Source organism: Prionailurus viverrinus, chromosome B3, assembly GCF_022837055.1.
Source record: "Prionailurus viverrinus isolate Anna chromosome B3, UM_Priviv_1.0, whole genome shotgun sequence".
NCBI lineage: Eukaryota > Metazoa > Chordata > Mammalia > Carnivora > Felidae > Prionailurus > Prionailurus viverrinus.
The window spans coordinates 114,707,585-115,259,606 of record NC_062566.1 but is presented as its reverse complement, the minus strand read 5'-3'; the positions used below and the strand labels follow the sequence as shown (position 1 = coordinate 115,259,606).

Sequence of the window (552,022 nt, the reverse complement as noted above, 5' to 3'; positions counted from 1 at the left end):
ATTTCATAAACTACAGTTGGGCGTCGGGGGGGGGGGGGATGGTCAGTATGAGGACGAGGTCATGGCACATAGGAAAAGCACGGACACAGAGGAGAGGGTTATGTGTGAGATATGTCACCCCGGCGAGAGTCCTCTTGAACAAGTGTTTTTCCCAAGGGCCCTCTGGGAAGGACACAGCACTGAAAACAGCTTAGAGGATTTAAAAGCCTGGGGTACTGTGTGTGTGTGTGTGTGTGTGTGTGTGTGTGTCTGTGGTGGGAATGGGAGGGGCATTGTTATGCGACCTGAGGTGGAAGGCGGCACTGGCTCTCCACAGATACTGCCTGAAAGAGTCCTGTGTCCTCTGGGGTGATTGTGTCTTTTTCCATGAAGAGAATCCCCTGGCCAATCGCTCAGATTCCCAACTGAAACCTATTCACTTACAGCTGTCAGTTGACTAGCAACTAAATGGTCTGGGTGTTGGTTGCCATGGAAACAGCTAAAAGGCCCATTGCTATGGGAACCTGCCATGCTCTCCAAACCAGGGGTTTGGTTCCGAAAAAGGAGTGGAGGGCAGGGTGGAGGGTGGAGCCCAGATGGGCTGCCCAGGTGCCGAGAGTCCTGCCAGAGGACGAGCGGCGGGGTGAGCGAGCCCGGCGAGCCCCTCACCACCGGGACAGAAAGAGCAGCGACTTCTTCCGCTTTCTGCGGGCACTCCCCACCTGTCCTCTGTGCGCTGTCCCGTGGGTAGCCACCGGGCACAGGTGTTTGCTCTCCCAAGTGGAGAGGAAGAACGTGAGGTTTTGGATAGACCTGACATGCCAGTCATCTGCCTGGGGCTCTGAGAGGGAAAGTCTCGGCTCCTCTGTGCATGGGGGGCCGTGCTCCCCTCCTCCCGTGTCCCAGATAAACAGCCAGCAGGTGGAAGGAGCTCAGCTCTGGCTGCCAGTGGGGCAGGCCAGTAAGGAGCCTGGCAGACAGAACGGACGGCTGCTGGCCTCGAGCGTGGCAGAGATGGGGAGGGCCCCAGGTGAGGAAGCAGAAGCCTGCCCAGGAACAGCGGTCTCTGTTGTGGGCAGTAGAGACACGTGCTGCCCCGCTCTCTGCCCGCCCACCACCTGCATGCCTCTACCACAGAAGGGGACTGCAGATGGAACAAAGTATGAAAGACGAGGTTTGACAGGGGGTCTCGGCGGACGCGCCCAATGGTTGTGAGATTCCTTCTTGAGTTTTGCGAGCGAGGCAAACAACCGACGTCGGTGTTTGGTGGGAAGATGACCTTTCATTGAAACAAAGAAAAAGCATCCTAGTGGCTCCGCCAATAACAACTGTTAACGGGTGGTGTATAAATCGAAGGGATTGGGCTAGTTAATCTCTAAAATCTCGGCCACGCCAACAGTTTACCGTTCATCGAGACACTGAAGGGAAGTTTCGACACCACAGGCAAGAGGACGCAGACGAATCATACCTATGAGAGTGCGGAACATCCCTGGGGGCCCGGGGGGCTTTGGACTGAGACTAAGACGAAGGCATTTGATTTAGAGGCCATCTCAGACATGTTTGGCCCAGGGGACTTTCACCTGATTCTCCCAGAATTCTGAGATGCCTGGCCTGGATTTTTTTTTTTTTTCCTCCTAATCTTGCCATCTGCCTGGAGTTATTGGTCTCAGCCCCTCCCAGGGAGTTTTAGAGTCTAGGAGCCTGGCACCAGAGAAAGAGAGCGATGCCACCCAGCATTCGCACGGCTCCACGGGACAACTGAGCATTTCCCCAGGATCTGTGGGGAGATTTTCACTTTTGGAACATAGTTATCTATAGATTTCTGTAACATTTAAAATCTTAAATACAAGCCGTGTTTCTATCCCACCTCCAACTCTTTCCCGTTGATTGACTTTGGGAAGTTATTTAACCTCCGAAGGCCTCGATTTCCTCAGCTGTCAAACAGGATAAGAATACCCACCTCGGGGCGGTTCTAACCATGACCTGAGGTGGTTTATGCAAAGTGCTCAGTGCAGCGCCCAACTCTAATAAGTACCTGGTGATTATTATCCTCCCGGATAAGAAGGTTGCAGCCATGGAAACTGCTCAATGGCCTAGAATCTTAGGCATTTGCCGTGGATTTGTCTTCCACATTTAATTCCAGGTGCCATTCAAGACTTATGTTCCCTCCGATGGTCTTCCCTGTGGTTTGCCTTCGTTAAGGCAAATCCGAATCCTCCCTTTAGGACGCTTAACCACATTCTTTTTTTATGTGTAATTTTTGCGTGTCAGCTTACCTTCCTACTGCCCTTTCATATTTAAGCAAATGCCCCAAACTCAGCACTCAGCAGTGATTTAATGAATTTTTTTAATACAGAAAAATGTCATGACTCTTTAGGTTTTGAATCTGACCATTTAGTTCTATAGCAGCTTTGGTCTCCAAAGGGACGGGAAGAGTGATGGTTGATTTGGTTTCATTCTCCTGAAGAAGGCACAGTAGTGCCCTGTCCTGGGTGGGTGGCTCCAGAGCAGGACTCGGCTCACATCTTGGAGAAGCCAGCTGTCATCTGTGTCCAAGACTCATTGACAACACTAGCTTGTCTCGAGCCTGACTCTGGGCTCAGGAGGAAATGGCTCCCCCTCCCTCCCCTCCTGGATGCTGTCTGTCTTCAATGCAGTTCAGCAAACCTCCTGACTTCTCCTGGCTTCTGTCTGGGTCATGATGATGGCTCTGTAGCCGCACATCCTATCAGCTCGCCTCTGGAAAGGCGAGAGAAAGCAGATCTGGTTTATCCAAATCTCTCCCTTCTCTGGTAGGCTAAATCCCTGCAGCCCCTGACACATCCTCCACCCCCACACACCCCCAGCGCCCCCCCCCCCCACACACACACCCCTCAGCTTCCCACCAGAGCTTGCCTGTGCTTGCTCAGCAGAAACAAGGCCCAAAGAGCTACCAGAGCCTCTCCCAGACTGTGGCTGCTGAGAACTGTCTCCTCACAAGGTAGGTAAAGCAAAGTGCTGGGGTAGGGAATAAGGCAGCAGAATGAACGTAGGAGAAAATCCTCCCGGCCTGACTTGCCATGTGACCTTGGATGAATCATTTAGCCTTTTTTAGTTGAATATCTCATAGAGGTGGTGCATGAACAAAAGGAAATGATGGGTGTGCACATGGTAGCTGGGAAATACAAAAGCTACTCACGCTCAGGATAATATCACAGGCTAGTGTGGAGGGCTGGCAATTCATCCTTTGGATTTTCCTGCTTAGTTCCTATTGACTTGATGAGCTGGACACACATAGGAAAACCCACAGGAAAAACCAAGGTCCTGGATTTGATCGCTCTAAGAACAAGTTTAAGATTTGGCCACAAAGCAGATGTTTAATGCAGCCGGCTCTCCAGCAATGTTTGCTTAGTCCCGAGGGTATAGAAGGCTAGGCAACCTCTCCCTCTGTCATCCTGATCACTACTCAGTCTAGTTGACTCCGTATGGGCAAGACAGCATGTTTTCCTTCAACTCACACTTACTGAGGCCCTATTTTGTGCCTGGCGTGGTAAGAATGAGTAAGACAAGGTCCCTGCCTTCAGGAAGCTCAGAGTCCAGGGAGAGAGGCACGCAGCAAGCCATCGCTGTGATACGGTGTGACAATACCAGTCACAGGTGGGACAAATGCCAGTCACAGGCAACCAGAAGGAAGAACGACTTGGTCTGGAAGAGGCAGAGCCAGGTCAGGCTTCTGTTAGGAGCCAGACTGGAAACGGAGTTGTCTAACACTGCACTCTCGATCTTTATTCATCCCTCACTCGCCCTTCTCTCATTCAGCCAGCAAACACGTCCCTGCCCTTTGTCTTCTGAGACTTTTTGAAATATTTATTGCAACGAATTGACCTCCTCCTGAACTGCTGGCTAACTTGTTTTTACCTAAAGTTCCTCTCACTTAATTGACTCTGAAACTAAGTAAGCATATTTGGTTATGCCCTGACCGGGCACCCAGTGTATATACACACCCGGCTAAAATGATCTGTTTGGACTTTAGAATCTTGGCCACCACTTCCCAACCTATCTGACCTACTTCTTCTCTGCCTACCGTCTATGCTCCAGCCATTCTGGTCTCCTTTCAGTTCCTCATATTGGCTGAGTTCCCCTCCCTCAGCCACGGGACTCTTACACATGGCTGTTCCCTCTGCGCAGAAAGCTCCTCTCACTTCGTCCACGTTCATTTAGTTAACCCCGACTCATCCTTCACATTTCTGCCGCAGGGAAGCCCTCCACCTGCCCCGACCACCTGCCCCTGATCAGATCAAGTGCTTTGGTCTACATCCTCAGAGCCCCCTGTCCTCTCCCCTCATGGCACAGTTCAGAGTTACATACTGTAACGATTCTTTGATTAAATGTCCGTCCCTCTGGGGGAGGGAACATTTTCCATTTTGCTCATCACTGTATTCCCAGTGTCTAAAACAGCTCTCAGTCCAAGGAGCAGGCGGCCAATAAATATTTTTTATATGAATTAGCTAACGGGACGGTAAATGATTTTTTTTGGGCCACTCTGTGTTTGCCTTGGGCCTAAATTTGGTTGTGTGTCCAAAACCAAAAACAAATAGCAAATACCGGGGCCAGAACCAAATGGAGAGCCTCCCCTGAGAAAGACGTAAAAAGAAGGGATGTCCCAGAACTAAGAGGCTCTCCAAGCTTGTAGAAGTGGGGAGCCAAGGGAGGAAAAATGGAAAGATTGGAGCCACCTGGCAAGGTCAGACCTAGCAGGTGGCCTGGGAAGGAGGGAGAATTAAATATCTACTACCTTGATTCTCAGTACTTGTGTACTTTGGGTGCTGGGCTACGAAAGACAGGATTACTGTCTCATTTTCCTACTTCTTCAGTTATAACTAGACTTTGATAATTGCGGGATTGGGGGAGAAGAGGATCATTTTATATTGAAACCAATACTGATATAGAGTAGAATATAAATTTCATATGATTATAAAAACACATGAGATTTGAAAGACATTAATGCCTTTAGTGATCTTTCCGTGAAAGAGTCTGAGAAGCGTTACTACCGCAAAGAACTATATTCCACAGGATTCTGTATGATTGAAGTTTGATAAATCCGATATCACAAATGCACGGAGGGTATACTCTTTAGAAGATTTTTGTCGTGCTTTTGTACGGCTTACCACTCCTGCAAAGCACCAAGCACAGTGCCCTACAGTTGTACATTAAGTGTTGAACTGGGGGGCCCCTGGGTGGCTCAGTCGGTTAAGCTTCAGCTCAGGTCATGATCTCACGGTCTGTGACTCTGAGCCCCACATCGGGCTCTCTGCTGTCAGCACAGAGCCTGCTTCAGGCCCTCTGCCCCCCTCTCCCTCTGCCCCTCCCCTGCTCACCCCGCTCACCGCTCACTCTCAAACATAAATAGACGTTAAGTGTTGAACTGCATCCATAGCAAACAACTTACTCTCAGTGCAGTCTGTAAATTGGCCATTGGATTTTATTATCAAGCTTGCTCTGCCTACCCACTCCTCCAGAGAGAGTTGGGGCCACTTCTGTGTCTCTCTGGAGAGGATCTAGATAAAGGGGCTCCGTGGGGTGTTGTGTCTAAGCTCTTCCACGATGGAATAGTGGGGGAGCCGATGGGGAGGTAGCAAGACAGAGATGAAAAGCAGAAAGTACAAAGAGAATTTAACTTCCTGCATTGCTCATAAAGAAATTAGTCTGCGTGTTTCCATTATCATCTGTGTTTGCTTTGACTCCAGCAGAAACCGGGAGCTCCTTGAAGACAGGGCTGTGCCTGTTTTTAACACTTGGCATCTTGAAACCATGCATGGTGAATACTTGCCCAGTGTCCGGCCCAGGGAATCTTTGGGACGAGAGTAGATGGAAAACCCTGAAGAACAAAATTCTCAAAGGTAGGCGGTAGGAAACAGGAAGTGGGAAGAGCCTGTGTCTGAAGAAGGCTGGTGGGTCCTTTCTCTTCCCTCCTAATCTACCTAACAAAGGAGTGCGCTGAGCCTGGGGAACAACCACTGGTGATCCTAGCGGGGCGATTATTGGGATTGGTTCTCAGCAGGGGCTGAGATGAAGGAGACAGTGTTCTCAGACTTAATCACTGCTTTTTAACTCCCCCGACATCATTTCTAATGGTCCCTGGCTGGTGCCACTCAGAGCCTCCACCCCCAAACCCCTGACTCTGCCTACCTGAGCAAATTCTTCCCAGCTGCTCAGGAGCTCTGACTCTCTCGGATCCGTGGCTGCCCCCACGCTTTCTAATGCATCTGAGCCTATTCATTTGGTTTTCAGGGAAGGGGAAAGAGCGAGGTTGCATCTCTGCACTCTGGATACTGTTTCTAGAACGTATCAGATCAACTAGCCCAGAACCAGCAGTCTAATGAAAGGACCAGACCCACTGGCAAAAGGTAGCAAGACAAGAGTCCTGATTGAGGAAGGCTTGGAGGTGCCAGCAGGCAGTGATGCGGTTTGGAAGGAGCAGGCCAGGCTGCAACCTTGTCAGGAAAGGGCTGGAAATAAGCCAAATAGGACAGAATGGAAAAACAAGAATCATCTGTGGTTTAAAAAAAAAAAAAAAAAGTAGGGTGGGGGGGAGAGTCAAGGGCGTGAGACTTGTTGCCAGAGAAGTTAGAGATGAGGACAAGAACAGGGCAACACTCTTCTCCACTCCCTCTTGACTGCATTTTCTCCTTTTCTCATAACCTCCATGATAAATCACCTGCAAACTGTAACCGCTCTGGCTGTACCCACTTGAAATTGCAATCCGGAGGCCCTAACATTGCCATTCAGGGACTGTCTTTGTCACGAAAAACAGAATTCTTGTTTATTTTGGTAAATGAATTGCTGGCAGAGAGGGATTTTAATTTTCCAACCAGAACAATTGCAGGCTTGGAAAGAAATTACAGGGTTGGAAAGCACCTAAAGGTTCCCCTGGGTTAAATTGCCAGATCTAGGGGCGCCTGGGTGGCTCAGTCGGTTAAGTGGCTGACTCTTGATATCAACTCAGGTGGTGATCTCACAGTCATAAGATTGAGCCCCGCGTCAGGTTCCACACTGAGTGTGGAGTGTGCTTGGGATTCTCTCTCTCTCCCTCTTTCTGCCCTCTTTCTGCCCTTCCCCTGCTCATACTCTCTCTCTCTCTCTCTCTCAAAATAAATAAACTTAAAAAAAAAAGAAGAAGAAGAACAAGAATAGGAAAAGGATGCCCTGTGGCCACATTTCGGTGAAAAGGCTCTGGGAAGTCTCACTGTCATAAAACTAACCTTGGCCTCTGCACCTGATGCTGTCCTGCCATCTTCCCCAACACCGAACCTGACCTGGTCGTGTTCCTACATAACGAGTCTGCCAGTCAGTCAGTGACCTGTACTCATCCCGCCACGGGGAACCAATGGCTATAGTCCCTCTGGGAAGGATGGCTCTCAGGGGACTTACCGGAACCCACAGACACACACCTCACATGTACACATGCTACAGGGATTCCAATCCTGTTTTAGTCTAGACATAGAAGGGAGGTCAAGATTTCAGTGAAGCTATTTGGGGAAGGTTCCCTGGCAGGGGGATATCCGGCCAAGTATTCAGAGGATATTTTCTGATTTAGAAGAGAGAAAGGAGAGTGCGTTTCGGGTGGAGGGGAGGGGTAGCTTGGAGGCCGTGGAGGCCAGAGGAAGTAGAAAGCCGATTGCTTACAGAGGGGCCCTGGCAGGGTTGGTGCCTGGGGTGGCCGGGTCAGTGAGAAGCAGGCGGGCCTGTGCCAGTCCTTGATGAGTAACTTGGGCTCGATGTGGGACGCACACCTCAACACACAGCAGGCCTCCAAGCAGAGAGGGATGAAGATTCCAGCCGAAGTGTGTGGGATGAGCTGGAGCTGGGAGACTGGAGCAAGGAATTCAATCAGGAATTTCTCCTTATTGGGAGCTCAGCACCAGAAGCTGGACTGGGGTAAAGGCTGGGAAAGATAGGGTGTGGGAGGAGGTTGCCTTTGGGAAGGAAGGAAGCTCGAAGGAGGCTTCACTGGCAAGAGCAGGAGGAAGAAGAACCCAGAAGAAGCAGGGACCTGTTAGCTAGACCCCAGCCCTCTGGCCGTGGAAGAATACCTCTAAAGCGGTTTTCATAATTAAAAAGGAAGACTTTCACATCTGTAATCTGGTTTGATCACAACACCTCTGTGGTGTAGGCGGGGCCAAAGGTTATCTCCATATAATAAGTAAGGGAATGGAGGTCCATAATGGTTAAAGTAACTTGTCCAAGGTCCCAGTCATACCCTCTTCCTCTCATAAGACAGGCCAAGAGGAAGAATGAGAAGTTCGGTGGGCCGGACTTCCCTCTCCACAGAGGGCCTTCCTGACTTGCCAATGACCTTGTTCCCTGGGCTCCACTGGGTGAGCACCCCACGCTGGCATCCAGGTCCCAGGACGCTAGGCTCCTAGATCTCCCTTAGGACCTCCAACAAAGGCCTGCTGTGCCCTCCTACCTGAGGACAGACAGGACAGAGGGATCCTGACTCCACTTCGTCTCTGAGCTCTCCCTGCCTCAAGGCTCCTTACCAGCTGCACATCACCTTGCTTCTCCGCTAGGCCCACCTGGGGGTTGGATCATCTTCTGGTCAGCCCCTCCCGATCTACCTCCTACAGCCCTGCAAGGGCCTCCCCTCGACCCCTCCCCGTCCTTTGTTGGGCACTTCACTTTCTCCTATTGGAAAAGACAACTGGCTGGATGGGCGCTTGCCCGGTGTTTTATTGCTCAGATAGGGGATTTTTATATCAGTCCTGATAAGAGACTGTTGAGGGGCTATTCTTGCCACCTGCTGCAAGAAGCGATTTCATTCCGGCTCCTCAAGTCTGCATGCGCTTGGGGAACTGAGCTGCCCTTTGTCTGAGAGGCGTCCTTTCAGGAAGTTCAATATCCAGAATTGATAAAAACGACTCAACCCTGATAGAAGGGGTCGGAGAGCTCTGTCAATCCGTCACTTCCCTTCCTTCCAAATCAAGCCCGGTGGCAGCACCTTCTTTATGGGGGTGGGATGGAGGGGTGCGAAGCGGTGGTCGACGTAGTAGTGGGGGTCCATGAAGGTGGCTGAAAACTGCTTCTCTGGTCCCTTTTTCCAAATGAAGAAACTGAGACTAGGAAGGGAAGTGCCTTTTCCAAGATCATGCAGAGTTCCTGCGGGGCCCGTGACTTGATCTATGGACCGAGTGGACCCGCTCGCATCCTCTCCTCTGGGGGCCTCTGCTTCATCCGTGCTTGGGTGCATTCGCCACCACCCCCCATTCTGCCACTATCGGTGGAGCTCCGTGCCCACCGCCGTGCTGGCCACAGACGCAGCACGCCGTGGGCCCTGCTCCTTACCGTCAGTGCCACCTTCTCAGCAAACCTGAGCAAATTTTTCCCACCCCAGCACAAGCCCCCACCCTGCCTGTCACTCAGGCTCCCAGCAGCCAGAGCTAAAGATAGAATTGAGGGCAGCGTTTTAAGTCAGCAGTGAGCAGACCTGGCTGGCCGAGTGGGGAGGGGTAGCCAAGCAGAGTTAGGAGACCTCCTCGAGCAGCCGGAGTGTGTTTTCTCTGACAGTGGCCCATTCCCATGAGACTGGCAATGAGTGTTGCTGGCCTTCCTCCTCCTGCGGACTGAACCCTGGACAGGGCAGGTGGGGCCTGAGCCTCACATCTCGCTCCAGATGCCAGCCTTCCCTGGGCCTCACGTATATTCTCCTGGCTCTCTCTCCTCGGGCCCCACTGCTTTGCTGACCCTGGGGCTTTGGTTATTGCCACATCCAGTGAAGCCCCCACTTCCACAGCTCTGTTCTGTCCTCGTGCCGTGTTCACAGGTTAGCACTGGGGTCAGGGGAAATGGAGAGATGAGGCCCAAGGTTGGGGAGGTCAGGCCCTCTGCTGAGAGCCCACGGGGCTTCCGTCCCGAGGGATTCTGCCGGCCGGCAGAACCTGGATATGGCCTCCAGAACTTTGTGGAGGGTGAGGTCACCAGCAGACCCCACCCATCTGGATTGCCTCTGCCTGTCTTCAGGCCACCTGCTTCTCTGCTGCTCCCTAGTACTAGGCCAGCTGATGTGCACAAGCATCACGCTGGCAGGGCAGGGAAGGGAGTGGTGTGGGGGAGGAGAGAAACCTGGATTTGTCCCCACTCCCAGCTGAAGCTCTCCACTCTCCAGGCACGGTGCGCTGTAGGCGGTGGAGGACCCATGGGGAGAAAAGCAGGAAGACAGATAGGATGAGCCACCTTGAGTCACTCACCCTTCCCCGGAAGTGCGGAAGGAGAATGAAACTGCCTCCCCTTGCACCTGAGCCTGAGTGGGGTGTTACCTCGGCACCTCACCAACACCACCACAGCATCAAATGAAGTGACAGAGACGCCACCCACAACCCTCCAGATGGCTGGTGTGCCAGTGTCAGCCATACTCTCTAAATCAAAGGGTTTGGCAACGCCCAAGGAGGGTCAGGCTGGAGAGCTGGGGCGGAAGGGGGACAGCCCTGCCTGACATTCACCTCCTTCCGCCCACAGTGGCAAAGCGGGGACTACCACTCCAAGAACCTGCTTTCCAGGGACAGAAATAGTCTGGGAGGGTGGGGTGCGGGGGCTGGGACTGCCACATGCTGCTTTTCCATGGGCATTCTGGGTAAGAATAATAATGAGGCTATTAATAACTTCTTACCTCTGTATAAGTCTTAAAGACCTTTCTCTAGATGTTTTTACCGCCTGCACACCCATGATCTCATTTGATTTTCAAGTCACCTCTGTGAATCTGTGGGGTCATCACCCCCATCTGACAGATAAGGAAACTGAGGCATGGGGAAAGGATAGTCATGTGATAATCAGTCATACATGTGACTGAACAGGACAAGAACCCAGATCTCTCTGGGTCATCTCTTCAATTGTCCCATTGGAATAGGGTTCCAAAAAGACAGGGTTTTCTCCTGAGCCATATTGAAGTCACCTTTGGGGGGAACACATTTGGATGTAGTTCAAAGTCCCCCAAGGCCTTTGTCCCCTAGATCAATAAGTCAAGACTGATCTACCCAGCGCTTCTCTATCTATTCTCTGTGCCAGGTCCCAGAGAGAGACAGCAACAAAACAATTCTTGCCATCAAGGAGCTCACAGTTTGATGAAGAAAGAGAGACAAATGCTTAGGCCATCTCAGTACCACAGGGTTCATTTAAGGACCAAGGCAGCACAGGGCATTGTGGAGCACAGAAGAGGAACCCTAAGCCAGCCTGGGGGTAGCAGAGAGGGCTTCCTGAAGGAGGCGATGCTCCAACCAGCTCCTTAGCCGAGGTTACTCTCCCTGATGGTGCTCCTCTCCTAAATACCAACCCATACCCATCCTTACTCCACTCCTGCCTGCCTAGAACGCCAGCCTCTGGCCTCTTTCAAGGACTGCTACAACGAAGTGGCAGTATCTAGTCTGCAGGCCAGAACGAACCTGTCCTGTAGCCCAGGGGCTGCCGCAATCATACTCCACTGCTGGAAATGGACAGGATATGGGCTCTGCGCTCAGCTCCACTTGGACTTGCCTCTCATTCAGCCACGGAAAGTAGAGATCCTGGGGTGTGGCAGGTTACCCAGTCCACCACCTGCCCACCCTCAGCTTGGTCTATGCAGGAATCATCCTGGATGTGCAAAATCCTAACCTACTTAAAAAAAAAATCTGCTGATCAGACTCCACGTTGCTCTAGCTAATTCCTGGCATTTAACGTTTCTCTGTCTCCAACCTGGATCTGTCATTTCTGTCATTATGAAAACTGAGCCTGTTCTTATTTGGTCCATGGGGAAGACAGAGCTATTGGTCATATTTCTCAAGACAAGAGGCCTCTGCAGACTTAAAAACAGTAATCGAATCACCCCTCACGCTTCTCCATCTGTGGTTGGTGAATTTCACTTGCCCCCCCATGTTAATTTATGGCTTTACCCTTTACCCTTCAGGCCTCTCCCCACTTCCTTTGGTTGAGGGATCCAAAACTGGACAAAGAGTAGCCCAGATGTGCTGATCTAAATCGATGGGAGTGGGAAGTGGGCAGGGACCATGGGACTTTCTGTAGGGTTGGCAAGGAGAATGCAGGGGTACAGGGAGTGTGGGAGATGAGGCTGACAGAGGCCAGATGATATTCAAAGCAGGGATCCCCAGCAGAGCCCTGAGGTGAAGCAACCCTAAGGGATGGGTGGATAGGTGAAGAGAAGTATGTGAATACAACCAAGGAGAAGCCAAAAGGTAAAGGGAATCAGGACCTTATGATATGACAGGAGCCAAAAAAGAAAGTGTGAAGGAAGGAGGGCTCAACATGGTGCAATGTTCCAGAGCCTTCCTAAGATAAGGGCTGAGAAGAAGCCATTAGATTTCAGACTAAGGAAGTCACTGGGGACTCAGTAAGAACAGTCTAAGTGAAGAGGTGAGAGCACAGGGTGGACACAACCAATAGGCACAACTCTTTGAATTGGTCTGCTGTGAAGTGGGGTGTGGTAGCCAGCCTCCAGGATGGCCTCCAGTGACCCCACCTCCTAGTAGTTTCACCCTTGTCAGTCCCCTCCCACACGATACCAGGGTGGTCTGTGGGACCAATAGAATACAGCAGAAGTGATAGAATGTCACTTCCAAGAGTAGAGTACAAAATACTTTGTAGCTTCCTGTTCAGCTGCTTCCTCTCAGAGCACTCGCTTTGGGGAAGCTAGCTGCCTTGTCATGAGGAGTGGAAGCCACCTGCCAACAGCCATATGACTGAAGCATGGTGGAAGCAGATCCTCTAGCCCAGGTCAGACCTTCAGATAATTGCTGCGCCATCTTGACTACGGCCTCATGAGAGACGTGAGCCATCTTGCTTAGCTGATCCCATTCCTGACCCTCAGAAACTGTGTATCAGAAATGATAAATGTTTATTACTTTATGTTTGTTATTCTAAGCTTCCAAATGTTGGGGGAAATTTGTTGCATGAGCAATAGATAATGAATACAGGGATTGAAATAAGGATATGGGGTTAAGGGAGAGGATTTGTTTTGTTTTGTTTTGTTTTTAAAGAGTGAATCCCAAACATGTTTAAATGCTAATGAGAAGCGAGTAGAGAGGAGGAACTGTAAACTTAGGGAGAAATGCATGGAAAATCAATTAAATGAGGTTTTCTAGGAGGTGGTCAGGGAGAGGGTCCAAAGCACTTGAAGGGATTAGCCTAAATTCTTAGGAGAGACATCTGGACCCCTATCTCTCCTCTTGTGACCAGAGAGCGAAAAAGGAAAGGATAAAATCTGTTTGAAGGCAGGATGTTGACAGGATTTCTGCCAAATGACTCTTACTTTCTCCTAAAGTTATCTATGGAGAATGTGTGTGTTTGGGGAGGTGGGGGGGACATGTTGGGAAAGGTGGTATCTTGAGAATGAGAAGGTCTGAAATAGCTGATGTTGGGCTCTAGGGAGAGAGCAGACAAAGGCAGGGAAGAAAATTCTGGGCCACTTTGAAGGCACACTTGTGATGGAGGCTATAATTGTATAGTCCCCTCAGTCTGCAGCTGTGTGATTTTTTTTTTTCCCCACAACACCCAGTACCCTAGATAGTGCAGAGAAAGTGCAGAGAAGGCAAATAATTGAATTAACTTTGGGCTGGGGCTTTGCCAAAAGAGTGTCATGAAAAGATAAGGGGGCAATGGACGTGAGGCTGTTAGAAGAAATAGAATAGGGATTCCAGGCTGGAGGGATAAATGCATGGGGTTGATACAGGGAGAAAATTAAAGACCAAGGAATCAGAGGAGCAATGATATCACAAGACAGTTGCAGGAAAGGCTATGGAGAGCACAAAGGGAATGGGATCATGGCCAGCCCGTAGGACATTGATATTTAACATTACAGCGGTAGGGGCAGTTCCAAGATGACTAGTTTCAGGAGGTGGCTCTGGAGTTGGGGGAGGGGGGACTACAATGGAAAAACCAAGGTCTTGAGGAGGTAGTCCATGTAAATGTGATGTCATTCCATGAATGAGGTGGAGCCATGATAGCATCAAAGCCGAGGAAAGCAGGTGGCAGGAACCCACCGGAGCTGGTTTTCAGGAGAGAGGGTGGTGTGTAGTGGTTTGTTGAACTCAGGCCACCATCCCATCTCCTGAGCCCAAGCGCTGAGAGAGAACGGTAGTTTCCACCTAAGATGGCCCAAAGGGAAGCTGTGCCCCTTAGGGAAGAGTCATAGTGCATCAGGCCATGGAGGTGAGGGGGAGGGAGAACCCAGGGGCCCAGGGGAAATTTTGGAGGGAGAGGGGCTATGGGAGGTCAGAAGGGGAAGCTCAGAGTGCAGTGGGGCTAAGAGTAATGAAGAGTCTAGCTGGCAGAAGGAGCTATATATCCTGGGGCCTGGTAGATTTCCCTGGCTGTAGTTTTCAAAGGAATCTGCCCATGCAGTGAGCTATTGGGGATGGGGGGACTGGAGCCTTTCTGAAGGGGTCAGCAACAACCCTGATCGCTCTTCGTACTTCTGAGGGAGCCCTGGTCCATGTGCACAGGCTGGCACCATGACTTCAGCCCGTGTAGGAATGAGCAGTGGCCTTTGGTGGCTGGAGGCAAAGAGTTAGCTGAGGCTTGGATAATTACGCTAGCTCCCTGGAAGGGGCTACAGGGTCACACACAGGCTCCCGGACAGAGTCTGGCCCTGTGGCCTGAGGATACCAGGTGTGGTTTGGTTTGGAAGGTGATCTGGCCTGGAGTTAGCAGAGAGTAAGAACAAATCCTTGCTAGGCTCTCAGGCTTAGACCCCGTGTTCGAAAGTTCGTTCATGTGACACACCATGCCTTTTCTTAGGTGGCCCCATTTCCTGCTGGCTTATGTCCAGTATCAGCCTGCTTGCCAACACTCTGATCCTGAGGCCTCTCCCCACCAAGCCCCTTTCCCTGTGGAGACCCCCCCAGCCAGCTGGGAAAACTCTTCTGCTCTCAGAGCTCCACTGGGACTGTTTCAGATAACTTCCCCACCTGGCCTTCCATTCCGTCTTTCAAGATGCTGCCTATGCCGCACGCACGCTCCCACACTGCCCAGCCGTCCGACCATCAGGTGAGGTGGAACAGGTGTACTTCCCAGCACTGAGGCAAGTGGAGAAAACAGGCAGAGCTGTCTGGGCTCCGATTTCTGAGTCTGGGAGTCCTTATCCATAGACCGGGGCTAATCACATCTGCTTACCTACTTCAGAGTAGTCACGTGAACGTCAATGAGATGATGTATGTATAAAATTTTTGTTAACAGAACTGTTCGAAAGTGCCCATGTAATCACTTTCTGGGTACAAAGGAGAGCCAGCATTATGGCTTTCTGGTTTCCTGATAGTAACTGGCATTCACATAGCACTTTCTAATGCACAAAGCACTTCCAGAAACATACTGAAATGCAAGCATATTCGCAAGTGCCTAACGTGGAGCCAAACATACAAAATACACTCAGCAAATGATAGCTGTTATTTTCTCGCTTGGCCACCACAGCTCCATGTCATAAATGAGAGGACTGAGGCTTAGAGAGGGTAATGAACCTGTCCAAAACTCCCGGAATTAGTTCTGACACTGAGTCTTCTGGTTCCAAATCTTGGACCCTTTAAGCAGCATCACTGCAGGAGGCTGTAGCCCTGTTTCCCCAAAGATCAAAGGGTGCATTGCTTTGGACCTCTCTTCTGCCCCATTCTGCAGGACAACCCTGATAAGGAACCTACAGAAAACCCAAATCCAGGAACGAGGGGAGGAAGAGGGTGTAGGAAGATGAGAAAGGAAGAAAATAAACAACCCAGCTGAAGACAGCCAGAGAAGGAACTGTGACCAGTGAGGCAGAGAGCTGATGGATGACAATGTCTCTGGAGGAGGAAAGGCAGGGCCCAAAGGATGGAGAGAACGTGCCAGAGGCCCAGGGAGGGGCTGGAAGAGCAGTTCTTGGTGAATCAGGCGTGCAAAGAGCTCTGTGTTCCTTCTCAGTACAGGGTATTGATGGTTTATTGACCCAAGGCATGGGAGAGGGTGGCTAGGGAGAACGCCACTTGGGGGTGGCTGGGGGCAGGGGGGAGGCAGGGGCTATGGGCAAAGGTGAGAAGGGAGGCCCTGCGGAGAAAGGTGAGGGAGAGCCAATGTGAAATGGGGAGGCGGGGAGGAGGGAGGCAGGGATGACACCTTGTGGGGCAGCAGAGGGCACTGACCCAACACCCAGCCTGATGACCTGAGGTCACCTGGGATCTTTCAGGCAACTAGGAATGACCAGCCATTCCACACTGCCCTCCCTGTGCCACATATCTCTGAAGGCCTTGGACACCTTGGCCCTACTCACAAGCCCACGCTGGCCCTAGATACTTAGCATGCATCGGGCAACATCCAGACGATTGCAACAAAATTAGCCAATTTCCAAAACCCATTAAATACGCCTCCTGATAGCATCTCTCTCAGGGCCATTTTCAAAAGCGTGAAACGCCTGGGGAGGCTTCACAGTGACTAGTTCTGGGCCATCCTCTCCTCCCCTCAGCCTGATTTCATGGACTAAGTGGTGGCTGTTGGTGGCTCACGCAGGGGCATAGCCTTGGCTCCTGGAATCCTGCAGGCAGGACTCTCAGTGCCTCCCGGGGGAGTCTAATTGCACTCACCCAGCCCTGACTGATGAACACTGCAGTGTACCAGCTGCTGGACTGTGGGTTCCAGCTCCAACCCAGCAAGAAATTGATGGCATGACCCCCAACCCCCACCCCCGAGCTCCAGTGACCCTTCTTATAAGATGGAAGCAAAATGAATACATAACTGATTGGGGAAAGGAAATGGAATCAAGAAAAGCATAGAGTTGAAAAAGATCCTCTAAATTACCTAGTCTACCTCCCTCACTTTATGTGTAAGAAACCCAAGGCCCAGAGAGGAGATGTGACTGTCCAATGTCACACAGCTAGTTAGCAGCAGAGCCAGGACAAGAAGCCAGGCCTCTAACTCTGAGGTTTCTGCTGTCCCCAGGGTTCAGTCTGGTGAAGGGTGCTGGGATCGGGTATGGTATAATCATCAGACTTCTAGAAAACAGTGGAACTGAAGTCTAATGATGTAGGTCCAAACCCTGATCTTGGCCCTTAATAGCTGTGTAAGCTTGGCAAGTTGTTTAACCTTGTTTGCCACAATTGCCTCATCTATATAATGGGGGGGGGGGGGGGGGGGGGGAATGGCATCTTCTACATGGAATTTTGTGATCATATAAGAAGATCGTATTTTCCTGGCACGTGATAGGTACTAAAATTTTCTTTTCCCACACCACACTTTCACCCTCCTTTCTCCCCTGAGCAAAAAAAAATTCTACCTTTTACTTGACTATAAATTCCTTGAGGGAGGGGCGCCTGGGTGGCGCAGTCGGTTAAGCGTCCGACTTCAGCCAGGTCACGATCTCGCGGTCCGTGAGTTCGAGCCCCGCGTCAGGCTCTGGGCTGATGGCTCGGAGCCTGGAGCCTGTTTCCGATTCTGTGTCTCCCTCTCTCTGCCCCTCCCCTGTTCATGCTCTGTCTCTCTCTGTCCCAAAATAAATAAAAAATGTTGAAAAAAATTAAAATAAAATAAAATAAAATAAAATAAAAAATTCCTTGAGGGAAAGGACAGCTTTATTCATCTCTGTAGTCTTAATGTCTGGCACATAGTAGGGCCTCAAGAGAAGATTCTGTCCTTTGTGGGGCTATCACTGCAGTTTTCTCATCAGGAATTTTCTCAGGCAGGGTAGAGAAGGAAGAGAAAAGGGGACATGGGCTGTATTATAGGGTGAGAGGTGGCCACGCCTCCTCTCTTGACATCTGAAGTCAGTGACACTGGCAGTGACCGACATCTGGGGAGCTGCTCCCTGCTGGCGTGGGGTTGGGGCAGCCAGGTCATCTACTGAAAAGAATCACGTCCCCTTCCTCAAGAAAAGCACCAGAGAGCAACTCAATTCAGCCACTGATGCAGGAGGGAGAACTGCATGCAGGGAAGGGAACCAAGAAAAGAGCTTGGAACTTCTGATAAAGAAAGACTGAGAAAGGAAGGGCGTCGGGGGTTGGAGGTGTAGAGAAGGGATGAGAGGCTAAAGAGGCAGGAAGTCTTAGAAGACAGGTCAGACTGGGGGAAAGGGAGGGCACCAGCATTTTCTGCTTCAATGGGGCACCAGCTCCACATGGGAAGGCGTCGAGAAGGGTGAGCTGTGCCCGACTCCAGGGCAAGTGCAGGGACAGAGCAGGTGTTCTTGGCCAGGCTAGCCTCCCTGGCTCTTTCATCCTAGGCAGAGCACAAAGAATGACAAGAAAGGACAGCCCTGAGTCAGGATGGGGGCGGGGAGTAAAATGTGACGGGAAAATGTGACGTGAAGCTGCAGCTGGGCAATCCCTGGGCTGCCTAGCCAGTAGCTCACAGCCCAGCTGCACATTAGAATCACCGAGGGGACCTTTCAGCCAGTACTGACACTCAGGCCCCGTTCCCCAGAGATCCTGATAGAATTGGTCTGGGGTAGGCTTCAGATATTGGAATTTTGAAAAAGCTCCCTGGGGGATTCTAAGGTGCAGCCAGTCCTTTGTGTCTCTCATTCCCTGGTATGGCCATCCCTAGAGACCACAAGAAGGGTGGGAGTGTGTCACTGTGGGCAGCTCCAAGATTCCTAATTAGAGAACAGAGGAGATTGAGTCACAGCTAGGCTGGGAGTCACGTGGCTCAGCCCCTTGCTTGCTGTGGGCCCTTGGGCACGTGACTTCGTTGCTCAGGCATTGTCCACTTATTTTTATTGAAGAATAATTGACATACAAAATTGTATTAGTTTCAGATGTACAACATAGTGATGTGATATCTACATACATTACAAAACTGTCACCGCAGACAAGTCGAGTTACTATCTGTGTTAGTTGTTGCAATATTATTGACCGTATTCCCTATTCTGTACATTACATCCCCATGTCTTATTTATTTTATAACTGGAAGATGATTGTGCCTCTTACTCCCCTTCACCTATTTCATCCATCCCCCCACCTCTCTCCCCTCTGGCAGCCACCACGGTGTGAGGTGTCATCTCTTTAAAGAGAGAGTGAACTAGGGGGGATGATCTCTAAATGCCTTGGACCACTCTCGGGCTCTGATTCTAAGAATGATCTACCTCATGGGGACTGATATGCTTCCCTTTCTTGTCCGCATCCCTCCAAGTTAATAGCTGAGGCTCAGAGAGACGGAGAGGCTTGCTCACTCTGCTTCCTGCCTTTCCATTCCTCACACCACAGAGGGAGGATTCTTCATTTGGCCCCACTTGACCCACCACCTCTCATTCCCCTTCTCTCCAAACACTTGTTTCCTTCTTGCCCTACTTGAAGAGCAGAAGAAATGGGTAATAGGTGAGTGTAGAGGCCAGAGTCCTCCAGGGAAAAAGAACAGGGGGATGTGTATATATTAACACTTATTTTTTAAAATTGGCTCATGGTGGGTGCGTCTGGGTGGCTCAGTTGGTGAAGTGTCCAGCTTTGGCTCAGGTCATGATCTCATGGTTTGTGAGTGTGACCCCCACGTCAGGCTCTGTGCTGACAGCTCAGAGCCTGTTATGCTCTCTTTCTCTCTCTCTCAAAAATAAATAAATAAACATTTTTAAAAAATTGGCTCAGGGGGCAACTGGGTGGTTCAGTCAGTTAAGCGTCCAACTCTTGATGTTAACTTATGTTCATGAGGTCAAGCCCTGCGTTGGGCTCTGTGCTCACTGCTGACAGTGCAAAGCCTTCTTGGGATTCTCTCTCTCTCTGCCCCTCCGCTCCTCTCTCTCTCTCAAAATAAATAAGTAAACTTATAAAATAAAATAGGGGATCCTGGGTGGCTCAGTTGGTTAAGCACCCGACCTCAGCTCATAGTTCGTGAGTTCGAGCCCTGCATCAGGCCCTGGGCTGACAACTCAGAGCCTGGAGCCTGCTTTGGATTCTGTATCTCTCTCTCTCTCTCTTTCTCTGTGCTCCTCTCCTGCTCATGCTCAGTCTGTCTCTCTCTCAAAACTAAACAAACATAAAAAAATTTTTTTAAAGAAAATCTTATGGGTTTTCTTTATTAGACTTTTTAATACGATGAATTACACTGATGGATTTTTGAAAGTGAAATCAACTTTGCATTCCTAGGATAAACTTCACTTTGGCCATCATGTATCATCCTACTAATGTACTGTTGGATTTGATTTGCTAAAATTTTATTTAGAATTTTTGCATCTGTATTCATGGGGGATATTGGTCTTTGGTTTTCTCTTCTTATAATGTCTTTGTCTGATTTTGTTATCAGGATAATGCTGGTCCTATAAAATGAATAGGTAAATGTTTCTTTCTCTTCCATGTTCTGAGAGCCCATGTAGAATAAGTAGTGTTTCTTCATTAAATGTTTGATAAAATTTACCAGTGAAGCTGTCTGGGCCTGGAGTTTCCTTTATGGAAAGGTTTTTGTTTTTGTTTTTAAATATAATTTATTGTCAGTTGGCTTACATACAACACCCAGTGCTCATCCCAACAACAGCCCTCCTCAACGCCCATCACCCACTTTCCCCTCTCCCCCACCCCTCCATCAACCCTCAGTTTGTTCTCTGTATTTAAGAGTCTCTTATGGTTGGCCTCCCTCCCTCTCTGTTTGTAATTATTTTCCCCCCTTCCCTTCCCCCATGATCTTCTGTTAAGCTTCACAAGATCCACATATGAGCGAAAACATATGATATCTGTCTTTCTCTGCCTGACTTATTTCACTTAGCATAATACCCTCCAGTTCCATCCACGTTGTTGCAAATGGCAGAATTTCATTCTTTCTCTTTGCCAAGTAGTATTCCATCGTATATATAAACCACATCTTCTTTATCTATTCATCAGTTGATGGACATTTAGGCTCTTTCCATAATTTGGCTATTGTTGAAAGTGCTACTATAAACATAGGGGTACCTGTGCCCCTATGCATCAGCACTCCTGTATCCCTTGGGTAAATTCCTAGCAGTGCTATTACTGGGTCATAGGGTAGTTCTATTTTTAATTTTTTGAGGAAAGTCCACACTGTGTGGGAATGTTTTTAACTACAAATTCAACTTCTCTAATAGATACAAGGATATTCATGTTATATGCTTTTCTCATGTTAGTTTTGGTACTTGTGTCTTTTAAGGAAATTCCCCATTTCATGTAAGTTGTCAAATTTATCGGCATAATTATTCATAATATTTCCTTTTTATCCTTTTGATATCTGTAGAATTTGTAGTGATGTTATCTTTTACATTCCTAATGTTGGTAACTTGTGTCTTTACTCTTTTTTCCCAGTCTGGCCAGAGGTTTATCAATTTTATTGGCGTTCTCAAAGAACCAGCATTTGGTTTCACTGGTTTTCTCTTTTATTGTTTTCTATTTTAGTGGTTTTTGTTCTAATCTTTATTATTTCCTTTCTTCTGCTTATTTTGGATTTAATTTGTCTTCTTTTTCTAGGTGGAATCTGAGGTCATCATTTTGAGACCTTTGTTCATTTCTAATATAGGTGGTTAGTGCTATAAATTTTCTTCTAAGTATTGCTTTAGTGGCCTTCCACAGGTTTTGATATGTTGTGTTGTCATTTTTATTCAGTTCAAAATACTTTCTACTTTGAATTATTAATACACGTATTATTTTTGACTCGTGGATTATTTATAAGTGTGTTGTTTAGTTTTCAAATACTTGATGATTTTCCAGATATATTTCTGTTGCTGATTTCCAACATTGCACTCCATACTAAATCTATTATGGCCAGAAAGCATACTTTATTTTTTAAATATTTTATCATTTTGAGAGAGGGGAAGGGCAAAGAGAGAGAGAGAGAGAGAGAGAGAGAGAGAGAGAGAGAGAGAATCCCAAGCAGGCTTCACACTGTCGGTACAGAGCCCAATGCATGGCTCAATCCCACCAACCATGAGATCATGACCTGAGCCAAGATAGAGTTCGAAGCTTAACCAACTGGGCCACACAGGTGTCCCCCAAAACATACTTTATATGATTTGAATCCTTTTAAATTTATTGAAGTCACTTTATGATCCAGAATTTGGTCTTTCATGGTAAATGGTCTGTGTGCACGTAAAAGGAATGGATATAGAAAAGGGTATTAAAGTTTCCAACTATGATTATGGGTTTTTCTATTTCTCCTTGCAATTCCATCAGTTTTTGCTTCAGGTGTTTTGAAGCTCTATGATTAAGGTATATAAATGTCTAAGACTTTTATGTCCTCCTGATGAATTAACCCCTTTCTTATTATGAAATAACCTTCATCTCTGTTAATATTCTTTGCTCTGAAATCTGCTCAATATGGCCACTCCAGCATTCTCTTGATTAATGGTAGCACAGTATGTCTTTTTCCATCCTTTTGCTCTTACCTCATATGTGCATTTATCTGTTAAGTGTATTTCTTTAAGCATCATTTAGTTGAGTCGTGTTTTTTTTTTAATCCAATATGATGTTCTCTGCCTTTTAATTGGAGTATTTACATCATTTACATTTAATATGGTTATTAATATAATTAGGCTTAAACTATTATTTTAGTGTTTATTTCCTCTTTGCCCCATCTCTTCTGTGTTTCCTTTTTCCTCATTCCTGTCTTGTTTTGGATTATTGGAATATTTTTCTGCTTCTATTTTGTCTCTGTTGGCAGTAACTCTTCTTTGTTACTTTAGTGCTTGCTTTAAGGTGTATAGTTTACATCTTTAACTTATAACAATCTATTTCCAACTGATATTATACCACTTCACATAGAGTATAAGAACCTTACAATAGTATACTTGTATTTCCCAACTGTTGGCCTTTATATTATTAGTGTCATACATTTTACTTATATATATGTTATAAATCACACAATATATTTTTATTATGGTTGTATTCTGTACTTTTAGGTACAATTGTCTATATTTTACCATCAGACCAAGCTCATTACTTGTGTTTTTCAAATTTCTTATACTCTCCTAATCTTTCATCTGCTTAATTTTTTAATTGTTGTGCTAAAACTTCCCACTATGATAGTGGATTTTCTGGTTTTTCCTTATAACTTTGTAACTTTTTTGAGGGCTATGTCATTAGGAATATTTTCTCTTTGCTATTATTGTTTGACTAATGGATTAAACTTTCTTTTTAATTTATTTATTTAAATTCAAGTTAGTTAACATACAGTGTAGAACCCAGTGATTCATCGCTTACATATAATACCTAGTGTTTATCCCAACAAATGTCCTCCTTGGTGCCCATCACCCATTTATCCCATCCCCCCACCCACCTCCCCTCCAGCAACCCTCACTTTGTTTTCTGTTTTTGAGTCATTATGCAGTGACTCCCTTTATCTATAATCATACTGTGGGTTTGGGGTTTTTTTTTTGCCTTAGATTTCATTTTGACTATTACTATAGCTACAACAGAGTTTTTTATTTAGTGCCTATCTAGCATATTATTTTCCACTTGGTTTGTATTTTTATGTTTGGGTGTGTCTCTTTTATTTTTTTTAAGTTTATTTATTTATTTTGGTGGGGGAGGGACAGAGAGAGTGAGAGAGAGAGAATCCCAAGGAGGCTCTGCACTGTTAGTGCAGAGCCCAGTGTAGGAATCTGTCCCACAAACTGTGAGATCTTAACCTGGGCCAAAATCAAAGAGTCAGTTGTTCAACTGACTGAGCCACCCAGGTGTAACCCCCTTTTTTTAAAAAAAATAAAATCTTTATATATAAATAAATAAATAAATAAATAAATAATAAATGACATATAACTGGGTTATTTTTTTAATCTAGTTTGATAATCCTAACAGATACCATATGTATTTACTCATATGTGGATCCTGAGAAACTTAACAGAAGACCAGGGGGGAGGGGAAGGGAGGACAAAAAGTTACAGAGAGGGAAGGAGGCAAACCATAAGAGACTGTTCAATACTGAGAACAAACTGAGTGTGGATGGGGGTGGGGGAAAGGGTAAAGTGGGTGATGGGCATTGAGGAGGGCACCTGTTGGGATGAGCACTGGGTGTTATATGGAAACTAATTTGATAATAAATTATATATATATATATATATATATATATATATATAAAAGAATCCTTTACTGTAGTACTTAATCCATTTATATTTATTGTAATTGCAATAAACAATACTTGGATTAATTTCTACATTGTAATTTGTACACTACATTTGTCTCATTCTTTCTATCTCTCCTTCCCCCCCTGCCCCCTGCCTTTCTTGACTTCTTTTGCATTATTTGAAGTTTTTTTCATTCCATTTGTTTCTGGCACTGGTTTGGAAGACATGTTCTCTATCATTATTCTTTTAATGATTATCTTCAAAAACGTCCACATGCTTAAATGACTGAAATCTATGATAAATCAATATTTTTACCCTCTTCTCAAATCATACAAGAACCTTGGAACAATTAGGCTTTGTCTCCTGAGCCCCGGAAGTCTGTAAAATCTCAAACTTAAGTTTACTAAGATGAGAAGACATCCTCAGGGTGACAGTGAGCTTCAATAGTCTGCTTAATTACTTAGTTCCTTCTTTTACTCTGTAGATTCTTTACTTTCTTGCCAGATCATTGATGGCTTACAATTATTTTACCCCAAAGTTTTAGTTGTTTTCAGTAAATGGGTTTTTTAGTGTACCTAGACTTTCACGTCTCCAGAAATGAAATCTCTCTGAGCCTTAATTTTCTTGTACAGTCAATGGGGATGATAATAATAATTACTTTATAGGGTTGTTTTAAGGAATAAAAATATATAATCAAGCAGATAATATAGTATTCATAAAATATTTGAGCTGGTGTATATATTTGCACGCACATGCGCACACACACACACACACACACACACACAGGAAGCCAGCTTGTTCTCTGGACTAGCTCATTTTTGTGCAGGTCTTAGAATAAATGTTCTTTCTTCTTTCCTCTTTGATTAATTAAAGAATATCCCATCATTGCAAGCTAAAACTGTTATTATTTCCAACTACTGAATCAGTTAGTATTTTGGAGTTCTTTTATAGTCAAAACAAAATAAAGAAACAAGTTGGTTTCCGAGGCCAACAGAACTCCTGATTTCCTCCCTCCCTCCCTCTCTTTCTTCCTTCCTTCTTTCCTTCCTTCCTCTTTCTTTCTTTCTTTCTTTCTTTCTTTCCTTCTTCCTTTCACATTATTAGAACAGCCTCATTTTTCTCATTTACTGATCTTAAAATAAGTAAAAATTGAACTTATAAATTCCTTCTAATAAATTCTATTTTATCTGTTTGTTTTATTGGAACCTTAATCAGCAATTGATAAATTATATAGGGCCCTAAATGGTATAGGAGTTGAGAGAAGTCAGTGAATTGAAATAGTTCATGAAAACTTCATGGATTTTGACCGAGATATGCTGAAGGAGAGATGCCCTAGAGGTTGGGACCTTCGCAGGGAAATCATCTCTCCCTACCCCTCTCCCCTAACCACAGTTACTAACTTTGTCTGACCCTGACTCTGGGAGCATGTGACTCCTAAAGAAAGTAGCTGTAATCTCTTCCCTTCCCAGCTCTCCTCCAGGTCTCCCTTTCAAGAGGGTTGAGTCCACTTTGTAGTTCTAGAATGTAAGCTTCACTAATGTCATGTGGAAGCTCTAAAATCAAATACCTCGGTCTTTCAAAGAAGTCATATCTTTTTCTCTTCACTCTTAAGTGCTCAATGCAAACATCCCCTTCCCAAGAAAACCTTACCTGAAATTCATTATCACAAAAGATCCCTGTGTTATAGAGTCTTACAACACCATTTTGCAAATCTTAGCCACACTTGTCACAGTTGCGATTTTATATTTTCTAGCTTAGATTGTGTCATTGTCTGTGTTCCATGCTAGACTATAAGTCCATCTGTTATTTCTCATAATTGTATTCCAGTACCTAGCACAGCGTCTGGCTCACAGTGAACGCTCAACAAATATTTGCAAAATGAAGGATCAAAAAGCGTAAGTATTACTTTTAAGGTAAGTACTATTATTAACCCCATATTTACATAATAAGGAAATTAAGGCTCAGATAAGTTAAGTAATATGCCTAAGTAAGAAGTGGCTGAGTCAAAATTTGAACCTGCCTTTCTGATCCAGAACCTGCAATGCTTAAACAGCACTCTGCTTTCCCAAGCAGAGCAAACACCAAAACCAGACTAACCAGCAGCTTTCTAAGGACATAAGTTCCCCGTAGCCACATCTGTTTAATCCTGGAAATCAAAACCAGAATCCTAGATATCAGAAAAGGATCCTGGAATCCTAAAGCTGGATGGGACTTAGAAATTCTCGGGTGAGAAGAATCAATCTGTTCAAAGTCACACAGCAAGATGATGGCAGATTTAGGGTAAGAAGTTCAAACTCCAAACTCAGTGCTTTATATACTGAATTCCATATAGACACCCTGGGCAGCAGCTTAGTGTCCAAGGTCCAAGGTTCAATCTGCCATAAGCAATGACCTTCAAATTTTTTACTGTGGTCAATTTGTGATAGGAGAAAGGGGAATGGAGAGCAAGAGATCCCTGGACCTATCTATTCTCACTTTCCAGGATAAAAGAATTCAGTGCTATCAGTTCAGGGCTATCCTATAAGCACATATAGGGAGATCCCTATACATCTATTCTAGCCTTAGGAATGGGGCTACACCTTGTTGTTGTTGTTTTTTTTTTTAAGTAGGCTCTATATCCAATGTGGGGCTTGAACTCGTGACCCTGAGATCAAGAGTCTCTGCTGACCAGGCCAGCCAGGAGCCCAGAATGTGGCTGCTTCAGATTTGAACTATGTACATAACTTGTTCTGTCCCAGGGACTGTACTAAACCACTAAACTCATTAACTGCATTTCTCTTCTAGTATATACAAATCCACAAGAGAGGTGCCATGATTAAACCCACTCTACAGATTTAAAAAATTGAGGCTTGAGTAATTGAGATTGAGTAATTTATCGAGTTGCAGAGTTTATGAGGACAGAGTGGGAACTTGAATCCAAAATGCTCTAGGTCTAGGCTCTTAACCACTATACTAAGCTCCCTCAAAAACAAGCAGTCATGCATACTTGTATTAGTCTAGTAATTGGAAATCCATTCCTTTCACTTCTATTTGCCTAGTATATTTATCATTTCATTTTTAAAACTAGTTTAATGGAGTGCCTGGGTGGCTCAGTCAGTTAAGCGTCCGACCTCAGCTCAGGTCATGATCTCACGGTTCGTGAGTTCGAGTCCCGCGTCGGGCTCTGGGCTGACAGCTCAGAGCCTGGAGCCTGCTTCAGATTCTGTGTCTCCCTCTATCTGTGCCCCTCCCCTGCTCATACTCTGTCTCTCTCAAAAAATAAATAAAAACATTTTTAAAAAATTTAAAAAAATAAAACTAGTTTAATAAGGGGCACCTGGCTGGCTCAGTCAGTAGAGCGTGTAACTCTTGATCTTGAGGTTGTGAATTCAAGCCCCATGTTGGGTGTAAAGATTACTTTAAAAAATAAAATATTTTTTTTAAAAAAAGAAACAGCGTGTATGAGGAGGGCACTCTGGAGGAGGGGGGACTAGTTTAATAACAATAAACATGAGATACTCTGTATGTTCAGATATAGAAAGATATATTTTTTAATTTATTTTTTTAAGTAACCTCCACACCCAACATAGGGCTCAAACTCACAACCTGGAGATTAAGACTTGCACACTCTACTGACTGAACCAGCAGGCACCCCTGGAAAGATATATTATTAAGGCAGGAAAAAAAAAAAGCCATGGTGGCCTATGTATGATCTCCTATGTACTAAAAAGTACATATATACTTCTGGAAGGATACACAGCAAACCATAATTTCTTGGGAGTGGGCCTGGGGAGAACATAGCCAAAAGCAGCCTTTTATACTTCACTCCCCCACTCCAAGAACAATTATTATTTGTAAAATTTTTTTAAACTTGAAACATACTATTAATGTAAATATAAGTCATTTCACAGGACAGTTAACTAAAATCCTACCACAAACTGGGGTGCCTGGCTGATTCAGTCTGACTGACTCCTGATTTTGGCTCAGATTATGATTTCAAGGTTCATGGGTTTGATCCCCCGTCGGCCGCTGTGCTGATGGTGCAGAGCCTGCTTCGGATTCTCTCTCTCTCCCTCTTTGTTTCTCTGTCCCTACCCAGCTCGTGCTCTCCCTCTCTCAAAAATAAATAACCAAACTTAAAAAAAAACAAACACCCTACCACAAGCTGAACTGATTCAATACTAGCAGCAATTTAATCCCCTTGTTCACACTCAAACCAACGCCTATGACAATGAAGACAAAGGAAAAGAGGTAAAGTAATGCAGTCATAGTAGAATTTAGTCAGGGTTAAAATCCTTGATTCCACCATTTACCAGCTTGTGATTTCAGGGGGGTGCTATTTAACCTTTATGAGCCCCAGTTTCCTCATCTGTGAAATGGAGAAAATCCTGTCTCCACAGGACAGGGTAAGGAGAGGAGAGATAATGCATATCAAGCAGTTAGTACAGAGCTTAGCGGCTAGTAGACAGTCCACAAGACTAATAATCATCATTATGTACTGACGACAAAATATTCTTCCCCCGTCACAGTCATGCCAAGTATGCTCATGCTTATGTGATAGGAGATGTGAGCTTGTCCAGAATCAAGGGGTAGTCAGGCTTGTGGGTAGAAAAAAAAGGCTAATGGCCTCTTCCCCCACCCCTCAATCTGTGTGCCATCTATGGGGTTCCCAGGATATCCAGCTATATGCTTTCAGAGTTATCAGCTATTTGTCCTAAAGAGAAAATTATACTTGTGCATCTTTGGGGGTGGGGAGGTCTGAGGACTAGATGGGTCAAGCTGATTTTCTTTGGTTTAGTTTCATTCTTCATCCATCCCCTGCCTGCAACCCCCAGTCAGGAAATTTACAAGCTTAGAAAGTTTGATCAACCATAGGAATTTTGGCAGGTCTATTTGACCCGAGGTTAGAATCCACGGGCTGGTACTACTGTGGGACTGCCATCCCTTAGCCAAAATTTTGGATCCAAAACACTTTAGGACCAGAAGTTTTCTCACAAGACTAATGCAAATGAACTCATTTGGAGGAAGACCCTGAACTGCCATGAGGCTACTTAATGTCTTTATTGATCATATTTGGGATGACTAGTCACACATTTTTCTGAGGAAATATCGATGCGTTTGATTATGTGGTGCTGCCCTGGACTTCACTAAGGATTTTACATAATATTCAATAGGCACATTATATTACCTTGTTAAAAACATGAAAAATTCAGAATTCTGAAAAACATCTGACCCCAGGGATTTCAGATAATACATTGTAGATCTGCATTTCCAAACAAGCTCTCAAGTCTTCTTTGTCCACAGCCCAGCTTCTTCCTGTCATTCATTAGCTGGGTCATCTGTGGGGGCAGAAGAACCTGGCTAAGACTCAGATGCCTCAGGGCCCCAGGGGGGACTCAGAACCATGGACAGCGGCACATCCCAATGTTGCTGCCAAATAAATTTGCTAACCTCTTAGACTCAGTTTTCCTACGTATAGAGAGAGATTGGCACAATGCAGCTCGCCTGAGAAATGTGGCCATTTTTTTTCTAACAGTAAAACAGAAGGTATGGGGTTGGGGGACAGTTGATAGGGTCTGGGCAGAGAAAATAAATGTGTTTCTTATCTTTTTCCTCCAGCTGGTTCCAGGCTCTTTTCCTTTGACATTATTAAAAGCCTGGCAGGTACTTTGAATGTTTGTTTCCATCAAGTTTTCCTTGCCTTTCTAGTCTGCAAATATTTCTGGCTGTTTTCCTTTCCTGAGTGTTCTGTGTTGCCTAGCCACTGGATTTTCCCAACCTTACCTGCCCAGCAACTAGGTAACTAGGCAGAGACTTTGCTAGGAGCGGACAGAAAGTTCCCAGTGGACTTTGCCAGGTCCCGTAATTCTAATAAAAAGGAAGTGAATAAGCCACATGTTCCCATTGTTACTCATGCTCAGATTATCGTTAGGTCCTTTAGGACAAAAGGAGGGGAGCAGTGAGGTGGCTTCCATTACTGCTAAATGAGGTCATATCTAGCCTCAATGAAATTGAGACCACTGTGACTAAAAAACAATGCCTCAAATGGTGACATAAAGTCACACTATGGTAGAGCTGCAAGGGACGTTAGAGCTTATCTGCTGGAGGCAGCAGAAGCAGAATGGTCGCTTTTCTTTATTCAGCACATATTTATTAAGTGCTGGCTTGTGTCAGACGCAAACTAGGAAGAGGGATGGAAATACACCCCATCCTCTTCCCCAAAGCTTAGAGTTAGAGATGGGAGTGAGAGGCAGGTAAGATTTTTTTTTTAATTTTTTTTTTTAACGTGTATTTATTTTTGAGACAGAGAGAGACAGAGCATGAACGGGGGAGGGTCAGAGAGAGAAGGAGACACAGAATCTGAAAGAGGCTCCAGGCTCTGAGCCGTCAGCACGGAGCCCGACGCGGGGCTCGAACTCCCGGACCGCGAGATCATGACCTGAGCCGAAGTCGGCTGCTTAACCGACTGAGCCACCCAGACGCCCCGAGGCAGGTAAGATTTAAAAGTATGGTTGGTATGTTAGGTGCTGCAGTAGAGAGACATACAGGATAGTATAGGAAGCCAGTAGAGGGGAATCCAATCCAGGCTGAGGAGTAGAGGAAAAGATGCCCAAAGAGGAAAACACCTGAGTTGTGCGGGTGGGTGCGGTAGGGGATTTCAAAGAAGCAAAACAGTACGTGTGAAGACAGGCCACCGTGAGAGACCTCAGACTTGTCATCTTGTTGCATTTGTACGTATTTGGCCTTATTCCAAAGCTAAAATAATCTTGTCTCTGATAACCAGGGCCATGTCTTATATTTCTGTGTATGCCCAGAACCTACTCTGTTCCCTGTATATAGTTAGTGCTTGACCAGTGGTTGTCAGCGATAATGGGCTTAAGGCCTCACATCAGAACTATAGCCATGCAGATGATTTCATGGTAGAAACGGAATATCACAGCAGAAACTGGGACACGCTCACTCCACCTCTAATACTTCCGAGGCCACCCCAAGGAGGAATTTTGGCCTGAGGACGCCAGAAAACTGCAGAAACTAAAGTTGCTCCTGACTTCCCATGGCCGAAAGTTCCTCAGGAAAGTGTATGGCCCAGCACTCATGTTCTTGAGATTTAGTCTGAGCCCCAGCACATCATCCATCAGCCCACTGATAACTGGGATAATTCCATGGCCTCTCTGAGCTGTACATTTTCTACCCACAAAACAAGAGCTGGCTCCCTACCTACCTCAGGGACATATTATAAAGGTAAATGAAGGGTAGGGTCCCAACAAGCCCTTTGAAAACAGACAAAAACTATAACTCATAAAGGACTGGTCTACTGGGTAAGAATCAGAAAGCCCAGTCTCCCCCCCCCCCGCCAGCCAGCTTTTGGCCTTGGTCAGCTCTTTTCTCTCTCTGGGCCTTACTTCTTTCCCTCTGGCAGATTCCTCAGGTGACCATCACAGATCTCACATTGCCCCATGGTTTTTGTTCTGTTCTTTAGTACCTTAATTTACAAACTAGAAGCCTTAGGCAGCCTTTGCAAACTGTGTTCTGGGTGCTAATCCTGTGTTTATGTCATGATTCCTATCCACCGGTACCAAAGCTCCCAACATTGATTGAATGGTTGCAGCAGGGATAGGTCTAATTGTCCCTGGCAAATTGCAGTGGCTACAGTGCATATAGGTCCTTCTTGGCGAGGGCCTTGAGGACTGGGGAGTAGCCAGGCAGCTAGAAGAGATTCAAGTTGCAAGCCCGGGAAAAGGCTTCCCCTAAATGGAAGCATCATTTCACTGTAGAAAATGGTTTCTGTAACACTGGGGCAATCCATTGCAGTTCAGCAGGAACATTGGTGGGTCAAGAGAATTTATATCTCTTACCAGGTGGCTGTGTTGTGTGTGTATATGTGTGTCTGTGTCTGTCTGTCTGTCTGTCTGTCTGTCAGTCTGCCCCCCTAGGCTTTTTCAGCCCTCACGGCTCCCCAACCCTTCTCTGGGCTCCTGCTTTCTTTTATCTCTTCCCCTTTTGCCCCCAAGCTGTCTCCCCCACGTCCTCCTTCTCCGCTGCCATTGTGTCTCACACTCCGTGCATTCTTCCTGCTGTTCTCTTCTTTGCCTTCCTTTTCTGATGAGAATCACTAGGGCTTCAGTCCACCCAGCTGTAAGGGGAACATAACCCTTTAGAAATGTGACCTCATTTACTATAATTCTCACACTGTGCAGGCCAGGGGTAGAGGTCACCCCCCAACCCCACCATTGTTCCTGCTGCCAGTGCTGAGATTAAAAGAGATGAGTCCTCGAAAGGCACCCAACAGACCAATCATTTATTCAGCAAATACTTGTTTTTATGTAAGTTTTAAAATAATTTTAAGGTAATGCATGTATATTGCAGAGAATTTAGAAAGTACAGGAAAAAAAGAGAAATATTTAAAGGAACCATGGTTGCCTCTCTCCAGAGATAACCCTTAGCAGATCTTACTTTAATCCATGCTAGGATGTTTTTCTGGGCTTTTCTGCATACTTGTGGTTATATTGCATGTATAATTTTGTAGCCTGCATTTTTTCTACTTCGTATTATAACATAAGCATTTCCCTCATGGTATTATAAACTCTTTAAAGACATTAGTTAAATTTGCTTTCTCTTTGCCCAGTTTTTTTGGACTTTTACAGGAGTGTTCCAAATTTCCTATAATGATAATTATACTGTAAGGGGCAGTTTTATGTGCAAAGCTTATACAGTCAGCATGGTGTAGGGTTGATGAGTGGTTGTCTTGATTGAAATCTGGGCTTTACCCTTACAAGGGTTGGGTAAGTTATGTGCCTTGGTTTTCGCTTCTGTACAGTAGGGATGACAATAGTACCTTCCTCCTGGGTTTGCTGTTAGAATTAAATAAGATGATTCATCTAAAGCAGTTAGAACAGTTCTTGGCATCTAGTAATTACTCAGTAAATATTTACCTGTTAGTATGCCTTAAGACAGATTACCAGTAGTGGATTTACTTTGGTCCTTGATACATAGTGCCAAATTGCTTTCCGAAACAAGAACAAACCTGTACTGACAAACCTATCCTGATTTGAACTCCAGCCTGACCGATGCCAAGGCTCCCAGTCTTTCTACTAGCCCCTCTACAATACCTCTTCAGGCGACTGCTAGGAATCCCTGCAGTAATCGTTCTCTTAATGCCGAAGGAATGGATTAGCATTACGACTGTAGAAAGCACCTTGCACGATGCCTGGCACTTATTAAATTATTTGAGAATAAATCTGAATTATATTATGGAGTGAATGCCTCTTTCACATATTTATTAGATGGTCATTGAGATAATGCACATAAAGCTCTTAGCCCAGTTCCTGGCACATGGTAGGCACTTAGATAATCTATTATCGGTGTACCATCCATCTGCCCGTCCAGCTCTCTTTCTGTCATCTATCGTACTACGCTCTTGCTAGCTCTCCAGTGCCCAACCTGGCGCAGTGTGCCTTCACCATCATCACTCTTAACATTCTCATTGACACAGCAGAGCCCTGCCAGTTTGATGGAGTCAGTACCCAAGGTCTGTGCTGGAATAACAGGCTTGGGAGCTGAAGGGAGAGGATTGAATATCGAGATGTGCGTGACAGATGGGGCACAGGCTGCAGTGAAACCAAATGTGGGCTCACTGTGAGGCAGGGCCTTATGTGGATGCCCCAAGCGTACTGAGACTGTGGGGGACCAGGGATCAAGAAGCTGGTAACTGCAAATAACTTGGCCTTTGAGGACCTATCTCTTGTCCCTTTCACACACACACACACACACACACACACACACACACACACCTTCCAGGGCAGGAGAAAAGAAGAGATCTTGGGAGGGGTGTTCTGGAAGAGAAAAACAGCAAGCTGAGTGTTTCACGTCCCCTCCCCCCAATTTGTCATTTTCCTTTCTGCTGGCACACCCTGCCGGCCCCTAAGGCTACATTGCCACGGCTCCTTCCTCCCCCACCCATTCACTCTTGGGTCCCCTTAACCAGCTGAGTCAGGCCATGACTTTCAAAAGGAACATCAGAAAAATTAAGGGAGAACAAAAGGGAAATAAACAAAGAAAGCACAGGAAAATTCTCAGCCTTAGAGTTTGGCAAGTATAGGCTCCTGACCCAGCAGAGAATTCAGGGCCCTGCGCCATTCCCATTCCACTGGAGGGGAAAGGGACATTCAGAGAGGCTCTTTTTACACTTTGAGGTTATTTCCTCAGGTTTCTTTTTCTGCTCCCTCATGAAATGTCCCAATCCCTTGGACAATGATGGGAGTGAGCAGGGTTGCTGGGGAAGAGAGTAGAGAGTGCTCAGTTTGGCATCAGACAGACCTGGCTTCAAATCTTGCCTGTATCTGCTGGATGTATGCATCTGGCACATTAACTTAACTTCCGCGGGCCTCGATTAAAAACAGCCTAATTGAATTGTTTTGAGGATTAAAAGGTACGCGTTTGACACAGAGTAGGCATCCAGAATGGGTCTCTCTCTCCTACTTATCCTGAGCTGAAGAATATAAAAAGTACTCCAGCTTCTGTAGGAAAGTGCCTTCCTACACACAGAGGGAGAAAAGTCTTTCCTTTCCTGGCTCAGAAAGTTACCCCTGGGGTCGAGGCGCCTGGCTAGCTCAGTTGGAGGAGAATGCAACTCTCGAGGTCATGAGTTCAAACCCCACATTGGGTGGGGCTTATTTAAGTAACACAAATAAGTGAATAAGCTTAAAGAGAAAGAAAGTTACCCCTGGAGCAAGTATATACCAACCTACACACACACCACCACCACCACCCTCTCTCAAAAATGGGACCTGCCCTAGGTCTTGGACCATAGCTCTTCGGAGGGCTCCAGGGCAGGGCCTCATGAGAATTTGGGACCCACTCCTCGCGGTCTCAGTTCAAGGTGAAGGCAAAGAAGGCCTCCCCTTGCAGACCTCACCTGGCTGGCTGTAGCTTCAAGCGCAGAAAAAAGGCAGAATCATGCATCAGTTTCCTTTCTTTTTCATTTGGCTGATCTCTGACTTTTTTTTCCCCCGAGTTGGAAGTTACTTAACTTCTCTGGGACTCCTTTTCCTCATCTCTTGCCTGGGAAGGAGACACATTTATGAGAGTCAAGTGAGATAAGAGCTGAACAAATGCTTCAAAAAGTGTAGAGGAAGGCAGATATAAAGCATTCTTGGTCTTCCATTCGTTTTCATTTTCATTATTGCATCGGAGGAAAGACCTGGTGGAGTTGCCACCTGCTGATAAATCTCACCCCCCCCCCCCGGCCCCTCCCCCACCCCTCACACATATGCAGTCACACATCCTGCTCTGGGAAAGTGGGAAAGTGCCAGCAGCGCAGGTTCCTCTGCCAGTGAGCAAGCGCTCACATGCCCCCAAGGCAGCCTGTGGATGCCAGAGTTAACGTGGATGGAGTTCTGAGCTGTGCAGTCTGTGGTTGCCTTATTCCGCCTCCTCATGCTCTGGCTTTGGGTCTCAAAACGGCAGGAACGGCCATGCACGTTCCCAGGCTTGAGTGAACCTATGCTCCGTAGGAGAGCAAGAAGTTGGGCAGGACTGGCGCTGAGAACTCTCCTGGCTTCTTTCCCTGCATGAATCGGTGTGCTGCTAAAGAAATTGCCTCATCTGAAGTTTTGCAATCCCCTATGGAGAGAAGTGGGTAGTTGTGGTACTTCCAAAGCCGCCCAAAGTTTAAGAGACAGACTACTACAGACCTCATTGTTGGAGGGGTGGGGGTCTGCCTCTAACCAAAGAGCCTGACTCAGAAGCAGTGAGGATCTCCAGGGTTCTCTCCAGTACAGAGTCAAGAATTTATTCCCATTACCTACTTATATCCAGAAATGAACCCCTTCTTGGAGCCATGTCATTCTGGAGCCATGTCCACGGGGGTAGGATTTGGCTGATGGACAGCCCAAAGGCCCACTTGACCTTGCATTCTATACCAGTCTGCTTCCCTCCCACCCCGTTACCTAGGGCTTTGTAGGTCCCAGCTATGTGGCTTTGACCACGAGTTTGACTCAGAGGTACTGAGCCCACTGGGCTGGGAGTGAGACCCGCCTTCTCTTTTATGGGGAGAGTCTCTTCTACTGTGTGGTCTATTGATGTAGCGAGTAAAGAAGATCTCCCCACACTTCGTGCTGATTTACATTCCCTAGGGAATTCTGTGAGCAAATCAACCTCTTGTATAAAGAGCTAAGAGTTTGTGCATAAAAGAGCTTATGAAGAGAAATCCCCAGGTGGAAAGAAATTAGCAACCAGAGCTAATACCAACATAAACAGAGTCCACTGTGTTGGATTCTGCTTGGAGGATATCAGAGGTGGGTGCAGAACAAGACATGAAGGCATTTCCTCCCAAGCTTTCACCCAATGCCTTACTCCTTCCCTTCTCTATACACCTTGCTTTAGTTCCAGCTAGGATACCTGCTACCTCCTCCAGGAAGACTTCCAGGGTTTTTCTGTCCACTGAGCTCTCCCAGCCCAAGCCTGGGCCGTTCCCTTTTCTACTAAGACAATCAAGGTAAAATGGGAGATTTTTTTTGGCTTAAGAAAATTTCCTAGAGGGGCGCCTGGGTGGCTCAATTGGTTAAGCGTCCAACTTTAGCTCAGGTCATGATCTCACAGTTCATGAGTTCGAGCCCCACATGGGGCTGTCTGCTGTCAGCACAGAGACCACTTTGGATCTTCAGTCTCCCTCTCTCTCTGCCCCTCCCTCATGGAAATGCACACACTCTCTCTCTCTCTCTCAAAAATAAACATTTTTTTAAAAAAGAAAAATAAAAACTAAAAAAAGAAAAATGTCTAGGAACTAAAGGGAGAATAAAATTGAAAGTGTAAAGGCCTAGAAACTGAGGAGTTTATGGCAGTCAGCAGCAGTACCCGGGTAATCAAAGTGCGCTCCCCTCCCAACGCCCAACTTAGATAGCATCAGATACCCAGAAACAGGAGGCCCCAGTTTTACCCTTGATGTCTCTTCCCTTTCCTCACAACCAATCTCTCCTCTCTGTTCTCCCCAGAAGTGTCTCAAACCCATCCTGTGCTCCCCATCCCTCTGACTCTGCCTTATTCAAGTTCTCACTGTCTCTTTCCTGGACTCTGCTGTAGTTTCCTCACCAGTCCTCCAGCCTCGTCTCTTCTCTCCAGCCTTTCTTACCAAAATGTCCTCCTCTCCTGGCCTTCCTGGTGAATGTCTCATTGTTTAATGAAACTCAGCTCAAATGTCACCTCCTCCAGGAAGCCTGCTGGCACTTCTTCAAGCAAGGCTAGTTGTTTCCTTCTCTGTGTGCTTTTCGATTACCCTATGATAACATTTATTTCAATGTTTCGGAATGGCTGGTTAACGTGTTTATCTACCTCATCACCCTTCGTGGCAGCTCCTTCAAGGACCCAGACTATGGCTTATACCTCTATTCTCAGGGTCTAGCAGGGAAGCAGACCTTCATTACATAGCAGGACATGCCTGATGGAGAAAAGAGGGGGGAAGAAAAGGGAGAAGAACATGGAATGGAAATTTTGCATAGTTGTAGAGTCTACAGTTCCTGAACCACCCCTTAGATCCTGTGAGGGAAATTCCCTCAAAGAAACACTTACCACTGCATCAGCCCGTGTTCTCTGTCACAATTTCGCATGGCGCTGATTGCCCCTACAGTGTCTTCAAAGCTGCTGAGGAGGCTCAGAATCCTGAGGAAGCAAAAGTCCATGGAGATTAGGCTGTGCCAATTCAGGACGAAAACCAGTCTGAAACCCAGGTCTTTCGGTGCCCAGGCCAGGGTCCTTGACACAACATCAGGGGCCGCTCCACAAGTTTTCCCTCCAGGCAACAGCATATAATTATCAACATTAGTATTTGCAATTTATATGCAGCTTTTGCTTCACTGGCTTTTTTATTATCCTTTTGATTAGTAATTCGGTATGCAGCCCAGGCATGGAGCAAAGCCAGGGTAGGGAGGGAAGGAGCAGAGGGGAGCCAAGGCCAAGTAGAAGGCCAGGAGACCCTGTGAGAGGAAGGCCACGGGGAAGCAAAGGTGCAAGAGGGTGCATAGACTCAAGGGACAGGGTCTTGGGTGTGTGTGTGTGGGGGGGGGATGGTAAGGAAGGGAGAAATGCCTCTGCAGATGCTCTATAGGCTCCAGATGAGTGGTCCAAGAACCTTCCTAGCCTCAGGGCCTCCACTCTAATGGGGCAGGGGCAAGAAGAACAAGACTATATTTAGCACCCAATAGGTTAAACACCAATATCATCAGCCCAGCCCAGACACCTCACAAGGCTTGGGGAGTTTTCTGTCCAGTGGAGAGGAGGAGACCCAAACTCCATGACAAGAGCTCCTGGCTCCTACAGTGCATGCTGGGAACTAAAGTGAACTTCCCCAGATGCTTCATGTTATGTGGGAGTAAGGGGTTCCTGGAGCTCACTATTCAGTGTGCTATGACACCCTTGGATGGGAGGAGAGAGGACTCCCACTGCCAGAGCCTGGTCCCCAGGGCCTCCTTCCACCCCCAGCCCCTGCTTCATTCTGCTCTGGGGTTTACTTTGCCCCTATTTGCCTTCAGAAAATGGGAACACTCTCCCCTCCCAAGCCCCTGGTACTGTGGTGAGACTCAAGACCTGGCACGGAACTTGAAAAATAGCCCCACCTATGCCGTAATCCTGAAGATGAGGGTATCCCCCATGATTTAAAAAAAAAAAAAAAAAAGGAAAGGAAAGGAAACCAGGAGGCAGGATGCAGGGGGACAGATAAAGAGCAGCACAGTAGGGGAGACAAAGCAGACCGAAGCCCTGGGCTCAGATCTCAGATCTCCCTCTGGGAGAACTGAGGAGAATGTGTACCCACTGAGGGCCTATTTGAGACCAATATGTCACATCCGTCATCTCACTTTGTCCTCATATCACCCCTATGAAGTGGATACAGCTCCCCCATTTTGCAGATGAGAAACCCAAGTCTTTGAGAGGTTAACTCGCTCAAGGTTATACAGTTAATGAGACACTAAGACCAAACCTTAGGCCCATGGTCTTTAAAGCCTGTGCCCTTGCCAGCATAGCACTGTTGTCTCCCAATCAAGAGATTTAATCTCTGAGCACAGCGTCTTCCTGTGTAAAATGGAGGGGGAAGGGCAGGGGGAGGGGAGGATTACATTGCCTCATAGAGTTGTTAAGAAAATTAAATGAGATTATATTGGTTACAAACATAAAAACCTGGTATGGTGTCTGGTATATAGTAGGCGCTCAATAAATGCTTTCTGCTTGCTTGCTTTTCTTCTCTTTAGGTTGATATTAAAACTCAGAGCTTGGGAACCTAAGACCTCCAAAATACTTCAAGAAACCCGAGGGCCGCCCATCGCTCCTGGGGGAATGGGGAAGTAGGGTAAGGAGAAGGACTGAGAAAGGGAGCTCGGCTCCAGGAATCAGAGAGACCTTTCCAGCTGTGCGCCCCTCGCTCCGCCGCCTCTTTTGGGCTCCCCTGACTTCCCGCCCCGCCCCGCCCCGCCCCGCCCCGGAGCTGGGTCCGGAGTGCCTGGTGGGCTGATTCCCGAGCGTGGAAGGGAGACGGAGGGGAGAAAGAGGCGGCGGCGGCGGCGGCGGCGGCAGCGGCGGCGGGAGGCAGGGAGGAGGGGAATCCTCCTCTCTGCTCTCCCAAGTCGGCGCGGAGCCGCCTCGGGCCGGGCTAAGGGCTGCGTGGCGGCGGCGGGGCCGGACCAGGATGCGGGGCTCCCGGGACCGCGCCGGGCGGGGCGGGCGGCGGCGCCGGGCGGCGGGCGGGAGCTGTCCGCGGTGCTGAAGCGGCGGCTGCGGCGGCGGCGGCGGCGGAGGCAGGGACCCGGGGCCGGGAGCAGAGGCGCCCTCCTGGGAGCTCCACCGCGGCCGCAAGGCGGGGGCGCCGTCGTTCACCGGCCCATGCTGGGCCCCCGAGCCCCGCGGAGGAGGCGGGACCGTCCTCGGCGGGACAGGTAAGGGGCCGTCTGGGGGCACGGCGGGAACCCAGAGCGAGACGCCGAGGCCCGATCGAGCTGGGGAGTGCAGTGGGACCCCTCTCAGGGATGGGGGATCTTCCTCCCTGCTGACTGCACCTTGCGCTCCGCAAGAGATCACTGCCAAGTCTATCCCTACCCCTCACCCTACAGACTGGGGATGCTGGGAGGAGCCTGTGGGACTGGGGCCCAGGTAGTCACCTGGACACTCTGACCCCACACCACCAGGCCTTAACCCCAACCTGAGACAGCTCTTAGACACCCTGCCCACAAAGAACGGTAAGGAGAGTATCCCGGACTCCTGTACCCCAGTGCCCACCATGGTTTTGCTCATGAGGGAAATCTGAGCCAGCTTCACTAAGCATCCCTCTCCTCCCCAAGCCTGCTCATCAGGGTGACTGGAGTGGCTGTGGTCTTCCCCTCACCCCACGCTTCAAGATTTCTTTGCCCGGTAATGGCCCTTGGGCCGAGGATGGGCCAGGCCCCTTAGGACTGATTAACCCATTTCTCCAGGGAAGGAAGGAGGTAGCAGAATATACCTTCATTTTGTCCTATGGCCCTCTTGACTCTAATGGAAGAAGGCTGGTTTTGCCTCATACTGCTTGGTACATAAGGGCAGAGAGTGGAGATACCTGAGCCTTGTTTTCTATTATGTGCCCAAATGCTGGTCACCCTAGACAGAGCCTCCATTTGGAGTCTGCCCTCTTTCTGGCAAGAGTGTGCCGAATGAGCTCATTCAGGCCTGCAAAGTGCTTCCAATTCTTCAGAGCAGAGTTCTCTGAGTGGCAGAATGTAGTGATCAAAATAAAACTGCGTAGAGGAAGATTGGCCTATCACTGTGGCTGACCACTGCTTTGTCCCTATCATTTCAACCCAGCACAAATTCTCCACCCCCACCGAGAGAAAGAGCACTAGACTAGGAGTTCTTGGCTGAGCGCTGGCATTTCTCAGCTTAAGGCCAGTTACCTGAACTCTCTGAACCTCAGTTTCCTCATCCCTAAAGTGGGGATAAGGTAGCTGTTGTGCCCACCTCAGGGAACTGCCTTGAACTCAGTGAAACAATGTGCCTGATTGAAGGCTTGTCATCTGTGGGTCATCATACCAGGATGAGCTGCTGTCACCGTTTCCATCCACTAGCCAGTCTGGCTGGAAGTAATCTGATCGTTGTTACCCCTACCCCCTTTCTCCCAGCCTGACCATGGTTTGCTTTGTCTTTGGCCTCCCTGGGGTCCGTGAAACCCAACTTATAAATCTTGAGGAGCCAAAAGAGTTCCCTCCCCCCTTCTCTTTCATCATCACCTATAGAAGATAATATAGAGTGAGAGTCTGACTCACAGTTTTCGTTGTTTTTTTCCCCCCCAAGAGTCACAGATCTAAGGAAACAGCTCCTTGAAGGCAAGGATTGTGTTGTTTTCATCTCTTTGCCTCCCTGCACACTTCCCCTCCCCCATAGCACCTGGAAGATAGTAAGGACTCGGTAATTGGGTGTAAAATAAGAGAATGGAGTGTTAAAATATCTCAGAATAAAAGCATTTGATTGGACGTCTGGGAGCCCCATGTTTGGTCCCAGATCTGCCACTGACTCAAGCAAGTTCTTTTCCCTCTGTAGGCTTCATTTTTCTTTTCTGTAAAAGAGGGTTGGACTAGATAAGTTCTACCATTCCTGATGTTCTGGGAGGCTCTCTAATGGCCATCTTGAGACCACAAATCCCTCAGTTCTTGAACACAGCATACCAGCTTCATTAACCTGGTTTTAAGACTAAGTTAATATCCTTTCAGCAAAGAACTGGATTTTATGAATGGAGTGGAAGGGAGCAATAAGAACCTGAAAAAGCCATTTATGTTTCTGATGTTTCCTTAAGCTCCCCCTCTCTTCTTTATTTTCCCGGAAGGCCTTGAGTGTGTACAGAGTGGCAGAGCTGGGAGGGCCCCTGCCTCCAGGACAAGATTCTAGAAAAGCACCCCCCTCACAACATTCCTTGTGAGTAGCCAAGAGCCAGGAACCCAGTTCTTAGCCATGTCCTCCTAGGGACCTTGCCTGGCTGGATCCCCTCTCCTAAGAAGACTGGAAGAGGGGACAGTCGGGAGAGATCCATCCCTGGGGAGAGCTTTTTTTATATAAAAACAAAATGAGCTCCTCTGACAATAATTTTCCTCAACTGTGGCAGGCCCAGCCAATATCCAGAAAAACCTCAGCTAATTGGCACTTCTTTAGAGCTGAGTAAGCCATGCCAGTGACCCCCCTGACTTACCCTTTAAGCGCCCCGCCAGGGTGGGGGATCAACCACCACCCCCCACCCCATGTCAGCACTTTCTGGCTCCCAGATGTTGGTGCAGCACTGGCAAAAATCAGCTCTCCAGAATAACCCTCATGACAAAGTAATGGCAATCACGCAGCACAGCAAGCATAGAGAGGGGCTTTATTATCTACAAGACTAGTCTGTGGGGGTGCTGGCCTCCTGCTGGGGCTAGAACAACTCACCACCACCACCCCCACCGTCTGCAGCTGTTTGGGTAGATACCCCACCCCCAGAGTTGTCAGAGTGCAGGGCATCTCTGGTCACCAAGGTAGACACATCTGGCTCCTCTCTCAACCAGGGAGAACTACCCACTGGCTACTCCTTGTGTTCCCCACCTGCCAACTTCCTGCTGGGGGTCCTACTTGACCCCTTCTGCAACACCTCAAAAGGAAGAAGAGATTAGGTGATCCTGGTTATCTGGAGTCAGGGCGGGGTGGGGAGAATCTAAAGAAGAGGAATAGATAAATGTAACATGGTCATTAAGAAATGAAGTGTGTATGTGTGTGTGAGAGAGAGAAAGAAAGAAAGAAAGAAAGAAAGAAGAGAGAGATTGAAACATTGAAATATACCCATGCAGGTCCCTTCTGCTGGGCGGCACACATATGACAGAAGCAGAGAATAAAATATCTAGAGACATCTGCACGTTATTAATTATCATCAAGTTCAAAGGCCAATTCATCCATGAATCCTAGAGGGACTTCCAGTCCCAAAGTACACCCCACTCCAGGGAGAAAGTAGAAGAAGCATCCGATTTCTTTAAACCTTTGCCATTTTCTAACCCCCTTTTCTTCTCAGGGGCTTGGTGGGCATCCCGCTGGAATAAGGTCCCCCCTGCTGCAAGGTGGGGGGACAATAAAGACTAATCTCATCCCTAATCTCAACCCTGCTCTTTGTATTCAGTTTCTCTCTTCTCTTTGCTCCTCCTTTATTCTCTCTTCTCCCTCCTTCCTGCAGCTGCCACCAGCACCCACCACCCCCTTCCCTCAAGCAAACCAAGCAGGGAGTGAGGACCTGACGCTCTACCTCTCCTCTCTGTTAGGTGTGTTATCTTCTGCCATTAGATGTACTATTTGCTTCTAAGTGGTTGGGAACAAGCTGCTTCAGTGAGGAGACAGGATGTTTCAGCAAGAATAAAGATTTGATTCCTGCTTGAAAATGGACTAATTTGAGTAGTGGTGCCGCTGTCCCAATCCTCCCGGTAATTTTCATCTTTGTTAGCCACAAATCCATCCCCAAGCCAATGAATTATGCTCTGAGGGGGAGCCCAGGTTGGCAGCGGATAGAAAATAAGGTAGACCGATGTCTCTGGAAGTGCCTAGGAAGCCTCCCCTGGGAACTGAGAAGTGTTCCAGCCATCCTATCTCTCTTTCCTGGGTTCCCTCCTTCACCCTCTCCTCTCCTCTGCCCTGCTCTTCTTTATAGCTCCATTGATAATTCTCAAGTCTCTGTCTAGCCCTGACCATGACCCAGGGATTCAACTGCATACATCTAACTGTCAGGTGGATTTTCTACCCTAGCATCCCAAGACCCAACTCATCCACTTCTCCTTCCTATCCTGCTCTTCCTTGTTGTGTTAGTGTGTGTGTGTGTGTGTGTGTGTGTGTGTGTGTGTTTCATTTTACTGGATTGGTACTTCGTGGGCCTTTTTAATATAAATATTCTTTTTTTTTGTTTTTTCAGCTCAGGAACCACTTCCTGTTTCTGTTCCTTTCCTCGTCATTCCCATTCAGTCTCTGCTGTGTCTTTCTGAAATTTCTATTAGATGGATGTTGAACCTCTGGGACTCTCCTCCATGTCTCTTACCTTTCTTTCATATGTTCCATCTTCTTGTCTTTTTGCTCTATGTCTTGGGATATTTCATTAACTTGTTCTTTCACATTAAAAAGTTAGTCTTTAACTGTGTCCATTCTGTTATCCAGTCTCTCCATTAAATTTTTAACGTTGTATTTATTTAAGTAATCTCTACACCTAACAAGGGGGTCGAACTCACAACCCCAATATCAAGAGTCACATGCTCTTCTGACTGAGCCAGCCAGACACCCCACTTTATTAAATTTTTTGAAAATTTAGACAGTTATTTTCATTTTTCAAAACACTTTCATATTCTTTGTTCTTTTTTCATAGCAGGCTGCTCTCATTTTATGGATACAATGTCCTCTTTTTTTTTCTCCCAGGGGATATGAATTGAAAAAAATTTAGAGAGCTCTTCTATAAGTTGAATGATTTCAATCTTACTGGGTCAATTGTTCTATTTGTGTATTTTTTTTTAAATTTTTTTTTCAACGTTTTATTTTATTTTTGGGACAGAGAGAGACAGAGCATGAACGGGGGAGGGGCAGAGAGAGAGGGAGACACAGAATCCGAAACAGGCTCCAGGCTCCGAGCCATCAGCCCACAGCCTGACGCGGGGCTCGAACTCACGGACCGTGAGATTGTTACCTGGCTGAAGACGGACGCTTAACCGACTGCGCCACCCAGGCGCCCCTCTATTTGTGTATTTAATCCTTCTCTTTTATTTTCATAGAGTTGTTCTTCATTATCCTTTGGTGTCCACTCAGACTTATGAATAAAGGAAGGTATTGACTAGCATAGGCAACTGGTACGGATTTCCTCTGAACTTGGGTAAGTTTGTTTCCCTAACAGACGTCCCCCTTGAATGAAACTTATTCTTACTTCTTATTCTGTTTGGGGCTGCAGGTTTCTCAACACTGATTTCCTCACCAAAGAATTTCATTTGCTCTTTATCTTCCAGAAATTCCTCAGTGTTTCTGTTCCACTGATACCATTTTTTGTTGTTTTCCAATTTTGTTATGATTTCATTCTTTTAGAAATATATGCTTTATCACTTCAATAGAATCTGAAGGAGAAGAGGTCATCACTAGTGCTCAGGCTGCCTTCTTTTTTAAAAAATTTTTAATGTCTATTTATTTTTGAGAGAGAGACAGAGCTCGAGCAGAGGAGAGGCAGAGAGAGAGAGAGAAAGAGACAGACAGAATCCAAAGCAGGCTCCAAGCTGTTAGCACAGAGCTGGATGTGGGGCTCAAATTCACCAGCCATGAGATCACAACCTGAGCTGAAGTCGGACGCTTAACCGACTAAGCCACCCAGGCACCCCTCAGGCTGCCTTCTTGAACCAGCCATCTTTCCCCTGGATTTTCTGTCTCAGTTGGTGGCCTCACCTTCTACTTAATTGACAAAACCAGAAGGCTGGGAGTCATTCTAGGCTCCTCCCTCTCCCTCACTTCTAGTTAGCCACAAAGTTCCGTTCATTCAGCCTCCTGACTCCTTCTTGGTTATGACTCTTCATTTCCATCCATTTTGCCACAGGTCAGGGTTAGGTCCCCATCCTCTCCTGCCTGCATTTTTGTACTCATCTCTTCATGGGACTCTTAGCCGCCATTCTCATTCATCTCCAGTGCTTTGTATCCACTGCAGCCAGCCAGAGAGCTCTAAAACTGGGTACGACCATGTCACTTTCTTGCTACCACTTTCATTGGCTCCCCACTTCCCACAGAAGAGAGCTTTTCTGCATGGAATTCAAGGCCTTCCCACCTCTCCTGTCTTATTCCACCAACACCAAACCTCCCTGGCTTCCCCTCCTTTCCGCTACCTCACGCTTTTATGCTGGTTCCTCAGCTGGAAATGCCTTTCTCTCATTGTCTCACCTGGATGACTCAGATTCTTCCTTGAAGATTCAACTCAGGGGTACCTGGGGGGCTTAGTCTGTTAAGCGTCTGTCTCTTGATTTTGGTTCAGGTCATGATCTCACGGTTTGTGGGTTTGAGCCCCGCATCGAGCTCTGTGCCGACGGTGCAGAGCCTGCTTGGGATTCTCTATCTCCCTCTCTCTGCCCCTCCCCTGCTCGCTCACTTTCTTTCTCTCTCTCTCAAAAAATAAATAAACTAAAAAAAAAAAAAAAAGATTCAATTCATATGTCACATGCTTTGAAAGCCTCTTCTTAATTTCTGACATTGCCTCTTCTCCCATCCCAGGATAGGAGTCCCTTATCAGTGTACCTCTAGCACTTGGTCGTATTTAGCACAACTCACTCCATCGTACTGAAATTTCGTATTTGCTAGTTGTATTCCCCCTCAAAGCTGGTACCATTTGTTTATTCTTGCATCCCAAGAACTGGTCTGAATTAACTGCTCAAGAAATTATGCAGATATGCTCCACCCGCCCCAGATCCTAGAAAGTCCTTTCTTATGGGGGAGCCTTAGCACACCTAGCTCACTCATTCACTGATTCACTCATTTATTCATGAGATCAACTGTTTACTGAGTGCCTAGTATACGCCAGGCAAGGTGCTGCACGGATGAGGAAGATACAGTCCCCACCCTCTTGAAGTTCACAATCTGGTGAGAGAGAAAGACGCTAATCAACAAATCACACATATAGAAAAAGACTGTGCTAAGCTCTTTGAGAGGAGGAATTGGAGCCTGGAGAGCAGATAAACAAGGAGCCTAAATCTAGACTGAGGATGTAGGGACATCTCCCTGAGGAAGGGACTTTTGAGCTGAGAGCTGAAGGATTCTGATGTGAGTAGAGACAATGCTCCTGAGAAACGCGACTGTGAAGTGAAAGAGAGGACAGGGGCTGTCGGAGGGAAATGGCACTGAGGAAAGGCATTCCAGTTATCTGTTACTGCCTAAGCACCCCCAAAACTTAGTGGCTACAACTAAAGACATTTTACTCTACCTCATGACCTTGAGGGTCAGAAATCCATGCAGGGTTGAGCTGTGTGATTACTCCACTCCACATGGCAGGGACAGAGGTCACGCAGTGGTATTTGGCTGACAGATGGGCTGGTTTGAGGCATCCAAGATGGCTTCACTCACATGTCTAACATCTTGGCAAGACTGGAAGGCTTGGCTCAGCAGGTTCCATCCACCAGAGCTCCTACACACATGACCTTCCAGCAGGGCAACCTCAGAGTAGTCCAGCTACAGACAGGGTGGCTCAGGGTTGGGGGAGTGAGTCTTTCAGTGAGCAAGGTAAAGGATGCATGGCCTTTTATAACCTGGCCTCTGAAGTCACACAGCATCACCTTTGCTGTGCTCTGTGGTTGAAGCAGTCACAAGCCCACTCAGATTAGAGAGGGGGTCTGTATCCCTCCTCTCGAAGGGAGGAGTATCAAAGTATTTACAGCTGGGTTTTGCAATCATCGCAATTGATTTCTTTTTTAAGCGAGAGAGACTACAATATGTTTAAGTGCCATTAGGAAGGATCAGGAGTGAGGAGCAGCTGAAAACAGGGAAAAAAGGATAATCAATTGTGTTAGCTCCCTGAAGAGGCAAACTGAAGCAAAGAAAGCCAAGTTCTCATTTTCCCTCGATTCTGATTCCGCTGGCCTCGCCCTCCTCCCCACCCAGACCCCTGGCTTTCTCTCTCTAGTGTCAGATGCAGCAAGCTGCAGCCAAGACTCTAGACCAGAGATCATCAAATCCAGCCTCAAGCCATCTGCAAACAACCACCGTAGCCACAGCACTTCACAGTTTGCAGTATGGTTTACACATTATCTGACAAGGGGATGATCTAGCACCCAATCGTCAAGATTTCACCTTTTCCCTGGATTTTAATCATTTATATTTAATCCTCTGCCTTACCAAGAAGATCTTGCTTTTATCTTTCGGTTTAGAAGCAATCACTCTTGCTGTGCCGAGAGATAGTGGCCAACAGCTGAACGTCCTCACAATGAGTCTGTATCTATATGAACCCAGACCTTAAGGTTATCTAGGGAGCCACCCTGGGCTGCTAAGTCACCCCCCATCTCCTAATCTTTTCACAAAGTTCCCATTTCCCATTCCCTTCACTGAAGCCCTCAGTTTTAACCTATTGGAGACCAAGTCTTCGACACTGTCACACCCACACTATTTATCATGGCCCTTGGCACACAAGTAGGCTCTGAAAGGCGCAGTTAAGTGAGAGCCCAGGCTTTGGATTCAATGAAACTTGGGTTCAATTCCAGTCTCCATCACTGTTTAATCTTGGACAAGTTACTTGACCTGTCTGAGCTTCAGTTTATCTGAAAAATGGGACATAATCACAACCAGCCCCGCTGGTGGTTGTATGGTTTTGAGATGAAGCATAGGAAACACCTAGCTCATGTGGGGTTGCTGTAAATCGTAGCTGTTATTTTTTTGTGTATTTATTTATCTTGAGAGAGAATCTCAAGCAGGCCCCGTGCTATCAGCGCAGAGCCTGATGCGGGGCTCGAACTCACAAACCGTGAGATCACGCCCTGAGCCGAAACCAAGAGTCGGGCGCTTAACCAAATGAGCCACCCAGGCGCCCCTACTAGTCTTATAGTGACTATTAGAGCAGCGGTTCTTAAAGTGTGATCCCTGGACCAGCAGCTACGACACCACCTGGGAACTTGTTAGAGATGCAAATTCTCAGGCCTATTTCGGAATCATAAATGGTGAGGGTGGAGCCCAGCAGCCTGGGCCAAGTCGTGCAGGTGATGTCAGTGCACACCGATGACCGGAACCGCTGCCCTGGGCAACTTCTGCTTCAGAGGCTGCATGTAGATCACTTTAATCCAGTTAGGCGGGAGCAGATTCAAAGCCTGGTTTCTGTGCCTGTAAAGGCTGCTCTGTTTTTGGTTTGCTCCTGCTCCTTGGGGTTACCCCATAAGAAGTCCCAGTTGAAAACCAGGGGTGTTTCCTGGGGCCCCTCCTTAACAGGCCCTGAACTCCCATCCCCTCCCCGCCTCGGCCTCTGATACTGCTGGAGGGAGAAAGTGGCACCAAGGGTCACACTCACCTCCCCGTGTTTCTTTTTCCTCTAGGATCTTGGCAACTTGACCCCTCAAGTTCTTGCTCCCTTGGTGATTCTTTGATGCCTTCATATCTTTCCCTAGTTTTTCTAACTGTTCTTGGCAATTGGGTGTGACATAGGTTAGTCTGCCACTTCTTTCCTAGAAGAGGAAGCCCCCTGTCCAGCTGTGACTCTCCCACTAGAAATGATAGGGTCAGATGAGCTTTTAGAGCAGTTTGGTTCCTGGCACGTGATGAAAAGCTCAATAAATGTTAAGTTATTGTTCTTCCTCTCCCAATAGAATCTCAGGGCTGTATTGAGCTGAGCTATTAAAAATGAACCCCTTGTACCCTTCCACACATTTTATAGATAAGCAAACTGATGTTACACCATGTAATTGGACTCCAGAACAATCAGACTCTAGTGGAGGCTGTAATTGGATCCCAGTGGATTCCCGTATGGTGTCCTGTCCCCAGTCTGGAGGTGGCGTTGTGCTCTCGGTCTCTAAATCAGGAAGTGGAAAACATTAGGGCCCAGCTCAGTTCTCAGCTCCAAAGGAAACAAACCGGGGGCTGTGGCCTCCCAGGTCCCCCCCTCCCTCTCCTTTTGTGGGGCCCGGACCTCTTGCCCAACTGTACAATCGAGAGCAATCTCCTTAGCTTCAGAATTGCAGACATCTCGAGGCGCGTGGGTGGCTCAGTTAAGCGTCCAACTTCAGCTCAGGTCATGATCTCACAGTCCACGGGTTCGAGCGTCGCGTCGGTCTCTGTGCTGACAGCTCGGAGCCTGGAGCCCGCTTCGGATGCTGTGTCTCCCTCTCTCTCTCTCTCTCTGCCCCTTCCTTGCTCATGATCTGTCTCTCTCGCTCTCTCTCTCAAAAAAACCATTAAAAATCATTAAAAAAAAAAGAAAAGAATTGCAGACATCTCATGTCTTCCCTCTGGAGCAGAATGCACACACGTGTGCACATGTGTGCACATGTCACACACACACGCAGAGGCACGCTCACCAGCAAGTAAGCAGACATACAGTACTGTCTATACAGCAGGCACACACAGCCCACATGAGCCCCAGGCAGAAGTGGAGATGAAAATTATCCTCTGAATACTGGTCCTTTACTCCAAAGAACAGGGAGAGGTAGCCCTCAGCAACAGGCCAAAATGTCAGGCAAGGCTAAGGATAGAGAAGCCTGGGCCTGGAGACCTGCCACCTCCTCCTTCTGGCCAGGGCTCAGTGCTGGGTCCCCAGGATCAGTTTAGTGGACTCCCGTGTGGCCCGAGCAGGTTTCGGGGGTGAACATGACCTGCTAAAGAACTGTGACCCTTGGCTGGACTGTGAGTAGGTGCTGTAGCCCATAACCTGGTTGCTTTATGGAGGCGGAGGGTGTGTGTGTGTGTGTGTGTCTGTCTGTCTATCTGTGTCAGGGCAGGCTTTGACACTGTGCTCAGCCTTTACACCCAGACGGAACCCCCAAACCTGGCAAGGCTTAAAACCACTTTTAGATAATTCGGCCCGGAAGAAATCTGCGCACTCAATTTTTTTCTGATTTAAAAGAAGTACATGCTCAGTGTAAAAAATAAATATGGGAAACAGGAAAAAATGGTGTAAAAAGGCAAATGAAAAGCACCTGTGCTCCCACCCCTGGCGATAATCACTGTTGACGTTTTGGCAGAGTTAAGATTGCAGGCACATAGCATTTTCTTTTCTTCCCTCTCACTGAATCCGCAATGAGCATTTTCTCATGTCATTCCTCTTTGTAAACCTGTTCGAAGGCCTTGTACCACTGGATTGTTGTACCACAATTTATTTAACTTGTGCCCGATTGTTGGACATTCAGGTGGCTTTCAGTTTGTCCCTGTTGTGCAAACCCAGGATCATACATCTTTGTACATGAAGCCGAGAAGCCCCTGCCCAGAGGCACAGTGTGGTGGAGGAGAGTGTAATCCAGGAAAGGCTTCGTGGCTTGGGTTTCAGTAGCTCAGCTGGGTGCACTTTGACCAAGAGAGGATGGCTGGCAAGAACAGGGGAATGAGCTGGGACCCAGCTGCCCCTTCCTGTCCTGGACACGTGCCCTGCAAGTGCCCCTACAGTCTCCAGAGCTCTGGGGCCTGATTCCTGGCCACAAGGATCCTTCCTTTTCTTCTGGGGGGATCGGACAGGTGACTGCCAAGGTCTCCTATGCCTCCTTCAGGACATAGGGCAGGGTGACTTTGATGTATTAGTCTGCTGTGAGGGCCCTGGGGCCGGTCCTCCCCACCACACCCTGCCAAAAGGCGCCCACATACCTCTGCCTACGCAGATGACAACAGGGACCCTTGAGGCTGTAAGCAGAGGGGGCGTTAAGACCAGCTAGAGGAGAGGCTGGGGACCTTTGGGAGCCATGTCCTAGAATCCCATAGGGTGGGCAAGATGGAGGGCAGGACCAGGGGGAGTTGGGAAGCCACGGGATGGTGCTACGGCTCCACTGTGCATCTGACAAGGAGATGCCTTGCCTTCCCTTTGCTTCCTTCAATGTGCTCGAGGCGCCATGATAGGGAAGGTGGTACGTCACTGGATTCTGAGCGTGCTCATCTATCCCTGAGTCTTGACAGAGGACAGGGAGTGGGGGAGCTGACTTCTGCAGGGCTCCTTGAGGCTATGGGCCCACGGAGAGCTAGTGCCACCATCAGCGATCATTTAATCCAGCCCCTCTTGTTGCAGATAGGGAAACCGAGGTGCCAGATCAAGAAGCTAATGGGGGCGAATCAGAATGGAATCCCAGTGTACCTGACTCCCAAACCCATGAGCCTTATGCTCCCGTGCCCTTCAATTGTACATCTGCACGTCACATCTGCTGGTGTGGGGGAGGCTCCGACAAGGACTCAAACACTGCCCTCAGGGGTCAGAAGAGACCAGTCCCGCTGGGAATCCGCCCAGAGGAGCCCAGGCACAAGCCTAGTCCAGCAAGCTTGGGTACTCCAAGCTCCCCACCTGCAGGAAGGAACCCGTCCACATATTATAGTCCCAGGGGCTCCCTGCATTTTGATCCATAGAGAGGAAAGAAGAGGGAGAAGTAGTGAGACCCTGGCATTTATGAGCTCCGCCCCTCCCAAGAACTGCTGTCCCATCTCTGCATGCGGAGAAACTCCTTCCACAGCTGGGTGACAGCCCAAATGGAACTTGTAACTGCTTAATGTGCCAACAGAGCCCCCAGGTGTAGGGCAGCCCAGCACCATCCGTGCCCTCCCTGGGTGATGAGTTGGGCACTCGGGCCACACGCCGTTCTTTGGGTCCTTCCAGGATTCTGTTAGACATTCTGGGAGCCCCAGCCCCAGAGGTCACACTTCTCCGGGCTCAGAGCCTCTGAGACATGGCCAGGATAGCCTTCTCTTGCTCCTTTGCCTCCAGGCAGGCAACAGCCCTCACTCCTCCCTCATAGCAGGCCAGCCAAGGGACCCTGGCCCCCCATGGACCCACCCTCAATGCCTCCCCCTGGTCTTGCCTGGGCCTCCCCTGCCCCTCACTCTGTCCCATTCCCCATTATTCCTGGGGCCATGCTCTGTCTTCAGGTTTCCCAAAAACCAACTTTCTAGAATCGAACCACTTCTCTGGGGGAAGAAAGAGAAATGGCCAGGCTCTGGCTGTGAATTCTTTTTTATTTTTATTTTTTTAACGTTTATTCATTTTTTGATAGAGAGAGACAGAGTGTGAGTGGGCAAGGGGCAGAGAGAGAGGGAGACACAGAATCCGAACTGACAGCACAGAGCCCGACGCGGGGCTTGAACTCACAGACCGTGAGATCATGCATGACCTGAGCCAAAGTCAGACACCCAACCGACCGAGCCACCCGGGCACCCCTCTGGCTGTGAATTCTTGATAGGAGGTGGGAGTGGAGAAGGGGCCTAGACAAACCTTCCCTGGGGGCAGAATTCCCTCTCCACACTTGTCCCTTTACCATCAGGCCAGAAATGACGTAGGGTGGCACAGAAGCCCCTCGTTACAATGTACAATGACGCATCAGCCATCTCTTTGGATCCTCAGAACAACCTTGTGGGTTGGGGAGGAATTATCATCTGCACTTTACAGATGAAGAAACCCAGAAGGGCATGATTATTTGCCCAAAGTATCAAGGCCAAGACTGACTCTCCGATCTTCAGATTATAAATCCAGGGCAAGACATGACCCTCTCACCCTTCAGCATCATGATGGGGCTGGGAGGGAGAGAGAGGGTCCCTGGGGGGGCCTGCCCCCTTTCTCCATACCCCACTTCTACATGCCACACCCGGCATGTGTGTAGGCTTTGCTGTAAACACATTTATAGGCTGCCTTTCCCTCCTTCAATCAACCCTGAGCACCTACTATGTGTCCTTCCCAGGTGGGCATCTACACTCTAGCCCATGAGTGTGTCTACACTTCAAGCTGGGATGTGCAAGTCCAGACTCTAGTGCTCCAGAGGCCCTGCCTTAGATCCCACAGGACTTCCCAAAGCCACAACTAACCTTAGAGGGGAGATTAGTCTAAGGAGCGTCCCCTTAAGACCATAACTGGAGAGAAGCATCCTCCTCTGCGAAGAATCGACAGCAATTAGCACATGGCCTATGCTGAGCTCTGAGCTAAGCGTGGTCCCATCCAACCCTACAACAAATCTTCCTCAACCCAGTATCCCACCGGCCACCAAGTCCTGCCATTATCTATCTCCCAAGGCCCCTCCCCTTCTCTGCATCTCCTCACCATTGAGTCCCAGCTGTCCTCAGCTTACCTGAAGCCATGGCAAAGCCTCCTATCGGTGTCACAATCAGCTCAGCCCTCTCCAAGACACTCTCCCCACACAGCCATGGGAAGCTTCTGGACCCAAACCCTATCCTATCGCTCCTGCCAAGACCCCTGAAGCCCCCTTAGACCTAAACAGGGCTGCGTGGTCTGGCCACACACCCCATCTCACCCCTCCCTCTCTACCCTGAGAGGCACCAGCCTTCTCCCAGGCTCTCAGAGCGAACATCCCTTATCGAGGCCTCTGCATGAAATGTGTTCCCCTCCCCTTGCCTTGCCAACTGGTCCCCTTCCTTCTTTCTCAGCTCCCAAGCCTTCCCTGTACCTTTGTGTCCGTTCCGTGCCTTGCACGTTCTTACGCCCCTTGCTGTCCTTCCCCTTCAGGGCAGGTGTCTTCTCCGCCACCGTGAGCTCCGTGAAGACAGTGCATCCTCCTCCCTCTCTCTGCTCCCTGCCTTTCTCACCTTCGCGTCCCCAGTATCTGTACAGTGCCTGGTGGGGAGCTGATGCTCAACCGATAAGTGTTGACAGGATAAATGAATGAACCAACTCTATGAGGTGAGTACTGTGGCTACACCCAATTTGTAGACTACGAAAAGGAAACTCTGAGAAGCTCAGTGGCCATCTCAAGGTCCCACAGCTGGCCAATGGTAAAGGCAGGGTCCGAGGGCCTGAGTTCTTAAACATTTCCCGTCCAGCATCCAGCGCCCCGGACTCAGCATCTATCTGTCTTGCTCGCCCATCAGGCCCTCTGAGGACAGCTCAGCTGGCCCAGGCTCCCCTCCCTGGAGCTGCCCCCAGAACCATGGAGAGTCTGAGTGAACTGCAGAACCCTTTGCTGCCTCGGAGCCCCGCCCCCCTCCATGGCCCTTACCCCTACCCCGAGGCTTCGCCCAGCTGGTCATGCCAGGAGAAGCTCTACTCCTACCTCCTGGGTGGTGCTGGCTCTGCTCGCACCCATCAGCTCCTGGACCCAGGATCCCTGCAGCTGGCCGTGGAGGCCTGGTACAGGCCCACCTGCCTCCTGGGGAGGGACAAGGTCAAGGAAGCCAGGGCAAACAGCTGTGAGACCAGCTTCACAGAGAACAGGGAGCCCCAGGCGGGGCCTACGCTGCGGTCCACAGAACCTGGCCAAGCAGAAGAGGATGTCACCATCCAGACTGTGTCCTACGGGGTTCAAGAGGAGCAGCAGGGCCAGGAGAATGACCAGGAGGAGGAGGAGGAGGTGAGTGGCTGTGTTTGAAATGCAGATTCCCAGGCCAGCCTCTAGGTGTCGAGATTCAGTGGGCCTGGCTTGGGGCCCAGGAATCTATGTTTCTGGCACAGATTCTGTCCATACTTTGAGAAACACAAACTTGGGTTGATGACTTGATTTTTTTACGTTTATTTATTTATTGTGAGAGAGAGAGACAGCGTGAGTGGGGGCGGGGCAGAGGGGAGAGAGAGAGAGAGAGAGAGAGAGAGAGAACGAACCCCAAGCAGGCTCCATACTGTCAGTGCAGAGCCCAGCGTGGGGCCCAAACCCACAAACTGCAAGATGTTGACCTGAGCTAAAGTCAGACACAACCAACTAAGCTACCCAGGTGCTCCAATGGCTTAATTTTGTAATAGCATTTATCATTCTTGTTTTCTTTTTTTTTTTTTTTTTTTTTTTTTCTTTAATTTAACGTTTATTTATTTTTGAGACAGAGAGAGACAAAGCATGAACGGGGGAGGGTCAGAGAGAGGGAGACACAGAATCTGAAACAGGCTCCAGGCTCTGAGCTGTCAGCACAGAGCCCGACGCGGGGCTCGAACTCCCGGCCCTCGAGACCATGACCCGAGCCGAAGTCGGCCGCTTAACTGACTGAGCCACCCAGGCGCCCCTATCATTCTTGTTTTCTTAATTACATAAGTAATTTAAAAATACAGAAAACCGCTGGAAGAGAACATTATTATTTTAGTCGATGATGTTCTAGTCTTTTTTTGTTCAATCTTTTTCTCCCACCCTACTCCCCCCAGGAAGATCTTGCTGCACATAGTTTTATAACCAGATTTTCCCCTCCAAGCACCATATCTCAGTATAGCTGCACGTAATTTAATATTTGTCTACGAGGTGATCTTTAAGGGTTTCCTGGTATCCCATTGTATGTTCTTCCTCCACTTATTAACTCAATCTCCTGACCACTGGGCATTGAGACTTTCTCCTCTTTCCCAATTACTGTCCGACGATACACAAGCCTGCACACTGACACTTGTATTCTTTCTTTGTATGCTTGTGCTAATTCCAAAGGAGGGAATCAGTGGGCCACCGTTCAGGCTTTGGGTAGAGCGGGCCGAGCCCAACCTACACTCCCCCCCCCCGCAGCAGATGACACTACCTGTGGCCCCACATCGTTGCCACTGGTGATCCTGGGCCCGGTGGCAAAAGCCCACCCGTGTTTTGCAGAGTGATGTGACGTCGACGGACAGTGAAAGTGAAGACAACTTCGTGGCGCTGCCGCCCAGGGATCACCTGGGCCTTACTATCTTCTCCATGCTCTGCTGTTTCTGGCCCCTGGGCATCGCTGCCTTCTACTTCTCCCAGGGGGTAAGAGCACAAGGGGCCCAGGGCATCTGCTCCTGCTCCCTCCCTCCACTGGAGGGCTTGACCCTCCATGCGCAGGACCGGGTCAGAGCCCCCGCAGGCTGGGGCTGGGTTCCCAACCGTGGGGACACCCCCTTTCACCAGCACCTCTCTCTCCCTAGACCAGCAAGGCCATCTCCAAGGGAGACTTCCGCCTGGCCAGCACCACCTCCCGCAGGGCCCTCTTCTTGGCCACACTCTCCATCGCCGTGGGCGCCGGTCTCTATGTGGCCGTGGTGGTGGCTCTGGCAGCTTACATGTCCCAGAATGGCCATGGCTAGTAGCCAGCAGGGCCTGGCATCCTGGCTCCCCTGCTCCGCCTGAGGAGGCAGTGAGGCTTGGGGTTGCAGGCTCTCTGGAGAGCCCCGGCCCCTGAAGACAACCCACAATCCTGGCTTGTTGTGGCCTCCCAGGCTGCAGCCTGCAGGGCTCCACTGTCACTTCTTCTTGTCCACAGCCCCCAGCCCCAGAGCAGAGTCTGGGACACCACCCTCTAGCCCAGGCTATGTCAGGAAGCAAGAGAGAATAGGGCTGCCCATCAAGCCATCTAGGCAGGACCTACCTCTGGCTTGAGGCCGGCCGGGAGCTCAGCCTATTCTGCCCCCCGCCCCCCACCCCTGCGACAAAGGGTTGCCTGCTCTGCCAGAAGCCCACTCCCCAACTCTGCCAGCCTCTCCACAGAGAAAAAGCAGGAGGTTACTGGGAGATAAAAGGACACCTGGGGGTAGGGGACCTGACCCAGTTCTTTTGGCTAATCGGAGTCTCCACACTGGGGACAACCTGAGCTTCCCCAACTCCACTCTCTGGCCCCATGAGGCCAAGACCCCCAGCCAACCAGGAGCGAAATACATAGAGACACAGGGACCCCTTGCTCTTTCCGGCTCTCTCCTGCGGGCTTGTAAGACACCATAGAGTCTAGATAGAGAAGAAGAGTCTCGGGCATGTAAGCTCTGCACCCAAGGCAGGGTCTTAGAGCTTCCTTGCGCAGGAACAAAAGACAGATGTAATGACAGAGGTCCTGCAGTATTGCCAGACTACTTAGGCCTCCCTGCTCCACCCCTGGTCCTCACCTCCATCACCCTTTTCTGGGCTCCTCCTGGGAGGTCTTGAGCTAATAAGAGTGTCCTTAGCGCACCAGTCACTGAGCACAGGGCCCTAGATCCAACCCTGTGGGAAAGCAGCAAGGAGAGACCCTGGGGAGTCATGAGTGTAAATGAGGGGCAGGATAGAGGACTGGCATGGCTGCTGGGCAGCCCAGCAGTGTTCAGAAGGCTTCCTAGAGGAGGTGTTCCTTGAGCAAGGTCTAGAGGGATGAGGAGAATTTATCTAGATTTGTTTCCCCATAACCCTTCGTATTCATGAACAGGGACATGGCAGGAGTCTCCCAAACTATTTGGATTATGCCTAGAGCATCTGGGCTGGAGCCAAACTACAGCCATTTTTGAGGACCCCACCACCTCGGAGAAGAAGGTTAGGCAACATGTCTCTCAAAGACCAGTGATGTTTTCCCACCTCTGAATGCAGGGGGTCAGCCGTCTTCACTGACATCCCTAACCAGGGCTGCTCTCAACACCTCCAGCCACTAGGGAACATCCAGAATTTTAGAGGCAGCCAGACAGCTGGGGGGGGGGGGGCAGTATATTGGGAGGGCAGGCCTGTCCAGGCTCAAGCAAAGGACCCAACTGTGCAGGATCTGGGGACTTGGTCATTCCCAGGCTGCATCCAGAGCCCAGGGCTGTGGATCGACCACTGACCCACCTTGTCCCATCACCCTCCCCAACCAGGCATTGCCTCACCCTCCACTCCCCGCATCCCCTGAAGTCCCACAGGCCCAGGATCAGTGGTTTTAATATCCCCCTATTGTATATATTTATCCTTGTAATAAACATTTCTGTAACACTGGTGCCCTCTGGGCCTCTTCGTGTCCTTGCCTGCCTCCATCTTTGCCTGCAGCCCACCGTCCTCCAAGACTGACCTCCAGCTGCGTGTGTGCTGCCCTGGGCCCCCATCAGTCTTCTCAAGAAGGTCTCGGGAGGAGGGGTGGCCAGAGTACCCACCCACCCCACCACTGCTCTGCTCAGGGTAGCCTGGATGTAGGGTGATGGCGTGCACTTGACTCCAAGCAGGACAAGACAAGGTCCGTGCCTGAAGAAAAATCCCTTCTAGGTCAAGAGCTTGCAGGTGATTGAGGCTCCACTGAGCTGCCTGTAGCTATTGCCCCCGCCCGAGACCCCCAGGAGCCCGCCGGGGCCAGCAAAGGGACCAGCCTGGCGTCTAGATCACCTTGCGTGGAGGGCCCTGGGGGAGGTGGGACAGGCGCACCACACCTGTATGTCCTCCCGGCAAGACACAGCTATGCTCTCTTGCACACACACATGCTGCGTGGGCTGGATGCCCTGGAGACAGAGATTAGCACCAGATGTATATTAGGGGCTGCTCTTGGGATATCATTTGAGGAAGGGAGGAGGAGGCAGATCTGGGCAGGGGGAGGTGAGACTGTGAGGCAGGCCTGAACGTAGTGGGGTCTGGAGCCAGGATACCCTTCAGAGTTGACCCAAGTTGGGACAAAGAGCCAGGCCTTTATACCCCACCCACCCCCCGCCCCCCGCAGCAGTCATTGGGTGTGGGCCATCCAGAAAAGGAGAGAGGCCTAGGGTGAGGAGGCTTTCTCCAGCTGGGGCAGCCCCCCACTGTTTGCCACGCACCTGCAATGGCTAGAGGACCAAGCCTGTCCTTCCTGCAGCTCCCCCAACCTCTGCGGCGCCCCCCCCCCCCCCCCCCCCCCCCCCCCGCCACACCGGCCACACCCACCACAAGGCAACAGACCCGGCGGTGTCACCTAGCACCACTCAGCATTTACCTCCACACATCGAAGGCTGCTCCCTGAGAACTCTGCAGCTCCAGGCCAAGGACGGGCCAAAGTGCCAGAGAGCCAACAGCCCTGTCAGGAGGCTTCAATCAGTGACGATGGGAGCTGGTGGACAGATAACCCCGACTCTCTGCCCTCTGGCTGGGAGAAACCAAGCCATGTCCTACACTTGCCCACGGCAGCATTTTACTGGAGATCACGGCCCTCACTGGCCGCCTTCCTCCCCCCACCTTCTTCCTCACTCCCCTGCTTTGCTATCTGCGGCCATCTATGTGCAATTGAATCCTTGTGTCTGGGTCGGCTTATGGGGGGGACACAAACCAAAGCACATGTATGCATGTGTGTGGTACATACATGTAGCACACGCGGGCACATGCATGTGCACACACATACAGATAGGCACAGGCGTGCAGCCATGCACACACACACACAGGTACAGCCCACGTGTGCACAAATATGCAGGCCCACACTCACAGGTGCACACACACAGGTAAGGGGTAAAGGAGACGTGGCGGCCAAGGAGTCTCATCTGGCCCTGCCCGCTGTGCAGTCTCACCCCGTCGCCAGCCTGGCCAGGCCCCAGAATGGGCAGTGGGCAGCACACACGGGCAGTCCAGGCCCCTGTCTCACAGCCCAGATGATCCCCACCTCCTTCCTAGCCCCCCAGAATGCTGTCTTCAGGCCTTGAGACAGGGGAGAAGAAGCCAGATGATATCTTATGATCACCTGCTCCCCCTCCTTTTTACGCCCTCCCTTACCCCAGAAGCAAATTCAGGCTCTGCAGGAGAAAATGGAATCAGAAACGGAGCCCCCAGGGGCTCCCCTCCCACACAGTCCCTTAGAAAGGGCACATCCTGCGGAGCCTGGGCTCCTTCTGATCAGTCCCTGCAGCAGGGGCAGGAACTCCTCCCAGGTCAAGCTGAAGCCTGCCTCTGGGTGCGCCTAGGGCGCTTTCTGGGCCTGAGCCTCAGCGCCTGAGGCTCCTGGGAGAGGGGGGAGCTTGCTGTTGCCGTTACCCCCTGCAGGCTGGCTCCTCAGGCTAGCAGAGAGAGGCTGGGGGCAGGGAGGGTCCCCCGGGTAAAGGTGCCCGTGATGAGCTGCCGCGCTAGCACATCTGTGCAAATATTACCAATTACTTTCCTCACTATAAACACCCAGCAGGAAGGCAGGGAAGCAGCCAACCCAAACTGTTTAAAATAGAAAGCGAAATTGCCGCACGGGGAAGTCAGGGCAGCAGGCAGAGAAGGGGCCCTGCACCAAGAATCGGGGGTCTCCCTCCCCACCAGCTGCCCTTCAGCTGCACCTGCTCCTGCCGCCCCCACCCTGCAACTCCACCTCAACTTTCTCCTCTGCCAGACAGGCAGAACCAAGGGGAAAGGTCCCTGTCTGGGGGATGGGGGGGTATGAGTGAGGACGGGGGCCACAGGGGGAGGGAAGAGGGCTGAGGGAGGCAGCCACAGAGGACCCAGCGCTGCCTGGCTGTGGAGCCACAGTGCTGTGTGGAAAGAGCGGGGAGGGGTGGGGGGGTGGTGCGGAGGAGAGGAAGCCTCCCTTGTGACCACGGGCCTTGGGAGGCTGGGCCAAGTGGAAGCAGTGACCTGCCACCCACTCTGAGTGAAAGGAATTTTTCTGACGGCGGAAATGGCCAGAAAGCCGCTCCTGGGCCCCAGCAGCCTTTCCCGTCCCTCCCTCCACACACAGGGCTGACAGAGAGCAGGTCTCTCGTGCAGTCACACGGTGGCCAAAATGCTGAACCGTTTCCGTGCCGGTTGATACATATGCCCTGCCCCGAGCCTCCCACATGGTTCCCTTTTCTGACTCCCTGAGCCCTCCCCCAGGACCCCGCAGCTGGTTCCCCAGGAATAAAGGGTTAACAGCTGACACAGCAGCCCCCTCCCCCAAATGCATTGGTCCATGCCTGGGCTCCCCTGACTGTTAAATGTCTCTGAATGTGCCCCTGCGCCCCTCTTGCCCCTGCCCACCTCCCAGGGAGGGGGCTAGGCAAACCCACCACCCCTCAGCGTTAACACTTCTGTCCCTGCTGCTTTCCAGAGTCTCCGGGCCACCCAGGTGATAGGAGGGGGTATGCTGAGGCAGGGATGGGCCACCAAGTTGTCAAGGATACAAATGTCACAACAGGAAAGGACCTAGTCACAGTCCCTCAGGCTACCAATGAGACAACTGAGGCCTAGAGAGGGAGGTGAGTTGCCCAGTCACCCAGCAATTTGTAAGCCGAGCCCAGGCCTTGCCTCCCAGGCCCTGAGATCGCTGAGCTGAGCGAGGCCGGTGATTGTCTGCTTGCCGTGGAAACACAGAAAACCCAGGGATGACCGCTGCTGCCCTGTGAATATTAACACACTTGCTTCCTTCAGCCTTCCCTCCCAGGCTGTTTCCTGCTTCAAAGGCTTCCCTCCCTAGGGCTGACACCTCCGTCCTTCTATTTTGGTGGAATGGCAGGGGTAGGGCGGGAAGATGACAGTCTTGTCCAGCCCTGCCTGCCCCAGGCTCACAGCAGACACCCCGCCCCCCCCCCCACCCCGTGCTTTCACATCCGCTCTGCAACAACGGGAGGCCACACTCTCAGGGGTGGGGAGTGCCCCACGGAGACACTCAGATGTTCTGAACCAAAATAAAAGATGGGCTCCTGCCACCCATCTGCATTTCCAACCTACATCCCTTGAACCTCTCTCCCTCTAAAGAGCCAGCCTTCAAAGCCACTTCTAGCTCCGTGAGGAAACAAGAAAGAAATTCCCAGTGCATGGGGTGCCAGAGAGGCGGCCAGGAAGGGGACAGAGGGGACAGCAGACATGTGTGTAACGGCGGGCAGGGCCCAGATGAAGCGGCAACGGGCAGGCTACGGTGTTTGCTCGCGGCCATGGTGTTTCTGTTCCCATTTTGCATACAGAAGAACTGAGGCCAGGAAAGCCCTCTTTTGTCCTGGTTCCACAGCTCAGTGAATGGTACCAGGACCTCTGGGAGACTTGTGTCTCCACCCTCACCCTCGTCAACCCCCAGCCCCTCCCCTTCTTCCACATCCCAACTCCTGAGGCCGACTCCTGGACGGGTTTCCTTCCTAATCCCCTCCAGCCCTGGGAAACAGCAGGTGACGGTGGTCGATCTGGAGCCAGACTGCCCAGTTCAAATCCTACCTTGCTCTTCTGTGCAACCTTGGGTGTCCTCCCATTTGGAAAATTGGGAACCCTCAAGGCGAATAGTGCCTAAGGCTGCTGGGACTCTTACATGAATACTCGTATGGCTCCCACAACGGCCTTGGACACCTACTAAGTGTCCAAGTAAGCGTCCTAGTAAGTGTCCAAAAGCAGGAAATGCGTTTAGTTATCACCACCCTAAACGGCTTCCCTGCGGTAAGTTCCTCACCCACCCACCCCGCCCCCACCCTTACCCAGCCAGAGAGATTAATGCCAAAGTCCTGGTATACCTCGACCTTGTGGACCTCTCAGCAGATCCCAGCTGGTAGCAAGCTGAAGACCGGGACCTGTTTCTTGTGTTCCCTCTGCCTGTAATTCCCTTATCGGCCTCGACTCCCTGACCTTTTCCTCCAAACTGATAAAAATCCTCCCAGACGCAGGTCCAGAAAATCCCACCTTCTCTGTAGCCCTTTTTTTTTGACAACTCCCTCCCACAGACACACCCCCACCCACAAACCAAATAGAGCTCACGGCCCCTTTTCATGAGCCACCATTGCATCCATTCAAATCGCCACATCGATGTGCTGTTTGCTCCTCCAAGGGTGGGCTCGCGTCTGATCCCAGCATCCCTAGGTGTGCTGCGGGGCCTGCTCCCAGCAGATGCCACACAGCTGGAGGGGGTCCGGGTCGGGACTCTCTCCTCTGCAATTTCTCTCTCAGAGGGGAGAACCCACAACTTCTTGGAGGAGATAGGAGTGGGGGTGGGGGGGTGGGGAGATAAAACAGACCCGAGGCAACAGAGGAGACCCCCGGGGTGTCCAGTCTGGTGGTATGTGAATAGGGACAGAGGACAGGACTCTCACACACCTCCCCCTGCCTTTGGTCTGGGATGCCCGGAAGTACGGGAGTGAGGTCCGTACTCTGTAGGAAGACATAACCAAAGGGGTAAGGATGCCAGAGTGGCTGCTTGCCCTTTGTGCCTTCTGGTCTCCTCAAAAGAAGAGGTTCTTTCTCAACTTCCTTTGCTCCTAACTCAGCCCCCGGCTCGCCTCCACCCACATCCTCCAAAGGAGCCCACAAGTCAGAGTGCCACTGACCTGTCCACTGCCCCCTCTGGAGGTCAAGGCTGAAAACAGGAGCACTGCTTCACCCCGTCTCACCACCTCCCCCAAGCCTCCCTGATTTGTCTACTTCTCCCCATCTGTGTTGCCAAGCCCCAGTCCAAGCCCCCATCGGCTCCCACTCAGGCTCCTACAAAAGCCTCCTGGATGTTGTGACACGTGCTACAACAGGAATGAAACCTGAGGACCTTGTGCTCAGTGCGATCAGCCAGTCACAAAAAAAGACAAACACTGTAGGATACCACTTGTACGGGGCACCTAGTGTAGTCAAATTCACAGAGACAGAAAGTAGAATTTGTTTGCCGAGGGCTGCAGGGAGAGGGAAATGGGGAGTTGTCCTCGAATGGGTAGGGAGTTTCGGTTGCGCAAGATGAAAAAGTTCTGGAGATCAGTTGCACAACGTTGTGAACAGACTTAACGCTAACGAACTGTATGCTTAAAAATGGACAAAGTGGGGGCGCCTGGGTGGCGCAGTCGGTTAAGCGTCCGACTTCAGCCAGGTCACGATCTCGCAGTCTGTGAGTTCGAGCCCCGCGTCGGGCTCTGGGCTGATGGCTCGGAGCCTGGAGCCTGTTTCCGATTCTGTGTCTCCCTCTCTCTCTGCCCCTCCCCCGTTCATGCTCTGTCTCTCTCTGTCCCAAAAATAAATTAAAAAAAAAAAAAAAAGTTGAAAAAAAAAAAAATTAAAAAAAAAAATGGACAAAGTGATAGATTTAAATTACGTGTTTTGCACCATAGTTTTTTAAAAGACTGGGGCAGGTAATAATTACTATTGTAAAGGAATACTTGAATACTATTATAAACCTGTTCTGTCTCTTTTCAAAGATTATTATTGCTTTTTTAAATTTTTTAATGTTTATTTATTTTTGAGAGAGAGTGAGAGCCAGAGCATGCGCAGGGGAAGGGCAGAGAGAGAGAGGGAGACACAGAATCTGAAGCAGACTCCAGGCTCTGAGCTGTCAGCGCAGAGCCTGATGTGGGGCTCGAACTCAGGAATGGCGAGCCGAGGTAGGACCCTTAACCGACTGAGCCACCCAGGCGCCCCGAAGATTATTATTTAAGTTGAAAAATTCTACAGGGTTTATTATGAAAATTAGCAATTCCCTGAAGCCCCTCCCCGACCCTACCTGCCCCCCTGCCGGCCTGCCCCCCTCCCGTTCTCAGTCCCAGAGATGCTGTTTTCAGTCCTTTTGGTATTTACTATATATTTTTTTTAATTTTTTTTTCAACGTTTATTTATTTTTGGGACAGAGAGAGACAGAGTTTGAACGGGGGAGGGGCAGAGAGAGAGGGAGACACAGAATCGGAAACAGGCTCCAGGCTCTGAGCCATCAGCCCAGAGCCTGACGCGGGGCTCGAACTCCCGGACCGCGAGATCGTGACCTGGCTGAAGTCGGACGCTTAACCGACTGCGCCACCCAGGCGTCCCTACTATATTTTTTTTAAAGAACAAGTTTATTTGCTACTTCTTGAGTTTTCAGGTGTTGGCATTACGTAAAGATTTCTCATCATGGAAAGGGACGATTTGGTCGCTCTCCAACCCCCTGCCCTTACACACACATCCCACAAAACATGTACATACCTCTCCCTGCCTCCATCATCAGCCTCCCAATACAGTTATTTATAATTCTGATTCGGTCAATATTCATTATTTGCCTCATTATGACTACGAATCTATTGTCAAACGAGCTGTATAGGATACTATCTTTTTTATTCTTTTTTTTTCCTGTATAACATTTTGTTTTCCCTGGAGTTAATAATTAACGTGTTCTTCTCATTGATTTAGTTTGCTAATATTTATCACCAATTTAACCACAAACTCTTTCTTTCAAAATGTCGAACATATCACTACTCCATCGTGTTGTGGTTTCCGCTGAGGCTATTTGAAAAATCCAATGACATTTTGAGCCATAATCCTTTGCATAAAATCTACTTTTTGTCTGCAAACTTGTAGGAGCTTTCCTTTGTCCCCCCCACCCCCACTAACCCAAGTCCCCAGCTCCAATATAACTGGCATGCCTGGTTCCAGGGCCTCTTAATGGTTTTGTGGTATAAGCTTCTTTTTCAAGTTTGCAATTTGGTTTTTCTCGGGCCTGTTAAATCCATCTACTTTCCAACTTTCAAAATGCTGTGGCTAATGATTCTTCTATACGGTTCTTCTCTTTATGGTTTTTTTCTTTTTTCTTTTCTAATCATTCTACTATAGTTTGGGGAGAAAGCAAAATTGCACCAAGGTTAGGCCTTTAGAGTCCTGCTTCATGTGGAGGGTCCCCACCCCACAGTTCCCTCAAAACCAGTTGTGGTTCAGCTGAGTTCAGCTATGAGGCAAATACCCTCGAGAACAGATTGATGACCTAAGCATCCAATCTAAGAAAAAAAATTTTTTTAACATTTATTTATTTTTGGGACACAGAGAGACAGAGCATGAACGGGGGAGGGGCAGAGAGAAAGGAAGACACAGAATCAGAAGCAGGCTCCAGGCTCTGAGCCATCAGCCCAGAGCCTGACGCGGGGCTCGAACTCACGGACCGCGAGATCGTGACCTGGCTGAAGTCGGACACTTAACCGACTGAGCCACCCAGGTGCCCCTCTAAGAAATTTTTTGAAAGTACAGTAAACCCTGGGGCACCTGGCTGGCTCAGTCGGTTGAGCATCTTGATTTCTGCTCAGGTCATGATCTCACAGTTGCGAGATCGAGCCTTGCATGGGGCTCTGTGCTGACAGCGTGGAACCTGCTTGGGATTCTTCTCTCCCTCTCTCTCTACCCCTCTGCTACTCACATGTGCGTGCACGCACTCTCTCTTTCTCCCAAAACAAATATTTTTAAAAAATACAATAAACCCCAAAACAATCCAAGGAAGGAGATGATAAGAAACCAAATGGAATCAACAAAATAAAAAAAAAAATGCAATGGAGACCAACAAAGCCAAGAGTTGATTCTCTGAATAGATAAATTAGATGCATCTTAGAAAAGACTGGCCAAGGAAAAGAAACAATATGTAACATCATAAATGAAAAGGATAATGTGACTATAGTTAAAACAGAGGTTTAGGGGCGCCTGGGTGGCGCAGTCGGTTAAGCGTCCGACTTCAGCCAGGTCACGATCTCGCGGTCCGTGAGTTCGAGCCCCGCGTCGGGCTCTGGGCTGATGGCTCAGAGCCTGGAGCCTGTTTCCGATTCTTGTCTCCCTCTCTCTCTGCCCCTCCCCTGTTCATGCTCTGTCTCTCTCTGTCCCAAAAATAAATAAACGTTGAAAAAATAAAAAAAATAAAAAATAAAAAACAGAGGTTTAAAAGATAAAGACAGCCGGGGCACCTGAGTGGCTCAGTCGGTTAAATCACCGACTTCAGCTCAGGTCATGATCTCACCGTTTCTGAGTTCCAGCCCCGTGTCGGGCTCTCTGCTGAAAGCTCAGAGCCTGGGTCCGGTTTAGATTCGGTGCCTCCCTCTCTCTCTCTGCCCCTTCCCCACTCATGCTCTGTCTTTGTCTCTCAAAAATAAATAAACACTAAAAAAAAATTTAAAAGATAAAGACAGCCAAATATCTGAAGATTTTGTCTTTTCGTGTAGCTATATTCACGAATAAGATTATTACTAAAATTAAAAAAGAGAATACTTTATGCCAACAAATTTGAAGTCTTCATAGAAATAGGTAAATTCCCACCAAAACTGGAAAAAAAATATTCTTTTTTTTTTTTTACATTTAGATTCAGGTTAGTTAACGTATAGTGTAATATTGGTTTCAGGAGTAGAATTTAGTGATTCATCACGTACATACAACATCCAGTGTTCATCCCAACAAGTGCCCTCTTTAATGCCCAAAGATTATTTTAATGACCAAAACAAAAAAAATATAGGCCCCCAAAATGGCCGTTCTGCCTCCTCCCTGGCCTCCCCTCAATTAAAGTGAACTTTTCTAAGAGCAAATCTAGTCAAATAAACTTCCCCGATTAAAGCCTTCAAAGGATCTCTCTCTTAGATAACAACCAAACTCCTACACCTGCTTACATGCCCTGCCTGCCTCCAGCTACATCTCACAACACACTCCCTCACACTCTATGCACCCCATCATGTGGGCCTGCCCTTCACACTTGTAAGGTCTTTGCATATGCTATTCCCTCTGCCTGAAATACTTTTCCTTCCTTTCTTGGACTAATTAATCCCTTGTCACCCTTCATATCTTTGTCCTAAAGTTACTTCCTCCGGGAAGCCCTCCATCACCAGCCTGGCTGGGTCCATTGTCACCATTGAGCATTCTCTGAGCCCCGCGTGCCCCTTTTTCAAAGCCCAGATCCCAGTTGCAACTTTCCATTTAATTCTCTGAGTATGGGATTAATGTCTGTCTCCCCTCATTGTAATTCCAATGCCCAGATAGATAACAATTTAAGCAAACAAAAACAAATTCCTGGTCAAAGATATATACAATTAACTACAAAAATTAAAACGTAATAATAAAAAGATATTAAGGGGGTGCCTGAGTGGCTCCGTCCGTTAAGCGTCTGTCTGACTCTTGATCTCGGCTCAGGTCTTGATCTCAGGGTCTTGAGTTCAAGCTCCATGTGGGCTCCACGCTGGGCACGAAGCCTACTTAAAAAAAAAAAAAAAGATATTAAGTACTTACTCTGTGCCAAGCCTTATCTTAAGCACTTTTCTGCCCCCCTCCATTCTCCCATTGCTTCTTTCCTTTTTCCTCTCCCTAAATGACACTAAGCAGGGCTTAGGGTAGCAGAGAGAGAACCATGTGTTTTACCCACAATGCATTTTAAGGAATATTTACTCTCTGTAACTCCAGAAGGCCAATAAGCCTGCCCAGCACCTGTCAAGCCGCCTGGTGGATGGTGAAAACCAAGAACAGCCTCTGGCCCTTTCTGAATGGTCAATGAGAGGCAAGGAAGACAGAGCCATAGGAGCCTGCAGCCCATTTAGGTAGGATCCGGAAGAGATTTCTAGAAAGGGATCAGGAATCTTGGGCAACAAAACCACCAGGACGTGGGGGTGGGGTGGGGGTCATGGACAGGGGTGGTGGTGGCAGATCCTTGTTTCCATTCCATTTCCCAAAATGCTGTCCCATGCCCAGGGGACAGACAGGTCAGCTGCTACCCTGCCCATGCAGCAGTCCTGTGTGCTACCCAGGAAAGCTGGGAGAAATGGTGCTTGACTCAGACGTCCCCGTGAAGAGCTGTCTGCTCAGGAAGGAGGAAGTAGGGAATCTTCTCAACCATGGACAAGAAAGGAAAGGCAACCTCGGGTTTTAGATTTGGATTATTGAGTGCCACCATATGCCAACTACTGGGCTCATTCCCTTTTGTATTAATCCATATTTTATAGACAGGAAAAGTAAGTCTCAGAGAGATAAGGCAAATCACCCAACCAGCCGGGAAGTTGGGGAGCCTTACAATTAATCGCTGAGTCTTCAGTCTTTAACCCTCTGTGCCTAAAATCCCATCAACCCAGCAAGGGTGAGTAGGAAAGTGAAATAAATATTCAGGAGCAGAAATCAGCTTCCACCCTTGCCTGAAACAATTCTCCATTTTCTTCTTTACCCAAATCGGGGCAGGAGCTGCATCTGGTTATTTGAGCAGAGAAACATCTCAGAGCTCACCGCCTCTGCCCAGCACCCCCTACCAGCTCCAGACCTCCTCTTTCCCCACCGCCCCCCCCCCACCCCCAGCATACAGGTGGAGAAGTGATGAGCGGCTTTTTCCAGCTGCACCGTCTCCCTGGGGTGGCATATGGAGGATTCCATACTCAGAGAAGCCAATTAAAGACAAGCATCGGGGTGGCGCTGCTGGACTCAGTACTGCTTAAAGCACCCCCCACCCTAGCAGTCTGCCCAGGAAGCCTCAGGGAGCTGCTTGCCAGAAGCTCCCCACTCAGGGGCCAGGGAGCAGGCTGGGGAGCTGGGAGCTGCGCCAGGAAGCCCGGGTAGCTCCAACCCCCACCCCAGACGCTGTTCAGCCTCCCAACCTCCTTCCGTCAGTGAGCATCGGTTAAATATTGACTCAGCATATATTAAGCGCGGAGCAGCCTACTATGTTCTCCGGGACAGAATGAGTCCCTTTTCTTCAGAAATGGCACAGATTGAGACCGCCTTCCTACCGGTCCTTTAACACACCAAGTGTGCTCCTGCCTCGCTTTACCTTTGCATTTGCTGGTCCTGGTCCTTCCAGGACCAGAAACACCCTTCTCCTGATATCTGCTCTGCATTGCTTGCTCAAAGTCACCTCCTCTTGGAGGCCCTCCCCAGCCACCTCATCCCTAACCATTTACCTGCTTTGTTGTTCTTCACAGCTCTATCCCTGCGTGACATCTGATTCCCTGTGTTTGTCAGCCTTCTTCTACGGGCATGCAAACTCCATGAGAAAGGACTCATGGGTCTTACTCATGGCTGGCTGAATCCTCAGTGCTTAGCACAGGGATTGGTTCTCAGTATTCTCGCTGGGACTGCTCTCTGTCCCCAAGAGAGCCTCTCCCCTCCATTTCCCAAGGCTCCCCTTAATAATGTTAAAGGATTTGTGGTTTCCAGTCGAGTCTTAACTGGAATCCCTAAGGGTCATCAAAGAGAGAATGGGGAAGGAGGGCCCATAGACCCATAAGCTTTTTTTTTCTTTTCTTTTCTTTTCTTTTCTTTTCTTTTCTTTTCTTTCTTTTCTTTTCTTTTCTTTCTTTTTTCTTTTCTTTCTTTTCTTTTCTTTCCTTTTCTTTTCTTTTCTTTTCATTGAGATGAAATTCTCATAACATGAAATTAACTGTTTTAAAGTCAACAATTTGCAGGGCACCTGGGTGCTTCAGTTGGTTAAGCCTCTGATTCTTGATGTTGGCTCATGTCACGATCTCATGGCTTGTGAGTTCGAGCCCTGCATCAGGCTCTGCGCTGAGTGTGGAGCCTGTTTGGGATTCTCTCTCTCTGTCTCTCTCTGTCTCTGTCTCTCTCCCCCTGCCCCACTCATTCTCTCGCTCCCTCTCTCCCTCTCTCCCTCTCTCTCAAAATAAATAAATACACTTAAAAAAAAAAAAAACTTTTCCAAATCTGTGGTAAGACCATGCCAACTGACTGAAATATGTTTGGTAGACGAAAGCTTTATAAAACATGGACAATATAACAAAAATGCGGTTTCCAGGGCCTGGTTCTGCGATTTTGTAGCCAGCCCCACAGACACAGCCGCCATCTCTGGGCGCTTACAGCAGGCCAGCCCCTAATCTAGGCAAGGTGTGCACTTTAACTTTTCACTCCCCACCCTCAAGCTTTCTGAAGCAGACTATCATCATGATGCATTCGGGAGAGGCAACGGACACAAAATATGCTGCTCAAGGGCATGCAGGCAAGAGCGGTGGAGTTGGCATCTGAGCCTGGATTCTGGATCCGAAGGATGAACCTTAACCACCTGGCATGCTGGCTGCCTGGGGCACTCAGACTGGCTTCTCAGCCACACCTCACCAAGAGGTACCTCCAGCCAGGGGCTAGATGAGTGGAGCGGACATGGGCTCTGAGGGGAGGCAGGAGGCCTCAGTGTGTGTGTGGAGAGGTGGGTGGAGGGGACGCTGATGTCAGGTAGCAACAGCCTACCTCACGGGCTGTTGGGATATTTAGATGAGATCAGGTACGAAAATGCACATCTTGGTGCCGATTAGATTCATAATGACTAATATATATTGACTCAGAGGAAGGAGAGCTCATGCTCACAACAGATGCAAAACACCTCAGATCTTGATTCCCAAAAGCTTATACTCTAAAGGGGAAAAGAAGACATCCATTCCAGTGACCCTGGCAAATTCACTTTGGTATATGGGCTTCAGTTTCACCATCTATCAAATACTCCCACTGCATTTCACACGCACCCTCATTAAAGCACCTGACTTTAATCACGTGTTTGCACGCATCCGTCTCCTTATTCTATGAGCTCCTCAAGGTAGAGACCCCATCTGCTCGTCTGTGGGCTCACCATTGCCCCCAAATGAACTCAGAAAGTGTTGGTAAAATTAACGAATAAATAGCGAACTCTGAGGCCTCTTCCAGCTCAGAACTCCACGTCTGAGATTTCTGTTCAACAAATAATCCACAGTGGACGGGTCGGGGGCCTGCAGGACTCAAAGAGATGAAGCCATCCACAGTACTCCAAGAATACCCACTTCTGGCGAATCGATTTTTAACAATTCATGCTACGGGTATCCTTGCCCACATGCCCAAAGATGTAAGTTCACAGATACTCACAGACTCACTATGCTATGGTAGCATTCAAAGATAACAGCCTGAATGCCCATTAACAGAGAGCTGACGACATAAACACTGGTACAGTCATCTAATGGAATGCTATGCAGACATTATAAAAATGTTGCAGGCTGAGACAAACTAATATATAGTCTCTGAGAAAGGTGGTTGAGTGCAAAAAGAAATTTACAGCAGTCTATGTGCTCTGCTATTTGTGTATTGTGTCTTTAAAGAAATGCATACATGCTTACAAGTGCAAAGCCTAGCTCTAGAACATTACAGTCTGATAAATTACGTCAGCCACAAATGTAAGCAACGTACGTAATTTAAATGTTCTCAACACCCCGTTCAAAGATACAAAGAAACAGGTGAAATTCATTTTAACCTATTTTAGTCAACCCAGTATGTATCCAAAATGGTATCATTTTAACATTCAGTCAATATTTTTAAATTATTTTCCCCAGCTTTATTGAGTTACAATTGTGTATTTTAAAATCATTAATGAGGTATTATATTTTCCTTTCTTTTTATACTAAATCCTGAAATCTGGCCCGTGTCTTACATTTAAAATATATTTCAATTCAAATTAGCCACATTTTAAGTGCTCAATAATCACAAATAGCTAGTGGCTATCATATGGGACGTCAAAGGGTTGTAATAACAGTTGCCCCCAGGAAGAGATTTTGAGGAATTTTTTTTTTTAATTTTTTTTTCAACGTTTTTAATTTATTTTTGGGACAGAGCGAGACAGAGCATGAACGGGGGAGGGGCAGAGAGAGAGGGAGACACAGAATCGGAAACAGGCTCCAGGCTCTGAGCCATCAGCCCAGAGCCTGACGCGGGGCTCGAACTCACGGACCGCGAGATCGTGACCTGGCTGAAGTCGGACGCTTAACCGACTGCGCCACCCAGGTGCCCCGATTTTGAGGAATTGAAGATCACGGAAGGAAGAAGTAACTTTCACTATATGTTCTTTTGTTCCGTTTGACTTTTTTCCCATATGCATGCATTACCTTTCTTTCTTTTTTTAACGCACAATTTTAAAGGTAAAGAAAAACACAGAAAAGTCGGAAAGAAAAACAGAACAGCAACGATCTCGGGGGCAGGAAGAGATTCCAAACATGCAGGTGCAATGTCGAGGAGGTCAAAAGAGGGGAGCTTTTCAGAAGCGGAGGAGGAGGAGGTGGAAGAAGAGGCAGTACCCTGAGGTGACTTCAGATTTGGCAGCTGGGACATGGCTCATCACTCATCCGTGACATTTGAGAGCTGTGTCAGGAGAGGACAGGGCTGGAACCAGACTGTAGCAGGTTTGGGGGGGAGGCAAGTAGGTGTGGCCCTCTAGGCAGAGAAGACAGACAGACTCAAACAGGGGAGCCAAACGGTGGTGACTCAGAGGTGGCTCAGGGGGTAAGGGCTGCTGGGGACTGTTCTGTGAGTGGGGAGGGCGTGACAGGAGGCTAGCAGAGACAGGTGGTTCAGGCAGTAAACCTGGGCCTGGCACCAGCACCGTGCTGGGGAGTGGAGAGGAGCCCAGCCTGGCTGGAACCAAGAGTGCTAGGGAAGAGCAACAATAATCAGCTTGGCTAACAATCAACTTCTTAGCCTCTTTGGGGACAGTCCCCTTTGAGAATGTGATGACGGCTGAGGACCCTGCCCAGAAAATGCACATGTGCACACAATTTTATACACAGCTTCAAGACACGCCCAGGGCCCCTGAAAGCTACCCCAGATCACAAAACCTGCTGCAACATAACCCACTGTGGCCTCCAAGGTGTGGCCCAGATTCCTCACCTGCCATGCACAATCTGTCTCCACCAACTGCTCTGGCCTTAACCTCTGCCCACCTCACCCCCATTTCCCAGAGCCACAGGCAGCAGCCCTTTGCTCCGGGAGTTCCTGACCCCAGGATACCCTCTCCTTCTCAGGAAGTCTTCCTCCTCCTCCTCACCATTCAGAGGCTGCCTCTCTCCCCAGGCACACTTAATTATATCTTTCACTTTGCACAGACATCCCGGGCAAGTGTTGCATATCATTATAGTTTGTTTGTGTATCAGATCTGTTCCCATCTCCTCACCCGTGTGGGTTTTGTGCAACCTGAGGGCCAGGACCCAATCTGATCCATAGCAGGTACCTGATAAATGAATGAACTCAAATATCACTGAATTAAGGAAGAGCCCCTCTAAGCCCCTGAGGATCAAGGGAAGGGTTTTTAGAGGCTGTAGTTAGATCTAGAGCCATATGTTTTCAAGGTTTATCCATGCTGTAGCAAGTATCAGAACTTCATTCCTTTTTATGGGTGAGAAATATTCCACTGTGTGGAATATACATTTCGTTTATCCATTCATCTGTTGTTGGTACACATTTGGGTCGTTTCCACCTTTTGGCTACTGGGAATAATACTGCTCTGAACACTTGAATACAAGTATCTGTTTGAGTGTGTTTTCCAATTGTTTGGAAATATATACCTAGGAGTGGATTTTCTGAGCCTTATGGTGCTATGGACTGAATTACGTCTCCCAAAATTCTTATGTTGAAGTCCTTACCCCCACTGTGATGGCGTTTGGACATAGGACATTTGGGAATAGTAGGGCTTGGGAGCAGAGCCCTCATGATGGGATTAGTGGCCCCATAAGAACACAAGGGTGCCCTCTCCTCTCTCTGCCACATCAGCAAACAGCACAAAGGCAGCCGTCTACAAACCGGAAAAAACGGTTCTCACCAGAACCCAACCATTTTGGCACCCTGATCTCAGAATTCCCAGCCCCCAGAACTATGAGACATAAGTGTTTGTTAAGCCAGCCAATCTATAGTAAATTGTGACAGCAGCTTAAACTAAGATATGGCGATTCTATGTTCACTTTTTGAGGAAGCACCAAACTGTTTTCCACAGTGGCTGCACCACTTTACATTCCTACCAGCAATGTACAAGGGTTCCGATTTCTTCGCATCCTCAAAAACACATTATTTTCTGTGCGTTTTCTTTTTATGATAGGCATCCTGGTGAATGTAAATGATATCTCATTGTGACTCTGATCTGCATTTCCTTAATGACCAATGAGGGTGAGCATGTCTTCATGTGCTTATTGGCCATTTTTAGCTCTTCTTCGGAGAAGTGTCTATTCAAATGCTCATTTTTATTTATTTAGAGAGAGAGAGAGAGCATGTGTGCATGCACGTGAGCACATGCGAGCAGAGGAGGGGCCAGGAGAGAGGGAGAGACAGAATCACAAGCAGGCTCCATGCTGTCAGCCAAGCGCCCCCATGACACAGAGCTCAAACGCACCAATTGTGAGATCATAACCTGAGCCGAGATCAAGAATCGGATGCTTATGGGGGGGGGGCGGGGTGAGGGAGAGGGGAAAGTGGGTGATGGGCATTGAGGAGGGCACTTGTTGGGACGAGCACTGGGTGTTATATGGAAACCAATTTGACAATAAATTATGTTTACTATAAAAAGGAAGAAAGAAAGAAAGAAAGAAAGAAAGAAAGAAAGAAAGAAAGAAAGAAAGAAAGAAAGAAAAGAGAAGAAAAGAAAAGAGAAGAAAAGAAAAGAGAAGAAAAGAAAAGAAAAGAAAAGGAAAAGAAAAGAAAAGAAAAATAAACTGTTATTTGTTTAAACCCCAGAAAAAAAAAAAAAAAGAAGAATTGGATGCTTAACTGATTGAGCCACCCAGGTGCCCATCAAGTGCTCATTTTTAAAAATTAAGTTCTCAGGGCACCTGGGTGGCTCAGTTGGTTAAGTGACTGACTTCAACTCAGATCATGATCTCCTGGTTTATGAGTTCGAGCCCTGCAGTGAGCTCTGTGCTGACAGCTCAGAGCCTGGAGCCTGCTTCAGATTCTGTGTGTGTCTCTCTCTCTGCCCCTCCCCCATTCGTGTTCTGTCTCTCTCTCAAAAATAAATAAACATTAAAAAAAATTTTTTTAATTAAGTTGTGTCTTTGTTGTTGAAAGTTTTTTTAACATATATCTTGGATATTAAACTCTTATGAGATATATGATTTGAAAATATGTTTCTCAGGGATACCTGGGTGGCTCAGTCAGTTAAACATCCAACTCTTGATCTCAGGGTCCTGAGTTCAAGCCCTGAATTGGGGTCCCCACTGAGCATGAAGCCTACTTAAAAAAATAATAAAATAATAAATTATACACACACACACACACACACGTGTGTGTGTGTGTGTGTGTGTGTGTGTGTGTATTCCCATTCTATACTTTTCACTTTCATGATAATGTCCTTTGATGCACAAGTTTTTAATTTTTACAAAGTCCAATGTTTCTTTTGTTGCTTGTTCCCAATGTTAAATTTAAGAATCCACTGCCAAATCTGAAGTCATAAAGATTTGCCCATATGTTTTCTTCTAATAGTTTTATGGTTCTAGGTCATATATTTAGGTTATTGATCAATTATAAGTTAATTTCTTACATGGAATAAAGACAGCATTTGTTGAAGAGACTACTCTTTCCCCAATGAATGGTCTTAGCAGCCCTGTTGAAAGTCAACTGGCCATGGATATTTCAGATTTATTTCTGGAATATTAATTCTATTCCATTGGTCTATAGGTCTATCCTTATCCCAGTACCATATAAATCCAAAAATGTAAGTCTTCCAACTTTGTTTTTCTTTCTCAATTATTTTTTTGGCTGTTCAGCTTCCCTTGAAATTCCATGAGTGTAAGAATCAGCTTTTCCATTTCTGCATGGGAAAAAAAAGGCTTTTGGGGGTTTGATAGGCACTGAATTTGTAGATCACTTTGGGGAGTATTGCCATCTTAACAGTCCTAAGTTTTTTAATCCATGAATACAGGATATCTTTCCATTTATTTTGGTCTTCTTTAATTTCTTCCAGCAATATTTTATAGTTTCCAGTGTGCTAGCCTTTCACTCTGTGTTATTCTTTAAGATGCTACTGTAAATGGAATTGTTTTCTTAATTTCCTTTTCAGATTGTTTGTTGCTGGTACATAGAAACACGACTGATTTTTGTGCCCTGCAACTTCGCTGAGTTTGTCATGAGCTGGAGTCTGTTGGATTCTTTACCATTTTCTATATATAAAATGTCATCTGCAAATATAGTTTTATTTCTTCCTTTCTAATTTGGGTGGCTTTTATTTCACCCAACTTTCCCAAAGATTAACAACTCACACGAGTATGTACAGTTATCCCAGCCAGGAAAATAACATGGGTACCATGCTACTTACTAGAGTGCGTTTCGAATTCCACTCAGTTTCCCCTAAAATCCTTTTTCTGTTCCAGGCTCCAGCCCAGGGTCCACACTGCATGTTTACTGTGTCTCCTTAGTCTCCTCCAGCTTCTAACAGTCCCTTAGTTTTATTCTTCGTGACCTTCAGACTTTTGAAGAGCACTGCTCATTTATTACACAGAATGTACATAGCATGCCTCTCGATTTTAGCTTGTCAGATGTTTTCTCGGGATTGGATTGAGGTTATAAATTGCTGGCAAGGATTCCACAGAAGTTATATGCCTTGTTACTGGTATTGTTAAGCTCTACCTCTTGATTTCATTGGTGCCTGTCAGGTTTCTCCACTGTAAAAAGTTACTATTTTGATCTTTTTCCTAAGAAGGGATGGCATTGAAGGATTTTAAGCAAGTGGCTCATTTGAATTTGTGTTTCAAAAAAATGCCCCTGTTGGTTGCAGCATGAATGTGGGGAAGATTGGTTCAGTGTATATTGCAGCCCAGTATGTGATGATGGAAGTGAGAAGTGGACAGATTTGAGAGATTTAGAAGGTAAAATCATAGGGCAGGTTAATGAGATCATGCAGCGTTTCTGATTTAATTGGGCTTGGGACAACCTAGTTTTAAAAGCACTCAGATGGTGGGGCGCCTGGGTGGCTCAGTCAGTTAAGCATTGGACTCTTGGTTTCAGCTCAGGTCATGATCTCACAGTTTGTGGGTTCGAATCCCACATCGGGCTCTGCACTGGCAGTGAGTGCTTCCTGCTTGGGATTCTCTCCCTCTCTCTCTGCCCCTCGCCTGCTCTGTCTCTTTCAAATTAAATAAAAACTTAAAAAAAAAAAAGCATCCAGGTGATTGTAATGTTTAGCCACGCTGAGGTGACCACACTGAGGTGACAACAGATAACGGCCTAAAGTCAGGGAGCCTAGAAGCTGAGCGTGGCTGGCAACATGCAAAAGTCACCAAACTGCACTGGCACCCCTTCTGAGCAAAGCTTCTCAGGTGCTCTCCCTCCAAATACCTCCCAACAGCCTGTACTTCTCTTCTCCCAGACTCTGGCCTCCCACCAGCCTGCACCGTGGGGGCCACGGTCTGTAATAGGTGAGGCCCGCGGTCTGTAATAGGTGAGGCCCCGAGGAGGATCCGCCGCAGCCCATCTGCCCTCCACTGTCCCCTGGTCTCCTCAGGCAGGCGATATGTGAGCAGCTGCCTGCCCAGTCTCCTCCTGGCTGCCCTCCTGTCAGGTCCGCCTGCCCCCTTCCAGCTCTTTCTGCCTGGCAGAGAAGAGCCGCTAGAGTTAAGCGGATTTCGTGCTATTTTCAAAGTCATTTTCCATGGAAATTTTTTCATACTATTAAACCTACTTTCTGCTGCTCTTCTCATCTCCCTGAAAGCTTCCTCCTCCTCTTCCATGAGATAAACCAATAATGGGAACGTTTCGGAACCTGCTAGTGATACTCCACAGGTGTCCTCGTGTATCACTAACCAAGGTTGGGAAGGTGAAATCACACTGAAACCTCCCTGTTGGAAGTCAGGCCAGTGAGAAGGGCAGACAGCACCGAAGGCTGGAGCAGGTCCCCGCTGCACGCACTCCTGAGCTTGGCCTCTCAGACTGCCATCTCCATCCTATTAACTTCCTTGTCAGGACACCTGTCCCTCATCCTCCCATGACAGCCATCACACTGGGACAAGTGCTTTACAACCAAAGACTGAGGTCATCTGAGGAGCAATCCAGGCATTTCCCAGAGACCCCCCAGGCAGCTAGTATTTCTGAGAAAAGCTGGCTCTGGGAAGCTACAAGTTGGCGGGGTGGGGGGGGGGGGTGGATCAGGAGAAGCTACGAGATGCCAAAGCCAGGCATGTGCCTCCTTGTGAACCCACCACACTTTGTTGTGCGTTCCATATGGAAGCTTCTATCATATTGCTGCCAGTAAACGGAGGCCTTTGTGAGGACAAGAGTTGAGGCCAAATGGCTCTGTACCCTCAGCTCACAGCACAGGGCTCAGCCTGTCATGGGTTGCTGGACAGGAGCCTATCATATCTGCCAGACCCTGTGTGAGCAAGTCTATTCTAGCACCTCAGCCAGACAACTGGACCAGACTTGGGTGGTGAGTGGCCTCAGACGTGACCTGGCACGAGAGCTCTGCACATTCCTACTAGGAACGGAGGAGGGCAGCCTGGACCAGTCCAATTCTCTTCCCTGCGATAATCTAGCAGTGCGGAACCACGTGAAGCCTGCAATGTTCCGAGGGCCCTGCCAAGATGGATGTGGGAGAGAAAACTATAGGATTATGCCCAGCTTTCTGGCCAGTTCAACTGCTAACCCGATGCTGGCAGCAACCAGCATCTAAAAACTACTCAGAGAAGAGCAGGTTGGTGGGGAATGAGCCCAGACTGGCAGTTGGCGAGACCAAGGTGCTGGTGGAACATTCAGGAGGGGCAAGTGAGGTATGAGTTGGTTGCTCGGGGCCCAAGAGCCTCCCAAAGGTCTGGGTGCTGGCCTCCAGGAAAATACTTGAGGAGCAACCTCATGCATCAAGGTAGACAAGATAATCTCCACCAAAATATAGGACGCCTGCCCCCAGGGGATAAATACATAAATTTATTTTTACTTATTCACAGCTGATTGATTTTCAGGGTGAAGCTTTTATGTTCAAATTTTGCAGAACCAACCATTAGTCTACAATGGCACAGAATGTTGTAAGCTATAGAGCCAGCCTCACGTATTCTGTTTTCTTCCTTTATTCACATTGTTCATTTCACTGGAATTTCTTTCTACATCTGCATTTGACGAAGCGGTGCAGAAACATACAAATAATTTCAACAAACGTCAACTTTGCAATCAGCATAAAGTATTCTTAGCAAACACAGTCACTGTTTAGGTATAATCTGCCTTTCTAAGCAATTACAAAGGAAATGGTTTTTCTACACCAGAATAATTTAACCATACTAATAAAATATTTTCCAAATCAATAAATACTGACATATCTTTTTTTTTTATCTTATTTTTGTTCCCAACAGAAGCTAAAGTATCTCCCTGTGGGTTTGGGACTCAGAAGAGCTGGCCTTGAACAAAAGGACCTTTCGGTTTGGGGGATGGAGGATCTTTAATTTACAGGGCAATCCTGAGCAACAATCTCCCTGGACATTAGCTTCCCAGGGGCTCTCAAACTCGGTATCATTGTTACCAACAGCAAATGCTCATCTAGTGCTTACTGTGTAAACCCCATTTCACAGATGGAGAAAGTGAAGTACAAGGTTTAACTCACCCATGTGCATATGCTGCCTCTTCAATGTCTAAGACCATCATTGGATCTGGGTGGGGCCCTGGAATCCACATTCCTAATAAGCTCCCCCAGGTACTGAGATCCAGGTGGTTTTTAGACCCCTTTGAGATACTGCTAGGGACATCAGATCTGCTCTGGTTCTGAGAGCTCATGGAAAGGACAAATAGAATCTAGAGCCCCAACCAGGTCACTTCTCAGGAGGGAGGTTGGTACCACCCTCTGACAGCTAAGGCAGTAAGAGGAGTTAGGCTGAGGTTGGAAACAGCCAGACAGGGTTGTACCTACTAGGAACCCAGAGACTTGCCTCTTGCTGCACCAGATCGCCACCTGCTGGCTATAGGTGGCCATCGCAGGCCAGATTTAGCAAGATCATTCCCGCATTGGTCAGGATGGAATGGGATAGTTTGAATGGAGGTAGTCAGCATCAGAGATGACAGCACCCACTGACCTAGATTATGGGGTTGCTGTAGGATGGAGAACAATGGCCAATGAGAGATACTTAGGAAGTAGGATTGATTACATTTGAGTACCAATCCCAAAGGACAACAGCAGGAAAAGCATAGTGTCCCCATTTCATTCATCCCCCCCCCCCCCCATGTTTCTTGGAGAGAGAGAGATAGAGAGAATCCCAAGCAGGCTCCACACTGTCAGTGCAGAGCCCAACGCAGAGCTCAATCTCACGAACCGTGAGATTAGTACCTGAGCCAAAACCAAGGGTCTGATGTTTAACCGACTGAACCACCCAGGCGCCCTTCATTGCATCTTTAAACAGATTGTAGCACCTACTATGTGCCAAGAACTAATCTTCCTGCTGGGAATACAGTGTGTAAGCAAGTCAGGAAAAAGCCCTGCTTTACATGGAGCTTATACTCTAATGGCATGGGGGGTGGGGTGCTCAAATAACCAAATAAACAAGAAATATCATCATAAGCACCAGAGAATTTAAAAGAATAATGCAACAGTGACTCAAACCTGAATAGTAAGGAGCCTGCCATGTAAAGATGTTCCAATGGAACAAATGGGAAGGCCCTTAAACCAAGGGTAGCATGTTCAAGACCTGAGGCAGCCAGTGTGGCTGGAGGGTGGCGGGTGAGGGCGTGAGGACAAGAGGCAGGGAGAGCTAGCCAGGGGCTGGATTACGAAGGCTTTTTGTCAGGCTGTGCAAGGAATTCTAAGAGTGAAGGGAAGCCATGGATACATCTTAGGAAAGTGAAAAGAATACAATTTCACTTGAAGCGCTCTCTGGCTGCTCTACGGAGCATGGATTGTATGGGGCAAGAGCAGAAGGGAGATGGAGAGGAGGGGGGATGTGGCAGCAGCATGAGGGGGAGGGTTCTGGGCACAGTTGGGAGTCAGTCAACAAGACCAGCTGATAGACTGGATGTGGGGGTGAAAAAAACAGAACCAAGAATGACTCCCCAAGACCATGAGGAAAGCAGCCACTGATGCCACATCCTAACAAGCTGAGGCCTGGCCTTCAAGCTCAGCCCGCCGCAGGGGGTTAGCAAAGTTAGCCACTCTGAGGCTCGAGGTGTCCTGACCCGAGCCTGGGTACATGACAAGCACTAAAGAGAATGCCTGACACAGACCTGACTTGACCCTTGTGCTGGCTGCCGGGGCACTTAGTGGGCCAGGTTTTCCCCCATGGGTAGGAGCATCTTTCCAGGCCCCAGCTCCAGCTGAAGAGCACCCAAGGTCACCTCTAGATCCGATTCTAAACAGAATCCCCAGAGTAAATCCCCTCCATCCGCCAACCAAAGGGAATGTGGGAATAAGCAGTCACATCCTGGCAAAACAAATACCAGAGACCAAGGGCTATGGGCACCACATCACTTTATTTCTTTGGTTTTCCAACTCGACTCTTGGACAATGCAAATTCAGTTACTCGCCTGTCTGGCCACCGTATGGTCTCTCACTGATGGGGCACAGGCTCTGAGGAGGGACTCGACAGAAAGACAAGGGTCCCCAAGAGCCAACCAGGCTGGCAGAGGACTGAAGCGTCCACAGCAGACGGGCCAAGCACCAGGAGAGACTCGAAGGCACCTCCCCCAGCCCCTTACCACACTCCTTGCAAGGGATAGGCCAGCACCTCCGTGATCCAGTTCAGGGCCTTCCCCTAGAGGTTCTTCCTGTATGCCCTCACGTCTCATGCTGAGCCCGGCACCCTCTCCTTTGGGGGCACCAGAGAGAAGCCACTGACCTGCTCCACGTTTGATTTCTAATGTTCCTTTGGGAAATGGCTTTGAGTAAGGAGGGTGCCAACCCCCAAAAGAAACTGAAGACCTACATTCTGCTTAATGGGACAGATCGCCATGTTACAATACTTCTTCCGTCCCCAGGAAGAGCTGAAAGCAACTTTAGCTAACAAAACCCCCACCCCAAACATACAGTTTCCAACACCAGCCAGGGGGCCCAGCCAATCCACTTAAATCAAAACAAAAAAAACCTAAAACCAAGACAACAATAAAAAGCAAGAACGGCAAACAACTGAAATGGAGAACGTTTCTGGTCTTGTAGCTCTCCACGGGAGACCAGAGGGCTGATTTCGGGCTCTGTCTGCCGGAGAGCCAAGAAGCAACGCAAAGCTGCCCTTGGAGTCAAGGCAGACACTGTGGGAGCCAGAGCAAAGGGCATCCTGGCCAAGCCGGGCGTCAACTTAGGTCCCTGACCCTCTGCAAACGGGTCCCCTCTCCTCCCAGGCCCCTTCACACCTCCTTGTCAGCCATCAACCAGCGTGAGGCCATCATAGAGTGCCCGCTTCCACATGTAGTAGGTAGAGCGGGCAGTGAGGGGAAAGAGGGCGCTGAACTCCTTGAAGGAGGGGAAACTCTTAGACTGGAAGCGTTTCTGCAAGAACAGCTTGGCCTGGGCCTTGAACTTTGTGGTGGCAAGCATGTCCATCACCAGCACTTGGCCGTCCCTGCCACCCACTGCCGCCTCGGTCACAGGGAGGCTGCTGTGGGGCCGGCCCTGGGCCGTGGCCCCCTCTCTGGAAGGCCCTCCCTGGGCTTTCCCCGGATCCTCTCCTGGAGAAGACCCCACCCGCGGGGGGTCTCCCACAGGAGGGGCCGTCACAGCGGTCACATCCCTGCAGGCTTCTTTCTCCTGCTTCTCTTCAGCTTCCATCCCTTCTTTGCCCAAGCCGGGGGCCTGCATCTGGAATTTGGACAGGCTTCTGGGCCAACTCCGGGCAAGACTCTTCCAGACCCAGAAGGTAGAGGGCGACAGGCTGGGGTAGCGGAGGCGGAAGCGACAGAAAGGGAGGTGCCCGCTCAGCACCTGCTTGCGGGCAGCCCTGCGCAGACGCCTCTGCCAACGGGACAGGGGCACCTTTGGGGGCAGGAGCTCACGGGGGGCAGGCGGTCCCCCCGCAGTCGCTTGGCCCGGCCCCTCTCCCACCTCACCCTTCCAAGGGAGCAGGGCCTCCTCCGGAACAGACGCTGGCTGGGGAGCCCCGGCCGTGGAGAGGGCCGGCGCCGGCTTGAAGCCGGGGTTCCTTCGGAGGGCCTTCCGGCGCCAGTTGTAGTAGGTGGACCGCGAGATGCCGGGGAACCTGCGTTTGAAGCAGCGATAGGGTACCAGTGTGTTCAGGGAGATGCAGTGCTCCAGGTACAACTTGGCCCGCTGCATTAAGATCATGCCAGGGCTCGACACGGCCAGCGACGAGCATCCCAGCCCCTTGGCGATCTGCTCGTCCGGCAGCTTCTCCAGCTCCTCCAGCACCTGCACCTCCTTGGGGGCCAGGGCCTGGCAAGTGCCAGAGCCCAGGAGCTCTTGCTTCCAGGCGTAATAGGTGGAGCGGGAGATCTCGGGGAACCTCTGGAGGAACTGCTGCAGCGGCACGACGCCCCCGCGGTGGAAGCTGTCCTGCAGGAAGTGCTTGGCGGAGAAGCGCGTGGCCACCTTCTGCCGGTGCTCCTGGGACTGCCGCCGCCAGCGGTAGAAGGTGCTCTTGGTGACGCTATAGCGCTCACAGAGGTGGGAGTAGCTGAGGCCGGGCTCCTGGTTGAGCAGCGCCAGGGTCTTGGCGGGTGGCGGCAGCGGGGCCAGGGCTGGAGGCGCTGGGGGCAGGCCGGGGTCACTTTCGGCCTCCACCTCCTCCAGCCCCACCACGGGGGCAAAGTACTGGTGGCGGAAGAGGTGGCTGGTGAGGGGCTGGCCGGCCCACATGATGTGCAGCGTGGCGGGCACGTGGTCGCAGCGGCGGGGCCGGATGACGCGGTTAAAGTAGGGCCGGATCTTGAGGTTTCGCATGGGGTAGATGGAGTAGATGTTGCGCCGCAGGACGGAGGCGAGGGCGTACAAGTGCCACACGTTGGAGAAGCTGTTGGGGAAGCAGGTGGCCTTGACATCCGCGTCGAAGATGGCCTCCAGCGTGGCGGATGGCAGGCTGGTCATCTCGGGGGATTCCTCAGAGCGCAGGGAGTAGCGCACGGCTTGCAGCATCACCTTGGAGTCGATCATGCCCTGGAGGTAGTAATGCCGGTGCAGCAGCATCTCCACCACCGTGCGGGCCCGCAGCTCCAGGCTGAAGCCGGCATCGCCCCACAGCAGCACGCTGGCGGCCTCGAACAGCAGGCTGCCCTCGCCTCTGCACACCAGCGGCAGCATGTTCCGGGGAGCGTCCTCCGGGTACAGGCTCAGGGCCACGGAGTCCACCTCCAGCACCTGGGGGCCGGAACCCCCCTCTCGGCAGGTGGGGAGGGTGAAGGACGACAGGACTTGCTTGGCCTCCAGAGCAGCACCCACGAGACCCTCCAGGCCCTCGGACTCCACGGCCTCCTGCAGCTCCTGAAGCACCTGCTGTACCAGCTGCTCCCGAGACGTCATCCTGCCAGGACAGAGGGCAGAGGGCAGGGTCAGGACAAGGTGCCCAGAGACCCAGCGATGGTGTCCTGCACCTTCTCCCTAAGGAGAGTGCCCACCCACTCCCATTCCCCCAGAGGGTGGGTGTAACAGCTAAGGGCCTCCCGGGGGTTAGTCACTCCCCAGCCAGCGTCTGTTCCGGAGGAGACCCTGCTCCCTGGGAAGGGTGAGGTGGGAGAGCGGCCAGGAAAAGCAACTGGTCTCTGCAGCCTGGCTTTTGATAGTAGCTTGAGCAAGTCACTTAAGCTCTCCATTTTTCTGGTTCCTTTTCTGGTAAAACAGGATGGTAAGAGTATCCACCTTATACAGTTAGTGTGGGCATAAAAGAGACAATGAAAGTAAGGAGATATGTAGGTATACACACACACACACACACACACACACACACACACACACACACACACACTCATCTTTAGACAGTGCCTGGCACACAGGGAAGCACTACAGAAGCATTAGTTAACTATTACACAGTACATATTTTACAGTACAGCCATAAAGGTTGTACCTCTGTACCTGTTCAAAGACTTACAGTCTCAAAGAGCTACAATTGGTCTGCCTTTCCCTAGATCAGTGCTTCTCAAAGTATGGTCCATGGACCCTTGGGGTTCCCGGAGACTTCAGGGCGTCTGCAAGGTTTTTTTTTTTTTTTCTAAGTTTATTTATTTTGAGAGAGAGAGAGTGCACCATCGTGGAAGGAATAGAAAGAGGGAGAATCCCAAGCAGGTTCCGTGCCATGAGCGCAGAGCCCGACGTGGGGCTCGAACTCACGAACGGAGATCATAACCTGAGCCAAAATCAAGAGTGGGACACTTACCTGAGCCATCCAGGTGCCCCATGGGGTCTGCAAGCTAAATTATTTTCAGAACACGAAGATATATTAAGATAACTTAACACGAAGATATTATTTGCCTTTTTCATTGTGTTAATGTTGGAGTAAAACTGTGGTAACAGCATGAATCATGCTATGCTAGCAGTCATGTTCTTCACCACCATGTACTCAGGGAGGAAAAAACCAAAAGGCTGGTGTCACTCAAGAATGTCCTTGATGGGGGCGCCTGGGTGGCTCAGTTGATTGACTTTGGCTCAGGGTATTATCTGATGGTTGAGGGCATGATCTGATGGCCCGTGGTTCGAGCCCTGCTTCAGGGTATGTGCTGACAGCTCAGAGCCTGGAGCCTGCTTCTGTGTCTCCCTCGCTCTCTGCCCCTCCCCCTGCTCGTTCTCATTCTGTGTGTCTCTCTCTCTCTCTCAAAAATAAACATTAAAAAAAAAAAGTCCTCGACGAAGCAGTAAAGATTTTTATTTGTATTTAATCACAACCCTTAAATACATGACTTTTCAATTTGGGGAGTGGCAAAGTGGGGAATATTCATTTCTGAGGCACACTGAATGTCTCACATGACAATTGTTTGGTTTATAGGATCAACCAGCCGCTTTTATCATGGAATATCACTTTTACTTGAAAGAAAAATTGAGACATTACTCATTTAGATTTGGGTATATTGGGCAGACATCTTCTCAAAAATGAATAAGGTGAGCCTGTCACTTCAAAGAAAACTGTTGACAATTTGCTGCCAGTGAAATTTGGGGCTTTCATTTGGAAACTAGAATTTTGGGAAAACCTGTTTCCACTACAGTGAGCTTGACAGCTTCCCAATACCTAAAGACTTTACTGATGAAATCAGTAGTGACACTAACAAATGTAACTTTTCATCCTATATAATGCAATTGTCAACATTTGAAGATCTACATCAATCAATGAACTGTATTTCCCCAAAAAACAAAGGGTGATGTTACAAAGTCACATACAAGTAAAAGATCCAGTCAAAGCATAAAAGAAAACAATGGACTTCAACGTACAAAAACTTCACGGATATTGTTTCAGTTTCTACATCATAACTAAGCTTTAAGGAACTGCTACTTGTCAAGTGTTGGTGTAGTTATCAAAGAATATCCACTGAACAAGCTATCGAAATACTCTTCCCTTTTCCATCCACATATCTGGCCAAAGTTGGATTTTCTTCAAAAACTACCAAAACAATTTATCACAAGAGATCAAACAGAGATGGATAGGAGAATATCTTTGAAACTGGATAGTATGTGGGTGCCTGGGTGGCTCAGTCAGTTAAGCATCCGAGACTTCAGCTCAGGTCACAATCTCGCCATTCATGGGTTCAAGCCCCGCGTCGGGCGCTGTGCTGACGGCCCAGACCCTGGAGCCGGCTTCGGATTTTGTGTCTCCCTCTCTCCCTCTGGCCCTCCCCTGCTCCCACTCTCTCTCTCTTTCAAAAATAAATAAACATTAAAAAAATTTTAATTAAAAAAATAAACTAGATAATACAGAGATTTAAAAGCATGTCAAAGAATATGCACCCTTCTCACTACATCTTTTCTATTCTGGAAAAGTCATTTTTCACAAAAATGTGTTATCCATTGCTGGGTCACGGGGTTGTTTCAGAAATATTTTCTAAATTCCCCAGTTTTAATTTGGAATGCAATACACTTGGTAGATATAACCTACATACATAAAAGGTCTTCAGGGTCCTCAAGTTTAAAATTTTTTTTTCAACGTTTAATCTATTTTTGGGACAGAGCATGAACGGGGGAGGGGCAGAGAGAGAGAGGGAGACACAGAGTCGGAAACAGGTTCCAGGCTCTGAGCCATCAGCCCAGAGCCCGACGCAGGGCTCGAACTCACAGACCGCGAGATCGTGACCTGGCTGAAGTCGGACGCTTAACCAACTGCGCCACCCAGGCGCCCCGGGTCCTCAAGTTTTAAAGAGCACACATGGGTCCTGAGACCGAAAAACCTGCAAACTACTACCCTAGAGAAAAGAGCTTCCTCAAAGGGATGGAAGCCTACTCACTGTGCTAACACAGTTCTAATAATTAGGATCTATCAAGCATTTAGTATTTTCCAGGCACTGTCCTCAGCCTGACAGCCATGTTTTAGAGTAGGCACTACCCTCACCCCCAACTCAGAGGAGAGACACCTGAGAAAATCCAACTCAGGCTCATGTGCCATAGGTCATACAAATGGTGTGGCCACTACCCTGCTTGAGCCCCAGATGCCTTAGGGTCTGTGATTCATCTCCATTTTAAACTACCAGCCACCTTTTCCACACAAACATCATCCTAATTACTGGTACATTTTCAGCGTTGCCTTGCAAAGCAAAGTAATATTCCTGTTCCCACACTGCTTTTAAATTAAAAAGGAGACCATTGTCCGCTCTCAGATCTTTGCTCTCAGAGACTGATAAATTGCTTTAGGTTAGCCTTAGGTCTAAACACTGCGTTTGGGTCTATACATCTGTCAGCTCATCAAACTGCACACTCAAAGGGGGTGTGGTTGAGTGTAAATGATGGTTCAGTGAAGTTTTGAAAAGAAGTCTGTAAAGCACCAAAGGAGTGCCACCAGAATTTTACCGGACAATCATAAAAAAGCAAGCTTTTCAAAAATTAGTAATCAGGCACGCCTGGCTGGCTCTGTTGGGAGAGAATGGGACTCTTGATCTCGGGGTTGTGAGTTTGAGCCCCATGTTGGGCAGAGAGTCCTTTCAAAAAATAAATATTTTGGGGGGCGCCTGGGTGGCGCAGTCGGTTAAGCGTCCGACTTCAGCCAGGTCGCGATCTGTGAGTTCGAGCCCCGCGTCAGGCTCTGGGCTGATGGCTCAGAGCCTGGAGCCTGTTTCTGATTCTGTGTCTCCCTCTCTCTCTGTCCCTCCCCCGTTCATGCTCTCTCTCTGTCCCAAAAATAAATAAACATTGAAAAAAAATTTTACAAAAAATAAATAATTTTTTAAAAAGTTAAAAATTAGAATCCCCTTTGGGTAAAATTTCTTGGCTGTAGATTTTTTTTTTTTTTAACGTGTATGCTGTGACAGATCTGGTCTAACCTCTCACCAAATTTCAATTTTTACCATACCATTTGACCCCGGAGTTGTGCTTTTAATCCATTCGTCTTGCGTGTACTTTATGTTTACCTTTCAGGGGCGCCTGGGTGGCTCAGTCGGTTAGGTGTCCGACTCTCGATTTTGGCTCAAGTCATGATCTCGCGTATCTTGAGATGAAGACCCCAGTCAGGCTCGGCTGACAGCGCAGAGCCTGCTTGGGACATTCTTGCTGTCCACCAACCCCACCCCCCCCAACCCCCCCCCAACCCCTGCCCTGCCCGCTTGCTCTCTCTCTCTCTCAAAATAAATAAATCCTTAAAAAATAAAAAAACCATTAGTTTTCATTCAACTCAGGAAATAATGTCATATCAATCCTTGGTAACATACGCGAGAAAAAGCTGAGCCCTGAAAAATAAACTGTCTACACAGAAGAGCTTTTTCATTCTGGCAGACAACAAAGATGCTTGAGTTTTTTTTTTTTTCTTACAGGTCACGGGAAGAACGCGCTGTACAGCTGCCTAGACATGAGCACTCTGCTAGATGCTTCGCCAACAAAATCATGCAAACAGCCACCGCTTACTTACGCTTACTATGTGCATCTAATTAGGTAATGCAACCAAAATCTCAGAAAAAATAAGGGGACAATTAATTTAAACTGCGTGGGTGATTCTTCCTGCCCTTCCTCTCAAGTTCCTTTTCCTGAGCAACACCACGTTCCCTCTGGTGATTACAAGCTTCTGTGGGCTTCACGAGGGGTGAGCGTTTTTAGAAGTCATTTTGTTTCTGTGTGGGTCTCACCTTCCCCCCACGTGAACCACGATTCCACCACACCTGTACCATTGCTAGGATGGCTAGCCTTAGTTCACACCTGGGGAAATGGAGGCTTGGGGGTTAAATAACTTTCCCAAGACCACACAGCTATTAAAGCTATAAAACTTAAGCCATCTGACTCCAGAGCGCCCCTCCTAACCACTGTAATTTCACCACCCAGGGGAATATATCACCCAAAATGCTTATGAGCCGAAGGATCCAGGAACCCATGGATTCTTGGAGCTCTGAGACAAATCTGGCCATTTTACAGATAAGGGAACTGAGGTCCAGAAAGGTGAAGACAACTGGCCTGCATTCAAGCAGCAGTATCCGGATCTCTCCCAACAAAATGTCCAGATATACCACACTTCCTTCTGCACAAACCCCACTCCTCCTCCTACCCACTCTTCCCCACCTCAGTCTCAGTCCCACCCAGCTCCACTCCGCCCAACCTCATTCGCCCAATCTCATCCGTTCCTCTTCCCCAAAGAGGTACGAGGAGATATGAGTAGGGACTACCCCACTTCTGTTTTCCTCAAAAGCTTACTGAGAAAAAGCAGCTCCCTGGAGAGGCTCCGCACCCCACATCCATTCAGGAAGGTCTGGACTACCAGGAGCGGACAGTGCGGAAAGGCCAGAGGCCCTACGGGAAAGCCAATCATCCTTAAGTAGACAATTGGTTGATGGGGTTCAGGTGCAACAGTCTCTTCCACCATGGCTCTCTGGGAGTGCAACGCAAGGCAGAGCTGGCAAACGCCAGGTGCGTTCGTGGAATGAGGTGCGCAGAGAGTGAGAGCTAATCTATGGGCTTGGCTCAACTGGCCTCCCTGACCCCACAACTCTGGGAAGGGATCAGAGAAGGTATGAAACCGAGGAGGCTTACAGGGGCTCCCCTGGCCTGAAGTTGGAAGGAGATAAAACAGGGTATCCAGAAAGCATCCCGCCGGCATCGTAGTGCTTACGAAGGGCTCTGGGGCCAAGGAATAAATGAAGGGACACTGTCAACTCTGCAAGAGACCTAAAGCCTCACCTGCACCAAAGGCAGCTTTCCTCCTCCCTCCATCTCCTTATTTCAAGCATACGGGGTCTCAGAGCCCAGGTCTGGCCTCTGTCCCTCCCATTTTAGGAGGAGTCGGCCAGGGTTCTAGGCAGGGTAAGGGAACGAAGGGCCAGGAATTTGCGAACACAATACTGGCTTAAGTCTCCTCTGGCCTCTAGAGCAATCTCCTTCCCTGCCAGCCTCATCCTAGGCTGTGTTTGCTCACCAAGGACCCCGTGTTCTCCCCATCCCCTCTTTTCTCCCCATGCCTCATAAAGTTGGCTCTGCAGTCTCTACAGTCAACCAGGCCCAACAAGCAGCAGACACGGCCATGCAGGCCTCAACACTCAGCAAGACCGGATAAGACCATAGTAAACCAGCTGGCATCTCACCTGGCCTGGCTCCGCGCCTCTCTGGCCTGCCCTCCCAGCTGGCCAGGATATGTCCCTGGCTGGAGGGAGCGCCAGCCATCTTGGCTCCTTCCCTGGTGGTCAGAAGGCCCAGCAGGGCACGGGCGGCCACGGGGGCTGGCTGGGGTCAAGCAAGTCCATCAGCTGTGACTTCCCAAGGAACCTCCCACAACCAAGGGTAACGGGAGTGCCTTCGGGCACCGGGGTGGGCCTGAAGCCACCAAGCCAACCGAGTCTGGGGAGTTCGGGAGTTCCCAAATTTAGTAGCTCCAGTGGACCACGTGTCTGGAGAGGTAGAGAGGGAGTGTGGCCCACCAGGGGAAGCAGTGCAGGCCAATAGTCGCCCCTCAGGATGCCAGGAGGCGATGGGTGGCTGGGGAGCAAGCTGGCTGGCCCCAGGCTTCTGAAACAAGGGATCCGACCCGGGAAGCTCTGAGAGCCTGGGGAGGGGCCGAGGACGGACGATAGTGTAGGGTGGGGAGGGGAGATAGGCCGGCGGGTGGGGGTGGGGATGGGGCTGGAGGTGGGGGTGGGGAGAAAGAACTTGAAACAATGCCTCACTTCCCCCCTCCACACACACACACACACACACACACACGCACACACACACAAACACACAAGCTTGCAGCATCTTCCCAGAGTCACTCTTTGACCCTTGGGTCCTTTTTTTGGCCCAAGGCCAGCCCTCACTCCCCTGGGGCCTCCAAGCCGCGCCGGGCACCCACTCTTCCTCATTTTGAGGAAACTTCCTAGTTTACTGACCTCGAGGGTGGCCCAGAGCCCTGGGGGCGTCCACTTCTTTCTCCAGCTTCCAGCTTGGGACATTTAAGTCACCCTGCGGCAGCGTCCCCAGCCGAGCGCTACTCTCACTCCAGAACTGGCTTCGTATCTGTAGTGGACCATTGAGCATGGACCGTCTACAGCCAACTGGCCGGTGGAGAAGAGGCTTAAGCCACTCCCCCCAGGAAATCGCCCACCCTCAAGTGCTCTGGTCCCAAGATGAAAGAAGTGCAAATTCGGGGGTCACTTCCAATGGTAAAGTGATAGCAGCTATTGTCTCCTCCGCTCTACCCAGCTGGGCGCGTTAAAGCGCCCAGACCTAGTTCTGAAACAGACCCCAATCTGCCCAGGGAAAACTTGAAAGAAAGTTGAAAGATTTCCAAAGAGTTTGAGGCGGGGGAGGGGCTGGGGAGGTTTAGATAGAAAGACCTAAGGAAGAAAGTCTATGGCCAGGCTTGAGGAGAGGGGTAGGGGAGCATAGCTGGAGCCGAGAAACTGGCCTTGGATGAGTGCGTAGACTTTGGGGCTTTCTGAACCTGCAAGATGTTTCTCTTCCTGAGGCAGTCCCCCCATCCCTGGCGGTGCTGGATGGGGAGGTTGGAGAGCTCACTGCCCCCACCTCGGTGCAGGCCCCACTTTCTGCACGGGCTCCGTTCCCACCTTTCTCCGAGCATCCCCCAGGCGTGGGGCTCAACACCTCTCACTCCCAAAGCGTGCCTGGGCCAGAATCGCTTCTGTCAGGGGCCAGAGCGCTGATCCCCACGACACCTAGTTTCCTGAGCCCCACAGGAAGGCGGGGGCGTGCGGTACCTGGGCTTCCGTCCCTCCCGGCGGCTCATCTCGGCCCAGGGGCCTCAGATAATCCCAGAGGAACCAGTCCAATCCGCCCGTCTAGTCCCCGCTGGTGGGGGAGGTGAAGGCCGCCGGATTGCAGCCTTTGGTGGTAGCTCCCCCCAGGGGCTTTCCTGCCCGGCTTTAACCCTTTGGAGTGCCGGGGCTAGCCGCTCTCCGCCCGGAGTTCATTCCACCCACCTTCTCTTTATCGCCTGACCCCTGGCTACCGGTGTAAAATGCCTCCCCAGGGTCGGTTATGCCCCAGCTCCACAATGATCATTTGCTCTTGTGCCAATCATGAGCCCTACACTTACCACCTAGATCAAAAATCCTTTATCGAACGCCCGTGCCCAGGAGCACGGGAGAAGGGGACCACCAGATGTGAGCTCAAGTCCAGTCCCTGGATCATAATCACATCAGCCCCACCCACCATGATGGCAGCCGCCCGAGGCAAGCTGCTTAGACGGGTCCTGGACTTGGATTTGAATGCCAGCCCTGCCCCTCACTAGAGTGTGGCCTTAGGCGAATTGTTCAACCCTTGGAGCCCTGACTTCAAGGTTACCGGGGCACAAGCTTTCCCGCAGAGTTGCGGCATAGATTCTACAAGATGATCGATTTAAAAGCCTTCAGAACCGTGCCTGGCACCGATCAAGCCTGTTCCAGTCCTCAGCCTCTCCAGTTAATTTGAATTTTAAAAGTTTCAGAGAATAGTGGTTATCTTGTAGAAGAAAGAGTTGAATACTTTTCCTTTCCAAATTATCCTTCTGTGTTGACATTTTATAAGGAGTCTACGTTACTTGCTATCATTTTAAAAAGCGATGAAGATCATTTTAAATTATTTAAAAGGCTAATGGAATCTTTAAAAAGTATTTTTTAAAAAGAAACCAAAGGTTTGTTGATGCTTCCACCACCAAAGTAAGAGTCTTTTTTGTAGACTAATTGGGAAAATTTAGGATAATTGGAAACTTTTTTAAAGTAGAAAGAAGAAAAAGTTACCTATAATTTCATTATTTAAAGACAGCGATTGTGAACATCTTGGTATATTTCTTTCTAATCTGGATTTTTTTTTTCCTCTTAGACTTACACAAATTAAGCATTCTCTTTCCAAAAGATCCAAATGGTACAGAGTAAAAAATAGAGTAAATTGAGCAAGTCTTCTCTTTCAGTCCCTAACACATTCTCTTCACTATGCTTATCTGCCAGTTCTATTTCTGTGCATTTACAACACGTATAAATTTCTGGTCTTTCTCTGCATATTTTTGTTCTAACAACATTTTTAAAAGTACTTTTGATTATATTATATGCATAAAAAATCATGTATTATTCAAAACGCATGTAAATTTTGGTTCAGAAATTTACGAAAGGATTCAGGATTCAAATTTCAGCCCCTTCTACAGTTTCTCTCTCCAGAAGCAGCCAATGTTGTTTCTAGGGTTTCATTCCAGAAAACAAGCAAATCTCTGAGAGAGTGCTTTTTTTCTTTCTTTAAAGCACAAATGGTAGTACGCTAAACACTCCGATGCACCTTGCTTTTCTCACTTTATTTTTTTATCCAGTCACCGTCGTCCAACGAAATGTAATGAGAGCCACACGTACCTTTCCATTTTCTAGTAGCCACAATAAAAATATTTAGAAGTGGGGCGCCTGGGTGGCGCAGTCGGTTAAGCGTCCGACTTCAGCCAGGTCACGATCTCACAGTCCATGAGTTCGAGCCCCGCGTCAGGCTCTGGGCTGATGGCTCAGAGCCTGGAGCCTGTTTCCGATTCTGTGTCTCCCTCTCTCTCTGCCCCTCCCCCGTTCGTGCTCTGTCTCTCTCTGTCCCAAAAATAAATAAACATTGAAAAAAAAATTTTTTTTTTAATATTTAGAAGACAAAAAAAAACAAAGACTTTAATTGAATGGACAGAGGGGTGATTGAATTGGACAGGTGAAATTAATATTTTGTAAGTAGGTTCCACGCCCAATGTGGGGCTTGAACTCACGACCCTGAGATCAAAAGTCAGCTGGGTGCCTCAATGGGTTAAATGTCCAACTCTTGGTTTTGGCTCAGGTCGTGACCTCATGGTTCTAAGATTGAGCACCGTGTCGGACTCCACACTGGATTCTCTCTCCCTCTCCCTCTCCTCCATGCAAGTGCGCTCTCTCTCTCTCAATCAAATAAATTAATTAATTAAATAAAATAAAGAGTAGGATGCTCTACCAACTGAGCCACCCAGGGACCCCAATTAATATAGTTTATTTAAACCAATATATCTGCAATATTATCATTTTGACAAGAAATCAATATAAAAATTATTGATGAGAGGAGCGCCTGGGTGGCTCAGTTGGTTAAGCATCCAACGTCAGCTCAGGTCACGATCTCATGGTTCATGAGTTCACTGCTGTCAGCACAGAGCCCACTTGGGATCCTTTGTTTCTCTCTCTCTCTCTGCTCCTCCCCCCCTCACGCACACACTGTCTCTCAAAAATAAACATTAAAAAAGAAGAAAAAAATTTACTGAGATATTTTACTTTTTTTTTTTGTACCAAGTCTTCAAAATTCAATGTATATTTTCCACTTAAAGCAAATCTCATGTAGAACCAGCCACATTTCAAATGTTCTGCAGTCACAAGGGGCTGGTAGCAAACGTATTAGCACACATCTAGATGCAGCAGGAGCCCCATTTTCTGAATTAACATAAAGTACTATCCGGGCCTCTATTGATGAACATTAAGGTCATTTCCATCTTTTGCTCTTAAACCAAGCTACAACGGATGACCTTGCACATATGTAGGAATAGCTATACTTCCAAAGTGTGTTTCAGTAGTAATTTGTATGGATTTTGCAAATTTCTCTCCCTTGAAGTTGTACTGATTTATTTCCCCGAAAACAAAGTAGGAGAGTGCAGTCTCCCTCCCCCTAGTAATGTGTTACCATGTTTTTTTTCTCTTTGCAAATCTAGTAGGTGAAAAACTAGTCCCTCAGGATGGTTTTAATTTACATTTTGTTAATTATGAATAAGGGAGAGCATTTTTCATATATTTTTGAACCATTTATGTTTTATTTCCTGTACATATTCTTTGCCCATTTTGCTATTGATTATACACCTTTTTCACGTTGTTTAATGAGAGTTTTGTATAAAGATAGCCCTTGGGGGTGCCTGGGTGGCTCAGTCAGTTAAGCATCTGACTCTTGGTATCAACCTAGGTCATGATCTCACAGTCATAAGATGGAGCCCGACCTCGGGCTCCACACTGAGTGTGGAGTATGCTTGGGACTCTCTCTTTCCCTCTCTCTCTGCCCCTCCCCTGCTTGCATGCACACCATCTCTCCCTCTCTCAAAATAAATTAATTAATTAAAAAAAAAAAGATAGCCCTTGGTCTATAATAGGAATTAGAAATGATTTTTTTTTCTGATTTTGTGGTTTATAAGTGGACTTTGCTTATGGAAGTTTTTATCCTGAAGAAATCTTTTTATTTTTACATATATCGACCATATCTGCTTTTCTTTAATGGATTCCAGATTTGGTAAATTTTAATTTAGCTTTATTTACACTGTTAAGATTAAGTGTTACAAAATCAAGGTCTTGGCCATCAGGTGTCCAAACACCAAAATCCCAGATTCCCAGCAATAACTAAATCAAATCCTACAAGGAGACATCTTTAGTTAATATGTACCTTGCTTTGAACAAAATTCAGATTTAGGAAGCAGATGAGTTGGAGGTAATCCTTCACTTCTAAAGGGACATACAATAGAAAAGCTTCCTTTAAATAATGAGCTGAGCTAAGTAATTAACTGGGTTTAAATTTATAACTTTCCAGGGCTTGCATAAGTGGGGGGGGGGGGTCACCTGTATTTGCAACACCTACAAAAAACAAGTTCTGAATTGAGTGACGCATCTACTGAGCACTGACTGGGTAGTGACAAGTCTGAGAGCCCGAGCTGTGGGGTGTGATGGCAGGGCCGAAATTTCCAGCTCTGCCCTTGTGTGCCGCTGAACAAGTTTTCTCATGTCTCCAGACCTACTTCCTCACCTAAAAAATGATGAGAATAATACTGGAGAGGTTGCTATGAGGATTAAATGAAAAGGGCTTATGAAATTCTCGGCACAGGCCTAATGATAAAGGCTCAGCAAATGACGCTTCTATTCGATTAAGCTGTGCAACTCATTCTCTATGGAGATTTTGAAGAACTCATCCCTCTGTCCATTAAATCAACTTATCCACTCAGTGCCTTATTAAATAACTTCTATATTAGTCCATCATTTCCTATTCAGTTATTCATTTATTCATACCACTCATACATCCGCTCATGCACTGGCAGATATATATGAGCTCCTACTATATGCCAGGTCCTGGGCTAGCCCTGAGGACACACTGATGTCTACAGACCTGATTCCAGATTCTAGAGTCTGAAGGTTAAGGCGCAAAAGTCTTCTCGTTCATTCCACACATAATACCACAAACACCTATTGTGTTTACTGTACCCAAAGGCCCTAAATCCAATGGCTGACAGTTACCCCATGACGTCATAAGCTCCTGGTTTCCTTTCTTTATTCTTTGTTCCTTTTCTTCTCCCTCCATCACCTCCTCCCCACCACCCTTTCCTGCTACCCTCTCTCTGCCTCTGCCCAGGCCTCTTCTACCTTTGCCAGAGTCCCTTGGCGATTCCCAAAACACAGATAACAATTCGGACTCCGGAGTCTGACCAGCCTGATTCGACTCTCGGCTCTTCTACTTCCCAGTTAAGGGAACTGAAACAAATCTGACCCCCAGTTTCCTCATCCCCTTTTTCAAATGATTAAATTAAATGGTGATGTCACTCTTTGGCTGTGAAGAAAATATTTAAAATACCAGGGAGATAAGGGCACCTGGGTGGCTCAGTCAAAGAGCCCAACTTCAGCTCAGGTCGTGATCTCATGGTTCGTGGGTTCATGGGTTCTTGGGTTCAAGGCCCGCATCCGGCTCTGCACCGCCCTCTGTGTGTGTGTGTCTCTCTCTCTGACTCTCCTCCTTGTGCTCAACATAGACACTAAAAAATAATAATAAACATCAAAAATAAACATTAAAAAAAATAATAAAATACCAGGGAGATATGATTATCAAGTCAAATCACACTGGGTAGAGCTTCTACCCTATGTAGCCATTATTCTCAGTGCTGTGGAAGACACACGAAGAGCTGTGTCGTCTCTTCCAATCAGAAGCCATAGCCCAGGGGGAAGGAGGGAGTGCTCCAGAAGGGCTACCATTACTAGCTGTTGCCAAGGGAAGAAACAAGCTATTTCTTGAGCCCCTCGCTCCTGGACACTGGCCTTCCTCAGAGACCCGTCCGTGCTCAGCGGGCTGTCAGGCTGTTGCTGGCTTCTCTGGTTTCATTTGCAACTCCAATCTGGAATTATCTATAGCTTTAAAGACATTTAATTCGGTGGTAAGTTTGAATATAGACTGTGTCTTAGCATATACTAAGGATTAATGTTAATTTGTTAGAAGTGATAATAGTAAAATATGTCCTACATTTTCAGATATATGTGTAAGAACTTAGGCATGAAATAATAAGACCTCGGGTATTGGCTTTTTTTTTTTTAAGTTTATTTATTTTGAGAGAGACAGAGACAGTGTGAGTGGGGGAGGGGCAGAGAGAATCCCAAGCAGGCTCTGCACTGTGAGGACAGAGCCCAACGCAGGGTTCCATCTCACGGAAATCGTGAGCTCGTGACCTGCGCAGAAACCAAGGGTCAGACGCTTAACCAACCGAGGCACCCAGGCACCCCGGTATTCACTTTTTAAAAACCAGAGGAGAAGAAAAGAGTAAGCTATATATATCACAGTGTTGATAATTATTATTCTAATCAGGGACTCATTTTGCCATTCATTCAGGGCGATTCATTATGTTATTCTCCACATTTTGGTGTATTTCATAAGTTTAATAATAGAAAGGTTAAATATTTATTTTTGAAGAGTGGGAGCATCACTTCATGGAAGCAAGGGAGAAGGAAACTTGCCCACAGGCAGCATTCCCGCCTAGGTGGAGGTGCGCAGGTGCCTGGTGGGCAAAGTCATTGGACACAGGGATTGACACTTTTTCCTGAAGGCCTTTGCTAGGCGCCCTTTGAGCTACAGGCTTCATTCACACAGCAGTTGTCCTTAGGGAATTTACCTGGCGAGGGATGAAGGCTTGTGGATAACTAGCTCCTCCCCTGGCCCCTAGGCAACAATCACAGGTACACAACCAGAACAGCCAGACCTCAAACAAGGTTTCCAGGGCTCATAGTCCTCTCCCCATAAGGTCCATGCATTTCTTCTGTCACCTCTGTTTCAACCATAAAGAGGAGGCACCACCGGAGGAGGCCACACCCAAGTTCACCCAATCATTCTGGTCTTAACCTCAGGCCCAGTGCCCTTGATCTTGGTTAACTAATTCCCAATTTCCTCTCCTCACACCACCACACTCAGGTAACCACCTTAGCTACCTTCCAGAGTTTCTTTTTATAAGTATAAGCAAATACAAATATACATCCTCCGAGTATGTTTTAAATAGGCTTAAAACTAACAACAAAGCAAACTGAAAACAGGGAAAATTGCCAAGTGTTCCAGGTTAAGAGCCAAGTCTGGGAGTTGTTGGCCTGTAGATAAGATCTAAAGCCAAGGGGGTAGAAGTGATAACAGATATTGGAGGAAGACAGGGGGAACAAGAGGAAAGAAAAAAAAAAAAAAGGGACCAACCCCTAGAGTCTGAGCTGAAGGAAAAAAAAAACCAAAGAAACGAAAAATCACAGGAGAATATTCGAAGAAGAATGGAGTAAGTCATCAATTGTGTTACTTGCTTCTAATGGGTAAGTAGATCTGCACAAACCCGCCTGGAAAGATGGCCAACTTAAGAGGGAGTTCGAGTAAAATGTATTTTCCGATCCAGTTTTTGCAAAAATGCATCTAATCAATATGTATCTACACATGTTCAGTGAGAAGAAAGAAGTCTGCAAAACATTAAAGAGAGCAAACGACCAGGGGAAAATCCTGGTGAGCGTTATTTGTAGGAAGAGGTGGCTTTTTTACTTTGCACACTTCAATTTGGTTAGTACAATTTTTTACCATAAGAACACATTCTTTTTGTAAATAAAACAGATTTGGAAAAGAGAGCAGGCTACTGGTTACAGCCATCTATATTCAGAATATTTTAAAAAATATTTTATTTATCTTAAGTAAGCTCTACGTCCACTGTGGGGCTCTGAAGTCAAGACCTAAGGTCAAGCGTCTCGTGCTCTACGGACTCCACCAAGTGCCCAGTATTCCGAATTTACGAGCTGTAGAGATTAAGATTAAAAGCCCTGGCTTCAGAACCTAATAAACAAGAGTTTAAACCCAACTCTACCCCACAAACGAATTAACCTCTCTAAAGATCAGTTTCCTCATCTATAAAACGGTAATTATAATGATAATTACCTCATAGATTGTGATAAAGATTAAATGAGGAAATGTAGATAAAGCACTTAGTACAGTGACTCACACAGAAAAGGCTCAGTTAATAGTAGCTAGCTTTTAGGAGTTCTTGGGTGGCTTAGTCGGTAGGGGGTGTGTGTGACTCTTGATCTCGGGGTTGTGGGTTCAAGACCCACTTGGGGTGTAGAGATTGCTGAAAAATAGAATCTTAAAAAGGTTTATTAAAAAATATTAGTTGGCATTTAAAATAGTTATTACCAGATCTCGGGGTTCCTGGGTGGCTCAGTCAGTTAAGCATCTGACTTTGGCTCAGGTCCTGATCTCTCAGTTCATGGGTTCAAGCCCCACATCAAGCTCTGTGCTGACAGCTCAGAGCCTGGAGCCTGCTTCATATTATATGTCTCCCTCTCTCTCTGACCCTCCCCTGCTTGCACTCTGTCTCTCTCTCTCTCTCAAAAATAAATAAACATACAAAAATTTTTTAATAGTTATTACTAGATCAAACCAGCCAATCAGAGAGGTACAAACTTGGACCACATTATTTTGGTCCCTCTAGAATTGCTGTCACTCCAATGCTTGTTCTGTGTCATGCTTTGGACCTTCACAGGTCATGCCAGGGAACTCAGGAGGGACTCTGTGTCCACTGGAGGGAATGTGCAAGACGATCTTCAGAATTTCCTTGTCTATCTACATTTTCTCTCATTCTTTTTACTTTTTATTTTTGTGTTTTATAATGCACATAATATTGCATTAGTTCATCGGTGCATATGTATAGTTTATAAGCAAATACACCTATACTGGGGAGTTTAACAGTTTTTAGCCATGGGATGTTACCCTATAAAGTTTAGAAAGCAATGTCTTCCTTAGGAGTTCTCTCAGACTCAAGGTCACAAAAAGCTTCCTTTCTCCCAAGCAATTGGTTTATTATTTCTAATGAATAAGATCACTCCTATCATTGAATGCCTTGCTTTTGGCTTCGGCTGCTAGGCACCTCAGAGCCAAGTTCATAACCCAGCCCTGTGTACAGAATGCCTGTGGTTGGCATCCTGAGATTTGTAGTTACGAGTACAGATTCTGGAACCACACTCCCTGTGTGCAAATCCTACTAGTGTGAATTTAGGCAAGTTGCTTAATCTCTCTGTGCCTCTATTTCCTTAAAATGTGAAATGATAATTATAGTAGTAATTACCTCATAGGATTATTACAAAGATTATTACAAAGAGATGATGCATATAAAGCAATTAGCACGGGGCACCTGGCTGGGTCAGTCAGTAGAGTATGCAACTGTTAATCTCAGGGTCATGAGTTTGAGCCCCATGTTGGGGGAAGAGTTTACTTAAAAATTTGTTTTCTAATATTAAAACAATAATACAGCAATCAGAACAGTACTCAGCATATACTAAGCACTCAAATATTATTCATATTGTTATTCTTGGCTCTCATTCTGTGATTTCCTACTCTTGCTTTTCTTCAGCCCCATTTCTGCTACTCTTTATGTATTTTAGTAAGATATTTCCAACCTTCTTTTGGAAAGAGCATAAGCAAGCACCTATATAAATACGTTTTTAATACGCCAGTCATTGTGTCCAGTGCTTGAAGAATACAAAGATAAACAAAGATCGTTTCTGTCTTCAAGGAAATGCTCGGTCTAGTCGGGGAGACATATCCACAAATAGTTATAACCAAGTACAGAATGTGGTAAGACACGCAGTTAAGGTGCCCATGAGGACACAGAGCAGCTGAGATATGTGAAGTGTTCCTTGGGAGGGTGGCATGGGAGCCACGCTGCCCAGGAGACAAGGATGATGGAACAGGGATTCCAGGTGAAGGGAACAACAGATGATCCAAGACGGACTCTCCAGAACTGATGTGCTATCCATGCTGGACATGGTGGGAGTGCTCCATAAAGCCTTGCTTTTTGACTATTCGATTCAAGTGGTGGGAAATGGGGTAGGAAGAGACAACAGGACAATGCCCAAGGGCACCTTCCTTTTTCAAGACAGTGAAAAAAATAAGATTGGAACCAAATCCTCTGAGGTGGGAAGATCAACTTGGCTGCCAAGAAACAGGTGTAGACACCAAAGTAAGCAATTGCTTTGAGGGAGGAGGAAACGGAAGGCTTGGGGGTAAGAAATAGGAGGGGTCCTCTGCCCAGATCCATCTGCCATGCAGAACGAATGCCCAAAGCTCCTAACATTTCCCCTTGGACTCAGAGATAGAAGTCTCCTTTTTTCTCATGGTGCCTTCAACTTTAGGTCGTCCAGAACCACATTTTGGCCCAATCTTTTAAAGTGTTCTATCACTTCTAAGCAAGGTGACCCCAGATGACTTTGGTCACACACTCCCTTTCTCTGGAGGTATATGGAGAGTGCATCTGAAAGTGAGGGGTCCAATCACAGTTATTTTTCAGGCCCAAATGTCCCTAAGAAGTGACAACATGAGGGCATTTGACTGGCTCAGTCAGTACAGCGTGTGACTCTTGATCTTGGGATCATGAGTTTGAGCCCCACGTTGGGGGTAGAGATTACTTAAAAAAATTTTTTTTTAATGTTTTTATTTATTTTTGAGACAGAGAAAGACAGAGCATGAGCAGGGGACGGGCGGAGAGAGAGGGAGACACAGAATCTGAAGCAGGCTTCAGGCTCCGAACTGTCAGCACAGAGCCCGACGTGGGGCTCGAACTCACGAACTGTGAGATCGTGACCTGAGCCGAAGTCGGATGCTTAACCGATTGAGCCACCCAGGCGCCCCCAGAAATTACTTTTAAAATAATAATGATAAATAAATAAAATCTTTAAAAGAAGTGACAGAGTGTGGTAAGCAAAGTATAAAATTTGGAGTTGGGCAGAGCTGCTTGAGTTCTAGCTTCTGACAAGGTGCTAACCCAGCTAAGCCATAAATTCTGCATCTGTAAAATGGAGATCTCAAGGGACACCTGGCTGGCTCAGTTGGTGGAGTGGCCGACTCTTGATCTCCAGATCTTGAGTTCGAGCCGCCCGTCAGGTGGAGAGGTTACTTAAAGAAAGAAATGGAGATGTCAATGTTTGCCTCAAGGGCTTGTCTAGGAGGATTATGCAATACAGTATACAAGTGCCTGGTACTCAGAGATCTCTGAGCTCCCTCCATTCCTGAAAAGGAATAAGCTACTGCCTACTGAGCACCTCTACTGTGTCAGGCACTGTCATCTGTGTTCCCAGTTTGCCAATGAGCTGGTGGCACAGGTCTTTCAGAATGCAGTGAACTCTTTCCTTTATTTCTGTCTTGAAGACTTGATGTCTTAAAATCAAGTGATCAACTTCTAGAATACAGGTGTCATCAGTAAGTTTGGTACTACTAAGGGCTATGCTTACATAAGTCTAGAGATAATTCGAGGTGACCCCAGGCCCTTTCTTTTCCCAGAAGGAGAAGAGCAGGTAATATCTGTTCACATTTCATGTAAAGATGGGGTGCCTGGGTGGCTCAGTCAGTTGAGCGTCTGACTCTTGATATCGGCTCAGGTCATGATTTCATGATTCGTGAGTTCAAGCCCCACACCCAGCTCTGTGCTGACAGTGCAGAACCTGCCTGGGATTCTGTCTCACCCTCTCTCTCTCTGCTCCTCCCCCATGCACACGCACTCTCTCAGAAATAAATTTTTAAAAATTAAATTCAAAAAATTTTTCATGAGAAGGTTTACAACTTCTTTTTCCCTTCTTCTGTTTCTTTAAGTTGCTATTTCCCAAGTTGGCCGCTCAGAGGAATCACCTGAAAAGGTTAAAAAAGAGGTGCCTCCTTCCTGCCCCAAGAAATTGTGATGTAATTGTCTGGTGTGCAACCTGCGCCTCTGGATTTTTTTAAATTCCCAGGTGTTCTAAAGATTTTTTTTTTAAGTTTTTATTTATATATTTATTCTTTTAATGCCCCTCACCCCTTTAGCCCTTCCCCCCACCCAACACCCTACCAGCAACCCTCAGTTTGTTCTCTGTATTTAAGAGTCTCCCTCTCTGTTTTTATATTATTTTTGCTTCCCTTCCCTTATGTTTACACACCCCTAGATTTTTTTTAATGTTTATTTATTTTTGAGAGAGAAAGAGCACGTGCCTGTGGGGGAGGGAAAGAGACAGAGGGAGAGGATCCCAAGCGTAGAGTCCAATGCGGGCCTTGAACTCACAAACCATGAGATCACGACCTGAGCAGAAAGCCAACTTTTAACCGGCGGAGCTGCCCGGGCACCCCACTTTGTGTTGTCTTTTGCTCAGTACATACATGGAATTACTGTGATTGAAGTGGCCTCTGAGGATGGGATCTTTGGCCCTTTGAGGTTGAGGGCTGACAGGGCTGCTGACCATGACCACATCCGTAGTTATATTGCAGCTTGTCTCTCCAAGGCAAGAGGTGGCCAGGGTGCAGAGTTTTCCTTCCTCTCCCTGCAGGGTGCCTTTTGGTGTGTTGGCCCATAGCCTAGGAAGTTGGAGGCACTTTGGGAGGCTATCAGGAGAAGTGGCCCATGTCACTGTGAATCAGCCACACTCATTTTGACTGAAGCTAGGTCCTGTCCACAGGGGCAGGGCCTGCAAGAAATGGAGGAGGGTCGGGGAGCAGCAAATCCCAGCCATGCTCGAATGTGGACAGGGCTTCTCACAGAGGGGGGCAAAAGAACTGTCCCTTTTCCTAGCCTGTCCTGCCGAACTGGTATTTGAAACAAAATGTGGGCTCTTCCGGAGGCCATCTAGGAGGGCAAGGGGAACTCAGGTGGAGCCAGCCCAAGACCCTGGAAGGGTCAGGATGATGGCCTGTCTGATTTTGGAGCCAGTTGGTAAACACGCAAACAGCAGAGACTGAGGACTTGTGCAAGAGAATTTGAGGAAGGGGTTACCCAATGGTCCTCAGATTCACACTCAAGGTTGGGGGTGGCGGGGCGGTGGGGGGGGGGGGGGAGACCAGGGCTCACACCCTGAAGTGTTGTTGACAGCTGATTGCCAGCTGACTGTGTAGAGGCCTGGGGCCAGCCTCTCCTCTCTGGGCCTCTTTCCTTGTCTGAAAAATGGGGTCCATACGCATTTCACCTTGGGTTGCTGTGAGAATTAAGCGAGGAAACAGATGTAAAGGCATATAGCACTGTCCCCAGCACACAGGAGTAGCTGGGCTGGGAAGCCATGCAAAAAGACAAGGACCAATATCCTACAGGGCAGCCCCCATGGGGGGCCTGGAATCAGGACCACAAGGACCAGGGAAGCCACTTTCACGTGCTGTCGCTGGGTGGGATGTCTTGTCCTGGACAAAAGGCTCGAGCCCTCAGCCCAGGATTCTAGCATGGGGACCTGAGCACGGAACTCCTGTCAGTATTTCTGCTGCCCTGGCTATGCTCCACGGGCAACTACCTTCCACCTCCAGGGAACTATGAGGAGAGTCTCAGGGTCTAGTGGCCCCGTGGCCCAGGCTGTGGCCAGGAGGGAGAGAGGTAGTGGTAGCGGTGGTGGGGAAGCTGTAAAAAAATGTAAATAGTGCAGTGTGGAGCATGGCTCCAGCTGTCTGGCACTCACCGGAGCTGGCAAGAGCCCGAGGAAGGAGCCCCAGACCCCGGGCGCCTTTTGTCCCTGGGTCTTGGCTATGTAAAAGGTGGGGGAAGGGACAAGAATTCTTGGAACTTGTCCATTCATTGGAGCCCCCCTGCTGCCAGCAGGTGCGAGAATGGGGGAGGGAGATGCGGACTCTGGCCTGGAAGGTTTAGAAATAAGAATTGCAACTCAGCATGCAGTGAACTGACAAACAGATTCCTCAGGTTCCAGCCTCCTAGGCTGTGAACCTTCAGGCCAGCCAGACTCCATCCTGCTTTGAATGCGGCCATGAACCGGTTCCCCGCGCTCCAACCGGCTTTCCCAACTCCCCTCTCGCCAGTTCCCAAATCCCAGCTTTGTGTACCCTACCAAAGAACACTGCTTCGCCGGGCCTACTCCCAGGGTTGTTTGATTTTCTGAGGTTTTGGTTTGTTTTCATTTTGCAGCTCCTCTGTGGCTGCCAGGGCCTTCTCCAAAGCATCACATTCAAGCATTAGACATTACTTGGACTGAGGTCTTAGAAAAAGCAGTGTGGGGAGAGGAAGGAGTTGTAACCACGCAAACCTGAATCCCAACCCTGCTCTGCCCTTCCCAGTTGAGTGCAAGTTGCTAACCTAAAGCCGTGGTTTTCTGTAGGTACATGGGAATTTCTTTTGTTCCTACTTCTCAAGGTTTTTGTGCAAGTTAAATGCTGAGTTTAAGGTTTAGAAAGCTTGGGGCGCCTGGGTGGCGCAGTCGGTTAAGCATCCGACTTCAGCCAGGTCATGATCTCATGGTCCGTGAGTTCGAGCCCCGCGTCAGGCTCTGGGCTGATGGCTCAGAGCCTGGAGCCTGCTTCCGATTCTGTGTCTCCCTCTCTCTCTGCCCCTCCCCCGTTCATGCTCTGTCTCTCTCTGTCTCAAAAATAAATAAACGTTGAAAAAAAAAAATTAAAAAAAAAAAAAGAAAGCTCTTAGCACAATACGTGGCACAGAATACTTGCTCAATGACTATGAAATTATTCCCCTTAATAATCATAGGAACATGAGGCAGAACCTCCCTACAGTCTTGTTTCAATTTGTATTTGTATTTCCCTCTTGCCAGAGAGAGTAATCTTTTTTTTCTTTTTTTCTTGTGTTTACTGGCTCTTTGTGTTTCTTATGTGAATCGTCTGTTTCCATCATCGGTTCTTTTAGGGGCTTATTTTTCATTTATTTTATTTTTTGTCTTTGGTTTAATGATGGGTAGGACATCTTGGTACATTCTGAAATTCTTTGTTAATATAATTTGCAGAATTTTTTCTTTTGGTCTGTCACTTGCTTTTCGGCTTTTTGACGTCTTCCAACATACAAAGCCTGTTTTTCTTTCTACACAGTGTATGCCCAAATCTGCCCATAAGAGCTGGTCCTCTATAAACTGATTTACTTGGCAGTTTGCGGGCCTCAGTGACTCTCCCCTTGACCAGCGCACTGCCCAGGGCTCTCTTAGACCTTCCATTGTTCTCTAAATGAACGTGAAAACCTGCTATAGTGCTGTTTGACCTATCCTGCAGTATTCTAGTTCTGTCCCCAAATGCACACACTCCCACCTACTGGTTTCTGGAAGGATCACAGCCTTCTTTTACTGGTTGGCTGATTTGGGGAAACTCCAAGATCTGACTGAGAAATTAGCAGCTGAATGAGAATTTGGATGTCCTCCATTAACCCTCTCTTTGGGGCCCAGGACTGACTAGATCTCTCTATGCCTCACCAGCCCAGCCAGCTGCCCAGACTCACATTGACTGACCATTTACCTGATGCATTTCTGAGAAGCTGTGTGTAAATCTAATTTGATGGATTATATTTTAATGCTCTAGGAGAGAAGGAAATTAAAATAAATGTTATAAATTCTACAAGCTCATTAATTGGGCACTTATCATGTGCCATCTGCTGATGAAGCACTCTACCTAAAGACCTTATTTAATCCTCACGATAATAAAGAAATTCAAATTTCTCCATTTTATAGACAAGGAGCCTGAAGCTCAAAGGGATGGTTATGCAGCTCGGCCAAGGTCACCTAGCTGGGAGGTTGCCAGATAGGGCAAATAAACATGGCCCAAATTTGAATTTCATATAAATAACAAGTAATTTTTTTTTTACTATAGCATATCTCAAGTACGCATGCAATATTTTATCCGGCAACTGTGGGAAATGTGAACTGGAGTCTAAGTCTTCTGATTCCCTGGCCTTCCAGGGGTGAGACCATGGAATTCTTTTGCGGGGAATTCTTTGAAAAGGGAAGAACACGCTTGTACTCACTTTTGGGCTCCACCTCAGACACGCTGAATAAAACTTCTGGTGGTGACATGTCCTAACAAGCACCGTGACCTCAAAGCCCTACTCCTCGGGGAGCCCTCTGCACTCTGGATTTTGAGAGCACTTTTGTGTGTATCCAGCTCCTGCTCACTGCAGAGACTGATAGGTAGACAGACACATTATGGGGCATGCTGGGTGCTCGATGCTGGGTTGGGCAGCAGCATAGTAGAGACCATGATAGAAGGGGTAGGGGTGGGAGCAGTCAGAAATTTCAGGAGATTTAAAAAAAAAAAAGGGGGGGGTGCCTGGGTGGCTCAGTCGGTTGGGTGTTCAACTTCAGCTCAGGTCACGATCTCGCGGTTCGTGAGTTCAAGCCCCGTGTGGGGCTCTGGGCTGATGGCTCAGAGCCTGGAGCCTGCTTCCGATTCTGTGTGTGTGTGTCTCTCTCTCTGCCCCTCCCCCGTTCATGCTCTGTCTCTCTCTGTCCCAAAAATAAATAAACGTTAAAAAAAAAAATTTAAAAAAAAAAAAAGAAATTTCAGGAGATATGCTTCAGCCAAGTCTCCAAAAGTCCATAGTTTTGTTTTTCTCCGAAGGGTCATAACGCAGGATAATGGATATAACTTTTAGCCAGTAGTTATGTTTTGCAATAAGAGATCAATTCAGATGAAGAAGAAAGTGAACACATGGGCTCCAGAGCCAGACATCTTGGTCACAACCACCTTCCACCACTTACTGGATATATGATCATGGCCATGGGACCAGTCGACCTTCTCCATGCTTCAATTTGTCTTCCGTGAAATGGACATAACAATATTATCTACCTCATTGGTTTGGCTTACAATTAACTAATCCTTATAAAATGCCTACCACAGCTCCTGAAATGTACTAGGCATGCATGGAGGTTCACATTGACGATTTCCCTTCTCTAGCAGATTTTTGCTTCAGCCTGCAGATGGGTTGTACTATCTCCATCCTTGACCTCGTGTCCTCCTCTAACTACTGGGTCATTATCTGTTCCTTTCCTATGGCACAACTCAGAGAGAATTGCATATTCCTAATTGCCTATTTCCGCTTCCTCACCTCCTTCTCTCTCCTGAACCCACTCCATGGAATCTGCTCTTGGCAAGGTTGCTGATAAGCTTCACAGTGCAACGCCAGCAAGCAATTCTGGTTTTGTCTTTGTAACCCCATAGCAGCATTCAACACGGTTGGTCTGGCCATGCCTCTTGAAGTTTTGCTCCCTTGGCCCCCAGAACACCACATTCACCTGGTTTCCTCCTCCTCCCTCCCTGTTGTTTCTTCTCCGTCTCCTTTACTGGCTCCTCCTCCTCCTGTCCTGGTCCTACTGCTAGATGTGAGAGTCCTGCAGGGCTCAGGCCTCTGACATCTTCTCCTCTCTGTCTACATACATACTACCTACCTTCCTATATACCTACCTACCTACTCCTTAGGTGATCTCTTGTAATCTACGGATTTAAAATCCCACCTTTCTTCTGATGATTCCCACATTTATAGCACCAGCTCAGATATGTCTCCTGAACTCAAGACTAATAGCCAGTTGCCTATGGAATATCGCCCCTGGGTGTCCAGTAGGCAACTTAGATTCAACCTGCCCATAAACAAACTCATGACTTACCAACTGCCCCCACCTAGAATCTGTTCTTCCTTCAGAGTTTCCCACGTCAGTACTATGGTACTATGGTACTATCATTCACTGTTGTTTAGGCCAAAGCCTTAGAATCACTCTTGATTCCTCTTGCTCTCATTCCCCACATGCAAACTCAAATCCTGTTGGCGCTCGTTTCAAAATACATCCCAAATCCAATACTTCTCACTTCCTCCGAAGCAAGATTTCTTAGCTTTGGTGCTTTGGACATTCTGGACTAGGTAATTCTTTGTTGTGAGTCCTATGCATTATTATACAATGCTCAGCAGCATCCCTGGCCTCTACCCACTAGACGCTAGTAGCATCTTCCTGGTTGTGACAACCAAAGATGTCTCCAGATATTGCCAAATGTCCCTAGCCTCGGTAATAGGGGATGGACAGGGTGGGGCAAAATCATCTTGGTTGAGAACCACATCTCCACAGCCACCATTCCATCTCAACCATTGTTATCTCTTACCAAATAGCTTCCTAACTGGTTTCCCTGTCTCTATTCTACTTCTCCCTTCTCCACAGAGCAGCAACCAGAGAAATCCTTTTTTTTTTCCCTTTCAATTTATTTATTTAAAGTAGGCTCCACACCCAATGTGGGGCTTGAACTCTTGACTCTGAGATCAAGAGTCGCATGCTCTACCAACTGAGCCAGCCAGACACTCCTAGAGTAGTCTTTATAAATCGTAAGGCAACTCTTGTCACTCTTCTGTTTTCAACCCTCCAATGGTTTCCTGTAACAATAACCGTAAAACCCAGCGTCCTTATGATGGTGTGCAACACCCTACATGGTCTGGCCCTTACTCGTTTCCCAACACTCTCCCCTTGCTCACTGCACTCCAGCAATGACTTCAAAGAAGCTGACTTCTTTGCTGCACCTTGAACACATCAAGAATATTCTTCCCTCAGGACATTTGTATGTGCTGCTCCCTTTATTCAGGATGCTATCTCTCAAAATCTGCCCCTTCCATCACTTTATTCAGGTTTGCTATTTAAACCTCCTCAGAGAGGGCTTCCCTGATCACTCTATCTCGAGGAGCACTGGGATTGCCATCCCTGTCTCCCCACATCCTGCATGATGGACACGAAGGTGTGCGGCCAGATCCCCTTCCTTGAGGAGGGACTTGTTGCCCAGCTGTTGGGAGTGTAGTCAGCAGACAGCTTTCAGCTCTCAGTCCCTTCAAGGATTGCCTCAGAGCAGAGTTGCCCAAGGTCGTGACCTTCCCTAGGTAGCCCACATCCAAGGACTGATTGGGGCCGAGTAGAAAGGAGGAAACTCAGAGGGACCATTTTAGATCTGGAGTTCCCCATGGAGTTGACTGAGGCTATCATTAGATCTGCCTCTCAGCTTGATTTCTCCCTCTTGCCCCATCTTGCTTCCTTCCCATCACTTGCACAGATGTGATCTGAGAGCATTCAGGGTGCTAAACATTCAGGATGTGTGTCCCAGGGGACGGTACCTATGACGCCCTCTATAGTGTTCTTGGACTTATATTTAATATCATTTTATTTGTTCATTGTATTATTTGCTTAAGGGCTGTGAAGGCAGGGACTTCGTTTTGAAACTGCTGTATCTCTGACACCTAGAACAATGCTGGGCACACACAGAATATGTGCTCAGTGAACACTTACTTGAATGTTGAATGAATTATTCTTTAACATTTAAAAAAAATGTTTTTAATGTTTATTTATTTTTGAGAGAGAGAGCGAATGAGCAGGGAAGGGGCAGAGAGAGAGGGAGACACAGAATCCAAAGCAGGCTCCAGGCTCTGAGCTGTCAGCACAGAACCCGATGCGGGGCTCAAACCCGCAAACTGTGAGATCATGACCTGAACTGAAGTCAGATGTTTAACCGACTGAGCCACCCAGGCGCCCCTAACATTTTTTTTAGGTAAACTCTGTACCCAAAGAATTCATGACCTGAATATCAAGAGTTTCATGCTCTAGGGGTGCCTGGGTGGTTCAGTAGGTTAAACATCTGCTTCTTGATCTCAGCTCAGGTCTTGATCTCAGGGTAGGATGCTTATAACAGCATCAAATGCCCCCATTGCATCCAGTGTTGGGCCCCGCATTGGGCATAGAGCCTACTTAAAAAAAGAAAGAAAGAAAAAAAAAAAGGAAAGAGAGTTTCATGCTCTACTACTGAGCCAGCCAGGTGCCCCTGAATGAATTATTCTTGTCCCCAGTCTCAGCTCCTCATTACTCTAAGATTACTCTGGAATCCTTGAGTGACTTCTAATATGAAGGCTCCAACTTTTTAACAGACGTGCAGCTCAGGGGGCATAATCTTTCCAAAATGATTTACTTCTGGAGCGGGGACAGGCCCACGTGTTTTCAAATCTAGAAGTCTGGACAGCAGAGCTCTGCTCAGCTAACAACTTTGTTCCTCCTGCTGTGTCCCCCTTTTGTCTGGAGACAAATTTAGCATTCTAGTCTCATACTGGAAAGCTGCCTTGGGCCTTTGAACCAGCTACACTGCAGGTAGTTTGACCTTGTCAGCCTGTAGGATAAGTTTCAGATTAAGTGATTATTCTTGAGTGTTTTTACACACTGTTTCATCTTTTTCAAGAACATTCACATCACTCAGTAATGTCTCATGATGGCTGTGAGCTGCAGATTCATTTTATCATCCTAATTTTATGTACAGGAAGACTGGGGGTTAGGGGGCTAGCTTCATCATTCCAAAAGTGTTTGCTGAACACTTTTGTTTTAATGTTTATTTATTTTTTGAGAGAGAGAGAGAGAGCACGAGCAGGGGAAGGGAGGGAAGGGGCAGAGAGACAGCGAGACAGAATCCGAAGCAGGCTCCAGGCTCTGAGCTGTCAGCACAGAGCCCGACGCGGGGCTTGAACCCACAAATGGTGAGATCATGACCTGAGCTGAAGTCAGATGCTTAACTGACTGAGCCACCCAGGCGCCCCTTGCTTAACACTTCTGTGTGCCAAGCACTGGGCTGGATGTTGCAGGATATAAGGATCACTAGGCAAGACAGGGGAGATAGGCAGAAACAACTTTGTCTGCAACAGGTGTAAATCAAGAGCTGGGGAGCCAGAAGGTGACTGAATTGTTTCTATACTGGGAGACAACTTTTGAGAAGGTTGCATTATGTGGGTAACATTTTTTTTTAACCCACTTTAGAGGCGCCTGGGTGGCTCAGTCGGTTAGGCGTCCCACTTTAGCTCAGGTCCTGATCTCATGATTTGTGGGTTCCAGCCCCGCGTCGAGCCCTGTGCTGACAGCTCAGAGTCTGGAGACTACTTCGGATTCAGTGTCTCGCTCTCTCTCTGCCCCTCCCCCTCTCACGTTCTGTCTCTCTCTCTCTCTCTCTCTCTCTCTCAAAAATAAATAATAAAAACATTTTTTTTTAATTTTTAAATAAAAAAACAACCACTTTAGAGGTGTCTGCGTGGCTCAGTTGGTTGAGTGTCCAACTCTTCTTTTTTTTTTCTCTCTCTCACTTTTTGCATTCTATTGGCCACAGGGGAGGAGGCCTCCTCCAAGTTACCAGAGGTGCTCATAGTTTCTTTAGCCACTCCAAGCTTGGAACCTTGGGGTCCTGGGACTGGCTGGGCACATCGGGCATGTTCCCATCATCTTGGAGGGGCACTGGATAGTTTTTGGGCGTGGCCTGGTTGATCATGGTGGCATATTTGGTGAAGGGCCTAACGGTGGGCAGAATTATACCGAGGCCCCCAGTGGTGAAGGATGCGACCAGCACCTTGACCCAGACATCCTTAAGGAAGGCTGCGAGTCTCCTGGCCATCCATCTTGGTCCTTGAGTGTCCAATTCTTGATTTTTTTGGCTCAAGTCATGATCTCATTGTACGTGGGTTTGAGCCCCACATCGGGCTCCATTCCGAGAGTATGGAGCCTGCTTAGGATTCTATCTCTCTCCCTCTCTCTCTGCCCCTCCCCAACTTGTGCGCGCGCACACACACTCTCTCTCTCAAAATAAATAAATAAATAAACCTAAAAAAAGCACCACTTTAAGTATACAAACTGTTTTGTTCAAACTGTCCTCTTTTTTAAATTTTATTTTTATTTATTCAAATTTTTAAAAATGTCTTTTATTTTTAAGAGAAAGAGCAAGCAGGGGGGCAGAGAGAGAGGGAGAGAGAATCCCAAGCAGGGTTCGAACTCACGAACTGTGAGATCATGACCTGAGCTGAAACTCAGAGTAGGATTTTCAACTGACTAAGCCACCCAGGCACCCCTTATTTTTTTATTTGAGACAGAGAAAGAGAGAGAGACCCCACGAGTGGAGGGAAAGGGGCAGAGGAAGAGAGAGAGACGGAATCTTAAGCAGGCTCCACACCCAGTGTAGAGCCCGACTTGGGGCTCGATCCCATGACCCTGGGATCATGACCTAGGCCAAAACCAAGAGTCAGACTCTCAACCAACTGAGCCACCCAGGTGTCCTCAAACTGTCCTCTTTCTATTCTTTTCATTCCTAATTCTTACAGATTCCTATCATTTCCAATGGGTGCATCCTCACACACACACACACATTGCATTGTAAAAGCAAAATACGGAGTATGGCTTCTTTTACGCATAACCATATTTTGGCTATATCCAAGGATATTCACTGCAGTATTCTATGTATTAGCAACATCCATCAGTAGGGAAGTGGATAAATAACGGTTCTTTTTTGGGTGATGTATTTTATAGCAGGAAAAAAATGAGGTAGGTATATATGGTATGGAACAATCGCTCCAAGATATGCTCCAAAGCATAAAAACCAAGTTGCAAGGTGGAGTGTTTAAAAGGAAAAGATGGGGGGCGCCTGGGTGGCTCGGTCGGTTAAGCGGTCAACTTCAGCTCAGGTCATGATCTCGCGGTTTGTGAGTTCGAGCCCCGCGTCGGGCTCTGTGCTGACAGCTCAGAGCCTGCAGCCTGCTTCAGATTCTGTGTCTCCCTCTCTCTGACCCTCCCCCGTTCATACTCAGTCTCTCTCTGTCTCAAAAATAAATAAACGTTAAAAAAAAATAATAATAAATAAATAAATAAATAAATAAATGGAAAAGATGGGTGTGTGAGTGTGTGTATATGTGTGTGTGTGTGTGTGTGTGTGTGTGTGTGTGAGAGAGAGAGAGAGAGAGAGAGAGAGAGAGAGAGAAGAATCACACACAGAAATCTGCATATACATAAAATATTTCTGGAAAGATTCCTAAGAAACCATGAATGGTAGGGGTCTCTGGGATATGAGACAGACTTGTTTTTCATTATATGCCTTATTATCCGTGTGAATTTTTTTTATCATGTGTTTTTAACTCTTTCTTTTTACTCTTTCTTTCTTTCTTTCTTTCTTTCTTTCTTCCCTCTTTCTTTCTTTCCTTCTTTCTTTCTTTCTTAGTACTCTCTACCCCCAACGTGGGGTTCGAACTCATGACCCCGAGATCAAGAGCCGCATGCTCCAGTGACTAAGCCAGCCAGATGGCTGCATTTTTAAATTTCTCCATTAAAATCAGTTAACTGGTACTAAAAGAATAATAAACTTAAAAAATAGTTAACTAAAACCAAACTAAACAGTATAGCACGGGCATTTTTTCCATGTTACTATATAATACATTTAGCTCTCCTCATTGCCAGGCTGTTCAGGTATTTCACATGTATTAACTTACTATTTCCCACAACAACCCTCAGTTATTATTCTCTTTCACAGATAAGGAAACTGAGGTACCTTGCCCAAGATCACACAGGAATTTGAACCCATGTAACCTGACTCTGAAGTCCATGCCCTTAACCATCTTGGTGATGACACTGTTCTCTTGTTAAGGCCTGCAAAGCATGTTCTACAAAGTGATTGTGTCACACTTTATCTAACTGCTCCTCCTTTGATATGCATTCTGGTTGCTTCCAGGATTTTGCTATTATCTACCATGCTGCAGAAACAGCCCTGTGATTAACTCTTTGTGCTCTCGGGTCAATATATTCATAAGAGTGCCGTGAAAGTTATTGCCGCATCACTTCCCTTTGTTTTCCTTAACCGATTTGGTCTTTGCTCTGCTCGTCTGTGTATAAGAATGAGGAAGTAGCCCAGAGGTCCAGTAGCTAGAAAAAGGGGACGCTCAGTCCTAGTGGAAAAAAGTATGAACAGAGACACTGACCTGTGTGTTTTGTGAGGTTAGGGGTTGTCTAACTGATCTTTGTTCAACAAGTATTTCTTGTGCCCGTACTGAGTGCTTTTACACAAAGGAAGCAGAGGCAGGGCGGACACAACAGGCCCGTGGTCCGTGCCTTCATGGAGCTGACAGTCTGTGGAGAGAGAGGCATTAATGAAGCAAACACACAGGGTGAAAAAAACAACAACAATGCACAAGTGCTATAAGGAGAAAAAATGGGGTACTGGGGGAGGGAATAATGGAGTCTTTCTTTAGAGGGGGCAGTTAGGAGAGGAACTTCCGGGGAAGAGACATTACAGTGGGGACAGAAGGAAGAATAGAAATTAACAGAAGAGTTAAGGGGAACAGGGTTGTTTCCTGGCCCCTAAAGAAGTTGGTGTGGTAGGTGGGGCCAAGGCCCTAGAGCCCTTTGAAGCACTGAGGTCTGAGTGAGGTGTTGATGTAAAGGAGTTTACATTTTTGCAGATTCCCTTTGCTGCTGTGTAGGAACTGGATTAGGGCAGCAACAAGAATTTAAGCAGAGAAACCAGTTAGACGGTTGGCCTAAGGTGGTGGAGGAGGAATCTATAAGTTAAAAGAGTTTCAAAAGATGCATCTATCAACTGCTATGTGTGGGCCTTATTTGCATCCCGATTATTCTTTAACTATAAAAAAAAATCACAGCTATAAGACAATTAGACAAGTGATCATAGTATATTTGATAGGAAGGAAATATTTTTAAAATTTTTACGTGCTCTGTCAGATTTCCCACTGTCCCCACTTCAGGATTTAAGAGTTGGAAATTATCTAGTAGATAATTTAGAAATGTAAACTAATATATTAATTTTTAAAATTTTTATTTATTTTTGAGAGAGAGAGACAAAATATGAGTGGAGAAGGGGCAGAGACGCAGGGAGACACAGAATCTGAAGCAGGATCCAGGATCTGAGCTGTCACCACAGAGCCCAACATGGGGCTTGAACCCACAGACTGCAAGATCATGACCTGAGCTGAAGTCAGACGCTTAACTGACCGAGCCACCCAGATGCCCCTAAACTAATATATTATTAAATCCAGTTGATACTGGAACAATCGATCCCACAACCCTGGGATCATGACCTGAGATGAAATCAAGAGTCAGATGCTCAACCAACTGAGCCACCCAGGCACCCTCCCTTGTTATGAGGCCCAAGAAGTCAATACTGTCCTGTTTGAGAAACCTTGCTGCTGTAGGTCTTTGTCACCACACTTCATGAAGACACTGTAATTGTCAACAGGTGGGCCTTCCAGGTTGAGCACCAGCTCAGTGAAGACAGGTGATGCATGTGTCTTGCTGAGTGATTGGCATATAGTTTACACTTAATAAGGATTGAAGGAAGACGAGGAGGTTCATCCAGATTCAAACTTAGGGCCCTGTGAGATCAAGCTGCTAGGTTTATTTCTCTCTCTCTCTCTCTCTCTCTCTCTCTCTCTCTCTCTCTTTTAAGTGTTATAGTTCCAGGTGTACAATGTAGTGATTCAACAATTTCACACATCACCTACTGCTCATCAGGACAAGTGTACTGTTTAATCCCTATCATCTATTTAACCCAACCTCCCATCCCCCCTCCCCTGTTAACCATCAGTTTGTACTCTACTGTTAAGGGCCTGTTTCTTGGTTTGCCTCCCCCCCCGCCCCCCCCCCCCCCCGCTCTTTTGTTTTGTTTCTTAAATTCCACATCGAGTGAAATCATATGGTGTTTGTCTTTCTCTGCACGCTGCTTGTTTTCTTGATATATTTCCAACCTCCCTTTGGGCACAGTAGTAATAAGACGACAAGCATTTGGTTCTCCAACATTTCACAAATATTTATTAAGTACTTACTAAGTATTGTCAGCGTTCCAGATACTAGGTATACGGAAAGGAGCAAGGCAGAGTCCCTGATCAAATAAAGTTTATTCTTATAGGTGAAGACAAACAATAAAAGCAAGGAAACAAGATGGCTTCAGTGATAATTATAATGAAGAAAATAAAAGTGGGGCACCTGGCTGGCTTAGTCGGTAGAAGATTCCACTCTTGATCTTGGGATTATGAGTTTTACCCATAAAGATTACTTTAAAATCAGTGAATGAATGAATGAATGAATGAATACGTGTAATGGCAATAGGGAATGATGGGGCAGGGTAGGGTGAGAAGGTGACATTTGAACTAATTTTGAGAGTGAGCCATCCATGGAAAAGGTCGGGGCCAGGGCAATTGCACTTGGAAAGACGGTGAGATGGAAACAGTGGCCACTCCATGAAGGCTTAAGGGAAAAGCCCGATCACTTACACCACCGCAACGTTGGATTTCGTTACAACTGCAATCCGGAATCCTGATTTACTGTTAAAATACCACCGCGGTTTCTTTGGGAGAATGTACGACACATCTATATTCTGAGTCAAAAATACTTGTCACAAAACAGTCGCACTTCTTGGCTACTTCTTGTCAAAAGGGAAATCTTCCGGATCCAGCAGGGGGCGCTGTAAAGCGCCTGCTCCACAGAATGTACCTCTCAGCACTCTTTGGTTCTTTTCGAGGAGCGGGTCGCTTCCGGGAGCGGCCGCAGCGCCCGGCTCCTTCCTCTCTATCCGCCCGTCTCTGTGGTCGCCATGGCCCCTCCCCTCTTCGGCTAACCGCGTGCTGTTTGCACTCTTCCCGAAGCCCACTCGGGGGCCGCGGGGCTCCGGCGGAGGGCGGAATCCGGCTTATGGCGGTACCGGGGCCGGCGGCCGGGGCTGGCGCCAGGTGAGCAGGGCGGCCCGGGAGGAGGGCCGGGCCTCAGGGTGCCCTCCCCGGGGGTAGGTGAGGAAGGGGCCCCGCTGCCTTCCGCCCTCGGCCCGGTCCAGGCAAAAGAGGAGCTTGCGTGGGGGCGCCCCACCCTCCCGCGATCCGAGGCCTCCTCCAGCACTCTGTGGGATCCTCTCCTCGGAACTGGCTCCTCCTCCCCCCCCCCCCCCCGGCCCCCCTAAGAACTTCAAGTGCACAGAATTGAATTAATCGTCATTCTCCGTTCTTAGCACACTGTGGTCCAGTGTAAGCCCCTCTTGTGTTCTGCTTTTGTATCTTCCTTCGTTCCTTATTCTCAGTCGCATTTCACCCCCCTTCTCAGACGCCCCACTCTGGTGTATTAAAAGAGTGTTTGTACAGCCCAGTGTATACAAGTTTGCGCATTTGTTACCTTGAAAGATATATAGTGGTTTTGAATTCCATAAGTTATAATATGCTGTGATTTGTTTTTAAACTTTTTGACTTAACGTAATGCTTTTGAGATCCTATGTTCAGTAGTAATCTAGTTTTCATTTTCTGGGGCTGCATGAAATGCTACTCTACATACTTTATTAAAATTTTTTTTTCAACGTTTATTTATTTTTGGGACAGAGAGAGACAGAGCATGAACGGGGGAGGGGCAGAGAGAGAGGGAGACACAGAATCGGAAACAGGCTCCAGGCTCTGAGCCATCAGCCCAGAGCCCGACCCGGGGCTGGAACTCCCGGACCGCGAGATCGTGACCTGGCTGAAGTCGGACGCTTAACCGACTGCGCCACCCAGGCGCCCCTCTACATACTTTAGACACCGCATTTTACTTACATATTCCCCTAATGACGGACACTTAGATTGCATCCAGTTTTTAACCACCGCAAACATACTGGCGTTTGTCTCCTTGTGGATATGGGTGATATTTTTCTGGATTATCCACCCACCCCCCCCCCACCCCCCCCCCACCCCCCCCCACCCCCCCCACCCCCCCCCCCCCCCCCCCCCCCCCGGGTAGGATGCTAGGTCATACCTACATCTGCAAAATTATTCTCTGGAATGGTCACATCAGTTTTTACTTCCCAGCAGCATTGCATAAAGGTTCTGACTTCTTCATATCCCCCCAACGTTTGGTATTTTTTGATTTTCTAATGTTTATCCATCTGATGGGTTGTAAGGTGGCATCCCCTTGTGTTAATTTTCATGTATTAAGCATTTGGGTTTCCCCTTTTCTGAATTGCCTGTTTGTATCCTTTTCTCACTTTTTCTTTTTTTTTTTAATGTTTATTTTTGAGACAGAGAGAGTGCGAGCATGAGCTGGGGAGGGGCAGAGAGAGTGGGAGATACAGAATCTCAAGCAGGCTCCAGGCTCCGAGCTGTCAGCACAGAGCCCGCCCAGTGCGAGGGCCGAACTCAGGAACCGTGAGATCATGACCTGAGCCAAAGTGGATGCTTAACCGACTGAACCACCCGGGCGTCCCCTTTTCTCACTTTTCTATGGATTTCCTGTTGTCCTGACTTGTAGGAATTCATTGTATGCTCTAGATTTTGATTCCTTGTTGGTTTTACACTCCGCACACACCTTCTCCAAGTCTTTTAATTTAACCCATGGCACGGTGTTGAGCAAAAATAAGTCCGTGGGGTGCCTGAGTGGCTCATGGTTAAGCATCCAACTTCAGCCCAGGTTCAAACCCCGTTTCAGGTGATCTCAAGCCCCGATTCGGGACTCTGGCTCTACCTCTGTCTCTGCCCCTCATGGAATTCTCTCTTCCTCTCACTCTCTGCTTCTCTCTCTCTCTCTCTCTCTCTCTCTCTCTCTCTCTCTCTCACACACACACACACACACACACACACACACACACAAAAGTAATAAGTGCATTCGTTTTCCCCTTTATGAAGATTTGTGGGTCTGGGGTCTTATTTGAGGAGTATCTTCCCACTGTATCTTCATTAAGATGTTCTTCTGCAGTTCCTTCTATTAACTAAATAGAATTGCTTTTCACCTTTAGACTTTCAATCCATTTGGAGTTTTTAAATTTTATCTTTCTAAATGATGTGAGGTAATGACCTAAATTTTCCTCTGCCTTTTTCAGTTATAGCTAATGAATTAATAATTAGAAGTTAGAGAGCCTTTGGAGCATAGTTAAGAGCTCACTTTCTTGGACCTAGGTGGCCTGTATCCAAACCCTAAGGCTGCCACTTACCAGGTGGGTGACAGGGCAAGTTACTTACCCTCTTTGGCTTTAGTTCCTCATCCATAAAATAGGATGTAGTTTCCATCTCTTAGAGTTGTGGCAACCAAATGAATTAATACATGTAAAATACATGGAGAACAGTACTGGGCATATAGTGTTGCTTACTGAGTGTAAGCAGGTGTTAGTATCAATATGTCATTTCTTGTGACACAGCCTCTATTATGTGCCCATGTAAACATAGGCCTGTTTTTTCTTTTTGGTCTCTGTCCCATTGGTCTTTTTGTTCCTGTATTAAAACCACAGCTCTGCAATATGATTTGTTTTAATAACTGATGGTTTGAGTCTCTTCCTCCTCCTTTTCTGTTCTTCACAATTGCCCTCAGCTATTCACGGGCCTTTATATTTCCTTGTAAAGTTCCTCGGAGAAGTTCTGCTTGTGATTGGTATTATGCAGAATTAATAGGCTACTTCTGTTAGAAATTAGGTCTTTATAGGGGCACCCGGGTGGCTCAGTGGTTAAGCATCCCGCTTCGGCTCCGGTCATGATCTCATGGTTTGTGAGTTTCAGCCCTGGCATCAGGCTCTGTGCTGACAGCTTGGAGTCTGGAGCCTGGTTCAGATTCTGTGTCATTCTCTCTGTGCCCCTCCCCTGCTCACGCTCTGTCTCTCTGTCTTTCAAAAATAAATAAACGTTAAAAAAAAAAAAAAAAAAAAGAAATGAGGTCTTTATATAATTAAAAAAATTTTTTTTTAATGTTTATTTTTGAGAGAGAGAGCACGAGCAGGGGAGGGGCAGAGAGCTAGGGAGACACAGAATCTGAAGCTGGCTCCAGGCTCTGAGCTATCAGCACAGAGCCTGACACGGGGCTTGAACTCACAAACCACAAGATCGTGACCTGAGCCGAAGTCAGATGCTTAACTGAGCCACCCAGGCACCCTGTCTTTATAGAATGTTAAGTCATCCCAACTCTATCTAAGTCTTCTTTCACATCCTATGACAGAGCTTTCTGTTTTCTTTCAAAATGTATTTTTTTTTAATGTTTATTATTTTTGAGAGCGTGTGCTTGCACACACAAGCAGGGGAGGGACAGAGAGAGAAGGAGAGAGAATCCCAACGGGCTCCTCACTGTCAGCACAGAGCCTGACCAGGGACTCCCATCTCATGAATGTTGAGATCATGACCCGAGCCGAAATCGAGAGTCGGATGCCTAAGCAACTGAGCCACCCAGGCGCCCCTCTTCCAAAATGTCTTATACACTCCTTTTAAAAGTTAATTTCTGGATATTTTGTAGTTGTTTTTAAGGCTTTTCTTTTGTAAATGACATCTTATTTTCTTTATATTTTCCAGTTGGTAATTGTTGGTATAGAACACTATTGAGATTTGTATGTTAACCCTATATCTAGCTGAACTCCTTTTATTTCCATCATTTGCCTATTGATTTGCTGTTTGTTGGGTAATTGATCGCATTATCTGCAAATAAAGACCATTTAATCTCTTCCCTTTTAATTCTTTTACCTCATGTATTTTTCTTGCTTTATTGATCTAACCAGAACCTTAAAATCCTTGATGGGCTTTCTTGTCATGTTTGGGACTGTATAGAGGATGTGGCTAGAGTTTCTTCATTAACTGTTTTTTAGCTGTAGATTTTTGGTAAATAACCGTTTATAGCATTTACCAGCTTACAGAAATTCCTTTCTCTCCCATCTATTCCTCACATTCTTGCTGCCTGGCCTGGACCCCTCCATAGAACAATGTAGAGAAATTTGGTAACTGCTCTCTGAGGCTTAATGGCTATCTTAGGTTTCTCTCTGCTTCTCTTCTTCAGGCCCAAATTAGATCTGCAATTTCTCCAGCGGTTCCTGCAGATACAGAAGGTTTTGTTTCCCTCTTGGTCATCACAGAATGCTTTGATGTTCCTGACCCTTTTGTGTGTGGCCCTACTGGGTGAGTGAGTGAGCCCAGGTTGGAGGGGGCTTTGGGGTTCCTTCTCTCTGGAGAGTTGATGAGGCAGGTGTTCAAGGGGAAGCCTCCCTTCTCGTTTTCTCATCCTTCATCATTGATTTCTGACTCCTTTCCCCACCCCAGAACAACTGGTGATCTACCAGGTTGGCTTGATCCCAAGTCAGTACTATGGGGTCCTGGGAAACAAAGACTTGGATGGGTTCAAGACCCTGACATTCCTGGCTGTCGTGCTCATCATTCTCAACTCCATGGTAAGGTGTTCTCCGTGTGTTTCTCTTCTTCTCCAGCCTAGTGTAAGCAGAATGCCCAGTGGGACTTAGCCACCAGGAAGCAGGAATCAGGCTGTGAGAGGGGTGTTCCCTCCCTTTTCTGGGAACTGGAGTTCAGAGCCCTGTTCAGGGCATTGATCTTGCTGTTTGGCCTAATTCCTCAGGTGTTTCAAGCTTCCAGGACTAGGCTGGGAGGTTCTGGTTAAATCGGTATTTAGCAGAAATGATCTTGTCCCTTCCATTCCCAGGACTCTTGCTTCAGGGAGCTCAGAGCACTTGAAATTGGGGATCAGCAGCTAGGGGGCTGCTGCTTCTCTGTGGGGCTGAGGCCATGGTTCAGCCTGGCACCATGTCACCTCCCAGCCCTTGCACCTGCGGCTTTCCTGCAGGATGGCCTCCTTCCCTACCCTTGTTCCCTCGGTTAATGCCTGCTCACTTTTCAAGGTTCTGCTGTTGTCACCTCCTTCAAGTCCTCCTTAGCATTCTCCTTCATGTTTTGTCCACCAAACCCTGCCCTCTTCTCTGCTTAACTAATACTTTGAGTTAACCTCTGCTGTAATACTCCTCACAGCCTTGTCATTGTTTTCTTGCTAGACTGAGCTCATTGTCATTGCCTCAGGCTTAGCGTGTAAGTGCTCCATCAGTGGTGAACAGGGAGAGTCAGGCCTCCGCTAGGACTCAAGCCTGATGCTCTGTCTGCCTTACTACCTGCTTTCTTGGGGAAGTCACTTCTCATCACACTTGGGGCACTTTTGATGGGTCTTCTGGAAGGAAACACCTGTGTGTACATAACCCTGTTCTAAGCTTTGGGGGACAGAAAAGTAAGAACATAAATGGCATAGAAATACCCTCCCAGTCTCCAGAAGTTCACCTGCTCTCAGCAGAAGACAGAACAATTACTGTCTTGGCTTTGATAAGCCCTTTAGTGCTTCGTGAAGGAATGCGCACGGGAGGGAGGGAAGAATCCCCTGACTTGACACTTGAAACAAGCAGAAGTGCTGAGTGGACAGAGAATAATCAGAGTGGGCTGGGACTGGTCAGCAGAGGCCTTCTGCCGGCCCTGAGCTTCTGGCTGAGGCTTGCAGTAAGCCATCTGTCCCTCTCGCTCCCTTCCTCTTGCTTCCCCCGCTGCACAGCTGAAGAGCTTTGACCAGTTCACCTGCAACCTGCTGTATGTGAGCTGGAGAAAGGACCTCACCGAGCACCTTCACCGCTTCTACTTCCAGGGCCGCGTGTACTACACCCTCAACGTGCTGCGGGATGACGTCGATAACCCGTAGGCGCCCGCTCTCGGTCCTCCCTACCGTCTGCAGGGTCCTGTCGGGCTGGCTCAGCCCTGGAGAGTCCCTGCTGCACGCCCCTGAGAGCTCATCCACAGTTAGGTGCAAGTGTTGATAAGCACCCTACGGGAAGGAGACCCTGGAGGCTCCCTGGAGGGGCTGCAGGGCTGAGAATAGGGAGCTAAAAGATAGGAGCAGCTCGCTTTTGTCCGTTTTATATCCTGCATTTCCAAACCAGGCACCATCCGAAGAAAGTGTCCTCGGGAGCAGAACAGCTCTTGGATTTTCAGCAGTAGAAAATGACTGCTGCCTAGGATTCCGTGTGAGATTTAGATCTTCATCCTGTCCCCTCCCAGTTTATAGGCCTTAGTTCACTGAGCCCCAGGTCCCCTTTCTGGGAAATGAGGATGACAGTTCCTACCTGAAGAATATCTCAGATGATTTTCATGGAGAGCACATATGTGGTACCTGGCACATGACCAGGGTTCCAGTGTGAGTTCGCTCTTGTTATTTTACAGGTGAGGAAACTGAGGCCCAGAGAATGCCAGTGACTTGCCCAGGGTCGTGTCTCTCACTGGAAATAGGAGTCAGTGTGGCCCCCGGCGGTGCCGTGGGACCTGAGGAGTCCCTCCTCATACTCATTCCCTGTCCACCCACCACCCTCAGGCACTTTCTTGCTTTCCTCAGCCTAAGCTGAGCTTTGCAGCAGAGATTCTTCGGATGCCTGTTGCCTCTTTCTCTTCTAGGCTTCTCCATGGCTCACCCCATATGAAGCTTCTGCAGCCAGATAGTTAAAATGGGGGAGGCTCGGGCTTGCAGAAGGGATTGGGAGGAGCTAGATAGACAGGATAGCTTTTCTGCTCATCCAGAAACTCGGCTTATCTACCCTCGTGTCTTTCTCTGGTGCTGCTCAGGACCCTTGGGTACTGGACCTTTCAGTTGCCACTTTTCCTGAGGGGTAAACTGAGGTACCCTAAGAAGCCACTCTTCAGAACCCCATTTAAAGGTCCTGAGGGTCTCGGTGCCTCTAGGAAAACCGGTGCTTATCTGGGTCCATCTTTCCCTGGGATCGTAGCTGACAGTGCCGAAAGGCAAGGTCAGGGTGAGAGGTAACCGGAATCAGTCTCCACTCTCTCCACCCTCTGCCCTGCTCCCTGGTCCAGTTGCTCTGTGTTGTTGGTTCCAGGGACCAGCGCATCAGCCAGGACGTGGAACGGTTCTGCCGGCAGCTCAGCAGCATGGCTAGCAAACTGATCATCTCGCCCTTCACCCTCCTCTACTACACCTACCAGTGCTTCCAAAGGTGACACCTCTCCTCCCCCCCCCAGCCAGTGTTTCCCCCGAGGTCCCTCGCTCACACAAACTCTCCCAAGTCAGGGCCTTCCTTCCCTCCTACCTGTAGCCCAGGAAGCCTTCCTCTGTCCTGTGCTCGCCCCCCTGTCCTCCCTTGAGACATGGGGCATTTCAGTGTCACGGGGATCCTGGTACTCTGACCTCCTAGATCAGGTAGCAAATGCCCCCCCACACAGGAGCAGAGGTCCCACAGGACTGCTGGCTGAAATTGGACAACTGGTGCCTGAAAGTGAGCAAGAATCAGGGCTGAGCCCTGCAGACATACGTGTCACACACACACACACACACACACACGCACTCCCCACCCCCACCCCTCTGCTTTTCAGCACAGGCTGGCTTGGGCCTATGAGCATCTTCGGGTATTTCATTCTGGGAACCGTGGTGAACAAAATGTTGATGGGGCCCATCGTGGCAAAGCTGGTGCAGCAGGAGAAGCTGGAGGGGGATTTCAGGTATGTCTCTCTTGCTTGAGGCTCCTGGGCTGAGCATAGTGGCTAAAGAATGAGACCTAGAGTAAGACAGCCTCATTCAAATCCCAGCCTGTGCTAGTTACTAGCCACGTGCTCTTGGGTGAGGTCTTGAACCTCCCTAAACTTCAGTGATCCCATCTCTGAAAGGGGTGATACCGTTGCCTGCAGAGAGGGTGGTGAGGAAGATTACTGAGATTATACATGAGAAGGACCGAGAACAGTGTCCGATTGGCCATCATCATCCCTTGGCCTTCTCATGTGCTTCTGTTCCAACCTCCCTGGTTTGGCTCAGCCGATGGATCCAGCCCCTGTTCTTGCTTCCCGGGCCCCCCTCCTTCAAGTTGGGCCCTGGGAGGCGGTGGTGTGGGCAGGAATGCACCTGTCCTCTGGGGAGCTGAGGAACTGCCCTGTCTGCAGGGCGTCTGTCACCCCACACAGGTCCTGGGATTCCCGCCTTATGACAGCTCAGGGAAGGGCTACGCCAAGACGGCCACAGTTTTGAGGGAGCTGGGTTCCTCTTGGGAGGTCTTAGTCCAGGCCTCCGAAAGGAGAGGGGCCAGTACTGGCCACTGTCAGCACACGTTTCCCTTTGGTCTGCGCAGGTTCAAGCACATGCAGATCCGGGTCAATGCTGAGCCTGCTGCTTTCTTCAGGTGAGTCGGGTGGGGATAGTTCCCTTCTGCCTCATCAGAGCTGATAGAAGAGATGGCAGAGAAGGGAAGACGAATTGTACAGCCCTCCTACCATCACTGAGCCTAGGGGCCGAGTATTTCCATTTGGCTATGACCCTGTCCCCGTATCGCTCACTGACCTTGTCGGCCTCATCCTTATGTCCAGGGATTTTTGCTTCTGAAGCTGGTCCCTTCTAGTGGCCTAACATGGGGCCTAAATTTTTTCTAAGAATGAAATGAGTGAATGCTTCACGTCTTGGTGAGGATTGTAAGGCATTGCCTCTGCCTTTGTCTTACCCTCTTTAAAATGGCTTTCTGCCACTGCCTGATGGCTGATCAAAGAGTCAAAGTCCAATCCTTTGTCTCTGTAGCATAAAGAAGGAAAGGGAGCCTCAGGAGATCAGGAGACCTGGTTCTTACACTGTTCAAGTGGAACAAAGAGTCACCTGGTCTCCTGACAGCAGCATTGTGAAATTTCATTCCTTCCCTCAGAGTCAGGGCAAGTCCCTGGGCCTTGCCTCCTGGAGGCCTGTGGAATCGTTGTTTGGACTAATAGCTCAGGGCCCAGAGGTGTTCGTGGAAGCTGCCATTGAATTATCTGGATCTCATTGCCCAGGGACTTTTGCACTTGTCCAGCTCTGCTGAAGTTTGTAGCAGCCACCACTTGGGGGCGCCCAGGATACTAGGAATCTGCAAGGTGGGGTTGGGTTGTGTGGTGGGTAGGGCTGGGCCTGTGCTAAGTTGTTTTTGGATTCTGCAGCCTCTCAAGAGGAAAGCAGGTTGGTTGTTGGAGCTCTGGGTGGCTTCCAATGGCTTCTCTGTCCCTCTGACACTTTCCACGTGCCAGGTGGAGAATGCAGTGTCTGCCTGTCCCCCCTGAACTGGGAGCTCAAGGACAGGGACTATTTTATCCACTTCTTTATCTCACTGGCTAAGTAGCACAGGGCCTGCCACATAGCGACTACGTGTATATTTGTTTAGCAATAACAGCTGTTATTTATCGAGGGCCCCTCTTATGCCTGGCGCTTTATGTTTAGAAATTCTCACTTTGACTTGTTATGTAGGTGCTATTAGCTCCATTTTATAGAAGAAGAAACTGAGATTCTGAGGCTTAAGTAACTTATCAGCGTCACCCAGCTAGTAATTGGCCAGAGCCAAGATTTGAACCAGCTCTGCCCAATCTAGAGTTCATGTTCTTTCTGCAGACAACACTGTGTTGAGAAAACAAGGCAATGAATGGGTGCGAGTAGCAGGAAGGGTCTGAGGTGAAGACTATTTGAACGGGCCTGGTCCCTAAAGGAGCATGTGATATGTGATGAGGGATGGAGGGGTCCCCTGGCCTGGAATAAGGCTCTCCAGGCCCCATGGACACCCCAGCCTTTCTCGCCAGAGCTGGGCACGTGGAGCACATGAGGACAGACCGCAGGCTGCAGAGACTCCTTCAGACCCAGAGGGAGCTGATGTCCAAGGAGCTGTGGCTGTACAGTAGGTGGAGGGAGCCCCTGGAGGCAGGAGCCACAGGATTGGGATAGTCCCCTTCCCTTCCCACACCTCCCTGCTTTCTCTGCACGAATCACTTTGCTCTGATGAAGGAATTAACCACAAGGAGCCACTCCCTTTGCCATGAGTACCTTCGGGAGAATGAGGATCCAGGGAATAGCTTGGCCCTGCTTGGCTCTTCCTCCCTCAGAGCGCATGAATGGTTCCTGCGTCTCTCATCCTGGGTGTTTCTGTCTTATACAGTCGGCATCAACACATTTGACTATCTGGGCAGCATCCTGAGTTACATTGTGATCGCAATCCCTATTTTCAGGGGTGTCTATGGAGACCTGAGCCCCACAGAGCTCAGCACCGTGGTCAGCAAGGTGAGAATCCCGCCCCCCCTGCTGACCCCTCATGCCGTCCCCTTCAGCCAAGTGCCCAGGACCTCAGAGTCCAGGCCTTTGATCAGTGCTCCCTGTCCTGTGCAGAATGCCTTTGTGTGCATTTACCTCATCAGCTGCTTCACCCGGCTCATCGACCTCTCCAGCACCCTCTCAGACGTGGCTGGTTACACACACAGGTGAGGCCGCGTCAGGCCCCTCCCCACGTCCTGAGCAGAGCATGTGCCACTTGGAGAAGTAGCTGCATGAAAAAAAGGAACAGAAAAACCTTATGCTAGTGGGTGTGAGAGAGGGAGACTAACACCTTCACCTGGGCCTTCAGACCCTCCTCAGATTTTCATTTCTTGCCCAGGATCGGGGAACTTGAGGAGACCCTTCTGGACATGTCCCCGAAGTCACACGGTGGTGAGATCCTGGATGAGAGCGAGTGGGACATGGATAGGTGGGTGCCGGCCTGGCAGGGTGGCACAGCGGTTGAGGAGGCAGCTCTGGGGGTGCCCAGTTCGGGTTCGCCCTGGAGCCGTGCTCTTGCTCAGCCGTGCAGCAGAACTGTGCGGAGCAAATGAAGGAGATCACTGCCTCATGCCCGACACGTTACACATGTTCACAGTTAGTGTTGCTGTTCTGGCATCTGTTGTGTTCATTCACAACTTCCTCAGCTGCCGGAAGCAAATGCGCACACCCGCTTGGGCCTGTGAGAACAAGACGAATCTGAGTGGTACCCCTCCCACTGAGCCCCGCCACCTACCCCTTTCCTCAGGGCATGCTTGTTTACCTTGCCTCGCTCACACCCACACATCTTTATTCGTGTCTCCTTGCATGCTCGGTGATGTTTGTGACCTTTCTGTGCAACTGAGGATTTGTTTCATGTCCTCGCTTTTCCTGATCTAATTACTTAACTGTTCTTCTGTGTCTCAGTTTCTTCATCTCTGTAAGGGGAACAGTAACTGAACCTTCCTCTCAGGGTGCTTGCGAGGATTAGAATCACAGTTCACAGAAAGTACTTGAACAGTGGCCACAGAGAAAGCTTTCAGAAATGGAAACAGCCTGAATTCCAGGGACTACACACAACTCTCTCCTTAGGGACTAAAGCCTGGACTGTTGCCCTGTTCAGAATTCAGGCTTCGTGCACCTCTGGGCCTCGGGCTGGGGAGATGGGCAGTGACCACAGGAGACCAGAGGTGCTGTTGTCCGGGGGAGGTGGGTGTCTGCGCAGACCCAGCAACTCCAGATCCCTTTATGACCACCATGCCCATCCTGTCATAGCTCCTGGTTACACGCGCTATGAAAACCCACTCGTCTTCTAGTTAGACAGCTTCAGCCCTGTGACCCCGAGGGAGTTACTTAGCCACCTGACTTGGTTTCCTCATCTACCAAGTGGGGTAAGGAGTCACGTGCGGGGCTTTGTGAAGCCTGGAATAAAGGAGGTGCCCCCAGCCCTACCTCTGTTAGTCTGCTAGGGCTGCCCTAACGATACCATAGACCAGGTGACTTATCCAGCATTTATTTCCTCACAGTTCTGGAGACTGGAAGTCCCAGATCAGGTTATTGCCTGGGTTGGTTTCTTCTGAGGCTTCTCTCCTTGGCTTGCAGATCTGTCTTCTGCCTGTGCCCTTTCCTGGCCTCTTCCCTGTGTGTGAGCCTCTCCCTTTTCTTTTTGTTTTTTGTTTTAAATGTTTATTTTTGAGAGAGAGTGAGCGAGCACGCAGGAGAAGGGCAAAAAGAGAGGGGGACAGAGGATCCAAAGCAGGCTGCGAGCTGTCTGCACAGAGCCCAACATGGGGCTCGAACTCACAAACCATGAGTTCCTGGAAACCTGAGCCAAAGTTGGACGCTTAACCGACTGAGCCACCCGGGTGACCCTCTCCTTCTTGAAATGACCTCAACTGTATTAGATCAGAGCCCTATCCTAATGGCCTCATTTTAATGCAGTCATTTCTTTAAATACCTTATCTTCAAGTGCAGTTACACTCTGAGGCACTAGGGGTTGAGACTTCAGCATGTTATTTTGAGGACGTAGTTTAGCCCATAACCACCCCTCTATTCAGAGGTAAGACCCCCCCAAGGACAAGACCCTCCCCGCTGGCAAAACACACTACTTATCTTCCCCACACTCCCCTCCTCTTAATCACAGGGCCCCAGACTGGCCAGCTGCAGAACCAGCGGACACAGCTTTTCTCCTCGAGCGGGTCTCCATCTCTGCCCCCTTCTCTAACAAACCCTTGATCAAGGATCTGAGCCTGAAGATCTCTGAAGGTCAGAGTCTGCTCATCACGGGCAACACGGGCACCGGCAAGACCTCCTTGCTCCGGGTTCTAGGCGGCCTCTGGACAAGCACACGGGGTGAGAACCAGCCCTCCCTGCCTCTGAGCCAGCTGGTGGTGTGTGTGTGTGTGTGTGTGTGTGTGTGTGTATAAAAATCCGGGTGTTTTTGTCAGGAAAGGAAGTGAGAGGCAGTTACTCTGTCTGGGAGATCTCAAAATGGAGGTTTCTGTGGGCTCTGCAGGCTCAGTGCAGATGCTGACGGACTTTGGGCCCCATGGGGTGCTGTTCTTGCCACAAAAGCCATTCTTCACTGATGGGACCCTTCGGGAGCAGGTCAGTGTGGAGCCCACTCCTACCCCTGCCCTCACTGAGGCTTCTGGCAGTGTGACGGGTCTCAGCGCTAGAGAGTTCTGGGGCAGCAGGTGGGGTAATAAAATGGCCCCTGCCTAGCAGTGCCCTGGCCCTAAGAACTTTCTATTCACATCCGTGGATTGGGCCATTAGAGTGGCTCCTGGGGGCAGGTTGGATTCTGGGGGCCCTGCCCCACCATCTGCCGGCTCAACCTCTCCCACTGGACTCTTGGCCCGGGTGTTCCTTGCCGTCCTCAGGTGGAGAGGAGCCTGGCCTTGGCGGTTCCTGGGGCTGTTTCTGAGGGAGGATGGGCTGTGTGCCGCCCCACCTCTCTTTGGCCCTCATCTCAGGCCTGTGTGGTTTTGTTTTGTCAGGTGATATATCCCCTAAAGGAGATCTACCCCGACTCAGGTGAGCTGAGCCTCGCTGAGACACGTCCTTCCATGTCAGTTGTCCCCACTCTGCCTGGCTGTGGCCTCACCAGTGCCTTTTGGCAGAGGCTCCAGCAAGGCTGCTGGTTTCGGGTTGGTTTTCTTCTTCAACGGCTTATGATTTTGCAAACTCCTCTTGCTCTGTCTTCCTCTCCTTGAGGAGACATGCCCACTGGAGGAAGGGAAGAGATTACTTCCTTCACCTGGCCCTTCCCTTCTGTGTTAAGTGCCATAACCTGTCCCTGTAGAGCCTTAGCCCAGATTCTGATGCCCCCCCCCCGATTCTGCCCCCTTCCATGATGTACCCCATCTCTTCTGGCCACCCAGAAGGAGCTGACTTCTGGAAGAAAGCTTCTCTGTGTTGCAGGCTCTACTGACGATGAGAGGATCGTGAGGTTCTTGGAGTTGGCAGGCCTGGTGAGTGCGGGCAGGGACCCTGAGGTCCAGGCCCACCTGGTAGCACCGACCGCAAGTGCTGGTCCGGCAGAGCCAGCCGACTGGCCTGGGCCTGGGACTGGAAGTCGGAGCCTGGATCAGGGGGGTGGAGTATAAAGTGGCGACAGGAGCTGTGGTTATGTACGGGCAATAAGGGGGTGCGTTCTCTGGAGCGAATTTTAAAATGATAACAAAACACCAAGTAAGTCTGCTTTTTCTTGTCATCATGCTCCAGCAAATCTAAACCGTGCAGTTAACGAGGTATTCCTCTCTGTCTGCGGCAGATTGCTCTCACGGCGTCCTGCCATGGTGCATCGCAAGGCTGGAGCTCTGTCTCAGAGATGGGTGGGGTGGGGTGACAGGAAGCAGGGATGGGCCCTTTCACGGACGGTGTTCCCTCTGGGTGTGTTACAGTCCAGTTTGGTGGCGAGGACAGAGGGTCTGGACCAGCAGGTCGATTGGAACTGGTAAGAAGGGAGTTGGGGTGCTCCAGAGCCAGCTCCCCCAAAGACTGGGCTCCAGGTACTTGCTGGCCCATCAAGGGCATGTTCATGGCCTCGGGAGCAGAGTTGGGACCTCAGCTCGTGGGCAGCAGGGCTGCAGTGTGGTTGAAGGGAGGAGGGTGCTGTCCATCTGTCTCGGCGCTGGCTCCTGCCATGGGAACCTCTTCTTGCCTTGACCTTCTGTGCAACAGCCAGGCTATATCCTCCTTCCTCTAGTGGTGCTCTCGTTCCCACTCCTCAGGTACGACGTTCTGTCCCCAGGAGAGATGCAGAGGCTCTCCTTTGCCCGGCTCTTCTACCTGCAGCCAAAGTACGCAGGTGAGGCCTGCCCCACAGGTGTGCGTGCCAGGTGCCGTGTGCTCACAGAGGTGTCTGTGCATGTGTGTTCATGTGTAATTGAGGAGGCGTTCACGTGGGTAGGAGAGCACCCCTGTGCATGACTGGGCATCTCTGTCCCTGCAGGACAGGATGGCCGGGCTCTGCCCATGAGGCAGCAGGGTGCTCTTGGAATCCTCAGGGCGGCTCTGGATGTGCCACCAGTTCCTAAGCATTCTGCCATTGCAGCAGCCGGAGCCAGCCTTGAAAGAGCGTGTGATTTTATGCCCCCGGGCTCTGCGGTCCATAAGGGGGCCACACTCCTCCCCCCAGCTCTGCCTGGAGAGGGACGGCAGTTGTGAACTTCTTCAGGGACTGACATCCTGGGGGGAACTAAGAATCCCTGCTTTGAGCGGTTCTAGGCGGAGCTGGTGCTTATTACAGGAAGAGGGGGGATTTTGTCCTGCCGCTGGTAGAAGGCTTCCCAGGTAGAGCCTCGCCCTCTGCTCTTTTGGCCATGCTCTCCCTATGGCAGGGCTCCTGTAAGCCAGAGCAGCCGTTAGCCTTCCCCTGGTCCCAGCCAGAGGTAAGTGCGGTTTGGAGAAGCAGAGGTGGGCAGGGGCAGGACCCTATCTCTTCCCTCCGGCTTCTGCCCTCAGTGCTTGATGAAGCCACCAGCGCCCTGACTGAGGAGGTGGAGAGTGAGCTCTACCGCATTGGCCAGCAGCTGGGCATGACGTTCATCAGTGTGGGACATCGGCACAGCCTTGAGAAGGTACCCAAGCTCACAGAGATGGCTTAAGGAGGAGGAAGAGCCCAAAGGCTGGGCCTGGCCAGGGGCCCTTCAAAATGGGGAGCGGGGGCAGCAGAGAGGGCAGGGAATGGATGGCCTCCTCTTGTTGTGGCTGGGCCAGCCTGATCCATGCGTGGTGGCGGTCTCTTGCAGTTTCACTCGTTGGTTCTGAAACTCTGTGGAGAAGGAAGATGGGAACTGACCAGAATCAAAGTGGAATGAAGCCAAGGGTGTGGCTGGCCACTGGAGGAAGTGCCAAGCTCAGGGCAGATCGGCATCCCCCTGGAGAGACCAGGAGGCCTGCAGGGCAAGGGAGACCCCTGGCCCGCCTCACAGGTCCTGAGCAGGGAGCGCTGGCAGCGAGGGTGTGGCTCCCAATGGGGCACCCAGTCCTGCCAGGCCCCCCACCTGCCTCAGCCAGAGCTCCCTGCACTCCCAAGTGCTGATCGCTTACAAATGACCTCAGATTGTGTTTTCTAAAGAAAAACCTGAAAGTGTGAGATCTATGAGAAATGTAGGATCAATGTGGAGAGAATATTGGGCTTAAAGTCCAGAGATCCGGAAATCTTTTAAATCCATTAAATTTTGTGGCAATAGATTTTTAACTTTAATCAACCACTTGAATTTTATAACTTTTTTAAAAAGAAAAGATAAACATTTCTTAAAAATTGGAGCTTTCTCCCTTCTCTTTCCTCTGCATTGTAAGATGACCTTTAAATTGAATCCACAGACTTGTATTTGGGAGCTGGGTGGGAAGGAAGTAGCACTCTCCACAGTACTGGAACCTTCTGTGCCTGGTTTTTCACTTCACCCCGTATCTCCACTTTCCCTTTGCTGGTTGTACCTATAACCTCTAGGGCCCTTCTGTTCTTGTCTTAACCCAAGTACAACTAAATCTCTTTCCCCTCAGTCAGCTAAAATAAGGCGGAGATTTTTCAAAAATAGTCTTTGGTAGGAAACAGCAACAGCCAGGGAGAACAGACAAAACCCAGAGAGCGCAAAATTTTGATATGGAAAATGATTGAGCCCAAAGTCCTTATTCTAGAACAGTGTTCCTTCCCCAATGTTGAGTTGTCAGGGCAGCACATTCATAATTTTTGTCAGATCTCTCTATTTCTTGTAGTGTTCATCACTTAATTTTTTAAAAATGTTTATTTATTTATTTTGAGAGGCAGAGAGAGAGAGAGAATCCCAGGCAGGCTCTGCTAACAGCGCAGAGGGCTCCATCTCACAAACTGAGATCATGACCTTGAGCTGAAACCAAGAGTCAGATGCTTAACTGACTGAGCCACCCAGGCACTGCAGACGCTTAATATTTTCTGAAATAAGTCACTTTTTGTTTTTGTTCTTTGGGTTTTTTTGTTTTTTTGCTTTTGTATGTGTAAGTTTATTCATTTATTTTGAGAGAGAGAGAGAGAGAGAGAGAGAGAGAGAGAATCCCAAGCAGGCTCTACACCAGCAGTGTGGAGACCCACGTGGGGCTCAGGCTCACAAACCATGAGATCATGACCTGAGCAGAAACCAAGAGTTGGACACTTAACCTACTGAGCCAACCAGGCACCCCAGAATTAACTCCCTTTTTAAACCTAATTGCGTTTTTTAAAGTTTACATTTGGGGGCGCCTGGGTGGCTCAGTCGGTTAAGCGTCCGACTTCGGCTCAGGTCATGATCTCATGGTCCGTGAGTTCGAGCCCCACATCGGGCTCTGTGCTTATGGCTCAGAGCCTGGAGCCTGTTTCAGATTCTGTGTCTCCCTCTCTCTCTGCCCCTCCCCCATTCATGCTCTGTCTCTCTCTGTCTCAAAAATAAACAAACATTAAAAAAATTTTTTTAAAAATAAAGTTTACATTTGATATAAATAGAAATAACTGTGGGGCGCACGGGTGGCTCAGTCAGTTAAACGGCTGGCTCTTGTTTCTGTTTAGGTCACAATCTCATGGTCTGTGAGTTTCAACTCTGAGTCAGGCTCCTGGATGACAGTGCAGAGCCTGCTTGGAATTCTCTCTCTCTTGGTCCCTCTCTTGCCCCTCCCCTGCTCACACTCCCTTTCAAAATAAATGAAAAGAACCTTAAAAAGGTAACTGAAAATGACTGTAAACAATGTTCCGAGATTGCAGTTTGGTACTGTGCCTGCAAAGACTCTGAGGCTTGCTCTCTTTTTTTTTTTTTAATTTTTTTTTTTTTCAACGTTTATTTCTTTTTGGGACAGAGAGAGACAGAGCATGAACGGGGGAGGGGCAGAGAGAGAGGGAGACACAGAATCAGAAACAAGCTCCAGGCTCTGAGCCATCAGCCCAGAGCCCGACGCGGGGCTCGAACTCACGGACCGCGAGATCGTGACCTGGCTGAAGTCGGACGCTTAACCGACTGCTCCACCCAGGCGCCCCGCTCTCTTTGTACAAAGGGAGGTTAGGAGATTGTTGCAAGGGAGTTAGACGTACTGGCATCCAAGTGAGAATTTTCGCCTTAATAAAGTTAAAAACCTGGAATGGGAACTGCAAGGGGAATGACTTTCTCACTGTAAGACTTGAGGTTATTTACTGCCTTGTTGCTTATCACGGAAGGTGATCCCAGATGTGGGGCAGGAAATGGTAGAAATGGAAATTGGGAAAGCGCTGCCTGGGTAGCCGAAGTCTCCCCAACCCGGCCTGGCTAGAACCTTTTCTTAGCTCCAGCTCCACCCTTTGCGCCCAGGTGCCGGGCCGAGAGAGCGCAGGTGGCTACCTGGCCAGGTCTGATGGAAGTTCTGGTCCCCGGTGAAGCCTTCTTAGGGCTGTAGGATACCAGCACTGCCAAGGCCGGTGGCAGGCCTTCGGCCAGTGTCAGACTCTCTCGGGGGCTCAGAGGGACCATCAAGGTGGGCATCTGCTTCAGAAGCCTTCCCATACTTGAATCTCCTAACTATATCCTGCCAAGTGGTCTTCTGGCCTCTGTTCAAACACACTTAGCATTGGGGACCACCCATCCTTGGGCCCCTCTAATTGAACAAAGCTCTTCCTTAGGTTGAGGGAAAACTCTCCCTAAGGATTAAGGATTGCCCTCTCACCCCTTGGGCATGTGTCTGTTAAGCTGTGGGGGCCAGGAATAGAAAGACCCTCTCGATATAATTTCTGTACTTTTTCAATGTAGCTGAAACTTCCCCAGCCTGTTTGGTGACCTTTCCTTCCTGACTTGCTTCCTTCCTTACTGGATCCTTCAGCTCCCAAGCCTTCGTACAGGTGTTGCTCTAGCAGATTACTCAAGAGACCAATTTGGTGCCTGACTCAGGGTCTTGGCATTTGCCGTTTCTTCCGCCTCAGACATGTTCTCAGTGCTGTTTGTGTTTTTAAAGCCCAGTGTTCTCCCTTGCAGAAACTCTGCCAGGAGAAAGCTGTTAGGGGCAGACTCCCTTTACCCATCATTCATCTCTGATGGAGGGTACTGAGTTTTGGATAAATCGATACACACCAGCACGATGAAGTCAGCTTATATGTCCTTAGTGCAGAACAAAGACAAAATGTTTGTTTTAAATGTTTTCAAATCAGCCAGGCAAATAATTTCCCCAGCTTCATTCTACCACTCAGGGAATTCCACAGACCCAGTGGATGATACATAGAAACATGACTGTTCCTCTCCTAGGGCTGTGGGCCATGGCAGAAACACAGTCTTTTTGTCATCCCTATCATGCACCTGCCTACCCTAGCGATACTTCGTAATGTGATCTACAGGCTAAATGCAATCCCTATGTTAAAATCCCAAAGGCCTGGGGCGCCTGGGTGGCGCAGTCGGTTAAGCGTCCGACTTCAGCCAGGTCACGATCTCGCGGTCCCGGAGTTCGAGCTCCGCGTCAGGCTCTGGGCTGATGGCTCAGAGCCTGGAGCCTGTTTCCGATTCTGTGTCTCCCTCTGTCTCTCTGCCCCTCCCCCGTTCATGCTCTGTCTCTCTCTGTCCCCAAAATAAATAAACGTTGAAAAAAAAAATTTTTTTTTAAATAAAAAAAAATAAAATCCCAAAGGCCTGTTTTTGCAGAAATGGAAAAGCTGATCCTAAAATTCATATGGTATTGCAAATGATCACAAATAGGCAAGACAATCTTGAAAAAGAACAAAGTTGGAGTACTCAGGTTTCGAGATTTCAAAAATTACTTCAAAGCTACGGTAATCGAAACATCATAGTACTAGGATGGAGAGAGGTCATTCACTGGGATAGAATTCAAAATCCAGGAATAAACCCTTACATCTACGGTCAAGTGACTTTGGTCAAGAGTGCCAAGACTATTCAATGGGGAAGAGCAGTCTCTTCAACAGATGGGGCTACAAAACTAGATATCCACATGCCAACGAATGAAAGTGAACCCTTTTACACCAGATGCAAAAGTTAAAATGAATGAAAATTTTAGGAGCGAAGACTGAACAACTCTTAGAGGTGTGGGGAAATCTTCATGACCTTGGATCTGACAATGGTTTCTTAAACATGCCCAAAGCACAGGCAACAAAAGAAAGACACACGGGACTTTTTAAAAATTACAGCTTTGGTGCATCAGAGGACACCATCGAGAGAGAGCAAAATAGTTGAGTAGGCAGCTCCAAACACCCATCCCTCCAAAGAAACGAAAAACAAGCTGAAACTGTCAGAACCAGAAAACAGTCCAAGGTTTACAGCGACCAAGCAAACACCGAATCGTGAAAAAGATAACCTAGAAGCGGTAGGCAAGTTTTGCAGTGTTTTTCCTCGCCCTGCCCTCATCTCCCGGGTTTGATGGCAGTTTTGAAGAGGGTAGCCTGTGTTCCCTGTGTGAGACCCTCGTCCTTGGTTCCAGAGAAAGCAGAGCAGACCTTATTCCCAAATTCTAACCTGTCTGGGGCTAGAAAGACTGGCACAAGGTGCTGGTCTCTCTTTTGCCTGACCCAGAACTCACTGGGCAGAAAAGTAGCGTTGCTCCAAAACTTTGTAAGGTGCACAAAGCCTGCAGCCAGCTGAAGCGAAAAGTTATGGTTAAGACCTACAACAGGTCACCTAAAGCCTGCAGAGAATGCTGGGGAGAGAAATTAGGGTGTTCTAAAGCGACCTTGTGTAGGAGGGAATTTAGAAAGCCACATGCCCGGCCAGGACAGGATGCGTGCTCAGAAAAGACTGGAGGAGACCCTGAGCTTTCGCCTCTGGCCGGTCTCTGGGCTCAGTCCAAGCAGGAAGTAAAGACTAAGGCAGAGTTAAAGGAGCTAAATTGGCCCAGTGTTGAGTGGCCCAGCACAGAGCTGGTCTGTAAAGACTGGGAGACACGTAGGTTTTGTTTGGGCTCCTGGTATTCAAGGACATCTCTGTCAAATGCTAGCAGAACAGAGACTTCAAGTGACCACACATGACAAGGATGACAGTCTTTGCGAGACTAGCTTGAGAAGGTCCCCGAAAAGATGGCTGCGGCCTTTAGTTATCAAAAACAGCAAACTCTAGGGAAAGGAACTGGTTCCCAGTTACCGTATTACAACATTGAAATACCCAATTTCCAACAGAAACAGGTTCTCCGAAGAAACAGAACTATGGCCCATTCAAAATGGGGAGAATGACAGAAACCATGCGTGAGGAAGCCCAGGTATTGGTCTTCCTACACAAAGGCTTTAACCCATCTGTCTTAAATATGCCCAAATGGCCAAAGGAAACCCTAGAGCTGGTTCCAGCTCTGGCTCTGATGTCAGAGCTACTAGCTCTGGACCTAGCACTGACTCCAGCACCGGGTTTGGTGCCGCGGCACCTTCTAGCTCGAGCGGGCACCGGCTCCGGGTTTGTAAGTGGCGGTGGTGTTGGAGCTCCAGCCGGATACGGTCCTGCGGCTGACGCTAGAGCTGGTCCAGCGACTGGCTCCACCTCTGAAGCTGGCTCCAGCCCTACAACGGGCCCCTGCTCTGGCTCTGGTTGGTAGAGCGGGAGCTGGTGGCAGCTCCGTCTAGTCAATGGCTCGCCTGCTGGAGCTGGCTCTAGGTCGAGACTGGTTGTGGCTGTGGTGCTGAAGCTTTACTCTAGCTCTGAAGCTGACACTCAATGTGGCTGTCGCTTGAAAGTAGGTTCTGGAGCTGGTGCCGGTTTTAGCTATAGCTCTAGAGCTGGTGTTGGAGTAGGGGGCAGAGCTGTTTTTAGCTCTGGAACCAGGCCTGGTGCCGGTGCTAGGACTGGTGCTGGCAACGGAGCTGGCGTAGGGTCTAGCCTTGGAGCCGACACTAGTTTGGCAGATGGCACTGGATCTGGATCCGACCAACTCTAGCGCTGGCACTGAGGCGGATTGTAGCTCTGGAGCTGGTGGTAGAACTACCGCTGGATCTGGCCTTGAAGCCAGGGCTAGCTCCGGAGCTGGTACTGGAGTTCGTTCTAGCTCCAGAGTTGGCTCTGACTGTTGCTTCCCAGCGGGACGTGGTGCCGAAGCCATCTCTCGCTCTGGATCTGGCGTGACAGCCGGCACTGGAGCCGGTTCTGGAAAATTCCTACACGGCACTCCAGGTCCAAGCCAGGCAGGTTGAGATGCAGAAAGGCCACCAGCTGCTTCTGTCAGGGCAAGTCTGGAGGCTGTACCCACCCAGCAGCCAGGCAGGACGGAGGAGGCTGGAGGGGTGGGAGGGCAGGCGGTGGAGGCTGAAGCCTGGCCTTTCCTTCCACGCTGCCTCCTAAAGCACCTGTCCAGGGGGCTTAGCCCCCTACGCCTGGCCTTGCCCATCCAGACGCCAGCCCCAAACCACCCCTAACCCCACCCTAGCTGTCCTGGCAGAAGCAGGCCTGGTCATCAAGAAGGGAGCTGACAAAGAGCTTCGGTCGTGGGATGCTCTCCGTAAAGGTCTAACCAACTGAGCCCCCTTCTTCAGGGAAGCCTGACCTTCTCTGTCTTTCCTGTTCCCCGCCCACTGGAATATAAAGTCCACCAGGGCCGGGAGGGGCTGTGTCCGCTCTGTTCGTTAACATCACCGGCACACGGTAAATGTATGTGCTCCATAAAAATAAATTAGTGCTCCACAGAGGTCTACCGGATAAGGGGACAGTCCATCCTGCCAAGCCTTCCCAGGGCCCTCGTGGCACCTCAACCTGTAGCTTGTGCCCCGAGGCGCTGCCTTACTCTGCGTACTGTGCGTGGTCACATCTGAAGGGCAGGACGCCAGGCCCATGTACAGCCGAGCATGCGTGACTGAGGTTCAGGGCGGACTTGTAAGCAGGCTGCTCACCACCCCGCCCGTTCTGGGCCCCCAGGTGGAGGTTGGCAGGACAAGCCGAGCTGGGAAGGGGCTGTGGTGAATCTGAGACTGATGATTCCTTGTGATTAGATTCAGGTTATGCAACCTAATTGTGAGGAAATACGAGACAAACTCAAACTGAGGGTCTGCCATAAAGAAACTCGCCTGAAATCTTCAAAAATGTCAAGGTCAGAGAAATCAAGGAAAGACTGAGAACTGTTCCCGACGGAAGGAAACTACAGGCTTGGCGACTAAATCCAATGTGTGGTCCTGGACACAATCCACCACTTATAAAGGGCATTCATTATTGGAAAATCAGCATTCTGTGGATTAGATGAAGTATTGAGTCATTGTCAATTTCTTGATTTTATTGGTTGTGTAGTGGTTAGGTGGGAGGGTATCTTCACTTTAAGGAAACATAATGGCGCATCACATCCTCGATTTGCTCTCGAATGGTTTAGGAAAAAATTGCAAAAATATGTATATAGAGAATAAGGGGCACCTGGGTGGGTCAGTCGGTTAGGTGTCTGACTTTGGCTCAGGTCACGATCTCATGGTTCGCGAGTTCAAGCCCCGCATGGGGCTCTGCTCTGCCGGTATGGAGCCTGACTGGGATTCTCTCTCTCCCTCTCTCTCTCTGCCCCTCCCTCACTCGCTCTCAAAATGAATAAATAAACTTTAAAAAAAGACTAATAAGGCAGTGTAGTAAACTGTCCATTTTAAAATTTAGAAATCTGGGGTGCCTGGGTGGCTGTCACCCAGTTTGGTGGCCAACTTCCATTCAGGTCATGATCTCCCGGTTCATGGGTTTGAGCCCCGTGTCGGGCTCTGTGCTGACAGCTCAGAGCCTGGAGCCTGCTTTGGATTCTGTGTCTTCCTCTCCTGCTGCCCCTCTCCTGCTCCCACTCTGTCTCTCTGTCTCTCTTTCTCAAAAATAAATACACATGAAAAAAAAATGTTAACAAAAATGAAAAAATATTTTAAGTAAATAATTTTTTTATTTTTAATTTTTTTTACATTTTTATTTATTTTTGAGAGACAGAGCACAAGTGGGGGAGGGGCAGAGAGAGAATGAGACAGAATCCGAAGCAGGCTCCAGGCTCTGAGCTGTCAGCACAGAGCCCGATGCAGCTCGAACTCACAAACTGTGAGATCATGACCTGAGGCAAAGTCGGACGCTTAACTGACTGAGCCACCCAGGTGCCCCTTAAATAAATAACATTTAAAAATCAAAATTAGCATTCAAAATTCAGTGAAAAACAACTACTAAAAGAGGAAGTCCTCCCTCACTGCTACCCAACTACCTATCATACCAGATATACGGCCTGTGTGCCCTTAGGAGAATAAGCATGTTTCCACCATAACTGCAAACAGTCAGGACTGAAGCCTGGAAGAAAATACATTTCATGGTCTCAGGGTTGCTCTGCCTAAGCAAACACCACATATCACTTGCTCCTCCAATGCTTACTTGACGTGTCTGAATAAAGACAGAGATGGAGAGAAAGATGTCAGTGGTAGGCGGAGGCTGACAAGAACTGAGTGAAACAAACCCAAGCAGGTAGCTCAGTGTTGGGGTTGGGGAAAGTATCCCACCGGAGACCTGGGTGGGGCAGTGACCACCAGCAGTGGGGAAGGATATGCACAAAAGCCACAGGCTTCAGAGGTAACCACATTATTCACACTGTACTTCCCTTGACAGTTTACGAAGGAAAATGGTGGACTAGACTGGTGGGGAACTGTCTGATTAGGAACACCTAGACATGACTATATCCATCAAAAACAAGTCTGATGCACGAATGAAGTGGGAAGCCAGAAAGGGAAATCCCAGGTGTGAGAGCCAGAACAGCGATGGGGGTGTGGGGTCAGCAGGTGACAGGAGAGAGCAACTTGCATTTTAAATATGCAGGGACAGGAGACCAGACCCAAGGTGAGGGCTGGAAAGACGGAAAGAACACTTAAACAATCCAAGTATTGTCACAGAAAAAGAGAGAAAAGCTGTCACATTAACTTACAGAACGCACAAGCAAAATACCATGAGTCAGCAAATGCAACAAACAGAATTGCAAGGAGAAATTGGCAAAGCCACAGAATGGAAGGTTTTTAATGCCTTTCTCTCCATAATCAAAACAGAAAACAAATCGCGATATATAATATTTGAGCAGCTCAACTAACAGTTATACCAAACACTGCACTTCGAAGTTGGAGAAAACATTGTTCAATCACACATGGAGTATTTACAAAAATTAGCCACATATTAACCTAAACCTAGTCTCAACATATGCCAAAATATCCAGAGGATGAAAATAATGATCTCTGATCACAATATAATAAAATTAGAAGTCAATAACAGGGATAATGTCTTCCCCCAGAAAAATCCCATATGCTTGGAAAATTTTTAAACATTTAAAATACCCAGAAGTGAAAAAAAATCAATTTGGTAAATACGTAAAACTGAAAATAATGAAAGCTCTACAGTCTTTTGGGGTGCAACTACAATAAAACTTGGAAATGTATCATTTTAAGTGTCTATTAATAAAGAAGATTAAAAATGAATAGGTGTTCAACTCAAGAAGCTAGTCAAAGTCCCCCACGCCCAAAAAAGGGTAGCAGGTGGGAAATTTTTTTTAACGTTTATTTTTGAGAGAGAGACAGAGCATGAGTGGGGGAGGGGCAGAGAGAGAGGGCGACACAGAATCGGAAGCAGGCTCCAGGCTCTGAGCTGTCAGCACAGAGCCCAATGTGGGGCTCGAACTCACAAACTGCGAGATCATGACCTGAGACGAAGTCGGATGCTTTACCAACTGAGGCACCCAGGTGCCCTGGGAAAAAAATTTTTTTAAATAGAAAATAAGAGAAGAAATAAGAGTTTAGTGCACACCATTTTGAAACCAGTAACTAACAGGTAAACGGGACTACCCCCCCAAATGCAACTTTTTACCCAGACCTTTCTCATTTGCCTGTAAATTTCCCTGAATTTCCTCCTTTGGAGGAGGGGCCTGCCTTGGAAATGGATACTTTGCTTGCTGCACGTTCCAGGCTGGGGGATGGTCTCGGCTGCGCATCAGGCAGAGGAACTTGGGTTGTATTACAATCTCACCACCTCCTTGGCCCTTCACACCATCCCGGCGAGGTCCTGATCTGACTGCAGGTTTGTAGACGAGCGTGCTAGTGTTGAAGAAGTTAAGAGAATAGCAGAGGCTGCACTTCAACTCGGGTGTCCTGGATCCACCTTGGTGTTCTTCCTGTCTTTAGCTGGCACTCTGCTCCAGGGGCTGTCTCCCTGGGCGGTGGGCCTGGCAGACAGACAGCAGTGATCCCCGCGAGGAGGAGGGCTGTCGGCCCGGCTCCAGCAAGAGTCAGTTCCTGCCTTTTGTGCTACTCTGCTCCTCTCTTCCTGGGCTCTTGCTCCTGGAATCCTCAGCTGGACGGCTCACAGGACATCACGGAAGACAGGAGCGTGTGAGAAGGAGAAAGTGGCACCCGTGTCAGAGGGCCTGCTTGTCCTCGAACATTCTCCTGTACCTATTGCCGTTCGGCTCAGCACTTGTCTTAACATCTTGTTCATAAACGTGCGCATCGAGCAGATTCCTGGGTCGTCATCTCACCGGCGAAGTTCTGTTGGCGGAGCCCAGATTTGGCTTTTAACCCTTTGTTTCTACTTCCGGGCAGGTAAGCGCCGCTCTGGTTCTGCTTCACGGGAGCTGTGAGGAGGAAATAGGTGAACTTCTCCTCTTCTTGCCTCTCCCATCTGAGTTCACCCTGGTCAACCTTTTTTTTCTCTGGCCTCCTGAGCACCAAGCGAGGCTGCGAGGTGAATACCAACCTGTGTGGGCACACAGGACACCTTGTGCCATTCTGCAGCTCAACAGGAGGCCACCTCATCACTCCCCGTCCCCTTCCCGGGTCAAACTCCCTGAGATCCAAATTGGGAGCGGAGCCTTGCAGGTAAAGCGGAGGGGGCCTTGCCTCAGAGGCTGGGCGTAGGCCAGGGAGGAGGAGGCTGAGGCCCACTGAGAAGAGTCAACCTTGGAGGGGATTGATCTGAGTGAGAAGTGAGCAGATCACTGCTGGGCCCGCTCAGCTGTGACAACCCAGAGATGTCATTGCTGCCTGAGTTGAGGAAGCAACAGGAGACAGGACGATTTGGGGCTAGTGGCTCTTGACTCAGTTTCAGCTCCCCAGAGGGTGGGTCTTGGGTGTCTGAGTGATCTTGGGGAGATCAGGGATGGGGACAACTCGGCAAGCAGAACCCTGGGGCAGAGAGAGGGAAAGGGGCACTCCTGTACCTGTTCTAACCCAAAGGAGCCATCTGTTGTTTTCCCTCTAGAAAACAAGCTAGTTGGTCTTTAAAAAATTTCATTTTTCGTGTTCATTTATTTACTTTGAGAGACAGAGTGAAAGAGTCAAGCACAAGTGAGGGGCAGAGAGAGAGAGGGAGAGAGAGAGAATCCCAAGCAGGCTCTGTGCTGTCAGCGCAGAGCTGGGCTCCGGGCTCAATCTCATGACTGTGAGATCATGACCTGAACCGAAATCAAGAGTTGGATGTTCAACTGACTGAGCCACCCCGGTGCCCCATAGTTTTTATTTTGTTTGTTGGTTTGTTTGTTTGTTAATAAACTTAATTTTTTTTGCAATAATTTTAGATTTATAGAAAAATGGTGACGACAGCACAGAGAGTTCCCATAAACCCGTCGCCAGGTTCCCCGATGATTCACATCTGCCATTTGTATGCGTACCTTTGCTACAGCTGATGACCCAGGTGCCATGCCCCCAGGTCCCCAGGACAGTCGGGGAGGAGAGGGCCCTGCAGCTCTGGTGGGAGCAGAAGGAAGACTCCAAGGCCCCTGGTGATCTGGGGGTTCAGGAGACAGAGGAAGCTGAATGGACCAGGCCCCAGAGGTCCGTCCGACCTCCTGCCACCAGCCAGACTCCTCATCTATCCCTGCCAGGCTCTTCCTGGCACATGCAGCCCTCTGTGGGTAGCCTGTTGGGCCTGGGAAGCCTGCAAAAAAGCCTTTCTTCCAGGTGCTGGGTTGCAGGATCTTTGGGGAAAAGTCCTTCCCAGAATCGCAGTCAGCACTGAGCAGGATTTCCCTTCATTCAGCCCCTAGCTGTCCAAGCCCTTCCTTTCCTGGTCCTAGCTTTCTCTCCGCAGTGTCCCCACCTCTCCCTTCACTGATTGCCTGTGGGTTTGTCTACGGGTCCCTCTGCAGAAAGCAGCATGCCTCTTCCTAAGGCAACCCCCTGGGGCAGTTGTCATCTCCCAAATCTCTGAGCATCCCAGTTGTCCCCCGGATCTAACCGAGTGGGGGCGGGGGGCAGCTGCCAAGGTTGGCCCCTGGGCTTAAGAAGACTATGTGGGTGTGCCCCCCCTCCCCCGCTTCCCCTGTGCTCGTGTGGCACCTTTGCCAGTTTCCTTGCTGCTTCCTCACAACACTATGACATTGGAGGGACAGACATTATCAGTCCCAGGAGAGAGGCACAGAGGTCAACACCTTGACTCAAGTCCCACAGATATGCTTTCATGGCCCCCTATCTCACGCCTCCAAGGCCTTAGAACCTTGGCAATTCTGTGTTCGACTTATTACTGTGATTCCTTGAATTCTATCTCTCTTTCCCTCCAAATAAGACCGCTCTGGCCGCCACCATATCCCTACTGCCTTGCCCCACTGCCTGGTGCTCAGGAGATTCTCAATAAATGTTTTTAAATGATTGACTAAATGGATGAGTTAGAGGGAGAACATTCATCTGTGCATTCAACGATAGATTGTCAGGCCCTTTGATGGTTCCTGGGGTTAAAAAATGAACAGGATATAATCCCCACCCTTGAAGAAATCAGTCTTGTGAGGAAAATAGACTTGAAAACAAAAGATTACACGAAATTACACACGATACCGTAATGGAGGGATGTCTAGGCGTCTTCAAGTGCTAGAAAAGAACTCTCCTATAAACTCTCCCTGGAGGATCAGGAAGGCTCTGGTCCGAAGGAGGAGGCTTGTAGGGTAAGTAGCAGTGCCTCTCCTGGAGTGGTGGGGGCGGGCAGGGTGGAGGAAGGGCATTCCTAGGCCAAGGGGCCACAGTGAGCCCGACAGGGACCTGACTTTCTCAGAAAAGGCCCAGGGGAGCCTGTGCGGGCAGGGCTTGAAGCCAGGCTCTTGGATCTTTCCCTTCACCACATCGCAGTTGGAGATTTCCCACATGTGCCCTCAAGGATCGGGGTCTGGGACGATTATACCCACTCCCAAAACAGGGTGCGGGGACTACTGGCTCCCTGTCATTCTCCTTTGACGACGGCCTGCCAGGAAAATCTCTTCTGGGAGGGAGTTCCACATCTGAGGCAATTTGAAACAGTCTTATGAGATTTCTGAAGCCGAAAGCTCAAAGAGAAGCTATCCGGCCAGCTCCCTCCTCTCCCGCAGCTTGCAATTCCAGCCAGCACATCGTGGAGCCACCGGGTCGCAGCTGTCTGTGGACAATTTCATGCAGTCCTTTCCCACGTTTACTTCCTGTCTCTTTAACAGGATTTAGCTCAGGTTTGTTTGACTTTTACTTCCAGAGACCGCGGCCTTTCCCACATGTTGCCGTTGCGTTTGGGTTGTAGGCAAGATCTTAAGAGTGCACACATGTACACAAAAGGAGGGAGTCGGTACTCCGGTGGGGGTGGGGGGCAAGGCGGGATTGGGATATTTCAGGTGTGTCTGCAGTGGAGGAGGGTCCCAAATCACGGTGACAAGTGCCCCTGGAAGGGGGCGTCCGCTCAGTGGAGAAAGGCAGGCCACGGTGCCAGTGCGGCTGGAGTACTTTCAAAAGAGGAATCTGGTAATTTTGATTTAAAAATGCCTTCATGGATTTACTTTTTATGCTACCCATACGTACACCATCCTCACCCACGGAGGATTCCTGGATCCCTCCTCCCCTGACGTTTTTACATCAATTTTATTCTTACTTGTGTCTTTACAGAAAATGGCACAGAAATCACAGGTTTGGAAGAGCTAGAAGTTATTACAGTTCCGTATTTCGAACACCTCAATATCAAGTTTCTTTCTTCCCACTCTATGTACAGTATTTACACGGCAGGGGCTACAGTCTAACACTTCAAACCAACTGGGGACAAAGACAAGAAGAAGAAGAGGGGGGAGTTCCATGAACGGGATGAGGAAGAAATCAACTGTTGATACGGAATTAAAACCCCAACTCACTGTCTCAGACCTTCCTCTTGCGAGGTATTCCCTGCAAGGTGGGTGGCATGGCAGAGGGAAATGTCAGGGGGGTGAGGGAGACCTGCGTCTGGCCCCGGGGGCAGCTGCAGGGAGGCCACCCGTACGGACAGTTCCTCTCATCCGCAGACAGGAAGAAGCACCCTGTCACCTATTCCTACACGGTCACTATGTCCCTCCTATTCTAGCGGGCAGACAACACGCATACACCGGGCATGGTTTGAGTTGAACACCGGCTCCTGCTTTGCTCTCCTTTGAGCCCTTTCTCTTTCTCACCCTTCTGGTGACCACTCCTTGATGCCTATAATAGCCCCAGGCCCCCTCCAAGCTTGGCCTCCCGAGGATGGTCTGGATCAAGTGGAGTCGAGATCTGTGGCTTCTTATGGGTTCATTTTACAGCTGGATTGGGGTGCTCCAAGGCAGGACACATGCGAACCGATAAATTGCAAGAAGCTCTAGAAGGGTGTCTTGCATGGCAAGTCAGGGTCACAGACATCACACCAGGGGGGTCAGGATGCTTCAGAACGCAGGCCCCAGGGCTCCGGATAAGAGTTCGGCCTCCCCAACAGTGCCATGACCACAGCACTTGTGACGTGTACCCCCTGGCTGCAGGGCCCAGGCCCAGGACTCTACAGATATTGTACATGGCCCCATGCGGTGCTGGGACCCATGCTGGGGGGAACGGTGGGGCGGGCTGGGTGTGGAGAGGGCCGGCAGGTTCCTAAGGGTGACCGTGGAGGGCATGAGACAGAGGGTGGCTGAGGGGCTCAGGCTGAGACCTTCCAAGTTCAACCTGGACCGTGGGCAGAGGTTGTAGCTGGGCCTGCGGGGCAGCACATCCACACCGCAGAGGCCCAGGCCCGGGCCCTCAGGAAGGAATAGGCTGGCCTGGCGAGCGCAGTTTTACTGAAGACTGGGGGGCTCAGGACGTTGGTGTCAGAGTGCGGGTCCTCAATCCCCGTCACCGCTGTGGCAGGCAATGAGTCTGCAGCAGTGGGCTTTGGACCGGCCAGAGCAGAATCCGTAGCGGGTGTAGAGCTGGGAAGGGGAGGCTCTTGCAAGCGAGAGAACAGAGAGTAAGGGGTGGATTTGGACAGGGAGAGTCGCCAAGAGATTGAGTGAAAGCGGCTTGAAGGGGTGGTTTGGGACAGCAAGAAGGCTTCTGAAGCAGGGCTGTTGGGGTGAAGGGGAGGATGCTGGAGAGGTCAAGACCAGATAGGGGGTGTCTCCGCATGGCCCAAAGCCTCGGCCAGAACTGAATTGTGCCTGAAGTCACCCCGGGGGTCATGGAGGGCCTGTGGGGCCGGGGGAGGGGGGCAGAGGCCAGGCCCGGGCCCTGCCTCAGAGAACACCTCCCGACACCACAGGCCCCGAAGAGAGCAGAGTCCTGGGGCTCCGGTAGCTGCGTGCCCTTGACCTAAGCCATGTCCTCAAGCTGTGGTGGACTCAGCTTCTCCGCTGGCCTGTCTTCTTCCATGGCGTCCTCCTCCTCTGGCTCCTCGGTATTCCGGGCCAGGCTGTCGGGCCCAGACACAGTCCCCAGCACTTTGGTGCTGTGCTCCTGAGCTCTGGCTCGGAGCGCCGCAATGCTGTTCTCCCTCAGTTCCTCCTGGGACATGGCCGCTGGAGGGTCGGGGCCCCGCTCCTCCGGCTCCATCTTGTCGAGTTTGGGCAGGGCCTGGCGCTCCACCTCGGGCTTCCTCCCCGACTCCGCTGCGGCCTCCAGCGACTTTTTGTGCATCCCTAAAAAGAATTGTTGGTATTCGGGTTTAGAAAAGCGCCTGGGAAAGCCATCTTGAACTGAAAACAGCAAAGATAGAGAGAGGCCAGAATTAAGGACGAGCAGAAAGCCTTACTTCACACACCGCAGTCACGCGAGTCCCAGGGGCTGGGGCTGGGGCAGCGGGAGGGAGGCCAGGGGATGGGGCTACAGACCAGCAGCCGGGCACCAGGCCTGCAGAGGGCTTCTTCAAGTCAGGTTCCCCGGCACCTGGGCACTGGGCAGCCTATTCTGTCCCTTCCTAAGCATAGCACTTGCCCCCCCCACCAATCTCTCCCTCCCAGGATTCCAGGTCTTAGAACCCCACGATAGGCTGGTGCTGCTTACCAGACATAGGCCTTGAGGGCAGGTGGGGGAAGATGGCAGGAGAGATTTAAGGGGGAAGAAGTCCTTTGGGAAAAACCAGAATGGTGGCCACAGGGACCTAGGGGTCCCCTGAACCCTCAAGAGGGGCGGTTTCACTCACCACAAGCCCACCTTTGGCCAAGGGGGGGGAGGAAGGTACAGACCCTGGGGCGACAGCCACACCCTTATCAGAAGACAAAAGAACCCAAGTTCTGGGGCCTGGCAGGGATGAGAGTCCTAGCCACCCAACAGGGGGGCACAAGGGATAGACACCGAGCCCTGGGCCCAACCTGCCCTCTGAGCCTCCTAAGGATGACGAGGAGGGCTGTTTTGGAGTGCCTGTGTCCAGCTAGGCTGTTGTGGCCAGGTCTCCCTGCTCCTGGGTTCTGTCCCCTCCTCCAGGGAGCCCGCTCTCCTCACCACAGGGGCAGGGCCCCAAGGAGGGTGCGGGCTCTTACCCAGCAGCCACGGGGCACAGGAGTCCATGATGCCATCCTTGGCAGACTTGAGGATAGACTCTGGCAGGGGGATGGAGTGCCGCACCATGGCCCCATAGAGCCCGTACTCCGCCATGACACTGCTCCGGCCCCAGCACTTCTCCCGTTTCCTCCACTTGGCTCTGCGGTTCTGGAACCAGACCTGCAAGTGAGGATGAACGGGTCAGGGGCGTGTTCTGAGAGACGCTGAGGCCAGGCCCTTACCTCAGTGTGCCCACTGGGAAGGTCCCCACCCCTTTGCTGGCAGCTGCATCCCCTTGTGGCTGGTCTCTCCGGCAGGGTGTCCTTACTTAAGCTCCCCCGCCCCATGGTGCCCCTGGGGTTCGTCCAGGCTCCGAGTGCCCAGAATGAGGACACCCAGTCCTGTAAGAATATGATGGGTGAATTTTTTTTAAATGTTTTATTTTTTATTTTTGAGAGCGGAATAGAGAGTGCGAGCGGGGGAGGGGCAGAGAGCCATGGGGAGAGAGGATCCGAAGTGGTCTCTGCAATGACAGCAGAGAGCCCTAGGGGGGGCTAGAACTCCTGAGAACCAGGTGATCACGTCCTGAACTGAGGTCAGACACTCAACCCAATGAGCCACTCGGGTGCCCCTCTTTTTCTTTTTTCTTTAAAAAAATTCTTTAACGTTTATTCATTTTTGAGAGACAGAGAGAGACACATTGTGAGTGGGGGAGGGGCAGAGAGAGAGGGAGACACAGAATTGGAAGCAGGCTCCAGGCTCTGAGCTGTCAGCACAGAGCCTGACCTGGGGCTAGAACTCACGAACTGTGAGATCATGACCTGAGCCGAAGTCGGGACGCTCAACGGACTGAGCCACTCAGGCGCCCCCTTTTCTTTTTTAAATCGAAGCAGTTCTAAGGTGATGGAATAGAGGCCTCATGACAGGGTCTTGCAGGTGGACAGTCCCCAGTATGGTCCTCAGTTCGCCTCTGAGAAGCCCCACCTGGATAGCTCTCTTGCAAGTGTGCATGCCTCCAGCATATAAACAGAATCTCTTTGTGACTCGCAGAGGGACAAATGCCTTCCAAGGGCTGGGCTAAACGCATCTCTTGTTCAGGGCTCCCTCTCCACCACAACTCCAGGGGCCAGAGCTGTCTGGGAAGCGAGCGAGTGTGGACCCAGGCAGCAAAGGGCATTGCACCTAGGGGTCATGAAGCTGGGGGACACACTCCCAGGAGGACTGAGTCAGCCCCCTTTCTCTGCCCTATCCTGGCTAAGCCCTCCTCTGCCCTCCATTCATCCTCCATTCACCCTCTCCCCCACAGTTTTGGATCTAACCCTGAATGACATTTAAGGGAGCTGGACATCCATCCCTCAGTCAGGTTAGAAGACAAAATTCTCCTGGTGTGCAGAGAAAGCGGGGTGCGGACCTTGGAAGGTGCAGTGGGGGGCACCCTAGAGGTTGTTTCTCTGGCCCCAAAGCTGACTGGTACAGGGCATGGGGTACCCTCGGGGTGTCCATAGCACTCCAAGCCGGTGTTTGGGGGAAGGGAGATTCCTTGGTCTCCCAAAGCAGCTTTTCTGAGATTTCCGGCAGCTGCCAGGAGTCAGCGCTAGGGACAGCTGCACTGTCCCTCAAGCAGGTGAGAGGCCCTGGAGAAACCAGTGGGCGCTGTTAGGATCCCAGGCCCGGCCAACGGCCCCCTCTTGGCCCCCTCACAGTCCCTCCGGGCCCTCACCCCCGGGATGGCGAGACGGCCGAGACGCCCCGGGAAGTGGGGGGCTGAGGGGGAGGACAGAGGCGGGTTCCGGGAAAATCTATTAGTTTCCTCTGCGATTTCCATTCCCTCGCCTGCGCCGGGTCCCCCGCCCTTCCCTCCGGGCCCCTCCCCCTCCCCCGGAGGCGGAGGTTTCAGCTTTTGATGAAAAATTGCTCCAGCTCTATTCAGGAGGCGGCAAAAGAAGAGTCACCCCCAGGGGCAGCCCTGGGCTGATTGAAAAATAAGTTAATTTCTGTTTGAATCGATGGGCCTCAGGCACTGAAATATCACGGGAAATTAAAGCGGCTGCTCTCTCGGGAGCCGCGGCATTGACCCGCACTAATTAATGCTGGGGAGGCAGCGCGAGCCGCGCCGCGAGCCGCTCCCCCTCCCCGGGGGACCCCAAACACTTCTCATTTAACTAATTAGACGGGGAAAATTGGGTGTTAATTTGTTTAGGATTTTTTCCCCTCTTCCCCCCGGCAGCTCCCACCCCAGCCCCCACCCCGCGCGGGGGCGCGGGAAATGAATGCGGGGCTCGCCGGCAGATGGCTGCCCGGGTCACTCTGCAATCTTCTCCGACTTGATTGCTTGATTAGGTCGTTAGCACATTAAAAAAAAAAATTGCTTGCCGTCTGGCGCTGGCGTGATGAGTGGGACGCGCGGCAGCGCCTGGGTAATTTATCTTTTTATACGGCAAAGAATTTGATTTCAATCTGCAGATATATGGGGCGCCTTTGACACCTGTTTAACATCGCGCCGCTGACAGTTTAACCCTTTGCTGCCTCGGCCGCCGGGAGGCCCCGGGCGGGGGTTCGGATCCGCACGCCCCCGCCGTTCCCGCCGCCGCCGCTATGTGGCGCAGTGAGAGCCCCGACGGCCCCAGGTAGCCGCGAGTCTACGGCAGCGCGCGGCCGGCCGCCTCCAGCAGAGGGCGCCCCGGCAGCCCCGCCTCGCCTCCTGACAACCTCCCCAAAGCCCCGTGGTCACAGACACCCTCTGCGGGGCTGCGGAAAGACCGCACGCTCCACGCACACCTTTAAATAGACCCAAATGTGTGTGACCCTGTTTTGAAACATCTCCATTTGTAAACAACCAGGAACCCATAAAAATGGGAGAGAAGAGGCCCAAGACGCCCTGGGCCTCGCCACCCGCGATTAGAAAACTGTCTCTCGTTCCACCCTGGGTGGAGCCGCCTGCGACGAGCTGCACTTTTGCCACCACCGGGTTTGGCACCTGCCGTTCCTGCTCGGGCCCTCCTGGAGAGCTGCGGAGCGAATGTGCGGGACCTTTCCCCTGGTCTGGACCCAGGACCGCCAGGAGGGCCCCTGCCAAGGAAAGGGTTTATGCAGTTTGAAAGCCACTAGATGGCTGCGCTTCGTGTGCTACAGAGCGGAGATCAGCAATGCAAGCCCAGGCTACCTCGCTCATCGTCCTGGCCTGGCTCTAAGCTGTTTAGATCCCTCCCCAGCGCCACCTGTCTGTCCTGCAGGCGCTCTGCCCGACTATCTGCCAACCCCAGTGCCTGCGATTTGTGAGACCTCTGTCTTGTCCTGTCTTCCTTCCCAATAGCCCTCGGTGGCCCTCTATAAGTACCCACTTGTCTCAAGCTGCCTTGTTCCATGGAGGATAAATCTAAAAGGACGAATTCACATAAAAATGTAAGTGACTTCTGGTTTCATCCACCTTTCAGAGAAGGCAGAAGGATGAAGCCGTTGGCGATGGAGCGAGGCACCGAGTCTGACCACACAGAGTTGGGAAGGCTTTCTTTATGAATCTAAGTCAGACATTTACTTCCTGGTCAGGAGCTAACCTTCTTGCTTGAATATAGTGCACTATAAAACAAGACCACAACCTCTTAACTGGAACCCATGCAGCCAGACTCCACCATGTTTTGGATTTTAGAAAGAAAATATGATGTAAATACCACCATTACATGGCATTCTACTGCAGCAGCACACCCATAATCAAACTCACTAGTTTGGATTTCTGCAGCAAAGCATATGCATATTCATACTAAAAAGGATTGGGGCGCCTGGGTGGCGCAGTCGGTTAAGCGTTCGATTTCAGCCAGGTCACGATCTCGCAGTCTGTGAGTTCGAGCCCTGCGTCAGGCTCTGGGCTGATGGCTCAGAGCCTGGAGCCTGTTTCCAATTCTGTGTCTCCCTCTCTCTCTGCCCCTCCCCCGTTCATGCTCTCTCTCTGTCCCAAAAATAAATAAAACGTTGAAAAAAATTTTTAAAAAGGATAAATAGGGGCCCCTGAGTGGCTCAGTCAGTTAAGCGTCTGACTTCAGCTCAGGTCATGATCTCATGGTTCGTGAGTTCGAGCCCCGCATTGGGCTTCGCGCTGACAGCTCAGAGCCTGGAGCCTGCCTGCCTGCCTTGGATTCTGTGTCTCCTCTCTCTGCCCCTCCCCTGCTCAGGCTCTGTCTCTCTCTCTCTCTCAAAAATAAATAAAACATTAAAAAAAATAAAATAAAACATAAATAAAAGCATAGGGAATACTAAAGAGCATAAAGGTGGGTCTGGTTTTTGCCATTAGTGAGTTTTGGATGACGCACGTAGGAAAGAACCCTGTTTTCAGCATGGTTTGGCGTTATGGATTCTGGAGAAGGGATTGTGGAGTATGCAAAGGCAGAGACACCAGTGTGGATGCCTGGGAAGATGCAGCTCTCTGACTTCCTCTGGATTCCATGAGCACTGGTGCTTGGGGTGGGGGGCGGGGGGCAGGGAGCTGGCGGGGGGCAGGGCTCTCACATGGAAACAGCATTTTTTTTTTTTTTTTTTTTAATTTTTTTTTTTTTTTCAACGTTTATTTATTTTTGGGACAGAGAGATACAGAGCATGAACGGGCGAGGGGCAGAGAGAGAGGGAGGCACAGAATCGGAAACAGGCTCCAGGCTCTGAGCCATCAGCCCAGAGCCCGACGCGGGGCTCGAACTCACGGACCGCGAGATCGTGACCTGGCTGAAGTCGGACGCTTAACCAACTGCGCCACCCAGGCGCCCCGGAAACAGCATTTTTATAGGAACACTAAAGAAGGGGGTACAGACTTGGGATTCAGATGATCTCTGGGGCCTATAAACAGAACCATTTTCCTGGGTCTCCTAATTTGGGCAAATGAATAACCGGTCTGCAGATCAGACTTTGCCCACAGACATCCCCAGGGGAGTTGGTGCCAGCTGGTCCTTCAAACCAGGAGTCATCCGGACCCTCGGTTATGGGCTCCTGGAATGCCTGGCTCTCTGCAAAGACCAGATGCTGCTCCAATTTATGGAGGAAACCTGGACAGCCAAGACAATTTCTTTTTAGGACAGTTGGCAGGGGCGCGGTGGCGGTGGTGCCTCGGAGGGAAGTGGACAAGGAATGAGCATCAACCCTAACCACTCTTCATATGTGCCTTTCTCTTCCCTTCCTGGAAGCAACCAGCATGTGTACAGAACTTTGAAGTGTACGAGAAGCACTGAAGGCAGACAGTCCTGCACTGGAATTCTCAGCTGTGACAACGACTGCTGTGTGACTTGGGGCAAGTTCCTTGCCTTCTCTCAGTCTCCATCTCTTCAAATATAAAACAATACCTATTTTTCAGGGTTGTTCGAGGATTGATGACAGAAGTGAAAGTTCCGAACATCCATGCTCATCACACAGAAGGTAGGTGTTCAGGAAGTGCTAACTTGTTATTTCAGTGGAGGCACAGAATAGCAGCAGGAGTCTGCCCAGAGGGAACGTTAATCAACAGCATTACCTGCCCCTCTGGCCTCCTCTGCATGCCCTTTAGCCAGGCTGGACTGACAATAGTAACTCCAGGAGAGGGGCAGAGAGACAGAACCAACCTTCAAACCATGCTATTTTAATACAGGCAGCCTCTGGTTTCCCCTTAGGCATCCAGAGGGCCCAACGGATTTCCCTGCCGCTCTCAACACATGTGTAAGGTATTGCACGCCCTTGAGGCTCAAATGCAAGAGAACACCCATGCAGGTGCCCAACGCTCCCTGCAAATTGGCCGTGATCAGAAGCTAGGAAGCCTAGGCCCTGCAAATTGGCCATGATCAGAAGCTAGGAAGCCTAGATTGGAGATCCTTGCTCTGCCTCCAACGGTCTTGGTGATCTTGGGTGCATTTCTTAGCCTTTCGAGCTTTGAGTGCCTCATCTGTCCTGTAATACCACCCTCTTGAAGGTTTGTTATAAACATGAAACGTAACAGTGCATGGGAAATGCCTGGCACGTAATAATAATTCAAGACCCCTGGCCTGATGCTGGATGAATTCTGTGGATAAATGTGCAGCAAGACGAGGTTCTGCTTTCCAGAAAATGCTCAGTGGAAAACTTTTTACCTAAAGCCAGGTCCTTCCTGGCCCCGCTCCCACCTCTGAGGTTCCTTCTAAGCATTTAGATCTTTTTCCCTACTTGGTCTCTTGGTTCTGGTAAGTGCCGAATACTCCTTCAGTCGCTCACTCCTTCAGTTCCCTGGCTGCCCACTTTCTAGAAGAGACTGCCCCTCTCATGCGACGGTCAGGTCTGGAACTCTTCAGCAGAACCTGTGTAAAGGTCACGGTCCTCACCTGCCTGACACTGCAGGGCTCTGAGTGCCTGAGCAGGGACCCAAAGTGACGCCCATAGTCGCCGGATTTGGCACTCCAGGCAAGAACTTCCGGCTTGGGAAAGGATCTGGGTTTCCCGGTGCATTTCCCCTCAGAGGTGGTGCCCCAGCAGCGCTCAGAAAGCCCAGTAGGATGCCTCTGGCTGTCAACAGCTAGTCTGGCAGGTGCCTCCACAACTGGCAGAGAGGGTCCCAAGAGTGTGTGCCTCCATTGATAGACTGGACCTGGGGAGGGGTACTTGCCAAACAGGTGCCCTTCTGCCATAGGGCGCACTCGGAGCAGACCAGGCAAGGCTGTCAGCCATTTCTCTCGCTGTGCGTGTGGCCAGCGTGAGCAGCTGTGGTCGTGCCCATGGCTTCCCTCCTGTCCTGGAAGCTCCCATCTTTGCATTCCCACCGGACAACATGTCCAGGGCTCCTTCCCTCAAAGGTCTCCCAGGACACCCTCTGTGGTTTTCCCAGGACTGTCCCCCCTAAAGGAGACATCTTGTACAATGGATGCTCTCTGCACATTCTGGGCACTTGCCTCCCCAGGCCCCGCCCTCCAACCTTGTCTTCCTGCCGTCAGGCCTGGCTCTGTCGGCCATGTGGCAGTTCCCATCACATTCACCCAGCTTCTTTCCTCTCTCCGCCGGCTGGAAGCTGATTAATTTGGGCTCGTTGCTGCAGTGATTTAATGACTTAACACTCCACATGCGCTCAGCATTCCTGACACCATATTTCAGCGTCTCCCTTCCTGTCCCAGCTTCAAGCTCAGAGAAGCTGGGCCTTGCTGCAGCCTCTGACGTCCAGTAGGGGGCGGCTTTGCCCACATTTCCCAGTAGCCCAGGCAGCATCCTTCCGTGCACACCTGACAGGTCATCTTGTCCCTCATCCCGCCCTGTCACCCCAAACTCTACTTCCCTCCACTCATATGAACCCACCTGAAATGCAGAAACTCCTTTCCTGAGCCTCTGTCCCAGCATTTTTACTTTGGCTGGCCACAATCACCTGGAGAGCTTCAAAAACATACAGGTGCCCAGGTTTCACACCAGAACGGCTGGGCTTGGGAGCCCAGCATGGGTGTCTTCCAAAGCTGCCCTGGGATGCTAATAAATGTTCCAGGCTGAGACACCCTGCAGCCTTCTGTCAAGGTACATCTTCTATCTTCTGGAGTAAAATTCCTTAAAACTTTGTTCCCTATCCTTGGGCAGGGATCCCTTTAAAAGAGGCAGAATGCGGGATGCCTGGGCGGTTCAGTCGGTTAAGCATCCGACTCTAGATTTCAGCTCAGGTCATGATCTCACGGTTCGTGAGTTCCAGCCCCTCATCAGGCTTGGGATTCTTTCTCTCCTTCTCTCTCTGCCCCTCCCCTGGTTGCTCTCTCTGTCTCTCAAAATAAATAAAACTAAAAAAAAAAAACAAAAAGTCAGAATGGAACAGCACTAGTCAGAGAATCCAAACCATGAATTTATATACAAGAATGTGCCCATTCAAAAAAAAATTTTTTTTATGAGTGAGTTTTTGAGGTTTTTTTCTTTAGGAATAATGTCTGGTACTCAAACAAATTTTGGTTATTTTTTTTCTTTTTTTAAATTTTTTTAATGTTTATTTATTTTTGAGACAGAGAGAGACAGAGCATGAATGGGGGAAGGTCAGAGAGAGAGGGAGACACAGAATCTGAAACGGGCTCCAGGCTCTGAGCCATCAGCACAGAGCCCGACGCGGGGCTCGAACTCACGGACCGTGAGATCATGACCTGAGCCGAAGTCGGACGCTTAACCGACCAAGCCACCCAGGCGCCCCAATTTTGGTTATTTTTTTGAGAGAGACAGCGTGAGTGGGGAGGGAGGAGAGAGAGAGAGAGAGAGAGAGAGAGAGAGAGAGAGAGAGAGAGAAAATCCCCAGCAGGCTCCACACTGCCTGCGCAGAGCCCAGCGCGGAGCTTAAACTCATGAAACCGCAAGATCATGACCTGAGCTGAAATCAAGAGTCAGACCATTAACTGACTGAGCCATCCAGGTGCCCAATATTGGTTATTTCTATAAAGGTTTGATATAGGTCCCCACCTGACCTCAAACCATCTCTGTTCCCCCAGCTTCAAGTCAAAGCACAGGCTTCAAGCTCAAGAGGAGGTGGTGAACTTCCGGGCTTTAGACGCAGACCCGGGTTCGAACCCTGTGCCCCCCACTTGCTAGCTGTGTGGCCTTGGGCAAGTTGCTGTGCTTCCGTTTCCTCAGTTGTCACCAGGATTTAATGAGATCAGCGCTGAAATGGAGTGAGCACTGGGCATTTCCCGGGCATCACGCGGAATTCATTACGCACGGCGCATAGCATCTGCACAACAGGCAGGTGTCACCATCATCCCCATTTAGGCTCTGCAAGTGAAGTAACTTGTCCGGTCACTCAGCTGGGAATGGTGAAGCCAGGATGTGTTTGGCTCCGAAACAGTGCCCCTAATCACCCTACCTACTCCCTTGCCCTGTGCACGTCATGTATTCAGAACACCTGCACATGGAGACTGCTCTGTAAATGACAGCTGTGATTGTCACTGACGCATGCTAAGGCTTTCTCCCCCGGCCACCACCTGGGGCAAGGACATTTAACAGCTCACAAACACCTCCTGGAGGCAGCATTTAGCCAAAGAACCCTGTGGTGCTCAAAGACAGAGATTCTGGTCTCCATTCTCCCATTTCTACAGTCCTCACAGTCCCGAGGGCAATCAATTTACTCCACACCCTAGCTCCTCCTTGCTGGTTCCTGCAGCTTCAGACGCCACGGATAGATGCCCCCCCCCACCCCGCCGCCCCCAGGCAACTTAGAGAAGGGGGGGGCATCTGTGGCAACCGCAGTAACAGCTGAGGAAGAGCCTTCCCCCAAATCCCTCACACACTCCCGCCCACCATCACCATCACCACCGTCACCGCCACGGCCAAACAGATTTTAGGACGACCCACCGCAAGAGACAGTTGTTCCTTCCTACTGGTCAGTGGTGCAAAAGTGAGGCCTGACAACAGGGGAATTTTTCAGCCGTCCACCCCAGCCGCTCGTAATAGCTAACTTTGTGCTAAGGAAGGGCCAGGTATGGGTTACCACTGCACGTTGACCGGATCGGGCCTTGGCTTACACACACGCGCACGCGCACACGCACACACACGCGCACACATACGATTCAGAATCAACACCCAGGCTTACCCCACTGGACCCAGTTGGGTGGGGGATGACGGATCCAGGCCACCATGGATAATGTACCAAACAGATAATCTGCTTATGAGTAATTGAGCTCATTGTTAGTGCCAACGTCTAAAGCTACTGGCTGAAATTCCATATCACTTTCCAGGGCAGAGGAAGACTCTTCTGGAAAAGTAGCTCATGTCTCATTTCCAATTCTCGGGTTGTCCAATGAGAGAGCACAAAACAACCCACAACTTATCTGGTTCCTTCTCCCCCCAGCACATATCCCACCTAGGGACCCAGGGTTCTTGACTGGGAGGGGTTTCAGGAAGTCAGGACACCCCCTACCAACAACTTTTCCCAGCCTTAGCAGTGAACTGTTCTGGACCATTCCACTGACGGGAGCAGCTTTCATTTAAGGATGTGATCCAGTTGAGGCAAATCCAAATCTGGAAATGTTTCTCCTCCTACCACACTCACTTCTTCTGCCTCATGGAGGCCCTGCCTAGAAAACCATCCGACTTCATCTTCTCCCAGAGAAACCATTAAGCAGCCACACTCCTGCCCAGCTAGCGATGTTCTGGCCTTGGGAAGGTCTTCCTGCTGATGAAGGGAAGCCCTGCACCCACCACAGCTGAGAACACTCCTGTCCAGACCCATGGCCGGTTATGCCGCAAAACTCTCTAGGAGAGGCGCACCTGGCTGGCTCAGTCAGTGGAACGTGTGATTCTTGATCCCAGGGCTGTAAGTTCAAGCCCCATGTTGGGTGTGGAGATTACTTAAAAATAAAATCTTAAAAAAACAAAACAATGAGCCACACTTACAGGCACAAGTCCCCAGCCACATCCCAGGGCAGGGCCAGCTGTTCACGTGTGAGAGGAAGAAGAAGCTTCCGGTGGATGGGTGGATGGACGTGGTGGGGAGTAGACAGAAAGGGAGGGGGAAACCTTTTCTTCATGGGTCAGGGGAGTGGAAGAAAGGGAAACAGAATGGGGTCAGGGCTGGAAGCCACTCTCCCCCTCTCCCCACCTCTGGCCTTGGAGCAGACATTTGGCTGTCCTAAGAGATACTGACCACAACAAAGACCCCACTGAGAGCCCATGACCCACCCAGCACTCCTTTTCCCACCACAGGCCCCTTCACGGTCTGCCTGACATACGCCTCAGGAAGCCTAGGGTCTGGAACAGCAGGCCAGGCTACGTCATCTAAGTCTCTTGTCCCCAACAGTGCCCACGTCACGTGGTGGGTGTTCAGCAAATACCTGTCAGCTTAAATGAACTGTTATTCATAAGGACCCATAGCAGGGGGGTGGGAGATGGGGGTCACAGGTGTCCGGGAGCCTGGGGCAGTCAATGCCTCCGAGGGTGGGGAAAGAGAGAGAGGGGGACTTGGGGCTCTGTTACCTGTATCCTGTCTTCTGGCAGCTCCGTTTTCATGGCCAGCATCTCCCGGGCATAGACATCTGGGTAGTGGGCTTCATTGAATGCCTTCTCCAGCTCCTCTAGCTGGTAGGAAGTAAAGATTGTCCTACGGGGAGCAAAATGACACACTCAGGATCCAGCAACTGGAAGACACTGTTCCAGAGACGATAGAATGGACCTCCTCTATGCCACCTGGACAGACCCCCAAATACAGGCTGGCTCAGCACAATCCGACATAACCTCCTTCACACACACACTCACGCTCACAGATATTTACACACACTCATAGCTTAACACTCTAGACTCGTCTTCATTCAACACTGAAGATCCACCCTGCCCTTCTTGGCCTCGAGGACATTATTTCATAATGTCGGTGACATTTCATAGTGGGAGTCTTTCTAGAAGCGACTGGGGGGAAAGGGTGTTCAGAAATTTTAGAAAACTGTAGAAGGCCCTTCTTCTTCCTTCTAAGCACAGAGTGAGGGACTCACCAGATAACTTAAAGCCTCTGGCCCCCTGGGACCTGCTTCCCAGTTTCCTCTCACAGACAGCAAGTAGTATAATAGTCGATCCTTTTTTATTTGGTCGTTGACCTTTTAATGACATCCAAGTTCAAAGACCCACCAGAAAGTCAAATGCAACTGCAACCCCAGTGTTTGTATAGCTGAGAACTGAATCTCCCACCTCCTCACGCACCCCAACACCTTGCCCTCCTTCCAAGCATTTGGGCCAGCATCCAAATTTACTAGCTCCTTAGAGCTGCCTGCAGACCCCCTCCACTTCGGGGCGGTCCATTCTGGTCACTCTCACTCTGAGAGAGCCTACCTACACAGCCCCCACTCCCCACAGGGCAGTTTCCATTGACCTGTTTGGGTCCTGATCCGTTTTAAAAATCTGGTACAAGCTACGGTCTTTCTTTCGCCCTGGGCCAATGTGCAAATGAATATGGTCCAACACAAAATTTTACCTCCAATATCAGGGGCTTCATGGAGCCCATCTTTTTTCCATGAACTATACACATCCACTTAAAGGCACAAATTCTTCTCTTTTCAGACCTTATAGTCCAGATTCCACAAACCCATTTGTAAAAATGGTACATTCCACGCTTGAGCCTCTGGGATCTGACCCTGGGACCAGCACGGGGTGGGGGGTGGGGGGTGGGGGGGATTGGTTAGAATCCTTCACTGATGGCCCTCACTTTCACCCTTACCCAACACAAGGGAAAAGTATAGGTGTAAGCCCCAGTAGGTCCTTGTGCTGGTGTGTCGGCTTTAATATCTTGGGGGATGATGCAAGGGATGTGTGAGGAAGAAAGATTCTGCCCTTTATAGAAAATGACTGGCTTGATTCTAAATCGTTTCTCCTATTCTCCTGGGAGGGGGGAATGGAATGTTTATGTATACAGAAAGTGAATTCTTCAGAATTTTGAAGATCTGCTGGTTTCTATTTTGCTCTTGTCACTTACTAAAGGGCCCCTGGAAGAGATCGTCCAAATAAACAATCAAAATATGCAAGCCGTTTTCAAAACTAGGGAAACAAAGTCACACAGGTATTGTGGTTTGGCCAAAGCCAAAGAAGAGACGTTTAGAGATTTAGAGATTTAGAACCATTCAAGTGCCAGCCTCTGCATGGGAGAGCTCTCATGGAAAAATAAAACAAAATAAAACCTCAAATCCCCCAAACTTTCCCTTAGTGTTGCCTCAGAGCAAATCCCTGTGTTGACACCGACGTGCCCTCCAGGGAGCCTCCTGTATCCCCAAAGTGGGATCCAAACCCTGCTCCTGGCTTTGCGCAGAACCCCAGCCCCTTTTGGTGCCCACTGCATCCAGTCTGCAGAGCTGAGCTTTCCCAGTACAGAGAAGTGCAAAATCTGAGAGACTCCCAAGGCTTCTGCTCCATCCCTCCTCCCTTCTCTAAGCCCAGCATATTTCAGAGAGAAAAAGAGATGCCCATCTCTCATCACCAGACTCTAGGGTCTCTTACCTGAAATCCTCAAATGAGAGAAGTTCAGGAAAAAATATTTTTTACTAATTAAAAGCTGCACTGGCAATCAGTCGCCGTTCTAATAATATCTCTAATAATCTGCTCCCTTCGTGCACCAGACATAACCTGAAACCCAGGGCAGGTGGTGAGTTATACTGTCGCACTGAGAAGCCCCCAAAGCTCCCAACCATCTCCTCAGAGGGGAGAGTGTCAGAGGAGGACAGTCAGGAGCGTTAAGCATAGACTTTGGGCTATGGGTCAGCCAGCTCCAGGTGCCACACAAGGACATGTCCTGGAACAGAAACACTGTTCCGGCATGCAGGGGATGCTTTTTCCAGAACTCTCCTAGCTATGTGAACCCTGCTTCTCCTTCCATACCAGCACAGAAGCAGTTCAGCCCGGACTCTGAACTGTCCTCCCTCCATGGTCCCCGCGTCTGTCCCTGCTCGGGGAGGCTGACAGGATTGCCCACCCTGGGACCAGCACGAGATGGGCGCACTAAAGAATGTTCTAATGAATACGTGTTGGATGAATGAATGTCCAAAGTGACCCAGGATCAATGCTTCCGTTTAAAACAAAACGAAGCTAAACAAAACAAAACCACCGCCGGGGTTACTGAGAAACCAAGTCAAAGTTCACCCTCATTCCAGCCTGAACCTATTGGGGTCTTAGAGGCCAGGAAAAGCCATTTTACAAGGTGGAAGCCAATAGAGCGGTTTTCAGGGGCTAAGGAAGAGGAAAAGGCAAAAAAGTACCCAGAGAAAGGGTGCCAAGAGGCTGAGAACGAATTGGGGAGAAGAGGATGGGGTGGAATGCAGCAGGGAGAACTCGCAGGGGAGAAATGTCGGGAGAGTCAGCAGGAACCCTGTGGACATCCCACCTAGACTGGTGCGCAGAGAGAGATTTGGGGAAACACACCGGAGGGTGAGCACCGGGAAGGAGTCTGGAGGCAGCGCTTGCAGCCAGTCGGGCAGATTTCTGGTTCTTGCTTCTCTATTTCCTTAAAAACCTCCCCATAAATTCCTACAAGGACCGGGTAGCTGTGGAGTGGATGTGGACAGGAGTGAGAGTCTGGGGTGGGGGCGGAGAGGGTTTACTTTTCAGGAATTACCTTTCAGCACCTATTACATTGCAAAAATGTGCCAGTAATGCCAGTTTGAAGGCATATCTTTTAAAATTCTCCCTTTAGCCTGTGCCCTAGTGCAGCCCACTCCACTCCAGCTGGGGCTGGCGGGGTCGGCCAGTCCACACACCTTCCCTCCGCATTTTACAGACGAGGAAACCGAGGCTGGGGGACGGGAAGAGACTGTCTCAGGATCACAAAAGAGCAGAAGCCTAACGAAAAATTCCCATCAGTGCAGGTATCACGCTCAAGATTTGGAGAACGGTGGGAGCAGAAGACTGGGGGGTGTGGCAGAGAGGACAGGGGCCGCGGCAGAGGAATGCGGTCCCGGGGGCCGAGGGCAGAGGGACCGGCGTGCGCGGGAGGTACGCGCGGCTTTCCGAAGGTGCTGGCGCAGGGATCGAATCTGGGGGCCGTCTGCCCCTCTCCGGCTCGGGTTTGGCCTTTCCTTTCTCCCGAAGGAAAAAGCCCGCCCCGTGCCGCCTCCCCGGAGGCCACACACCATCCTCGCCCCGTGTGGCTGGACGCCGGGGTCCCGGGCGGATGTTCCCCAAACAACGTTCGGTCTCCCCGCCCCGGCACAGCCTCAGGTTTCAACTCACGAGCCGGCGAAAATAGGGTCGGAGCGACCCGACCCCCACACAGGACACGGCAGGGAGTGGGTGAGCAGAAGAGGTAGCAGAAGGCGCCGCAGGGGCCTTACCTGTGTCTCCGCTTCTTCCGTTTCTTGGTCTGGTTTAAAGCCGATTTGGACATTTTTCGGTCGCTGGAGGAAACATCTTCAGAATCTGAAAAGCGGGCGGAGGCACATGCGGCAGGATGGGGGGAGCGCTCGCCGGCGCCCGGGGACTTGAAGCGCCCGAAGCCCGCGAGGGCCCCACCCCGGGCCGCCTGCAGAAGCGCCGGGGGCCTGCTCTGCCCGCCTCGGAAGCCCTCCGAGAGGGCGACCCCATCCCTAAGCCCCGGCTGGCTGTACCCGCGCCGGTGCCCGAATCCGCAGATTTTGAACAGATTTCGTTGCAAGAGAGGCAAAGGCCCCAACGCGCCTGGGGCAGGGACGGCGGTGGAGCGAGGCAGCCTCAGGGAGTCGCGGGGCCCGCGGGCGGTGATCCCCGCGCTGCGCCCTGCCCCGCGCCGGCAGCCCCGGCGCCCCGGGTCTTAAAGTTGGCCCCGAGGAGCGGAGCCGAGGCGCCGGGAGCTGGGCGCCGGGAAGGGCTGGGGTCTCCCCGGGCACAGCCCCTTTTTTCCGTGCCTGCAGAATGCGCCCCCGCTCGAGACTGGAGAGACTGCGACGCGCCACTTTTCGTTGCCCCTCCAAATAAAAATAAATAAGTAAAAAGATAAACGAAAAATCGGGGGAACTGCCGAGCGATAGCACGAGCCGGAGCCCGAGCGGGTGGGGACGCAAGGCCGAGAGAGCAGTCCAGGGAGGGCGCGGTGGGGTCATCCCGGGGCCCCCCGAGCCGGCAGGCGCCGGCATCGGATATATTGTGGCGTTTAGGAGCAACTGAACGGCGGCCGCTTCGGCCGCAGCAGAGGCCAGGTTGTCCGAGCGGGTGGGGTGAAAAATAAGCCCCAGCTGACCAACGTGGGCGTTGTGGAACGGAGAAAAAAGAGGAAGGAACAACAACTTTGGATACCAGGGCTGGGGCCGAAGCGGGCACCCGCTTCCCCGGGCCTCCAGCACACGGAACAGAGCGAGGGTCCTCCGGGAGGCCGGGGCCGCAGTGGAGGAGCGGAGCTGGGGGCCCGCAGCCCGCCCCACGGGCTCCGACACGCCAAGCCCGGTTTCCGGTGGGGCCCCAACCTGGCGCCGGGGCAGAGCGGGGCCCGACGAGTGGACGAGAGAACAGCGCGGAGGCCGGAAACGCCGGGGCCGAAACCAGGCGGCCAGCGGGAGCATCCTCCGGGCCCCTGCCCCGGGCGCGCCAGCCCCAGGCCGGAGCTGCGACCCCTCGGCCAGGCGCGAACTTTTGCGCCCGGGGGAGGCCTTGCGGTGCCAGCGAAAGCCGACGGCGTGGAGCTCCGGCTCTTGCCCCCAGTCAGGCAGCCTGGCAGCCTCGCCCTCACCTACCCGAGCTGGCCGTCTGGCTGGTGTCCAGCGGCCCCGACGCTCTGCCCAGCGGCTGCAAGTGGACGCTCTGCGGGTCGGACAGCACTTCCAGGAAGGTGGGCTGCGCGTAGAAGCCGGGGAGCCCCCCGGGCCCCAGCAGCCCCATGCCGCCCACTCCTGCGGGACTGAGCACGGAGCGCGCCGCCAGCAAGTGCCCGGGGGCCAGGCCGTCGAGGGCAGCCCGCGGGTGGGAGCTGGGGGGCTCCTTGTTCAAGCCCAGGATCTCCTGAATGCCGAACCCCGTGCACCTGGCCGGGGCGACCCCCGAGGAACTCTTGGCCACAGTCTCGGATTTGGGCTTGCTCAGCGCTTCCCCCGCTTTCCCCGTCATCTCCCGGTTCTTTGGAGGGGCTGAGGCCGCAGGTCTTTCGCTCCCCCCACCCCCCCGCCGGGCTCCCCGCTTCGCGAAGTTGGTCCCAGGTGCCCCCTCCGGTGTCTAATGCTCTGGAGCCCCAAGGAGATTCCCCTTTTATCCAACCAGGCGGCAGCCCAAGTGGGGTCAGAGCTGAGCAGCCAATCACCGGGGCCAGGAGCATTAGGAATTCCAAAAAGCTGGCAGCTCCCGCCGCAGGCAGTACCGAGGGGCCAGGGCGCTGGGGGCCGGGCACCGGGTGGACTCGGCAGGACGCCCATGGGCAGGGACCCCAGGGGCTGAAACGAGTCAACAAGGTTCAGGGCTGTTCCAGGAGGCTGGGTGGCTTGGGATTCTGGGCAGAGCCTGGCTGGGCTAGGTCCCCGGGGTGGGGTGGGAGGATGGGCTGAGGGCCGGCGCTAGAGGCTGGGAGTCCTCCTCCCTCCTTTGTGTCCAGTGCAGGTTGACAGGGTCAGAGAAGCCCAAATATGGGATCCTTGTGTAAAAGGCAGAACAAGGAAGAGGGGTAAGTGGGCTGGGCAGGGTGTGTGGTGGCATGGGAGAAAAGAGGGGGCCAGGGTGTGAAGAGGGAGATGTGTGGGTGGGAAGGGCTCCACATTTGCCTTGCGGCACAGGATAAAGTGCCTGGTTCAGAAGAGCTACTCAGTAAACATTGGCCCAATGAATAAATGAAGGCTAAAGGGGTCCAGAGTAAGAGTCTCTGGTGGGAGAGAACAGTGGTGATTTCATTTGGAGAACAACCATGGCCATCTGAACATCTTCCTAGAGTAAGCATGACGTGTGCCCAGCTTCCATGGAAGGACTTCATTTATTCTTCCATCCATTCATTCGACTAAAATGGACTGAGCACCTTACCAGCTCTGAGCTAGGAGCCAGGGGTTCTGCAGTAATTCAGATAGACAACACAAGGGATCGGCTATCCCTTAGAGTTCACTGAGCACACAGAACGAAGAGGATGGGATTGTTGGTGGGGAGGAGAAGGTGTTAGAGGCCATTAAAAGGTGAGATCGTGTCTCCAGTTGAGTGGGATCCCTTGACTAACTCCTGTGTTGGAAGTTGCAGAATTGCCGCCAACTGGGCCAGTTGAAAAGTCGTGAGAGGCAGGAGCCTTATCTGGGGAAAAGCCTGAATTCCAAAAGTGGGCAGTGGAGCCACTGGTTTCCTGCTTGAGGGCTCTGCAGGGAACATGATCCCCTTGGGCCCAAATGTGAAGTGAAGGTGATTCTACATACACACACACACACAGACACCTGCCATGGACCTCTGAGCCCCTGCATTACACCAGCTCAGCTAATTCTTCTGTGACATTCTTGGGGCCAGGGACTGTCTTATCTATGTTGGCATCCCCCTCTACTGTGCCTAATATACACTAGGTTTTAAATCTTTCTTTCCTTTCTTTTTCTTTTTCTTTCTTTCTTTCTTTTTCCTTTCTTTTTCTCTTTCTTTCTTTCCTTCTTTCTTTCTTTTTTAAGAGAAGTAAGCCTTTATTTCCTTGCTTCACAAATAAAGTTGGTTGAATTGATTGTTTTAAATATTTCTTGAATCAAATTCACCCTATGAGGCAAGATAAAGACAGGGTTAGTTTCCTTAGGCCAAGACTGGAAAGCCAGGCTGGGGGAGAGATTCCATTCAGGATTTCTTGGCCAGTCAGCTGCAACCCCCCCAAATAAATCGAAACCTCCTAACCCAGCCTACTGCCAGGGTGTCTAGTGCCCTTTGTGGTTGGCATGAGACCAAACTGAGAGGTAAGAGGAGATCCCGTAGGGTATGGAAACTGAGGTCTTGCTATCAGGGCTGTTATGAGATGGGTCTCCGCTCACTGTGGCCTGGTCCACACAAGAGCTGGAATTAGATTGGGGTATTTCTCAGTGAGGGAAGTGTCTGGAAGAAGTATACTGTTCACTCCAAGGCCTGCCTCCTCATCCCATAATAATGTCATTCCTACTGTGCGTCTATCTTGCTCATTCCCTTTAGGCAACATAATCTGTCCTCACAAGAACCCTTTTAGTGTCTTGGATCCACAACTGAAAGTTGACATAGCTATTCTTGGTGTTTTTTTTTTTTTCTTTTTTTCTTATTTTTTCTTTTCTTTCCTTTTCTTTCTTTTTTCTTTTCTTTCCTTTTCTTTCTTTTTTTCCTTTTCTTTTCTTTTCTTCTTCTTTTCTTCTTCTTCTTCTTCTTCTTCTTCTTCTTCTTCTTCTTCTTCTAGTTGATACACGTGGCATAGATATTCTCACTTGCAAGGTGCAGATTCAAAGATATGCAATCTTGCGGTAGCCTACACCTTGTATTCTATGGATTTGGGTTCCATGTGGCGTCAGTCACATAGATAACAATATGAGTGGTGCCCCCTGGAGTTGTGCAAAGCAGTGGCTTTCCCTTCCCATTTTATGAATATGGAAACTTAGGTTCCCAGAGAGGTTAGGTAACTTGTCCCAAGTGACCGAGCTAGTAAGCAGCAAAGACCAGACTCCACCTCAAGGGAGTCTGGTGTCAAAAGCTGTTCTCTTTTGACTTCATTCCTCTCTTGGCCTCCTCTCCATGTCAGCCTACCCTGGATGGATGAATGGGGATGTTATGTTAATGGCATCTGTCATGTCGCTAACTTATCACAGGACATCCACGATAAGCCAGATGTCACCTGATGGGCAAGGATGTGAGTGATGGAAGCTCGGCTCTTGCCAGGAGGTGGGGATGAAAAATCTCTTGACCAAACCCTGTATCTGAAGCTTCTAGTTCCTGCCTTCAGGGAGATAGTTACCACCTTGACCTAGAAGTTGGGGATGGGGGCAACCCCATGCCCTCTGAGAGGCACCCTTCCAGAGGCTACAGGTGGAGGGAGGGCCCAGTGTCAGCCTGAAGCCAGTCCCACCCTCAGATGTGAACTTCTCACAGATTCACTGGTGGGGGTGGGCAGGTGTCCGAATTTGGGGGTTGGAGGTGGGGGGAGTGAAGTGTACCCTTCTGGAGACATCTAGCTTGGTCACACCAGATCCAAATCCTGGGTCTTCTGCCTCGCAGTTCTGTGGCTTTGAGCCAACCATTAAATTCTCTCTTAGCTTTGATTGCTTTGCCTACAAAACAGCCTGGTACTGGGACTTGTGAGCACCCCCTGGTCCCCTGAATTAGCACTGTGGCCGAGGGCATGGACTCTAGAGCCAGGCTGCCTGGGTTCAGATTCATTGCCCTATCACTTACTTGGTGACCTTGGGAAAGTTACCCAACTTCTTTCTGCCTTCTGTGCCTCAGTTTCTTCATCCATAAAGTGGGGATAATGGTAGTAACTACCCCTTAGGATTGTCAGGAAGATTAGACATGTACAGTGCTGGAAAAGGTGCAAAAAGCTATACTGTGAGCGTACAAAATACATTTCTTGTGAGTGCTGGTTTCTATTATCATCCTGCAGGAGCATACTGTACCTGGCAATATGGTAGGGAACAGGACAGATTCAGTCCCAGCTTGCATGGAGTGACTGATGGAGGTAATATTTTATGTTTGTTTAATTTTTTAAATGTTTTATTTATTTTTGAGAGAGAGAGAGAGAGAGAGAGAGAGAGAGAGAGAGAGAATGCAAGCAGGGGAGGAGCAGAGAGAGAGGGAGACAGGTTCCAGGCTCCGAGCTGTCAGCACAGAGTCTGATGTGGGGCTTGAACCCACGAACCACGAGATCATGACCTGAGCCCAAGTCAGGTACGTAACCCACTGAGCCACCCAGGTGCCCAGGAGGTGATATTTTGAAAACACTTAGCATGGTAACTGACCCTGGGGACTCAATACATCATAGCTCTTAGTATTATTATTAATGGGTGCCAGACCCCTTACCACACTGAATCCACTCAATTTCTCCGACAGGTCAGGGGTTTTGTCCCCCTTGTGACAAATAAGACAATAAGGCTCAAGGAGGGAGATCCGGGAGTAGACTACCCCTCTCCCTTGCCGTAGTGCTGGTCATTTTCAGCACCAGCTGTAGCCAAGTCATTTTTCTCCCCCGTAAGCCGCCTCCCTGAGTCACTACCCAGCCGTCAGCAACAATTTTTGGAGGGCGGAGGGGGGAAATGCAAGGAAGAGAAAGGATGTGTGTTTGAATCAATAATCCCATTATGAATCTGTCACCCATAAACGTGTTTCACTTTTTTAAATGCTCTTGTGTATTTTGGGCTTACCCCTGGAGAGTAAGCCTTCTCCTTTGTTGTGCTGGCCAGTTCTCCTGAGGGTCTCCTCAGAGAGCCTCAGAGGCCCTCCTCTATCACCGTCCTGTCATCAGACATTGGACTAGGCATTCCACTTTCTTTGTTTAGTCAAGGGGCTGATGCTGGGAGAAAAACAAGAGAGATTCTGATTCACATTTAACTGATGTATGGTGAACACGTATTAATTCCTGGACTTTTTGACATCGTCTCAATGCATCCTCCCAGCTACCCTGAAAGACGTGTATCATAATGCTTTCCAAGTGAGGAAGCAACCTCAGAGAGGCCAGGTGACCTCCCCAGGAACATGCAGCCACCAAGGGCCGAGTGGAATCTAGACCACTGCTTTCTTGTTCTCTCTCTCTCTTTCTTTAAGCGCTAGGCCTGACGTGGGGCTCAAACTCATGACCCCGAGATCAAGAGTCACATGCTCTACCACTGAGCCAGCCAGCTGCCCCTCTGGTTTTCCTGAAGATGGAATCAGAGCCTCAAGGAGAGAAACGGACCTTGGATATAAGGAGGCGAATGGAGTCCCAGTAATGCTTGAGCCACCATCCAGCCTCACTGAGAATGGGGGACAGGGAAGGAAGGGCCACTGAGGGAAAGGCGGGTGAATCCCCAGAGCCAGGGCTGCTAAGAACATCTTACTTCACACACCTGGGCCCGTTTCCTTTTCCTAGTTCTCCAGGGAACAATGCCCTTTGGACTTTTCTTGGAGGGTCTCAGGGAGTGGGAAGGAAGGAACACACTTTGGACAATGCTTTCAAGCCAGCCTTGTAGAAAGTCCTGTCTCCCATCAGTCACCTTCTAGGTGCCACCTGTAGCTCCCCTGAGGATCTTATCCCAGCAGAACACCACCCACCAGGGTTCAGCTACCCATAACCCCTGCGCCCTCCCACCCTCAGCATGAAAGCTTCCTTCTTTAGCTCCCAAGGGAAAAGAAAAACATTCCGTTCATGTGCCCTTGTCTCTTCCCCAGTGTTCACTATGGGCAGTGTGGAACAATGGAGGGGGGAAAAAAGCTTAGAGGACTCGCTCCATTAGCCTGCTGCATGCCCCTTGGCTGTGTCTCAGTTTCCCTTCAGTCTCAGGTGGTAGGAATGACCACATCCCTGATGCCCTGAGAGGGTGTCTGTTCTGATTTATCCCACGGGACTGTTTCCTGACAACTTAACCCAGTTCCTTCAAAAAGTATTTATGGTGTACCTAGCCTGTGCCAGGTACTGTAGGTGGGAATACTGTGGGCTGAAACAAAGCAAAGCCCCTGTTTGCGTAGAATTCTGGTTCTGGTTGTGGGGGATAGTTAACAGGCAAGTAAAGGAACAAGCAAGATAATTTAAGAAGGCGAAAGTATTAAGGAGAAAACAAAGCAGGGTGGGGGGCTGTAGACAGATTACAGAACGGGTCTCTTTTGGAAGAACAGGGAGGACATTCTGGGGAGTCAACATCTGGGCAGAGACCTGAGTCATGAGAAGCCAGCCATGGGCGGGGGGGGGGGGGGGGGGCTGGGGGCAGGTGGCAAGGTCAAGGGGAAAGCTGGTGTTCGCGTCCTGGGGAGGAACCAGGGAGGTAGTTCTGAGGAACAGTGAGGAGGCGAGGGTAACTGGAGGGGAGAGCTGAAGGCTCAGGTGAGCCTTTGACAGGAACGTAGCGGGTCAGTAGGGGTCAGGCCCTGCAAGGCCTCGTGGGCCAGGGGAAGAACTTTGGATGTCATCCTCAGCGTGAAGGGAAGCTGCTGGCAGTTGTAAAATAAGAAGGCCAGTCAGGACGTAGCTCTTGGTCTGGGCCAGAGACCCTACTGGTTGGTTGAGGGGCCGAAGGTGGTAGTTGTGATGGAGAGTAGAGGGTAGATGGAGAGGAGAGGGATTAATACAAAAGAAATTGGAAAGCAGCAAAGGCTCTCCCAAGGTAGAGTGCAGTTGTTGAAGTTCAGAGATCTTGGAGCCCAGGTCTCTCTGGCAGCCGTTTCTATGTTCTCCTCATAGAGTCTCAGCGCACACAGCAGGCCCCAGGCTTCTCCCGGGAGATCCGTAGGAAACCTGCCCAAAGGGTCCCTGTGGCCTTTCTCCTTCCCTGTGTCCAGAAGTTCAGCCTCCATCTGTTTATCATTTTCAGGGGCAAGGCTCTGATCCAAGCAGATCCCAGTGATCAGTGAAGCAGCCTGCCACAGCCATTGATATAAAGCTGTTGTAAATGGGTGGAAAAGCAGGAGGGTCTGGAGGAGGAGGAGGAAAGGGAGGCAATGGACATATGACCTGATGAGCAGCGTTACCAGAGACCCAGGAGACGGCGGGGAGTGAGGGAACCATGGCAATGCTGCATCCAGTGAAGGATGGGCGAGGGGTGGGGGAGCAGAGACACCACCAAGGGCTGATCCCAGGAAGAATTCCTTACTCTTCGTTCGGCCCTCTGAGGCGGGCAGCTTGACCGTCATTGGTTGCATGACCTTGGGCAAGTTCCTTCTCTTATCTGAGCTTCAATTTCGTTGTGCGTAAAGTGAGTGGCCCTGAAGATGATGTGAAACAACATCTACAAAGACCTATAACAGACATTCATTATTTTGTGAGCTGTCCCACATCCGAACCTGATTCCTATTCGGGAGAATTCCCCAACTGGTGAGTCCCCAAGGAAGACAGAGCCCTCGAAGCCACAATGAAAATGGAAATGCCAGATGTTTGCTTTCGCAGTTAGAACATGGTCATGTGACCCGAGCTCTACCAAGCAGAAGCAGTCCTCCCTGACTCTGTGTTGAGAGCCAGTGACACAAAGGAGCAAGAACCCAAGAGAAGCCCCTATGATAGCAGTAGTGGTTGCTGTAAGATCAAGTTGTAGGGTAACAGGTTGGCAGCAGACTTCCTTGCTCGGGGTCAGTGGTAGGGTCAGTGGAAGTTCCAGCACCTAGGGTCCGGGGGAGGTGACAGTAACTACATTGACTCTAGTCCCAGACCTGGAGAATCTCTGCACTACCCAGTATCTTTCTAGGAAAGGCCTTATTCTTTTTCTTTCTTTTTTTTTTTTTTTTCAAACAAAAAAATCTTACATATTTGGGGCACCTGGCTGGCTTAGTCAGCAGAGCACGTGACTCTTGATCTTGGGGCTAGAAGTTCAAACCCCATGTTCAGTGTGGCGATTACTTAGAAATAAAACCTTGAAGCGGGCACCTGGGTGGCTCAGTCGGTTAAGTGTCCGACTTCGGCTCAGGTTATGATCTCGCGGTTCATGAGTTCAAGCCCCGCATCAGGCTCTGTGCTGATGGCTCAGAGCCTGGAGCCTGTTTCAGATTCTGTGTCTCCCTCTCTCTGACCCTCCCCCGTTCATGCTCTGTCTCTCTCTGTCTCAAAAATAAATAAACATTAAAAAAAATTTTTTTAAAGAAATAAAACCCTGAAGGGATGCCTGGGTGGCTCAGTCAGTTGAGCGTCTGACTCTTGATTTTGACTCAGGTCTTGATCCCGGGGTCGTGGGATCAAGCCCTGTGTTGGGCTTCATGCTGAGCATGAAGCCTGCTTGGGATTCTCTGTCTCCCTGTGCCTCTGTCCCTTGCTCATGCTCTCTCTCTGTAAAAAAAAAAAAAAAAGAAAAGTTCTTATATATTTATTACTGAACCAACCTGCTAGTGCAGAAGCAGAGAAACAGAAAAAAAAACGTTCCCAATAAAACACATCCAATTGTTCAGGAGTAGCGATGTTTACGGTGTGATATGGTATGAGCCAGGGCCCTCGACACAGCATAAATGTGTACCATCTCATGTGTGACCCAGCTTGATTCTTCTGCAGTGTCTCCTCTTGGAGTTTAACCTGATTTCATTACCAGTTTTCATCTGAATCCACCAGGGAATGGGACAATTCTGCTTTTGTTTCTTAGCCAGGAATCGTTTGATCCTGCAAGTCTAGTGAAAACACATAGTGAGGAATAGGCAACCACACACCCCATGATGGTGGAGAAGAGAGACGAGCAGTAAATTCCTTTTTGAGTCAAACCAGAGAGAGTCGTTTATAACCCAGATCCCGAGCTATTATAAGATGTGAGTAGAGTACCTGACTCTACTCCCCAGTGCCATCCAGCCTGGGAACTCATTTCCCTTAATAATCTTATTTGGGCCACATTTGAGCTGTGATTAGGAAGGGGTTACAAACAGAAGGGTTTGAAGAGAGGTCTCTTCATAAGTTATGGGTCTATGGTATGGGTGAGACTGACGGTTGCCCACTCAATTTCTCTTTTCTCTTTTTTCCTTAGCATCAGCACCCTAATTTTATTCAGAGTGGTGATGTCTGTAGCTAAAAGACTACATTTCCCAGCCTCCTTTGCAGCTAGGAGGGTCCCTTTGGTAAAGTTCTCGCCAACGACATGTGAGCAAAAATCTTAAGATATTTCACAAACATCCTTTTTTCTCTTTCTACCTTTCCTCTAGCTTCCTGTCTAGAGCACGGACATGATGGCTAGTGCCTCAAGAGCTGTTTTAGACTATTAGGTGACCTTGAGGATGGAAGCTAAGATTAGGAGAGTGGACTAAAGGACAGGAATCTGGGTGCCCGAAGACCCAGAACCACCATGTCACCGTATCAACCCTGCGCTGCCCTGGTGAGGTTGTTTGTTTGTTTGTTTGTTTTTTACATAGGGAGAAATAAATTTCCATCTCCTGTCTTCTACCAGTGTTTAAACCACTGTTTTCTGGTCTATCACATAAGCAACTCCTCACTGATAGAATGAAGACGCATTTGAAACCAAATGTTTTGACCTGGGGGAAAAGTGGAAGGGCTTGCCATCAGAGCAGAGATTTGCTTTTCCCGAGTTTTGATAGCTGGGGAATCTCTTGGATCTGTCACTCGTCTCCAACCTTATAGACCTAGATGCTCACTAATCCTATCCTTTCTCCTGCCATCTAGACGACCACCTTCAGCATCTTGAGTGGTGGCTTGTGCAGTGATCTAACTTTGATTTGCTGCAGGAAGCCCCTTACTTTTTTGTTTTGGTGCTTTTTCCATACATCTTCTATGCAGGGAAAGCTACAGGCATGGTTCTGTTCCTGCCTCTGGTACTTGCTTGTGTGCTCTAACTCACAGGAAGCTTCCCTGTGCCTCAGTTCCTTTACCTGTAAAATGGGGACGGTGGGGGCGCCTGGGTGGCGCAGTCGGTTAAGCGTCCGACTTCAGCCAGGTCACGATCTCATGGTCCGTGAGTTCGAGCCCCGCATCAGGCTCTGGGCTGATGGCTCAGAGCCTGGAGCCTGTTTCCGATTCTGTGTCTCCCTCTCTCTCTGCCCCTCCCCCGTTCATGCTCTGTCTCTCTCTGTCCCAAAAATAAAATAAAACGTTGAAAAAAAAATTAAAAAAAAAATGGGGACAGTGATGCCTATCCTGGCTTTGGTAGAGAGCTCTCAAAGAAACGGATGCATGCAAGTGTTTACAAGATGGTGAAGGGTCGTACAGAAATCTGGTCACCTTTTTTCCGGTCATCTTTTTTCATCAAACGATGGCTCAGAATATATCAACCGTCTCATTTGTAAGCTTTCATTTTTTTCTGCTTTATACTTGTCCTCACTTGCAACTCAGCTGCCCACCTTTCTCACTCTCCAGTCTTATAAGACCCACCCTAGATTTATATCTGCTGACTCGGTATTTTACTATATAGAATTCATAGATAGATAGCATTTATTTATTGAGATTTACAACTACCTCTGGCAATCTCCATTAACATTTATTGAGTGCTTACTATGTGCCAGGCATTTTGCTCAGCCCTGTACCTGAATCATCTTATTCAATACTCACAAAAAAACCTATGAGATGGGTGTTACTGTTACCTTCTTTCTAAAGATGAGGAAACGGAGTCACAGTATGGTTATGGTCCAGCAGCTAGTAAATTGTGTAGTCAGTATTTGAACCCAGGTTAGGCTTTGTGGCAATAAGACAGTTCGGGTTCTCTAAGGAAGCACGTGCCAAGGCAGGGTTACGAGTGCAAGTGATTTATTTGGGTGGTGGGTGACACCTGTGAAAGGTAAGGGGGAGGAAGCAGGGCTGGACAGAAAGAGCCTTAGACCATGATGCAGATCTCGCAAAGTCTCAGCCAATCTAACAGGGAGCTCTGGAGCAGATTGCCCAGTAAAGGATCCTTGAGTTGGGCAGAAATAGCCAAGCCCCAGTCCCCCCCACCCTGCCAGGCAGACTCCCTCAAACACTGCAGTGGGGGATTATAACTAACAATACTGTGCCATATACTTGAATGTTGTAAGAGGTTTTAACTGTATTCACCACCAAAAAAGAAATGATAATTATGTGATGGGATGGAGGTGGTAGTTAACGCTATGGTGATGATCGTTTTGCAATTTATAAAGGTATCAAATCATCATGTTGTATACCTCAAACTTATACAATGTTATATGTCAATTATATCTTTTTTGTTAAAAATTTTTTTTTCAACTTTTATTTATTTTTGGGACAGAGAGAGACAGAGCATGAACGGGGGAGGGGCAGAGAGAGAGGGAGACGCAGAATCGGAAACTGGCTCCAGGCTCTGAGCCATCAGCCCAGAGCCTGACGCGGGGCTCGAACTCCGGGACCGCGAGATCGTGACCTGGCTGAAGCCGGACGCTTAACCGACTGCGCCACCCAGGCGCCCCTGTCAATTATATCTTAATAAAGCTGGAATGTGGGGGAGGGCACTGTGTGGATCTCTAAGAGGCTGCAGCTGGAGGCTGTCTGCTAACCACACTCTTGCACCTGAATAGGTAGTCTTTCTTTGAAAGGCCATCCAAGTTCAACTCCATAGCTTCTGCATACCTGGCGTAACAGACAACATCTGCATCTCAGGGAGTTTATCTCTTGCTCAGGGTCCTAGGGTCCAGGCACAGCTAGGCTTGGCTCTGAACTGCAGGTTGGTCCAGTCCTGCTTCATACATCTCACCTCAGGCCCGGTGGCTACCGAGCCGTACTCTTCTCCTGGCCAAGGTCATAAGGAGCAGAGACAGCCAGACCACACAAGCCCATTTCAAGTTTTTGCTTGGGTCGTATCTGCCGAATTCCATTGGCTGAAGCCAGTCACATGACCAAGGCGGAAGACAATGGAGCGGGGCAAAAAACTCCCTCCACAAGGGAAGTGTATGCCTAGAGTGGAGAGAGAGGGAAGAATCGTGGACAAATGCATCCACTGTCTGGCCAGCCATCTGGCACCAAAGACTATACCTTGCCCATTTTGTCATAAGTGGTTGGTACAGCACCTGATAGGAGGTATTATGGTGGAGTGGCCAAAAGCACAGTTCTGGAGTCAGATGGCTGGGGTGAGACCTGGCTTCAATACTACAAGCTATGCCATCTCAGGTTGACTTGACCTCTGGGAGCCTCAATTTCCTCTTTTGTAAATAGGGTTAATTAAAGAATCCATGTTACAGGGTTTGAGGGTTAAATGAGACAATGTATGTAAAACACTTGCCATGGTGCCTGGTACATGGTAGGCACTCACAAATGTTCTACTTATTTCTAATCCTGTATGATGATTCCTTAATGTTTGCTAACCAGAACCGTGTATTAGTCTAGGAACCCACCTCCTTGCCCAGGTCCTAAGACAGCTTGCAGCAATGGACCTCCCAACTCCTTCACCTGTGACCATCTCCTCTTAGTGCATTCCCGTCAAGACTCAGGTTTAGGATGCCTGTCTGGAAAAATCTCATCCCACCCAACACCTCCTTATGTGTCCCTTTATCATCTCGTGGAGAAGGTCGTCTTCTCCACCCTCCCACCCATACCAACTTCCTCTTGCTTAGAATCACCACTTGGCACCGCCAAGGGTTGAGGTAGGGGGAGGTGTTGAAGGGGATGGGAGGAGAGACCCCTTCCCAGCACACACCAGAGGGAGGAGGGACTGTGGTGGGCACAGTGGGGAGGAGGCCAGCCGAGCACGGAAAGCCAGCCAGGGAAGGTTTAGCCTGCAATCCAATTCCACTTAATATCCCATAATAAAATGCTGTCAACATGAGTTTCCTGTTCAAGTGGATTTGTTAAGAAGGCTGGGGGAGGTCAGAGATGCATTGTGGCTCTCCTGGGGTTGGGGGAGAGACCACTGGGGTGATGGGGTACCTCAGGCATGAAGGCCCCCTTCTCACCCCTCCCCACTGCAGTCCAAACAGGTTCCCAGGAAGGGGTTTGTCACACTTGTCTGTCTCTGTCAACCCATGATGACTCACAGAGGGGCCCTTGACCCTGCTGGAAGGAGACTCTATCTCCTTCAATAAGCATCCAGCCACTGAGGCAGAGAGTGTGATTTTAATGTAGGGGATTCAGACCTAGACCAGAAGGTGAGTAGGTGTCCCCAGGTATATCAGAGCCCCTGAAATGTCACCATGAAGGGGGAGCCACAAAGCCAATGCTAGGGCAACCTTAAGGGACAGAGAGCTGCTTAGTGAGAAGCCTGATGATCTGGGGTGGCCTCAGTCCTCTTGAATGACAACTCAGGGGGTGACCCCACCTAGTTACTCAAAATTATTTCTGTCTGCCCATCTCTGCCTCCCTAGCGGACTCTCTGCTAAGGTTTCCTTCCTCCTGGGGCACGGACCTGACTTCCCCAGGGTCCTGAAAGTGCTTGAGCTGCCTGGGGAGCCTCAAGGGGGAGCTTGACCAGACTTGACAATTGAGTGGTCACCATGGATCAGGCACAGAGCTGGGGGCTGTCCTGATGTCATCTTGTTGAATCCAGGGAAGAGCAGGGGGGTTAAGGCCAGAGGATGAGAGGCTAGTATTATCCCCATTTTCTTAGGAAGTAAACAGGGGCCCAGGGAGTTTCAGAAATGAAACCAAAACCTCATGTAGCGAGAGACAGCAGTGGGACAGAAACCCACGCAGGGGGTGTGGGGAGCTGACTACAGGCTCAGTCAGAGCCTTCTGGAGCCCAGCTTGGGCTTGGAGAGGGAAGCTGGGGAGGGCTGCAGAGAGGTGTGAGGCACAAGTTGAGGGGGTGAGGTCAGACCATGGGTCCTCTCCCTGGGCCTGCAGGCGGGTGACAAGCTAGGCCTGTGAGACCAGGGGAGGGGGGTGTGGGCAGGGGGCTGAGGAGGGTAGGGCTGGGCTTCCAGCCCTTTTGTGAGCCCTTTTAATTCGTGCAAATGAGGGTTTTTAATTTGTTATTCTGGGTTTTATTTCTATTACCATCTCCTTTGCCTCTAAACCCTATTTCGCCCCAGCCTGGACCGAATTCCATTTGATGCATTAGGACTAATTCTCCTCCCAAAGGGTTAGATGTTTTCTCCCCACACAAAAGTCGCTTATTTTGGATAAAGAGACGATTAGATTTATCTTTAATATTTTAATGGCAGCTGGGATTAGTGGGCAAACAGCCCCAACTGGGCTTGTTCACTGCGGATTAGGTTCTGATAAACTCTCAGATGGGGAGCTCCCCCCACCCCACTCTACTTTCTGTTTTCCACAAAGTGATCTTTATTATTTTTTGTGGAAAAAAAAATTCCCTTGTCTTTTGGAGCATCATAAATTCCATTTGCTGTTTTCTATTAAATCAAGTTGATTAAATTCGTTGTGACTCTTTGCACATAGATCTTTTTAATTTTAACGTCTCCAGCATAAAATCTTTAATGGTGCAATTTGAAATGGCTGCAATATACAGTACAGGCCTTGATAAAACAGATGGAAATGAGGTTCTTCCAGGGAGGGGGTCCTGTCAGGAGGGGTAGAGTCGGGAGCAGGCACAGACCTCCAGGAGAAGGCGGGGAACGACTGTCTGCGAGGCCCAGAACAGACTAGCTTCCAATCCCTGCTCTGGCTAGTAACCTTGGCCGACATTTATGGAGTGCTTACTCTGTGGGTAGTAACCTCGGTTGATGTTCGGTGGATTGCTTGCCATGTGCCCGCCACTGTGCATGCATTGTCGATGATCCTTCCGAGGAGGCTCAGAGAGGACTCATGCTCAAGGTCACACAGCACGCTGGTGGCAGTGGTTGAGGCCAGGTTATCTGTGGCTGGTGGAGCCTCTTCTTACCTCTTGTGGCCTTCATTTCCTTATCAGTGAAATGGGGTGATCAGTGGTGCCCTGGCTCACAGGTGCTTGGAAAGATTAGATGAGGTCCACAAATGGCCTCGGGAATGGGATGGGGCTGGGCTCTCCTGGGAACACAGGGGTGAGGTCAGCCCATTTGGGGCCCAGAGGCCCTGCCATCACCGGGAAGAGCTGATTTTTGAGACCTTGGGAACCTTCCTGAACTCCAGGGTCGGTAACAGGCCCCTGGGACCTGGGCTCCCCCTCCCATCACCTCTCCAGACCTCAAGCCTCCTGCCTCGGGCTTTTCTCTCTGTCCCTCCAGCTCTAATCCTGACCTCATCAAGTCCTGGGAAGGGTTGATCCACAGAAGCAAATCCCTCATTCGGAGGGACAAAATCAGCTTAATTTGCAGCAACTTGAAGCAGGTCTTTGCCAGGATTTGAATATCAAATTATCCCACAGCCCAGGCTAGCCTGGGAGGCCTCCTGCCGCAATATGGACAGACATGCTCTGGGCTCCTCCAGGAAGATTGTCCTGCAAGTGAGTGAGGCTGGCCCGGGCTGGGTGTGCGTGGAGTGGGGGCCCCAGGGGGAGTCAGAGGGTGCTGGAAGGCAAGGGCACGGCAGCTCCCAGGCCTGGGGGATGGGAGGGCAGCGGGAACCTCCTATTCATGGGGCTTACCTGGGGGCGGGGGGGGGGTGTCTTGTCAAATATACAGGTTCCCAGGCCCCTCTCCGAACATAAGGAATCAAGGTTTTTACAATTAGGAGAGTTTGAAAAATTCTGGAGCTTCCTGGTTAGCCAATCAGCAAATACTTACCTAGTGTGCACACAGTTTGTACCACCTCACGTTTTGAGGTGATCAGCTTCCTCTGCCATCCACTCCATCCGTCCCCAGCCTGTGGCACTGCAGACCATGTTCCTTTTGCCCGCTACTCCGCGATGGCCCCAAATGCTTGGGTCGGCTGCTGCTCGAGGGTTCTTCAGCCTTCCCTCCCAGGTCAGTGTGCCTATTTCCTTCCTTCCTGGCAGACATCCTCGGAGGTCAGCCACACGGGACACAGTGCCCAGACACAAGCTGTGGGGGTCAGACCCCTCTTACAGGCATGTTACTCCCCCAGGAATCCGTGAGCTGCTTCGAGAAGGGTGGGGACTCTAAGTCTGGCCTCAAGCCCCCATCAGTGTTGGGTGAGACCTATTGGTCCTTCTTGCACAGAGTGCGTCCCCTTGGGACCTTCGGTGTGAAAGCAGCAGCTGGGACTGCTGAGATAGCCCCGTATGGGCCGGTCTGTCCATCCAGTACCATCGACAGAGAGCTGAAGAGTCCTGTCCTCAGAGAGCCCACAGCTGGGGAGAAAACAACACGGTGTGACAAGCTCATAAAGACCCTAAGAGGTAGGAAATACTATTGAACACATCCACTTCACAGATGAGGAAACTGAGGCACAGAGGGAATAGTAACATGCTCAAGGTCACACAGTTATAAGTGGTGGACCTGGGATTCACACCCAGGCAGTCTGACTGAGCCTGTCCTCTGAACCACTTTGCTGTACGTCCGTCCATCTTTATCTGTAACTCTTTGTTTATGTATATTACTTCTCTGTAAGTGGCTTGCCCTGTTTTTAAAGGCATAATCATAGAGTGTTTGGGGAGCATCGAAAGGCTCACTAAACCTACATGAAGGCAGCCACAGAAGGCTTTTTGGAGGAGGCATCTTTATTCAATAGTTGCTCAATTGTTGAGGAACTATTGTGTACGTGGCACTGATGATGCAGAGATGAAAAAAGCCATGGTCCCTGTCCTCCAGGAGCTCACAGGCTAGGAGATGAATGCCTGTACGCAGATGTGCTAAGTGCACTGAGAAAGCATAGGGCATTATGGGAGCACTGTGGAGACACCAAGGCTGGGAAGGTCAGAGAAGGCTTCCTGGAGGAGGCGTATGTGAGCTGAGAGTGGAAGAATGAATGGGAATCTCAGAGACATGTCCCCTCCACTAGGCCCAGTCGTTCAGCTGAGGTTAAGGGGGCCCAGAGGCTCTGCTGGGTACTCACTCTGCTTTCTCTTGGCCAGACTCTCCTCCATGGAGCCTTCCTGGTGCAACCAGCCTCCATCTCTTCTCTGACTGCCTACCCCAGGCAGGCAGATGCCCTCCTGAGGTCTACATCCCCAACTCCTGTGTGTTCCTGGGAGGCAGGGCCTGAACACCAAACTCCTGAACACCCAGGTATTACGCCTAGCAGGGGCAGGCGGGATCTGTCCCTGTGGCCTTGGGAGAAGGTGTTTGATTTGAGGGCACCTAGAACTCAGAGCAAGAAAGGAGCCCAGAGACCACCTAGAAGGAAGGAGTAAGGCCCAGGGAAGTAATAGGAGCTGGCCAGGCCCACAGCTGAGATAGGACTCAAGCTCAGGCTCCCAGTGCCCTGATCTCCTCTCTGGGGTGGTCTGGGCCCACCTGGGCTCTCCTCTAAAGCTTGTCCCCCGGGCCTGCCTAGCCTGATGGTGGCCAGGGTAGTCTCCCCTGAATAACGATGGTATTGGCTGAGATTAAGGGCAACTAGCTGGCTCTTGGCTTTTCCTTTTTATATAACAACTAATCTCCTTCTAATCAGCCATTATTAAATTATATTCCGTTTTTAATTCATTCACAGATCACCGTTGGGACAGCTGGATGGATAATTGGGGAGAGATAATTTATGTAAATGAGGAATAGCAGAAGGTAGGGGAGAGGGAGGCTGAGGGCCAAAGGGGACCCCTCCTGTGCCCAGGCTGAGGAGGGGGGCAGTGAGCTGGCCCTGCCTGGAAACGGGTGACTGGGGAACGCTGAGGGGATTGGGGCCTATCATGGGACCTCAGGGCTCCCGACTGGTTAGATTGTCCCTCAGCATCACTTTGAATGCTTCTGGTAAGTGGGGAGCCCACTACTTTTTGGGGGGCATCTCCCAGGCCCATCAGGTCCTCCTCCTTAGAAGTGGATCCTGAGAGGCAGTGAAATAAATGTCCTGGAGAATTCCAGAGTCAGAGCTTTGTTTGATTCCAGCTCCACCACTGTGTAGCTGACTCTTAACCTTAGTTTCCAGTCTGCTTCATGAAGGGATGGATGTTGAGGCTCAAGAACCTCTGAGCCATGCTGGTAGAGCATGGAAAAGTAGCAGAGGAAGAGCCTGGTTACCTAGTGGCTCCTATCACCAGGGTGAGGACTCTCTGTGAGTCCAATCTACCCCCGACTAACATTTGCCTCAGGCCATGAGGCTTTCTTCTGGAAACACAGACTAAATCCACTTCCTTTGCATATCTGACCTGTCCGTCCTGCTGATAATAATTACAGAGGCCACTGACACCTCAGTGTGTTCCCCTTGTGCGTGTTACGCTAAACACTTGCTATATCGCATCTCGATGAATCAGCAGACCGACCGTAAAGTGGGTGCTCCTGTCTCCACTTTAGCGATAAAAATACCGTGGGCCCAAGCTCTCTCCTGACGATTCCTTCAACAAAACTAAGACCGAAGCCTGCTTACAAAGGGACAGGAGGTTCATAAAACCTGGAGCCCAGCTGGAGGCCACTTGGGGAAGGTGCCTTGGGGACTGGGAGACAGGGACAGGGCCGACAGGGGAGGTAAGTCAGGAAGGTTGGGCCTCCGGCCCCCCTGGCGGTCTCTTTGGGGCCCCAGGAATCAGGTGTGGGTAGGCACAGGTGTCTGACGGGGCCTGAGGGGATGAGGTCTGCAAGTATATGGGGCTGGCAAGGCCAGTGGGTAGGGCCTTGGACCATTCCCAGAGGGAGGCAGGGGATTATGGAGGGTTAGGGAGGGTGGTCCCAGAGGGTCCAGCAGAGTAATGGGATTAGCCTTCAGGCAGTGAGTGAAAGTTATTAGTGTGTGGGGCCTCTGGCTCCCCACCAGAGGCTGCAGCTGTCACCCATCCCCAGGAGAGAGTCACTAGCAGCGCCCCCACCCCCACCTTAAGGCGGGCTGGCACCCTCTGCCCCCAACAGGCTTTCCTACTGTGATCATCTGTCGGGGCGGACTGGCCTCCTAGCCTTAGCCTCCTGCCTACCCCTGACAGACTAGGCCACCCACACACAGTATACCCTAGCAGTGCTCTGTGCCTCGGTTTCCCCATCTAGACAGGAGGCTACAGACAGTGAGGGTGCTCGAGACCCTGAGGGAGAGGCCCTGACGCGTGGAGGATCGGACCCCCTGGGTCGGCTGAGCCTTAGCTGTGCCACCCCGGACGCATCTGCTGGCCTCTCTGTGTCCTAATGTAGAAAACCGGGGCAGGAGCACTGCAGGGTTTTCACAGGGGAGGGCCAGGCCACGGGGCGAGGTGCCTGAGGCCTAACGACTGGACCGGAGCCTCGCGGAGCCCGCGGCGGTGAAGGGCGGGCGGCTCCCGGCTCCCTCTAGCGGTGAAGGCGAGGAAGCCCCCTCCGGGCCGGGCGCCGGCGGGAAGGCCCGGCTGGGGCCGCGGGGCTCCCGGAGGGCGCGCCCCGGTCCCGTTCCTCCCAAGCGGCGGGCGGAGGGGCGTCGAGGATCCTAAAGGCTTCCCTTCCCCACCAGCGCCTGACTTCCGTCGTGAGAGCGACCTTCCTTCAGCTTGCACGCCGGTCTGTTGAACCGAGAAGGTCTTACCTCTTGTTGACCCGGCCCGCAGCCCAGGCACCCGCGAGCATTGATTGACCCAGGCTGGCAGCGCGGGACCTGGAGGATCCCCAGGTGACAGTGTGCGACGAGGCACGAGGAATCCCCCTTTCTGGCCTCAGTTTCCTGGCGGTGAACAGACGGTGGGGCCAGGCCAGTGGTCCCCCCTTTTCAATTCGAACATTTTAAACAAGGAGGGCACCTGTTGGGATGAGCACTGGGTGTTGTATGAGAACCGATTTGACAATAAATTTCATATTTAAAAAAATAATAATAAAAGGTAAAAAAAAAAAAATCCAGAGTTCCTCGGGGATGTACTTTTCCTTCTTCCGTTTGACTAAGAAACCTACAGGGTGACCCAACGCTGTTAGACACTCAGCAATGCCCTTACATGAAGTGATATTTTATTAATCGCGGCAGTGATATAGGTTTTTAAATTATTTTTAAGTAAACACTATTTTTCTAGAGCAGCTTTAACCGTACAGATTTGTGAGATTGCAGAGTTTGATACAAAACCCCTTCTCTCCCCCGTATCAACATCTGGCATGAGTGTATTTGTTAATGAACTAACATTGATACACTGCTAACTAAAGTTGGTGCTTTATTCAGTCTCCCTTAGTTTTTACTTAAAGTCCTTTTTTTCTGCCCCGTGATCCCCCACAGAACACCATATGACATTTAGTAGTTAGGTCTCCTTAGGCTCCTTTTGGCTGTGATGACTTTATGTCATTTTTTTAAATATGAAATTTATTGTCAGATTGGTTTCCATACAACACCCAGTGCTCATCCCAACAGGTGCCCTCCTCAAGGCCCATCACCCACTTTCCCCTCCCTCCCACCCCTCCATCAACCCTCAGTTTGTTCTCCGTTTTCAAGAGTCTCTTATGTTTTGGCTCCTTCCCTCCTTTTTTTTTTTTTTTTTTTTTTCTCCTTCCCCTCCCCCATGGTCTTCTGTTAAGTTTCTCAGGATCCACATAAGAGTGAAAACATATGGTATCTGTCTTTCTCTGTATGACTTACTTCACTTGGCATAACACTCTCCAGTTCCACCCATGTTGCTACAAAAGGCCGTATTTCATTCTTTCTCATTGCCAAGTAGTATTCCATTGTGTATATAAACCACAATTTCTTTATCCATTCATCAGTTGATGGGCATTTAGGCTCTTTCCATAATTTGGCTATTGTTGAGAGTGCTGCTATAAACATTGGGGTACAAGTGCCCCTATGCATCAGTACTCCTGTATCCCTTGGGTAAATTCCTAGCAGTGCTACTGCTGGGTCATAGGGTAGATGTATTTTTAATTTTTTGAGGAACCTCTACACTGTTTTCCAGAGCGGCTGTGCCAGTTTGCATTCCCACCAACAGTGCAAGAGGGTTCCTGTTTCTCCACATCCTCGCCAGCATCTATAGTCTCCTGATTTGTTCATTTTGGCCACTCTGACTGGCGTGAGATGATACCTGAGTGTGGTTTTGATTTGTATTTCCCTGATGAGGAGTGATGTTGAGCATCTTTTCATGTGCCTGTTGGCCATCTGGACGTCTTCTTTAGAGAAGTGTCTATTCATGTTTTCTGCCCATTTCTTCACTGGATTATCTGTTTTTCAGGTGTGGAGTTTGGTGAGTTCTTTATAGATTTTGGATACTAGCCCTCTGTCCGATATGTCATTTGCAAATATCTTTTCCCATTCTGTTGGTTGCCTTTTAGTTTTGTTGATTGTTTCCTTTGCAGTGCCGAAGCTTTTTATCTTCATGAGGTCCCAATAGTTCATTTTTGCTTTTAATTCCCTTGCCTTTGGGGATGTGTCAAGTAAGAAATTGCTGCGGCTGAGGTCAGAGAGGTTTTTTCCTGCTTTCTCCTCTAGGGTTCTGATGGTTTTCTGTCTCACATTCAGGTCCTTTATCCATTTTGAGTTTATTTTTGTGAATGGTGTAAGAAAGTGGCATAGTTTCATTCTTCTGCATGTTGCTGTCCAGTTCTCCCAGCACCATTTGTTAAAGAGACTGTCTTTTTTCCATTGGATATTCTTTCCTGCTTTGTCAAAGATTAGTTGGCCATACTTTTGTGGGTCCAGTTCTGGAGTCTGTCTTCTATTCCATTGGTCTATGTGTCTGTTTTTGTGTCAATACCATGCTGTCTTGATGATTACAGCTTTGTAGTAGAGGCTAAAGTCGGATTGTGATGCCTCCCGCTTTGGTCGTCTTCTTCAATATTACTTTGGCTATTCGGGGTCTTTTGTGGTTCCATACATATTTTAGGATTGCTTGTTCTAGTTTCGAGAAGAATGCTGGTGCAATTTTGATTGGGCTTGCATTGAATGTGTAGATTGCTTTGGGTAGTATTGACATTTTAACAATATTGATTCTTCCAATCCATGAGCACGGAATGTTTTTCCATTTCTTTGTATCTTCTTCAATTTCCTTCATAAGCTTTCTATAGTTTTCAGCATATGGATCTTTTACATCTTTGGTTAGATCTATTCCTAGGTATTTTATGATTCTTGATGCAATTGTGAAATGGGATCAGTTTATTTGTCTTTCTGTTGCTTCATTATTAGTGTATGAGAAGGCAGCTGATTATACAACTTTATAAAAATGTGTTTTTTTAGAGATAGGGGGCGGGGGAGGGGCAGAGAGAGGAGAGAGAGAAGCCCAAGCTCCTCCTCAGGAACCATGAGATCATGACTTGAGTGGAAATCAAGAGTCGGAGGCTTAACTGACTGAGCCACCCAGGTGCCCTTATAGCTATTTTTAAAATGGTTATGGGTTGATTGTGGGAATGGTTATGGGTTGACTGTGGGAAACGGAATCAGATGACTTGAGAACAAGAGTGTGAGAGAAGCCTACATTCTACTGTGCACCCTTTTGTATTCATTTGGTTTTATTTTTTTTTAAATGTTCATTCGAGAGAGGGAGAACACGTGCTTGAGCAGAGGAGGGGAGGGGCAGAGAGAGAGAGGTGGCCAGAGGATCCGAAGCAGGCTCTGCACTGAGAGCAGAGAGCTCGAGGTGGGGCTCAGTCTCACCAACCAGAGATCATGACCTGAGCCGAAGTTGGACGCTTAGCCAACTGAGCCACCCAAGTGCCCCCGTATTAATTTTGGTTTTAAAAACTGTGTATGTGGGCACCTGGCTGGCTCAGTTGATGGAACATGCAGATCTTGGTCTTGGGGTTGTGAAGGCAAATCCCACGTTGGGTTTGGAGATTACTTAAAATCTTTAAGAAGTGAAAAATAAATAAAAACTGTGTGTATCTTGGTAAACACCAACATTAAACATAACGGTACAGACGGGTATAGTATATTCACTGAGACTCTCACTGGGCTCTGTACTGTTGGTGAGGGTGTCCCTCGAGTTGGGTGCTCCTGTGGCTCCATTGGCTGGAGCTGGTCTGTAAAATGCCTTTCCACCCACGGACTGGGGCTCCTCTGGCTGTTCCAGGCCAGCGTGTGTCGGGTGTATGTCAAGTGCTTTGGGGTGGAGGATTCTGGCGGGGGTGGGGAGGGGAGTCCAAGTACAGATACCTGGACTTATTTAAGGAAGAAAGCACCACAAGGACGTGGGGGCCTTGTGGTATCTGGGACAGGATGGATCCAGAAAGATAGGACTGCAGCTCTCTTTGCTGCCTCCTGCCCCTGCAGTCTGGCTGCCTAAGCTCCTCCTCCCCATGGCTGCACCTTGGCTCCCAGGCCTACATCCCACCCCATTCAAGCCCAGGTGGAAGAGTCTCAAGTCCAAAATTTCCAGAGGGATAAATCTGTCTGGGCTTAACGCAAACTCAGGCATCCCTGTACGTGGCAGTATGAAATAGGGAGAAACATATTACATTCCCCAGGTATTTCACCAGCCTTGCACCAGGTTAGGTGCTTCGGGGCACAAAAGAGAGAAGCAAGCCTTTCTCCTGGGAGGCGGACTACAGAATGATGTGATTTCATGGGTTTTAGGAAGGCCCCTCTCCTCCAGATCTTTCCCTCTCCTTCTGGAGATTCACTCAAGCAGCCTCATTTGGTTAAATAATGGATCCAATCCCTGTGGAATCCAGCTCCCTAAGAGAGGTGAGCGTTTAGGCAAGTCTCCCAAAGGTTCCCCAGATTCCTACTAGAAAGGCCCTTTTGAGATCCTGCTCTTGCTTACCAGGCAGTGAGCATTTACTGTGGTTCCTCTAGCTTACTCAGGAAATATTCTCTATTTCCTCAACTTTTCATGCCCTTTGCATGCCTCTGGGCCTTCACATTTGCTGGTCCCTCTGTCTGGAATACATTGCCTCTTTCAAAGCTCAACTCAAGCTTCCCTTTCCATGAGAGGCCTCACCTGCCCAGGCCTGGGTGGAGGTACCATCCACCTGACCACCCCCTCATTTCCATCTTCACCCCTGGGCACAGACCTGATCGCTTGAGGTGGCTAGGATTCAGAAGGACAGGCACCCACATCTGGCTTTGCCACTCCCACCAGCATACAGGAGATACTTAATAAATCCCAGCTCCCTTCTGTTCCTCACATCTCCAGAGCGTGCATTACTGATTTGTAAGTGTTTAGCCAACCATCTCCCCCTTTACACTACAAGCTTTAATTAGTAGGCACAATAAATGTTTGCTAAATAACTGAGTGATTTAACCAGGGAGGGGGAAGATGTTTGCAAGTTCAGAGGCAAGGCTGAGGACCCCTGCTGCCCCAAGAAGCAGGGAGTGTCCTGTGCCAGGGTCAAGATGGGAGGTGCAGCTGAGAAATCTGGTGGGTTGATTTCAAGGGATGATTGGAGTGGAATAAGGGGGCACAATTGGATGGGTGTGGACCATCAGTGGAGGCACGCATCTACCCAGTGGCCCCCCGCCTCATCTTGCTCTGTGCTAAGCAGAGTGGGCATCCTGTTAGGCCTCTAGGACCATGGTCAGGGGCATGAGCTCGGGTGCCCAGGGGCTGCCAGGAGATGCCCTCTTCTCTAGGCTCTGCAGCCCCAAGACCCAAGTACCTCATTTGCTGTCTTCTAATTGGTCACTAGAGACCTGTGGTTAGCACCTGGCGAGCACCTCATATGGCACCCAGGGCTCTTCGTTTGCACCCTCAAAGATGCTGGGACATGAGGAGGGTGGAGAGCAGATTGTAGCCAGGACACCTCAGCTTCCACTCACATTCTTCAGGAGTGTCCTGCAGAATCTGGGGACCTATCACATAGTTTGAATGCTTCTCTGATGAGGCACCCACCTACCTCCTTTAGTCACCAGTAAAACCCATTGAACACTTACCACATGGCAGGTGCTTCACAGGCATGATCTCACTTAATCCTCACAAAGATCCAATAGGGTGCCTTTAAAAATCATCCTCATTATTTTCAGAGATGGAAACCGTGAATCAAAGAAGTGAAGTCACTTCCTGGGGTCACAAAGCTCATGAGTGGCAGGGCCAGATTGAGGAAACCAGTCCTCCTGCCCGCACAGGCGTGAACTTCCAGCCACGACCTGGCCTCCGCTCTGTCCCAGCTCTGGGCGCAGCTCCTGCCCCAGCTCTAACAAGTGCCGGGAACTGGTACCTCCGTCTTGAAGCCCTCCCCTTGGCCATGGCCTTCCTCTGCCTGGCCACAGTTTCTACTGCCTTACTTCAGCTGTCCCACCTGCCTCCAAGCTCTGTACTTCCCTCTCACGAGGCACAGTCCACCCAGTTGCCCAGAGGGCCCGGGGGTCCCCAGGGTGTGGGGACCACGGTGGGCAGAGGGCCCCAGTGCCTCTGGGACAGGAGGGCTGCTGAGAGCGGTGGGGAGGCGGGCACAGTGCACAGCGCTGATCCTAACCAAGTTTGCCAGCCCAGCTTTTCTCATGGCTCCCACACAATGGTCTGCTTTGTGCCCACCTGCCGATAATGCTTAATTAGGCGAGGAGTTGATTAATTTGAGGTAATTGACAGCTAATTAGAGGCCCACAGGCTCATTAACTTGACATCTTGTCTTCGCGAATTGGCTGAGTAGGGTCAGGTGACGGAAGCCGTTGCTTTCTCCCTCCCCAGCCCTGTGGGCAAAGGTGATCACCTGGGGGAAGGCTGGGCAGAGCCAGCAGGTGGGGCAGTCCCAAGGCCAAGAATAGAGGAAACCGAGGCAGCAAAGGAGGAGGTGTGTGCCCTGACCCTAGGGAGGAGGGAGTGAGAAGCAATGGAGGGCTCATGGCATGGGGGCAAAGGCACTGAAGGGAGGAGGGTGGCTATTAATGGGGAGGGGCACACCTGGTGTCCGTGCAGAAAGAAGGGGAAAGGCAGGGAGGTGTGTGGGGGAGCCTATTGGCAATAAGCATAGGCTTTGAAGTGAGATAGACCTGGTGTTGCCTCCCAGCTCCGCTACCAACCGGCTAGGTGACCGTGAACGAATCAGTGAACCTCTAAGCCTCAGGCTTCTCCTCTGTAAAATGGGAATAAGAATAGTTCCTACACCTCATGAGACTATTGTGAAGAGTACTCGAGACATGGAAGTGAAGGACTGAGACCAGTATCTAGGAGCCTGCCGAATGCTCAAAGAAATACATAAATGTTAATCGCTCTTGGTAGGAGGCAGGAGTGACAAGAAGAGAAGGCGGGAGGGTGGGATGGATTGCAGGGAGACAATGGAAGCCCTCTCTGAAGAGAAGACACTGTTACTCTGCAGGAAGCCTGCGTGCCTGCTAACGGCATTGCTGAGGGTGTGGGGAAAAGATCTCATTGCTACATCCACTTTAGGGGGACGCTTCAGCAATATATATTAAATTGCATATATTAAACATTGTAGATTACAGTAAAAATGCATGCAACCTTTGACCCAGCAATTCCCTCCCTAGTAACACACTCTACGGATATATTTGTACGTGCACAGTGAGTTGCATACGAGGATGTTTGTTCATCACAACTGTGGTTTGTAATAGAGAAAGACCAGAAACAACGCAGAATGTCCGTCATAGGGACTGGCTAAATAAATTATGGTATATCCATACAGTGGGATGGTATGCAGCTGTGAAATCTGTGTGAACAATATGTACGAGACGCAAGATAAATGAAGTGGGAGAAAAAGCAAGATGTAGGGCGGCGTGTGGCTCCCACAAGCTGGTAACTGGTGACCTGAGAGTCAGGGAATGGGGAGATGTGTTTTTCACAATGTGCTTGTTTAAAAAAAATTTTTTTTCAACGTTTATTTATTTTTGGGACAGAGAGAGACAGAGCATGAATGGGGGAGGGGCAGAGAGAGAGGGAGACACAGAATTGGAAACAGGCTTCAGGCTTCGAGCCATCAGCCCAGAGCCTGATGCGGGGCTCAAACTCCGGGACCGCGAGATCGTGACCTGGCTGAAGTCGGACGCTTAACCGACTGCGCCACCCAGGCGCCCCACAATGTGCTTGTTTTAAATACGGTTTATATTTACTGTCTTTTCAAAAAGCACTGTAAAACTAAAAAGCAATAGAGATTTTTTTTTCCCCCAAATGAAGTCTAACTTGAAATCTGAACTCATAGGCAGAGTGGCTCTGGTTGAACTTGGGGTAGGAGTCCAATCCTACTCAGTTCCTTCCTCCTCTCCTCCAAAGGTTTCAAAAGGGTTTGAAGATCATCTAGAATCAGCATTGTCCAACAGGCTTGCTTGCTTGCTTGCTTGAAAATTTTTTAGTGTTTGTTTTTGAGAGAGAGAGAGAGAGAGAGAGAGAGCGTGAGCAGTGGAGGGGCAGAGAGAAAAAGAGGGAGACATAGAATCAGAAGCAGGCTCCAGGCTCTGAGCTGTCAGCACAGAGCCTGACAAGGGGCCCGAACTCACAAACTGTGAGCTGTGACTTCTGAGCTGAAGTCAGATGCTTAACTGACTGAGCCACCCAGGTGTCCCACAACAGGCTTTCTATGATGGTGAAAATGTATGTAGTTCTGCACTGTCCAGTATGGTGGTCGGTAGCTACATGTGGCTCCTGAGCACGGAAATGTGATCATGAAATGCATTTTACATTTTATTTACATGTGGCTAATGGCTACCTATTTGGGTAGCACAGAAATCTCTTCAAGGGACTACACAACCCAGCTGTCCTAGCCTAGCCTCCGTCTAAGGAATGACAAACCCAAGACATATCTGCAGTGTATACACAACCTCTTTGCTAGGAGCGGGTGGTGCTGGAACCTTAGAATGCTCCTGGGAAACTTGGTTGTAGAGAAAACTGGAGGTCTTTTCTAGCAGAACCAGAACTGCATTGGACAGAAGCAAGTCAGAGATAGCAGTAGCTCACCTAGATTGCCAGTTCTTTTAGGATGATCGCCTAAATGACCCTGGAGTCAAAAAGCACATCTGTGGCTTTGAGATCAGTAGTGGTCAGTGCCAGCTGGGAAGAATTTAATAATGCCTTGGTGACCCGAGGCCATGGATTCAGGCATCCGACTGCCAACTATGCACTGGGCACCTATGAAGTGTCAGGCTCTGGAGCAACAGGGAAGCATAGCCCAGGTCCTGGCATTCAAGCAGCCCACAATCTCAGGACTGAATTCATAGGGGAGGGCAGATACAGACTGATCCTCCCTCACAAGAGAGCCCAGGCATCAGAGTTTCTAGTACCCTTGGAGTTTGGCTCACAGCTCTCCCCCTTCCAAGGTCTTAGCATGAAAGCACAGAACGGGGCCCCCCAGCCCTTATGCTCAGTTGCTGGTGAAGCATGGAAAGTAGCTGCCAAAGGAATACGTTGAACATTCTCTATCCTTCCCTCTGACTCCATAGCTTGGAAGCCAGGATGGGTCTGAGATCCCCTAGTTCCTGCCGTATTATTGTCCCAGTCAGCTCCGTGGGGGTTGTGATAGCTTTCCTTAAAGTTTCCCTTTAGAGGCTCACAGGACTCTAAATTCACTTGTTTTAATCGAGGCAATTTACACACAGTAAAGCATACAACTCTTAGATGCAAAGCCTGATGAATGTTTATCACACACTCACATACATATAGTCCTGTGGAACCACTACTCCAATCAAGATAGAGAATATTTCCTACACCCCAGAAGGCTCCTCATGCCCCTTCCCAGCCAATACCCCAAGGTAACCACTGTTCTGACCACTACCACCCCAGATTAGTGTTGTCCATTCTAGAATCTTACAGGTATGCACTTCTGTGCCTGCCTTAATTCTCTCCTCATCCTTGTTTGCGAGGTTCATCCATGTTACAGTGTGAAGTACAGTAGTTTGTGTTTTATTGCTGATTGGCATTCCATTGTATAAATATAAGAAAGTTTATTCATTCTCTTGATGGACATTTGGGGTTTTGCCACTTTTTGACTCACATGAATAAAGTGGCTATCAACATTCTTGCACATGTTTTTTGGTGGACGCCAGCACTCATTTCTGTTGGGTATATACCCAGAGGTGGAATGAACAAAGACTGTGTATTCCTCAAGGTCACATAGACCTGGTGACTCCGCATTCCCGGCAGTGAGGCTTTAAGGTAGGGATGGGGAGTCAGCTTTGAGAGTCCTCTTGGGGAACTATATGCCCCCACTGGCTGTAGATGGGGGAGAATAGCGATTAGAAAAGAGAGAGTCAGGGAGAGAGCCAAAGAAGCATGACATGGTTCTCAAATCAAGGCCACATGACAATGACATCAAAAGTGTGCTACATGAATGGAGGCTGGTAGGACAGATGAGCATAGGAAAACAGAAGCTTCTGTTTGGGTGGGTGGGGCATGTATATGGACGAAGCAAGAACAACTAAAGTTCTCATTAGATTCTGATTTACTTATTTTAATTCACCCCATGGAAAATAAATTTAAGTTCCCCTCTCTCTTTCTGCATTTATTTACATGACCAACAGAGTAAAGAAAAGTGTTTTTGGTGACCCAGATATCATGTTTACTTCCCAGAGATGATAAAGCTCAATACGTGCCCCTTGAACATTTCTAGCCCTGCAGAAGTCCCCTTCGAGTTCAGTTCGTCCCCTGCAAGGTAACCACTATTCTGACTTCTGTCGTCATAAACTAGTTGTGCCTGTTTCCAAAGTTTACTCACATGGAATCTGACAGTTTATGTCAACATTTACTGAGCATTTATTATGTGTCAAACACACTGCTAAACGATCAAAGTTTCTCATTTGCTCTTTCCAACAACCCCCTTAACTTGAGAGAAAACCAAGTTCAACAAGGTCAAGAATACTGTCTGAGGCCAGGAAACTATTAAGTAGCAGAGCTTGGATCCAAACTAGAGTGATCAACTGTCCCATTAGCAGGACTGTTGCTTCCCCTGGGGACCCTGGAGTCCTTAGCAAACTGGATGGTGAGCCACCCTATTCAGACATGGATTGGACTCAAAAGCTGAGTTCCTTTGGTTTCTTTTGGCTTAAGATTTCACACAAAGGTGCATATGTTGTTAGCACAATTTCATGGGGAAAGTTCTGTCTCAAAAAAAATCTGTGTGATATCAGCTTTTTACTTGGGTTGCTTGCTTGCTTGCTTTCTCTCACTGTCTCTCTTTCTTTCTTGGTTTTGTTTCATTTTAAAGAAAGATTTCATTGAAAGTAGATCTGGGTAGGGCAAGAACAAAATTGTTCTTATTAAAAGGGAGAAAAGAGGGGTGCCTGGGTGGCGCAGTCGGTGAAGCGTCCGACTTCAGCCAGGTCACGATCTCGCGGTCCGTGAGTTCGAGCCCCGCGTCGGGCTCTGGGCTGATGGCTCAGAGCCTGGAGCCTGTTTCCGATTCTGTGTCTCCCTCTCTCTCTGCCCCTCCCCGTTCATGCTCTGTCTCTCTCTGTCCCAAAAATAAATAAACGTTGAAAAAAAAAATAAAAGGGAGAAAAGGGAATTCTAGCATATCAATCTATCAAACAAGGATTTATTAAGCATCTGTGCATTGAAAAAGAATTTTAAGATAGTCCCTGGCTTCAAGAAGTTTATAATTTACTTGGAGAGTTAAGAGTATAGTGTAAAGAATAAAATTAGAGGGTAATAAACAGGAATAATGATCACGCACATCTGAGTGTACATCATGCCCTGGGGGGGCCTTACATATTCTATCTCATTTAATCCTCACAATATAGCTCTGAGATATGTACTGCTGTCATGCCCATTTTGGATGAGGAAATCAGGGCTTGGTGAGGTCAAGTGATTTGCTTAAACAATACACTGAGCTGTTCACTTACTATTTGTACACTTACTATTTGTAAATGAGTTATACCTCCAGGCAATGTTTACTGAATGGGAAACCACTGAAGACGGGGAAAAAATTTCTTTACCCATCTAGTCTTTTTTTTTAAAGTTTATTTACTCATAATCTCCACACCCAATGTGGGGCTCAAACTCACAACCCGAAAATCCAGAGTCACATGCTCTGCTGACTGAGCCAGCCAGGCGCCCCTCCTCTCCTCTTGAATAAACTAGTCCCAATAATTTGGAGCAACATTTTAAAAACATGTGTGTTGGCTTGTTCCATTTTAGTAATTCAGGTCAAAATGCCATTTTTAGCCTCAATGACTTGGGTGCAGATAGGCACAGCTTATGGCAGGCCACGGGGCCACGGGCCACGGGGCCACAGGCCACGGGGCCACAGCAACCTGCTTGGCCCCATAGCCCGGCTCCAGTCTTCTTGCTGCCGTCAGTCCTGCCAGGCATGTACAAGGCTATCTGTCCCCTGGGTCCTCAAGGCCAGCTTCACCACCTCCCCCATCACACCCCAAACCTTATCCCTTCAGTCCCCAGCCTGCCCCGTCACCCATCTCTGCTTTCCAGGTTTGCGGGCCTCCACCCAGAGGCACCTTCATCATTCGTTCCTGACATGTCGACTTTCATTTTCCTAGGACGAACCTCATCTGACAATCTCCTGCCCATATTTCTAAGCTCTCTGGGTCTCGCTGGGCTATTTCTCTGTCCTCTCTGGGGTTTGGAACACCAATCATCTGCAGGTTTCATTAGCATGCTGTTTACCCCTGTCTTTCAGATCATTAATGAAGATGCGTAGTGAGACACCAATCCTCGCGGCCCCCACCACGTGCCCCCTCCCATGCCCCCGCGCTGCTGGAATCATTATCCTTCCTGGCGTGACAGGGTCAGAACCAAACCAATTTGCATCAATCTTTGGTGATGTTGTGAGGTGTCGCTTGCCCTGCAATCCTCACGTTGTAACAACTGCTTCGGCTGTCTGTTCTGGCATGTTCCCCTCTCCTTTGGAGGGCTGGCCAGACCTGGCCACCCCTCCTCTTCAGGCTGAAAGCCCCTCACGGTCAGGCAGGATTCGGGGCCGTGTGTGGCTGATATTTTCCCTTTGTTCTGCTATCCTGAACTGGGCAGAAAGGAGCACCTCTCTGGGAAACAGGATGGACAAGGGCACATACCGGTGACCTGGAGGGGGAGGCAGGTGTCTCAGGCACAGAGTTTTTCTTACTCATCATGACATCTGTTTCTGTTGAAGGAAAATGAGGACCAAGCCTCCCAAAGGCCCTGCAAGGCCCAGTCGGATGCCTGGGCCTGTGTATTCCAAGTGCCTGGGTCTGGGGTGGATGAGCCATTTCTTGAGGACAAAGTTCGCTCTTCTGCATGATTTTCCTGTCACCTGGCTCGACGCTTTCATCCCTTCTTTATCAGTGTTCCGTGGCTCTGCTTCCCGTCTCGCAGGGAAACGGACCAGACACACACTTGTTCCCAATAAAGGTGACAACCGCCCCCTGCACAGCCCCTGTGTCCCTCAGACCCCAACTTGCACAGAAGACATTTCATTTTCTTTCCTGAGGGTGCAGCGCCTCTCTGCCTGGTGGTGTGGGATGAAAACAGAGGAGTCTCGTTCCAGAGCGCCCTGTCCCATGCCTACTCCTGGCTCCTAGGTCCTCTATTTCTTCCTGCTCTCCCAGTTGGGAAGAGGAAAATGAGCAGGAAGAAAGCAGTGAAGGAAACTCTCACAAGCACAAGGTCCGAGATAATGTTTGGCATGCCCCAGAGCTGGGGATATTTCAGCCTTAAGAGTCCACAGCAAAATTCGGTGAGGTAAATTCTTCTGTGTGGGGGTGAGCTGAGGAAAAAGAGCTCTTTTGCAACACTGAACACGTACTGAGAGAACATTTCTCTGTTCCTGAGCAAAGGCTCTGTGGCGTGTGAGGAGGGCTGGGCCCTGGGACTAAGTGTGTTTAGGGTACAAGTCATTTCATCCATATTACGCGTGATGAAGTAGGGTCTGGGGCAGGGCTGGATGTTCAGTAGGTGCTCAGTAAATACTTCGAGGTTTACAGATTGACAGACATTTTCATACACAGGAACAAACTTCATTACTATAAACAAATGTCATTGGTGAGCTCTGTGTGTCCGCACGTACATGTGCATGTTAAATAGGCTGGGTGGATAGGCAGGACCCTTGAAGCCCTCTATCCTCAGCTCCAGAGGCTTCCCCTCCCATATTATAAACACAACACATGCTTCTGTAAAGAGTCTGGAAATGTAGGAAAAAAATATTACCCACAATCCTCTCATCAGGCAGCAAGTACTGCTAACACCTTGGTCTATTTCCTTTCAATTCCCCCCTCCCCCCATATTGGACATCATTTCGCATTTATAATTTTATATCTTGCTATTTTCACTTACCCTTATGACAAACCATTTCTTCCACGGAATTAGAGCCTTTTTGCAAACGTACTAACTGGCTGCATAAAAGTTCACTATGTGAATGTCCCATAATTTAATCGATGGCTCGAGGTATGAAGGACCTTTGGGCCAGCTGGTTTGAGGCAAGTGGCACTGTGAAAAGCAAGGGATGAGGGTCAGCCAGGAAGAAGGTAGAGGCAGTGTGACAGCAGAGACAGATGGAGGGGAGCAGGAGGCCAAGGAAGAAGTTCTGGGGAGCTTGCTTTCCCATGAACCACCCCATTCCTCAGAGACCATTCATGGTTCTGACCCCTGCACATCCCTTGTGGCCCTGCCTAGGGCTTTGATGGTGGCCGTAGCCAATGCTTCTCATTTCCACTCAGCCTAAAGTCACTGACTTTTCCAACCTGACTCTTCTCAGCTGCTCCTTTGTGTGAAGCCGCTGGCTCAGGCCGCTTGGCTCCTGGGGCTTGGCTGTATCCGGGAAGGGCCTGGGATGTGACCTTCAGCCCTGCTTGACCCCGAGGCCCCAGGCTGCAGAGTCAGGTCAGGCTGATTGCTCTCCATGGGCTCCCAAAGAGGCAAAGCTGAGAGGAGGCTGCTAGGGGGGAGCCCAGGCCCAAGTGAAACCTGCTCAGTCCTGGGAAGGGAGTATCTGAAAGAAGGATGGAGGGATTGGGGTAGGGGTGGGGTGAGGAGAGGGGGAAGAACAAGACAGAGAAGAGCATTCCTGTGTAGTAACTGGAATAGTACGAATGCCCAGCAACTGTTAGGACCATCAAGACTAGTGAAGCACAATGAGCTGAGGCTAATGCCGACCTCAGTGTCAGCTCAGAAATCTGCCACTGACTGTCACACAGAACACCTTTCCTTCCCTTGTTCGTTAGCAACAAATAGTCTTCAATGCCACCGTCTGCAGAGTCAACAGTGGTATTTGCTGCGTGTCCGTGCCAGCACCGGCTGCCCCAGGGGGTGGAAGGATGGGGGGCAAGAGTATTCAGTGGACTGTCAGCCCTCCTGAAGAGTGAGAGAAATGGGTTCTCTGCTTAGCCTATTTCAACGATTCAACATAACCAAAAGTTACTGTATGTTCCCTGTAAGACATACCAATTTTTACCAAATGTGAGTATAATAAAATGATTAAATAATACACTGAATCCAGTTTTAAAGATCTATCCATCAAGCTCTTATATAACGGGGAAGATAGGACCGAGTACTGTTCTAGACACTTCCAAGTACTAATTTCATCTCTACAGTGACCCTAGGGGTCAGATGCTATTGTTGGACCCACTCTATAAGTGGGTAAACTAAGGCACAGAGAGATTAGGCAATTTACTCATGGCCACATGGCTAGCAGATGGCAAAAATAGGATTTGGACCCAGGCAGTCTGACATCAGGGTGTATGCCCTTATGCATAATGCTTGCCTGCCTCTTTAAAGTAGAAAAGGCCCCAAGGACAGCTGTGGCACAGAGAGAAGTGACTTGTATGACCACACCCTGCCTCTCTCTCTCAAGATCCAAGCTCTTACCTTAGACTAACAAAGTTATGAACACTGAGTATCATGGTGCAATTCATACTTCCAACAAATTCTTATTAAGCGCTTATTATGTGCCAGCTACTATTCTAAGCTCTGTTTATAACCAAAGAAACTATAAGAGACTGAACAAATTTGGATCAGATTCTTTGACATCTCCTAAAAGTTACTTAAAAAGTCAAATCTTGGGGCGCCTGGGTGGCGCAGTCGGTTAAGCGTCCGACTTCAGCCAGGTCACGATCTCATGGTCCATGAGTTCGAGCCCCGCGTCAGGCTCTGGGCTGATGGCTCGGAGCCTGGAGCCTGTTTCCGATTCTGTGTCTCCCTCTCTCTCTCTGGCCCTCCCCCGTTCATGCTCTGTCTCTCTCTGTCCCAAAAATAAATAAAAAACGTTGAAAAAAATTAAAAAAAAATACATTTAAAAAAAAGTCAAATCTTATTGTTACCTCTGTGCGTCGCAGACAGGGAAGATGGAAAAACAACAAAGTAACTCTGATTACTTGAGCTTTCTGGCTCCTTGGATTCTAGATAATGGTTTTCTGGTATTGGAGGTCACTTTCAGAAGCATCGAGTATAGATCAAAACAGAAAACGGAGAGCAGGAGAAGATGAAAATATGTGTGAGTCAAACTCGGCTCAGAGCTCGAGTTTAATTGAGATTCCAAACTGCCACTCTCCCCTGCATTCCTTTGTCCCTGGCTATGACCAAGTTCATGGCTGTATCACCCCTCGTAATCCCCATAATGGGCTGTAGTCCTGGGGGAGCAATTTCTGTTTATTAAGTGGCCAACTTCTGAGCCATATGGAGTGTGGCCAGTTGTGGCTTCTTGCCCTGGCAGTTGATGAGCCACTTTTCTGTTTTGAAAAACAGGGATCTTTCAGGAGAGAGAATGGGGATAGAAAGCAGGGGCTATGGGAGAGCCAAAGACCCAGAAGCGATGGGTGCTGGAAGCGAGGGCCCCTTCCAGGTCATGAGCTCTTTGAGACCAGAATGCACGCGGGGGTGCCGCACGCTGGCCAGCCTTGAGATCATGCACTACAGGTGTATAGGCCTTCAATGCAGGGCCAGGGATGGTGCCACAGTTATAGCTGTCCACAATGCCACCAGTGGGGACATGTGGGAGTGGGAATGAGGAGACCAAAAGGGAACAATAGGCAAGAGGTGGCAAATGAACAGGGCGAGGCAAGTAGCAGAGGGTGGGTCTCTCCAGAGGTTCTGGAATTGTCAGCACTTGCAGACAGCCGCCCAGGCAATGGGACCAGGCTGCACCCAGAGCAGTTCTCTCAAACCAACGGCCTCTTCCCTCTCTGCCCACAGCCCCAGCGTCTGCCTTTTGGAGTCAGGGAGACATTGCAGCAGCTGCTTAGCTGTTTAGACACCCTGTCCCCTCAGTGTGTCCCCCCTCCCCCTGGCATCTGTCCTCTGGTTAGAGTTGTGTGAAGCGGAAGACAATTTGGGGCTTATTAGTGTCCCAGGGAGACATGTAACTTGTGTTGCTGGGACCCAAACAGCAAGAGTCTTAGCGGCAAACTCCAGCCGAGAAAAGACTGAGGAATTGTCTCACCTAATTACAGGGAATGGCCCTCTTTGTGTTTGTGATTCGGTACGGTTGTCCGATCGCTTTTGATCGCTTTTCTCCATTTGCTGGCTCAGGCCATGCTGGAATTGTGCTAATTAGAAGAGAAATGGACAGAGTGATCCTGTCAGCCCTGGTTACTGGTGGGGACAAAGCGGAATATTATTCTGAGGCAGTGTTTTGTGAGGGCCCTTCTTCCAGCTCTCATTAGGAGGAAGGGGCCCACAGGAGGGGAAGGTTCCGAATGCCTGGCCTGGCTAATGGAGCATTGGGGTGTTCGTGTGCTAATTAACAGGCTCTGCCAGCACTTGAGCCAACCGTGAGCCTCCCGGCTGCACCTGGTGCCACCTGAAGCCCCCAAATGACCCTGCTCGTGAAGAAAAAGTGTTGGGCAAAGAGTGGGAAGGCTGGTGGCCTCTTTGGGCACAGTCGGGGACACATCTCCAAAGTGCCAAAAAGCCTACACAGGTAGGAAAAGTCAGTTTCAGATCAGTCAGAACTTACAAACTCGGAGAGGCCACTCTTTGGGGTGGGGGCTACAAGGCTCTCTGGTGAAATGAAGCCCACGCAGGGGCCTTATAGCTGGCAGAGGATGAACAGAAACTGGAGGACATAACCAAATGCTCGTAGGTAGATTTTGTGTAGAAGTTGAAAGCTGGTAAGAAATCGTGTCCTGTGACCACTGGGACCACCCATTCACCTCAGTCCACCAGCCCATTTCCTCCCTTCCTGTTCTGCCTGTTTCTTTTCTGTGATGCCTGAATCCTGGAGGAAACAGAGGGCCCAGAGCATCGCACTGGGAAGGTAATTTCTCGGTTTCATTGCAGAGCTCCTGTGAAAGTCCAAACACCCTTCGTAAGTGTAGAGGCAATGGAATGACTCACCAGCTCTGTTTTCGTGGCCCGGAAGCCAGAGGAGCTCCAATAAGCTGCAGCTGGAGGGCCACAAACAAGCAGCAGTTACCAAGTGTCCATTTAAAAAATATGACAAATGGGTAACAAAAAGATAAAGAAAAATTAATAATGGCATCTTGATATTAATACAGTTAATAGCCTGTGAACTTTTAGTGCTCTAATGATGGAAGGAAGGCCAAGCAAGTCAGCAGAGGCCAAGAATCTGAGCCTGAAGTGAGCAAGAAGCAGTAAGATGGTTGATGAGCAAAGACTTGAATAAGAATTTGGAAACGTGCCTCCACGCACTGATGCTATTCTTCTCAGGACAGTGCTGCTCAGTCAACAACAGGTGCTTCTACAGGGAAGGCATTCAGAATGGCAAAAGGAAAGGCAAAACCAACCTGTGGGCAAATGATACATAATTGTTTACTGGGAAAATACTCTCTAAAGATTTAATTTTTTTTTCATTTTTTAAAAATGTTTATTTATTTATTTATTTATTTATTTATTTATTTAATTTTTTTTTCAACGTTTATTTATTTTTGGGACAGAGAGAGACAGAGCATGAACAGGGGAGGGGCAGAGAGAGAGAGGGAGACACAGAATTGGAAACTGGCTCCAGGCTCTGAGCCATCAGCCCAGAGCCCGACGCGGGGCTCGAACTCACGGACCGCGAGATCGTGACCTGGCTGAAGTCGGACGCTTAACCGACTGCGCCACCCAGGCGCCCCATGTTTATTTATTTTTGAGAGAGAAAGACAGGGCACGAGTAGGGGAGGGGCAGAGAGAGAGAGGGACACAGAGAATCCGAAGCAGGCTCCAGGCTCTGAGTTGTCAGCACAGAGCCCGACGCAGGGCTTGAAATCATGAACTGTGAGATCATGACCTGGGCCGAAGTTGGACACTTAACCGACTGAGCCACTTCAGGCACCCTACTTTCTATAAAGATTTAGGACAGAACAGTCTGAATGCTGTCCCTGTTGTCAGTCAGCCAGCCAGCCGTGCTTTTCTAGATCAAAGAAACCTACGCCCACCCAGTTGTTTTCTTGGAAATCAATGATGAGCCAATGATGCCACGCAATTTACTTCTCTCAAACAGAATGTTTCTCTAAAAGGGCATGATGCTCTGCTCTATGGCAGGTAAACTATCAATACTTGCTCTTCTCTAGTTCTTGAGCGGAGTTGAAAAGGAAGTCACGCTAAGAGTTTTAGGAGGTGGCAGAGAAATATTTGTTTTCAGCCCATCATGTGTAATTGGAAGTCCACAGGCAGGTATTGACCCCTCCGGTTCAAAGAAGACACAGAAGAATAACTAGATATGCACTCAGATCACTTAAATATAAGGCTAGGTTGGGAAGAGTTGTAAGGATGTTATACATAAATGTTGTAGGAATGCGGGGGCAAGGGGAAGGATTATTTCCAGCTGGTTCATCAGGTGTTAATAGGAAGGGTAGGTCTAATATGTGCAAAAGGGATTCGAGACTTTCTAGGAACTCAAATGGCATGAGCAAAGGCACTCAAGTGAGGAAGTGGGAATTGTTCAGATTAACTGGAACCGAGACTTCATATATTGGAGAAGAGGGTTGATTAGGATTACATGCAGAGAGTTTTAAATGCCAGGATAAGAGACCCAGACTTTATTATTTGACATGAGGAGGTATTAAAGGTTTTTAAGGAGTACTTTAAGGAGTTGAGAGGCACCTGGCTGCCTCAGCTGGAGAAGCGTGTGACTCTTGATCTTTGGGTTGTGAGTTTGGGCCCCATGTTGGGTGCCAAGATTACTTAAACAAAACTTAAAAAGAAAAATACTTTAAGGAGTTGAGTAGTAATGAGCTTGGATGGCTGGTAGAATAGACTGGAAGCCGGGAGACCAAGTAGTAGATGGTCATAAAGCCCCACACCACCCACTGTGATATTAGAGGGGAAACCAGCAAGTTATTTATCATTACAGTTGTACTTTTTTTTTTTTTAATTTTTTTTCAACGTTTATTTATTTTTGGGACAGAGAGAGACAGAGCATGAACGGGGGAGGGGCAGAGAGAGAGGGAGACACAGAATCAGAAACAGGCTCCAGGCTCTGAGCCATCAGCCCAGAGCCCGACGCGGGGCTCGAACTCACAGACCGCGAGATCGTGACCTGGCTGAAGTCCGACGCTTAACCGACTGTGCCACCCAGGCGCCCCTACAGTTGTACTTTCTGATGAAGCGTATGCTTTAAATATGCAACGTGGCCCTTTGAGGAAAAACTCACTCTCCTATAAAAGGGACGTATTTATTATGACAACACAGAAACCATCATATACAAAGCACAGTCGTCTAACACCCTGAAGCGCGCGCACACACACACACACACACACACACAACTATACATCAATTTATAATATCAATATAAAAATACATCATTAACATTTCTAAGGACGACAAATACAAAACCAATAAATATCGCAATTCTAAAACATCTACTTACATTAAGTGCTGGTGAATAAGATGACAGTAAAAGAAAGGCCAAAGCAGACCAGAAAACCAACTACAAAGCCTCGGGTTACAGACCTGAGTTGGTTTTGGGGAGGTATCCTCATATTCTCCATATATTTTTCAATTTCCCCAAGCACTTAAAAGTGCCTGATATCATCAACTCTCAAAAACAGAGCAAAGGAAGAATGTGACGTTATGGCACTGTTTTTTGTCTTCCCCTCCCCTCCCCTCCCACTCTCTATTTCTCCCTCTCCCACTTCAACCGTATTTAGAGGAAAAAGGAATGCCAATAATAAGCTTAACTTAAAATCTATGCCTCTCCAGACTGAATTTCTATATCGCATCCAGGCAGAATGTCTTTTCTCATACTTACCCTTTGTGACTTGTGTTCAGTTTGTCTCCCTTATCAATACATAAAATTGCATGGATGGCAAAAATGAGAGAAAAAAATCCAACACTAATTCTAGCATGGGAAACAAGGCACAAATGCCAGAAATAGTTAACGGACCAGCTATTAAACTGAACAGTGCTGCACCCTAGCACAGACACTCAGGACCAACAGTTCACCCACAACTTTCCTTGTATCCAAACACCATCAGACAACTGCCACATGGATGTTCTCTGCATGAAGTTTAGGAAACCTCATGTACTTCACAGAACATTAGAGGCTGGGGGCTGCCTTATAAGACAAAATATGGAGAACGTGTGTAATCAATTTTACGCATGGGTTAGGTTTTCAGGTTTTAACACAGGGACAGATGACTGGCAAAGAGCTCCGTAAGAGTTGTATTTAAGTCAGGAAATTCTCCCTTTCCTTTCATGTGTGTGTGTGTGTGTTTCTGTTACATTGGTGAACTATCTGATACATGCCATGAGAGGGGACAAGGGGACAAAACACTGCCACCGTTCCACAGCACATTCCTTTCACGTCAAGTAGAGTTTCTAGTTTTTCATCAAATGGGAACTCCTGCAAACAACCTTCTTCTCCTACCTTTTAGGCCATACTGAATCTTGTTTGAAATTGTAACAGATTAGCTAGAACTCAAAAGTCCTTTCTTTCATCTTTAACTCAGTCTTTGAGGTCTAGAATCCAATACAACCTTGTATGAGCCTTTCACTAGCTAATCCCAGTAGGGACTTGATACACAGGGATCCCCTTTTCCTAGAATCAGAACGGATGGTGGGGAATGAAAGGCACTGGGGGATGGGGTTATCGTGGGAGGTACAGAACTTTTAAAGCAGGTGTGCATTTCAAAAAGATTCTGGCTTCTCCAGCTAGGGATTCTTGGAACCCAGTATATACTGGAGAGTTCACAGGTCAGGTTGCCTGGTCTGTTTCAGAATCTGATTGGTCTCTTGGTCTCCTCACCATAAATACTTCCTAAGATATCAAGTACAAGTCAAAAGAACCCATCCAAACAACGTGTTCACAACTGACTTTGCCGTCACCAAATCAAATCAATTGTAAGATCCTGGGGCTCCTGACTGACTTCTTCAAACAAGAGAGCAGCACTTTGACCTTTAAGAATGATACGCCCCCTGGTGTTCCCCACATCCAAGGCTGAGCCGGTCAAAGTCTGGAAGCTGATTGAATAACTGCACTTGATCCTTCTGTAGAGAATCTGTAAAGCAGATTCCTCTCTTGCCGCCGAATGTCCTCCGAGACGCAGAATGCCAGGAACAGGGGGAGAGGGTCAGTCCTGGAGGTGTACCTTCCAGCCTCTCACCAGGAAGCAGAGAGTTGCACATCGTCAGAGCTGCACTGGGAGGGGAGCATGGTTCCGGTCCCCAGGACATCCTGTCCACAAGCAGCTGCTACTTCTTGGGCTTCTCCAGAATGTTGAGAAATTTCCCCCTTGTCATCTCTCTGGCTGGAATCACAACAAATGGAAGATCAATGAAAACCCAAAATCTGGAAAGGAGATCTCAGGAAAATGTAATTTAAAAATGCAGGTTGATTTAAATTGTATACAAAGGTGTGACCATAACAGACTCAGTCACCACTAACCTCCAAAAAGAGGGAAAGATGAACAACTACTAATTACTAAAACCGTACAAAGCTCTTCTGAAGCTGACAATTGCTAGAAGACACAGGCCAACCAGGGAAGACTTTATCATCTACCTTTAAAAAAAAAATCCCTAGGGAGGGGCGCCTGTGTGGCTCAGTAGGTTAAACCTTGGACTCGTTTTCAGCTTAGGTCACTATCTCAGTTTGTGGGATCAAGCCCTGCACTGGGCTCTGTGCTGACAGTGCAGAGCCTGCTTGGGATTCTCTCTCTCTCTCTCTCTCTCTCTCTCCGCTCCTCCCAACCCAGCTTGCGTGCACTCTCCCCCTCCCAAATAAATAAATAAATTTTTAAAAAGTCTCCAGGGAATTCCTCCAAACCTACCTCTCTCTCAAGAATGTAACCTAATAGGGGCGCCTGGGTGGCTCAGTCAGTTGGGCGTCTGACTGCGGCTCAGGTCATGATCTCACAGCTTGTGAGTTCGAGCCCCGCATTGGGTTCTGTGCTGACACCTCGGAGACGGGAGCCTGCTTCGGATTCTGTGTCTCCCTCTCTCTCTCTGCCCCTCCCCGCTCACACTCTGTGCCTCTCTCTCTCTCAAAAAATAAATAAAAACATTAAAAAAAAAAAAAAAGAATGTAACCTAATACTCATGTTCACTATGTCAGGGGGTTTGCTCTTGGAGACTACAATCCAACCAAGATTAGAGTCTTCTTTGGATTGTTGGTCTCTGGACATTTATAATCTCAAATCAAAATGAGAGATCATTTACCCCATCTCCCAGCAGTGGTAGTCCCTGGATGCTGTAGTATAACGGAGTTTATATTCCCTCAGTGCAGTTCATCTGTGGATGGTGTAATAAAGTAGGGTTTATAGAGCTTTGGTCTTCTCTCTCTTGGCATTGTCAGTCCTTAGATATTTAATATAGCCAGGCAAGGTTTATGTGTCTTTCTCTGACTTTCAGCACCATCAATCTTTGAATGCTGTAGTTACAAGAGGGTTTATACAGCTACTTTCCTACATATGAGGCTTCGAAATGAAAGTAAAACATTTCTCAATTACAAGGGCCACTCCAGAAGCCCGCTGTTTTAGCTCCGTCAAGCAAATCCTCAAAAAGCGTATGTATTATAATACCCCCTTCATCCTCATCCCCACAAAATTGTCTTTTGGGATCTCTTAAATAGATTTAGCCGTGCTGAAAGTGTCCAATGGTTGGTCGTGGAGGCCAGAAGTCTTCTGCAACCATGCAGTGGGCACACAGCAGGCTGTGCCTGGGGCCTCCTAAGAATATGTCCCCATCCTGGCCAATCAGTGAGGTGGCTGGAGAGGCACCTGCAGAATGAGAAGGACCTTCACCCTAGCCTCTTTGCTGCTTTATTTAAGCCCAGAGATGGTGCTAGATGAATGGGCTCTACTCCCCCTCCCTACTAACATTTAGTAGTTCCTGGTTTATTTGTACAACAGAGAAATAATACAAACTCTGTAGCCATAGGAAAGCTTCTGGTAACTGCAGTCCATATATTCCTCATCTCTCACAAATTCTGGAGCTCCCACAAAGGGAAAGGAAATCCCATTACCTAGGAATGGAAGCCCCAGTGCTTCCATTCCCCATGTGCCCATTCTTCCATTCCCCATGTGCCCATAAATCCTGGCTCAAATCAAACTTCCTTGGTGGATTTATACCAAACTCTATACCTACAAAGTAACTGTAAGACGTGCAAGTATTTGTTTATATGCTTGTCTTCTTGCACTAAAGGTTAAGAATTGGGGGCGGAGACTCTGTTCCATTATTCTTATTTATTTTTATTTATTTTATTTTTAGAGAGCGAGAATGCACGAGTGGGAGAAAGGGGCAAAGGGAGAGAATTTTAAGCAGGCTCCACGCTCAGCTCAGAGCCCAATGCGGGACTGGATTCCATGACCATGGAATGATGACCTGAGCCGAAATCAAGAGCCGGACACTCAACCAAATGAGCCACCCAGGCGCCCCTCGTTATTCTTTATATTACCAGCAACTAGTACAGACCTAGACGTAGTATCTGCTAAATAAATGTTGGCTGGGTGAACGATAATATATAAAAGAACTATTCCAAGTAGGAACACAATAATGTTAGTTTCCTTCCTTTCTAGAGGCAAACAGTAAGACTTGTTAATCGCCCTCAGTGCTTCATTCTCTCCACTGTGGGATTTTTTTTTTTCTTCTAAATTTACCTTACTTATTTGGCAAGAAAAATAATTTCCTTTGATGGAAGCAATGCCAGATTAATGGAGAGATGAAGGTGGGGGGGAAGGACTAACTACCCTAGAGAAGTCCTAACAAGTACCTTCTTGCCCAGGGGAGGCAGCATGGACTTCTTTCAGATAACACGAGACCTGAACTCAGTTTAAGTTCCAGCTCTAGCGCTTAGCAGCTGGGTGACACCTTGGGCTGGGCAAGACCTCTGAGCCTCAGTTTCTATATCTGTAAAACGAGCAGCATACTAATGCCACCTGCCCTGCTTTTCTCTTGGGTATTCAGCAGGGAACGTGCTTGGTATTAATGGCACCATTAACACTCCACCTTTCCGGAGTGAATGAGTGAGTGAACTGTGATAAGGGAGGCTATCAATGTTAAAAATTCCATGGGGCGCCTGGGTGGCTCAGTCGGTTAGGCGACCGACTTCGGCTCAGGTCATGATCTCGCAGTTTGTGAGTTCAAGCCCCGTGTCCAGCTCTGTGCTGACAACTCAAAGCCTGGAGCTTGCTTTGGATTCTGTGTTTCATTCTTTCTCTGCCTCTCCCCCACTTGTGCTCTGTCTCTGTCAAAAATAATAAATAAACGTAAAAAAAAAAAAATCCCATTTCTTGGAATCTTTTCCCTCAGCCTGATCCTATAGGAACTGACTTATACTTCTGGCCAGAGTGGGTCTCATCATTTATTTCTATTGGATGGATTTTCTGCCTACTCTCCAGTGCTTATTAAGGAGTTTTACATAGAATCAAATGATCCTGCAACATGGCTAGAAGCAGGTACTCTGGGAACCAAACATGGGTATTACAAAACTCTGCTGGGTAGAGCAGAGCCTTGCTCTAAAAATCCTGGGCCAGGAGCGCTGTACTGATCTTGCCAATTATTTCTACCTGCTGCCCTTCATACCCCCTGATTCTTTTCTGTTTGTTTTTTTTTTCTCAAAATGGGAGAATGACCAATATTTTAAGATGTAAAATTTATATATATATTTTTTTCAACGTTTTTTTAATTTATTTTTGGGACAGAGAGAGACAGAGCATGAATGGGGGAGGGGCAGAGAGAGAGGGAGACACAGAATTGGAAACAGGCTCCAGGCTCCGAGCCATCAGCCCAGAGCCTGACGCGGGGCTCGAACTCACGGACCGCGAGATCGTGACCTGGCTGAAGTCGGACGCTTAACCGACTGCGCCACCCAGGCGCCCCAAGATGTAAAATTTAAAAAGACCCAATCTATTTGAGGGATCGAAAGGATTTAAAAGGCAAAATAAACAGATTCCAAAGTCTCTCAGTGGCAAGCTCTCCTTGAATTTAACCAATCCTTTTTAACAACCCTCTCCCCACTCAATCATTCCTCCCCCTTCAACCTAATCTAAGTACACAGAGCTGCAGAAACCACCGTAAAAGTAGAAGTAATTCAAAGACTTCATCTTCTACATGGGAGGGGAGAAAGTTTTCCTACTCGCCAGTCCCATATAGGAGATATACGAATTCGTGACATAGCTGCTCCCTAAAAGAGGGCTGTGCCCTATAAATCACATCCTAAGCACCAACCCCTCTTTGCACACAGAGAAATTGCTGTGGGTTAGGGGCAGCTTCAGAGCATGAGCCCTCCTGTTCACTTGTTTTCAGAGATGTTAACATCTCTGATTAATTCACATACCCTTTATTTTATTCATTTCTTTATCCTTGCCTTCCTGCTTTGCTGCAGTGTGAAGATTCTTACCGACCTGCTATAGTAATCACCGCCCGCTAGCCGCACCCCCCTAAACCTAGTGAAATTGTTTAGTGATGCCAACCGCGCTTTTAATTTGCAAGACATCAGACACAGAGGTAATTTATACCAACATCTGTTCATTTTTGACTTCTGAAACAAACTCGCACATGCTGCTACAAAATCCCATTAGGAGTAGGAAGACAGCCTTCTGCTACTATTCTGTATTCCTCTTACACACACACACACACACACACACACACACACACACACACACGCTCGCATGCGTACACACACACCCCTTCCAGCAGGGTTTTATATGTAAATGTATTTCACTAAAAAACTTCCACTAGAGATTTCAAATCTCTTTAGGGAAAAACCTTTAGACATGTCTCTGGCTTGCTTACAGAAGAGAGGAAGACATTTCTACTTCCCTGCCTCGTTCCATTCCTTCTTCTCCCATTAGTTACAGATTGATACGATTCTTGCATTAATGGCCATGGTAAGAGTACGTGCTTCCCAGCTTCACGCTTCTAGTTCCTCTCTTCTCCTGGTTCTCCTTTCTCAACATTGTAAGACAATCCTAGATACAATAAGATTGCTAGAGTTTTACCTAGAGTTAGTAACATTTCTTAACTATTTTTTAAATTCTGGATTGATTCTCTAGGATGATGAGGTTCAATAGGAAGGCAACCCTGCTACCACATCCCAAAAATTATGCCAAGAGGTATGCACTGATCACCAGCTACCACACTGTATGCTGTGCAGAAGAGGAGCAGGACCTCCATGTCAAGTCATGATCGACAGGCCCTTCTATTGCAGTGCACAGACCATGAACGGAGAAAGTCACAATATAGACTGTCACCATAGCGTGAATGCGTGAAGTGCTGTGGAGAATGTGGGAGAGGAGACCACTTGTACACATTTAAGGACAGCAAATGGATAAACTACAAGTGACTTCCAGGTTTATGCAGTTTCTATTACCCCCTTCATGGCCTCCCTAGGGCTGTCAGGTTCATGGCAGCTGTAAATACCTGGGTATACTTAGGGAGGTCAGGGCTGAAGGGAGGACTGCATCCTGCCTGCTCTGAAGGTAGCATGTGCCTTAAAACAATCTCTTCTTTAGCTTCTCCAATTCCTCCATCTACAGTTAGCCTTGCCTCTGGCTCCCCTTCCACAACGACTATCCCCAAACTGCCTTCTCTGCAGTAAATTTTCTTGGTGGCTGGTTGAAAAAGATTCAGTGGTACAGATTGATTTCTCACCAGCGAGGGGATGAGGGATTACCAGAGGCACCCTGGTTAACGAGATTGGGTGCAGAATCTCTCATGAGACCAACCCTCTCTGCCAGGGCTTTGCACCTTTCGCCCATGACATATGGGTTTCATTACAGAAAGATTTTCCAGATTATAACTTTGAGGCAATTGCCTGATAAAATTCTGCCCGGCTTTAATGTAGAGAACAATGTAAAGATTAAGTAACTTTTTAATGAAATGGGAGAAACTCATAATGTTTGGTTTTCAATTCCAATGCAAACTACTTTAAATATTTCTGTGCCTCAACATAATTAAAAACATTGTGAGGCGGAGAAAAGGTACAACAGGCTGTTTTCAGGAGACTCTAATATGACTGGCAGGGAACAAAGGAAATGGCATACCACCGTGGAAAGAGCAGGGCTTTTAGCACCAGACAGGCTTGGAATCGAGCCCCAGCTCCTACAATGACCACTGCAGGCAAGTCACTGAAGACATCTTTCCGAGCTTCGGTTTCCTCATTTTTTTTTTTTTTTTTTTTAATAAACTCACTCTTTTTATTTTATTTTTTTTTAAAGTGAGCTCTATACCAAACACGGGGCTTCAAGTCACGACCCTGAGGATCAAGAGTCGCATGCTCTACCAACTGAGACAGCCAGGGCCCCCTTGGGTTCCTCATTTGTTCCAGGTGAAATTAATAAACAGGTCACATAGGCATTTAGTAAATGCTAGCTACTGTATAACTATCTTTTTCTTTCTTTCATTTCAAACAAGAGTTTGCTTAGGCAAAGAGACACTTGATGGGACAACTATCTAGGATTCATTTCTTTTTAGAGCAATTTATCTCTACTTAAAGACAAACTGTCCTACGTGCAACAGCTACGTACAAAAAAGTGATATGACTGTCCTTGGTTTTACGATAACAAATGAAAAACATTACAATTCTCCAAATGAACAAGGTATGCAAGGATTTTTTGTTGTTGTTGTTAAAGTGAGAGCAAAAGAATTTACGGAAATACAAGCTAATAAGAGCTGAATGAGCATGCCACTAATGGGGAAAGGGAATATTTTCACTGAACCAGTATTTCACCCCATTCCATATCCATTCAATGTTGATCAAAATACAGTAATGGCCATTCAGTTTTTTTAAAAAAGGCCATATGCTTGTGTACGTACACCAGTTGCTTTATGTACAATGAAGGAAGGAGGAAGGGGAAAATGAAAGAACAGAGAAATCATACTGCAGTGGTCAGGATGTGGTTGAACCAAACTGCAGTCTGCTGTTGGAATGTATCTTCAAACTCTACTTCCAACTGTGCATGTGTGTCTCTTTTGTGAATTGGTTGCCCATCAAACTGGTATCTGAACTGCCTCACCGATAAACCCTGTTGTGCACAATGGCCCTCATTAGTTTACTCAGTGGCATACGCCTCTTAAATTGCACCACAGAACAATCCCGCCCTGCCACCTTCAAGTTAATATGACTACCGTTCTTAGTCTAGACTCCTTCCTTCCTTGGGTTTTTCACTGGCCAAGGTGAGTGCTGGAGCTCCTCAGCTGCCATTTCACAAGAGGTCCCAGGTCTGCACCGAATCAGTGTTCAGGCAGTATCGTGATAGGCAAAGGGGGTCAAACTTTACTTTTTAAAAGATCTCAAATGCAAAACAAAAGGACACATGAATGTTTTGCTTCTGTGTAACACACATAATTTGGAGAATCAAATCTGCCTGAGTAATGCTGGGTATTAGAGGCAGCTACCTTCCCAAACTACACCAGGGGCTTCTTCCAGCAAAGAGGAACACATAAAATCCTAGTTTAGTTTCAATCAGTGTGCTAAAAAGCTATTTATTTAGTTAGCTTCATAGAAAGATGTTTCACAGAAATGATGCCATTTGTTAGAATTATGGTTTTGACTCTTTTAAAAATTACTTTTTTCGTCCTTGAAACCTCGAATGCATTCTAATGACTATGACAAGAGGGATCTCCTAGTCATCACTGTGTGCTGTGCAGGAGAGAGAAGCAAGAAGTGGGGGGAGGATGAAGAGTTTGGATGAATAGTCACATGAAGTGACCACCATGTGCTGGATATTAGGGAAGATTCAAGTAAGTCAGAAGTGGCCTTGCGATGGAGCTAGTTGTTCAGAGGTTATCTTGATACATTAGAAGGGAATAAAAGGAAACCAATGGCATTTCGAATTCTGATTTCTCTCTCCCAGGAACGTGGAAAGTTTTTCTGTTGCTCTGGCATACAGCCGGTGCAGAGCAGACCAGTACCAGGGCAGTCTGCCAGATGGAGATTCTTCACCATGCTCCAGTTCGGACGCTCGCACAAAACGTACGAGTAAGTGATCAGTAATTCAAGTCAAAGGCTAAACACTTTTTAATGCCTCTAACAGAAGAGCAGCTGGTGCTGGTGCCATTGTCAAGAACAGAAGGTGCTATGAACGGAGTATAGCGTCATGGATGAGGAGGGGTCTCTTGGAGCCTCGTTTAGACACTCGGTGGCCCTCAGAAGGTGGTGTAATTGTAAGAAGGTCTGCTGACCATTCTCAATCAACCCATGGTAGAGTTCGCAAGTAAGAGTCTTTAGTAGAAACCTCACTTTCTCTAAAATATAGATGTAGCATTTGAATGTAAGCAGAACAGCCTTGAGGCTTTGGCCTATTCTTTGGGCATAATAAGCATTTCAAAAAGGAGACTAAAATATGTACCTGAGAAAAGAACAGTCTGGATGCTACATCTGTAACCAAACTATCACTGACTGTGAAAATCTCCATCCTGACAATTCTCAAAAAAGCCTTTTTTGGGCACCCTTTCCAGATTCTCTTTCTATTGGGTGTCTTGTCTCTCTAACAGGACTTTTTTCTTCCAAAAGGGTGGGATGAGTGAGAAGAGTGTTCCCTCCAGGGAATTCAGACAAAGATGATTTTATATCAGACATTTTCCCTCAAATTCACATTAAGTCCAATTTCTAGAGAATGTTTTATCCAAGATATAATATAAAGAAGAAAAACCAGTACTCAGTGTACAGGTAAACAAATTTGGACAGTTCCAATATGGAAAATAATTTTAATGGCTTTTCACGACAAAAAAAAAAAAAAAAAAAAAAAAAGGACAGAAATATCCAGCCAACAGATTTATTCTCAGAGTATAAAACATCAAGCAGGAACATAAAATATGGGAAGTGTCAGCCATGATGCCTGAAGATTGAAAGCAGAAGTAGAAGAATCTTAATTGTCAGGCACTTGAAAAATGTTGTATTCAGGTGGAAAGCCCGTGTTTCTCCATTGACTCTCCTTGCCCTGCCCTCTTTTAAGAGCAAAACAAGACCAGATTTCAAATATTCAATCCTTATCATCCTTCTCCCTACAAAAAAACCAACCAACCAAACGAACAAAAAAACCAAAATAACAACAACAACAAAAAAAACCCCAAAGATTTGTGCCCAGGAATGAGAGCTAACAAGTTATTTGTATTTTGTTTCCTTTTCAGAGGGGTTCAGAGGCCTACTTCATAGTTTCATTTGGTTTCCTTTTCAAGGGTAAAACTCACCTGAATGAAAGGCAATGAGATCAAAGCAATGGATTAATGCTCTTGGGGTGAGAACTTTTACTAAACACTTATAAATCTGTGCAGAACATTCATGCTTCAGGGCATCCATAGTAATACATCGTGGTGAAACACTTATTATGACCAAAGGCTAGCAGCTTCACACAGTCTTAATTTCCTCATCCACAAAATGAGGAGAGCAATAAATCTATCATGGAAGGTTAAGATAAAACAACAACTAGTCAAAGTGACTTAATCGGTACACAAAATATTTTGCCTCAAGTTAGAGTACTTTATCCATAGGTTCTATTCCACTCTCAGGAAAATCAGAGCAAGATCACAGTATAGATAAATTTCAAATGACTTGGACATTAAGACAACTTTCTGCTTGGAACATCTCTACTTCAAGGTGCTGGCAGTAACTAAAGTCTACAGAGAATAAGGCCTGGTCTTCTTGACCCCCAGGGCAGGGAAAGAGTTACATCTTCACACTGAGAAGCCAATAAAAACCTCTCTTGATTATAATTTAGATAAGAACCATTGGATTGAATAATAATGTCTGAAACTCCCCTAGCTGTTTCACCTTGAGACGTCCATCACTGGGTTAAACATGATGCTAATTGCATTTGGATTGATTAATTTCTCTCACTCCTGTCTATTCGAATAACGCTTAACAAAATAATCATAGCACCCAGAGCCAAATCTTTTCCGTCAAAGGAATGAAGCCATCAGAACAGGCAGAGATGAAAGAAATGAAGATGACCCGTAATTACTGCTACGGTGATATCATTACCATATTATACAAAATGAGTGTGTGGGGGGAGGGGGAGTGGAGGGAGGAGGAGCTGAGATTATTTATTTTTTTTAATGGAACCCTACAATCTAAGAATACAGATTTGACATCGAGTGGAACACACAGAAATATAGAACTTTAAAAAAATACAAATCTTGCTCATGAAATTACAAAATCCAACAAACACTGAGGCCCAAGATACATCAAGTGTCTTGGGCTGTGAGCAGGTATTATTCACGCCACTATTTTTTCATCGCAATAACACTTTGTGTATGACTTGCATAGAGATTTAAGATGCTGTCTTCATGCCACAGCATTCCTATAGTTGCTGGAGGATTTTTCTTTAAGCCAGGAAATAATATCATTTCACTTTAATATTGTTAGAGGTGGCCTTGTTTGTAAAATTAGAATCTGCATTTTAACTGCAGCTAGTTCTAGCTTAAGACACTAAAGGAAAATGTCTATGAATCTTCACGCATGGTTCATTGGACAATAACATGGACTTAACTCACCAGCAAGGAAGAATATAATATTAGTTCCCAACTTTCTTACTGTTTGAGATGACCTTTTTAATACTTAGGATACAAAACCAAAGACTGCATAGGATTTGAACTTTAGGTCTAAATCCTATTACTTATTAGAAGGCGATCTCAAGTAAATTATGTAGCCTCTCTGTGCCTCAGCTCCTTCGTCTATAAAATGGCGATCAGTATCAACCTGACTGGGTTGTTTTAACACTTAAAATAATACTTTTATGTGCTTAATAAGTGCTTGTACCAAGAAAAAAATTTCTCCCTAAGATGAATTTTGCGGTTATTCTATTTATAGAACCTTGAACAATTTGGTCCTTTCATTTACTAAAGTTAAACAAACACTTTAAAGTACCTTTTAGAGGCACCTGGGTGGCTCAGTTGGTTAAGCGTCTGACTTTGGCACAGGTCATGACTTCGCGGTCCGTAAGTTCAAGCCCCACGTCCGGCTCTGTGCTGACAACTCAGAGCCTGGAGCCTGCTTCAGATTCTGTCTCCCCCTCTCTCTGGCCCTCCCCCACTCACATTCTGTCTTTCTCTCTCTCAAAAATAAAAATAAACATTAAAAAATTTTTTTAAAGTACCTTTAATAAAAATTTTAACAAATATTTATGAAATAAATAGGATACTTAGAAGGTGCATCATTTTAATAGGCTAGAAATATCTGAGGGATATTTTTGAGATGGTATTTTAAACATACAACCATCATTAAATTGAAAGCAATAAAAACAGATACTGAAATTTTAGCTTGGACAATAAGTTCTGTTTTCTTATAACAAATACTCCCAAATAAAATGAGCCTATATGTTGTGAAATTGTAATCAGTAATAAATGTGAACAATGCTTTTTTAAAAGAAAAAAGCAAAACACTGTCTTTCTGCCAGGTTAAAATAAGAGTCTAAGCCATTTACTATGTTAAATCACTTATCACTGCTTTCTTTCTGGCTAAGAGAGGCAATGCAGTAAAAAAAGGTTTATCTTATCTGGCTTTGGAATTAGGTCTAGATTTCATCCAAATCCCATCCCCTGTTTCTAAGTTTCAAGGTCTTGAGCAAGTAATTTAGTTTTCTGAGTTTTCTTCTCTGTAAAAAAGGAATTAAAGAGCAGACTTTGCAAAAGTCTGAAAATCTGAAAATATAGTAGGGAAGTCAATAAATGGCGGCATTAATCATTTTTATCCTTCATGTCTCAGCTCAAATGTCACCTTTTCAGAGAGGCCTACCCTGATTACCCTATCCAAAGTGAATCCTCTTACTCTACTCTTTCATATCAACCCATTCACTTCTTACATAGCACTTACCCAAATCTGCAATTAACTCTATTTAACTTCATGCTCCATGAAGTTCTGTAGAACCTCCTGCTGTATCCCCATCAATTAGAACGATACCAGGCACACAGTAGGAGGCCAACTATATGTCTACTGAAATAACTTATTCATATATGAAGAAAAAGGAATTCTTCTTCCTTTTCAATTCTTAAACACTGTGTACAAGAAATTTTTTTTTCTAGTATAACTACGTATACATTTTACCCTTTGACCCAGCAATTCTACTTCTAGGAAACTATCTTAAAGATATACCAGCAGAAATATTAAATAGGGTATTCACATGTCCATTCATTTCAGCACTATTTGTAATAACTGAAGATTGGAAACAACCCAAATACCTATCTTTATGGAGGGGACTCCTCTTTATAGAGTACTGTTCAGCTATAAAAAGGAATAAAGAAGTTACCTATATATTGTTACGGACAGATCTTCAGGACATATTGTTAAGTGAAGAAAAAGCAAGATGTAGTTGCACTATATGCTAATTAATTTGGATGTATACTTTAAAAAATAAAAAATAAGGGGCGCCTGGGTGGCGCAGTCGGTTAAGCGTCCGACTTCAGCCAGGTCATGATCTCGCGGTCCGTGAGTTCGAGCCCCGTGTCAGGCTCTGGGCTGATGGCTCAGAGCCTGGAGCCTGTTTCCCATTCTGTGTCTCCCTCTCTCTCTGCCCCTCCCCCGTTCATGCTCTGTCTCTCTCTGTCCCAAAAATAAATACATGTTGAAAAAAAAATTAAAAAATAAAAAATAAAAAATAAAAAATTAAATTAAAAAAAAAAAGAAGTATTGGGCCACACACACAAAAAAAGGCAAGGTGCAGAAGACGATATATAGCGTATTACCTTATGTGGAAAATTAGGAAAAAGGGAAAACACATATGCACATTTACTTACACTTTCATTTTTTTTTTTTTTTTTTTTTGAGAGGGAGAGAGGGAGGGAAGGAGGGAGAGAGATGGGCAGCGAGCATGAGTGGGGGGATGGCAGACAGAGAAAGAAAGAATCCCAAGTAGCCTCCATACCCAGCACGGAGATCATGACCTGAGCTGAAATCAAGAGTCGGACACTTAACCGACTGAGCCGCCCAGGAGCCCCATATTTACTTATATTTTCAAAAGAAACTATGGAATGATCAGGTTTGGTATTCATTTTTACTAATAAAGACAGTTATCTTGGGGACAGAAATGAGAGGGGGAAGGGATAGAGATGGAAGGTAGACACTTTGTACCTTATTTCATAAGTTCATTCTCTGGGACGCCATATTAATATTTTATATATTGAAAAACAAAATTAATTAGAGAAAGGCAATCTCTAAAAATTGAAATAAAATAACTTGAATTTATAAAGTTTGCATAACCGCACAGTACAAAAGTTTAAATTGTTTTATTATTTTTTTAAACTGATTTTAATTCCAACATAATTAACTAATTTTATTTTTTTTTTTTTTTTGAGTTTCAAATTTTTTTTAACGTTTATTTTTATTTTTGAGACAGAGAGACAGAGCATGAATCGGGGAGGGGCAGAGAGAGAGGGAGACACAGAATTGGAGGCAGGTGCCAGGCTCTGAGCTATCAGCCCAGAGCCCGACGCGGGGCTCGAACCCACGGACCGCGAGATCATGACCTGAGCTGAAGTCGGACGCTTAACTGACTGAGCCACCCAGGCGCCCCCATAATTAACTAATTTTAAAGGATATTCTGAGGTTCCTGGATGGCTCAGTCAATTGAGGGTCTGACTCTTGGTTTTGGCTCAGGTCATGATCTCATGCTGTGAGATCAAGCCCTGCACTGGGCTCTGTGCTGATGGCATGGAGCCTGCTTGGGATTCTCAATCCCTCTCTCTGCCCCTCCCCTGCTCACGTGTATTCTCTCTCTCTTTCTCTCTCTCTCTCTTTCTCTCAAAATAAATAAATAAACTTAAAAAGAAAAAAAGACATTCTGACTATACACCCCCATGAGTATATATCCTAAGGATATAAAAGAAGCAGAGAAATCTTAAATTGCACCCAGCAGTCTTGTTACATGTAGTTAATTCTTTTGATGCTAGCTTTACTGTAGGTTGAAGCAAATAATTACATTAATTACTAGGAAACAAGCCTTTCAGCATTAAGAGAAGAGAGATATCACTATAAAATCAAATACATTAAATAAAAACCCTTTAACATCTTTAATTTGAACTGGGCATATTGGTAGGAACATTAATTTCCTTTTCTCTTTTCAAAAACCAAACTGAAAACTTAGTTACCAACCCTGTCCACAGAAAAGGCCTAGAAGCAATGACAGCTTAGTAACAATGAGTACTATTAGTACTTAGATTTCTACTAAAAGGGACTGGAGCTCTTTGGAGAAATGAATGCGATCCCAAGTCTGAAGAACGAAGAAGTAAATGAATCAGGGCTAACTTGACATGCTGAGAGCAAGAAAATTACCAAAGATCACAAGGGTCACGTCAAATGACACAGGAGGCAACCTGAAGGGCATCCACTAACCAAGGGCAGGACAGTTCTGAGTGTCAAAAAGAATACTGATTACAGTAGACTGAAACACATCAAATATAAACATCTATAATATTTTTTAAAAGCGCTCAGTCACTTCAACTCATTTCACGTTCTGAAAATTGATAAATAAAAGGAGGGGATGGGCACCTGGGTGGCTCAATAGGTTGGGCATCTGACTTTTGGTTTAGGCTCAGGTAATGATCTCATGATCTGTGGAATTGAGCCCTGTGTTGGGCTCAGCGCTGACAGTATGGAGCCTGCTTGGAATTCTTTCTCTCCCTCTCTCTCTACTCTTCCTCCGCTGACACTCTCGCTTTCAAAATAAATATATATATATTTTTAATGTTTATTCATGTCGAGAGAGAGAGTGTGAGCAGGGGAGGGGCAGAGATAGGGGACAGAGGATCTGAAGCAGGCTCTGCACTGACAGCAGTGAGCCCGATGTGGACCTTGAACTCATGAACCCACGAACCTGAGCCGAAGTCGGACACTCAACTGACTGGGCCACCCAGGCACCCGCTAAATAAACATTTAAAAAAGTAAGTAAAAGGAGGGGGAAATCTAGCATTTTTCCTGCCATTCCTATTTGGACTGTATTTCAGGGAAACCAAATAGTTGGTGATTTATTAGAATCACCATCACCATCATCATCATAAAAAGGATCAGACTGATACCACCTAAATCCACTACTCTTCACTGAAATTAGAACAAATGGAGGTCACGTGCTTCCTGATGTGAAGCAGTAGCAAGCACACAGTACCACTTGGCATTCTTGCCAAAAAGACTGAATCCAGGGGCGCCTGGGTGGCGCAGTCGGTTAAGCGTCCGACTTCAGCCAGGTCACGATCTCACGGTCTGTGAGTTCGAGCCCCGCGTCAGGCTCTGGGCTGATGGCTCGGAGCCTGGAGCCTGTCTCCGATTCTGTGTCTCCCTCTCTCTCTGCCCCTCCCCCGTTCATGCTCTGTCTCTCTCTGTCCCAAAAATAAATAAAAAACGTTGAAAAAAAAATTTAAAAAAAAAAAAAAAGACTGAATCCAAACTCAATTTATTCTTTATCAGATTATAGGAAATATGGGGGGAAAGAGGTACATGTGGAATGCTGCCACCAGGATAAAATCAAAATTTAAAATGTGGGACAGAGGATTTAAAAAAAGACAGACCCACCCCCACACACAAAAAGTGCAAAATCCTGCTGGACAAACAACCCAGTTCTCTTCAGTAGCATGGGGGAAAGACTTGGAGGAAGTCAGGAGTGTCGTTATAGAGAAGATTAAGAAACTGAGGATTCACATCAACCAAATAATGTGTGGGATCCTATCGAGATCCTGATTTGTACAAACTAATTTTAGAAGACACAATTTTGGGCCAAACTGGACATGGACTATAGATGTTACTAAGGAATTATTATTTTATTTTGTTTGGTGGAATAATGGTGTTTCTTTTATAGAAAAGGTCTCCTCTAAAAAAAAAAAAAAAAAAAAAAAGGAAATAAAAGAAAAAATCCTTCTCCGTAGGATCTATTTTACTCCAGCCACAAGAGGAACACAACAGTGTGATACAAGGATGTAGAGATAAACAAGAATGGCAGAAAGTTGACAATTCCTGAAGGTAGGGAGATGGGCATGTGGGTTCATTATAGCATTCTCTCTACTTTAGTTTACTATATACTTGGAAAATCTCCACCATAAAAAGAAAACCTCACCAAACGCTTCTCTGGAAATACAGCCTTTTCTCATTATCACTACATATCATAATACAATGAAGAGAAGGCCAGGGAACAGAGACCGGGATAATTAATTCTGCAGAAGGCTTGGAAATAGATGGACAGGGAATACTGTAGAAAGGAGGTGACTTTTCATGTCATGAATGTTTATTTCCATCGTTAAATTCCTTGGATGAGCAACAAATTACACATGACCAAACAATCAAAAGCAGATTATATATTTTTTAAAGTCTACCAAATCTAACTCAGGTTAAGCCTAATAATAAGGAGCAGCTGCCCCCCAACCTTTCTCTCTCTTAATTATTTAAGAAATCATATTGACATATCTAAGAGCACGGTTTTCAACTTATTCAGAAAAAAATAGCTATGAGAGAAGCTGTCTGGCTCGACATGCTGCTTCTACATAATTCTCTGGGAGGCGGAGAGGATAAAACCTTGGTTACTCATTTATGGAATCTTCTCCAGAAAAGCTTTAGAGGTCAGTAGCAAGACTAACTTTAAGCGTAGGTTAGTCCAATAGCTAACAAGTTACAAAAAGTAATAGCTTAATCTATACTTTCACTAGTCCAGTGAAATTTCAACTAGATTGCCCTCACACTGTCAACAACTGTGTAAATAAATGATGACCTCACCAATCCCACTTCACTTTGAACACCCTTTTACTTCACAGATGATTTATACAATGTAAAACAAATGACTTGTTCTGGGTGATAATTTGATTTTTGTTTGCACTGTGGTTTCCTGTACATACGGTTCACATTCTCAACCTGACCAGACAATAAATTCATCAATGGAAGAGACCTTTAAAAATGATTTCCCTGGGGCACCTGGGTGGCTCAGTCGGTTGGGCGTCCGACTTTGGCTCAGGTCATGATCTCACAGTCCGTGAGTTCGAGCCCAGCATCGGGCTCTGTGCTGACAGCTCAGAGCCTGGAGCCTGCTTCGGATTCTGCGTCTCCCTCTCTCTCTGCCCCTCCCCTGCTCATTCTCTCTCATTCTCTCTCTCTCTCTCTCTGTCAAAAATAAATAAACATTAAAAAAATTAAAAAAAAATGATTTCCCTGATGGACTTAGAAAAAATGCACAACATACAGGAGTTATCCAGTAAGCCTTCATTTAAAATATCATTTTCCTCTAAAATCATGCAGTAATACAAAGGTACAATAATTACTGCCTTTGTTTGATTATGAATTTCTTTTAAAACCACATTACAATCAGGTAAGAACTTGATTGTATGACATGTCTATTTAGGAAGTCATATGGTAGTGGTTATTTTCCTTCCAATTAGAAATAACAGCCAGTTAACCCGTTTTTTTTTCTTCATAATATTTGATTTTGATATTACCAAATAATCTTATTTACAACATTCATGAATTATTAATTTAATATAATTATGGCACAAAAATATCTTCAGTCAGAAAATTATATTATACTGTGTGTAACAGTGTGCATTTTTTTTAAAGTTTATTTATTTATTTTGAGAGAGAGAGAGTCCCAAGCAGGCTCTATGCTGACAGAGGAGGCGGGGCTCAATCTCACAAACCTCGAGATCATGACCTGAGCGGAAATCAAGAGTTGGACACTTAACCAACTGAGCCACTCAGGGGCTCCACAGTGTGTATTATCTGAAACTCAAGAGCTTGACTAATACATAGTTAACATACAACAAACATGGACTGAATGAAGAAAACACTCTGACAATACAGGTCATAATTCAGATTTTTTTTTTTTTTTTTTAGTGTTTTATTTATTTTTGAGAGAGAGAGAGAGAGAGACTACAAGTGGGGCAGAGACAGAGGGAGACACAGACAGAATCTGAAGCAGGTTCCAGGTTCCGGGCTGTCAGCACAGAGCCTGACGCAGGGCTTGAACTCATGAACCGTGAGATCGTGACCTGAGCCGAAGTCAGATAGTTAACTGACTGAGCCACCCAGGTGCCCCCATAATTTAGGATCTTAAAAACAATTTATGGGTCAAGGCGCCCAGCTGGTTCAGTCAGAAGACCAAGTGACTCTTGATCTTGGGGTCATGAGTTGGAGTCCCACATGGGGTATAGAGATTACTTAATAAATAAACTTAAAAAACGAAACAAAACAATTTATGAGAGGCACCTGGGTGGCTCAGTCAGCTAAGCATCTGGTTTTGGCTCAGGTCACGGTCTCATGGCTTCGTGGGTATGAACCCTGTATCCAGTTCTGTGTAATGCAGGGCTTGAGAATTCATGAAGCATGAGATAATGACCTGGGCTGAAATCAAGAGTCAGACACTCAACTGACTGAGCCACTCAGGAACTCCCTTAGTCATTACGTTTAAAATACTGTTTTCAAGGGGCGCCTGGGTGGCTCAGTCGGTTAAGCGTCCGATTTCAGCTCAGGTCATGATCTCACAGTTTGTGAGTTCAAGCCCCGCATCCGGCTCTGTGCTGATAGCTCAGAGCCTGGAGCCTGCTTTGGATTCTGTCTCCTTCTCTCTCTGCCCCTCCCCATTTGTGCTCTGTCGCTCAAAAATAAATAAATGTAAAAAAAAATTTTTTAAATATCTTTTTCATTAATTTTAATTGGAATCAAACCAATACAGAAGTGAAAGTGAAAAGAAGCATTTTATAGATGCTAGACCCCTGGCCTCAAAATCAGGTTAGAGTCTAAACCAGTTTCGTTAACCAACAAGTTCTCACTGTGTGCTCATCATATACTCTTATAATTGCAGATGATGAGACACCAACATGAACAACCAATCTTAGAAAACCATTTTTCCTTAGAAAACTCCTCCCGGCTCCTGTGGGCACCAAAGTTTGCTCATCAACAGCTTAACTGTGCTCTGTGTAGAGTTTGCAATCATGGAGTACTTTTCCCTGAAGACCATAAAGAGAGGGCTAGGTGGGGAGATCAGGAACAGATCCTATTTCAATATACTGGAGGTCTTTCAGACAGTTTAGTTAGAATCTGTAACCTGTATCAGTGGTTCTCAAAGTGTGGTCCCTGGAGCAACCACACTAGCATTACCTTGGGAACTTCTTAGACATACAAATTCTTATGTCCTCATCCCAGATCTACTGAATCAGAAATTCTAGAGGTGGGGCCCAAGAATCCATGTTTTAACAAGCCATTCAGGTGATTCTGATGGATGTTAAAGTATGAGAACCACAATCTATATTATCCAGGCTCTTAGATTTTTGTCTCCAGTTCTCTGCAGTTCCAATTCATTACCCAAAGAGGAAGCAGAGTTTTATTACATTAGAATTGTGATCCTAAGCTAAAAAAAAAAAAAAAAAAAAAAAAGTTGAAAGCTTAAGAAACTATCTTTTAGGGGCGCCTGGGTGGCTCAGTCTCTTAAGCTTCTGACTGTTGATCTTAGCTCAGGTCCTGATCTCAGGGTATGAGTTCAAGCCCCAGGTTGGGCTCCATGCTGGGCATGAAGCCTCCTTAAAAGAAAGAGAGAGAGAGAGAGAGAGAGAGAGAGAGAGAGAGAGAGAGAAACAGACAGAGACTATCTTTTAGAAAATATGAGCAACAAAGGGGAAAAATTAAAACATTCAGACGAAGGATTAGAATTTTGTTTTTAAGTAGGTTCCACACCCAACATGGGGCTCGAACTCATAACCCTGAGATTAAGAGTTGCATACTCTACTGAGCCAGCTAGGTGCCCCCAAAGAATTAGAAATACTAAAACTTTAGCTCTACCTCTATTACCATCATTGTGCTTATTTACTGTTAAGATTACCATACAATCCTTATTAACCTTGGCAATCTTGACAGAAGACAGACTGGAAAATAAATAATTATCAAACAATGGCATGAAAGCTATAAGAGCAGTATGTAACACATTGGGAGGAGAAGAAATGGGCATACTTAATTCTGCAGAAGGTTTGGTTTGGATGGACAAGAGAAAACTTGAGTGAAAGGGTGACGTTTTCACTGAGCCTTTAGGAATGTACTATCTAGGAACACCTAGACAAGCTAAGGATAGCTCCTTTTTGAAAACTTTCCACTAGGCCGTTGGCGTAAAATGCAAGTGAAAGAAATAGATCTTAAAACAAGCCCTAAGTACCTGCTTAATTCCCAGCACTGTTTGGGATTTCTTGTAGCTACCAAAGTAGTATAAGACATGGCCCTACTTTTAAGAAATTAAACCACAAATAATGAATTTGGCCTATCCAAAATTTGGCAGAAACTACAAATAATGAAGTTGGCCTGTCTAAAATTTGGCAGAAACCAAGGCAATTATAGCTATTCTTCATCGTATTTTGTTGAACAAAAAACTGTGACAGTCAACCCAGAACACAATTAAGTGACACGCTCCTAAGTCTAGTTTCCTTTCAAGATTGAAGTTTTCACAAGATTTACAAAAAAATGAAGATAGCTACCATGCTTTTAAATAAAAAGCTTTAAATACTTTTATTTTTTATTTGAAAGAAATAGATGCTTTATAAAGTTCAGGCTGGATAATGCTATCTTAATGAACTAAAAATCCTTCGGCTTGTAGGCTTGTAAGATCAACTGGATCTAATTCCGTGAAACAGCCAGATCTTAAAACAGTTTTTCCCTGTATACTTATGTTGATGCCAATAAACCAGTATTCCTGTAACCAAACATATCTGACTGAACCTCATGTTTCTGAAAGGTAGACAGCCTTAAAAGCTAGTTCTCATAATTTGCAAAAAAAAGGTTTATTTTAATAAAAGTACTTATTAAGTCCCCAGTAATCTAGCTCTGATTTGATTATGGGATCCTATTTCTAATAAATAAACCCACAGATCCAGAAGTGAGTCAAAGGCCAGAAGACAATGTGAATAACACACTTAAATATTCCTACTATTAATCACATTCTCTGAAGTAGCTTCTTAAAGACTGTCCAAGTTCAGCTTGAGTTACTGGGTGCATTCACTTCATTTGTACAATCAATGATGTGTCTCTGAGGTTAATGTCAACAGAGAAATTAAATTCTATATGCCAGAAGCTATCCAGCATTCCAAGTCTATAGATTCTTTCAGGGTTTCACTCTGAGCAAAAACGAAACAAGAATATGTAAGATTAAAAATAACAAAACAGAGGATATGATCTAATATTGTCATTCAGCTTTTCAACGTTTTTTGTTTTTTGTTTTTTTTGTTTTTTTTTTTTATTTTTGGGACAGAGAGAGACAGAGCATGAACGGGGGAGGGCCAGAGAGAGAGGGAAACACAGAATCGGAAACAGGCTCCAGGCTCCAGGCTCCGAGCCATCAGCCCAGAGCCTGACGCGGGGCTCGAACTCACGGACCGTGAGATCGTGACCTGGCTGAAGTCGGACGCTTAACCGACTGCGCCACCCAGGCGCCCCGTCATTCAGCTTTTCATACCCCCAAATAGCCAACCAACTGTAAATGGATTCACAATAAGCCATTCTTTTCCAAGTCTAGCTCAGGATATGAAATACCAAACTCCAGAGAGGGTCCTTTGAAATGGAATCCAATACAGAGAATGATGAAAGCAAACGGGGCATTTCACTCACTCAGTTTCTATGTGACTCCAAAAGACAAAGGAGACTAAATGGTGAGTTACCTACTGGTTTAGCAAAATGTATTTAGATCACTGGGTGATATAGGTGCTACTCATACTAAGTTAAAACTATATCCAAGAAATTCTAATGCAAATCTTATGATAAAATATAAAAACACATCCCCACATCAAAAGAAAGTTTAAAATGGAAATGGCACAAGAACTTGTACATGAATATACATAAGCAGTATTTTTCTAATAGTCAAAAAGTGGAAATAACCAAATGTCCATCAATTAATTGATAATGTGGTATATCCATGTAATGGAATATTATTTGGCAATAAAAAGGAATGAAACTCTTAGACAAAAAGTAGGTTAGTGATTACTTAGGGCTGGCTGGGGAGAAGGAGTGGGGTCAGAGGAATGAAAGTGATTGCTAATGGGTATGGGGTTTCTTTTCGGGGTGATGGATGTATCCCAAAATTAGATTGTCATGATGGTTGCACACATCTGTGAATGTATTAAAAACTCACTGACTTGTATACTTGCATACTTTAAATAGGTATGTTTTACAGTATGAGGAACATATCTCAATAAGTCTGATGTGTAGAGCTGTGTCAAAATTAAATGCACAAGTGTAAAAAGCTCCTTGGGCTCACGTGAAATCCTTCATAGAAAGACTTCACACAGAGAATATCCAAGGCAACAGAACCTGAGTTTTAACACTAAAGACACAGGCATCCAGATCTTACCTGTATCTTAAAGTACAAAGGAAAATAGCCCTTTCCCTCTGGCTTTGTTTTTACTAAAGAAATGACTGAAAATCTAACCAATTGGGGTGCCTGGGTGGCTCAGTTGGTTAATCGTCTGACTCTTGACCTCTGCTCAGGTCATGATCTCATGGTTCATGAGATCAAGCCCTGCGCTGGGCTCAGTGCTGACAGTGTAGAGCTTGCTTGGGATTCTCTCTCTCCTTCTCTCTCTGCCCATCCCTCATGCACACACACACACTCTCTCTCTCTCTCTCTCTCTGTCTCAAAATAAATAAGTAAACTTAAAAAAAAAAAAGAGAGAAAATCTAACCAATCAATGTTTTTGATAAAAGATCTGGGCGTTGGAACATTATTGTCATATTCTTCAAGAGAAAATATACTTCATAAATTCAATTGTTTAAATTCAGGTAACATCAGAACTTGTTATTTATGATGTACTTTTAGAAAGCAAAGAAACTATATTTTGAACTAAAATAACTGCAGTACTTAGAGTACTTAGACACTATGAATAATTATTTGAAAAATGTTCCTTTTGTTTAATGACTAAATATTCATCCCAGGAAGTCAGAATGCAATTAGATTTAATATAAGTAGATTAGATTAATGCAAATGCATTAAATGCAAAAACATTTAACAAAGCTATATATTTAAACATATCAAAATCCATGAAATGAAAGATTAAGGTTGCTATGAAAACTAAGTAATCCTCAGTACATGTAAATAATTGGTTAAATGTAATAACTGAATTAGCAATCCTCACTCAGTAAATAACTTCATTTGCACAAAAGCACTTAATTGTGGACTTTCTATGTGCTCATTATAGTGTTATCATCTTCTTTTTTTTTTTTTTTAATTTTTTTTTTCAACGTTTTTATTTATTTTTGGGACAGAGAGAGACAGAGCATGAACGGGCGAGGGGCAGAGAGAGAGGGAGACACAGAATCGGAAACAGGCTCCAGGCTCTGAGCCATCAGCCCAGAGCCCGACGCGGGGCTCGAACTCCCGGACCGCGAGATCGTGACCTGGCTGAAGTCGGACGCTTAACCGACTGCGCCACCCAGGCGCCCCTAGTGTTATCATCTTCTGAAGATACTAAGAATAATAATACTGATAGTTTCTTTTTAAAAATTGGTTCATTCAATACATGTTTACTGAAACACAGCCTCATATATGATTTGTAATGTTCACCTTTTTGCATTCACAGTTTGAAGAGATTAAAAGATTCAGGAAATCACGACACAAGTTAACACAATTATTTCTATGGTAAATGTCTCACAGCGTCCCTAAGAATTTCCATAATTGTCACAATAGAATTCCATACTAGTCACTTGGTTGCCCTTCAGTCCTGTGTGGCTATTTGAGTAGAATCATTTTCTGATCTCAACACGTTCTTACGTTCTTTTGTGGCACAAAGCGCAATGTGGGGCTTGAACTCACGACCCCGAGATCAAGACCTGAGCTGAGATGGAGAGTCAGACACTTAACTGACTGAGCCACCGAGGCACCCCACATTCTTACATTCCCAATATATTTGTGAGGCAAAGTTCTCACTTGTTCTAGTAAGTGCCATCTTTCCTTGCTGTTAACTTGACATTAGTTTCTGACTTCTTACTTAGAACGTACTTATTCCTACTCCACATATCACATAACAACCTGCTTGGTCCTAAGTTTCATGTGACCTGTGATCTGCGTTACTGTAACGTTAATGTGTCTATTACACATTGTTCAAAATTTAGAGCACCCCCAGTGAAGCAGTCTGTGCTGCTGAATGGCTAAGAACCACAATTGCTAATAACATTTTTGAGTGGTGATTGATTATATGTTGGGTACTATTCAAAGCACTTAATATGTGTGATCATTATTTAGAATCTTCAAAACACCCTATGAATAGGCACCATTGATCATCATTCCCATTTTACAAATGAGGCACAGAGAGGTTACATAACTTGCTCAGGTTTATACAGCTAATAAGTGGTAGCGGCAGGATTAGAACCCAGGTGCCTTAACTCTAGAGCCTGTACCCTTAGCCACTTTGCTGCAGTTATCTCCCGATGGTTCCTGACCTAAAGAAGTTCACAGACCAGAGATACAGACATCATTTATAATATAATTGGGTACTGAATGTAACAGAGCAATGTACAGGAGGAGCACAGCAAAAGGGCTAGGGAAACGGACAAATCTTTCCAGGGATAAGAAACACCATTCAGTACTTCAAACATCCCACGTATAAATTTCCTAACAGATATAAATTAGATTTGTCCTAAGAATTATAGTGATAGAAAACTCAACACCCAAAAACCAAATAATCCAATTAAAAAATGGGTAGAAGACATGAATAGGTATTTTTCCAAAGAAGACATACAGATGGCCAACAGACACATGAAAAGATGCTCAACATCACTCATCAATATTCAGGGAAATACAAATCAAAACCACAATGAGGTATCACCTCATACCTGTCAGAATGGCTAAAATTAACAACACAAGAAACAACAGGTGTTGGTGAAGATGCAGAGAAAGGGCAACCCTCTTACACTACTGGTGGGAATGCAAACTGGTGCAGTCACTCTGGAAAACAGTATGGGGGCTGCTCAAAAAGTTAAAAATAGAACTACCTTATGATCCAGCAGTCGTACTACTAGGTATTTACCCAAAGAATACAAAAATACAAGTTCGAAGGGATACATGCACCCTAACATTTAGAGCAACATTATCTCCAACAGCCAAATTATGGACACAGCCCAAATGTCCACTGACTCATGGATCGATAAAGATGATGTAATATATATATGCAACGGAATTACTCGGCCATAAAAAAGAATGAAATCTTGCTATTTGCAATGACGTGGATGGAGCTAGAGAGTATTATGCTAAGGGAAATACATCAGTCAGAGAAAGACAAATACCGTTTCACTCATATGTGGAATTTAAGAAACAAAACAATCATAGGGGTAAAAAAGAGAAAGGCAAACCAACAAACAGACTCTTAACTATAGAGAACAACCTGATGGTTACCAGAGGAGAGGTGGGTGGGGGGATGGGTTAAATATGTGATGGGGATTAAGGAGCGTACTTGTGGTGATGAGCACTGGGTGTGTATGTTAAGTGCTGAATCACTAAATTGTACACCTGAAACTAATATTATACTGTATGTTAACTAACTGGAATTTAAATAAAAACTTTAAAAATCTGAAGAAAAAAAAAAGAATTACAGTGAAAGACATATGAGAATACTGGATCTAAATTCACTTTCCAATTTCCAGGTCTACATAAAGGTACTCTTTACTCACATAATGCCTGTTTGCTACTTTTTAGGTACTTTCAAATAAGTTTTCAGGCGCCTGGGTGGCTCAGTCGGTTGAGTGTCTGACTTGATTTTGGCTAAGGTCATGAACTCACAGTTCTTGAGATCAAGCCCTGCATGGGGCTCTCCGTTGATAGCATAGAGTTTGCTTGGGATTCTCTCTCTCCTTCTCTCTCTGCCCCTCCCCTGCTCACATGCACACACACTCTCTCTCTCAAAATAAACTTGAAAAAAATTAAGTAAAGTTTTTAGTATAGTGCCTTTTGTTTTCCTTCTAGTTTATGACATTTATTTAGGATTTCTTTAATGTCTCTCAATAAAGTGTCTCCATGAAGCTTTTACAAGCTTTTTGGTAGGTCAAACCCTTGATTAAGTATTTAAAATTCTTCTTAAATTGAGAAGGCTATCTTTTAAAAATGTTATATTCTGCTTGTTTCTGGTGTATAAACTACAACAGACTTTTGTTTTTATGTAATGGTTTTACAAAAAGTGCTATTTCATATGGTGCATTCTATTCAACAACACCAGTTCTCCAGTCAGAGAACATGGACTGCATTTGTGTTGTGTGCCCATATTTGAATGAACCAAACATCTGCTTTGTGTATGTATGCCAAGCAAGAGGGGCGATGGGATAACACATCTGTAATTCTTTTTTTTTTCAATTTCAATTTATTTATTTTGAGAGAGAGAGAGACTGAGACAGAGAGAGAGACAGAAAGAGGCAGAGAGAGAATCCCAAGCAGGCTCCGTGCTGTCAGTATAGAGTCCAACAAGAGGCTCCAGCTCATAAACTGTGTAATCACGACCTGAGTCAAAATCCAGAGTCGGATGTTTAAAGCCACCCAGGTGCCCCACATCATTTGTAACTCTATAATCACTTTGCACTTGCACTATTTCCATGTGATTTAAAGTACTCTCATGTTTATGCTATGACTTTAAGTGCAGTCTGAGCGCAAGATAATTTGAGCCCCCAAAAGGTTGCAAAATTGGTGAAGAAAATAGTTCAGCAAGAAGAATGCATCTTCCAAAAGGTAACTCTCTCATACCCCATCTCCACTACCACCCCCTATCAAATCTCTTCTTCCCTTGGTAAACACAATCAAGTGTCATTATGTTTTTTATATGACCTATATTTATGTACTTTCAAATTCTTATTTATTACTTAAACCTATTTTTATTGTTCAGTTTATGTATTTTTCTACCCATGAAATTTGTTTGGGTATCTTAGGTTGGGATAGAATGCACCCTAGTTTTTCCTACTAAAACTAATAAAAATAGTTCTATAATTTTTCAGAAGCACATAAAAGATAACAGATATATTCACTCAAGTACTGGTTCTATGAAATGTGTCACATCAGAAAAATTTCAACCAACTCATTCTTTGAAAAGTAATTTTCTTGAGGGGCGCCTGGGTGGCGCAGTCGGTTAAGCGTCCGACTTCAGCCAGGTCACGATCTCGCGGTCCGTGAGTTCGAGCCCCGTGTCAGGCTCTGGGCTGATGGCTCGGAGCCTGGAGCCTGTTTCCGATTCTGTGTCTCCCTCTCTCTCTGCCCCTCCCCCGTTCATGCTCTGTCTCTCTCTGTCCCAAAAATAAATAAATAAAAAAAAAACGTTGAAAAGTAATTTTCTTGAGATATAATGTACATACAACAGACTGTACTCATTTTTAATCATACGATTTGATGAGTTTTCACAAATGTTTAAAACTGTATAACTGCCATCATAATCAAGATACAGAATATTTACATCAATCCAAATCATTCCCTTGCATTCTTTTGCAATCAACCCCAATATCACCATAGTTCTAGGCAATCACTGATCTACTTTCTATCACTACAGATTAGATTTGCCTTTTCTAGAATTTCATATGAATAAAATCATACAGTAGGTACTGTATGTTCAGCATAACATTTTTTATATTCATCCATACTGTATATATCAATAGCAAAGTGCCAAGTAGTGTTCAATTGTATGAATATGCTACAAATTGTTTACTCATTCACCTGTTGATATGCCCTTGGGGTCATTCCAACTATGGTTATGAAAAAAAATTGTCATGAATATTTTGCACAATCTTTGTGCAGATGCACGTTTTAATTTATCTTTTTTTATGAATTTTTTTAGTGTTTATTTTTGAAAGAGAGACAGAAAGAGACAGAGAGACAGAGTGCAAGCAGGGGAGGGGCAGAGAGAGAGGGAGACACAATATCCGAAGCAGGCTCCAGGCTCTGAGCTGTCAGTACGGAACCTGATGCGGGGCTCAAACTCACCAACTGAGAGATCATGACCTGAGCTGAAGTCAGCCACTTAACCGACTCAGTCACCCAGGCGTCTCTTCATTTATCTTGAGTACAAAATTAGTAGTGGAATTGTGAGGCTAGATGGTAAATATATGTCTAACATTATAATAAATTGCTGAACTTTTCCAAAGTGACTATATCATTTTACATTCCCACTAGCCATGTATGAGGTTCCAATTGTTCCACATCTTCCCCAACACTTGCTACTATCCACCTTAAATTTTAGCTAACCTAATGGGCATGTAGTGGTATCTCATTGTGATTTTTAACATGCACAATTTTCCTGATGACTAATGATGTTAAGCATATTTTCACATGCTTCTTAGCCATCATCAATCTTACATGTTTAGATTATTCATCTTTCTATTATCGAATAAATTTTTAAGAATATTATTTTGGATAAAGTCCTTCATCAAGTATATTTGATTCTCATTATTCTGGGTAGTTATATTCTATGATGTCATCGTGAACAGTGAATTAGCAAATACTGAACTGCTGCTCCTATGGGACATACCGGGCTAGGTTCCTGACAGGCTCTATTCACAACATTTTAGTCAACCAGTCAATACATAACCTCATTTGTTTCAGCTTAAAGACAACTTATTTAATATGTTTAATACCTATTGCTGATTCGTTAACTCCCAGCCAACAGCACTATAACTCATGCCTGGATGAAGCTTATCTCACGCATGTATTTTCTCCATCAGGCACCATTATAACCTTGTATTTAGGAACACTAGATGGCACTTCAGCATTGTGCTTTGGGGGCCATTCTAAATTGCAAAATCATCAACAAAAAGAATAAAAATGCAAAATAAGTGGCACAAAACAGGCCATGAAAATGACACTTGTTTACACTATGGAAACTAGAACAAGAAGGCAGGCAGCACCACCTTGTTTGATGCTAGCTGGGAGCACCCATGTAGGGCAACTCAAAACTTCTGCCACCCTGCACACGTCCACAAACGATCATGAAAGTACCACAAATACCTGATTTGGGGGTTTTAATTTTAGCGAGCAGGTGAATTTGCAAACACAGAATCCATGAATAGGGATCAACTACATATGTATTGCAAATATATTATCCCACTCTGTGATCTGTCTTTTCATTTTCTTAAAAAAAATTTTTTTTAAACGTTTATTTATTTTTGAGACAGAGAGAGAGAGTTTGAATGGGGGAGGGTCAGAGAGAGAGAGAGAGAGACACAGAATCTGAAACAGGCTCCAGGCTCTGAGCTGAGCTGTCAGCACAGAGCCTGATGCGGGGCTTGAACTCACAGACTGTGAGATCATGACCTGAGCCGAAGTCGGACACTTAACCGACTGAGCCACCCAGGCGCCCCTGTCTTTTCATTTTCTTAACAGTATCTTCTGAAGAGTAGAAGATTTTGATTTTGAAGAAGTACAATTTATCAAGTTTTTGCTTTATGGTTCATGCTGCTTGTGTTATTTAAGAAGTCTTTGGCTACCCCAAGGATGTGAAGATTTTCTCTCATGCTTTCTACTAGAAGTTTTACAGCTTCAGGTTTTACATTGACATCAGTCACCTATTTTGAGCTCATTTTTTCATGTTACGAGGTAAGGGTCAAGGTTAATTTCTTCCCACAAAGATATCCAGATGTTCTAGCATTATTTGTTAAAAGACTTTCCTTGAATTATTTTGGTACTTTTATCAAAAACCAAATGACCACATATATATGGGTCTATTTCTGGATTCTACTCTGTTCTATTCATCTCTATGTCTATCTTTCTGTCAAAACTACACTGTCCTAATAACTGTACTTTACAATAAGATTTGAAATTAGGTTGTGTAAATTCTCCAACATGGTTTTTTTCAAAATTGTTCTGGTTATTAAGTGCTTTGCACTTCCTATATAAATTTTAGAATCATTCAGCTTTCAATTTCAAGAATGCCTGGTAGGATTTTGATTGGACTGCATTAAATAAATAGATCAGTCTAAGAGGCACCTGGGTGAGTCAGTCAGTTAAGTATCTGACTCTTGAGTTCGGCTCAGGTCATGACTGCACGGTTGTGAGATTGAGCCCCATGGCGTCAGGCTCTGAGCTGAGTGTGGAGTCTGCTTAAGATTCTCTCTCTCTCTCTCTCTCTCTCTCTCTCTCTCTGTCTCTCTCTCTGTGCCCCTCCCCCATTCGCACTCGCTCTCAAAATAAATAAACATTTAAATAGATCAGTCTAGAGAGAACAAATATAACAATATTCGGCTTTCTGATACATAAACATGGTATGTATCTTTATTTACTTAGATCTTTAATTTCTCTCAGCAATGCTTTGTAGGTTTCCGTATATATGTCCTACACATACTTTGTTAAATTTTACCCCTAAGAATTTCATGGTTTCTGAGGTTATAAATTGTATTTTTTACCAAAATGAACTTACCTATTGTTCATTGCTAGTATATAGAAGTAAAATTGATTTTTGTATCTTGATTTTGTGTCCTGGAACCTTGCTTTATTTCGCTTATTAGTTTTAGTTGCTTTTTTTTGTAGATTCCTTAGATTTCCACGTAAATAATAATATCATCTTTGAATAAAGATGGTTTTGCTTCTTTCCCAATCTATAGACCTTTAATTTCTCTGTCTTTCCTTATTTCACCAGTTACGATCTTTGGTAAAACATCAATTAAAAATGCTAAAAGCAGGGGCAGCTGGGTGGCTCAATTGGTCAAGTGTCCGACTCTTGATTTCGGCTCAGGTCATGATTTCATGGTCATGGGACTGAACCCCATGTTGGGCTCTGCACTGAGTGTGGAGCCTGCTTGGGATTCTCTCTCTTCCTCCATCTCTGTCCCTCCAATGCTTGTGCTTTCTCTCTCTCAAAACAAACAAACAAACAAACAAACTTTTTTAATTGCTAAAAGCAGATATCCTTGCCTTGTTCCCAGTTTCAGGGAGAAAGCACTCAGTCTTTCATGACTAAGTAAGATGATAGATATTTTTTGCATATCATATAGATTTTAACAACAGGTATAAGTCCAAAATGCTTATTATCTTCCCTATGGTTTGTAGCAGAAAGACTGAATTTTCAGAAAAGGAAAGGGACTAAAGATTGCTCTATTTTAGGAGAGAATGAAGAGAAGCATAGCTCAGAGTATGGACTACTCATCATCTTATTTGTACTATCAAGTCTCATCAAATTAAAAAAAAAAAAACCTCTCTTCTATTTTTAGTCAGAAAGAAAATGGAACATTTAAACTCCAAAACCACTTCTAAAATAAGATACTGTTAAATAAGATACTATAGAGTCCACATCACCAAGAATTATTTTTATTTTTATTTTACTTTGAGGTTGGTAATTTGGCAAAATGTAGCACTATGAATTCTGGCAGCTAATCAAATACATTTATATTTCATATTCACCTTAGATATACACAAAAAGGGAAGAAATGCTCATTAGTGCTTATGAAGTGACTTGAGAATCTGAAGACATAAAAATCCTAAAAATGTGAGAAAGGTTAGTCTTAGTAAAATTTAGATGAAAATTACAGTTGACCCTTGAACAATGTGCTAACCCCCCAGGCAGTCAAAAATCTGTGTATAACTTCTGAGTCCTCCAAAACTTCATTACTAATAGACTACCGCTGACCAGAAGCCTTAACAGATAACATAAACAGTCAGTTAACATATATTCTGTATATTATATGTATTAAATATAGCATTCTTACAGAAAAGTGAGCTAGAGAAAAAATGTTATTAAGAAAATCATAAGGAAGAGAAAATACATTTTCAGTACTGTACTATAAAAAATCCATGTATAAGTGGACTCTGGCAGTTCAAACCTGTGTTGTTCAAGAGTCAACTATACTTAACTTTTCTGAGCATTGTTAATTGGCAGTATTACCTAGCTTTTCACAAGAGGGCAGCAAGAAACTTTTTAGTGTAATGAAAGTCCTATTTGAAAGGTATGATGGAATTTCACACCAGTATATAATTATTAGGGCAATTTGTAAAAACCTTATGAACACAAAGCTGATAAAGATTTCAGTAAGTCCTATAACTTGTTCATCTGCCTTTACAAGAGTTTATTATGTTACCAAGGCAAGTAACCTATAACATAAATATTTGATCCCTCCTTCAAAGACTGTATTTCAGTAATACAGAAGATATTCTAAGAATGTTTATAGCAGACCAAAATAACAAATAAAAAAACATTACGACAAATTATGATTAAGGACCATAAGACAGGGAAAAATTAAGTGCTACAGAAGCCCCCATATGGAAAGAGCACTACTAAGGACTAGAAAATTCACAGCACTATGCCTGAATTGGGCCTGAAGTGTGAATAAGATATAGACAAGTGGAAAGGAAGGACAAGGCATTCTAGAAGGCAGGCACAGAAAAGGACAAGACATAGGGTACTTTTGCAGGAGAGAAATGAGGTATAACATTTAGAAATCCTCATAGATAAATATTCAGAGGAAGGTATACGGCCTAGAAGTACAGGTTCCCAGAAGTGTGAAAAGTAATGAAGCTAGAAAGGGCTGTTGGATAAATGTAAAATATGATGTTTAATTTTTAAAAACTGTGCAGGATGGGAAGAGGCACATGATTTGATAATAGAAAAACTTAGAATTTTTAGTTGATTTTTAAGTTCAGTATGAGCCAACTCTGGGAGATGTAAGTGCTAACCAACAAACACAAATCTTAATTTCCATTAGTAGAAGCAGTTTCCAGATCAAAGGAAACAATACTGTAGTGCTCAGGAATCGGTCCACAGAGTGCTATATCCAATTTTCATTGTCATATTTTAAGGAAAATGTTGATAAATTAGAATCTTTATCTAAAGAAAGGCAACCAGAATGGTTACTGCCATAACAGGAAGTTAATGACAATGCTGGTTTTATTTACTTTTATCTTTCCCTTTCAAGCCTGCATTATCGTCTGTATCCCCATTCTAGGCAATGGAAGCCCATCCACTGAGTCGTCTCACTTAGAAACCTGGGAAAGATCATCCTGGGTCTCTTCCTTCACTCTCATCTTGAACTGGTGACTGAATCCTGTTGATTCTCTCGTGCAAATATCTCATATCAGTCCCATTTTCTGCCTCACCACTGCCTTACTTGAGGTCTCCATCTTGCCCCTGGATTCTTAGTGATAACCTAACTGATCTCCCAGTCTCAACTTTACTCTTTCACAAAACCATTCTCGACACTACGGCAACTGAACAGGGAGAGCAGCTGTTTATTTTAGTGTTGAAAGCAAAAATAATAGGCTCTGTAACTCTCTTGGTTAAAAAGAATATTTGAGATCACCTAATCTAAGCTCCCGCCTAATTCCAAACAGCATCTTAGTAACATTCCAGAGCTGGTTGAAGAGCTTTGTCCAACTAAGCATTCCCAGTGATAGGGAACTTGGTATTTTTTGAGTCCATTTGGAAAGTTCTTCCTTAATACTGTGGCAACAAAACAAAACAAAACAAAACCCACACCCCCAAAAAACCTCTAACTTTTCCCCATTTTTCTTAACTCTGTCCACTGGAACAGAGCATGGATAAATGCCACAGGGTTAGTCGATGCAGACAAAACGGGATGTAACGGGTCTAATCAAAAGTAAGGAAAAATAGGGGAAGTGTTAGGGGACAACTAAGTCAATAGACAACTGTTCCCTGAATACTTTAAGAGCAATAAAATGAAGCCCCTCACATCTGCCTTGACACTAGGATTCTGTTCAAACCCAAAGGGTTTATAGAAATTGTACATTTCTTTTGTGCTTGCAGATATTCAGTATTTCTTCAGATGGAACACACAATAAGGAGAAATAGCATGTGATTCTATAGCCAAACATGGGCGATCCATTAAAAAGACAAGTGACAGCTCAACCCTCTCTCCAGGAACATTTGTCACCTACGCCTTTATCCTTCAGGGATTTGAGTTGAATGACATTTGCTGTAGGTTGATAATTAGTTTTTCTTTCTTTCTTTTTCTTTTTTTTAAAAAAAGCATAGGAGGCCAATGTTGGCTTCTTCCCCAGGAGAGACACTAGCCTGAGTGGTTTTGGGAATATATGCCTTGATCAGATTTGCACTATGACTCCTGAATGCATGAGCCATCCCAGCAACACCTGCTCTCCTGACAGGCCACCCGGCACTGGCAGCAAAAGGATCCATCAATTCCACTCTCCCCAGAGAGATCACCCAGACCTAGTGTTAAATGTACAGTTCAGTGCCAAGTTAAAAAGTAAAATTCCATCCACCAAAACCTACCAGTTACCAGAGGTCAACTTAACATAGAATTTAATTTTTTTCCAACTGAACTGCAATTGAACTAAATAGTTAAAAAAAAGAACCACCTATATCAAAGGAGGAAAGATGGGAAGGAATGAAATTCCTTAATCAAATTCAGTCACCAACATATTGCTAAGGGCTTGATTTGGGGTTCCATTTCTCATCACAGGGTGGAAATACAATTGCTTCCTATCCCAAAACTGTGAATTACTTATTTTGGATTATAGTAAGTTTGGGCAAGCGGGTTTTCTAAAACAAAACTGAAAATACATAACCAATCACATTTTAATTCAAAGTAGTTAGCTTCCTTTTCATATGGAGAGTTAGACATCTTTTATTTTTGGCCTATTCATACACATTTTCCCTTTTGGTTTCCACTTATTTTCCTAGTGAACATTATTTAGCTTTGCTTCTCTAAATGTTACAAGAGCCAGTTTCTGTCCTTCCAATTACCTATTTCACCTATTTTTAACAATTAAGGTATATTTTTAAATTTAAAGTTATACATGTACATGTTTCAAACATTCATTCTATAAGGTTAAGAAAATCTATAATTCCCCTTTAACTCCTCAGTGGTAACCATTTGACCCTGTTTAGTTATTTTATATTACCTCTATGTCTCTACATGATTAAATAACACACTTATACTATTTCCTGATTTTTTAATTTGAGGACATTATCTGTTGACTTCCCCTAATATAAGTGATGATTTAGCGCCTTTCCCCACCTCCACCTAAATTCTTCACAATACATGTGCAAGCATCCCCTCTCCTATCCTGTTATATATTCTAAATTTACTTAGATTGATATTCATGTTCCACATTATTATGCTTATATAAATGTTACTTATAGCTAAGTCATGTAATAAACTAGGATTACCTTTCCTTTCTTGCATATTTTTTTGTTTTGCTTGGGTCTTTTATTTGCAAGTAATCTCTACACCTAAAGTGGGGCTCGAACTTACAACTCTGAGATCAAGAGAGCTGTATGCTCCACCAGCTGAGCCAGCCAGGTGCCCCTTTTCTGGGTTTTATAATCTGCTTGGTTTTCTAGGTACTTATCTCTAATTCAACCTCAGAGTATGTCTGCCTGGTGTCTAAATCTTAAGATATTGAGATGTCTTACAATTTATCAATTTCATCTTCCTAAAAAAGTCTCCAATATGGTCTTTCCTCTGTGCCTGTACACAACAATCACCTGGAGATTTCTATTCTCTCACCTTGGGGAGCTCCTATTCTCTATATTCCATGTCATCTTCTTTCTTGGCTTATTCCCTCATTTGTGTGGTGCATGACTTCCAATAGTTCATAGGAGTCTATGGGAGGTCAATTGTTTTGGATCTGCCATGTCCAAATGTGTCTTTATTTCATCTTTTCACTTGAGTTGGCATCCTAGGTTGAAAATACTTTTCTCTCCGAATTTTGAAGGCATTGTTCCAATGGTCTCCAATGTTGAAGACATTCTGATTCTCATCCTTTGAAACCTGTTTTTTGTCTGTCTTCTCTGGAAGCTTCTAAGATCTTATCTTCTTCCCCAGAGTTCTGAAATTTCATGATGATGTGCCTTGGAGCAGGTTTATTTTCATCTATTTTGGTTGCACCTGTCAAGACCTTTCAGACTGGAAATATAGGTCTTTCAATTTGGGGAAGTTTTCTTAAGGTATTTCATTAATGATTTCTATTTCCCCTTTTTTCTTTCTGGAACTCTTATCAGATTTTTGTTTCTGACAGATTGGTTCTCTTTTCTTTGTTTTTCTCTTTTGTTCATGTCCTTTTGCTCTACTCTATTTCCTTAACTTCAATTCTAACAATTTTTGTTGAATTTTTCATTTCTATTATATTTTTAATTTCCATGAGCTCCTTCCTATTCTCCGTATAGTCCTTTTTAATAGCATCCTGTTATTATGTTTGCAATATCTTCTTCTGAGTATATTAATAGAATAGTTTTGCATAGTCTGTTTTCTCTGGGCTGATTTTTTTCCATTTGTTGCCTTTTTTTTTTTTTTTTTTTTTAAATTTTCTGTCAGGGGCTTTTCTCAGATGTTAATAACCTTTCACTGTTTTTTCATACATAAGAACACGGGACTAAAAAGCTGCTTGAAAGGCTGCTTCAGAGTATAGAAGTTGGGCTTGTTGACTGTGAACTTCACTGCAGTATGACCAAGCTGTTTAGTTGTAGAACTTCCAATGTCAGTGCTTTTACTCTTCTTGGGCTGGTCAGATTCCACTCTACCAACTTCCTGATTAGAGGATGAAGGCCCAGTCGTGGAGGGCGGGGTGGTCTCAGCACAAAGTGTGCATAATTTACTACATTTTTAGTATAGAAATCCCATCCTCCAGTGATCTGTATCCACCAGTTGAGGAATCACTTTAATTTACCGTTTTTTAGAAAATAAAGCTCCAGTCTTTTGTGGGGTAGAATAAAGCAGGCAATCTGGGCATCTGACCCCTTCTTAAACAGACTTTAATGAATCCTCCTTATTTAAACTATCTTCCCTGTCCACCAGATAACAATCTTCAGCCTTTTTATTGTGAGATATGAATTGGCTTTTTCTTGGCTTTCCAAATTTTAGGATTGTTTTTCTTAGGTCTGCTAGGTTCATAAAAATACTAGCCTCCAAAATGTTGTGGCTGTTGTCCTCTTTCCTTTACTCTCCTTGAGAGCTTTTATCTTTCTTTAAAAAAAAATTGTTGTAGTAGGGTTTGGGAAGGGAAGAAAAGCACATGTATACATTTAAACAATCATAACCTGGAAGCACTCTCTTCCCAAATTTATTGTTCACTATACTTTCCAGCTTTCTCCATGATTTTGACAGTTTTGTCAGCCTCCCTAGTCCTATCTTGGTTTTGGTTTTGTCTTTACACTTGTAATGTTAGTTATAGTCTTTCTAAAGAGTAAGAGACAGTGGATAGTTTCTGAAAAAGTAGCAATGGAGAAAAGAATGGGTAAGTACCTCTCTGTTCTCTGATTGCCTTAAAGGCTGTTTCCATTTCTTATTCTGTAAATATAAAGAGTCCCATCTATTCAATAGGCATTTGCACAATACTGTTTGGGGTTTTTTTTAGTGGATTTATTTAAGCCAGCATATAGTTGGGTCTTGATTTTCTTTCTCTTTCTTTTCTTTTCTCTTTTTCTTTTCCTCTTTCTTTCTTTCTTTCTTTCTTTCTTTCTTTCGCAATCTCTAAGCCCAATGTGGGGTTCGAATTCATGACTAGGAGATCAAGAGTCCCATGCTCTATTGACTGAGCCAGCCAGATGCCCCTGCACAATACTATTTTTATAATATACAAAAATAATATAAAGCATGGTCCCTAACAGCAAGGGTCTTACAATTTAGCTGGGAATACAAGCATAAATAACAGGTGAATACTAAAGGAAGTTAGGAACAGGAAGGCTCAATGTGGCTAAAAAAACAAAAAAAAAAAAAAAAAAAACAAAAAAAACCCCAACACTTCAAGAAAAATAAAATGGTTAGAAGAGAGAATCATAAAGGAAATGAGAATTCAATGGGATTCAGAGGTTAGGAAAGCCATCTTCTATCCACATTCATGCTCTGTCTTCTGATTATAATCAGATTTTTCCTTAATTTTAAATATTTGTTAAAACTTATTGATTAAACAGCAGTTATTAAACCCCTTTGTGTAAAGAAGCCAACAGAAGTTTTGAGGGACATTTATAGCTAAGTCAATCACTGGCTCAGACTGTATTGCCAAGGTGGTGAATGCTAGTCAGCCAACTGCAAAAGTTACAGGAGTAATCTGCTTTGAGAAAAATAAACATCTATTACAAAAAAAATGAGGCGTGCTGGGTGCCTGGCACCTGGTTGGTAAGGTAGAGCATCTGACTCTTGATCTCAGGGTCCTGAGTTCAAGCCCCACAATGGGCATGGAGCCTACTTAAAAAACAAAACAAGGGGCACCTGGGTGGCTCAGTCGGTTAAGCGTCCGACTTCAGCTCAGGTCACGATCTCGCGGTCCGTGAGTTCGAGCCCCGCGTCGGGCTCTGGGCTGACGGCTCAGAGCCTGGAGCCTGCTTCCGATTCTGTGTCTCCCTCTCTCTCTGCCCCTCCCCCGTTCATGCTCTGTCTCTCTCTGTCTCAAAAATAAATAAACGTTAAAAAAAAAAATTTAAAACAAAACAAAAACTATTCATGAAGCAAAATGAAAGTGTTTAATTTGCAAGATTTAACTTTACACAAAACTTTTACTCACTGTGCCAATTATTCATTTATTGCCTCAGCTCCTAACTCACCTTTCTCTGCCCTGCTCTGTGATACCAGAGCTGGACCTTTGCAGTAGGCTACATTCCTCCTGTCAGCTGGCTGCATGTTAAGCTTGTCAACAGAGAGGGTACTGGTGGGAGACTGCAAGGCTGAAGCAGAAAGAAAGAACTTTTCCTCCTTTTTACAGTGTATGGTTTTTCTCCACGGTGACAAGCAGGTTGGCATGTGAAGGTCCCAGCACTATTCACCTTGCTAACAGCAACCTGTTGTTCAGTTTAGTGGCGGGGTTTCCCTCTAGCTGAAGATTACTTACCATCCCAGGGTGGCTCCTCCTGTAATTCACCAGCAGAGTACCCTCGGGCAGTGGGCAGCACGTTCTGGAGGCAGCCATGTCCGCTCTCCAGAGGTCTGAATCTCAGCCTTGTGGGGATCTCCTTTAAGTTTCTAACTTCCCTATGGTTCACTCTCCTTCAGCCATGGGAGAAGTAGTTTTCTGCAGCTTCTACCTCTGCGCTCTTTAGAGTCTTCTTCTACCCCTTTCACCTAGTTAATGATTTAACAATTCTTTAAAAATTTCCCTTTTCGAGTAACTCCTCACTGGGTTCTGGCTGATACAGTCACCCCAAAAAGACAAATAAACAGAATACATATGATACCAAGTAAAGTCAATTCCCAAATCCTAACATTAAAAAATGAATTCTAGAAATTACTATCATAAATCTAGACAAATTCCCCAACATCAAGTCTGAATAAGACAACCGTAAATGTAAGGTTACCCAAACCATGAGTACTTACCACTGAAGAACAAGAGTAAAGAACCAACTATGTCAGAGAAACTTAGATTTTGTTGTGATAAAATTACAAGATTAGTGGCTGACAAGAACCCAATAGATGAAAGAACCTGATTATAAGAAAGCATTTAATAGTGCTTCTCCTGGCATCTTCCTTGCAAAATTAATTAAAACTAGCCAGGATATATGAGTCTCATGAATTGAAAACTGGCCTCAAGACCGCAAGGAGTGATTATAAACTGCCTTAAATCACATTGAGGAAAGTGTCTGGTAAAATGTCCAGAGAGTATTAGATTGGTTATAATCTAGTATTTCCATTAGTGCTTGGGAAAGTAAAGAGTAAGTTAATTAATGTTTAGTAGACATTAACTAGAAGGGATTTGTAAAAACTAATATGGTCTAAAGTATAAAAGTTTTAGAAAAGTGGGAAAGATGTACAAAAGGTAAGCTCTTTCCCTTTATTCCAAATAATATAAAAAGCAATTTTCACCCACTGATCTCAAAACTTCCATACGCATGTGGGACTACATATAGTTGACAGAAAAGAATCAGAGGTTTTAATCTGGGCTAACTAAGAACAGCAACACCTTGGGGGACCTAATTCCTTTCATTCTATAGAGATTATAAATTCATGGAGAGAAGAGTGTTTGGGTCTATAAATAATCCTTTGCATAGCTACATCATACAGCAGCTTGAGTTAATGCCAGAATTTCCTTTCCATGTGGATTTGTAGATTTACGAATATACAAAGGCAGAGACAAAACAGGAGAAGTAAAAGCAGCAATAACACTAGCAGCCAAATTGAATTTTTTTGTAGATAAAGATATCACTGATGCTTTAATAAAGAGATTGCCTAAGCTCAGAAGTGTTCTTGGCTTTTTCTTCCTTTGCTTACCTTCCTGGCACCTATGTGTCAGATACTGGGGACCCAGCGGAGAACAAATCAGACACTCTAACAAGTAAATGCAATACTGAGTTAGAGTATGGGGAAGTAGATATTGCTGGTAGAACGTTTACCATGAGATGAGCATGGGAGTGAAAGCAGGAATAACCTAGTCTAGCAATCAGGTATGGCCTTCCAAAGGAACTGACATTTAAGCTAAGCCTGGAGTTCACTATGTGGACTCCTTCTCAAGGGAAGGAGTTGTCAATGGTAATATCTTGCAATGGGACAGAAGATGGTCTGGGGCTTGTTCTCAAATTGCCATCATCCAGTCAAAAGGGGCCCCAGTGTCTATTTTTCTTGAGAAATTCAGGGCTCTAAAAATGGTAGCAAGTCACAATTAAGCCAGGAAAAGCCTTGATTAAGTTCTTCCTCCAGCTAAACCCACACAGATACAGTATGCTTCATGTTTCTTTCTAGCAGTTAGCTAGGTAGGCGGAAGACAAGTATTGACCTTAAGAAGTGACATTCATGGCAGTGCTAAGCAGTCCTCAGAAGAGCACCCAGGGCCAGGACCAAAGGCCTTCCCTAGTTACCATGGTCAGAGGACTTAGGCCATGTTCAGCAGACAAGTTTAGAAGCAGAGGCTTTGCAATCACACAGGCCTGAGTTCTAGTCCTGGGCTCCATCATTCAGTACCTTGGGCAAGTGATCCCCTCTTTCTTCATCTGTACAGTGAGGATAATAACAGTAGCTACAGCCCACAGCAGTGGTATCAAGATATTGATAAGGAACTGAGCAGAGCACCAGTCACACGTCAGGAAATGTAGGTTGCTGATGTCAATAATAAACAAGAATATATCTGCATATGTGGGGTATATCTATACATAGCAGAAGGATAGACATGTTTATTAAACAATTTAGCTAAGTTAAAGTGATGTCTTAGAATGTCCCATGGGCAAACAAGACAGAACAAGTTGAAAACAAGTATCTCCCAGCCCCAATCAGTACTTTTATTTGCATTCTCTATTCTGGTTAATAAAACCAATCAAAAACTACTCAAGTTAGAAACAGAGTTATCCGAAACACCTGCATCACTGTATCTTTTAAAACTGATCTCGCTGCTTCTAGTGGTCTATCAGTCATGAATACCTGAAATGTGCCAGACACTAAGAAGAGAGGGAGAGAAATACAGTGAAGAACAAGTCAACAGCTTCTGCCCTCAACTATCAGAGTACTCGTCCTAACAAGAGGTCAACTGACCTCCCTACTTACCATTCTTCAGTGGCCACACAGAGCCTTCAGGATAATACCCTGGCTTATATGCACAATCAGGCTACTTCTTAGTTTTCTTTTTTTAACTTCTTTCTTTCTTTCTTTCTTTCTTTCTTTCTTTCTTTCTTTTTTAGAGAGAGAGAGAGAGAGACAGACGGACAGAGAGAGAGTGGGGTAAGGGCAAAGAGAGAGGGAGAGAGAGAATCTTCAGCAGCCTCCAGGCTCAGCATAGAGCCCTACACAGGGCTCGATCTCATGACCCTGAGATCATGACCTGAGCCGAAATCAAAAGTTGGACGTTTAACCGACTGAGCCACCCAGATGCCCCTCCTTCTTGGTTTTCCATCCTCATCTCCGAACTGCTTACTCAGCGGTCCTCCAAACACAGCATGCCTTTTGCTTTCATCATTGCTCACGCCCAGACTACCTTACCCATTCTCTGTGCAGCAATCACCACCCTCATTGCTCCCTGTCCATCCGTAAAGACTGTTTAGGATTACTTCCTCTGACCCCGTCTGAGATAAGTACCCCTCCCTAGTGCTCTCTAATAAACTGTAATCTCAAGGACAAGAGCGTTCTTTTTCTCTATAACCCCATGCTCAGCAGACTATATGCATATACGAGGCAGTCACTCATTTATTGAATGATTAAGTTAAAAAAAAAAACAAAAACACAGTTACTATTAACTTAGAAACTCTTAAACATGAGTCACTATTCTGATATCTGAGCAGAGCTTAGCCTTGATTGGGTATCTTCAGAAGCACTGCCTGTCTTCTCAGGTCATGATCTCATGGTTTGTGAGATTGAGCCCCATGCCGGGTTTCTGCACTGGCAGTGCAGAGCTTGCTTGGAGTTCTCTCTCTCCCTCTCTCTCTCTGCCCACTCCCCCATTCTCTCTCAAGATAAATATAAAAAAAAAAAAAAATCTTTAGAAATACTTAAAAAAAAAAAAAAGTACTGCCTGTCTTAAAAAACAATGGTTCCTAACCTTCTATAGAGGGCTCAGACTGGTAGACACAGGTAGCTGTCTACACATAGCCATTTCCTCACTCAATCTTTGTTAACAAAACCCTGGTTTTATTCAGGTAAAGAGTGAGCGTGTACTCAGGGGAGACTCGGCTCCTTGCCAGTTCCAAAGATGAGCCATTATTAGTCCATCTAAACTAATCACGCTAGTCTCACTTCTCTTGACAACGATTAGTTTAGGCATAGGAATGTGACCAAAACTGTTCAATGGCATGTAAGGGGAAATTGCTTCAGAGCTTCTGGTCTTTTTCTCACTGACAATAAGAAGCACAGAGGGAAAACAATTTCCCTTTCTTAGGATACTGCTGTCATCCTGCGATGTCAAAAACTGTAGCAGCCATCTTGAATATGATGGAAACCAACCTAAGGGGGGCGGGGTATCCAACCCACTGAAGGTGACACAGCAGAAAGATGGAACTAACAGGAGTCTCTGGTAATAATGTTAAGTCACTAATTAACCAACCTTAAAAATGAAGTACCTCTGGACTTCTTGTTATATGGAACATCTTTATCCTTTAAGCCACTGTAGTTGGGTTTTTCTGCAATTTACAGACAAAAGCATCCTAATCAATAGAGAGTGTATTAGTTTTCGGGGGGCTGTTGTAACAAACTATCACAAAGTGAGTGGCTTAACCATCAAAAACTTACGGTCTCACAGTTCTGAGGTTAGATGTTTGAGATCAAAGTGTCGAGGGGTTCCTTCCTTCTGAGGGCTGTGAGGAAAGGATCTGTTCCAGGTCTGTCTCTTTGGCTTTTAAGATCACTGTCTTCTCCCTGTGTCTCTTCACATCATCGTCCCTCTATGTGTATCTGTCTCTGTGTCTAAATTTCCCCCTTGTATAAGGATACCAGTCATACTGGATTAGGACCCACCCTAATGACCTCATTTTAACTTGATTACCTGCATAAAGACCCTATCTCCAAATAAGGTCACATTCTGAAGTACTAGGGATTAGGATTCTGACATATCTTTTTTAGGGGCACAGTGAAAGCCACTGATACTCTCAGCAGAGAAATATACATGTACAAGCACAAACATACAATTTTGTTTATAATTTCAGGAGATCCAGGGACTCTTAGGTTAAGAACCACAGCTACTGTATCTTCCTGAACAAGACAAATACCTGAGCATTAACTACACATGTACAGAAGCTGAAATCAGTAATTGCCTAGGTAGTATAATGCATTATAATGCAGGTAATTCTAAGGGTACTGTGTTATGTATCTACAAAGGCAGGAAAGAGATATTTTATTGAGTGAACGTTATGCTAAGATCACTAGAAAGCTTTAGGAATGGAAGTTACCAAGAGTCTTCTCTTAAAGGGATAAAGTCAAAATTCTTTATTTTATTTAAAAATTTTAGGGATTATTTGGATAAATTCTAACCTCACAATTTCTAGCATTAAATTTTTGTTATAATTAAATGACAATACACAATCAATACTGAAAATTATTAATACAAAAAGAAAACACATTTTATTGCATAAATCTGTTAATGTTAAAATAAGGCTTAAAACTTAAAATAATTGAGATCCAACCAATGGAAATACAGAGCCTTTAAAATGCTTGCTTCCATGGTCCCAGAAAACCTGTATTGTCAGTAAGGCTGGAAGGAACTCTGGAGCTCAGAAAAATGGCAGGAAACGAAAGTTAGAGAGAAGAACTGGAAGGAAAACTAGAACCATCCAAGTACAACATCAGTGTAACTTGCAACATGTGCGGTACTAGAAAATTCTGAAATTTTGTGCTATTTGACTTTCAGGAGCATTCAAATTCAAAATCATTAAGGGTTGTTTCTGAACTGTGGCAATCAGATTAAATAAGTTTGATTTCTGCTCTCTAGAGGTAAATAACTTAAGGTAGCAGTAATGATGGCAAATAGACACTTTCCTTCTTACCATTAAAGATGGCTGTAAATCTATGTTAAATTTAAAGTGAAGTGCAGAAGGACAAATCATTAAAATTTTGATCATCAAGATACCTCTGAAGTTGAAACAAAGAATTGGGAATGTTTGCAAAACCATCTGGCAAATAATGGACAGAGTCGTTAATTACCAAGACTAAGAACTACATTTTTTCTTCTATCAGAAATCTTCAGAGTCAAGTGTAGAACCCACACTGAATGATAAGAAAAATGTAACTCTGCCTAGGGGATAGGGAGACACTACATGGAGAGAGTGGGATTTGAAATAGCCTTGGAGGATAAGTATATTTTCCAGCTTATACTGGAGAGAAAGCTAGGTTGGTGTTAAGAAAGCCCTTTTGTGAAAGCCTGAGGAATCTGAATGTTACCTTATACATAAGAACCAAGGAGCCAAAGAACCTTAAAAAAAATTTTTTTTAAATGTTTATTTATTTTTGAGAGAGAGACACAGACAGAGTGTGAGTCAGGGAGGAGCAGAGTGAGAGGGAGACACAGAATCCAAAGCAGGGTCCAGGCTCTGAGCTGTCAGCACAGAGCCCAATGCGGGGCTCGAACCCACGAACCGTGAGATCATGACCTGAGCCAAAGTTGGATGCTTAACCAACTGAGCCACCCAGGCACCCCGAGGAGCCAAAGAACTTTTATTAGCAGGAACAGGACATAATTAGCTTCATTTTAAAAGAAATATTTGTGGTAGCAGAGGACAGACTTCCTCACTGTTGACTATGGCAACTAACAATGCCACACACCTAACAGATGCTCCATTAATACTTGTTGATAGATTTACTGACGGAAGCCTTATGAAAGAATTATCAGAATATGTAGATTGAAATATAAACAAAGGTTAGTCCAAAAAGCCAATACAAGGTATTTATCTACAAAAAAAGAAGTATTTAGGGTTTGATGCCTGTGTTCTGATACTGCTCACAAAGGGGTAGTAAGTATTATGATTTGTAACCAAATGATGCCAATTCTTCTTTTTCTACATTAATATGACTTTATCTGGCTTAAGATAAAACAAAGCAAATCAATAACCCTATCTAGAGGAAATAATGCCAAATAAAATGGCATCTAAAACATCAATTTTTATTTCAGTGTGTAAGCCCTTTTCTTGCTTGGCTGTACAGTCTCCAATCATCCCTGAAATACAAGTGATTGGGCTCTTCTGGACCCACCAGTTAAGGGGAGGGAACATTTATCTACCGTCAATTCATGGGACACTAATCTCCTTCCCACTCTTCTGATTACAAGCAAGCAGGATGGTAGAGGAAAGGCCTCAACAGAAGCTTTAAAAATAAATAAATAAACCCAGCCCCTTCTGCTCCAGGAATACAGAAAAGATTGGCATTAATACAAGAGAAAGTGATCTGTCCAAACAAAAGCCAATCTGAAGGAGGAGCAAACCCCACAAGCTAGCCTGGCATTAATGGCAGGAAGATAGCATACTTGTTAAAAATGTATATTTTAATTTTCTGTATTGCAAAAGGCCCCAATTTGCCCAGGGATCTAGCTAAGCTGCCATTTTCTACTACGACAGAGTCTAATCTTTATTTAATGGATTTAGCATCTATCTTTACTAGAGTGGTCTCTAAGGAAAAGGGGAGGGGAGAATGAAGGGGCAGAGAAGAGATGATCAGATCCCCCCTCCCCCTTTCATCCATCCGGCGCTCATGTTTGTGTTCAAAATTCAATTACCTCCTTATTGATACTTCACAGAGATATTTAAGCTGCAAACATGAAGCCCTGATTTCCCAAGGGGCCATGCCCCTCTCTATTTCACTGCTCTGCTTCCCCCTGGGTGAATTCCTGAGGCGTCCATATTAATAGGTAATCAGTCACAATTCATTTATTAAACAGCTAGCAAGGTTTATCAGCCTGCCCTGATTAGCCCGAAGAAACCACTGAATTCCTAATTTATTTATGGAAATGCAAGTGTCTTTTTGAATTCCATTCAGGAGCTGCAGGAGTGTTTTGGTCGCAGCATACTGCAATCTAACAGGCAGCACCAGCACATCAGCAGCAGGGAAGCTTTCCAGGAAGAAGAGGGGCAACCAGAAGGCAAAGAGCCAGGGACATACACTGCAGAGATTCTTCTCCTGGCCACGGGATTTGGGTCCACATAATCCTTGGATTAGTACTTATTTGATTGCTTTCTGTTTACATAAAAGAGTTTGAAATGTTGTCACCAGGCAGCTATTACTATCCACTGTAAAAAAAAATCAATCTCAGGGATGCTGCTTTTTGATTGGCAGAAAAGTGGCCCTTAATGGAGTAGAATTGAGGACCTCGGTGAGTTAAAAGACAATCATTCTCAGCAGAGTTAAGACACCAACAAACCTAAACCACGAAAATAATACTTTTCAAGCATTCATCTTAGAATAGTAACTAAACCAGACCCCATTTTAATCTTCTACTATTCTAGGCTGTCGTGACAAAACAGCTTTTCAGATGATTTCCACAATTCTAATCAATTAACAATTCACCCCAAATTGCCCATTACTAATTAAAAGGCCAATTCAGAGTAAATAAAGCTCTAAAGAGTAACATTTAAACCAAGGCTAACTGCCCCAACAGGTGCAATTAGAAAAGAAATGGTTTTAGGGACATGAGCAGATCATACAACCTAGACTCGTTTTCAGCCAGAATTAGGACTGACTTCTTTTGAAAAAGCATAAAATACAAAAAATATAACGAATGTAGCCAATGTTTCAATGCCAACAAAGAATATTAATGCTTATCTCTGTGTGGGTTATCCACAGCCAATATTTTCAAATCCCAATCTGCCTTCCTCAGAGTTCACTATGATTAAGAGCAACCTCCCTGCATAACCTAGTATATGCAGTGAAAGGCAAACCATAACTGTAAGAAGAACATCAAATCCCAATTGGGGAACATTCTACAATGTACCTGGGCCAGTATGTCCTCCTTAAAACTGTCAAGGTCATCAAGGAAAGCCTAATAAACTGTCACAGCCAAGAGGAGCCTATGGGGAGGTATGATTACTAAATGTAATTATGGTATCCTGGATTGGACTCTGGAACGAGAAAAGAACATTAGGGAAAGACTAAGGAAATCGGAATAAAGTATAGGGAAAAATGTTAAACAAACCAAAAAAGTTCACTAATTGTTAACAAATATGTAACAAATGTACCATAATAATAATAATAACAATAATAATAATAGGGTAAACTGTGTGTGGGTTATATGGAAGCTGTCCTTTATAATTTTCCCATAAATATCTAAAACTATTCTGAAATTCAAAAATTGATCTAAAAAACAGAAAGTGATAATTTATAAACTAAATTACAAGGTGGCCAAAACATGAATAAGTAATTTTTATATTTTTATAAGAGAAAGTTGAAGATATACTCTCAAAGTCATTTTTCATTAAAAACACTGTAAGTAAAATGAAAATATTCATATTTATTTGTCTTTACCTGATAGGAACACCAAAAACGTATTTAGTTATTAGTATATTTAGTTATCACGATTCTCCCAAAAATGTTATCTCTATGCAAAATATCAGTATTATAATTACAAGAAATGGAAAGCCCCCTAAAATACACACACACACACACACACACAGAGAAAAATATACCAAGAAAACAAAACAAAACAAAACAAAAAAAAAACACACAGCAGCTGTCATATGAAAAAATAAGTAATTGGGAGAGGTGTTTGCAAAGAAAATCAATATATCCTCAAACCAACTATTAACACTCTTTAGGTTGTGCTGATGTTACTTTGGGTTGTGTTGATGTTACTATTCCTCTCCTTGAGTCTGAACCATCAAGAAATGATTTGTATTTGCTCTGGCTCAAGATGAAACAGGCTCAAGTCAAGAGCACCAACCCTCTCCATTCCCAAATTAACAACTGCATACATTAGGATTCTGTTAATATCTCCAAAGTGAAACGTAATAAAATTTTCTTTTAAGGATGTCTTTACTTGAACTGCCCAAAACATAAAAATACTACGTGTGGCCCTGGCTTCTGAAATACTAGGTAGGGAAAAGCAAAAACTAAAGTGCATCATGGCAGGTATAGCATCACATACTACAAACAACTGCTGTGAAGTCAGACGACATGGGCGTGATTCACAGCTCTTGGGTCAGCCCAAACCTTTGTGAACTATAAAATGGAGTCAATGGGCCAACTTACTCATTGCACAGTTGTGAGGCTTTGGAAACTATGCATTTAAAGCACTTAGCATAGTACCTATTAGTAGGTACTCCTATAATGATGGCTGTTGAAGCTATGCTTATCAATGTTTCTCAGCTGGCACCTGATGACTACAGGCAGAAAAACCTGAGGAGACAAAAAGTTATTTGAACAGTATAAAAACAATGCAGAGTCCATCTACAGAGTTCATTAACGTTAACACAGCATCCTTACAGACACTGCACCTACTTGATGCACTTAACAACCTGTATGGAAGGTACAGCAGTTATTTATCACCTATATTTCAGATAAGAAAAATTAGGCATACTAAATGACCTGTCCAAGGTCAATGCTAATAATGAGCAACGTCAGGACTTGAATGTAGTTCTTCTGACTCTCACTGGCTAGTTTGTTCACTGGCCTTCCATTCTGCACCACAGGCACGTTCTGTCCTTTGGCTGATAACTCTTGACTTTTCTGTCATATCACTCTAATCCATGTCAAACTCCTTACAACTAAAACCCTTATAATGCCACAGGATTTCTTAAACCCCACTGCTTTCATCAAGCGCTACCATTTTAAGAAAATTTCAATCTGAAAAAAGAGACTATTCAAAAAACATTTGATTTGTATTAAAATAACCAACAAAAACAGACTGGCCAATCACTTTAATATTTCTTTTAATTTATGCTCAAGTGTACCCTAATCTCCTCATCAATAAATTTCATTGACATCTTTGTCCAAGGCAGTTAGTCATTATCTCAATCTTGACATATAAATATTCCCACATACAAGACAGGAAAAAAAAAAAAAAAAGACACTGCTCAAATCCTTCCTGAATATTCTATGCATTAACACCCACTTAAAGTCATACTACATCAAACAAACTACCAATTGCAGGCTATCATTCTAGGATTTATGTGGAAAAATATGCCCTCTACATTTGTGGACTCTACATCTTATGGGTCCATTCAAAATAGTTCCTAGTAATATATGAAATAACAAATGAACAAAAATATTAAAATGTTCTTTCTGGTCTACTTGTCCCAGCAGGTGACCCTTTACCACTCTTACTGAAGAAAGTTTCTCGGAGTTACCCCCATGTATCCACATTTTGACTAACACCTACAAAGGGAATACTGCCATCTACTGAATCACATTTATCACTGTTCTTTCTCTATTACAGTGATACCTCATTTAGTGACTCTCTGGAAACAAAATTTTTAATACTAAAGATGTTTATAAAAGCCAACTTTGAAGGCACAAAAAGTTGTATATGTCAGCTACGCATGACAAAAATACCCTACAAAATAAGTGCTATTATTCTTACCCAATAATGTAAGGCCCTGCTTTAAGCAATATTTTGAAATCTGGCTGGAATACTACTAATGCTTGAGAAATTTCTTTGCGAGCTTCCCCTATCAAACCAGAATGGCTTTGAGAGCAAGCATTTCATTTTAACATTCGACTAGCTATTAGACTTGAGTGAATTACTTTCAATTTTTATTTCAGCCACTATTTGCCTTAAAAAAATTTTTTTAGTTAACTTTTAAAGTATAACATATACACAGAAAAAAGGAAACATCAGAGGTATATGTGTGAGGAATTTCACAAAATGAACACACAACAATATAGGTCCTTATAGAGAACCATTACCAGCCCCCCAGAAGTCTCCCTCCTCCTGGCCCCTCCCAGCCAACACCATACCTGCAATGTAATCATTATTTTGATTTATATCACATAAATTAGCTTTGCTTGTTTTTGAACTTTATACAAATGATATTGTATAATATGTACTCTTTTTGTGTTTATCTTCATTTACTCAGTGTTATATTCCTGAGACTCATTCATGTTGTTGCATGTAGCAACATGTTCATTTTCATGGCTATATAGTATTCTATTATGTGAATACATCAGAATTTAGTTATTCATTCTACTGTCAATGAACTCTTGGATTGTTTCTAGTCTGGGTCTGTTATGAACAGCACTGTTCTGAATATTTTTTTATACGTGTTTTGGTATAGCATTTCTATTTCTAGAGTGTGTGTGTGTGTATGTATATATATATGCACTGGATATATATATATATATATATATATATATATATATAGCACTGTTTTGGTATATATATACGTGTTTTGGTATATATATACGTGTTTTGGTATAGCATTTCTATTTCTAGAGTGTGTGTGTGTGTGTGTATGTATATATATATGCACTGGATATATATATATATAGCACTGGAACATACTGTGCTTAAAACTGTAGGTTTTAAAACTGTATATATATATATATATATAGCACTGGAAATACTGGGTCACAGGGTATATGTATCATCCGCCTTAGAAGATACTGCTGCACTGTTTTTCACAATCATTTGCCATTTAAAGTCTCACACTTCTTAAAAATAAATAAATAAATAAATAAATAAAGTCTCACACTTCTTAGCAAAGGGCGAATCTTTCAATTGGAAATTGTTCCCGGGGCGCCTGAGTGGCTCAGTCAGTTAAGGATCCGACTCTTGATTTCATCTCAGGTCATGATCTCACAGTTTGCTAGTTCAAGCCCTGCATCGGGCTCTGCACTGATAGCACGGAGCCCACTTGGGATTCTCTCTCTTTCTCTCTTTGCCCCTACCCCACTCATGATCTCTCTCTCTCAAAATAAATAAACATTAAAAAAAAAAAAGGAAACTGTTCCCAGTTAGAAAAATTTGAGACACATGGAAGCAGTTCGGGACTACTTAGGGGAAGAGAGGCCACAGGGTTGCTCACTCACTGGAAAGCATTACCAGAGGTCTCATTAACTGAGACCTTCCCAGACTCTCAGTTCCCCCTTGTGGACTATGAACTATATAGTCCACAGAATGCTAGAAGCCTATTTTGAGTCTATATCCCATGTCACTGTACCCTAGTAACAATTTACCAGGAAGTTTCTCCCATACAGGTTCTCTTAAGCACTCTCTAAACCCTAATAAATACCTCAAACTCCCAGATATTGTATGTTTTTCAGCACAAGCTGTTTTAGTTAGAATTCAGAGACATTTTAATACAATAACGTCCTTCCTATCTGACTACATGGAATGTGTTTTAATGTAAAGAAGTTTCTGGAAAACACTATTAGTAGAATTGAACTGGAATTACTATAATGGGAACACTTCCTCCAAGATTTCTCCTATTTACAGTGACAAAGACTTTTGTCAATAATGTGAGAATACCATGCTGAACTACATTCTTGTACCTATCAGCACTGGTACAGTCTTATGTCATCATGATGTCTCAACTTAAAGGCAAAAAGGAGACAGCTGCCAGAATATTTTAATACCTATGAATTTAGAGAATTGCTCTACGTCAGTCTAATCATTTTGTAGGGTTATAAAAATATATGCTACAAAAGTGGTGCTGTAAGTATGTGTCCTTATGTAGCTGAGGGTAATAAAAGACTGCACAGCCCTGGGTCAAAGTATGCCAAGTCAAAACTGATATACATCAGTGCTGCTGTAGGTTTTAAAACTGTTCTGGCTAATCTTTTTAAAGGACTCTTATTTGTTTGTTTTATATTTTAATGGTTTCTTTATTTTTGAGACAGAGAGAGACAGAGCATGAGCAGGGGAGGGGCAGAGAGAGCGAGACACAGAATCCGAAGCAGGCTCCAGGCTCTGAGCTGTCGGCACAGAGCCTGACGTGGGGCTCGAACTCACAAATCGTGAGATCATGACCTGAGCCGAAGTTGGACACCTAACCGACTGAGCCATCCAGGCGCCCCAGGACTCTTGTTTATTTAACCAAGAATCAGCTGCAGTAGTAACCAACTGCTTCAGTGCTTCAACACTGAGTTGTGCCTAATCAAAATTCAGAAATCATCACTGCATGCCATAAGGAGGTTAACATTCAGCATGTAGAAGACTAAAAAACAACAACAAAAAAAGTCAATATATTTTTTAAATTAAGGGTTTTTGAGACTCTGATAAATCCATTCAACATAGAAAGCAGAAATAATCAAAATCATTGTCAAAGTGCAGGTCAAACTCATCCTAGGCCAAAGATGCTCGACAGTGGCTACTTTCTTATCTCTTTGTTACCACTTACAGGCTTAACAAGGTAAACCCAGAGAGGCTACTGCATGGCTCGGTGGCCAAATTATGAGGTAAGGTTACTTTGCCTCCCTTCACACTTAATTACTGGTCTGTTTGTGAACGAATAGACAGACAGGCAATGCCTTTTACTGTGCTAGAAAGTCTGGGCAGCCAGCAAGGGAAATGAATATAAGAAAAAAGGATTTGTGCAGGCTAATCAAATAGTAACTGCGACATGGAATGTTGCATTTTACATAGGATCTTACAGTGAGGAGGAAACCATTTTGCCGATGATGATATATAAAATGTATTTCTTTCATTCAAGTTTAAATTCCACTTCCTTTCTACCCTGGGGCGCCTGGGTGGCTCAGGCGGTTGAGCGTCCGACTTAGGCTCAGGTCATGATCTCGCGATTCATGAGTTCAAGCCCCACGTCGGGCTCTGTGCCGACAGCTCAGAGCCTGGAGCCTGCTTCGGAGTCCATGTCTCCTTCTCTCTCTGGCCCTCCCCTGCTTACATTCTGTCTCTTTCTCTCAAAAATAAAAATAAACATTAAAAAAAGTAAAAAAATAAATAAATAAAAAGACGCTACCCAACCACCTTCATCCCACTATGATCTCTCATTTCTGAACTCCTATGGTACTCACGTGGCATTTAGTACATGTTCTTTCATACGGTGATCTTTTTATATACCTGCCTTGTCAGGCTAATCGATTATAAACACAAGAGTTTATATATTTTTGACATCCAGGGTCTGGCACATTGCTTTTCATCGCAGGCCATACATAAATGTTTATTTATTATAATATCTAAATCCTAAGAAATATATGTGACCCCACCGTAGAGTCGGATGTTACAATAAGTACCAAGGATGATCAAGAGATTATTTCAAATCTACTTCAGGAAAGAATAAAAGAAGGTGAGAGGTAGAAAAGACTCATTCATGAATTGAAGGAAGTGGAATACAAAATCATTATACTTCAAAAAAAAAAAGGCCTTCAGTTAGGAGCAGGCATATAATGGACTTCTTCAAATCCTTTTGGGTTTCCTAGACTGGTTTCGTATTTTTGTATTCTTCTTTTTCTTAAATGATTTGTTTTAAAATTGAAATATAATTCATATACCATAAATTGCTCCCCCTTTAAGCTGTGGCAAAATACACATAACATACATTTTATCATCTTAACCATTTTTAAGTGTACATTTCAATGTCATTAAGTATATTGATACTGTTGTGCAATGTATGTTCAGACTTTTTTTTTTTCATCTTGCAAAACTGAAATTCTGTATCCATGAAATAATAACTCCCCATTCTTCCTTCCCCAACCCTTGGCAACCACCATTCTACTTTTTCCCTCTATGAATTTGACTAGGTACTGCATATAAACAGAATCATACAGTATTTGTCTCTTTGTGTTATGACTGGCTTGTCTTACTTAGCATATCCTTGAACTCATCCATGTTGTAGCATATGTCAGATTCTTCTTCCTGTTAAAGCTGAATGATATTCCACTGTATGTACATACCATATTTTGTTTATCTAATCATCCATCAATGGACACTTGGGTTGTGCCCACCTCTTGGCAACTGCAAATAATGCTGCTATGGGCATACAAATATCTGTGTAAGTCCCTCCTTTCAATTCTTTTGGGTATATATACACAGAACCGTGGAATTGCTGGATCATAGGTAATTCTATTTTCAGTATTTGAGGAAGCACCTTACTGTTTTCCACAATGGCTGCACCATTTTTACATTCCTAACAATAGTTGTGCACAAGTGCTCCAATTTCTCTGCCTCCTTGCCAACACTTGCTATTGTCCATCTTTCTCATTATAGTCACCCCAGTGCGTGCAAAGTAGTATCTCATGATTTTGATTTGCATTTCCCCAATGATCAATGATGCTGAGGATCTCTGCATGTGCTTGTTGGCCATCTGTATATCTTCTTTGCAGAAATGTCTATTCAAATCCTTTGCTACTTTAAAAACTGGGCTACTGTCTTTTTATTGTTGAACTGTAAGAGTTCTTTATATAGTCTGGATACAGGCCCCTTATCAAACAATACAGAAATGATTTTTAAAAGTTCTCTCCTATTCTGGGGTGCCTAAGTGGCTCAGTCAGTTAAGCATCCAACTCTTGGTTTCAGCTCAGGTCATAATCTCATGATTTGTGGGTCTGAGCTCCGCACTGAGCTCCATACTGAAGGCACAGAGCCCGCTTGGGATTCTCTCTCTCCCTCTCTCTCCTTGTGCTCTCTCTCTTTTTTAAAATAAATAAACAAACTTAAAAGTTTTCTCCCATTCTGTGGGCTTTCACTTTCTTTTTTTCTTTTTAAGTAAACTTTACTCCCAATGTAGGGCTCGAACTCACGACCCCAAGATTAAGAGTTGCATGCTCTATCTACTGAGCCAGCCAGGCACTCCATGTCTTTTCACTTTCTTAATGGTATCTTTGAAGCACAAAAGTTTTACATTTTGATGGGAGTCCAATTTCTAATTTTCTTTTTCTGCTTATGTTTTTGGAATCATATGTTAGAAACCACTGCCTAATCTAAGGTCATAAAGATTTATGCCTATGTTTTCTCTAAGATTTTCACAGTTTCAGCTCTTACATTTAGGTCAATAATGCATTTTGAGTTAATAACTGTATATGGTGTGATGTAAGGGGTTCAATTTTAGGTTCTTGTGGTGAATGTTGTGTTTTCCCAGCACCATTTGTTAAGTTATTTTCCCTCCATTGAATGGTCTGGCACCCCTGTCAACAATGAACTGACTATAAATATGAGGGTTCTGGATTCTCAATTCTATTCTATTGATCCATAAGGACATCCATATGTAAATACTACACTGTCTTGATTATTTTAGCTTTGTATTAAAATTTTGAGACTGTGAGCCCTTCAACTTTGTTCTTTTTCAAGATTTTTAATTTTTTTAAGCTATTCTGAGTCTCTTGTATTTCCATGTGAGTTTTAGGATATGCTTGTTAATTTCTGCAAAACCAGCTTCATTCTTGACCTAAATAAAGTACAGGACTAGTTCCTACATTTGGAAGGATCCACAGTCCTTACAAGGTTAATCATGCAAACTGGGATCTCCCCACTGTTTGAGCCCTACAAATACCAAGGCAAATGTAAGTGATAACAGACCATTTCACACATTGGTGGTGAACAATAAAAACAGAATTGAATATAATCTCTAAGGACAGAGTTATTAATTTAAAGAATTGTTAGATCTCCTTTTAGGCAAAAAACCATTTATTCTTCTTCTAACAGTGTTACAAAATATTCCAGAGAAAAGCAGACAGCAGTATTATATACAATGCTGAATAGTTCCATTACACAAGAATTGAATTTTTCTTTATACTTTATACTTAGGCGGAAAACAAGTTATTCTAAACAACTCATAATTGTTACCAGTATAGGAATCTAAGTCTTTAATATCTGTGGGATTTCAACTATAAAAGCATGAAAGCCAATATAACACAGGCGTTTACTTGCAATCTTGCTGAAGAACTAATCTAAACTAATCTAAACAACACAAAACATTCAGCTAGTTAGTGGGCCTAGCAGTCCACTTACCACCAGCATCCCATTGTGACTGCGACATTCCCTAGCGGTACTCTTATACATAGTAAAGATAACACTATGCAAACTAGAGAGGATTAGAAGTTTCTACAAATTTGGAATAAAAGATACCCATCTTTTATTTTTATACTTCTTTGGGTTGGCTCACATCTATGACACAAATAGTTCCATCACAAATTCAGCGGCACGTGGGAATGTTTTAGCAAGCGCACCAGCTTTTACCAAAAATGTTCATCAGAAAAGAGAAAAATGAAAGCTGAAAAGGCAGTGAGGATGGTACAGGAAACACAGGACTCATGACCACAATGTGATTTGGGAGAAAATGTGAGGTTAAAGGTTCATAAAAAGGAAGAGTTAATCAATCATAACAAGAAATTGTTTAACACAAATATGAAAAGAAAAATGCCTTTGTAAACATGAATCATGAAAAAGGAAAGGTAAACACCTAATTATTGGACAAGAGACATTTATAACGTACCAACTGTAAGAAGTGCTGGGAATTCGGTGGTGGAAAAACCCAGATGCCCAGATATCCTTATAGAGTTTGCGGAGTTTAAGATCAGGCTACCTCATCTACTTTGCAGTAATGGGTAGACTTTGTGCAAAAATTAAGTTTGTTCTACTAATCTGAGAACCTCAGGACATAAAAAGAATTCCTTTCCAAATATGGATAGGTCAATATAAAAGCCTCAGATACAGGGTCGTTTTGGGATTGGTCTTATAAATACTTTATGGCAGGACTGGAGAACTATCTAATTTCTCAAGTTTAAATTTTAGTTTCTCCTCATCATGGACAATGTGCAAGGCCATCGTTAATGGCTATGGTTTGCAACTCTAAATCTCAAGTTGATGTTCCTTCCTCTTAATGTTTCTGATTTTTCAGCTGGAGTGTAAAATACAAGCCCATGGTATATGTCTTTGCCGTACTTTGACTGGCATCATAAAATGCCATGGACAAAGATCTCAAACTTGGTAACAGCCAGCTTTAGTAGAGATACATCCTTGATTACATAAGAAATATTATGGGGTGCCTGGGTGGCTCAGTCGAACTCATGAGTTCGAGTCCCATGTCTGGCTCTGTGCTGACAGCTCTGAGTCCAGAGCCTGCTTTGGCTTCTGTGTCTCCGTCTCTCTCTGCCCCTCCTTCACTCATACTCTGTCTCTCTCTCTCTCAAAAATAAATAAATATTAAAAAAAAATTTTTAATATTAAAAAAAATATTATGGGATCTCTTACTGGAGACTGGGTGATCTTTGGATTCTTACTTAGCATGCCTTATAAGAAGGCAGTGTATGGCTTCAAGCAGCTTATTTTCACAGGCAACGAAGAGGAGTATGCTATTAATACTAGTGAGACAAGAGGATGGCAAAGGCTTGGAGGGCACACATAAAAGTGACATGGAAGAACTGAAAGAACAAGAAGACTTAGAGATGATTTGGCAAAGAATAGCAAAGAGGGGGCACCTGGCTGCCTCAGATGGAAGAGCCTGTGACTCTTGATCTCGAAATCATTGAGTTTGAGCCCCACATTGGATGTAGAGATTACTAAAAAATAAATAAAGTTAAAAAAAAAGAATGGCAAAGAGGATGGCACTGAAAGATTAGAACAAATCTGGGGAGTTTCCATAATTTTAGTCAAAGTTCTACCATGGGAAATTGCTACTAGAAACCATAACCAGTGATGATCAATGAATACAACCTTAAGTAATAAAATTTTCACTGATTTTGTAACAGTGAATAGAAGCAAAACATAGCTACCATTCTTACTGTCCTTTAGAAAGAAGTCATACTCGGGGTACCTGGGTGGCTCAGTCAGTTAAGCGTCTGACTTCAGCTCAGGTCGTGATCTCGCGGTTCGTGAGTTCGAGCCCTGTGTTGGGTTCTGTGCTGAAAGCTCAGATTCTGTGTCTCCCTCTCTCGCTGCCCCTCGCCTGCTAACACTCTGTCTCTCTCTCAAAAATAAATAAACATTAAAAAGAAAAAGAAGCTATACTTCATGAAGGTTTCCTCTCTACTATCTCACAATTCTCTTCCTTATCTCCTTTACCACTTGCTTTTTTTTGACAAGGCTAATGTTGAAATGCGACTTTTTCTGGGGTTCAGTACGTTTCATGATCTCATCACACAATCCATAATAATGTGATATCACTATCTTAAATCTGAAGATTCAGGCAAGTTCAAATTAATGCTTCTACCAATAATTCAATGTATTGTAGTATAACATTTATTTTAGTGGGAGCACTACTTGAGTTATTTCTAATTATGGAATAATTCACATCAAAAAGCCAAAGGGATACCTTAATTTTTTTCAAATGAACCTTAATGCATTTTAGAGGAAAAATAGTATGGGTTAGCACAAACTTGGGAAATCACAAAGTCCGCTCATGAATACCAAGGTCCTATCTTGACAGCAACAAGTTGACTCTATAATTTTCCACAGAAGTGCCAGATGCTCACTTTTATAGCAGATTTCATAAGCTTTACATTTAATGAGAAACTGCTAGCTACATTTGGCAAGGGAAGATTATCTCTCAGATGTAAAGAATACCAGCAGAAGCATCTTTCTGCTTCATTCTTCCAAGGAGAGACTGGGTGAAATAATTTGACAGTTAAAATTATTTGAACAGTTAAAAATCTTCATGGTAAATTCTTTGTTGAAAGGTCAAGTGCATCTGTTGAAATGTATTCATTCTATTTCTTTCAGAGTAAGATGGGAGGAGGAATACTTAAAAGTCACAAAATAGTGTACAAAATCAGAATGTTGTTCTGTTACACTGTAGATATTATTCAAAAAGCTGTTGCAAGTTGATCATTTATACTACAAAGAATTTTACCTATTTCAAAGCTCATCCCACTTGTGCTAGCTCCAGGGAACTGATTTGTGTAAGCTCTGGACTCATTCTGTGGTCTATCTACAGTAAAAAACTTCGTGCCTCAATGTGCCTAATTTGCTTAATAGATTCACAATCTTCTGATGGCTTAGGGAAACCCCTAACCTTAACTTGATCAGAAAGCTGAAATGTTATTAAGAGAAGGAGGCACAGGTCAAAGGGTCAGCAAACTTATCCTATAAAGGACCAGGTAGTAAATACATTAGGCTTTGCAGGCCACACTCAGTCTTTGTCTCATATTTTTCTGATTTTTGTTTTATTTTATGACCCTTTAAAAATGTAAAAACCATTCTTTGTTCACAGGGAACCCAAAATCAGGCTGTGGGCTATATAGTTCGCCAACCTTTAGAGTAATGTTAATGGAAATGTTCTCTGTGCTGTCCAGTGTGGTAGCTACTAGCTGCACATGGCTACTAAGCATTTACTAGTGTGACTGAGAAATTAAATTAATTTTATTTTATTTTAATTAATTTAACTTTTTTTTTTTTTTTCAACGTTTATTTATTTTTGGGACAGAGAGAGAGAGAGAGCATGAACGGGGGAGGGGCGGAGAGAGAGGGAGACACAGAATCGGAAACAGGCTCCAGGCTCTGAGCCATCAGCCCAGAGCCTGACGCGGGGCTCAAACTCCCGGACCGCGAGATCGTGACCTGGCTGAAGTCGGACGCTTAACCGACTGCGCCACCCAGGCGCCCCAATTAATTTAACTTTAAATGGCATGTGGCTAGTGGCTACCATTCTGAACAGCATGAGTCTAGAGAATCTCCAATAGCCCACAAGAGCCCCTGAAATCTCAGTATACACCCATATGTCCCAAGAATCTACTGAAGGCTTGGACAAGAGGTAAATCATGTATAAATAGTAACTGTTATTAATAGCCTCCAATTATTAAGTTAAGCATCGTGCATCAATTCGAATGCATCAAGGAGAGGAAAACACTGTAGAAGAAACTTGAAACAAAACTAGTTGGCATTTCACAACTTAGAAGTATGACATCTCTTCAATAACGATTGGGCAAATCAGAACTTTGAAGAGGTGAGAAAATGAGACTAAAGGGCTTTCAGTTAAAAGACACATAATGTTCCCATTTTAGATGGAAGTGCCAATTTCTATCGATTTGCAAAGGTCCTATTGAAGGCAGATGCAACTAAAATTAGGTTTTGGTTTACCCAAGAAGACAAGTGATTTCTTCCGTCACTGACCTGAAATATTCTTGGAAAATTGCTTTGCTTCATTCATCACACTGCCACTGCAGCAAGGCCCCTAAAGTTCACAAGGTACAAACTTGCTTTGTTAGCCACGCTGTTAACACAATAAACCTAAGTCCTCATTTTCACGTGCTGACAAATCATTTCCCAAGTCCATTAATGCATTCATAACTTGATACTTGGAACATCTGAAGTAGAAAATTAGGGAAGAAAACACTCATTCAATTTGAGAGGAAGCCTCCAGTCGATGCCTTAGACAACATCCATTAAAGGCTATTTGTTTTCCTCACCTATCTGGACTAAGCAAAAAACTTAAAATATGCAGTAGGGCACATATCACTACACATATGTCCAGCTGGTGGTCTATGACAAGACTCACACTATCCTTCCCCAAAAGTTTTACCTCCACTGTTTCCTATTTTAAATGTCCTGGAACATCCCTGAAGAAAGGAAAATCACTGATGTGAGAGGGTGAACCATAGAATACAAATCAATGAGTGCAACCAGTTGGTACAATAAATATTCACCCACGGGTCCAGGTCAAACTATCCAGTAAGAGTCTAGAATTGGTACATCAATACAATAAAATTCTATGCAGCAATTAGGAAACAATGGGGTAGATCTATCTGTATCACTGTGGAAAGATATCCAAGATATATTGTGGGGTGAAAAAGTAAGTCACAAAACAGTACATATATTATGATCTCATCTGTATGTGGTAACATAAATAAACTTGATTATGCATAGAAAATGTTTTGGTGGTTACCTCTGGTAAGTTCAGCAAGCAAGGTTTTTACTTCCCACTTTATATCCTACTATGCTATTTAAAAAAATTTTTAATCAGAAGTGTAGCCTAGAGAGATTTCTGCAGTGATCTCCAAGAGACTAAGAATATGTGGTAGTCCTTAACTGTTGCAGTGTTGATAATTTAAATGAAAAAGTCAAAGCTGTTCTTTTTGTACTTAAAGCCACTACTGTAATGTTCCTAAGACTGCTTCTGTCAGTGAATTTCTATAGTGAGGAGGAGAGAAAAAAAACCTCACACATTATTATGTAATTGAAAAAAAAAAAAAATAAGGCACACTTCAAATAGGGCCTTGGTAGCACAAGAATCCACAAGTGCCAACCAGCTCTAGGGCTGTGATGGTCCCAGGAGAGCCATCACATTTCAATTACCATCACTAACATTACTTATTATTTGGCCTGCTCCAGTCTCTAAGGAAGGCAGCTTGTGATGACAATACCCAGCCTCTTCTTGTAAAACAATTCATTAGGCAAAGCAGAACAGCTGGGGCAGCCACGTGCTAGTTCTTAAAGCACCACCCCCCTGGGACCTCTGGCCCAGATTTCTCTTTTGGTGAGGGACAGCCACCACCCCTGTGACAGCTGTAGAGTCCTCCAGGGACACTTCAGGTTTAATCAGTACTTCCTGCACTGGAGAGGGCCATTTGATTTCTAACATAAACTAATGGCACTCCTGCTTTCAGCAGGTTACACCAGACATCAGATAAGAGGCTTTAGGGCATTTTTATCTTGTTCTAATGCTCCAGAGTTAATGAGGCAGCAAAAGATATTGTCATAGAGCCCCGGTATAGCTATATTATCCAATAAACGAACTCTTTCCAAGACAGGTTTAATATGGATCGAGGAGGTAAAGAAGGCTGGCTTAATATTGATCCTATTGAAAGGATGAGAATCCAGTCACCAGAAGTAGGGCAAAATCATGCACATTCTGCAAAAGACAAAGTGCTAAGAAGTCATCTTTAAATATTAAGTAAAATGCAAGTTTTACTATTCTAAGCAGCATAAACCTAAAAGATTTATTTGGCATTTTGGGTTAAGTTTTCAGAAAATGCTTCTAAATGACTCTATTTTCATGTATTTTGCTGACAGGTATTCTTGGGGTTAGTTTTTGTTACAACTAGCAATCAAGCCATTGTAAATATAGCTCATATTAATATATAATTTATTAATATATAATTATACTAATAATATAATTATATATTAAGAAAAGATATTAAAGGTTTTTTACTGGCTATAAAGTAAATTTGATTATGTTAAACAATAAAGACTGCCTTTAACTTCTAAATATTACCAGAGCTTACATCATATTGGGCTTCAGAAGTAACTCAACCATCCACTCAACAACACTGATGCCCTATTATAATCAAGGCTATGTGAGACACAGCAAAAATAAAAATCAGCGCTTGGATTCACTATCACTAGGCCAGGCTAACTGCATGAAAGAAAATTTTACTGAAACAATCTTTTTTTTTTTTTAAATCTCTTAGAATCTGCTTTGATAAATATATGGAAATCAGAGAACCAAGTGTTTCACTTCATAACTAGAAATATCTACTCAGAACCTGCTTAGTAGATATACATATTAATAAACTGACCATAAAAAGGGTCACTACTAAAAGCTCACCATTTCTTGAGTGGTCTGCCTCCTAAAGATTTTTTAAAAAGCTGAGATTTTTCTGTTTACTTCCTTGGAAAAAGAGCCGTCCCCACCCCCACCCCCCAGAAAAGCTCTGCAAGATCCCTTAAAAGGACTCATGGGTATGAATTTACTGACTTTTGGAATACCAAGCATACCATATGGTAAAGAAAACACAATCAATCCCTAACTTTTGTTTATAATTCATACAACATAATCAGTAAAGTATAAGAATGAAGCCTAATTCACAGATGAACAACCATTCATACACCTCTAAAATCACTAATTCTGAGCTTTCTCAACATGGCCATCACCTCACATTCTTCTACTTCTACTGACCAGTCATTGCTCTTGCACAGGTGTCTTGTTACCTGTGACAGAGAATGTTGATTGCTTATCCCAATACCTATTATTCTCTTCCTCCTTATTAGCAAAACCCCTAATTTCTAGCCAGCAAAACCATAGCCCAGAATAAAAGATGACAGTCTTTTGCAGCTAGGTTGGTGCAGACAACTAAATTCTATGGCACTTCTAGAAAGCTGCTTAAAAAAAAAAGAAGTCAGCTGTGTGGGACCCGCCCCCCCCCCCCCTCCACCGCCCTTTGCCCTTCTTCTTTCCTACCTTCTCCTGGCCTACACCTCAGGCCTGATGGCTAGAGCTCTAGTAGTCACCCTGTATTTTGAGGTATCCTTTAGCTGAAAACCACTAAGAAAGTGGAGTGGAAAGAAAGAAGCTTTGGTCCTTGATGACACTCTGACTGTGTCCTGCCAGCCTGGGCCTGTCAACCTCCAGCCTTCCTTTTTGTGGAAAAGAGTTCTACTCTGTGTAAGCCACAGTTCACATAGTTGAACCTTATCCTAACTAACAGACTTGATATCCAGAATCTTCTAGCTTATAATAGTGATAGGTACTTTTGTAATTCACTTCGATGATGGCTTGACACTCTGTACCCCACTTCCAGCCTGAATTGTATTCTCCTGGTCACAGGGGCTTAAAATCTTAAAATCATTTTGACTCTTGTGTCCTTCCAGTTTGTTACAATTTAATACCTATTTTTCCTCCCCAATATCTCTCAACTGTCCTGTCCTTTGCATTCACACTGTCCTATCTAATATAAGCAGCACTGTATTCTTAGACTGCAACAGCTTCCTAGCTAGTCTCTGGGACCCATCATCACACCCTTCAATTCTCCTTGGAGGTAGCTATCAGACTTCTAATGATCCCTCAGCCTGGTCCTTCAGGTCTTCCAATTTAGCTCCTCCACACTTTCTAGTACTCTAACCAACCCATACTCAAAAACTGCTTCCAGTCTGAAGTGTCTTCCTTCCTCTCATATGCAAATATTAGCCATCAAGGTGTACTTCCAAGCTTCATCTCTCCCAAGATGTGTTCCCCGTATGGATTCGTCACTTCATTTTTGCCTCACGAGGAATTTGTAGAACCCGTGGTAAGAGAGGGAAGCATGGTGTGAGATGTGCATGGTGTGAGAAAGGCCAGATCACACAGAGCAACACGGCCAAGTTAAAGATTTCTTATTTTTTTCTGAAGAGCAATTGGGAAGCCATTGATGGGCTTTAAGAAGGGAATAAAGTCACATGTCAATTGTGTTTCAAAAACATTACTCTGACTGCAGAATGGAGTAGTTATTGGAGAGAGATCAATTCTACAGCTAATTTGGTTAGCAGAAGGGGAGAATACCAGAAACAGATTAAAGAAGGTTGATAAAGCCGGCCCCCCTATAGAGGGAGCTTGAAATTCAATATTCTAGAGGAAAATGATAGTCATTTGAGTAAATACATGTTCACCATAGGAAAAAACTGGTAAATATTTATTATTATTATTAGTGTTTATTTACTTTTGATAGAAAGACAGAGGCAGAGACAGAGCATGAGTGGGGGAGGGGCAGAGAGAGAGGGATACACATAATCTCAAGCAGGCTCCAGGCTCAGAGCTGTCAGCACACAGCCTGACACGGGACTCAAACCCACGAACCGTGAGATCATGACCTGAGCTGAAGTCAGACGGTTAACCAACTGAGCCACTCAGGTGCCTCTGGTAAATATTTATTAAAAGAGCTGGTGTGTAGAATTTAGTACTAAATGTTCTACCAAGAATGCACTGACATTTGCAATGCTTGAATCTTGACTGGATCTTGGTTTAAAAAGAAAAAAAAAAAAAACTACACAAGATTTTTAGGAACAACTGAGGAATTCTGAATGTGAAAGGATATTAGATATTTTGCAGCTATAGGACGTAAGCAGTATTATGCAGGAAACTGTCCTTATTCTTAGAAGATGTGTTCTCAGGTGTTTAGGGGTAAAGTGGCTCATACCTGAAACTTACTTCCAAATAGTTCAAGGAGAAATAAAAATTTAAACACACACACACACACACACACACATACACACACGTACATACATACACATACACATATATGTATGCATGTATGTGGTCGGGGGAGGCTTACGGGGTATTTGAAATGTTTTCATACAAAGATGAACTGCAGGAGGAAAACACTTAATGGCATTTCTTCCTAAGTTAGTGAAGAGGAGCTTCTTCCCTGACCTATTTGTGGCATTCATATTCTTTTACTTGATAATCTGAAATAAGCTATTTTTAATCTATATGGAGCCAAGGAAGTCTGGGATCTTAAAAACTAAACTACCACTTGAGGATTTTCACCCAAGAATGATCCCTTCTACAAGCAGTTAACAGATCAATACTCCAGCCCTCCCTTTAGTTTCAAGCCTGGCTACTCTTGGATTCCATTCTCGGCTGATTAAGGACAGTGAGGAAGAAATGCCAGTCGTTTTTCAATCTGGAGACATGTTCTGGAATCATTGTCCAGTGTCTTTGTTTATTAACCCTTTAATACAAAGTTATCAATTCCCACCGTGGAGCCATTTCAGTGAAGAGCAGGTACACAAATTCATATTCAAATAATCTTTTACTGTGTTGCTCTCTTCTTTGTTAATGCTATTATCCTCCAACACTGAGACTGTTGGCTAATTAGACCCTTGTTTTTACTGAATTTGACAGCTGACAGCAGCAGAAACAGAAGCAGACAACCATGAACTATTTTCTCTCCAACCAGAAGAAAAGTGCTTCCCTTGCACAGGAAGCTAGTGCACTATACTCTCCCCACCTATAAAACTATTTTCTAGGAGGCAATAATAGTCTTAGTGATAACAAGCCTCTCAATCTGAGCAATCAGAAAGCTTATTACTCTAGGGGTACCTGGGTGGCTCAGTTGGTTAAGTATCTGTCTGACTCTTGATTTCACTTCAGGTCATGATCTCACAGTTCATGGGATTGAGCTCCATGTCGGGCTCTGTGCTGACAGCACAGATCCTGTTTGGGATCCTCTGTCTACCTCTAGTCCTGCCCCTCCCCCACACACTCTTTCTTCTCTATCTCAAAATAAACAAACTTAAAAAAAAAAAGCTTATTTTTACAGAGCTATCTCCTTCTGACTAATGGAGCAGGCATATAGGTGAAAGTCCTTAACTTAGCCCAAACTTGTGCTGACAACCAGCTTGTATAAAATGGATAAAAGACAAAAGGAAAAATAAAGGTCTACACCAAAATGGATGTTGAACACTTCCAATATGGCATTCATTAAAGAAAACTTTTTAAGTTCATAAAACAAAACTGGAAGCTACAGCACCAAGTTAAATTGTGGCTTTGTTTGTTTGGTTTTCAGGTTATTGTGTATGTTTTTTAAACCAGACCTAGTAAGCCATATACTAGAAGTTTTCCCAAACTTGAATCAGGTTAACGATGTAACTTACTCCATGAGGAGCACTGCTAGGTGTGATGGGAAAGAAGAGAGTGAGTGACAAAGGGTTCCTAGTCTAAAGAAAGGCAAGGGCTGACTTCCAAAGGGGCCTCAGCAACTTATCTCTCTCACCCAAAGAAAGTAGTTGACCCTTTGTTGAGTAAGAAGAAACTCTATTATGGCAACAGGAGAGACAGAGAATCAAAAACACAGATAATTTCACATCTCATTTTAGCTATAATTTTCTCTAGCCATACTTTTTCACCACAGCTTCTGGAAAGAAGCCAAACAATCTTGTATCATATCATCTCCTTTAATCTTCCCTCTCCCATCTACTAGTAGAAAGATGGCAAAAAGAATGCAAGCAGAAGAAGGAAGAGAAGTTAAAGGTTTGGAAAAATCAACTAGAAAACTCTCCACATTACTTGGACGTGTGGGATGGCTAAGGACTGAGATTTATCCTGCATCTTATCCTCTCTTTGCTGAAGTGTACCACCACCTACTACTCTTTTAAACTACCTGGCAGAGGGTTCAGGGTACGCAAGGACAGTTTTGATTCTTGAGGGGTGTGCTCCAGTATCAAATGTACTAGAAGAAAATTCTGTGTGTTTGCTTCTCCACCTATTTTTAAAGGGTTCTCTTTGGTTTCTTTCACAATTGCTCTAAGGAAACACTAGAGAAATCCTGAAGCGTCCTTAAAGACGGAATATTAAGAATTTGTCTCTGTTTTAAGCCTTCCTTTCTCACGGCAAATGGTTGAGTGCACCCTACTTCAAGCAATCAGCAAAGAGACATTACCAGCTGAGAATTAAGACATGGCAGATGGAAAATCTGGTACGTCATGAAAACTCTAGCTGCCCCACTCTTGAGGGCTGAGTGTTCTGAAAGAGAAATCCTGTTTTAATTCAAATAAAAGATAAATGGAAAGATGGAAGTTTCATTAACAACAAGGACAGAAAATGGGAAGTCATCTTAAAAGCACATGAACTTAGAAGAGATTTTTTCACATCTGTATCAATAAAGTTGCATTTCACTTAGGAAGCAAAGGTTGTCTATGTTCTATTTTCAATACACAGCTATCCAACACAATGTCATCTGACTTTAAACAAACAAGAGGCCAAGGTCCAGTATCAATTCCTATCCCACCATTCCTACCTAGTCTCCCAGCAAGTTAATGCAAATCAAAGCAAGCATTTCAGTGCTGCTGGTAGTGAAGCCTGTTCCTTTCCCAAGAGAGGCCTGTAAAACAGGACAGTCACTGACAGCAGTACAATTACTGACACAGATACAGACTTTATGGACATGTTTATCTCCGCTGTAAATCCATACTCTCTCTCCACTCCGATTCACGAGTCATAAAGAAATTGCAGATAATGAAAAAGTTGGGGAAATTTACAGCATGTCGGAAACCTCAGACAGCCAGAAGAAATTAAAGAGCTGACTAGGGATAAATCACACAGGTACAATTAAAACTTCCCGCATACCTCCTTCATTTCCAAACTGAGGCACAATCCAATGGAGCTGATGAAAAGTTGAGGTCATGACTCCTCAGGCTGTAATCATTTCTTAACTAACTGCATGTTAAAAATTAGCCAATTCACTGGTCATGCGTAAATGCTGACTTCTTGCTGCTACCTTGCTTTCCTTTGCTCTCTACCAGAAGCACCCATGAAGCAGTTCTGTCTGTAAACAGGCCAAATTGCAACAAGCAGTAAATGGAAAGGTGATGTCCCTTCTCCCACCGCCATCTCTGTAGGTACAGGACCTCTTTTACCATCACCAATGTGGACCGAGCATTAAAATGAGACAGTGGAGCTACAACGGGTGAATGAAATTGGAGGGTTCTTCTTCCTCAATAAATAACCATTCTGACGGTTTCATTTGATCTCTTTTCAACATTCCAAAGGAGATTTTAAAGGACTGTTATGTTTGATACTAGAATAAGCATTACTTCTGGTGATACTTGTTTTTCAGTAGTGGACTGAGCTTAAAGGTCCATACTCTTAGGTAACCATCTCAGCATGAGCTAACATGTGCTTTAGCTTTAGCACTGCCTTAAACCACTCAACTTTTATTTTTTACATTCTTCTAGTCACTAAGGCTCCAGGAGGGGAGGAAAAAAAACAAAAAGGGGGGAAAAGGCAAAATCAAAAATCCTAGACTTTACCAGAATCTATAAGTGCTAACTAATGTGTAACTCTTATTCCAATAGAGTAAATCAGAAAAATACTAAAGAAATAATGTCTATTTCTTAAATAATGAGACTTACAGATCCCACACGATTAAAGACTAGAATGTGAGTTAACGGTTGGCTCCCCTATTCTGTAAGCCTACAAAATCCTCTGTTAAGGAAGAAAAGGAAGAGTCTATCAATTGCTACATTCTTCCATTTCCCCCAACATAGTTAGATGAAACCAGCAGGTTTAAAAAACATCAACCCAAACATTTACAAGATCTCTCTGGAAAGCAGAAATGCAGAACACAGATTTTACCAGCTAACTTCTACATGTCTGAACCAAACCAAGAGTATCAACAGTTATACACAAGTCAATACTAATCTCTGTACCTCTTTGTAGGATGAAGCTACAACCAAATTAGCTCTATATGATTTTGAAATTCTGAGACCTGTCAAGAAATCAAAGTTAAGAGGCACTTTTTTTTTTTTTCCTGGAGATATGGAGGATGCAATTGACATGGTTTCGATTTTGTTCCTACTGACCCCTTGATGATTTCAAGTCCATTTTACACTTCAGAGAATCCAAATGTCATTTTCATTTTATATGTTAAGATTTCACTCTCAATGGAATAAAAATGCTTCTAAGAAAATACTGAGAGTTTCAATCCAGACATCTCTACCATTAAAAACTTAGGTTATATCTAGCTCATGAATCTCAAATCTATTCACCCATAAGATGTAAGACATGGTATCTGATCTGTTTTTGCTTATAATGAAGAGTTACTAAAGCTCCTAAGTGTTAGATTGGTGTCCAGTATCAAATAAGAACTGTTAAACACAGGCAGAGTTTTATTTACAAGTTTCCAAGAGGCAAATTATCATATATTATCAAATGAGTATCTGAGTGAAGTCAAGAAACATATCTACTATTACTATTCTAAGAGGCAATGATACCCCTGGATCAAGCATCAGAAAATTTGATTTCTAGTCCAGGTTTGCAAATAACTAGGTGTGTGGGCAAATCACGGAAGCTCTCTGAACTTCAGTCACCTTATCTGTTCAAATGGGATTACAGTTGACCCTTGAACAACACAAGTTTGAATTGCATGGGTCTACTTACACGTGGATATTTTTGATAAATACAGTACAGTACTATAAATGTATTTTCTCTTCCTTATGATTTTCTTTTTTTTCAATGTTTATTTATTTTTTTTTTAAATTTTTTTTTTTTCAACGTTTATTTTTATTTTTGGGACAGAGAGAGACAGAGCATGAACGGGGGAGGGGCAGAGCGAGAGGGAGACACAGAATCGGAAACAGGCTCCAGGCTCTGAGCCATCAGCCCAGAGCCCGACGCGGGGCTCGAACTCCCGGACCGCGAGATCGTGACCTGGCTGAAGTCGGACGCTCAACCGACTGCGCCACCCAGGCGCCCCTGTTTATTTATTTTTGAGAGAGAGTGAGCAGCGGAGGGGCAGAGAGAGAATGAGACACAGAATCCAAAGCAGGCTCCACGCTCTGAGCTATCAGCACAGAGCCCAACACGGGGCTAGAACCCATGAGCCGTGAAATCATGACCTGAGCCAAAGTCAGACGCTCAACTGGACTGAGCCACCCAGGCACTCTGTTATGATTTCCTTTATAACATTTTCTTTTTTCTGCTTATTTTATTGTAAGACTACAGTATTTAATACATATACAAAATATGTGTTAATCAACTGTTTATGTTATTGGTAAGGCTTTTGGTCAATAATTAACTATTAGTAAATAAGTTTGGGGGGAGTCAAAAGTTCTATGAACCATTTTTGCCTGCACATGGGGTTAGCGCCCCAACCCCTGCATTGTTCAAGGGTTAATTATGGTAAAATAATAGTGAGAATTAAATGAGAAAACACAAGAAATACAGCAGGCTCAAAAATGTTACTTGCCTTTCCCTCTTCATGAGACATGATTCAGATTCCTGGTTGTCATTAATGAGCTGGGTAGCTGTCCTTAGTCAAGTCCCCTAACATCTTTAGGCCTCTGTTTCTGCATCTGTAACATTAGAGGGTTGGGACTCGATGATGTCTAAGATCCCCTTCCAGCTCTAGCATGCTATGATTACCGATTCTGGCACTAAATTACTGGCTGACCATGGGAAAGTTACTTCCTTTCTTTAGATCTCACTTTCCTCACCTTCATTTTTTTTTTTATTTTTTATTTAATGTTTATGTATTTTTGAGACAGAGAGAGACAGAGCATGAACGGGGGAGGGTCAGAGAGAGAGGGAGACACAGAATCTGAAGCAGGCTCCAGGCTCTGAGCTGTCAGCACAGAGCCCGACGCAGGGCTCGAACCCACGGACCGTGAGATCATGACCTGAGCCGAAGTCGGACGCTTAACCGACTGAGCCACCCAGGCGCCCCATCCTCACCTTTAAATAAGAGAAGCAGAAAAGTAGACAAGGATGATAACAAGAAATTCATGAAAGAAGGAAAACAAACTGGCCAGTGAACACAACTTTATTAGCAATCAAATGCATGTAAAAAACCCTGAAACATAATTTCTCTATAAAACAGGCAAGTATTAAAAAGTTTAACAATATCCAGGCTTGGCTAAGTTAGAGGACTACAAGAGCTTTCACTTACCACTCTCAGAAATATAATTTGGACAAGTGTCCAAAGTAACAAAGGTCACTTTGTTAATATGTATAAAAACTGTAAATGTGCCATTCACTTTGATCCAGCAAAGGATCTCACTGCAGCATCATTTACTTTAGTGAAACACTGGAAACAACCTGAATGTCCACTAAGAGAGAGTTAACAAAATATATGATAAATAATCTCATAATGGTATTCTTCACATTCATAAAACTAATGATTTTGCTACGTTTTCATGGACACTGAAAGATGATCACAATGAACTAAGTTGAAAAAGCAGGTTGTAGAACAATAGCATGATGCCATGCATATAAAATTTATATTTATATGCACATATGTGTGTGTGTGTACATATATGTATATAATCTCTCTTAGAGATGTTTAGATTACTTAGAAGAACGTTAAAAGTGACTATCTGGGGATGCTGTGATTTTGCCTGATTTTTCCTTTCTTTGTATTTTCTATAATGAATATGTATTGCTTTATAAGGCCAAAAAATAAAGCTCATATTTAACTTTTAAAAATACATACTCCAAAAAACAAAACAAAACAAACTCCATGGCTTTAACAATTATTTTCAGTCAGATAAGCGATATCTCTCGTTCTTACAGTCTTTGACATCTAACATGTATGTAGTTAAATCATAAGCACTACACTTTATTTGCTTCACTTACACCTGTGCTAAGCACTTTACACATTCCGTTTCTCTAATCTCTCTACAGTGCTGTAAAACCACTTTTATCTTAAAATCCAGCAGGGCTTTTACATTTTAGAAGCTGTTTTCCCCACACTGATATTATTTTGAAAAGCATAAGAAACCCCAAACTGAGATCTTTAAGACCAGAAAACTGTCTTTACTTTTTTTTAAATGTCACTTTGTAAACACAAACAAATTTTATTCTTGGTTATCCTCCAAATCTCAGAAACACTGCTGCATTTAGGAATTCTAAGCGGACACTAGGCATACACTCAAGATTACCAGAACCCAGGAAAAGCACATAAGAGTGGTATTTAACAAAGCGCACTGCATGATGGGTATAAGATCTGAGCTGGTTATCTGTTGTAGAATGGCCTCAATAGGCAAAGAAACCAGTATACTTAAGAATAAGAAGCTGGGGCGCCTGAGTGGTTTAGTTGGTTAAGCCTCCAACTGTTGATTTTGGCTCAGGTCACGATCTCATGGTTTGAGACTGAGCCCCGAGTTGGGCTCTGTGTTGACAGTGCAGAGCTTGCTTGGGAGTCTGTGTCTCTCTCTCTCTCTCTCTCTCTGTCTCTCTCTCCCCCTCTCTCCCTGCCTCTCTCCCACTCACGCATGCTCAGACTCTCTCTCTCCAAAATAACAGACATTTTTTAAAAATTTAAAAAATTTTGGTGAGATGTAATTCATATATGATGAACTGCACATACTTGAAGTGTATCGTCTGGGAAGTTTTGACAATTGTATTCACTACTACTGAGGCAAAACTCTTCTGAGTTCTGTGAATCATGAGATTTTTGTCAGTGTGGCTGGTAGGCGTAGGCACTTGTACTGGCCTGTGGTGCCAGCCACTGTTGCCCCTAATCCCTTGGGATGGTCCTCTCTTCAGCCTCAAGTCGTTTCCTTGCATGAACGCACTGACTGGTACTCAGCTGAAGACTCTAGGAGGACCCTCTGCAGCTCTCCAGAGCTCCTGTGCAGCTTTCACCTTTCTACAACTCTCTCCTGTGAACGCCGGCTGTTTGGGTCTCTCCAGACTCTTAGCTCTGTGTCTTCAACTCAGGGAGTCTGCCAACCTCTGCCCGGATTCCCCCTCCCTGCACCGCAATGTGGAAACTCTCACAGCAGTGAGTTGGGACAATCATGGGGCTCAACTGCATTTACTTCTTACCTTTCAGAGATCACTGTCCTTTGTTGCCTGATGTCAGTGTCATAAAACCATTGTTTCATAAATTTTGTCACTTAAAAAAATTGTCTCAGGTGGGAAGGAAGGTGAATCTAGTCCCTGCTATTTCATCTCAGCCTGAAGTGAAAGCCTTCCAATGGTCCTTACATGCCAGTGACTTACATGCTCAAGGGAGAAATCTGGGACTCAACCCTGACACCTCTCTTTCCTCTCTCATGTCCCACAGGCAATCAATCAAGACTTTGTCCTAAATTACTCTCAAATTCAATGACTTATCTCCCTGACCACTATCTGTACCCTGGTTCTAGGTATTAGTCTTGGCTACTGCAATGACATCCTACTTGGTGTCCCCAGAATGTGGCTTGTTTAAGCCCTTCAGTGACTTCCCAGCGTTCTTAAGATAATATCCAAAATCCTTACTACAACCTGAGAAGTCTTACGTGATACAGCCTTTGTCTCTCTCAGCAGTCACTGTCTGAACTCCAGGCATATTAGCCTTCTTTCAGTTCTGCAAAGGCACTATGCTCCTTCCCTTTCCTTCACTTAATTTCCTTCATCTCCCTTTCCTTCACTCAATTAACTCCAACTCATTCTTCATACTTAACTACCTTTTTCTCAGGAGAACGATCACTGCCCACTTGACCCCTGCCCCAGAGTGTGGTTAAGACAATTTTTCAGCCAACAATTATTTGTGTACTGCCTTTTCTACTAGAATGTTAGCTGTGTGACAGCAGGAACCATCTCTGTCTTATTTACTGCTAAGTCCTTGGTACCTAGCACAGTACCCTGAAAGTACACAATAAATATATGCTGTATGAATGTGAGATAATAACAAATTCTCTGCCCCTGCTTCCTGGCACAGGGCTCCTAAAACTCTTGTGATTTCCTAAGTGGTACGAACCCTAGGAGCATCTTTTGTTCTAATATTTAATCTTTGACCCTAGCTCCTGACACAGAGTTGCTGTGTCAAGCCCCAATGCAGGGCTTGATCTCATGAACTGAACTATAAGAGCATGACCTGAGTGGACATCAAAAGTTGGATGCTTTACCATAAGAGACTCTTAAATACAGAGAACAAACTGAAGGTTGATGGGGGGAGGGGGGAGGGGGGCAGGGGTAGAGGGGAAAATGGATGATGGGCATTGAGGAGGGCACTTGCTGGGATGAGCACTGGCTGTTGTTGTATACAAGCGATGAATCACAGGAATCTACCCCCAAAACCAAGAGCACACTGCACATACTGTATGTTAGCCAATTTGACAACAAATTAAAAAAAAAAAGAAGTTGGATGCTTAACCAACTTAGCCACCCAACTACCCCTGGAGCTAAAACTGCTTTAATGTGAAATTTTTAAGTGTACATTTCAATGGCATTTAGTATACTCACAATATTGTGTAACCTCCACCTATATCAAATTCTAAAACATCTTCATCATTCCAAAAGAAAATCTTGTATACATTAAGCAATCACTCCCCATTTCCCCCTCATCTCCTGTCCTTTCTCCTGATTGGCAACCACCAATCTGCTCTGTCTCTATGGGTTTACCTACCCAGGATGTCTCATATAAATGGAATCATACAACACGTGATCTTTTTGTGTCTGGCTTCCTGGTTAGTACAATGTTTTTGAAATTCATCCATGTTGTACTATGTATCAGTACTTCACTTTTATGGCTGAATAATATTCCCTTGTGTATATATACTATATTGTGCTTCTTATCCACTCATCTGTTAACAGACATTTGGCTTGTTTCCACCTTTCAGCTAACATGAATAGTACTGATACGAACATACAGGTACAAGTATTTGAGGTCTTGTCTTCAATTCTACTGGGTATATATCTAATAGTGGAATTGCTAGGTCACTAATTCTATGTTTAACCTTTAGGGAACCACCAACTTTCCACAGTGGCCACATCATTTTACATTTCCACCAGCAATGTATGAGGGTTCTAATTTCACCATATCCTTGCCAGCACTTGTTATTTTCTGTTTTTAAAAAAACTATTTTTGGGGCGACTGGATGGCTCAGTCGGTTGAGCGTCCGACTTTGGCTCAGGTCATGATCTCATGGTTTGTGGATTCGGGCCCCGCGTTGGGCTCTGTGCTGTCAGCTCGGAGCCTGGAGCCTGCATCAACTGGCTGCTCACAGATTCTGTGTCTCCTTTTCTCTCTGCCCCTCCCCTGCTGTGCTCTGTCTCTCTCTGTCTCTCAAAAATAAATAAATGTAAAAAAAAAATTTTTTTTAAACTATTTTTATTATAGCCATCTTAGTGGGTGTGAAATGATATCCCACTATGGCCATGATTTGCATTTCCCTAATGACTAATGATGTTCATCTTTTTATGTGCTTATTGACCATTTGTGTATCTTCTTTGGAGAAATGTCGAGTCCTTTGCCTATCTTTTAATTGGATTGTCTTTTTGTTGTTGAGTTGTAAAAGTTCTTTATATATTGTAGATACTAGCCTCTTATCAGATATATAATTTACAAAACTTTTCTCCCATTCTGTGGGTTGTCATTTCACTTTCTTGATAATGTCCTTTGATGCACAAATGTCTTTAACTTTAATGAAGTCCAATTTATCTATTTTTTACTTTGTTGCTTGTATTTTTGGTGTCATATGTAAGAATCTGTAACCAGATCCAAGGTCATGAAGATTCATACTGGGCATTTTATAATCATCATCCAATCTAATCCTCTCAACAACCTAAGAAGATATAATTAACTCCATTTTAAAGACAAGGAAAATGAGGTTAGAGAGATAACTTGTCAAGTTTTAGTAAGTATTAGAAGAAGTCTGTTTCCAATGTCCAGGCTCTTACAATTCCCAAGCCAGTTTTTCTCTCCATACTCACAACATGGCATCTTGCTTCTTTAAAAGGGGAATGAGGGACAAGACAGAAGTTATGGCCTTTTTGTAATTTAATCACAGAAGCAGCATTCCACCATTTTTGCTGTCAGTGGATCCAGCCCACAGTCAAAAGAATAAGATCATGCAAGGGCATAAATACAAGCAGCAGGGATCAGAGAGACCATCTCAGTCTGCCTACCACACCAGAGTCCTAACATCACATATCCCTCCTGGGTGATCTTCTCACTAATGGCTTTAACTAGAATTTATAAGCTTATGATATTCAAAACTCTATTTCCTGAGCACTAGATCCACATATTTAACTATCTCCTGCATATGTCCTCCTAAATTGACTATACATACCCTTAAACAACTGAACTCTCCCATCTTTCTTCTCAAAGGTGATCTTCTTCCTATATTTATCCAAGCCAGAAACCTGAGTCATTTTTTTAAAAAACTGAAATATATCTGACAATATCAGTGTGCAAATTTAAGGTATACACTAAGAGTCATTCTTGACTCCTCATTCTTACTGACCAGAATTCCCTGACCCCAATATAACCAATCAATCACTAAGACTTTCCATTCTACTAACTCAAATTTCTAGGAGCTATCCTTCATTTTTCATTTCCACTATCTTAGTTCAAGGGCTTACCATTTTAGTCTGGCTTATTAAAGAAACCTAACTTGTTTCTCTGTCTCTATCTTATTCCTTTTATTACCAATCCATCTTCTACCGTGTTGGCAAAGACATATTTTTAAGAATGTAAATATGATCACACAAAATTTCCCATATGCTCCCATAATGATAACAATTAATAGTTTTTAAGCACTTTTTAAGTGCCAACACTACGCTAAGGTTTTTATAAACAATATTGTGTCAAATCATAAAAACAACACTCTGACGTAAAAGCCCTGAAAGTGTAGTCAGGAAACTCCTAAGGATCCTAGGGATCGCTAAGCATCTTTCAGGGAGTCCATGAACCCAAACCTATATGTACAATACTAAGATGCCTTTTTCACTCATTCTCTCACAAGTGACCAATGAAGTTTTCTAGAGCTTACCCAACATATGAAAGCAGAAGCAGATATGAAAATCTTTTTTCAAGCTTTCATCAAGCTGACAGTAAAGAAATTGGAAAAAATACAAAAATGGCACACTCTTCTCAATATTTTTTGTTTGGAAAATAGTTATTCTTCATAAAAATGTTATTTATGTGAATATGTAATGGATTTATTCCTATTTTAAAATTCATTAATTAAAAAAAATTTTTTTAGGGGCACCTGGGTGACTTAGTTGGTTGAGTGCCAACTAAGTTGGCTCAGGTCATAATCTCACTGTTCGTGGGTCTGAGCCCTGCATCAGGCTCTTTGTTGACAGCCTGGAGCCTGCTTCTGATTCTGTGTCTCCCTCTCTCTGCCCCTCCCCTACTCATGCTCTGTCTTTCTCTGTCTCTCAAAAATAAATAAATGGTAAAAAATATTAAAAATTAAAACATACAATTTTTAAGAGAGAAAGAGAGCACAAAGGGGGAGAAGGGCAGAGGGGGAGGGGGAGGACAATCTTAAGCAGGCTCCACACTCAGTGCAGAACCCAATATGGGGCTCAACCCCACAACCCTGGGATCATGACCTGAGCCAAAATCAAGAGTTCGATGCTCAACTGACTGAGCCACCCAGGCGCTCCCATTAATAAATACTTTTAAATTTTCTCAGTTTTAATTTCTGCAACAGTAAATATACACCTAACCCCACCCCCCCACACACACACACAAGAGCTCTTTGGGGTCACCATGAATTTTTAAGAGTTTAAAGAAGTCCATGGGGCACCTGGGTGGCTAAGTTGGTTAAGCATCAGACTCTTGGTTTTGGCTCAGGTCATGATCTTGTGGTTTCATGAGTTCAAGCTCTGTGTGGGGCTCTGCATTAGCAGCACAGAGCCTGCTTGGGATTCTCTGTCTCCCCCTCTCTCTGCCCCTCCCCACTTGAGCTGTCTCTCTCTCAAAATAAAAAAATAAACTTAAAAAAAAAAGTCCTGACTCCAAGAAGTTTGAGAACCACAGTTCTAAGGTTATTATCTCCATTCTACAAATGAAGAAACTAGGGCTTAGAAAGTTAAGTAACTTGCCTAAGTGGTAGACTGAGGTCCATAATAAATCTGTATGACCCCCAGAACCCAAGCTCTTAATCACTATATTGCTCTCACCTGTTAGCTATTTATCATCTGGCTCCTACCTACTTATTTCCAAGTTAATGTTTTTTCCCTTATATTATTCTCAGGCCATCATTTTTTTCTACTAGCCTTAGTTTCCTTAAATAGAGGCCCTTCTTAAGCTATATTTTGAAAAAGCAATTCCTACAAGTTGTTCACTACAATAAGACAGTATACTCTCCCAAACCTTTCTTTAAACCAAACTTATACTTTTCAACCTATCAAATACAGATATAATTCCTTGGATCTGACTTAAGAACTTCTTAAAAACAAACCTCACAAAAAATCCACAGTGATGCCAATGATTATACTAATTTCCCAGGGTACATGTTTGGAACCATGAAACAGGGACTTAAAGTCATTGCTCACATGTTTTACTTTAGTTACAATATATTCATTTCTACAAAAGGCCTAAGAACTGAAAAAGAAAAACTATGCTGGACAGTGAGCCACTATAGATTGTGTATAGTGCTTCAGTGATAACCTAAACCTTCACAACAAAGATGCCCAGACAAGCTCTTTTTCCTCAGGCATCTTCACAGCAATGCAGTTCCCTTGTCATGTTGGCTTTTCTTTCTAGATGACTGGGGAATGAGACAAAGATTCATTTTCCCACGATGTAGTTCCAATCCCCATGAAGTTTTTTTTTTTTTTTTTTAATGTTTAAAACTATTTCTCAGAAGAAACCTATCTAGTAGACTCCACTGTTTCTAAATATAATCCACTGCACAGGGTAGATTGCCCATTCAGGGTCAAACTGTAAGGTCTATAAGCACAGCCCTCATCTAAGTCATTCATTATCCAACTGAAATCAATGGTTCCAGTATAATTCCCTATGGTTTCCACATCCCACCCAAACAACTTTTCTCTATTCTAGTAATTCTCCATTGCTTAGATGTTCTATTTCCATTTTATATGATGAATTCACTCTATATTTCTTATATCACTACCCATAATGGTTTCCACACACATACAAAAGGATGTCTTCTGCTTATATATTTAAGTGGTACCCAAGTTTTAATTACTAACGTGAAATTAAAATCTTCCTTATCCTTTCCTTTCCAATTCTAAAATAATTATACACATCAACTCAGTTATTCGATCACTATGCAAGTTTTTTTGTCATATAGTGCTCAAGTTAGTCAACAGTTAAAAATGCTTTGGTTTTTCAAGAGAAGCGGTTTTCCAAGGACTTTCACATGACAAGTGATAACACATTTAAAAATGCACCACTCAATAAGGTTTTCAGAAAACTTACACATCAAATCAGGAAACCAGTGAGTTGCAGAAAACATACGTTCGCTTTGTCCATTTGAATTTTTTCCATCATGTAACCAATAATGATAGTCTGGTATTCTCGTGAGGAAGAAGTAGGGGAAGAAAAGAATTCAGCCAGCCCAAGTCACACTATTAATTTAATATTTATTTCTAAGATACTGCAGCTTTGACATTATCACAATCCAAATTAAAATGACAGGGGTGGCTTAACAAAAAAGGAAAATACCGCTAGACTGAACTACACTAAAATTCAAAACTTCTGTTTAAATTGGAGAAATATGAATATGGATTATATGTCAGATAATCATATTGTATTATGTCAAATTTTTGAGTGTGTTAATTATATGGCAGATACATAAGAGAACATCCTCACTCTTTTTTTTTTTTTTTGGGAGAGAGACAGAGCATGAACTGGGGAGGGGCAGAGAGAGAGGGAGACACAGAATCGGAAACAGGCTCCAGGCTCCGAGCCATCAGCCCAGAGCCTGACGCGGGGCTCGAACTCACGGACCGCGAGATCGTGACCTGGCTGAAGTCGGACGCTTAACCGACTGCGCCACCCAGGCGCCCCTCCTCACTCTTTTAAAATAGTACTGAAGTATTTATGAGGTGTCATAGTGTCTGCAGCTAGCTCTCAAACAGATCAAGAATAAAAAAATAAACTTAAAATTATATGTGGAAAAACAAAGCAAATGTTAAACGGTGAATAGGTGAAGGGTATTGTAAGTATCGTACTATTCTTGAAATATTTTAAAGAGATTTGAAACTTGACAAAATATAAAATTGGGAGGAAAAAACAAACTTCGGTTCATTAAAATATACCATGAAGAAAATCAAAAGGCAACCCCCATGTTTATAGCAGCATAATCAACAATAGCTAAAGTATGGAAAGAGTCCAAATGTCCATCGAAGAATGAATGAAGAAGATGTGGTATATATATATATACAATGAAGTATTACTCGACAATCAAAAAGAATGAAATCTTGCCATTTGCAACTACGTGAAGGGAACTGGAGGGTATTATGCTAAGTGAAATTAGTCAGAGAAAGACAAAAATCATATGACTTCATACATATGAGGACTTTAAGAGACAAAACAGATGAACATAAGGGAAGGGAAACAAAAATAATATAAAAACAGGGCGGGGGACAACAGAAGAGACTCATAAATATGGAGAACAAACTGAGGGTTACGGGAGGGGTCGTGGGAGGCGGGATAGGATAAATGGGTAAGGGGCACTAAGGAATCTACTCCTGAAATCATTGTTGCACTATATGCTAACTAATTTTGATGTAAATTTTAAAAAATAAAAAATAAAATTTAAAAAAAAAAAGAAAAAAAATAAAAAAGAAAGAAAATCAAAAGGCAGGGGCACCTGGGTGGTTCAGTCAGTGGAGTGTCCGACTTCAGCTCAGGTCATGATCTCACGGTTTGTGTGTTTGAGCCTCACGTCGGGCTCACTGCTGTCAGCCTGTCAGCGCAGAGCCTGCTTCAGATGCTCTGTCCCCCTCTTTCTGCCCCTCCCCCACTTGCGCTCGCCCCAAAAATAAAATAAATATTAAAAAAAAAGAAAAAGAAAATCAAAAGGCAAGCCATAGAAAGGAATATTTTTTTCTTTTTCTTTTTTTTTAAAGTCAACATTATTTTTATTTTTTTTCAATATATGAAGTTTATTGTCAAATTGGTTTCCATACAACACCCAGTGCTCATCCCAAAAGGTGCCCTCCTCAATACCCATCACCCACCCTCCCCTCCCTCCCACCCCCCATCAACCCTCAGTTTGTTCTCAGTTTTTAAGAGTCTCTTATGCTTTTGCTCAGAGAGGAATATTTGTAATTTATGTAACTGACAAGAATGCATATCTGGGATATGTTAGCAATACTTGCAAATCAATTTTTAAAAGACAAGAGATATGAAACACTTCACTGAAAAGGTTATCCAAATGACCAACGAACATATGAAAAGGTGCTCACCCTCATTGATCATTAGGGAAATGCAAATTAAAGATACAGTGAGATGCCATTCTACCTATTAGAATGGTTAGAATTTAAAAGGCTTGAGAATATGCCTGTTAATAAGGATTTGGAGCATCTGAAATTGCCAATGGGCTTGTAAACTGGTATAACCATTTTGGAAAACTGTTTGGAAGTAGTATCTATTAAATCTAAATATATCTATACCCATAACCCAGCAATTCTACTCCTAGTTATATATACAACAAAAATGCATATACCAAAAAGGGGCATATACCATGAATGCTCAGAGTATTTATTTATAATTACCAAAAGCTGGAAGCACTCCAAATGTTCATGGTCAGCAGCTTGAAAACACTGTGTTGTATCCTTGCAGTGGTATACTACACAGTAATGAAAATAAATAAGAGGCCAGACACAAAAGAGTATGTAACTTGTAATTTCAGTTACATACAGTTCAAAAACAAAATTCTTTCACGATATTATGTAATAGTGCTTGCCTTTGGGGAAGGGGCAGGTAGTCACTGGAAGAGGAATGAAGAAGGCTTTACATAGTAGAAAGATTCCATTTCTCTCTCTTTTTTTAAGTTTATTCACTTATTTTGAGAAAGAATGAGAGACGGAGCAGGGGAGAGGCAGAGAGAGAGGGAGAGAGAATCCCAAGCGGGATGCAGAGCCCAATATGGGGCTGGAACGCATGAACTGAGAGATCATGACCTGAGCTGAAATCAAGAGTCAGAAGCTCAACCAACAGAGCCACCCAGGTGCCCCGGAGAAGTTCCATTTCTTCATCTGTTCTGGGTTGTGGCTACATGGAAATACTAATTTTATGAACATTCGTTAAGCAGTAAATTATAATTTATGTACTTTTCTGTATGTATATTATACTTCCATTTTAAAAAGTTTATTAGGGGCACCTACTTGGCTCAGTTGGTTAAGCGTCTGACTCTTGATATTGGATTAGGTCATGATCTCGCAGTTCGTGAGTCTGAGCCCCACATCAGGCTCCGTGCTGACAGCTCAGAGCCTGCTTGGGATTTTCTTTCCCTTTCTTTCTGCCCCACCCCACTAGTGCTCATGCTCTCTCTCTCTCTCTCAAAAATAAATAAATAAACTTAAAGAAAATTTTTTAGGGGTGCCTGATGGCTTAGTCGGTTAAGCGTCTGACTTTGGCTCAGGTCATGATCTCATGGTTCGTGGGTTTGAGCCCTGAGTCAGGCTCTGTGCTGACAGCTCAGAGCCTGGAGCCTGCTTCGGATTCTGTGTCTCTGTCTCTCTCTGCCCCTCCCCCACTCACACTCTGTCTCTCTTTCTCAAAGATAAACATTATAATTTTTTTTTAATTTTAAGTAAAATAAAAAGTTTATTAAAGAACAAAAATTGTCACAGTGGAATTTTTTTTTAATTTTTTTTAATGTTTGTTTATTTTTGAGAGAGACAGAGACAGAATGCAAGTGGTTTAGGGGCAGAGAAAGAGGGAGACAGAATCCAAAGCAGTCTCCAAGCTCTGAGCTGTCAGCACAGAGCCTGACACGGGGCTCGAACTCACAAGCTGTGATGTGAGATCATGACCTGAGCTGAAGTCAGACGCTCAACCAACTGAGCCACCCAGGCGCCCCTGGAATATTTTCATATCCTGAATCTGAGGTCTCATTTTACTTCCCAACCAAAGAGCTGCAATTTCATTTAAGACTGACATACACTCAAACAGGTCTTTGTTCCTACTGAGTAGTTAATACTAAGAAATATAGTTTTCTAACTACAAGAAAGAAGGGCTGAAAGCATACAGGTGGACAAAATGTTGGCCAATGTTTGCTTATGAAAAGATGCCTCTTTGCCAATTAGGTCATCTCTTGCCCTTGACCCAGCAAGTTACTACTCTATTTATTCCCAAATTTCTACTTTCGGAAGAACATGCTAAGGATGGGAAATGAAGTATCACAACTTTCTCCTTTCTATATGTCACTTACTTAAAATGACCAATTGTCATTAATGGATCCAGTCATTTTTATTTAGAAACAGTCCATAAAAGAGTTTAAGTTTTTAACTGCACAGGAAATCAAGAGATTTCAAGTAACTTTCAAGTTAACTATAATTTTGTTTCTAGAATAGAATAATTTTTCTCTATTTTTTAAAGTTTTTCAAGGCGCCTGGGTGGCTCAGTCAGTTAAGCACCTGACTTTGACTCAGGGCATGATCTCACAGCTTGTGAGTTTGAGCTCTGTGTTGGGCTCTGTGCTGACAGCTCAGAGCCTGAAGCCTGCTTCAGATTCTGTGTCTCCCTCTCTCATTGCCCCTCCCCCACTCACACTCTGTGTCTCTCTCCCTCCCTCAAGAATAAACAAACATTAAAAAAAATTTTTTTTTAAATTAAATTTTTCTAAACAGAAGAGTGTTCATTGTGGGCAATAAGGAAAATTCAGAAAATTTTTAAACACAAAAAAAGTCACTCAAGATAGCCATTAAAACATTTTTGGTGTATTTCTGGTGCTTATGGGACAGAATAAATGTCTCTTCCTCTGGGACAGAAAAACAAACAAAACAGAGAATACATTGGTATATTTCCTTCTCATCATCTGTCTACATCCATGTTCTTAAAACAAAATAAAACAAAACAAAAAGCAAAAAAGAATTTTAAAAAAACAACTTGATTTTGTGTTTTGTATTATCATTTTTTCACACACAATTATCCTTACATATAATGAGCAATTTTCTGTACTTAAATTCTCTTTAATACTTTAACATTTTTAACAGCTACACTGTCTTATACTGTGTAGATGTACTATAATTCACTTGGTTATTCCCTTAATGTTGAACTTTAAATTGTTTCACTATGTATATCTTCCCTACCATACATTTTGTAGGTAGTAGAATTATACAGAATGCTACTTTAAAACCAATCCCATCCAAATTAATGTATGCCCTGCTTTCTTTCCTCTATCCTTGCCTCCCTCTCCCTCCCCCCAAATCTGAAGAGAATAAAATACCACAAGCATTTTATGGTAAAATCCTCTTTGTGTGTAAAGCCATTTCAGAGGCAATGTTGGGTTTATAAAATAACTTGACTAATGGATAAAATATATGAATGCTTATAAACCTTAAAGGCAATTTGAGGCTTTGTGTATCCTAATTTGTTAACCAAGAGAAGAATGAGAAATAATGGCATGTTTTATTTCCCATTATCATAATACATTTTTAAAAACAAAATACTTAAGGCTAAACTGACAATTTCTAATTATGAGGAATAACCTTGATCCCTTCAAAGTGGGATTTCTAGATTTTATACTGTATTACTACCTAAATAGGATGCCATGCTAATGACAATGGTGAATAGCAGGGCAGTGCCCAAAACAAAGAAAACAAAGATGAATTTCATTTGGTATTTGAGAAATGTGGATTACAGCACTGTCTTTAAGGTGCTTTTGAATCAAGTTCCCTGGCTTTATTTTTCAGGTTAAAATAATTTAAATTTATACCTTCTTGAATTTCCCTTTCAACAGATTATTTAAGAAACATTAAAAAAAAATTCATCTTTACAAGTGAAGACATAAACATTAAAATAAGACACTAATATTTTGCCTACCAAATTCCAAATTAGCAGTGACTTTAAAAATTAAAATATGTGGTGTTCACAGGGATGTATGGGTAGGAAGTGCCTTTCTAGAAGACAATTTGGCAGTGTATTTCCCTCTCTGTCAGAGATCCCACAAACTTCCAGTTACATGTAAAATGCTGTCTTCACTTCTGGGAGGAACTGACCCTGTTGCTGATATAATCCAAATATAGCTGTAATTAATAGATGTGTCAACATCAAATATTTGGGGCCGATTATTGTTATTTTAAACATAGTTCTTTATTTTTGAAGTATAGTTGACATATAATGTTATATCAGTTTCAGGTGTACATCACAGTGATTTGACAAGTCTATACTATGCTCACCACGGTAAGTGCAGTCACCATGTTATTTCAAATTTAAACTTCTGAAATTTATTTCCAGAATCCAAAGATTTGGACCTCAACTATATATAAAGCCTTACCAATTTCCTGAATAACTACAGGCAAGCTAAGTGAGTAAAACAGCACTACTGTGGAAGAAAAGTATACACAAGTAATTTATTTAACACAGAGGCCGATCACCTGCCAATGAGTACTGTAGAGGAAATCCACAAATCCATTTCTGAAGTTATGGATTCAGAACCCTGTTTCACGTGTTGATTTCCCTGAGATAAAAATATCTATTCAAAACAGTACTTGTTGCCCAAACATTAGATAGGAGCACTGCTGTCACTCTACTAAAAACAGCCACCTATAAAAATGGATGTTACTTATATCTAAAAAAAGATTAAGGTACCTGCTTCCTAAGGGACCTGTAGAAGAGTTAGGTGATGTTTTTCTTTAGCTGGATCTTTCTCCTTCTTCTGAAGTCCCTGTAATTAGTCAGGCTCAAAGCATCACAGTAGGCTCTAACTTCAGCTTACCCCCTCAGGTCCATCCATCCAGTTACCTAGTGCTGGAAATGATACAGCTGAAACATCTCCTGCCAGTGTACTTCTCTGCATTCTCACCATTCTCACTGCCACCATTCATTCAAGGCCTCAAGTCTTCTTGCAGAACTCCCACAGTAGTTTCCAGCCTCCTGTCTCTACTATTCCATTCCATCCTGTGCACCAATGCCTCCTAACCAAGTGAACTCCCTACTCAGAGATCTTCAGTGAAGAATTTTTAATGACCCAGAAAAATGCTTAAGATAGAATAAATTTTTAAAATGCATAGGCTAAAATTATATACATATACTATAGTCTCAGTTATGTTAAAAAGCAAGTCTGTGTATATGTATGGGCACAAGCAGAAACATACATGACATCCACACACAAAGAGAAGAGTGGGGCAAAAAAACACATCAAAATGTTAAAAGTGGTTACTGCATAGTGGTGAGGCTATAATTCTTACTTTCTTTTTTATCTTTACAGTAACAGATTTATGGTAAAGTCTCTTTTAGCTAAGTGTCTCTATAAACCATCTATAATGAACACACAGTTAATGTTATAGCCATTAAAATACCTTTTAAAGAACTTTTCACATGTTCCCATTACCTATAAGCCTAACTCCTCATCCCCTAGAATTCAAGGTCCGCCTCAATCCAGCCCCTATCTCCCTCCTTGTTTTAGTTCTTATGGACCTTGATGTAACCTGGGCTTCTTAAAAACCAGATTAGGGGCGCCTGGGTGGCTCAGTCGGTTAAGCGTCCAACTTTAGCTCAGGTCACGATCTCGAAGTATGTGATATCGAGCCCCGCGTCGGGCTCTGTGCTGACTGCTCAGAGCCTGGAGCCTGTTTCCGATTCTGTGTCTCCCTCTCTCTCTGACCCTCCCCCGTCCATGCTCTGTCTCTCTCTGTCTCAAAAATAAATAAACGTTAAAAAAAAAAAAAAACAGATTAGATCACTCCCACCATCCCCTGAGCACAGCTGCTTCTCAAACTGTTTCGCTCTGAATATTCACTCCACCTGGAATATGGCCCCTTCTCACTCCCACCTAAAAAGCTCCTATGTGTTCTTTAAGGTCTATTTTCAATGCTCCAGAAACAGCAAATACTACTACACCCCTTCCCCTTGTCCACAGCAGACAACACTAAGTTGTCTCTCTGACTCCAGGCTCCTTCTCGAAATCCTCAATTCTATGGCCCTAGACAATCCTTACTAACCAATCCATGTTAACATACAAAATGAAATATATCTGTCATTCCTGTAACAATCTAATATAATTGCCCTCTTCTCCCCCAGCCCATAGGTCTTTGTACTCTTAACGGAGCTTATCTCCTCTACCTTCTATTAACAATCATTTACTTAATTGTCTTATCTCCTTTTCCTACTAGATTTTAATCTGTACAAGGGCAGTAATTATGTCTTATTTAACTTCACATCCCCTACAGAGCCTTGCACGAAGTTGGCACTCAAAGAGTTGCCGAATACTCCATTCTTTTGAGATTATCTTATCACTCAAAATGACTAAATATTTGAAAGTTTTCTTAAAACAATTAAATTCTTCTTGAAAAACAACTAAAGAGTCCAAGTTCATTTCCTCAATTTTAGCCAATATTCCCACCTTAACTTAGTAAGACATTATCTAATATCACACAGCAACCTGCAAGTTCAAAGGACAGAACAAGAGAAGCTGAGATGAGACAACTGAGCCTATTCTGAGGGAATTATGTCCAGATACAAAAGCTACTGAATTAAACTACCACATTTTTAGAATTTTTTTCTACCAATCTCCTTAATCAAAAACAAAATATTCTTTCTGACGATGGAGAATCTAAAGGACTCTGAGCATCAGAAATATGTTGCTTTAAAAAGGGATTCAAAAAATAGGGAGATGAAAAGGAAAAACAAAAAGCTAAAAAAATCAAGCAAGGCATCAACAAAAGTTACGCAAATAGTCTGGTAAAGTCACAAGAATTTTTTACCTAAATCAGAAACCCAGCTCAAGAAATGGGAGTAGAGTTAAAGCTGGTAGTACAGTAAGACTCATGCTGCCATCTAGAGGTTAAAGGCGAGACAATTTTCCTCCTCAATCAATCAACTGCATGCAGTTAATTTAACTTCTATTATAGAGGGAGACTGAACAGGCCTTACAAAGTAAGCCAGACAACTATCTCTGTCAGGCCACAAAGAAGAATACCCAGACTGTAAGAGCCAGTTTTGCTCTCCTTCTCTTCCTTCAGATTAAAATAAAAAATGTAAAGAACAGAGCTAACTGTTCTTTAGAATTTTATCTAGATGGGAAACAGTTTCTAGATATAAATGGCCATTTTTTTCAAAAATAATATGCCTCGAGGATAGAGAAGTCTACTATACCACAGGATGGCTTGGAGGCAGAAGTTTTTCTTTGGTACTACCTTTGTACCTTTGTTCTCCTCCTTATGATTTTCTTAATATTTTCTTTTCTCTAGCTTACCTTATTGTAGAATACAGTATATAAGACATATAGCATAAAAATATGAGTTAATTGATTTTATCTCATCAGTAAGGCTTCTGGTCAACAGTAGGCTAATAGTAGTTAAGTTTTGGGGAAGTCAAAGTTATACAGAGATATTCAAATGCACAGAGGTTTGACACCCAAGCCCCATTATTCAAAGGTCAACTGTATTTCTCTAAAGTACCAAATGAGCTTTAGAAACAAAACAAATTAACATGGGTTAAAAAAGAGAGGGGCAAGCCAAGAAACACTCTTAACTATAGAGAACTGAGGGTTGCCGGAGGGGAGGGGGCGGGGCAGGAATGGGTTACACAGGTGATGGGTATAAAGAAGAGCACTTGTGATAAGCACCAGGTGTTGTATTTACGTAATGAATTACTAAATTCTACACCTGAAACTAATACTACACTGTATGTTTATTGGAATTTAAATGAAAACTTGGAAAAAAAAAATAAAGCACTAATGAGCAAATGAAAATTAAAATGAAATTAAGAAGACAATAACATTGGGGCACCTGGCTGGCTCAGTCGGAGGAGCACACAACTCTTAACCTTGGGGTCATGAGTTCAAGCCCCACATTGGGGTATAGAAATTACTAAATAAATAAACTAAAAAAAAGGGAAAACAATAACATTTGTAACATCAAAAAATAAAATATTTGAGAATTAACAAAATGTAAAACTTGTATTTCAAAAACTACAAAATATTATTGAAAGAAATTAAAGACCTAAGTAAATAGAAAGACACAGTACATTCAGCTATCATCTTAATATTATTAAGATGGGAATACTCCCCAAACTAATCTACAGATTCAATGCACTCTCTCAAAATCCCAGCTGACTTCTTTGCAACAAGTTAAAATTCCTATAGAAATTCAAGAGACCCAGAGTATCCGAAACAATCTTGAAAAAGAACAAAGTTGGAAAACTCACACATCCCAATTTCAAAACTTACTACAAAACTACAGTAATCAAATCAATGGGGTAGTGGCATAAGGACAGACATAAGATCAAGGAAGCAGAACAAAGAGTCTAGAAATAAACCCTCACATTTATGGCCAACTGATTTTTGACAAAAATGCCAAGACAATCAATAGGAAAAGAAAAGTCTTTTCAACAAATGGTGTTTGAAACAACTGGATATATCCACATGCAAAACAATGAATTTGGATCCCTACCTCACACCATATACTAAAAAATTAACCTAAAATGGATCAAAGACCTAAATGTAAGAGTTAAAACTATAAAACTCTTAGAAGAAAACACAGGCATAAATCTTCACAACACTGGATTAGGCAATGGTTTCTTAGGTATGAAACCAAAATACAAGTGACAACAACAAAAATAGATAAACCAGACTTAAACAAAATTTGAAAATTTTGTGCTTCAAAGGACATCATCAAGAAAGTAAAAAGACAACACACAAAATGAGACAGAACTTCTGCAAATCATATATATGATAAGTGACCTGTTTTCAGACTATACAAAGAATATCGGGGTGCCTGGGTATCTCAGTTGGCTAAGCATCCAACTCCTGATATTGGCTCAAGTCATGATCCCACAGGTTGTGAGTTTGAGCCCTGCATCAGGCTCTGTGCTGACAGTGTGGAGCCTACTTGGAATTCTGTCTCCCTCTTTCTCTGCCCTTCCTCCTCTGCTCACTGTCTACTCTCTCTCTCTCTCAAGATAAATAAACATTAAAAAAAAAAAAAAACCCTCTCACAACTCAATAATAAATATATCCAATTTAAAAATGGGTAAAGGATCTAGGGGAGCCTGGATGGTTCAGTCAGTTAAGCGTCCGACTCTTGGTTTCAGCTCTGCCATGATCTCACAGTTCATCTCACGCTGTCTGTCTCTCTCAAAATAAATAAATAAACTTAAATAAAAACAAATAAAAATAGGTAAAGGTTTTAAATAAACAGTTCTCCAAAAAAAAAAATATACAGCTGGTCAATAAGTACATGAAAACATGCTCAATATCATTAGTTATTAGTCAAATGTAATAACAATGAGTCTAAACAATAAGATAGTACTTCACATTCATTAGGATGAATAATAATTTTTTGAAGACAAAAACAAGTACTGGAAAGCATATAGAGAAATTGGAACCCTCATACACTGCTGGTAGAAATGTAAAATGGTGCAGCCAGTATGGAAAACAGTCTGACAATTCCTCAAAACGTCAGATGTAGAGTTATCATGTGACTCAGAAATTCTACTTCTAGTTATAAGCCCAAGAGAACAAAAAGGCAAATCCACACAAAAACTTGTAAGTAAATGTTTATAGCAGCATTATTCATACTAGTCAAATAGAAGAAATCCAATGTCCATCAAGTAGGGGATAAGTATAATGTGGATAACCGGTGGATAAATATATCTATGAATGGAATATTATTTGACCATGAAAAGAAACTAAGTACTGATCCATGCTATAACATAAACACTGAAAATCATTCACAAAGACCACATTTGTATGATTCCATTTATATGAAATATCCAAAATAGGTAAATTCATAGACAGAAAGTAGATTAGTGGTGGCCTAGACCTGTGGGCCTAGGGGGTAAATGAGGAATGACTGCTAATGGGTACAGGGTTTCTTTCTGGAGATAAAATGTGGTGATAGTTGCACAACTCTAAATATATTAAAAACCACTGAACTGTACAATATAAATAAGTGAATTGTATAATGTGAATTACATCTCAACAAAGCTGTTATGTAAAAAAGAAAAAAAAAGAACAAATGCATCAGAGTCCCAAGCTTTAGCATTGTTTTAAATGGCATGATCCTTTGCTTTCCCACTTTCACATTCTATTTAAAAATATTTTGAATATAGCCATTAATTAGCTCATCTGCATGGACTACTAAAAGGATTCTAGCCTTCAGAGACAAGAGACAAAAATTTTTTAAAAGGTAACATGTGTTGAGAACCAGTGTTCAATAGGATTCACAATAGTTCCACTGGTTTGTTGTTGTTGTTGTTGTTGTTTTTTTAAGATCTTATTTTTAAGTAATCTCTGTACCCAATATGGGGCTCAAATTTACAACCCCAAGATCAAGAGTTGCATGCTCTACCGAACCAGCCAGGCGCCCCTAGTTCCACTGGTCTTAGTTCCAACAGTCCAAGCAAAGGACTGTTGAAAAGACTAAATCAGGATCATGTCCAGATAATAATAGTGATGGACTAAAGTCCAAGTAGAAGATAAAACCAAATCATCACCAATAAGCTTCATCTTATTTTTACTACATGTGATCATCCAGCCATTAGAGGAAAAATTCCAGACATTACAAGACCTTTAAACAATACTTCTTATCACTAAAATTCCAACTATCCAGAAAAAACAATTTCCAGAGACTTCCACCTTTTCACTTTTAAGTCAATGGATTTCATTAGAGAAATTCCATCTTTTCACTTGAAGTCATCAGCAGTTATCATTCACTCAATCATATTTATTTGCATACTTACTATGCAAATTCTTTACTGTGCAAATACATGCACGTTTACTATATGCCAGGTACTCTAGAAAGACAGCTCAAATTATGACTCTTACCTAAAAGAGTTATAATCAATCTAAGGGATAAAACATGTACAAAAAATCTCCCAAAGTGGTAGAAGTACTATACGAATGAAACAAATGAACTGTTTTAAGAGCAATTTAGGAGGCCAGGAATGAGAGGCCTGATCCTTTTCAGATCAGGAATGAGAATGAACGACTAATGAAAGGGGTAAATTTGGGTCTAAATAGTGAAGGACGAATAAAAGTTCTAACATTAGAAATAGGTCAGGGGGAGTTTTCTGAGAAAAAGGAATAGCATGGATAGAATTAAGAAGGGCAAGTGTTTCAGGAAGAGTGACTATTTCAAACAGGAACAGTGTATGGTGTTTTGGTAGAGAAAAAGTAAGTAAGCAAACTAGACATTAAGCTAGGACCAGAGTGAAAAGAATTTTGAATGCCGTTCTAGAGTATGAATTTGACCACATGGTCAGTAAAGGACTACTAATGACTAATAGCAAAAGTCAAAAGAAACAAGTGATACGTTAGAAAAATTAATCTGATTAAGAGTAAACAAGATGGCCTGAAATGCAGTGGTTAAGAGGTAGGGAGACTGGTTAGGTGACTGCAATAGTACCAGCAAAATAAGAGGGATACTGAACTCAGAAAGAAGAGAAATAAATTCTTTATATGGTAAGGTAGTTTACAATTTTTCATATTTCTATATATTCCATGAGAATTTCATATAAATTAACTGCTCAAATGAAGCCAAGGGACTTCTATCATGACAAGCTATAAATGCCTACACAAAAAATTACTACACTCCCAAATCTCCATACCAAAAGGGTTATCTGAGACATAATCACATAACGAATCAAAGGGCATGGTTCATCTTCCAAAAGACACAATCTAGTTACTATCAACCCTAGAAGGTACACATTATTTCTATACTAACATTTAACAATGCCCTAGGGAAGTGACAAACAATCATGTTTTGAGGACAAATATTTTTTGCATTTTTTTTCTTTCCATCATCTTTATCAGTGCAGATATTTGCATGAAAACAGGATCACTGGTCCTTGGGGATTCATCAGTTCCTACTGCTTATTTTTCATCCATGTCATCCTCTCAATTAATGCAGGAAAGAGGATTGAGACATCGAAACACCAGATTAGGGTGTCAAGTAAATGTCAACCCTTAGAGTAGATGAATAATCTGTAAGGACAAAAAAAAGATCTTGTTTTTATGCAAATACACCATATATGATAAAACAAAGATTGACTATACCCAAGAAGTCCAATACATACCAATATAAATCTTTCCAATTCTAAATTTTAAAACTATTTTCTGTATGTCAGTTAATTTGTTGTGATCAGGGAAAATGACAATAAGTTGCAAAGCACTGATACAGAAACTGAAATAAGGCTGAATTTTGAACCAGAAAAAAAATTCTGAAAAATTTCAGCTGTGCTCATGGGACTCATATAGCAGAAATGAGCATTTGTTTCAGAATTTTGGTTTAGTGCTTAAGGTGGCTATGTTAGGTGACTGCAAATCTCTACCTCCAGAGTCTTAAGTTTGAGAAATACAAACACTTAATAGTAATAATGTTTTTAACTATGTGGATCAAAAACTAAAACAAACCACACCAAATTTCTCATTCTGTGGAAAGCCATTAAAATAATCCTTACTGATATTTAGGGAACTCTGTTCCAAAAACGGAAATAGCGAAAGAATAATTCATTCTGTATAAATAGCTTTCAAGGTAATAGTAAATAGTTGATAAAGTCCTTTATAGAAGGTATCCAGCTAATAACAAAAAAATGACAGAATTAGACAACCACCATTTGGCAACCTATAATAAAACAGGGTAACGAGGCAGTTACCAAAGGCTACTGAAACTCTGCTGTAAGGCTGACAGAGAATTTTACAATGAATAATAGATCAGGCTAATAATGCCTTTATCAACTAATTAATTTTAACATCACAAAGAGAGATAGGCAGACATGATGTACCTTCTGATGGATGTATACAATACCATTTATGAAATACTCTTGCCAAAATAACAATTAAAAGTTCAAGCTGTATCTGTGCAGGCTTCTATATCTAACTACCAGGGAATAAAAAAGGGATAAATGAACATATTAAACACTACCATAGGAATGTAAACAACAAAATCCAGAATGTAGAAAATTCTACAGAACAAATAACTAGTTTTAATAAATGGTAAGGGAAAATAAAAGGGAAGTGGAACTATGACAGATTAAGAGAGACTTAAGGGACATATCAATTAAATACAGTGCATGAACCTTATTCAGGGCCTGATTCAAGTAAACCACCAATTGATAAAGACAATTATAAGTCAACAAGGGAAATCCGAAACCCAATTAGCTATTTGACAACAGTTTGTTAAAAATTTTTAGGCACAGTAATGGAATGGTGGTTATATTTTAAAAGTTTAGGGAAGAGGGAGACAGACCTTGTTTTTTGGAATTATATATGAAGCTATTGGGTGATGAGGTAATAGGCTGCTTAAGATTTGCTTTAAAATAATTATGGGAAATTATATAGGTGAAACAGATTGGCTCTGTATGGACTATTGAAATTGGGTCTTGGGAAAATGAGACCATTATTCTATTTTTTCTACTTTGTGGCTCAGTCAGTTAAGCATCCAACTACTTTTGATTTCGGCTCAAGTCATGATCTTGGGGTTCATGGGATGGAGCCCCACATCAGGCTCTGCACTAAAGGTGCAGAGCCTGCTTGGGATTCTCTCTCCCTCTCTCTGCCCTACCTCTGTTGCTCATGTACGTGTAATCTCTCTCTCTCAAAATAAATAAAAAACATTTTTCAAAAATGGGGAAAAATACTTTATTATCTTTCTCAGTAGGAAAGCAGAAAAACTAATTAGAAGAAATAAAGCAATTTCAACTACAACTAACTAGAGATAGTAATGTTGATAAATACATTTGGCAATATAGTGTCTTAATATAATAAGCATAAAACTTCATCTAAAAAACTAACAGAGAGATAAAGGATTATCTTTTTTTTTTTTTAAGAGACAGAACATGAGCTAGGGAGAAGGGCAGAGGGAGACAGAATCTTTTTTTTTTTTTAAGTTTATTTTTGAGAGAGAGAGCAAGTGAGCGAGAGAAAGAGACATTGTTGAGTGGAGGAAGGGCAGAGAAAAAAGGAGAGAGAGAATCCCAAGCAGGCTCTGCACAGTCAGCACAGAGCCCAATGTGGGGCTCAAACTCATGAAATCCCAAGATCAGGATCTGAGCCAAAACCAAGAGTTGGATGCTTAACCGACTGACCCACCCAGTGCCCCGAGGTAAAGGATTATTACGATTATTATAGCATTTACTATCCAGAGCTAGTAAAAGAATCAACTTCTATATGATACCAACCTTGCATTCATGAATTTAATAATCACACATTTGCCTTTTCATTATAAACCCTGGAAGTCCATGATACACGTGCTAAGTAGTAATTTTGCCAAGACGTAAATTTTAATCATGAGACATAAATGACCAGTTAACACAGAGGAAAGTTAGATAAAAATGAGTAAACCTAGGGGCGCCTGGGTGGCGCAGTCGGTTAAGCGTCCGACTTCAGCCAGGTCACGATCTCGCGGTCCGTGAGTTCGAGCCCCGCGTCGGGCTCTGGGCTGATGGCTCGGAGCCTGGAGCCTGTTTCCGATTCTGTGTCTCCCTCTCTCTCTGCCCCTCCCCCATTCATGCTCTGTCTCTCTCTGTCCCAAAAATAAATAAACATTGAAAAAAAAAAAAAAAATTTAAAAAAAAAAAAAAATGAGTAAACCTAGTAGACCAACTAGCAACCATATTTCAAAACAGTTTGTTGTTTCCTGCTCCTTGATTCATGAAGTGGTTAAAATGTTTTCTTGGGAAAAGAAAGCAACTGCTAATGACAGTGATGGAAATATTGAAAAGATAAAGAGACCTAAGGAAGTGATGACAATTAGTCAAAAATTAAGTTTCATAGGTGCCTGGGTGGCTCAGTTGGTTGAACAACTCCTGATTTTGGCTCATGAGCTCACAGTTCATGAGATAGAGCCCTGTGTTGGGCTTTGTACTGACTACATGGAGCCTGCTTGGGATTCTCTCTCTCCTCTCTCTCTACGCCTCCCCCCACTCGCTGTAAATCAATCGATCAACCAATCAATCAATCAGAAGTTTTAAATTAAATTTTAAAGTGACATATTGAATTTGGCACTAATTTAAAACAACAATGGGAACAAATTCTCTATATGCTCTATAAATAAGAAAAACAATTTATGAAACTGTTTTTGGGATTGTTCCAATCAGTGCAAAACTTGCATGTTTGAAGAAAATTATAAGCTACTGTAGCCTCTTACAACTGTGGATTCAGGAAGGTCTCAGGAAATTCTAACCATAGTATTATGTTGAGTTTCTCTTTCACTTAAAAAGTGAGAAATTCTACAATTCCTTTCCCAGTTTTATAACGAATACAGTATGGAAAGAGATATAATCTATATGGGCTTTCCTTTGGGGAACCAATCTTTCCTCCAATTCCATGTGATCTGAGTCAGACTAATCCCTCTAAACTGTGTCTGTATCCAGGACTCAAGCCTGGCCCATCAGAATGTTCCATGCTAACTGGCCAAAGGAGTGGTTCTAAAATAGGTCTAAGTCAAGATGGTATAGTCTGAGTCCTCCCCAGGATCTTTCTTTTGGAATGTTCATAAAAGATATTCTTTATTTTGGGATTACAAGATTTAAAAACATATAAACTGGAGCTCCTTTTGGCCACCTTCCCCACTGCTAGTTCAAAGAATAAGGCTAATGCAAGAGCCTTGAGCTGCAAAACAAAAGCCAAGAACAAGAATACATCCCAATGACATCATTAAAAGTCAAAGATCTAGATACCCTCAAAGCTATTTCTACTCCTGAAATTTTGATTTGCACGAATAAAGTCCCTCTTTTGCTTAAGCTAGTTTGATTTGACATTCTATCGCTTCAAACTCAAAGGGTTTCCAATATACTTTTATTGTATAGAGAAAAATAACTTGTTACTGAGTAAATGCCATAATTGTTCCAGTGTATTATACCACAAAAGGCACACTAGATTATAGTGACTCCTTACCTTCAGAATGCCTAATAAAGATACTTTCTGAGTTACAGCTAGAACTCATCATGAAATGTACAACCTGCAACCCTGAATAAATGTGATCGTATGGGTACTCACACTCATCTAGCCCCAGCTGATAGGCCAAGTTCTGCAGGCCCCGTACCTTCTCCATCAAATTAGCTGTGGTGAGGCTCCCCAGTTCTGAAACAGAGTAATTTATTTCAATATCATTTCTTTCTACTGTTCTCTAGTGACAATCCATTCAGATTATGAATCTTTCTTATAAAACTTTTCAAGCTTAATTCTTATCTAATAAATAGAAAACGGATCTCTTCTCATCCAATCATTCTCTCTATACACACACACACATACACACACAGAAATCAGTGAATTTTTCCTACTGTTGCAAAATGCTTCAGATGAACTTACCCATTTAATGAGAAAATAGCATAAAAACATAGCAAATTATGTTTTATTCTAAAGACCCTTTTATAACTTTCATTTTACCCATCACACAAAATAAACACACCATTAAAATATGAAACCTTGTGATCTGACACAACACTGAGAAAGTCTCAGACAGATCTTTGTCTTACAAAATGGCACTGTCTCCACTATCATTTATAAGTCCCCATTATTCCAAATAATAATAAAATAGCAACAAAACAGTTACTGTTCCCCATTTCCCTAAGTTAGTAAACAGAGACTAAACATTAATCCAAACTACCTTCAAACCAAAATCCTATAAATTTTTTTAAGTATACTAGATAAAAAGACAGTATACTTAAAATAAAAACTTAGTTTACCAGATTTTCATTTAAATAGCACACAATTCCTTTTATGTTTAGATACAGATCAATTGGAATGGAACATGATGCTATAATCCCTTACTAAAAATGTAAAGTTTCCTTAGGAAATTCATACTGATGGGACATTATATAAATGTCTGTTTGGAACATTACAACAATGAACCCGAGATGCCCTTGAGACTTAATTTTTCCATGGTTGGAGGAGGGGATCTGGATTTAAGCATTTCATGCAGAACAATGAATTACTTCTGAAATCAAATAAAGGTGTTATTTTCTCCCACTTATCATGCCACACTCATTATCCATATCTGGCATAAGTAGACTTTCGTGATCTGTTCAGCTCTTGAATAGCTCAAGAAAGCCAGATTTTTACCTTAATTTCAGTCTATTACTTCACAACCATCATGAATCTTATCACCAGAAGGATGATAAAAATTAAATAAAGTAGAGCAAAATCAAGGAAAATTAATGTTTTTTAATTTAAATTTCCACTTTGTGGTTGAGTTCCAAGTCATTTATCAAACAACAATATTCACTACTTCTAGTATTCTTTATGGAAGAAATTGATGGCATAGAAAGAACTAAAAGACAGGTCTTAACCCACTAAGAGGTTATCAATTAATAGTACTGACAACAATATATGGCAGTAAATCCTAAATAAGGCACTTGTGTTAGAGTGGTAAAGGACTAGACTTAAAAGATCGGTTTAAATTTTAATTCTAATAAATCTTGGTTAAGTTAACCTCTGAACCTTAGACACCATCATACCTAACTCACAGGACCTTTATGAGAATTAAATGGGAAATTTTTATGTGAGAGCTTTTGTTGACTGTAGCATTATACAAAATAAAGTTAATATTAAAGGAATTTAGCAGCAGCAGAAATCATCATGACTGGTCCTGAGTTGAAGGGATTTATACATGAAAAGATAGGGACAAGCATTCAGACATGAAGAATCATGAATCAGCTTAGTTAAGCAGGCTGTCTGACTGCAGCAGAGAATACCCATAAGGGAATAGTGAGAGAAAAATTGGAAAGGTGGTTTGTGGAAGAGCATAAACGTCAGGTTAAAAGTTAGAAGTCACCAGCATTGCTTACCTTTCAACATGTCAATGTCATCACGTTCTATTTCAGCCATCCATTTGGGTGGAGAACTAGTAATAGGCTGTCAAAATGTAAGAATACATCCACTCAGATGCATACAAAATGTAAAGAGATCGTAATCTTCCTTCTTATAAGAAAAGTAGATTGTCCTACAGTCTTCAGCCTTCAGGCTTTTGTTCAAAAATACTGACAAATTATAATTTCAAAAGCTCAGATTTCTCTAGGTTCAGATATGGCCTGCAAAGAGTCACTTTACAAAATAATACTGCTCATCTTTATAGTTGGTCTCAAAGAAATTATCTTAGAAGAAAGGTCTGGGGACACCTGGGTGGCTCCATCAGTCAAGCCTCTGATTCTTGATTTGGGTTCAGGTCATGATGTCATGGTCCATGAGATTAAGCCAAAAGCCCCATGTCATGCTCTGCGCTGACAGTGTGGATACTACTTGGAATTCTCTCTCCCTCTCCCTCTGCGCCTCCCCCCACCTCAATCTCTTTGTCAAAATAAAGAAGAAGAAGAAGAAGAAGAAGAAGAAGAAGAAGAAGAAGAAGAAGAAAGGTCTGACCACTGTTACTATTTCATGCGTAAGAGATTAGTAAAGCAATGAAAGAAATTACTTGAAATCCAGTTCTGGTAAAAGACTCCAACTGAACTGCTCGAGACAATCAGCAAGTAACATTCTCTGGCACAGGAGAAGATTCAAAGAAAGATGTCTCTGTCTCTCTCACACACACACACATACACACACACACACAGACACACAGGAATATTACTCGGCCATAAAGCAATGAAATCTTGCCATTCGTAACAACACGAATGGACCTAGAGGGTATTATGCTATGTGAAATAAGGCAGAGAAAGACAAATACCACATGATTTCACCTATATGTGGGATCTAAAAGAAAAAAAAATGAGGGGAGCTTGGGCAGCTCAGTTCGTTAAGCGTCTAACTCTTGATTTTGGCTCAGGTCATGATCTCACAGTCATAAGATCGAGCCCCATGTTCAGCTCTACACTGATAGTGCACTGAGCCTATTTGGAATTCTCTCTCCTTCTGCCCCTCCTCCACTCGTGCTCACATGCTCTCTCTCTCTCACAAAATAAATAAAACTTAAAAATAAATGAATAAGCAAAAAACAGAAACAGACTCATGAATACAGAGAACAAACTGGTGGTTGTGTTGGGAGAGGAGTGGGCAAAATAGGTGAAGGGGATTAAGGGATACAAACTTTCAGTTATAAAGTAAATAAGTCACAGAAACAAAAAGTACAGCATAAGGAATACAGTCAATGATAATGTAATATATATAATTGTTGATTCACTATGCTATACTCCTGAAACCAATATATTATATGTCAACTATAATTGAAGTAAAAATTTTTTAAAGAGGGGCGCCTGGGTAGCTCAGTCGGTTAAGCGTCCGACTTCGGCTCAGGTCATGAACTCGTGGTTCCTGAGTTTGAGCCCCGCGTCGGGCTCTGTGCTGACAGCTCAGAGCCTGCTTCAGATTCTGTGTCTCCTTCTCTCCCTGCCCCTCCTCTGCTCATGCTCTTCTCTCTCACAAAAATAAAGACTAAAAAAAAATTTTTTTAATTTTTTTAAAGAAGTAGTCCTCAATTTGTGAGACTATCATGATCATCACTTCAAATTTCATTTTACTATAACATTTTAGAAAACTTTAGAACTTTTATCTTCTCATTTATGCAAAGTAAACTTACATGCTCGCTTCGCGTATACTATGAAAAGTAAACTTGCAAAATATGAAAGAGAGCCCATTCTTGGAATAACTTTTGGCAACAGTTTTCAAGCCTAGTTGCACATGAGAATCATCTATGTAACAAAAAAATATAGATGATGTGGACACTCCAGATGCACTGATGTAGAGTATCAGAGGTGGGGAAAGGGTCCAGTGAAGAGAACAGAGCAACCGACATTACAATGTATTTTTTTTGTTGGTTTTTTTTTTCAACTCTGGATACATTTTATTTATTTACTTTTCAACACAGTTTATTGTCAAATTGGCTAACAGTGTGTGTAAAGTGTGCTCTTGGTTTTTGGGGTAGATTCTAATGTACTGTTTATTTAACTTCAAAAACATTTCAGTACCCTACACATACAAAAAATGGTAACAGAACGTTTTAGGGCCTGCTGCCTTGAAAGTAGGAAAGTTATAGCTCTAATGGATGCTTTGCTTTGCCTTCTAATGAGCCACTGAGAAATTTCAAATTCTTGTAAGGAAGTATAAGCTAAGATCATAATGCATCTCATAAACAAAAGAGAAAAGTTTCAAAATCATGGTTTGGTCAAAAAGAATATTAGTATTACATTAAATATTTCAACTGCCTTGCCTTAAAAGTTTTCACGCTGAGAAAAGTGGCTAATAGACATAGGTCAAAATGCCAAAATAGAGCATTTGGACAGAGGAAGACATTATTATCAACATGATGATAATATAAACAGATTTCCAGGGCTGTAGTTACAAACTGATTTTAAGCCTATGACATTTTTCTTGAAAATAAAGAAACAGGAGATATTTAAGCTTTTACTAAGGAGTAAAACACTATATAAACGTCATTAGGTAAATAAAATATTACTTACACTTTTAAAGGAAGCTGCGAATTCAGCAACACCTGGTACTGAAAAGAAAAAAAATATTATTTATTCAATAAATATTTTAGTGTCCCCAGACATAGAGGAGCCAAATAAGAAGAAGAAAACAGCCTTGTCTTCAAGGAGCTTACAGTCTGGAAAAGGAGAGAAAATCGGTAATTATTTTTTAAGTGCTCCAAGAAAGATACCAGGTGATATGGGAAGACAAAAAAAAAAAAAAAAAAAAAAAAAGGGAGAGAGAGAGGAAAGAAAAGAAAGAAAAGGAAAAAAAAAAGAGAGAGAAAGAAAAAAAAGAAATCTGTATCTGACTGAAGGGAGGGAAGAAAAGCTTCTCAAAGAAAATAATGCCTCAACTGAACTTGGAAGGATCAGGAGTTAGCTGGAAGGACAGGGAGATACAATATGTCTTACCAAAAAATTTAAATTTACTTTTTTAGGTATGCTGTTCTATCAATCCAGTTGTTACTTAAATGCCTCACAAGAAGAATTACATTAGAAAACAAAATGATAAAAACAGATATTTAAAAATAAAATATTGTTGGGGTGCCTGGGTGGCTCAATCAGTTAAGCATCCGACTTTGGCTCAGGTCATGATCTCACGTCTCGTGGGTTCGAGCTCTGCATCGAGCTCTGTGCTGACAGTTCAGAGCCTGGAGCCTGCTTCAGATTCTGTGTTTCTCTCTCTCTCTCTGCCCCTTCCCCACTTGCACTCTGTCTCTCTCTCTCTCTCTCTCTCAAAAATAAACAGTAAATAAAATAAAATACAGTAAAATAAAATGAAATAACTGTTCAACCTCACTAATAAAGAAACATGAACTAAAGATAATAAATATCAGTAACGTCCAATAATGCCTAGTATCTGGGTAAATGGGCACTCACACACAGCCATCCTCTACATTGTGTACAAAGGTACATGTTAGAGGTACATGTTAAGTTGTTTGTAATATCAAACAGTGGACTAAAGTTTCCAAATAGGGTAGGAATATATAAACTACAGTATATCTACATAATGAAATACTTCAGGAGAATGAAGTAGATCTAGACCTACTAACATGGAAAGATGCATTAATAAATTACTAGGTGGGATAAGTTAAGCTATATTAGCCCAACCTGTACATGTGACACATCATTATAGCAAAAACAACAAAACAAAACAAAAACCAAAACCCAAAAAACCCTGCTGTATACTTTAAAAATATGTATTTGGGACGCCTGGGTGGGTCAGTCGGTTGGGCGACCGACTTCGGCTCAGGTCATGATCTCGCGGTCCGTGAGTTCGAGCCCCGCGTCAGGCTCTGGGCTGGCAGCTCAGAGCCTGGAGCCGGTTTCGGATTCTGTGTCTCCCTCTCTCTCTGCCCCTCCCCCGTTCATGCTCTGTCTCTCTCTGTCCCAAAAATAAATAAACGTTAAAAAAAAAAAAATTTTTTTTAAATATGTATTTGTTTATCTATATAATCATTATAAAAGCCAAGAGGATTTGTACCAAACTATTAATAGTGATTTTACAAGAGTGCGTGAAGGAAGTGAAGAAATACTTTATGTATCCCTGAATTGTCTGAACTTATTTCAGATGTAATTTTTTTAAGGCTGTCTATCATCTCCTGAGTCACACTGTGTCCTGAAAAAGTTAAACCACCAAAAAGCTATTCTTAACATCAGACCACAGAATTCAGTCTCTTCCCTGTGAAGTAAAATCAAATTTTTAACCATTACAGTTAAATGATAACTTCAAAACTCTCTCTCAAAGTAGCACTGATTCTCCTGTATTACTTCTGATATCAAGAAACCAAAAACTTACATTGTTCTGGCCAAAGGTCTGGCGAGGCACGGTCAAGTTTTTCAAAACTTAGCAGAGATGCTTCCAGATCTGTCCCTAGAACAAAACACCCACATGAGCCAAGAAGACACAAAACATGTTAATTCACATTTTATAACACTTCAAACTCAAAGAACATAACAAACTGGGACACTCTCTTGGAAGTCTAGAAATCCGAGTTCTAGAACTACTGACACTACCAGGCCATGATGTTATAAAAATAAATCATTCTCCTTCATCAAACTTCACTTTTCTGATCTATAAACTGGGAGCAATATTTTAGTGGGGTGTTAAGAAAAATAAGTAACAATAAACCCATCTGTATCTTCACTCATACTCTTAGACTTTCCCGCAATTAAGTGTCCCTGCTCCCAAGAAAGACAAACTCCTCTGCAGAGCTCTGCATGCCATTTTTTTTCTTGCTTTGTCAAAGATATCATCTTGAATAATCTTTCTTACACAATTAATTTCTATGTTTTCTACTGGCTCATCCTCAACAGCAAGCAAGCCTGTTCTAGAATTTCTCCTTCTTTGAAAAAAATTCTTCTATGACCCCATTACCTCCTTTTTCCTCCTTCATTTCAAAAGTTCTTGAGTTGTCTATCCTGCTATTTCCACTTCCTTTACCTCACATTCTCTCCTTAGCCCATGACAATCAGGCTTCTGCTTCTGCCTACATGGAAGTGTTGTGGTCAAGATCACCTATGACTACCTATGTTGTTAAATCCAGCAGTCACTTCTCTGTTGTCTATTATGTGACCTCTCTACAGCACTTATACACTGACCACTCTCCTTGAAAAACTCCACTTCCAGCTTCTATAAAACCTCTATGATGTTGATTTTTCTCCTACCTCACTGACTCCTTCCTCATTTTCCACCACACAGGTCCCACCCTAGGCTGGCTTCACTCTCTACCTGAAGTCTCCTAAGGAGATCTCATCTAGCCCCACAGTTTTTGCCATCATTTATATGTCAATAACTCCATAATTATATTTCCAGTCCCAATGTTACCCAGAACTTCAGAGGAAGAGCTAGGAGCTAGGAGGCTACTTAACAAACTCCTCTGCCAGAGCTCTAATAACTCCTGACATCTGTCTCTATTTACATGTGTGAAAACCGTAAGTCTAATACATTCAAAATCATCTCCACCTCAAGAAATAGAACCACCATGAACCCCAGTTCTCAAACCAAAATCCAGATGTCATCTATCCTTCATGCCTCCCTTTCCTTCACCCGTCCATTAGAATCCATTAGTAAGTCCAGTAGTTTCCCTCTCCAAAATACACCATGAAACCAAATTAACTAGCCAAGGAACCATCACTTCTCTCCCAGACTATTCAGAAGCCTCTCAACAGTTCTCCCTGCTTCGATTTTTACCTCTTCCCCTCTCTACCCAAATCTGTTCTTCACAAAGTAGTCAGAACTGACTTTTTTTTTTTTTAAATGTCAATCAGTTTGTGTCACTCTTCGGCTTAAGGGACTTCTTCCCAGCTAAGTTCATGAATGTATATTGTATCTGCCATGCCCTAGAAAAACATCATACATGATCCAGCCCCTGCCTAATTCTTCCATACCATTTGATACGTACCATTCCTTCACTACTCTTGCCCTGGCACACAGTAGATGCTCAACATTAATAACAATTAACGTTTGTTGAGTATCCATTGTGTGCTCAGTATGATAGACAGTTGCATAAATTAGTTCATTTAATGGTCTAAACAGTGGTTCTTAACATTTTCTGGGTGAGTCACATCTTTGGAAATCTGGGGGAAAAAGGGCTATGGATTCATTCCCTGGAAAACGTACGTATGTATAAAATTTCAACATGTGCTTTCCTTGGGGTGCCTGGGTGGCTCAGTCAGTTAAGCGCCTGACTCTTGATCTCAGCTCAGGTCTTTTTTTTTTTTTTTTTTTTTAATGTTTATTTATTTTTGAGAGAGAGAGAGAGAGAGAGAGAGAGAGAGAGAGGAGACAGAGTGCAAACGGGAGACAGGCAGAGAGAGAGGGAAACACAGAATCTGAAGCAGGTTCCAGACTCTGAGCTGTCAGCACAGAGCCCGATGCAGGGCTCGAACTCACAGACCACGAGATCGTGACCTGAGCCGAAGTTGGACGCTTAACCAACTGAACCACCCAGACGCCCCTCAGCTCAGGTCTTGATCTCAGAGTCGTGAGTTCAAGACCTGTGTTGGGCTGGATGCTGGGCATGAAGCCTAATTAAAAAAACAACAACAAACATGTGCTCTTCTCTAAACTGGATCCCCCCCCACACACACACACACAAATATTCTACGGGAATTTCCAGCAGCATTCTAATTGGTAAAGAACTCAACCCTAATAAATTGTCTTAATTATGCATCCAAAAATGGTAACAAAGAAAAGCTGTGTGTAACACACAAAATACCAATTTTCAAATTCCCAAGGAATGTTACTGATGGGAAGCTCAATCACAACAAAAGTGAACTTACTGAGAATAGGATCCAGTAACAAACAAGGGTGGTCTTATGATCCCACGGTCTGGGACATAACTCAGAATTTGCTGTGAGTGCTACTCTCATTCATTAATTCCAATGTTCTCCTTTTTAAAGAAGTGCTAAGCAAATTTAACATTAAAAAGACAAATGAGTAAATGACCTAGATTTAAATTAAATCTTACAGAAAGAGACAGGTAAAACACTAAAGATACCAGCTAGGGGCACCTGGGTGGCTCAGTCGGTTAAACATCCAACTCTGGCACAGGTCATGAGTTCTCAGTTTATGAGTTCGAGCCCCACATTGGGCTCTGCACTGACAGGGTGGAGCCTGCTTGGGATTCTCTCTCAACCTCTCTGCCCCTCCCCCACTCTCTCACACATGCACTCTCTCTCTCAAAATAAATAAACTTTTAAAATAGTGAGAAAGCTAGGCAGTGGAATATTTTAGGATGAGATACTTATTTAGAAGCTGTATTTAAGTTCAAAGTGCTCAACTTGATTTTGTCAGATTAAAAGGAAAAGATTAGGTGAAGAGTGCAATTCTGTAAAAGATAAGCACGAAAACTGAAAAATCAAGTGTGCAAATAGAGTGACTATGGAGATGGCTAGAAGATCAAGGGAAAACAATGTTTCCAATATTCTTCCTAGCCAAAAAAAGGAAAAAAAAAAATAGAGAACACAAGAAAAAAACAAAATACAAGCAACACAATTCTAAAATCTCCAAATTTATAAATATAAAAACAACTTAGTAATAAACTAAAAAAAAATTTTTTTTAATGATTTTTATTTTTTTTTTAATTTTTTTTTTAACGTTTATTTATTTTTGAGACAGAGAGAGACAGAGCACGAATGGTGGAAGGGCAAGGAAAGAGGGAGACATAGAATCGGAAGCAGGCTCCAGGCTCTGAGCCATCAGCCCAGAGCCCGACGCGGGGCTTGAACTCACAGACCGCGAGATCGTGACCCGGGTGAAGTCGGACGCTTAACCGACTGAGCCACCCAGGCGCCCCGATTTTTATTTATTTTTGAGAGAGGCAGAGCGTGAGCAGGGGAGAGACAGAGTATGAGTGGGAGAGAGGCAGAGAAAGAGAGAGACACAGAATTTGAGGCAGGTTCCAGGTGCTGAGCTGTCAGTTAAGAGCCTGATGTGGGGCTCAAACTCGTGAACCACGAGATCATGACCTGCGGCAAAGTCGGACACTTAACCTACTGAGCCACCCAGTCGCCCCATAAACTAAAAATTTGAATAGCAATTACTTCTACTTCTATCACTTGGCTGATTTTTTAAAAATTCTGGTAAGATACACATAATAAAATGTACCACTTTAACCATTTTTAAGGGTACAGTTCAGCGGCATTAAAAACATTCACACTGTTGTGTAACCATCATTACCATCCATCTCCAGAATATTCTCACCATTCTAAACTGAAACTCTGTACCCTATTAAACAGTAACTACCCATTCCCTTAGTTGACTTTATAAATGTCCTTTTTTGTTTTTTCTGGCAAGAAAGACATTTTAAGAGAGCATCCAGGCAGAAGGGATATTTTTTGACTCTGAACACCCATAATTTCTTATACAGTATGCACCTGTGCTCAAAAAACTTAAGACTAAGTTAAACTTGAAACCCAAGACTAGTAAATTATTGATTAAAAATAAAATGTTAGGGGCGCCTGGGTGGCACAGTCGGTTGAGCGTCCGACTTCAGCCAGGTCACGATCTCGCGGTCCGTGAGTTCGAGCCCCGCGTCAGGCTCTGGGCTGATGGCTCAGAGCCTGGAGCCTGTTTCCGATTCTGTGTCTCCCTCTCTCTCTGCCCCTCCCCCGTTCATGCTCTGTCTCTCTCTGTCCCAAAAATAAATAAACGTTGAAAAAAAAATTTTTTTTAATAAATAAATAAATAAAATGTTAATTGAAGGTCTACTGCTTGCCAGACACTGTGCTAAACTCTGGGATCCAACCATGAACAAGACAGACTTGGAATTTATAATCTAGCATGAAAGGGGCAAAATTAACAGACTAATTATGCTGACAGTGAAGGTAGTGAGACAGTGAATAACAGTGAAGAGAGGCAACTTCAGATACTGTGTTCTGGGAAACCTTCTCTGGGAAGTGATTAAAATGAGACCTTAAAGTACAAAAGCATTTACATGAATGATTAATCTCTTCCTCCCCCAAAGCACCTAACATTTTGCCTTTCATACAGTGGAAACTCAGTAATAGCTCTCCTGGCCTCAATTTCCTCATTCCTGAAATAAACTTTCAAGATTTCTTCCAAACACAAAATGTGTTTGAGAAAACTACGTATCAATGAAATGGACGTGAGGATGGGGGCGGTAGAAGCAAAAATTAAGCGAGTTCAGAAATGACTGCAAAATCATAAATAAGGCAGAATGGAGTGCAGAAGAATGCGGATATACCAAAACCACTTAACTGCTATCTTAAGTGACTTGTATCTTAGACAACATATAGACAGAAATCGTTCACTCACTGGGCCTGAGGAAATACATACAGAAGAAGCAAGAGAGTATGAGATAAGTGTATGACTACGAAAAGCTCAATTCTCATCTTTCTCTGGGAAGGGACCAAGACGGAAGGGACCAAAACAGGGCAACGGTCCCAATCTACCGAGACAGGAGAATATCAGGTTTTGCTTGTGGCTTAATTCCGGGAATGAGGTCAGCCACCAACCCCAGCTAGGGTTTGAACGAATCTTCCCAGATGCTCAAAAAGAAGAGAGAATCGACCCTTCCATGGGGTGCCCTGAGAAGAAAACTACACTAAAGCATCACATTTCCCCCCAGCAGTATATCCTCCTCGGCCCTGCCTCACCCAAATGGGGCGAAGGGAGGGCTAGAGCGACCCCGACCTTCCGCCTGGAATGGGCCCCACGAGGGTGCCCTCCTCCACCCGCTTGGTACGCAGAGGGGAAACGGGGCACCTCCGGAGCTACTGTGAAGAACAGGCGAGCTTGAAGACACACCCGCATCCTAAGAAAAAGAAGCCTAAAAGAAAGGGTTGGAGCTCAAGAACAAAAGTGTAAGTTCGAGGGGCAGGCAGAGAATGGAAGTCACCAGCAGAGTAAAGAAGGAGGTTGCAGCCGAAAGGTCTCTATGCCGGCTCTTACCGTCTGTGGGAGACGCCATCTTCCAACCCATGTCACGTGACGTGGCCAACCGTCGGCGGGAAAGCTAGGATCCATAAGCCACGCCCCCAGAGAGAAACCCCTATCCCCAACTTGCAGCCCCGTCTCATTTCCCCGCCCCATAGGGCAAGCTTTGCCTAGCCCCGCCTCCAGTGCTGGCCACACCCCCTCGCACAGTGGGCGAGGTACGGCGACTGCAAAGTTCTTGAAGGGTCTTATTTACTTTCTTCGGTGAGGGGGTGGGACCGCCGTCGTACCTGTGGCCAATCGGGGTTCCCTTTTAGGGGGCGTCTTCTCCGTGTGCTCAATACAGAGTACTCAAGTCAGTGGCGACTTTCCTACCTCGGCCAACCGAATTTTCTGAGCTGGGAGGGGGCTAGGGCTCTTCCACTTCGGACCAATCGCGTATCCCCAAGCCCGGGACTGAGAGGAGTGCAGTAAGGTGTTAGGGTGCGTGATTGGCTAGAGGAAATAGTCTTCTCCACCAATGAGGAAGTGCGGCAGGCTGGGAGGGCTGGGCCTGGCAGCCGTGGCGCTTCTAGGGAGTCACCCGCAGTAGGGGCTCGTGGAGGCCGACTGCAGGCTGCTGAGGACCATGGCGGTGGCGGTGGCGGCGGCGGCAGCAGTGCGGACCCGGATCCTGCAGGCGAGTGAGGGTGCTACCGAGGGACGGCGAAGCTAGGAATTGGGTCCTTTCCGTCCACTCTCTGAGCCAACCCCTTCTTAGCCGACCTTCCAGTTCCCACCCGGCGCGTGAGGCCTTGTCCCAGTCTTCACTTCTCATCCGCCCTCGTTGGATCCTGGACTGTCCCCCCTGGCTCTCTGCCCTTTTACTCTGGAGGCTCTACCTTTCTGTCTCTGGAGCACTCTCCTCCCCCCAGCCCTGTCCGTCCTGCAGTCGCTCACTTGCCCCCACTTACTTTGGTCCACTCACCGTGTTTCCTTTTCACCTCTGTGCCAGTCACCTCTCTCACCTTATTTTCCAGAAACTCCCTTTTCTGGTCACCTTTCTTAGAGCTCTTTCTCCTGCTCAGAGCGACCAGATTGTTCCCTCCCCCCCCCCCCCCCCACCCTACTTCACTGTCTGTAATCCGTGGTAAAGGAAGCACAGGAGGGGGAGGGTCCGTGAATGAACTTTGAATATCCTTCTAGAAGATGTACACTAGGTTTTCCCCAAAGCAGTTATTTGCTGAGCTGTTTAACCTAGCTATGGCTCTTTGTTTTTTCCACAGGCTGTAGGCTGTCCCTTTTATTGCCAAGAGTTTCATTTAAACTTTTAGCAAAGTTACAGTATTCTTGTTGGTGGTAAATAAGGACACATAGTTATACTACCAGATGTTCCAAGCATATGCAAGGGACTAAACATCTAAAAAAAAAGTGATAGAAAATGAGGTGATAAACAACTCTAAAATGGGTGGTAGAAAATAAACAAGAAGTGTTAATTCCAAGGTCCTAACCCAAAGTCAGCTTTGAGTGTGCTAACACAACCTCACACTTGTCCATGGTGGGGATTGGGTCCGTTCTGCATGCCTGAGGGTGGTTTCTAACTCTGTTTATAGCCTTTCCCCAGTTTTCACAACCCAGCAAGTACTTAAGCAAGGTTTACTGCAGGCAAAGTTTCTCCAACCTACAAGAAACAGCTTTGCCCTTTTTACTTGTTACATCCAGCCTGAGAACTTCTTCCTCTATATTGCTGGGCTTTTAGATAATATTAGCACTTACCAGGTTGCATTGAGTTCTGCAGAAACTTAATGCATTTTTTAAATTCTTAGCAAAGTCAGTAAAGGTTCATGTTTTAAATGCTTTTTAACAGGACAGTGAGGAGAATGGGCCAGAAAAGTTTGTCAGATAGTCTGGCTTCACTCATCTATTTCTTGCTGTGATCCTAGTTGTTTTTCTAGGACCTTTTTTTATAGTAGGGATACAAAATTTCTACCCTATAATTTCCATTACCAATTTATCCTTGAAATCTTTTACTAAAATTGTTTTTTTTCCTTTGCTTCCCCACCATCACAGTGAGTCATTGATGGCCTTAAGAAGGTATTTTGTGCTTTGAATCAAGGAGAGGAATCTCCCTTTCTATGCACTTTATTTTGGAAACAGACACTATTTTCTGATTCATTTGAAGAAACTTCCGAGTTGACCTGGAAAAGAACATAAACAGTAATTCTTAGCCAAAGAGGAGTTACTATAACATGAAACTTTGATAAAGAGTAGTCTAGGAGTGCCTGGATGTCTCAGTTGGTTGAACCTCCAACTCTTGATTTCAGCTCAGGTCATGATCCCAGGGTCGTGGGATTAAGCCCTGCATTGGGCTCCATGCCAACTGTGGAACCTACTTAAGATTCTATTTTTCTCTCCCTTGACCCCTCTCCCCTGCTTGTGCTCCTCTCTCTCTAACTCTCTCAAACTGAAAAAAAAAAAAAAAAAAAAAAAAAAAGGTAGTCTAGATTCTGGGGGTCATGAATTTCAGAGGATCATCAAAAGGGTCTGTAAAGGAAAGAGTTGGTGTTTTCAGTAATTTTTTTAAAGTTTATTTTGAGAAAGAGTATGTGTGGGAGGGCCAGAGAAAGAGGAGGAGAGAGAGAGAGAGAGAGAGAGAGAGAGAGAGAGAGAGAATGAATCCCAAGCAGGCTCCCTGCTTTCAGCACAAAGCCCAGTGCGGGGCTCGAACTCATGAACCGTGAGACTGTGACCTAAGCCAAAGTTGGATGCTTAAGTGACTGAGCCACCCAGGTGCCCTTGTTTTCAGTAATTTTAAGTATAGATAGTCCTTGACGTTCAATGGTTCAACTTAAGACTTAAAAAAATTTTTTAATCACAAAAAAATTTTTAACATTTATTTTTGGGAGACAGAAAGAGAGACAGAGTGTGAGTGAGGGAGGGGAAGAGACAGAGGGAGACACTGAATCCAAAGCAGGTTCCAGGCTCTGAGCTGTCAGCACAGAGCGCGGCGTGGGGCTCAAACCCACAAACCATGAGATCGTGACCTGAGCCGAAGTCCTACACTTAACCAACTGAGCCACCCAGGCACCCCGACTATTTTTTTTTAATTTATTTTGAGACAGAGAATGTGTGAGTAGAGGAGGGGCAGAGAGAGAGAGGGAGGGAGGGAGGGAGGGAGGGAGGGAGGGAGGGAATTCGAAGCAGGCTCTGCAGGGTCAGCACAGAGCTGTCCTTGGGGTTCGAACCCACAAAACTGTGAGATCATGACCTGAGCCAAAATCAAGAGTCAGACGCTTTACCAACTAAGCCACCAGGCACCCCAGCTTGAGACTTTTTGACTGTACAATGGTGTGAAAGCAATATGCATTCAGTAGAAACCGTACTTCCAAGTTTTGAATTTTTATCGTCCCCACCCCCCAGCAAAATGCAGTATGAGACTTTTGAGGAATGCTGGGCAGCAGCAGGGAGTCACAGCTCTCTATCATCCACATGATCACGAGGTTAAACAACTGATACACTTATAAGCATTCTGTACCCATACAATCATTCTGGTTTCCACTTTCAGAACAGCATTCAGTAAATTACATGAGATATTCAACACTTCCTTATGAAATAGTCTTTGTGTTAGATGATTTTGTAGAACTGTAGGCTAATGTAAGTGTTCTGAGCACATTTAATGTAGGCTAGGCTAAGCTATGATGTTCTTTTGGTGGGTTAGATATATTAAATGTATTTTCAACTTATGATGGGTTTAGCATATTCAGAGGTAAAGAAAACCAGTCTTTTTTGTTTTGAAGTTTATTTATTTATTTTGAGAGAGACAGAGACAGCACGAGCAGGGGCGGGGCAGAAAGATAGGGAGAGAGAGAATCTCAGGCAGCCTCCACACTGCCAGTGCAAAGCCCAATGTGGGACTCAAACTCATGATCTGTGAGGTCATGACCTGAGCCAAAATCAGCAGTCAGGCACTTAATCGACTGAGCCATCCAGACCCCCCAAGAAAACCAGTCTTAAAGACACTCAGTGGCTTGCCTCGGTGATGTGGTTTAAAGAGTACAGACTTCACAGTCATGCTTGCATTCTATCCTAGCAACACCACTTTTTAGTTTCAAGAATATTTGTGAAGATTGGAATTCATGAATATAATGAAATAAATACCTGACACTTAAGCCGATCCAGTATCTCCCAACTAGTGACTGATGGGGCTGAGAATTCAGGACGTAAGTCTTGGTATCTCTTTCTATGTCAGGTACTGTCCCCAGGCTTTGGGAAAGGAGAGATTAAGTAAGACACACACTGTAGGCTCCCCTATTGTAATGCAATAGTAAGCACTAACAGTAGGAGTGCACAGAGTACTTCAGGGGTGTAGGGAAACTATCTCATACTCAATCTGTACAATTCAGGAAAAAAAATCCAGAAGGAGTTGGCTCCAGCTTGAGTTTTGCAAGACTAGCAGGCCTTCAGCCAAGGGGAAAGGGAGTGACTGATAAAGGAAACAAGTATGAGGTAGACATCTAGAGAGGAAGAATTTTGGTGTGACTGGAAGCAGGATAGTTTAACAACAGTGGTAATGAATGTTTTTTTAGGAAATGAAGAAAAGATAGGAGATCCAACCCATCAAAAATTATGTGCTAATGTTTTATTATGCCAGATGCAATGCCTTTTATGCCCTCTTGACAGCAAGGAGGCTGTGTGCAAGTAAAAAAATAAAACTAAGTGGCCTAGCATCCTCAAGTTGACTGATCTGTGCATTTTCTGCCCTGTAAGAGAGTAAACATGAAACATGATGAATACCAAATGATTGCTTGGCCAGTACTCAATTTTTCATTCTGCAAATGTATTAATGAATGCTTACTCTATTCCAGGAACAATGCCAGGAGCTGAGGACACAGCCATCTAGTGACCTAAGGGGAAAGAGACTTAATAATTAAACAATCTGTTATTCCATAATATGATATAAGAAATGGAGGAAGTTAGGTGCTGTAAGAGCTGTATAATCAGGTGCTTGACCTAAACTTGAGATTGTGACTTTAAAAGCTTCTGACTCTATTTCCCCTCTCACTCTCAGAAGTTAACCTTTTTTTTTCCTACTTCAAAGGCAACAGAAACCGTCAGTTGAGAACTTCCTCAACTTCCTACTGGCAAACATAAAACATCTTCACTGATACCCAAAGTGATGGCTAAGTAGGGAGATAAGAAATAGGAGTGAGTCAAGCAAACAGAATTCCATGCAAGAAGGAGCAGCATGTATACAGGCAAAAAGAGCACAAAACATGTTCCAAATGCCTAGAACATAGACAGCAAGGAGGAAAGTGGCAAGCTATGAAAAGTAAAGATGCCATGGGAAGTCTTCTAAGCAACATCAAGATTAGCCTTTAAGAACAGTGGAAAGCCATTGGAGCTTTTTAAACAAGGGAGTGATCTGCCCAGATTTGTGTTTTAGAAAGCCCCTCTGGCATGGGGGAGGAAGCTAGATTCAGAAAGCTTAAAACTGGAGTCTGGGAGACCTGTAAGGAAACAGTTACTGAAGTCCAGGTAAGAGACAGTGATGGTATAGACTGTAGTGATGGCAGGCAGCATAGAGAAAAAAAGGCTGTGTTCCAGAGACTTCTAGGAGGACCGATTGCCAGGATTTGATTCACTGTGGAGAGAGAGGGAGGAGTTAGGGTGACATGCTGGTTTTTTCTTGGGCAACAAGGTGAATAGTGGTCCCCTTCACCGAAAAGCGGGATATAGAAAGCAGAGCAGCTTGGTGAGAGGAAGATGAGGAGTTCAGCTTTCTCAATATGTACCTAAATAACATCCACATAGAGGTGTGGTGAAGACAATTAGGTAGCTATTATCTGAAGAGGAAGCTGGCTAAGAACTAGATTTGGGCATCATCAGAATCTAGATAATCAAGCTACAGGAGTTGATGAAATCACCTGAGGAGAATGTGCAGAATGAGAAAAGAAGGCCTAGGACCAAGTCTTGAGGAAATGGAATTGTTAGTGGCCAGGGAGCAGAGGATGATATCAGGACATACTGAAGACTGGTGAAAAGGCCGGGAAAAGGTTAAGTACAGAAGAACTGGGAAGAGCCCATGGGATGTAGGAAGTCACCAGTGTTTAGTCATGAAGGTTGGAGTAGATTGAAGGGTTAGCGGGAAATGAGGAAATAAAGGTAATTAGTATAGAGAATCCTTGCTATTGGATGGAGAGAGGTTTAAGTTTCAGGAAAGAAAGGATCATTGATAGAGGTGTCTGGGGTAGTGGGAAAAGTTGGCTTTAGAGCACAGGCGCAGAGATTAGCCTTCAGTTGGAGGACAGGTGCCTCATTGGTCAGTCCATAGATACTTGTATGCTTCAGTCTCCCAGTCACTTTGTCCCCACAGAGCTTGCTAGCTATCTTCTCCCTTATAAGCGAAAAGGAGGGCAAAAGGATGGGTATAGGTCAGTTTTGTAGGGTTGCTAGTAGGAAGTTGAAGTTCTCATCTGATGGTTTCTGTTCCCTCTGAAGTAGGAAAAACAAAGGTCAGCTTTTGAGAATGAGAGAGGAAGCAGCAAGGTTGGAAGTTTTAAGAGAATAAGTTTTGAAATAGCAAGGAGTAAGAACAACTAAGTAGTGAGAAGACAGAGTTGTGGCAAGGAGAAAAGACATAATAGTGAGGAGATAAGAGAAGTTTCCAAATAGCAAGGAGTCACAGCAAAAAGTATTTATAATAATATAATAGTAACATTGAATTAGCACCAACAACTTGCTATTTTCCATATCTGGACAATCTTGATCACAATAACTGTAAAGTAGGTGAACAAGACAGATGCAGTGCCTACCTTCATGGAACTCAAGTCTTTTGGGCAATAGACAAGTAACCAGGCAACTACAGCACAGACAGATAAACCTGATAGGGGAAGTACTGGCTGCTATGGGAGTCCAAAAAGGGACACCTAACCAAGTCTTGGTTGGGGGCAGTCAGCCACCCAGTAGACCTTTCATTTGTTCCATAGATACTTATTAAACACCTCCTATGTACGAGGTACCATGTTGATGTTGGGAACATGCCTATAAATAAAACATGGTGGGCTCTAGAAGAGTGTGGATGATTGGAAATAATTTTTGTGGGGAATGGGAGAGGAAGTAGATGAGGCATTTGGAAGAATCTTCTGCTGGCCCAAAGGACTGGCACCCTTTCCCCTAGATAGTACTGCAGGAACACAAACAAATTCTTGCATTTCATGCAGCCCCAAACCCTTTGAGTAACATGTCTGTCTTCTGGGGCGCCTGGGTGGCTCAGTCAGTTGAGTGCCGACTTTGGCTCACATCATGATCTCATGGTTCACGAGTTCGAGCCCCATGTGGGGCTCTGTGCTGACAGCTTGGAGCCTGAAACCTGCTTTGGATTCTGTGTCTCCCTCTCTGTGCTCCACCCCTGCTCACACTCTGTCTCTCAAAAATAAATAAATGTTAAAAATAAAAAATAAAAACATGTCTGTCTTCAGACAAGATAAAAGATTTTTAGAATACAGTTTTCCTCTACTTCCCATTCCTAATTGACTTGAATATTTATTAAATCAACTTCTATAGCATATATACAAATGAAGTTATTTTATTGTAACTGGCCCCTCTCCCCAATTTGCTGATTATACCCTATCAAATGTTACCTATACAACACATTCTTTTCCTATAAGGTACATGTGGCATTTTTTAAACAAGTTTATTGCAATAAAATTGACATAAACTCTACATATTTGAAGTATACCATTTGGTAAGTTTTATATTCGTGTTTTTTTTTTTAAGTTTATTTATTTTGAGAGAGAGAAAGCACAGGAGTAGGGGAGGGACAGAGAGAGAGAAGGAGAGAGAATCCCAAGCAGGCTCTGCACCATCAGCATGGAGCCTGATGTGGGGCTCAAACTCACAAACCAAGAGATCATGACCTGAGCCAAAACCAAGAGCCAGATGCTTAACTGACTGAGCCACCCAGGCACCCCAAGTTTTATATTTATATACACCTGTGGAAATATCATCACATTCAAGATAATGGGCATATCTGTCACCCCAAAAAGTTACCTTCCTATCCCATCTTCTCCACTTCATCATCCCCAGGCAACCACTGATCTGCTTTCTAACACTATAGATTAGTTTGCATTTTCTAGTTTTATATAAATGAGATCATAAAGTGTATACTGCTTGCATGTCTGACTTCTTTTACCCAGTATAATTGCTATAGTTATCCAGTTTACCCAGTTATAATTGCTATAGTTGCTGCATGTGTAATAGTTCTTTTCATTGCTGAGTACTATTCCAATGTATGGATATACCACATTAGTTTCCCTATTTACCCATCCAGTGGTGGACATTTTGGTTATTGCTAAGTTTGGGGCTTTCACAAAGCTGCTATAAACATTTATGTTCAAGTATTTATATGGGCATGTAGATACTTACACTTACATTTGACACTTGGTTATATGCTATCTTATATTCGACACCGATTGTGTTGGATACCATTTAAGAGTTTTCATATTGTTAAGATTTGTGGTGACTACATTTTCCAGGCCAAAAATTAGGAAAATATGGTCCAATAAAAAAACTTTTTTTAAGTTTCTTTATTTTGAGAGGGAGAGAGAGAGCAAGCAGGGGAGGGGCAGAGAGACAGGGAGAGAGAATCCCAAGCAGGCTCCGCACTGTGAGCATAGAGCCCAATGTGGGGCTCGAACCCATGAACCGTGACATCATGACCTGAGCTAAAGTCAAGAGTTGGGCATTTACTGACTGAGCCACCAAAACTTTTTAAATCAGGACTTCCCTGGACACTGAGGACATGATCATTATGGTTTATTATTTTCTTATAGTTTGCCATACCTCATCGTCTGTTATCTTTTCTCCTTAAAAACTATATGACCCTTGGGAGCAAACACCAAATCATTTTTCGTATGCCCATAGTAACTAGTGTAATGTTAAGCATATGGTAGCCATTCCAAGTTTTAATAATTTTCTGCTCTCATTTATCAAAATAATCATTCTTTTACCTCACAGGTCTCTTCCAAGGTGAATTCCACTTGGTATCCAGCATCCTCCTTTTCTTCTTCAGTGGTAAGTTTATTGGGTACTAAAGTTTTACTTCTGAGAAGGAATACAGTATAATTTTGGGGTATTCCCATTTATCTTCTTTATATTATTGTGATCAGAGTATATGTGAAACCTTCTATCTTGGTTTTCTTATCTAAATTCTGTTAATTATATGTCGTAAGCATTTTCAGTATTGCAAGATGCTCTTTATAGCTGTGATTTTTTTTTAATTTTCAAAATGTTTTATTTTTGAGTGAGAGAGAGATAGAGCATGAGCAGGAGAGGGGCAGAGATAGAGAGACACAGAATCCGAAACAGGTTCCAGGCTCTGAGCTGTCAGCACAGAGCCCAACACGGGGCTTGAACTCGCAAACCACAAGATTGTGACCTGAGCCAAAGTCAAATGCTTAACTGACTGGGCCACACAGGCCCCATATCACAGGGCTTGAACTCACAAACCACAAGATCGTGACCTGAGCCAAAGTCAAATGCTTAACTGACTGGGCCACACAGGTCCCATATAGCTATGAATTTTTTTTTTTTTTTTTTGGTTATTTTTGAGAGAGATAGAGAGAGAGGGATCATGTGAGCAGGGGAGGGGCAGAGAGAGAGGGAGACAGAGGATCCAAAGCCGGCCCTGTGTTGTCAGCACAGAGCCCAATGCGGGGCTCAAACCGACAAACCCACAAACTGCGAGATCATGACCCGAGCTGAAGTCAGATGCCCAACCAACTGAGCCACTCAGGCGCCCCTACAGTTATGATTTTTAATAGCTGCATAATATTCCATCAAGTATATGTAGCCTGAATTAACTAAAAATTTTCCCATATAACACCTAAACTGATTGACTTTTTTCAATATTATAAAACAAACATTTATTTATATAGTTTTTTCCTTCTTTTAGATTATCGTCCTTCTGAGGTAGGATTACAATGTCAAAAAATACAAACATTTTCATGGCTTCTAGAGGTTTTATTGATCCTGCCAGATAGTTGTCCTCTTCTTCACAATCTTTAAAGTTGTTTTCATAGAATTGTCAGCCATTTGCAGTACCTAAAATCTAACACATAAGGACAGGTGCTCGAAATCCTTTCTATTTAAAAGCATGCACACACTATAACATAGTAGTCCTTCGCCTTTTTTGGTCCACAGCCTCCTTTGAAAATTTAATGTAAGGAAGCTACTTCTCAGAAAAACCACACACAGAGGGGTGCCTGGGTAGCTGAGTCGGTTGAGTGTCTGACTTCGGCTCTAGTCTTTTAATCATAAATGTAATTCATTCTCATGGTGACATGACAAAAAGTCAGCTGGGTGAACAAGTCAACTAGCTAATCTTTGTTAATACAGAATCTGCTGCTTTTTTAGTCGATGCTTCACAGCAACATAAAGTTCCACTGTGATTAGCAGGGACTTTTCCTCAGAGAAATCACAGTATTGAGAGGCTTGGCCACATCTTAATGAACACTATAGACAAGTACATTGTGTATCTCTTTCTTAGTGTTAGCATTTCTAGAGAACAGAAGATTCACTATCAACCCTGAATTCCTTCCTCTTTGTGAAAGGGAGAGGAACAATTCACTAATACAAGTTTTGTGGGGTTTTTATTTTCCAGCCAACTGTAAAGCTCTTCATTGATGGGAAATTTGTTGAATCCAAAAGTGACAAATGGATTGACATCCACAACCCAGTAAGCAAAGCTACTTTGGGATTTAAACTGACTAGCCTAGAATTCTGGGAACGTAGTGGGAAATTAGGCACTTGGGTGTTTGTCGTGAAGTACATAGTGCTGCCTCTATAACTAGGTGAAAAATGGACAAGGCAGGCAAGGGGCAAAATATGATGTGCTGCTCTTTCCCATCAGGCCACCAATGAGGTCATTGGTCGTGTTCCTCTGGCCACCAAGGCCGAAATGGACATGGCTGTTGCTTCCTGCAAACGTGCTTTTCCCACATGGGCGGACACTTCAGTATTAAGCCGCCAGCAGATCCTGCTCCGCTATCAACAACTCATTAAAGAAAACTTGGTAAGAAATCAGAATGGTATTATTTTCCAAGCTGTTGCCTAGGATGCAGAAGGCCTTTTAGCTGCCCTTGTAACTCCACAATGCAGAGACATAGATTATGGCTCTCTCCCTTATACTACTTCTCCCCCAGTTTTGTTCTTCCTTGGCTACCTAAGAACTAAAAGGAGGCACATCTTTGCCTTGGTTTCTGTGTGTGTTTTCTCTAGAAAGAAATCGCCAAGTTAATCACATTGGAACAAGGGAAGACCCTCGCTGATGCTGAAGGAGATGTATTCCGAGGCCTTCGTAAGCTGGGAGTCCCTCTCGGGGAGTTCAGGAACCCTTTGGGAAGGAGCAAAGGAAGATGGGAGGCAAAGATCTCGGAACGGGAGGTTGCTTCTTCCATGTAGATTTTCCTATCCCATGATCTTTTTTAATACTTGTGGAAAATGGCAATACTTCTTAGGTACCTATGGGATCAGTTTATTTCATTTATTTTACTTGATCGTTCAGTAGGTATATGCATTTCACTCTTTTTTTTTTTTTTTCCTATTTGGAGAATCTCATTTTGCTCAGCCCGTTCACATGGACGGGCAAGTCGATCTTTCTGCCATGTGTCATTGGCATGAGCCATTCTCTGTCTCAGGGCTGACTAGAGCAGGACAAAGCTAAGTAGTGCCCGGTGGAGAGCTGGTGGTCTGACTGCTTCTCTGTTGCAGAGGTGGTTGAGCATGCCTGCAGTGTAACATCCCTCCTGCTGGGAGAGACTATGCCATCCATCACCAAAGACATGGACCTTTATTCCTACCGTCTGCCTCTGGGGGTGTGCGCGGGCATTGCTCCATTCAATTTTCCTGCCATGATCCCCCTGTGGATGTTTCCAATGGCCATAGTGTGTGGAAATACCTTCCTACTGAAACCATCAGAGCGAGTTCCTGGAGCAAGCATGCTTCTTGCTAAGTTGTTCCAGGACTCTGGTGCCCCAGATGGAACACTAAATATCATCCATGGACAACATGAAGGTAACTGCCCTTCTGTACATGGCACTTAATCTGGCTACCAAAAAAAATCAAGGTGTTGAGTGGTGAAGGAATATTTTAGGATGAGGAACCTAGGGAGGAAGGGATTTACTGATAGTAACCTCCATGTTTGAAGGTAATGTTTGTTGACTGCCATCCCTGTATGCTAAGGAAACTGACTGGGGAGTAGCAGTGCTTCTGGCCCTACAGAATACATTGGGACAAAGAAATACGGATTAGGTCAAGACAAAAGAGATAGAAGAGAATGTTTTCAGTTCGATACTGAAAAATTTATAGACCTCAGAGAGACTGAAGGCCTTCTAATTCACATAGTAATAGCTAACACTTAAAAAGCACTACTGTGTTTCAGGCAGTTTCTAGTGCTTTTCATATATTATCTCATTTAATCTTTATAACACTCCTTTTAGGAGTGTTATAAACAATCCTTAGGTTTATGAAACCTATAAACAGTAGATACTATTGTTTTTCCATTTTACAGGTAAGGAAACTGAGGCGTAATGAAATGAAGTCATTTGCTAGAAACAATCAAAGCCAGACTGTCAGTACCCAGGAAAACTCTGGTTTTTACTTTTAAATCATGCTATGTTGCTGCTCACATGACAGCACAGTAGTATCTGAGAGTCCCAGTATATAGTAACAGTTAAAGAAATACCACATTCTTAAAGGATAAAAGGAAGAGTTGAGTATTAAAAGGCTGCTATTTTGGAGGAAAACAGGAGTTGTAGCCTTCGGAGTTAGAAGTAGGTATAACAAATGAGAAAAATAATGAAAGGGAAGAGGCTAAATAGAAATAGTAGTTTAAAGAATTTAAGAGAAAGGAAAGAACTTCAAAATGGGAATCGAAACTAGAAAAATAGAAGCATAGAAACTTCTCATTCATAGCAATGGAAAAAGGCAAATTTGCCATGTTGAGAAGCCCACGGCCATTTGCTCCTTTGTGGTAATCATTTCTTTTCTTCTTAAAGCTGTAAACTTTATTTGTGATCATCCGGATATCAAAGCAATCAGCTTTGTGGGATCCAACCAGGCAGGAGAGTACATCTTCGAGAGAGGGTCAAGACATGGCAAGAGAGTTCAAGCCAATATGGTGACTTCTTATTCGTTTTTCCCCCCAAATCTGTTATATGTATTAAAATTACAGGGGTTCCCCGGGTGGCTCAGTCAGTTGAGCGTCCAACTCTTAATTTCTGCTCAGGTCATGATCTCACGGTCGTGAGATTGAGCCCTGTGTCAGGCTCTACACTGCTAGCATGGAGCCTGCTTGGGATTCTCTCTCTCCTTCTCTCTCTGCCCCTCCCCTGCTCATTCTCTCTGTCTTTCTCAAAATAAATAAACTTTAAAAAATAATAATAAAATTACCTACAAACAGCCCTTTAGCCGAGGCATTACTATCCCACTGTCATGCCAATGTGTCTTTATTCCCATTTCATCCTGAATGTCTTCCTTTTAACCATGAACCTGGTAATGATTTTTATCCTAAGCCACTTTAATTACTTTTTATCTTAGACACTTTATCTTGGTGACAAAGAGCACCTTTCTCATTAAGAATGTTATTCAAATTCTTTGGCTTTAGCAGTAGCAGCTGAATTCTAGTTCTGGCCTTGTTTCTTCCTTCATACCTTTCTAGCCCTTTCTCCTTCCCTCCATTCAACACATATCCAACTACTATAATGTCAGATATGCTCTTCCTAAGAGTCCATGCTATCTAAGGTACTAGAAGGAGCCAAATACCCTGTATGTGAGTATGGTTAACTTGTTTGCATAGTTTTACTATTCTCTTACTAGCTCCTTGCCAAGTACATAGTAATTCTTTGATACTAAATGTAAATCCAGTTGCCTCTTTCTCACCCTTTGGTTAATGTTGCAGAAAGGACAGCCACCTATGCACAGGCCTAGAAACAGTTCCTGATATGCTCACTTATTTCTTTTCCTGGTGAATGTGTTTTGGCCAATTTGACTTAAGCCACTCCCATCTCATTACATATTTATTGAGTTTATTCTGTGTCTAACAGTATATTATGTGTAATGGGATAAAATTAAATAGCAAACATGGTATCCATGCACTCAACTATAGTTGTACAGTAGTCACCCCTAATCTGTGGGGGATGCCTTCTAAGACCCCCAGTGGATCCCTGAAACTGTGGATAATACTGAACTCCATATATACTATATTTTTCCTATAAATACATGTCAATGATAAATTTTAATTTATAAATTAGGCACAAAGATTAATAATAACTAATAATAAAATAGAATTTTAACAATACACTATAATAATATGGTCTCTTGATGGGGCACCTGGGTGGCTCAGTTGGTTAGGCGACTGACTTCGGCACGGTCATGATCTCACAGTTCGTGAGTTCGAGCCCCGCGTCGGGCTCTGTGCTGACAGCTCAGAGCCTGGAGTCTACTTCAGATTCTGTGTCTCCCCCTCTCTCTACCCCTCCCCTACTCACACTCTGTGTCACTCTGTCTCTCAATAATAAATAAACGTTAAAAAAATGTTTTTAATAATATGGTCTCTTGAGCTATCATACTTTACTCACCCTTCTTATGATGATGATGTGAGATGATAAAATGCCTACCTTATGAGATGAAGTGAGATGAATGACGTGGGCATTGTGGCAAAGTGTTAGGAGGCATAGTTTCCAGACTTCAGTTGACCTTGGGTGACTGAAACCATGGCAAGTGAAACCCCAGATAAGGGGAGATTACTGTATTTGGAAACATATGTTTAGAAATGACCATGTTATCCTACCTAGTAAAGAAATTTATGAGGCTATGTATCTAGAAGCAAGCCAATTTGGGGAACCTCTTTCCAGAAATGGTGTATCAAGAGGTCCACCTATTTCGCCATTCAGCTGACCACCGGTATTATACTGGCAGCTCTTTGTTCACATTGCTCTTCTTATAGCTGGAAATCCCAGCAGACAATAGACTGTTTCCTGTCTAACTTAGGAAAGAGAAGGGAGTTCTTCTTGGTTCCTGGGTGCAGTATTTAGTCTGTCAGTTTGACTGAATGTGATTATGTGACTGGAGGTTTTGTTTTGGTTTTTTTTTGGTAATGATTTTGATCTAAATAAACATATAACAGCTTATCAGCTAAGAAAGTAGAAAAAAAGTAACCTGGAGACTTACTCTATGCTATCAAGATTTCGCAGTATCAAAATGATAATAAATCTAGCCTCAGAACAACAAAGGGTAAATTCTCTCTTTTCTTAAATTATTTGAAATCTCAGATTTTGCTTAGTTTCTTAGCCTCGTTGTATTTTGCCAAGGAAGATCCATGTACTTTTTGTATTTCCTTTAGGGAGCCAAGAACCATGGAGTAGTCATGCCAGATGCCAATAAGGAGAATACCCTGAACCAGCTGGTTGGGGCAGCCTTTGGAGCTGCTGGTCAGCGCTGCATGGCTCTTTCCACAGCAATCCTTGTAGGAGAAGCTAAGAAGTGGCTGCCAGAGCTGGTGGAGCGTGCCAAAAACCTGAGAGTCAATGCAGGTAATCAGTTATCTGCCTAGCTCCTTTAGACTTTGCATCTGTGGCACTAAGCTCTTGGTTTTAGTGTTGGCTTTGGCCAGTGGGAGTAATCATGTCTACTCTTTAACCATTCCTCTCTTTATAGTGTACTTGTCATAGTTAGCAGTCATAATATATGTTAGTGAAAACATTAAATACTTTTGTGTTGTTTTACAGGAGACCAGCCTGGAGCTGATCTTGGCCCTCTGATCACCCCCCAGGCCAAAGAGCGAGTCTGTAATCTGATTGATAGTGGAACAAAGGAGGGAGCTTCTATCCTCCTTGATGGTCGAAAAATTAAAGTGAAAGGCTATGAAAATGGCAACTTTGTTGGACCAACCATCATCTCAAATGTCAAGGTGAATAACTCTGGCTCATTTATTTCACACATACAAGCACTAAAGGTACTTTGAAGGCTATGGATGGAATCTCATCCCTCCAAATGAAGACATTTAATGACTGAGACCTCATCTCTTGCCAGGATTAGTCAGTTATTTTATTTAGAGTCTGAATGATCCTCTTATCCTGACACCCAGCCTCCTTCCACTATACCGGTGGTTGGCAGATTTTCCATAAAGGGCTAGATAGTAAACATTTTTGGCTTTGCAAGGATATTCAGTCTGTATCACAACTACCCACTCTTGGCATTTTAGTGAGAAAGCACATTAACATTATATGGTTGTGTTCCATAGCTTTTATTGGACAATGGAATTTTAATTTTAAGTAATTTTATATGTCATGATTGATTTCTTTCTCAGCCATTTAAAAGACATAGAAACCATTCTTAGCTCGTGAGCTGTACAAAAATAAGCAGCAAGCCACATTCTGCCCACTGGCTATATTTTGCCAACCCTATCTTGTATTTGTTACTTATCTGTTTAATATTAATTTTTCGTTCTGCTCATTGCTGTCTAGTTTATAGCTATTACAGTGTCTCCATCAACATATTGACCACCCAATATTTACTGAGTACCTACTCTGTGCCCCAAATTTAGCTGTCTCTTCTCCAGAAAGTGAGGAAAGAAAAATAATTGATCTCTCAATTTTTATTTATTAAAACTCCACAAATCTCTCAGCTAAAATTAATGACTAAATTGAGATGAGGAAGCTTTTTTTTGAAGTTCCTATGTCCCCACTATACCTACTATAATCCTGAATAATTAAGAATTGAATGTAAGTATAGTAGAAATTATGAAATCTCTTGCCACAGAACCATTGAGGAAAAATCCACTTAATAGCAACAAACACAGCTGACCAGCTACAGTGGTGAAGGATGTTTTGAATGTTTAATGTGACCTGATATGAAAATATAAATGTACAGACTCATTTGGGGAGGCAAGGGAATGAATGAGAATGAATTGTTTATGTTACAGAAAACTTAGTACAGGGTTTCTTTATTTTTTTTTTTTTCAACGTTTATTTATTTTTGGGACAGAGAGAGACAGAGCATGAACAGGGGAGGGGCAGAGAGAGAGGAGAGACACAGAATCGGAAACAGGCTCCAGGCTCTGAGCCATCAGCCCAGAGCCTGACGCGGGGCTCGAACTCACGGACCGCGAGATCGTGACCTGGCTGAAGTCGGACGCTTAACCGACTGCGCCACCCAGGCGCCCCAATGTTATTTTCAATATCTATCTGATTTAGGGGCACCTGGGTGGCTCAGTCGGTTAAGTATCTGACTTAGGCTCAGGTCACAATCTCACAGTTTGTGGGTTTGAGCCCCGCTTCAGGTTCTGTGCTGACAGCTTGGAGCCTGGAGCCTGCTTTGGATTCTGTGTCTCCCTCTGTCTCTGCCCCTCCCCTGCTCGTGCTCTGTCTCTCTCTCTCAGAAATAAACATTAAACAAAAATTTTATATATATATATATATATGATTTATAAAAAATGAATTTTCATGTAACTTTCCATAACAACAATTGTATAAACAAGTTATACAGGTATAAAAGAGGAAGCTAGTGATGGGTCATGGGACCTAAAAATACAGTGCTCAAAGGGCAGGAGTGTAATTGTAGTTAATAGGAATTTCAAGTTGTTTATATGATTGGTAGCTTCAAAGATGGAACACAACAAGAAAGGGCTTTTTTTTAAAAGGTGGTTTAAAATGAAGAGAGGTTACTAACATGAAAACTGTCCCATGTAAACAGTGGGTAATAAAGTGCCAGATAAGCCTAAAATACTGACTTCTTTTCTGGATGCATCACTCCTGGAAGCCAACTATGACCTGTTACAAAGAGGAGATTTTTGGTCCAGTTCTTGTGGTTCTGGAGACAGACACTTTGGATGAAGCCATCAAGATTGTAAATGACAATCCATATGGAAATGGAACCGCCATCTTCACCACCAATGGAGCCACTGCTCGGAAATATTCCCACCTGGTGGATGTTGGACAGGTTTGTGAACAGAGTTCTTAGGAGATTCTTATACTCATATACTGTTTACTATCTAAGGGAAACAGCAAAGTGATTGGTTGCTGCGCCTCTGATTTCCTACAGTGCCCCATTTCTTCCTCAGGAATCGCAGTTCATGGGATACAGGAAGGAATGGGATAGAAGTTGGGGTATTTAAAATCGGTTTGTCTGATGCCAAGCATTTGTGCTTCTAAATGGAAAGTTCCTTTGTTTGAGTTCTTTTATTTATGTGGATTTTTTCTGCTTTAGGTGGGGGTAAATGTCCCTATTCCAGTGCCTTTGCCAATGTTCTCATTCACCGGTTCTCGATCTTCCTTCAGAGGAGACACCAATTTCTATGGCAAACAGGTAACTTTAAGAAAATATTGTTTTCCTCTAAGAAACTTTCTTGAATATACTCAGGAACAAGGATTCTGAAAGGAAGGCCCTGACATTAGCTTCTGTTGGGTCATAAGTTGTTCAGCCATGCTTATCAGGATGTTCTCTAGAGAAGATTTAAAATACAACAAAATTTCGTCAAAGCTGCTGCTCCCTGACTAACTCAAGGCAGCAAAGTTTTGGGGAAAGAGCATGAGGAAGTCCAAGCCTTTACGTATGTCCTTTCCTCTGAGAGCCTTTCCTCCTGCCTCTCCTCTTTCATCTAAGTCTTAATCATCTGTCTTGTCTAAGTTTGAATCATGGACTGACTCCTCCAGAAAATCACCTCTGACTATCACCACCCCCTTCCTCAGTGCTGGGTTGGGAATGCCCCCATGTCCTCCCACTGCACATTTTTATCCTGTAAGTTATTCATTTACAAAACAAATTTTTAATGTTCATTTATTCTTGAGAGAGAGAAAGAGTGTGAGTGGGGGAGGGGCAGAGAGAGAGAAGGAGACCTAGGATCCCAGGCAGGCTCCAGACTCTGAGCTGTCAGCACAGCCAGACACAGGGCTTGAACTCACGAAATGCAAGCTCATGACCTTAGCCAAAGTTGGGTGCTTAACTGACTGAGCCACCCAGGCACCCCTTCATTTACAAAAATTTTACTGAATACCTTCTTTGTACCAAAACTATTCTAGGCATTATGGATACATTATGAACAACAAAAAAAATAAAGCAGATTTGGCACAGAATGGCCTGGGGTCAAAGTCCAGCTTGGCCTGTTATTAATTGCATGACTTTGAGGAATATCCTGTGTCTCAAGTTTCTTATCTATAAAATGAGAATAACAATAGTACTTATATTTCATAAGTTTATGAAGATCAAATCACCATTGTTACCACATCCTTCAGCAGATGCATATTTCCTAAGACGAGGCATGGCAGGTTCAAATAGCAGAAATGGGCTGGGGCACAGAGAGTGAATGAGAAGGAGAGTGGTAAGAGATGAGGTTAGAGAGGCAGGGGGAATCCTGTAGGGCTGTGTAAGCCAAGATAAGAACACATCACATTGTAATTATTTACTTAACTGCAGTACCTTGCACGGAGCAGGTGCCCAAACATGTGTTTAACAAATGGGCTAGTGAAAGTTCTTTGTAACCCCACAGAGATACAGCCATTTTGGAACCTTCAGTAATAAACTACATGTTTTCTATACAGGACTCTCTTTTATACTTTAATTAAAAAAAAAAAATTAACAGTAGCATTGCATAGCAGAATGTAACAGTGTGGCCAGCTGGTTAAGAAAACATATTGGGGGACACCTGGTGGCTCAGTCAGTTGAGCGGCCAACTTTGGCTCAGGTCATGATCATGAGGTTCATGAGTTCGAGCCCCGCATCAGGCTCACTGGTGTCAGCACAGAGCCCACTTCTGATCCTGTCTCCCTCTCTCTGCCCCTCCCCTGCTTGCTCTCTTTCTATCTCTCAAAAAATAAACATTTTAAAAAAAAAAAAAAAAAAAGGAAAACATTTTGGTTATTTGGAGGCAGATTATTCAGTTTGCACATTAGTCACAGCTTTTGCATAATCGATTACTTTGATTCTATTAACAAAAATTTCTTTTGAGGGAAGCAGAGTAAAACTATTGCTTTTTTTCTCCCTTAGTTTAATTACTGTTAAGTCATCCTGGTAAGTGAGGTTTCTTAGAGGCAAAGACTGACCCCATACAATTTGAAGTCTTAAATTCTTAGGTAATCAAATTGCTATTTTGAGGTGCCTGGGTGGCTCAGTCAGTTAAGCATCAGACTTTTGATTTTGGCTCAGGTCATGATCCCAGAGTCATGAGGTCAAGCCCTGAGTAGGCTCTGCCCTGGCCGTGGAGCCTGCTTAAGATCCTCTCTCTCCCAGGGCGCCTGAGTGGCTCTGTCAGTTAAGTGTCCAACTTCGGCTCAGATCATGATCTCACAGTTCATGGGTTTGAGCCCACGTCAGGCTTTGTGCTCACAGCTCAGAGCCTGGAGCCTGCTTCAGATTCTGTGTCTCCCTCTCTCTCTGCCCCTCTCCTGCTCATGTTATTTCTCTCTCAAAAATAAATAAACATTTTAAAAAATTAAAAAAAATTTCTCTCCCTTGCTTTGCCCCTCCCCCCTCAAAATAAATAAATAAATAAATAAATAAATAAATAAATAAATAAATAAATAGAGTTTAAAAAAACGAAAAGCTTAATTTAAAAAAAAGATCCTCGGGGCGCCTGGGTGGCTCAGTCGGTTAAGCTTCCGACTTCAGCTCAGGTCATGATCTCATGGTCCGTGAGTTCGAGCCCCACGTCAGGCTCTGTGCTGACAGCTCAGAGCCTGGAGCCTGTTTCAGATTCTGTGTCTCCCTCTCTCTGCCCCTCCCCCGTTCATGCTCTGTCTCTCTCTGTCTCAAAAATAAATAAACGTTAAAAAAAAAATTTTTTTAAAAATAAAAATAAAAAAAAGATCCTCGGGGCGCCTGGGTGGCGCAGTCGTTTAAGCGTCCGACTTCAGCCAGGTCGCGATCTCGCGGTCCATGAGTTCGAGCCCCGCGTCAGGCTCTGGGCTGATGGCTCAGAGCCTGGAGCCTGTTTCCGATTCTGTGTCTCCCTCTCTCTCTGCCCCTCCCCTGTTCATGCTCTGTCTCTCTCTGTCCCAAAAATAAATAAACGTTGAAAAAAAAAATTTTTTTTTAAAAAAAAAAAAAAGATCCTCTCCCTCTTCCTCTGCCCCTCCCCCTTTATATTCTCCTTCTCTCAAAAAATTGCTACTTTGTATTCTTCTGGAAAATAGACAAGAAAGAATCATTCTCATAATAAAATGACAACTTTAGTTATATTGAAAGTATATAATAACTCTAAAGCCTTTAATATATATATTAACATGGCCCAGATTTTGTCAAATAATTCTAGAAAAGTATTTTAAAGAAGCCCTTGTGGTTTTTTCTAACATTATCTTTCTAGCTTGCTAGTTTTTTTTTGTGTTAGATCTGCACAGTCTATTCTCCTTTGCTCAAGCCTATTCTTACAAAATAAACTATATATAAAGCCTTACATATGAATTTTTTTGATTCACATTACAGGTGCTTTAGAAGTGAATGTGTGTAGTATCAGACAGTTTACTTTAGATTTGTAAGATATTGTGGATTTTACTACTTTAGCATCACTGACAGTTGTCAGAAATGGCCTAATATGTATTCTATCCCTTCATGCCTTTTTCTTCTTCACAGAAAAGAGAGAAAAACTAACAGTTATTGAACAGCAGTTACTTTGCTAGGACGTTTGAAGGTCATCTCATTTTCCCCTCACAGCGAGGTGAGCCACAGGTCACAGATAAGGCCCAATGTTACATGGCAGTCAATAAGGAGGAGAGGCAGGATTTGAGCCAGGTCCTAATATCTCAGAGCACACATTCAGCTCTAGGAATAGAATGAACTGCAAGTTTAACAGATTACACTGTTCAGTTTTTCCATTTAGATCCTCTTGACTAGTTTCAGCATAATGATAGGTAAGGTTTGACTATTTATTTACTATGCCAGGCATTGTGTTAAATGTGTTAAATAGATTATCTCATGAGCAATATGTTGGATTTTGGTTGCACCAGCTCCTCAAGTGGCAACATTAGTAACGCTTTACAGCACCTCCTTCAAAAGCTGATTGAAAGAGAAATCATGAAACCCCCAGGAATATATGCTCTTTTTTTTCCTTTGTTCTCTTTAGGGCATCCAATTCTACACTCAGCTAAAGACCATCACTTCTCAGTGGAAAGAAGAAGATGCTACTCTTTCCTCACCTGCCGTAGTCATGCCTACCATGGGCCGTTAGAAACAAGTTTGTTCCAGATTCAGTCCACCCTGAGTAATCTCCCTCTGTTCTTGACCAACTTCATTTGCCAACTTTGCTCAGATCAGATCTCTAGGATTGGAATACCTGGTAATTAAGACCTTTCTCAAGACCATTGGCCCCTGCAAAGTTGTTCTGGGGAGATTCCTAGTCTGACTCTGAAAACAGATTTTCACTTGCTCCTTACTTTGGTTTTTGAGGTAACTGTTGTTAACTCTGAAACACTTATATGGAATGAGATCTTAGGTTATTTTCTAAAAGTTCTCCCCTTTTCTGATGACTTGCGGAAGGGAAGATAGTGTATGTAAAGAAGATCTTCCAATAACTGGAAGAGGACTTCTTGGATGGGGAAACAGGACAGAAATTAATTCACCTTTTGGTTGATCCTCAAACACAGCCCTACATAAATGGCAGTGGGGGAGACCCCTCTGCCAAGCTTTCCTGAGCCTGTCATTTATCCCACACTATGAAGGACATAATCCATTTCAACTTATCCCGTGGTTGTGACAACTGCTTTCTTTTCTGCTAAATGCCACTTTGTCCTAGTGATTCATGACCACTAATTACTAATTCTATCATTGTCACTGTTCCTACTTCTTAAAAATCACTTCTCAAGGATACCTCAGTATGTATTGGATAAATCAACTTTTTGTTGTGTGTGCCAAGTGTTAAATTTCACATTTGGCTTCAACAATCATTAATGCTTCAGTCATTAATTCAGATGCAAATGGAGTTTTTTAAGAGAACTATTTCAAAAGGTTTTTAGGGCCAGAAATCAAGGGGTATTCCAGCCATGAAAGTGTGCAAGACTCTTGCCTTAAGTAAGTGTAACCAGGTATTACTTGTTGAATTTTTTATATTGTTCTTTCTTCTTGCTTGCATTTCTCGTTAGTGATAATTTTTAATGAAAGAACTCTTAATGTAGAGTAATTCATTGGTGCCTAAGAAATTTCAAGGCTCTTCATGACATGAAATAGTAAAAAAGAAATGCTTTGACAGATTCTTCTGCAACCATTATATTCAAGTGTCTTTATGCCTTTTCTTTTGGTATAGCTAAACTTTATGTCAGAACAGAAACTGATGAGCTAAAAAAACAGATTCCCAACCGAATCAAGTCTTTTCGGATATAGTTTTTACACAGTGAACTAAGAGACGGCTGCTGGCTCTGATAGAATAGTCTTTGGTCCTCAGCCAGATGATATAGGTCATTTATTTTTTCTGCTCCCTCATGAGTCACTTGGATAATGCTAATCTGCTCCATGGCAGTGATTCAGTGAACTAAGGATATGAAAACTTTGAAAACATTTGTGCACTCTGTGGATTTTAATACTACCACTGCTTGATAGAGTGTCAGAATCTTCAATCGTTTAAAGTGACTGGAACCTTAATAAAATACATTTATGACCCTAATGGGTTTATTGGTTTTTTGGGGTTTTTTTGTTTTTGTTTCTTTTTTTTGGATTTGCCTTCCTAAATATGAGGCAATAAAAAATTATAATTTGATAATAGACTGCCCTTTATTTTCTTTCTACTTATCACAGCTGGCAACTAATAGTAATAATCCAATCCAACAACTATAGGCTGGGTTGAATGAAAGCTCATATTGTCTAAATTCCAACTGGAATTAAATATAATCCCAGAGATTCCTATGTTTTCCTTATATTTAAGGGAAATCACTTTTGTAAAAATACTAACTCATCAGAATTGTGTTGCTCTAATTGGAATCAACTCATTTGTCTAGCTACTTGCTACTCAAAAGAGTTTCTTGTTTCTTATATGGAAAAAAATATGCAGTTGTATTCATGCTAATAGCACCTTAAAAATTTAGTGTGGCCTCATTTGAAATTTCTCAGATCCTATGTTGTACTAATTGATTATGAATAACAAATTACAAATAAAAAGCTCTTAAAAAGAAAACCTGGCTTTTTTGTTTTGTTTTTAAATGTTTATTTTTGAGAGAGAGAGAGTGCAAGTGGGGAGGATCAGACAGAGGGAGACACAGAAACCCAAGCAGGCTCCGCGCTGCCAGCACAGAGCCAGATGTGGGCTCATGAGCTGTGAGATCATGACCTGAACCGAAATCAAGAGTTGGACGTTTAACCAACTGGGCCACCCAGGTACCCCTGGCTTTTTGTTTTTAATAATGCCTTCCTACATAATTCCTTTGTCCCTAGCTTATAGGGATTCAGACTTCCCAATTCTGTTCAAAGCCATTATGTTTATTATTACACAATATGGTCATTATGTTTATTATTACATAAAAGATAGTACATATTTTGGCTAGCCTTTATACTTCACAAGACAATTTATAGGTTTTTCCACATTTACTAAAAGAGGCACAAATGTGCATTTGCATTAAGTATAATATGCCTGCCATAGTGTAGACATGTTATACATGTGTTATTACTCATTTCACTAATCACTGAGAGCTCTTGGCTAGTAGAGAAAAGCACTATGACTTAGCAAGAAGTTCCATGGGGGAAAGGAAGCGTTTAGTTAGGTTATAGACTCCTTACTATGTCAGACTCTTGTGATTCTTTCTGAATATTGGGTATCATCAGTTCACCAGAAGAGTCTGAGATTGGTACTTGCTGGGTGATGAAGGTTTGATCTTGAAGCTTACTGTCATCCCTGCAATGACAACAAAATGACAGACCTGTCAACAACCACATATACATGGAACTTGGTTCAGAACAATAGACTTGTCCTACAACTCCCACTCAGTTCTGGCACATAGAAAATGTCCACCACAACCACTGTGATCAGGCTCACGTTCATTACCTTGTCAAGACAGCTCTTACCCAAATTCCTTTGTTTCTCCGTCATCAGCAACAACATAGTCTGGAACTGAAGGCCTAGAGCTCTGGCTATATTTTCTGTGGTAGATAAAAGTTAACAATGAGGCAGTGTCTCCTCTTGTCCCATATTTCAACTGTGCTTTTTTTTTTTAAGTGTATTTATTAGAGAGAGAGCATGCGCACATGTGCATGAAAAGAGGAGGGGCAGGGAGAGAGAATCCCAAGCAGGCTTCACGCTAAGAGTGCAAAGCCCGACTCGGGGCTTAATCCTATCAACTGTGAGATCATGACCTGAGTCAATACCAAGATCAAGAGTCGGATGCTTAACTAATAATCATGATGATGATATTCCTCCAATAGCTATTAATGGTGATGCTTAAGACTGAACCAGAGAACTGACAAAAAACATGGCCAGAGAAATTCCCTTCCCACAAAAAGAACCTCAGAACATAGAAAAATTATCCGATGGTGATGGACCCAGTATGAAAATTTCTCCTCATACTTTGGAAAGTTTGGTTTAAGAACAGGAAGTAATCATATCACTGATTGAATAATGGAAAGTGAGCTGAACAGGATTATAAAAAGTACAGTGGGGGGGGGTACCTGTCTGGCTCAATTGGTAGAGCATGTGACTCTTGATCTCAGGGTTGTGGGTTTGAGCTCCACATTAGGTGTAGAGATTACATAAAAATAAAATCTTAAAAAAAAAAAAAAAAAGCGTAGTAGGTTGATTTGCCAGCAGGTAAGGACACATGCTCCACTTCTAAAACTTGTCCTCAAGTTGGTACATAGGAAAGCAGAATAAACCCATTCAAAATATGACTGTATTAAATAGTCTAATAATTATGCATGAGAAAAATATACTTTGGGGGTTCTTAGGTGGTTCAGTTGGTTAAGCGTCTGACTCTTGGTATCAGGTCATGATCCTGTCATGAGGCTGAGCCCCACATCGGGCTCCATGCTAAATGTGGAGCCTGCTTGGGATTCTCTCCCTCCCTCCTCTTTGCCCCTCCCCTGCATTCATGTGCTTGCACATGCGCTGTCTCTCTCACTCTCAAAATAAATAAATAAACATTTAATTTTTTAAAATGTACTTCGGATACTACTAGTACCTGAGTTATAGCCAGTGTGGTTGCTGGTGCACTAAAGAGTGCAGTTTATTGGTTATACTCCTTGACTTTGTTCAATCACAAAAATAGCATACTGTTAGATTCACGATCATACAATCAATTGAACTCTTAATGAACTTCCTAACTGCTCTGCTTGCCCTGGTAGACCATTTATCATCTAATCTCTCCCCAGTCTGGTTTGAGCTTTCTCATTTAATCTCATCTTCACCACACATTTCACTATTCGATTCCCATCTTCTTTTCCCTTTAACCAGCTCTGATATGAGATTCCAACAGGCTTAGACAGCATTCCATTGCAGCTAGATTTAACTTCCTTGCTTTGGTGCGAAGATTTCACTCACATTTCTTTGTTTCTGCAGTATTGAAAACAACATAGTATGGAACTTGAGACCTAGAACTCTGGTTGTTTCTTGGAGTACAGAAAAGTCAACTCACAATGAGACAGACATTCTGTAGCTATAGTCTGGATTCTACCTCCCCCTCTAAATAAAAAATAAATAAATAAAATAAAATAAGACTCTTTGGAAGGCTCCCAGAGACAAAAGACCATTTCAAAGTCTTCCATCTTCCACTTAGCCTAAAATTCTTTAAACTCTTCTCTTTTGGCTGTCCTCTTCCTTGTTCTCCTATTCACTGCTGTGGTTATTTCTAGCCTCGGCCCTTTACCCTTCTATCTTCATACAACCTCCTACACTCAACTACCAATTTTCACTAAATATGCTCAAATCTCCTTCTCCAAACACCTGTACTCGAATCAGAGTTTTTCGTTTCAATATACTGCCATCATCTCCAGTTCAACATCGAAAACACTCCTTGCTATTTCTTCTGCCCAGAATGTTTTTTCCTCTACCCTCTCTTCCTATATACCTTTCAGAGGTCAGCTCAAGCTTTTATTTCCTCATAAACTTTCCTGACCTCCTCAGTTGGGTCATAGTCCCTTAATCTAGCCTCTCTTACCACTGTATGCCACTTCTTTGAGCCAATCTCATAGTTGTCCTTTAATATTTGTGTGATGATTTGAATAATGTTTTCTTCCCACATAGACGATGAACACCCTGAGATTAGGAATGATGTCTTTATTTGCTCAACACTATATCCTCAATAAATAGTAGGCACTCAATATGTATATGCTACATGAATTAATGGATGGATTAAATAAAATGTAAACATTTCCTTCACATTGGCTTTCCAGGTTTTTCACTTGCCTTTCATACCACCAGTCGTGAACTTCTAAGCTAAACACCTTAAACATTTACACTTTGTTTTCTTGATTTCCTTTGCCTTTTATCACTAAGTCCTGTCTCTCCTTCCTAAGTGCCTCAGTTTCTCCCCTTTTCCACTCCTGCCCACACCCTCCACTGCCGCACGTCCAGAGTAACACGGCAGCTTCTGCTGGGTCCCAACTCCACTTTTGTCCTGCAGTCCATCCTATGTATGTGTGTCACTGCATTAGGTTAAGGTCAGCTCTGGGAACAGTGGCTTATGAACCCTTTCAGTGAGACAGTATGAGAGTAGGGCTTATCGCTCTTGTATTCCTTCAAGGCAGAAAAGGAAAGTATGTTATACTACTTTAGAATAACAGTGGGATACGTTAAGGTTTTTCAGCATGGTTTTTAAGGCTCATCATAATTTAATCTATAGATCCAACCTTGTTTCTTCTTTTTTAATTTGTTTTTTAATGTTTATTTTTATTTGAGAGAGAAACAGACAGCACGAGCGGGGGAGGGGTAGAGAGAGAGGAAGACACAGAATCCGAAGCAGGCTCCAGGCTCTGAGCTGTCAGCACAGAGCCCGATGTGGGGCTCAAACCCATGAACTGTGAGATCATGACCTGAGCCAAAGCCAGATGCTTAACTGACTGAACCACCCAGGCGCCCCAACGTTATTTCTAATTACTAATTACTCTCATTGCCACCAGTTTTCCTCAAGCCATGAAGTTTTCCTCAATGTTCCTCAAACACCCCACCTCTATTCCTACCTCTGGGCTTCTGCATAGGCTGTCTACAAAGCCCCTTGCCTGATGTACCCTTCCCACTCTGTCTACTATTCCACTCTCCTACAAGGCACCCGGCAGCGTCACACTCTTTCAGTCTTCTTCACTGAAGTCTTCCCTAACTGCTGTAGGACACTGACATGTTGTCTGAACTCCAGTGATACTTTATTGTGCCACCTGGTTTTTTTCTTTGCTATGTTTGGTTTTGTTTGGGCAACTAGATTAGAAACTGTAATCAAAGGCAATGTCTCTTTAATTCCTGCGACTGTTCACAGTACCTAACACAGTACCAAGCATGTAACAAGCAATTAATAAGAGGTTGATTTATTTTAGCCACTTTATATAGTTCAGTACCAGTGTTGTAGTCATTGATAAAGCATAGTGGAGAAAGAGAGTGAAACGAATCATTAAAAAGAATGATTTGGAGTATCTGTGAATTTCTGTTTTCCTCTCTAGGTCTTTATCTTGGTATTAGAGAGTCTCTAAATCAATAATCAGCTTAAAAATCACTTATTTGTTTTTGCAAACCAATAAAATCTTTTTTTACCAATAAAATCTTAATAATTATTATGCTTCTCTTCAGTGACCACTCATTCAGCTGAACAATGCTGTACCTTCCTAGCAAGCATTACCTTAAACATCTAAGATCAGTCTCTTTTCTGCCCCCTTTAATTCATCTTTCATTTTTGTGCTCATTCATTCATCTCCCATCATTCATCTCTGGGAGTGACAGGTGCTAAGCAGCATGACCCTTTTCCATTTTCTGATCCTTTCCCATTCCTTTAATTCTAAGTGAGAATAAGTTCATTCTTCCTACATGGTTTCTAGGTTTGGTAACACCTTGGTATTTCACTACAGAAATAGGGAATTACCTGGAAACAAAACCATTCATTTTTGCAAAGAGCAATCGCAAGACTTTCTCCTTTTGCTCCCAGGTCAAATCTTCAATATCCACATTTCCTTGAATATCCGTCCTGAAGAATTTCAAAGGCAAAATGGCCAAAGTAAGCATCTCTCATTTTTAAAATTTAAAATATGTAAATATGAGAAAAGAAAATTTCCAAACCATAACTATTATGAGGTTTCCAAATATAATGACTACAAAGCAAACTGTGTCCATTACAAAATCACGAAGTTGAAGAGGATATCAATATGCTAGCCATTCTGAAATGCTATGTAGTCTTTAAGATAAAAATAAGAAAAACTATAACACAAAAAAATGTGTGCTCAAACATTAAGCAAAAGGGCAAAAAGTTGTAATATAACATTATGCATCCAGATACAAAAAGATACAATACAACAAAAACTGGTTGTTTACAAGATGAGATTATTGATAAATTCCTTTTAACGTTTCTTTTTGTATAAGATATTTAGCTATGAAAACAGAGTGACAAGAGGTACGTTTAGAAAATAACACGTAACTTATCTAGTCTATTTACCTACTTCCAAATAAGGCTGCAGCTAAGCTTTCCAGGCAGGTCTTTGGCTATACTATAACTTTCCCAGAAGATTTGTAGTCTATTTACTATTTATGAAAGCTGGCTGACACTGTGGAGAGTACTGTGTTTCACAATGTAAGAAATGTTTTTGCATATACATCAGTTGGGTTAGTTTTCTTTAAAAGTTTAGGTTTTGCCTTATGATCACCATATACTTAAATTGTCCTTCCCCAATCTGCCTCTTAAGCAGATGATGTAATATTTTAATCACCATTTCTGCCCTGCTGGTATAGGCAATAGAACACTGAGGTTAAGGTGAGAAGTTGTTCAGTAGCAAAAATGTCACACAGGGCAGAAGAGGAAGAGTCCAGTTTCTGCAATAACAATGTGGAGAATCATTTTATATACCTCTCTCTGAAATACCACTTTGCAGACAAAAAAATGTAAAATAGACTGGCATATGTATGCTAGGGACTCAACTTGCTTGACGTATTAAATTAAAAAAAGGACATGGGGCGCCTGGGTGGCTCAGTCGGTTAAGCGTCCGACTTCAGCTCAGGTCACGATCTCGCGGTCCGGGAGTTCGAGCCCCGCGTCAGGCTCTGGGCTGATGGCTCAGAGCCTGGAGCCTGCTTCCGATTCTGTGCCTCCCTCTCTCTCTGCCCCTCCCCCGTTCATGCTCTGTCTCTCTCTGTCCCAAAAATAAATAAACGTTAAAAAAAATTAAATTTAAATTAAAAAGAGGACAGGGCACCGGGGTGGTTCAGTTGATTGAGCATCCAGCTCTTGATTTCAGTTCAGGTCATGATCCCAGGGTCGTGTGATCAAGCCCCACATCAGGCTCTGTGCTAAGCGTGGAGCTTGCTTAAGATTCTCTCTCTCTCTCTCTCTCTCTCTCTCTCTCTCTCCCCCTCTCTCTCTCTCTCCCTCTCCCCCACTCGCATGCTCTCTCTCTCTCTCTCAAATAAATTTTTTAAAATTTTTTTTCTTAATTTTTTTATTTATTTTTGAGACAGAGAGAGACAGAGCATGAGCAGGGGAGGGACAGAGAGAGAGGGAGACACAGAATCCGAAGCAGGCTCCAGGCTCTGAGCCATCAGCACAGAGCCTGACCTGGGGCTTGAACTCACAGACTGTGAGATCATGACCTGAGCTGAAGTCGGACGCTCAACCAACTGAGCCACCCAGGCGCCCCTCAAATAAAATTTTTTTAAAAAGAGGAAATTACAGAGAAATTATTGGTAATACAAGTAATAGACTTCTAAATATGGCAAAAAGGTTTTAAAAAATTATGGTATGGACATTTTGAAGAAAACAGTCTTATCTTTCAGAAGCCACTGACCATGTCCAACCTCCCCAACAGATACATAGTTTAAAAGAACCTACTAATTAATCCATTAAAAAATAAATCAGAAAACACATTTGGAAGCACTGTTAATAAGGTGTTCAGTACATAGTAGTAGGGAGTCCTTTTAAGTTTCTCAAGCTAAGGCCTTTGAAGAACCTAATTGCACTGGGAGATAAAACTTTTTTTTTTCAGAATAATCTTTAAAATGCACTCTAATTTATGGTTCATAGGAGTTAAAGAGTGCACTGACAGACAGAAATGCTAACAGGGAACAGTCATTGTATAAAGTCTACAACTGTCTCAAGCATCCTGCTACCTTTATTATGGTGGCAGTAGATCTGTAGCATGTATTTTGGAAACTTGCAAGGACTTTTGGTTAGTACAATGATGGGGTCCCACTCCTGGATGTCCTCCAACACATAGAACAGTTCTGTGCAACAAAGAATTATTACAAAGAACTGTTATATTGATTTCTTAAATTATATGTTTAGTTAGATATTATCTATGAATTTCATCTCAGTAAAAGGAACGTTACAAAATATTTGTGAAAGTAAGCTTATCAAAAATGTTTAACCTGAATCTGATCAAACCTTTATAATGAATTTACAGAAAAGAAAATAAAGGAACATGTTCAAAGACACTACAATGACATTCTATGGAACAAATGATCTAGTCTCTTTAATAAGTCTCTGTCTTGAAAAAAGGAAATCTACTAAGAATACCTACTAAGCCACACACACAGTGCTAAGCACAGGGGTTATAAAGACAGGTAAGACAGTTCCTATCTTCAAGTAACTTAGTGAGTAATCTATTCAATACTTAGATATTATGTAACTGAACTCCTCAGAGTGCTTATTTCTCTAAAGGGCACAAAAATAGCTGCACAAAGGATAAAATATTAAAGCCATGATGAGTACCATTTCTCAGCCTCCATAAGATCTTGAGTTACGCTATTGGTGCTGTGCTCTTTGCCATCGAACGTTCGGATCTGGGGATATTCTGTTCTTCCTGCACATGCCTCTCTCATTTTAAAATTGAAAGCAGCTTGTGCTACCTTTTTGTAATGCTTCCTGCCAAGTAGGATCTGTTGCTTCACTTGGTGCAGAGCATCTAAAAAGAAACTTTCCACTTCTGTTCTCTCATCCAGTATGTTCTTGGCCAGCTTCTTCACTCGATTCATTTCCCTGTCCTTCATCTGGAGAAGATGTTGCAGCTTGTCAATTTCAACCTGACCTGCTTGGTTCTCTATCATTGCCTGTTGCTGCATTTTTAGAACTTCAGCCTCAAACTCTCTGGTCATACAACTCAGGGCAGTCTCCAAGCTTACCACCTTTTTCTGAAGAGTTTGGATTTGTAATCTCTGCTGGGTAAACTGCATTATCTTTTCCTTAACCAACAGATCATTGATTTCCTAAAAACAAAGATGAGAGAGTTGATTTTCTTTAATCAATTTCAAAACTTAAAAGTTCCTCACTAATTTCCATTACATCATTAGCTTAAATTTGATACCAGGTTGAGATGATGATATTTGGTATTCTATGTACCGAGAGAAAAAACATCTCAGGGTTCTTCTCTGGACTTGTGAAGGCCACTAATTTTGCTGATGAAGAAACTTTCCTTTCTCTAAAATTCCAATAGTTTAAATATTTTATATTATTGAAATGGGTAATTTCAAAATCAATAAGATTATACAGTAAAACATTAACAACTATATACTGGAAAATGTTTCCTATCCTAGCCTATAGGCTAGTGGCCTATCCGTTTTCCATTTTCCCTTTCCTCCTTAGTAATAAAACTCCTTTCTTTTTTTTTTTTTTTTTTTTTCAGGAAGGCAGGAAGCCCAATTGAAAATTCCCAGTCTCCCTTGCAGTTCAGCAAAGCTATGTAACTAAGTTCTGGTCAATGAAATGTAAGTAGAAGTGTTTGCAGGACTTCCAGGAAGACTTCTAAAGGGGAGGGGGGGCATAATTTTTCCTTCCTGTCCTTCTTCCTTCCTGCTTTCTGGGTAATGGTTAGAGATCTAGCAGCTGCTTTGGGCCATGAAGTAACTTTGGGGATGTAAGCCATACGTTGCCCAGCAGAGTTAAGGAAACTGAGTCTCTGTTGACTTTGTGGCACTACCCTTCCAGCTCTGGATTGCTAACGTCCAGACTTGAAAGAATAAACCCTTACATGGTAAAGCCACTGTTGTCGGGGCTGTTACAGCTGAACCTATTCCGAACCAGTAATTCAGAGACCAACTCTAAGCAAAATAAAATGAGTATTCTAAGGTAGTAGAGGATAGGGTTTACATTTATGTTTCTGATATATTCTTTATAAAGTCAAGTCAAATACTTCTTTTTTTATGTTTATTTATTTATTTATTTTTGAGAGAGATAGAGAGAGAGCACATGCTCAGGGAAGGGCAGAGAGAGAGAGAGAGGAAGGCAGAGAATCCCAAGCAGGCTCCTGATGTGGGGCTTGAACCCATGAACTGTGAGATCATGACCTGAGCAGAAATCAGGAGTTGGACTCTTTAACTGACTGAGCCACTGAGGCATCCCAAGTCAAATACTTATGTCATTCTCATAATTAATCCTTTCAAATAAGAAAGGTACATCATCCAGACAGAATAAAAATGGTCCCAAAGTCCTCATGTATCATTATTATACTCAATTCTTCATATTTACCAACCCAATCCTTAAATAAACAAATGAGCAAACAAACAAAAAACCCAGAAAGTCCAAATGGAGTGGGAACCTTCTGATGTAAAAGGAAAGTTTGAGTCTCTTGCAACTTCTGGGAGTTTTTTTGTAGAGCGTCAGCTTCCTTCAGGTGGTATGCGAGGGCTTTCTGGAGATAAACATTCTCTTTAAAAACGGCTCTTCCAGCATGGTTCAGTTGCCTGAAATAGGTAGATATATGATCCCAAAACACAGGTGTTAAGTTTTAGATATTACCAAACTAGAACAATGACTGCCTTATCCCCCAACATTAAAAATAATGACCACGACGTATTTAGTTTATGGTAGGGACTCAAAAGAGGTGGGGGATGTGACTAAGTTTTCACCAATGGAAAGTGAAAGTTACATGTTACTTCCAGTCCAAGGCAGTTAGGAGCAGATGGGTTTCCATGCTCTCTCCTGTCCATATGACTGGATGGAAGAAGTCCAAGATAGAAGCAGCCCCCGTCCCCGAATCACCACTCAAGTAGAGCTATCAGACTTATACTGGATTGTTAAGCGAGCAAGAACTAAACCATTGAGACTTTGGAATTTATTAACACAATTAAATGTTACTTTCACTAACATACCTCATGACAACTTTATACAGTTGCTATGATTAACCCGTTTTTAGATGAAGAAATTTAATTTCAAAAAGGTTAGGAAATTTTCCAACAGTCAGTCATGTCGGTATACATGTTGAGAACTAAAGTCTAACTTCAAAGCCAGGGTTATTTCCTCCACACCACCTTGCTGCAGAAAGGGTGGATGAAAAAGGGGCGGGGACACAAAGAGAAAGAAATAACAAGGGAAAGTAAACAAGAAAATTTGAAGAAAGCAAACCAAGAGAGAAGGGAGAAGACAATATGATGAGAACAAAACAGACCAGCAAAGGGATAAGAGAAGCTATAAAAAAGAAAAAGGAGGCAGCAGTCTCTTACGCTATGGCTTCATGGTGAGCTCTCTCTGCCAGCATTATTATCTTCTTTTCAGCCTCTTGTTCTAGTCGATGCTAAAAAAGAAAACAGACTTTTTTTTTAAGTTTACTTATTTATTTGGGGGGTGGTGGCGGCAAGAGAGAGAAAGGACAGGCCTTCAGCTGTCAGGGCAGAGCCCAACAAGGGGCTGAATCTCACTGTGAGATCATGACCTAAGCCGAAATCAAGAGTCAGATGCTTAACGAACTGAGCCACCCAGGTGCCTGTAGGCTATTTTAATAGAGTTATATTTCTAACCAATTTACACTTCAAAAAGTGAAGTATTTATTTTATAATGCCAAACGAAATACTCCTGTCCACATGACCTAGTGTGAAGAACTCCAAGTACTGGTGGAATAGCTAGCAAAGAGGATAGTGTGAACACAGGAACCTCAGGGTACCATCTGATCTCCCCATTAAAGAAGCAATATGACACATAAATAGAAAAAAAAAGTCCACATCAATATTGGAAAGTGGAGCTTGGATAAATTTCTGCTAAATACAATGTGGTTAGAGTCATTTATTTATCCAACAAATCCCCATTGAGCATTAGTATTGTATCAGATTTTTTAGATGCTGGAGATTATGTGGTGAAAAAAACAGTAAGGTCCCTGTTCTGACAGACCTTGTATTCTAGGTGAGATCCAAACAACGATAATAATTAAAGTGCACTGAGCTTTTACCACGTGCCAGGCGTGGTTCTAAGAGCTTTATGTGTATTATTTACCTATCACAACAACCCTAAAAATTAGACACTATTATTATCACCAAAAACAAGGACTGAGGAAACAGGGAAAGAGAGGTTAGTGACTTGCCCAAAGTCAGATAGCTGGTAAGTGGCAGAGCAGAGATTCATATGCAGGCAATGTGATGCTTGTTTGCTCCCTAACAAGCAAACAAATGAGAGAATTAACAAACTGTGATGAATGCTGTGACTGTAATAAATGGAGTAATGAGATAGATAGTAACTGGGGGAGATTATGTTAGATTGGGGTTTAAGGAATTGATTTCTGAGGAAATGACATTTGAGCTCCTGAGAAGAGCCAGAGCTGGAGGAAGAACATTCCAGAAAGGAACAGCAAGTACAAAAATATGTCATTGGGAAAGGGCTTGGTGGTTCGAGGAACAGAAAGGATTAAATAGGGAAACAAAACACCTATAACCTGAGGGATGTCCTTTATATGACCAGGTGGAGCATATTATAGTAAGAGACGAATAAACAGGGCTTACCGGAAAGCCCTCTGCCATAAACCAGCAGCACTGGGGTTCAAACCAGCACAGGAGTTTGTACCTAACCATGAAGTTTACACCGAACATAGTGAGACAGCTATTGCTGTGGCTGGCCATCCCAATACTCAATCCCATCCTCCCTTTCCAGCTTTCACTAGTGTCTGGAAAAAAACACTTACTTTCCCAGCATCCAATATAACATGGCTCTGACCAATGAGATAAATGTAAGACAAAATCTGCTAAGAGCTTCTGGGAAAGCTTTCCCTTCTTCCTGCCTTAAACACAGACAAATCTTAGAGCTGCATTAACCATCTTGCAACTATGAGGGAAAGGCCAGCAGCCACCTACTTCCAGACATAAAAATCCTATTTATATAGGCACTGTCAGACATGTATGCTGCAATCTGACGAAGCGCTCCTAACCTTTGTTTGTGGAAATGCTGCACTTAGCAGAGAAGAGAACAAACAAGCTTAGGGGGTGGGATAGAGGGAAAAAGGCAAGTGAGAGCAGCCCATTCCTGAGGACTTCCACTCCTAACAGTGCCAGGAAGTGACTGAGAAGGAAAGCATCAAGATGCTGCTCCTGCCCCATTCCTAGGTTATTTAATACAGAAACGGGAAATCTAGAGCCACTTTTTTTTTTTTTTTTAACGTTTATTTATTTTTGGGACAGAGAGAGACAGAGCATGAACGGGGGAGGGGCAGAGAGAGAGGGAGACACAGAATTGGAAACAGGCTCCAGGCTCTGAGCCATCAGCCCAGAGCCCGATGTGGGGCTCGAACTCACGGACCGCGAGATCGTGACCTGGCTGAAGTCGGACGCTTAACCGACGGCGCCACCCAGGCACCCCCTAGAGCCACTTTTTACGGCAAATTTTTTATCTAAACCTGATATGAGTACTTATTTGCCCCACCCTCAACTTCCTACATCCCTACCAGTTTCTGAAAGAAATCTGTTCAATTCTTCCCTAAGAATGAACAGTTAAAGTTTAGAAGACTTAAAGAAAAACCATGGGTCCTCTGAAAAGCTCGCAGAGAAGTGTTCCAATGCACTTCCCACAATTTGGAGAATTAATGTCAGAGGCACAGAGAAATGTACAAGTTTGTAATATGCTAAGGAACATTTTTGAGCCCCCTTTTTATTAACACCCTTAGCTTAGCTTGGCTTGACTAAGGAAACACCTTCATGTGTACCAGAGTGACCTTTCCCATCTCATCCCCCTATATAATGTGCTACATGCAGCTTTCCTTCCACTAGGGGAACACCAAGCTGAAGGGACTGTGTCCTGAAGCTTCGGTAAGATAACAATCCCTCTTTAGGATTTCAAGAATCTCTAACTGACTAGACACTGAGATATCTAGAACAGGTTTCATTTTCCCTATTTTTTTTATCTGCTGTCATTTGATAAACAATCCTCTAATAAGATACCAAAAGAAAGGTTGACATGTCTCAGAGTGCATATAGATACTTATAATGTTTCAGTAAACAAAATATTTCTTCTTTTTAAAAACAAAATATTTCTTAATTAACACTAAAGTGTTGTACCTTTTCTTCAAAAAACTTGCCCTCCAATCTTCTAAGAGTCTCCTGATGTTTCCGCTCCATGTTCCTTAAATTCTCCTTGAGCTATAATTACAATAACAAAAGAAAAAAAAAGATCAATAGGAAATGAGGGTGACTGAGGCACATTCCTGGAAAATTCTCAATAAAAAAACATTTTCTGTTATACATTATTTCTTAATCCTGAACACACAGGAAAATTCCATGTCCCTACCCGTGAGTACCATATTTCCCACCAATCGTCTATAGACTTACAAGATCAGTATTGAGTTTCTAAAAAGTTATTCATGAACAACAGTTCCCAGAACAGACAAGTTGTTCTCATAATCATATTTGCCAAATATCTTCATTTAAACATGTAGACTCATAGAATCATAATATTTTAGAATTGGGGCACCTGGCTGGCTCAGTTGGAGGAGTGTGTGACTCTTGATCTCAGGAGTTCAGGTCCCACGTTGGGTGTAGAGATTACACTTTAAAAACACAATATTTTAGAATTGAAAGGGACCTTAAAAGTCACACCAGACAATCTCCCACTTAATATAGGATTCTTTCTATGAGAAAAATATCTAGAGACAGAAGTATCACGAATTCAAATGTCGTTAATTCATTAGACTAGCCTTTCATAGTTCCCATTTTTAGAAAATTCTCCCTAGTATTAATCTAAAATACATCTCCCTATGATTCTCATAGATGGATCCTTCTGTCCTAAAAACATGTATACATGGAATAAAAAGGACAGAAAACTCTTCTAGGCAAAGAAAAGTAAGCTAATTTAAAGCTATATTGTAGTCTACATTTACTGGCAGTCAGGCTGAAATAAGCATACTCCATCTAATCCATAAAAAAGGCAGTAGAGTGTCCCATGAGACAACTGTTTGACTCTGGGCAAATCACTTCTCTAAGTCTCAGGTTTCCAGGAATTAGAAGAGAATAATAATAGTAACTAGCTCATAGGGTGTGGCCAGGATTAAATAACAAACAATACATGTAAAGTACCTAGCTAGAATAGTAACCATTTAATATACCAGCTAGTTATTATTATATCTACTATTGTCCTCCCTTATACTTAATAATTATCCTGTGATCTCTGTCCCAAGTGTATTAAATCTCCATTTTATATGATCTCATTCAGATATTCTTTCTCTGTATTTTTCATACAATTTTTTTAAAAATGGCTTCTGATATCATTAAAGACTGAAAATTAATGTCAGTGTACATTAAGTTTATGGAAATGTCTATCATCTTAGTGTGTGGGAAGATGGACCTTTCAAAATCCATAAATTAACAAACGTTTCTAAAGATAATTAGGTAATGCCTACCAAAAACTTTTTGGGGTGCCTGGGTGGCTCAGTTGTTTAAACGACTGACCAGCTCAGGTCATGATCTTGTGATTCTTGAGTTTGAGCCCCGCATCAGGCTGACTGCTGTCAGCACAGAGCCCACTTTGGATCCACTGGCCCCCTCTCTCTCTGATCCTCCCCTGCTTTGCTCTCTCTCTGTCTCTCTCTCTCAAAAAAAAAATTTTTTTTTTAATCTTTTTTAAGTTGTTTTTTTTTTTTTTGAGAGAGCGAGAGAGAGTGCAAACACAAACACACGAGCAGGGGAGGGAGAGAGAGAAGTGAGAGAGAGAATCCCAAGCAGGCTCTGCTCAGCACAAAGCCTGACCCAGGGCAGACACAGGGTCCACCTTGGTCCAAACTCAAGAATCAGATGTTTAACTGACTGAGCCACCCAGGTTGCCCCTATCAAAAACCTTTAAAAGTTTATGTTCTTTAACCTACAAATTCCACCTCAGAGAAGTTATCCTAAATACTAATTACAGATGTAGAAAAACATTTTGTTACCTAGGTGTTCATCAGTTTATAATAGTGGAAAATTAGAAAAAAGTTCAGATGTCTAACAATGAGGGACTAATTAATAAATCATGATACATCTACCCATGATACATCTTACCTAATAAATCATGATACATATGCCTCGACTAGTCAAAAGATTTTATAGAAAAATATGTAATGGCATTGAGGGGTACCTGGGTGGCTCACTCAGTTAAGTGTCTGACTCTTGGTTTTGGCTCAGGTCATGATCTCACAGCTTGTGGGACTGAGCCCCCCATCTGGCTCTGCGCTGACAGCATGGAGTCTCCTTGGGATTCTCTCTCCCTCTCTCTCTGTCTCTGTCTCTCTCTCTCTCTCAAAATAAATATAAACTTTAAAAAACAGTACCTTTTAAAAAAAAAAGAAGAAAAAAGAAAAATATGTATTGGCATTGAAAAATGTTCACAATAAAAGTGAAAAAGTCAGGGTAGCAGTTTGTACATAATAACCTCATTTTTAAAAAAATAGCATATATATATATTTGAAAGATGGCATTTATTTATTTATTTATTTATTTATTTATTTATTTATTTGAGAGAGAGAGAAAGAGAAGAGGGGGAGCATAGGGAGAGAAAGGCAGAAGAGAGGGAGAGAAAGGCAGATGGGGGAGAAAGGCAGAAGGAGAAAGACAGAATCTTAAGTAGGCTCCATGCTCAGCATGGAGTCGGACACGGGGTTCGATCCTACAACCCCAGGATCATGACTTGAGCTGAAATCAAGAGTCGGATGCTTAACAATCTGAGCCTCCCAGGCGCCCCCTAAAATGCCATGTATTTTTAAACGTCTCTACATAGAGGAAGAAAAAGAGAAAGAAAATAGACCAAAATATTTAATGGTTAACTAGGTAGTATAACTGTGAGGAGAGGGCTTTTAATTTTCTTCTTTTTTATCAGCTAAATTTGCTGCAATGGGTATTATCACTGTCAAAAGAAGATAGACTAAAACAAATTATTTTAAAATAACTGCAACCTACCAATGTATGCTCCTTCTGTTAATTACATAGATAGAAATCATTTTTTTCTTTAAAATTTATGCTTTGAATATTTTTTGATAATCTAAATTTAACTAGCCTCTTTTCATTTGTATAGTGAATTCCATATACACAGTATAATTAATTTTCTTCCCTTATCTATATACTCCCCTCATTTTAAGTTCACGGGCCTCTACACCTGCCCTAAATCTTCCGTATTTTAGATTCCAGAGAACCACCTTATTTTTTCCCACAAACCAGTATCTTTTGCCTGAATTTTAAGTCTTCCTGGCCCACGTCCCTTTTGAAAAGTCCGAAATCTATTTCTCCATTAGGTGGCAATATTGTTCTTAAAAAAAAGAAATCATACCTCTAGAATACCCACTAGTTAATTCATTTTGATTCAGATTGTATACCTATACTTAAGATAGCTATGGTGAGAGTTCCTAAAAAGTTACCGATCTTAAATTGATTCAATCTTCAGTATTTTCATATTAAAAAATTTGATATTCCTTCAAAAAAAATTTAAGGTTTTTTTGGGAAATTATTAATTGTAAAGTATTTTGAGTATATATTGCAAGATTTAATATACATATACATTATGAAAGGATTCCTCCCTTCTAGTTAGTAGAAAACTTGATATTCCTTCAATTACATTTTTTAAGTTTATTTATTTTGAGAGAGAGAGCTCAAGCCGGAGGGGCAGAGAGAGAGAGAGAGAGAGAGAGAGAGAGAATCCCAAGCAGGCTCCACATGTCAGCACAGAGCATGATGTGGGGCTTGAATTCACAATCTGTGAGATCATGACCTGAGCCAAAACCAAGAGTCGAACACTTAACCGACTGTACCACCCAGGTGCCCCAATCTTCAATTACATTTTTTTAATGAAAAGACCTACTCAGAATTTAACAAAGATTTATTGAGCATTACTGTGTTATCTTGTGTTTGATGAATACAAATGAACAATGATGTTCATGCCTCAAAGAATTTGTAACTAGCAGGGGAGATAAGGCAAATAATGAATATGTCAAGGTAAATGAGCTAAGTGGTATAAAAGAGATAAAAAATGCTATGAAAACACACAAAGTGTTACTTTTTTTTGCTAATAATCTTTTTTCTTTTTTCCAGCTTGATGAGATAAAATTGACATATAAAATGGTATAACATATAACATGGTATAAATAATAAATAAATAAATAAATAAACAAATAATGAGCTAACACCTCCATATTGTCACATAATTACCATTTCTTTTTTGTAGTAAGAACATTTAAGATTTATTCTCTTAGCAACTTTCAAGTATATAATACAGGATTATTAGCTATCATCACCATACTGTACATTAGAATCCCCAGAATTTGTCAATCTTATAACTGGAAGTTTGTATCCTTTGACCAATATCTCCTTATATCCTCCTCCCTCCCAGCTTGGGTAACCTCTACTCTGTTGCTCAGAGTTCAGCTCTTTTTTAGATTCCACATATAAGGGATATCATATAATGTTTATCTTTCTGATTTTTTTCATTTAACATAACACCCTCAAGTTTCATCCAATGGATGAATGGAAGAAATGGAAGAAAATGGAAGAAATGGAAGAATGGAAGAAATTCCGTCACAAATGGAAGAAAATTAATACTTTTTTTCATAGAAAATTATTACTTTGATTTATTTTTAAAAATTTTTAATGTTTATTTTTGAGAGAGAGAGAGAGAGAGAGAGAGAGAGAGACCGTGCATGCATGAGAGGGGGAGGGGCAGAGAGAGAGGGAGACAGAATCTGAAGCAGACTCCAGGCTCTAAGCTGTCAGCACAGAGCCCGACACGGGGCTCAAACCCACAAACTGTGAGATCATGACCTGAGCTGAAGTCAGACCTTAACCAACTGAGCCACCCAGGTGCCCCTAAAATTATGACTTTTAAACATGACTCTGGGAGACAGCCTTATGGAGGATATGCATTTGAGCTGAACCTTTGAAGAATCGGTAAAATTTTAATGGATAGAGATCTATTGGGAGTATATTCTGGATAGAAGAAACAGTTTGAACTATGAAAAAAATGGCAGAAAGGGGGTGCCTGTTTCAGTCCATTAAGCGTTCAATTCCTGATTTCTGCTCAGGTCATGATCTCATGGATTGTGAGATTGAGCCCCACATTGTGCTCTGTGCTGACAACACAGAGCCTGCTTGGGATTCTTTCTCTCCCTCTCTCTCTGCCCCTCCACCATTTGCTCACTCTCTCTCTCAAAATAAACAAAAATGAACTTTAAAAAATATGGCAAAAAGACTTCAGGGATGAGTAAATATCCAGTTTGGATGAATTAAAGGGGGTGTGCATGAGGAAGTAAAAGGAGAAAATAATGTTTCAAAATAGGTGTTGGGTCTTGACTTTCACATCAAGGCATCTGGACAATACTGGGTTTACGAAAGAGAAATACTAAAGAAGATTCTTCAGGGAGTTAATCAGAACATTTCCGTATTGGTGCATACTTTGGACTGTGGTGATGTGGTGGTTTTAAAATACATCCACAACTTCTTTGATGGTCCTCCCTTCAAATGATGGAACCTAATTCTCCATCCTTAGAATGTGGGCCAGAGTTAGGGATTCACTCCTAACTAATAGAATATGACAGAAGTAATGCTGTACAATTTCCAAGGCTAAGTCAAGAAAGGGATAGCTTCTGTCTGGCTTTCTTTGGGATTATTCACTTTGGGTAAAGTCATTGAAAGGCCCATGTGGGAAGATGCTGAGGCCTCCCAGTAATTACTAGTCCCAACTTGACAGCATATTAGTTGGCACTCGGAAACAGATCCTGAAGCTCTAATCAAGCCTCCAGATGACTGCAGCCCTGGCTGATATCTAGACTGTAACTTCATGGAAGACCCTGAGCCAGAATTTCCCAGTTAACCTGCTCCCAAATTCTTTTTTTTTTTTTTTAAGTAGGCTCCACACCCAACGTACGGCTTGAATTCATGACCCTGAAATCAAGAGTCACATGCTCTATGGAGCCAGCCAGGTGCCCCAAACTGCTCCCAAATTCTTGACCCATGGGAATTATGTTTTTAACACATGTTTAGTGTAGTTTTAAGCTGCTAGATTTGAGGGTAATTTTTCTTCAATAATAGGTAACTAATGCAGGTGAAGAAATAGAGAGGGCACGACTAGAAGTACTGGGCAGGGATTCAGATCAACAGGGTTCTGCTACCAGCTCTACAAGTTACCACGAAAGTCACTTAACATCTTTGTGTCTCAGTTTTGCTCATCTATAGAATGGCTTAAATTGGCCCTAAAGTTTCTTTCAGCTCTAAGATTCTATGAATTCCATGAAAGGATTTCATTTTAGATGGTTGCCTTATATCACTCACTTAGCAAGTTTTATTAGTAAGTACCAGTCTAGCGACTAGTGAGGAGTGACAAAGACATTCATTCACAAGTAGATGATCTGGCTCCTTTTATTCTCCTCAGTTTACAAAACTAATGAACAATACAAACATAAAATAACTAGAGAAGACAGTTATATAGCTGCTATTTTAAGGGCTTTAATGTGGTTTGTTATTGTTGTTGTTTTTGTTGTGTTTTGTTTTGTTCTGAGAAAGAGAGAAAGAGACCAGGTGGGAGAGGGGCAAAGAGAGAGGGAAAGAGAGAAACCCAGGCAGGCTCCTTGCTGTCAGCACGGAGCCCAACGCAGGGATCTAAGATCAAATCAGATGCTTAACGGACTGAGCCACCCTGGTTCTCCTTAAGGACTTTAAAGGTCTGGAAACACATAGAAGGAGAGAGTTCCTCAGAAAATACTGTACAGGAGCTTGTATAAAGATGAGCTACTGAAATTAAGAACAATTTTAAAGTAACAGAACGACAGTTGTAAAGCAACAGGCAATCAAGTTCACAAAGTCAGCCAGGCAGGGAGGTTGGGAGATAACTTTGCAATTATGACAGAGTTAAAACACTTTCCTATACATTCCTCCAATTTAAGAAAGTGTCTTAGACTTTCCCACTTTGCCTAAAATGTGCCAACTCATTCCTTTAATTAGAGCTTTTAAGAGTACTCTATTACGATGTTTAAAGCTATATAATCATAACAAGTAAATATCAACAATTATGATGTTACTCCTCTTACTGGAGACTAGTAGGAATAAATATGCTAAATATTGTACACACATTACTTTATTTAATCCACACAACATCTCTAAGAGGAGACATGTGATATTATAGCCACATTTTACAAATGAAGAATCTGAGACTCAGAGAAGTTAACAGACTATCCAAGGCCACATAGCTATCAGCTGCAGAGCCAGGACATGAAGTCCCTGATTTCAACCACTACAGTATCTTGTCTGACTTATTCATTTCTCATACACCCTTGCAATTTGGCAGTTAGCTGGAAGGTAAACAGAAATAGCATGCAGGAACTTTGGTTTCCCATCAGACCTTGTTCTTGCTCAATAGGGTTCTGGGGAGCCCAAAGACTGCTTGAGAGACATTGCATGCTTGGAGAACACCATGACCAAGAATGAGAGGCGCCAAAAGGGATGGTGGAAGGGCCTTAAATAATGCTAAATAATACTTAAATAATACTAATTTCTATAATCATAATTTTAGCAGTAGTAATACTAGCAGCAGAAACAGCAACAGCAGGTAATATTTACCACCCAGTGCTAAGCATTTAAAACAGATGATTTCATTTAGTCTTCACAATGACCCTTTAAAGTTAGTACCATTATTCCCAGCTCCATGGCTTAGATGAGGAAGCTTAACAAGATAATATTCAAGTAGTGAAAACAGTATTTATACTCTAGCAGTCTGACTTTAGAGCACCAACTTTCAGCCCCTCCACTATATGAAATATGGTTATCTTAGGCGGTAATGCTACTGCTATTACTAATAACAGCAGCAGTATTTAATTGCACATTGGAGCAGACTCACACCAGGAATGTCGTTAGCATGTGTAAGGTGTTGGTAGCTTGAAATTGGCCATAATAAGAGTATTTATACCAAGGAAACCAGCAAATGCTATAAATCAGGACTTCTGTTTGCAGAGCGCTACATACTAGTGTAAATATAATTGTCCCTTATATGACATAATGCTATTTTAAGCACTGTAACTATATGAACTCATTTAATCCTTACAACAACCCTATGAGCCTATGATGAACTCTTACTATCCTCATTTTACAGATCAGGAAATCAAGGTATAGAGAGGTTAAGTAACTTGCCCAAAGTCACAAAGCTGATTTCTGCTACTATGCCCAACACTCATCTGTGCCATTTACGACATTATTATTAATGCAATAAAACTATATTCCGAGCTGAGGGAATGGATAGAGAAGAAGCATAGCGAAGTCAGAGAAACTTTCTGAAAGTACGGTTTTCCTCACCCCACCTACCCGTACCCAGAGAACCTTCTAAAATGTTCTAAAATTATCACTCATCAGTCTCAACCTAGTTTCCTTTGGGACTTTCTACTTTGTTTTCCCCTACTGTTTTCCAAGAACTGTAGTGTGTTTCTTATTGAAGTGACTCCAAAGGTTTAATTACTGATAAAAGCAGGTGTGTTGGCTGAGATTTGGTGAAGTTACAAAGAAATCAATGCTTAGAAAAGTTTAACCAAGACTTTTTTGCACCCAGTGCTACACTCATGATGTCTTCTACTTTTTCTCAAATAATCTCTAAAATGCCAAAGGGAGTCCTTTACCATCTCACAGGAGTAAATGTCTATGAAGGCTTTTGCACACATAAGTATAGTATTGTGAGGGGCACCTGGCTGGCTCAGTCAGTAGAGCATAGGACTCTCAATCTCAGAGTTGTGAGTTCAAGCCTCATGTTGGGCAAGGAGCCTACTTAAAAAGACGAAAAAAAAAAGTGTAGTATTGTGACATTCACTTTATTGTGGCACTCTGGAACCAAACCTGCAATATCTCTGAATTATGCTTGTAGTTAATCCTAATCTCCTTTTTTAAAATTATTTATTTATTTATTTATTTATTTATTTATTTATTTATTTATTTATTTATTTATTTTAAGAGAGAGAAAGTACGAGTGAGGAAGGGACAGAGAGGAGACAGAGAGAGAGAGAGAAAGAGAGAGAGAGAGAGAGAGAGAGAGAGAATCCCAAGCAGGCCCCTCACTGCTAGCACAGAGCCCCATGTGGGGCTCGAACCCACAAAGTTGTGAGATCATGACCTGAGCCAAAACCAAAAGTCAGATGCTTGAGCGACTAAGCCACCCAGGTGCCCCTCTAATCTCCTATGTTTAAAGAAAGAAAGAAACTTACGTCATCTAATTCTTTCTCCACTTGGATTTTTCTCTTCTGGAATTGTTTTATTGTTTTCAGCTCTGTCTGAATCATGCCAATTTCTTTGGCTTTTTGCTGGAACTCTCCCTCCAGCTCATTTATTTGCACAATATACTTTTGTTCCTATATAAAAAAAACAAAAAAACAAAAACAAAACAAAACACAAAACAAAACAAAAAACCCAAACAGTTAAATGAATTAGGAAAAAGAACAGAAGTCCCACAAAGTTGTGTTCCCTTGAAACCTTAGGCCATTTGTCTATCTTTTTTGAAGAAATGTTCCCTTTTTGTTTTTGCATAAAGTTTTACTTTTTGTCAGAAGATACCAAGTGCCTTGAATAAGAAAGAACTTCTAGAATGAGCTGATCTTATCTAGAAAATGCAGGTTAATTATTAAAAAGAGGTTTGAGAAGACTAAACAAATCTTTAATTTGTAAGAAAGAGAAGTAACAGCCCTAACCGTAAATTAAAATTAGTAAGCTAAGAGATAAGGAAGGGCCAGTATCTCTAATAAATCAAGAGAGAAGGAGAAGGTGGGGAAAAAAAGAGGAAGAGGGAGGAGGAAAAGGAAGTGGAGGAGTAGAAAGGAAAGAGAAGGAGAGAAGAGAAAAAAAGAGGAAGAGGAGGAAAAAAGGGCCAATAACAATTTAAAAAATGAATGAGTTGTCAAAAAGAAATGCAAATGACCCTCAAACATGAAAAAATGCTCAACCTAGCTCAAAATAAGAGAAATGCAAGTTGAAATACACTGGAATACCCTTTTTCACCTATCATGTTGACAAAAATCAGTTTTGACAATATACTCTGGTATATTGTGAAGACATGGATAGTTGGATTTCTCAGAATATAACATGCTTGCTTTGACTTTGGAGCCCCATAAATATTTTACATAATTATGTAATTACATAACTTTAAAATTACATAATTTTATATAATTCCATAATTTTAAAAAGCAGCTCCCCAAAATCAAAAACAAAATGTGTTCTTGAGTTGGTGGCATAATCACACAGAAAGAAATTATTTCAAATGGTAATGTAATTTGATCATAGATCCCTACTGGTATATATCCAGAGGGGAAAAGTGCCCCCTAAAATCTTAAACTGTTTCCACTAATCTATGTTGGTGTTAGTTATTCTGTGACTGTTGATGTATTGAGGTTTGAAGCAATAACTCAATCATACCTGATATTAAGAACCAGAATTTCTGGTGAGAGAGAAAGGAGACTGGATCAAGTAAAAACCCTGTACTCCTGCATCTGAATTTATATTTCCTACCTCCATCCACTGAAAAGCCATTGAAAGGACAAACTCAGGAGCACCACGACTACCAGATCATTTTCTACAAAAACAGTTTTGCTATTTTTGAGCTTCTGCACAATCAAGTGTGTGAGCTTTAAGGTCACTGAGGCTGCTCTTAGGACCTATTCACTTACTCATATTGTGTCTTAAATATCTGAGCTTGCCAGAAACCTGACCACCCAGTAAGTAACAGTAGTAGTACCTAGACACTCACCAATTTCTCATTCTCCTCTTTGGCTTTTTCCTTTGTTTCATTCAATTGCTGTTTTAGTTTTTCAATCTGTAGAAGTTGGAAATACCGTCAGGAAGGTAAAAAACATTGCTCTGTGTCTTATCTTTATTAAGTAGCCTAGTTTTCACATGATATTAAAACCAATAGGGTTGGAGAGGTAGAGTATGGTAGAAAGAAGAGAAAAGGGGGCATAATTCCATGCCCTTAACCTGCTATTGTCAGTTTCTAAAACCTGGCTATCATCAGAATTGCCTGGGTAACTATTTTTTTTTTTGTGGTAAAAACCACATTATATTTACCATCTGAACCATTTTTAAGTATATAGTTCGGCAGTGTTGAATATATTCACATTGTTGTGCAACAGATCTCTAGAACTTTTTCATCTTGCAAAACTGGAACTCTATATCATAAAACACTACTTTCTTCTCCTACCTACCCCCCTCCCCAATGCTTTTGACTTTTGACTGCTTCAGATAATTTGTATGAGTAGAATCATACAGTTTGTTCTCTTGTGACTGGCTTATTTCACTTAGCATAATGCCCTTGAAGTTCATCCATGTTGTAGCATGTGACGGGACTTTCTTCTTTTTAAAAAAATTTTTTTTTAATGAGGGTTTTCTTTTTTTTTAAGTCTGCATATTATTGTATTGTATGTATATATCCATTTTCTTTATCCGTTCATCTGTCAATGGACATTTGGGTTGCTTCCACCTCTTGACTGTGAATAGTATTTCAATGAAGGGGGTGCACAAATATCTTTTCAAGCTCTTGCTTTAAATTCTTTTCGAAATACACCCAAAAGCGGATTTCTGGATCATGTGGTAATTCTACTTTTAATTATTTGAGGAACCTACATACTGTTTTCCATAATGGCTACACCATTTTACATTCATTCCCACCAACAATGCACAAGGCTCCAATTTCTCTGCATCTTTCCCAAGGCTTGTTATTTCTTATTTTTCTGATCATAGCCATCTTAATAGGTGTGAGGTAATATCTCACTGTAGTTTTTATTTGTATTTCTCTTATCTGGGTAACTTTTGGAAAAAAGTTTCAAGAGTACAAAGAGTTCTCATATAGTTTTCACCCAATTTTTCCGATTTGCTTTCCCACTCTATGTATGTATAGATTGATCTATCTAAAATATGTAGAGATGATATACATTTTTTTTTCTGGACGATGAGAGAGGAGGTTTAAGATATCATGCCTCTTTACCCCTAAATACTTCAGAATGTATTTCCATTCTTTTATTTATTTATTTATTTATTTATTTATTTATTTATTGGGTGGGGGGGAGGGGCATAGGGAGAGGAAGAGAGAGAACCTTAAGCAGGCTCCACACAGGGCTGATCAGATCGTGACCTGAGCTGAAATCAAGAGTCAGACACTTAACCAACTGAGCCACATATTTGCCCCAAAATTCTTTTAGAAGCACAGTAATCAAAATCAGAAAATTTAACATTGATATGCTATTATTTCATCTATAGTCCATATTCAAATTTTGCCAATTGTCCCAGTAGTGTCCTTTATTGCAACTTTTTTTTTTTTGGTCCAGGATATAATCCTTGATTATGCATTACATTTAGTTGCCATGTGTACTAGTCTCCTTTAATCTGGAAGTTTCTCAGTCTTTGTCTTTTATGGCATCAACAGTTTTCAAGAATACCAGCTAGAGTTGGGGCTATCTGATGTTTCCCCATGAGCAGATTCAGGTTATGCATTTTTGGCAGGCATACACTGTCTAAGTGATGATGTATTCTTTTCAGTGCATTATATCATAAGGTAACTGATGTTTTCATCAATTGGTTAAGATTGTGTCTGCTAGGTTTTTCCTTTAAAATTTTTACAAAGTTACAACTTTTCCTTTTGTGATTAATTTTCAAATTAAGGAAAGATATTTTGAGACTATTAAAAAGTTACAATTTTCCTTTTCTAATTAAGTTAATTTACAAATTAAGGACAGATATTTTGAGACTATGCAAATATCCTTCTGCTCATCAAACTTTCACCACTAGTTTTAGCATCCACCGATGATTTTTGATGGGATCAATTAATCCCATGGCACCAAATAGTGCCTTTTTCAATTCCACCATTCTTTGGAAATTTAGTAATTTTCTATATTCTACTGTATGGACATATTTTATTCAATGGATTATGTTTTACTGTCATTGTTTATTTTGATTGTCTCAGATTTGGCAGGGGGAGCCCCTTCAAACTAGTACCCGTGCCCTTTAATTTTTTTTTTTTTTTTACAATTTTATTTTTAAGTAATCTCTACACCCAATTTTGGGCTTGAACTCACAACCCCAAGATCAAAAGTCACATGCTCCACTGACTGAGCCATCCAGGTACCCACCCTTTATTTTACTTACTTTCTTGCACAAATATTCCAGGCTCATCTTTTACTTTCCCTGCTTGCCTTGGAATCAATCATTTGTCCAAAGATTCTAGTATGTTTTAGTAGGAAACCTGAGTAGCTTATTTATTTATTTTTTAAGTTTATTTATTTCTTTTGAGACAGAGAGAGAGGGAGAGAGATTAAGAGAATCCCAAACAGACTCTGCACTGTCAGTGCAAAGCCCAACGCGGGGCTCAAAATCATGAACTGTGAGATCATGACCTGAACCAAAAACAAGAGTTGGACGCTCAACCAACTGAGCCACCCTGGTGCCCCGAGTAGCTTTTTAAACTAAAAACCCCTTGACATGGTTATAGAATCAGAGGATACGTAAGTGAAATATTGTAATTAGACTAGCTTAAGGGAAACCTAAAAATTCTGAAAGATAAATTGAGACAGTCCTAAATTATATAGGACAGGTGTGAAATATAATGAGATTTATTTTGTGATTGAACAAACCTTTAAATACAAAAACACACTCTTAAGGAAAATCTCCTAATTTTGTTCAAGATATGTTTCCAAAAAACATTTCATTTCTTTTTTGTTGTTGTTGTTTATTTGAGAGACAGAGAGTGAGCAGGGGACAGAGAGAGAGGGAGAGAGAGAGAATCCCAAGCAGGCTCCACACTCAGCACAGAGCCTGATGTGGGGCTTGATCCCACAATCTCAATATCACGACCTGAGCCCACATTAAGAGTTGGTCGTTCAGGGGCACCTGGGTGGCTCAGTCGGTTAAGCATCCGACTTCAACTCAGGTCATGATCTCACAGTTCGTGAGTTCGAGCCTCCCGTTGGGCTCTGTGCTGACAGCTCGGAGCCTGGAGCCTGCTTCGGATTCTGTGTCTCCCTCTCTCTCTGCTCCTCCCCCGCTCATGCTCTGTCTGTCTCTCCTTCAAAAATAAATAAAAACACTAAAAAAAAAAAAAAAAAAAAAAGAGTTGGTCGTTCAACTGACTGAGCCACCCAGACACCCCTCGTTTCTATTATTTCTATAATTAACATGAAATAAGATTATAGACAGTTTATATAAAGCTTAATAACACATTTCTAGGATATGGCAGAATGAGTAACAAAACTATAGGAGAGCTACTTAACTAGGATATATTGAATCTACTATACTTCTTCCTCCCAAGGTAGTCTTTGGTTTCAGTAGTCAACCATAATTGTGAGAAAATTATGTTATTTGCTATAGCCAGATGCTAACTAACCTCTGATACACAAAGGCAGATGAAAATCAGGAAATATAAATGATACTCATAAATCAATATCAATTAGCTAATGCAGGCCACAAAGCTTCTATGTAATGAATTTGGAAAATTATTTTACCTAAAAACTTATTTTAGAATAATACTTTATAGAAGACAATTTTAATACCTACTAATGAAAGTAATTTTAAAAATGGAAGTTGCCTATGAAAGAAGGTAAAAAAAATAACAGTAATGCATAAAAAAATTACTTTAATATATAAAATCAAGACAAATGTTCAGTAGTCTTTCTGTAATGTGCTTTCACTATCATCTTGAACTTAGTTTTGATTGTTATTAACTTTTTCAAAGTATCAGTATACTCACAAGCCATTCATTCATGCATGCAAAAATATTTTAATGAATGCCTACTATTTGCTAGGCCTACACTACATGCTGGAGGTGTAGCATTGAGGAAGAAAAAAAGCCCCCAAATTCTTTACTTCTGTGAGGTTTCATTCTAATCAGAAAAAGAGACAATAAACAAATATATAATTATCATACATATAATATGACAGAAGATAGTAAATATTACAGAGAAAAAACAAGGGAGGTTGTTTTTAACTTTAAGGAGAATAGTGAGGAAAGGTGTCACTGCAAAGGTGGTATTTGAAAAAGCTATGGAATGAGGCATGAATTTGTATGTCATCCTTATGCTGGAGCCAATTTTGCATCACACCAGCATTAATTCCAATGTGTACTGAAGCAAATGCAGAAACAATTAAGAATGAGTGAAGGATCATATAAAAGATGCTCAAATGACTAATAATCAGGAAAATATAAATTAAAACAAGATATTAATTTACACCTGTAAAATTGAACAAAAACTAAGTAACATATCAAGTTTTGACAAAAATGTGGTCAAACAGTACCTCACTCTAATACATCACTTGTGATGGCATAAATTGGTATAACCCCTTTGGAGCTCAATTTAAACTCCTGTGAAGCTGAAACAATGCATAACCTCATAATGTAGTAATTTAACTTCTAAGTGTCTACTCTAGAGAAACTCTCCATCATGGACACAAGCAGACATCCACAAGAATATTCACTGAAAGTCTATTTGTAATAATGAAAAAATGGGAGTCTGACTCACAGTGGGTATGGATAAATAAGTTTTGGTTTATTTATTTGCTGGAATATTACAAAGCAGATAAGAATTAAAGAAAAAATAAAGCATGCTCATTATAAATTTTCATTCTTTTATTTTTTACTTTTTTAATGTTTATTTTTGAGAGACAGAAAGACAGAGCCTGAGTAGGGGAGGGGCAGAGAGAGGAGACAGAGAATACAAAGCAGGCTCCAGGCTTTGAGCTGTCAGTACAGAGCCTGACAAGAAGCTTGAACTCACAAACCATGAGATCACGACCCCAGCTGAAGTCAGGCGCTTAACTGACTGAGCCACCCAGGTGCCCCAATATAAATTTTTACAAAATAAACTGAATCAGGTGATTTTAATGAATATACCACAAAAACATGATGTTGAGTAAAAAAAAATATGTTGAGAATGCATGATCAATAGTTAAAGTACAAAACCATACATGGGAATGAGCACACCATCCTCAGCATGGTAGAGATTCTCTTAGGTCTCCATGGGGCTCATAGAGGCAAATGGGAAAGAGAAGAATTTGGAATTACACCTAAATTCCACTTTAACACCTACACACACACCTAACACCACACATAGCTGTGTGACTTTGGGCAAGTTACCTGAGAGTCAATTTGTAAAACGGGAATGACAATATTGTAGCTACATGCAGTTGTTAAAAGTCCTTAATGAGATAAAAGAGGTAAACTTCCTACCTAGCATAGTGCCTGGCATAAAATAGGGGCTCCAAAATATTGGTTCCCTTCCCTTTTCCTTCCAGATCTAAAATAGTAGCTTTACCCTCAACACTTAGAGTACAGAAAGAGAAATTCAAGATTCAACTGGCTAAAAAAAGGAGATTCAGTTTGCTGGGTTCATAATCATGTGATCATGGATTAAAGGTGAATTCCTCTACAAATCATTAAAAGTATTTATCAATATCAAAGCCATATAGGTCATATGTTCTTCTTCTTAAAATAAAATGGATCTTAATGTTCCCTTATGACCATCAATCTTTGTTTCAGACAAGAAAACAACAGGACAAGGGCTGAAAATAACAGCCAATTCTAATAGTAAAGTCATTTTGAAATAGCATCCTGAAATAAGTCAGGCAGAGAAAGACAGATACCATATGTTTTCACTCATATGTGGATTCTGAGAAACTTAACAGAAGACCCTGGGGGAGGGGAAGGGAGACAAAAATGTTACAGAGAGGAAAGGAGGCAAACCATAAGAGACTCTTAAATACTGAGAACTGAGGGTTGGTGGGGGGTGGGGGAGAGGGGAAAGTGGGTGATGGGCATTGAGGAGGGCACCTGTTGGGATGAGCACCGGGTGTTGTATGGAAACCAATTTGACAATAAATTATATATTTAAAAAATGTGATTTAGGGGCGCCTGGGTGGCTCAGTCAGTTAAGTGGCCGACTTCGGCTCAGGTCATGATCTCACAGTCCATGAGTTCGAGCCCCGCATCGGGCTCTGTGCTGATAGCTCAGAGCCTGGAGGCTGCTTCTGTTTCTGTGTCTCCCTCTCTCTCTGCCCCTCCCCCATTCACACTTTGTCTCTGCCTTTTAAAAATGAATAAATGTTAAAAAATTTTTTTAATTAAAAAAATGTGATTTAAATAAATAAATAAAGTAAAAAAAAAAAAAAGAAATAGCATCCTGCTTCAAGACTAACAGAGGTAGTTATTGAGGCTCAGGAGGATTTCTACCTACATACCATATTATCTTTCTCCTGATCCTGCTTCTTCAGGTAACTTAATACAGACATTGTGTCTTTCTCCATTTTATACTGCTGTTTCTTTAACTCCTCATTACTTTTTGCCAGTCTCCGTGAAGTGTCACGATACTCAATCCTCGAGAGTTCTGTGACTTCCAGCCTGGCCTCCCAGAGGGAGGCACTGGCCTTGGCTCTGTCCACTGCAGATTCATCAGCTTTTATTACCTTCCTGCGTGGGAAGAGGACATTGACAGCATATAACAGTTACTCTACTATATTAGAATTATACCTTTCTCTTTATTACTTTTTGTTTTGCTTGGCATTGCCTGGCACATATAAGCAAATATTGTTGGATAAATGAGTTAATAGGAAATACACATTTGCTTGATAAGGGAGTTAATTGGGTGACTCTTCTTGGAAGAGGGGAGCTTTGGAGCATAACTCTGAGAGACTGAAAAAACAAAGAAGAAAGGCATGGTAAGTCAAATTCATTTCATAAATATTCCACATCTTTTCATTTACTTAAAAAAATTTTTTTAAGTTTATTTATTTATTTATTTTGAGAGAGACAGAGACAGTGTGAGTGGGGGAGGAGCAGAGAGAGGGAGGGAGAACTCATGAACTGTGAGATCTTGACCTGAGCCAAAACCAAGAATCAGTTGCTTAACTGACTGAACCACCCAGGTGCCCCTTACTCCTTTTTCTCATATTTGAACGGTCTTTTCTATTCCTACTCACCCAGTTTTAGACCTTGATTCTTGTACTGCAAATCCATTACCTTAGTTCCCCTTCTTTATGATGATACATGCATAGTGTAACTATAACTTTAAGTCCCTTGTTCTGTAATCTTCCACCCACCCCAAACCTAGTTTTGGTTTTGTTGTAGGTTGTTTTTTGGGGGGATTTTCTGGCTAGGCCTTTGACAAAAGATCAAGTCACTTGAACAAGTATGTTAAATACTTTTATCAGCTGGTGCCACATGCACCAGGCTTCAAGGATGGTTGAAAAACAAACCATAATCGTTATACAGAGGTAAAGAGGAAATTAATAATAATAAAGTATGGCTTCAAGATTAAGGTGATTAATCTATGCCTCCAAAGATTAAAGGAGAGTTTTTCAAAGTAAAGATTTGTTGTACAAGGAATAACAAAACAATATACCTTATATATAGTAGGCACTGGATATATAAATATTCAGATAATAAGTAAGACTTCACCTGGGGGCACCTGGATGGCTTGGTCAGTTAAGCATCAGACTCCTGTTTTCAGCTCAGATCATGATCTCAAGGTTCATGGTTTCAAGCCCTGCAATGGGTGCTGCTCTGACCAAGTGCAGAGCCTGCTTGAGATTCTCTCTCTCACCCCCTCTTTACCCTTCCCCCACTTGTGTGTGTGCTCACACATGCTCTCTCAAGATAAACTTAAAAAAAAAAAGACTTCAATATTTGAACTCTAAATATTTTCATATATAGGTATATGTGGACCTTTCTATACTATCACCCTCCATCCCCAACCCCCTACTCCTGGTTCTCCATTCTTTTCCAGTCCCACTGTTCTCTCCAAATTAAGGTCAGCCCCACCTCCAACTCCCTAGCTTGTTATAGCTTTGACCTCCCTTTCCAACATGATTTAGGCAGTAGGGATAGATTGCCTTGCTATAATCATCCAGTTGCTTCCTGAAGGTTATCAGGTCTAAGCTGCACAGAACAGTTGATGCAGACAGGATTTCTCATAAGAGAATCACTAATACTGACTGTAAAAACAAAGCAGTATTTCTCAAATTGAGTCATGGAAAAATCCAAGGAATAAGAGGTCTGTTACCCTCAATGTTTCTCATTGCTGAAAGATGTACTGTAGACGCATGGTCAAAAATAGAAAACATATGCTAGTGAGTTCCAAGAATTTGAGAATGCGATAAGCCCTTGGCATTTTTATTTATTAAAAATATTTTCTGTAATGTTTATTTTATTTTTGAGCGAGACAGAGCGCAAGAGGGGGAGAGGCATAGAGAGAGGTGGACACAGACTCTGAAGCAGGCTCCAGCCTCTGAGCTGTCAGCAAACAGCCCAATGCAGGGCTTGAACTCACAGACTGCAAGATCATGACCTGAGTGGAAGTTGGACGCTTAACCAACTGAACCACCCAGGCGTCCCTATTTTTTTTTTTAATTTTTAACTTTTGTTTGAGAGAGCACGCGTGCATGTGAGCAGGGGAGAGGGGCAGAGGGACAGAATCTTAAGCAGGCTTGATGCTCAGCACGGAGCCCGACATGGGGCTGGATCCTATGACCCTGGGATCACGACCTGAGCCGAAATCAAAAGTTGACTCTCAACCAACTGAGCCGCCCAGGCGTCCCATCCCTTGGCACTTTTAAAATGTACTAGACTGTGCAATTATGTAAAAAAGAAAAAAATAACACTGCAGAAGAATACTTATATTAATACATGGAGTGGGGGAGCTACAAGTAAATAGGTACTGTGGGCTATCATTTTATAAAGAAGAAAAAGAATATCCCAAAGGATATTAGTGGTTATCTTCGGATACTGGGGTTACAAGTGATTTTTGTTTTCTTCCTTGACTACCCACATTTCCTAAACTTTCTGTACTGAGTACACATAAACTTTACAAGTTTGGGGGATTCCCTTATGGTCCCATACATAGTGATGCTAGACACCATGTATGATTCCAATGAACCAGTAGAGTCACTCAACAGATCTAGTGGCAATCCAGCAGCAACTCCAAGCCTGCTAGAGCAATACCTACTTCAGGCATTCTGATCAGTTTGGGGAAATCTGAACAATTACCCAATTTGGTCAAATCTTTTAGGTTTTCCTTTGAACCAAAAGGAATCCTTCAAAAGCCCCAAGGAATGACTTCAATCACTCAGAAATTCTCTAGATGTTCAAGATATTCTCAACAACAAAGCAGAGATCTCTCAGGCTAGGGGCAAGACAAAACACAAAAAACAAAAACACACACACACAAAACAAACCCAGAGCATAGCTCCCATGGAAAAAAGGAAAGATTCAAGTTGCAGTATACACAGGCAGACACCTTAATTTTTTTATTTAACAAATAATAAGCATCCACTATGTTTTAGACTTTTTGCTAGGAGCTGGAGATATGGTGAATAATGCTAAGTGCCTATTCTAGAGAAGCTTATAGTCTTTCATTTTTCATTTCATTTATTTATTTATTGTGAGAGAGAGAGAAAGTGTGAGAAGGGCAGGGGCAGAGACAGAGGGAGAGAGAACCCCAAGCAGGCTCTGCACTGTCAGCACAGAGCCTGATGTGGGGCTCGAACTCACAAACCATGAGATCATGACCTGAGCCAAAGTCAGACGCTTAACTGACTGAGCCACCCAGGCGTCCCAAGAGAAGCTTATAGGCTTGAGCAGGGCTTCCTAGTCGTGGCACTACCGACATCCTAAGCCAAATGATTCTTTGTTTGGGGTGCAGGTGGGAGTTGGCCTGGGCACTGCAGGATGTTTAACTGTATCCTTGATCTCTACCCACTGGATGCCGGTAGCACACATCCCTAGATGTGACAACCAAAAATGTCTCTAGATAGTGCCAAATGTCCCCTGGGAGCCAAAATCGCCCCCAGTTGAGAACCACTGTTCTAAAGCAATACAGTCTGATAGAAGTTTCTGTCGTGATGGTCCAAAACAGTCACCAGTAGCCTACTGAGCATATGAAATGTAGCCAATACAATTAAGGATCTGAGGTTTTAATTTTAATTAATTTTAGTTTAGTAGCCACAAATGGCTGATCACTACCCTATTGGACAGTGTTGGTCTAGAGGACCTTCAATATACCAAGAAATGTTATTCTGACGTTTGACCTTCACTTCTAGTGTCAGAACCAATCCTTCCTCCTCATTCCCAGATCTTTTTCTCTCCAGTAGCACCCACCTAGTTCATTTGGTCTTATACTGTATTCTTTGGGAATGTATCTGCTTCCACCGTTAACGTATTACTCATAGGCAGGGGCTGTGTCTAAATTATTCAGGGTCCCAAATCTCACATTCCATTGTCTAGGTTGGAGCAGTATGGTTTGGCATGCATTTGGGGAATTTCTGAACAATGCGGGCTGTCCTTTTCAGAAGCGGGGAGAGCAAGAGGACGGCAGTTAGCCAGCTGGCCAGCCCCAGCGTGCAGGCGGCTCCCAGCTCCGAATCATCGGAGGGTAGGCCCAGGGAGACAGGAACCCCGGGTGGCCTCTCCTTACTTCTTGTCTTTGCCTTTGTTCTTGCCTTTCTTTTTGTCCTTTCCCTTAGACGGCATCTCGGCTTCACCAGGGACCCCACTGGAACCGACGTTTCTCTGCCGCCGCCCGGCCGGCTCCGTTTCTAAGGAAACCAGCACGCCAAGCGGGTAACGTTCCGCCGCAGCCGTTGCCAGTGCGCGCGGAGAGCGCACGCGCCCGTGACGTAGCCCCGACGCCGCCGCAAACGGGCCCCGTCTGCGGGCCGGGCGCGGGGGGGGCGGGGCGGAGGTCGTGTGGAGGGCGGGCGGCCGCGCCGAGCGGCGCGCGCGCGCGCGGTGAGTGTGCGGGGCGCCGAGGCGCTAGAGTCGGCCCCGGGACGGGGCTGGGTGGCCTAGTGGGGGCTCGAAGCGGGCCCGTCCGGGACAGCGGCGTGGCGTCCTGCAGGCCGGGCGTTTCCGGCGGCGCGACGGTCGTTGCGCCCTCACCTCAGGAGGCTTGCTTCCCTGCGGGCCTGGCTTCCCCGCCGCGGTGGTCGGAGCGCCACCCCGCGCCGGCTTTACAGCGTTTCGCGTCCTGCAGGCGCGTCCGCCCCTTGCCTCACACCACAGCCAGCGTGGCTGCAGCCGCCTGCGCCGCCTCAGCCTCTCCCGAAGCTGCCCTGACTCTCGGTTTCCTTATCCCACTCCTGGCTTCTAACTCTGGCTAATTATGTAAGGGACGGCGCATCCGGCGGACTTCCGAGGCCAAACACATTTCGATGAGGCCGTTGAGGATTTTTCCCAGGGCGGTGGTTGGGAGTGAGGCTGGCATAGTGCTGTCACCTGGGGTGGGAGAGGCTCCGGCGGGGAGAAAAGTGCTGTCAGCTGGGGTGGGAGAGGTGGCGGGGCCACGAGGAGAGCTCGGGGGGCAGGCCCTCCGCCCCATTCCATGTGCCCGAGGCTGCCCACCCAGAACAGCCCCTGATTCCCTTTTTGCTGATGCTTGACTCGTCCGCAGCCCCCTTTTCTGCAGGTTGCCTAAAGTTGGAACCTCTTGCCTTTTGGTGTTTTTTTCCCCCTGGGCACACGAATGGAAAGGAGTACTCAAAAGTATTGTTCTCCTTTTTCAGAGGACCTTTGTAATTATGCCTTCATTCAGTGAGAGTCTTTGAGGACGATCGGAACTCTGGGTGCCAAGACAACGGTTAGGAAATTTGCAGAAGCTCTGCTCTGCGTCATTCTTCATTTCAAATGGAATTTAAAGTTTCTTTTAAGACTTCTTTGTACATCTTCCCTCTCCATGTCTTTAGGGAGAACTTAATCCCTACACCTCTTCCAGAGGTCTTTGGCCTAATGTCCCCCTCCTTTTTTTTTTTTTTTCTCTTTGATTATGTAGTTTGTTTTTGAATTGTGTGGATAGAGGGAAGATGCTGATTTGCAATAAGCGCTAAAAATCTTTTAAGAATTTTTTGTAATGTTTTTATTTTTGAGACAAGAGTGTGAGCGGGGGAGGGGCAGAGAGGGAGGGAGACAATCCGAGGCAGGCTCCAGGCTCTGAGGTGTCAGCACAGAGCCCAATGGGCGGGGGGGGGGGGGGGGGGGGGGGGCGCGAGAGGCGGGCTCAAACTCAGAAACTGTGAGATATGACCTGAGCTAAAGTCAGACCTTAATCGACTGAGCCACCCAGGCGCCCTGAAAATCTTTTTAGACCTACTGTGTGTTAACATGATCTTAGCTTTCTCTCTCTCTTTTTGTTTTTGTTTTTGAGTATAGTTGACTCGCAGTGCTACATTCGTTTCAGGTGATTCACTTTCTCTAGGCGTTATGCTCACGCAAATGTACCTACCATAAGTCACTATGATGCTATTATGGTATCATTGACTATATTTCCTATGCCTTAACTTATTCCCTAAGTCGCTTTTATTCCCATGATTTATTCATTGCCTAACTGGAAGCCTGCATCTCCCACTCCCCTTCACTTGTTTTGCCCAACCCTCCAGCCCCTGCCCTTTGGTAGCTTACTGTATTTCTGGTGCATTTTCTGTTTGTATGCCTCACTCTGATGGGTCCTTGGTGGAATCACCATGCATTGAAGGGGTTTCCTCTGATATGGAGTTCATAAAGTTATGATGAGTTTTTGTCTAAGGTTCTGAAGATGTACCCTATTAATAACTGGCAGAAAACAGAAGTTAGGGCATCTTCTATCACGGGCTGTATATTTGGAATTCATTCTAAAAATTGGTTACTGTACAATACGCAAGGCAGTCCAAGACTTTCCTTGTTTGAACACAGGCCTATAGACTCATTTATAAAATGAAAATTTGATTGTAATGAGATTTCTTGATAGACACATACTTTAATTTCATGCACTTTGTAGTTATTTAATCATACATTTTTATTGACCATAAGTTTGATTTGTAGTTAAAACTGTTGTGATATGAATATGGCTAAGAGAAAGGCCTATATTTATACTATAGTAGAAGTGGGTCTAGAGTCTTCAGTCTTCTGAACCTCCGCATTCTCTGCCAAAGAACTTGATGTTATTCAGTCATCTATTAGTAAGAAACATCTGACGATACAGATAGTAGAGTAGGAAGTTGCTATTTAGCAATTAATCTGGTAGTATTCCATAATTTCTGGTAGGTTTACTGTGAAGTTTCAGGATTATCTTGCTGAATAAATTTTCTTTGATTTTAGAATACTAATGCTTTTAAAACTTGAAATAGTCCACTTAATGTTTTGTTGATTTGGCTTTACAATTCTTTTTTCCCCCAGTTTGCGTAGTACCTACTCAACATAGAAGTGTGGAGTGTCTTGGCTGAATCCTCATGCAGACAAGATCATTATGGTCCTAGTAGGTAGGACAAGTATCCTGATAGAAGGTAACATCTCTGCTATCTTAAAGCTGTAAATGTACTTCATAGACTTCTGGGTGGTTTTTGTTGTTTTTCTTTCTGAATTGGACTCTCTGTCTTTACCAAATGATAACTTTTATCTTGTTGATGGTAATATCAAGTGTGGAGTTGTTAAAAAAAAAAAAAAAGCCAAATAACATAGGACTATGTATCAGAATATATGGTATTTCTGATTTTTTCTTCTAGTAGTTCCCAAATAGGATTTACTCTGTAAAGTCATCTGTGGTTTTATTCTGGCTTAACCTGAAGACCCTAGTTTATACACCTAATTCATCCTTGAAATCACATGATAGCAGATGTGACTCTAGGTGGAAGTGAGTAGGTAAACAAACAGCTTTTGATTTTGTTTTCACTTAACATTTAGAATCATGCATAAATATATTATCCAAACTATGTCTGAAGTGACTGATGTGTATTTCTGAATATCATGGGGAGTGACTTACTTTCATCTTTTTTATTGCACGTTGTACAAATACAGAATTCTATTAAATAGGTATTATATTGTGATGTGGACTAGTTCACATCCTTGCAGGGGATAAGGAATCTTTGAGATCAAATATTTACTGTTACCAATTTTGAAATCTGTGTGTTTTTTGTTTTTTGTTTTTACCATTGACTTCTATTTTTATACAAAATGTGTTGCTACAGAATTATTACCACTGGCAATTTATTTGCAAAATATCCAATTTTTATTAGTTGTCCATTCTGACAAAGCTATTACACAGGACTAAAAGTTCTCTAAGAAAAATAATACACCAAAATTTCAGGCTCACTTATCTGTACTTTGATTTCATGGATCTGTTAGACGTTCATTTAAGAAACGTTTAGTGACAGGACACCTGGGTGGCTAAGTCCATTAAGCATCTGACTTCAGCTCAGGTCATGATCTCACAGTTTGTGGGTTTGAGTCCTGCATTGGGCTCTGTGCTAACAGCTCACAGCCTGGAGCCTGCTTTGGATTCTGTGTCGCCCTCTCTCTCTCTCTCTCTCTCAAAAATAAACAAACATTAAAAAAAAAGAGGGGCACCTGACTGGCTCAATCCGTTAAGTGTTTGACTTTGGCTCAGGTCATGGTGTCACAGTTTGTGAGTTCGAGGCCCACGTTGGGCTCTGTGCTGACAGCTCAGGGCCTGGAGCCTGCTTTGGATTCTGTGTCTCCCTCTCTTTCTGCTCTTCCCTGCTCACATGGTGTCTCTCTCTCAAAAATAAATAAAGAGGGTGATGGGCATTGAGGAGGGCACCTGTTGCGATGAGCACTGGCTGTTGTATGGAAACCAATTTGACCATAAATTTCATATTAAAAAAAAATAAAGATTAAAAAAATTTTTTTTAAAAGAAAGAAACATTTAGGGAGGAGGTGCTGCCTCACTGGCTCAGTCAATAGAGCATGTAACTCTTGGTCTCAATGTTGTAAGTTTGAGCCCCACATTGGATGTAGAGCTAACTTAAAAATAAAATCCTAAAGAAAGAGAAATGTTTAATGAGTACCAACTTGTATACCATGCTACCTGATAGCTTGAGGGCTACAAGCCTTCAGGTGGCTTACAGTCAGGTGTATAAAGTAGTGACCTGAACAGTGATCTCCGAGAGTGTATAAAGTAGTGACCCAAACAGTGATCTCCGAGAGTACAAAACTTCACTGGCACCTACATACAAACAGTTAACAATAAAAAACAAAACAAAACAAAACAAAAACAAACAAAAAACCACCAAGCAGTGATGGATAAGGGGAACGTGGCATGGACAATAAGTGCTGTAGGAATTTGGTGGTATGGAAGATTGTCATATTCAGAGAAAGTTTGCAGAAGGAGGTGGGCTGAAAAGAAGAGGGAAGGCTTTCTGGAAAGGTAGAATCATGTGAGCAAAATTCAGTGTGTGTTAGAGACAATGAAGTGTTTAACTAGAGCAGTGGTTCCCAAAGTGTGGTCCATGGACAAGTAGCATCAGCATCACCTGGGAACTTGTTACAGATTAGAAATGGAAGTTCTCAGGCCATACTTGAGACATGCTGAATCAGAACGGGCAGTGAGGCCCACCAGTCTGTGTTTTAACAAACCCTCCAGGTGATTCTGATACAGCCTAAAGTTTGAAAACTGCTAGACTAGAGCAGAGGGTTCTTATATGAAAATAGTGGGCAAAAGACTTTGGTAAGTTAGCCTGGGATTCACAGTGATGGACTTCAAATGTTAGGGAGTTTGTCCTTTATCCTACAGAGCAGAGTCACCAACTTGTAACTTGACGGCTGGATTTGGCTCATAGATGTGCTTTGCCTGGCCTGCACAGTGGCTTCTGGGTTTTTTAAATTTTTAAATGGAATTAGTTGTCACTATTTAAAAACCAAATTCTACAAAGAAATCTATACTTTCAGCTTATCTTGAAAAATCAGAAGACCTGGAAGTACTGGACCTATCTTTCATTGTGGCAGCAATTTGTGGCAGCAGCAAGCAGTTGCCAGCATAGGTAGGATATGTACTTTCTAGTTTGTCATTGTCCCCACCACTTCCTGTTGGTTTGCAACTTTACTCACACTTCCTGCTTGGCCCCAGTAAGTATTTAAGTATTTGAGTTTGTGCCTTCTGTAATACATAGTGGGAAATTAATGAAAGTTTTAAAGAGAGTGAGGAGGGGAGCCTGGGTGGCTCAGTCAGTTGAGCAGCTGACTCTTGATTCCAGCTCAGGTCATGATCACAGGGTTGTGGGATTGAGTCCCAAGTTGGGCTTCACACTGAACATGGAACCTGCTTAAGTTTCTCTCCCTCTCTCTCTCTCTCTCTCTCTCTGCTCCTCTTCCCTGCTCATGCGCTTTTTCTCTAAAAATAAAAAATAAAAATAAAAAAGAAAATGAGGTGATTTATGTATTGTGATACTATGTATTCATTCAACAAACATTGGTTAGTTAAACATATATGCCAGGTTGGATAGTGTTCAAAGGTCAATGAATTCCTGACATGCTGTGGGTTAAAATCTAGTGGGAAGATGATGAAAACATTTTAGGAAAACATTGGCATATATTTGAGAACAGAGACATCGGTGATTGGAAGACGATTTAAGAAGCTGTAATAGTCCAAGTCTGAAGTAATAAAGGCCAGAATTTAGATATTAACAGGAGGACTAGGAGGTAAACAAGAGAAAAAGATGAGAAAGATACTGCAAAGGAAAAATCACCAGTTCTTGATGATAGTTGGAATATAGAAGGTATAAGAGAGAAGAATTCAAAGATGATGAGGATTTTGAGTTGTGAATTAGGAAATCTGTGATGCCACTAACAGAAAAGGAAATAAGAGTGTCTATTTAACCCTCTCTATGTGTATGGTACAAGGGTGCCAAGGAATGGGGGCATTTGGAGATGCCAGTTTGAAGTGTTTCTTGTTTTGAGTTTAGTGTATTGACATACACACAATATTAAGTGTTTTTAAAAGGAAAACTTAATTGAAATGTCAAGATTGCATGTTTAAATTCTTTTTTTTTTTATGTTTATTTTTGGGAGAGCGCAAGTGGGGAAGGGACAGAGAGAGGGGGACAGAATCTGAAGTGGGCTCTACACTGACAGGCTGCAGTAAGCCCGACATGGGGCTTGACTCCACGAACCACAAGATCATGTCCTGAGCCAAAGTCAGATGCTCAACCAACTGAGCCACCCAGGAGCCCCAAGATTGCATGCTTAGAAGTAGATACCACTCATTCCATCCTTGGATTCCAAGAGCATACTGGGGGAAGTTTTTAAGTTATAGTCAACAAAATGTATGAAGACCTTTCTTAAAAACGTTTTGTTTTGGGGGCCCTGTATTTTCAACCTTGTTTGAATCCTCTCTTGAATGTATAATTTTCAGATTTATGTTGCATAGGTAAGTTTCTCTTTCTGGAAGAATGGAAGATACTTTATAAATTCAAAGCTTAAATATGTATTCTGAGTATCAGTACTACCCTTTAGAGTTTAAATCGTAATTGGCTGTGTACCCATGAGATATACCAAGAATGAACTGTAATAACTGTTGCTCCACTAAAATAGTAACTAGTAGCCAGTGTTTTTCCTCTTATGATCTTATATTTGGTTCTGCCTTTTTTTTTTAAAGTAATCTATGCCCAATGTGGGGCTTGAGCTCATGACTCTGAGATTAAGACTTGCATGCTTTACTGCCTGAGCAAGCCAGGCACCTCCCATATGCTTTTTTAAAAAAAGTTTTTACTGGGGCAGCTAGCTGGGTGGTTGGTAAGTTAAGCACCTGACTCTTGATATTGGCTTAGGTCATGATCTTGCTGTCCTGGGATGGAGCCCCATCTCAGGCTCCAAGAATTGAGTGTTAGAACCTGCTTGGGATTCTTTCTCTCCCTCTCTCTCTCTCTGCTTGTCCCCTGCTCACATGTGCTTGTGAGCTCTCTCTCTCAAAATAAATAAACACTAAAAATTTTTTAAAAATAAAAAGTTTTTATTGTGGTAAAATATATTACATAAAAATTGCCATTTTAACCATTCTAAGTGTTCAATTCAGTGATATTATCTTCACAGTGTTTTATAATCGTCACTGCTGTCTTATTTCCAAGACTCTGTCATCACCCTAAACAGAAACTCTGGACTTGTTAAGCAGTAACTCCATTCTCCCCTCCCCTCAATCCCTGATAACCTCTAATCTAATTTCTGTCTGTCTGAATTTACTTCGTCTAGATATTTTGTATAATTGGAATCATATATGTCTTTTTGTATCTGGCTTCTTTCACTTAGCATAATGTTTTTAAGATTCATTCATATTTGTAGCATGAATCAGGATTTCATTCTTGGCTTTTTTTATAAGTTTATTTAAGTAATCTCTACACCCAGTGTGGGGCTCGAACTCATAACCCCGAGATCAAGAGTCACATGCTTTTCTGACTGAGCCAGCCAGGTGCCCCATTCCTTCCCATTCCTTCTTACAGATAAATACAATTTTATTGGATATATGGTCATGTTTTGTTTACATATCTATTGATGGACACTTGGATTGTTTCCACCTCTGGTGGTTGTGAATAATGCTCTAGGGACATTGGTGTAGAAATATTTGAGTCCCTATCTTCAATTCTTGTGGATATGTACCTCAGACCAGGATTGGCTTGGTCCCTTGTAACCATGTACTCATACATGGATAGTAAGTGGCTGCTCTTGATCACACTGTGGAACGCACAACTTGTTTTGTTTTTTAAACCTTTATTTTTTTGTTTATAATTTATTTATAATAAATACAAATATAAATATTTATTTATTTATTTATTTATTTAGAGAGAGACAGAACAATGCAAGTGTGGGAAGGGCAGAGAGAGAGGGAGAGAGAGAGTCCCAAGCAGCTCTGCACTGCCAGCACAGAGCCTGATGCAGAGCTTGAACCCACGAAACTGAGATCATGACCTGTGCCAAAACCAAGAGTTGACACTTAACTGACAGAGCCACCCAGGCACTCCATACAACTTCTTACTTGAATTCTTTACAGCCCAAAAAAAGACTCGACAAAGTGCAAAGCTAGATTTTATCAACTTTTTTTATGGATTAGCTCCTTAGTCACTGCCTCCCATACATTTACACACATACATTTATACAAAAATATACACTACCTTTTAGAGGGAGTGTGACTTGCCTCCCTTGGCTGTTGCTGATTTTATAAACAAGTGACTTTATAAGAGTGGCTGTGGTTGTAGTTTGAATAAGAAGAAAGTATGGAAGAGGAGAAAGAGCCCAAGAGTACTAAGCTGCAAGTCAGGTGATGAGTATGGTGATCTGGTTTCCAAAGACTGAATAGTTGGAAACAAGTATGGAAAGGGATAATTGCATCAAAAATAAGCATGCTGATGAGAGAAAAGAGAACTTTGCTCTTATGATTATCCACGTCCATCTTCTACAGGTTGAAAAAATGGCACATTAGTTGAAGGAAACAAGGGAATGTCCAGAAGAAGAAGAAGAAAATATTGGTAAGTAGCCAATATAAAGTAATACCCCACTTTTTCATAGGTCAGATTTCTGTACATTCTGCTTTCTGTTCCTAGCTGAGAGCTTACAGTAAATAGAAAGGGATCTATGAGCCACTAAAGCGCTGTCACAAAGTCTATTCTTTTGTCACAAACCCTTATTCTTTTAGGCCCTCATTTGCATAAGTTGACATAAAAGTCTAATAATTATGGCTTTCTGATTTACATCCCCATGATTTTAAAGATTTTAAAATATTACATGATGACAGTTTATTGAAGGAATCAGGCCCATGGCAACACTAATCAGTGATAACATAGCATCATGTCCAGGGAAACTAGCTCAAAAAGCATAGCATTCTGGGACTGTTTGGTGGCAGAAAGGCAAACAATCCTATAGAACTCTAGCACCTAGAGGCATCCCAAGTTTACAGAAAAATATAACTGCTGATGATAATCATGACCCTAAATCATAAGTCACTTGAGAAATATTTGTAGCAGAGGCACCTTCGTGACTCAGTCGATTAAGTGGTGGACTCTTGATATCAGCTCAGGTCATGATCTCATGGTTCGTGAGATCGAGCCCCACATGGGGATGGGGCTTCATGCTGACAGTGCTCAGAGACTGCTTCTGATTCTCTGTCTCTCTTGCCCCTCCCCCACTCACACTTGCTCTCTCTCAAAACATAAAAAAATTTCGGGGCGCCTGGGTGGCGCAGTCGGTTAAGCGTCCGACTTCAGCCAAGTCACGATCTCGCGGTCCGTGAGTTCGAGCCCCACGTCAGGCTCTGGGCTGATGGCTCAGAGCCTGGAGCCTGTTTCCGATTCTGTGTCTTCCTCTCTCTCTGCCCCTCCCCCGTTCATGCTCTGTCTCTCTCTGTCCCAAAAATAAATAAATGTTGAAAAAAAAAATTAAAAAAAAAAAAAACATAAAAAAATTTTAGAAAAATATTGGTAGCAAACATTTTTTTTTTTCAACGTTTATTTATTTTTGGGACAGAGAGAGACAGAGCATGAATGGGGGAGGGGCAGAGAGAGAGGGAGACACAGAATCAGAAACAGGCTCCAGACTCTGAGCCATCAGCCCAGAGCCCGACGCGGGGCTCGAACTCCCGGACCGCGAGATCGTGACCTGGCTGAAGTCGGACGCTTAACCGACTGTGCCACCCAGGCGCCCCGGTAGCAAACATTTTTAAAATAAAAATGTTACTTAAAGGCGAAGCATCTCAGACACATTTAGAAGAAATGTATTTATGTGGAAGTCCTATTCCTTGCTTTATATATAAGGTATCCTTTAATATTTCAGTCTTTCTCATTTTTTTCATTTTGATTTAATGTTTTTAAAGCAGTAGCTATTTTTCATTTGATAATAAGAAAGGGAAAATAGGTTTTCACGTCTCTTCCCACAAAGTCCAGTGTAAACAGTGACAAAGGGCACTGATCCTTGCAGATACTCTTCTGCACATAAGTGCCTCCCACAATGGATAGGAGTTCAAAGGCAGAGATAGTTATTTCCTTAGGTTTTCATTATATTTGCTCATTGGGACAATATTAACCCTCTCCTGACTGGTAGTATCTTCCTATCTAAAGGTTTTTCACTTTAATGAATGGGTAAGAAAAGGCCTTGTGACTTGTGAAGAAAGAGGCAGAAAGAGCAACAGCTTTCCCCATGCAGTGATTATTGTAGCTAAGTCAAGCCTGAAACAATGAAGAATGAAGTCAGGCACTGCCTGATCTCATTTTGGTATAACACCCAAATGGTTTCATTGTATAGAATGGGCCTGTTTGACACTTGTCTAATAAAGTTAGACAAATTTTGAATAAAATGTTTTGAATAAAATGGAATAAAATACAGAAAGAAGTGATGTTTATAGGAAAAAATTTTATATTTGTTGGTAACTACCAATGTATCAATTTTAATTTATTCATTGGGAGTGTTTGATCCTAGGGTTGGAGAGACCTTAAAAGATCTCATTCAACGCCCCCTTCTGATCTGTGAATCCACCTGGGACAGTGTGGTCAGATTTGAGCTGAGCCCTTGGGGCAAGACTCCTCTCCTCTGTCAGCACAACTCCTATGTTGGAAAATTCCTCTTGTCCAATCTCTCCTCTTGTAGTTTCCATGCTCTTATTATGGTTTATTATTATGTTATACAGGTCTTACTTTTTGGCAGGGATCTAATATAATTTGATTATTTAATAACTTTTTTATTTTGTTGATACTTGAAAAATGCTTGTTACAGAATTTTTCAGTGGATTTTGTATCTGTGCCAGTTGTTAGTCTTATCCCTTTCTACCAAATATCTCCTCAGTACCTAAGTATTAATGCTACTATTGTCTGATTAGAAATTTTCTTTCTGTATATAGCATGAAGAAATTTGTTATAAATATTTTTAAATATTTACATTTAAACAATATAAGTTAATATAAATATTTTCACTTTATACCTTCCTTGATTTAGTATTTCATTTCACTGTTAGGTTTAGTATTCAGTTATTAATGGATACCTATAATTTTAACAAATATAGTGACTTGTTTACTTTTTTCCTACTCTTTCCTAAATATATTTGACTTTTTTGAAGTATTTAAATTCCTTTCACCCTTAGGAACAAGCAGGATGTTTGTATGAGTTGTAGTTTTTCTGACTTTAATGATGTTAAGTAAAATATTGGGACTATAACAGAAACAATGGAAAGCATCAAGTGGTGGGATTGATATTTTCAGAGAAACTAAAAGTCCATTATTGTTTTTAATTTTTAAGAGTTCATATCATTGAGGGACGCCTGGGTGACTCAGTTAAGTGTCTGACTCTTGATTTTGGCTCAGGATGTGATTTTATGGTTTGTGAGATCGAGCCCCATGTTGGGCTCTGTGCTTACAGCATGGAGCCTGCTTGGGATTCTCTCTCTCCCTCTCTCTGTCTCTGCCCCTCCCCCACTTGTACGCCCTCTATCAGAAATAAATAAACGTTTAAAAAAGAAATGGAGGGGCGCCTGGGTGGCGCAGTCGGTTAAGCGTCCGACTTCAGCCAGGTCACGATCTCGCGGTCCGTGAGTTCGAGCCCCGCGTCAGGCTCTGGGCTGATGGCTCGGAGCCTGGAGCCTGTTTCCGAGTCTATGTCTCCCTCTCTCTCTGCCCCTCCCCTGTTCATGCTCTGTCTCTCTCTGTCCCAAAAATAAATAAAAAAACGTTGAAAAAAAAAATTAAAAAAAAAAAAAAAAAAAAAAAGAAATGGAGCGCCTGGGTGGCTCAGTCAGTCTTATAAGCATCAACTTTGGCTCAGGTCATGATCTCATGGTTTGGGAGTTCGAGCCCCACACCAGGCTTACTGCTGTCAAGGCAGAGCCCACTTTGCACCCTCTGTCCCCTTCTCTTTCTGCCCCTCCTCCTGCTCTGCTCATGCTCTGTCTCTCTCAAAAATAAACATTTAAAAAAAAATGAGGCAAGGCACCTGGGTGGCTATCAGTTAAGCATTATACTCTTGATTTTGGCTCCGGTCATGATCTCCTGGTTTGTGAAATTGAGCCCCGCATTGGACTCTGTACTGTCAGTGTGGAACCTGCTTGGGATTCTCTCTCTCCTTCTCTCTTTGCCCTTCCAGCATGTGCTCTCTCCTTCTCTCTCAAAATAAGTAAACATTTTTACAAATTTTAAAAAAGAAGAGTTAATATTATTGGAATAACATGTAGTTTTCCAAACAAGAAGTGTATAAGGTCAGGGCGCCTGGGTGGCTCGGTCAATTAAGCATCCAACTTCAGCTCAGGTCATGATCCTGTGGTTTGTGGATTGGAGCCCTGCGTTGGGCCCTGTGCTGACAGCTCAGAGCCTGGAGCCTGCTTCAGAGTCTGTATCTCCCTCTCTCTCTGCCCCTCCCCCTCTCAAACTGTGTCTCTCTCACTCTCAAAAATAAATAAACATTAAAAAAATGTTTTTAAAGTGTGTAAGCTCTGTTGATAGAAATATGTATAAGTAAAAAAAAAAAAAAAAAAAGAAATATGTATAAGTGAGGAAAAAAAGCTGAACACATAATATTACGCAAATACTGGTTATAACTTGCAGTAGCCTCCAAGATGGCCCCCAATGATTCTCACCTGCTAGTATTCATGCCCATCCTCTCATACATTTCTTTTTTTATTATTTTAATTTTTTATTTTTTAAAATTTACATCCAAATTAGTTAGCATATAGTGAAACAATGATTTCAGGAGTAGATTCCTTAATGCCCCTTACCCATTGAGCCCATCCCCCCTCCCACAACCCCTCCAGTAACCCTCAGTTTGTTCTCCATATTTATGAGTCTCTTCTGTTTTGTCCCCCTCCCTGTTTTTATATTATTTTGTTTCCCTTCCCTTAGGTTCATCTGTTTTGTTTCTTAAAGTCCTCATATGAGTGAAGTCATATGATTTTTGTCTTTCTCTGACTAATTTCACTTAGCATAATACCCTCCAGTTCCATCCATGTAGTTGCAAATGGCAAGATTTCATTCTTTTTGATTGTCGAGCAATACTCCGTTGTATATATATATATATATATATATATATATATATATACACCACATCTTCTTTATCCATTCATCCATCAGTGGACATTTGGGCTCTTTCCATACTTTGGCTATTGTTGATAGTGCTGCTATAAACATGGGGGTGCATGTGCCCCTTTGAAACAGTGTAACTGTATCCCGTGGATAAATGCCTAGTAGTGCAATTGCTGGGTCGTAGGGTAGTTCCATTTTTCGTTTTTTGAGGAACCTCCATTCTTTTTTCAGAGTGGCTGTACCAACTTGCATTCCCACTCTCATACATTTTATTAGGTTGGTCTGCATGACCAGTGGAATATGGGGGAAGTGATAGTATATGACTTGAAGGGCTAAGTCATTAAAAAACATCGCTGCTTCTGCCTTGTTCTCTCTTGGATTGCCCACCCTGGAGGAAGCCACCCACCATGTTGTAAAGATATTCAAGGCTCTTTGGAGAGTCCACTTGGAAGCAACTGAGGCTTCCTTCTAACAACCAGCATCAACTTGACAGCCATCGAGTGAGCCGTTTTGGAGGTGGGGTTTTCAGCTTCATTCAAGCCTTCAGTTAACTGCAGGCTGGGGAGCCTGCATCTTGACTCCAGTATCATGAGAGACCCTGAGCCAGAACTATCCAATTCTCAAATTCCTAGACTACAGAAACTGTGAGATAATAAATGTTTATTATGGTTTTAAGCAACTAAGTTTTGCGATTATCTGTTATGCATCAGGTAACTAATGTATACCATCTTAAATATTTGTTGGTTTGATAAAACTTGGACAATGTAAATGTTTAGTAGTTTAGTATCCTTTAGATTCTTTTTTTTTTTTTTGGAAAATTACTTCAGTTTATCAAAATTTTAACAGTGGTTAAGACTGACATTCAATGTAGCAGTATAGCTATAGAATTAATAGATTCAGAAAAATAAAATTATAGTTTCTCCTAAAAACAAATCATTATTACTAGATCAGGTATTCATCTTATTCTCTTAAAATCTCATTTTATTCTCTTACAAATCTATGAAAGTATTATTTTTCCCTTCTTATGTCACTTTATAGTTTCCTATTATCAGTTTCTTTTGAGAACCTTGGACACTCCACTAGGTGCTTGGGCTACATCAGTAAACAAATATTCCTTCTCTCTAGGAGCATATATTCCATTAGAGGAACACACATAATAAGCATAAGCATAATATATAAGCTGTCTAATACGTTAGAATGTGATAAGTGCTATGGAAAAAAAAGATCAGAGTAAAGGGGATTGAGAAAGCAGGCAGAGGTAAGGCCACATGAGGGAGAGAAGTTAATATTAAAGATAGGTGTCAATAAGAAAGTAGCATTTGAACAATGATTTGAAGGAGTTGTAGGAATTTATCAAGTGGATGTATATTTCAGACAGTGGGGACAGCTAGAGCAAAGGCCCTAAGGCCAGAGCATGTTTGACATGTAAGCATGCAGAGGTCTGTGATGCAGGGGAGTAAGATTAAAACTTAGATAAGGTGAGAGAGGTAATAGGGAGGGAGGCAGAACAGGTGGATCCATGAAAACTTGTTGGAATCTTGCTACTCTGGGGGAAATGGGAAGCCTCTGCTAGATTTTGCAGAGGGGAGACATGTAACATTTTAAAAGGATGACTTTATTTGCTTGTTAAAAATAGACTGTAGGTGGGGCACCTGGGTGGCCCAGTTGGTTAAGTGTCCAACTTTGGCTCAGGTCATGATCTCATGGTTCATGAGTTTGAGTCCCATGTCAGGCTCAGTGCTGACAGCTCAGAGCCTGGATCCTGCTTCAGATTCTGTGTCTCCCTCTTTCTCTGCCCCTCTCCCTGCTCACATTCTGCCTCTCTCTTTAAAAAATAAATCAACATTAAAAATTTTTTTTTTAAATAAAAAAAGGCTCTCGGGGAGTGAAAGTAAAAGCAGAGATATGTTGGGGCACCTGGGTGGCTCAGTCAGTTAGGCACCCAACACTTGATTTTGGCTCAGGTCCTGATCTCCCAGTTTCTGGGATAGAGCCCTGAGTCGAGCCCTGCGCTGACAGCACAGAGCCTGCTTTGGGATCTGTGTCTCCCTCTCTCTCTGCCCCTCCCCCCACTCACTATTGCATTCACATGTGCCCACTCTCACACTCTCTCAAAATACATAAACAATTTTTTTGTTTTAAACAGAGCTCTGGGGTGCCTGGGTGGCTCAGTCAGTTAAGCATCTGTCTTTGGCTCATGAGATCATGACTATCTCATGGTTTGTGAGTTTGAGCCCCACGTCAGGTTCTGTGCTGACAGCTCAGAGCCTGGAGCCTGCTTTGGATTCTGTGTCTCCCTCTCTCTCTGCCCCTCCCCCACTCATGCTCTATCTCTCCCTGTCTCTCAAAAATGAATAAACATTAAAAAATAAATAAACTTTTTTTTAAAAAGCAGAGCTCTGTTAAGACAGAGTAAATCACATGAGAAATGATGGTGGCTTGGGCCAAGGTGGTAGCAATGAGTGATCAGAAGTGGTCAGATAGTGGAAATATAATGAATTTCTGGTTCTAACCGGCAGGGAACAGATCAAAAGTTCTTGGTCGTATATAGGAAGGAGATCAAACTACTGTAAGACTTTTGCATGTTGATGCCAGTCTAACTTTCCAGCTTCATCTCTGATCATTCTTCTCTGCTCTACCTTCTCTTCCCACCCTCAAATCCATTTTTCCCTGGAGTCATTCTAGGTGACCCTTCCTGGGTGACCTAGTAGTTAAAACTGTGGGCTCTGGAATTAGACCATCTGGGTTTGATTTCTGGCTCTCTTCACTTACTATATGGTCTTACATTACCTAGCTTCCTATGACTCAGTTTTCTCATTTCTAGAAAGGGGGTGTTATAAATAAACCTACCTCACAGAGTGGTACTGTGAGATTAAATGAGATGATGCATGTAAAATACTTAACATAGTGCTTAGCTAGTATTAAGGTTTCAATAAATACTAGCCACTATTATTATTATTACTTCAGATTGTGCTCCTTTGGCCACAGTCCCCTGCATTAAGTGCTAACCCTCTCTTCTATACCCTCCTCTGCTAATAGTGTACTTTCTTGTTTCTGAAATCCATATTACACATTTTTGGGGAAATAAATGAAATCAAGCCGTTCATAATTTACCTATTTCATATTTACCTATTTCATCTTTTTATAGTCCCTCTGGTTTTTATCCACATGTCTATATTATTTTTGTAGTTCTATTCATTTTTCACAATCAGTTCACATGCCATCTCATGATGCCTTTCCTAATCCTATCAATAGAGTTAGTCCTTAAAGCCCTGGGCTCTTTTAGTGTTTTTATGATTAACTTGAAAGTGTGGTTATTTGTGTCTATGTCTGTCACCTCTGCCAGACTCTGAGAATCTTGAATAAAAAAGTCTGTTTATTCATGTTTAATTCTCAAGCAACTACCACTTGATGGGCATCAGTGAACATTTGTAGAATTAGACACCGGAATGGAGCCTACTAAGGCTTCCCACTTCAGTCTTTCTTATATGTAATGGCCAGATTCATATTTGTGACACTTCCTTGCTAAAAATCTTCAATGGCTTCCCGTTGCCTACAGAGTTTAGTCTGAACTCAGCTGAGTGTTTGGTGTGCTCTCCTGTCTGAATTGAATTTGCCCTTCCAACTTTATTTCCTATGACAGTTAGTCAAACTGATGTGTTCACTATTCCCCGGGGGCTTCCATCCCTTTTCTATATCCATGTCTTGAATCATTGTTTCCTGAAAAGTACTCCTCTCCTATCTTAATGCCCCTTCTCAGGACCTTCCTCAAATGCCACTTCTTTTATAAAGCCTTCTCAATTATTCCAGCTGTAAATAATATCTCCCTGTTTTAAAGTCTCAGAGCATGGCAACTGTGCTACTTGTCACCTTTTAACTCTACAGACATAGTTAATGGACATGTATTTATTTCCTGTTTACTGTAGTCTCTTAAAGGCCAGGTCTAAGATGATTCATCTTTGCATGACATACTTGTAAGTAGCATTGGCAGCTGATAATTTCTGGAATGCCTAAATGAATGAATGAATTTGTGAATAAATAGAATTCCTGGAATAGCATTACTATCCATGAGCTGGTTTTGAGGGGCATGGGGAGTTGGGTATGTGATAGCCATAGTAAGACACTGGGAAAGGTGGTACCCTCTTCCCCAATGCTTTTGTCTGCAGATATTATCAGTTCAGTTGTACCAAGTCAGAAATGTACTGATGTTGGGGCGCCTGAGTGGCTCAGTTGGTTGAGCGTCCAACTTCGGCTCAGGTCATGATCTCACGGCTCGTGAGTTCGAGCCCCGCGTCAGGCTCTGTGCTTACAGCTCAGAGCCTGGAGCCTGTTTCGGATTCTGTGTCTCCCTCTCTCTCTGACCCTCCCCCGTTCATACTCTGTCTCTCTCTCTCTGTCTCAAAAATAAATAAACGTTAAAAAAAAAATTTAAAAAAAAAAGGAAATTTACTGATGTTAACATGTTCCAGGCTCAGTACTTGGGTTTGGAAATACAAAAGATATCATGTTCCCTCACCTTAGACACTCTTCAAATAGCAAAGTGTTCCAGAGTTCTGGTCCTTGGTGTTGGGTATGTAGGTCCCAACTTATATTCCCAAATGAGGCATTGCTCACTGTACTGAATCTATTTCATACTTAAATTAGACCAGTTTTCGTTTTGCTGTACTTGACTAACTTTTGCTCTGAGTAGTTTGGCTAATCCATTTCCATAGTTCAGCTTATTTAAATTTTTCACTCTGGTTACATTTTAAACTTGCTTTGTATTTAATTTTTAACTTTGTTAAAGCTAGCTTTTTTGTGGAGCTCAGATGAATTGGCAGTGGGAGCTTCACTAAGACTTTTTGGTGGACCTTTCCAGTTACCTACTTCATTCCATTATTTTAAACTGTTGAGAAATCCTGTGTCATTTTATTCAGGTCAGTCAATACTTATATTTGTTTAGGGAAGGAATAGAAGGACTTAAATTAACAATCAGGTGTTCTCATGGAACTGTATAAGGAAAACCAGTCCATTCTTTGAAATATGATTCACTGCCTACAGAACCATTGTTTCTCACACCTGTTCTCTGTTTTGGCTCTCTATACTTCATCTGTTTAATACTTAAAGTTCTCAGGATTCTCCTTGTGTCACTTCACCAGGCTAATTCCTACCTCTGATTCAGGACCCAGCTTAGGCCTCTTATCCCTTAAGGAGCCACCCGCTTCCTTCCCAACTCCATCCTTCCTCTGAGATGTAACTCAGTAACTCTGAGATGAGTTATTTGCCTTGTAGGTCCATTCCTATAACATTCTATGCATATTCCCATAAAAGAACTTACCACAGTATGTGCATTATAGCTGTTGGTTTACTTGTCTGTTTCTTCTAGTAAGTTGAAGTCTCCCCAAGAGCTGAGCCTATATCTAATCCCTCTTTTGTATCTAGGAGATAGCACAGTGTCTGGCATATATCAGACATTCAGTAAATACTTATTTTTTTAAAATATATGACCTTTTAATTAATTTATTTACTTTTAATTTTTAAAAAATATTTATTTATTTAAAAGTTTATTTGAGAGGGGCGCCTGGGTGGCGCAGTCGGTTAGGCGTCTGACTTCAGCCAGGTCACGATCTCGCAGTCCGTGAGTTCGAGCCCCACGTCGGGCTCTGGGCTGATGGCTCAGAGCCTGGAGCCTGTTTCCGATTCTGTGTCTCCCTCTCTCTCTGCCCCTCCACCGTTCATGCTCTGTCTCTCTCTGTCCCAAAAATAAATAAAAAACATTGAAAAAAAAAGTAAAAAAAAAAAAAATTAAAAGTTTATTTGAGAGAGTGTGCACATATGTGCACAAGAGGGGCAGAGAGAAAGGGAGAGAGAATCCTAAGCAGGCTCTGCAGCTGTGAGCCCAGAGCTCAACATGGGGCTTGATCCCACGAACCACGAGATCATGACCTGAGCTGAAATCAAGAGTTGGATGCTTAGCTGAGCCACCCAGGTGCCCCACATTCAGTAAATGCTTATTAAGTAAACAATCCAATGCCCAGGTTTCTAAGTTCATCTCAAGGATAGAAGCTACCAAGGAGTGGACTAAGGTTGTAAAAACATGAAATAGGAGGGGATTAATAACATTATTACATAGTTACATATTTTGTAATCGTAAATAGAACATGTAATATCCTGTATAAAAATAGAGAAGTCAGTTCCTGATCAACTTCTGCCCTATAAACAATTCTACTAGTTGACACTTAACTATCATAAAAGTAGATGAACCAGACAATCATGTGTACCCAGAAAAAAGGTGGATAAGGGAGGAGTGAAAGATCAGGAAGGGAGTGAGTTAGCAAAATGCCACGTAGTTAGTTGCAAGCTAGCACAAAGGTGAACGTGGTTCATGAAGCTAGCTTGATTCTTGAAATAGGATCAAAGAGCAAAAGGCAACCAACAGTGAAAGCAAGGATTCACAGGAACAGGCAGACATGAGTTGGTGAGCACCCAAATGGGGCCTGGGTTCTGTGGGATTGTGGTCTGTCTGGGTGACATGGGAGAAGGGAATCTGGAGTGTGAAGCTCTGGGGAGGCTGACTAGGGAGTATTAATGTTTCCTATAGAGACAAAGATATATTGAAAAGACCTTGGAAGAAAATGAGAATAGTGACAAACACTAGCTGGCACCAGGGTCTCAAAAGAATTGAAGAGGGGACTTTATGGGGGTGAATAGGAGAAAGTGAGCAAGAGATGTTTGAGAAGGTCAGTTCTGAAAGGAGTGAATTTCAGTATACTGATGTGTATACTCCCCAGTCTGTAGAAAGTAAACTTGACTATCTGTTTTGTTTTGAGTAGCATATAAAACATATAATTGACATGTTTGAAGAAACAATCTTGCCCTGGAAGTTTGGAATCGTGATCTTCCAGTGGAAGGTAATTAACCTCCTTTTTAGGAGGTCAGCTCTTATATTGCTAAATGGGTAGGATCCAATGCCTGAGTTATTGGATCACTATTCATCTTCTCAGAGTACTTATTCAGCACCTACTGTGTGATAGTACTGTTCCAGTGCCAGGAACACATCAGTGTATACAACAGACAAGAATTCCCACCCATATGTAGCTCACATGAGGATGGCAGAGAGCAAGGAATATGAAAAAAACCCACAAAAGTAGTAAACTATATAGAAGATGGAAAGTGCTATGGAAAAAAAAAAAAGCAGGGAAGGAAGGTAGAAGATGTGCATGTGGCCAGGTGGGCTGCAATTTTAAATTGAGTCGACAAGGAAGGTTTCAAGAAGGTGACATTTAAGCAAAGACTAACGAAGTGAATGAGCAAGCTTTTCAGGCTGCGGTTGTGTAAAAGAGGATCCCATTCTATACACTCTAAATTGTAAGCCATTCTTAACTAATCTTAAAGAAAAATGAGATTGAAAGTGGCGTTAGAAGGTAGGGATTAAAAGCAGGAGGGGAATTTTATGTTTTCATCCTTTGCTTTCTCTAAGATCTGTTTAGTTTCACACTGAACACCTGGTATGACTCTGCACTTTTTCACTTCATGAGAACAGATAACCTAGCATGCATTTTTTTCCATGTGAAATCTCTTTTGGCAGAAAAACAAATGTTTGCTTAGTGGAAATAGAAGCTGGAGAGATTTTTCAGAAACCACAATAATAGAGAAAAAATGAGCCCTAAGAAGCTGCTCTGGAATTAGTTACAGAGGTAGAGGAAGGCTGGTGACTGGAGAGCCCTAAATGTTCTTCTTGAGGGAGAAAAGGGACCAAGGACTGGATATGGTTTGAAATCTGGACAAGGCAAGGATCCATTAATACTCCAAGAATCTGAAATGGTTGTTTCTATTTTCAGTTATTTAGACTGATATACATGTCCAGTCTGTTTGCTGTAAAAGAAAAATCAGCCAAAGGGAGTGATTTAAGATGTGAGTATGAATCTGGCCAAGCAGCTACCCTATTTCAGTGTTGTTTTCCTGGGATAAAGTTTCCTTTGAGACTCAAAGTTGTGTTTTTTTTTTTTCCCCTAGCCGAAACCTTTATTCTTAACTATGGAATAGAAGTCCAGCCTTGAATTGTGTTCAAACTGATAATTCTAACTCTGCCTTTTAGTATCTCAGAACTACTCTAGTTATTTTTAAAAGTTTAAACTCTGAATGCAATTAACTTCAATTTGTATTATTTTTTTAAATGTTTGCTTATTTTTGAGAGAGAGAGCACAAGCAGGGGAGGGGCAAAGAGAGAGAGAGGATCCGAAGCAGGCTCTGTGCTGTCAGAGGAGAGCCCGATGCAGGCTCAAACTCGGCCCCCAGGCATCCCTCAATTTGCATAATTTTATACAATATGCCACCTGTGGGAAGAGAAGCATTTTGATAAAATGAAGCCTAGGAGGTCAACAAACTTGAGAATCACTGAGAATCCTCAATCTATGCCCCAAATATACTGAGTATTCTGTTAGAGATAAGGGGACTGAACAATAGGAACTTCAGAATTAGATCTTATATAACCAGTTACTGTGACTTACATAAGGAAAAGTCCAGTGATGAAGGCTGGAACAGGACTCTCAAAACTTTTTTGAGCAAAGTGCATAAAGGGCCATTAAGGAAGCCTTACATGTTAGAGGATAGCATTGTTCATGAATACCAGGAGAAAATACAGCCTAGAGCAAAGAAAATACAGCTTATCCAAGAGACATTGTTTCATGTAACCCTACTGTAGGTTTTCAGCATCATTTGTATTCAACCTGCTATAATATACTGATCTAAAACAAATAATGCTGAGCACTAATGCTAAGATTTTTGTCTTTGCTACAAACATATAAAGAAATATAGGCAAGAACTTGCTGTAAGGGAGGCTTTGGGAATAATCAGAAAAAGAAAGATTGGCAAAAGTGAAGACTGATTTCTGATCAGGATTTCACCAATGACCTGCTTTATGACTTTCAGCAAGTCATTGAGCTTCTCTGGCTTAATTTGCTCATTTGCCTTAACTTCTTACAGGGATAACATGGAACCCTGAAACCTATGAAAGATGTTTTTTGAAACTGTAACAGTCAGCACCCCTGGCTGGTTCAGTTGGACTGGAAGAGCAATGTGACTCTTAATCTCTGGGTTACGAGTTTGAGCCTCACATTGGGTATAGAGATTACTTAAAGAAACTTGAAAACAACAACAACAAAAAAAACCTATAATGGTCCATTTAAGTGTTTTTAAATTAAGTTGATTTCCCTAAAATGGGATTGTATGTGCAAACCCTGGCAATATTATTGGTCACAGGTAGTAGTCCAGTAGCCTGATTTTTGAAGCCTGTGGACACCCTAATGCTAGTGACTTTATAACTTCTATGTAAATTTATAACTTTAATTCAGAAATTGAAACATAGGAAAAAAGACAAAAGAGAAGGAAAGTGGGAGGGTTATTATATGATCTAAAGACAAAATCGTTGAAATTGAAAGAAGACAATTAGACTCAACAATAAGAGCAGGGTGGCAGAGAGAGCCTTGAGTATGAGGGATCCACCTTACAAATGAAAGCAGAGAATGAGGAAATATATTTTAAATCCTAGTTTTCTATTGCAACAAGATACTCTAAAGGAAAAGGTGCCAAGAGCCTATGTTACTACGGTCTAGCTTGTTGTGCTGCTTATAAAAAATAGAGAAAGAGCACCTTGGGGAAGGGGGTGGGATTTCTGTAGTAGGTATTTCTTCCTTTACAGGTTTAAACAAAAGATGAGTTGGTCTATGTTTGTCTTTTGTCCTATAAGCCACTGCAGGTGTATGGACAGCATTGCTTCTGCAACAAAAGCCTAGACTCACCACATCTTGGGAGGAGAATGGCCACTGCATGGGGGGCAGCCTTTCTCATGCTGGTGACATCCTGTGTTTGCAGCACTGTCTTCCACAGAGACCAGCGGACTTGGTTTGAGGGTGTCTTCCTGTCTTCCATGTGCCCCATCAATGTCAGTGCTAGCACATTGTATGGAATTATGTTTGATGCAGGGAGCACTGGAACACGAATTCATGTTTATACCTTTGTGCAGAAAATACCAGGTAAGTGCAACTCGTACCCTCATTGGTGCCTATTAATCTACACTTCAGCCTCTCCTTCTAGAAATGAATGTGCTGAGAGTGTGTGATATGAATAACAGAATCTTAATGCTACTGAATGTCTTTCTTCAGAGAAGATTTTGGACGATAATTGAACATATAGTTTAATTCAGTGTGAAATTAAAGAGATCTGGGTTGCCTGTAGTCTAAAACCCATATGTCCAAGAAATATAGTTGTAATTTGTCCTTTTCTCTAAAGGTAGTTGATACTTCGGATCCAGAATATTGAGAATATTGGATGTGGTCTTGAGAGAGGATCACTGTCATCCTTGGAGGAGATGAAACGACCCTGAGGATTAACTTTTTGTGAATTTCCAGTGTTCTCAGGTTACATATAGAGCCTAAGAGCAGGAGTAGGAGCTAGGTGTCCACCCCGACAAATGGCAGAGGGACTCTCAAGAATTGCCTGTCATCTTCTGTCCCTTTACTCAATACTCCTACAAGCCACTCTTCACAGGTGGGATTACTTGGGATGGCTTGGAGGAATAGGTTAATCTAGTAGGTCATATGATACAGAACCCACTATCAGAAACAGTCTAGCTTTTGGTAATCAGCCATCTGTCTTCTGTTTTCTTCCATGGACAAAAAGGTCAGCTTCCGATTCTGGAAGGGGAAATTTTTGATTCTGTGAAGCCAGGACTTTCTGCTTTTGTAGATCAACCTAAGCAGGTGCGTTTTTTATAACAAGATGTTCAGATTCTCAATGCTTTAATAACTTTACCACACTGCTGCTGTGAAATACCTCATGCTGTTCACTACTGATATTGGGTCATGTGAAAGATCAGTTTTCTGTCCTCAGATATACTCAGTTATACTTGTACACCCCAAGCTCACTAGGGCTTGGGCAGAACGAAGCAAGAATAGATTGTGGATATGCAGGGATGACACCATTTTTTTTTTTTTTTTTTTTTAGCAGATTGCTCCCTTTGTATTTACTGTTTAAGATTTTTGAGTTGAAGCCATCAACTGCATTGATTAATGTAGATGGAGAAGATAGACATGGAGTTCTCTATAAGATATGAGGTATAAACATAGCAGTTGAGGAACTGTAGACCCAATGAACTTCATTTCAAAGTACCCTGATATAGGACAGATCATGTATACCTATACTGTAGAAACTAGGGAAGAACTCATGAAAACAAAAATCTTTGGTATTAAAGGATGTATGGAGAGTTTTGTCATGACTGTATTTCACATTTGAGCACCCATAACATGCCATACCCAGTGTGTCAGAGGCCATACCAAAATATAATAAGGCAGAATATTGACCATTTGGTAGCAAATGTAAAGATATTGTTACAAGCATAGTCATTAACCAAAGGAAAAACTGCTATTAAAAATGGCTTGCGGTACATGACTGGCTCAGTTGGTAGAGCATGTGATTACTTAATAAAATCTTAGAAAAAAGAATGGCTTGAACTTGAAGACCTGTGAAGATGTTTTTTTTCTCAGCTCACTAATATGAAATGGTAAATGCGTCAGAAAATTGGGAGGTGTCAAAAACTGATTTGACATTTAAAGAAGATTTTGTTGTGGTTGCTAATAATTCTGATGATTTAGAGGTAGCAGCATGTTGTCAGATGTTCACTCAGGGAAACAGCGGATTTAAAATAATGGTTTTTAATTTCATAAATTGAGTATCTACTCTGTCCTGTGCGTGTAGGTGGTATGATGCAAAAATGAACCTGGCAGGTTCTGTCCTTCCAGAGATCATAAAACCTGTAGCATGGTAATAGCCACACCAGCCTTTGTGTGCGCGTACATGCAGTCTGCCGCATGCAATGCACTCAGCAGTTTTTCAGTGGGATGAGGCGTATCTCCCATCGTAGAGTTGAGGAAACCAAGTCCCTATATGAAGCCACAGAGCTAGCAAGCAAGTCTTCTAACTCCAAATCTGGTGTTTTTTTCACCGTACCCAACTTTCTAGCTTGAAGCTAATTTATGAGACACAAAATAACAATCAGTTAAAATGACCATGCTATAAAAGAATAATTTTTGTTATCATTCAACCAAAATTAAATGCATTTTCCTTCAAAGAAGCCTACTTATCTAGGTTTCTTCTCCTGTAGAGCAGAGAGTGGTTGGAGCCCCCTGCTCCCTCACTCCTGTTATCCCCCCGAGCATGTTGAGGGAATAGACAGTTGCCACTAAATGAACTGTTCACTGTATGAGTAGGTTATCTCTTTTGAAGGGTGCTGAGACTGTTCAAGGACTCTTAGAGGTGGCCAAAGATTCCATCCCCCGAAGTCACTGGAAAAGAACCCCAGTGGTCCTGAAGGCAACAGCAGGACTGCGCTTACTGCCAGAACAGAAAGCCCAGGCTCTGCTCTTTGAGGTAATCTTCGGAGTCCTTTGCATCACAGATGATTATTTTTCCCTCTGTGAATATTTGCCTTAGGGGTGTTTAGCTCTTTGGAATGTGACTGCTACCTTTAGTATTCCACCATCGCTAAAGCACTCTGGTAACTGGTCTCTTGTTCTAGCTACTCACGTTTTTAAACGTTACTCTTGAATTTATACAACTTTTCCTAAATAATTTTAAAGTATTTCCTGTCCATGATAGTCTTAACTCTTCTAACTTATTAGAATCACAAAAATTATTTTTAGCCCACTTTATTGAAGTATAACTTAAAATGTGTACATTTTCAGTGTACAGTTAAATGAATTTTGACAAATTCAGAAGTTTCCTTATATACCTTTGCAGTCAGTTTCCTCCTCCCCTGAAGCCAGACAACCACTGATCTGCTTTCTATCACTGTAGATTAGTTTTGCTTGTTCTTACATTTCATATAAATGGAGTTATACAGTTTATGTTCTTTTTTTAATGTCTTTTTTTCTCTCAGCATAAAGGTTTTTTAAATTAAATTTTTAATTTTAATTCTAGTATAGTTAACATACAGTGTTACATTAGTTTAAGGTGTACAATATAGTGATTCAACAAGTCTCTACATTACTCAATGCTCATCATGATAAGTGTGCTCTTAATCCCCTTCACTTATTTTACCCATTCCCCCTGCCCCCACCTCCCCTCTGGTAACTATCAGTTCTCTATAGTTAAGATTGGTTTGTCTCTCTCCTTTATTTGTTTTTTCCTTTGTTCGTTTGTTTTGTTTCTTAAATTCCACATATGAGTGAAATCACTTGGGATTTGTCTTTCCTCTGACATATTTCGCTTAGCATTATACTCTCTAACTCCATTCATGTTGTTCCAGATGGCAAGGTTTCATTCTTTATGGCTAAGTAATCCATTGTGTGTGTGTGTGTGTGTGTGTGTGTGTGTGTGTGTGTGTGTACACACACATATGTACACACACACCATATCTTCTCTATCCATTCATCAATTGATAGACACTTGGGCTGCTTCCATAATTTGGCTATTGTAAATAACGCTGAAATATAGAGGTGCATATATCCCTTTGGATTAGTGTTTTTGAATTTTTTGAGTAAATACTCAGTAGTGCAATTACTGGATCATCAAGTAGTTCTATTTTTAACCTTTTGAGGAACCTCCATACTGTTTTCCACAGGGGTTGCATTCCCATCAACAGTGCACAAGGATTCCTTTTTTTCTTACATCCTTGCCAACATGTTGTTTCTTTTGTTTTTAATTTTAGGTATTCTGATGGATGTGAGATGATATCTCATTGTAGTTTTGATTTGCGTTTCCCTGATGATGAGTGATGTTGAGCATCTTTTCATGTGTCTGTTGACCATTTGTATGTCTTCCTTGGAGAAATGTCTGTTCATGTCTTCTGCCCATTTTTTTAATTGAATTATTTGTAGGTTTTTTGGTGTTGAGTTGTATCGGTTCTTTCTGTATTTTGGGTACTACCTCTTTATCAGATATGTTTTGGCAAATATCATCTCCCATTGAGTAGATTGACTTTAGTTTTGTTGATTGTTTCCTACACAGTGCAGAAGCTTTTTATTTTGACGCCCAATGGTTTATTTTCCCTTTTGTTTTCCTTGCCTTAGGAGACACATCTAGAAAGATGTTGCCACAGCTGATGTCAAAGAAATTACTGCTGGTGCTCTTTTCTAAGATTTTTATGGTTTCATGTCTCACATTTAGGTCCTTAATCCATTTTGAGTTTATTTTTGTGTGTGGTGTAAAAAAGTGATCAGTTTCATTCTTTTACATGTAGCTGTCCAGTTTTTCTAGCACTGTTTGTCAAAGAGACAGTCTTGTTCCAATTGCATAGTCTTTCCTCCTTTGTCATGACAAATGATTAATTGACGATGTAATTGTGGGTTTATTTCTGGGTTTTCTATTTTTTTTTTTAATGTTTATTTATTTTTGATAGAGCATGAGCAGGGGAGGGGCAGAGAGAGAGGGAGACACAGAATCCAAAGCAGGCTCCAGGCTCTGAGCTGTCGGCACAGAGCCCAACGCAGGGCTGGAACTCAAAAACCATGATATCATGACCTGAGCCAAAGTTGGACACTTAACCGACTGAGCCACCCAGACGCTCCCTGGGTTTTCTATTCTGTTCTATTGATCTATGTGTCTGTTTTTGTGCCAGTACCATACTGTTTTACTACAGCTTTGTAATATAACTTGAAGTCTGCAATTGTGACAACTCCAGTTTTTTCTTTTTCAAGATTGCTTTGCCATTCAGGGTCTTGTGTGATTTCATACAAATTTTAGGATTTTTTGTTCTAGTTCTGTGAAAACTGCCATCGGTATTTTGATAGGGCTTACATTAAATCTGTAGATTGCTTTGGGTAGTATAGACATTTTGATAATATTTGTTCTCATCCATAAGCATGGAGTGTCTTTCCATTTCTTTGTGTCATCTGCAGTTTCCTTCATCAGTGTTTTATAGTTGAAAACTATACAGGTCTTTCACCTCTTTGGTTAGGTTTATTCTTAGGTATCTATTATTATTATCATCATTATTATTATTCGATTTGAGAGAGAGTGTGACCGGGAGAGAAGGGGGAGGGGAAGGGGGAGGAGAGAGAGAGAGAGAGAGAGAGAGAGAGAGAGAGAGAGAAAATATATCTTAAGTAGGCTCCATGTTCACTCAGCATGGAGCCCAACTTGGGGCTTGATCCCATGACCCCAGGATCATGACCTGAGCAGAAACCAAGAGTTAGATCCTCAACTGACTGAGCCTCCCAGGTGCCCCCTTATTATTTTTTTAATTTGTTTTTTTAACTTTTATTCATTTTTGAGAGACAGAGATAGAGCACAAGCTGAGGAGGGGCAGAGAGAGAGGGAAACACAGAATCCAAAGCAGGCTTCAGGCTCTGGGCTGTCAGCACAGACAGAGCCTGATGTGGGGCTCAAACCCACAAACCATGAAATCATGACCTGAGCTGAAGTTGGACGTTCAAACGACTGAGCCACCGAGGTGCCTCTTGATGCATTTGTAAATGGAGTTATTTTCTTAAATTCTCTTTCTGCTGCTTCATTATTAGTATGTAGAAATGCACACTAATGCGCATTAATATGATTTGTGTACATTGATTTTATATCCTATAACATTACTGAATTCATTTGTCAGTTCTAGCAGTTTTTGGTGGAGTCTTTAGGGTTTTCTATATGTAGTCTCATGTTATCTGCAAATCGTGAAAATTTTACTTCTTTACCAATTTGGATACCTTTTATTTATTTATTTTGTCTGATTGCCATGTCTAAGACTTCCAGTACTATGTTGAATAAAAGTGATAAGAGTAGATAGCCTTGTCGTGTTCCTGATCTTAGGAGAAAAGCTCTCTGTTTTTCCCCATTGAGTGTGGTGCTGTGGGTTTTTCATATAGGATTTTATTATGCTGAGGTATGTTCCCTCTAAACTTCCTACTTTGTTGCTCGTTTTTATCATGAATGGATATTATACTTTGTCAGATGCTTTTTCTGCATCTATTGAAACGATCACATGGTTTTTATCCTTTCTGATATTGATGTGATGTATCACGTTGATTGATTTGCAAATATTGAACCACCCTTGCATCCTGGGAATAAATCCCACTTGATTGTGGTAAATGATTTTTTTTTAATGTATTGTTGGATTTGGTTTGCTAGTATTTTGTTGAGGATTTTTGCACCATCAGAGATTTTGGCTTGTAGTTCTCTTTTTTTGTGGTATCTTTATCTGGTTTTGGTACCAGAGTAATGCTGGACTTATAGAATGAATTTGGAAGGTTTTTTCCTCTTCTATACTTTGGAATAGTTTGAAAAGAATAGGTATTAATTCTTCTTTAAATATTAGGTAGAATTCACCTGTGAAGCCATCTGATCTCAACTTTTGTTTGTTGGGAGTTTTTTGATTACTAATTCAGTTTCTTTGTTGGTTATCCATATGCTTGAATTTTCTGTTCCTTCCTATTTCAGTATTAGGAGGTTATATGTTTCTAGGAATTTATCCATTTCTGTGTGAAATTTGTAAACATATAATTTTTTATAATCTCTTATTGTTTGTATTTCTGTGATATCAATTGTTATTTCTCCTCTTTCGTTGTATTTTTGTTTATTTGAATTCTCTCTCTCTCTCTTTCTTATTTTTAATGAATCCGGATAGAAGTTTATCAATTTTGTTGATCTTTTCAAAGAACCAGCTCCTGGTTTCATAGATGTGTTTTTTTTTTTTTTTCCTATATCATTTATTTCTGCTCTAATGCTGTTTCCTTCCTTTTGCTGGTTTTGGGTTTTTGTTCTTTTTCTAGCTTGTTTAGGTGTAAGGTTAGGTTGCTTATTTGAGATTTTTCTTGCTTCTTGAGATAGGCCTGTATTGCTGTAAACTTCCCTCTTAGACCACTTTTGCTACATCCCAAAGATTAAAAAAAAATTTTTTTAATCTATCTTTATTTTTGAGAGAGAGAGAGAGAGAGAGAGAGAGAGAGAGAGAGAGCGCAAGCAGAGAAGGAATAGAGACAGAGGGAGACACAGAATCCAAAGCAGGCTCCAGGCTCCAAGCTGTCAGCACAGAGCCTGATGTAAGGCTTGAACTCATGAACAGTGAGATCATGACCTGAGCCAAAGTCGGTCACTTAACCAACTGAGTCACCCATGTGCCCCTATTACATCCCAAAGATTTTAGACTGTTAGGTTTTCATTTTCATTTGTCTCCATGTAATTTTTTATTTCTTTTTTGATTTTTTTCAATTTAAATTATTTTTTATTTGTTTTATTTTAGAGAGAGCACACACGAGCAGGGGAGAGGGGCAAAGGGAGAGAATCTTAAGCAGGCTCCACACTCAGCATGGAGTCCAACATGGGGCTCAATCCCACGACCCTGGGATCATGACCTGAGCCGAAATCAAGAGATGTTCAACCAACTGAGCCACCCAGGTGCCCCTCTTCTTTGATTTCTTGGTTGACTCATTTATTGTTTAGTAGCATCTCAGCATAAAGCTTTTGAGAAGACTCATGGAATTTTAAGTGTGAGATTTTTAAAGATCATCCATTTAAATTTCTTATTCAAGTAAAAAATTTAAGTAGAGAAGTTTTTTTAAACTCAGTATTTTTAGCATTATTGTGCATACTTATTTTGCATAAAACATGCAAACTCTAGGGGTGCCTGGGTGGCTCAGTTGGTTAAGCATCCGACTCTTAATTTCAGCTCAGGTCATGATCTCGTGGTTTGTGAGTTGAGTCTTGCATCGGGCTTTGTGCTGATAGTGCGGAGCCTGCTTGGAATTCTGCTTCCCTCTCTTTCTGCCCCTTTCCCACTTGAGCGCGCGCTCTCTCTCTCTCTCTCTCTCTCTCTCTCAAAATAAATAAAAAATCAACTTCAAAAAAATTATTGAAGGGGGGGGTGCCTGGGTAGCTCAGTTGGTTAAGTGTCCAACTTTGGCTCAGGTCACGATCTCACAGCTTGTGAGTTTGAGCCTTGCGTCAGGCTCTGTGCTCACAGCTCAGAGCCTGGAGCCTGCTTCAGATTCTGTGTCTCCTCTCTCTCTGCTCCTCCCCTGCTCATGCTCTCTCTTTCTCTCAAAAATAAACATTAAAAAAATTTTTGGGGTGGCTCAATTGATTGAATGTCCGACTTTGGCTCAGGTCATGATCTCATGGTTCATAGGTTCGAACCCCACATCAGGTTCTGCGCCTGGAGACAGCTCAGAGCCTGGAACCTGCTTGCAATTCTGTATCTCCCTCCCTCTCTGCCCCTCCCCTGCTTGTGTGCTCTCTGTCTCTCAAAAAGGAATAAATAAACATTTAAAAAAATGTTTTAATAAAAAATTATTTTTAAAAACATGCAGACTAATAAGATTTAAATTATGTATGAAGAATATTTACAAGTAGGATCCCATTATAACAAAAATTACAACAAAAAACTATTCTATATTATCAGTGTGTAATTCAGAGCTCAAAATCCATTTTCCTTTGACTGTCATCACAGAGCATTTAAGTCCCTTGTCCAAGGACAAGCTGCCTAGCATGTTTGCATGAGAATCTGAATCCTGATTCCTTATTCATGTATTCATTTATATTCAGCATATGAGTGCTGAGCATTGGTGAGGTTACCAGGAACATGCTGCCTGGAGCAAAAAATGACAGTCCGTGCCGTGATGGAACTTACATTCTGGTTGCAAGGAGACAGAAAGTAAACAACTAAACAACTCACTACAAAGTATGTCAGGTGCTGTAGATGCTATGGAGAAAGAAAAGCAAGGGAAGGCAGCTAGGGAATGCTGGTAGTCATGTGGAGGGATGCTATTTTTAATAGGGCGGTCAGGGAAGACTGTTGATAAGATGCATTTGATCAGAGACCTGAGAAGAGTAAAGAAGCAAGCTATACAAGACATTTGTAGAAGAATATTCCAAGCTGAAGCAATAGCAGGTGAAAAGCCTAAATCAGGGAAAATGCTTGGTATATTCAAGGAACAGCATCCAGGAGGTCAATGTAGCTGGAAGGGAGTGAGTGATGGAAGTAGGAGATGAGATCAGAGAGGTGTGAGGGGTTTATTATGTAGGGCCTTAAAGGCAAGTGTAAGAACTTTCACTTTTTCTCCAAGAAGTAAGTCATTGGAGGGTCTTGAGAGGCAGCATCTGACATCTGTTTTAAAAGCACACTGTGGCTGTTGTGTTGAGAATAAACTGTGAACAGGGGAGAAGAGTGGAGAGGACAAGAGCAGAAACTCTCTGTGTTTATTACTGTTTGCTTATCTATCTTCTCTTTAAAAACTTGTTTATAGATCACTGGGTTTTCCTGGATGAAACAGGGTCCAGAGGTCACCACATGAAGTGTTTCATCCTATCAGGAATTAAAACAGCCAGTAGACCAGAGTTCCTTCTATTCCTGTTTGGAAGTCTCCCTCTGCCTCATGATAATCATATAAAAAAAAATAAGACATAACACCCATATAATTGACCTCTATTTGTGGAGAGTCAAGAGTGTGTGAGAGATATTAATTCCCATTTCCTAAAATAGGATAAATAAGTCTAGACCTGGGGTCTCTGGACTCTTGAGGCCTCAGCCATGTGCCAGAATCTAACAGGGGCTGAGAGCAGAGTACTCCAGCCCGTGGACATGAGTCCTCTTTACCCGCAAGGGCAAAGACCTGGCAGAATTTGATGGGAGAGCAGAAGAAATGTTTCTGTAGCCTCAGGAGCTGCCCAGGCCCAACTCTTCTCTACCATCCGTTTATCTTGTCATCTAAGAAATGAAGTGGGAAAAGGTCCTCTTAGCCTCCAGTGTGCCCAGGCAAAATTAATAAAGTGTTTTTTTTAAAAAATTACAGGATCCTAATTTGAGCTGAAAGAGTCAAATGTGTGCCCTTTCTTAGGTCCAGTTCACCTATAAATGTAGACAGCGGTTGAGATTTATTTATTTTTTAAAAATTTTTATGTTTATTTTTGAGAGAGAGCATGAACAGGGGAGGGGCAGAGAGAGAGGGAGACAGAGGATCCAAGCAGGCTCTGTGCTGTCAATACAGAGCCCAATGTGAGGCTCAAACTCACAAACCTTAAGATCCTGACCTGAGCTGAAGTCAGACACTTAACCCACTGAGCCACCCAGGTTCCCCTGGTTGAGATTTACTTTAAAGTCAGAGTAATTCCTGTGTTTTTGTTTTTACAAGAAACCAACAATGGTTTGTGTAGTTCCCTTCTCTGGTTTTTTAGACAAAAGGAATGAGTTCTGCTAGGGGTGCCTGGGTGGTTTAGTCTGTTAAGCGTCCAACTTCGGCTCAGCTCATGATCTCAGGGGTTGTGAGTTCGAGCCCCACATTGGGCTTTCTGCTGTCAGCACAGAGCCGATCTCAGAGTCCGCTTTGGATCCTCTGTGCCCCTTTCTCTGCCCCTCCTCTGCTCATTCTCTCTCTCTCTCTCTCTCTCTTTCTAAATAAATAAATAAAATAAATAAATAAATAAATAAATAAATAAATAAATAAATAAATAAATAGAAATGTGTTCTAAAATTTTATTTAGGGAAATGAAGAGTGTAGTTTTCTAAACCTTATACGATATACCCAAAGTATGGAAATCTTTATTGCCTTAGGGAATCCAGGTTTTTTCCCTTTTTCTTTAGGTAAGAGAAATCTTCAAGAAGTCACCTTTCCTGGTACCAAATGACAGTGTTAGCATCATGGATGGATCTTATGAAGGTGGGAGAGGTGTTAGTACATGTTCTGGGGGGAGTGGGCCAGGGTTACTAAATATTTTGATTAAAGGAACTGGGAACAGAGGTGGAGGTCCTGAAGTAAAATGAACTAAATGAGGAGAAACACACAAGGAGGGATGGGATAACAGGAAATTGAAGGACAGGGAGAAGGAATACGTGTTTTAGACACAAAATTTAGAGAAAAAAAAAACTGGGGTCGAGGAAGATTAGGGAAAAATGCTCTTGAGATGTAATCCTTGTTTTTCTCTGTCTTTCAGGTATATTAGCTTGGGTTACTGTGAATTTTCTGACAGGTAATACATTCTCAAGTTTATTCTAAGATATTAACTGGGTTTCACATGAGGGTCCGAGCAAAAAAAATCCCATTTTGCTTGTATTGTGCTTTAAAAAAAAAAAGGAAGGAAAGAAACTATAAGAAGTTACTGTTTATACCTGTCTTCAAGGCCTCAGCTACAGCAAGAATCCTTCTAGGTTAGCATTCACCTATACCCTTCAGGACCAGGGAGCAGTGGAATACTTATGAAACACCTGCAATATACAAGAGCAGGACAGAGATTGCAGACAGAGGAGTGTTGAGCTGCCGGGAAGCAGAAGATATTCAGAGCTGGCTATCATTCACAGGTCAGCTGCATGGCCAGAGCCGGGAAACTGTGGGGACCCTGGACCTCGGGGGGGCCTCCACCCAAATCACATTCCTACCCCAGTTTAAGGTGAGTCATTTATATGAAGGCCTGGTTAGCAACCCACTTGGCAGGCATATCGTGGTGCCAAGAAAGTGGTACCCCATTTTAGGACAGCAGCTCTACCACAAATAGTCTGAGTGGAGTCAGTTAATAACTGGATGTACTTCCCCTTGCTCCCTCATTGTTCAGAGTCCCTTTGATTCCTCCATCCCTTTGAGATTAGCAGCTTAGTCTGTGTTTCTTTTCTGATTTCTTGGGGGAGGGACAGGGATGGTGGTGGTAACACCTCCAAACGCTTGCAGATCCTGAATAGTCTTTTTGCTTTTTCTGATTTGCAGAAGACCCTGGAACAAACCCCTAGGGGCTACCTCACTTCATTTGAGATGTTTAACAGCACTTATAAGCTCTATACACATAGGTGAGGAGGGGGACATGGAGGAATAATATTTCATGTTGTATGATTCTCCTAACTTTCCAAAGCATTTTCACATCTGTTACTGCATCTGACCAGCCTCACAAAGTTTTTGCCAATCCGCAAAGGTCTAATAACTGAAACCATAGCTCAAGGACCCAAGAGATTTCTCCATTCTTGGCCTCAGAAGTGTATAACTTAAAGAGTTAAAAGTTTTCTGTAGAGAGAACACTTGGAGAAACTTCAGCCAAAGCTCTGTACCAATTCCTTTGAGTTTGCTTTCAGATGTTCTAAATCTGGCCGTGGATTTGATCACATTGGGGCTGGAAGCTAAGATAATGAGAGCTTTTCTGGGGATGGTTCCCAAGGTCGGACTGTACGAAGTGTCACTATCTCTGGCCTTTAAATCATAGGCATGGAAAGTTCTGGATGGCCTTGATCTAAACTGCAGAAATTACCACTTGTCCACACAAGATGAAGAGGTTGCAGAGAACGAGGTTTTCCTCCCTCAGAGGGAGACACAGAAACCATGCTACTTTGGAAAGAGGTAGCTTTAGGTTGGAGAGCTTCAGGACCAACATGAAATTAGTCAATCCTATATTTTACAGTTACTTGGGATTTGGATTAAAAGCTGCAAGACTAGCAACCCTGGGAGCCCTGGAAACAGAAGGTTCGTCTGGGTACCTGTGCTGGTTGGGGTATGGTGAGAGTGACATCAGTATTCAGCTTGCCTTTCCCCTTTCTTGACAGTGATTCTGTGGAGGAAAGCTTTACGCCAAATTAGGAAGCATGTGTTGTATACTGGACCTGATAATAGCAAATTCCTTTTCTACTTTATGTTGTGTTCAGTAGTTTTGGTATATATTATTAGCCATTTCTGGAATGAAGGCTATATATATAGGGGGAACAGCCTGTGACCAGAAGGCTGAAGTGTGCAGAAATTCAAGGTTTGAAGAGTGAATTTGGCAGAAGCTTTTTCAATCCCTTAGTTTTACGTGGGGGGTGCAGGAAGCAGTCCACTTGCAAGAAGCACCCACTGCAAGGGTGCAGTCCACTTGCAAGTGGAGTAACTGAACAACTTTATTCACCTCTTTCAACGTGGTTGAACATTTAAGATCTCAGCTTTTGGGGTCAGGTAGAACTGGCTTCAGCCAGCTTTTTGATTTTGGGCAAGTTAGCTAACCTTTCTGTGCCTCTTTCCTCCCTTTATCTGAGATTTTGCATTTAATGTACTTTCTATGGTGCCTGCCTGGCTCACAGTAAACTATTACTGTGAGAAAAGTAGAAGCATATTTTTTACCTTTTTAAAATTTTTTTTTAAAAAATTCTTTTTTTAATGTTTATTTATTTGGGGGGGGAGGGGCAGAGAGAGAGGGAGACATAGAATCCGAAGCAGGCTCCAGGCTCTGAGCTGTCAGTATAGAGCCCGACACAAGGCTCGAACCCACAAACCATGAGATCATGACCTGAGATGAAGTCAGAGCTTAACTGACTGAGCCACCCAGGTGCCCCTACCTTTTTTTTTTTTTAGAAAGGAGGGAACATATTCCATTGTAGGTTTTGGGTTTCTTTGAGATGTGATAAAAACCATGAACCTTTCTGCCAAATACACATATGCACAAAAATTTATAGTTTCAGGAGGTTCACGAACCCCACAAAGCCCATCTATGAACCCTGAGTTAAGAATTCCTGTCATAGGACCCAGTCATGGAACTACCTACGTTGGTAATTCCTTTCAACCTTACTGTCTTCTTGCATTTGTGTGTGCATGTGTCTTTCACACATTCTATCTCTCTGTCTCTTTCTCTCCCACACATACACACACCCTTGCTTCTTACTTCATGGTCTGGCTTCTTTCAGGGATTGATGGACACACTTTCCGAAGTGCCTGTCTACCAAGATGGTTGGAAGCAGAGTGGATCTTTGGGGGCGTGAAATACCATTATGGTGGCAACAAAGAAGGCAAGTGATGTTTTTTCACTGGTTGAAATTACCTTTACAGTAGAAGTCTGGAAAAGTCCCACAGGAGATGTTTTTCAGAACTTAAGAGAAGCTTGTCTTTTGCAGGGACTCATTCCAAATAGATCTTGGTATGCCTTTAAGGAATAGTATGAAGTGACAGTGAACAAGGCACTGTCTCTCTGTCCTTCTCTTTCCCTGCCCAAGTGTTGTAGACCCATTAGAAGCCTGTTCTTAACCTAGGTCTGATGCCCTCAGCAAGGAGGAACACTATTTCAAATTCAGTTAATGTTTAGCTTTTTATTTTATTTTTTTACTTAAAAAAATTTTTTTTAAACATTTATTTATTTTTGAGACAGAGAGCATGAACAGGGGAGGGTCAGAGAAAGAGGGAGACACAATCTGAAACAGGCTCCAGGCTCTGAGCTGTCAGCACAGAGCCCGACGTGGGACTCGAACCCACGGACCGCAAGATCATGACCTGAGCCAAAGTTGGACGCTTAACCGACTAAGCCACCCAGGAGCCCCTTTTTTTTTTACTTTTTTAAAGTTTATTTTTTAAGTGTATTTATTTTGAGAGAGACAGAAACAGCATGAGCATGAGAGGGGCAGAGAAAGACGGAGAGAAAGAGAATCTCAAGCAGGCTCAACACTGTTAGCACAGGACCTGATGCAGGGATTGATCTCATGGTCTGAGCCAAAATCAAGAGTCAACCTCCTAGCCAACTGAGCCAGCCAGGCGCCCCATTGTTTAGCTTTTTAAATAATATTATATACATTTAAAACTGAGACCATGAGAAAAAGAATTCATCTCAGGTATTATAAAAAGCAGAGACCTTAAAGTCAAGATAAAAAACTCAATTTTTCCAGTGAAGGAAGCAGGTGAGCCTTCTGGATGCTCCTCATGAATACCATGGCATGTAAGGCTAGGCAGTAGCTTCAGGTTAGGTATGGCTATTTTGGTGAACACGGGTTAGGGAGGGGAGCTGCCATGGGGAAGCAGGTACCTTTCCTCCAGAGTGACAGGACTGTGGAAGTTTGCTCAGCTTTGTAAGCCCTTTGTCCTCAGCCCCAGAATCTGCTTTCATTGATCCTCCTGCTGTTCCTTTATTGGCTCCAGAGAGCTCTTATTTTTCTCACATTGTGCCTGTACACTCTTGCCCTGGCAGGGGAAATGGGCTTTGAGCCCTGCTACACTGAAGTGCTGAGGGTGGTCCAAGGAAAACTTCACCAGCCAGATGAGGTCCAGAGAAGTTCCTTCTATGCTTTCTCTTACTATTACGATCGTGCTGTTGACACAGACATGATTGGTAAGTTTACTCCAGGTATCAGTCTAGGGAGGAAGCTGGGCAAACCTGTGGTGGGGAAGGGAAAGGGAGAAAAGGAGAATTTTAAATGCTTCATCATGAGTGATCACCTTACTTCTTCTCCATTGCTGGCTATTGAATGACCTTAGTCACTGCAATGGAAGGATAAATATGATTTAGAATCTTTTGGAGCTAGAAAGTGGCCTAAGCAAATACATATGAAATCTTTTTTTTTTTTTTTTTACATTTTTATTGAGGTATAATCAACATAAAATGTGAATATTTAAAGTGTATAATTTATTGTTTTGACATATGTGTATACCCATTAAGCCATCAACAAATTCAAAATAATATATCCATTACCCCAAAAAGTTTTCTCCTCCCCCTTTATAACTTTTATTTTCTTATCACAATAGTACTGCTTTTTGTTGGTTCTGTGAATGAATGTATGTATGTGATCTGTCATGGCCTGAGATATGAGTTAATTTCCTATTTTCTGGGTTTTTTTAATAGGTCATTTTTTATTGTGTTTAAATATACATAGAATAATTATAAATGAATTAGACCACATAGACTGTGTTGTATGGATATGTCATGTTTGTTTATCCCATCTTGTAATGTTGGAAATTTTACTTCTAGTAAAAATTTACTTTAGTTTTTCATTATTATAAATTTCACTAGGATGAATTTCCTTATGTTTCCTTGAAGGCTTTTTGACATCAGCTACTGTTTCATTTTAGATTATGAAACAGGGGGTGTTTTAAAAGTTGAAGATTTTGAAAGAAAAGCAAGGGAAGGTAAGTGCCAGTGGGAACCCTTGAAGGCGAGTCCACGAGGCTGTGCCTGCCAACTCTAATGACCTTAAAGTGACCCAAAGCACCACAGTCAGCAGAAAGCTGCTCAAAAGGCTGGTTTCATGTTTTTGCCAGGAGTTAAAAGCATCAAGTGGCATAGAAAACCATGGGAATACAAGAAGCTTTGGGGAAATGATGAAAACCTTTTCTTTATATTTCTTCCTTTCTTCCTTTTCTCCCCCTATTATTGAAGTATAATTGACATACAATTTTATATCAGTTTTAGGTGTACAACATACAGATTCAACAATTCTGTACATTACCCAGTGCTCACCACGATAATATAGTCATGATCTGTCTCCGTACAACATTATTACAGTACTATTGAGTGTATTCCCTGTGGTGTAATTTTCATCTCTGTGACTTATTTATTTTACGGCTAGAATTTTGTACCTCTTAATCTCCTTCATCTATTTTGCCCATTCCCCCACCCATCTCCCCTCTGGCAACAACCAGTTCTGTCTATTTAAGAGTTCAGTTTTTTCTTTATTTGTTCATTTGTCTTGGGTTGTTTTGAATTCTACATATAAGTGAAATCATGTAAGTGAAATCATATCTGTGTGACTTAGCATAATACCCTCTAGGTCTGTTCATGTTGTCCCAAGTGGCAAGATATTCTTTTTTTATGGCTGAGTAATATTCCATTGGTGTGTGAGCACGCACACACCACCTCTTCTTTATCCATTCATCTACCAGTGGACACTTGGGCTGCTTCCATAAGTTGGCTGTTGTAAATAATGCTACAGTATATACAGGGGTGCTTATATCTTTTTGAATTAGTGTTTTCATTTTCTTTGGGTAAATAAGCAGTAAAAGAATTACTAGATCATATGGTATTTCTATTTTTAATTTTTTGAGGAACCTCCATACTATTATCCACAGTAGCACTGCCAGTTTACATCCCTACCAACAGTACATGAGGGTTCCCTTCTCTCTGCATCCTTGCTAACACTTCTTATTCTTTTTTGATATTAGCCATTCTGATTGGTGTGAAGTGATACCTCATTATGGTTTTGATATGCATTTCCCTGGTGATGAGTTATGTTGAGCATCTTTTCTTTTTTCTTTTCAAATTTTAATTTAAACTCTAGTTAATTAACATACAGTGCAATATTGGTTTCAGGAGTAGAATTCAGTGATTCATCACTTACATACAACACCCCGTCCTCATCGTAATAAGTGCCCTCCTTAGTATCCATCACCCATCTAGCCCATCCCCCACCCACCTCCCTCCATCAACCCTCTGACCCATAAAAGTCTCTTATGGTTTGTTTCCCTCTCTCTTTTTTTTACCCTCTCCCATATGTTCATCTGTTGTGTTTCTTAAGTTCCACATATAAGTGAAATCCTATGATATTTGTCTTTTTCTGACTGACTTACTTAGCGTAATACTCTGTAGCTCCATCCATGTCATTATAAATGGCAAGATTTCATTCTTTTTGATGGCTGAGTAATACTCTATTATATAGATGTGTGAGATATATATATATATATATATATATATATATATATATATATATCTCACACATATATATCACATCATCTTTATCCACTCATAGGTCAGTGGACATTTGGGCTGTTTCCATAATTTGGGTATTGTAGATAATGCTGCTATAAGATTGGGGTGCATGTATCCCTTCGAATTAGTATTTTTGTATTCTTTGGGTAAATACCTAGGAGTACAACTGCTGGATCATAAGGTAGTTCTATTTTTAACCTTTTGAGGAACCTCTATACTGTTGTCCAGAGTGGCTGCACCAGTTTGCATTCCCACCCTTCCTCTGCATCCTTGCCAACAGTTGTTATTTCTTGTGTTGTTAATTTTAGCCATTCTGACAGGTGTGAGTTATCTCATCATGGTTTTGATTTGTATTTCACTGATGGACGATGTTGAGCATCTTTTCATGTGTCTGTCAGCCATCTGGATGTCTTCTTTGGGAAAATGTCTATTCATGTCTTCTGCCCATTTCTTAACTGGATTATTTGGTGTTTGGGTGTTGAGTTTGATAAATTCTTTATAGATTTTGGATATGAACCCTTTATTGGGGATGTCATTTGCAGGTATCTTCTCCCATTCTGTAGGCTGCCTTTTAGTTTTGTTGATTGTTTCCTTCACTTATCTTGATGAAGTCCCAATAGTTCATTTTTGCTTTTGTTTCCCTTGCCTCTTGCAACATGTCTAGTAAGAAGTGAGCATCTTTTCACGTGTCTGTTGGATATCTGTATGTTTTCCTTGGAAGAATGTCTATTCAGTTCCTTTGCCCATTTTCTTTTTCAAATAGTTTAGTAAAGATGTATTTCTCCTAAAGTGGATAATATAAGCAAACTATACTTTTTTGTACAATTCACATATTGCATGAAATACTAAAACATAAATTTTAAACATTTGAAAATTATATGGAAGTATGACTACATGTGATAAAATTAGATTATTTAGACAAGTTTTAAGATTGAGACTGCATTAAAAATGATGGTAGAGGTTGACGTGATTGAAAATAAAACAAAATTTGTATATGGGAAAAGGCATCCTCTATAAAGTTAATGGATGGAATAATAAACTTAACATTATTTGCAGCATTATAAATAGATAATAAAAATAAAATAGGTAAAGGCTAATAACACTAGCATATAAAACAGTCCTAAAATTATGAACACTTTATATATAAAAGTTAATGTCAAACTGTATTAAATCGTCACTAAAGAAAAGCTGTATCTGTTTTCTTTTTTTTAATGTTTATTTATTTATTTATTATTTTTTTTTAATTTTTTTTTATTTTCAACGTTTATTTATTTTGGGGACAGAGAGAGACAGAGCATGAACGGGGGAGGGGCAGAGAGAGAGGGAGACACAGAATCGGAAACAGGCTCCAGGCTCTGAGCCATCAGCACAGAGCCCGACACGGGGCTCGAACTCCCGGACCGCGAGATCGTGACCTGGCTGAAGTCGGACGCTTAACCGACTGCGCCACCCAGGCGCCCCTAATGTTTATTTTTTAGAGAGAGGGGGGAGGGGAGGGGCAGAGGAGAGGCACACACAGAATCCAAAGTAGACCCTAGGTTCTGAGTTGTCAGCACAGAACGTGACGCAGGGCTCAAACTCAGAACCAGGAGATCATGAGCTGATCCAAAGTGGGATGCTTAACCCACTGAGCCACCTAAGAACCCTGTTGTATCAGTTTTCTCTTGCTGTGATATCAAGTTACCATAAATGGAGTGCCTTTGCCCATTTTTAAATAGGATTGTCTGTTTCTTTGGTGTCGAGTTGTGTAAGTTCTTTATATATTTTGGATACAGCCCCTTACTGGGCGTACCATTTGCAAATATCTTCTATTCAGTAAATTGCCTTTTTGTTTTGTCAATGGTTTCCTTTGCTTTGCAAAAGGTTTTTAATTTGATGTAGTCCCAAGAGTTTATTTTTGTTTTTGTTTCCCTTGCCTGGGGAGATATATCCATAAATATGTTGCTAAGGCCCATGTCCAAGAGATTCCTGTCTGTTTTGTTTTAAGAGTTTTACAGTTTTAGGTCTCACATTTAGGTATTTAATCTAGTTTGAGTTTATTTTTATGTATGGTGCTCTTCCTTTTTTTTTTTTTTTTTTTTTAAATTGAAATAGTGTTATCAGTGTTAATGAAATACTGAGCACCAAAATATATGGGAAATAGCCACAAGGGCTTCTTTGAGAGCATCCATGGAAATACAGATAAATGCTCTTATCCTCTGGCCCCAAAGTAGGGCTACTGGTATTTCTCTGTCTTCTGGGCCTTAGCATTAATAATAGGTAAGGGACTTAGTTGAATTAAGCCCCAACAACAGGTAATAGAAATTTAGCAAATAAACCAGGATCCCAGGCACCTTTGAGTAAAGAAGATGTGACATCAGAAATGTGCAAATTCTTAAACACCGTGGCCTTACAGAGGTTGTCAGTGCACAGTTGTAGTCTTTAAGACTCCCAGGTGCTAGCCAAATGGAGAATTCTGCTTTGCTTATCCTAAGTGTGTATTTTGAGAAAATCCTACACTTGTCAGTTAGCCTCAAACTTGAATTCCACTCTTCACTCTCTCCCTTTCAGTGTGTGATAACTTGGAAAACTTCACCTCAGGCAGTCCTTTCCTATGCATGGATCTCAGTTACATCACAGCCTTGTTGAAGGATGGCTTTGGCTTTGCAGACAGTACTGTCTTACAGGTAAGAGAGATGGTACTGAAATCATGTAACAGTCTACTTATTTGGGAATTAGGAAGATTTAAGAACTTGTTTAGTAATAAAAGCGGCTGCAGGTGGAATTATGAGGTGTTTTTGTTAGGGCTATGGACAAGGCCCTCTGCAAGACACCATGAATGTGGGAAATTAGCTTGATGGAATGGTAACTTTTTTTTTTTTTTTAATGTTTTCATTTATTTTTGAGAGAGACAGAGCATGAGCGGGGGAGGGGCAGAGAGCAAGGGAGACACAGAATCTGAAGCAGGCTCCAGGCTCTGAGCTGTCAGCACAGAGCCCGACGTGGGGCTCAAACCCATGAGCTGTGAGATGATGACCTGAGCTAAAGTCGGACGCTTAACCGACTGAGCCACCCAGGCTCCCTGATGCAATGGTAACTTCTAAGTATATTCCCAGGCAAGCTATCCTAGGGGTCACAGAGCAGAAAGGCTTGCATCCCAAATTAAGATGCCCAAGTCACATGGTTTATTGAATCAAATTCAAAACTCAGGGCAAGAAGCAAAGGGAAAGAAATAGGATAGGTGAGAACATATAGGATAGGGTGGAAATGGGCAGGCTGGAAATGCCATACTTCTTAATTCCTGGGTTCATATGTCCTGCATCTCTCTCTCTCTCTGCTGATAGTGCAGTTATAAGTTCTAGAGCTGATCAAGGGGGTACAAGGACAGAAGGTGCCTGGGTCTGTCACACAAATTTGCTCTATTCGGAGAGGCAGAGGGGCAGGTACAATGGCTAGTAGCATTCACTCACTCATTACCCTATTAGATGGTTTTATTCAGCAGAGGACAAAAGGATGTCACCAGTGAGTGGCTTATTCAAGTTCTCATTAATGTTGAATGCCTTGTGTATATGTAGTATGTCCTATATATTTTATTTTATTTATTATTTTTTTTAAATTTTTTTTTCAATGTTTATTTATTTTTGGGACAGAGAGAGACAGAGCATGAACGGGGGAGGGGCAGAGAGAGAGAGGGAGACACAGAATCGGAAACAGGCTCCAGGCTCCGAGCCATCAGCCCAGAGCCTGACGCGGGGCTCGAACTCACGGACCGCGAGATCGTGACCTGGCTGAAGTCGGACGCTTAACCAACTGCGCCACCCAGGCACCCCTGTCCTATATATTTTATATGTGCCTCATATATTTAGTGCCTCTTGAATCTTGTGTCCCTTTTTGTCTTGCTGTCTCTGTCCATGTGTTTAGGTACATGCAGGCTCTACTTTGTAGTAACTTATTTATCTATTCTAAACACATCTTATATGTTTTACCCATCCCATTTGTTTTCTTGTCTTCTGTACCATAATTGTATAATTGTACATTATGGTTACAAAGATGATTAAATTGAAATCTTGTCCTCAAATAGCATATAATCTATTAAAGGAGATGTGACAAAAATAGAAGTATGGCACAGGCAACCTTGTACTTTGGGGTCAAATAAGTAGGCCGTACTTTGTTTTTGAAGTGCCCTTGCAGGGGTGCCTGGGTGGCTCAGTCAGTTAAACGTTCACCTTTGACTCAGGTCATGATATCACAGCTCGTGAGTTCGAGCGCCACGTTGGGCTCTGTGCTAATAGCTCAGAGCCCAGAGCCTGCTTCAGATTCTGTGTCTCCCTCTTGGCCCTTCCCCTGCTCACATGCATGCACACTCACTCTCTCTCAAAAATAAATAAACATTGAAGTACCCTTGCTTGCATCATTTCCCCTTCCTGTTTCCTCAATTCCAGATGAGTTTATATTGCCCCATTTCTTGTGTTACACAGATTTCATAAACTCATAAACTTTGTACTAAGGTATTTGGATTTCATGTGTTGTATCTGACAAGAATATTGGCATTTAAGGTACTTAACAAAGAATTACTTGCCAGTAGAATGTAGATTTCACCTGGTCAACAAAGAAGTATTGTGTCATAAGAAATTAGTCCTAGAAAAAAAGACTAAAACCAATCCACTGGTCTCCAAACTTTTTTGTGTGTGGTGTTATCAGTAGTGGCATTATTGTTTAACAAAAGATACAGAATGCCAGTAAAACTAATCAAAGTGGAGCTGTCTGGTTGAAGTGGAGGAATGAGGCCTGGAAGGATCAGCATTTGGCCTCCTTTTCTCCTTTGAAGCACTTCCAAGAACTCCTAAGATTCTGAAGAAAACAATTTGATAAATACTAATCTGATCTTCTTTTTATGTATTGGAAGAAATCAGGTTTAAACATTTGCCCAAAGTCACTGAACTGATTGAGACACAACCTGGCCTAGAATGCCTTAAATGCCTTGGTTGGTTATTAATTAGTGCTTAAGAAAATTCAGTTGTTTATAAACTATGAATTGTGAAGTTTAATATGTTCTTTCCTGCCCCTAAATTGATTCCTGCCTCCTGTTGTATTTTGTTTCGGGATTAGGGAAAAGAATTCAGAAGCCTGTTTGTCTAAAAGGTCCTGTCTAGAAGGCCTGGGTAAGACCACTTCCAAGCCAGAAGATTCAGAGATCAGATTGGCAGGTGTAGGGGCAATAAGCCACGGCAAGAGGGAAACCGTTATAGAGAGTGGTAGTGGGAAGCCTCCAAAGGCTGGCTACTCCAAATTTTACCTTGATTTGGCCATGTGTGATCTTTGTAGATATTCTCTGCCTATGTCATGCTTGCCAGAGTTGAAAATGAAATAAAAATGTGAACTTTTTTTTTCTACTCAACAGCTCTCAAAGAAAGTGAACAACATAGAGACAGGCTGGGCCTTGGGGGCCACCTTTCACCTGCTGCAGTCTCTGGGGATCTCCCACTGAGGCCAGGCCCTTCTTCTGAGGATTGCATTTGCCAACAACCTTTTTAAAGGTAGAAGGAGAGAGGACTCAGTCATGTTCTGAGCTAGTCTGAGGATAGCCTGGACTGAAGCCCAGCAGCTCAATTCATCAGGAGGAAGGAGCTTTTGGAGACAGGTCTTGCCCTTGAGTCTGGAGATTTGGGTCTAATTAATTCTGTATATCTAATGTGAACTCTTGACCTTACCACTCTGCTTGCACAGCTGGCACCAGAGTCTAAATCTTTGAGGTTCTTTGTGTGTCACAGCCAAAAGGAAAAGCTTTGAAATTAACCTTGGAGAGCCCAGGGACAGGTCCCTGGGAACCAAAGAAAAATCTCATTTCAGCCCTTTGAGTGCCTCATTCCTTTGAACGTATTAATTTTCCTCTTAACACGCTACACTAAGCCCACTGATTGCAATCCCATGACCTATCAACACCAGTAATTTTTCCTCCTCCCTACACATTGCCACGTCCCACCCTCTTTCCACTCACCTCCCCTAAAAACAAAAACAAAAACCTGGTTTATGCTTTTCATGTGTAACTCCAAGGGAGAGAAAAGGTAACATACCTGAATTGTGTGATCCTGCTTTGTGCCAGTTCTTGGCAAGATAGAGAGCAACTCCTCACTGTGCAGACCCCAGCCTAAAAAAGGAGTCTATTTGATCTCTAGGGACAAGGTTTGGGAGAGTGTGGCTCCCTTGAATAGACCTTCTCTTAATCAGGCAATCCTGGGATTAATTAACATATCCAACTTTATAGGAATGTATGTGTATTCAGTGCCAGTTCCTCCTCCCAGGAAAATGTGTTTATAGTTAATTTTTCATCCTGAATGAGTTTTCTTTGTATTTCTAAGAAATTCATCTACTCTGGCTTTTGGTTTGTGCTCAGATGCCTTTGGCTGTGCTGTGCAAGGGTCTCTAGATTTGGGTCACAGCTCATTGTAGTTTGCCCTTTTATTCTCTCCGTTTGTAGTCATATCTCTTTCTGCTCTGACCCTGATAATTTTAGCTAACTTCCTCTAAATTATTTTTTAATTCCAGGGTTTCTGGTACCTTTCTTGATGGTACCTAATATTTGATTAGGTTGGCCATTTTGGCCCACATCAGTACGGCGGATTCTCTTTTTGTTTGAGTGTTGAGAGCTCTTGATTTTGTGAATTATTTCCCCTAAAATTAATTATCTTTTTTTGTGTGTGTGTAGTGGTGGTGGGGCGGGGGTTGTTTTTTGTTTTTTTTTTTTACAGGATCATCATCTGCTTCTTATCTACCCACTCAAGTGCTCTTAGACTTCAAAGATCTTTGTATAGTCTGGCTCCTTTACCTTAGCTCTTTGCCTCCAGCTTCTTTCTAACAAAGTTTGCATGTCCCCAAACTTGTAGTCTTCACAGTAGACTCTTTCAAACAAGTGTTAAATATACCTGGCCCTCACACTAGTTCCTGGGGAAACTTATTTCTTAGTCATTCCATTGAGTCAATAAATATTTAACATCTGATATGTGCAAGTAGGCAAATTTCTATATCCTCATCCCCCAAATTTTGTTTTTTAATTCAATGTGGAATTTCTTCAGATACTTCTTTTATTATACTGAGGTCACTTTTATACCTACTGTCTTCCTCAAAAGATGCTACATAATTAAATAGAATCTTTAGAAAGTTGAAAACTACCAAAGATAAAACCCAGTCTTCTGCCCATTGCAGAATTCCCTGAACATTTCCAGTTGGTTATCATTCATCTTCTGTTTAGGCATGTGTTTGGATAGCTTATTCCATTTTTGGACTTTGCTGATGTTAAAAGAAAGTCTCTTTTATATTGAGCTGAAATTACCTATCAGTGGTCTTAGATCTGCTCTGATCTCTCCTTCCACAGCCTTTCAATCTTTGGAGAAAACTTCCAAGTCCTTTATGGTATCTTCTTTAACATACCATATGGCTTCTTTTCAAAAAAAAAAAAAAAAAACAAAAACAAAAAACAGGGTGCTGGAACCAGTCATCATACACTAAATGTTGTTCCATATAATTAGGGAGAGAGACTATTTCCTCTAGTAGAAACCAAGTTTTCCCAAGAGGTAAGCTGTGTTCACTAGACTCATCCAGCTTGATGGGTCTGGAGAGGTAAGGTTCCATGGTCTTTAGCACCACAGCTTGTCTGTGAGGCTTATAAATAGGAGCCAAGTATTGTTCACCCAACTTCTTTGGTCATCCCAGATACCTTCAGAAATCTATAGGTAGAAATCAGTAGATGCAGAAGATTCCAGAAGTGTATCTACATATATTCTGATTCCCTTGATGAGAACATCTGGACAATTAATTTATCCAGTTTAGGAGCAACTTGGAATAAGAATTTTTATTTCTTAGAAAAAAATTTTCTATAATGTCCTTTCTGCCCCTTAGTGTACCTTTTGGGCCTCTTATTGAGGGGTCATATAGAGTCTAATGTTGCTGGTTAAGTTTCCTTTCTCTAAATGTGTAAGATTTCAAACACTAAGGACATGGCCTGGCACATAATGAATGTTGTGTTGTTACATCATCATCATATGAAGAACATCTTCTGTGGGTCGTGGAGGTTTGCAAGATGTGCCTTAAAATTCTTCCTGTCCTGCCTGATTTGGTTGGTGTATTTTTGGAGTCCACAGTCTCCTTTCCATTTTTTGTGAAAGATGATCTTTTTTCCCTATGGTGACCTTTCTGGACTCTGCTAGTACTCACTCAGTTTTTCACAGTAACTGCCCTATTCCATTCTGGCCATATTTTTCCTGAGATTACAGGAAGTTTCATGACTGTCACTTTCTTTAGTATCTTTACAAATTTTCTGCATTCGCCTGTAAAGCTCCCCCTGTGGTAACAAGTTTCTCATCCCTTCAAAAATTATTCCCAAGAATAGCTTAGTTTGGTTCAAAAGCAGACAGTTTCTTCTCATTTCATCTTCAAATCAGACTTTTGGGCAAGATATTTTTTACATTGTACAAATACAATGGATGCACAAATCTATAAAAGGATTCTCTGGGACCATGAAGTGAGCTTTTCGAAAACCCAGAGCAAGACACCCTTTCTCCCACAGGTCAGCCACTAGTCTACAACCAAACATGTATGTGATTCTGCTGCTAATCAACTTTCCCCTTTGACCTGGTTCCTGAGGTCTTCAAACCTGTGCAATTATTTATTGTTTTATTACTGAACAGACAATGGTGTCCCAGAGAGGAACCATAAATAAAATTGAATTCTGGTGCTGTGATAAGGAAGTAATTAACATTAAGAAGATTTTTTTTTTTTTCAGGAAGTCCAGTGTGCACCTTTAACCAAGGTTAAAGCAATTTATGTTTAATTTGCATTGTTAGGGATTTTGAAACAGCAGTTGTAACAAAATGCATGAACTGGGTATTTTTAATTTTTATCTTCATCAGAAAGCAATTGTGTAAATTTATGACCAGCATTAAAAAGAATTACATAAATCTTTATTATATAAGTTTCTGGTGTGTAGCTTTATAATTCGTCTGTGTATACTACCCAGTGATCACCACCACAGACCTAGTCACCGTACCGTCGACCACCTCCTCTGGTAACCACTGGTCTATTCTCTATAAGGTTTTTATTTTGTTTGCCCTTTTGTTTTTTGAGATCCACATACGAGTGAAACTGACTTTTCTCCAGTATACGTGTTCTTGGCTCCTTTGTGGTAAAATAATTGCCCCGATATGTGTGGGTTTATTTCTGGGCTCTCAGTTCTGTTCCATTTGATCTCTGTGTCTGTTTTTGTACCCATACCATGCTGTTTTGATTATTACAGCTTTGTAGTTTGAAATAGTTTGAAATCAGGGAGCTTGATACCTCCAGCTTTGTTCTTTCTCAAGATTGCTTTGGCTATTCGGGATCTTTTGTAGTTCCATACAAATTTTAGAATTATTTGTTCTGATTCTGTGAAGTATGCCATTGGAATTTTAAGAGCTATTGCATTGAATCTGTAGATGCCTTTGAGTTGTATGGGCATTTTAGTATTAATTCTCCTAATCCATAAGCACAGAACAGCTTCCCTTTGTGTCTTCAGTTTCTTTCATCAGTGTCTTATAGTCATAAGTGTCTAGGTCTTTCACCTCTTTGATTAAATTTATTCATAGGTATTCTTTTTGATGCAGATGTAAATTGCAAATGGAATTTTTTTTTTTTAACTTCTTCTGATGCTTTATTCTTAGTGTGTAGAAACACCACAGATTTCTGTGCATTGATTTTACATCCTGCAACTTTACTGAATTTTTTAGTTCTAGCAGTTTTCTGACGGGGTCTTTAGGGTTTTCTATGTATAGTATCATGTCATCTGCAAATAGTTTTACTTCTTCCTTTCTGACTTGGCTGCCTTTTCTCTTGACTAATTGGTGTGGCTAGGACTTCCAGTACTGTATTGAAAAAAAGAGGTAAGAATGGGCATTCTTGTCTTGTTCTTGTTCTTAGATGAAAGGCTTTCAACTTTGCACTGTTGAGTATGATGTTAGCTATATGATTGTCATATATGGCCTTTATTGTGTTGTTACGTTCCCTACTGTACCTACTTCATTAAGAATTTTGTTTTTCATTGTTTATTTTTGAGAGAGCGTGCGAGTGGGAGCAGAGAGAGGGAGACACAGAATCCAAAGCAGGCTTTGAGCTGTCAGCACAGAGCCTGATGCAGGGCTCGAACCCAGGAGCCGTGAGATTGTGACCTGAGCTGAAGTCGGATGCTTAACCAACTGAGCCATCCAGGTGCCCCTTTGTTGAGAATTTTTAACATAAATGGGTATTGAATTTGTCACATGGTTTTTCTGCATCTATTGAGATGATCAGATGACTTTATTTTTCTTTCTGTTAACATATCTCATTGATTGATTTCTGTATGTTGAACTATCCTTGCATCCCTGGAATAAATTCCACTTGATTGTGGTGTATGATCCTTTTTAATGTATCATTAGATTAGATTTGCTAGTATTTTGTTTAGAACTTTTGCATCTATGTTCATCAAGGATATTGGCCTATCCTTTTGTGTTGTCTTGGTTTTGGTTTTTGGAGTAATGTCTGGCCTTGTAAAATGTGTTTGGAAGCTATTCCTCCTCTTTTGGAAGAGTTTGAGAAAGGTAGTAAATCTTCCTTCAAAGTTTGGTAGAACTTGTCAGTGAAGCTGATTCTAGACTTTGCTTATTGGGAGGTTTTTTATTTACTGTTTCAAGCTCCTTATTAGTCATTGGTCTATTCATATTTTGTTTCTTCGATTCTGTTTTGGAAGATTGTATGTTTCCAGGAATTAATTGACTCTTTCCAGGTTGTACAGCTTGTTGGCATGTGATTTTTTACAGGAGTCTCTTAGTTAGGATCCTTTGTATTTCTGTGTATCAGTTGTAACTATTCTTTGATCTCTGATTGAGTCCTCTCGTTTTTTCTTGCTTAGTCTGCTTAGGGTTTGTGGATTTTATCTTTTCAAAGAACCCTACTCTTGAGGTGCCTGGGTGGCCCAGTCCATTAAGCATCTGACTCTTGATCTCAGGGTCATGAGTTCAAGCCCATGTCAGGCTGTGCACTGGGCATGAAGCCCACTTAAAAAAACAAAACAAAACAAAAAAAACACCAACTTAGTTTCATTGATTTTTTTTTTTTTTTTTTTTTTTTTTAAATATCTTTTGTCTCTATTTCTACTCTGATCTACCTTCTACTAATTTGGGGCCTTGTTCTTTTTCTAGAAAGTTCCTTTAGGTATAAATTATTTTCAGTCTGAGATTTTGTTTCTTTGGGGAGACCTGTATTGCTGTGAACTTCCCTCTTAGAACTGCTTTTGCTACATTGCGTATCTTTTGGTATGTCATGTTTCTGTTTTGTCTATAGGTATTTACTTCTCCTTTGATTGGATTACTCATTGGTTGTTCAATAGCACATTTAAACTTTTTGTGGTTTTTCCCGTTTTCTTGTAATTTATAGTTTCATATCATTGTGGTCAGAAAAGATGCTTGATAGGATTTCAGTTTTCTTTAATTTATTGAGACTTGGTGTTTTGGCCTAACGTGATTTATTCTGGAGAATGTTCTATGTACACTTAAGAATGTGTATTCTGCTTTAAGAATTTTTCTTAATGTTTATTTTTGACAGTGAGAGGGGAAGGGGCAGAGAGAAAGGGAGATGAAGAATCTGAAGCAGGCTCCAGGCTCTGAGCTGTCAGCAGAGTCCCAACACAGGGCTCAACCTCACAAACCGTGAGATCATGACCTGAGCCCAAGTCAGATGCTTAATCAACTGAGCCACCCAGCCACCTTTGTATTCTGCTTTTAGATGGAATATTCTGAATATATTAAGTCTCTGTGGTTTAATGTGTTAAGCCCAATGTTTCTGTATTGATTTTTTTGGTCTGGATGACCAATCCATTGATGACAGGAAGTAAAGTCTCCTACTGGAACACCTGGGTGGCTCAGTCAGTTAAGCATCTGACTCTTGATTTCAGCTCAGGTCACGATCTCACGGTTTGTGAGTTCAATCCCCAGGTCAGGCTCTGTGCTGACAGTGTGGAACCTGCCCTCTCTCTGCCCCTCCCTATTGCTTTCACGCTTGCTCTCTCTCAAAATAAATAGTTTAAGAAAAAAAAATCTCCTACAATTGCTTTCAGTATCTTCCTTTAGGTACGTTAGTATTTGCTTTACGTATTTTGGTGTTCTACATTGTGTGCACGTGTATTTATAAATGTTCTCTTTTCTTGCTAGATTGACCTTTCTATCCTATGTAATGCCCTTGTCTTTTATTACAGCCTTTGTTTTCAAGTCGATTTTGTCTGATAGGAGTATATAGCTTACCTGGTTTTCATTTCCATGGAATATCTTTTTCTGTCCCTTCCAATTCCAGCCTGGGTTGTGTCCTACTGAAGTGTCTCTTGTAAGCAGTATATAGATGTGTGGTTTTTTTAATCCACCCACTCTGTCATTTGATTGGCTAATTTAGTCCATTTTCATTGTTTCTTGTAGGCAGTATGTAGATGTGTGGTTTTTTAATCCACGCACTCTGTCATTTGGCTAATTTAGTCCATTTTCATTTAAAGTAATTATAGGTAAGTACACACCTTACTGCCATTTTGTTCATTATTTTCTGGCTGTTTCTGTAGTTTTTGGTTCTTCTTTCTTCCCTGGTGGTTTGATGGCTTTCTGGTGTTCTGTTTAAATTCCTTTCTCATTTTCTTTTGCGTATTTACTGTGTTTTTCCCTTGTGGTTACCATGAGGTTCACATAAAATATGCTATGTAAATTAGTAGTCTGTTTCAAGTTGACAGCAACTTAAGGGTTCTAAAATTAACAAGCGAAATGGATGAGACAGCCCCTTAGCAATTTTTCTTAGTAATAAAAAGTCTTTTCAACCAAATCATAATAGTCTTCCTTTGGGGTTTTTTCTTGGCTTGATTGATATGCCCTTCTCACACTGAATTTATCTGTCATTCATTATTTGGGCTCCACAGGCCCATTAAGCAGAGGAGAAAAAGAGACTAGAGAATTCTAATGTAAAGCAAATTTATTAAATCTTGAAACTATGTGATGGCCTTAGGAAAAGATGTTCATTTTTCATCACCATAATCTCCAGTAGAGGAGCACTCATTTGCTTGCAAAGGCCATAATCTGTTCCTGGAGAAAAATGAGACACTGTAAAGCATGGGGGCAAGTGAAGAAAATAGTTTAAAATAAAATATTTTTAAAAAAATTTTATATATAAATCTCCAAAGTGATTAAAGCAAAACATTGGCAGAAGTCCCAGATAGATCCTCCTCCCAAGAGTCCCTCCAAAGTGTCTTTTAATAGAAGTTTCTCAGGAAAGCAGCTGGCCAAGCAGCAAAAGGAGTTTAAAACATCTTTAAAACTTTAAAAGTTCCTATTCACGATTTTTCCTCATATGAAGTTACTGCTTACATGTGGGCTCTAGCACCAAGCCCAGCAAGGACTTTTTGCTCATAACCAATGGGGAAGGTATTCAGAAAAAAATTCAAAGAAATTCAGAATAATTGGCAAAGTCCTCCTCAGTGAGCAGGACTCGTGGAGAGCCATGAGTGACCTTACCTTGAGTGGAGATACTGCATTTGTAGCCTGCAAGCCCCACGTCCTGAGCAGCACAAGTGGAGTGGCACTGGTGGAGTAGAGCCTTTTTAGGAGGTCAGTAGCAGCCAGAAGAGCAGTGTTGTGACGCTGTCGATCCGTCTCATAACCTGTGAGATGGCTCATAGAGCCTGGAGGAAAGGTATAAATCCTTAAAGCAATAGTGAAGTTCTTTGCCAGCAAACCAGACACATTGAAGTCTACCATATCCGGCTGCTGAGGGACATTTTGGGGTCCTGACCTTTCCTAACTACATGATCTCTGGATACTTCTCTGAGGTACCTGAACCCTTACCTAAGTCCTTCCCATTGAAGGCTGCAGCACTGAGGTGATGGACCAAGCTGGAGATATCCCCAAAGCCCATGTTGACACCTTGTCCTGCAAGTGGATGGACTCTGTGGGCTGCATCCCTAAAAAGAAAGCAGAGTTCAGATGCGGCCTCTGCAGCAGAGTGCGAAGACGGCAGCCCTGCTGTGTTGTCGTCTTACCCAATGAGCGCCAGCCGAGGCCGGACGTATTCAGCAGCATGTCCCAACCCGAGTGGAAATGACATTCGGCTTCTGGCGTCCACTCTGGCTACACTTGGGGGCAGCTGGCGAGCTGAGACCTTAGTGGGCTTCAGAAAGGCAACAGCATATTGCAGCATGGTGCCAGCCGAGTCGATGAAGTCGGTGTGGTTAGCATCACTCCACTGAGGAGTGTCAGCCGTAAACAAACCGTGAAAATTCACCAGTGATCAAAAGGGAATTAAATCATCAAGGAAATACATTTTATAACTACAGCCAAGAGTTAATAGTACCTCACATGCCAAACTGATCTAGACCGCAGGTGACAAGCCCCCTTAAACAAATACAGAACACAACTTCCCCCAGGTTTTAGGCTCAAGCCAAACTGCTCGTGAGCTGCTCCTGTCTACCTCTGAACTTCACCTTTCACTTCACCTTAACCCTTAAAACCACACACTAGCCACAGCGTAGCTCATTCTACAACATCCTCTTGCTTCTGGCATTCCCCACTTTGCTAGAATGTCCTCCTAGTTCACCAGGGTAACCCTCATAGCATCCAGAAGCTGTCACCACTTTTTGTGAACCTCCCTGCAAACCCTCTTCTGTGCTCCAACACCCTATAAATACTTGTACCACTGTTCCCAAACTGTCACTTAAGTATCTTTCTCCCTCACTTGTCTGCGAGCTTCCTGAAAGCGGGGACTGTGTCTCATTTGTCCATTTCCGGACTCTTCTACATAGAAGGCACATGTAATTGTTGCCAAATGAATGCACTGAAAACGTCTGTGCCAGGAATACATGCTAAATGACCAGAGGAGGGGTAGAGTTCACCATTTACTTCAGAAGGCACTTTAGCCTAAAAGGCTCTGCCCCTTTGACTCCTGTTGCTGCTCCAGAGCAGTGAAGCCTAAGTTCTTCAGTGTAAAACTACTGTGAAGTCACTAGTGAAGTAGTAGAGAGTTTGGTAGTTAAAACCACAGGCTCAAGGACCAGCCTGATTTCTGAACCAGCTTTACCGCTAGCTCTATGACCTCGTTAGGCAAGTAACCTAGCTGTAAATGAGGATGATAATAGTACCTACCTCAGTAGTTCACTGCATTAAATACATGCAGGTAATACTCTTCACCTGCACATGGCACACAGTAAGCACTCCATAAATGTTGCTGATTATTACTATTAGTGAATTTTAGATAAATGTGGTATTGAAGCTCCAAAATTACTAGTGCCAGTATTTTTTAAATTTTTTAATGTTTATTTTTGAGAGAGACAGAGGATGAGTGGGGGAGGGGTAAAGAGACGGGGAAGACAGAATCTGAAGCAGGCTCCAGGCTCCGAGCTGTCAGCACAGAGCCCGATACGGGGCTTGAACCCACGAACCTTGAGCCAAAGTCAGACACTTAATCGACTGAGCCACCAAGTTACCCCACTGGTGTCAATACTATTAAAGGCTTTATGTATCTGCTCTAGAATAATCATTACCATTTGCTGAGCACTTACAACGTACTAGGTATGTTCTAAGCATTTTACATAAATTCTCTCATTTTTTAAGTCTTTAGACTTTTGGGGTGCCTGGGTGGCTCAGTCGAGCATCTGGCTATCTTTTTTTGGCTCAGGTCATGATCTCATGGTTTGTAGGATCGAGCCCTGCGTCGGGCTTCAATCTCTCTCACACACACACACTCTCAAAAATAAACTAAAACAGTCTTTCGACTTTTTATTATTATTAAACTCTGAGAGGCTGGTGATACTGTTTCCCTTTTCTAGGAGATTAACAGAACCATAACAGTATTGAATCCATGTCTGTCTACAAAACTTTTAAGTTTATATTTATTTTGAAAGAGAGCATGTGTGAGAGAGAGCACACATGTGAGTGGGGGAGGGGCAGAGAGAGAGAGAGAGAGGAGAGAGAGAGAGAGAGGAGATGAGAGAGAGAGAGAGAGAGAGGAGAGAGGAGAGAGAGAGAGGGGAGAGGGAGAGAGAGGGAGAGAGAGAGGGGGAGAGAGAAGTTATTAATTTCCATTGTTTTTCATTTCCCCGAATGCCCTCCTCTTCACATAACCCACTTACAAAGGGGCAGCTGGTTGGTTATTCCTTTTTCCTTCATCAAAACACCTTTCTGTATCTACCACCCTGCAACACGTCATCAGCTGGACAAATTCATACTCACAAAGGCAGAGTTAATGGCATCCACAAACTTTTCTTCATCCATGCTCACCAGTTCTGCTGCATGTTCATGGGATGTGGACCAAACCAAGGAACTCAAGGTGTCTGAGAGCTGTGTCAAAAGAACACCAATGCTAAGGGCTAAAACTTCTGTTCTTGGGAGCTCTCAAGCATAAAGGAAGTAAAGTTAGCTTGGGCATATTCCCTAGAAAGCAGAAAAAGGTTGAGAGAAACTGAAGCCCTAAAAGAGGAAGACTGGGCATGTTTAAGCAGAGTACCCAGAAGGACTTCTTACCGGGAGCAGAGCAATGGGCCCAGAGGGAAGAAATCTCTGCCAGGCTACATTGTTTTCTGTGGCCTACAATTGAAAGAAGAGTTCTCACGAGAGGTGCTCAGTACCCATTAAACACGAGCAGGGTCCCCAGATGGTGGGCTCAGGACTTTACCTCCGATAAATGCAAAGTAGCTACAACAGCAGACTGATCATAGTTCCAGCTGATGTTCTGAATCCCAGCAGCCTGCCGCACTCCTGAGTTGTGACCGTCTGCACCAATCTGCATGGAAACAAGAGCCTGTTAAGTCTCATAACTTCTTAATACATGAAACTGTTCCAGAGGTTTGTTTCTGTCTCAAGTTTTCTCTAGGTCCACCTGTTCTCAAAGCCCATCTGTAGCAGACAACTTGTTACCATGCTTGCCTCACTCACAGCCCCTGGAGGAGTAGCCTTACCTAGGTGACCCCAGTCTCAGCTAATGGACCAAAGCTGGACGTGTCCTCCATGAGGTACTAGCCAGAGGTTAGCTTGGCCAAATTCTCTTGATGTTTGAACTAGAAATCAATAAGGCAGGCACTGGAGCTGAACACTCCTGTTGTAAGGTTAGGAATGGATGTCAAGTAAAAGAGGAAGCTGGCAAGTAGAAAAAAAAGTGTGGGAGGGGAATACAATGAGATGGATTGACTACAGGACTCCTGTGAGGGAAAAAAGAACCTCAATTTCCGGTTTTTGTCCCTCACAGGGACGGGTTTCTTTTATTTCCAGACCTAAGATAGTCTAGGAGACTGCTTCCTATACAGGATTTACAATGACACCATATTGACTTGAGTTGGCCTAGGTGGGTACTGGTCCTTATAACCAAAAGCTCTGCCAAAAATTAACTTCAACTATAGCTTAGATCTAAAAACTAAAGGCCCTAGAGTTTAGAATAAGCTATGGATATGCAAGACCCCTGGCAAAATAAGAATTTTCAACTACCAACAATTTAGTCTGGAGGGTGCTGCCATCACCTAGGGTAATATGAACCCAAGGGCTGGAGTCTGTCATGGGAAATGGATAAGGCCAGGTATAGCCGACTGCTTTGCTCCTGTAGAGAACCGTCACACGGTCTAGGAGTCAGAAGAGAGAAAACAAAACATTAGAAAGGCAGTCCACACGGCTGAGAAAAAAGCCCTAACTAGATCTAAAGCAAGCTCTCAAGACAGCCGTCTCTTATCATTTACCCCTAAGCAAGAAAAGATCTAACAACTCCTATAATTAATGCTATGGTCTGAGAGCTGATAAATGACAAAAGTCACAGGGATGAATCAGTGTCAAAAAAAATCAACTCTCACTGAGTTACCAGCCCGCACCAGGGATTCTTTCTTCTCATCTCCACACTCACTGCTCTTGTAGTTTCCCTCTGTGCCTAAGCGAATCCACATGTGCTTTCAGAATAAACAGGGTGGGAATCTCATGGGCCCAGGTAAGTTCTAGATTTCATAAGATTTTTCTTGCCATTGGAAATCGTTTTACTTTTCTGATCATAAAAATGATACACCTACTGGAAGTCTGAACAACAAAGATTTAAAAAGGAGGGAAAAATCACCCTTAATCTCATCATTCAGAGGCAACTACAGTTAAAGCTTTGCCATCTAGCTTTCCAGGTGATTTCCTATGCATATAGACACAGTGCACACGTAGGATATGACACATACTTTTTCCACCAATATATTACGGAACATGTTTCTAAGTGACTAAATATTAGGTCTAAGCTATCTTTAAAAGCTGCACATAAGTGGGATGCCTGGCTGGCTCAGTCGGTAAAGCATAAAATTACCTAAAATTTTGGGGGCGCCTGGGTGGCTCAGACAGTTAAACGTCTGACTCCTGATTTTGGCTTGGGTCATGAACTTGTGGTTCATGGGTTCAGGCCCTGCACTGGGCTTCACACTGCTGACAGTATGGAGCCTGCTTGGGATTCTCTCTCCTCCTCTCTCTGCCCCTCCCCTGCTCACTCTGGTACTCTCTCAAAATAAATTTAAAAAGGGCACTTGGGTGGCTCAGTCGGTTAAGTGTCCAACTCTTGGTTTTGGCTCAGGTCATGATCTCATGATTTTGTGAGTTGGAGCTCTGCATCAGGCTCTGTACTGACAGCACAGAGCCTGCTTGGAATTCTTTCTATCCCCCCCACCTCTCTCTCTGCCCCTCCCCATCTCGTGCTCACTCTCTCTCTCAAAATAAATAAACATAAAAAAAATTAAATAAACTTAAAAAAAATCTTTAAAAAAGTTACACATAAGTTGATTACATGGATAAGTTATTATCCCATATCAGAAAGCTAGAACTCTGAGATATTTGCAAATTATGTATCTGATAAGGAACTCATATTCAGAATATATAAAAAACTCTTGTAACTCAAAAAGAAAGACAATCCAGTTTTTTGGTGTTTTTTTTTTTTTTTTATGTTTATTTGTATTTATAGAGAGAGTGCACAAGCAGGGGAGGGGCATAGAGAGGAGGGAGAGAATCCCAAGCAGGCTCCTGACTATCAGCGTAGAGCCTAACAGTGGGGCTCGATCTCACAAACCATGAGACCATGACCTGAAGCCGAAATCAAGAGTCAGATGTTCAACCGACTGAGTCACCCAGGCACCCTGACAATCCAGTTTTTATATGGGCAAAAGATTTTGAATAGTCATTTCTCCAAATGGCCAATAAGCAGAGGAAAAGATGGGAAATACAATCAAAACTACAATGAGATACCATTTCAGTCACTAAGATGGCTATAATAAAAAATATATATAATAATAAAAAGTGAAAAGTAAGTGTTGGTAAGGATGTGGAGATACTGGAACCCTTATATATCATTGGTGGGAAAAGGAAATGGTATAGCCTCTTTGAAAAAGTTTAGTAGTTTCTGAAAATGTTAAACACAGAATTATTTATGACCCAGCAAGTCTACTCCTAAGTATCTACCCAGAAACCTATGTCCACGCAAAAACTTGTACACAAGTGTTCATAGCATTATTCACAATTGCCAAAAAGTGGAAACAATCCAAATGTCCATTAACTCATGAATGAATAAATGAAATGTGGTATATCCACATGATGGAATACTACTTGGCAATAAAAAAGAATGGAATACTAATAGGGCTGCAACATGAATGAATCTCAAAGATATGTTCAGTGAGAGAAGTAGACACAGAAGCATACATATGTCCTGTATGATTCTATCTATATGAAATGTCCAGAATAGACAAATCCCGAGAGACAGAAAAGTAGATCAATGGTGCCAGGGGCTGGGGTTGGGAATGGGGAATGGATGTAAATGGACATAAGGTTTCCTTTTGAGGTGACAGAAATGTTCTAAAATGGTATTGTGATGGTGGCATAACTCTATAATTACACTAAAAATCACTGAATTGTACACTTAAAATGGGTGAATTCTATGTTATGTAAATTATACCAGAGTAAAACTGTTTAAAAAAAAAAAAAAAGAAAGAAAGAAAAGAACAACCCAGAGCACCTGGGTGGCTCAGGTCATGATCCTGCGGTTCATGAGTTCGAGCCCTGTGTCGGGCTCAGTGCCTGCTTCAGATTCTGTGTGTCTCTTTCTCTGCCCCTCGCCTGCTCACACACTCCCTGTCTCTCCCTCCAAAGTAAATAAACATTAAAAAAAATTAAAAAATTAAAAAAAAAAAAAAAAAAAGAGAAGAACAACCCTAAAATACCCATCAGAGGATTTCTTTATGGTGGATGTTCAGTCTCTGTAAAAGGCGTCCTTTTTTCCAGTAAGTCCTCTGATAATTCTAAAGTAATTCACCTTCCAGAGTAAAAGGAAGATGTAAGAAGTGGGTGCCTCACCCGACACAGCCTCCAGCTGCTTAGTGAGAGCGCACATTATGACATCATTCTCCACTATATAGCCCATGTCGTCCAGATTATCCTTATCGAACATTATCAGGGCCTCTGAGCAGGCATCCCACACCTGGAAAACACAAAGGGAAACTTGTATTATAACCCAAGGAAAAGAAAGCATTACTCCAGTCAGAAACTACTGCTTTCCCAAGTGACAGAACCAGAAAAATCACAATGTCAGTCCCTCTGGCAGGAGACAGAAGGTAAGAAGAAAATTCTCTCGAGAATGCTTCCCCCGACTCCTTAGACTGAGTGAGAACTTTGATTCTTCCCACTTTCACAGAAAATACGGAGAATATGGACTTCAATATCTTAACCCAAGACAACCAAGATATCTTGCCAAAAGTGATAAAGAAGGCACCTGCATTCGCCGAAAGGCTCTGTATCTCATGTTGCAGATGTGGTCCCAGGCACCAAAACCTACAAAAGAAAAGATCTATATATAGGCCAGAGCAACCTTATGGGACCACACCCTTCCTAGGCTTTCCTTGTCTTTCTAACCTTTGAAGTAAGAGGTTGTTTTCAGTGTTCTCCAATGACAAACTGGAAAATACTTGCCATTTCTTCCTGTTTGATGCTAGGAGTTAAGCTACTCTGCTCCCCAGTTCAGATTATATAGCATGAAAAAAGGCACAGCTTTCATAATCAAAAAGTCAAATCACATTAAAGTTAGGGGAAAGGGGGGTGCCTGGGTGGCTCAGTCGGTTAAGCATCCAGCTTCAGCTCAGGTCATGATCTCATGGTTCGGGAGTTCAATCCCCACATTGGGCTCTGCATTGGTGGTGTGGAGCCTGCTTGGAATTCTCTCTCTCTACCCCTCTCCTCTCTGCCCCTTTCTCACTTACACTCTCTCAAAATAAATAAGTAAACTTAAAAAAAAAATGGGGAGGGGGCATAAAAAAGGAAACCAAATCCACATTGTTTTTCACCATCCTACAGAAGTTTAACTCTGAATAAAGACTATTTTGGGAGGGCAACTGGTTCACTCAGGGCGTGTGACTCTTGGTCATGGGGTTATGAGTTCGAGCCCCACAATGAGCGTAGAGATTCCTTAAAAGTAATATCTTAAAAAAAAAAAAAAAAGACTTTTTCTTTATTGAGCACCTACTTATGTGCCCAACACAATTCTAGGTACTGAGCATAAAGTGTGAAACCAAACAGAAAAAGTTCCTGCCCTTCTGCAGCTAACATTCTGCCTGGAGACACAGACGGTAAAAAAATACGTAATATATTGTCAGGTAGTACTAAGTGTTATCAAGAAAAATAAAGCAGCGTAAGAGGCTAAAGAATGATGGAAGAGTCTAATTTTTGACAGGGTGGTTCTAGATAGGATAGCCTGAGGGAGTAACATTTGGCAGAAACCTAAAGATAGTTTTCTAATGGGTTCCATGTGCACACATCCATCTATACTCCAAAAGCATCTAGCATGCAAACTCCTAGCTCCCCAGAGGGCTGACTCTGGAAATGAAGAGGGTGCTCCTACCAGAAGTGAATGGTCATAATTAGTTCACATAGTTTCAATTCCATCAATTCATAATGACCCAACATCACAAAGGAAGCCTACATGATGGACCCACAAGTCCCAAGGAGGTCTTTCTCAGACTAGGTACACTTTTAACAGTGTCAGGGGTCCTCATCTTCAACGATGAACTAGACAACCTACACCATTCCCCCCCACCGCCCCCGCAATGAGCTCCCTCCTCACCAGATGCTCTGGAGACTCTGCCCTACAAGGCACACTGGAAAGCCAAGAGAGACAAGAGACCGGTTCTATGAAACATCTACTCACTACTGAGAAGGGTTGCAGAGCCAGGGGAAATGGAGCTGACTCTGTTGCTGTAAGTTTCTGGCAATTTCTCCCATACTTTTTTTGGACCTGCTTCTAGCAACAGGATTTTCTTGTCACAAAAATGAGTATCATGTCCTAAAAAAACAAAAAAAAAAAATCAACATTTTACATCATATCAGAATTTCTTGCTTTTCTTGTTTCCAAGAGAAACAACAGATTAACTAATTCATTCGCTCTTAGGATACATATTTCTCACAGGGCACACAAAAAGGAAACACCACACAGAATCCTAAGCAAGAACACATACCACTATTTCAGCCATCTGAACTACCCTGCCCATGACTTTAAGGTTTCTCTAGACAGTCCAACACCTGCCATTTGCACAGAAACAAATAATGGCAAAATTCATAATGAGCCAGAATTCCCTAGAGAGGAAGAAGTAAAAGAGAAAGGCTGAAGGAAGTACTTAGACACCAGATACTCCTAATCTTTTTTTTTTTCAACGTTTTTTTATTATTTTTTTATTTTTGGGACAGAGAGAGACAGAGCATGAACGGGGGAGGGGCAGAGAGAGAGGGAGACACAGAATCGGAAACAGGCTCCAGGCTCTGAGCCATCAGCCCAGAGCCTGATGCGGGGCTCGAACTCACGGACCGCGAGATCGTGACCTGGCTGAAGTCGGATGCTTAACCGACTGTGCCACCCAGGCGCCCCCAGATACTCCTAATCTTGAAACTATTTCAGTCACTAAAAATATACAAATGCTGCTCAACAGAAAAATGGAATATTCAACAAGCAAAATTTATTGTGGCGTCAAGATTAAATCAAGAATAAAGAATTAGTTTGTAAAAGAAAAGGAGCCCAAAAAATACATCAACTGGGCCTCCAACTCTGGTCCCCAAACATCTATATAGGGAAGTAAAAAGGGATTTTGTTACTGGGCAACTGCAGCACAGATACAGTTCCGCCACAATATCCCAGAAAAAGACATGGAAACAGAAAGCAGGGAGTTGCTGCAGCCCAAAAAGGAAAGGAAAAAAAAAAAAATGTGTTAGGATTACCAGAGAAGAAACACCGGAGATTTTACTCAGTAATGATAAAAACCCCACATTCTCTGGAATCTAAATTAGAAGAGTGGCATTATTGGAACATTCAACTGAGGAGTGTGAAAATCAAGGTCGCTCCAGTGGAACAGGCAGTGAGCAGCACGGAGAGACCACCACCACGTTCACCTGCCCCCCACCTTGCTGCGCTGCTGTTTTGCACTGGAGGTTGAGGGCAGCCACACTCCTCCGAGGACTGCCTTCTGGTCCATCATACCTCTATGCCTTCTAGTAGCTACTCCACCCCAATGTTCACCTGGCCAACTCTTCCCTCTGGATCCGGCTCGCTCAAGCCTCACCTCCTCACCTGCTCCCCCAGCATAGGTCGGCTGCTTGTCCCTCTAGGGAGGTTTCATTTTATTCTTCCTTCTATTATTTACAAATCTTTCTCTTTAGCTAGATTCTAAATTCCTTGGGGGCAAGGAACCACTTCTTAGGGCTAATATTCCCAAGCAGCAAATGCTGTATCTTCTCAATCCACAAAATATACAATGCACATTTTTGTTAAATAAGACACAAGGAAACTAACAGAAAAAGTATATTTCCAAACACATTATAAAATAGGTTCAGTATTTTATCTTTTAGCTATTTAAACTAACATTTTTGAAAACTTATTTGGAAAAAAAAACACTAGAGAATACAATTTACAAATAACAACGAGAGAGGAAAATACAGATATTTCAAGACTGAAACAAAAACTAATGTGAGTCTGAAGAAGAATCCAGGAAAAACTGACTTAAGGGGGAAAATGAAGAGCCTACTGAAAATTTTTCACTTTTATTTTATTTTATTCATTTATTTTTTAATTTTTCACTTTTAAAGCAGCTGCCCAAAATTAAGTGGATTCTGAGGGGCACCTGGGTGGCTCAGTTGGTTAAGTGACCAACTCTTGGTTTTGGCTCAGGTCATAATCTCATGGGATCGTTGAGTTTGAGCCTCACGTCGGGCTCCACACTGCTTGGGATTCTCTCCCTCTCCCTCTGCCCCTCCCCTGCTTGTGCTCATGTTCTCTCTCTCTCAAAATAAATACACTTAAAACGATTAAATTAAGTAGATGTTGAAATAAAAAGGTTGATCGCCACATAAACTACTGACAGTATTCTCTGGAATACAAGCTGTGATAATCAAGGGGAAATATTGGCACGCTTGAGACTTTTCTCAATTTGGTAGGTTACTTGACTCAACAGCAGAAAACAATCCCACACACACCTGCCTGTAAAAGGCTGAGCACCTGCCAGCGTCCCAACTGCTTACAGGAAAAAAGCAGCAGCTTGCTCACTGAATAAACTGCATGAGAGATTTCCAAACCTTCCAGAGCTCCAGCTTTCACCTTTTAGCACTTACTATTTTCTCTGAGCTTTTTAAGGAAATTAGTCGGTGTGTGAAATTTTTCTTTTGTAAACCTGTGTTTGGTAGTTTTGACTTAACTTAGAGCAGTGATTCTCACAACCTGCTGTATTTGGGCCCTTGACCTTTCTTTTGTAGACATATACAGAGAATTCTGTACTGTGAATGTTTAAAGTCAGTCCTGACTTTATGAATTTATACTTCTGTGGAAGAGACAGGAAAATAAACAATTACAATACAGAATTCTGTTTAAGGTTGATAAAAGAAAGCCCTGCTGCTCTCCCTCCTTGAGGTGTTCGGAGAGATGGTAAGACAAAGAACAAAATAGGAAGGGAAAAAGTTAAATACAAACATTAATACTAAGGTGTTAGTAAGACTAGAAATTTTTTCAGGTACATATCATACAGAATTCTATGAAAAGTTAAAAGCTAAAGTCACCAATTGCTTCTCGGCCTTTTGGCTAAGATCAAGTGTAAAAGCTAAAGTCACTACAAGATTAAGCTCTTCCCAGTGCTTCTCACTCTCAAAAGTGTGGTCTCCAGGCCTCCACCTCTGCGGGTATTTGTTAAAAATAAAGGTTCCTGGGCTCCGCCTGGATAAACTCAATCAGTCACTGGAAGTGAAACTTGGAATCCTCATTTTTAAAATATGCTTCACAGGGGCACCTGGGTTGGTCAGTCGACTAAATGTCCAACTTCAGCTCAGCCATGATCTCGCAGTTCGTGAGTTCAAGCCCTGTGTCAGGCTCTCTGCTGTCAGAGCAGAACTGGCTTCGGACCTTCTGTCCCCCTCCTCTCTGGCTCTGCCCCCCCCCCCCAAAAATAATAAAAATATGCCCCACAAACCGGTAACGATGAGTATATTCAATGACTATATTCAAGCTAAAAATCAAAAATGGAAGTTTTACTTTATATCCTTTACACCGTATGCCCTATATCCTTTGTATTTCAAAACTCAAGGTCCCTTTTTGTGCCTTAGTTATTCAAAACCTCTAAACAAAACACAACAAAAACCCAGGTGATTCTTAAGTGCACTCAAGCTTGAGAACAACTACTTTAGCCCAATTACCAATAGGTACAACCAAAATGACGGTTAGAAAGCAAAGGTATATATACCTGCCAGAAAGTTTTGTGTCTCAAAAAGGCTCTGTATCTCCTAATTACTGACTTTTGAGTGCAAGTTACTTAACCTTTCTGAGTTTTACCTTCCTTATCTGCACAACCTACAATCAAGATTATGAGGATGCAACGTGGGGTCAACTACACGTCAATGAAAAAAGACTATGAGGGGGGCACCAGGGTGGCTCAGTCGGTTGAGCGTCTTTGGCTCAGATCATGATCTCAGTCTGGGAGTTCAAGCCCTGCATCAGGGCTCACTGCTCTCAGCACAGAGCCCACTTTGGATCCTCTGTCCCGCTCTCTCTCTGCCCTTCCCCTGCTCACACTGTCTTTTAAAAACATAAATAGTTAATTAAAAAAAAAAAAAAAAGATTATGAGGGGTGCCTGCATGCCTCAGTCAGTTAAGCAGCCGGCTTTGTCTCAGCTCATGATCTCATGGTTTGTGAGTTCAAGCATTCCTTTAGGCTCATACTGACAGTATGGAGCCTGGATGGAATTCTCTCTCTCCCTCTCTCTCTTAAAAATAAATAAACTTAAAAAATAAATATACATACATAGAAATAAAATGGGGAAAGGTTCTGAATAGGCATTTCTCCAAAGAAGATATACAAACGGCCAATAAGCATATGAAAGGATACCTCAACATCCTCACTCACTAGGGAAATGCAAGTCAAACCAGGAAATACCACTTCACACCCACTAGGAAGACTACAAACAAAAATACAGTATCAAGTGCCGTCCAGGATGTGCACCTTGAAATACCATTGGGCAGCTCTTCAAAACAGTTAGCATGTAATCCAGCAATTCCACTCCTAGAAATAGAACCAAGTAGCCAAAAATATGTTTACACATAAGCTTGTACACAAAATAGCATTATCTGTAATAGTCCAGAAGTGGAAACAACCCAAATGCCCATCAACAAACAAACCAAATGTAATAAATACATTCACACAATGGAATATTATTCAACCATAAAAAGGATGTACTAGTGGGGCACCTGGGGGGCTCAGTCAAGTGACTCTTGACTTTAGTCATGATCTCCCAGTATGTGGGACAGAGCCCCCATCAGGCTCTGCAATTACAGCACGAGACTGCTTAGGATTCTCTCTCTCCCTCTCGCTCTCTGTCCTTGCCCTGCTCAAGCGCTGGCTCTCTCAAAATAAATAAACTAAAAAAAAACAAAAAAAAAAACAAAAAAAGTACTGGTACAGATAAAACCTGGATAAACCTTTAAAACATTAAGCAAAATCGATGTATATAAAAATGTCAGGAAAAAACAAATCTAGAGAAACCAAAATGTTCAGGAGTGGTTGCCTAGGGTTGAGGAGCTTTGGGGGGAAATGGGCAGCGACTAAGTGGTTCCTGTTTCTTTTGGAGGGGGGAGGGTAATAAAAATGTTTTAAAATTTACTGCGGGGATGGATACACAATCTGTTAACATACTGAAAACCATTAAATCGCATTCTTTAAATGGGTTAATTTTATAATATGCAATTATATCTCAAGCTATTTTTTAAAAGAAACAAAATGCCTAGCCCAATACAAGGCCTGATACTTTCCGACCGTGCCCATTCCTAAATTACAAAGGGCGGGATTTAGAATGACCCCTAAGGATCCTCCTCCCACTTCTGACCCTTCGGAATCCTGAAGGACCAGACGCTTGCCCTGGGGCTCCTCTGGATAGGGGAAAGACCACAAAACCCGCGTCGCGCAGGGCTCCCACGGTCCTCACAGTTCCTCCACGCCACGGTCCCGCTCCTCCCCACTACCTGCCTGGAGATGCGCTTACCCAAGGCACAAGCCATGGCGGCGCCCACCAGGCCTCCGCCCGACACCACCACATCGTACACGGTGTCTGCCTTGGCGCCCGACCACCGCCGGCAGGAAAGCAGCGGACCTCTCCCGGCAGCTGCAGGTGCAGCCCTCCACCGGCTCAGAGCCAGGCGAGCCGCCATGACGCTGACCCGCAATGTACTTGCCGCCCCGCTAGGCCCTCCTTTTGGTGCACTTCCGGAGCAGAGCCCTCCAATCAATAGCTGCTTTCGTTGCGGCTTTAGAACCGGATATAGAATGCGCAAAGAGTAGGCCAATCAGAAAACGATCCTTGCCAACTTGGGCGGGAAGAATTAGAGGCTCCCTGGGAAGCGGGACTGGTTCAGGCATCCGCCTGGGAGCCAATCAGAGACCTGATCGCGTAGCTAGTGCAGCCACCGCAGCCAAAGCGTAGCACGCCGCTGTCACCGCCGCTTCTTTTTCTGCCCCGCGGAGAAGATGACCGTCGGGAGGCCTGCGGGAGCCTCCGGCGGCGCTCAGTGGAGCCGGCAGGTGAGAGAGAAAGAGAAGGAGAGGAATTCGGTCTGCGCCCGGAAAGGAGTCTCTAAAGAGAGGAAACTGTTTGTCATTGCCTTGGAGACAGAGTCAGGGGCGTGTCGCGGAGAGGTGTGGGATTAAAATCAGCAGCGTTTGGGGACCCGCAAGGGACTCTCTAACGGGTTGAGCGTTATGTTAGGCCCTTCATAGACCCACAGCAGTGGCCCTCGGTTTTCGCTTATCCTGTCAACTACCCTAAGACTAATAGTACTATTGTTGTCTCCATTTGGTAGAAAAGAAAACTGAGGCACAGAAGAATCCATACAAAAAGTAGATTGGTGGTTGCTTAGGGCAGGCTGGGAAGGAAGGGTCGAAAGGACTAGGGAAAATAGGGAATGACTGCTAAACGGTATGGGCTTTCTTTGGGGGGGGGGCGGTGATTAAAATGCTCTAAAATTGTGACGGTTGCACAACTCTGTACTAAAACTCACTGAGTTGTACTCTTTCAGTAAGTGAGTTGTGTGAACTGTACGGTGTCTCAATAAAGTCGTTTTAAAAATTTTTCCCTAAGATCACATGCTCCTCAGTAGCACAGCAAGGGCTGGAGCACATACACACCTTTGACTCAGAATCTAGTGTTCTTTTCACTATTAGAGCTGGACCTTGGAGAACCCAGGAAAACCATCACCAATATCACCTGGAGGCCTGCAGCAGCCTACACCTCACTGATTTCCTAGATGCAACTAGTCATTGTATACAGTCCAATCCTGGCCCCACACCAGCCTCTCTAAGGGTATCTCGAGAATACCACTGTCCTCCAGTCACTCTGGCCCTCTTTCTAACTCTCCAAGAGTCAAGTCTGTTCCTGCCTCAGGTCCCTGCTTTTGCATTTGCTGTTCCTTAGAACTCAAAACCCTCTTACCCCAGATCTTAGCGAGGCTGGCTCCCTCTCATCAATCAGATGTCAGTCCAAAACTCCTCCACAGCGAGAAAGTAAAGATCAGCCCAGGACTGAGAAAGTCCAGTTCAGACTGTAATGAGGCCAGCAGCCAGATTAGCAGAAAACAGTGTTTCTCAAAGGGCCACAGTGTGCCTACAAAGAGACCAACACCCCCTTCTAAATGATGATGCTTAACTACCAATTACCCAGATCCACCTTGTTCTAGTTACCTTTTCAATAAAAATTGCTGTCACCCACTTACCAAAGTGTGCCCTCTTCATGACAGCATCCATCCAGAATGGATCCAGAGGGATCCACTCTTCCTCAGAATCATTCAAGAGAAGCCAACCCTAGAAAAAGCCCCTCTCCCACCCTCTTACTGAAAGTCCCCACTCCTCCCCCCGCCCCCACACAAGTTCCCTGTAATTTTTCCTGGTGTAATTTTTCCAATAAATTAATAAGCCTAACTCTGACTATAGATACATTCCTAGTGGCATTTGTGATGGGATTTTATCAACAGAAAAGCTTCCTAAAGCCACCTCATCACTGTGTAATGTCACAATTTATGGCTTTTATTGAATTTATTATCATATACTTGTCTCTCTCCCTCTCATTAGAATGTAAGCTTCATGTGCTTGACTCGTTCTCAGCCTAATGCTCCGTGCACATAAGACACCCAAAAACTATTTTCTAAGTGAATGGAGTACTTAAACCCAGTTGGGTTTCCACTTTCTACGACATTGTTCTTTCAGCTAGACCACATTGTCTGTCCTGTTGATTACTCATTCCTAGTAACAGGTGGGATATTAGGTAGACTATTAGGAAAACAGAGGTGTAGACAAAGGAAGCAGGAAAAAGAAGACTGGAAAAAAGTAGGTGAAACCCCAATAGGGCAAGGCCCAGAGTGTGGCCAAGGTCACGGGTAGGATTCCTGGAGTGCCGGGGGCAGAATGCATGATACAGAGTAAGTACTCTGCAAATGCTCACTGCACATGAAGTAGGGAACCAACGTTAGCCGTCTGCTTCCCTTCAACCAAGCATATGCCCACATACCAATTTGTGAAATGTCCTTAAAGCAAGGAATGCATCTGATTCTTCTTCGTTCCTTCCCAGTCGCTAATATACAGAGACCTATTCAAAGTGAAATCAACAGTTAGGCTTTGAGAAAATTTGAAATTATAGTTGACCCACAGTCTTTTCTGTTTCATTTTAGATATTTCCCCCCAAATCCTCCCCAGACACAGAGACGGAAGAAGAGCTGTCTGGGGATGGGCTGGTTTTGCCCAGGGCTGGCACACTCCATGACTTCCTCAGCCCGGAGGAGGAGACGGTTTCTGATTCTTCGGACTCCACTGGGAGCTTTTATAAGACCCTGCAGGTACTAAAGCCGAAAGGCAGGTGGTGCCTGTTGGAATCCCTTTATCAGAACAACCCAGACAGTGGCGAGGACTTCTCTGAAGACGATGAGGACCTGGAGAGTATCTTCCAAGACAAAGGCAGGGGGAAGCCCGAGGCCCAGTACCCTGTGTCTCCGAGGTAAGGAAGGCCCTGCAGTTCAACAGCTGCTTCATGACTCTGGGCCTCATCCGCTTCCTCAGCAAAGTTGTCCCTTACCGAGGCTCCAGCTCAGAATCAGGCCTTCGGAGCCAAACACGTTCTGATTCCTACCCAGCAGTCCTAAATCACTTTGGATAACCCTTAGTCATTGGAAGCACTCGAATTGATTAAAGGGATGCCTTTGTCACTACCTCCCTGAGAATGGCAACAAGGTACGTTTACCTTGGCCCAGCCCTGTTATATGCGCCTACACCGTATCTTATTTTCTCCTCCCACTAACCCTGTAAGTAGCTATTATTTTTGCCATTCTCCAGATGAGGAAATTGAGGTGCCAAGCAAACCCTGCCAAAGGTCACACAGCCGGTAATTGTTTGAAGCAAGATTTGAACCTGGGTCTGACTCCAAAGCCTTGCTCTGCACCATTGCACTGTTCTCTCCCCCATATGAAGATAATGGAATGCAGGGCAACCGGTGGAACGTGAGACTCTTGATCTTACGGTTGTGAGTTCGAGCCCCACATTGGGTGTAGAGATTACTTAAAAAGAAAATCTTTAAGGGGCACCTGGGTGGCTCAGTCGGTTAAACATTCAACTCTTGATTTCGGCTCAGGTCGTGATCTCACGGTTCGTGAGACTGAACCCGGAGTCAGGCTCTGGGCTGACAGTGCGGAGCCTGCTTGGGATTCTCTCTCACCCTCTCTCTGTGCCCCTCCCCCACTCACAGACTCTTCTCTCTCTCTCAAAATACATAAACATTTTTTTAGACATTAAAAAATTAAATCTTTAAAGGAAAATATTAGAATGCGAAGTGGCAAATCTTGAATCAGTTCTGAGGAAAGACTTCCAACTAGGGCTGCTAGATGGCCTGAGGGAAGGAGCGAGGCACAGGCCCAGACGCCTGCGGGGCTGTGTGAGGCTCCGGATCTAACTGCCGTCTTCTGGGAGGGAGGTGTGGGAAGGAGTAGGAGGAGGAAAGGGCCTCCAGCCTGGCCTGGCCTCCGCACAGCTGCTTTCTCCCCCCAGGTGCAGCTCCCCACGGTGCTGCAGCTCCCTGAGCAGCCTTCCCTCCGACACTCCCAAGGTTCAGCCCCAGCCACCTTCAGGCTCCAGGCCTCCCTCCCAGCACAGAAGCATCAGCTCCTGGGCATCAACCATCACGGTCCCGCGGCCGTTCCGCATGACACTGCGTGAGGCCCGGAAGAAGGCACAGTGGCTGGCCTCACCTGCTTCCTTTGAGCAGGAGAGGACGCAGGCCCAGAGGCAGGCCCAGGAGGAGGCCGAGTGCCAGCGGCAGTTCCGGGCACAGCCTGTGCCAGCACACGTCTACCTGCCCCTCTACCAGGAGATCGTGGAGCGCAATGAGGCCCGCAGGCAGGCAGGGATCCAGAAGAGGAAGGAACGGCTCCTCTCTTCCCTGAAGCCCTTCAGCTTCCTCGTGAAGGAGGAGCAGAGAAAAGAAGCTGCTAAACAGAGGGAGTTGGCTGCCACAGCTAAGGCCAACGTCCCCAAGCAGAATGCCACCAGAAGGATCCCCAAGTCCATTCTGGAGCCAGCCCTCGGGGACAAACTCCAAGGTAAAGACATCCTTCCCACCCTGCTGCCTCCTACCTGGGGAGTACCAAGACGTGCCGGGGAGACTTAGGCTCGGGGGGTCAGCCTGGCTTGGGGATAAGTTCGTTGTTCGGGCGGACGGGCCTCAAGGCCACGCTCCATGCCGGTTGGGTCCGTCTGTATCATGGGGGAGCCCTGTAAAGAGTGGAGAGTGAGAGGTCATGCAGCCTTCTCCAAGTTTGCCCTGATGACCTCTCTCTCAGAGAGTGGGTGTGAAGGCGTCTGCAGCAGCACAGGTACAAGAACAGAGAACCAGGGAGGCATCCGGGGACCAGCTTGGGCCGGTGCTACCACCAGCTGCCCCTGAGGGAAGCTCCTACCGCCTGCCCCCCCCCATCCTGGTGACCTGCACATTTCAAGAAATGTGGTTCGATGAAAGGACTCAGGCTTTACTCATTTAGTAATGTGTCAAGCCCCAGGCACTCCTCTGTGTTCAATAAACAGACATGGAGTTTGTGGACAAGGGAGGAAGGAAGACAGATAACAGGCAAAAAATTACAAATGTGATGAGTCATTTGCAAGGATTAGAGGTGGGAGCCTCCAGGGTCATATAGAGCACATAACAGAGGGACCTAACTTAGGACATGGTGAGGCGGTGGGGACAGATAGGGAAGGTCCCCAGGGAAAGTGAGCACTGAGGCTGACCCTGAAGGATGAGCAGTGTGTTTAATTCAGGGAAGACAGAGGAAGAGTGCATCAGAGCAGCGTGGAGGTAAGAGGAGGCTGAACACATTCAAGGGATGGGAGGAGGATGGAGGGCAGAGAAGAGGGAGCAGGGAGGGAGAGGCGGGCATGGGCCAGACCTGGGGGAGGGGAAGGAAACTTGGACTTTATCCCAAGGGCACTGGGGAGCCAACTGAAGGGTTTCAAACAGGGTGGCTCAGGATCAGATCTGCAGCTCGGAAAGATCACTCTGATGCTGTGGAGATGATTAAGGGGGAGGGACAGGACCGGAGGGATGGTGATCTATAGGACACTATGTCACCAGTTCAGCGGAGAGACTGAAATTAGCAGCAGGGATGGTAAAGAGAGGCCAGACCGGAACATGGTTAAAGAGGAGGAGACTGCAGGACGGGGGACTGATGAGAGAAGGCAGGCAGGAATGATTTGGGCAATAACCTGGGCCTCTGGGTGGATGGCGGGGGCCTTCCTTGAGCCAAGGAGACCGGATCACCCCTCCGGCTTGGCCTCTGAAGGAGGAACCGCAGAGAGCGCTCAGTAAACGTAAATGGTGGCTGCCTCTGCAGCCTGCTGGCACATGGCAGGGTGTCCTGGTCAACATTTAGGAATGAGCTCTCTCCAGAAAAGAAGAAGCAAGCTGATTTGTAGTGTTTGCCACTTTCCCTGGTAAAAATACACCTATTCTGGCCAAGGTGGAGCTTCCCATATGATGTCAACTGGTTCACAAAATCCTGCAAAGCTGGCAATCGGCTCCAGCACAATACTGCACTGGAGCTTTAGAGGGAACCTTCTCCAAACCTTTAGGTATGAGGCGGGGTCCCCTGTCACCCATCACCACCCTGACCTTTTCTCCACAGAAGCGGAGCTCTTCAGGAAAATTCGCATCCAGATGCGAGCCCTAGACATGCTCCAGATGGCCTCCTCCCCTATCATCTCCTCCAGCAGCCGGGCTGACCCCCAGCCTCGAACAGCTACCCGAACCCAGAAGGAAAAGCTTGGGTTTCTGCAGACTGACTTTGGATTCCAGCCTCGTGTGAATCCTGCCGTCCCTGACTACGAGGGCCTTTACAAGGCCTTCCAGAGAAGAGCTGCCAAGAGAAGGGACACCAGAGAGGTGACTCACAACAAGCCCTTCTTGCTGAGAACCGGCAGTCTGCGTCGCGCTCAGCGGCCCTGTGACACCACCACCTCTGGAGAGAGGAGGGTGAGAGCCCTGGGCAGTTACGGGAGGGTCCTGGCCTGAGACCCAAAATACAGGAATGGGCCGGGTCTCAACATACGGCACTTCTCATGACATTTTTGTTTTTTTAAAAACACTGGCTCAGCTGTTGGATTGATATCCAGCTCTTGGCCTGGTAATAAACTTGGGAACTCATTACTCTTTCCTTAATCCCAGGGGAAAAAAAAAGATTCCTGGTCTGACTAGTCCTTCACTGAAACTGAATCCTCCTTACAATAGAAATTAATCACACATTGCTGTCCCACCAATACCAGCCTTCGTTTCTTCTAGGACTCCCCACAGTCACCAGCCACACCCCTGCCAAGGAGTCGTTCTCTGAGTGGCCTTGCTTCTCTCTCTGCCAACACCCTCCCCGTGCACATCACAGATGCCACCAGGAGGAGGGAGTCTGCAGTCAGGTGAGTGGTCAGGCTCGAGATCTTGGCCCAGGACCAAGTTCAGTGGTCAGTGCTCGGATTCTGGCCCAAATGCTAGAAACCATCCTGCTGCTGGGCCTCTCTCCTGTTACTACAGAGACCTAAATGGGTAGAAGGGAGTTCTCTGATCAGGACAGGAATACAGGTAACTCTCCACATGTAGTGATGGAGAACAGTTGGCCATCATTCATGGGGGACTTACTCTGTGCCAGTCACAATGTTAAGGCTGGAGATACCTTATGGAGCCCATAGTTTAATAGCTAGTATGAAATACAGAAAATCAAAGAACTACTACTTTGTGAGTAGTGCAATGACAGGGAAATACAGGGGATCTGGGAGGCTCTGGGCAGCCTGGGGCAGGGTTCTCTTTAATAGATGTCTGAAGAATGAGGAATTAGCCAAAGGCTGGAAAGAAAGAAAGTTCCAGAGAGAACAACATAAGTGAAGACCCACAGATGAGAGAGGAAGCCATTAGGAATAGGAATTCAGAGAAACCTGTTGGCAGGTGGCTGACCCTGTCACAAAGAAAAGGCATCCACTGCACAGATTTGAGATTCTCTGAGATTCTGCTAGTTCAACCGAACTAGCAGTCGGTTGGGAAGCAGGAGCCTCCTTACTTTTTCATTCTTCAACTGGCCTCTGTCATGGTGTTGTTCTCGACGAGCCAGCGCCCCACCAAGAGTTCCTCCACTAGACCCCTGAGCTGAGGTCAGCACAAAAGGTTGTGGTGTAACAAGCAGTTTAGTGCTGGGAGAGGACGAGCATCTTAGTGCTTTCCTGTGGGGCTAACCAACTTGGCTCTTTAGGCTCCACAACAGGGATTATAGAAATATATTTAAAATCCAAGAGATACTCCCTTCTTCCTCAAATGTCATAGTCAGAGCTACTAAATCAAGGCTAAATGCATCGGTGTCCTGAGGTCCCAATAAGGTAGGCCTTATGGGCCAGAGGCTGGCCCCCTGAGGGGATATCCATATTTGCTTCCCAGCAGTGGGGAGTTTGATATAATAGCAGACTAAACTTTCATGCCTTCAAGCAAGAATCTTGGTGGTTTTTTTTTTTTTTTTCTGGCTTTTTCTGGAAAATCCTGGCTTTTCCACTAGCATGCTGGGTAGCTTTGAGTGAGTGGCTTATCCTCTCCGAGGCTTGCTCTCCTCACCTATAAAAAGAGGGGCTTACAGTTCTTACCTCATGGGGCAGTTCTGGAGATTACAAAAGATAATTGATATAAAGCACTTGATTCTTTTCTGCTCTTGGTTCAGAGTAGAGTAGCTCAGCAAATGGCAACTATTAGTATTGTTTCCAGACAGGCCAGAAGCCTTAGTGTAAGGATATTGTATTTCAGTTCAATTATTGAACTTCCCCTGGGGCAGAAAATCACCGTGTCCATAGTGCTGGGAAGGCTTCATTTGCCAATCTCAGAATCCTGTTCTTTCTGAAGCGCCAGTGTGGTAAATTACCCCACTCATAGAAAACACCATTTTACTTTCCAGAGGTTACTAAGAGTGCTTTTAATATACTCAGGTTGGTCATCTTGTGTGTTTTTTGCCTCCTTTCTTCAGAAGTTCACTTGAAAAAAAGGACAAAACAGATGAGAGTACTCAGTGGTTGGAGATGCACAAAAAGAAGTGTCAAGCGATGTCTAAATCTGTGACCTTGCGTGCAAAAGCCATGGATCCTCATAAAAGCCTGGAGGAAGTGTTCAAAGCAAAGCTGAAAGAGAATCGGTCAGTGTCCTCCATGTGCCAAAGGGTATCTGTCTTGGGATCCAACAGATCATTGCCCTTGAAAGTAGGCTCCTGTAATCGCACACAGTCAAGGATTTAGTTTTGCTAGGCAGTTAGGAATTTACAATGTCTTTGGGAATTACTCTGCTTAATTGGAATGAAGGGTTGGAAAAAGAATTCATTCTAAAAATCTTGTTAATTCCAGGAACAATGACCGTAAAAGAGCAAAAGAGTATAAGAAAGAATTGGAAGAAATGAAGAAGAGAATACAAACAAGGCCCTATCTCTTTGAACAAGTTACCAAGGTAAAACTAAGCCATCATTCTTCTCTCTCAGTCTTGGATGAAAGTGCTTTTAGGAATGATGGAACAGAGGGGCACCTGGGTGGCTCAGTCAATTAAGCCTCTGAGTTCGGCTCAGGGCATGATCTCATGGTTCTTGAGTTTGAGCCCCATGTCAGGCTGGGTGCTGACAGCTCACAGCCTGGAGTGGAGCCTGCTTTGGATTCTGTGTCTCCCTCTCTCTCTGCCCCTCCATCACTTATGCTCTATCTTTCTCTCTCTCAAAAATAAACATTTAAAAAAAAAAGAAATGATGGAAAAGTTTAATATCTGGGTATTAAACATTTCCTTGAGGATCAGAAAGATTCAAAATTGAGCCTGTTACCAATTTCCACCCAAAGAAGTGGTGCAATGGTGAATGTTGCTTGGACTGATTTCACCCAAGACTAGACTCCAGAGGCATCTGTGAAGTGTTTCACTTCTGGGAGTGTTCTCTACAGTCTAGCTTTCACTAGACTGAGGGCTAGATGCCACATACACAGTAACAGTCTGGCTGTGTTAGTGAGAATATCTTTAATTTACTAACATCATCCCTTCCCCTGCGGTGCTGGTGCCCTGGGCATCCCCAGCCTCTAGAGCTGTGGCACAGTTATAGGTCCCCAGAGGTTGGGATGCTCACAAGCACCCCAGCAAGCCCTTTTCAGATTAAGTAGCTTTCAGGATGGAAGAATCATTTTAAGATGTTCTCTAGACTTTTAGGGAAGTTGGATCCGGTTGAGATCTCCTCCTTAAGGGACCTCTGGAGCTATCTGAACAGCCTTAGAAAGGCCACTATTCCTGGAAGTTTTGGGCTGTATCAGGCTGTCGATCCCTCTTCTCTCTAGTTTCAGACAAAAGTTGGAGTTCCCTAGTAACCTGGTTCCAACTGCTGGACCTTATCTCCATCTTGCAGCCAGTGTGTTATCTAGGCATTTCCTGAGTCCACCCCTCCCCACCCCCATACATACCACACACACACTTGCACACATGCTGGACTGTCTGGACTGGATTTACTTAGCAACTTGCATTGTTCAAAATCTCTCATAATGATCTTTCCTCTTTATGTTAATTCTTTCCAGCAAAGCTCACTCTCAGATCTCAACAGATCTTTCACCACTCTAGGAAAAATACAAAGTGCTCTATATGATTTTGCTACTAAACATTTAAATTAAAACAAACAAAGAAATAACCTTTTTCTGGTCCACATACAGACCATCTATCCTGTTAAGAATGTTACTAGTGCAGCTTATTTTCTATTTGTTATATATTAGTGTTCCTGATGATGGCTTGATTGCTTTTTTTTTTTAAGTTTATTTTGAGAAAGCATGGGGGAGGGGCAGAGAGAGGTGGAGAGAAAGAGAATTCCAAGCAGGCTTTGCACTGCCGGCAGAGAGCCCTACACAGGGCTTGAGCTCACATATTGTGAGATCATGACCGGAGCTAAAATCAAGAGTCAGATGCTTAACTGACTGAGCTACCCAGGTGCTCGTGGTTGCTTTTAAATCTTAAAACATTTTTAGTCCATTTTTTTCATCTGAGTCTTACTTGGTGGTCCAAAAATCTAAATCCTTGCTTTGCAAAGGTGTGGCTCCCAAATTCACAGTTGGCATCTCCTGGGAGTGTTAGACACAGAGTTTCGAACCTTATCTAAGACCTACCAAATGAGAATCTACATTATAACAAGATCTTCAGGTAGTTCCAATGCACTTTAAGGCTTGAAAACAGGCTCTAAGTAATTTTCATGTAAATCTGTGCCCAGCACTAATGGGGATTGGGTTAGGGGACAATTTTAGGCATGTGGATTAAGCAAGTGATTTAGAATTACCTTGTAATTCACAAGACAGCTACAGCAGATTTGTTTCCATTCCACAGGACCTTGCTAGGAAAGAAGCAGAACAACGGTATCGAGACACCCTGAAGCAGGCTGGGCTGGATGAAGACTTTGTGAGGAACAAGGGTGAGGGCACCAGGGCTGTACAATGGAAGGAGCAGTCAGAAGTCCCTGAATGTCCCAGGTAATAATCTCACGTGCGCCTGTCACCCTGTGGCTCTCAGATTACGATCCCTAGTAATGCCACTAGGAGGGACCTTTAGAACAGCCACACATATTTTGAGATCACAATCCTGTATTTATAGAATACTAACCCAGAGATCTCCAGATAATAGATTTAAATTGGGAGAATAAGTGCAGTTGTTATTGTTAATAAAATATAACCATTGTATATTAGGTTTAGGTTCCTTCGATTTGAAACAGATCATTTTTCCAATTCTAGTTCTAGGGCCATCAGTCAAGAATATTTTTACTTCACTTTTGAGGGACAAACATATATATTTTTACTTACTATAAAATTATAAAACTGCTTTTCTAACACTTTTTATTTTGTTTGGGTAATTGAAAGTAAAAACCTTTAAATATGCATAATAAAAGGTATAATAAAAGGTATAATATCCTAAACAAGCAAAGCCTGTCTCCTCCCCCCCAGCATGATCACCGTGGCTTGTTGAAATCTAGCACTCTTTAAAAAGTACCTCATTAGCACCACCCCTCCACTGGTATCAAAAGGGAGAAGAAAAGCATAGTTATTGCCATTATTCTCAACTTTGTTTCTTAAATCCTAATGGCTCCTTCCCTAATTCCTATCCCAGTTCTCCCCCTAGAAATTTAAATTTCCCTTTACACCCCATATAAAATAATGAAAATGTTGAAACCATCCTTAAGCCTTACATAATGCTTTAATTACAAACATTTTATTTCATAATGCTTTAATTTATACTGTAGCACCCATGAAACTACAAAACTCGGCACCAGAAATCCACAGCAGGATTTAGAAGAATCTCTACAACAGCCTACAAGCCCCAAAAAAGAACTGGAGGAGCTGTCTCATGAATTGCTAGATAATTTCAAATCACTTGCTTAATCAGTAACACTTAAAATTACTGCTTTTCAATATTAAGTAACTAACTTGGGGTTGAGTCAAGGCAGGCAAAACTTGGCTTTTGAGCCAATGGCTACTCTTAGAGAATGAAGATAAGAAAAGTAGCAAGAAAAAAAGTAGCAGGTAACAAACAGGGAATGGTTTAAGCAGATCAAAGTGAAAAGCCTCAGGGTGGAGGATTCAGAGCGGAGTTAAGCATTCTTGCTTCTTGGGCTTCCTACTTAAAAAAGGAGCACACACCCAAATGCCTACAGGGGCCAGTTAGGAAACAAATGGATCACATGGGCTGGGTATAAGGTACACTATTAATAGCTAGAACCCAGGCCCAGAATTGCCAGATCAGCAACTGAGTTTTGAAACAGAAGCCAGGAATTTCCTGTTGGCAACCAATTAAAACATTACTTAGAAATATTGTGTGGGAAAACAAAACACTTGCAGGAAGACAAGTCTGCAACTTCTAGTACATGGTTTCTTAACCTCAGTACTATTGATTTAGGGCCAGATGAGTGCGTCGGTGTTGGGTGTTGGGAGAAGGAGCTGTCCTGTACATTGTAGGACGTTAGCAGCATCCCTGGCTTCTACTCACTGGATGCCAGTAATGCCCTCTCCAGTTATGACAAAAATGTCCCTAGATATTGCCATATGTGGGGCAGTGGGCAGGCAAAAATGTTCCCAGTTAAGAACCACTGTTCTAGGGGCGCCTGGGTGGCGCAGTCGGTTAAGCGTCCGACTTCAGCCAGGTCACGATCTCGCGGTCCGTGAGTTCGAGCCCCGCGTCGGGCTCTGGGCTGATGGCTCAGAGCCTGGAGCCTGTTTCTGATTCTGTGTCTCCCTCTCTCTCTGCCCCTCCCCCGTTCATGCTCTGTCTCTCTCTGTCCCAAAAATAAATAAACGTTGAAAAAAAAAAAATTAAAAAAAAAAAAAAAAAAAAGGAACCACTGTTCTAGTATAAAAGTAAGGGCTACAGAAAATAAAAATTGGCATTTTAAGAATACAAGATATTGACATGAACTCAATCTACATAACAAAGGGTGATTATGCATATCATTAACAACTTAAGAACTATAACTACTGAATTTAAAACGGCAGTTAATTTTTCCTGTTATCTGCTTAAAATATGTCACTGTGTGCATGGTATGTGTGTAAGCCTGAGGTTCATTTTCAATAAATGTGAAAATTCTCTGACAGCCATGATTTTCTACTAGTAAGCGGTCTTTGAAATACTTTTCTTCTCACCAGTGATAATTATTCTCTATCAGTAGCTGTGGATGATAGCAATAGTGCCTATTCTTACCAGAAGCCCCCAATTTCTCATGTTTTAACATTCTGGAAAATTCAAAAGTATATTATTGCCATTTTTCCAGACTCAGACATGGTCCTTTCTGGTGAAGACGGAGCAATACTACAATAACTACTATCTAGGTTTGCTAGTTAGAGATGAAGATGCTTATGTCATGTTCCCCAAGACTCCTGGGCTCAGTTTTACCTGTATGGAATCCAAAGGGTAAATCGGTGCCCTGTCTTAAAGGGAAAGATGGAACTATTTTCTTAATCTCCTCTCTGAGAAAACAAATTTTGTCCAAAACAAGGAGCCAAAGAACTTACTGGGCTGTCTTGTTTATTTAAAGGGAAAACAACTGAAGCTCTGAATCATGTGATAGTTAACTTTAAAAACAAACAAACAAAAAAAAAAACCAAAAAACCCTTTTAACATGCTATCGTATATTCCATAAACAAAGAAAGCAAAGTGGCCAAGTAGAGGTGGATGTGACAAGATAGTACCTCAGCCTGGGCCAAGTAGGGATTCAAGTAATTTATTTTTTTGCAGCCCAGTGGCAGAGAGTCTCTTACTCAGGTTGCTAAAGGGAGTATGCCACAACAGAATTGACATCACTCCCTTCTCCAAAGCAACAAGGCATCTTGAAAGCTCAGCTTCTTGGTGAAGTTTTATGGTTGGTGGCAGGGCTTAGTTTATCCATGTGAAAAGACAGCTGAGTCTGGGATGAAAATTCTTCAAAGGAAAACCCCTTCTCAACAGTCATACTGAAGAAACTTCAGCCAACACATAATCAAATTCACTTTTGGGAGAAGTCCATCCCAAAATTTTATAGTGGGAAGAGAGGTAGGTACAGTTACCCAGCCCACATTCACTGCTTTCTTCCTTGTCTGGATCAGATGTAGTTTGAAGAGAAGCTCTCCTACATTCATCTTCTATGTCAGGAAAGATGAACAGAGGCCAAAGCGGGGTCCTGTCTTTCACAGATTCATTTTGGTTCTGGCAGATCGTGAGCCATAAGCATCCTGTTCCCACTGTGTGCACTCTGGGATCAGACAGGGCTGCTCTTCCAGGAGTTGACACCCATGCTCATGTCCGTCTTTCAGTTAAATCTCCTTGGTTTAGTAACTGTAAAAGATTAAAACCAAATCTGGAATAGGCTACCACTGAATAATAGGAAAAATAATTCATACTAAGGAAAAGGTTTAAGTGGGAGCGGGGAATGCACTACAGGGGTAAGTCAAGGGTATCTAGTTCCAAAGCAAGAGACATACGTAGACTGATCTCTTTCATATCCTGGCCTTGGGACAGCATTTTGGCCTCTTCATAATGCTGGCATTTTCACTATGACAATAAGGTATCCCGAGTCCCTAAGCCAAACTATTGTTTGTGTAGTCATGTACTCACTAGTCAGTGATGGAGGCATGCCGAACTTAACAGATATATCGGAAATGGTGGAATCCCAAATCTCCTGTCAGGCAGCGTTAGTCCAAGTACAGGCTGAAAGCTCAAGCAGAAGTAAGAGGAATGGGAGGCTACCCCAGTGAGTTCTATATGAGTTCCCACTCGTAAGGAATCCAGGGATTCCCAGGGTCCAAAAGAATGCCTTCCCTATGATGAAGGGAGAAAGCCTGAGACTCCAAGAGGGTGGCAGCCAAAACAGACTTTCTACCCTACACTCAAGGCTTTCTGTTGAAAGTGTTCTGTACAATTGATGAAACGGAGTTCCATTTTGTTATGAAAATGAGATGGGAATAACACAGTGAAATTCAGAATAAAAATGGCTTAGTAAAAATATAACCAGATAAATTCTTGAGCTGGGGATAGATTTACTTGGTGATCTCAATTTGGGTAAAGGTAATTTATACAGTAGAATTTAATAATATGGAATTTAAAGAAATTTAAACAAAATTTAAAGAAAAATGTAAAAACTTAAACCACAAATTTCATTTGATGCTGTGTTGTTAGGATGTAAGAATGGTGTCTTTTAAATCCAGGTCAAGATCCAGATATTGGCACTCAAATCAGCAATGACACTTGATGAGAAATCTTAAAGAATTTGTAATTTGTTTCTTCTTTTTTGGAAGACATTCTGATTTATTGAAGGCTGGGTGGCAATCATTTATACTGGTTCCTGCATTCGAGAATATGAGCTCAGTGTGGCTATAGAACCCCACTTGAGATGCCTTTTAGTCAGCAGAGGTCCCAAAGCCCTGGGGTCCCAATTGGGCCTGCACAATAAGTCCTCTATCTGATTTGCAGAAGGCTGGGTAACACCGAGGGCAAATAAAAATTGTTCAATCTGAACCATTTGAATAAGGTGTAGTTTTGATATAATTCCCATAATTTCTTTTATTTTTTAAGAAGAGTTTTTTTTTTTTTTTAAGTAGTGCTTAAAATTTTAAGTAGTGCTAAAAAATTACTTAATTATTTTTAAGTAATCTCCATGCCCAACACGGGGCTTGAACTCACCACCCCGACATCAAGAGTGACATGCTCTACCAACTGAGCCAGCCAGGCACCCCTCCCATGATAATTTCTGATAATTGCTTTCGTTATTCTGATATTCTTGTTACGTTTTTACTTTTAGAGCCTATTTACAGGGGTCCAAGTAGAAGTGCACAAGTAGATTCTTACAGGTCTGATCTACAACGTGTGATTATCTCCAAAAATTTGAAATAAGCATTGTTGTTTTAAGGACTGCAAATAGCCTTTTATCTGAGAATCTCTAAGGACTCAACATTCCTCACTCACTGGAGGAAGGTCAGTTAGTACCAGGACCTTGGATGAGGAAGATAACTAAACCTGGAGGCTTGAGGGCCTTGTAGCTTTTAAAAATGAAGGTATCAGATGACGTGATAAGCCTGTCTCGATAAGGAAAAGGAGAGGAAGAGCAGTGGAAATGCCTGTGGTAAGAGGAGAAATAATAGAGGTAACAGTGAAGGAAACAAAAGAAGTGAGGCTCAGACAGAGGGTGTGTTTGTAAATACACAGGACCCGAGGACCCGTGAGGGAAAAGTGATAATCTAGGACTTTCAGCCTCACTAAGGGCAGCACTTTCCCCTTTGTGTTAATATTTTCCTATTAAGAGTTTGGGGTTGGGGCGCCTGGGTGGCGCAGTCGGTTAAGCGTCCGACTTCAGCCAGGTCACGATCTCGCGGTCTGTGAGTTCGAGCCCCGCGTCGGGCTCTGGGCTGATGGCTCAGAGCCTGGAGCCTGTTTCTGATTCTGTGTCTCCCTCTCTCTCTGCCCTTCCCCCGTTCATGCTCTGTCTCTCTCTGTCCCAAAAATAAATAAACGTTGAAAAAAAAATTTAAAAAAAAAAAAAAAAAAAGAGTTTGGGGTTTCCACCATGAAACTGGGTATTTAGGGCCTGCAGACCCTCAGTGTCCTCCTGGAGGGAAGGCCAAGTTTTTTGGTTTTTTTTATAGGTGATCTGTGTTACTGGGTCTGCCTGAGACTATGAGTAGCATCACCTAGACAAGGACACAATGAAGCCAATTCCAAGACCCATGTGCCTAGGCCCAAGGGGAAAAAATGTGCTATTGCTGGACTTTTTCATACACAAATCTGACCATGTCATACCTGCCTTAAAACCATGCAGTGGCCCCCCACTGCCCCTGGGATAAAATCATGTCCTTTAAGGCCCTTCAAGAGAGAAACTGGCATAACTTTCCTGCTTTCACTTTTCATTCCAGCCCATCTCTCCATTCCACATCCCATCCTACTCAACCCTTTTGATTCCATAGTTGTGTGCCCTGTTCCCTCTCACCTTCTACCCTTGTACACACTGCTTGCTACCTTTATGCCTGTTATCTTCTTCCAATCCCTCCCACTTATCCATCAAGATAACTGCTATTCATTCCTCAGGTCTCAAACCTAGAATTCATTCCCTGACTTCCCCCAAGGCTAGCACTTACTACACCATATAAAAATTGCCAGTTTATTGATCTGTCACCCTTCCCATGCTCTCTGTACAGTACAACTCCAGGGGCACCATTTGCACAGTTATAAAAGGCAACAATTGTACTTTGTTTACTATTGTATAACTAGTACCCAGCAGAGGGCCTTGCACATATTAGGTATATAGCACCCTGTTGACTAAGGTTTTCTGTTCATTTTGTTGTTGTTGTTTTGTTATTTCAGAAAGAGCGAGTGAGAGAGTGCCCGAGTGGGGAAGAGGGGACTGGGGAAGAGAGAGAGAATCTTAAGCAGGCTCCACACTCAGCGTGGAGCCCAACTTGAGCGCAACGTGAGCCCAATATGGGGCTTGATCCCACAACCCTGGGATCGTGACCTGAGCCGAAATCAAGAGTCAGACGCTCAACCAATTGAGTCACCCAGGCTCCCCTTGACTAAGTTTTTATACATCTGGTATTTATTTGAGGAAACTTGGAATGATTCATTGAAAAAGGTATTTAGCAATACAGGAGAGAAAAGCTCCAAGGTTTCAAATATAAAAAAGGAAAAGGCTGAGTGTTGGGGACTGGCTTGTCAGAATGACAATTTCTAGTAGGTAAAAAAGAAATAATTTTTCTGAACTATTGCAGAGCGATCCAGTAGTTGATGAAAGCTTTTCTCTGACAGAAGAATCACAGTTCATAAAAGCAGAAAGAAAAAGGGAATTAGGATATCACCATTTTGCAAGCCTAAAAAAAAAAAAAAAAAAAAAAACTGATCTAGGCCATGATCAGTAATGTTTACCAAAATTTTTATGTAACCCATTGGTCAATCATTAAGCTTAGTAAGAGGACAACTGAATACCATATGTCTCCTGTGAACTGTAACAGAAAGCAAGAGTACCACCTATAAAATATTCTTGCCAAGGAAGGGGGAAAAAAACATGAATCTAAGCTCCTAACTACCAGTTTTTAGAAAATCTCTGAATAGAGAAATATATTAAACAGCAAAAGGAGTCAATCAGCCAAAACCAGAATGTAGGAAATTGTATAGGACAAATAACCCAATTCCTTAAACAGCCATTCTGGAAAAAAAAGACAGGGGGGAAGAGGGGGAGACTATTAGAGATAAAGAGAATTAAGAGAATTATTAACCAAATGCAATGAATGGGGCTTGTCTGAATCCTAATTCAAACCAACCAACCATTAAAAGACATTTTGAGAAAAAAAAGGAATACAGACTTACTGTTTGAGGATATCAATAAATCGTTAATTTTATTGGGTGTGATAAAGACAGCTATGAAAAAAACATGTTTGTTTTTTAAATTTTTTTTAATATTTATTTTTGACAGAGAGAGACAGAGCATGAGAGGGGGAGGGGCAGAGAGAGGGGGAGACACAGAATCTGAAGCAGGCTCCAGGCTCTGCATTGACAGCACAGAGCCCCATGCATGGCTCGAACTCATGGACCATGAGATCATGACCTGAACCGAAGTTGGATGCCAACCAACTGAGCCACCCAGGCGCCCCCAAAAAACTTATCTGTTAGAGGTATATCCTGAAATACCTACAAATGAAATGGTATGTCTGTGATTTGCTTTTAAATACTCCATCCAGCACAGGGGTGCCTGGGTGGCTCAGTTAGGAGTCCAATTTCATCTCAGGCCATGATCTTAGGGTTCATGGGTTCGAGCCCTGCATTGGGGTCTGCGCTGACAGCAGAGAGCCTGGAGCCTGCTTCGGATTCTTTGTTTCCCTCTCTCTCTTCCCCTCCCCAACTCGTGCTCTGTCTCTCAAAAATAAATAAATAAATGTTAAAAAATTTTTTAAATACTCCAGCACAAACAGAACAGCAGCAACAAATTGTAGGTAGGAAGAGAGAAAATAAGAACAGTAGAAAGCTAACTGTTGAAGTTGGGTGATAGGTACATGAGTACTATACTCTCTCTCACTGTACTTTATGAAAACTCCTATAACAAAAATTTTAAAACACATAAATGAAGAGGGGAAATAACAAAGGAAGTCTTCACAGGTGAGACATGTTCCAAAGCAGTAGCCAGGAGAAAGTGGATTAGGAAAAACCAATGATACCAATAGCAAAAAAAACTTTCAATATAATACAAGCAAGACTCAGACAATGGGTCATAATGATGACATACAAGGAAAGATCCTGGCAAAAACATGAACATGCATGGCCAAAGCCCTGTGATCCTGAGGATCCCCAGGAAGCTTATAGAATAATTAAGAATATTCAATATAGGATGCAGTCATTTGAATACGGCAACAGTTGTGGTATCAGGTTATAATGAAAGGACAGGGGAAAAAGATGGGACAGCACTGTAAGAGATACTGTAATACGAAGGTATCCGGGATACCCAGGTTTTGGCAAAAGTTTATACATATGAAATGAGCTCATGATGAAGTCATTTACTCCCAAGACAAAAGACCAATAAAATATCCTAAGATTCTAGAAGCCTGACAAGTTTTCATTCTGTTTTCTGGGTTGGAGCCAAGACCATAAAGATGGGAGTGCTTAGAATAAACTTAAAACTTTCCCTGCTTTAGATAATGGTTCTCATTCCACAAGCAAGTGAACATGTCCTGTATGTCCAGTTGGTTCAGCCTGGTACAAAATGAACAATGATTACTTTCAATGATTTTGTCACTACTCTTTTTGCTCAAGGACCACTTTGTCCCAGGATATTATTTTCCTTATAAAATAAAAGCAATATCCTTATGTCATAGGCAGAGAACAGTAGGAGCAGATATCATTCAGTAAGGTATGTATACAAAGGAAATTAAAGCTGAGAGACCCAGCCGTGAGTGACCAATCTCCCAATCCAGGAGACCCTAACAATCAAGTTTCTTTCAAATCTGGTCTCATGCTTAGCTTAAAGGAAGATCTTCTAGTCAAAGTTTCCAGGAAAGGGAAACTGGAGTCAGTTTCAGATTTTCTAAACTAGATCTCTAACCACTGTCCACATTAGTCTCTACAGAAACAAAGTAAGGGCAAGAGATAAATTTACCTCCTGTGGATTTACGGCAGTTAAGACAGAAACCTCATATGACTGCCTCCCTGACTGCATGGTCACCAAGTGATGTGTCACATCAGGCACTGAAGACAGGGGACGTGGGGATCCTTCACCAAGCACCTCTGAAACAGCAGAAAATGTCTCAATGAAAAGTGAATCCACAGTTATACCTACCTGCATTATCAAGCCTCATTAAGAACACTAAAAACTGTTCCCTGAAAAACCCATATTCCTATATGTTTTCCAAATTAATTCCTGTCTGATAATCATTACCAGTGAATTTAGAAAGTACGACAAAAGGTGGATGGGAAGGAAAGGCAAGAAATCCTGATGTAAGAGTTGACCATTTTGTAATATACCAATTTAAAGTAATATAGCTTTAGCACTGTTAACTGGATTAACCGTGCATTGAAACAGGGCAAAATCTGCTTATGCAGGCAAATCAGGAGACCAGAGCCAACCCTTAAAGCAGCCACCAATGATAGAAACAGCATAATATGAGCAAGTCAAGAACTTAGGTCTGGCTTCAAAGTTCCTGTACTCAGTGTCCCTTCCTCCCTTGAGACTTTCTTCCTTAAGAATGGCAAAGTAGTTCCATGCAATTTCTGTGTCTTACACTTTGGTTATCCACTAGTATCATTTACGAAACCAAGGAGCCTTGTTGTGGAAGCACACTCTGGCCCATGTAGACTCCACACAGAAGTTACACAAACATGGTCACCTATACACAAAACTGAATGGGATATGAGGAGTAACTAAAACACAGGATCTCAGACTTTATCAAGTGAGATCACCAGAAAAAATCTTCTGGAAACAGTTTATACATAAACTACTTAGCCCCCTAAAAAATTAAAAGTTTCTTCCAGGGGGGCTTTCAATACCTACTGCTCTTCCAGACTGCACCGTGCAATGTAACATTTGCTTATATACTATTTTCTGTTCACTGTTGTCTCCCGTATGTAAATTTTGACTTCTCAACTACATTTTAAGGTCCCTGCTTTCTACTTTTATCTTTCCCATGGTGCCAGGCACACAGTAGGCACTGAATAAATGCATGCTGACCTCACCTGTTAAGTTTTTCAGAGAAGAGGGCCTGGCCTGTGTAACTTGGGTGAAATTTCTATACCAGAGAGGAGCAACTGTTTCCTAGAGAGCCCTTTCTTTTCTCCAGAAGATATGGCTTTTGAAGGTATGGAGAAATTGCTTTATATCTCCTCTGTAAAACCTGGTTATGTTCTGTTTAAATGTTTTAAAAGTTAAGTTCTTCCAAAACTGCAATAGGAAAGATAGAAATAGTTGGGCTAGGATGCTAGGATTATGGATAATTTTCTTCTTAAAATTTTTTGTTACTCTTTTGTTACGTCATCTGTTCAACGAAAAAGAAATTTTTTTTTTTAACAGATTCACTTATCCATCCCAGAGACAAAGAATACAAATGCTACTCAATCATACCACAGCTACTCACAAGAAATGAAATTAATTAAAACCTCCATTTTGGAGACAACCCCATTCCTTAGTCCCTAGTTGCAGCCCATTTTCCCCAAATAAAGGAGAGTTGAAAGTCTTACCATCATCAACTCCTAGGATAGAATTGGTATTTGGTAGGTTCAAGGACTCTCCACCAAGGCTGGGCTGGGAATTCATAGGCACCAGGTTTTTACTGGTTACTGAAGCCTCTTCAAGCAAACTACTGCCCATTAATGGCTCAGCTGCACAGAGAATAGGATGTAAGAGACATGCAGCGGTCAAGGCTGTGCCTGGTCCCCATTTCCCTTCATGGGAAGCTGACTTTTTCTTTCGGAAGTGGAAGCCAACCTGTATCTTGGATGCTACCTAGTTTTGGGAGCAAGAGTAAACCTAGAAGGGAAGGGTGGAGCCTCATAGATAAATATCCTTGCCTGTGATCAGCAGGTGGAGAATTAAGGTATGAAATGGGATGGATGTGTCCTTGGAAAGGAGTATTTGGAATAAAATAATTGATTAAAATAACACGTGGAAAAAAATAATAAAAATGAGTTATCAAATTTAAGTTAGGGTAAAAAGGGAGTCATGACTGATACATAAAAAATGTTTAAAACCTTGTCTTATAGAAATCTTTATCACAGTAATACTCAAATGCTGGTTCATGGATCAGCACGAGTTACCACTAAACTCACTAGGGAAGCTTAAAAACTACAGATTCTGGGATCTTATTCCCAAATAATCTCATTTATCAGGTTGTATTGTTTTATTTGGGAATGAAGAGTGGACAAGCAATACAAATATGTACATTTTAAAAGCTTATAGATTTTATTGTACAGCTACATTGGAAACCACTAGTCAATCCAGGGAGACCAGGTCTTTCTCCCCAACACAGAATCTGAAAATTTCCAAACAACCAGACATGCCAGTCATTTGGCTTTTTGAAACCAGAAGATATAGCCCTCCACTACACCCTCTCTTCTCACCAGTTTGCTCCTGCTCTTGACTCCCAGCTGCTCCTAGCTGCAAATGATGCTTTCTCATGTGCACATTCCTACTCCCACTCTGAGAGAAGGTCTTCCCACATACTTGACACTGATGGGGCTTCTCTCCTGAAACAGAGACCAGGTTAAGACAGGGTAGCCAAAAAGACAGGGTACACTCCTGACAGCAAGAGAACGGATTCAAGACCAGGACAGAGAAACCCAGAGAATGTTAAGCTAAACATAAGAGGCTTTTTCCTTCTCCCATTCTCCACCCAGCCTCGGAGGCCCCCAGCCTCCAAACTTTCAGTACACCAGAGAAGGCAGGAAGAGTTCACCAGTGAGCACGCTCACTGCTCACTGCTCCCAGCCCCTATCCTTCCCACACCCACTGTACTGCTGCCTTCACAACCTCTGGTATCAGGTCATGGCGGCCATGTAGAATACTTCCTTCCCCTTCCAGATACAGTCTTCCATGGACCTCCAGAACACGTACCATCCTCAAGGATCCCAACCCTACATTCATAATACCCCCTTATTCCACTTCCTGCCACCACTCTCACAGTCTTCAGTGTTTACACCGATGGCTCTTCCACATGGCGATCTGAACTACCCTCTGTGTCCTCGAGTCCAAAACTCTCAGTCGGCCTTCCACCTACTCAGACAATCACACTTAGAGCTAGGGTCAGAAACACATGCCTACAAGGGACCAGCCTGTGACAAAAGTAGGTGAAATGGCCAGAAAACTTCCAGAAATGGCAAATCTATAGAGACATAAAGCTAACCAGTAGTTGCCTGGATCTGGGGGCGGAAGCAAGAACTGACAACGAGGGGGCAAAAAGAAACCTTCTGGTGTGACAGAAGTGTTCTAAAACTGGATTGTAGTGATGACTGTATAATTCTATATATTTTCTAGAAATCACTGATTTGTATGCTTATAATGGATGAATTTCAAGGTACATGCATTACACATCAAAAAAGCTGTTGATGGGGCACCTGGCTAGCTCAGTGGAGCGTGAGACTCTTGATCTCAGGATTGTGAGTTCAAGCCCCATGATGGGTGTAGAGATTACTTAAAAATAAAGTCTTAAGCTCTCCCAGGACATCGAAAGAGTAGGTCTGGGGAGCCACCCCTGGAGCCAGAGCTGTCGTGTCCCCCTCCTCTTTTAATTTCCCGTTGCCAACAATAAAGGCCTTTCCTACCATAACAAAAAAAAACAAACAAACAAACAAAAAAAAATTAAAAAAAATAAAGTCTTAAAAAAAAGCTGTTAAAAAAGAACTAAAATGGATTGACATACAGTGACTATACAGAAACCCATGAATTCAAACTAATACTAATGAGAAAGAAAGGCAATTATCTGACACTACTAGAAGAAACAAGAGCACCAATTTCTTATTTTGAAAACTCATAATCAAAAGAAATTAAAAGAAAAAGATGACATATTTATTCTCCATTCCTGTACAGATTACCAAATAGCCCTACTACATAGAGAAGAGACCTATTATACACAGAATTCCAGCCGAAGTGAACAAAATAACAGAATTAGAAACCTACCACTTTAATATCCTAATGAAATAACCAATTCAGGCATCATTCAGAGATGAAACCATAAAGCAAAATGTTGCTGGGGAAATTTACAGTGTGAATATCATGGTGTTACCACCTGAACCTACTGATGAATTCTGTAACCAAGCACTTTGTGCCTCCTGATGTGATAAATAATGAAACACATACGACCATCTATAACATATCTATGCTAAATCTTTGAACCTTTGAGGTTTTTAGGGCTTACTTCCTTTTATAGGAAATCTAGGGGAACAAGTTAAATGACATAAAAGGAAACAAACCAACAAATCCAGAATATGGGACATTCTATAAAACCCAACTAACTCCATTATGCAGTAAGTCTATGACATGAAAGAAAAAAAGTGAGTACAGATGGATTTAGAGAAGCCTTAGTACAATAATTAAACCTTGTTGGATCCTGATTTAAACAAAGCCACTTTAAAAGACACTTTTGGGGGCGCCTGGGTGGCGCAGTCGGTTAAGCGTCCGACTTCAGCCAGGTCACGATCTTGCGGTCCGTGAGTTCGAGCCCCACGTCAGGCTCTGGGCTGATGGCTCAGAGCCTGGAGCCTGTTTCCGATTCTGTGTCTCCCTCTGTCTCTGCCCCCCCCCCATTCATGCTCTGTCTCTCTCTGTCCCAAAAATAAGTAAACGTTGAAAAAAAAAAAAAAATTAAAAATAAATAAATAAATAAATAAAAAATAAAAGACACTTTTGAGAAAAGTGAAGAAAAACTAAACATGGATTGGGTATGAGATAAAACTAAGAAATTGTTAAATAGTATTGTTGTTATATAAGAAGACATCTTTATTTACTCTTATGTATGTTTGAAATAATTTTATGTAATAAAATTAAGTAAAATAAAATAAAAACACTCTATAAGCCAAGCAAAACCTACGTAGAAGTCTACATCTAAGCCACAGGTTATCATTTGCCACCTCTGCTTAGAACTTGTCATCATATAAAAAACTGCTCCGTTCCTACAAGCTCAGCTCTGAAATTCATGTCTCTGATTGATTACATCTTTCCAACTCCCTCATTCCCACTGAACTGCTTCACTGCCCTCATCGTAAACAACTTCTAGTTCCTTCTCTCCACTCCTCCTGTTCTGGCTTCCCTATACTTCCTGTGGCTAACGATTTGAATAATTACTTGATTCTGTTCTAGAATCTCTCCACTTTGAGTTCACTTCTGCCTTGGCAAGTCTCGGCTTTGAATGACCTCCATGGTCCATACCTGATATAATTTATAAAGCGCCCAGCACAGTGCCAAATAAATTTGCAAATAAATCTCCTCAGAAAAGCTCTGAATTAGAAAGCAATTCAGTCAATGGCTAAGCTGAAAATAAGAAAAATCAGTTTTTTTCCCCTTTGATTATACAACCCTTTGAATTCAAGCATTAAGAGCCTTGATTTTTAATTTTGTCATGAGGAGAAGCGAACTTTATGTTGAACAGTTTGTTACTTTCTAGATTTCTTTTTTTTTTTTTAAGTTTATTTATTTATTGTTGAGTGTGGCCATGCACGTGTGCATGTGTGGGAGCAGGGGAGGGACACACAGAGAGAGGGAGAGAATCCCAAGCAGGCTCCACGTGCTCAGCACATGAAGACTGAAGCAAGGCTCGATCTCAGAAACCATGAGATCATGACCTGAGCTGAAATCAAGAGTCAGAGCTTAATTGACTGAGCAACCCAGGCGCCCCCTCTAGATTTCTTTATACCATCCCCCTCCCACACATTTACACTTTTGGTTCTCCACCTTCCCTGAAATCTATGAATGGCCAGAGTTCTAGTACCTGAGTGAACCACCAAATGTTTTCGGAGGCTAGAATACTCAGCAAAGGAACGGCCACATCCTTGGGCTTCACAAAGGAAAGGCTTCTCTCCTAGAGACAGAAAATAAGTTAAAGACTCAGTCTTCTGATGAATTGACTATTACTCTTTTCCCATTAATCTTACTCTGTTTCCAATGACTTGCTCTGATTTCTTGAATTCATGCTATATAATTTCAATTGGGCCATTCAGCAAGTGTCATGTCTCAATGATCTCCTAGTGGACAGCCCACCATATAGTCCTGCCCTCTTCTTTAGAGGCTTTAGTGGCTACCTCTGAGCATCATACTTCTTTCTCCCACCTGGCTCAAGGGCTGACCCCAAGCTACAATGACCTACCTTCTTCAGTAATCCCATCCCTTTTGAGGGTATCAAGATCAACACCATATATGCTATCAGGATTTTTACTTTCAATCAATTCTCTTTATGATTCAGTTTCTAAATCCACTAAAAAGTAGAGATTTCTACAAGTTACAAAATAGATATTACATAGTCCTTTTCTATAAAGCGAACAAAAACAGGTGTTCAGTCAGAAGTATAAAGAAAACCCTGTAACAATATGCTAAAGGTAGTTATATCTTGACAGTGGTATTATGGATGGTTTGCTTTCTTCTTTGTGCTTTTCTGGAAGTTTCATTGTTTACAGTATTACTTTGTTATTTTAAAAATCAAAGATGCATGGTAAAAACTAATTAAGGTCTGTAGACTGAAAGTACTATTAACTTTCTGGTTTTGATATTGTACTGTGGCTACATAAGATGTCACATTTTGGGGAAACTGGGTGAAGCACACAACAAAACCCTTTGCACTTTTTTTTTGTTTAATTTTTTTAATGTTTCTTTATTTTTGAGAGACAGAGAGACAGACAGAGCATGAGTGGGGTAGGAGCAGAGAGAGAGACACACACATACACACACAGAATCCGAAGCAGGCTCCAGGCTCTGAGAGGTGAGCACAGAACCCAAAGTGAGGCTTGAACCCATGAACCGTGAGATCATGACCTGAGTCGAAGTCAGACGCTTAACCGACTGAGCCACCCAGGCACCCCTCTTTGTACTATTTTCACAACTACTCATGAGTCTATAATTATTTCAAAATAAGAAGTGGAAAAAAAAAATCAGAGATGCAGTTCTTATCTGAAGGTCACAGACTAGTATGAGAGAGAGAAATGTATTCATAAATAACTTTAATGTAAGTTTCTGTACAAAAAAGTACTGTAAGTATTTAGAAAAGAGAGGAATTCTAATTGTGGTTAATTTTTTTTTGTTAAAGAAGCTGAATTTAAGCTGATCTTAAAAGATGACAAGGAAGGAAGGGAATTTCAGGCACAAAGAACAGTGTGAGCACAGCCTTGAAACTAAGAGTGCCCAGGACAAGTTCAGAAAATAGCAAGTGTAAAATAAGAAGTATACCTATTGGTCTCTGCCTCTGGTTCCTGACACAGAGCTCCTAAATCCCTTGGAATTTCCTAGGTGATAGTAGTGTCTCTTATTCTAGTGAGGTAACTCTTGGGTGGGCTCCTAGATAAGGGGTGCTCTCCAGAAAGACCAAGCCATGATTAGAAGCTTGGGATTTTCAGCCCCATCTCCTACTCTCCAGAGAGGGAAGAGGGGCTGAACATGGAAATTAATAACTGATGATGCCCACATGGAGAAGCCTCTATAAAATTCCCGAAGTACAGGGTCCGGAAGCTTTCTGGTTGGTGAACACAACTACACGCCAGAAGGGTAGCACACTCCAACTCCATGCGGGCAGAAATCCCTGTACTTCAGACCTTTCCAGATCTCGCCCTATATATCTCTTTATCTGGCTATTCACCTGTATCCTTTAGCATATCCTTTATTATATAATAAACTAGTAGATGTAAATAAGTGTTTCCCTGAGTTCTATGAGATGTTCTCACAAATAACTGAATCCAAAGGAGGATCATGGGAACTTCTGATTTGTAGCCTGGTCAGACAGAAGTTGTGAGCAACGTGGGAACCTACTACTTGCAACTGCCATCTGAAGCAGTGTGGGAACAATCTTGTGGGACTGAGCCCTTGATCTGTGGGATCTGATGCTATCTACAGGTAGACAGTGTTAGAATTAAGTTAAATTGTAGGACACCCCGCTGGTATTGCAGAGAATTGTTTGGTATGAGAAAAATCCTCACACATTTGGTGTCAGAAGTGTTGTCAGTGTGGCAGCAGTGTGAGAGTAAAGGAGAAACCCAGGAAGAGCGAGTTTCCCTACCCGGCAACTAAAGCTGACACAGTGACAACAGGGGAGCTGGGCATGGAAGGGGGGACAACACTGCTCTAGATTATACTGTTCTTTCAGACTGTACCACAGTTTAATGTTTGTGACTTTCCAGTGAGTGGTCTGTAACTTTTCTGAAAACGTGTTTATATACTCACACCTACCCCAAAATGCTAGGCACTCAAAAGTTGCCAAATAAATGAATAATATACTTGTTATTACAGCCTTAGAACAAGACTCATCAGAATCTAGTGGCATGAATCACTGCATCAAGCTGGCTTAGGTGAGATGGCCTTCGCATTTGGAAACTGAGAGGATGGTGATTTTTGCTGAAAGGAAAAGACACAGGAGAAGAGGATGGTCAAGAGGCAATGCTGCGTAATGATTAAGAGCATGAGTCCATTAATGTTGAGTTCAAATCTTGACACCACCACTTATTAGTACAGGGAAGATAGCTGACCTCTCTGAGAAGCAGCTTTTTCTCTATAAAATTAACACAATACAATCTCGAAAGATTATTTTGAGAACTGAGACACTACAAGTTAAGTATCTTCAGCATAGTGTCTGGCACATAGTCAGCCCTCATGGTAAGCCACTGAAATTGGTAGCTTTAATTACTATCGTTACTACTAATAAAGACCAAAACTGTGGCTCAGTTTTGACATTTGAGATAATGTGAATTATCAGCATTTGAAATCAAAATCCTTGTAAGAGCTTTGGAGTCAGATCAGAATTCAAATCTCAACCCTGCCTTTTCCTAGCTGTGTAATGTTGGGCAAGTTATTTAACTCTAATCTCCTGTTTCTTCATCAACAAATACAGTATCTCATGCATAAAGTATCCTTGAGAATTAAATGGGATAATGTGTATGTGCCGGACCCATATTAAATTGTGTCAATAAATGCTAACTTTTATTATTATATTAATTATGGCGACTCAGATCTGTGAGGCATCCAGGGAGAAATGATCACATTGAGCCCTGAGACTGCAATGAGAGAGCACACTGAGTGAAATGGGAGAAACATGAAATTCTGAAAATGATGAACAATTAGAGGAGATTAACAAGGGAGAGCTAGAAAGAGCTAGAATGAAGAGAGAAAATAAGGTCATGCCCCAAAGTAAAAGGAAGCATTTTAAGATGTTCAGTTTTATCAAATCTACAAACATAAGGAGCAGCACGAAGATGAATGGGTTAATGAATTCAAAAATCAAGTACGGTGAACTCTATCTACTTCTTCCCTAATCTATTCAGCTAGATGTTTTTCTTGTTCTTTTATTCAAACTGCTTCTTGGAGCAAGTATAGTTTACTCTCTCAAGAAAGAGCTGAGAACACAGCTATTCTGCCCTAAAACATATCCAGTGGTAATGGCACTCTAGCAGGAATCATAGGGACATACCTGGAACAAGTTTCACTTTTTAATGCCCTTTAATTGTATTTGCTATTGTTTTAGCAATGCAAGAATAAAGAAGAGACAAAGAAAGTGGCAAGAGAGGGGGAAGAACAGTTACACATCCTCAGAGATCAGTCTTGGTTCAGTGATTAAACTCTGACAAGAGACTTAGCACGTTTTAGGCTTGGAAAGTCGCCCTTAAACTCTCAGAATGAGAGTCAAGGTATTTTTATCGTGGTCCTTTGGTATTAACATGCCATTGGACCCAAATCAAGTCACTCTTCCATTTTGCTTCTCATGTTGTGAGGCTTTAACAAGAAAGCAAACTCCTCGAAGTCAGGGGTTAAAATTAGCTTTTGTATTTCCCCCCACCTTACCCCATTTGGTGGCTAGAAGAGGCTCTGTATGGTTTGTATAATTCAATAAATATTACTGACCAAAATTACAACCAAGTAATATTTGAAGAAATTTAGCAATACTAATTTTGTCCATATCTCATCATATCATTGTTATCAGAGAAGGTCTTATATGCCTTCCTACACTTTAAGCTCCTAGAGGCAGAAATTAACACTGTCCATTCCTCACACACAGGTGAAAAGTCAATAAATGTGACTGAATTAACTGAAAAGTGCCACGAAGCATGTGAAAAAAAGAAATTCCACTTTTCGAGTTCTAGCAACAACCCTAGACCTTCATTTCTATTTCCACCTCAGAGCCTTTCTAAGGATAGGCAAGCAAACCCTGAGCCAAGTGGTAGATTGCCTGCAGGAATGTTGATGTGCACACACCTGTATGGATGCGCAAGTGGTTCTTCAGATTTCCAGCTGTAGTGAACTGCTTACCACAGCTAGACTCGGGGCACATAAAGGGCTTCTCCCCATTATGAGTCCTCATATGCACCTTCAGCCTCTGCAACACATAAAAGCTTTTTCCACAACCTTCCGCCGGACAGATGAAAGAGCGGTCATTTCTGCAACAACAAAACAAAACAAAAACAAACCAAACAGAAACAAATCACATAAGCACCAATACCTGAAAATGCTCTTTGCTAAAAAGGGCAAGCCACAGCTCCTGTTGCCTCTCAAAGCAGACAGTAACTCCCAAACCTAGGTATGTCAATCACCTGATGTCTGCTAAAACTACAGATGCCCTGGACTGCCTTCCCTTTTTTTTTTTTTTTAAAGTAATCTTACGCCCGATGTGGGTCTTAAACTTACGACCCCAAGATCAAGAGCTGCGTGCTCTACCTACTAAGCCAGCCAGGCGCCCACACCTTACTTGTTGAATACTGATTTTCATAGGTTTGAGAGTAGGGCCCACACTTACTTTTTTTTTTTTAAGTTTCCCAAAAAATTATGTTTTATGTTTTGGCACATTTAGGTGCCAAATGTCTTACTAAATATCTGTACAGAATGAGGTAAATGAGACAACGCAATCTTTCTATTAAATAAGAACAAAAGACATCTTAATCACGAGTAAACTGGAGCCCCTGCTTTCCTTTGTCAATTGAGGGACAAGCTCCTCCAGAAGCATCACCGTTCTTGACCTCTAAGCATGGAACCTCAGATATGCTCACCGATGAGTTTTGAGATGGTACTTGAAGTGAGCTGGCCACACAAATGTCCGGTCACAGCCTTCAACTGTACATTTGAGTTTCTTTTCCACTTGAGGAAGGGGCCCAGAATCTTTGGGCTGCCCATCTCCAGAACCAAGGTGGACATTCTCTCCTGTAACAGAGTCACATATTTGTAATCTAGAGAAGGAACCTGTTGAGGTACTTTGGTTCAACCATAAAGCTCCTATATTTTACTCCTAATGATCAGCAGGCAGATATCTATCTTCAGCTTCCTTAGCTCTCTCTATATCCATTTAACAACAGAAGTGAGTGAGCAATTTGTTCCTAACCCTTTAATCCAGAGAATTATCAAAAGCCATCATGCTTTGTTTCACAAGACTAGGCCTCTCTGGCAAATGTCCACATGGTTTCGTATCAAAATAGGAGAGTTAAACCTATTTTGTATTACACAAATTGGCAGGGTAGCAGATACATCAATACCCGGAGTGGGGTGCTAAAGATGACTTCAAGTTCTAGGTATTACAAAGCTTGTATTTATTTTAGGAGGAGCAGCCATTCTGGCTTAGTTGTGGACTTAAGGTTGTGGTTTCTTTTGTAAATGATCATTCTTAGATTTCTATCTTCTGAGGTCAATTTGGCTGTTTCTATCATTGTAGAGAATTAGAATAACCTTCCAATTTCCTGTGCTACCTCTTTTTAGTTATAAAACTAAAGAATGCAAGAATTTAAGAATGCAAGAACTCAGCTGATTTTAAAATTTCTAAACACATTTTAAAAGGCTAGAGGTAACATCTACTGAAGTTTTTTGTTCAATAGAATAAGAGGAGGAGGGAAAAGGAGCATGTAGGGAGGTTCCTCCCTTAAATTTAAAGAAAATCAGTTAATTAAAAATTTATATAAATCCCAGATTCACAGGTGGTACTCCTTTTCTTTCATTTTCTTCAAGCATATGGAGTTTATTTTTCTACTATACATACCTCGGGAATAAGATTTATATTTCCAAATTTCCCTCTCAAAAGCCAAGAATAGGAATAATAAATGTTGTACCCACCACACTCCCTGGAACCTGACAACTGATCAGTTTCCATCCCGTCTATTAATCTTATTCTCTTCCTGTCCTACATTCCCTTTGCTGTACACTTCAACTAAGATGGCTTTTGCTAGTTAATATTAACTTTTTCTTTCTTAATGTTGTCCCACAGTTTTTTAATTTAATTGAAAAATACCTGCACATAGGTAAATTTTTAAAATTTCCTGCAACAGGAAATTTCCCACCAACTCCAGAGCTCCAGGCAATTAATGTCTAATGAAAGGTCTGTAGAAATCCTATGCTAATATAGAAATTTAAACCAGTGACATTTGGGGCTTTGTGCATTCAATGTTATAGATACAATGAGAACACTGATATAATCATGAAATTTAAAAATTGCTCAGAAAATAGTGGGTTGCCTTGTATTTGAGTCCTCATAAAACCACTCCCTTAAAAACACTAAAGCACTGTTTGCAGAAGACGGATAAGCTTAAAAGGACCTCAGCCAATGATAGTTTTGGATATTTATTTATTTATGTATTTATTTATGTATCTATTTATTTTAGTTTTGGATAGAGATCCTCTGATGAATGGTTCCCCCCACTAAAAAAGAGAAAGACGAGGAAATTCAACACCTCATACTGAGCATGTCAGATAACACTGTAAACATTTTAAAGATCCCACAGTTATGTGAGAAAGGCCTCTGCATTTGGGATAACATTTCCAGTGACAGTATCATATATAGAATGGCTCAATAAATTTTTTCTGTAAGGGGCTAGACAGTAAATATCTTCAGCTTTGAGGACCATATAGTCTCTGTCACAACTACTTAACTTTGCCACTGTAGCAGCCATAGACAATTTGAATGTATGCCTGTGTTCCAACAAAACTTTATTTACACACGGTTGGTTATTTGGCCCTTTACTAACCCCTAATATACTGCATCATATACAAAATGTAAATATTTCTGTATTTCAGTCAACTTAGATGGAAGTGAAGATGTGCTCTAAAAAACTGCTACAGGACTCTCAAAGTGGCTTTAATAACAACAAAGATATTTATCTTACAAATCCATTTAAATACTGAATAAAATCATTTCATTATATGTTAGTGGGTAAAAAGCAATATTAAATTAATATATTTCATGATTTAAAATGCATGTGTACAGGCACCTGGGTGGCTCAGTCGGTTAAACATCAGACTCTTGGTTTCAGCTCAGATCATGATCTCATGATTTCATGACTTCGAGCCCCATGCAGGGCTGGCTCTGTGCCGACAGCACAGAGCTTGCTTGGGATTCTCTCTCTCTCCCTCTCTCCACCCCTCCCCCACTCACACTGTCGCTGTCTCACAAAATAAATTTTTAAAAAATGTTAAATGCGTTTGTAATCAAAACAATAAAAATTTCAGGTTGGAGTTAAGATGGCAGAGAAGTAGGGGGACTGGGATTTCCCTCATGCCTCAAACACAGCTGTCCTGAGGTCAGAACACTTAGAACAGAATACAGAGTCCAGAATAACAGAAAAATCTCTACAGATGGACAGAGACAGCTTGGTGGGACAGAGGTGTGTGTTTGTGAATTGAGAAAGATAAAATGGTGGGCAGCATAGGCATGGAGGGGAGGAGACCCCTTCTGTGGAGAGACAAAAGGAAGAGAAAGAGAGGTGAAGGAAGCATAGTATTGTGTTTGGACAAAAGAAAAACCTCTCAAGAGCATGAATGGGGAACAAGAAATAAAGGAGTTTCTACTTGGCCGTTTCTACTTTGCAAACGGCCTTAGAAGTGAAGATCAGAGTTTTCAGGGGTACATGACTTTCCCGGCACTGGCCTGGACATGTCCCTGTGTGCACAAGTCTGGGGGGAAAGGGGAGCCCAGCCCTGGGGCACAGTAGCGACCTCAGGGAGCACTGGGAGAGAACAGTCCCTTCCCTCGAGTACTGTGGGAAGAGGGTTTATTGCCCCCCCAAGGACAAAAGATCCTGCAGGCACCTGCCAGCCAGAGGCCCTGTGTCGGCTGGGCGGAGTGGTGCTACCCCAGAACCAGGTCTGCACGAAGCGGGACCCTTTAAGACAGTGGGTTCTGAATGCCAGCCGAGCACCTAGGAGGCATGGGAGACTGTGGAACAGGACAAGCCGCCCACGGCGCTATTCTGTGAGGGCTGCCTGAACAGTGTGGTTTGAGACACCTGGTCTGGGGAGGACAGACCAGGGTGTCGCTGTTTTTCTCCCCATCACCAACACAGTGGGGTTTCAGGGAATAGGAGAGCAGCCTGCAGTGGAGGCCACTGGCTTACACCAAACCCCACCCCTCCGTGCCTGGCAACTGCTTATCTACCAAAGTGGAACTGACACTGACCAAACCAGACGGCCTCTCCTGCAGACCAGCACAGCCACCTGTTCCAGGCCCCAACAGACAACTGGACTGTGGTTTTGTATGTCAGTCTGTTATTGTTTTCTTTTCTTTCCTTCTCTTTTTCCTTCTTTTTCTTTCTACCCTCTTCTTTTTTTTTCTTCCCCTTTTGAAATCAGGCTCACAGTTTCTGATTTGATTTCTGATCTCTCTCTCTCTCTCTCTCTCTATATATATATATATATATATAAAAATCTTTTTTTATATTTTATATATATATATATATATATATATATAATCTTTTTTTCTTTCTTTTTTTCTTTCTCTCTTCTTTATTTTCCTCTCTCTCTCTCTCTCTCTCTCTGGATTAAGCCTTACAGTTTCTTTGATTCTCTGCCTGTTTTTTTTTCACCCCTTCCATTTCTCTCTTTGTATGGAATAAGGTTCCCTCCCTCCCTCCCCCACTTTCCTCTTTTCCAATGTTACTTCAACAAACACATCAAAGCACACCTGGTGGAAGGTCCAAACAATCCACCACTATGAGCAGTGGGATAGAGCAGCCAAATACTCAACAACAGAGTACACACAACACACTCCAGACAGTTCCTGAAGTGCCAGGCCCTGGACAGTGTACGACCCCTTTTTAATATAGCACTCACAGGTGCGGGACACATAACAAAAGCTATTAAAACACATAAAAGGCAGAAACCTTGTCATAATGATGAAATGGAAGAATTCTCCTCAAAAGAAATTCCAGGAAGAAATGATAGCCAGAGAATTTCTCAAAACAGATATAAATAATATATCTGAACAAGAATTCAGAATAACACTCATAGGACTAATAGCTGGGCTTGAAAAGAGCATAGAAGACAGCAGAGAATCTATTGCTACAGAGATCAAAGACCTAAGAAATAGTCTTGATGAATTAAGAAATGCTATAAATGAGATGCAAAATAAACTAGATGCAGTGACAGCAAGGATGGAAGAAGCAGAGGAGAGAATAGGTGAAATGGAAGATAAAATTATGGAAAATGATGAAGCTGAAAAAAAAGACAGAAAGAAAATTACTAGACCATAACGGGAGAATTCGAGTCCTAAGTGATTCAATGGAATGAAATAATATCCATATCACAGGAGTTCCAGAAGAAGATAGAGAGAAAGGAGCAGAAGGTTTATCTGAACAAATTATAGCTGACAACTCCCCTAACCTGGGGAAGGAAACAGATATCCAAGTCCAAGAGGCACAGAGAACTCCCTTCAAAAAAAAAAAAAAAAATCAAAATCAGCATCACGACATATCATAGTGAAACTGGCAAAATACAAAGATAAAGAGAGAATTCTGAAAACAGCCAGGGACAAACAGATCTCAAACTACAAGGGTAGACACATAAGTGTAGTAGACCTGTCCACTGAAACTTGGCAGGCCAGAAGGGAGTGGCAGGAAATATTCACTGTGCTGAATAGGAAAAATATGCAGCCAAGAATCCTTTATCCAGCAAGGCTGTCATTCAGAACAGACGGAGAGATAAAGGCTTTTCCAGACAAACAAAAAGAAAGCAGTTCATGACCACTAAGCTAGCCCTGCAGGAGATGCTAAGGGGGACTCTGTGAGTAAAAAGCAGCAAAGACTATAAAGGACCACAGATGTCACCACAAACATGAAACCTACAAAGAACACAATGGCACTAAATCTATATCTTTCAATAATAACTCTGAATGTAAATGGACTAAATGCCCCAATCAAAAGACATAGGGTATCAGAACAGATAGAAAAACAAGATCCATCTATATGCTACCTATAAGAAACTCATTTTAGACTTGAGGACACCTTCAGATTGAAAGTGAGGGGATGGAGAACCATCTATCATGCTACTGGAGGTCAAAAGAAAGCTGGAGTAGCCACACTTATATCAGACAAACTAGATTTAAAAAAAATTTTTTTAATGTGTATTTATTTTTGAGACAGAGACAGAGTGCAAGTAGGGGAGAGGCAGAGACAGAGAGGGAGACACAGAATCTGAAACAGGCTCCAGGCTCTGAGCTGTCAGCACTGAGCCCGATGCGAGGCTCAAACCCACGAACTGTGAGATCATGACCTGAGCCAAAGTCGGACACTTAACCAACTGAGCCACCCAGGTGCTCCCAGACAAACTAGATTTTAAAACAAAGGTGTAACAAGAGACAAAGAAGGGCATTATAGCATAATTAAAGGATCCATCCATCAAGAAGAGCTAACAATTATAAATGTTCATGCCCTCAATGTGGCAGCACCCAAAATATAAATCAATTAATCACAAACATAAGCACATGTACAGATAATAATACTGTAATTATAGGGGACTTTAATACTCCACTCAGATAATCTAGGCAGAAATCAGTAAGGAAACAACAGCTCTGAATGACACACTGGACCAGATGGACTTAACAGATATATTCAGAACTTTTCATCCTAAAGCACCAGAATACACATTCTTCTCAAGTGCACATGTAACATCCTCCAAAATAGATCACATACTGGGTCACAAAACAGCCCTCAACAAATATAAAAGAATTGAGATCATACCATGCATATTTTCAGATCACAATGCTATGAAACTTGAAATCAACCACAAGAAAAAAAATCTGGAAAGTCCCCAAATACATAAAGGTTTAAAGAACATCCTACTAGGGGCGCCTGGGTGGCTCAATCAGTTGAGCGTCCGACTTCAGCTCTGGTCATGATCTCACAGTCCGTGAGTTCCAGCCCCGCGTCAGGCTCTGTGCTGTCAGTTCGGAGCCTGGAGCTGGCTTCAGATTCTGTGTCTCCCTCTCTCTCTGCCCCTCCCCCACTCACATTCTGTCTCTATCAAAAAATGAATAAACATTAAAAAAAAATTTAAGAACATCCTACTAAAGAATGAACACATCAACTGGGAAGTTAAAGAAGAAATTAAAAAATATATGGAAGCAAATGGAAATGAAAACATGATAGTCCAAACCCTTTGGGATGCAGCAATGGCAGTTCTAAAAGAAAAATACATTGTAATTCAGGCCTATCTCAAGAAGCAAGAAAGGTCCCAAGTACGTAACCTAACCTCACACCTAAGAAAAAGGCAACAGCAAAGAAAGCCCAAAGCCAGCCGAAAAAGAGAAATAATAAAGATTAGAGCAGAAATAAATATAGAATCCAAAAAGTGGTAGAACAGATCAATGAATCTAAGAGCTGGTTCTTTGAAAGAATAAACAAAATTGATAAACCCCTAGCCAGACTTCTCAAAAAGAAGACAGGACCCAAATAGAATAAGATCAGGAATGAAAGAGGAGAGATCACAATCAACACCACAGAAATACAAATAATTATTAGAGAATACTATAAAAAATTACATGCCAACAAACTGGGCAATCTGGAAGAAAGGGACAAATTCTTACACACCCACACACCACCAAACTCAAAGGAGAAGAAATAGAAAATTTGAACAGACCCATAACCAGTGAAAAAATTATCAAAAATCTCCCAACACGTAAGAGTTCTGGGCCAGAGGGCTTCTCAGGGGAATTCTACCAGACATTTAAAGCAGGTTAAGGTGTGCCTGGGCAGCTCGGTTGGTTAAGCGTCCAACTTCAGCTCAGGTCATGATCTTGTGGTTCGTGAATTCGAGCCCCACGTTGGGCTCTGTGCTGCCAGTTCAGAGCCTGGACCCTGCTTCCAATTCTGTGTCTCCCTCTCTCTCTGCCTCTCCCTGCTCATGCTCTGTCTCTGTCTCAAAAATAAATAAACAATGGGGCGCCTGGGTGGCTCAGTCGGTTAAGCGGCTGACTTCGGCTCAGGTCACGATCTCGCGGTCCATGAGTTCGAGCCCCGCGTCAGGCTCTGGGCTGATGGCTCAGAGCCTGGAGCCTGTTTCGGATTCTGTGTCTCCCTCTCTCTCTGCCCCTCCCCCGTTCATGCTCTGTCTCTCTCTGTCTCAAAAATAAATAAACGTTAAAAAAAAAACATTTTTTTTAATAAACATTTAAAAAAAAATAATAAATTAAAAAAATAAAGCAGAGTTAATACCTATTCTTCTCAAGCTGTTCAAAAAGATAGAAATGGAAGAAAAGCTTCCAGGCTCCTTCCATGAAGCCAGCATTACCTTGATTCCCACCTGACAAGGATGCCACTAAAAAGGAGAATTACAGGCCTATATTCCTGATGAACATGGATGCAAAAGTTCTCAACAAGATACTAGCAAATTGAATTCAACAGTTGGAAGTCCTAGCCTCAATAATCAGACAACAAAACAAAAAATAAAAGGCATCTAAATTGGCAAAGAAGAAGTCAAACTTTCGCTTTTTGCAGATGACATGATACTCTACGTGGCAAACCGGAAACACTCCACCAAAAATCTGCTAGAACTGATACATGAATTCAGCAAAGTCACAGGATATAAAATCAATGTACAGAAATCAGTTGCATTTCTATACAATAATAAAGCAACAGAAAGAGAGGTCAAGGAAACATTCCCACTTATAACTGCATCAAGAACCACAACATACCTAGAAATAAACCTAACCAAAGAGGTAAAATATCTGTATGCTGAAAACTATAGAAAGCTGAAGAAACTGATGATGACACACAGAAATGGAAAAACATCCCATGCTCATGGAATGGAAGAACAAATATTGTTAAAATGTCGATACTATCCAAAGCAATCTACACGTTCAATGTAATCCCAATCAAAAGAGCACCAGCATTCTTCATAGAGCTAGAACAATCCTAAAATTTGTATGGAACCAGAAAAGACCCCAAATAATCGAAATAATGTTAAAGAAGAAAATCAAAGCTAGAGGCATCACAATACCAGACTTTAGCCTGTATTACACAGCTGTAATCATCAAGACAGTATGGTATTGGCATAAAAACAGACACAAAGACCAGTGGAATAGACTAGAGACCCCAGAAATGGATCCACAAATATATGGCCAACTAATCTTCAACAAAGCAGGAAAGAATATCCAATGGAAAAAAGACCGTCTCTTTAGCAAATGGTGCTGGGAGAACTGGACAGCAACATGTAGAAGAATGAAAACGGACCACTTTCTTACACTATACACAAAAATAAATTCAAAATGGATGAAAGACCTAAATGTGAGACAGGATACCATCAAAATCCTATTGGAGAAAACATGCAGCAACCTCTTTGAGCTTGACCACAGCAACTTCTTACATGACATGTCTCTGAAGGCAAGGGAAATAAAAGCAAAAATGAACTATTGGAACCTCATCACAATAAAAAGCTTCTGCACAGCAAAGGAAACAATCAACAAAACTAAAAGGCAACCTACGGAATGGGAGAAGATATCTGCAAATGACACATTGGATAAAGGGTTAGTATCAAAAATTTATAAAGAATTTGCCAAACTTGGGGCGCCTGGGTGGCGCAGTCGGTTAAGCATCCGACTTCAGCCAGGTCACGATCTCGCGGTCCGTGAGTTCGAGCCCCGCGTCAGGCTCTGGGCTGATGGCTCAGAGCCTGGAGCCTGTTTCCGATTCTGTGTCTCCCTCTCTCTCTGCCCCACCCCCATTCATGCTCTGTCTCTCTCTGTCCCAAAAATAAATAAACGTTGAAAAAAAAACTAAAAAAAAAAAAAAAAAAGAATTTGCCAAACTCAACACCCGAAAAACAAATAATCCAGTGAAGAAATGGACAGACGACTGGAATAGACACTTCCAAAGCAGACATCCAGATGGCAAACAACCACATTAAAAGATGCTCAATACTGCTCATCATGAAGGAAATACAAACCAAAAGCACATTAAGATACCACCTCACACTGGTCAGAGTGGCTAAAATTAACAAGTCAGGAAACAAGAGATGTTGGTGAGGATGTGGAGAAATCCCGCTGTTGGTGGGAATATAAACTGGTGCAGCCACTCTGGAAAAAAGTATGGAGGTTTCTCAAAAAATTAAAAATGGAATTATCTTATAACCCAACAGTAACACTACTAGGAATTTATCCAAAGGATACAGGAGTGCTGATTCACAGGGGCACATGCACCCCAATGTTTATAGCAGCACTACCAACTGTAGCCAAATTATGGAAAGAGCCCAAATGTCCACTGACTGATGAATAGATAAAGATGTGGTATATATATTAAATGGAATACTACTCAGCAATGAAAAAGAATGAAATCTTGCCATTTGCAACAACATGGATGGAACTGGAAGGTATTATCCTAAGAGAAATAAGCCAGAGAAAGACAGATGCCATATGATTTCACTCGTATATGGAGTTTGAGAAACTTAACAGAAGACCATAGGGGAAGGGAAAGAAAAATTAGATGCAAACAGAGAGGGAGGCAAACCATAAGACTCTTAAATACAAAGAACAAACTGAGGGTTGATGGGGGTGGGGTTGGGGGGGCTGGGGAAAAAAAAATGGGCTGGGGATGGGCATTGAGGAGGGCAATTGTTGGTATGAGCACTGGGTGTTGTATGTAAGTGATGAATCATGGGAATCTACTCCTGAAGCCAAGACAACACTGTATGTTAGCTAATTTGATAAATAAATAAACAATAAAATTTTCAAAAAACTAAACTTTCAATGTTTAATTTTAACTACATGCCTAAAGGTTTATATATCTAAGTTAGCCCCCCAAAAAGGTTTTATGAAATCATCTCATTGACAAAATAGAAGATGGTCATATATTTGGGCTGACTTTATATTTTAGCATACTAAGTAGTTGTTTGGGTAGTAAGTTAACATATTTTGAGAGTAATGAAAATATCACAAAATGCTTTGTTAATTATAAACCATTTCCCAGACAGAATCTTATTTAAATATCTAAAACAACCAAATCTGGTAAGCTACTTGATCTCTATGTTCTGAACAAGAGAAAACTGAAGGTAAGGAGTTTAAATTCCCCAGGCAGAGAACTAGTTAATGACAGCACCAGGTCTGGATCCCAGGTCTCCAGATTCCAAATCCCAAGTTCCCTCCCTACACAGCTTCTTAATGGCACATACAACACTACTTCCGTAATGCAGCAAAGAGATGCTGAAGGTTTTGGGATCCACAGATTAGGAAAAGCATCTCAGGAAGAATCTGAACTTTAGAGCCCCCCAAAATAGTAAAAGGGACCAAGCTAAGCAGCACTACAGTAGTCAAAGCAGAGCTAATTATTTTGAACCTAACAGAAGTTTGAAGTTCTCTTTGCAATGACATGGATACAGCTTGAGTATTATGCTAAGTGAAATAAGTCAGAGAAGGGCAAATACTGTATGATTTCACTCACAGAGTTTTAAAAACAAAACAAAAAAGCAAAGGGGGGAAAAAGAGAGAGAGGCAGACCAAGAAACAGACTCTCAACTATAGAGAACTGATGGTCACCAGAGGGGAGATGGGTAAGGGGATGGGTGAAACAGGGGATGGGGATTAAGGAGGGCACTTATTGTGACGACCACTGGGTGACATATGAAAGTGCTGAATCACTATACTGTACACCTGAAACTAATATTACACTCCATGTTAACTAACTGGAATCTAAAGAAAAACTTAAAAAAAAAAAAGTAGCCTGGAGTTCTCGATACAGGAAAGATTTAGGTTAATGTTTCTAAAACTGGAATACTCTGAAATATTCTCAGGAATCCTTCAGTTCTGTATGAGAAAGTTGTTGTTTTTTTTTTAAGTTTAGTTACTTTGAGAGAGAGCGTATGCACGCACACACGCGCACACCAAGCATGGGGGAGGGACAGAGAGAGAGAGGAGAGGGAGAGAATCACAAGGTGGTTCCACAGTGTCAGCACAGAACTCGACGTGGGGCTTTATCTCACGAACTTTTTTTTTTTTTTTAATTTTTTTTTTTTCAACGTTTATTTATTTTTGGGACAGAGAGAGACAGAGCATGAACGGGGGAGAGGCAGAGAGAGAGGGAGACACAGAATTGGAAACAGGCTCCAGGCTCCGAGCCATCAGCCCAGAGCCTGACGCGGGGCTCGAACTCACGGACCGCGAGATCGTGACCTGGCTGAAGTCGGATGCTTAACCGACTGCGCCACCCAGGTGCCCTATCTCACGAACTTAAATGACTGAGCCACCCAGGCACCCCTGTATGAGAAAGTTTTTAATTTTCACTTGCATGTTAATCACAAAATAATCATAAGCATATTCTAGATCATCTTCACGAGCTCTAAATAGCTAGGTACCAATGTAAGATTTCAGGGCTTAAGTTTGGTTTGTGATAATGATAGTGTGCACCTTAATAATTTGCTGTAGTACCTTAATTGTCACAGATTAGAGAGAAATATAGAAGCAGCTCTAAAACAAAAACTATTATGGCATAAGCAAAGGTTGTGCACTGGTTTAGGAGTACTTTAAATAGAGTCCTGGTTCTCAAGTTTTAACATGCACAGGAACCACAGAGAGGGCTCACTAAAAGATTGCATGTTTCTGATTCAGTAGGACGAGAACCTGACAATTTGCATTTCTAAGTTTCCAGGTGATGCTGATGGTTCAAGGACCACATCTGAAAATTACTAGATAGAGAAAAGTGGCACAGAGTAAGGAGTACAGGCATGCTGAACTCAAAAGAAATAGCACTACAGCCTGTTTGGATATTTAGAGGTCATGAGATGAACTGGTTCCCCTGCCAAAAAAGGCAGTGGTAGTTACTGAAATTTCTAAATTGCAACGAGTAGCAATTCAGTTTCAGCAAAACACCATTATCTGCCACACTGACTATTAACTTTGTTTTCACTGGTTTTGTAATTTTATGTCTATTAATTGGTGAAACTGTTTTGATGTTGTAGTGGTATAAAAGCTCTAAGTATAGGGAACATTGTAATAAAAACAATTCAAGGTAACATCAAGATCTGGGAAATGGTTTCCCTTTAAAAGGGCTCTGTACGTTATTTAAAGCTGACAACTGAGGATGCTAGTGTAACTACATTTTGCACATGGTTATGTTATTTTATAGAAAATAAGATAATTTACACATTTCTAGCCTTCTGCTCTCACCAATAAAATAACTTGGATTATGGTCAACTCGAAATACAGGCATTGCATTACCGAAATCTGCACACAGAATACTGAAAATGAAAAAAAAAACAACAAACCCCACCACAGGGGACTCACCATTGCTGCTGGTTTTTGCATTCTTTGCCAGTTGTGCGCGAGTAGCAGCAATCAAACTATCATGAGCCAACTCCTGAACCCGGAGGAACCATGGAATACTACTATCCGTGCTCTCACTGGAGAGGAAATCATTCCCTGAATCCTCCGCCTCATCTTGTACAAATACTAAGTGCTCAGCTGAAGAGCCCAGACCTGGAAGAAAAAAGAGGATATGTGAAAGATACCTATCAAGTAATCCTTTTATTGGCCCTGCCTCACGTGTCCTGAAATCAGCTATTCCAGATTTTCACCTCTCACCTTAGGCTTCTGTTCTCCTACAGCATTAGTTTATCACCTTTTCACTCCCAGCCAACAGACTTTTCTTACCTCCTCCTGTTTCTGAGGCAAAGCTGTCCTCCCTGGCAAACAAGCTAACCCTCACCTCTAGTATGCTGTCCCTATCCTTCAGTTATCTCCTCTCGGCCATCTGCGAGCCATTCCTCCCTACTGGCCATGTTACTATCTCCCTTTATAGCCTTTAAATCTGTCTCGCCCATTTTTATTTTAACGAGAAGAAAAAATCCCAAATCCCAAGTACTTCTGTAGCTATTCACTGTTTCACAGTCAAGTTTCCTAAACAAGTGTAACTTCTAACTTTTGTATCCACTTTCTCATCTGCTATCCACTCCCCACCTCTAACCCTGGCCTCCATACCTCCACCACCTCAATAACAAGTGCTCTTGCAGAGGTCACCAGATACACACACTTCCCAGCCCTCATCTCACTATCCCATCCTGTGGTATTTGTACTACCTTTCTTCTTTAAGACTTCTTCCTCTCTTGGCTTCTCCCACACCACTCTCCTTCTGTTTTCTTTATCCCTCTCTAGCAACTTCTTCCTATTCTTCTGTTACCCTTTTAAGTGTTGTGTTTTGTTTTTTTTTTCAGGATCCCAGATTTGCCATCTTTTCTGTTTATGCTCCTGAATCAAAGAATCCATGTTCGTTGTTTCATATATTTCCTGAATGCTGATAAGCACCAAAACAACTTATTTCACACAAGACAATTCTAGAACTTTAGACTCCTGTTTCTAACTCTCTAAAGGACACCTCCTCATGAATGTCCCTCTGATCCCAACATCAAAAAGCACAACTGGAACTAATCATCCTCCCCACAACTCTGTTCTTGGGTTATCTTGCTGAATGGCACAACAGAATTTCCCAAACAAGAAACTTCTGAGTCATCCTAGAGTCTGCCTCCTCCCTCTACACATTCTACTAATCACCAGACTATACCAATTCTCTAAAATAATAAGGCTTCTTTTAAGTATGACTGAATTAAATATGCCCCACCCCCAGTTTTTTTCCTTAAGCATTAGCACAGTTCAGAAAAGGATAAAGGATACCTGCTCTTGTTAGGTTAAGAAGAATAAAAGAAGTGCTATCACTTGGCTGTAGATCTTGCAACAAGCTAGGAGACTCTGGAGTGGACAAAAACTCCGGGGACTTCTGTACAGTCTGAGCCCTCGTCTCTTCTCCGTCTGGACCCACATTCACCTGAAGGCTTCTCAACACGGCCGAGGAAGGGACCTCCTTGGAGGAGTTTGTATGACTTGGAGTATCATCTAGCAAAGGGAAAATACCATGGCTTTACGTAGCACCTATCTCCAAGGAGCTCACCAAACGTAGCCTCTAATACCCTTATAACATCCCTTATGCAGCAGCATTTTTATTTTACAAATACAAAATTTGCCTCAAGAAAGAACAAAGAGATAACTTTAAGTTTTAAAGGGAGTCAGCTGAAATGTGAAGGATAGACTTGTCTGACACTCGGCAGTAACTATGAACCAACCATCCACGTTTGGACATTACAAACGTTTGTCTTTGAGATCAGAAATTAGTACTTTTCCCTTGAAAAATATAGTTATACAATGACTACTAACTAGGAATAGGATCTAAATTTTTATTTTTCTTGGGAAGAAGTCCCTCCCTTTAATTTTTATAGCATGTATGTGACAGCTCTGTTGAGTCATTAGGGGAAAAAAAACACAGCCTGAGAAATAATTGAAATTTTATAGAATCGCCAATATGTTTTATTATACCTCTAGATTTACACTGAAATGTAAAGAAGTAATTCAGAAGACCTGCTCTCTAGAACTTTATTCTAAGGGCAGGGATGAATTTCCAAAGGTTTTGGCTGCAATGAAATGAGCAACTGCACTACAGTGACAAAGATCCAATGTCTTCAGGGGTTTCATTCATCTTTATAAAAGGCAGGTAATTTTTTTTCCTTTTTTTTTTAAAGGAAATAACAAATAAGATTATAGGAATGAAAGTGGAAGCCTAGGGATGGTGTTGCCATTTCAAAACCTAATGAAGTAGCACAATGTGAATGTGCCACAGAACTGGTTAAATGGTAGATTTAAGTGGTTAAAATGGGTAACTGGTTTAAATGGTAAATCTTAAGTTACGTATATGTTACCATACACACAAAAAATTTTTTTAAGTTCATAGCAGCACTGTTTGTCATAGTACAACGCTGGAAAATAACTAAATATACATCAACAGTGTTATGGATAAAGAAGTTGTGGTTACACTCACATAACAAAACACTATACGGCAATGAAACCAAACAAACCACAACTATACAGACAAAGATTAATCTCACAACTACAGTTAACGGAAAAAAGGTACAACAACGTACAGTTTCATTCATTTAAAGTCTGAAAACACCTAAGATTAAACTGCATTGCTTAGACTTGGATGGCTGAACTTGGAAAACAAGTAATGGTCAAAAAATTGAGGATAGTGGTGACCTATTGAAAAACGGAGGTTGTCTTTATGAGGGAAGAACCCAAGGAGGGCCTGGTAGCTGGCAAGGTTCTACTTCTTGATTGGGTGGTAGGTATCTTCTTTATAATAGTTCTTCAAAATGCTTAAGCATAGGGTTTTATATTTTTCTGTATCTATGACATATCCCAACTAAAAAGAAAACATCATTCATGGAATGATACACATATGTTTAAGATGCAGGGGAGGGGCGCCTGGGTGGCGCAGTCGGTTAAGCGTCTGACATCAGCCAGGTCACGATCTCGCGGTCCATGAGTTCGAGCCCCGCGTCGGGCTCTGGGCTGATGGCTCAGAGCCTGGAGCCTGTTTCCGATTCTGTGTCTCCCTCTCTCTCTGACCCTCGCCCGTTCATGCTCTGTCTCTCTCTGTCCCAAAAAATAAATAAACGTTGAAAAAAAAAATTTTTTTTTAAATAAAAAAAAAGATGCAGGGGAATAAGGTTCGGGAGGTATGTGCAGGTAGGTATGTTTGTGTTTGTAATATTATGTTTCATGAACTAGGAGGTGAGTACATGGATTTTCATTTATTATTATTGATAATTGGTCATCTACAATATTTTTATTTTTTAATGTTTATTTATTTTTAAGAGAGAGAGAGACACAGAGTGCAAGTGGGGGAGGGTAAGACAAAGAGGGAGACACAGAATCCAAAGCAGGCTCCATGCTCTGAGCTGTCAGCACAGAGCCTAATGCGGGACTCAAACTAACGAATGGTGATATTGTTAGTTTGATATCACCAAAGTCAGACACTTAACCAACTTCGCCACCCAGGCGCCCTGGTTATCTAAAATATTTTTAATCAGGGTACCTGGCTGGCTGAGTCTGAGGAACACATGACTCATGATCTCAGGGTCATAGTTTGAGCCCCACATTGGGTGTAGAGATTACTTAAATGAATCTATAAATAAAAACTTCAAAAATTTTTAAAGTTTTATTTATTTTGAAAGAGAAAGAGAGCATGACCAGAGGAAGAGCAGAGATAGAGAGACAGAGAGAATCCCAAGCAGATTCCACACTGCAAGCATAGAGCCCGACACAGGGCTTGAACCCACGAACCACAAGATCATGACCTGAGCCAAAATCGGGAGTGGGACACTTAACCAACTGAGCCACCCAGGTGCCCCAATAAATAAAAACTTAAAAAAATAAAATAAATAAAAAAATTTTAATCAAAATTAAAACTAAAAGTTAATGTAGATGCTTTTGTTCCTCTTTTCACTTCATTATTGTTAAAATATTCAACAAATTTAAATTAGGAGAGAAAAAAATTTTTTATGCCTAATGAAGATCAAAATTTATTAGCACATGGAAATTTACACATATTAAAAACCCACAAGGATTTGGAAAAACTCCTACATACCAGTCGAAAAACAGGAGCTGAATGATAGAAGATATGGGAAAGCTAGGAGCCAGCTAGATATGGAAACCTTAAGTCAACATTGGTTGGTTGAATATATCTGTCATTCTTGAATCTTTAAACATTGAAAAAGATTTTAAAGTCACTTCAAAAAATCAAAAAAGAGGGGCGCCTGGGTGGCACAGTCGGTTAAGCGTCCGACTTCAGCCAGGTCACGATCTCGTGGTCCGTGAGTTCGAGCCCCGCGTCGGGCTCTGGGCTGACGGCTCAGCCTGGAGCCTGTTTCCGATTCTGTGTCTCCCTCTCTCTCTGCCCCTGCCCCGTTCATGCTCTGTCTCTCTCTGTCCCAAAAATAAATAAACGTTGAAAAAAAAAAATCAAAAAAGAATACCACTAGAGGATAGTAACCAGAAAACTTTGTAACATACAAGTTATCACTAATCACCAATAGGTGACCGTCCCGATTTAATATCAATACATCGTGAGTAACTTGTTCTGTGAGTGTTCTGCGAGACGAGCAAACATTTCTAATAAATTTTAACTTGATAAATGAACAATGTCTTGCAATATGAGTAATATGTGACACTGAATGTCACGTGATCACAACTAAGCCAGTGGTTCTTCTCTCTCTCTCTCTCTCTCTCTCTCTCTCTCTCTCTCTCTCTCGTTCACTTGCTCACTGTGGGATTGTGGGTGGGTGATGGCCTCCCATGCTCACATCCTTGGTCTCAGGCCATGGTGTTTGTCAGAAATCAGTGACTTTTCAGAACATTGGAAGGTGACCACAGCTAGCACTAGTGTATTTTTTGTCACTTCAAAGCACCTATGGACAGTCAGTCCTTTGCTTTTCCATCCACAAGTAAGCTTAAGAATGTTTTGCTTCAATTCCAGGTCATTGGATAGGTTCCTTGTTAAAGTTGCAGAAAAAGAAAAAGACTCCACTGAGCCAATAGATAGCAGTGATTCCATTAATGATAGTGAAAGTCATCATACATAATAACCCTGCTCTCTCATCTCCCTCATGCCAGCCACGAAGGCTTTCAAAGGTAAGTGCAGGTTACTTTGTTTATTTTTCTTTATATTTTGTAGTTTCTTTATTATTTTGTATCATATTACAGTATTATAATCATTTTTATATGAATATTTTTGGGTTGTGGAATGAATCATCTGAGTTCCCATTATTTCTTATGGGGAAATTCACTTTGATATATAAGTGCTTTGGATTACAAGCATGTTTCCAGAACAAATTATGCTCACAAACCAAGGTTTTACAGCATTCCAAATTTTAAACATTCCAATTTCCAGAAAATAAAGAATTCACTGCATCCAAAAATAATTCTTCTTTCTAATAGTCAAGTGATAGGATCTCCTTTTCCCCATCCAAAATTAATCTCACTACTCATGATCAGCATTCTGCCTCTTCCTACCTCTCCTAGAGACTCCCCACTAATTATCCATTCTTTCTGCTCTAACTGGCTCTTTCCTCAGCCTAAAACCATCTTCAAATATTTCAGACCTTAAAAAAGAATTCTGCCATCTACTTTCTGTCCTTTTTTCCTCCCCTAGCAAGAGAGCCTTTAGAAAGTGCAGTTACTTCCTCAACTACACTTAGCTTGCACTGATACCTCAACCCACTGCAGCCTGGCTTTCCACTCTCTTTCCATGGAGCAGGTCCTGCCAAGGTCAACAATGGCCTTGTTGGCCCTATCTCATTGGGATAGTCCCTATCTCATGGGCTTCTTAGAAGCATCTGACACATTGATTCTCCTGCTTTACAGCAGGCTCTCCTGCTTTACCCTGTACCTTGAATAGGGAATTCCACCTTGATCTTTTCTTCTCACTCTCACATTCTATGAATGATCCTATCCATTACTATAGCTTAAATTACCAATGCACTTGTGACTTCCGTGGCTGCTTATTCTCTATGATTCCTAATTTTTACAGTTGCTACCAGTCAGTTATCTCATGTCACCAGTATCACAGAGCAGGCTAAGCTCTTAAGACTTGCTTATCTTATTTCTTGTGATCTTAATTTTTACCTGGTAACATTAGCCGACTGCATTCTGAGGCCTCAGTCACCGGAAGGAGGGACAAGCAAGTAATGTCTTTAGCTTCTGATTCTACTAGCCCTTGTCCCAATGGGATGGATGTATTCTGAACGAACTGTACCAGGAGCTGAGGGTGTGGGGGAGACAATATTGAAAAATACAAGTTGTTAGGAATGAATCTAAACCGTTGAATTTACCAAAAGTTGATACTGTAATTAAGTCTTCATTGCTTGCTAGTCTCAACCACATTCATAGAAAAACTAGATTAACTATATAAAATAACATTTAAAGTTATTTTTATCAAGTGCACTGTTCTAAAGAAAAGCTGAATTATATAATTAAGTTAACCTCTATCACCTTCTATCAGAGAAAATACAAAAATAATTTTATTTTTAAATGAAGGCTATTAAGAAGTCAACTGCATTGTACTGATTACATTTTACAAGGCACTTTTTTGAGTACTGGCTCATTTAATCATCAGTATAATTCAGTTAAGACTGAACATGTATTTTAAAGATAAGGAATCAAGTTGAAGACATCAAATAAGTTGTCTAAGATCACGACTACTTAGGAGAAGTTAAGTCTTCCAACTTACGTACCCTGATTCCAAATTCATTGAACTTTCCACTATGCAACACAGATATACTAAAATTATGTGAGAAAAATGAATAAAAATAAAAAATGTTTAAATCATCTAATCACATTTAGGAAGAAAACATTTTCAGACATATACAAAATTAATTTAAAAATGGTTGTGGCAGTAAAAATTTACATATGTATATACACATACACATATACACCATCTATATAAAAATTTCATCATTATGCAATTACCTAGATGTATACTAACTTACACTTACTTAAATAAATATAAAAAGTGATAGGTAAAAACAAAGTTTTTAAAGTACTTAGTGACAGAAAAAATAACAAACTAGTAGTTATAATCAAAACCATACAGCCCACAAAAACTTTATTTACTATCTGGTTCATTATAGAAAAAGTTGGCTGACTCCTGAACTAAGGATGAACTCTGGAAGATAGCCCACAAAAAAATATAAATAAATAAACAAAAAGTGCTGCCTTGGCTCACCTCTGGTTTGGATTCTAACTCATCTGATAACATTGATTCAGCTTCCAAATCCTGTAGCTGTTGAGGGGACAGGTTAAAAATTTAATTCAGAGTCAATGACACCTTCCTGCTATGCTCATATTCCTTTAGGAAATGCTATGCTTTTCCTGTAAGATGCTGTGCTGAGTGGATAATCAATTTAGCCTAAAAAAAGATAAGAGAGAGAAAGAGAGAATTAGAGTAGTGAAAAAATGCAGCTAAATAAACAAAGGCACTTCTCCACGTATCCAAAAATCACAACAAGCAAAAAATAACGAATTCAGCCCAAAACACTTGTTTTAAATAGAACCCAACAGGTGTCAAAATCCATTAAAAGTTGTATTTAGAGAATTCCTAATTCTAATATCTATTTTAGAAAAGTTCTTAAAAATGGAAAAAGGTATGTGCCCAAAGAATTTCTTGTTAGCATCTGTGATAACAAACAACTGCAAGCAAGATATAAATAGACATATATACCCAACACTCAGGAAATGGTTAATTAGGTTATGGCACTGTCACTTAAAAATACGGTTATGAAAACAATGCAACAACAACAAGAAATGCTAATGACATGTTAAATTACAAAAACAAAATTCAGAAGTATACACTTGCTATTATTAAAACTAGTTAAGAAGGTAAAAGGGAATTTACAGAACTATGATAGTAGCTATGTTAGGTGGTATAGGCTGGTGTGACTTATTTTTCTTTTCTCAATTTCCCCATCTTTCTAAAAGTAGTTACACAGTGAAAATTTGAACAGTGTTTCCCAAAAGTAGTACCCTTGGGACCTGATGCAGCTGTTTTCCCCCATAATTAAAATTCTTACTTTCTTATAGCTTAATTTTTTTTTCAGAATTTTGACAAATGAGTCCACTTTATTTTGTACAATTGTTGCTAAAATTGGGAACACTGCTATATACAAACTAACCATACAGCGTAAAATGTACCCAGGATGGGAATTTTCAATGAATACCAAGGTTGACTAGAAAGTTAGAAAAGGCAGACTTACTCTACAAAAAGAACATATAGAAGTGCCTGAATAAATTTTCATTTCTGTTCATTGTCCTTTTGGTTCCTTCCTCTCCCCCTTGCTAACTTCCAGAAATCCTCATTTTCATCGTAAAAAAATAATTCATAAGATGTAAGTGAAAGTGTCCTTTTATTTAAGTTTCCCACATAAAATCAAGTATCATAAATTCCTGACTTTTCCTTTCACATGTGTTTTTTCTTATGCAATGACTATACAGAATAGTTCAATGTGATTTATCCATCTCTCTTTTTCACAGAAGAAGGAACCAAGGCTCAGTACATCACTTAAGTTATTAAGTTGCAGAACCAGAACTCACACCTACAGAGCAGGTTGGCATGAATGGTGATTACATCTATCTATATCTGATCTTGGAACACCAGGATTTGAGAACTCCTTTTCCCCAATTCTAGCTCATCTCAAGAAGCCAAGAAATTACCAAATGTTTAAGTTATCCTTAAGGTTCCTCCATCTTTGAGTTTATAGGATTGTAAAATCTCTAGGAAACTAGACAACTATTCACTCTCCTTTATATTTGTTAAGGTTCTTAGAAAAGAATGGTGCTAGCTGCATTTCTAGTACCCTTACCTAAAGAGAAATGAAAAAAAAAAAAATGAAGTTCATGAATATGTGCACTGAACAAGAGAAAAATCATATACTAGATCTTAGTTTGGCAAAGCTGTAATAACAATTTAAAGAGGGAAGCTACCACCTCTCTTCTAGTTTAAGAGCCACCTCTAGATCACCATTTCTCAAGGGTCCATGGCTATCCATGATATCTTTTTATTTTAGTGTCTTCATTTTAGTGATAATCTTTCTGTTTTATTTTGAGACAGAGAGAAAGAGAGAGAGAGAGAGAGAACTGTGCATGTGAGCAGGGGAGGGGCAGAGAAAGAGAGAGAGAGAATCCCAAGCAGGCTCTGTGCTGTCAGCTCAGAGCCCAAGGAAGGGCTTGATGCCAGGCTCTATCTCAAGAACTGTGAGATCATGACCTGAGCCAAAACCAAGAGTCAGATGCATAACTGACTGAGCCACCCAGGTGTCCCTCATTTCAGTGATAATCTTTAAAAAAATTAACATAAGCATTTTCTAGGACAAAAGGGTATATATAATTGAGTTCTGCCTAAGTTTGGTGCCCAAGTTTGTGGTTTGTATGTACACTGTGAACTAAAGAGAGACTAGTAGCATAGAACAGACAGGCTGACCTCAAAAGAATCTGTACTAGAGCACTCAGTACCAAATCAAGTGTACTGTGTGAATCTCATCTTTAACACAGCAACCTGCTATGTTTATTAGCTGAAAGTGTGATGGCAAATATGCAGTTAAATCTGTTTCTATTCTTAATTCCCATCATCCATTTAACAGGTTTCAAAAACTGCAATGTAAGTCTTTAAGTAACAGTTTCACTGAGGTATAATTTATACACCATACGATTCACTCATTTAAAGAGTTTGGTTAAATTGTTTTTAGTATATTCACAGAGTTGTGCAACTACAACCACAATCAATTTTTAAAATGTTTTTAGTGTTTATTTATTTTTGAGAGAGAGAAAGAGACAGAGTATGAGCAGGGGAGGGGCAGAGAGAGAAGGAGACACAGAAGCCGAAGCAGGCTCCAGGCTCTGAGCCGTCAGCAGCACAGAGCCCCACATAGGGCTCAAACTCACGAACCACAAGATCATAACTTAAGCCGAATTTGGACGCTTAATCAATTGAACCATCCAGGTGCCCCACAAAATCAATTTTATAACAACTTCATCACCCCCAAAAAGAAACTCCTGTACCCATTAGCAATCACTCCTCATTTCCTTCCAAACCTTCTCCTGACCAGGCCTAGGCGACCACTAGTCTATTTCTGTCTGTATGGATTTGCCTATTCTGGACATTTCATATAAATGGAGTTATACATGTGATCTTTTGTGCTTGGCTGCTATCACTTAGCATAATGATTCCAAGGTTCCTCCCTGTTGTAGCATGTATCAGCATTTCTTTTTATTGTCAAGTAATATTCTATATACATTTTATTTATCCAAGTAACAGTTAATGGACATTGGGTTATTTCTACAATTTGGCTATTATGAATAAAGCTGCCATGAACATTGATGTACAAGTTTTTGTGTGGACATGTATTTTTACTCTTTTGGATATATACCTAGAAGTGGAATTGCCAGGTCACATGGCAACTCTATTTAACCTTGTGAGGAATTACCAGGCTGTCTTCCAAAGTGTCTGCACCATTTCACAATCTCACCAGCAGTGGATTTCTCTACATCCTCACCAACACATTATTATAGCTCTCTTAATGGGTGTGAATGGTAACCCATTGTGGTTCTGAACTGCATTACCTGATAGCTAGTGGTTTTGAACATCTCTTCATGTGCTTATAGGCCATTTGTACATCTTTTTAGGAGAAATACTTACTTAGATTGTTGGCTCATTTTTTAAATTGATTGGTCTTTTTATTGTTGAGTTGTAAGAGTTCTTTATATATTCTAGATATAAGCTCCTTATCAGATAAATGATTTGCACAAACCTTTTCCCATTCTGTGTTATCTTCTCATTTGCAATGCAAATCTTATCTTCATTTGAACAAGGCAACTCTAACTCTACAGTTATCAAACAAAACCTCATTAAAACTGTCATTCAAGGACTTCTAGTCAGTTTTAGTTAAATGTGAGATCCCATTATCATAAGCTGCTTAACAATGTCTTGACACTATAAATACTACCTTGTATGATATTCTCTGGATTAGTATTACTAAAGGTAAATGTAGAAACCGATGAAATATATTCCCGAATCCAAGGCTAAATCTTTCCGCTATTAAGTTCAACATTAAGTACTTCATTTCAGCAAAACAACATCTCTACCATACAATATGAATGGTATTTTGAATTTTGTTTTATGGTGTAGTTTACATTTGTATACTTACTCATAAAGATCTAACTCCATGGCAACAACTGATATAATCGTAACAACCTAAACTGTACTAAGTACACAGTTCCTTAGAGTCATCAAAACATATTAGACTGCTGGGGCACCTGGGTGGCGCAGTCGGTTAAGCGTCCGACTTCAGCCAGGTCACGATCTCGCGGTCCGGGAGTTCGAGCCCCGCGTCAGGCTCTGGGCTGATGGCTCGGAGCCTGGAGCCTGTTTCCGATTCTGTGTCTCCCTCTCTCTCTGCCCCTCCCCCGTTCATGCTCTGTCTCTCTCTGTCCCAAAAATAAATAAAAAACGTTGAAAAAAAAAAATTTAAAAAAAAAAAAAAAAAAAAAAAAAAAAACATATTAGACTGCTAATATTGTAATAAGTTTGTATGGTGGCAGGTGGGTAACTAGGCTTACTGAATAGTCTATCAAATTGTGGTAATGTATCAAACTGTCAAATCACTATGTTGTACACCTGAAACTAATTTAACACTATATGTCAACTATTCATCAATTAAAAATAAATCTGTAGGGGCACCTGGGTGGCTCAGCTGGTTAAGCAGCTGTTTTTGTCTACTCTTGGTTTCAGTTCAGGTCATGGTCTCACAAACGCCGTGTCAGGCTCTGCCTTGGTGATGCGGAACCTGCTTAGGATTCTCTCTCTCTCTCCTTCGCGCTCTCTGCCCCTGCCCTGCTCATGCTCTCTCTCTCTCAAAAAAAAGAAGAAAAAAAAAAAACTTGAAAAAAAAGAGCTACTGGGATCTTCAATGTAGGAGGGATAAGAATTACTACATAGCTTTATGTCTGAGTATATTTAATGTAATCATAATAAAAATAATTTGGCAGTATGGGGGCCACTATAGTGTGCAATGCAATGTTTTTCCTTTAAATGCAATTTGCATGACACAGGAGTGAATAGGACTGCACTTACTCAAAAGGAAGCTATTTTCAAGGTAATTATGGGTCTCAAAGAGATTTCTTCCCAGACTTTCTTATTAATTAAGATACTAGAAATGCAATACCATACAGTAGTCACATACATCACCCCAAATTCTTTATTTTTATTACTATTTGTTTTTGAGAGAGAGAGAGAGAGAGAGAGAGAGAATGCACCCATGAGCATAAGAGAGGGTCAGAGAGAGAGATAGAGAGAGAATCTCAAGCAGGCTCCACACTTAGCATGGAGCCGGTCATGGGGGCTCAACCCACAACCCTGGGATCATGATCTGGGCCAAAATCAAGAGTCGGATGCTCAACTGACTGAGCCACACAGGTGACCCATCTCCCAAATTCTTTAATGTGAACACTAATAGTTGCTCATTTTTATTTTGTATCTTTACCTGGTAGACAGGCAAAATTTATATTCTTATTTCCTTTTATATTGGAAAAATTACTAATTCAGCCCATTTTATTTATTTTTTTTTTCAACGTTTATTTATTTTTGGGACAGAGAGAGACAGAGCATGAACGGGGGAGGGGCAGAGACAGAGGGAGACACAGAATCGGAAACAGGCTCCAGGCTCTGAGCCATCAGCCCAGAGCCTGACGCGAGGCTCGAACTCCCGGACCGCGAGATCGTGACCTGGCTAAAGTCGGACGCTTAACAGACTGGGCCACCCAGGCGCCCCCAGCCCATTTTAAATAACAAAGGAGATAATGACATTTAACTATCATCAAACCAAGGATAGGCCCATCAAATCATATTTTTCACAAGTCATAAATTAAGGCATCTTGGTTCTGGATAGAGTTCACAACAAAACAAACTGATCTCAGAAACCCAGGGATAAGTCTAATAAATACGAAATAATAGTCAGACCCTTTCTCCCTCTACCCATGCCAACAACTGAATTTTACTGTGTGCGTTGCTCCTTTTGGCCATCAAAGCACATTAGACTGCTTAAAGAAAACAATCTTGGTCCAGCACAAATTATATTTTTTAGAAATCCACTGCCCTACCACTGCTATTATATTAATAGTTAATAATAGCAGAATATGTTAATATGCTATCCCATAGTCAGCTTAAAGGTTAAAAGGAATGCAGGCAATAGACATCTTTGCAATGAACCAAAGCAAAGTACAGGAAGGCCTGAAAACTTCTGTAAATTGGTAATGAGAGAACTCATAACAAAAGCAAAGCAATTTAAGACAAAAGAGATTTCTATGATCTAGACCATCCTGAAAACAATTCTCCTTCTGTTTTTAGCCAAATAAACAAATCCTGAGAACTGAAGTCTGATAAACTGCATTCTTCTACAGTACACTCAACATCATCCAGCAAATTATTCATTAATACTAAGTAGCTAAACAGGTTAAATAAAGAAGCTGAGATGTTTATTTAAAAAAAAAAATCCAAGGTCTCTAAAGCAAAAATCTAAATTCTGCCTCTGACTTTTTGGTTGAGACCTAGGCAAGCTACTCAACTTCTTGGCCCTAAGTAACTCATCTGAAATACAGATGAAACAAATCTACCTAGGACTATTTACCTATCATTCAACAGAAACGCTTACAAAATTCTTCAAAAACAAAGCTCTGCATAAGTGCTTAAGAGACAAGTAAATCTATCAAATACATTGTATACTATAAAAGGTTAAGAAATCTGCCTTTATTACAGAGCCCAAATTTCCTATAAAGCAGTGATTTTCAAACATTTTGACTGCAACCCACAGTAAGATATATTTTCCATGATACCTGAGAATGAAACACATGCTGAGATGCAAATAACATATTTTCATGAAACAATACTAACCTATGTTAATCTCATGCACTCTAAATTTTGTTAAATAAAACCCACTAAAGTGATCTCACAAACTACTTAACAGATTATGTCCCACAGATTGAAAAACACTATATCTTCAAAAGTCTAAAATACATATGTTAAACACAGACTCAGCCATAAAACATAAAACCATAGATATAAACGTGCTATAAATATACATTACAAGTCAGCAATTATCACTGATAAGAGTCTTGGGGAAACTGAAATTACTTGAATCCTCACACAAGACAGGAATTAGTTAGTGGTAACACTGTGTCCAGAGGGTGGAGATGGCCTAAAATCAATGCAGGCTACACAGAGAAATATTGGGAGGAAAAACCAAGCCAAAATAAACTAAACAAGCAACAGAGGAACATAACTGATACAGGTCTCTTGCCTCAGTTCTGACTGCCGTACGGAAGGGAGTGCATTCCAAAGGGAAAGATGATCAGGGGCTTTTACTACTCTGCTCAAGAAAGAAACAGAACATCATTGTGTCAGCTTCTAAAAAGTAATGTGACTCTACCCTAGGAAAACAAAGTCTGGAATATCAGTACTGTACTTATTTGAGGGAGGTAGAAAATGCCTTGACCTTGACCCAGTTTCAGAAAGAAGGGAGGGAAGGGGTAAGAAAAAAAAGGGAAGAAATTAAGAAACACCATGGTTCTTCCCGATTGGTCACCAATCTGCTTCTTGGCTCCCTCCATTTCTACCTATGTCTGACCACAGATATAGACCCAAATGATGTTTCACTAAAGCTGAAAAATACTACATCAAAAATCCTACCAATGGCAGGGAATTACAAAGGCCAAAAATTAAAATTTAAAAAAGAGTAGTTTAAATTTTGGCATAAAACGGTAGTTGTAGGGGCGCCTGGGTGGCTCAGTCAGTTAAGCATCAACTCTTGATTTCGGTTCAGGTCATGATCCTAGGGTGGTGGGATCAAGCCCCACGTTGGGCTCCTGAGTATAGAGCCTTTCTCTCTCTCTCTCTCTCTCTCTCCCTCTCTCTCTCTGCCCTTCTCCTTAGTTCATGCTCACACACTCTCTCTCTCAAAATAATTAATTAATTAATTAATTAATAAGATAGTAGTCCTAGGAAAAGAAAAGCCAGGTAACTTCTTATATTCATATCTAGTATATTATGCAAGTTGATTAAACTCTAATAGTTAAGTGGTAACAGGTACTAATGAAAAAAAAATTGGAACATAGAAGTGTGAAGCCAGAATGAATCTTAGCAATACAGGATTTATCTGGGGCCTTCCCTTTTCCTTCCCAGGATCTGCTGAGGTGTTCTATTCCACAGCTCTCATTTTTATTCTAGTCACTTCCCCCTTTCTCTGCAAACCTTCAGAGCCAAATTTATCAAAAGACTTGTCTCCACTTTCTCATCTCCAGTCACTATTCAATCCCAAGACTTCACCAAAACTTCTCTTGTAAAGGGTACCAAAGATCTTCATGTTATCAAATCCAATGGACACTCTGCAGTCCTAATCTTATTTGACCTTTGCAATGAACACTATTGTTTTTAATTGTCCTACATTCATTTCCCCTGCTTAGGTGACAGGATCTACATTAGTTTGGGGATGTACCCTTCCCCCATTGGATACACCTTTGGTGAGACTGCAGATTAAGGTGTTCTTTCCTTCACTGACCAACTGTTGGACACTTGACCTGCAGTGAACAAATCAGCCACTTTTCCTCAGAACGTGAATCCTAAAAGAAGTAACAAAGGGCTGAAAACTGCTGCAGCAGCCCATTCATTCCAGTAATGCAGCTAGCAGCCTCCCCTGGGGCTGCTCAGATTCCTGTCCTTTATGAAGCCAAGGCCTTCATCATTTCCTTTGATCCTATGAGCTGCCCACATCCTTGTTATAAATTCCTCTTCTGAAGCAAACTGGTTACTTCTGAAGCAATCAGAGCCACAACTGGTATTATCCCTTAGAAGCACTGTCTCCTTCCTCAAACACTTACTGTCTTTGCTTCAAAGATACGTGTTCCTCATTTTACTCTTATTGTCATTGCCATTCCTCCAGTTTCCTTTGGTAACTTTTTTTTTTCCTTTGAGAGAAAGAGCAAGAAAGAGAGAGATGGAGGGAGAGAGAGAGAGACAGAGACAGAGACAGAAAGAGAATCCCAAGCAGGTTCTGCACCGTCAGTACAAAGCCCGATGTAGGTCTTCAAGCTCACTGAGATCATGACCTGATCCAAAATTGAATGCTTAACTGACTGAGCCATCCAGGCGTCCCTCCTTTGGTAACTTCTATACTCTTCCTGCATGCAGCCTCTAAATACTAATATTCCTCAGGATAGTATTCAGGACCTCTTCTCTTGCTACACTCTCCTCTTAGCATAAGTTCATGGCTTTAAATGATAGTCTCCAAAATTTTTTAAAGTTTTTATTTAAACTCCAATTAGTTAACATACAGCATAATATTAGTTTCAGGTACACAATACAGTAATTCAACACTTCAATACAACACTGCGTGCTAATCACCAAAATTTTTATTTATAGCCCAGATACGTCCCTGAGCTGCAGACCTGCATATACAATTGCTTACTTGGTACCTGTACTTAATGTTTGAAACTTGGTATCTCTAATGTGTCTAAAATTAATTCTCTCTCAAGCCTGTTTTCCATCATGCCCTGCCAGCCCCACTCACCACAATCCTCCACTTAAGACAGGACCACCATGCACCCCATTTAGGAATCATTTTTATTACTTTCTTTCTTTTGCTCCCAATATCCAGTCCAGCTGCTAGTCCCATTAAGATAACAAATCCACCTACTTCTATCCACCACCCTATTTCAGGCCACCATTAACACTTGCCCTAAACTACTGTTAGTGCCACCTAACTCGTCTCCCTGCTTCTACTCTTGCCTACCTTCCATTCTATTCTCTTTCCAGTAGTAAATATCTTTTTAGGGGCACCTGGGTGGCTCAGTCGGTTAAGCATCCGACTTTGGCTCAGGTCATGATCTCATGGTTGGTGGGTGGGTTTGGGCCCCGCGTCAGGCTCTGTGCTGACAGCTCAGAGCCTGCAGCCTGCTTCAGATTCTGTGTGTGTGTCTCTCTCTCTGCCCCTCCCCTGCTCACACTCGTCTCTCTCTTGTCTCTCAAAAACAAATAAAAATGTTTAAAAAAATTAAAATGATTCCTATTATATCACTCCCCTGCTTGAAACTCTTTACGCGGCTTCCCAATGCACCTACATAAAATTTAAACTCCTTGGGGCGCCTGGGTGGCTCAGTCGGTTAAGCCTCCGACTTCGGCTCAGGTCAGGATCTCGCAATCTGTGAGTTCGAGCCCCACGTCGGGCTCTGTGCTGACCGCTCAGAGCCTGGAGCCTGTTTCGGATTCTGTGTCTCCCTCTCTCTCTGACCCTCCCCCATTCATGCTCTGTCTCTCTCTGTCTCAAAAATAAATAAACGTTAAAAAAAATTTTTTTAAATAAAAAAATAAATAAATAAATAAACTCCTTATCCTGGCACGTAAGAACCTATGTGATCCATTCCTGTTCCTCCAACCACACTCCAGAGTCACTCTCCCTTACTTGCTCTCCAAGCTCCAGCCATCTTAGTTCCTTCAACACATTAAGCTCTTTCTGATGTTAGGGATGTGCACACGTCTTTTCCTCTGCCTTGGAATGCTTTTACCTCCCTCTCCATTAGTTACCTCTTTTTCACTTTTCTGGGCTCTGTTTAACTATCAACTCATTTACAAAGGCTTGGCCTGGTCACCTTATCCAAAGAAGATTCCCCACACTTCCACCTTTGTTCTCTATCTCTACCATTTCTAATTCCTTTGTTTTTATATAATATTCCTTTTTTTTTTTTTTTGGTCTGGTTACTCCCCTAAATTGTAAGCTCCATAAACAAGGGCAGGAACTTGTCTGTCTTGTTTATAACTTTACATTCCACTACCTAGCACAGTGCCAGGCAAAGTACTTTATGTAATTCATAAGGAATTTAGGTCTCCAAGAGTCATTTCTGATACTGTGAAACTCCAAGGCTGTCTTTACTATGAGATTAAAGGGCTTCTATACAAACTTCCCTGCAAGCACCTAGTAGGCACTGAATAAATGAATGAATGACCTGGATATAATACCAAAATATTTGCCTCTATTCCTGACCTCTCTCCTCAACTCCAAATTTTCATTTCTAACTGCTTGCTGGGTATCTCCACACAGATATCCACCTCAAACCGAACAATGTTCACAATCCAGATAATCATCTCTACCACCAAACCTGTTCTTCTTCCTGTATTATCCATTTCAATTATTGCCCAATCTTCTTCCCACTCAGCCATAAATTCTAGGTCTGTAACAATGTCTCTCATCTTCAATATTTAAATAACCCCAGTAGTTCTAATTCCCCCAAATTTATTCCCCCTGGAATGCCCTGTTTAGGCCTCATTATCTTTCAACTACACTATTAAAAGAAACTACTAACTGGTCATCCTTCCCTAAAAATTCCTCCCCCCCCCCTTTTTTTTTAAGTTTATTTATTTATTTTTGAGAGAGAGAGAGCGAGAGAGAGAAAGCAAGCAGGGGAGCGACAGAGAGAGAATCCCAAGCAGTGGGACTCACTCCCACCAACCATCTCATGACCTGAGCCAAAACCAAGAGTCAACCGACTGAGTAGTTTAGGTGCCCCAAAATTCCCTTCTTCAATCCATCTTTTTATGCAGCCACTCAAATTATCTTTCCAAAACACAGAAATGTTTGTTACTTCACTCACTCAAAATTCAGTGCCTCAGAATATTAGTCAAATCCCTAACTATGGCATTTCAAATATCCTACAATCTATCTTCAAACACTGTTTCAGTTAGAGCACGTCCATCTTCCTCAATTAACCCTTTGCTCCAACCCACACGGACTGGCTACTGAATGAACACACCAGCCTATTTCAGTGCTCCACATCTTTGCTTAGAATAGTTCTTCAACCAATAATAAGCACTATCCAGCTATGATTTTTTGAAATCCTTTCCAGACTTTTTTTTTTCATTTTTTTAAATGCTTATTTATTTATTTTGAGAGAGACAGTGTCAGCAGTGGGAAGGGGCAGAGACAGTGGAGAGAGAATCCCAAGCAGGCCTCCCGCTGACAGCACAGAGCTTAACACGGGTCTCCATGCCGCGAACAGTGAGATCGTGACCTGAGTCAAAATCAAGAGCTTGACGCTTAACCCACTGAGCCACCCAGGAGCCCCTCCTTCCCAGATTTTAATACCCAACTCAAATGCCATCCTCCACTAAGACTCTGATCCTTTCCCTCCAGTGAAAACAAATCTGTCCTTTCCATAGTGTTGTCACAACACGCTATTTCACCTCATTTTAGCAACGATTCTATCCTGTCTAGGCTGTTAGGTGTCTACATGTATAACTTTCTCATTGGTTAAAGTGGTTGAACTTATTCATTCTACTCTCATTAACTGAGTATTATGCTTTGCACAAACTAAGCATTCAGGAAATACCCGCTGAATAAATAGGTAAGCCTCTTCATTTACAAAGAAGGGGGGAAAAAGGTAGAGATTAAGTAACTTGCCAAAAACCAGACATCTACTTAAATGCAGAATTTTTAAAAATTAGAACCTAAATCTTCGGTTTAGCTGACTTTACTCTGTCCATACTAAGTAAGATAAAACAGGTGAAATTTCTCACTCCCTAACAACAAAATGCCACCGGCTTTATTTCAAAAATGTTTCTTCTATTCACTTCGCAAATATGTTGCATTGACCCGTGCGCCAAAGTGAAGAAGCACAAATTCTTAAGTCCCAAGTTAGTAATGTTTAACTTCCAAATGGTGCCTAAATGCATTTCAAAGCCTCATGAGCAAGTGGGATAAACTTCAACAGCCGAACTGCATTCTTTTCTCTGAAGAAACGTCGGAGGAGAAATTAAACCTTGGAATGCCTACAAGGCTGTAAACACCCACAGCCCACAGCCTCGCCTTGAAATGACAGGCGAAGGAGAAGCTAGCAGCCAAAGCCCCTCAGAGCGGGCAGCCTTCCTTCTTCGAGACCCAGAAAGTAAGTGGACGTATGAAAGAAGGGGTAGCTCTGGACTGAAATACCGAAGGCAGAGTCTCCTCGGCATCCTCTTTGCCCCACCGCAACGGCCTTAGTGTAAGGCCCCGAAGCCCGCGGGCAGGGCTCGACTGCGGGTGCAGTCCAGAAGCCCCCGCCCTAGGGACTCGCTGACTCTAGCTTTCTCAGGACCGTCTTGTTCCCAAGCCCCGGCCCCCAAAACCAAGCAAATGAGCCGAAACACCGGCCCCAAAACGCCTCGAGGGGAAGGGCCGAAGCCGTAGGGCTTCAGACCGGCCGCTCCCGGGCCCGCCAGATAAGGGAGGGGTGCCCAAGGGGGGGGGCGGTTTCCCTGTCCTCTCCTGAGTCGAACTCGGCCCGAGCCCCCGAGGGACCGGTACTGGCTCCCTCCCTCTCGGCGACCACCTAGCTGTGCGGCTGTGGCCTGGCCCAGCCCGGAGCTCACCTCCCCGTCCCGGGCAGCCTGCTAGCCGTCAGTCGGTCCCGAATTCCGTCCACACACAGCGTCTTCCGGCTCCCGCCGGAAGCAGCGGCAGCGCGGGACAGGAAGTTTGGCCGGCCCCCAAGGCTCACACCCACTCGCCGCCCCAGGCTGGACAGCTGCCGCCCCGCGTGGGGGTCTCCCCAAGGCGTTGATGGAGGCCTGGGGCCGGGCTGTCCGCGCCGGGCTGAGCCCCCGGACGCCAGGAGGTCTCTCGCTTCCTATTCATTCCCGACATTGGGGCCCCGTGGTCTACGAAACCCGAGAAATGGGGTCAGTTCGTGCCAGCCGTGACGTCACTGCTTCCTTGCAGCAACAGAAGGGGTAGTTTTTCCTGTCAGCTGAGACCAGAATTAGTTACGACGGAGGCAAGCGAGGAAGAGAGCCCTACTTAAACATTTATCAGTGAAGAGGATCTCAAAGCTTCACTGACTGAGAAGGGAACTTGCAGAATCAGATTCTGCATTGCATACGGGACGGGGTAAGAATTGAGACTCAGGTGTATAACTTTTTTGGTAATATGAATTCTCCAGAGTCTGGGTTCCCTGTGTTGGGATGGAAAGAGCTCTCGGATATCCACACCGCGGACTAGAACACTTGAGTTCCAGGCTGGATGCCACCACGTGTTAGAGCTTAATGGGGTTGACAGACTTTTCAAATTCTTAATTTTTGAATACTTGCTGTGTGCCAAAGGACGAGGAACTCAAGATCGTGGCAGTGGGAATTAAAGGAGTTCTCTAAGAAGGGTATTCTCAAGGTTAAACACAAGCCTTGATTTTATAACAGGTATCTGAATGGGTGAGAGAGTAGTAGTTTGGGTGCACAAACGATGGTGATTTAAAAACAAAGTAGAAACATGTAAGAGAAAGGTAATTCCACTTTAGATAAACAGAGTTTATCCCAGGTGTCACAAGGATATTTTACTTGGAGGTCCCCAGCTCAAGTAAAAGGTCAGAAATAGAGGTGTAGATTTGGGAGTTATCAACATACAGACCTTTCTGGAGACAAAACAGTCCAGGAAAGGTATATAAAACAAGAAAGAGAACACTGAGGTCAACTGGAGTGATTGATTACTAACAAAATTTCAATCCACTTTCTACAAATGTTATAGACAAAAGTATATTGCAGGGTGTAAACAGGTGACCATAAACCAGCACAACACTTAGAAAAATATCCTCGATTTTATTCTTGTAAATGGTTGATTAAATTAATGAAACAAACCCTCTTATTTAGAGGTTCATTAATAGATCTTGAAACTCATGTTCAGAACCATTTGTTAATTTGTTCAGTCAGTCCTGTCATTTTCTTTTAAGTCCTGTCATTTGCTAAAACTGTCTTTGTTGTCTTAATCTTTCTAATCACCTAGGACTTCAAGTGATGTTTATATCTATTTGCCCTCGAAATCTTTACACTATGTGACAGTGTGTGCCTGCTAACCTAAAACAAACATGCTTTCGTCAATATGAGTTTTTAGACTATACAGTAAATTATTTAGCAAAACACAAATAGATCATCCTCTAGTAAAACTACTGTCTCCATCGACCTAACTGACCTCAGTTATTTATCTTCTCAACACAAAGCCTCTGCTCTGTATCCTAAAAACTGCTCCACAAGCTCTGGATTCCCCCAAAACCCCTACACACACACTGCCATCTCCATCTCCACATGGAAAGCCCATCCCAATTCTATTCTTACACCAAATTACAGTTCAAGAGTTATGTAAAGCATTTCCAGGTCAACGTATATTTACAATGTGTCTTCTCAAGCATTCTATATATATTTCTTTTAATGTGAGAGAAAGAGAGGGAGAGAGAGAATCCCAAACAGGCTCCACGCTGTCAGCACACGATGCTGACACAGGGCTACATCTTATGAACCGGGAGATCGTGACCTGGGCCAAAATCAAGAGTCATATGCTTAATCGACTGAGCTACCCAGGCACCCCTCAAGCATTCTATTTTAAGTGAAAGTTATTAACTATAAAAATCTGTTTATTTTGTATGATCTGCTAAAGAGTTATATCAAATCTCTATGGGTTTCAGACTGTCTAATCAAAACATCATATGTAATATTGGTAAAGGAAAGAAAAATATGTCATGTTGACTTCAGTCTATTATTGTAAATAGTCATGTTGGATACAGAGAACATATATGATATTGAAGATAAAGGAAAAAATGTTATCCAACTAGAAAATATTACCTATGATCACATTTTCAAATCAAAAGCTATCTGTACTCGGGGCACCTGGCTGGCTCAGTCAGTTAAGCATCCGACTTCAGCTCAGGTCCTGATCTCATGGCTTGTGGGTTTGAGCCCTGCGTTGATTCTGTGTCCCCCTCTCTCTCTGCCCCTCCCCACTCACACTCTGTCTCTATCTCTCAAAAATCAACATAAAAAAAAAAAGCTATCTGTAGTCTAAGATTTTTTTTTGTGAAATATCTTAAAAATCTTTGAGTAAAATGGAAAGAAATCTGTGTATTTCCTTGATGAAGATGCTTATACATATTACAAAGAGGTTTCTTCTGAAATGCAAACTATCTGCTTTCCGATGTTACCTCCTGTCATCATGGACTGGAATGCAACTAGAAAGAAAACAAACAAACTAGGTTATATGAAAACCTAAATGTCACTATCATACATGTTTATCAGTAGGTCCAACACATCCAATTAATTTGAATAATTTCTTCAATTATTTTAATATTAACTATAGAAGGAAATTTTCATGAAGAGAACCTCAAGTGAAATATTGGCAAAGCCACTAAACTAACTCAATTTACATCTTAAAAATGTGTTTTTACCCAAACTAGAAATGTTTAATTGGTATCTACCTCAGTGTTCACTGTTTATAGAATCTGAAGACTAGAAGCAAATAAGTATGTGGATAAAATGCCAGCACAAACAATTTTTCAGTTACTATTAAAAATAATAGAAATCTAACCATAAAGTTTTACTAAGTAAAATATGCATCTGTTATGCCAGGAAAATGAGTAAATTTAAGTTGTTTAGTAAACATATTGACCAAATGTATTAAATATTTTTTCCTAAAAAGGTAAAAAAAAAAAACAAAAAACAGTTTGATCTAATCTCTTTCATTTTAAACAGACAAAAGAATGTTGAAATCTGTGTATGTTAGGGAAAAAAAAAAACCCTAAATATTGAAAATCTGTTTAATATAATCTTATGATGTCTTAGAACGATTCAATCTGAAAAAGTTACCTAGAAGGTAAATGACTTTTGTGATACTTGTATTTTTTTCATAACTTGTTTCAAAACCAAAGAAATACTTATTTGATGACTTGAAATGTGAAAACAATACTTTCTTAAATACCATTAAGCTGAACTTTAATGGAGTTTGATTAACATATTTAAGTAAACCTGCAGGATGGGTTTACAGGAAAGAAATAAATGATTTAAAAAGAAAAAAAAAACGAGGGAAGTAGAAGTAAAGGAAAAAAGGGAATATTTGTGCTAAGCTCATGCATATGATACATAAACCTACATTCATCTTACCTCCCATGTTTTCCAATCCATTTACCACAGTCTCTTTAATCTGTAAGTCAAAATAACCAAATATAGTATTCTTTAGACTTCATCATGTCTATTTAAATTTTTTTTTTTCAAAGTTTTTATTTATTTTTGGGACAGAGAGAGACAGAGCATGAACGGGCGAGGGGCAGAGAGAGAGGGAGACACAGAATTGGAAACAGGCTCCAGGCTCCGAGCCATCAGCCCAGAGCCCGACGCGGGGCTCGAACTCACGGACCGCGAGATCGTGACCTGGCTGAAGTCGGACGCTTAACCGACTGCGCCACCCAGGCGCCCCTCATCATGTCTATTTAAAGTTGACCATTTGAACAACACGGGTTTGAACTGTGCAGGTCCATTTATACACAGATTTTTTTTTCAATAAATAAGTACTGTAAATGTATTTTCTCTTCCTTGTAACTTACTTAATAACATTTTTTCTTTAGCTTACTGTATTGTAAGAATACAGTACAAATTACATATAACATACAAAATATGTGTTAGTCAACTGTTTATGTTATCAGTAAGGCTTCTGGTCAATAGTAGGCTACTCGTAGTTTTGGGGGAGTCAAAAGATACATGGGATTTTCAACTGCATGGAGGGTGTCAACACCCTTAACCCCTGAGGTGTTCAAGGTCAACTGTAATATTCTCCATGTTGGCAAAGGGCAGTAATACTATTTAGCACTTTCTGTCTAAAAATAGATATTCTTCATTTCATGGACATAGCACAGAAGTTTCCTATTGAAAGATTTTTAAAAATAAAATCTTCCTAAAAAAATAAAATCCTCTTTTCCCATTGTCTAATCTTCAATTGGCAACATCACAAGCTATCCCCTCTTTTCAGAAAACAAAGTATATAAACATAAGCACACGCACATGTAACTTTGCCTGTCATTTGCAAGTTTCAAGAACATCCCAGGTCAGTGCCTCTAGACCCCAGATGAATAACTCCTGATTTTCAGCCAGCAACCAAGAAATATATCAGGCTATCAGGGAGGGCAGAAAAGAAGTATAGTGGTGGTGAGATAGGGGTACAGGGAGGTGCTTAAAAGATTTTGAGGAAGCACAGCTTCTAGGGACACCCGGCTGGCTCTGTTGGTTAAGCTACCAATTTTGTCTCAGATCATTATCTAGTGGTTTGTGAGTTTGAGCCCTGCATCAGGCTCTCTGCTGTCAGCATGGACCCTGCTTTGGATCTTCTGTCCTCCTCTCTCTCTCCTCTCTCTCTCTCTCTCTCTCTCTCTTTCTGTCAAAATAAATAATAAACTTTAAGGAAAAGAAAGAAAAAAAGCACAGCTTCTAACACATAGTAGCATTCCATAAATATTTGTTAAATTAGTGAATATTAAAATTTGAAAAAAACACACCTTTCTATCTTGTATTGTAATCTAAGAAAAGTAAAGGTTAATAAAATTTTAGATAAAGCGACTGACAGTAGAGGGTTTCTCAATTAGGAAGTTATACTCACCTGAGAGTAAACTTAATTTACAATATTCAGTGCAATTTTGTAGGAATTCCTATTACAAAGCTAATATGTTCACTATAATAAATTCAAATAACACAAAAGTATATAATTATGTCAATATCAATGATATTGATAAAAGAATAGAGGCAAGTTCTACCTTTAGCTTTCCTTCTTTAAACCACTGACTCAGCTGTAGAATGCCAGACTCAAATTTGTCCTTATAGTTTAACACCAGAAATCTTTCTCTGTAGTTGGGAAGAAAAGGATAATGATCAGAGACTATGGAGGGTGAAAGAGCTCAAAATCAAATCATTCCAGAACTCTAATATTTGTTAGTCTTTCAAACATCAGGACTTAATCACACAGAATCAGGCCAGATACAGTTTTAGGTGTAGTTACATGTGTAAGTGTAGCGGGCTTCTATTGTTTGGTCTGGCTAGCATTAAAACCCTGTTTGGTAATTAGCACTGTGATTTTACTTTGTGGGTAATATCCTTTCCCCACTCTCCTGTGACCAAAGCCAGGCCAGTCGGAGCCAGTATCAGCTTTGATAAAACTGAGAGGAAGAGAGCTTTCTCTTTTTGCTTGGGTTACTAACTTGGTAACATGTAAGACTAGAGATAACAGTCATCCTCTTGATCTGCTGCAAGAGAAGAGCTTGCAAAGGAACAGAGCCAACCCAAAAGAAAGCACAGCCCAAAGGTAGAGAAAAGCTTGGTGATGCCACTATCCAAACCTTATGTCCAGCCAATACTAATACCGGACTGCTCAGAAACGTGAGCCAATAAATTACCTTTGCACTTACGCCAATGTGAGTTGAGTTTCTATCACTTGGGGAAAAAAAGACTTGCGAAAAATTGATAGAACCGATATGTTTTTTAGAAAATTTTTTGCCAGGGGGCGCCTGGGTGGCTCAGTCAGTTAAGCGTCCTACTTCAGCTCAGGTCATGATTTTGCAGTCTGTGGGTTTGAGCCCCGTGAAGGGCTCTGTACCGACAGCTCGGAGCCTGGAGCCTGCTTCTGATTCTGTGTCTCCCTCTCTGTCTACCCCTCCCCTGCTCATGTTCTGTCTCTGTCTCTCAAAAATAAATGTGAAAAAAAAAAAAAGTTTTTTTGCCAGGACTCTAGTTAACAAAAACCTAAACACTGAAAAAAATGTCCATTTTCAAGTTTTACTTAATAAGGAAGAATTATAGGGGCGCCTGGGTGGCGCAGTCGGTTAAGCGTCCGACTTCAGCCAGGTCACGATCTCGCGGTCCGTGAGTTCGAGCCCCGCGTCGGGCTCTGGGCTGATGGCTCGGAGCCTGGAGCCTGTTTCCGATTCTGTGTCTCCCTCTCTCTCTCTGCCCCTCCCCTGTTCATGCTCTGTCTCTCTCTGTCCCAAAAATAAATAAACGTTGAAAAAAAAAAATTTTAAAAAAAAAATAATAAGGAAGAATTATATATGAAAAACACTACCATTTCATATACATCTATGATCTTTAAACTCATGAATCTGGTAATAAGGGGAAAAGGGTGGTCCATACCTTGTGATGTTTCTTTCTTTTTGGATTGCTTCTACAGCAGGGGGTAGTGGAGGAGGATAAGGCACATCTTTGTTGTACTGAGAAATCTGACCACACAGGATGATATGGCTGTTCTGATTCATCTGTTCAGGAAAAATTGATGATTATACCCTAAGATATATGCCTTTCCTATGTTTACTGATTTTATGGCTGCCTCAGCGAAAGCCTCCTTGACTATTGTAATTTAATCCTTCGGTGCCAATTAATTGATTTTGCTTTGAAGATTTACTCCTTATATGTATTTAAGAGTTTTAATTAGCTAGGAAACCAGTCCCTTCCAAAGGAACAGAGGTAATTGAGAGTTTGGTAATGCACAAAAGAATTACACCGGTATCATCATTGTTGTTGCTACTGGTAGTAGCAGCAGTAAAGTATTTCCTTGGATTTAAATAATTTAACCTTCGGGTGCCTGGCTCAGTGGGTTAAGCGTCCACCTTCAGCTCCAGTCATGATCTCACGGTCCGTGAGTTCGAGCCCCACGTCATGCTCTGTGCTGAGAGCTCAGAGCCTGGAGCCTGCTTCTGATTCTGTGTCTCCCACTCTCTCTGCCCCTCCCCAACTCATGCTCTGTCTCTCTCACTCTCAAAAATGAATAAATGTTAAGAGAATTTTTAAATAATTTAACCTCAACTGCAATATATATATATGTGTGTGTGTGTGTGTGTGTGTGTGTGTGTGTGTGTGTGTGTGTATACAGAGTAAAGGACAATGCTGTGTTAATAGCTAATGTTGATATTTTATAACATTGTCAATAAAAATATGTAAATAACTGGGGCGCCTGGGTGGCTCAGTTTCGGCTCAGGTCATGATCTCGCGGTCCGTGAGTTCGAGCCCCGCGTCGGGCCCTGTGCTGACAGCTCAGAGCCTGGAGCCTGCTTCAGATTCTGTGTCTCCCTCTCTCTGACCCTCCCCCGTTCATGCTCTGTCTCTCTCTGTCTCAAAAGTAAATAAACGTTAAAAAAAATTTTTTTTAAAAATATGTAAATAACTATAATCTATGAAAATCGTTTCCCTACCCAAAGTCAGAGGCCATGGCTGTGAGTGAGTTAGTTGATGAGGAATTAGGGTCAAAACTTCACCACTTGAACAATACAACTGTAATTTTTTTTTTTAAGATTTTATCTTTAAGTAATCTCTAACACCCAATGTGGGGCTAGAACTCACAATCCCAAAATCAAGAATCCTGTGCCCGACCAACCAAGCCAGCTAGGCACACCTCCCTACAACTATAACTCTTGATAAAAATAAATTGCAGGTGAAAAATACAATACTGCTATCAAAGAACTGAAATTGATGCTCATATGCAAATCTGCAAGCAAACGGAAGTTGTTGTCAGCAAGCTCTTCTGCATCACTAAATTACAATACTGACCATTAACATTATTTCTCACAATAAACCCTACAATTCTATAGGTTTTTTTCGGTATCAGGTGAAAAGCACAGCAAACAAAATATAGCATTCAAATTTGTAACAAATTGGCAAACAACCTGACTTATCACTATATCACTGATGTCACCACCAACATTGTCAAAGTAAACATCCACTCCAGCTGGACAAAATTCACGGAGCTGTTCTGCCACATTCCCCTTTTTATAATTAATTGCAGCATCAAAGCCCAGTTCTGAGGTCAGAAGGTGGCACTTCTCCTGTGTTCCACAAATTCCCACCACTCTGGAACAGCCCATCAAATGGCCAATCTAGGGGGGAGATTTTAAAAAAGTAAACAACTTTCCGTTGCTACATTTAAGTGTAAAAATGTGAGTATACAAGATATCACAAGTATATGAGCGTGTTCATCACAATTTAGGTTAGATTACAGGAATTTGGCTAAAAGTAATTTGAAACCAAAAGAATTAAGACCAGATATAATGCCACTGCTAAAAAACAAATTAAGATTGACTAAAATCAGACTTAGTCTGAATGTTAAAATCTCACAATTTAAAGCTGATTTCATAAAAGAAGTAGACTCAAAACATCACTAACTTGCAATTCAATATTTCTCAGGCCTATGATAAAATATTTTGTTTCAATAAAAACTGTTAGTCATAAAACAATATACTTTAAAATTCTATTATAATCTTTACTGTATTTCTAGAACCCAGTAAGTGCTCTCTTATTTGAAGATTCCTTTTAAAAATATGAGTTTGTCTTTTAATTCATGTCATGAAATTCCAGATAGGTACTCTATGGGTTTCTTCCTTATATTGATTAGAGCAATGCTCTAGCATTTACCATGTCTATTTCTGGTTAACAGAGAACAAAATACAAAAATCTACATTTTCCATATCGTTATGAAGAGAGTCTAAGCAAGTAATAACATCATTCCTACCAGAAATATATAAAATAATATTATAAATTTGTTCAGTTTTATATTTTAAATTATATACATGTATCCATAAATTCAAGTTTTTAGAAAATCAAATAGTTCTCAGAAAGTTTACCTGCCCAGCCAAGGATCCACAAGCACCAGCAGCCCCACTAACAACCATTGTCTGATTAGATCCAGCAGTTATATGACCTTTCTCCTGTATCCCAATCAAGGAAGTCAAACCAGGCATACCTATAGCTCCAAGAAAGTATGAAAGGTGTCCATTCGCAAGTTGTGGGTCTACCTAAAATAAAACATCTAACTTTAAAAAATAATACTAGAAATTCCTATTTTAAATCAACAAGGCAGAGAAAAACCTGTTATGGATTGAGTTGTGTTCCCCCAGATTCTGATGTTGAGACCTACCCCTTAATATAACTATATTTGGACACAGGGCCTTTAAGGAGATAATCATGGTTAAATGAGGTCATCAGGGAGGGGCCCTAATCCAACAGAACTTGCATCCTTATGAGAAAAGGAAGAGACACCAGAGGTCTTTCTCTGCACGTACACAGAAGAAAGGCTAATGCCCTGTGAGGACACAGCACAAAGGCAGCCAACTACAAGTCAGGAAGAAAGACTTCACTACAAACCAAATTTTCCATCACCTAGATCTCAGACTGTGAGAAAATAAATTTCTGTCATTTAAGCCCCCAGTCTATGGTATTTTGTAATGGCATTCCAAGCAGATTTTAATAAACAACCTGATATGGTTTCTAGAACAGTGAACCATTCTTCAGTCTTGTGAAAATTCTATAATTTACTTGTACAAAGTAAAAAATAAGTATTACTTCTCTTTATAGTAAAAAACAAAAACTTTAAAGAATTCTACATGAAAGACATCATTCTTTCTTATCAATGCCACCAAGTATATTTAAAAAAAGAAAGAAAGAAACACTTAAGGGGAAAACACTAGGCAAAGTAGGAAGGTTTTAAAACCTCTGAGCAATTCCAAGGGGCCTGGGTGGCTCAGTCAGTTGGGCATCTGGCTCTTGATTTCAGCTTATATCATGATCTCATGGTTCGTGAGATAGAGCCCCTGCTTTGGGCTCTGGGTTGTCAGTGCGGATCCTGCTTGGGATTCTCTTGCTCACTCTCTCAAAAATACGTAAAGAAGCTTTTTCAAAGAAAGAAGATTCACCACATTAATTTGATTTGTAGTTAAACTGCCATAAACAAAATGGCAATTTGTATTCATCAGTCTTAAACGGCTGTCAGATCTAGTGTGTACATAAAGGCAATCAAGGTATTAAAGTCAACAATACTTAGGTCTACAGTACACAAAAATATATCATGTAGGTAATATTTATTAGTAAATCCAATATAGAAACTTTGGGAGTCAGGTTTGTGTTTAGCAAATATCCTTTCTCCATCCCTTCTGAATTCCTTTTCATTTCTAATAACTGTGCTGAAAGCATTCTGAAGCTCTCCCCAGCTGCCCCATTTCCCTCCATAGTAAAATGACGGGGAAAAACCAGAACCTGCTGAATATTTCTTCCTGCTAAGAAGTTTCTTGTTAAATATATTTTACTGGTATCATTAAGTTGAAAACTATTGTATAACATCTCCCACATATCGTTTGTATTTTAACAGTCACCTTTAACTGATTATAATAAAATATATTTTACTGGTATCATTAAGTTGAAAACTATTGTATAACATCTCCCACATATCGTTTGTATTTTAACAGTCACCTTTAACTGATTATAAGAATTCATAATAACAGGGCTGCCCAGGTGGCTCAGATGGCTAGGTATCCAAGTCTTGATTTCAGTTCAGGTCATGATCTCATGCATGGTTCGTGAGATCTCTCTCCTCACCCCCCTCGCACCCTCTCTCTCTCTCTCAAAATAAAAAACTTAAAAAAAAAAAAGAATTTCTAGGGGGCACCTGGGTGGCGCAGTCGGTTAAGCGTCCGACTTCAGCCAGGTCACGATCTCGCGGTCCGGGAGTTCGAGCCCCGCGTCAGGCTCTGGGCTGATGGCTCAGAGCCTGGAGCCTGTTTCCGATTCTGTGTCTCCCTCTCTCTCTGCCCCTCCCCCGTTCATGCTCTGTCTCTCTCTGTCCCAAAAATAAATAAACGTTGAAAAAAAAAATTAAAAAAAAATTTCTAATAATGAAAAATACTAAAATTTTATAAAGCTTTTTGGAAAGCGTTAGTCATATTTATCATAGCACTTAATTTCCACATTCAGTTGTGAAAGAGCTACTATTTTCATCTTGCACATGAGGAAACTAAGGTTCAGAGACATAAAATAACTTCCCTGATGACATAAATTGGGTTGCATTACATGAAGCTGCCAGGTTTTATAGGTCAATACAGACAAGTATTGGTAATTTCACATAATTCAACTAACAACAGACACTGAACTCAGGACTTTTGATACAAAATGGAATTTTAAGCACAAACCAAATGAGTTTAAGTCAAATGGCAATTTTGTAGGAAACTTTAAAGCATACAACTATAAGAGCACTTCTGGCTCCCTTGGTATAAATTATTTTTTGATGCTTACAATTCAGGTGTTATTTTATATATGTAAAATTCAAGAAATAAATTAAATATGAAAAACAACACTATTCACTAATAATCTAAGAACTGTCATATAGTTATGGCCAACAGTGGAAAAGAAACAAAGGTTTTCCACATTTTAGCAGCCATCTAAAAGAAAATGTATGCTTTTATTTTTTTTTCCCTGATAACACACTGAACCGAATGCCAAATGCACAATGATTTATAGGGAGGGGAAGACCCAGATAGTAGAACCTTGGATTGTGAGTAACTTGTTCTGCGAGTGTTCCACAAGACAAGTAAACATTTCTAAAAAATTTTATTTGACTTGATAAACGAGCGATGTCTTGCAACAGGAGTACTTCATGAAGTCAAATGTCACACGATCACAACTAAGCCAACGATTCTTGAAATTCCCTTTGATATACGACTGCTATGGATTACAAGCCTGTTTCTGGAACGAATTATGCTCACAAACCAAGGTTTTACTGTACCGTATATTATACATCACCTTCTCAAGGCTGTTTCCATTCAGAATAACCTTGGTTTGCCAGGGCCAAAAGAAAGAAGTCACAAAATCGCCTTTAGTAAAATGTACGTGTTTGCTTTCTTCTACAATCCCAATACCTCCACCATCAACCACTTGAGACAGCTGCCAAGGTGTTATATAATCACTGCCAGTGTCTTCATTCATTCTGCAACGCTAAAAGAAGAAAATGTTGATGAGGATAATTCTGCCTGATAATACCGGCCAGTTTGTTAATTTATCGGGTGACTAAAAGAAAGGTATATAGTCGGTAATGTTAAGTAAAGTGTTAAACAAATTAAATTTATCTTAATTTCTATCTTCTTTTCAGTTATTCTTTATCTTTAAAAAAAATGTATCCCCTCTCTAACAAGTAAAGAAGTATAATTAGAGGGGCGCCTGGGTGGCTTAGTCCATTAAGAATCTGACTTTAGCTCAGGTCATGATCTTGCAGTCCATGGGTTTGAGCCCCACATCGGGCTCTGTGCTGACAGCTCAGAGCCTGGAGCCTGCTTCAGATTCTGCCTCTCTCTCTCTCTGTCCTTCCCCTGCTTGCACTCTCTCTCTCTCTCTCAAAAAAGAAATAAACATCAAAATTTATTTTATTATTTTTAATTTTTTTTTAACGATTATTCATTTTTGAGAGACAGAGTGCGAGTGGGGGAGGGGAAGAGAGAGACAGAGACACAGAATCCAAAGCAGGCTCCAGGCTCCAAGCTGTCAGTACAGCCCGATGCAGGGCTTGAACTCACTGACCAAGAGATCATGACCTGAGATGAAGTCGAACGCTTAACCAACTGAGCCACCCAGGTGTCCCCGCCCCCAAAATTTTTTAAAATAAATTTAAAAAATAAGTACAATTAGAAAGGACTTTAAGTATGGTCTAATATCAGATTGTGGTAATGGTTAAACAACTGTGTAAACAGACTAAAAACCGCCGAATTGTACACTTTATTTTTTGAAAATGTATTTATTTAGTAATCTCTACATCCAAACTGGGGCTCAAACTCATGGCCCTGAGATCGGGAGTTATATGCTCTTTTTGGGGCACCTGTGTGGCTCAGTCGGTTAAGTGTCCAGAGCCTCTGTCAGCACAGAGCCCACTTAAGATCCTCTGTCTCCCTCTCTTTCTGCCCCTCCCCCACTCGTGAGTGTGTACGTGCACACACACACTCACTCTCTCTCTCAAACATTTAAAAAAAAAAAAAGAGTCACATGCTCTTCCAACTGAGCCAGCCAGGCACCCTGAATTGTATAGTTTAAATGTATAAATTGTATGATATGTGATAATATTCCAACAAAGCTGTTAAAATTTTTAAACAAATTTAATATTACATTATGCTAGCAAAAATAATGTGTCAATGGTTTCAGTGGATTGTGGTGCATTAGCTACACTTAACATGTTGCTGTTATAAAACTGTCCAATTTTTATAGAAAGCAAACTACCAACATAGAGACTGTAATATTATTCATTTATTTTGGCCTAGCAATTCTGCTTCCCCAATGGAAATAACCCAAAAGAAATGAAACAATTTTTACACGGTTGTTCATCACAGCTTCAGGCCAAGCCCTACATCATACCCCATAACTTTGGGTGGATGTTCTCTTCTACTACAAAGGCAAAATGTCACAATGGCACCACATCTTTCCATGGGAATAGAGCTAAAGATTTCTCTGGGAAGTAATCAAGGCTCTCTTCCTCTCTGTGGCTCACTCTTGCCCACTTATGAAAGCCAAGACGTAGAGGCCTACAGTGTGGTCCAGGAGATAGAAAAGATAGACGGCTCCTTGACTATGTGGGTTCAGTTCACCGGGGTAAATGACCAAACAGGGAATTGAGGGAGAAGCTTCTATGAGAATATACTAACTACACTTCTGCTAGTGTGCCCCTCCAAGTATTCTTGGAAAGCAAGTGCAGCAGCCACTGAATACTGCCGGACCAAGGACCTGACTCTTAAATAAGGCTAACAGAGAAAGTACAAACAGTAATTCTCTATAGGTAAGCAAATGATGTCAACACAATAGAATGTTATATAACCACCAAAATAATATTTGGACTCGTTTGTCATATGAAAATATACATAAAGTCACTTAAATATAAAATAAAAAGAGTATAATACATTAAATATAACCATGGAAAATACTGTGTAAACATGGGGATTAAAATGAGTTATGAATTTGGATACGTTCTTTTTTTTTTTTTTAAGAACAATGTCTAGTAAAAAGAACCAAAATTATTTTCTTCTCTCCTTCCTTTAATCAATACTTAATAAACGCCATGCCAGTCACTGGAAATACAGTGACAAATAAGACCTCTGTCTTCATAAGTTTACTTTTTATTAGGGAAGACAGGCATCTAAGAACTACACAGATCATTCTTCATTACAACCGGAAGAAATGCTGAAGATCAAGGTACTTTTTTGAGAAAATATAACAGAGAAGACGAGTCTGAGGGTGTAAGGCGACTTATCAAAGCAAATCTTTTTAATGCAGGCTTTAAGAGAGTAATAGGGACTGGGCAGGTAACAGGAAAGGAGCGGGAGGGAGACAGAGGGACAACACGTATAAAGGCTTGTTTTAATTGTACTCAGGATTTTGTTGTAGTCAGGTATGGAAGAACAACAGACACAGAGACACCTGCCTTGAAAGAAGTTTAAAGTGCCTGGGTGGCTCAGTTGGTTAAGCATCTGACTTCGGTCACGATGCTCAGGTCATGATCTCACAGTTCATGAGTTACAGCCCCGCTTCGGGTGAGCTCGAGCCCTGCACTGGGTGAGCCCCACTTCCCCCACTCTCTCTCCCTCCTCCTCTCTCTCTCTGCCCCTTGTGGGATTCTCTTTCTCTCTCTGCTCCTCACTCATTTGCACCCTCTCTCTCAAAAAAAAAAATAAATAAAAAACAAAAATACAAGTATTATAAAAAAGAAGAGAGTTTATTACTTACAAGTCCCAAGAGGAGGAGCACACCATACCACACAGGGCCACAGGGGGAAGCACCAGAGTTAGGAAGAAAAAACAGCAACAGAAGAGCATGGCCCAGAGTCTTTATTATGGTTTCAGGGGGAAGAAATGGACAAGACAGGGTAGGGAAATTTGAGTAAGTTTAGGAGGAGACAGCTTGAATAATTTCAGTGGGATCTGGCTTAGAGGGGTGGTCCCTAGTTGTCTGGTACCAGGCCCTGGCGTGATTTGGGGCAGGGAAAATCACCTGTGTGAGTTAGATGAAGGAGGCAGTTTGGTGTGTTCCAGGCAAGTTGTTTGTTATCTCTAAAATATGCTGGGAGGAGCTGTCTCTCCAGGAATAGGAAAGCTCCTAAGATATGAAAGCATTAAAAAATACAGCAAAGGAAAAACATGATCAATATAAGGTTTGAGCAAAAAAGGCACCGGTGTGTTACACAAGAAAGAGGCCCAGTGAGGCCAGCATCCCAGAGGAAGAAGTAAAATAGGATATAGCAAGGCTGGGCAGGCAAACAGCGACCAGACTATGTAGCATCTTAGACCATGCCCAAAATGTTAGTCTTTATCTCAAGACTAAAAGAAAGCCATTAGACATAAAGGTGACGTGATTAGTTGTTATTATACAACTACCATTTCTGGCTGCAGTGTGGAAGACAGTCTAAGGGGGCGAAGAGTGTTTGCAAGGATACTCCATTAGGAGAAAAAGAAACAATGATGACTCAGACTGAATACACGTCCTTGAAGTTTACTGAGAAGTGGACTGAACTGAGATGTACTTAGGAAGGAGGATCCACAGGACCTGAGACTGACGTACAGAATGAACACAGAGAACGAAGAGACAGTCTCAAGAAAAACTCAGTGCTTTGTAGCATGAAATGAGTGGACAGAGGAGCTATATACTCCCCTGGAGGAAAAAGAGGTTTTTTGTTGTTATTTTGAAGTTGGGGGTGTTTAGAAGTGAAGATCATGAATCCAGTTCATGTCATAATCTTAATTGTTTCATCATCTCTCCACCCCTAAAATCCTTGGGTCATGAATTTATCTCACTATAAGTCTCTTAGAGGGAATTCTGCTGAACAGGAAGTTTGTTCCAACTTCGAGAATCCTGTGAAAAACACATCCTTTCTGCTTGTTTTCAACTATTCCTTTTTGACTGTTCTGTTTCATTTTTAAAACCCTTCTATCCCTGAACCTTGGTTTTATTTTGGTAAATTGTGTTCTCTTAATTTACTTTGTATTTATTATCCTGGACTTAAGTGATACACTTTACATTTTGTTCATCAGGGCATATGTAATCCTTAGATGCCCTGAGCTATGTCTTATTTATACATTGAAGTGTTGAAGTCTTAAGAACTCCACACCAATCATCATCAAGAATTGACTCTGAATACTAAATAGTGCACTGCCATTTTTCTCCTGAATTTGTGGTAATTATTCTCCTCATGTGATTTGCTCAGCACAGTCTAGAGTACTGAGGCTGATAACCTGACTGAGCTTGTCTTGGCTTCCACTGAAAGGTGGAGCATCTTTAGATCTATGGGAAATCAATGCCCTAATTTATCCCTCAGTATCTATTTGTCTTTTGTCTCTTTAGAATGTTCTAGACCAGTCACCACTTCATTCCCCTAGCCCATAAAGAAAAATTTCTTGCTACCCTGGGAAGAATTTTGAATGAAGTCGTCAAACTGTTTTCCGTGGTAAGCATAATCAACTATGACTGGTGTTACTTGAAGACAGAGCCTGAATTACACTCCTGGATCAGAGGGAAGAGGAGCCTTCCCAAGGCTACAACTACCCTGGCAGAAAATTGGTATTGCCAATTGGGTCTCCACTGTAAATGAAGCCTGAGAAGAGGTCAGCCAGGATTTTCTCTGTGCCCTACCAGGGCACTCTAAAAGCCAAAAGCAGGAAGCAAGCATATGTACAAGAACAGTAATATATAAAGAGATTCTAAATTGATTATTTGTCCCTTTGCCCAACTTTTCACAGGCTAATATAGACAAACTTTCTGCATATCAGCCATTATTATCTTTTATTTCTATCGCAAATTTGTCTAAGTTTGCCATGGATCTTTTGATTTCGTACATCCTGTTTTATTATGTTTTACAAAATACAATGTTTTTAAAAATAGGTCTATTTATCAATCATGTTCTTTCCTATTAGCTGGGTTTGCTGTCATTCTTACAAAGTCTTTCCCCAACATCATTCAATTGTTTACCCATGTTTTTTCTAAAAATTTTTATAGTTTCACTTAAAAAATTTTTTTTATTATCTGTTGGAATTTATTCTGGTTGAGCTAAGAATGTAATTTTTGCCCCAAAGTACATAGTCAACTAACTGATCCAACCCAGTTGGATTGAATAAGCTATCCTGATTTTCTTTTAACTTTTTTTTACATAAATAAAGACTCAAAGGAAGCTGTAAAACTAGTACAAAGAACAGAAATTAATGAAATAGACAACAGGAAAACAATACAGAAAAATCAACAAAACCAAAAGTTGGTCCTTTGAAAAATTAACAAAATTGACATAGTTTTCGCTAAACTGAAGCTTATTTTAGCTTATTGTTTATTAAGAGAAAAATAAACAAGACTTAAATTACTAAAATCAGGAATAAAAGAAAGGGCATTACTACCTATCTTTCAGAAAAAAAAAAAAGGATTACAAGGAAATACTAAGAACCGATGGCAATAGATTACACAACTTAGATGAAATGGGCAAATTCCCAGAAAAACACAAACTACAAAAGCCAACTCAAAAAGGAATAGAAAAGCCTAGTAGACCTACAACAAATAAAGACATTGAATTAGTCATTTAAAAACTCTCCAAAAAGAAAAACCCAGGCCAGATAGCTTTACTGGTGAATTCTACCAATCGTTGAAAGAAGAATACCAATTCTTCACAAACTCTTCCAAAAACAGATGAGGAGGGAACACTTCCCAACCCATTCTGAGGCCCAGAGTACCCTGATACCAAAATCAGGCAAACACATCACAAGGAAACAATAGATGATGAATATAGTCTCACAGCTTTATGGATGCAAAAAACCTCAAGAAAATAGTAGCAAACTAAATCCAACAACGTATCAAAGGAAACACACCAGGACCAAGAATGCAAGACGGATTTAACATCTGAAAATTAATTAATATAACAAACCATAAATAGACTAAAAAACAAAGACCACATGATCATCTCAATAGAAGCAGAAAATGCACATGACAAAATCTAAAACTGCTTCTGGGGGGAGAGAATAATGGGGATTTTATTATTTAAAGGGCAGAGTTTCTGTTTAGGATGATGAAAAAGTACTGGATATGGAAAGTGTGTAACAGCTGCACAACACCGAATGCTCTTAATGCCACTGAATTATACACTTAAAAATGGTTAAAATGGCATACTGTTAGATCTGTTTTATCACAATAAAAAAAACCCAACACCTCTTTATGATAAATATACTCAACAAATCAGAAACCAAACCAGGAATAAGACGAAATCTCCTCAACCTGACAAAGGGCATCTACATCCCACATATTTAATGGTGAAAGATTGAATGCTTTCCCCCTAAGATCAAGAACAAGACAAAGATGTTCACTCTCACCGCTTCTATATAACAATGTACTAGAGGTTCGAATCAGGCAGGCAAATAACATAAAAAGCATTCATACAGGAAAAGAATAAAAAACTATCTCTCTCTTTTTTAATGTTTATTTACTTATTTGGGGGGGGGGGGGGCACGAGCACATGCACGAGCAGGGGAGGGGCACAGAGAAAGGGAGAGAAAGAGAATCCCAAGCAGACTCCACGCGGAACCAGATGTGGGGCTCAAACTCACGACCATGAGATCATGACCTGAGCCAAAATCAAGAGCTGGTTGCTTAACCAACTGAGCCACCCCGGTGCCCCCAAATCTATCTGTCTTTATAGAGACTAAGTCCATGTGCCTAAGGGCTTCTCAACTGTAGTCCTTCACAATATCTTTCAATAAATCTTCTTTATCTAAAAATAGCGTAAGTGAGTCTGTTCCTTCAAAAAGAAACCAACTAGAATAAAGGTCTTATTCAGAGCCTGCCTTGTAAACTAGATCAATCTGAGAGAACTTCCAAGCCTAATTCACTATGTTATTTACAACCAGGAAGTGATCTGGACATTTGAAAGAATCGGATTAACATGTACTACTATGATGAAAACATTTCTTCTACAACATTCCTCCACAACACAAGTGAATAAAAACAAAGACAACCTGTAATTCCCAGGCATCAAGATATAATTGCTCAAATTATTTATTAATCATGAGGATTGCACAATGAAATTCAGATGCAACATAAAAAATATGAAAATACAATTAATCTTCACCAAGTCACAAAATCCTGATTCTTACCATGTAAGGATCCACAGAAAGATAAAGAGTTCTCACTTGTACTTGTCCTTCATTGATATTATCTGGTAAATTTACTTCTTCTATTCGGAAATTTTCTGCCACTGGATTACCATTTTTTCCTAAAATATTAAGGAAAATATAAAATCAAAAAGTCACTTTCTTATGTAATTATTTCTCTTTTTTTAAATGTATGTCCTTGTGATTTTTTTTTTTACTGTTTATTTATTTTTGAGAGAGAGAAACAGACACACAGAGCGTGAGTAGGGGAGGGACAGAGAGGGAGACAGAATCCAAAGCAGGCTCCAGGCTCTGCACTCACAGCAGAGAGCCAGATGCAGGGCTCGGACTCACAAGCCATGAGATCATGACGTGAGCCAAAGTGTATTTATTATTCTTTAAAAGGTAACTCTAGGATTCAGAGAACTCCCTTTTAATACAGACATGAATACATCTATATTGTTCTGTAATTTTTCTGTAACTCAGCATAAATTCTTCAAATAGTTTCAGTTGCTCTTTATCTTCTCCAAGAAGCTCCTATAAAATATTGCCATCAACTTCAAAATTCCTTTTTAAAGATTATTACAGGTAAATCACCTCATCTGTTTTAAAATTGTAAGATTTCAAAAAGTAAAAACTCACAGCCATCTTTTTTAATTATGAAAATCAAATTTTACAACATAACAGAAACATATCAGCCAAAATAAATAGTTATGTAAACTTTCCTTCCTCATCTTAAGAAGAAATGGAAACTGGAATGTAATTTTTAAAATTTTTTTACAGAGAAAAAGTACGAGTGGGGAAGAGGCAGAGATAGAGGGAGACAGAGAGAAAATCCCAAGCAGGCCCCATGATGCCAGCATAGAGCCTGACACAGGGCTCAAACTCACAATATGTGAGATCATGACCTAAGCAAAAATCAAGAGTTGGATGCTTAACTGAGCCACCAGATGCCCTCTCTTTTTTTTTTTTTTTTTTGAGAGAGAGAGAGAGCGTGTGCAAATGGAGCAGAGGGAGAGAGAAGGATAATCCCAAGCAGCTCCACACTCAGCACTGAGCCTGACTCTGGGCTCGACCCCATGACCCTAGAATCAGGACCTGAGCTGAAATCAAGAGTAGGACAATCAACCGACTGAGCCACCCAGGCACCCCATAATTTTTTTTTTCCAAAATAAAATTTAACTTTATGAGATGACTCCGAATGTACTAGTGTCTTAGGAAAGTTTGATATGGGCCCGTGTCTGTATGTGACAGTGTTACATAGAATGGGACTCAAATGTCCAATTTGCTCATCAAATTTTTTTTGGTCAAAGCCATTTCCCAAATCCAATTTTAGATAGGTTATGTAGGAGAGTCAGAAGCTTCACTTTAATGCGATTTCTCTCCAAATGCGATATGCTGAATGAGGGAGAAGAGACCTAGCCCCAGCTTCTCTCATCTCCCATCAGGGTCAGGTGGCAGGCAGGGATTGTCTTGCTGCTAAGTTCTGCAGGAGGGGCTGCGTGCAGGCTGTTATCACTGGGCATCCCAGCTGAGGCCACCAGCATTCAGATAGGCATAGGCAGGCATTTGTGGACAAGGGATGCTGCAAGGTTACGAAAGCAACACCACAGGCGGAGATGGGGCTTGAGCTGGAGGGGCCCATGAGGATGAATGTAATTTTTTTAAAAAGTAAAGCCTTGGGGTGCCTGGCTGGCTCAGTTGGTGGAGAATGTGATTCTTGACCTCAGGGTTGTGAGTTCAAGCCCCAGGTTGGGTGTGGAGCCTACTTTAAAATAAAGTCTTGAAAATTAGGAAATTAGAAAATTTAAAATATAGAAAGAAAAATTTGTAAGCAGAAAATGTCATCGAAGTGTATTCTTACTCAGTTATGTTAACATAAGCAAACTTCCTATTGATTGAGTCATCAAATGTCTAAGGTGGAAAAAGAATAAACACTTTAATCTAACATCTCACTTTTCTAAAATGGAAGTCAGAAAAGGTAAGGGGCTGGGGGGAAGAAGGTAAGTGATTTTTCTAAGCCACACGGTGAGTAAACAGTAAAACCAAAGCAGCATGGGCCCAAACCTCTCAGGTTATTTTCAGACCTAAGTTTCTATGATTCAGGTTAGATGTCAGCACAGACATAGGTCAGTGTTTTTCACATAGAACAGAAAGACAAATTTTAAGAATCAACAATACATACTGCAAGTAAAAAACAAAAGCCGTTATATTTGTACTGTAATATTTTTTAAGTTTATTTATTTTGAGAAAGAGAGAGTCCAAGTGGGGGCAGAGAAAGAGCAGGGAGAGAGAGAGAGAGAAACAGACAGAGAATCCCAAGCAGGCTCTACACTGTCAGCACAGACCCCAATGCAGGGCTCGATCTCATGACCGTGAAATCATGACTTGAGCCAAAATCAAGAGTCAAGATGCTTAACCAAATGAGTCACCCAGGTGCCCTGGGTAATATAGCATTTTAAGTACAATAATTCTAAAATACCTTTTTTCTTCAACAGATAGCCTTGATAAGTGATCACTTAAAAAACTGAATACTATATTATTTAAAGAGTTTCTTCCAATATCTCTACTAGGGTTAATATCTTCCTACCTTAATTTACCACATTAACTATTACTTTTTGTTCCTTCATTTTCACTAATAATTATCAAAGACCAGGTCTTTGATACAAATACATACCAGGTCGGGAATTCAATACCACTCTTTGTATAATCATCACCTTGCTGCACAGTGGTCTCACAAGACTTCTGTATAGAGCAACTCCTATAAACAGAAAAGTTTTTAAATCACAAAGTTTTAAAATAGTCAAGAATTAACAAAAAGAAAGCACACTTATGATTCCGAACAAGGAGAGGAAAAAACCATCTTTGGGATCCAGAAAAGATGTAGTCTCCTGCCAGAGTTGGCCTCGTAAAGCAAATATGCAAAGAAAGACTAAATCTAATTACAATTTTTGACTGATAGGAACAAGATCAAAAGACTGAGTAAGACAAATGTTTTTGGCTTCATAATTCAGGCACATTCATTTTTATACCGTCCTGATTAAGCCTCCTACTGTGACTTGATTAAAAGAAAACATGATATATTCCTCCAGAGCTAGAAGTTAATCTAGTAGCAAAACAAAAACACTAGCTGTTTGAGATGTAACCAAATGTTCAACAATTCTTTTATTCATTGGTCAAAATGGAAATTACTTTAGTAGTTTTATTTATACAAAAGCAAAACATCAGTGGTAGCTGGCTCAGTCAGAAGAGCATGCAACTCTTGACCTTGGGGATGTGAGTTTGAGCTCCATGTTGAGTGGAGGGATTAAAAAAAAGAAAGAAAGAAAGAAAACTTAAAAAAAAAAAAAGGTAAAACATTAAAAGCATTTTTAAATTCTCACCTTATAGGAAATTCTGAAATACAAAATAGCCAAAGAAGTAAAGGATCAGCTTATTCTGGGCTTACAATTTAAGCTAATGAAAGAAGCAAAATGAAATTCTGGTGTTGGCACTGTATCTCCTCATCTTCTATTAAGTATTATTATCCCCATTTTACAGATTTTATTTCATGCCATTGAATGCTGAAGAAACATTTGTTGCTAAATTCCTTTGTCTATGTAATGTCCTTTGATTGCTTCTTCAGGGTGTCATTTACCTCATTCTTCTATCCCCACCCTTCCACCCCACCCCCACCCCCGCCTCCCTATCCTTGACTGGTAGTTAGATCTAGAGATTCGATTTAGACACAGGTTCAATTTTTTTAAGCAAGAATCTTTAAAGATGTTACTGTGTGCATCCTATCCCCTCACATCAAGAAGTCCAAAATGTCTTGTAGGGCTAAACATATTTTTAAAAGGAAATTTTCTACTGAATCACCTTGTGTGTAAATTATGGAAGAATTAAAAAGCAAAATTTTCCATTTGATGCTGGGTCCAAAGATAACTGCCCCAGAGAGGTTATTAACAGCATCATAATTTTCAATCAAAGGAATTCTTCCCAAATAAGTTTCATATTTTGCCCTCTTCTCTGATTACTTTCTATGTGTGCTTTCTCTAAAATATGCACACTGTAGATTTGTCCAAATACTTTTTATCAGCATGAAAAGCACACCACTAAATTTCTCTCCCTCTGTATTAAATTAGAAATTTTTCGGGGCGCCTGGGTGGCGCAGTCGGTTAAGCGTCCGACTTCAGCCAGGTCATGATCTCGCGGTCCGTGAGTTCGAGCCCCACGTCGGGCTCTGGGCTGATGGCTCAGAGCCTGGAGCCTGTTTCCGATTCTGTGTCTCCCTCTCTCTCTGCCCCTCCCCCGTTCATGCTCTGTCTCTCTCTGTCCCAAAAATAAATAAACGTTGAAAAAAAAAATTTAAAAAAAAAAAAAAATTAGAAATTTTTCAACTGTCAAACACTAGATTTAACTAAGGTAAGATAATTGCACAATATCCCTTGAGAGCACAACAAACAACACATTTAAAGGATAAAGAATTGATTTGGTTACAAAATTAAAATCCTAAAATATGACACACCAAGTTCTAGATCTGAGAGGACAGGCGGTGGTGGTGTTAAATGCATCCCCAGTGAAGGAGTAGGGAGGACACTCAACTCTTTTTTGACTGATGTTAAGCGTACCATATTTGGTTGCTATGATATTAAATGGATTCCCAATTAGTGATAAGTAATATCCCAAAATAACACCAAATCAATGGTCAACTGAAAAATTCACTCCGGTGCTGCTCATAAAGACTGTGTTATCTGAGAATCTCCCTTGTAGCTTAGCATTAGAAAAGAGCACTGAACTAGGTAGAGCAGAGGACACGTCCTGGTTCTAATCACGTGGGATCTTAGGAAAGGCACTTCTCTCAGCAGGTTCTCTGAATGTGACTAAGTGCCAGGAACGGGGCTAAAGTTTTTATAATCATTGTCTCGAACCCCTTCTACCCAACAACCCTATGAGGATGGTACTGTCATCTGTCCCCATTTTTCTAGATGGAGAAAAGGAAGAGACAGGTCGAAGACCTTGCCCAAAAGAAAGACCAGAACCCACACTCAAACACAACACATAACCATTTCCATAACACGAGCTTCCTAACATGTTTAAAACAAACAAACAACTCTTCCCCATCCTGATCTTGTTCAATTATTCTGCCCAAATGGCTCTGCAGACCCCGGCCTTGTTATAAAAGGTGGAAATCTCTGGGATTTCCTCCACTCTTGCCGGCCTGTCGCTCCCTTTCCTTTGACTCTTCTGGTTTCCTCCTTCCTCTGCCCAAGTCTAACAGGTTGGGAGATTCCTGCCTGGCTCTTCCCTTCTCCCACTGGCCTCACCTTCCTCTCTGGCTCCCACTACCAACCACTCACATGGACATTACTAAATATCTGCATCTACAGCCCAAATTTCAAACTGGCTTCCCAGATTGCAAGTGCCAAAGGGACAGGGATTTGTGTCTGTTTGTTCAATGATTCATGTTCACCCTCTGGCACATGGCAGGTGCTCAATAAATATTTATTAAATGAACCTCCCAGATGCACCTTAAACACAATTACGTGCAAACTTAAGGTTGCTTACACCCAACATTAAAAAACAACAACAACCAAAAACGAACAAACAAAAGACCTGCCCCCGTTTCTTCTAGAGCATTCCCTAACCTAGTTGTGGTAGGGTCCCCCCTCCCTAAGGAAAAAAAAAAAAAACAACCCTCAAGGTAACCTGGCTATGCGCGTAGGTGACCACAACCCTCATGACCTTGTAACATGAGACCACTTAATCAGACAGCATGTTTGTATCTATCACCACATGTGGGAGATTAAAAAAGTAGAAAATATGTAAAAAATTACACCGGGTGGCATTCGGAGCTCAGCTCTTCGGGTACGAGCCCAACTGAGCAGTGCCGGCAGGAATAAAGTTGCTTCCTGTTAAGAAAAGCCGTGGTGTCACGACTCTCTATGCGAGAACCCTGCTACATAGTGACCTAGGCAATAATGCCAGCCTCGTGGCAGCTCCGAGAGGAAGAGTGGAAGTCACCCCGGTTCCTAGATCCTCCCTCACCCGGAAGACCCAACTCAGCCTCGGGCTTGGCTGACCCAGCAGCCCCGGCGCCGGGCCCGTCTCGCGTCACTCACCAGCAGCTGCTCGAGAGGAAACCGCCCGCTTTTCAGAGCTTGCGAACTGCAGGCAGCGAGACCTCTGTCCTCCCACCCCACCACGCAGGCGCACTGCTAGACCTCTGCCCCACCCCCACCCCCACCCCCGCCTCCTCCCCGCCCCCTCCCCTCCAGGAGCGGGGTTTTGCAGCTAAAGCGAGATCCTTGGGTTCCCACGTTCCCAGATCCCTGGGTTCTGGGAGAAGTGGGGAAGATGCGGAGTTTTAAACGATCGTCACGTGTCTGGGCAAGGTATATTAATCAGTTAAACAGGACTGGTGCTCTATGGCCGCCCATACTGGACCAAAAGAGCAAATCGTTCAGCCTTGACCATTGAGTTCACTTCCAGCAGTCCTTGAAGGAATTTAATTCGTTGTATGGACTTCTCCGTAAGCCTCAGAGTGGAAAATTACAGCGAGACGGGGCCCATCAAGCCTACCCCTGGTTTTATAGATACTGAGGCTCGGAGAGCTGATGTGATTGAACCACCTACTTTTTCGCTGGTTAAGGGCAATGCTGCGGTTAAAACCGCCTCTCCAGAGGCTGGGCTATGATCCCTTCCCCTACGAGGGGCTGCCTTTTCTTTCACACACACACACACACACACACACACACACACAAATCCCAGCTTCCTCAAAGACGGATTACTTAGTGTTGAAAGAGGACTTCAACTGCTTCCTTTTTGATCTCAAACTTTGTAATTGATTAAATTCTTTCCAGCCTATCTCTTAACGCAGGCAAAAAATCCTGCAGGCAAAGCATCCCCTCAAGCAATAGACTGTCCTAAACCAGTAAGACCCTGAGTGACGCCAAGACATGACCCATTTGACCTTCACTGCCTACCTGCACGTACCAGCGGTAGTGACCAAACCTGCTTTGTTTGGGACCCCTAGAGCCAGGTGCCCTTGCACTCCTGCCCCCCTGCTACAGTGTGGACTGATTTCTCAATTTCATTAATTATTAATTGCTTTTTGTGTTGAACTGGGTTGAGCAAGGCTTATTCCTAGGACAGCTTGGATCCCTGAGGATTTTAAACCCTAAGAGACCATCCTGAGAATTGCTATTTACATTGTATTCATGTCAGTGCTAATAGCTCAGCATATAGGATGGTATTCGGTAGCTGAATGATGACTGGGGTAGTGAGCAAAGGGGTGAGAATCTTTCAACAGGTTGGAGATTCTGATAGAGTCATCTCTGAAATTTTTTACTTCTTTGAGAAAGCTTCAGGAAAGGACTAGAAGGATTATACTACCTTGCAAACTCTGTCTAGCAGGAGCTTATCACTTATCAGTCTTGTACAGGTAGATCTTCAATATCATTTTATTTTATTTTATTTTATTTTTTAGTATAACATTTTATCTTTATAACTTGAACCAACTGATGAAAAAGAAAATGCTCTAACAGATTAAAAGTAATAGCATAAAGTAATGATAGTTTAGAACTTGATCTTAAAGGAAACAGTCTTTCAAAGTAGAAAAGAAACTCTACAGTATTAGTTTTTACTGTCTTGATTCTGGAGCCTATGAATTCCTTGCAAAAAGTGTGATTTGTCTCCCCAGAATGAGTTCCCATTCCCCAAAATTCTTAATTATGAACTCATGAAAGGAGAGAAACTTATCCAGAATCTACCTAGCTAAACCTCTCCCAAATTTCTGACCTCAGAAACTGTGTGAAATAACAATTGGTGTTATAAGCTAAGTTTTGGGGTAGTTGGTTAGGTAGCAATAGATAAAACGAATATGCCCACTTAAAGAGAATTAACACCCCTTAGAGAAATGGCTGATTCCAGGGCTGGGGCAGGTGAGCCTAGAACATCTTTTTGGTTGAAATGAAGGAAGTGATGAAAAAATGATGAGGCAGGGCACCTGAGTGGCTCACTTGGTTCAGCATCAGCCTCTTGATTTCGGTTCAGGTCATGATCTCACGGTTCGTGGGATTGAGCCCCAAGTCAGGCTCCAGGCTGATAGCACAGAGCCTGCTTGGGATTCTCTCTCTCACTCTTTCTCTGCCCCTTCCCTGCTTGTGCCTCTCTTTCTCTCTCTCAAACTTAAAAAAAAAGAAAAAAAAATGATGAGGCATGTCACAGGGACACAGAAGCCAGCTTGAAGGGGATCCTACTGGCCAAATCTAGGACAACTTGAGCCCCAAAATAATTAAGTACAGTAATGACTTATAAACACTGAAGAAATAGAAATTCATGTATCTGTACCAATAATAAACAGAGAATGGAGAAGTTTTGCTTACAATAGGATGTTGAGACCAACTAATAAAGGTAAAAGAGAGTCTTAGAGTTGGAAAATTGGCATTTTATAGTTTTCATAGTAAAGATTGAATCAGACGAGAATTATCAATGGATGCCAAATCTAAGAGGACTAAGATTCTACACCCAGGCCAGTGGCAGGGGGGGTTCCCACACACACACCACAAAGCAATGCTCCAACACCAGCTGGTTGTCCTACAATTCAACTCAATTTTGATGCTATCTACCTGGAGACAGCATCAGATCCTACAGGTTAAGGGCTCAATCCTACAAGACTGCTACCCGCCCCCCCACACACACACACATACTTCAGATACCAAATGAAAGTCCAGGTTGTCACCTGTGCTCCTGACCAAATGTCTATAGATTAGAGGTTCTAACAACCCCCTCCTTGGGTTTGATTAATTTGCTAGAGTAGTTCACAGAACTCAGAAACACACTTTACTTACTAGATTACCAGTTTATTATAAAATGATATAACTCAAGAACAGCCATATGGAAAAGGTACATAGGGCAAAGTATGGGGAAAGGAGGTGGAGTTTCCATGCCTTCTCCAAGCTCCACACTCTCCCTTCATCTCCACATGTTGACCAACCCAGAAGCTCCCCAAACCCCCATCCTTTTGGGTTTCTATGGAGGCTTCATTACAAAGGCATGATTGATTAAACCACTGGCCACTGCTGATTAAACTCGATCTCCAGCCCCTTTTCCCTCCCTGTTGGTAGGGTGGAGGGAAGACTAAAAGTTCAAACCCTCTAATCATTTGGTTGGTTGCCCTGGGTACCAGCACCCATCTTTAGGTTACCTAGGGCTTTCTAAAAGTTACATCATTTTTTCAAAAGTTTATGTATGTATGTATGTATTCTTAGTAATTTATTCATGCAACTTGAGGCTAGAACTCACAACCCTGAGATTAAGAGTGGCACACTCCACCAACTGAGCCAACCAGGCACCCCTAAAATTTGCCTCATTAACATAATAGAAGACACCTAGATCACTCTCATCACTTGGGAAGTTCCAAGGGTTTTAGGAACTCTGTGCCAGAAATGGAAGAAGACCAAATATCTATTCCTTATTATAAATCACAAAATAACAGAGACAATGTGTTAAGGAACAAGGTATTTGCTTGGTCCTAAAGTACAAAAATCAACAATAACTTGACCAAGTAATCAAAATTAACATCACCAGTGAAGGACAGATGGATATTGAATGGCTCTAGATATGATAAAGTATACTATAGTATATTTCAAAATATATGCTACAAAATACCATATTAGATGTAGAGTATGTGTACTCGATATAGAAATGATCTAGGGGTGCCTCGGTGGCTCAGTCAGTTAAGCATCCGACTTTGGTTCAGGTCATGATCTCCACAGTCACTGGGTTTGAGCCCCCCGTTGGGCTCTGTGCTGACAGCTCAGAGCCTGGAGCCTGCTTCAGATTCTGTGTCTCTCTCTGCCCGTCCCCTGCTTGTGCTCTGTCTCTCTGTCTCTCTCTGTCTCTCAAAAATAAACGTTAAAAAAAATTTTTTTTAAATAAATGATCTAGGGACGCCTGGGTGGCTCAGTCGGTTGGGCGGCCGACTTCGGCTCAGGTCATGATCTCGCGGTCCGTGGGTTCCAGCCCCACATCGGGCTCTGTGCTGACAGTTCAGAGCCTGGAGCCTGTTTCAGATTCTGTGTCTCCCTCTCTCTCAGACCCTCTCCCGTTCATGCTCTGTCTCTCTCTGTCTCAAAAATAAATAAATGTTAAAAAAAATTTTTTTAAAGAGATTTCTATTTTAAAAAATGATCTAAATCATCTTTTTTAATTTCTATGCCCAACATGGAGCCTGAACCACAACCCCGAGATCAAGAGTTGCATGCCCCACCGACTGAGCCAGCCAGGAGTCCCGAAATCGTCTTTTAAAGAAAACATTATCAACACAAAAATAATCACATTAAGATTAAAAGTCAGTATATTCAATTATGTTCCATGCTGTGTATGCCCTAATATCTTCTTTGTTAAAGAAGAAAATAATTTTGTTTGCATTTTTAAAAATTCTTTAATGTTTATTTATTTATTTTTGAGAGAGAGTGCACGCACAAGGAGGGGAGGGACAGAGAGAGGGAAACAGAATCCAAAGCAGGCTCCAGGCTCTGAGCTGTCAGCACAGAGCCTGACATGGGGCTCAACCCACAAACCACGATATCATGAAACAAGCCGAAGTTAGACACTTAACCAGCTGAGCCACCCAGGCACCCCTGTTTGAATTTTTCTTAAACTGGATTCAGCTAATGAGTATAAAGGCTTTTATTCCAAGAAAGAACCATCTTGCTTTATGCTGCAATTACCTGTCACCATAGGTTGGAAAGAAGCTGCTAGCATAAAATTTTTCATAATATTTCCTTTCCTTTTTCATCAAATTTAAGAAGTTGTCAGCCATAATTTTTTCAGATATTTTTTTCTGCCCCACTCTCTCTCCCCTCTCTTTCTGGAACTACTATTACAGGTATGTTAGTATGCTAATATCTCCCAGGTCTCTGAAGTTCATTTTTCTTCCATCTTTTTTCTCTCTGTGTTCAGACTGGATCATTTCTATTGATCTATCTTCCAGTTCATTCCTGCCACTTTAAATCTGCTGTTGAGCCCCCTAGTGAATTTTTCAGTTATTGTACTCTTCAGTTCCAAAATTGCCATTTCGTTTTATTTAAAAATTTTTCTGTACCCTTACTGAGAATCTCTATTTGTTGATACATTGTTCTCATCCTTTCCTTTAATTCTTTAGACATGGTTTTCTTTAGTTCTTTGTATATATATTTATACTAGCTGCTTTAAAGTCTTTGCTAAGTTCAACCTCTGGGGATATCCAAAGACCATTTCTATTGACTGCTTTTTTTTTTTCCCCCTGAGTATGGCTTACACTATTCCTGTTTACTTACAGGTCATGTAATTTTCTGTTGAAGACTTTACGTTTTATTTTTATTTTTATTTGTTAAAGATTTTGTTTTTAAGTAACCTCTACGCCCAACATGGGGCTTGAACTCGCAACCCCAAGAACAAGAGTCGCACACTCCACCGACTGAAGCAGCCAGGTACGTTTTAGATAATATATTGTAAAATATAGAGATTCTGAAATTTTCTTCCTTAAAGTTTGTTTCGGCTGTTTTATTGCTTTCTCCTTCCCTCCTTTTCTTCTTACCTTCCTCTCTTTTTTCCCTTCCTTCCTTCTTGTTCTCTTGCATTTGTTTTGCCTGGGCTAAATTTGTGAAACCAGTCTACCCTGCAATCTGCGACCACTGATGTCTTTGCTCATTTTTGTTGTTATTGTTGATGTTCTTTTCCTTTGTTTGTATGTTAAATATTCTTGTCTTTTTTTTTTTTTAAGCCTGGCTTCCTGGAGGTCTCAATCCTGTCTCTCACAGCTGAATGGTTGGACAGTGGTTGCTTAATGGTTAAACAGAAAGGTCAGGGCGCCTGGGTGGCTCAGTCAGTTGAGTGCCAGATTTGGGCTCAGGTCGTGATCTTGCGGTTTGTGGGTTCGAGCCCCGCATAGGGCTTTATGCTGACCGCTCAGAGCCTGGAGCCTGCTTCGGATCCTGTGTCTCCCTCTCTCTCTGCCCTCCCCCACTCATACTTTATCTCTCTCTGTCTCTTTTTCAAAAAGAAAGAAAAAGAAAAAAGAAAAAAAGAAATGTGCTCACTTTAAACCAGTAAGTCTTTCTTTTCCTGTGATACATCTGTGTATGTTTAAGGGAACACATTGAAAATTCAGGCTGTTTGCATGTATGCCCCAGGGTTTATCTTCTACAGGGCCTTTTTGAGTCTCCTGTGTGCATATGTGGAATCCCAGGCTTAGCCAGACGTGTGTGAATAGCTTGTGCCCTCCTTGGTCTCCACTACACATGTATGCAACCTCAGCCAGGAATATTTGCCCTATTATAGCTGCAGCCTCAGGCGAGCAGAACCAAGCTGTTAGCCTCCCCCTGCTTACCTGCATGAGATTCATGTCGACCAGCAGGGCCCCTGGGCGTGGGTATTGCACACTGCTCCAGATAAAGCGTCTCCCTTCAACTACCTCGGAAAAGCTGCCAGTCCTCAGGGCCTGCCCCATCCTGGCAGAACCTGCAGTATTGAGCTGGTGTGGTGGTGGCGAAAAGGAGTAAACCCAGGCCACAGAACACTTCAGATTCCTGCTGCTCTTACCCCAAAGTTCAACAGTTTTTCAAGCGTAACTGCTTCTCAGATTGTTGTACGCCTTTGGTCAATTTCCAGGGCACAAAATGGTTGTTTATGCTCATTTTGTCCAGCTTTATAGTTGCTTTTTGGGGGAGTGGATTTGCCAGTCTTCTCACTTGGCCATAACTGGAAGTCTATTGATTTTGATTTTGATCTTTTTGTTTTATTTTTTTAACGTATATTCATTTTTGAGAGACAGAGAGAGACAGAGCGCGAGGAAGGGAGGGGCCGAGAGAGGGAGACACAGAATCCAAAACAGGCTCCAGGCTCTGAGCTGTCAGCACAGAGCCAGACGCGAGGCTCAAACCCAGGAACCATGAGATCATGACCTGAGCCAAAACTGGACGCTTAAGCAACTGAGTCACCCAGGCGCCCCAGTTTATTTTTAAATTCCAAATAATTTTAGAAAAGGACTTGAGATTTTTGTGTGCATCAAAAGAGGCATAGGCAAAAAGACCTAGCAACCAACCAACCAAATAAAACTACATTTAAGGAGCCCGATCTAACACAACTCCCTCATCATAAAAGAGGAAGAAAAAGAGATAGAAAAGTTATATGACGTACTTCAAATCATAATAACTTGGTTGGTTTTTAAAATAGTGGTAAATTAAGCTACCATTTATTTAAATAGTGGTGAGTAAAGTTACCCTTTCTGTAACAATTTTTTCCAAATTTTTTAAAATATTGCCATCAGTTGTTCACCTCCGTTCTTCTTTTCACGTACTGTTTCTATGGTAATTATGACCAGGACTTTTATAATAATGAATAATGGGGGCTCCTGGGTGGCTCAGTCAATTGGGTGTCCTACTTCAGCTCAGGTCATGATCTCGCAGCTGGTGATTCAAGCCCGGCGTCAGGCTCTGTGCTAACAGCTCAGAACCTGGAGCTTGCTTGGGATTCTGTGTCTCCCTCTCTCTCTCTCTCCCTCCCTGCTCATGCTCTGTCTCTCTCACTCTCAAAAATAAATAGACTTGAAAAAAAAAAAAAGAACTCTATAATAATGAATAATAGATTAAAATTATACCAAGTTCCTATTCATGTTACCAACCAAGCACTCGTTTCTAAGCCACCATTTTTTTTAATTTTTTTTTTTTTTTCAACGTTTATTTATTTTTTTGGGACAGAGAGAGACAGAGCATGAACGGGGGAGGGGCAGAGAGAGAGGGAGACACAGAATCGGAAACAGGCTCCAGGCTCCGAGCCATCAGCCCAGAGCCTGACGCGGGGCTCGAACTCACGGACGGCGAGATCGTGACCTGGCTGAAGTCGGATGCTTAACCGACTGCGCCACCCAGGCGCCCCTAAGCCACCATTTTTAACAAAAACAATGCCAGATCTAAAATCTTAAAGACATAATGATGGGCAGAAAAAGCACGCGACAGAAGGAAACAACAGTAGGATTCCATTTGTATAAAGTTTAAAAACATGCACAAAACAGTACTGTATGTTGCTTCTGAATACAGCTTGTGTTGTAAAAGCATACAACAGCATTCAGGCTGCATAAACACACCCAAAGGGATGATAAACTCCCAATCCATACTGAGAATGGTTACTCCTAGAGAGACAGAAATAACATCAGGGAGGAGGGAACAAATACAATTGCATTTCTTAGAGTAGTGAGTATCTGGATGTTTGCTCTATCATTCTACAAACTTTGCATATTTATAAACGATTCCATGAAAACAAACAAAAAACAAAAACAAAACAACAACCTTAAATACCAGGCATATTGTTTTAAGGAGGACGTGAGAGTTACATTTCAAAGAAAAAGATCAGGTTGGTTTTTGAAGCACACAAGCACCTAAACAGAACTGAGATTTTAATTCCGCTTACTGGTTTTATCTGAGGAGATTGGAGACCTTACTTTCGTGTGGTTGATCTTCAAAAACCCTGTATTTTTCTTAACCTTTTTAGAAAAACACTAAGCCTTCACACAGTGAAGCCTTATGTTGGAGCACAAGTTGGGGGTCAGGAAAAATTGTGAAAGACTTTGAACTGGGTGAAAAAGATTACTAGGTGACCAGTCTAACAGATCACCTTAACTTTTCATTGTCTTTGGGCTATTTTACAACTCTGTGAGTTGCAAAAAAAAAAAAAACAAACAAAAAAACAAAAAACAAAAAAAACCCCTGAGAACTGTGCAGAAGATTCTTGCCCATAGAAATGCAAATGCAAAGTGTTCCAGAATACACTTGATCTCTTTCCCCCTCATCCAAGAAGCCATTGTTGCATCTATGAAGCAAATTAACTTCAGCATTGCTGATTGTCTATATATGTGTCCGCTCTTTGGATTATCTTTTGAATCAGTTATCATATCTTACCGGTTCCCTCATTAATTAATGCGTTAAATAAAATCTTGGACACGTGTTAATTTCATATTTGTATGAGTCATGATTTTACTTTTTAAAAATAACTATCCTTTAACGGGAGGGAAGAGGACTCTTTCACCTCATTTCTGCCAAACCACATATATTGCACAATATATGAGGCAACTCCTTCCTGGCTCTAGACGATGGCCCCTCAGATTACTTAGTGCTATTATTTTTCTCCTGCTCCCTTCTTTTTTCTCCTCCAAGTTAGGGACTTTTAAAAAAATCTATTTTTAAACCTTGATGCCTTGCTCCCTTGGCAACTGTAAATATAACAAATTTCCTTTCTAAGCTGGTAACATATAAGGTTTTCTCTGTGATTAAGGCCATATTGACAACTCCTATATGGTATAAAAAATGGAAGCGGTTAGGTTTAAATCAGACTCATTTCCCAGCTTCCTTCTCACTAACCTCCCTCTTCCCAAACTTCACGGCTACCTTTAGCTTTGTAAACACACTCTATATGCTCATTAAATTCATAAACAAGTGAATGGATGCCTACTGTGTGCGTAACACCACCTAGGCACTAAGTGGCATATCAAATGCTAAGTGCAAGTCCCTGACCCAGGGAAATTGGTGGGAAGGCGAGGAAATAGCAATGTATGCAGTATATGATAAGTACCAAACGGAGTGAGATTGGCAATAAATGTTTCATTCATTCATCCACTGAGCAAATAATTATTTCTTGCCCATTACATGCAGGTGCCGTGGTATGCAATGGTGAAAAAGACCGGCACAGACTCTCCCTTCACGAAGCATAACCTAGGACAAGTAATCGGGCCGCTCCAATACTGCATTGCCACGGCTACAATAGGAAAGTGCAGGATGTTGTGGCAGCACACAGGAGGAAAACTAATCCCTGACTTGGGGGTGTCTGGAAAGCTATCTAAACTGAGATTGGAAAGATCTTAGGCCAAATTAGGCCAGGAGTGGGCTAAGGGGAGCAGAATGGGGTGTAGATGGGAATCAATCCAAACTATGGGAATATGGCATATTCAAGTCTGGAGGTAAGAAAAAGCAAAGCAGGTTCAGGGAATTTAAGGAAGTTTAGTATGGCTCAGGCAAGGAGTTTGAGGGGAAAACTCAAGGAGTTGAGCACGGAAAAGGATAAGGTAAGAGAAGCAGGAAGGGACCATCAGATTACACGGAGCCTTGTTAGCAGTGTTAAAGTACCTCTGTTTAATCCTAAGAACAATGGAGGAACTATTAAAAATTTGTTATTTTGTTTTAAAAATCTGGACCTGATTGTATTTGTATTTTATTTTATTTAAATGTTTGTTAATTTTTGAAAGAGAGCAAAAGTGGAGGGGGGGGCAGGAGGACTAAAGGCAAGGAGACTAAGCAAAAGATAATGATCACCTAAATAAAGGTTATGGTGGTGGAAATGGAGAGAAAAACACAGACTATGGGGTGTTTAGGAGTTAGAATCAACAGGACTTGATGAAAGATTGAAGTGGAGATAGCCAACAGGTAGAGAGAGATACATGGGTCTATATGGAATTCAAGACAGACAACTGAACTAGAGATAGAGTGGAGAGTCAGGATTCCTGGAATGGGATAAGATTGTTCAGAAAGAGTAATAGAAAAATAAGAAGAATGCCCACGACAGAGCCCTGAAGAGGACTGCAAGAGTCTGAAAAGAAGCAGAGAGGTGGAAGGAAAACCAAAATAACAAAATGCCATGAAGGTCAAGGGAAGAGAGGGCTTCTGAAACAAAGACAAGGTCAACAGTGTCTAAAGCTGCAGAAAGGCCAAGTACATGAGACTTGAGCTGTAACTTTCAGATCTGAAGGGGAGCAGAATATGCTACCCCCCAAATATGACCATGGGAGTTCAGTTCATGTCACCCCAAAACATGCACCTTTGGTTTATTGGTTATTCTGAGCTGTAGGCACTTGAAAAACAGCAAATGCAGAGAGGGACTTTTTCTGAACTCCCCTACATGCCTAAAGACAGATCCTATGAAAGGAATTCACTTGTCATAGATCCCCCTCTCCTGGAGTTTCATCAACCAGGGAGGGAAGATTGATGCTTACCATAGGAGAGGAGACTAGAAGTTGACATCACACCCAGACAAACTTTGTCACAAACCATCATATCTCTGTTCTTCTAAAGACCCACTCATCTTCCTTAGAGGCCTATAACACTCCTCTCCTTTCCCTATTAAGATGGTATTTAATCCTGAATTCTAAACTACCTTGGGGAGTTACTCATTTTTCCTGAGTATCTCCCTTGTGTACATGAGGTATACGTGATAATATACTTGCTTGTTTTTCTCTTGTTAATCTCCTCATTATAGACATCTCAGCTAAGAACCAGGAGAATAGACGGAAAATTAATTTTCTTCCCTTACAGATCATTTAACCACAGGAAACTCACTGTTGATCATGGTGAGAGCATTTCAATGACATGGTAAATGGTGATTGCAATCATTGAGCGAAATGATGGTACTATTTTTTGACACTTGCTTTGCTGTTATCAGAAATGTGCATTGATTGCCTCTCTATCCTGTATAAGTATATTGTTGTCCCATTTAACAATTATTTACCTGTCTTTCTTACTACTAGACTTGAGCTTCTTGAACCTAGGAATTGCATCTTCTTCAATTTTCAAATGCCAGTGGCTAGCACAGTCTTCGACATATATAAAAGATGTAATATGTGTTTATGATTTAATAAAAAGTCTAGATGCTCTCTTCCAAATTCAAGTTGTCTGAAGTCTCTCAGGCAAACCTCCAAGCTCTGTGGTCAGAGTCTGAAGCCTGAGGTAAGCAACTGAGGATAGGAGCTGAAACCAGGAATCCAATATCTGTATCCTCCCTGAAACTTCTTCTTTATCTCTGGGCCAAGTCACAGAGACTCTTGTCTTCATTTTCTCATCCAGGAAGTGACCACCTTCATATTTACTACCAGAGCTTTTGAGAACCTTAATTAACATTTAGGAAAGAATTTGTGATCTTTATAACATGAGACCCATATAATTGAAAGACTCTACCATTAACATGGCCCATTTCATTTTATCTGGACGGTTTTTGTTGTTTTTTTTTTTTTTTTTTTAGCTGGATTGCTTTTACATTTCAACATGAATTAGTATGCAGTGCTACTGTTAAATTGAGTGTTCAATTTCACTCCCCAGAGAGTTTTCTCCTTCAGTAATGGAAAAATGAAGCATACATTATTGCAGTAATAACACCCTCACTGTGATCTTGTCATTTCACAAGAATCTTAAAACAGGAGCTCAGCTGAATTATTGCTTAGAAGAGAGACCTTCAGAGAAAAGCCCTGTGCTGTATGAATAAGCTTACGTGCTATTGTTTGCATATTCTTTTTCCTTTTTCTGTTTCCGCATTCAATTTTTGAGAGTCCAACATCAGAGGGCCTCAAACACCTCTTTTAAATGGCTCTCATTTCTCCCCCACCTGCTCCCCCAATCCTATGAGGCTCCTCTCACGGACCTTCTGATACTCCAGAGATGACTTCCTACTACCTGACCCCAGCTATTCCTCCTAGCTTGCTGGCCACTGAGGAAATTGTGGGTAAGAGCTAATGGGTGTAGCAGCTGCTGGGCCACACATCGGCACGCATTCTCCTCAGAACCAGACTCGGTGGTGCTGCCATGAGTACTCTGCTTGGGTATTAATCATAGCAAGAGATGGTTTCCCCAAAGATGTAAAGATGTAGAGATTATATAGAAGTAAACATAGTTGAAGACTGCGTTTAAGTCATCGCATAGGGTCTTTCTCTTTAGAGAGGTGAGCATAATTGTTCACCAGGGAAACATAATCAGAGCCCACAGATGCTCACCAGTGCCCACGTGAACAGCACATGTATCACGCGAGCAGCAACCTCGAGTTTTTCATCAGTAATCAATTCCCAACTACAGCCATCCCCCATTTTTTCTGATATCACTGATAAGCGTACCTCCTTTAGTTGATTTCAGCATTTCATCAGCCTGAACACAAAATCACTAAACCAGCGTTACGAGAATATCTTCTGACAGTGCAATGCCACTGAATAGATGTGTTGGAGTGTGTGTGTGGGGGGGGGTGGAGGACATACCTAGGGAAGGGCAAGGAGAAGGGGTATGTATAATAAAATCAGGAGTGAAAGTAACATCAAAAGAGTGTCAAGTGCAACTCATCTAAAACACAATGTGCAACCAAATCCTTGGCAACAGTATGAAATTATTCTTAGAACATTCAACGAAGCCACTATTTTCAGACTTCAAGTGGAAAAGGATTGCTACGCAGCAGAGTACTTAACATCATCCTGAGAAACAGCTAAATGACGGAAACATAGCAAAAGTGGGTAGATGAACATGTAAACAAAGATGTAAGCATTTTTGTGTGTTAGAAGTTATAGTATCCTGAGCAAATTATCAAGAATTTTAGGGGCACCTGGGTGGCTCAATTGGTTGAGCAGCTGACTCTTGGTTTTGGCTCAGGTCATGATCCCAGGGTCATGGGATCAAGCCCCACATCGGGTTTTGCACTGAACAGGGTGCCTCCTTGGGATTCTCTCTCTCCCTCTCTCTCTGCCCCTCCCCATTGCACATGCTCTCTCTCTCTCTCTCTCTCTCTCTCTCTCTCAAAATATAAATAAACATTAAAAAAAAAAAGAACCTTAGGGCACCTGGGTGGCTCAGTTGGTTGAGCATCCAGCTCTTGACTTCGGCTCAGGTCATGATCTCATGGTTTGTGGGTTTGAGCCCCACATTGGGTTCTGCACTGGCAGTATGAATGAAGCCTGCTTGGGATTCTCTCTCTCCTCCTTTGTCTCTGCCCCTCCTCTGCTTGTGTGTGCTGTCTCTCTCTCTCTCTCTCTCTCTCTCTCTCTCTCAAAATAAATAAATAAACTTTAAAAAAAAGTAGAAGAAAGAAAACAGAAGAAGGTTCAAGAGTTTTACAGTGGAATGTCTTTAAGAAAGTTGAGGGAACAGATCTTCGGCACTCTTGGCTTCCTGGCAAGGCCCCAGAGATGTGATAAAACTCCAGAAAAGAAAAGCACTGGGGCCCTCAGCCTTGCAAACAAATCCCATGTCCCAAGTGGGGCATGGAAACAAAGTGTCACTGGACCTGAAGGTGCTCTTGGGAAAGATGCAATGTCTGTGTCACAAATGACCCAATGACAGAAGGGTACCTCCTACTGGGAACTGAGTAGGATTGTGAAATCTTCACCAGATCCCAAAGGGGAAACACCAGGAATGACTGAAGTAAATATTCTGCCCGTCTGTCAGAATGGGGCTCAGAGGCAGAAACTCAATTGATGTGGAAAACAAAGAAAATGCTGTTCTGCGAGTCGGACTCTGTAGACTGAGAATCGTATTCTCTGCACATTCATTGGGAGAATTGTGGAGGGTTTTTACCATGTTGCTGGAGCTACATTTTCCAGAATTCCCTCCCTGGTATTGTACACATTGGGCTTGGCCACAAGAGAAAGATCGCGTGAGATTTGGAAGGCAGAAGTGAAGCGGCAGCCGTGAGGCTCTGGAGGACGTTTAGGGCCCTGGGTGCTGCCATCGCTGACCTCCTGGGCCACCTTGCTGGTGGGGAACAGCAGCTGGGCCCACAATTCCTCCAGCTCCACTGGTGCTCCCTAGGATGCTTCCCAAATAAATAACTTGTACTCAAATCATCTCCGATTGGTTTCTGAGAAAACCCAACCTGAAAACAAACCTCATTGGATGGAAGAATGGACTGAACCCCATGAGGTTCATTGTAAAGGTGTGTCCCAAGTTTTCAACAACCACATCTCTGAGGCTCCAGGGGAGATACTTCCAATGTCTAATCAGTGCTTCAGCGTGGGCTCCCACCAGAGCAGCTGTCGATAGTGCCTGTGAGGAAGTCCAGGGGGTCCCCGGGGTCCCAGGTTTTCAATAATTTTACATCCTGTACAGCTGTACCAGTAGAATACGTGTTGTTTGTGCATAGGATGCTGCTGGTGCAGATAAAGAGAAGCATGTGAGTGTGACCCAGATACATTTGAGCCCCCATTTCCTTCCTTAAAGCCTACCTTAGCTCTGCATCCTGGTCAAAAGAAACATTAAGTCTGAGTCCAGAGCCTTGAAAGTAACAAGCCTTTAGTAAATATCTCCGCCCTTAAAGGAGTCGCTTAAATCTTCAGTTTTCCAAAGGCTCCAGGCTGCCGTGGCTTCTCCCCCACTGTCTCCCGCTGGCCCATCAGCTGTGTCACGCAAACCAAGACTGTCCTCAAGAGGTTGGGATGAGTGAAGGGGTAGGGTTGGGGGTGGGGAAGGCAGACTGACTACACTTCAAAAATTTTTGTCCAGGGCCATGTGAAAATGAAGTGTCTAAACTGACCATAATTCAGGATCCACCACACCCTCCTCACTAGAGAGTCAGGCCTCCTCTCAGCAAGAACTAGCATAGAATAATAGTGTATCTACAGCGCAATTAACCTCTCCCTTCCCCTGGAAGCTAGTCTCAAGTTCATATAGGTATTGCAGGGAGGGTTGCTAATGACCTCCACACCCATTAGCAACATGGTTTATGTTGGCTTCAAATGCTGATGCAGGTAATGTGACCCATTGTCCCCTGGCAAGATGTGAACCTCTCTGTCTGCCCTGGCACCGTCTGGCTCAAAGTTCTCAAGTAGCATTTACTGTTGTCCAGACAGTAAAAATCCAGGCTGGTACAAAGGGTTTTAGAAATTGGCCAACCTCTGTGTCCTTTCCCATTTTGTTCTTTTCAGCACAGATGTATAAAGTAGAAGCTTATGTGGTTGAGAGAGTGCCAAAACTCCATTTTCTCTGCTAATGGCAAGAGAGTAGGAGATGAGAAAACACAAAACAGGCTCTATTTGCACAGGGCTAACATCATCATTCTCACTGGGCGCATTTGCTTCCTGGACAGCTTGCCTCTGGAGAGGAGAGAAGGGCCAGCGGTTGTGGGGCCAGGAACTCCAAGGCGGGTCAGAAAGGGCAGCCACTGCCTATGAAGGCTGAGCAAATTCCCTGAGGCATCCAAGCAGTAGGCAAACCTTTGCTGCCTCTGTGCCTCCCACCTAGAAAATACGGGTGGCAAGCCATGGAAGGGGAAAAGATATTTTCCAACTAGCAAAGCCCTAATACCCAGAAGGCATACATACTCCAGGAAATGAATAAGAAAAAAGACAAATAACCTGGTGGGAAAAAATGGGCAAGACTTAGACATTTCACAAAGACAAAAAATATAGGTACAAAGATGCTCAACTTCATTAATTAGTCGAATCGTGTCACTTAAGACAGTTATGAGATAACTTTACACACCTTACAAAAGCAGCAACATTTAAAAATCTGACAAGATCAAACGATAGTGAAGATGTAAAACAATGGGAAGTCTCTATTATACACTTCAGGTGAGAGAATAAATTGGTTCAATCACTTTGGAAAACTGGCAGTATCTAGTAGAGACACTCCGAATATCCACAGATGCTATGCACAGAACTTTTTGCTACCCGTCCCAAACCTGACCACTTCTCTTCCAGTTCTCCTAGAACCCGGTCTGGATCAGCTATGCAAAAAAATGTGGTCTGGTTTGGGGGACTGCCCTTCCTTCCTTTTAGTTTTTCAAAAGAGTGCGATAAAACACATATACCTTAAAAGGCATAAGACGTGGGGCGCCTGGGGTGGCTCAGTCGGTTGAGCATCCGACTTCCACTCAGGTCACGATCTCACGGTCCATGAGTTGGAGCCCCACGTTGGGCTCTGGGCTGATGGCTCAGAGAATGGAGCCTGCTTCTGAGTCTGTGTCTCCCTCTCTCTCTGCCCCTCCCCCGTTCATGCTCTGTCTCTCTCTGTCTCAAAAATAAATAAACGTTTAAAAAAATGCATAAGACGTATTTGTACAGTTTAACAAAAAATTGCAAAGCAAGCCTCTGTGTAATCAACACCCAGATCAAGAAGCAGAGTAGTATCAGCATCAAAGAAACTCCCTTGGGTCCCTGAATAATCACAACTCTCTCCCTCCTTATTAGAATTAACTACTATTATCCTGTCATTCATAATATTTTCTTTGTATTCTTTGTACTTTTACCCCCATTTGAACTTTACGTGTACGGATTCCTATTGAATACATTCTTCTGGGGGTGCCTAGGAGGCTCAGTCGGTTAAGCGTCTGACTCTTGGTTTCGACTCAGGTCATGATCTCACAGTTCGTGGGTTCTAGCCCCACACTGGGGCCTCTGCTGTCGGCACAGGAGCCCGCTTGGGGTTCTCACTCACTCCCTCTCTCTCTGCCCCTCCCCCGTTTGCTCTCTCAAAATAAATAAACTTAAAAAAAAACTTTAAAAATACATTCTTCTGTGTCAACACTATTTCCTTCAACATTGATGTTTGTGAGATTCAAACAAGTCACTGGCTATAGCTGTAGGTCACTCATTTTCATCGCTGCGTTGTATTCCATTGTATGAATACCCTATCATGCATTTTTCTATTCTATTCTTGATGCATAGGGTGGTTTCCAGTTTGAGTCTATTATAAACAATGCTGCCAAGAACATTCTTGCACGTAAATCCTGGTGCACGTGTTCAAGAGCTTTTCTAGGGTGATGACCTAGAGTGTGGCTTCCTTTTAATCCAGGCTCAGTGTGTTCATGTTTTCTCCCTGTCTCCTCTTTCAAACCAGCTCTCAGAAAAGACCGTAAGTTCACTCATGCTAAGGTGGGAATGGCTGAGAAGTACTATGTACCCTCTCCCATGTAATCGTGAACTGACATCAGATGAATTAATTTCTAACTGTAGAATCTCAGTTATTTGGTACTGGGGGTGGGGGTAGGGGGCGGGGGAGAAATTCATCAGGGTTGGCCCTGAGTAAAAAGTATCACATAACAGTAAGACCATGAACCAAGAAAACTAAACCCCAGAAAACCAAAACCACAACAAAACAAGCAAGAGAAAAAAATAGCCAAGCTATTATATTTAGTTGTTTTTAAAATGTTTTATTTCATACTTTCAAACATCTTTTATGGGGAAAAAAAAAAAAAAAAAAGGATACCATAAAGGCTGTTGTATTTGACAGGCCAGAAACCAGGCAGAGGAGATGAAGCCTTCTCCAAGGGTCAGTCGGCAGCTAATGGCTAAGATAACTGGAGTGGTCAAAAGGAAATCCTTAAGACCGACGCCCACACATGCTTGAGGCCTGGTTCCATCAGCTATATAGACAGTCATCTTTTCCAAGCTGGTTTCCTCTGTGAAATTGACATGCTGACAGCACTTATTTCATGAGGTTGTTGTGAAGAAAACATAAGGAAATGGCTGGGCTGCATTTCACACAGTGCTTGCCACTGGTAAGTGCTCAAACGGTATTCGGTAATCATCCTGCTTATTTTTATTACTTGAAGCTGAGTGTGGGCACTTTCTCTGAGGACAGGCAAACAGACGATCTGAGCAGCGTTCACTGATGCTGTGGGGGATCCCGGCAGGCTTAATGCTTAAATTCAAGAGAAGAGGGGAAGAAAGTAACACCGAAGGCAGAGAGAGATATGACAGGGGCACATCCGCTGCGCAGGAGGAAAAGGCCCAGTTTCCAGAGGTGAGCTGCTGAAGGCCAGCCAGAGGGATGAGCGGAGTGGGGGCTGGGGCCAGGGCAGCCCAGGGGACTCTGTAATAGATCCAGCCTAGGGAGAGGTTTGAGCAGGTCTCGTTGGGCCAGGACGGAGAGGTCAGATGTAGTCAGTACATGAATAGCAAGGTACAGGAAAAAAAAAGTGGGTCAGGCGGCAGCTGGCAGACAAAGATGTGCATACTCACAGGGCAGCCAGGAGTCAACAGCTCCTGTGCACGCTGACGGCTTCCATCTGAGGCACCAAGGAGTCACGAAGCTTTTCTGCCTCAAGAATTCTCCTAGCTTGGAAGCTTGCTCCCTGGACTTGCAGGCGGCTGGAGCAGGAAAGTGTGCGTGGATGTGGGGGTGGGGGTGCCACCCAGGGGCCACTCTCAACCAATGGAGGATGAAGGTGGGAGGCTAAGTGTCCCAACCTCCCATACTACAGAGGGGCCGTTACTAGGTTTTTGTGTGGTTTTTCAAAGGGTCTCCAGGGAGAT

At 43.3% G+C, this 552,022-nt stretch overlaps 13 protein-coding genes across 54 annotated transcripts; 5 read left to right on the top strand and 8 right to left on the bottom strand.

Annotated features, from left to right (window-relative positions):
- The first annotated feature begins 54,118 nt into the window (after nucleotides 1-54,118).
- Nucleotides 54,119-56,561, top strand: SYNDIG1L (synapse differentiation inducing 1 like). Its single transcript, XM_047863862.1, has 4 exons — nucleotides 54,119-54,233; nucleotides 54,422-54,900; nucleotides 56,104-56,244; nucleotides 56,403-56,561. The coding sequence occupies exons 2-4, from the start codon at nucleotides 54,481-54,483 to the stop codon at nucleotides 56,559-56,561; spliced, it is 720 nt and encodes a 239-aa protein (XP_047719818.1). The 5' UTR covers nucleotides 54,119-54,233; nucleotides 54,422-54,480.
- Nucleotides 56,562-82,769: 26,208 nt separating this feature from the next.
- VRTN (vertebrae development associated) lies at nucleotides 82,770-93,110 on the bottom strand. 2 transcript variants are annotated; one of them, XM_047863972.1, is made up of 2 exons: nucleotides 93,060-93,110; nucleotides 82,770-84,944 (listed from the first exon to the last, which is right to left on the bottom strand). In XM_047863972.1, the coding sequence occupies exon 2, from the start codon at nucleotides 84,941-84,943 to the stop codon at nucleotides 82,832-82,834; it is 2,112 nt and encodes a 703-aa protein (XP_047719928.1). In that variant the 5' UTR covers nucleotide 84,944; nucleotides 93,060-93,110; the 3' UTR covers nucleotides 82,770-82,831. The 2 variants fall into 2 exon arrangements, with proteins under 2 accessions (XP_047719928.1, XP_047719927.1); XM_047863971.1 differs by lacking the exon at nucleotides 93,060-93,110 and adding an exon at nucleotides 91,894-91,987.
- A 20,033-nt stretch (nucleotides 93,111-113,143) lies between these two features.
- LOC125167253 (NADH dehydrogenase [ubiquinone] 1 alpha subcomplex subunit 3-like) lies at nucleotides 113,144-113,392 on the bottom strand. The gene has a single exon (XM_047861120.1). The coding sequence runs from the start codon at nucleotides 113,390-113,392 to the stop codon at nucleotides 113,144-113,146; it is 249 nt and encodes an 82-aa protein (XP_047717076.1).
- A 4,936-nt stretch (nucleotides 113,393-118,328) lies between these two features.
- ABCD4 (ATP binding cassette subfamily D member 4) lies at nucleotides 118,329-134,353 on the top strand. 9 transcript variants are annotated; one of them, XR_007153135.1, is made up of 19 exons: nucleotides 118,329-118,496; nucleotides 122,527-122,645; nucleotides 122,787-122,914; nucleotides 124,069-124,208; nucleotides 125,399-125,515; nucleotides 125,892-126,017; nucleotides 126,638-126,688; nucleotides 128,097-128,191; nucleotides 128,450-128,571; nucleotides 128,677-128,768; nucleotides 128,942-129,031; nucleotides 130,724-130,932; nucleotides 131,096-131,187; nucleotides 131,580-131,616; nucleotides 132,004-132,053; nucleotides 132,486-132,538; nucleotides 132,791-132,892; nucleotides 133,549-133,664; nucleotides 133,836-133,861. XR_007153135.1 is itself a non-coding variant. In XM_047863557.1 (19 exons), exons 1-19 carry the CDS (start codon nucleotides 118,459-118,461, stop codon nucleotides 133,902-133,904), a joined length of 1,731 nt encoding a protein of 576 aa, XP_047719513.1. In that variant the 5' UTR covers nucleotides 118,333-118,458; the 3' UTR covers nucleotides 133,905-134,353. The 9 variants fall into 9 exon arrangements, 7 of the variants coding, with proteins under 7 accessions (XP_047719513.1, XP_047719512.1, XP_047719514.1 ...); XR_007153136.1 differs by having other exon boundaries at nucleotides 118,330-118,496; nucleotides 132,836-132,892; XM_047863557.1 differs by having other exon boundaries at nucleotides 118,333-118,496; nucleotides 124,159-124,208; nucleotides 132,816-132,892; nucleotides 133,836-134,353.
- Nucleotides 134,354-149,506: 15,153 nt separating this feature from the next.
- On the bottom strand, nucleotides 149,507-167,140 carry VSX2 (visual system homeobox 2). Its single transcript, XM_047864423.1, has 5 exons — nucleotides 166,771-167,140; nucleotides 165,400-165,484; nucleotides 161,573-161,696; nucleotides 150,673-150,853; nucleotides 149,507-149,832 (listed from the first exon to the last, which is right to left on the bottom strand). Exons 1-5 carry the CDS (start codon nucleotides 167,138-167,140, stop codon nucleotides 149,507-149,509), a joined length of 1,086 nt encoding a protein of 361 aa, XP_047720379.1.
- Nucleotides 167,141-205,763: 38,623 nt separating this feature from the next.
- LIN52 (lin-52 DREAM MuvB core complex component) lies at nucleotides 205,764-316,743 on the bottom strand. 5 transcript variants are annotated; one of them, XR_007153454.1, is made up of 7 exons: nucleotides 316,488-316,735; nucleotides 310,869-310,943; nucleotides 309,059-309,096; nucleotides 306,455-306,521; nucleotides 304,665-304,748; nucleotides 212,335-212,510; nucleotides 207,782-207,851 (listed from the first exon to the last, which is right to left on the bottom strand). XR_007153454.1 is itself a non-coding variant. In XM_047864759.1 (6 exons), the coding sequence occupies exons 1-6, from the start codon at nucleotides 316,516-316,518 to the stop codon at nucleotides 207,796-207,798; spliced, it is 351 nt and encodes a 116-aa protein (XP_047720715.1). In that variant the 5' UTR covers nucleotides 316,519-316,734; the 3' UTR covers nucleotides 205,764-207,795. The 5 variants fall into 5 exon arrangements, 4 of the variants coding, with proteins under 4 accessions (XP_047720715.1, XP_047720719.1, XP_047720717.1 ...); XM_047864759.1 differs by lacking the exon at nucleotides 212,335-212,510 and having other exon boundaries at nucleotides 205,764-207,851; nucleotides 316,488-316,734; XM_047864763.1 differs by lacking the exons at nucleotides 207,782-207,851; nucleotides 212,335-212,510 and adding an exon at nucleotides 277,915-278,159 and having other exon boundaries at nucleotides 304,711-304,748; nucleotides 316,488-316,743.
- Nucleotides 316,744-316,998: 255 nt separating this feature from the next.
- On the top strand, nucleotides 316,999-340,602 carry ALDH6A1 (aldehyde dehydrogenase 6 family member A1). Its single transcript, XM_047864727.1, has 12 exons — nucleotides 316,999-317,151; nucleotides 325,467-325,523; nucleotides 327,112-327,186; nucleotides 327,361-327,522; nucleotides 327,729-327,807; nucleotides 328,221-328,523; nucleotides 329,507-329,628; nucleotides 331,852-332,041; nucleotides 332,237-332,418; nucleotides 334,269-334,448; nucleotides 334,716-334,814; nucleotides 338,563-340,602. The coding sequence occupies exons 1-12, from the start codon at nucleotides 317,101-317,103 to the stop codon at nucleotides 338,665-338,667; spliced, it is 1,605 nt and encodes a 534-aa protein (XP_047720683.1). The 5' UTR covers nucleotides 316,999-317,100; the 3' UTR covers nucleotides 338,668-340,602.
- A 281-nt stretch (nucleotides 340,603-340,883) lies between these two features.
- On the bottom strand, nucleotides 340,884-375,364 carry BBOF1 (basal body orientation factor 1). 2 transcript variants are annotated; one of them, XM_047864729.1, is made up of 12 exons: nucleotides 375,210-375,364; nucleotides 370,981-371,209; nucleotides 364,511-364,576; nucleotides 362,979-363,122; nucleotides 353,848-353,928; nucleotides 351,037-351,107; nucleotides 350,133-350,277; nucleotides 348,721-348,804; nucleotides 348,311-348,588; nucleotides 345,479-345,580; nucleotides 341,487-341,561; nucleotides 340,884-341,316 (listed from the first exon to the last, which is right to left on the bottom strand). In XM_047864729.1, exons 1-12 carry the CDS (start codon nucleotides 375,263-375,265, stop codon nucleotides 341,187-341,189), a joined length of 1,461 nt encoding a protein of 486 aa, XP_047720685.1. In that variant the 5' UTR covers nucleotides 375,266-375,364; the 3' UTR covers nucleotides 340,884-341,186. The 2 variants fall into 2 exon arrangements, with proteins under 2 accessions (XP_047720685.1, XP_047720684.1); XM_047864728.1 differs by having other exon boundaries at nucleotides 348,311-348,804; nucleotides 375,210-375,363.
- A 105-nt stretch (nucleotides 375,365-375,469) lies between these two features.
- Nucleotides 375,470-424,855, top strand: ENTPD5 (ectonucleoside triphosphate diphosphohydrolase 5 (inactive)). 16 transcript variants are annotated; one of them, XM_047864739.1, is made up of 19 exons: nucleotides 375,556-375,898; nucleotides 376,297-376,370; nucleotides 377,942-378,048; nucleotides 380,450-380,541; nucleotides 383,949-384,015; nucleotides 396,362-396,434; nucleotides 398,269-398,554; nucleotides 399,201-399,280; nucleotides 400,803-400,946; nucleotides 409,087-409,162; nucleotides 409,437-409,472; nucleotides 409,801-409,889; nucleotides 410,201-410,280; nucleotides 410,883-410,944; nucleotides 412,135-412,236; nucleotides 413,403-413,543; nucleotides 414,281-414,337; nucleotides 418,464-418,579; nucleotides 421,294-424,855. In XM_047864739.1, the coding sequence occupies exons 7-19, from the start codon at nucleotides 398,338-398,340 to the stop codon at nucleotides 421,378-421,380; spliced, it is 1,287 nt and encodes a 428-aa protein (XP_047720695.1). In that variant the 5' UTR covers nucleotides 375,556-375,898; nucleotides 376,297-376,370; nucleotides 377,942-378,048; nucleotides 380,450-380,541; nucleotides 383,949-384,015; nucleotides 396,362-396,434; nucleotides 398,269-398,337; the 3' UTR covers nucleotides 421,381-424,855. The 16 variants fall into 16 exon arrangements, with proteins under 16 accessions (XP_047720702.1, XP_047720692.1, XP_047720705.1 ...); XM_047864746.1 differs by lacking the exons at nucleotides 375,556-375,898; nucleotides 376,297-376,370; nucleotides 380,450-380,541 and adding exons at nucleotides 375,470-375,523; nucleotides 395,354-395,431; XM_047864736.1 differs by lacking the exons at nucleotides 375,556-375,898; nucleotides 376,297-376,370 and adding an exon at nucleotides 375,470-375,523.
- A 4,027-nt stretch (nucleotides 424,856-428,882) lies between these two features.
- COQ6 (coenzyme Q6, monooxygenase) lies at nucleotides 428,883-443,667 on the bottom strand. Of its 2 annotated transcripts, none has more exons than XM_047864734.1 (12): nucleotides 443,465-443,667; nucleotides 438,108-438,242; nucleotides 436,680-436,738; nucleotides 436,265-436,388; nucleotides 433,397-433,527; nucleotides 432,591-432,698; nucleotides 432,440-432,502; nucleotides 432,149-432,256; nucleotides 429,964-430,166; nucleotides 429,770-429,885; nucleotides 429,440-429,606; nucleotides 428,883-429,010 (listed from the first exon to the last, which is right to left on the bottom strand). In XM_047864734.1, the coding sequence occupies exons 1-12, from the start codon at nucleotides 443,628-443,630 to the stop codon at nucleotides 428,981-428,983; spliced, it is 1,410 nt and encodes a 469-aa protein (XP_047720690.1). In that variant the 5' UTR covers nucleotides 443,631-443,667; the 3' UTR covers nucleotides 428,883-428,980. The 2 variants fall into 2 exon arrangements, with proteins under 2 accessions (XP_047720690.1, XP_047720691.1); XM_047864735.1 differs by having other exon boundaries at nucleotides 429,964-430,091.
- A 91-nt stretch (nucleotides 443,668-443,758) lies between these two features.
- Nucleotides 443,759-472,632, top strand: FAM161B (FAM161 centrosomal protein B). 4 transcript variants are annotated; one of them, XM_047864723.1, is made up of 9 exons: nucleotides 443,759-444,000; nucleotides 446,139-446,461; nucleotides 447,505-448,055; nucleotides 449,631-449,977; nucleotides 450,284-450,411; nucleotides 451,992-452,156; nucleotides 452,362-452,461; nucleotides 454,349-454,491; nucleotides 471,930-472,632. In XM_047864723.1, exons 1-9 carry the CDS (start codon nucleotides 443,947-443,949, stop codon nucleotides 471,955-471,957), a joined length of 1,839 nt encoding a protein of 612 aa, XP_047720679.1. In that variant the 5' UTR covers nucleotides 443,759-443,946; the 3' UTR covers nucleotides 471,958-472,632. The 4 variants fall into 4 exon arrangements, with proteins under 4 accessions (XP_047720679.1, XP_047720678.1, XP_047720681.1 ...); XM_047864722.1 differs by lacking the exon at nucleotides 471,930-472,632 and adding an exon at nucleotides 455,256-456,210; XM_047864726.1 differs by lacking the exons at nucleotides 443,759-444,000; nucleotides 471,930-472,632 and adding exons at nucleotides 446,797-446,983; nucleotides 455,256-456,210 and having other exon boundaries at nucleotides 446,324-446,694.
- On the bottom strand, nucleotides 457,014-507,839 carry ZNF410 (zinc finger protein 410). 4 transcript variants are annotated; one of them, XM_047864730.1, is made up of 12 exons: nucleotides 507,683-507,839; nucleotides 494,468-494,650; nucleotides 493,369-493,504; nucleotides 488,530-488,748; nucleotides 487,147-487,338; nucleotides 474,674-474,824; nucleotides 473,886-474,067; nucleotides 469,429-469,518; nucleotides 466,067-466,192; nucleotides 465,188-465,328; nucleotides 463,614-463,741; nucleotides 457,014-457,816 (listed from the first exon to the last, which is right to left on the bottom strand). In XM_047864730.1, exons 2-12 carry the CDS (start codon nucleotides 494,498-494,500, stop codon nucleotides 457,778-457,780), a joined length of 1,437 nt encoding a protein of 478 aa, XP_047720686.1. In that variant the 5' UTR covers nucleotides 494,501-494,650; nucleotides 507,683-507,839; the 3' UTR covers nucleotides 457,014-457,777. The 4 variants fall into 4 exon arrangements, with proteins under 4 accessions (XP_047720686.1, XP_047720688.1, XP_047720687.1 ...); XM_047864732.1 differs by lacking the exon at nucleotides 463,614-463,741; XM_047864731.1 differs by lacking the exon at nucleotides 465,188-465,328.
- On the bottom strand, nucleotides 506,965-533,203 carry PTGR2 (prostaglandin reductase 2). 6 transcript variants are annotated; one of them, XM_047864754.1, is made up of 10 exons: nucleotides 533,115-533,203; nucleotides 529,691-529,774; nucleotides 527,017-527,135; nucleotides 519,665-519,856; nucleotides 516,718-516,888; nucleotides 515,764-515,973; nucleotides 514,238-514,359; nucleotides 512,869-512,956; nucleotides 511,229-511,268; nucleotides 510,084-510,300 (listed from the first exon to the last, which is right to left on the bottom strand). In XM_047864754.1, exons 2-10 carry the CDS (start codon nucleotides 529,725-529,727, stop codon nucleotides 510,224-510,226), a joined length of 1,056 nt encoding a protein of 351 aa, XP_047720710.1. In that variant the 5' UTR covers nucleotides 529,728-529,774; nucleotides 533,115-533,203; the 3' UTR covers nucleotides 510,084-510,223. The 6 variants fall into 6 exon arrangements, 5 of the variants coding, with proteins under 5 accessions (XP_047720712.1, XP_047720710.1, XP_047720713.1 ...); XM_047864756.1 differs by lacking the exons at nucleotides 510,084-510,300; nucleotides 512,869-512,956 and adding an exon at nucleotides 506,965-506,983 and having other exon boundaries at nucleotides 511,254-511,268; XM_047864757.1 differs by lacking the exon at nucleotides 515,764-515,973.
- Between the last annotated feature and the right edge of the window lie 18,819 nt (nucleotides 533,204-552,022).

What these genes read in the sequence shown, in the direction of transcription:
- SYNDIG1L (XM_047863862.1), top strand. Translation starts at nt 54,481, where the DNA reads ATGGAGAGTCTGAGTGAACTGCAGAACCCTTTGCTGCCTCGGAGCCCC. An exon ending in ACCAGGAGGAGGAGGAGGAG is followed by an intron (nt 54,901 to 56,103) that starts GTGAGTGGCTGT and finishes CGTGTTTTGCAG; the next exon opens with AGTGATGTGACGTCGACGGA. An exon ending in CCTTCTACTTCTCCCAGGGG is followed by an intron (nt 56,245 to 56,402) that starts GTAAGAGCACAA and finishes CTCTCTCCCTAG; the next exon opens with ACCAGCAAGGCCATCTCCAA.
- VRTN (XM_047863972.1), bottom strand. Translation starts at nt 84,943, where the DNA reads ATGACGTCTCGGGAGCAGCTGGTACAGCAGGTGCTTCAGGAGCTGCAG.
- LOC125167253 (XM_047861120.1), bottom strand. Translation starts at nt 113,392, where the DNA reads ATGGCCAGGAGACTCGCAGCCTTCCTTAAGGATGTCTGGGTCAAGGTG.
- ABCD4 (XM_047863556.1), top strand. Translation starts at nt 118,459, where the DNA reads ATGGCGGTACCGGGGCCGGCGGCCGGGGCTGGCGCCAG. An exon ending in GAGCCTGCTGCTTTCTTCAG is followed by an intron (nt 126,689 to 128,096) that starts GTGAGTCGGGTG and finishes CTTTCTCGCCAG; the next exon opens with AGCTGGGCACGTGGAGCACA. An exon ending in AGCGAGTGGGACATGGATAG is followed by an intron (nt 129,032 to 130,723) that starts GTGGGTGCCGGC and finishes TCTTAATCACAG; the next exon opens with GGCCCCAGACTGGCCAGCTG.
- VSX2 (XM_047864423.1), bottom strand. Translation starts at nt 167,140, where the DNA reads ATGACGGGGAAAGCGGGGGAAGCGCTGAGCAAGCCCAAATCCGAGACT. An exon ending in CGGAAGAAGCGGAGACACAG is followed by an intron (nt 161,697 to 165,399) that starts GTAAGGCCCCTG and finishes TGCTCCCCGTAG; the next exon opens with GACAATCTTTACTTCCTACC. An exon ending in TGCCAGAAGACAGGATACAG is followed by an intron (nt 150,854 to 161,572) that starts GTAACAGAGCCC and finishes CCTCACTTGCAG; the next exon opens with GTCTGGTTCCAGAACCGCAG.
- LIN52 (XM_047864759.1), bottom strand. Translation starts at nt 316,518, where the DNA reads ATGGGTTGGAAGATGGCGTCTCCCACAGACG. An exon ending in AGACCTTTGGCCAGAACAAT is followed by an intron (nt 309,097 to 310,868) that starts GTAAGTTTTTGG and finishes TTTTCTTTTCAG; the next exon opens with TACCAGGTGTTGCTGAATTC. An exon ending in TCAGCTGGGGCTAGATGAGT is followed by an intron (nt 207,852 to 304,664) that starts GTGAGTACCCAT and finishes TTGTGATTCCAG; the next exon opens with CCAGAGAGATGACAAGGGGG.
- ALDH6A1 (XM_047864727.1), top strand. Translation starts at nt 317,101, where the DNA reads ATGGCGGTGGCGGTGGCGGCGGCGGCAGCAGTGCGGACCCGGATCCTG. An exon ending in TGCGGACCCGGATCCTGCAG is followed by an intron (nt 317,152 to 325,466) that starts GCGAGTGAGGGT and finishes TTTACCTCACAG; the next exon opens with GTCTCTTCCAAGGTGAATTC. An exon ending in CATCCATGGACAACATGAAG is followed by an intron (nt 328,524 to 329,506) that starts GTAACTGCCCTT and finishes TTCTTCTTAAAG; the next exon opens with CTGTAAACTTTATTTGTGAT.
- BBOF1 (XM_047864728.1), bottom strand. Translation starts at nt 375,265, where the DNA reads ATGCCGTCTAAGGGAAAGGACAAAAAGAAAGGCAAGAACAAAGGCAAA. An exon ending in CTTTCCTTTTACATCAGAAG is followed by an intron (nt 348,805 to 350,132) that starts GTTCCCACTCCA and finishes CTTTGTTTTTAG; the next exon opens with GAAATCAATGATCTGTTGGT. An exon ending in GGAGAAACAAAGGAATTTGG is followed by an intron (nt 341,317 to 341,486) that starts GTAAGAGCTGTC and finishes TTGTCATTGCAG; the next exon opens with GGATGACAGTAAGCTTCAAG.
- ENTPD5 (XM_047864749.1), top strand. Translation starts at nt 398,338, where the DNA reads ATGGCCACTGCATGGGGGGCAGCCTTTCTCATGCTGGTGACATCCTGT. An exon ending in CATGGATGGATCTTATGAAG is followed by an intron (nt 409,163 to 409,436) that starts GTGGGAGAGGTG and finishes TCTGTCTTTCAG; the next exon opens with GTATATTAGCTTGGGTTACT. An exon ending in TACTGTGAATTTTCTGACAG is followed by an intron (nt 409,473 to 409,800) that starts GTAATACATTCT and finishes TATCATTCACAG; the next exon opens with GTCAGCTGCATGGCCAGAGC.
- COQ6 (XM_047864734.1), bottom strand. Translation starts at nt 443,630, where the DNA reads ATGGCGGCTCGCCTGGCTCTGAGCCGGTGGAGGGCTGCACCTGCAGCT. An exon ending in CTACTTTGCATTTATCGGAG is followed by an intron (nt 432,503 to 432,590) that starts GTAAAGTCCTGA and finishes TTTCAATTGTAG; the next exon opens with GCCACAGAAAACAATGTAGC. An exon ending in GGCCCATTGCTCTGCTCCCG is followed by an intron (nt 432,257 to 432,439) that starts GTAAGAAGTCCT and finishes CTTTTGACACAG; the next exon opens with CTCTCAGACACCTTGAGTTC.
- FAM161B (XM_047864722.1), top strand. Translation starts at nt 443,947, where the DNA reads ATGACCGTCGGGAGGCCTGCGGGAGCCTCCGGCGGCGCTCAGTGGAGC. An exon ending in GCGCTCAGTGGAGCCGGCAG is followed by an intron (nt 444,001 to 446,138) that starts GTGAGAGAGAAA and finishes GTTTCATTTTAG; the next exon opens with ATATTTCCCCCCAAATCCTC. An exon ending in CCACCTCTGGAGAGAGGAGG is followed by an intron (nt 449,978 to 450,283) that starts GTGAGAGCCCTG and finishes CGTTTCTTCTAG; the next exon opens with GACTCCCCACAGTCACCAGC.
- ZNF410 (XM_047864730.1), bottom strand. Translation starts at nt 494,500, where the DNA reads ATGTTATCAGATGAGTTAGAATCCAAACCAGAG. An exon ending in AGTTAGAATCCAAACCAGAG is followed by an intron (nt 493,505 to 494,467) that starts GTGAGCCAAGGC and finishes CCACACCCTCAG; the next exon opens with CTCCTGGTACAGTTCGTTCA. An exon ending in CTGCCGTAAATCCACAGGAG is followed by an intron (nt 457,817 to 463,613) that starts GTAAATTTATCT and finishes AATCTTTTACAG; the next exon opens with TTACTAAACCAAGGAGATTT.
- PTGR2 (XM_047864754.1), bottom strand. Translation starts at nt 529,727, where the DNA reads ATGATTATACAAAGAGTGGTATTGAATTCCCGACCTG. An exon ending in TTTCTGTGGATCCTTACATG is followed by an intron (nt 519,857 to 527,016) that starts GTAAGAATCAGG and finishes TTCTTCTTTTAG; the next exon opens with CGTTGCAGAATGAATGAAGA. An exon ending in AAAGAAAGAAACATCACAAG is followed by an intron (nt 512,957 to 514,237) that starts GTATGGACCACC and finishes TCCCAACTACAG; the next exon opens with AGAAAGATTTCTGGTGTTAA.